Source organism: Anolis carolinensis, chromosome 3 (genome assembly GCF_035594765.1).
Source record: "Anolis carolinensis isolate JA03-04 chromosome 3, rAnoCar3.1.pri, whole genome shotgun sequence".
Lineage (NCBI taxonomy): Eukaryota > Metazoa > Chordata > Lepidosauria > Squamata > Dactyloidae > Anolis > Anolis carolinensis.
Genome location: NC_085843.1, coordinates 19179473 through 19732853, shown reverse-complemented (window position 1 = coordinate 19732853; position 553381 = coordinate 19179473). Strand labels below are relative to the sequence as shown.

The 553381-nt window shown below is 41.3% G+C and overlaps 9 protein-coding genes and 2 long non-coding RNA genes across 29 annotated transcripts; 4 read left to right on the top strand and 7 right to left on the bottom strand.

Moving 5' to 3' along the window:
* The first annotated feature begins 29684 nt into the window (after window positions 1-29684).
* LOC134297340 (uncharacterized) lies at window positions 29685-52544 on the top strand. The gene is made up of 3 exons (XR_010004046.1): window positions 29685-29763; window positions 43157-43276; window positions 49216-52544. It is a non-coding gene; the product is annotated as an uncharacterized LOC134297340 (long non-coding RNA).
* Window positions 52545-80859: 28315 nt separating this feature from the next.
* sesn3 (sestrin 3) lies at window positions 80860-173376 on the top strand. Of its 3 annotated transcripts, XR_010004043.1 has the most exons (11): window positions 80860-81094; window positions 143314-143379; window positions 143803-144000; window positions 153687-153869; window positions 154236-154472; window positions 155281-155488; window positions 159854-159966; window positions 160574-160764; window positions 163569-163713; window positions 164390-167726; window positions 167860-173376. XR_010004043.1 is itself a non-coding variant. In XM_062974560.1 (10 exons), exons 1-10 carry the CDS (start codon window positions 80984-80986, stop codon window positions 164474-164476), a joined length of 1539 nt encoding a protein of 512 aa, XP_062830630.1. In that variant the 5' UTR covers window positions 80860-80983; the 3' UTR covers window positions 164477-173376. The 3 variants fall into 3 exon arrangements, 2 of the variants coding, with proteins under 2 accessions (XP_062830630.1, XP_016848170.1); XM_062974560.1 differs by having other exon boundaries at window positions 164390-173376; XM_016992681.2 differs by having other exon boundaries at window positions 80862-81094; window positions 155281-155434; window positions 164390-173376.
* A 6843-nt stretch (window positions 173377-180219) lies between these two features.
* Window positions 180220-208454, bottom strand: endod1 (endonuclease domain containing 1). Its single transcript, XM_008108080.3, has 2 exons — window positions 207817-208454; window positions 180220-185831 (listed from the first exon to the last, which is right to left on the bottom strand). Exons 1-2 carry the CDS (start codon window positions 208132-208134, stop codon window positions 184710-184712), a joined length of 1440 nt encoding a protein of 479 aa, XP_008106287.1. The 5' UTR covers window positions 208135-208454; the 3' UTR covers window positions 180220-184709.
* An 8380-nt stretch (window positions 208455-216834) lies between these two features.
* Window positions 216835-234501, bottom strand: LOC134297339 (uncharacterized). Of its 2 annotated transcripts, XR_010004045.1 has the most exons (3): window positions 234219-234475; window positions 224119-224213; window positions 216835-222569 (listed from the first exon to the last, which is right to left on the bottom strand). It is a non-coding gene; the product is annotated as an uncharacterized LOC134297339 (long non-coding RNA). The 2 variants fall into 2 exon arrangements; XR_010004044.1 differs by having other exon boundaries at window positions 216835-224213; window positions 234219-234501.
* Window positions 234502-234794: 293 nt separating this feature from the next.
* cwc15 (CWC15 spliceosome associated protein homolog) lies at window positions 234795-246669 on the top strand. Of its 2 annotated transcripts, none has more exons than XM_003219338.4 (7): window positions 234795-234947; window positions 237639-237816; window positions 239881-239993; window positions 240785-240873; window positions 243386-243496; window positions 245068-245186; window positions 246247-246669. In XM_003219338.4, the coding sequence occupies exons 2-7, from the start codon at window positions 237686-237688 to the stop codon at window positions 246374-246376; spliced, it is 693 nt and encodes a 230-aa protein (XP_003219386.1). In that variant the 5' UTR covers window positions 234795-234947; window positions 237639-237685; the 3' UTR covers window positions 246377-246669. The 2 variants fall into 2 exon arrangements, with proteins under 2 accessions (XP_003219386.1, XP_062830631.1); XM_062974561.1 differs by lacking the exon at window positions 234795-234947 and adding an exon at window positions 234981-235112.
* A 10187-nt stretch (window positions 246670-256856) lies between these two features.
* Window positions 256857-385579, bottom strand: amotl1 (angiomotin like 1). Of its 4 annotated transcripts, XM_008108081.3 has the most exons (15): window positions 385438-385579; window positions 346458-346617; window positions 338503-338553; window positions 296723-296863; window positions 295637-296579; window positions 291351-291648; window positions 284822-284966; window positions 282354-282437; window positions 277649-277794; window positions 276486-276635; window positions 269693-269883; window positions 268004-268132; window positions 266088-266317; window positions 264110-264385; window positions 256857-262536 (listed from the first exon to the last, which is right to left on the bottom strand). In XM_008108081.3, the coding sequence occupies exons 2-15, from the start codon at window positions 346540-346542 to the stop codon at window positions 262430-262432; spliced, it is 2976 nt and encodes a 991-aa protein (XP_008106288.1). In that variant the 5' UTR covers window positions 346543-346617; window positions 385438-385579; the 3' UTR covers window positions 256857-262429. The 4 variants fall into 4 exon arrangements, with proteins under 4 accessions (XP_008106288.1, XP_062830627.1, XP_008106290.1 ...); XM_062974557.1 differs by lacking the exon at window positions 385438-385579 and having other exon boundaries at window positions 346458-346684; XM_008108083.3 differs by lacking the exons at window positions 346458-346617; window positions 385438-385579 and adding an exon at window positions 338900-339077.
* Window positions 385580-398012: 12433 nt separating this feature from the next.
* piwil4 (piwi like RNA-mediated gene silencing 4) lies at window positions 398013-456863 on the bottom strand. 3 transcript variants are annotated; one of them, XM_003219341.4, is made up of 21 exons: window positions 456755-456863; window positions 449348-449446; window positions 445878-445968; window positions 444921-445046; window positions 443772-443989; window positions 431388-431509; window positions 429092-429172; window positions 427591-427788; window positions 422666-422777; window positions 422149-422269; window positions 420285-420402; window positions 417163-417274; window positions 415576-415760; window positions 410695-410767; window positions 408534-408734; window positions 407668-407771; window positions 406054-406124; window positions 404975-405128; window positions 401257-401385; window positions 400160-400307; window positions 398013-398268 (listed from the first exon to the last, which is right to left on the bottom strand). In XM_003219341.4, exons 2-21 carry the CDS (start codon window positions 449426-449428, stop codon window positions 398152-398154), a joined length of 2562 nt encoding a protein of 853 aa, XP_003219389.2. In that variant the 5' UTR covers window positions 449429-449446; window positions 456755-456863; the 3' UTR covers window positions 398013-398151. The 3 variants fall into 3 exon arrangements, with proteins under 3 accessions (XP_003219389.2, XP_062830628.1, XP_062830629.1); XM_062974558.1 differs by having other exon boundaries at window positions 456759-456862; XM_062974559.1 differs by having other exon boundaries at window positions 456710-456763.
* A 13077-nt stretch (window positions 456864-469940) lies between these two features.
* Window positions 469941-479104, bottom strand: fut4 (fucosyltransferase 4). Its single transcript, XM_062974553.1, has one exon. It carries the CDS (start codon window positions 478900-478902, stop codon window positions 477643-477645), a length of 1260 nt encoding a protein of 419 aa, XP_062830623.1. The 5' UTR covers window positions 478903-479104; the 3' UTR covers window positions 469941-477642.
* Window positions 479105-489605: 10501 nt separating this feature from the next.
* Window positions 489606-502213, bottom strand: c3h11orf97 (chromosome 3 C11orf97 homolog). Of its 2 annotated transcripts, XM_008108088.3 has the most exons (4): window positions 501820-502129; window positions 496344-496448; window positions 492863-492988; window positions 489606-489754 (listed from the first exon to the last, which is right to left on the bottom strand). In XM_008108088.3, exons 1-4 carry the CDS (start codon window positions 502112-502114, stop codon window positions 489750-489752), a joined length of 531 nt encoding a protein of 176 aa, XP_008106295.2. In that variant the 5' UTR covers window positions 502115-502129; the 3' UTR covers window positions 489606-489749. The 2 variants fall into 2 exon arrangements, with proteins under 2 accessions (XP_008106295.2, XP_062830626.1); XM_062974556.1 differs by lacking the exon at window positions 492863-492988 and having other exon boundaries at window positions 501820-502213.
* A 5009-nt stretch (window positions 502214-507222) lies between these two features.
* Window positions 507223-517746, bottom strand: ankrd49 (ankyrin repeat domain 49). Of its 6 annotated transcripts, none has more exons than XM_016992683.2 (4): window positions 517613-517746; window positions 516306-516371; window positions 513055-513473; window positions 507223-510248 (listed from the first exon to the last, which is right to left on the bottom strand). In XM_016992683.2, exons 3-4 carry the CDS (start codon window positions 513313-513315, stop codon window positions 509787-509789), a joined length of 723 nt encoding a protein of 240 aa, XP_016848172.2. In that variant the 5' UTR covers window positions 513316-513473; window positions 516306-516371; window positions 517613-517746; the 3' UTR covers window positions 507223-509786. The 6 variants fall into 6 exon arrangements, with proteins under 6 accessions (XP_016848172.2, XP_008106293.2, XP_016848171.2 ...); XM_008108086.3 differs by lacking the exon at window positions 517613-517746 and adding an exon at window positions 517405-517537; XM_016992682.2 differs by lacking the exon at window positions 517613-517746 and adding an exon at window positions 517405-517519 and having other exon boundaries at window positions 516306-516517.
* mre11 (MRE11 homolog, double strand break repair nuclease) lies at window positions 517692-552754 on the top strand. Of its 4 annotated transcripts, none has more exons than XM_062974550.1 (20): window positions 517758-517894; window positions 518212-518293; window positions 520854-520992; window positions 522736-522896; window positions 524320-524407; window positions 525188-525329; window positions 526073-526187; window positions 527197-527382; window positions 527622-527793; window positions 528602-528682; window positions 530273-530399; window positions 531188-531291; window positions 539380-539553; window positions 541054-541116; window positions 541685-541907; window positions 543699-543782; window positions 546989-547047; window positions 547787-547854; window positions 548343-548421; window positions 550794-552754. In XM_062974550.1, coding segments are annotated over exons 2-20 (2112 nt in total). In that variant the 5' UTR covers window positions 517758-517894; window positions 518212-518291; the 3' UTR covers window positions 550839-552754. The 4 variants fall into 4 exon arrangements, with proteins under 4 accessions (XP_062830619.1, XP_062830622.1, XP_062830620.1 ...); XM_062974551.1 differs by having other exon boundaries at window positions 517782-517863; XM_062974549.1 differs by lacking the exon at window positions 518212-518293 and having other exon boundaries at window positions 517692-517894.
* The last annotated feature ends 627 nt before the right edge of the window (window positions 552755-553381 follow it).

Genomic DNA, 553381 nt, shown 5'->3' with positions numbered 1-553381 from the left:
TGTGTGCCCAGGAGGGAGTCTCTCATTCGGTATCAGTCACAGCTTGAGGTTTTGGGTTTTAGCCTGCCAGTTTTGGACTCCCGCTTGCTGAAGAGTTCCTGTGAGTATCTCTGTACTATACGCATCAGAATCTTTAGCTATGACTGCCAGGGGCCTGGTTGAAATCTCAGGAGCTACAGCTCTCAGCCTGTCTTCCTGTTGACTGTCTTCCCATTCTGGATAAGGCTGATGGGAGTTGTGATCCAATGATATCTAGAGGACTATAAAATTCCTCATTTTAAAACCTGGGCACTTCTCCCTATTTATTCCTGTCCACCACTTGTTGTTTATTCGTTCAGTTGCTTCCGACTCTTCGTGACCTCATGGACCAGCCCACGCCAGAGCTCCCAGTCAGCTGCCACCACCTCCAGCTCCTTCAAGGTCAGGCCAGTCCCTTCAAGGATACCGTCCATCCATCTTGCCCTTGGTCGGCCCCTCTTCCTTCCATTTTCCCCAGCATAATTCTCTTCTCCAAGCTTTCCTGTCTTCTCATTATGTAGCCAAAGTACTATGGATATAATTTGCACATGTATTGACCTTGTAAACTGGTGTTTGTCAACTAAATATCAATTACACACAAGGGCATAAAACCATGTCCTTGAACTATCCCAATCTGTTCTTCCGCTAATTCAGTTTTGCTTTAAAATATCCTAGCTTTTTGTTCCTCCTCCTGTGTTTGTCCACAGCTTATGTCAGTTGCTGCAAACAGACTTCAAAAGTGCAAAAGTAGTCCTTACTGAGTTCAGAAGGCCCGGGCAAAAACAAACTGCTGCAGCCTCTCCTAGTTTTTGTGTTCTTCCCAATTAATATCCTTTGCTATCTTGACCACATTGATGCTGCTTGTCCACACGTCTTCTGGCTTTCACCTATAACATCTCTAAAATACTGGAGGGTATGTTAAGTGGTTTCAATGTTGGACAATGGGTGCATCTACACTGTAGAATTAATGCAGTCTGACACCACTTTTGCTGTGACGGCTCCATGCTATAAAATCTTGGATTGCCATATGCTGGAAAAAACTTGAAGATACACAACAACAATACCAAAAACAACAAAACCATGGAAAAAAACATTGTGCCTATTTTGGCCTAAGCTGTGTGCAACTTATACTGTGTGCAACACATTTTGCAGAATACAAAAGAAGAGAAGGCTAAATTGGGATGATTATTTTTTTAAACTCCAAATTGGACTAAGAGCTCCTTAGGCAGAGAGCGCTGGGTTTTGCTTTGCTTTTGGCTCAGGCAGCGTGTTGTTAAAGCAATTATTACATTACCTCATCCTTGGCTCTGAGCCCCGTGTTATCATGCTGAGCAAGTCTTTTTGGGAACATCTTGAGTGGGCAAAATGTTTACAGCTCAACAATGATTAGTCATTGAACCAGCCTTTTATTTAAACCCATCTTTCATATTGCAGATTTTTTCCAAAAAAATAAAACATTCTTTTTTTTTCTACTGACAATTACTGTGATGAATTTTAATACAAGAGAGAAAAGAAAAATGTTTTAACAGCAATGTTCAAGGTGCATGCTGATATTAAGATAATGGCTAGAAAATGGCTTCCTGATGTAAACCAGTCTTCCAGTTCTTAAAAAAGTTACTTGTGGGATGAGAATTCATAGATTCCTCCAGCCAACATGACTACTAAATAAAGTCCCATTGATTTGACAGATTTTCTCTCTGCATGACTAAGGCTGAATCCAAACAAGTTCACTCTGGCTATTCTGGATTGGATGCAGATTCTGAGAAATATAGTCTTTAACAAGTAACTGTTCCACCTCCTGTACTTTGCAACCTGAGGCCCCATCTATACTGCCATATAATGTGCATTGAAACTGCATTACATGGCCAGTTTAACTGCATTTTATGAGTCTACACCAGTAGTTCTTAACCTAAGGGTTCCCAGATATATTGGCCTTCAACTCCCAGAAATCCTAACAGCTGATAAACTGGCTGGGATTTCTGGGAATTGTAGGCCAAAACACCTGGAGACCCACAGGTTGAGAACCACTGGTCTACACTGACCATATAACGCAGTTTCAAGCTTCATTATGTGGTAGAGTAGATGAGGCCTAGGTCTTCCATAAAGCATAACTCAATGGAAGTTGACCAAAATGTCATGCTGGAGGACCTAGAGATTTCTAGAGGGAACATATTAATGACACTCCAGGCTGATTCATTTTAACCTGGAATAAACCTGATTATCCATAATGTTGAACAGTTCTGACCTACGTCATGTTTCTTCAGACATCATGCTCATTGTCTTCAATAGACTTGCTCCTATATAGTTATGCACAGAAACACAGCTGGCCAGAAGGTAAAGAAGCAACCCCGCCCCTCCAGAAGAAGAAAACATGTCATTCCCTTGGGAACATTCACTTTGCCCCCTTTGTCTCCACTTTCTGTGATCTGCCATAGCACTGATCCTGAATGGAGATGCGCATCAGCGCATCCCTGCAGACTAAGTAAGGGGGGGGGGGATTTCTTAGTTCAGTTTCTATCTGCATTCAGCAGGTACTGTGGCCAAGGCTGAGAGCAGTTACTCTCAGCCCTGAACCAGTTCTGCAATGGAACCCATGCCTTTAAATCCAACTCCAAACTGCATTATAGCCGCTTTGGGTCCCGTGAGAGAGAAAAGTGGGATATAAATAAATATTTATTATTACTATCATTATCATCATCATCTGTGTAGAAGCAGTCAAGTTGATTGCAAATTTACACAAGCTTTGGTATGTTCTGCTGTGGTTTATGAAAAGGCATCCCAGGACTACAGCCCATTCAGTGGTATGCAGCTGGGAGTTTCTTCATTTCAGCAAAAAGCTCCCCTTCCCTCACTTCTGTGGAGTAGAGGGCAATCTTGATGGTGGGGTTTTGGACATGGGTCTACTACATCATCCTTCAAGGGAAAACAATGATCACTTCTGGAGGTCACCTAGATATTCACCTTCTCATTGGAAGCACAGGAAGGGAGGAAAATAGCTGAAGTCTAGCAGGGCTTTTGTTCCGACAGATCCTCTGCTATAGATGCTCCATTCCCTTATAATGTGGGGCAGCTTTTCTCTAGGTCATGTTTCCTAAGATGTCCGCAATGAGCCATGCTTCCATACAGTTATACACAGAACTGTAGCCACCCAATGAGTACCCAGGACAACTTATAGTCTATGCTTACATGGGGCTAAGTCCCATAGGATGAAACTGTGCTGCCGTGCTGGGTTTGCTCTTGTTCAACCTGTTCTGGTAGATATGGCACCATCAACTTAATTTCTCCAGGTAGCCACAAATATCAACATTTTCCTCTTCCATCAAAGACTTAGGGTGAATATCAAGGAGCAGGGTTGACAGATCTCAGGTCACTGCCCTGAGTCCCCAATTTTAATAGGTCACTTCCAGGCAACTGGCAGAGGTCCAAGTTCTCCAGTTTTCATGGGGTCAGCTCCAACAAGAGACAGGGCTGCATGCAAACCTCCCTTCAGCCAAAGATCCTTCGAACTGGCTGGACAGTTGGCTGCACTTGCTAAAGTTATTTACCTTCAAACCAATTTTTGTTCTTTATTTTTGAATGGCATGCTGCGAGCAACTATAGTTGCTGCTTAGTAATCCCAAACGCCCGACCCTTTTCTCTCTAACCCTTCTCATCAAGTCTTCCACTCATGTCATCCCCAGGGGCCGGCTATAGCTCTCAGGTTTTGGCCCTGACATCTCAGGGCCTGGGATGATACTGACCAGGCCACCCTATCAGGGAGGAAGAGACTCTGATATCTGAAATACTGAAACTAAGCCCAGATAATCTCCTGCTAGCAAGACAAAAGATGAGAGCTGGAGGGATATGGAGGAGGACCAAGCTTTGTCCTTGGCACAGATGATGTTGTTGTTGCTGTGCTTCCAGTGAAAACAATAGAGCTAGATGCTTCTCAATCCCTCCCTTGCTCTCCATAACCATATTTGGAAGGGATGACTGCAGCTGAAAATTGGGGTTTGGAAGGTGGGGAAGATACCTCAGCCCTCTAGATAGAACTGCATTGTATCCCATTGTGCTGAATTCTGGACTGAATTATTCTACTTTTTCAGCTGCATCTAAAATGTCCCAGTTTATGTTTGATTAATTTCACAAGGAGAAGACAGGAGGGTGAAATCTTGCTCTTCCCAGTAGACTCAGGCAAAAGATAACTGCTGCAGTCTCTCCAAGCATGTGTTTCCTCTGCCATCCTGTCTACATTCTGATGTTGCTTGGCCACATGTATCCCAGTTTTCATCTGTGAAATGTTGGAGAGCATTTTGTCCATGCTGACTTGAGGGCGGTATGGGTTACAATCCAACACATCTGGAGGGTGGAGGTTGACTGAAGGCTATTTTGTAACCTGTGTGTAAGCTTTCGCAGAGGCAAGAACTGAATTATGAGTGCACAATTCAGAAGGGACGAAGGCTTAATGCTTTTGCCATGATTAAATAGGATTATGAATTTGAAAACAGCCTGGAACAACAACGAACTGAACAAATAAAAATCTCTCCTAAGCTTCTCCTTCCAGTTGCTCACTGCATTGCCAGGCCACAGAACTAAGGAAAATAGCAATAGGCACATCTGCACTGTAGAATGAATGCAGTTTGACATCTTTTTTAACTGCCATAGCTCAATGCTATGGAATGGTGAGAGTTGTAGGATTACAAGGTCTTAGCCTTCTCTACCAAATTACAACTCCTGGGATTCCACAGCATTGAGCCATGGCAGTTAGTGGTATCAAACTGCATTCATTCTGCAGACTAGATATAAATATATTTGTATATTTTAAATTGTATACTAATGCTTTTATGTTAAGGTATAGGTAAAGGTTTTCCCCTGATGTTAAGTCCAGTCGTGACCGACTTTGGGGGTTGATACTCATCTCCATTTCTAAGCTGAAGAGCCGGCGTTGTCAGTAGACACCTCCTAGGTCATGTGGCCGGCATGACTGAATGGAGCGCTGTTACCTTCCCACCGGAGCGGTACCTATTGATCTACTCACATTGTTGTGTTTGATCTACTCACATTTGCGTGTTTTCAAACTGCTAGGTTGGCAGGAGCTGGGACTAACAGTGGGCGCTCATTCCGCTCCCGGGATTTGAACCTGGGACCGTTCGATCTGCATATTCAGCAGCTCAGCGCTTTAACACGCTGCGCCACCACCAGGGGCCCCTGCTTTTATGTTAAGCCGCTTTGAATCCCCTTTGGGGAGATAAAGCGGTGTAATAATAATAATAATAATAATAATAATAATAATAATAATAATTCAAAAGTCAGATCAAGACATGAACCAGGCTTGAAGGCAACAAATAGAAGTTTATTCTACACCCCTCCCCTCCCCATGGCAGGAAAGAGGAACAGCTTTGGTTGCTTAATTCAAAGTCCAAGTCCGTTTAAAGGTCCAACCCTGTGAGGGGTGTGAGTTCAGGAATGTGTTGAAGTCAAATGCAAATAGTCTCATGATTAACTTAATGTGCAGTGCAGGTAAAGAGATAGTCTGGGAAACACAAAAGTGTGATTGAGATTATTTGATGAAACAAGGGGCTGGTCTCACCCACAGTAAGTCAATTGGTGCATATTGCATGATGGTTCTGATCCCATCAATGGGAGTCAGGAGGTTTCCCAGTGCACGTTAGCAGATTTATCAATGTGGGAGTGGTTTGTCAATGGAAGGGAGTTGTGGTTTACATAAACACAATAAAAAAGGTAAAGGTTTCCCCTGACGTTAAGTCCAGTCATGTCTGACTCTGGGGGTTGGTGCTCATCTCCATTTCTAAGCCAAAGAGCCAGCGTTGTCCGTAGACACCTCCAAGGTCATGTGACTGGCATGACTGCATGGAGTGCCGTTACCTTCCTGCCGGAGCGGTACCTATTGATCTACTCACATTGGCATGTTTTCGAACTGCTAGGTTGGCAGAAGCTGGAGCTCTCAGCGGGCGCTCAATCCGCTCCCGGGATTTGAACCTGGGACCTTTCGGTCTGGAAGTTCAGCAGCTCAGTGCTTTAACACACTTCGCCACCGGGGCTCCTTACATAAACACAATAGATATCCCATCAATGAGACTTGGGCACCTCCAGGCTTGCACACATTAGCTGGCTTAGTACATTTCTTGTCCCAAGGCATTAGATTAAGCAACATAGTTTTATAGATTTGCAGTTCAACTTACACTTCAAGGGTTATAATTTATACAATTTCATAAAAAGTGGATTCCATATACCAGAGGAGATATAGCAGGACTGCAACTGGGAAGCTCAGAAGGAATTCAAGTTTAGTGCTGTGAGGGACGGATTGTTTTTCTGGCACTAAGCACAATACAGCACTCATACCATGTTTATATCCAAGCTTTCTACAATCTAATGTCCTCAAGATCATTCCCATTATCCCTAACTAGTACGTTCGATTGCTACTCTGCCTGTGACATAACAATACATATTATTACCAAGTTGCAGTCAGCCCTCTGTATCCACAGATTCAACTATGCATGACTTGAAATAATTTTCTAAAATATCCCCAAAATACCAACTTTGATTTTGCCATTTTTATATCAGGACCATCACTTTATTATGCCACTGTATATAATGGGACTTGAGCATCCACAAATGTTGGTATCTGTGGGGGTTCTGAAACCAAATTCCAGCAAATACCAAGAGCTAAAAATACTGTTAAGGATCTCTTTTGTCCTGTTGGCCTATAAATCTAAGCAGCAGTTGTCATCACCTGAAGAACTGAGTCTAATCTGTTGAAACTGCAAAAATAAAATCTAGTTTTACCTGTATTCTTTTTCCTTTTGTTCAAAAAAGCAGTAAGCCCTTGGGTTTAGAAGGCTGACAAAACCCCAAGCTGACAACCTGGCACATGAAAGGCTTCTCCTGTTGAAGAAGGGAAAGAAAAAAAGGAGAAATCGCCTATATTTATGAAGGCGTTTGTCTTCTTCCTAACCTCCAAGTTTGGATTTGTTTGGAAGCTGTCTGACATTTAGGGTACATCTTCACTGTAGATTTAATGCACTTTGGCAACATTTTTAACTACCATGGTTCGATGCTAGATTCCAAAAGATCTGTTCTCTCTAGCAGTTGCTCAGTTCTTCAGTGCAACCCTACAGTCAGATTCTGGCAGAAATTGAGTATAAAGTTGTGCTGGAGAACCTACATATTTGTGATGTCTCATGGGCCATGTAGTCCCGTTCCTAGTACTATTGTGGCAGACGAAGAGGAAAACTTGGGTTTCCCACCGATTCAGCCAGAATCGGAGGCCCCGCACCTGCAAGATGTTTGCCCTCAAGAAGTCAGCCAAACAAGCCTTGAGCAGAATTCTCCCTCGTTCTCTCGCAAGGATAATTATAATCGAGATAGAGGCGCTAGGGAGGCGAAGCGCCGAAGCGCCAGAATCGCTGCCAGACAAATAGCTGATTAAGCCTGTTTCCCTTGGGAAATCTTAAGGAGTCATGCATCTGGACACAGTATGGGTTTCACTTCTTGTTCCCCAGGGAAAGTGTTCCTTGGCGGGAAAACAAGATCCTATATAGGTGTTTACCCGCAAGGAGATCCTTGCGGAGTCAATTCGTCAGCTTCAGGAGTGAGATCGTGTGTGGACTACGCTACTCCAGTTCCTTGTTTCCAGGACCTTGTTCTAGTTCCAAGCCTGCCTTGTTCCCTCGGACCTCGCCACGGACCTTGTTCTTGCTTCTTGCTTCTTGTTGCCACGTATCCAGTCTTGTTTGCCAAGAATCTAGTTTGTTTTCCAGCCTTGTTGTCAAGCTCCATTGGACTAAAGGACCTTGTCTTTTCCCCACACTTTGCTTGGCAAAGTGTGTGTTTCGGTTATTGGATTATAACTTTGGACTCTAATATCTCATATTGGACATTGATTTCCTGGACTATATTTGACCTTTCCTGAAAGGTCTACTTCTGAACTTTATTCTACACTTGTTTTTATTGACTTTATATATTCCTTTAATAAAGATATTAGATAGATTCTGGTCTCTGCGCATGGTTATTGGTGCTCCGCAGCCTGGGTCCTGACAGTTTGACTCCGCCACCCTAAGCACCAATTAACCTTAGACCAGGATGTCTACAGGAACCGGGGCGGAAGCCCAACCACTCAGCTACACCATTTCCAAGGATGAATTAGACAGAATCCGTGATACACTCCATACGCAGGAGGGAGAAATACGGGGCCTGAAGGAACGAGGTATCCGGCTCCCTGGCCTGGCGCTTCCAACCAAGTTTTCTGGAGAAGCCTCCAAGGTTCATGTTTTCCGTCGCCAATGCCAGGCGTACATAGAAGCCCGTCAAGCCGAGTTTCCTCAAGAAGAAATCAAGGTGGCGTGGATTTACAGTCTCCTGGAAGGGCCAGCGGCCAATTGGGCGACGGAGCTATTTGATGCGGGTTCCATGCACCTAAGCTCCACGCAAAACTTCCTGAATCACCTTAAGGTGACATGGGGGATCGAGGACAATGTGGAGGCGGCTGGCCATAAACTCCGGCGCCTTTTCCAAGGGGACAGGCCGTTGTCCCAGTACATAGCCGAGTTCCGAGTGCTGGCCCAAAACACCGGTTGGAATGATATAGCCCTCAGAGGACAGTTTCGTGAGGGTCTCAACATCGAGATGCAGGAAGAAATCTCCAAGGTGGATCCTCCAAACTCTCTTGAGAGACTTATCGATCAATGTTTATGAGCCGAAGTCCTGCTTGCCGACAAAAAACAGTGGCTCCGAGGCCAGAGTGGAAGAGCAGGAGTGAAACCTCCCGCTCCCGCCAGTATTCAGCCACGTCCAGTATGGAGACCCCCACCACCAGCCCCATACCCCAGAGGAAGCGAGGAGGAACCGATGCAGTTGGGCAATGTGCGTCCCAGATTAGATGTTGCCGAGAAGGCCTGCCGCCAACGTTTAAACCTCTGTTGGTACTGCGGGAACGGGGGCCACTTCGCCAGAGAATGTCCAGCCAAGAGAAAGCCCGCCGCTCGCTTGGCGGCGGCGTCCTTTGCGGAGACGGAGACGGCCGAGGCGGCTGGCGCAAAGCCGGTGGGGGAAGCCAGCGACCGGGTGTAGAGAGGCTCGCCAACCCGGTCAAGAACCCCACTCAAGAGCCGCAAACCGGGGTCCTATTTCTCCTAGTGGTCACGTTGTGGTCAGCGAAAAAAGGACCCGTCATGATCCATGCCATGATAGACTCAGGAGCAACAAACAATTTCATCGATAGAGAGTATGCCGACTCTCTGGGATTACAATACCACGATTTCAAGAACACCCGGGTGGTGCAGGCTATCGATGGCCGTCCCCTAAAGATGGGTCCAGTAAGTCAATGGACTGAACCCACCAGGATGTGGATAAGGGAACACCTGGAAGAGATTTCCTTCTTTGTTACCGAGGTGCCCCACTTCCCTGTGGTTTTGGGAATTCCATGGCTCACGCTCCACGACCCAAACATCTCCTGGACCAACAGAGAACTACAGTTTGCTTCAAAATATTGCCAAAACCATTGTCTAGTAGCCAAGGTCTGCCATGCCACAGACGCTGAGCCCATCATCACCTTACCCAAGAAATATTCAGACTTTTGGGATGTTTTCAATGAAAAGGAAGCCGAGAAACTACCCCCACATAGACCTTATGACTGTGCCATTGACTTGGTGGAGGGGGCCCCGATCCCGCGAGGACACCTCTACTCCCTGACGGAACCAGAGCAAGAAGCTCTCAGGGAGTTCATAGAGTCAAATCTTCGCAAGGGATTCATCAGACCCTCTCAATCCCCAGCTGCCTCCCCGGTGATGTTTGTGAAAAAGAAGTCAGGGGACCTACGCTTGGTTGTGGACTATAGAGCATTGAACAATATCACGAAGCGGAACCGCTACCCCCTGCCTTTGATCTCGGACCTATTAGACCGGCTTCGAGGGGCCAAGGTTTACACCAAGCTGGATCTCCGGGGGGCTTACAATCTAGTTCGCATCAGGGAGGGGGACGAGTGGAAAACCGCCTTCCAGACTAAATTCGGATTATTCAAGTCCCTAGTCATGAATTTCGGTTTATCCGGAGCTCCCGCAACGTTCCAGCATTTTGCCAATGATATTTTCCAGGATTATCTAGATCGGTTCTTGATCATATACTTGGACAATTTTTTGGTGTTTTCTAGATCACAATCGGAGCATGAGAAACAGGTCAGAATGGTGTTGCAACGATTGCGGGATCATGGACTATATGCCAAGTTGGAAAAATGCGCTTTTGATCTACAAGAGGTAGACTTCCTGGGATACCGTGTCTCGCCACTAGGGCTCTCCATGGACCCGGCAAAGGTTTCAGCAGTATTGGAATGGCGGGCGCCAACCAACAAGAAAGAAGTGCAACGTTTCTTGGGGTTCGCGAACTACTACCGCAAGTTCATTCCAGACTTTGCCCGCTGGTCTGACCCAATCACCAGCTGCATCCGTGGAAAACAGCCTTTCCGCTGGACGGAGCAAGCAGAGAAAGGGTTCCAGCAACTAAAGAAGTTATTCACGTCCCAGCCAATTCTACAGCACCCTGATCCTAAAACCCCTTTTGTTGTGCAGGCTGATGCCTCCGATGTGGCAATTGGGGCTGTACTCATGCAACCAGTGGGAGAACATCTTCATCCTTGTGCCTTTTACTCCCGTCAACTAACAGCCCCAGAGATAAATTACACTATTTGGGAGAAGGAACTTTTGGCCATAAAGGCAGCCTTTGAAAATTGGAGACATTGGTTAGAAGGGGCCAAATTTCCCATTGAGGTTCATACTGACCATCGTAATTTGGAACATCTAAGAACTGCCCGCAAGCTAAATCAGAGGCAGCAGCGCTGGGCTTTATTTTTTGAGCGTTTTGACTTCCAGATCCATTATGTAACCCCAGCTCAGACCAAGCAAGCAGATGCTCTATCACAGAAACCAGAGTATGCTGCAGGGCGCAGAGAGACTTTCGAATCCCAATTGATGCAGCCCGAAAACTTTGCCACGCTCACAGTGGGAAACACCAAATCCACTTGTCTTTTCCCCACACTTTGCTTGGCAAAGTGTGTGTTTCGGTTATTGGATTATAACTTTGGACTCTAATATCTCATATTGGACATTGATTTCCTGGACTATATTTGACCTTTCCTGAAAGGTCTACTTCTGAACTTTATTCTACACTTGTTTTTATTGACTTTATATATTCCTTTAATAAAGATATTAGATAGATTCTGGTCTCTGCGCATGGTTATTTGTGCTCCGCAGCCTGGGTCCTGACAATATTCCTCAAGAGACAATAATCAAATTCACAACTTTTTGTGTGTGTTGGGAGCGACTTCACAAAGTTTTTTAAAAATTCGTTTCAGGAGTGACTTGAGAAACTGCAAGTCGCTTCTGGTGTGAGAGAATTGGCCGTCTGCAAGGACGTGGCCCAGGGGATGCCCGGAAGTTTTGATGTTTTCCCATCCTTGTGGGAGGCTTCTCTCATGTCCCTGGATAAGGTGCTGGAGCTGACAGAGGGAGCTCATCTGCACTCTCCTCGGATTCGAACTGGCAACCTGCAGGTCAGCAACCCAACCTTCAAGTCAGCAGTCCTGCCGGCACAAGGGTTTAATCCATTGTGCCACCGGGGCTCCATCCACAAAAGTGAAACCCATAAATATGAAGGAAAGTTGTATGAAGTGCACAGGTGGATTCGTGCCCTGAAAAAATAACAACATATCTTGTCATCTTTTAGTGTGGGTCTTTTAATTCCTTGCACATATTACTCTCCTTCTGCCCAGCACTGCATTATATATTTAGTTCATAATTCGAGTGTCTTTCCATTATAAGTCAAATCCCGTTCCCCACAACCTCTATGGAAGTTATATAGCCAATTTAAAACCCATCAAAACATAACGTCTATGTGCCCACATGCGCACATGAAGCCAGGAATAGGGGGCTGGCTTGTCTATTATGACAAGGTACTATTTTTTCCCATTATGTGCTCCTTTGAGACTTCCCAGAATGATTCCTGTGGATTCAAATGCCAGCTCTTTTAGCAGAAGTGGCAAAATGCAAATGCAGTAAAAGTTGAAGGTAAGCAATTCTCCTCCGTTTTTTAAATGGTTCACGAGGGATTGTGGCTTGCAAGGAAAACTTGGGCAAATCACTTCTCAGCCTCTTTGGGTTTCCTTGTCCTTTGAGTATTTAAGCACAGAAAGACAAATTAATGTTTGCAAAGCAGGATTAAATCCTCAGAATGCAGGTTGCTGTGGTCCTGAAAAGCTTCATTATTTGTGAAATAAAGAAATAAATGAAGCCCAAAGCAAAAAAACTTCATTCTTGTTGTTTGTTTCCAAAAGCATAGTTGCTTGTTTAAATGGATTGCAGCATAATAGTTTTGTTTACTCGTCTTCATTTTACTAAGCTCTCAGCTATTTGAGTTTTTGTTTGCTAATATAGGCCCCATATACACTGCCAGACTGAACTGGATAATATGGTAGTATAGGCTCACATAATCCAGTTCAGTGCAGTTCAATCTGCATTGCATGAGTTTACACTGATCATATAATCCAGTTCAAACTGCATTATATGGCAGTGTAAATGGGGCCATAGTTAGATTCAGGCAGTCACAATAAGGTAAATTTGAGGAGTGTCTCCTTGCCTATTCTACTGAATGGGACCTTGGACCTTTTCCTCCAGGCTTTGATTCTGATGGCACTCCTTCTATAATAGAATGCTGTTCGGCACCTTGGAAAGTTACTTTTTTTGTACTATGGCTATCCTGGCCAGGTGAGTTAAAGTGTTCATCACTTTGGATTGCTCCTTTTAAGTATAACAATGGACCAAAAAAGGTAACTTCTTCGGGTCTGAGCTTCCTTCATTGTGTATGTACTGGAGTAGGGCCCGAATCCTGTTTCATGTGTTTTATCCCACTCCCGCAACAGTACAAATATACAGTAGAGTCTCACTTATCCAACATAAACGGGCCGGCAGAATGTTGGATAAGCGAATATGTTGGATAATAAGGAGGTATTAAGGAAAAGCCTATTAAACATCAAATTAGGTTATGATTTTACAAATTAAGCACCAAAACATCATGTTATACAACAAATTTGACAGAAAAAGTAGTTCAATACACAGTAATGCTATGTAGTAATTACTGTATTTACGAATTTAGCACCAAAATATCACGATGTATTGAAAACATTGATTACAAAAATGCGTTGGATAATCCAGAATGTTGGATAAGCGAGTGATGGATAAGTGAGACTCTACTGTACTGTGTATCCGTGGCCCTCATAAAACTCAGTACTGCATCTGAAGAACTGGGTTTATATCCACGAAAGCTCATGCAAATATGAAAACTGGTAAGTCTTAAGAGTGTTGCTACATTTGTTTGTCCTCCCTTTCTTTCCTCCTTTTTATTTCAAAAGGAGACTAACATGGCTACTTCTTTGAAAAAATTCATAAAGAATTGCAAAAAATTAACAATTAAAACAACAACATATAAATAATGCACACTAAGCAAATCTTTGCCCTGCTTTAATTTCCCTTCCATTAATCCCAACCCCCTGCCTCTGTTTTGTATGTCTGAAAAGAGAATGTTTAAAAAGACACTATCTGGGGAAAAAGTTGTGTACTTCTAACAAAACCGGCTGCTGTTACACACATTGATAACTGAAATCAAAAACACATGGGTGCCTCTCTGGGAGAGAACTCTTTCTTTTAATAGGCCTTTTGTGCCCTTCTGCAAATGTCAAGACACAGTAAGGAAAATGTCAAGAAACAGTAATGTGCTTATCCTTCTAGATGCTTGTTTATGACGTGTTTACAAAGCCTTTGGAATTTTGATTTACCAGGGAAGAACTTGAGCCAAGAAACAGATTTCTGTGCCCATTCACAAGGCCAGAGGTTGGAGGTCCTGCAGCTCTGCCCCTAGATAAAAATAATCCGAGCTGGCATGCTTCAATGAACTCACACTTTGCATGTATCAAAATAGATGGCTCTTGATATTATTCAGAGAGCCAGTATGGTGGAGTGGTTTGCATGTTGGACCAGGATCTTGGGAGACTAGAGTGAAAATCTACTTGTCATGGATTAATATTATAAATATTAGAACAAAGGAAAGGTTGCAGAGAATTTGCATTGCTTTCCAACTATGCTTAGATTGAGCCACCTGTGTGTCTGTGGCTCCATTTTTTGCCAGACTGATCAACTGTTTCGAGCTTTAAAAACATGCACATGCACTGCAGCAGTCCATACCACTGGAAGTCATGTGTTTTCCATACAGTAATATGCAGTCATGCCAAGGTGCACAATCCGATTTTAAGTGCACCTTTTAAACATTTGCTTTTTATCTGTTAACCCTATTTCACGTGGACTTTCCCTAAATGTCATTTAGCCTCCCCCCCCCCTTTTATCCAGGTTTCTTCCACATTTTTAGGCATAGTAGAAGGGTCCTTAGTCTCAGAGGAAAACCATGGTAAGCCTCCTCTGGACAAACCTTATCAATAAAACTCTCTGATAATGTTATAATACATTGGAAAAAACTTGAAAGCACACAACAACGGCATCAAAGATTTTATATTTACAGAAACTATTATTGGCTTTGAGATTTCAGGATTCTGTGGCTTAGGGATCTCCCCCTTGTGATGTTACCAGGATGAGTTCCTGGATATTTCATTAAGTGTCAAACATAGAAGGCACAGATGAGGCCATAGGAATAAAACCAGCAGTTTTCTATGTTATAATTCTAAATGCCGCTCCCTAAACTGACAATCCCAACATTACATATAATGTGGCTGACTATTACAGAAGGATATAGCACTATATAACAAGGTACAATTAGCCTCCCACATTTGCAGGTTTAACTTTTGCATATTTGACTGTTTGTAGACTTGATTCACATAGTCTCTCTAGGCATCTCTAGATCTTCCAGAGCAACTCTATGGTCAACTTCTATTGAGAGCTTACCATAGAGTTATGCCGGGGGACATGGAGATTCATAGAGGGAATGCTTCTCTAGGCATTTGTTGGTCCTCCAGGATGATTCTATGACTAATTTCCAAAGGGCTAGGCTGGAAGGCCAAGAAATTCCTGTTCTCCCAGGATAAAAACTAGCAATAAAATAATAGGTTCTTCATTAATATCTAGCCCACATTCTATGGATTACAACATATAAATATGTCTCGGTTTTCATTTATGAAATGTTTGAGAGTACAGTGCTCCCTCACGTATCACTGGGGTTAGGTTCCAGGACCACCCGCGATAAGTGAAAATCTGCAAAGTAGGGACACTATATTTATTTTAATATTTATACATTATTTTAGTAGTTATATACTATTTTAAGTCTTTATCAACCAATTGTGTGTTGATAAATCGCCTCCTTCTCCTCCTGTTGCCGCTTGGGCTCCTTTTCTCTCCCTTTGGCTTCTACTTCCTCCCTTCCTTAGGCTGTAAATTGAAATTTTTATTATTTATACTAGTCTTTTAGAGTTTATTGAAAAACCGCGAAACAGCGAATCCGCAAAAAGTGAACTGCGAAGTAGTGAGGGAACACTGTACGCACTCTTCTCAGTTAGAGTTACTGTCTCTATTGAATTTATGTAACTACTGAGTTGGCATTTATCAAGCAATTCAATGGGTTTACTATAAGTGAGACTAGCAACTGGATTGCTGTCTAGCAGTCCAATCCTAAATTAACCATGACTCATAATTCACTGATTTCAATAGATGTCATCTAAATATGTTAACATCTGAATCTTACCCATTATTTAGATGTACTTTTGAAATATATTTAGGGTAAGATTTACTGTAAATAGAAGCACCACGCACATGTATGCACACACACATATGAACACATACTGAAACAACAATACTACAGGCCATGTGCATGAAGATTTAAGAAAGATCACAGTAAACATGTGATATTGTTTACAATCTATTTCAAAGCCTATCAAAACAATAAAATGTTATATTAGTTGACTGCATCAATTCACAGAGGTTTAGGGAAAGAAATACGTGTGCATGACAATCCATATATTCAACAAATACAATTGTTCTGAATCAACTAGAGCTTGAACCATCCCTTCCCAGAGTGTCCCTGATTTTCACCTTCAACATCTGGCAACCTTGCACACCTCCATGATTGGCAGAGAAATGGGCTAGCTAGAATCCTTGCAGGGATTGGCCAGTGGTTCCCTTTACGTCACAAGCAGGAGGACAGGTTCCCCATGGCGGAAAGAAGAACCACTGATCATTGGTGATTTTAAAGATCCAGTCCATTGTGGGCATATCCCTGAGAAGGGTGCGAAACTGAGGAAGATGATGACATAGTATGCAGATGTGTCTGTGATTGACTTAATGTCCAGTTCTGAAGAAGACCATGTTGAGGAGCACAGAAAAAAAGATGATTATGCAAGATATCCAGAGGTTCGGTTACCCATTCAAAGGCTGATCTTCTTTCTTCTCAGCCTTGTCTTCTGTGGGAATCATAAACCCCTGGACACATCTGGTCAGGTAAACAGTGCAAAACACAGCCCTACTGATAAAGGCATTATCTGTCTTCCACCAACACACAAAGGAGTTCTTCAATCATCTGGGGAGATCGCTGGATGGACATTTCTCAATGCTCCAGTAATCTTCATTCTCAGGAGCTTATGTTACTAGAGACAGGGTAAAAGGGTGTCTTCACAATACATTTTATTTGACTTCATTCAATGTCGATTAATACACAACATACAGAAAATATTTTATATATTTGCTAGCTGTGCCCGGCCATGTGTTGCTGTGGCAAAGTATGGTGGTATGGGAAATAAAGTATTGAGGAATTGTGGTAGTTAAGGTAAAGGGTAAAGGTTTTCCCTTGACATTAAGTCCAGTCGTGTCTGACTCAGGGGGTTGGTGCTCATCTCCATTTCTAGGTCAAAGAGCTGGCGTTGTCTGTAGACACCTCCAAGGTCATGTGGCATGACTGTATGGAGCGCCGTTACCTTCCCGCCGGAGCAGTACCTATACATCTACTCTCATTTGCATGTTTTTGAACTTTAGGCTTTGTATAAGCTGGGGCTAATAGTGGGGGCTCTATTAAAAATAGTAGTTTTTAGAGGGGTGTTCTTTGCGATATTTCTGTGCTTCTACTGTCTGTGGCCCTTAAAAAACAGAGGATTTGCCAGACTTTGGTGATGGGAATACTTTGTTGGGAGGTGTTAGCTGGCCCTGATTGTTTCCTGTGTGGAACTCCCCTGTTTTCAGAGTGTTGTTCTTTATTTAGTGTTGTGATTTTAGAGATTGTATTGTTCTGTTTTATTATACCACAGTAATTATTTCATATTACAGTAGATCTCACTTATCCAACATTTGCTTATCCAATGTTCTGGATTATCCAACGCAGTCTGCCTTTTAGTAGTCAATGTTTTTGTAGTCAGTGTTTTAAATTCATTGTGATATTTTGGTGGTAAATTTGTAAATACAGTAATTACTACATAGCATTACTGCGCATGTAACTACTTTTCTGTCAAATTTGTTGTATAACATGATGTGTTGGTGCTTAATTTGTATAATGATTACCTAATTTGATGTTTTATTGGCTTTTCCTGAATCCCTTCTTATTATGCAACATATTCACTTATCCAACGTTCTGCCGGCCTGTTTATGTTGGATAAGTGAGACTCTACTGCAGGGGTCCCCAAACTAAGGCCCGGGGGCCGGATGCGGCCCTCCAAGGTCATTTACCTGGCCCCCGCCCTCAGTTTTATAATATAATATTTTATATCATTTTTAATAATATAATATATTATATAAAGGTAAAGGTTTCCCCTGACGTTAAGTCCAGTCATGTCTGACTCTGGGGGTTGGTGCTCATCTCCATTTCTAAGCCGAAGAGCCGCCGTTGTCCGTAGACACCTCCAAGGTCATGTGGCCATAGGCATGACTGCATGGAGCACCATTACCTTCCTGCCGGAGCGGTACCTATTGATCTACTCACATTGGTATGTTTTCAAACTGCTAGGTTGGCAGGAGCTGGAGCTATCAGCGGCCGCTCACGCCGCTCCCGGAGTTTGAACCTGGGACCTTTCGGTCTCCAGCTCAGTGCTTTAACGCACTTCGCCACTGAGGCTATTATATAATATATTATGTATACATATAATATTGCTAATAATATTATAATGTAATAATACCATATAATAATATTAATTATATGTTATATATTACATATAATATTACAGTATAGTGGTATAGTTCAATATAGTAATATATAATGCTAATATTGTGCTATGCTAATAATATATTGTATGTACATACAGCTGCTCTGAGTCCCCTTCGGGGTGAGAAGGGTGGGATATAAATGTAATAAATAAATGTAGGAAATGAATAAATAAATAATTTTAGACTTAGGCTTGCCCAAGATCTGAAATGACTTGAAGGCACACAACAACAAAAATCCTAATTAACTTGACTATCTCATTGGCCAGAAGCAGGCTCACAATTCCCATTAAAATCCTGATAAGTTTATGTTGGTTAAAATTGTTTTCATTTTTAAATATTGTATTGTTCTTTCATTGTTGTTGTTGTTTTGCACTACAAATAAGACATGTGCAGTGTGCATCGGAATTTGTTTGTATTTTTTTTTCAAATGATAATCCGGCCCCTCAACAGTCTGAAGGATTGTGGACCGGCCCTCGGCTTAAAAAGTTTGAGGACCCCTGCTCTACTGTATATTTATAATCTTATATTATCTTCTTAGAATTGGATTATATGAGGCCCCTTCTACACAGCTGTATAAAATGCATACTGAAGTGGATTATATGGCAGTGTGGAGTCAGGATAATCCAGTTCAAAGCAGATAATATAAGATTATAAATGGGTTATATAGCTGTGTCGAAGGGCCTTGAGTCTACACTGCCATATAATCCAGTTAAAATCTGATCATCTGTATTTTATAGGCAGTGTGGAAGAGGCCCAAGTGAGGCCTAACTCTGCCTGTCCCCTGGGCTGCGTGGGTTGCTAGGAGACCAAATGGGCGGAGTTAGCCTTCTAACTGGCAGCAATTAGATAAAAACAATTATTCCTCTACCTCTAATTAGGACTTTATTTTTCTTTTCTTTTGTGGTATCAACCTAGAGGCATGGATGAGGGGTTGTGCTGTCAATTTTCTAGGTTGTGGGGTGTTTAGTTTTGTTGTTTTGTTGGTTGCCGGGATTCCATCACTCTTGTGTGTGTGTGTGTGTGTGTGTGTGTGTGTGTGTGTGTATATATATATATATATATATATATATATATATATATATATTTAAGGGTTAAATCTGATACAACATGGGGTACAGTTGCTGCTGTTTCCTACCAAGGCCTTTAGTTGCTTTGCAATAGCAGAACTTCGTGAAGTGGAAAAGGTTAAAAAGAAAAAGAAAGACATCATATATCATTAAATCATAAATCCAGGAGTAGTCTTCTACAGGTACAGTTTAATTTGGGGGGGGGGGGGGGGTAAATGGTTCGATAACAATACAACAAGTGCTCTACAGCAGAGGAAAGTATTTCAGTCCTTTGACTGATAAGAGCCCAGCCTTTCTGCACAGCAAGTGAAGGAATTTGGTCCCCTAAAGAATTATTTCCACCCAGAATATTCCACTTTTTGCATGGCTGGCTAAATGCAGTCTCTGAGCTGGGATTCACTTGCCCACAGGTAAAACTAGTGGGAGATGTAGTCGCAAAAGTTAGGTATTGAAGAGATGAACAGTGGGAATTGAAATGCACAGGTCTGGCCCATCTCCCATGGCAACAGCTTTGAAACTTTGGACTGCCAAACTAAAGCAAAATTGTCTCCCAGTTTCTTTCTCCTACTTTTCCTTCCCACTTCTTCAACTGCTATACACTGAACTCGAAGTGCAAAAGGAGCTCCATTCACTCAGCAGAGAAGTAAAGTGGTGGAATATTGCCCTTCCCAAGAGGTTTAGACAAAGGTAAACTGCTGTAGTCCCTCTGTAACGGATTAGCCTCCCTTACAGGGTTGGTGTACAGGTAGCTTCAAGCCTTGCTTGCAAAAGCTAAGCAGAGTAAGGGGGGAGGAGTGATCAGGAAGCCATTACTGGAAGTGCAGTCTGATTGGTTGATGTAAATGGGGAGAGATGGGCGGAGCCAAAGTGACAGTTGGAACTAGGCAGTCAGAGAATTTATTCAGTTAGCTAGAGAGTTTTGAGAATAGAGATAGTTTTGGGAACTATTTTTAGAGAGATACCTCTTTGAACAATATAGTTAAGAGCCTTCAGGAAAGAAGGGCTAAGAACTATATTGAGACTCTATAGTTTAGAGTGCTGATGTCAAGCAACAGGAGAGAAGGTTTTAAAAGGGCTTTAATAGACTTGAACTATACTCCTGTATGAGGGAACACATCTCCCTAGAATTCAAGTTATAAAACCATTCGTTGTAAGAGTTAAACCAAGTCCTTTATTGAAACCACTATGCATCTTTACTGCTTAAGAACAAATAAATAACAACTTCTTGTTTTTCCTCACATAAAGTGTCTTGTGTGACTCTCTAAGTATCTTAACACAGAGGAGGCCTGTCAGTTTAAAATCCTGTCAAAGAGGTGGCTGAGGTGTAAATAAATGTTGGCAGCAAAAGAAACCTGAATATAACATTGGTGGCAGCAAAGAAGAAATATAAATTAATCAACCATATAACACCTTATGAACAAAATATCAGTTTTGAGCATCCCCCCTGCTCCTGTCCTCTGCACCCTCCTAGCTTATATGTTCTTTTTCATTAATCACTTTTGCTATTTTGACCACATTCACCTCTGAAATGTTGGAGGGTGTGTTGTTTCTTCTCATCCTTTGAGACTAAGCACTAGAAGATAGTAGGTGATAGTAGCATTAGCCATTAAGTTGGTAACCGCAGCTGGCTGGAATATTTTCCCTCACCTCCAACCCTTACAGTGTAGGCCAATGTGAATTGAGTAGTATGTCATATGTAGTATTGAACAGAACTTTATTCTGTTTTTAGAGATTATCATATGATGGGGTTGTTGTATGTTTTCCGGGCTGTATGGCCATGTTCCAGAAGTATTATCTCCTGACGTTTCGCCCACATCTATGGCAGGCATCCTCAGAGGTTGTGAGGTATACCGACATATTGTATTTCCTTAATTTTAAGGTGCACTTTTTCTCATGAAAAGATCCTTAAAAATAGGTCACATCTTAAGAAACATGGGATATATATGCCTGGCTGCTTCCTGCTTCCTGCCAGCTAACACCTCCCAACAAAGGATTCCCCCAGGCAGGAAGCAGGCAGGCTTTGAAGCTGCCAGACTATTCAATGCTAATCAAGCTGGCTAATGGCAACATTCACACTTGCCTCAAACAGACAAGAGTTCTTTCTCCCACCCTAGACATTCCACAGATATAGAAACCCCACTTGCCTAGTTTTCAACAGACCTCACAACCTCTGAAGATACCTGCCATAGATGTGGGTGAAACATCAGGAGAGCATGCTTCTGGAACATGGCCATATAGCCCAGAAATCTCACAGAAAACCAGTGATTCCGGCCATAAAAGCCTGCGACAACACATTGATATTTAAACCTTTTATTCATCTATTACCACCACCACCACCACTGAATTTACCCTTTAAACAGGAGAAATAGGCTTCCAACGATGTATGATAAACAAAATTTAGAAACTACTACTAATTTCTCTTTTAGACAGTAATGGTACCTTGATTTCACTAAGGATCGTTTTAGGTTGTTTTGTTGTTTTTTTAATTTACACCTATGGAATTGTTCTTATCTCCTTCTCTTTGATGGTTCTTTTACGGTAGATTTTAACTGCTGCTTCTCGCCTTTGTGCCAACTGAAATTTTCCATAATACACACAGATACATACTTGCACACTCCCAAATGAATGGAAATCTTGTTTGCTTATTTCTATGGGAGTGAGATAGATTCTGAAATTAAGTCTTGTTAGAAATGCAATTATCTCGGCCGTGGAGGTTAATTGTTTACTGAGAATAAGGCAGTTTGTGACTAAATTTCACCACACCCTAACCGACAGTATTTTGGAAAGGAGAAATAAACTACCTGGGTTTTATCTAGATTAGTCTTAACAAGAGAAAAATTTCAAAATTCTGGTCGTTGTACCTGTGGGAACTTGCTAGCGTTGCGATAAAGAGGAAAGTTAGGGCAAGAGAAACATAAGCAGGATGATTCTCACTGTTCCCTGAAATCCCTTCACATCTCCTAAGATAAGCAATATCAATGTGACACTAAACCACACTTACCAACAAGCACAACAGAGCATTGGAATCATAAAAACATTCACATTGCTCCATTATGCCTACGGGGCCGGTTCAGTATCAATATGCTTTCTCTATCGGTAGCCAGAGCCAAACAAAATTCAGAAGAGGGTTAATGGGGTGCTGATTTTATTTGTTCATAACCAAGATTCCTTGAAGGAAGAGCTGAGGAGCCTTCTAACCAAGGTGAAAGGCAAAAGTGCAAAAGCTGGGTTGCAGTTAAACATGTAAAAAAACCAAGATTATGGCAACCGGACTGATTGATAACTGGCAAATATATGGAGAAAACGTGGGAGCATGACAGCCTTTGTATTTCTAGGTGCAAAGATTACTGCAGATGCAGACTGCAGCCAGGAAATCAGAAGATGTTTACTTCTTGAGAGGAGAGCAATGACCAGTCTCGATAAAATACTGAAGAGTAGAGACTTCACATTAGCAACGAAGGTCTGCATAGTTAAAGCAATGTATTCCCCATAGTAACTTATGGATGCAAGAGTTGGACCATAAGAAAGACTGAGTGAAGGAAGATAGACGCTTTTGAACTGTGGTGTTGGAGGAAAAGTCTGAGAGTGCCTTGGACTGCAAGAAGATCCAACCAGTCCATACTCCAGGAGATAGTGCCCAACTGCGAGCTGGAGGGAAGGATATTAAAGGCAAAAATGAAGTACTTTGGCCACATAATGAGAAGACAGGAAAGCTTGGAGAAAAGAATGATGCTGGAGAAAATGGAAGGAAAAGGGAAGAGGGGCCGACCAAGCGCAAGATGGATGGATGTTATCCTCAAAATGACTGGCTTGGCCTTGAAGGAGCTGGGGGTGGCCACGGCTGACAGGGAGCTCTGGCGTGGGCTGGTCCATGAGGTCACGAAGAGTTGGAAGCGACTGAACGAATAAACAACAAGATTCTTGGGAAGTTTTAGTAACTTTGCTAGCATCCTACCTTATGTTATGGAAATGAAGCAAGCGACTGCCTTTGTAGAGGGAACTGTATGTATCTGGTGAGCTAGAAAAGGGCAAAATATGGTCCCCAGGCTGCACACAGTCTGCAGGTGCCACTTTTGGATCTGCTCGTGCTTCCCAAACCCTCTCAACTCTCTGTCTGTCTATCTATCTATCTATCTATCTATCTATCTATCTATCTATCTACCTACCTACCTACCTACCTACCTATCTATCATCTAAATGGTGTGTTTTTTGCTCGAAAGTCACCCAGAAAGCTCTCCAAATGGATGAAAATATGCAAAGATGCTCCCACCATCTCCAGCATTCATGAAACCCAATCCATTTGTATTTCAAAAGGACTGTGACATCCTTTAGCCTTCATATTACTTTGGCCTGAATTAAAAGCAGCCATCTGAAATTTACAAGGGCAGATGGTTCACAGGAGATAAGGGGGAAAGGAAGAGGTCATGCCGATATAAGACAGATTTAGAGGAAACACATAATTTATATGTAAAGCTTTTTAAAGGATCAAGGAGGACATAGATTTGCCAGAGGTAATGTATATGTATAGATAAAACTGAATGATTATTATAAGTGAAAACATTTGCCAGGAGGGGTGGCTGGCTATATGCACCTCTTGCAGTAGAAATCATGAAGGGTATTTAAGAACCACAAAGATATACAAATCTATGAGGCTGTCCTCTCTCTCTTTTTTTTTTTAAGAATGTAGCCCATTTCTAAACATGTAAATAACATGGAGAGACAGCTGAATGAGTAAAAAGGAATTAACACATTTAGTTACCGGTAATAGTTATTAAGTTGAAAATGTGATTGGATTACTTGAAATATCTAATTCAGATTTAACTATGTTTATGTTAAATTGCCACTTAAGTTCAAAGCTTCTTTAAAATACTTATCAGACTTAGTACCATCTGTTTTCTTATCTCCCTTTCTTTGCCACGTAACCAGGTAAGAAGCAATGCCTGCTGAAACCTCCCCTCCATGTTGTTGTGTGCCTTCAAATAATTTCCAGTTTATGGTGACTCTAAGGAGAACCTATCATGGGGCTTTCTGGGCAAGATTTGTTCAGATGGGGTTTTGTCTTTGCCTTCCTCTGAGGCTGAGAGTGTGGGATTGCACAAAGTCACTCAGTGGGTTTTCATAGCTGAGCAAGGATTTGGACCCTGGTCTCCCAAGTGTCATTACATTATGATGATATTATTATTATTATTATTATTATTATTATTATTATTATTATTATTATTATTATTATTATTAGGTGTACAAGATTAGGACACAGCAAACAAGATCACTATGCTGGCTGTTGTATTGGATCACATGTTGGACACTTCCCAAGTGTCTAGGACTGAATGATGTATCAGCAAATAATGCATGCAGATCCGAGTAGGGTGGCCTTTTGCAGTTGACAGATGGTAATTTTGTGTTTAAGTGCAGGCAAGGTCTTCAGGCACTGCATCCAGTGTGCTGATCACCAATGGAACCACCTTTACTGGCTTGTGCCAAGGTCTTTGCAGTTCAATCTTTAAATCCTCGTATCATGTCAGTTTTTCCAGTTGCTTCTCATCAATTTTGGTGTTGCCTGGGATTACAACATCAACAATCCATACTTCACTTTTTAACACAATCGTGACATCAGGAATATTGTGTTTTAGAGCAGAATTGTTGTTGTTTTTGTTGTTTTTGTTGTTATTTATACACTGCTTTATCTCCCCAAAGGGACTCAAAGCGGCTAATCTTCTCCTATACATCTATTAAAGGCGCATACAAAACCCTCTCCAGTTTTCACTCTGACAACTCAAAAAGGCAATTCTGACTCAGGCTGGATCTACACTGTCAAATAAACTGCACTATATGGACAATGTAGACCAATATAATAGAGTTTGAACTGCATTGAACAACATTATATGGGTATAAATTGGCAATTTAATGCAGTGTATGTAACAAGATCAAATGAAATATGGATTTATTATATGTGAGTATGAATGAGATGAATGAAAGAGAGCTAGTAATTTTGAAGACACCAGTCTGTAGACTAAGGCCTGCAAACCATTTACTACCTGCTCAGGAATTGTCATTAAATGTTGCCAATAAGTCCTGAAATAGTTGACCTGCCTGGTAAACTGTGATAAGAACTGTGACTGATAAGAGAAATGTTTACCACTGTTAAGAAGGAAGTCTTCTGCTTGTGTTTGCTAACACCAATCAAGAGGAATCAACATCTGGTCCAGGTAACTGAGGATATTCCAGGATGGAAGACGTCTATCATTCATTTACAACTTCAGAATTCAGAAACTAGATTATATGGTAGTGTAAATCCAGCCTCAGAATGTTAAGTCAGGCCTCTGAGATTTCAGGATGAACACCTGAAAGGATGTTGTTGGGATTGGGTTTTACCTCCTATGGTACTAAACCAAAGTGTATGCACCCAATATTACAGATTAATGACTTCCCTTCTTTTCATGACACTTGGGAGGAGATGGGAAGCTCAGGTTCAGAAACTGGCACTCTCAGAACTAGTGCTATTACATGCAAATAAACAACTGCCATTATTTTAGAACAAATATTTTTGCATTTTTTCCTCTCAGGCAATAGCATGATTTCCTTGTCTTACTGGATGACCAGGTCTAGTCTGGCTGCTTCTGAATGCAATCCATTGTCTACTGTCTCTGTGTGGATAAAGAAACTTGTTTAGAGTACAAACATAGCTAAGAAAGTAGGCCAGACAGAGACTGTGCTGGATCTGCCTTAGCTATGGGTTTCCCTTAGGCAGCTGGTTGGCCAGTATGAGAAAATAATGTGACACTGGAGAGTCCTTTTGGTCTGACCCAGCATGGCTCCTCTGTCATCTTCCCAGGGAATCATTCCAGAAGCCTGAGAAAACCACATCATTGCACATGTAAACCACAATATACAGTTGACTGTCCATATTTGTGGGATTAACTTTCACAGATCTGATTATTAATGGATTTGATTAATCTATATTTTCTAGGAATCTTCAGGTCCTCCATGGTGTTGCTATGGTCAACTTCCACTGGAAGACCTAGCCATTCCCTAGAGTGAACCTTCTTTCAGAATTTCTAGGTCCATGATCATGATTTTATGATCAACGTCTGATGGAAGTTGTGTTGGATTTTGGTTGTGTGTGTATGAAATGTGAATCAAATGTTTTTGCTGTTTTGCAAGAGTATGCGTTTCAGCAATGAAACAGTTAACAGCAGGCCAGTTTGACTGACAGCCGGCCAGTTTGACTGCTGTGGCCTATACGATATGGTTTCCAGCCTTGGAGGACAGGACTTCCTTCGGACTGAGGAATGTGCTTCTTATCTGTTGGACTGTGTGTGCAGAGCTGAGCGGCAAAGAAAGAATGCCTGCTTCCAGCGATAGCTTTTGCTGTGATGTATATAACTTTGTAAATATTGAATAAATGTTTGAACTTCAGTCTGCAGATGTCTTTGAATCTGTACTGCTTCTCAGAACGAGAGCAAGCAGTCTGACATTGGAGAAGAATTGGTGAGGGCAGAGGATCACCAATTCATCAGGATGCTGATGCGGAGCTGATTGATCAGAGCTGATTGATTGATACATGCACCTTGGTGACAAGTTATCCATAGAGTCACCCTGGAAGACCTAGACACTTATACAGAGATGTTCTCATTGGGGGTTTTTTTTTAAGTGGCTTTTTTATTTGTGATTTTTTCCATTTTCATGGGGGACCTACACCCTTAACCCCTTAGAAAGTAGAAAGCCCACTGTACTTTCTACATTCAGACTCCCAATGTAGAAAACTCATTTTCATTGAAGGCCACATCAGCCTTGTGGTTGCCTTCAAAGCGCCACTGAATCCATGGACAAAACATCTGTGGAAACAGAGGGCCAACTATGCCTCACAACCTCTGAGAATGCCTGCCATAGATGTGGGAAAAATGTCAGGAGAGAATACTTCTGGAATATGGCCATACAGCCCAGAAAACACACAACAACCCAACTATAACTGTTTTATATAGTGATTGGTGCTCTATTTTTTACCCAGTTTGGATCCCCAGATGACAACTCTCCTCACTTTTGATTATCTGCCAGGTGGACTGGGGATAATGTGAATTGTAATCCAACAGCACTTGTGGTTGGGGAAAGATTAAAGGACATTTTAAAGTCAGATATCATATCCACAAGCCTTGTATCTAAATCCAAAACCCACTCTCCTGACCAAACAGAACAATCTCCAGCCTTCCAGATGTTACTGTATCAAACTCCCATCAGCTCTAGTCATGATGTCTAATGATAAGGAATACAGGAGCTGTAGTCCAGCATCTGGAAGGCCACATAAATTGACATGGCATACTAGATTCAGCCCACGGGCCTTGTGTTTGACATGTACTCTAGACTAAAGGTGTATCTACACTATAGAATAAATGCAGTTTGACATCACTTTAATGCCATGGCTCTGTGGAATCATGGGTGTTGTAGTTTACAAAGTCTTTAGCCTCCTCTGCCAGAGTGCTGATGTCTCAACTTGGATTCAATGGCCATTTGAAGGCAACCACAAGGCTGATGTGGCCCACAATGAAAAGGGGCCGGGCTGTGGTGCAGGTTGGTTAGTAGCCAGCTGCAATAAATCACTATGACCAAGAGGTCATGAGTTCGAGGCCAGCCTGTGGCGGAGTGAGCACCCAACCATTAAAATAAAAAATAGCCCTGCTCGTTGCTGACCTAAGCAACCTGAAAGATAGTTGCATCTATCAAATAGGAAATTTAGGTACCACTTATATGTGGGGAGGCTAATTTAACTAATTTACGACACCATAAAAATTGTCCAGCTTGGAATGAGGAAGTCGGCTTCACAATGGATGATGAAGCAGCTGCTCTCCCTGTGGCCAGAATCGAGCAGACCCTCAGGAAGCTGGAAGCTGGAGAAGGTTAAATTGCCTCTGCGTCTGTCTCTATGGTCATATGGCATTGAATGTTTGCCTTGTGTGTGTACATTGTAATCCTCCCTGAGTCCCCTTCAGGGTGAGAAGGGCGGAATATATATACTGTATTAAATAATAAATAAATAAATTTGTCCATGGATTCAATGGCCCTTTGAAGGCAACTACAAGGCTGATGTGGCCCTCAATGAAAATGGGCGTTGTAGTTTACAAAGTCTTTAGCCTCCTCTGCCAAAGAGTGCTGGTGTCTCAGCAAACTACAAATCTCAGGACTCCACGGCATTGAGGATGCTGTGTTCACTATCTCTTAAGCCTGGAGCTTTTGCTGGTCTTCCCACAAAACACTGAAGAACAGTCTGGGCAAAGTAGGGCCACTGATCTTGCCAAAATGTAAGAATGGGTTTTCAAACCTTGTAAAGAATGTTGTCCTTGCCACACAACTGCATTTTCTCCCTCCTTCTGTCATCATGCTAAAAGCTGCAAGGGCCTCCTTTTGTGTTGGTCTTAAGAAATCTCAGCTCTAGACAAAAGCCATCCCTTCCAAGAAGAAATTATTGCCAGCTTTCATGAAGAAAAGTGCTAAAAGCAACCACACGAAATACAGCCGAGCCAGAAACATGCCAATTTGACACTCTATTCATTTAAAAGGACTACATAAATCATAACCTCCAGTAAGGATACATGGCTGTTTATTCCAACTAATGCATTGACCAAAAAAGGATTCCTTAAAATATTAACCAGGTATTATTGTAATAGCAGGCCTGTCTTTCTCGGGAGCAAGATCTCTAGAAGTTTGCTTTCTTGTTGATGGTTAACTGGCACCTTTATCCTGCTTCTTCGTTTTCTTCTCTTTTTCTTTTCTGCCCTGCCTTCTTTCTTTAGGGTTCTGTTGTTAGGCTAATGTGTGTGCATTGCACAGCATCATGCTGAGAAACCCAGGCTGTTGTGCTGCCCAGTACATTGAGCAATGCCTGTTGGCAGCATCCTTCACTAGTTGGAACTTGCCAACAAGCAGTGATCAAATGCCAGGCCATGAAGGATGGATTCAAAAGCCTTTTTTACAAGTCAGTGCAATTACAGGCAGGCAGTCCCCCAAGTTATGAACAAGATAGGTTCTGTAGGTTTGTTCTTAAATTGAATTTTTATGCAAGTTGGAATAAGTACATTTTAAATGTAACTCCAAACAAACATATGTAGAGAGCAGGGAGCAGGGAGAGAAAGAGAGAGCTTTGGAAAGCATAGGGAAGGGTGGTGTTTGTTTTATTGTCTGTATCCCTGTTCAGAAGATTTCACCTTACTTTCTGGCCCTGCAATAATTGGATTTTGGAAAATGTAGCTTATTATGGAACAAGGATTGGTGATAAAGTTTCAGCTGAGATACTTCTTCCCCACGATAACTCTTTCAGGAGTGAATTTTCCTTCTTAGGGGAAGATTTATCTCACTTGTTGTTGTCTCATCCCCATTTGTAACTATGAGTCATTTGTAAGTCAGATGTTCATAACTCGGGGAATGCCTTTGTTTTCCTAGGTGGTCACATCTGATGCTGCACAGCTGATCATGAATTTTATAGCCTCAAATTTCTACCAAATTCAAGGCTTCTTGAGGTAAGGAAGGAGATTGTAACACTCAGACCTGTGGAAACTTCAGATCTATGGGGGCATAGTCAGTGGAAATTAAAATAACCCAGGATATATGTACTTCTGTTTAAAAGTGCTTTCAGGAGGATAATGCAATAAGAATTGGGGCTATCCAGGTATGTTCCTGCTTTCTAAGAAAATGGGTTTGCAATGCATCCTGTATTGAAAACATCCTGTAACAATCTCCTTAATGCTGCTTACTCATTGCAGGACTGTTGTCGGAGGCATTCATGACCAGAATCACTGGGTTGCTGTGAGTTTTCTGGGAAGTATGGCCATGTTCCAGAAGCATTTTCTCCTGATATTTAACCTATATCTATGATAGGCATCCTCAGAGGTTAGAAACTAGGCAAGTGAGGTTTATATATCTAGAGGAGTCTACTGTATACCATACAGCTGTGGACAAGTGTACATAGGGGCCACCAAACGCAGTGCCCAAACATGTATCAAGGAACATGAAAGGCACTGCAGACTAATCCAACCAGAGAAGTCAGCCATAGCAGAAAACTTGATGAGCCAACCTGGACACAGCATATTATTTGAGACCATTCTAACAACCACCATGTCAAACTATACAGAGAACCCATTGAAATCCACAAACATGGACAATTTCAACAGAAAGGAGGAAACCATGAAGATGAACAAAATCTGGCTACCAGTATTTTAAAAATTCCAAAATCAGGAGAGTAAATAAAGAACAACATTCAGAAGACAGGGAAATTCCAGACAAGAAAGGGCCAGCTAACACCTCCCAACAAAGGATCCACCCAGGAAGGAATCAGCCAGACTTTGAAGCTTCAAAGCCATTCTATGCTAATCAAGCAGGCCAATTGCAACATTCACACTTGCCTCAAACAGACAAGAGTTCTTTCTCCCACCCTGGACATTCCACAGATATATAAACCTTACTTACCTAGTTTCCAACAGACCTCACAACCTCTGAGGATGCCTGCCATAGATGTGGGCGAAACGTCAGGAGAAAATGCTTCTTGAACATGGCCATACAGCCCGGAAAACTCACAGCAACCCAGTGATTCTGGTCATGAAAGCCTCCAACAACAGTCCTACAATGAGTAAGCAGCATTAAGGAGATTGTTACAGGATGTTTTCAATACAGGATACATTGCAAACCCATTCTCCAGGTCTTACAACCTGGAAAACTCACAGCAACCCAATTGTATGACTGATGCAGCATACTCCTTCTCTTCTTGAGATACTGAAATGTACCAGATGCACAATTTAGGCTAAATCTGAGTTTCATCCAGGAGGTTCCTTGTTTAAGAACTTGAGCAGATCCTGACATTGGCCATTCAACTGCTTCTATTTGACTGTGTAATGACAATTCCATAGAGTTTGCTATTTGACCACAGGTCAGTCTTCTGTTTCGTAGTGGGAATCACATAATTGATAGCAAGGCCTTTTCATAAACATCATTGTCTCAAACCAGATGGGGGTCAGAATTTAAAAGCGTCCATTTCACATGTTTGTAAAATATTAGGTTTGGCTAACGGACTGTTTTCTAAAAATATCCCCTGCTGTGGCTCATTTTTACTATTTGAATGATTAGAAGGACATTGAAACAAATATACCGGAGCCTTTCCAGAGGGCTGAATACCAGATATATTTCAGGGGTATATTTCAGAGAAAGGAATTGACAAAGCCACCTCTGGGTTGTCTTGGCCAAAGAAAACCTTATGAAATTCATGGGGTCAGCATAAGTCAACAGGTGACTTGAAAGCACACACACACACACACACACACACACACAGCCACCAATACACACACCAGATGTTGCACTGAAAAAGTGTACATACTCCTTGTTTATTATTAAGGTTGTGTATGGTTTGTGAAGAAACTTCCAAACACATCTGGTGTGCATGGGGCTTCAAAGGAGCATATCCAATTCCCCTTTCTTATAACAAAAGATCATTCCGAACATGGTGTTACTAAAGAAATTATCTGCGAATTATTGTTCCAGTACTTCATTTTTTCACCAGATCACAAATGCATGTCATTATCAAAGTAAACATTAACTTCCCAACTGGTTTGAGACAGCCCGAATCAAAAGAAGTCATTTTCTTTGGAGCTCAGATTTAACAGAGTATCATTTCAAAGACAAAAACATATAAGAAGCCAGTATTCAGGTGATGAGAATAGCAGGAAAGACAGTGTCTCACAGCAATAAATGAGACCATAAAACGGAGTTACTGTACTGTTCAGACTGGTAAGCGGTTTATACAAGGAGACATGGAGGTTATAAAACTCCACAGCATCAATTGACAGAGCAACAGGAGGGCTATGGACTCCACTTGAAAAATTATTCTTGTCAGAATATTTGTATTTTTCCTAGCAGGGCACTGCTAGCATGTTATGTTATGAGCTTATCGCTATAAAACAGGAGTAAGTACTCTGGATGCTCAACAAAACATTATTTATTCCTTTAGGAAACCTACACAGGAGAATAACAAAATTATGAAATCATAGTGTCGGAAGGAGCCCCCAGTGACATAGCACTGAGCTGTTGACCTTGCTGACCAAAAGGTTGGAGGTTTGAATCCAGGGAGTGGGGTGAGCTCCTGCTGTTAGCCCCAGTTTCTGCCAACCTAGCAATTCAAAAACATGCCAGTGTAAGTAGATCAATAGGTATCGCTTCAGCGGGAAGGTAACGGTGCTCCATGCAGTCATGCTGGCCACATGGCCTTGGAGGTGTCTACCAACTACGCCGGCTTTTCGACTTAGAAATGGAGATGAGCATCAACCTCCAGAGTCAGATACAACTAGACTTAATGTCAAGGCGAAACCTTTATCTTTACTTAGAGTTAGAGGAAACCCCAAGGGCCATCCAGCCTAACCTCCTGTCATGCAGGAACAGATAATCAGTAGTCTCTAAACTTCGAAATATTTCTATCCTTCCTTTCTCTCAAAATGATGTACAATACTATATGACCCTCATATCCATGGTGGATATGTTCCCAGATTTTATGTGGATAGGTAACGGTTTTCCCCTGACGTTAAGTCCACCCGTGACCGACTCTGGGGGTTGGTGCTCATCTCCATTTCTAAGCCAAAGAGCCGGCGTTGTCCGTAGACACAAGGTCATGTGGCCGGCATGACTGCATGGAGCGCCGTTAGGGTGAATAACCATACTGAAATGAAGGACATCCAGCCCAAGAGTACCATGGAGTCACACTGAAGGACCATGAAAGTATCTAGAGAAGCCATAGCCATCTTGACTCTCATTTGAAAGAAAAGTGAAATGGATAAAAATAAATAAATGTTTGCAAATAAGAATGAATGAAATCATGGACACCAGTCATGCAGATATGGGCATCTTACTCTATCTGTATTAATCATACTGTACTAAAAACAAAACAAGTAAAACTATATTTAGTACAAAAGTTTAAAGAGCATTCAGCAATCATTCCAATGAAAACATTGTTTTTAAAACTGCTACATGGGGCAACATAAGTCAAAAACAATGTGGAGGCACATAACAATAAATCAATTGGCCATGCCTTTTGGCAACACTCCACCCTTTCCCTCTCCACTGGTTTCCTCTCTTTCTCTCTTTTTTTCTCTTTTTTTCTTTTTTTTGGGTCCTTCAAACACTGTGGTTCTCCCAGGCTCCTTTATGCACATTTTGTGGAGAGTGCTACAGTTTTGTCTACAAAAGGATTAGTGGTTGAATTATGAGCCTAAGCATCTGTATATATAAAAGTCCAAGTATGTACGATGTGTGTTGGTTTGTCTGTTTGTACCACAAAGGCTCCTCCTTGGCTTTATGGGTCTGGACCAACCCTAGCACACATACCCTTCATTATCCAATTTAAAATAATGGATGGGTTTGAACTAAGAAACCCCATCCCTTTTGGGCCCAGAGAAGAGAGAGGGAAAGAAAAGGAACATTGTTAGCTAGGCATTCTCAGAGCTGGAGAAGGGGAAAAGGTGGGCAGTGGTCCTAGAGATACCTGGGCGATAGCAGATACAGTATATGCACTAGTAAGTTTACATAGTCTATCCAATTATTTATACCAGGTTGTGGACTGCAACTTCCAGCATATCCCACCAATCCCTATAGCAGCTAGGGTTGTTGGGAATTGAGATAAAACAACACCTGGAGATCCACATATTCCCTGATTGTGGTTTTCTGATTCTCTTTCGGTACCCATTTGTCTTCCAGGCAGCCTCTCATTCAGACATTGACTGGACTACGCATCAATAGGTGCCTTTACACATCATCTTGGTACATTTGTATTTTGTGTAGTCTCCACCAGCCCACACATCTGGGGACAAAGTTTTACAGTTGTCACAACTTTTAAGGTAAAGGTTTCCCCTGATATTAAGTCCAGTCATGTCTGACTCTGGGGTTTGGTGCTCATCTCCAATTCTAAGCCGAAGAGCCGGCGTTGTCCTTAGACACTTCCAAGGTCATGTGGCCAGCATGATTGCATGGAGCGCCGTTACCTTCTCACCGGAGCGGTACCTATTGATCTACTCACATTGGCATGTTTTCGAACACAACTTTTAGCAAGGCTTAAATTGCAGCTGCTCTCATATTGGAAATTATGTGCTGGAAATAAGGGATTATCAAGGATGCGCGGAGGAACATCTTTTTCTTCCGTTTTACCCTGCTTTAGTGAGCACAAAAAATGAAGCTGAAGCAATCCAGATCTTAAAAGAACAACTTTTCTCTTCTTGTTCCTCAGTTTCTACCAGTCTTAGTTTCCTATTCCTTCACCTGTCAGTCACTATTGGATACCTCTGGGTTTTAGCACAAGCACTCTGCTTCCCAAAGGCTAATGCTAATTATTGTCAATTAAGTGTGAATTTTGAGAAGCAAGAGGCTTTGGGGTTAAACCCTCTTCATCCTTCCATCATGGAGCAAGAATTGAAGATCATTGTTACTCTAGACTGACAGATGAGGAGGCAGACATATGGATTGCTGCTACCATGGGGAGAAAAAGAACCGCTTCATCTTCACTGCTTGCTTTCCACAATATTGAATGGCAGTGCATTTGTTTGGGCGAAGCTGATCCTTGGTTTTGGGGAGTAAAATATTGTCTCTCTTTTCCCATTTCTCTTGCAACCTGGAAGCACTAGCATGGCATGGTGGTTGCTAGGCTCTGACACAAGGCCTGATGACTGCAATACAAAACCAAGTTATGGTTTTGAAATAAAATTGGAGAAGATTAAAATCAGTGCCAGCCAAGGAGGCCATCTCAGGTGAAAGATAGGAAAGTTGTGACATGTTGGATGAAAGGCCTTGTTATACCACATGAAGCTCGAGCCTCTTTGAAGATACCCAGCTGCTCAAAAATATGAGAGGAAAAACTCTCTTCTGTCTCCAGCTAAAAGATGACTAGGGGTGCTTCTACACTGTTGAGTTAATATAGTTTGACACCATTGCCATGTCTCAATGCTACGGAATCCTGGAAGTTGTAGTTTTACAAAGTCTTTAGTCTTATCTGCCAAAGAAGGCTGTGCTTCACTAAAATACAAATCCAGGCCATTCAAGGCTGGCATGACAGTGGATAGCTGAAGCCGTCTTACATTCTGTTGAGCATTTTTGTCTTAGCTTTCCAACTGAGGAAGTGGGCAGAAGTATGCCATTTTTCCTTCAAGCTTTTCTCACAGGCCACATAAGGGAGAGTTCTCAGAAAATAAATATACGTTTTTTACGAGTGTGCATCTTTTAATCAGTAACCATTTACTGTGTCTTGTTTCAAGATCAAAACTTGTTTCAAGATTATGTGCTTTTCATAAGGATTTTCCATTACAACGTTGTTTTGTGAGATACTTGATACTTTCCTAAACCAAATACGTATTGCTTCCAGACTTTGTCAGTTAGCGGTTATCTCTGCAAAGCAGCTGATAGTTTTTCTTGCCTGCAAACCTTTCTCATTAGAGCCCTCTTTCCCTAGTGTTCAGTAAAGGCATACATGTACCTCTTGCATTTTTCTGACATGTGGCATAATTATAGAGGAAGAGATTTTTTATTTGGTATTGTTTTTCATATATTTAGCATGGCAACTGTATGAAAGGATCAACTAAAACCCTGACAAACTGGACTTGAAATTAATTGGATTTGTTACAGCTCTGCTTAAGACATGCAAAAATAGTTGGAAACTAGGGTTCAAATCATGGCTGTGTGGGGACTCTGCCATGAAACCTTGGGCAAGTCACACTCTCTCAGCCTCAGAGGAAGGCAATGGCAAACAGCTTCTGAATAATCCTGCCAAGAAAATCCTGTGATGGGGGTCACCTTAGGACAGAAACAATTTGACAACGCACAACAAAAACAACAAAGTTATTTATGAAATCCCAGTTTGGTAAAAGTACTGGAAAAGTCTTGATACAGTAGAGTCTCAGTTATCCAAACTAAACAGGCCGGCAGAAGCTTGGATAAGCGAATATCTTGGAAAATAAGGAGGGATTAAGGAAAAGCCTATTAAACATCAAATTAGGTTATGATTTTACAAATTAAGCACCAAAACATCATGTTATACAACAAATTTGACAGAAAAAGTAGTTCAATACGCAGTAATGTTATGTTGTAATTATTGTATTTACGAATTTAGCACCAAAATATCACGATATATTGAAAACATTGACTACAAAAATTGCTTGGATAATCCAGAAGCTTGGATAAGCGAAGCTTGGATTAGTGAGACTCTACTGTACTTCCAGAAATTGTTTTTTTTTTTACTGGATAAGCCTCCCTCTGTCAACAATCTCTTTCTGACTTTTTAAATTTAGCTAGAATGTATCAGATATTAGTGCATTAGTGAAATCATATGTTGCACAACAGTCATTCCTTCCCATGTGTGGTTTTGCCTTCTGAAGAGCTTCCAGTGGGAATTGACCATAGAATAATGCTGGAAGACCTAGAAATTCCTAGAAGGATGTTCTCTCAGATTTAAAAAATAGCAGTCTCTTTATTTGTGGTTCTTAAACACTTGTTATGTGATTTTAGCTTTGCTAAAACCATGGAGCGCCAAGCTTTTAAAGAACCAAGTAAGAGACAGATGGGCTGAAAGCAAAATCAAAGGCTTTATTCTCAATGGCCAAAGAGGATGTCAGTGGAGACAGCACTCCAAAATACTGACATACCCCAACTGCGAATGCATGGGTTTATTTATAGTATATTTGACAGAAGAGCAGAACAGTACAAAACAATTGGAAATTGCCACACCAATTCCTCATTGGTCCTAAAGAGTGCCAGCTAGGATCTGCAGACCCATTGGAGAAAGTGTGAATCCACTTCTGTCTCTGAGCCAATCAGAGGCAGCCCTAGTACACATTCAAGAAATCACTACAAAAGAAAACTGGGATAAGTGCAGCCAAGCAATATAGAGGGTGGTCAAGATGGCAAACATTATTAACAGGGAAGAGCACACAAGCTAGGGAAGGATGCTTTTGCCTGAGCTACTTATGAAGCTACCTAAGAAGACATTTACTTCTTGGGAGGAGAACAATGACCAATCTCAATAAAATAGTAAAAAGTAGAGACATCACATTGGCAACAAAGGTCTCCATAGCTAAAGCAATAGTATTCCCCATAGTAACATATGGATGTGAGAGCTGGACCATAAAGAAGGCTGAGTGAAGGAAAATAGATGCTTTTGAACTGTGGTGTTGGAGGAAAATCCTGAGAGTGCCTTGGACTGCAAGAAGGTCCAACCAGTCCATACTCCAGGAAATAATGCCTGGGTGCTCACTGGAGGGAAGGATATTAAAGGCAAAGATAAAATACTTTGGCTACATAATGAGAAGACAGGAAAGCTTGGAGAAGAGAATGATGCTTGGGAAAATGGAAGGAAAAGGGAAGAGAGGCCGACCAAGGGCAAGGTGGATGGATGGTATCCTTGAAGAGACTGGCAGTGGTGATGTCCGACAGGGAGCTCTGGAGTGAGCTGGTTCATGAAGTCACGAAGAGTCGGAAGTGACTGAACGAATAAACAACAATAACCTATGAAAGGTGACTTTCCACCAGACCTCTCCCTAGGGCTGAGTTAATTTTATACAAACCACTTTTGTACTCAGAAATAATTTTGCAGAAACTGAAGTAAGCTGAAAAAGTGGCAGAAAGGAAGATAGTGAATCTTTCATATGAATAATGGGCAGAATTGGTGCCAGACCCATGTGTATCTCCCAACAGATTGCAGCCCTTGCTGTAACTGCTCGCCCAGCTATGTATTAAAGAGAAAGGGATGAACCACACTTTTGATTTTGAAGTTAAAATATCTCCTGACTTCCCGAGGGCTTCTCCCTGCCTCCAGTCCGCTCTTCAGTTCCTTCAAGCCCACCCATACATCCCAGTTTAGGATTAAAACTGGTGGGAAATGACAAATCCTTAAGGCATAAAGCTTCAACCTTGGCTAAGTTGGTTGAGAAAATCAGGGGCGATTTATTGGGGATTAGCGGCTCAGAAAGGAGGAATGTAAAGAGGTTTATGCGAGTGGACCTCACATTAATTTCAGTTCAGACTTATGGCTATTTAATTGCAGGCATAAAATTAAAAACGGGGAGGTGTGGGACTGAAGAACATGAATGCTTTTTTGTGCTCAATGGTGAGGACTGACCCTCTTCCAGTTACATAGAGTGAGGCTGTTGCCTTCACTAGAAAGGGCTGGATGGTGTGTCAGTGCAATAGCAGCAACTCCATGTCTGTTCCTCTATAGCAAGGTTTTCCAAACATTTCATGTTGGTGACACATGTTTTGGACAAGCATCATTTTGCAACACAGTAAATCAGTTTTACTAGCAAACCAGACATCAAGGCACATACATACATTGTAATAATAAACTGTATGAGGACACAATATTTCTCATGAAAATCTTTATTTTATATTTTAAATGCATATACTGTAGGTAAGATAATAACATAAATTGCCAATATTTCTGTCATTTATGGGAAACAATATGTAAATATGTGTAAGAATTCAAAATAATGGAAAACACTAATCAAAATCTGCATAACATTTACAGCGTATTTTGCAAAGACTCAGAGACTTCATGCAACACACTTACGTGCTACAGCTGACACACTATGTTGAGTACACAATTTGAAAAGATCTGCTCTATGCACTTTATCACACAAGGCTGTTAAAGCACAATTGCCCAATCAGAACGGGTGGTAAATTTGACAGGAAAATAAGAAAAGCTATTGTTTGAGGTGGATACACTTGCATGCATATTAGGAAGAAAAAGCTCACAGCCACTGCAGTCATTAAATTAATCCAATATAGTGAAAGCTTGGACATGCTTATGTATCCTTTTAATAAAAATAGTGAAATAATAAATGTAATAATAATAACAATAAATGCAGTAAAATAATAAACATAATAATAAATAGAGTAAAATAATAAATGTAACAATACAAAGGGGCCCCTGGTGGCACAGTGTGTTAAAGCGCTGAGCTGCTGAACTTGTGGGCTGAAAGGTCCCAGGTTCAAATCCCGGGAGCGGAATGAGCACCTGCTGTTAGCCCCAACTCCTGCCAACCTAGCATTTCGAAAACATGCAAATGTGAGTAGATCAATAGGTACCGCTCCGGTGGGAAGGTAACGGCGCTCCATGCCGTCATGCTGGCCACATGACCTTGGAGGAATCTACGGACAACAGCGGCTCTTCGGCTAGAGATGGAGATGAACACCAACCCCCAGAGTCGGACATGACTGAACTTAACGTCAGGGAAACCTTTACCTTTACCTACTAACAATACCAATAATAATAGAGAAAAATAATAAATATACCTCACCTGAGTATAAGCCAAGGGGGGCTTTTTCACTTCTAAAAAAGGGCTGAAAAACTAGGCTTATACTTGAGTATATACAGTATGTTTGATGGGGGAACTACCTTAACAGTTTTTGACAGAAAAGCCTGAAGAGGGTGGCAATGGGGAGGTGATAATATTGTCCAGGCTAATTTTTATAAAATCCAGTTCTCTGACCCTATGGCCCTTAGCTATGCCACACCATTGAAACCATATCACAAAATGGAAGTTATGTTGAAATTCTTTCATTAAGTATGGTCACACAGAAAGAAATGGTTCAAGGACAGTGGCCACCCCAGATAAATAAAATCATTTCTGCTAGTATCCACACCACCAAATCCTTCCCAATGTCATGTATATGGTTATTTAGGAAGACTGTTGCTGTACAGCAGCATCCAGCATATTTTTATAGATCACAAATGGCTGGATAAGGTTTATAGTTTTAAATGTACCATTAAATGCTGCATAATAGATTGCAGAACTTGCTCTTTTTCCCCCCTCCCATCCCCCCTCCCTTTAGCAATGTCCTGTACATGCTTCAGAGAACTGCAGCATCAGCAAGTTATAAGCCGGGCATGCATCCATGTTTTCCTTACTTTTTCAAAGAGTCATTGACCTTACAAAGGCCTGTATCGAAATGCGAAGAACAAAAACGAGACTAGACGCTGCAGTATTTGGTGAAACTTCTTTCATCGTGCAGAAAAAACAGGGCTGTACATCTCTCTGCAGTCATCAGAATACTGATTGTGTATTTTATGAATGTTCAGCAATTGGCTTTAATTAAAAAGCACATGAGAAGGTACAAACTAGCCAAGCAGGCTATGGCAAGAGAAATACAAAGGAAACGGAGAGAACAAAAATACTTGCTAGCTGCAGTGTCCTACTCCATCTTCCACTGCCAACGCACACAGTATTCCTAGAACTGTGCCCGAGAAATTTAAAATAGTTACAGCTAGTTTTTCCTCCATGCCCTTCAACATTTCACAAATTGAAAGCTGCCTCCCTTTGCTTAGGGGCAAAGGAGACAAGCAAAAGAAAAGTAGACTCTTAAATCCATGGGGAATACATTGTGGAAATGCGAAACTGCAGATAATAGTGAACACTATTAAAATGAATAACTTCTGATGGAAATATTGTATTGAATCACACTGGAGGAGCTAAAATGCCTAGAGAGAACCCCCCTAGCATTTCTATGCCCTCTAATGTGAACTGGTGGTCAATTTCCAGCAGAAGCATACCATAGAAATGCTTTAAAGGTAAAGGTTTCCCCTGATGTAAAATCCAGTCATGACCGACTATGGGGGTTGGTGCTTATCTCCATTTCTAAGCTGAAGAGCCAGCGTTGTCCATAGACATCTCCAAGGTCATGTGGCTGGCATGACTGCATGGAGCGCCATTACCTTCCCGCTGGAGCGGTACCTATTGATCTACTCACATTTGCATGTTTTCAAACTGCTAGGTTGGCAGGAGCTGGGGCTAACAGCGGGTGCTCATTCCTCTCCCGGGATTTGAACCTGGGACCTTTTGGTCCGCAAGTTCAGCAGCTCAGTGCTTTAACACACTGTGCCACCAGGAGCCCCTAGAATGTTTTTTAGAGAACGTAAAAAAACATACTGTTTCAGACACATTAAGTGAAATCATATATACTGGTTTCCTGGATACCAGTTTTATACAGTATATTGAAAGCAGAAAGTACCATATATACTGGAGTTTCGGTGGCACAATGGGTTAAACCCTTGTGCCAGCAGGACTGCTGACCGTCAGCTCGGTGATTCAAATCTGGGGAGAGTGGATGGGTTCCCTCTGTCTGCGGGGACATGGAAGAAGCCTCCCACAAGGATGGTAAAACATCAGACATCCGGGCGTCCCCTGGGCAACATCCTTGCAGACAGCCAAGTCTCTCACAACAGAAGCAACTTACAATTTCTCAAGTCACTCCTGACATACACACAAAAACCCATACGTACTCATGTATAAGGTAACTTCACATATAAGTTGAGGACAGGTTTGGGACCAAAATTATGGATTTTGATAAAACCCCTGGATAAGTGGAATCATATATTAATTGTATGATTTGTTTACTTTATGAAGTGTTGCAATATTAAAATATTAACATTTCCCCAGCCTGCAATGGACTTACTTTCTAGTAGTCCAGCCAGGAAACTACACATTCCAGAAGGGATTAGTTAATTTCACCAATACAACACTTGAGGGAAGCTGAGGAAGAAATGTGTGTACACTAATCCCAGACAAAAGGCCTATCTACAAATTCCTTAACAGAAGGAGTTTTGCTCATGGTTCCAGAACTATAAATCTCTGTCTTCTTAAAAATCATTTATAACACTTAAATGGCTATTACCCTTTGGGACCTCCATATATAGGTTATGTATTAAAAATAACTAAGATACGCTGGAGTGGGAAATCATATTTGTGCTTGTACAGTCCAGCGCTTGTCTTTTGGGAAAACTGAGATAATATATTATATTTATGTGTGCCTCTGTGGGGTCCCCACCTATTATGGGGTGGGTTCATCTGGAGGAGACAATGCCAGTTGGAAAGTTTAGTTCCATCAACCTCCCAAGGGAGTCCAGAGATGAACCACTGCCAACAGCATATAAAGTAAATCTGTATGCTTTACATTGAACTGTTTGTATCTACATAACAACCCATTGTATCTTCCTTTTGTGCAAACCGGACTGGGTCAACAGTTTCATCGTGGACTATTTTATATATTTCCTCAACACATTTTTGGCTGTGCGCCCCTTCCCCAGAGCCAACCTTCCAAACAACTCTGGCTTCAAACTGACAAGTGACAGTTATTCATTTTTCCCGCCATGGAGGAAACTCTATCCGCCTTTGATGTCATGAGGATTCCCCAGCAAACAGGAGCCTGGATTGAAACCTGGCCAGTTTCTGACCAATCAGGGAAGGGCACGGGGACTTTGAATGGCTGTCAGAGAGAATAAAATGTCGTGTACTGTACTGCATGCTTCAAGTCCGGTCTTTTGAGCGCAAGCTCTATATCAGACATCCTTTCATGCCTGAAAGCAATAAACCTCTGTTCCTTTTGCCTTCAACCCCAATTTGATCTGGTCTTCAAGGTAGTGGGTTGCACCGGGCACCAAACTCTCAGCCCACTCCCTTGGCAAGTAGCTGAATCTCAGCTTCACAACAACAATTCTTGACAGCATCTCATTTTTAGGGGGCCACCCCAAGATATTTCACACAAGGCTAGATGGCACCCATTCCTTGCCCAGATTCATAACCAAAAACTGAAGTTCACCACTGTCATCATCCAACTTCTTAAATCAACAAGCTACATTTGGGGATGCAAGGGGTCATCTACACTGAAACAAAATCTATTTAGAAACACATTTTCCTGATCTGCATTGACCCCACAGTGGTCCAATTAATGCCACACACATCATAGTCAATATTACCATAACTGGAGATAGATTTCCCCTTGCCAGATTCACTTCTCTGTTAGGTGCTCAGATCATCTCACCACATTTTCAGTTGTTCACACTATTTATGGCCACGTAACCATGGATACTCTACTTATCTCCCCTCTCTATTATGCATGCAGATATAGACATATGACCTGGGGTAAAAGGAAAGTTATTTGAAAGCTGAATTAAAGTCCCCAAAACTGCACTGCAAGTGAATAATTAAAGACAACATATGTCTGGACTGCAGCACCTATGAGGTGAGTACAATTTTTTTCATGTAAACAGGACCCAAGGCAGACTATGTGTTGTTTACAGTTTTGTCCTTCAACAGATGAAAGCAACATGAAAATTCATGAGAATAATTGGGAAGCAGCTGCCAAAGGCAATCACCTGAGGCTGCCTAATATTCACTAAAGTCATTCTCACTAAACTCAGGGAGAGTTTACCCACAAGATATAATAATACCAACAAATTATATTGCTCTTTAATCACTAAGAACAAGAGAATGTTAAGAGATGATACCTCAATTTTAAATGATCTTGAAAAAACATCTTCAGAGAAAAATGTAATTGAGTTTTATACTGGAAATTTATTTTGGCAGCTTTTACAAACATAATTTTAATATACTTAAAACTCCAGGTGAAGTGGAATCTTAGTTTATTAAAGAAAAGTGGAGGGAAATGTGCAATCTTAAACCTTGCTTACTGCAGAGGAAGCCTGTTGAATGAAAGGGATTTGCTTCTGAGTATATACTGCCAATGTCCTGTTTATAATCTCCCCAGCCAAAGAACTTCAATTACAAGGACCACTTTTCACGGTTGTAAAGCACACACTGACAAATAACAGATGATCTCTGGAAAGTAAAAAATCAAGAGTGATGAAATCTCACATATGGTAGGGAGTTAGATGTCTGTGAGTCTAGAAAAAGAGCCAGGATTGAGACAGATAAGGGGCGGAAAGCTTTCAAAGACATATGCCCAAAACAGCTTAGTTGACAAGGGGGGGGGATCTATAAATACAAAGTCTCGGTGGTGATATTTGTGTGTGGGGGAAGGGGGTGGAATCTGTAAACAGAAAGGAGTTATGCCATTTGTGATTCTTACCTCTGGGTTGTATCATTTCACATTACATGTGAGATAAGTTGCATCTACACTGTAGAAGTAATACAATTAGAAAACACTTTAACCCATGAGTCAGTGATATGGAATTCTGGGATTTGTAGTTTAGTGAGGCATTAGTAAGCTTTGACAGAGAAAGCTAAATACCTTGCAAAACCAAGCACCCATGATTCCATAGCATTGAGCCATGACCAATTTATTTATTTATTGTGTCAGAAGCAAGCTGAAGGTACAGTTGTAATGTATTTAAAAAACACAAAGTTTTAAAAAACTTGGTATTATACGAAATGTCCTTTGACCAGAAGCTGGCCACTTGGAGTGCCTCTGGCATTGCTATCAGAAGGTCCTCCGTGGTGCATGTGGCAGGGCTCAGGCTGCATTGGAATTGGTGGTCTGTGGTTTGCTCTTCTCATGGACTCTAATTTTTTAACCCCATTTCCTAACACTGGCTCTGCATCTTGTAGTGCAAGAGCACAGTTTGTTCAGGGCCTTCCAAATCGGCCAGTCTTCTGTGTGCCCAGAAGAAAGTCTCTCATTTGGTATCAGCCATGGCTTGAGGTTCCGGGTTTTAGCCTGCCACTTTTGGACACTTGCTTGCTGAGGTGTTGCTGCAAGTATCTCTGTAGATCTTAGAAAACTATTTCTTGATTTAAGGCATTGGCATGCTGGCTGATATCCAAATGGGGGATGGGCCAGAGATGTCACTCTCTTTCACTGTTGGCTGATACTTCTCAGCCATGGCCAATAAAGCAGTGTTGAACTGCAAAACATCTAGTATAGATGCACCCATGGTCAAGACTTGCAACACTGAAGCTCTGAAACCATTTCAGTCATAAGGTCTCCCCTCTGAATTCTGAACTGAACTGAAACTCAATAGAGACATCACTTTTCTCAGCAATAATAAATTGTTACGAATATCTTGTAAATAACATCAAAATACATTTTCTGAATGCAAGAACCCATTTAGCTATACAAGCTGACCTTCTGATGGAGATAAAAACCACTAGAGGTGGGCAGCTATAAATGACCTATGAAGTTCAAAGATATTTAATTGAAAATTCAAGTCAATATCAACCATGCCATCATGTTTCCAATTTCTATTCATTGTTGGTCAGTGAAATGTGCTGATAAGATGAAAATCAACTCATTTGAAATGTGGTCCTAGAGAAGAGTTCTATGGATACTGTGGCTTATTAAAAAGACCAATGAATTGATCCTAGAGCAAATCAAACCTGAACTCTTCCTAGAATTCAAGATGAATAAATTGAGGCTGTTGTACTTTGGACATATCACGAGAAGACATGACCTGCTAGAAAAAACAATGTGTTGTTGAAGGCTTTCATGGCCTGAATCACTGGGGTGTTTTTTCAAATACATCCAGTTTCATGTGAGGCTTCCTGCCATATCTCATCCTTCTGCATATAGACTGAAAGGCTAGCAAATATGCAAAGATATCTCCCTGTAATTAAACCATTCCAGTCATTGGTTAAATGGGAGACAGTTAATCAAGTAAGAGATCTGCAACTGGTTGACAGCCTTCCTGAGAACCAGTTCAGTAAGAGGTTATGCAGAAAGAAAGGCAGGTGGCGTGATCAATTTGGCAAGCCTTATTGCTATTCTTGCAAGTCAACCTGTGAACAAGATGTATCCGAACAATCATTTGGAGACTGTGAAAAGTCACAGGTAGTTTTAACTGCTGCCAGGATCCATCACCTTAAATTCAAGGGGAGTGTTTATGCTAATGCAGAGTCTGATTTATTGTTCACTGTTGCATTGCCAGTTTTGCTGCTGCGATCTTCCCCTTCCCTGCCCCTTTTTCTATTTATATTTTAGCGCTCTGTACAGCTTGCTTGCAGCCTGGTTATCAGATGCCAGATCTGTGTAACAAGTCCTTGTTTTGCTCACCATGGAAAACAAGTTTCCAGTAACTACTCAACAAAGAAGCAGCATTTCCAGTATTTGGGCAATCGGTATAGGCTTGGAATCACTAGCAATGCTTTGTGAATATTAACAGCTTGTTTTATTTCCTTGGTCGGAGCAAATAAAAAAACTAAAAGGTACACGTACATGCCCTTGCTTACTTTTTCTATCTACAGCTCTCTCCAAAGAAGGAAGAAAGTAATCCAATTTTGTGTGACACAGTAATAAGACCCATTGCAATACTCCAAGACTAAAGATGTCCCTGCCTTTGTTGCTCTCTTGAACACTAGCAAAACTCTGTACAAAATAAGACCAAAAAAATGAAATACTTTAAAGCGCTAGACCAGTGGTTCTCAACCTCTGGGTCCCCAGGTGTTTTGGCCTACAGGTTGAGAACCATTGCACTAGGCCTTGTCAGATCATAGAAGCTAAATGCAATCAGCCCTAATTAGTCTTTGGATGGAGACCACCAATGAGTATCAGGTGCTACAGGCTGTTTTTCAGAGAAAGAAAGTGGCAGACCACCTATGTGTATTCCTTGCTTTTAAAAAATCAAAACACACAGGTTTTCCATAAGGTGACACATGCACACAAATAAATATTTTTGAGGCAACTTTCCTTCTAGCTGCACTCCATATTTCACAATAAGTCAAAGTCAGTTTTTTCACCTATTATTCATTGTCCCAATTTAGCACGAACCATCCTATTTTATCTTCTGTTCTCCCACTTTTTCAGCAGTTTTTTAAAATGCCACAGTTTCTCTCTCTACCTTCCATTTCTCTCATTCTGTCCTCCATTTATTCTCAGTTTCTGCAAACTGAATTCAAAGGGGGAATGTAGTTAACTCAACCAAGGGGAGAAGAGAAAAGGGGACAGTATCTTGTTCTTCCTAATAGACTTGAGACAAAACAAGTTCCTGAAAACTTGTGGTATTGTATTGTATTGTTTTTAACCACTGTTCATTACTTTGAGTCTCTTTAAGAAAAAAAATAGTATATAATAATAATAAATAGCTTGTGTGATCTTCCTCATTAATAACTTTTGCCCTCGTGATCACACTCTGATGTTGCTTGACTATCCATGCCCTAGTTTCCATCTGACAAATGTTGGAGAGTACAACATCTTCTCTCTTGTTGCTAGGGTACAGCTAAAATTGAAAGACTCTTGGAAGTATTAGCAGAAAACTAAAAGTACAGTATGACCCTCTTATCTATGTCAAACATATATGAGGACTTCACATGGATATTCAATACCATGGACAACTGTGAATCATGTTGAATGAATGACTTCTGGAAGAAGCAAACCATAAAGTCATGCAGGAGATCCTAGGAATTTCTTGGAGAGGACATCTCTCTAAACATCACTAAGTACAGTAGAGTCTCATTAATCCAACATAAACGGGCCAGCAGAATGTTGGATAAGCGAATATGTTGGATAATAAGGAGGGATTAAGGAAAGACCTATTACACATCAAATTAGGTTGTGATTTTACAAATTAAGCACCAAAACATCATGTTTAACAACAAATTTGTCAGAAAAAGTAGTTCAATACGCAATAATGCTACCCTGTTTTCCCTAAAATAAGACATCCCCAGAAAATAAGACCTAGTAGAGGTTTTGCTGAATTGCTAAATATAAGGCCTCCCCTGAAAGTAAGACCTAGCAAAGTTTGTGTTTGGAAGCATGCCCGCTGAACAGAACACCAGAGCATGCAGGATCAGTAAATGTATGTACCATACATGGAAATAATGTTAGTAACAAGAAATTCTTGATAGGATTCAGTTTGTCTGGTTATACTGGTTTGTGATGACAACTACTGTACAGTATATAATAAATGTTCAATTTTTTTTGTTCAATAATGTGAATTCTTCCTCATGGAAAAATAAGACATCCCCTGAAAATAAGACCTAGTGCATCTTTGGGAGCAAAAATTAATATAAGACACTGTCTTATTTTTGGGGAAACACGGTATGTAGTAATGATTGTATTTACGAATTTAGCACCAAAATATCATGATATATTGAAAACATTGACTGCAAAAATGTGTTGGATAATCCAGAACGTTGGATAAGCGAGTGTTGGATAAGTGAGACTCTACTGTACTCCAATGTGCAATGTGTTCAATGTCCAATAGAAGCATATAAATAGAATTACCTGGAGGACCTAGAAAATGCCTAGGTAGAAATTAATTTGTCAGACATGGTACTGGTTCTGAAGTTACATGGATCATAAAGCAGCTGCAAACTAGAAATTTATTCAGCTAAGACACCAGCACAAAAGCTTACTGGTCTGAGGCAGAGACTCCTGCTGTCCTTCTGAATCAACTACTCCATAAAACTCAACTGATTGGCCCTATCTGTCTTTCCTTCCCACATCATGGTGCTGCTGCTCCCTGTTATTTCTTTAACACTATGGAATCTGCTAGTCTGCAAGTTGTTGTGGTTCAGCCAGCTGAGGACGATGAGGGGGTAGTAATTCCAGAGCCTGGAAGAGTGGGTGGGTTTTTCAATGAGGGGAGTTTGGATCGTGTCTGTGAGAATGGGTTTGAAAGTGAAACTGCCTCAGAGTCCAGCAGACAGAGAGATGCACCCGCTGGTGGAGACTTTTTGCCTAGTCGTCTCATAGCAACCCCAGATAAGGAATTGGATGGTCGAGAAAGTTCACCTGAAAACGCACCTGTGGTCAGCAGGAATCTCAGGCTTTATCTTAGGGAAGAAGCAAGCAAATTAAGAACATCTCAGAGATTCCATGGGAAACAGCTCACAAGCAAGGGAAATCTCACAAGTCAAGGTCACAGACATGACTCCATGGCTTGTGGTCCTCGAATCAGATAATTGTTTCCTTTAGAATTCAGATCAGGCAATGCTACATAACAGTGAGGATCTCTAGTCGTGTTTCCAATTCATGTTTTAGATCTTGGGAATTTGGATTCATATTTTAAGAAGTTTCTTTAGTCTTGGTTTTGGATTCATGTTCATATTTTGATTCTTGTTTTCCTGGGTTTATGCTCATGTTTTGATCCTGGTTTTTCTGTACCTTGTTTTATTAAATAGAGTTGGACTATTTAGATTATTGCCTTTGGAGTGTTTTTTCCTATTGCTAGTTTGGTTGGACTTATTACTTATTGACTATTTTTCCCATTTCTTATTGGATTTTAGAATCATAGAGTTGGAAGAGACCTCATGGGCCATCCAGTCCAATCCCCTGCCAAGAAGAAGGAAATTGCATTCAAAGCCTTCCTTATTTCTTGTGGTGATTTTTTTTTTCCTTTTCATATGTGCTTTTCTCAATAAACTGTTTTACTACTACTTTTGGATTCCTGGTTGGTGTTGAGTGCAAGGTGGATTCTGGCTGGGGTGCAACATAAGTCTTGATAGAGTGGGAATTACCCCCAACTTCTTCAAAGAGAAGACTTTTTAGATTAAGGGGGAAACCAATGCCACTACCTCATAATTAACCAGTCCAACAACAATCAAAAAATGTATTGGTTTTTAAGCCTGTTCCTGGGTATGATCATGTGTGACTCACCCAAGGTCAACCAATGGATTTCCATGGCCAAAAGGGGAAATGAATCTTGGTCTCCACTCACTTAACCCACCACACCATTCAGGCTCTACAATGCAAAGGACTCTCTCTTGAATTAGCTGTCACAGCAGATTTTACTGAAGAAATAAGAGAACTTAAGAGAACAGTGGGCCAATCTTCTATAGGAGACATATCTTGCATCTGAAAGTAAAGGAATTTAGTCATAATTGCCAAAGAAGAGAGGGGGGAAAATGGGAACAATTTCATGAGACATCTGAGCCTGAGCTATCATGTCATACCCTCTCTAATGGACCTGTTTCTTTATTCTGAAGGAATGTTCTCAACAACATCTGTTCACTAGAGCACAGATTCAAAGCAACATCAATGTTTAACATTCTGTTCAGTCATAAAAATATGTGACACTTTGTCCTAGAGAATGAATGTCTATTTCACAAGTATTTCAAAGATCTTTCTGAGAATTTTCCTTGAGAAATATAACAACTGAAAAAATATCTTCTAGAAAAAGACTATGAGTAACCTTGGCTTTTTGTACTTGCAAGAAAACTATTGCAGCTGATTTTCAGTGACTATGTATAGCTCTGTGAATATATATTTTTTGCACACTGCCAGTGACAGTAACTGAAGCTGAAAGATGTTTTAACAAGCAACAGTCAATGTATGACAATCTCAGTTTAATCATCTTGGTTTCTACAGAGAGCTCAGGCTTGATTTGCTCTAGGACTTACAGATTTGTCTTTTTAGCAGTCCAGTAGTAGTCTTCTCAAGCATGACATTTCAAATGAGTTTATTTTCTTTCCATCTGTGTTTTTCACTACTTAGTTCCCCAGCCAAACATAGAAATGGGAAATGGACAATCTTAATATTAGTATTGAGTGATATATCTTGTTATGACCAACAGAAAATCTAGTTTTGCCTCTTTACAGAGCAGAGCAACCAAGGTCATCGCAATATCTTTGTACATAGACCAGACAGCAAACAGAGGCTCCAAAGCTTCAGTGTTGCAATCTATTGTGACTGGACTAGATTATGCCTCGTTTGCATACACTTACCATTTATTAGTCTTTCCCCAAGTGCCAGATTTGCATTATGTGTGTGCACAGAGCATAGCCAGTACTGTAACTGCAGCTACACAAAAAAACCTGACTCTTCTCCTCAGGAATTAATTAATGTTTGACCTGAGCTTCAAAAGAAGTGGCACACTAGGGCTTTCGATAACCCAGCAAGATTGCTGAAAGCCGAAATTAAATTCCTGCTCAACCAGAGTATCTAATTCATGCTCGTGCTTGAAGGGTAGGACCAAACAGGCTGGGCTCCCTTGGGGTTCCACATTTCTGCAGTTCACAAGGATAGAGTGCTTCACTTCTGCATTCAGTATGACCTCTTTTGTGTACTTGCAATGAGAGTCTGAAAGGACTACATCCAACCCAGCACAGAGAGAAATGGAGAAAAGACTAAAAACATCATTACACCAGCTTGTTGTTTATGGCAATCACGTTGCTTAAGCAAATGGAAATATATAGTCGAGTCTCACTTATCCAAGACTCACTTATCCAAGGTTTTGGATTATCCAAGGCATTTTTGTAGTCAATGTTTTCAATATATCATGATATTTTGGTGCTAAATTCGTAAATACAACATAACATTACTGAGTATTGAACTTTTTCTGTCAAATTTGTTGTATAACATGATATTTTGGTGCTTAATTTATAAAATCATGACCTAATTTGATGTTTTCTTAATCCCTCCTTATTATCCAAGATATTCGTTTATCCAAGCTTCTGCCAGCCCGTTTAGCTTGGATAAGTGAGACTCTACTGTATTATTGGAACAAGCTTTTCAAACTTCAGTGCAATTCACGATCCTGGCACTTTGTTGATGCAAATCCAGCAATCAGTATTCATACTGCTTTGTTTTCTGTACCAAGTGTATGTGTAAAAATCTATTTTGCTGTAGTTGTGCAATCTCGTTTCAGCATTTTCACAAGACTTCCTTCCACTTTGCAATACTGGGAGTGCAGCAAAGAACAATGGAACTACAATGATATTGGAATAATTGGCAAGTTTTTCCTATCAATGAAAAGAGATGATCTAATCACAAATCAAACACAGTGCAAGTACAGAACTGCCATAATATCATGTGCTGGGACCCATTAACAAGTATTTTTGTCTTGTGATATGCTTTACCAGTCTCGTGTGATAAACTCCTAAGACTTGGAAAAATAAATGTGCAGGAACTAGGTAAAGTCTGAAAATCTACCATCAAATGCAAGAGTCACAATCATATATTTCTAATTTTTTGGGTATGGTTGTGAAAGCTGGGCAATGAAGCAAATCAAAAGAAAGAAAATCACCTGATTTGAAATGTGGTGCTGGACAAGAGTTCTGCATGGACTGCCAAAATGACAAATAAATGGGCCCAAGGTCAAATCAAGCCTGAATTCATCTCAAAAAAGCAGTGACTAAATTGATATGTCACTTTTTGAACATATCATAAGATTACGTGACTCATTGGAGAAGTTGATAATGTTTTGTAAATAAAAAGGAATCAGAAAAGAGGAAGACAGCATTGCAGGGGCCGTACTGTAATTAACAGTTTAACTCAGGATACTTCCACACTTGTCAAAATCCTTGGGATTTGATGGGAGTTATAACTATAGTTAGTAAAATGTTTTTTCCTGATCACCATACAACCTTCTTCCCCATATTTTTCAGGTGAATTTATAGGTGTTAACAACTACTTCTTAAACCCACTGCAGGGTATGCAGTGTTTTTTTTTCTGTCCCAGGAGTTTCCAGTACAGGTCAGGATAAATGTCTGCATTTATTCTCATGGTTTCCTTCACTATATATTTGGGTGGTTCCACTGATAACATATAGAACTTGGGGTGTTGCCTTTGCCACAGATATTTTCTGCTGACCTTAATTTCTTCATTATGATTGGTGCCAGTGTGAAAACTGGAGACATTGCCTGCATCTTTAATTGTTGTGTAGAAACAGGAATTTCAGCAGGTGTTGTTTGTTACCTGGTTGCCTGACAAGCAACAGCAGCCGAGATGCCATCTTCCATGCAACCATTAAAGGTACAGGAGCCCTTTCTTATTTGCGGTTCGGCAAATCTTTATTTCTAGTTACCAGGTTGAACCTTTCTTTCAGCATTACAGTGCTAAGGTGGTATATCATTTTAGCTCTGTGACTATAAAAATGAAATTAAAAAAATAAATCTACAAGAGGTGGATTCTGAAGGAAGGGCATAAGGAGAGGATTTGAATTCTACTATCAAATTGTTTTATTTATGGAAGAAAATTTTAAAGTTAACTTTTAGTAATAAATTGACTGAAATCCTCTATAAAGCAATGTGCAGATGGTCCTTAACACCCAAAAAGCGTTCTAAATTGTATAAGGATATTGCAATTCAATGTTAGAAATGTGATCAAAATTATGGTCATTTTATCATACGCTGTAGAGAAATACTGGACTCAAATTCACAGGACTTTAGAGCAGTGGTTCCCAACTTTTTTTTGACCATGGGACCACTCTCCAACATTATTTCCAAAAGGGTTACAGATAAATTTTTGGTCAACTTTAGATTCGGATTGGTTATTTGGGGTGCTGATTCAGAAAATGTCATTGGATAGACCACATCAGCTCTAGTTTCCGATACAGAACATATGCTATTCAGTAGTTGCCATCTGCTCACCTACAGAAAACCATATTTAATAATCTAGAGCTGATGTGGTCTATCCAATGACATTTTCTGAATCAGCACCCCAAATAACCCCAGGAACAGGCCTAAAAATGAAGACACCAAGGCACCCCACTCTGGCCATTGAAAAATGAACTTCTGATCTTGCCCTCAACCAATCTGTGTCTCGTTCAGCATTTTGGGAAGACTTTCTGTCCCACAGCCATCACAGTCAGATTGCGGGAAAAAAACACTGGAGAGAGTCTTCTTGGTAGTTGCCCTCTAGTTGTGGAATTCCATCCTATAGTGGGTTTGATTGGTCCTTTCCTTTCTCCGGCAGCCAAGACTTATAATTTGTGCAGCAGGATCGGCTATTCATAGGGTGTTTTTATCTTCTTCTTTTTTAAAGAATGTGGCTTAACTTGTTTCATATTATTTTAATGTTTTTAAATACTGAACTATCATTTAATTGGGTTTTTAAAAACTTTTGTAAGAATAAATATTTAACTATACCCTTTTTGTAAATGCTTGTAAACAGCCTTCAGTCAACAAAAGAAAAGGCAGGGGAGAACCTAAATACATGGAAGACACCACCCATCATAGAATCATAGAATAATAGAGTTGGAAGAGACCACATGGGCCATCTAGTCCAACCCCCTGCCATGCAGGAAAAGCACAATCAAAGTACCCCTGACAGATAGCCATCTAGCCTCTGTTTAAGGAAGCCTATCTATCAAGCATCTATCAAGTAGGAAATAAGGTACCACTTATAAAAGTGGGGAGGCAAGTTTAACTAATTTACGACCTGGAATGAAGAAGTGCCGTCAGAGTGGATGATGAAGCAGCTGCTCCCCCCTGTGGCCAGAATCGAACATCCCCTCAGGAGAAGGTTAAATTGCCTCTGCGTCTGTCTGTCTCGGTCTCTGTTTGATGTGTTTATGGGCATTGAATGTTTGCCCTATGTGTGTATAATGTGATCCGCCCTGAGTCCCCTTCGTGGTGAGAAGGGCGGAATATAAATACTGTAAACTGTAAATAAGGAAGGAGCTTCCACCACCAAGGCAGAGAGTTCCACTGCTGAACAGCTCTCATGGTCAGGAAGCTTTTCCTAATGTTCAAATGAAATCTCCTTCCCTGTAATTTGAACCCATTGCTCCAAATCCTAGTTTCAAAGGCTGCAGAAAACAAACCTGCTTCCTCTTCCTTAAGACACTCTTTCACATATTTACACATGGCTATCATGTCTCCTCTCAACTTTCTCTTTTGTAGGCTAAACATATCTCTTTTGTAGGCTAAACGCTCCTCATGGGGCCTGGTCTCCACGTCTTTGATCATTTTAGTTGCCCTTCTTTGGACATTTTCCAGCGTATTAATGTCTCTCTTAAACTGTGGCACCCAGAATTGAACATGGTATTCCAAATGAAGTCTAACCAAAGCAGAATAGAGAGGCATCATGTCTTCTCTCGATCTAGACACTATACTTCTTTTGATGCAACCCAAAATCCTATTGGATTTTTAAGCTGCCGTATTACACTATTGGATCATGTTCAACTTGTTGTTCATGAAGACTGCTAGATCTTCTTCACATGGACTGTTGTTGAGCCAGCCATCACCCATCCTGTATCTTCACATTTCATTTTTTTCTTCCTAAGTGTAGCATCTTATATTTGTCCTTGTTGAAATCATTTTGTTAGTTTTGGCCCGGTTCTCTAATCTGTTAAGGTCATTTTGAATTCTGATCCTGTCCTCTGGAGTATTAGCTATCTCTCTTAATTTGGTGTCATCTGCAATGGAGCCATCATTGCAGGCAAGTGAATTAATCATTGAGAACAATCTGAACTGTTCTTGTTTGCACACCACAGGATTTCCAACCGGACACCAAAGAAAGAGCTAAGTGTCATTGAGGCTAGGTCTTTAGAACAGCATTGATGGTGCTCAGGGACAACAACACAAAAGAGCAGTGAAGAAGCTCTCAGAACAGAGCCTTACTAAAAATATCCACTGATGGTTGTATATAGATCAGTTATATGACCTTGCTTTCAAATCTGCATTGACAGACCTTTTGAGAGGGCACCACAAAAATAGACATTAAATATAGGTTGCCAATGAGTGTATGAACAAAAAGAGGGAGGGAAGAGAAGCACAAAATGGTGGTGGATTTCTGACCCTAACGGTCGATTCACACACATCTTTGCTGTCTCACTATTTGATGACTCTGGGCAAAAGATATGAATTGGTCTCCTCTGGAATATATTGTTACAGGGTTTGCGGTTGATCGGATTTACCCACGTGGTGTCTTACAACCCTGGATCAAAGAGATTCAGGGCTCTCTTCCAACTGTTATTCTTGACTATAGGATTCCTAAAAGGCTCTGCAATTTTGGGTAATATGATAAGTACTTATTTCCAGTCTTTGCCTAATGAGCATGGCAAACTCTTGTTGGTCCTCTGCATCACAAAAGTGGGCCTGTAGGGATGGAGCCAAAACAGTCACCAAGCAAAGGTAACTGTGATTATTATAACACTAGATGAATAAAGCAACATTCCACCCATCCACAGCCTGTGTCTTGTTAGTATTCACCTTCAGTTATTTTGAGGCTAATAATGTTGAAGTTATCTATATATATAAATGAGTGATGGCATCACAGCAACCAACAAAACAACAAAACTACAGGCCCCCCAACCTCGAAATTTGACAACACAACCCATCATCCACGCCTCTAGGTTGATACAACAAAAAGAAAAGAAAAGTAAAGTCCTAATTAGAGGGAAAGAAATAATTGTTTTTATCCAATTGCTGCCAGTTAGAGGGCTAATCTCTGCCCACTTGGTCTCCTAGCAACCCACTCAGCCCAGGGGACAGGCCGAGTTAGGCCTCACTTAGGCCTCTTCCACAGATTATCTGATTTGCACTGGATTATATGGCAGTGTAGACTCAAGGCCCTTCCACACAGCTATATAACCCATTTATAATGGACTTAATGCCAGGGGAAAACCTTTACCTTTTACCTTAACTACTACCAATTCCTCAATACTTTATCTCCCATACCACCAGACTTCGCCACAGCAGCACGTGGCCAGGCACAGCTAGTATTATATACATAGGGTGTTTGAAAAAGAACTCCCTATTCACCATTAAATTTCAAGGGTGAATAGGGAGTTCTTTTTCAAACACCCTGTATATTTAAAAATAGCAGCCAATAACACTTGGATTTTGGAAAAGGCAGCAAGGTGAAAGACCTTGTACAATGTCAACATCCATAGCATTGAGCCATTGTGGTTAAAATGGTGTTAAACTTCATTAATTTGATGGTATAGATCTGGGGCTCCTGGTGGCTCAGTGTGTTAAAGTGCTGAGCTGCTGAACTTTTGGACCAAAAGGTCCCAGGTTCAAATCCCGGGAGCGGAATGAGCGCCCGCTGTTAGCCCCAGCTCCTGCCAACCTAACAGTTCGAAAACATGCAAATGTGAGTAGATGAATAGGTACTGCTCTGGTGGGAAGGTAACGGCGCTCCATGCAGTCATGCCGGCCACATGACCTTGGAGGTGTCTATGGACAACGCCGGCTCTTCGGCTTAGAAATGGAGATGAACACCAACCCCCAGAGTCTGTCACGACTGGACGTTAAGTCAGGGGAAACCTTTACCTTTACCTTTTATAGATCTGGAGTCCTCAAACCTTTTAAACCAAGGACTGGTTGACAGTCCCTCAGACTGCTGGGCGGGCTGGACTATAGTTGGAAAAAAAGCATGAATTAATTCTCATGCACATTGCACATATCTGTAGTGGAATAGAATTGAGAACAATTTCAACCAGTATAAACTTACTGGTATTTCAATGGGAAGTGTGGATCTGCTTTGGCTCATGTTAATTAGTCATGTTAATTAGGATAGTTGTGTGCCTTCAAGTTGGTTAAGACTGAGGGTGACCCTAAGTCTAAAGTTTAAGGCAAGGGCGAGTAAATGACCTTGAAGGGCCACATCCAGCCCATGAACCCCCTGGTGTAGACACTGGATCCTATTCTTAATAGCTTCAGCACCTTGGATAGATCCTTTCGCTCTATAGTCAAAACCTGGGATAGATTCACCATCCTACTGACATGGATGCTTCCTTCTGAATCGGAAGGAGTTGTGCCTGGTATGTTTGTAGGAAAATACTCAGACTGGTATGAATTACTCTTTGGCCCACCCATTTTGTTTTCACCCTGCCTTATGCCCTTCACTCCACCTATTACTGGAATACACACATACATCCCAACCTTTCTCAAACAAGAATTTGGTCTCTTGAAGTGAAAAAAGTTTCCCCACCCTGGTATAGTTATTTCTGTGTTTCTGCAAAAGTAAACAGCAAGCACTGAAGTCCCCAAGCTAAAGCAGGATTGTGGTATGGGAAGACTCTTTTGTAATATCCCTACTGTGGTTTCATTCAAAAAGCTCCCTACCACATCCTGCTTGGGATGTTCACAAAGGAAAGTCCCTCTTGTAAATAATATATAGGAAAGGGATTCTGGCCTTGTAAGTAATGGCTTAGATCCTTCATTGAAAAGACAGAGCATAACTTTATAGTTATGCCTTGGTTGGGCTATGCTACCTTATTAAAGAATGACACAACCAAGCGTGTACTGTGTGTTGATGTGCAATGTGCATCCAGGCAACCATCCATTCAATTGGGGTGGAAACATTAGTCTGTTCTATCCCAATTAAAAGCAAAACAGATCTCTATCTCTGGCAGGAGCTCATGCCTGGTAAAGCAGGTCTGGGAAACTTTTACGATCGTTGCAGTAGTGCCACAATCATGAATAAATAAGGAACATGCATATGAATCAGTTTTATGAATTTGTAATTCCAGATTATGCATCCATCATTGCAATAGTCAACTCTAGACCTTATTATTATATTTATATCCCAAATCTTTGCCCATTTGAGAGCTCAAGGCAGCCTATAGCAGCTAAAACAAATATACAGTATGTATAAGTCTAGAAATATTAGTAAAACAATTGAGCCAAAAGGCCTGGCTTGACATATCCATGAGTCAATGTAAGTAGTGTACCTTAACTCCTATGCAAAAAAGAACCATCCCCTTTTCTGACTAGAGTAATGAAAAGCAAGACTTTATTCTATCCTGGGAGAACATTAAAAAAGCACCAACTTCCTCTGCTATCTTCCTCACAGTGCTCCTTCCGATCTTTTTGAATGTATGGATGGGAAAATTTCAGTGGCAGCTGTCAGAGATAGCTAGCCCTATTGAAGTGGCATTGGAATATTCCCCTTTCCATGAAAAAAACTGTCAATTTAGCCATCGGTCATATAAAAATCCATAATTTCAACTCTAAAGCCTGTCCTTTACTTATACATGAGGTCAATTTATATATGAGTATATATGGTAGTTAAAGTTTTGCTTCAGCATTACAGGATTCCTTTATAAAAGTGGGGAATTCCTTTTGGAATTCTGGAATTCTGAAATCCAAAATAATCCAACATTCAAAATTATCCACATGGGTGACGGTAATAGTAAGTAACACTTTTATTTTCTGATGGTTCAATGTACACAAACCTTATTACATGGAAACACATATTAAAATATATGAAATTACCTTCAGGTGATGTGCATAAGGTGTATATGTAACATCATTTAATTTCATGTTTAGACTTAGTTCCCATCTCCAAGATATTTATCTCATTGTGTACGTATATGCAAATACATGTGCAGTCTTCCAAAAACCCAAAAGGAAATCTGTAATCTAAAATACTTCTGGTACCAAGCATTTTGGATGAGGGATACCCAACCTGTATATTTGATGGCTATGTCTTTGAATGAAAAATTAAAATAAAAGAAATAAAAATGATACATGGTAGGGTACTAAGAAGCCCCCTTGTTGCTTCAACTCCCAGTTAGTTACCCAAAATGGAAAGCAGCCCATGAAATCTTGGGAAGTGATGAAATAGTAAATTAGAATTTTTAGAATGCTTCACTTTCTCCCAGTTCAACTTGCACTTTTAAAGCTTGAGCTCTGGCATGATATTACTATCTCCCTTATGGGTGTATCTATACTGCAGAATTAATGCAGTTTGACACCACTTTAACTGCCATGGCTGAATGCTATGGAATCTAGGTAGTTGTGGTTTGGAGAAGCACCACCCTATTTGGCAGAGAAGGCTAAGGATCCTGTAAACTACAATTCTCTGGATTCTATATCGTTGAGCCATAGCAACAATGTGGTGTTGAACTGTGTGAATTGTACAGTGTAGATGTACCTCATGTCAGCCAGCTGCTGAAAGATCCCAGCTTGGATTATCCTGGTTTTAAGTGAAAAATATTGCTGGCCCATACTATTATCACTGGGTTACATCTGTTTTCAGAGCTTCCTCTTCTTTGTGGTTAATCACATTTGGAGATGCTGGTTTTCAGTATTGCCCTTCTGTGAAAGGAGAGATGCTGTTTTCTGGGAAGTTTAGACTTCTCCAGTCTATTTACACGCATTGTAAACCTCACCCACAAATGTTCCATTAACTTCGTCTTGGTTCATTTCTTAAGACCTCTGATTGCTTTCAAATTCCTTCTGCAATGTCTTCCTCTTGTGTCTCATACCAAGTTCTTACAGACGTCACTGTGTTTTGACAGCAGACATTACACTCTTGACATAGCTTTCTTTTTGTTTATATTGCCAAGAAAGCACAAAACACATATTAGGAGTGGTAATAATAGCTATTGTGGTCTCCGTAGGATTGCCACCTGGCATGTTTTAACTCAGTATGATCCCTGACCTATTTATGCTGCCTCCCAGGTGGATTTATTTTTAGCTCCATTTCAGTACAAGTCAATGCAGAATTTACATTTGCCTTGAATATATACACATACAGGTTGATGCATTGATTACTCACTTAGAAGAAAATCTGTATCATATTGTTTTAGCATTGCTCAGACAAAATTCAACAACATATAATGGAACAGTTATTAAGAGATACTCAGGCTTACATCATTTATCTCAGAAATTTGCCATGTTTACTCTCTTGAACCACAATAGAAGCCAGCATGGTATAATGCTCTAAAGCAAGGGTCCCCAAACTAAGGCCCGGGGGCCGGATGCGGCCCATCGAAGCCATTTATCCGGCCCCCACGGCACAAGGGCAGAAGGGGGTTGGGCTAAATGACCCAAGGGGTCTCTTCTTCTCTTACAACCCTTATTATTATTATTATTATTATTATTATTATTATTATTATTATTATTATTATTTGAAACACAACAAGATGGGTCCACAGCAGACACTCTGCTGGCTGTTGTATTGGATCACACTCGGACACTTATTCGGCGAATAATGCGTGCAGATCCCAGTAAGGTGGCCTTCTGCAGCTGGCAGGTGGGGATTTTGTCAGCGCCGATTGTGTTTAAGTGCAGGCCAAGGTCTTGAGGCACTGTACCCAGTCTGCCAATCACCACTGGGACCACCTTGACTGGCTTGTGCCAGAGTCTTTGCAATTCGATCTTTAAATCCTCATATTGTGTCAGCTTTTCCAGTTGTTTTTCATCAATCCTGCTGTTACCTGATATTGCAGTATCGACAATCCATACTTTGTTTTTAACATGATTGTGAGGTCAGGAGTATTGTGTTCCAAAACCCTGTATTGTTGTTGTTGTTGTTGTTGTTGTTGTTGTTATTGTTAACTTTGATGCTGGGTGGCCATCTGTCAGGGATGCTTTGCTTGTGCTTTCGGTGCACAAAGGCAGAAGGGGATTGGACTCAATGTCCCAAAGGGTCTCTTCCAACCCTCTTTTTTATTATTATTGTTGTTGTTATTATTATTAATAATTATTATTGCTCGGTGGCCAACTATAGTCCGGCCCTCCAACGGTCCAAAGGATCATGAACTGGCCCCCTGTTTAAAAAGTTTGGGGACCCCTGCTCTAAAGAGTGAATCTCCACAATAGAATTAAAGCAGTTTGACATCACTTTAACTACTATGGCTCAATGCTATGGAATCCAGGGTGTTGTAGCTTGGAGAGGCATTAGCACTCTTAGGCAGAGAAAACCAAAAATCTTCTAAAACTATAACTCCTATGATTCCATGGCATTGACCCATTGCAGTTAAAGTGGGATTAAACTGCATTAATTCTACAGTATAAATGCACCCCAAGTCACTACTTCATACTTTGAGCACTGCTGCTCATTGGCTCTTGGCTAGACATACCGTAGGAACATAGCTGAATTGCATTTCTCTTCATGGAATCTATGGAATCATGGGAACTGTAGTTTTGCAAGATCCTTTAGCCTTCTCTACCAAAGAGTGCTGGTGCCGCACTAAACTACAACTCCAATGATTTTTTAGCATTGGACCATGGCAGTTAAACTATAGATGCATCCTTAGTGTTGGACAAAGAATTTAAGGGTGTATTCACTACTGCAATTTGACATCACTTTAATTACTTAAGAAACTTTAGAATTTGATTTTGATGAGAAACTTAGAATTCTCTATTAGAGAATGCTTAGTCCCTCACCAAACTACAAATCCCAGCATTCCGTTGTTAAAGTTGTGGCAGTGAAAGTGGTATGGAACTGCTAAAGGGGTGCTGCATAGACCCCTAGGGTTCAACTCCCCACTCGGTCATGGATGAGGCAATAGATGACTTTCAACAAGTCACACTCTCTCAACTTTAGAGGGTGACAAAGACAAAGCCTGCCTGAACAAATCTTGCCTTGGTGGAGTCACCATAAGTCAGAAACTATTTGAATGCACACAGCAAAAATAACCTCTACAGAACCTAGCTTCTAAGAATCATCAATCACCTCTAAATAGTTTTCAGAGAATTCCTGTACTGTTGAACATTTTAAAATGCTTGTTTGTCAAAACTAGAAAAGACTTCTGCCCATTTCTAGTTTTGCTTCCCCTTGCTCATGTTTTGGGCATCTGTGGCTGTTTGTCCAATCTATGAAGAGTTATAGAGGCAGCAAAATTGTTTACCAGCCTTACCAAAGTGGCCCAGTCAGGCTCCTGACTTAACATAGCAAAGTTACCCTGGTGCTGCTGACCGAGAGATGAACTCTGAACCAGATAAGGCACTGAATTGAAGTGCTTGACATCTTTGCATGACGGATTTTCAAGTATGCGCCTGCCACTTCAGTTTTCTTTTTTGGTAGGCACATAAAAGTGTTCATAAATTCGTCATTTGCTATTTAGTATGCATTTATTCAGGGTTATATAACTTGTTTTTTATATGGTGTGGTTGGTGAGCTGCTTTACCACATGTGTCTCAGCAGGGGAATTCAAAGGCTTTACTGAGGATTAATAGGGAAAATAATCCAATAGAAAGATTGATACATAGCCTGATGCATGTCTCCTCAGGAGAAACCTTTACTGAATTCTTAGAAAGAACGAGGGTCAAAATAATGCAGTTTGACACTACTTTAACTGCCATGGCTCTATGCTATGGAAGTATGGAAGATGCTGTTTTTCAAGGCTTTTTCCTTCTCTGCCAAAGAGTGCTAGAGCAGTGGTTCTCAACTTGTGGGTCCCCAGGTGTTTTGGCCTACAGTTCCCAGAAATCCCTGCCAGTTTACCAGCTGTTGGGATTTCTGGGAGTTGAAGGCCAAAACATCTGGGGACCCACAGGTTGGGAGCCACTGTGCTAGTGCATCACCAAACTACAACTCCCAGGATTCCATAGTATTGAGCCATGACAGTTTAAGTAGTGTCAAACTGCATTAATTCTACAGTAGATGCACCCCTACAGTAAATTCTCAGCATTCATGGTGCTATATTCCATAGAAACAATCCATGAAATCTTGGGATATACTGTTTAGAGAGGAGTATATTCTGAGCCAGTGCCTCACTATATTACAAATCCCATGCTGCTGTGGATATTAAAGTGGAATACATAGCTAAATTATTTACTGTACTGAGTCCTTCATATCATAGACTTCGGGGGAATGAGTTTCAATCTGATGGCTTTCACTTCTGTAGACTACTGAAGCCACTCTGGGTTTTTATTGTGAATTCTAAAGGAGTGATCCAAGATACCAAATCTGTTTGGGATATGGGATTTCTTACCTTGTACTTGGACAAAAGCTTAGCACAGATTCAGCAGGAGCCGCAGAAGGCGGGAGCCCAGAGTCTCTCCAGAATCAATTATGCGGATAATCAGAGATACGGAGGAGCCCAGCAGTAGCTACTAGCACCTTGGATACATTCTATCTTCTCCCCATTACAAAATAACCCTTCAATAAATGTGCACTGTAGTGCATTATCCTTATATTTTGACTCTTTGTATCCTTTGCTGCTCCTCTGTCTTTCTCTTTCTCCTTCTGCCTCTTAGTGCCGGCCCTTGTAACCGCTTGGCCACATCACAACTCTCAGAGTAGGGATCCTTTCCTGCTTTTCCCCTTAAGACATCCTCCCTGCACCCCAACTACCCTCTTCGTCAACCCTCATCCCCATGGGTACCCTGGTTCCTGCGGATGGGAACCCCCAGTATCCACGGGCCCCTTCCCTGTGTGTGTTTATAATATTTTGTGTTTTATAAAATTATTTGAGGATCAAGACACTGATCAAGCTCAGGTAACCTTTCACCTACACATCGTGACCTGGGAGCCCTCCAGCACTTCCTGGTCATCGCAACAACAATAAGCTCCAAGAAGCCTTTATCTCTACTCCATGCACCAGCCTGTACAAGAAACAACAGGATCCTGATACCGGGCCACCTGTCCTTTGTGCAGCCACCTGGACATAATCAAAACATTATTCATCCAGCTCAGCTGCCTTGATACTGGGAGGTGGTGCCCCATCTTCCCAAGGTTTGATTTCCCCTTTCCCAGGAATCCTAATCCCACCACATTGGACAATACTCTGATATGGACTACAATCAAAACTTTTTTGGCAGAAAAAGTCAAAGGCTATAACATTACAACTCTCATGATTTCATTGCATTGAGCCATGGCAGTTAAAGTGGTGGCAAACTGTATTTGTTCTACATTGTAGATGCGCCATGAGTGACAGAAATAGAAATGGATGTCCCTTCTTGGATTAATGAGCAATATTTTCTCCTTAATTTTCACTGATCCTGTTTAAAAGGCTTTTCTGGGCATTATGACATTTTTTCCCTCACGTCAGGCGCCATTTCCTTGGTAAACCACAAAAATACTAAGGAAAAGGAATGAGAAGCAACACGCAACCTTGCAAGCAGTACAAGCAGCAATGAGTAACAGCAAGAAGTTTTGCATTATAATGAGCAATGGGAATTGTGTTGTAAAAATACACTTCCAAATTCTAATCGTAGGTGCTAGAATTGTAGAAATAATGTAATTTGGCACCACTTTAACTGCCATGGCTCAATACTGTGGAATCATGGGAACCGTAGTTTAGTGAGTCACCAGCACTGTGACAGAAAAGGCTAAAGATCTTATAAAACTGCAACTCTCACCATTCCACTGCATTGAACCAGGTCACTTAAAGTGGTGTCAAACTGCATTAATTCTACAGAGTAGATGCAGCCTGAGTGACTGCTTCCTATTTTGGAAACTTCCTCCTTTAGCGATTATATCTTCTTCCTCTTTAATTTGTATCCTACCAACAACTTCAGCTATTCTGCTTTTTAAAAACATTCAGCTTTCTCACTGCTTAACCAAGTACTTATTTATTTTTATTTTATCACGCAATATTTGTCTTTGTTGCTATTTTCAGGTTTTTGCCAATGTGTTTTCATGATTGGCCACTGTTGTTTTATTTAAAAATAATAATAAAATACATCCTGCCAAGAAAACCCTGTGATAGGGTCATCAGAAGTCAGAGTTGATTTGAAAGCACAAAAAAACAAACAGCAAATTGTGTGTTCTGCTTTGAGGGTTTTTAGACTGGCCTAGATCCTTAGGATAAAAATAAATGGCTCTAAACCAAAAACAAAGTGAACGCACAAAAACTCAGTTCAAAACCTGTCCAGAGATTCAGGCTTGGGTTCTGACCAATATCATGGATTGGCAAAAACAGCCAATTTGAACTGAGTAGAACTAATTCTAGCTTTGAACTCGCAAAAGTTAATTTTTCAGAGTGGAGCTGTAATAAAAGTTGCATTGTGTTGGTGGATGTGCCTTCAGGTCACCTGTAAACTTATGATGACCCCATGAATTTCATAAGGTTTTTTTTAAGACAAGTAATCCTTACAGTAGAGGTAGTTTTGACAATCCCTTTATCTGAAATACAACCAACCTGGTCATCCTTGGTTGTCTCCCATCCAGATACTAACCAAGGCAAAGACAGACCATTTCTATATAAATCTTGCTGATAAAACAAGAGGTCCTTAGGGTTCCTTGAAAGCAATATAGCAGCAATGACAACAACTCAGTGTGAATGTGGTTGGCGCTTAACATATCATGTGAATAATATCATCAGGAATGTGCTGTCGAAGGCTTTCATGGCCGGGATCACAAGGTTGTTGTGTGTTTTCCGGGTAGTATGGCTATGTTCCATGTCCATACTGCCCGGAAAACACACAACAACCCCATCATCAGGCATGCTCCTCGGAAAACAGAATCAAAGATTTAGGAGGTCAAAAGACCATCTAATCCAACTACCTGATATAGCAGAAATTCATTGTTGCTAAAGTACACCTGAAAAGGTGAGTCTACACTGTAGAATTAATGCAGGAATATTCGACTGAGGGGGGTCCCAGAACATATAAAACTACAACTCCCATGATTCTGAGGAGTGATTTCAGCTAACCGCAAAAATCAGGTTTTGAGCCTCCGATGGCCTAGGGGATAAAAGCCTGTGACTTGAAGGTTGGGTTGCTGACCTGAAAACTGCCAGGTTCGAATCCCACCCGGAGAGAGTGTGGATGAGGTCCCTCTATTAGCTCCAGCTCCATGCGGGGACATGAGAGAAGCCTCCCACAAGGATGGTAAAAACATCAAAACATCCGGGCGTTCCCTGGGCAACGTCCTTGCAGACGGCCAATTCTCTCACTCCAGAAGCAACTCCTGTTGCTCCTGACACGAATTTTTTTTAAAAAAAAATCCTGGTGCACTCTGCTACTGACAATGATCCAGATGCAGGACACAAAACAGGGTTGAAGGCGACAGGAACAAAGGTTTATTTCTTTCAGGCCTTAGATATAGAGATCCAAACTGTCAAAAGATCCAACATAAAGCATGCAGCAAAGTACAGAACATTTTATTCATTCTGAAAGCCGTTCAAAATACCTGCTCCCTCCCCTGATTGTCTGAAAATCTGGCCTGGCTAGGATCGGGCATCTGTTAGCTGGGGATTCCCCCTACCACCAAAGTGGTTCCTCCATGGTGGGAAAAATGAATAGCTGTCATTTGTGGATTTGAAGTTTAAATCATTTGGGAGGTCTGCCCTGGAATATGGTTGGGAGATATGTAAAGCAATCCGTGATGAGATTAATTGCGAAGTCCAGTTACAGAAAGGGTGAGCTGAGCTCCAGAGAACACAATACAATGGGTTTTTACGCAAATACAAACAGTTCACTGAAAAGTATACAGAGTTAATCTGTGTGCTGATGTGTGGTAGCGACTCATCTCTGGACCCCCTTGGGAAGCTGGAAAACTACTTGACATGATGGCATTAATCTCACATGCTGGCACTGAATGAATGAATGCATTTTGAATGAATTCATTCACATGCTGCCATTGTCTTCTCCTGATGTCTTCAATTAGGACATCACAGTAAGTGGGAAGCCAGAAAAAAAACCCTCAGGTATACACTTTTGGAAAATGGAAATCTCCATAACCTTTTGGAGTTTTTGTGATCTTTGGAAAGGCATGACCTTTGAAAAATGATGCCATAACCTCTTGGTAAGAGCATGATGTCTTAGAGTCATGACTTTTTGGGAACATGGCATTCATGCAAGACAGTCAGGTTTCTCAGCTGTTAGAATGATAAACTTAATATCTCTTTGTTATGTTAGGAACTAAGATATGCCAAATGCACACACACACACACACACACACATATATATAGCAGAGTTTCAGAAGTGTTCCTTTTAGTTGTCCAAAAACATTTACTCTGCCTTAAAATATCTTTGCCTTTAAATCATGCTTTCAAGAGACAAAAATAAGCAGATTTCTTGAAAAGTAACATAGTTGGTTTACTCACAAACTTCATGTATTTAACATACAGGTACTTTGCATATCATTCCAGTTACAAATAGGATTTGAAGTAGTTTCTCTGTGTAGATAACACAGGGCATCCTTCTTAGAATCAACAGTCCATAATCTAAAGCATTTCTCTCTTCTGAGAGTCTAATAGAGTATCTCTAGTCTGAAAGTCCAATTGAGTCTCTAAGCATACTGTTCCTACTGAAGTCTCTAAGCATAACTTTCTAAAGTGGAGTCTGAGCCCTGAACAAGCCCAGTTCTGATCACATGGTCTGCAGCCCCTCCCACAACAAAGAGTTAAGGAAAACTGCATACCAATATACACATATACAATACAATAAGCAATTTGAATTATATACATAACAAATACCTAGTGGAGGCTTGAAGAAGGTTGCTATTTCCAGCATACACAAAGGCACATCATATTATTTTAGGACCTCATCACATGGATGTTTAGCCCATGTTCTCTCCATTTTCACACACTAGCTAAACGAAGTCCCATGTAGGCCAATGCATGATGTATGACCATTTCTGGTAGCTGCCTGGTGGCTGCCTGCAGGGCTCCGTCTTGCCAGCATGCTAGAAGGGAGAGAAGACTCACTTTTCAAGAGTTGGTGTTACCCAGTGTGTGTGTGTGTGGAGAAGACAGGGAAAGGTCATCCCCAAAGATAGACTCTGCTGAGAGAGAACAGGCTAAGATGTTTTCCCCACTGTTCCCAACGCTTTCCCTTGCTTCCCTCCTGCCTGTCTGATGAAGTTCTAAGTTTCCCAAGAGATAACTGCTGGACCATGAGCGCAGATATGGTTTCCCACTTCAGCACATCTGGTTACCTTTATTAATAAAAATGTACATGTACAACAAACAATCAAGTGACAGTTAACATCTCCCAAACAGAGGATGCCTCCAGGCAACAAAGCCCAGGCTACCTCTATGCAGATACCCTCAGTGATTGATTTTGCAGCTTCATGGATACTCAGTGTTATCTAAGCTCGCTAATTACACCATTCACGCTTGCTTTCACAGACAAGGGGTCTCTCCCTCCCACACTGGACATTCCACAGATATATGCACACACACCACTTCATTGCCAACAGAACCTCTGAAGATGACAGCCACAGATGCAGACGAAACATCAGGAGAGAATGCTACTGGAACATGGTCATGCAGCCCAAAAAACTCACAGTAACCTATGTACACAGAGATCACAAAGAATTATGAACCAAGTGATTTCTAAAGGATGATAAATGTACAACTCTGAGACTGTGAGCTAAACCACTTTTGTTAAAGGTCTTAAAGATAGGTTTTAGCTTAGGGTTAGTGAGCGCGCATTTCCTGTTCAGCTCCCATGAGGTGATTTGTTTAACAAATTCTGTATCTATTAATTCTCTTAAAAAATTTCATGGTTTAGTAGAGATTAGAACATAGATCTCTCAAATTTGAGCATACACCTACCTTGTGGAATTATTGTTTGCAGTTTGAGTCCATTTTAACTGCCATGGCTCAATGCTATGGAATCATGGGATCGGCAATTTGTTGAGGAGTTGTAGTTTCATGACACACCAGCACTTTTTGACAGAGAAGGCTAAAGATCTTGTGAAGTTACAACTCTCATACCCATGGCAGTTAAAAGCAGTGTCAAACTGGATTAATTCTACAGTGTAGATTTACGTCGAGTGATCCTTCTAAAACAGCAAAACAGCCATCATTAAAAGAGTGCAAACAGCTAATCAGCTTTTTTTTTTTATCCAAGAGCATGGAAACATGGTGATCGTGCCAGGAATTACATAATGCGGTTGCCGAGAGTTTGTTTACAAGAGAACAAAATATAGAAGGCAAGCAACTGTTGGGAGCTGATGTTCACCGTTTGTTTATCTTTGCAGACTTGAACTTGCTGAGAAAGTTATCAATATTTAGGCTCATGGGTACACACTCTCGTTTCTTTAACGCGATGCAAATGCAACTAAATGCAAGGGCTGGCGACATCCTGTCTCTGCTACAAGTGCAAAGGAAGTGCAGAGAGATCCTCACTTCTGCACTTTGCAAACTGCGGCTCTGACTTTGCTAGGAAACAGGACCTGGGTGAAATCACAGCAATTCGTGATTCATTCTGCCTGCTGATTGGTCACTTCTCCTTGACAACATCTTGTTACCAGGCGAAAAAGAACCAAAGCACATCCTTTCCTGTCGTCTTGAGCAAGTCTGTTAGGAAAGATGCCTCTGCAAAGCAGATTGGTTTTTTTTTTTTGGGGGGGGGGGGAGGGAGTGATCTTTTCATTTTTTTAAACTAAGTCTGTTGCCTGGCAAACTTGTTAGAAAGTGAACTGGCAAGCAGTGCTCATATGTGTCCAAACACCAATAAGAAGAAAACAAGGCAACTTGTTTGTGGATTTGTTTTTTTAAAAGGAAACATTGTTTTTGCCAAAACTTATAAATATGTTGCATTGTTGTTTTTATTATTTATGGATTTTTGAAACTCATTTATGGATTTTGGCAAAAACAATGTTTTTTAAACTACAAATAAGTTGCCTTGTTGTTTATAATATTTGGACACATTTTAATATACTGTAGTTAGCAAATCCACAGCATGGGATCATTTCTTTTGGGGGACGACAGCTCCCAGAACCCATCCAGCAAAGTCATTCGACATTCTTATGTTTAGTTCAATCCCTGATGTGCCTATTTGCATTCTTAAATTTCTGAATTCTTAAATGGAAATATACAATCGGTTGTATGCTACAGAGATACTCTGCCAGCTAACTGATATAATCTTGAACTATTGTATCTAGTTCTGGGCACCATAGTTAAGAAGGATATTGACAAAGCTGAATGTGTCCAATGTAGGGCGAGCCAGATGACCAAAATCTAGAAACCAAGATACATGAAGAACAGAGCTGAGTATGTTTAGCTTAGAGAAGAGTAAATCAAGGGGTGACATGATAGCCATCTTTAATATCTGATGCGGTGTAATGTAGAAGATAAAGCAAACTTGTTTTCTGCTTTCTGCTACTTAGAGAAGGCTGAGAGGAGACATGATAGCCATGTATAAATATGTGAAGGGAAGTCATAGGGAGGAGGCAGCAAACTTGTTTTCTGCTGCCCTTTTGACTAGAACGCGGAACAATGGCTTCGAACTACAGGAAAGGAGATTCCACCTGAACATTAGGAAGAACTTCCTCACTGTGAGAGCTGTTCAGCAGTGGAACTCTCTGCCTCAGAGTAGAGGCTCCTTCTTTAGAGGCTTTTAAGCAGAGGCTGGATAGTAATCTGTCAGGGGTGCTTTAAATGCGATTTTCCTGCTTCTTGGCAGGGGGTTGGACTGGATGGCCCACGAGGTCTCTCCCAACTCTATGATTCTACCCTAAAGCTTAAAACATGAATTGATGGATTCAAATTACAAGAGATCCTGCCTAAACATTAGGATTGACTTTATGACCATTAGAAATGTTGGACATCGGGATAGGCTGCCTTGGAGTATGGTGGAGTATCCTTCTCTGGAGGTTTTTATACACATACTGGATGGCTATCTGTTAAGAGTGCTTTGATTCCTGCATGGCATGGGGTTGGACTGGATGGCCTTTGTGGTCTTCTTCCAACCCTTGAAGAGTAGAACATGCAGAAATGTAGGTCTCAGCTCATTGCTTCTCATAGTTACTTTGGAGACTTGACAGCTACTACAAGCATTAGGCTTGGACATATAAGATGTCCTTAAGGGAAGTAAAAGTATGAATCTGAGGCTCTACAGTGGGACTGCCTAACAACAGAATTTAGTAGTGTTTCCTAAATCTCTTTTTTGTGATTGCTGGGACTTGAATGGGCATTTAACATGCATGAGCTTTTCCAAAAGTAATAAAAGTGTCTCATACTGAATTCTTGACATGCATTTGCACAACTCCCTGGATTTTAGGATTCTCCTTGAAGATTTGACTATAAAGAACAGCTAAACTTTACCACTTACCAAAATATTGCTATACTCATCTTGATAGTTTTTCCCATCTGTGAATCCCTTGGACAATGGTTTTCAACCCCTCTCCCTCTAGAGCAGAGCTTTCCAAACTGTGTGTCATGACATGTTAATATGCCATTGCAATGTGTAGATGTATCATGTGAACACAAATGACAAATCTTGAAGTCTATGGAATAAGTAATAAACCATATATTTTTTAAACCAGAAGTGAAAGGTTTTCATGAGATGTGTTGTGTCTCCATACATTTCATTATTATGATTTATGAATGTGTCCATACTTCTTAATAGGGGGTTGGTTTAATCTCTGGTTTGCTAATAAAACTGAATAACTGTGTCGTGAAATAAAGCTTGTCTAAAAGTATGTCAACAACATGAAATGTTTGGAAGGTTCTGCTCTACAGAATGCTTTCTGTCCAAATGAAGTGTGATGGTCCTCCAGAAGATGTTAGACAACTCCCAGCATTTCTTATAACTGGATATGCTGACTAGGACTACTGAGCATTATAGTTTAACATCAATACCTAAACCTACCTGTTCTGAAATCCCTGCATCTGTCCTGATCCTTGTAAAGTATTCTGTAGAATATTTTGGGACAGAAAAGTTATTCAAACTAAAATGCACTCTGTAGGAACACAATGTAGAAAATTAATAGCAGCTGGAAATAGGTTTCTCTATTACTGCACTTCACAATAAGAAATCCTTTATTTGCTTCCAAGAAAAGCTGCACATTGAAGATGTAGCATAGACCCATTTTAACCGTGGATCTAATCAGCAGAGGTTCCTTATTGCTCAGTCTTCCCTGGGAGACAAGAGACCTGGATATGGTTGCACCACTATTCCACTGACCTGCCTTGAAGCCTTTGGTATTTCCCTCTCGCCTTTAATTATCCTTCCTATAAAATGGGGACAGTGTTCCAAATGCTTCATTAGTTTTATATTGCATTTCGCCACTAGAGTGTCTAGCTGTGCAAACCAGCTTCTATTCTGATTGGTGTTGCAATGCACAGGCTCTGCCTTTAAAGTGCTTCCAATAGCAATTGTCACCATTCACAGCATGGGTTGAAAAACCCAGCCAGCTACAAAGTATATGTTTCATTCTATTCTTTTCTTTTCTCTCTTTTGGATTCCTTTCACCGTATATAATTATAGCAGCATGATTCCATTTCAACTGTCACAGCTACATTGTATGGAATCTTGGGGTTCCAAGTTTAATGAGACACTAGAACTCTCTTAGAATTCCAAATATTCTTCTTTAAACTAAAAATTCCAGGATTCCATAGGATAGACCCATGAGTGCCATGAGTGCTATAACTTTGTGTTGTGAAATGGATGTAAAAATAAAGCTTTAAGAACCTGCTTGTTCCTGAATTTCATCCTATAAGCTATTAAAGTATTGGGGGTATTCAAAAACTTTTAATCCTCATTATTTTGTTTCTTCACTTCCTCCTTCTCTATTTCAGTGTCTCGTGGGCCAAATAAAGTAGACTCACCTTGCAACTGCTGCAAAGGCTTCACATGACAAATGGCTGATTTCACAGCAAAAGCACTATTTCTAGCCACTAATCCGGTGCAAGGGGAATTACAATATATTTTGGAGCTTCTAGGAAACTCTTCCATGATCTCAGTATTGTTGAGTTGTGAGAAGCTGAATTGGGCTAGATTTGGCTGGATCCAGTGTCCACATGTCCAGCAGACGCACCAGTATTATTAGTGGTAGAGGAATCTGGGAATTATAATCCAAAAAATAAAATTTCCTAGTTCTGATTGTGCATTCACGCTGCCACACCTTGTCGCACACATACATAACAAACTTCACAGTTGGACGTGGCATAACGTACCTGACCGAGTATGCCCTGTGCTTTAACAAAAATACTCAGACAACATAATCCCAGGAAATTTTAAATTTTCTTTCATCCAATTTGTAGAACTCATAGATTGAAAAAACTAACTAGTTTTTCAGGCCAAAAAGAGATCTGGTCAAAAAGAGATCCAATTACTAGTTGGTTGCCTACCTAAATGGATGCTGTAGCAATGGGATTTTGAGAGCCACAGATGTGCTACAGGATACCTCTTGATTCTATCACTCTGCGATAATGAAGTCAGGCCCTCTAACCTTTTGTAGGTGGAAAGTGGGGCACATGCATCCAAGGAGCATCAGTCAAGGTGGAAAATGTTATTAATGGGTAGGAGAACAGATAAACTAGAAGAACCTCCAGCAGTTTGCTTTTCCCTGGACCTACTGGGAAAGGCATGATTTTATCCTCTCTTCTCCTGTGTTCCTGTTGGGCAGGCAGTCTTAGGCTCCAATTACACTGCCATGCATTATATTGCAGTGATTTCAGCTAGGACCACAGTTGGAGAAGTCAGTGCCTGGTGATTCTTTGCTAAACCAGATCAGCCAGAACAGAGAGTAAGTGCTCCAGGTTGAAGGCAAGCTACAGAGGTTTATTACGATTTTGCCAAAAAGTACAAGCAATATGCTTCAAACGGTACAAGCATAAATTCACAGAAAAATACAAGACATCTTATATAGTTCTCACAGATATTCAGACTTCCTGCTCCTCCTCTGATTGGCAGAAAAGAGATGCAGACGGATTGCCTGGGGGTTTCCTTGACATCGAATGATGGCTGTTTGTTGGATAGTTTAAAGAGACAGTCAACTGCAGAGATGCCCCTTGGGAGGGCACAATCCAGGAGGAAATGGTGACATGGGTATGCTGATGAGATTCTGATTACCCTAAGTGTCCAGTTCCATGTGAAACAAAGGTGTAAGACCCAAAAGACAACTGTATGTCTTGTATTTTTCTGTGATTCTATACAAGCAAGGCCTTGTCTGCTCCAATAGAGAGCTAATGAACTTACATTTGCTAAGCCCCCCTTCTTTGGAAGCAGCAGACTCTCAGCCTCAAGTTGAATGAACAAACACCCTGAGCTTATTTTGGAGACAAAGAGGATCATCTATTGGCATATACACTTTGCAATCCTCTGCAAGGAAAAGTCTGGCTACATGTACTCCTCCAGTATATGATATAAGGATGCCTGATATTTATTTCCTTCTTTAAAGGAAAAGATGTTGTCCACCTAAGTTTCATTTCCCTAACAGGAGTAGGCAAAATCAAATGTACAAAGCTGACTTTTTTGGTGATAGGGAGTCTTTTTAGCAGGTCCTGCTAAAGGCACATTAATGATGATTTCACATTTATATTCCTCCTTTCTTCCAGTAATCACCGAGTGGTGTATGTGGTCCTCTTCATCTTCCTACTCACTTTATCCTCTAAATAACCCTGCAAGGTGACTCAAACTGAAAGACACAACTTGACAGAAGTTCATCCAGTGAGTTTCATGGCCCAGTAAGACTTGATCCTCAATCTCCTAAGGTTGCGTCCACATTGTAGAATCAATGCAGTTTGACACCACTTCAGCTGCTATGGTTCAATGCTATGGAATCCTGGGGGTTATAGCTTGGTGAAGCACCAGCATTCTTTGGTTGAGAAGGTTAAATATCATGTAAAGCTGCAATCCCAATGATTCCTTAGCATTAAGCCATGACAGTTAAAGTGGGGTCAAACTACATTCATTCTATAATGTAGATACTTCACAAGTCACTGTTTTATAATTTGAGAACTGCAGCCCTTTGGCTAGACATAGCCAATTTGAAATTCTCCTTCTGTATCCATAGTGGGAGAATGAGTTTGCTGTAAAATATATAGAACTGGGAGTTTGCATGCAGAATCCAAAGGAGTAGAAAAATTATACCACCTACATACAAGAAGAAGTTATCAGTAGGCTCAGGGAAACTCCAAGCTTTGCACAAATATTAAAAATATTTAGAGAGATAAATTCTTAGGCTAGTGTAAATGAAGTGTCCCACTTAAAACTGAGCATACTCATTGGTGACAGATGCTAAGTGCTGGGTGGAAAATGAAAAATCTGTGTGGATGCTTGTGGTTTTGATGTGGAGGGGGAGGAAATGAAAGAACATGATTCAGTTACTTGTGTCTGAAGATACGACAGGCAGATATGTATGTGTATATGTAATGGAGTCTCCTCAAAAAGGTATGTCTGGCTAGCTTGAAACTAGAGCAGAAGCATTCTTTACCCCAACATTTGTGGCAGGGACCATTATGGCTTTGCTAGTTCAATGTCATTCCAGGCCTTATAGTTTCTGAGTCAGATCCTGAGATCAAGGGACATCCCCATTGATGACATTAAGCATTATGTAGTAGGGATCAATCACAGTTGGTCATAACATGTTTTGCTGTTTTGGAAAATAAGACAGAAATCTAATGCAATTTGGAACTAATATGTGGTCAGTGTAGACCCATATAATACAGTTTAGCTGCATTGAGCTGCCTTATATGGGTCAACATTGCTAAAGGTGCTGTTCCCAGATTATGATGGAATGGGGGGGTTATTTCTTCTCACTTATTTAAAGAGTGAAGATAAGGAATATTTAATCTCACCTCCAGTTTTAGCCAAAAGTTGGATATAGAGCAGAATGGAGAGTGAATCCTGGTCCTCCAATGGCAGGGAGCAAAGAAAAAAAAAGTTAATAACATACATTATGAGCCCTGTATCCGTGGGACCTTCATTTTGACATATGATAGCCCTAGTCCTGCTTGAAAAAAATAGCCATGTCATCCCACTATGTTTAATTTCATGGCATTTAAATATATGAAAGCCAATTAGTTATAATGTGACCTGTGTATCAACAGGGTACATCATTGCAGACTTTGCATGGATATGTGAAACTGCAGATAACAGCAAATCATCGAATTCTGGAGTTGGAAGAGACTCCAAAGGCCATTCAGTCCAACTCTCTGTGTATGACTTTAAAAATATTTTTCTCACTCTCTTTCTCTCTCCCCCCACCTCTTTCTCTTTCTCTTTGAAAGATTATGAAGCTTTGTGGATATTTTCATCATTTTAACAAATCTTGATCCTGCTTTAATCTCTGTTCTTGTTGAAAACAAACTGAAGATAGGTATGGAAGAAACATTAAAATTCTTCTTACAGCCAAGGCTTCTCTTGATGTTGTAACCTTCTAGAATAATAATGAGATTAAAAACAAAGCATTGGATTACAGTTGTTATCATACTACTATCCTGTTCAAAGAGATTAGAGTTTATTGCTGAAGTGGTCAAGATATTAAACACAAAGATTTCAAAGACAGAGATTGGAAGCAATGGATTACAAATAAAATTACCTGTAAAGTCTTTATGTAGGGAGAAGAGTAAAGGGAGCATAATTATATTTGTGAAATAATTCAGTCTAGTAACATTCTGAATTTGTAATGTAACAAGTAATAACCGAGATCTTATATGGCAAAGCAGAACTATACTGGATGATATAGAGTTGGAAGAGACTACAAGAGCCATCCAGTCCAACCCCATTCTTCCATGCAGGAACACACAATCAAAGAATTCCTGACAGATGGCCATCCAGCCTCTATTTAAAAACTTCCAAGGAAGAAGTCCCCAGCAGCCTCTGAGGAAATGTGTTCCACTCTTACAATGTTTAGATAGAATCTCTTTTCCTGCTATTTGAATAACTCAACTCCATATCCCAGTTCAAGAGAAGCAAAAAACAATTTTGCCCCCTCCTCAGTATTGTTGGGATGTGCTGTCATATCCCACTATTACCAAATGGCCCCAAAACCTCCAGGGTCTCTTTATCCAATCAAACACTAGAAGCACTGAGATTGTTCAACAGGTTTATTTGATCAAATCACCCTGCCGGGTGAACAGAAGAAAGTGCCACACAAAACTGAAACACAGCTCAGTTTTATAGTCAACACCTTGAGCATATGCACAGGCTATTTTCTCAGATTCATGCACCAGCTCTTATCAGTGTTCCTGAGTCTGCTTTTCCTTAGCAACCAATTTCCCTTCCTGCATCTCCCCTTATGTTACTGGGCATTTCCCTTTTGAACTTTTCCCTTATTTGAACTCTCTGCTTTGGCTGGTAATTTTCCACTACTACCTCAACCCTACTCCCTTCAATATGATAATTCAGCTGCTCATTTAACATCCTTGGAGTAATGGTTAAGCAGACCACCATAGCCATTTTGTGGCTTATTGAGAATGGCTTATAACTAGATATAACAGGACTACTTCGGCCATTGGAATCTGCTGGAGCCTTCTAGAGATTTCAGTGGATGATGAACTCATTTTGCATCTGGCTGTGTGTTGCCTCTGCCCATAGCATAATTCAGTTCACAGCTGTCCAAGCGGAGTTTCTTAAGTGTAACTGTTACATATATATTTACTAATTCTTGGATATTTATCAGTGTCTGCAATGGGACAGGTGATTCTCTGGGAGTGTGGATAAAGCAAGGAACATATGCAGAAACATATAGGATCTCTACTAAGTTGTCAACACACCACTATTCAAATAGTTCTCATCAGTTCATAAGTACAGTCATTCATCTGTATCCATGGATTCTGTACCCATGGATTCCATCCTCCACAACTTGGAAATATTTTGTTAACAAATCCAAAAAAACAAATCTTAATCTTGCCATTTTATATAAGGGACACCATTGCACCAGTGTATATAAAGGGATTTGAGTATCCACAGATTTTGCTATCCAAGGGTGTCTTGTAACCAAATCGCTGCAGATATCAAGGGCCCACTATAATACTTCGGTTGGACAAGGGCTGAAGCTGTTCCATCATGAAACCAAGAGGAAAGGCTGGGTGGAATCATCTATGAGACCTACCAATACTAACCTATCACAGCAGTTTATAGGTATCAGACACAGAATAGATAGTACTTTACAGGCATTAGACCAGTAACACAGTGCATAGCTGGCAAATATATGTCAGGGAATGTTTAACATGCTAGTTTTACCTGGAATACGAACTGGTTGGTATAGTCCAAGAGGGATATTTCCTTGGTTTGAGTCAGCAAAATGTCCTGGCGGACTTGGGTCCTTGTGTCCATTTATTCCTTGCTCTTACTATAAGATAAAAAAAGGGCTTGGAAGGGGTAAGAAAGAATATTGGGTAAAGTATTATCTGCTGCCCAATTGTTGTTGTTGTTTTTATTATATGCTGCTGGATTGAACCAGAAGTCAACATTTTAGTGCATACACTTCAATGTGTAAAAGGATTTATAGGAGGAAATGAACTGCATTGATTTTAATCCCAAGAATGGCTAGGAGTTGTCCTCTCACCCTACCCAAAAAATGCTGTTCCCCTCCCGTTTGTTTTTATCTTTCTTTTCCCAGTAGTGGGACTGATCAGTTTCACAAAAGAGAATGAAACAGAAGTGCGGGGCTAGCTGGCTTTACATATCCACACAGAAGAGCCAGCTAAACACATTCCTCTTCTGGCTAACTCAGCCAATTCTATGTTGCCTTCCTGGAATCCAACACCACCGCTAGTTTTTCTTTTGCACAGGCAAGTTGCAAGATTTGGAACAAGACTCTAGGCTCAGTATTTTGGTAGTGACTAACGTGAAAGCGCACTTAACATCTTGTCCTAAGTAAAATGTAACCCAAATTGAAACTACCTGGCTCTTGTTGTTATATGTTTTCAAGTCAACTCTGATTTATAGCAACTCTACATTTGGCAAGATTTATTAACAGGATCAATTTTCATTTAAGGTTGAGAGAGTGCAACTTGCCCAAGGTCATCCAGCATAAATATTTTTTAAGTTATTAAAACAAGTCAGTTAAAATAACTGTATGACAACAATGCACATATATTTGTTTGCCTAATGCCATGAATTGTTTGCAGGGGCCTGACAGGCAGGAAAATTACTCCCAAATACATAAGCACATTTTTAACAGATACAGTATTGAATAAAGAGCTCCCGGTGGCACAGCGGGTTAAACCGCTGAGCTGCTGAACTGGCTGACCGAAAGGTTGGCAGTTTGAATCCGGGGAGTGGAGTGAGCTTCCGCTGTTAGTCCTAGCTTCTGCCAACCTAGCAGTTTGCAAACAAGAAAATGTGAGTAGATCAATAGGTACCACTTCTGTGGGAAGGTAACAGTGCTCCATGCAGTCCTGCCAGTCATGACTGCATGGAGCCAAAACATTGACTACTAAAAAATTGACTAGACACCTTGGAGGTGTCTATGGACAACACCGACTCTTCGGCTTAGAAATTGAGATGAGCACTAACCCCCAGAGTCAGACACGACTAGACTTGCTGCCAGGGGAAAACCTTCACCTTTATCGACTGTACTGAATACAAAATGGAGTCTTGAGCCTGCACATGCTCAGTATAGTTGCATGTCTATAACTCCTTCCACACCAGAGTCAAATCAACATACAGTAGCGTCTCACCTATCCAACATAAATGGGCCGGCAGAACATTGGATAAGTGAAAATGTTGGATAATAAGGAGGGATTAAGGAAAAGCCTATTAAATGTCAAATTACGTTATGATTTTACAAATTAAGAACCAAAACATCATGTTTTTCAACAAACTGACAGAAAAAGTTATGATTTTACAAATTAAGAACCAAAACATCATGTTTTACAACAAATTGACAGAAAAAGCAGTTCAGTACACAGTAAAGTAATTACTGTATTTACGAATTTAGCACAAAACCATCACAGTGTATTGAAAACATTGACTACAAAAAGATTGACTACAAATAAAGATTGAATTGCATAAAACGAACTTACAACAACAACCTTGTCGGAAGTTAAATCCATAAAAAGTTCAGTCCTTGATATCTAGAGAAACAGCTGTGGATCCGGGCGGGATGCAGATTGCGTTGGATAATCCGGAAGTTGGATGAGCGAAGGTTGGATAAGCGAGACTCTACTGTATCTATATAATACACGTTACCAAATATATACATTAACAAATAAATAGTGAGTTGCTTGGGAGGTTACTATTTCCAACAGTGGGAAGTCCGGGGTGGGAGAAAGAATTCTTGTCTCTCTGAGGCAAATGTAGAAACTGGCCATCTTGATTTAGCATTGAATGGCCTTGCAGCTTCGAAGACTGGTTGCTTACTGCCTGTGTGGGGGTGAATCCTTTGTTAGGAGATGTTAGCTGGCCCTATACCAGGCATAGGCCAGCTTGGGCCTTCGCTCTAGGTGTTTTGGTCTTCAACTCCCACCGTTCCTCGCAGCCTCAGGCCTCTTCCTTTTCCCCCTCAGCCGCTTAAGCGAGGAACGGTGGGAGTTGAAGTCCAAAACACCTAGAGCGAAGGCCCAAGCTGGCCCATGCCTGAACTATATATACTGTCTGTATGACTTTAAGTCTTTCTTTCCCTTCCTCCTCCACCTCACAGCCTGAAGCAGAGCGAAAGGGGGCGTAACCGCCGCGTGCGTGTTGCCCGCCTCGCCCCCATTGGTGGAGAAAGCAAGCCCCGCCCCACCAGCTTCCAGCTGGCTCGTCTTTCCACGCCCCTTTTTCTTCTTCTTCTCCTGAGCTGCCTGGAGATGGGGAAGGCGCGAGCTCTTTTCCTATTGGCTAGCCGCCTTCGAGGCTCGCGATTGGCCGGCGGGGCTGGTTGGGGGGCGTGGCAACTGCGTTGTGATTGGCCGGGGACGAGGGGTGTGCGCGCGAGGAGGATGGAAGCGCCGCTTGAGGGGACTGAGGAGGAGGAGGCAGGAGCCCAAGCAGCAGCCACAGCCGCCGTCCTTTCCCCGCGTCCTCTTCCATCATGAACCGGGGAAGTAGCGCTGCTTCCTGCCCGGCCTCGGCGCCCGGAGACAGCCAGGGAAGCGGGCTAGGCCGCCGGGTCTGTAGCAACTGCAGGAAAGTCCTGAGGCAGGTGAGTAAACTGAGGGCCATATACTCAAACTGAACACATATCTATGTGAGAAAGTACGGCTTCTGGTGTGTTCCCGAGGGCCCTTCCACACAGTCATATAACGCAGAATATCAAGGCCGAATAACCCTCAGTTTCTGCTTCGAACTGGCTTATCTTGAGTCCACACTGCCATATAATCCGGTTCAGTGTGGGATTCTATACAGCTGTGTGGAAGGGGTCTCAGATAACCCAGTTCAAAGTGTATACTGTGGGTTACTAGGTACTAGGTGGGGTACAATAATAATAATAATAATAATAATAATTTTATTTTTGTATGCCGCCTCCATCTCCCCAACGGGGACTCAGAGCAGCTCACACGGGGGCAAGCCCAATACAATCATATAATATCATCAAATCAACAGTTAAGACATCAAAGAATGCATTTAAAAAACAAATTAACAAGTCATGATTTAAAATAGACATAATTAAAAATATTAAACAATCATCCAAGGCTTTAAAAGGTCCAATATAACACAGAATATCAAGGCCGGATAACCCTCAGTTTCTGCTTCGAACTGGGTTATCTTGAGTCCACACTGCCATATAATCCAGTTCAAAGTGGGATTCTATATAGCTGTGTGGAAGGGGCCTCAGATAACCCAGTTCAAAGTGGATATTGTGGCTTACTAGGCTGTTGTGAGCTTTCCGGGCTGTATGGCTATGTTCCAGAAGCATTCTCTCCTGACATTTCACCCACATCTATGGCAGGCATCCTCATAAGTTGTGAGGTACAGGGCCATAGGCAGAAAAAAAATTCGGCGGGGAGGGGGGTTGAAACTTCTTTTTAGTGAGTTATGAAGAGTAGTTCCATACCTCACAATCTCTGATGATGCCTGCCATAGATCTGAACGAAACGTCAGGAGAGAATGCTTCTGGAACATGGCCATACAGCTCGGAAAACACACAACAACCCTGTGATTCCAGCCATGAAAGCCTTCGATAACACAGTAGTTCCATAACGCAAAACAATGTAGAAATCAGGCTCCACCAATAAACTTCAGTGGACACTCATTGGGGTTTGGTTAACCAATTCAAAAACCTGGTTTACTCATGAATTTTTAAAAACCTGAAAGGATTCGGGGGGGGGGGGGGTGAGGTATATATGGGAAACTAAGCAAGGGAGGTTTATATATCTGTGGAAGGTCCAGGGTGGGAGAAAGAACTCTTCTCCGTTGGAGGCCAGTGTGAATGTTGTAATTAATCACCTTGATTAGAATTATTGTGGGTTATTCTGCCCTGATATTTTGCGTTATATGGCTGTGTGGAAGGGCCCTTAGTTCTGTATCTCGGGGTGTGGGTGATGGGTGTGTGGTGGATACTTGGTGGCAGCTGTGGTCAAGTCTACATAGGGACCACCAAACGCCACATTGCCCAGAAACAAATCAAAGAACACGAAAGGCCCTGCAGACTTAACCAGAGAAGTCGGCCATAGCAGAGCATTTGATGAACCAACCTGGACACAGTATATTATTTGAGAACACAGAAATGCTGGACCACTCTAACAACTACCACCTTGTCAGACTACACAGAGAAGTCATTGGAATCCACAAGCATGTGGACAACTTCAGCAGAAAGGAGGAAACAATGAAAATGAACAAAATCTGACTATTAGCATTAGAAAAACTCTAAAATCAAGACAGTAAATGAAGAACAACACTCTGAAAACGGGAATTCCAGACATGAATCAATCAGGGCCAGTTAACACCTCCCAACATAGGATTCCCCCAGGCAGTAAGCAGCCAGACCTTGAAGCCAAAAGGCCATTTAATAATAATAATACATTTTTATTTATATCCCGCTTTTCTCCCTCATGGGACCCAAAGCAGTTTACAACATATTAAAATCACATAAACAACAATCCAAAAACATCGATAAAACATAAAATAAACAGTTTAAAACCGGCATGGGAAACCTTCAGTCCACCAAGTGTTTCGGACTTCAACTCCCACAATTCCTAACAAGTTTGCCCATGCCTGGTTTAAAACAACAATCATATACATTCTAATGCTAATGAAGGTAGCCAGTTGCAACATTCACACTTGCTTCAAACAAGCAAGAGTTTTTCTCCCACCCTAAACATTTCACAGATATATAAACCGCACTTGCCTAGTTTCCAACAGGCCTCACAACCTCTGAGGATACCTGCCATAGATGCAGGCAAAACATCAGGAAAAAATGCTTCTGGAGCATGGCCATACAGCTCAGAAAACTCACAGCAACCCATAGGATAGTGGTTCTCAACCTGTGGGTCCCCAGGTGTTTTGACATACAACGCCCAGAAATCCCTGCCAGTTTACCAGCTGTTAGGATTTCTGGAAGTTGAAGGCCAAAATATCTGGGGACCCACAGGATAAAACCACTGCCATAGGATACGTGTTACAGTGGAGGTGTTGTGTGAGTACTGGGGGCTCTTCCACATAGCCATATAACCCAGAATATCAAGGCAGAATAACCCACAATAGCTGCTTCGAACTAGGTTATTCTCTCCGTCTGCCTGAGCCTCTTTTTCCTTCCATCCCTTTTGGGTTCCTTGACTGCGGCCACGCCCCCCTGAGCCAACTCTTTTCCAAGGGCAGAGGGAAAGCTCTGATGAAAGTTGTGCAAAGGTTATTGTATCTTTGTGGATGATAGCGGAGAGACAATTATCTCTCTTTCTGCCTCCCTCTGTGTGTCTGCATTGTGGCCTGAATCCATTTCTTAGTCTCCCACTAGAGTAGACCCCTTTAAATCCAAGAGTCGGCTCTCATTAGGATTAATGCCTGGATTTAGGCCTAGGGACGTGTAGGTCCTGGTGTCTTGTTTTCTTTGTGTGCGCGCGCTGTCTCTCTCTCACACACAGAAAGAAATGCATGGATATGTAGTACAAATATCACAACAATATGTGGTTCTTTTTAAATGTTTTCCATTGTTAAAGTTGTTCAAAATAAGATGGAATATATTTTGCAAGGGAAGAAGGGAGGGAAAAGATTAATCTTAGGGCCCTTCCACACTGCCCTTTATCTCAGGATCTGATCCCAGATTATCTGCTTTAAATGGGAATGTATGAGTCCCTACTGCCAGATAACCTGGGATGATTTTATTTTACTGTATTTATATACTGCTTTTCTCACCTCTGGGTGGGACTCAAAGCGTTTTACAACATAGTAATGGCAAAATTCAATGCCTAACATACATGTAAAACCAAATCATGTATCTAAAACAGTAAACATACAACTATGCATTAAAATCAATGAGACCATTAATCGTCATTTAGACATTAAGACAAGATTAAAACACCTAATGTAAATATTAAAAACACATGATCCAAATATCGTAGACCAGGCCGTTCCAATTGTCAATTGCACATATTCCCTATTTATTTCTTGCACTGCATTACTTTACTGGCCAAAAACTTGATCCCACAACCATGTCTTTGTCTTCTTTCTGAAAGCCAAGAGGGAGAGCGCTGTTCTAATCTCACTGGGGAGTGAGTTCTAGATCAGATCTTGGTATAAAGGGGCAGTGTGGAAGGGCCCTTACTAAGCAAAAACAACTGCAATTCCCGTAGCATCTGAAAGAGTTAACAACTTATTTGTGGCATAAGGTTTCATGGGCAACATCCCCCTTCATCTGCAGCACTGAATGATTCGGATATACTTGACTGTAGTCCAGGAAAGCTTCATGCTGAATATTGTGTTAGTCTTCAAGATGTCACAATACTTGGCATGAGTGTCAAGTTGTGTGTGAAGGCACGCATACTGTTACTTGCATGCTCATGATCTTTTTAGTATTGCCTTTCCCCAAAATGTGGTCACTATATAATTATTTAAAAATACCAAATGGTCAATAAAACAACAAGGTAGAGCTACTGGCAGCAGGAATAGAAGATTACATCATTGGAACAACCCTGGCAAAGGAGAGAATAGAACAAGCTTCTAAAGATGAAAGGGTGAAAGGTGTGTGTGTATGACCAAAAACAACTATGTATTATGAGTATACACTGTGTGTACGTGACCACATATATAAAGCAAAGTTGTGTTACCCCATGCCTCTTTATTCAGAAGTAAATTTTTACTGTTCTATAATGTTTAGTCAAAGCTGTAGCTTGACAAACTTGGATTGCTCTCACACTTTCTAGTCAACTGCACTTCACCGGTATAATATATAAATGATTTGAAGGCTGAACTCAGTCCCCTCTGAGGAAAGGCTACCTTGCTTGGGGAGTAAAAAAAAAAACTGGAATGATCCATTGGAGGTGGTGTGTGATTCAGGACAGATAAAAGCAAGTACTTTTTTGCCAAATGTATAGCTAAACTGGAATTTGCTACAGTATGATGTAATTAAAATCACTAATTTGAATGAATGTAAAGGGAGACTGGATAAATTTGTGGATGCTGAGAGTTGGTGGCTACTATTATGATGGCTGAGAGAGGGGTGGATATTCTCTGTATATATGTTGCTAGCAATGTTAACCCACCCAAGATTTTAGTCCAAATTTTAAAGAAGCTTTCTTAGACTTTCTGCACATAGGGTTAAGCACATTGGATAATTCCTTTAATGTCTTAAATTTAGAGAGGATTCACACATTGCAGCTGGTGAACAAACAAGTATTTCCTGCTGATGGTAGGACAATGGGGCAGAGGGGGTGGGGGCAGTATAGCCTACAAAGATTAAGACACCCATTTTGGTTTCTGGCTGTTGGGAATAATATCAGCAAAGGAATGCAGGTGGGCCATTTTAGCTTCTGAATTTATTGGGCTTCATGGGGGAGGGTTTTTAGATGGTGATGTGTATTGCCTCACTACAAAATACAGTACGTTAAATCTCCTGTTCATACACACATTGCCTAAGCCTGAGAAATATAGATGAGGAAAGTGCTGTGGTCCTCATATCTTACAATATAGACTCCACCTAACATGTCCTGCTGACTGCGTCTGAACTAAATGGTAGTCTGTCAGGAATGCTTTGGCTAAACGTTTCTGCCCTGGAAGGCAACTGAATAACATGACCCATGGAGCTGCTTTCAACTCTACAATTCAGTCCTTCTATGACTGTATAGGTCTTTGGTGTCATCGAGAATGTCTTCTCTTATATTGGATATGAGTGTCAAGGACAGAACGCCACAAGATTCAAAGTAACAGAGTTTATTAGATTACAGAACTCAAAAATGCCCGTAAAAACACAAGGGCCAGGCAGTTTTTGCCTTTAGGAGCAAAAAGGGACAAAAGTAAATGTTCAAAAGATAAACCGGATTAAACCGGAGTTTAATCCGGGTAAAAACAAACTGCTTGCTTCAGCCTAGGTATTAACAGAACGAAAGCCAAGGAACAAAAGATACAAAGAATGCAACTAATTGGCAGCAGATTCCTCTCTGCTGCCAGCACTGTGCTTAGAGTAACTTGCGTCGCTCCCACACACACACAGTAGACAGGATCTCCAACACGAGCAATTCAGCCAAGGATTGTAGAAGTAGAGTAGACCAGTTCCGTTCCGTAGATCAAAGCCAGAAGCAGACGTTTGTAGTTTTTCCAAGTCCAAGAAGGGGGGAAGACAAGCCGTGGTCAGTTCAGTCCGGGTTCTCAAAGCAGGAGATGGCGTCCGTCAGAAAGACGACGGAAGGTCAAGCTAATAAGAGTAAGCACAGGTTTGCACAAACAAATGCCCACACAATCCCTCCCGCCGTCTGACCTTGGATTCCAATCAACTTACGTCTCAGCACAGGAAAGCACACAAGTCTTCAGGGAAGCGTCCCACACACACACGGATCCCAAGCGTTTGCCCAGATTACCTTGCCCGACGCAATTTGCAATTGCTCCCAAGCCCCATTTTATGCCAGTTACAAATCTTCATCACTGTCAGCTGTCCTCCTTAACCCGGGCGTTTCCTCATCACTTTCCTCGTCAGAGCTGGAACACCTCTGACTACGCCCAACAGCATCTCCAGCTGTGGATCCCGTCCCATCCCTCCAGCTAAGCCATGGGTCTAATCCTGAAGGTCCCCATTCATCTTCTGTCCCATCATGGCCAGTGGCACCCAATTCCTCCCTTACCCGAGTCCAATCCATCTCATCCTCCTCTGAGCTAACCAGCCCCTCCTCCATTCTCTCCGTAAACCCTTCGAAAGATTCTTCGTCAGATGGTGCTGCAAATATGTCTCGCAGTCTTTTTCTCTCTCGCTCCTCGAGAGTATCTGACTCTCGAGGAGTCTTACGCCCACGTCTGTCAGTAACAGAGCCATGAGGCTCAATCATAACACTATCCCCTCTCACAAAGGCCTCCTCCCCCGATGGCGGAGAAGTGGCAGTGATACCCTCCGCTATAGCACCACGACGACTAGAGGTATCAAGTTTCAACAGCGAACGATGAAAGACTGGATGGACCTTTAAACTAGACGGTAAACGCAAACGAAACGCAACGGAAGAAATCTTTTTAACGATAGGAAAGGGACCCAAATACCGAGGCGCAAACTTTCCCCCAGCCTGTTTAATATGTTTGGAAGATAACCACACCAAATCCCCTTCTTCCAACTCCTCCCCTGCCTGCCTGTGGCGGTCAGCCTGAGTCTTCTGCGTTGCCTTAGCTTCCAGCAGTAAGCGACGGGCAACATCATGCAATGCAGCCATTTCCGTAGAGCGGTACACAGGGTCCGAAGAGACCACATTGGTCGACGGCGCCACACCTCCCCGTGGGTGAAAACCATAAGTTAGCTCAAACGGCGTATGCTGACTAGATGTGTGCACCGCATTGTTGTAAGCAAATTCCGCCACCGGTAGCCACTTCACCCAAGCCGTGGGTTGATCTAAACAAAAACAACGCAGATATTGCTCTAAGAGCCCATTAACCCGTTCCGACTGTCCATCCGTTTGCGGATGAAAGGCTGAAGAAACGTTTAACTTAGTCCCCAAGCACTCATGGAAATGTTTCCAAAAGCGTGACACAAATTGCGGAGCCCTATCTGAAATAATCACCTCGGGTGCTCCGTGCAAACGATAGATGTGCTTAGTAAATAGTAAGGCCAACGTAGGGGCCGCCGGAATGGTTGAACAAGGAATAAAATGAGCCAGTTTACTAAATAAATCCACCACCACCCAAATACAAGTATAACCCCCAGACTTAGGCAAATCTGAAATGAAATCCATGGAAATGATTTGCCATGGCCTGTCCGGAACAGGTAAAGACGACAACAACCCTCTAGGGCGCCCAACAGGCGTCTTACTCTGCTGGCAAACGGCGCAGCTGTCACAAAAGCGCAGAATGTCTTGCCGCATCTTTGGCCACCAATAGCTCCTGGTAATGAGCTGCACGGTCTTGAATCTGCCAAAGTGCCCAGCCATGGGTTCGTCATGGTGGGCTCTAATCACCTCCAACCTGAGGGCCCCCACTGGTACGTAGACCTGCCCCCTGCGTACCAATACTCCGTCTTGATCTTGTAGATGCGGCAGTATGGTACGATTACCTGCTGAGAGCAGCATCAGTTGCTCCTGTGTCCACACATCATCCCTCTGAGCCTCAAGGATCTGGTCATGTAACCCGAGCTCATTATCTACAACACACAGAGAGGCAGTAGGCAAGATGGTCTGACATACAACCTGCTCATTGGTCTTAAACTCCGGCTTGCGGGATAAAGCATCGGCCCGCAAGTTTGCCTTCCCCTCTACGAACTGCACCTTGAAGTTAAACCTGGAGAAAAACAAAGCCCATCGGATTTGACGCTGGTTTAACTTCTTTGCTGTTTGCAAGTGCTCTAAATTCTTGTGATCAGATCTGACCACGATCTGGTGCCGTGCCCCTTCAAGCCAGTGCCGCCACACCTCAAACGCCACCTTAATCGCCAACAACTCCTTCTCCCATATGGTATAGTTCTGCTCGAAGGGTGTTAGTTGCCGCGAGTAAAATCCACAGGGACGCAAGGTCCCTGAGGAATCTTTCTGAGACAATACAGCCCCCAACGCGTAGCTAGAAGCGTCCGCTTCTACCACGAACGGTTTGTCAACATCAGGATGGGTTAGTATGTTGTCTGATTGAAAACTAGACTTAAGTTGTAGAAACGCCTCGTGAGCTTCCCGCCCCCACACAAATGGCTGTTTCTTGCGCAGAAGCTGCGTCAAAGGTACCGTGAGCTTTGCAAAATTCGGAATAAACTCCCGGTAGTAATTAGCAAAACCTAAGAACCTTTGTACATCCTTCTTAGTTTTCAGCTCCTGCCATGAGTTGACGGCGTCAACCTTATGTGGGTCCATTTTAAGTTCCCTACCTGACACTACATGACCTAGGAACTCCACTTCAGGCACATGAAAGACGCATTTGGAAGCCTTGGCGAAAAGCCCATTAGCCCGCAGTCGGTGCAGAACCTGCTTGACATGTTGACGATGTTCTTTCTCGTCCTTAGAAAAAATCAAGATATCATCCAAATAAATCACTAAAAATTGGTCAATTAGGTCCCTGAACACATCGTTCATGAACCTCTGGAAGACCGCAGGAGCATTACAAAGCCCAAAAGGCATGACTCGGAACTCGTGGCATCCGAAACACGTGTTAAATGCCGTCTTCCATTCATCCCCTTCCCGTATACGGATTAAGTTATAGGCCCCCCGCAGGTCAAGCTTGGTAAAGACCTTAGCCCCTTGCACCCTTGATAACAGTTCCGAGATTAAAGGGAGCGGGTACCTATCCCGAATGGTGTATTTGTTTAGGATCCGATAGTCGCAGACCAGCCTAAGTTCCCCAGTCTTTTTGGCTACAAAGAATACTGGTGCCGCAGTTGGAGAACTAGATGGGCGAATAAACCCCTTGGCTAAATTTTCATCTAAAAACTCCCGCAAAGCTTGCCTTTCCGGTACAGTCAAGGCATACAGCCTCCCTGCTGGCAGTTTCGCACCTTCTGCCAACTTGATGGCGCAATCATATGGCCTGTGCGGTGGTAATTTGTCCGCTTCTCTTTTACAAAATACATCAGAGAACTCCCCATACTCAGCAGGCACTCCCTCCATATCAGCATGAGTAACGTTTAGAGTGCAACAATCCTGCCTCTTTAAGATCACTTTACGTGTTGCCCAATCCACTTGTGGGTTTACTACAGCTAGCCAATCCATCCCCAGGATCACATCATATCTAGGCAAGCTCGTAATATCCCACACAAACGTTCCCGTTACTCCCTGCACCTCCCACGTTACTGCTGAGGTTTCCTGGTTAACCACCCCAGTCTCCAGCAGTCTCCCATCTGCTCCCTCCACCCACACGTCGCATGCCTTGCGCACTCTAGGAATGCCATGCTTCTTAGCAAACTCAATATCTACATAGGAGACCGTAGCTCCTGAGTCCAGCAGTGCCAGAGTAGAAACAAGTTCCCTTCCCCCAACAGATAATGTAATGGGTACGAAAACATGCTTCCTCCCCTCAGTTGACTGCTTGAGGAGCCCTAGTGCGTTGGACTCACGTCGCACTAGGGCTGGCCTTTTCCCGAAAGCTGGGAAGGTTTCACATTACAATTTTTGGCAAAATGCCCAGCATTCCCACAGTACAAACACAAGCCCAGCTGCCTCCTACGGCTCTTTTCCTCTGTAGACAGTTTTTTAAAGACCCCAAGCTCCATGGGCTCTTCCCCCATCACCACAGGTGCCCTGGTTACATGCATGGGTGGCGCACACATTGCTTTTGAGTGTTTACGAGCCTCGAACCTTGCGTCTAAACGCAGCACCTTAGCTACTAAGGCGTCCCAGCTTTCAGCCGGCTCCAAGCGTGCTAATTCATCCTGGAGCATATCACTTAACCCGGCAGTAAATAAAAGCATGAATGCATTTTCCCCCCAATCCAGCTGGTGGCGATACAGGTTAAACTTATTTAAGTAATCCAAAACAGTCCCCTTTCCCTGTTTCAACCGATACAGAGCCCACCCAGCGTTCTCCGTGCGGAGAGGATCCCCAAAAGTATCAGTTAACAACCTTTTGAAATTATTCAAATTGTCCTTGACTGGGTCATTTCCCAAAATTAAATTAGTGGCCCATTGTCCTGCGGGACCGGTCAACAAACTCAAAATAAAAGCCACCTTGCTAGTGTCAGTAGGAAAAGCATGAGCACTGAGCTGAGAAAAATAAAGCTCCACTTGTGCCAAAAAGGTTGGCAACTTGCACCTGGTTCCGTCAAAGCGTTCAGGAGTCAAAACATGTCCTTTCACAGCAAAAGCTGTTTGGCTTAAGGCCGTTTGCAATTGGTCTACTTTGGCTCTTAACTCATCCATCGTCTTCCTGACGGGTTTATTGCTGCAATAAACTTTTTATGGGCGTCGGGCAATCTGTCAAGGACAGAACGCCACAAGATTCAAAGTAACAGAGTTTATTAGATTACAGAACTCAAAAATGCCCGTAAAAACACAAGGGCCAGGCAGTTTTTGCCTTTAGGAGCAAAAAGGGACAAAAGTAAATGTTCAAAAGATAAACCGGATTAAACCGGAGTTTAATCCGGGTAAAAACAAACTGCTTGCTTCAGCCTAGGTATTAACAGAACGAAAGCCAAGGAACAAAAGATACAAAGAATGCAACTAATTGGCAGCAGATTCCTCTCTGCTGCCAGCACTGTGCTTAGAGTAACTTGCGTCGCTCCCACACACACACAGTAGACAGGATCTCCAACACGAGCAATTCAGCCAAGGATTGTAGAAGTAGAGTAGACCAGTTCCGTTCCGTAGATCAAAGCCAGAAGCAGACGTTTGTAGTTTTTCCAAGTCCAAGAAGGGGGGAAGACAAGCCGTGGTCAGTTCAGTCCGGGTTCTCAAAGCAGGAGATGGCGTCCGTCAGAAAGACGACGGAAGGTCAAGCTAATAAGAGTAAGCACAGGTTTGCACAAACAAATGCCCACACAATCCCTCCCGCCGTCTGACCTTGGATTCCAATCAACTTACGTCTCAGCACAGGAAAGCACACAAGTCTTCAGGGAAGCGTCCCACACACACACGGATCCCAAGCGTTTGCCCAGATTACCTTGCCCGACGCAATTTGCAATTGCTCCCAAGCCCCATTTTATGCCAGTTACAAATCTTCATCACTGTCAGCTGTCCTCCTTAACCCGGGCGTTTCCTCATCACTTTCCTCGTCAGAGCTGGAACACCTCTGACTACGCCCAACAGCATCTCCAGCTGTGGATCCCGTCCCATCCCTCCAGCTAAGCCATGGGTCTAATCCTGAAGGTCCCCATTCATCTTCTGTCCCATCATGGCCAGTGGCACCCAATTCCTCCCTTACCCGAGTCCAATCCATCTCATCCTCCTCTGAGCTAACCAGCCCCTCCTCCATTCTCTCCGTAAACCCTTCGAAAGATTCTTCGTCAGATGGTGCTGCAAATATGTCTCGCAGTCTTTTTCTCTCTCGCTCCTCGAGAGTATCTGACTCTCGAGGAGTCTTACGCCCACGTCTGTCAGTAACAGAGCCATGAGGCTCAATCATAACAATGAGTGTACATAACAAGTCCTTATTGTATGGATTGTGGTTGACTACCACTTTGGTAAACCAGACTTTAATAAAATAATAATATCTTTATATCCTGCCCCATATTCCTAGAGCAGTGGTTCTCAACCTGTGGGTCCCAAGATGTTTTGGCCGTCAACTCCCAGAAATCCTAACATCTGGTAAACTAGCTGAGATTTTTGGGAGTTGTAGGCCAAACCACCTAGGGACCCACAGGTTGAGAACCACTACCCTAGAGGAACTCTTGGTGCCTTACAAAACAAGCCTCATACTTTGAGATAGATAGCTTTGGATAGCATTGGGTATGGTTAACACCCCTGTGGTGTTTGTTTTGTTGTCTGTGCCCCTGTTCAGAAGATTTCACCTCACTTTCTTTCCCTGTGATAATTGGATTTTGAAAAATGTGAAAACAGGAACTGGTGATAAAGCTTCAGGGGAGACACCTCTTTCAGGAGTGAATTTCCCTTCCATGGGATAGATTTCTCTCACGTCCTGTTGTCTCATCCCCGTTTTTAACTGAGTTATTTCGAAGTCAAAGGTTTGTAACTTGGGGAGTGCCTATTTATGGTATTGATTACATTTCTGTGCAATTCTTCTCACCCCTGGGGGGACTCAGAGTGGTGTACAACATATCAAATGACAAAAATTCAATGCTGAACATACAAAGAAAGAGCAACAGATAACACAACTAAATCAATAACTTATATAAATTAGAACCATTAAAACTATACAAAAATAAATTATATCATAAACATGAAACATTTAAACATTGTGCCAGTCCTATGATTATTATTTAGCTGCTTCAGTGATGATATCACTCTCCAAATGCTTACTCACGTGGCCAGGTTTTGAGTTTTTTGAACATCAGGAGAGAGGGGGCCATTCTAATCTCGCTGGGAAGGGAGTTCCACAGCAGAGAGGCCACCACCAAGAAGGCCCTGTCTCTTGTCCCCATCAATCGCTCCTGCGAAGATGGCAGGACCAAGAGCAGGACCTTCCCGGCAGATCTTTGCACTTAAACTGGCTCAGTTTGAGTGCTATATTGAGCATATGTACATTTGAAATTAAAATGCTTCGTGACATATTTGAGTTTAGTCTTTTTTGCTCTTACTCCCCTCTTTTATTCAAATGAGAAGCCCTGACTCCTATATTCACACTTTGGTTCCACTGGAAATTTTAAGGATGGACACCACTAGCTATACAATCGATTTTCCCTATGTTCCTCAATGAGAACAGTTCTGGCTGCTTGACTGAAAAATCAGTTTAACAGAGTGGGGAATAGCAGCAATAAGGCCAAACCTCCTCTGAACAAATCTTGCCAAGAAAACACCATAATAGAGTTGCCATGTGTTGGAAATGACATGAATGCCACACTGGCTCTGAAACTGAGGAGACTTAGATTCAAATACAACCAAATATTGCATTTGAATATAAGGCCCCTATCTCCAAGTTTCATAAGGTTGTTGTGAAGTTAAAACTTTCCTCTGTGGAGAATGGGCAAATTGAAAATGTCAAATAAAAGGAAATCCAAAGAGTAGACAATCCTATCTTTCACTTGGCTTTTAGCTGGAGTTCCATAGTTTGGTCCTAACAAGTAGCTCTGATTTTGCATAAGCTAGAAAGGAAACTCGATATGAGACAGGGATTAAGGAGGAGCACTTGGTCTTAATGTTTGTTCTCAGCTTTGACAATTATCCAAGCTCAGTCAATGTATACTTCCACCTTTAGGGGAAAACAAGCCTTAAAGAATCACATGCTAGTCTTGGCAATTTCAACAAGCCACCCTTCAGGAATATTCTAATCAGTTTACCTCTTCTTGGTATATCTGATTAACCAAGCGCATTAGTTGAGGTGCCTCTTGTTTGTCCAGTGCAAATGAATTGAAACTGCTGAGTTGGGCAAATGCATCAGCTTGGAGCAAGTAAGGCAAATGCTGTTGTGCTGTGTGTGCGTGTGTCTTTGGCAACCTCCTTCTAATTATATCTTTGCAATGAGGTTGTTCTTGTAAATACTAAGAAAGTATGTAAGTCAGTGAGCTTAAATATTTGCACTCTTTGTCCCAAAGCTGTTTTTCTTTTTCTTCCTCTGTGGGTCAGGCCAAATGCCAATCAAAGTTGTTTTTCAAACCATGCGGTGAAATTGTAGAACTCCAACCACCACCACCAAGAAGAGTTTGGCTTTGGAAAACAGCTGTGGGGGAGGGTGGGGAGGATAATGCACTTTAAAAAGTTGTCAGTGCTGTAAACTTTTGCAAACTGTGTCTTGTGCTAACAAATGTGTATGTTTGGTACGTGCATTTATTTCCCACTCTCCTTCCCCCCTCCTAAATTCTTGGATCATGTTACACATCTTGTACTTGATGTTTCTTTGTCTCTCTCTCTGCTTTGTAACTTGTAAAAAGTTTCATGAATATGGGGAGCCCAAAGGAGTACAACTGATTTTAACTATTTCATGGCTGGCCCAGGTTTTCTTGGCTTGGATGAGTCTTCCATGTAAAAATCCAAATGTTGCTCCTAGCAACTGTATCAGAGGTGAAGAGTCATATTCCAGCAATGGGCTTGGCTTCCATTTTTCTGAACTCACATGGACTGAAGAGGGTGATGGCAGCTATACCTTCAATATCAAAGGCATGGCTTCATTCCCTGACAATTTGGCTACTTGACACAGTGCCAACTAGGGCTAGGAAAGGTGAAAATTGCGGGGGGGGGGGGGGGGGGAGCAAAGCCAAGCACACTCAGCTGGTGTTTGGAGAGTCTTAGCTTCCTCTTTATCATCCCCTTATGCTAATAGCTGGTATTTAAGGCCAGAGAAGCATTAGCTGTCTTATGCTTTCTTTCTTTTTTTGGGAAGAATGCAGTGCAGTACAAATTTTCCCCAGTTATCAGAGATAAATTGGAGATCCCACTTGTTCCCTGTTGTGAAGTCATGCGACTTTGAGGATAGGAGGGCAAGGTTCCCAGGTCAAAAAAAATGGTTTACAGCTGCAGATTGTCCTTTACCTACATTGTATGAATACTGAATGGTGGTTTGATTGTGCAATCAAGACTAGTCTTGGGATTCTGTACTCCCTTTCTGTGGGCATAAAAGCAAAAGTAAAGGTTTTCCCCTGACATTAAATGTAGTTGTGTTTGACTCTGGGGGTTGGTGCTCATCTCCATTGTCTGTAGACATCTCCAAGGTTATGTGGCCAGCATGACTGCACAGAGCGCCGTTACCTTCCTACCGGAACGGTACCTATAGACCTACTCACATTTGCATGTTTTTGAACTGCTAGGTTGGCAGAAGCTGGGGCTATCAGCGGGAGCTCACCCCCGGTCACCAGATTCAAACTGTCAACCCTTTGGTCGGCAAGTTCAGCAGCTTAGTGCTTTGAGCTGCTGCTCCACCAGGGGCTCTGTGGGCATATCTATGATAAAAATTAAATCAGCCTCATAATTGTTTATAATTGAGGTGGTTCCAAACCAAGCAATTCAGCACACAATTCTTCAAACCAGCATGAAATTCACAATTCCCAGGGATCTTTGAAGAAAGTTACAAGTGTGGGACTGATCCCAAATTAACATAACATATGAAATGTGCTTCTTCTCCTTAAGCTTAGGGTAAAATCTTGTGCATGGTTTCTTGAGAGTAAACCACAGAGAATTCTGGGATTGACTTGCATAAATAGCAGAATGATTGGGCTACCTTAATACTGTTAGCCATATTAATAAATCCACTGATATTGCAGTTTTAAAATGACCTTTATGTTCTCACCCTATGCTTCTCACTTGTTACCCTGTAAGCCACATCACACTTGACAAAGGCTTAAGCTCCTTTCCCCTTCCATTCTATCTACAACTGTGTCACTTCTAAAGCCTGCCAATCTAATCTTAAGTGTTTTATGATACAAAGGAAGGTTTAGGCCTTTAACAAAATCTTAAGTATAAGTTACATGAGAGTAGCAGTCTCTAGAACAGCAAGACTGCAATCAGGGTAGCCCTGGGGTCCCCAAACTAAGGCCAGTGGGCCGCATCTGGGCCCAAGGTCATTTATCTGGCCCCCGCCCTCAGTTTTAGATTTAGGCTCGCCCAAAGTCTGAAATGACTTGAAGGCTCCCAACAACAACAGCAATCCTAATTAACTTGACTATCTCATTGGCCAGAAGCAGGCCCACACTTCCCATGAAATCCTGATAGGTTTATGTCAGTTAAAATTGTTCTTATTTTTAAATATTGAATTGTTCTTTCATGGTTGGGGTGTTTGTTTGTTTTTTGCACTACAAATAAGACATGTGCAGTGTGCATAGGAATTTGTTCGTATTTTTTTCAAATGATAATTTGGCCTCCCAACAGTCTGAAGGATTGTGGACTGCCCCTCTGCCTAAAATGTTTGAGGACCCCTGTTTTGTTCAGATGCATACTTTTGAATCCTCTCACTCTGCACTCATTTTATGAGAGTTAAGCTCCAGCAGCAAGCCCCAGCATTGCCATAAACAGCAACAAGAATGAAGAACAGGAAGTACCTCAAAGAAGAGGTGCTTCCTATTAGTGGGGTATAGAACTAGTGTGCTGTCTCTGACTCAAAAATTGTATCACACATACTGAGCTTGTCTATGTCAACTAGCAGCAAATAAGGACAAGATGTGGGAGTAAATTCTACTGAAATTGGGTCTTCCAAACAAATGTATGAAAACAATATGATACTCAGTATGATCCTGTTTATCAGAGGTAGACAACTAACTTGTGGCCTTCCAGGTATTGTTGTGCTGCATTTCCTAACAGCCTTAGTCAGCATGGTCAATGTTGAGTTGGCGTTATACAGTTCAACAAATGGAAAGCCACAAGTTGTCATTTATTACTGTGGATAGTGTTGGCCTTAGGCATTTGGCTGGATGGTGAAACCTGCCTTCAATAAATGACTTGGTGATTTTGAGAAAGTTGCTTTTATATTTAGTCTCCCATCAGCAAATTAGCAGTAACTGTGACCTTGCCTGACAGAATCATTGTGAGCATAAAAGGAGGTGATGATATGTTTATGCTCACCAAGTTCCTCAGGTGTAAAGCAAGCTAATTGGTGAAATGAGTTTATTTGCTCCATAAAACTAGGTCAAGGAGATCAGGATGGATTTGAGGTGAGATGCCAGTTCTGATAAACTGGTGTTTGACATCTCTCCATAATTAATTACATGTTATTAATCTTCATTGTTCCATTAATGGAATTTATACATCACCCAGTGTGCCATCAGTATTATCTATATGTTTAGTGAGTAGTATCTTGTATTATTATAGTAATAGTTTGTATCCAAATAATGCTTTGGATAACTTATTAGTCACAGACAATTACCCAAATTACTGTTGTGCATGTAAGCCATGGATAGTTATGATTGATACAGGAGTTTGCTCGTAGGTACCACGTTGCAGGTGAAATTGTAGTAATTGTACAAAGCTGCATTGAACTGGTATCCAGGCAATACCATTACTGGGTATGCATTTTTGTACATTCATTTGTTACAATTGCACTTCCTATACATTGATGTCAATTTCAATCTTAGAGGTATACCTTAAACCTTATGGTGAACAGGTCTGAAGAGACGCAGGAAAGATCTTTAGCCTCATTTTGTTACTATTAGGAACTGGCTTCTTGAAATCTTTCTCCTTTACTCCAAGGATGCAACAATATTTGCTGAGGGTGTGGGCTGATTGCTCTTAGTCTGTCCCTGTTCTCTCTTAATTTTTGAACAGTCCAGAGTCCCCCAATCCTTCACAAGGAATTGAGGAACTTCAGCTAGCCAAATGTCTCAACAGCAAGTTTTGTTAAAACATCAGGTGGGTATATTCTCTTGAGTTTCTGGAGAAAACTAATGGTTTTTTAGTGATTTGTTCATTTAAAGTATTTCTCTCTCCTCTAAACCCACAAGGGATCCCAAGCCGATGAACAAATAAATACCAATTAAAAATTAATACAAAGGTTTTACTGCAGTAATACTAGTGGGAGATGCACTTGTCATCTCAAACCCTTCTAATTGTTTTAAACCAAAATCACTACCTATCTAAATACAATCTAGCAAGCTAACTTTGCAAGTGTCAGTCACCTAGCATTTATAACTACTATATAGGTGTGATAGGCAGAAACAGTGGCATCTATTTTTCATAAGGCTTAATCAGCAGTTGATCAAACAAGATAAGAAATTCCATAGGGACTAACCAATTTAACTTGAAAGTTCAAAGAAAGTTGCATTTAAGAAGTAATTAAAACACCGCCAAATATGATACCATTGGATAACCATTTTATATGTGTGGTTTCATTAACCAAAGTTCATTAACCTGAAATTGAGTGGAAGCTAAAAAAACAAAGTTCATCATTAAGATTTCTGTTTTTTCACATTTGATTTCTTTTTTCTTTTACATTAAATGTACTCAATACTCTTGACACCCTTATTTGAGAGTAATGTAGTTTTCCAATGAAGCTGATAGAAGAAGTAGTTATATTCAGTGTTGCCAACATAAGCAACCACACTGTTTCATATTTAGGATGCTTGAATACTTTCACTAGTTCTCTGCTTTGGGTTCCAGATATTGGTTTACAGTTCTCCATTATTCTTGACTTGCATGGCTAGTGAGCAAGAATGGTGGTTTTGAAATAAGTAGTATCTGGGGATCCAAGATCCCCTCTCTCTCTCTCTCTCTCTCTCTCTCTCTCTCTCTCTCTCTCTCTCTCTCTCTCTCTCTCTCTCTATATATATATATATATATATATATGTACACACACACACACACACACACACACACATATATATACATATATGCATGCCTTAATTCGAAGGACAGAGGACAGAAAATAAAGGATTGCAGGATATAGTGTGACTGCTTTTAAATAAATAGTATGTTATTCTCACTGAAGCATAGCTAAAGAGCAAGAGTCCTCACTTATGCCACTGGTATCAGATGATCCCAGAATGCAACAAAAACAGTATTCTGCAACTAATAGAAAAGCTTTGTTGACATGATGAAATATTTCTATGCAGTCTCATAATAGTCAGTTGACCAGCATGTCAACCCTATGTTACAAATAGAACATGGCTTATATCAAGCCTTTGGTCATAATCTATATCTAGAACAGCAAAATAAAAGATTCTTCTCAAGTTTCTTGTTTAGGAAGTGTTTGGGAAATTATAAGAAATTTTATTTTAGCCACAACTATCACAAAAAAGAATCTGGATCCATCGTCAATTGAGTGCTCTGTACTAGGTAACTTCCAAAATGACATTACAGTCTTATTATTGGCATAAAACTGGACCTTTTTTGCACATGTCATGAGTATTCCATGCTGGTTTCAAGGATTAGTCTAATACCTTTTAGCTATCATTGTATTAATTAAATCCCTAACATAAAGTCTATCAAATTCGTTTTCCACTTGCAAAGAGATATACATATATTTATTAATTGGAGTGTCACCCACTGCAAGTTGAGAATGGACATAATATTATTGGCAGCAGATTCATGTTTTCCCACCAGTCTTAAATAATGGCTCTGGAAAACAAGTGCTGAAAAGCAGCAGAGAAGTAAAAAAGTGCCTTTTATGTTTTAAAACACTATATCTAAACAATAATTTGCCTCTTCATTTAATTTATGGAACAGAGAAAGTCAGCTTTTGTTCTGTTCAAGATCATTTTCATTTGCAAGGAATCTGTTGGAAGCCACAGTATATGGGACAGAAATTAGTACTGGGCAGAGCCAGAAGCAAAAATATGTGGATTATCCTTATCTTTTCCCTTTTCCTGCTTTCCCACACATTGGGCTGCTATGTAAAGTGACAAATCACTATTCCCAATAACCTGAATAGACTACTTACAAATGAGTTTGGAAAGTAAAAACTTCACTACACCATAGCTAGGGGAAATATTAAAGGAATTCTGGGAGTTGTAGTTGCAAAATGGGAATGTTTCCAAGCTCTTGTCATAGGCCACAGGTTTCTATCCCTGTAAGAAAATGAATCACAGATGTTTATCAGAAACATTGAGTTAAATGTGGTCTTTTTATATGAATAGGTAAAGGTAAATGTTTCCCCTGACGTTAAGTCCAGTCATGTCTGACTCTGGGGGTTGGTGCTCATCTCCATTTCTAAGCCGAAGAGCCGGCGTTGTCTGTAGACACCTCCAAGGTCATGTGGCCGGCATGACTGCATGGAGCGCCATTACCTTCCCACCGGAGCGGTACCTATTGATCTACTCACATTGGCATGTTTTCAAACTGCTAGGTTGGCAGAAGCTGGAGCAACAGCGGGCGCTCACTCCGCTCCCGGGATTTGAACCTGGGACCTTTCGGTCTGCAAGTTCAGCAGTTCAGTGCTTTAACGCAATTCGCCACCGGGGCTCCTTTTTATATGAACTAACAAACAATAACTGTTTTTATATCCTGCCACCATCTCCCCGAAGGGACTCGGGGCGGCTTACAAGTGAGACCAAGCCCAATACAACAAAGTTTACAAACTAAAAACACCTTAAAATTAATCAAAACAAACATCAAATAACCAGAACCAGGGACAAGGTGGGCAATGAGTTTTTGTTTTCTGTCTAGTAAACATAACCATGTATTGCACTTTCTCCTCAAGAAATTCACCTGCTCTCGCATTCTAAGACTTGTCAAACCCTACTTTGAATCATCAGCTGTGAGTTTTTCATTTTATAACCTGTTTTGATTTGAGGGTATGTGTGAGAGCTGACTTGAGAAAGAATAAAGTAGAAAAGTGCAATACTGAAAAGCAGAGAAGTCGATATTGTATGCTTTTTTCATATCCCCCCTTAACACTTCATAAAATAATAGCAAAGACAGTACTTACATGGATTTTTTAAAAAGAAGAAAATGTGCATAATGTGTATAGTATATGGCAGACGAGGGAACAGTATGGTCTGGCAAATTAGTTTTCTTCTTTCTGGTTTTAATAGAGGACCAGCAGTATACATCTATATATATATATATAAGGCTTTTGGCATCACGGCGACTCACAAAACAACAAAACCCCAAACCCTCCAAATTGCCAACACAATCAATCATCCCCGCCTCAAGTAAGATACAACACAATTACACTAACAACACAATCACAACAGCAACAACCACAACAGGCGACCAGGTACTCTTCACCCAGCTGTTTTCAACTTCAACTCTCAACATTCCTAACACCTAACACCTTTTCTGAGAGAAAAAACAAAAGGGACTCAAGCTGTTATGAATGCTGGGAGTTGAAGTCCAAACCACCTGCAGCAAAGGCCCAAATTGGCCCATGCCTGTATCCCAGGGCACAGACAAACTGCATTTAGACCTCATCCATACTACTGTTCCTAGAAAATACAGATTATCTGATTTCAACTTCATTATGTGGCAGTCTACACTCAAACCTCTGCCACACAACAATATTACCCAGAATATCAAGGCACATCTGCCAATATCTCCTTTAAACTGGATTATCTACCTTGGCATTCTAAATAATATTCCTCTATGACATCGCCTTCACTCTACACTGCCATCTAACCCAGTTCAGTCTACATTTTATACAACTATGTACAACTGACCTCATATAATCCAATTCTAACCACCTAATATAAGAGTTACTATGGTATAATAATAGAAAACAATATGATCTCTAAAACCAGGAGACGAAATAAAGACCAACACTCAGAAAGCAGGGAAATTGGGAATTCTACAAACGAAACAATCAGGGCCAGCTAACACTTCCCAACAAAACATTCCTCCAGACAGTAAACAAACACCCTTTCAACCTGCAAGGCCATTAAAAATTAATCAAGGTGGCTAATTCCACCATTCAAACCTCCCACACCAACACTATTAATTCCTTTTCAAACTGACCAACCAAGGATTCCGCAAGGTAAAAACCCACCAGGCTTACAGGCTATTCAATACTTTTCAACCAGGCCAACCAACATTTCCCCTACATACAAAACCCCCAAACTTTGAAACCACAACACTACTCTGTCCCATTCAACCTCGCCTAGCAACAATACCTTATGTGCAAACCGACCAGGCTTTTAACCTACAAACCTATTCAATACCATTCAATCTGGCCAAACAAGAATTCCCCTACTAAGGAAGTACCCACACTTCAAAGCGCCTCTTTGATTAATGCTACGACTCCAACCACTCCACAAAATGGCCAGACTTTCACGCTGCAAGTCTATTCACTCCTATTCCACCTGGCCAACAAATAATTCCCATAAGCCACAGCAACGCGTGGCCGGGCAAAGCTAGTATATTTATAAATTAATATAGTTTAGTGGTGAGATTTCTACCATTACAAGCAAAAGATTCAAAATGTCAATGGGGGACATGATTTAAATCTCTTATCTCCAGTAACATTTTTCTTGTTGATTTAAATTACTTTGATTTGATTCAGTCCATCTTGGCTAGAAGGGTTAAACACTTCTTTGTATTGCTTCTGTGCTGAAAATTACCTCCTTAGCAAACAAAAGCTACCATTTGTGATTAATATGCTTACTTAGTCCTGCCATTTTTGATGGAATAGGACAACTCTGTCAGGTCTTGACAGGTTAGATCTTGAAGAATCACAGCCTAATAACTCTCCATCTGTTTATTTGTGTTGCTGGACAGAGTTGGCTGTGCATATGGCTCCTAGACCACTGATCTGCCTCAGGTGGTAAGGGACACTGTGTCTTTGCCTGTGTTTCAGGGAGGTTCACCTGCTTGTCTAGTCACTTTCTGGCAGCCACGTATTTTGTTCTGACCATGTCTGTATGTAATGTGGATTAGACTGTAATAAGGGTTACGTTAGCCATGACAGCTCATGGCCAGAATACCAAGTATTAATATCCAGGTAACAGGGCAAGGCAATTACTTGAGTGTGTTGGCTTTAGATGCCTGATTTGTCATTGTTGTAGAGAATATGCTTAACCAGAAAGGCCTATTGATGCAAGAGCTATCAAGAATCTTCTTATATCTTTTTGTCCAAGCAAGTCCTAAAAGACCAAGACAATTGAGAAGGGATTGAATTGTTCTTGCACAGTGTTTTTCCTCCCACTCCACACTCCTCTGCTATCAGTTGACCCAGGTCTCATGCAGCCATAATTATTTTCCCTGCCTTTTCTTACTGTAGACTAAGGCTCCCAAGCAAAACAAGTCCATAAGACAAGTAATAGCAAAAGGGGGCAATTCCAAATAATTTCCTTCCTTCCTTCCCAAGCAATTCCTCTCTTCTCCCTCCCTCTTCATATGCTTCCTCCTCCCATCCCCTCAGAGCTGATTTTTTCAGACAAAGGATCCTTGTAGAATGATGAATGGGTATGGGTGGATGTGCTGCCTTAAATTATATGCTTCCTTTCCTAGATTTTGAGTATCTAGGTGGACATACATTGAGTGCATAATTCTCTAATACTTGTGCTGTTCATCTAAAAAGTGGTTAAGTGAGCTCTAAGTATCTTGTCTAGTTAGCACTTCATGATATATTTATTCCCCATCAACTGTAGCTTCAACTATTTGCTGTTCACTGACTTACTCCACAGCTGCAAAATGAGGCGAAGATAGGTAGTAACCTGCCAACCCTCAAGGAGGCCAATGGGGGAGAAAAATAGACCTCTCTATCTCCTCTGACACAATTATTTTTTTTATAACATCACAATATAAGAAGTTGTGTGCCCCTAAGAGCACATGAGGCTCCAGTCACTGATGGCCCTGGAGCACCATTAATAACCATGCCTTGCACAGTGAAAGCTCTCTCTCATGTACAGTGTGGCCTAGTATGGCCATTTTCATTGGACTTGGATTGTTTTATTTCAGGATCCACTCGAAATTTCTAAGCAAGAGTCAGCAGTTCCACCCATGCCAAAAAGGTACATTCTTGTACTGGTTACATTTACAGGCATTTTAGGATTGCAGTTCCTTGGGTGCTTTCCAGTCTGATGGTCATTATGCAGAAATTATTACTGAAATTCTGTACAGCTTCTGTTGCTCATTCTGGCCATTGTTGTCTTTAGGTAAATACAAAAGATATAACAAAAGATGGCTGAATCCCCAAGGTGTTGCTTGGGGAAAGGATTGTTTCACAGAACACGCAGAAACATTCTGTTAGAGAGGATTATCTCAGGAGATACCTAAATCAGCCTATACACCTGGATATGTATTGCGTTTGTATTGTAGATATATTTACTTGTATTTACACTGCAGGTGTTAATTCAAACGTTTCTAATATATATCCAAAAAAGGAATATGGGTGGTCTCAGTTTCTTCTTCTCTTTTGTGGAGATCTGATGACTGGGGGCTTGTATACTGTAGCTAGATGAGACATTCCAGTTTATCCATGTTATACTCCTTTCTATCTGCCAGGCAGCAAACAAAGGGTGTATGAATAGCCTTTAGCATCCCCCCCCCCAAACAAGCCTGAGGGAGGGGGTTGAGCTCTGACTTCTGCTTCTAATTTCCACTGGGGATAGGAGTAAACAACTGAAGGGACGTTCTCGTTATACTTGCTGGGCTGAAAATCTGGCTTTGAGTGGGTGGGTCAACATGTCTTGCCTGGAAATGTGCCAAGCTGAGCACAGTTGCTGAGTTTTCTCTATTTCTATTCTGTGAGCCTGTAGAAAGTCAGATGGGAGCTAGTTTCATTTTTCTAAGCTTCACTGTGTTGAAATACCAGTTGTTGTCGCATCCTAGCACTTCAATACAGCCTGAAAGCACATTTCTGGCTTTTTGTAGCTGTGCTGTATGTTTAAAGTTGAATGCTTTACATTTTAGCAGCTTTGAGTCCCCCATGGGAAGAAAGGCAGAATATAAATAAAGTTAATAATAATAATTTTAAATGTCTAATTTTGGGGGGTATCCCAGCCCTTCAAAGGGCTTTAGATGTTCAATAACAATATGACATCAAAATTTACAATAATTTAACATACTACACAGAAATGACAGTAAAGATTTAAAAAACCTACCAAATTGCCACTTAGCAATGCAATCTAAGAGGGTTGTGAGGTACAAAGTTTTAAAATAAGAAGCCCAAAGCCTCAGCTGATTGCTGAAACGGTAGAGGTCAGTTTCTGCCCATAGGGAAACCCTCAGCACAGAGCTTTGCCCTTCAAGGCTTCCACCTGACCTTGTAAGGACAGTGGAATTGCTCTTTCTTCTGGATCTTACCAGGCAAAGTCAAATTACAGGAAGAGTTTTTGTTGAGCTCAGTGGGATTCTGCAACTGAGAACCCAGTATGAATTCTTGCTTTCATTTATTTATGTAGTTTTGGTGAAATCAGGCGTACCTAGCTATGCTTGACTCCAGTTGGATCATGCATAATGTACATAATAAAACTGAGTTTGGCTTATCTGTCATCTTAGGGATTTTTGTAGACCTCTTCTAAAAGCTCAGGGCAAGTAAAAGTGATTTTATATGTAAGCAGAACTATACATTCTGTTCATCTAATTGCATGACAGTTTTGCCAGTTTTCTAATTACCTCTGACTGATTCCAGTGCCTCCTTGAGCTCTCAAATCTAATTTTATATTGTAAATACCAAACAAGTAATTTTGACAAAAGAAACAAATACAGTTATTGGAAGGTTGCTGTGTTTCAATTGTGCCATTTGTATAATTGCCCATCTATGTTTCTATGGAGATAGTCCTGGTTTGTAGTTTTGTGTTCTATCTCTGTTCTCTTAAGTTAAAAGCTTTTGGTATCTGAGACCACTATATTATTAGGAGACCAGAAAATTGTGAGTGTTATTTGGTTGGACTGCAAGTTTGATCTAGATTATTGATGCCTTGAAAGATGTATTTGTTATTTACATACATTTAGCATAATGAGGTTGTATAATAAGAAGGTAAAGAAATAGAAATAAAACTACTTTTTGGTACAGCAAGTAACTCTTAAAAGTTTGAAGAATGTCTTTAGAAACATTTGGGGAGGGTGCAATCAGATTGTATGGCCTTTAGTTGCCAATCCTAAAATGTTGGGTTTTTATGCAATAGAAATGCAGTACGAGTCGCTCACATTACTAGGGTTTTTCCAATGCCAATGATAATGGATTACCAGGAATGGGGATATGATATCTTTGTACTAGGTTACTTAATTATTCTCTAAAATTTCTGGTAAATTAATCTGAGTAGGCCGAAGAAAGCTGGACCACAACTTCCTTCTTTCTTATTCTGAAGAACCAGTTTAATTCATTTCAGAAGGAGTCATGGTGCGCCATGAAGTAGTTCTGTACTTAGAAAAAGAAGCATACGAGAGAGAAAAAATTACCATGCTGGCTTTCTTTATATAGGAAGATGGAGTTACGTGTACGGCCTGTGTATATCACCTTAGTGTAATGTGCATGGGCTCACATACACAGAGTTCTTGCCTTAGGAATCAAAAAGCCTTGGGTCTGCCCTATTACGTGATTACATCAATGTTTGCCCCCAAATACCTATTCTTTGACTTGCCCTGAGCTGCTATCTGTATCAGTGATAAATGTTTACTATGCATTCCTTATCTCTCTCCCTGGGGGGAATTTTTCTTATCAAAAGCATTGTCTCCTTTTTGCCCCTGGAGGAAACCCAACTTGAATAGGATTATTCTGAGTCATGGAATGTCCTTCAGGGGAAGAAGCAGGAGTGTGTGCATGTGTGTGTGCACTCATGCACACAGAGCACTCTTATTTTCAAAGGTATGGCTGAATTGGAAGCATGGCTGAATTGATCCTGTTATCAATCAAATTGCTTTTGTTCACAAAGAAAGGGGAGGAGTGTGACTAGGTGGCCTATCCTGAATGCTTTTCTTGCCAAGCCATTAATATAGCTTTTCAGTGTTTAAAAGACCTACTTTCTCTTACAAATTTACATGATATTTAATGTATATCACTGCAGATATAAATACTAATGTTTTCTGTTCTTTTTGCAGAATATAAGGAAATCATACTGCATTGTGTTGTCCATAAAATGCTATCTATAATCATGAGTAGCCATGTCTACAGCCTATGATCACAGACAGGGTGCTCAAGACATGTGATACTCAGCACTTACCCAGCTTCATCTGTGAAACCTAGGATAGTAGCAAATGCTACTTTAAGTCATACTTATTTATTTTCATTATAGGGTTGAACTTCATATTACATGACAGATGTCGTAACAGAGAGGTCCCACGTCCTGCCACACTGTATGCCCCCCATTGGTGGGACACAGAGGAGGACTCTCTTGTAGTCATATGTCCTCAAGGTAAAGGTAAAGGTTTCCCCTGACGTTAAGTCCAGTCATGTCCGACTCTGGGGGTTGGTGCTCATCTCTATTTCTATGTCGAAGAGCCGGCGTTGTCCTTAGACACCTCCAAGGTCATGTGGCCGGCACGACTGCATGGAACACCGTTGCCTTCCTACCGGAGCGGTACCTATTGATCTACTCACATTTGCATGTTTTCGAACTGCTAAGTTGACAGAAGCTGGGGCTAACAGCGGGCGCTCACTCCGCTCTCCGGGTTTGAACCTGGGACCTTTTGGTCTGCAAGTTCAGCAGCTCAGCACTTTAACACACTGAGCCACCGGAGGCTCCTATATGTCCTCAGTCAGGTAGATATGGGGAGTAGGACTCCTTCAAGTACCGAGACTTTGAGCTGTTTTGGGCTTTAATTAACAGCATCACCAGCACTTTGAATTTAGCAGCATTGTCTGGTCTTAACACCAGCCAGACTGGTGTTGCATGGTTTTTATGCATTGTTTCTGTAACCAGTCTACCAGCTGCATTTTGTTCTGGTTGCAGTCTCCAAGCAATCTCAAAGTGCAAGCCTTAGGTAGAATAATTACATTGGTCTAATCTGGAATAGTTTGCTGTCCAGAAAAGGCCATAGCTAGCAGACCACTTGAAGCAGGCTCCAAACATTCTAACTACAAAATCTGTTTGGGTCTTCAATGGTAGGATGAGTCCATGTTATTAATCGGCTACTTCTAGGGTAGTGCAATCCCATGCAAAACAAACTGCCAGTGTGCAGAGTTTCCATCTTTTCCAGCTTCCTGCATCCAGGCTATTACAGCATTCAGGTACTGGCCCAGTACCTTCATTTCCTCAGCTCACAACAAAGAGAAAAGTAATTAAATGTTATCAACATACCTGTGGATATTCTGACTGTCTTTGGGAAAGCATTTATGAGTCTTCCCTTGAATCCTGTTGCCTTTGCACCAGTTGTGGACCTAAAATGTGGAGGAATTAAGGGAAGAATGCCTAAGGGATTTGTAGCTGTTCAGCTCAAAATGTTCCTGGATGATACTGATTCTGCTGGGCATGCATCAACCCAGGTTCATCCTAGATTTGTTACTTTTACTTTCAAGAATTAGGGATTTCCTGTTTTGCCAGTTTAATTAAAATGCTTGAAAATGGCAAATAGGGAAGTACTGAAAAGTTATGAATTTGATGCACTTTTAAATGTAGGCCATCCATTACAGATGTGTTTATAAATCAATTCCTATATTGGTTAAGAGTTAGGTCAACATAACATAGGAACAAACAAGCTTGTTGCAGAGGGTACAATTAACACAGAGATGTGGTCACTACCTCAAATATTTCATATGTGCCCTGTTCCCCACATATATCATCTAGACATTGTGCATCACTTATACTAGATCTGTTTTTGCCTAGTGTCAAGATAAACCTTTCTTTTCTTCCTATATGTATGGGAATTTAAATGCCCCTTCCCCACCTTTGAATGTCATAAGGCATCATTGTGAAAATTATATCAATCAAAATGAACTTTTTTGAAGTGGCTTCCACTGAAGACAAATTCGGAATTTAATTAATGTATATGCCATGCCTCCAAAATCTCCCTCATAATGTTTTCCACAGCAAGCTACAAATGGATACATTCTTGCACTTAGATCTGCAGCAAGTTACATAGTGACATGGTAGCATTATATAATGTAACAGTGTTTATTTCCATGGTAAAAGTTGGGTCTGTTGCTGTGGCTACAAAATTCATTTTCCTGCAATGGGGAATATTGGGCAGCTGAGCTCAGGTAGGAGGAAGGATTTAGAATTCTCATCCAGGGAGTCCTTGGGCCTCATTAACCTACAGTCCCCAGGATTCCACAGAATAATGCCAGATAGTTAAAGTGAAATTATTGCACTCGTAACAGTTTAGTGTCATAGGGCCCAAAAGTTGAGAAAAATGCTTTAAACCATACAGTTCCATAAACAAGCATACAGTATACTGAGGAAATTGCTATTGCTTCAGAGGAGGATGGCACAGTCCTTAATCACACCCTCTGGTCTGCTTTCGGGATCATTTAACATATTATGAAGAAGCAGACTTGAGTTTGCCACTCTGTAGTAAACTGGTTGCCATCTGACCCAGAATCTATCATAGAATCATAGAATCATAGAATAGTAGAGTTGGAAGAGACCTCATGGGCCATCTAGTCCAACCCCCTGCCAAGAAGCAGGAAATCGCATTCAAAGCACCCCCGACAGATGGCCATCCAGCCTCTGTTTAAAAGCCTCCAAAGAAGGAGCCTCCACCACAGTCTGGGGGAGAGAGTTCCACTGCCGAACAGCCCGAACAGTGAGGAAGTTCTTCCTGATGTTCAGGTGGAATCTCCTTTCCTGTAGTTTGAAGCCATTGTTCCATGTCCTAGTCTGCAGGGCAGCAGAAAACAAGCTTGCTCCCTCCTCCCTATGGCTTCCCCTCACATATTTGTACATGGCTATCATGTCTCCTCTCAGCCTTCTCTTCTGCAAGCTAAACATGCCCAGTTCTTTAAGCCTCTCCTCATAGGGCTTGTTCTCCAGACCTTTGATCATTTTAGTTGCCCTCCTCTGGACGCTCTCCAGCTTGTCAACATCTCCCTTCAACTGTGGTGCCCAAAATTGGACACAGTATTCCAGGTGTGGTCTGACCAAGGCAGAGTAGAGGGGGAGCATGACTTCCCTGGATCTAGACCAGGGGTCCCCAAACTAAGGCCCGGGGGCCGGATGCGGCCCTCCAAGGTCATTTACCTGGCCCCCACCCTCATTTATAATATAATATTTTTATATCAGTTTTAATAATATAATATATTGTATATACATATGATATTGATAATACTATTATAATGTTATACAATATAATACTAATAATAATACCATATAGTAATATTAATTATATCTTATATATTACATATAATGTTACAGTATAGTGGTATAGTTCAATATAGTAATATATAATGCTAATATTGTTCTATGCTAATAATATAATATATTGTATGTACATACAGCTGCTCTGAGTTCCCTTCGGGGTGAGAAGGGTGGGATATAAATGTAGTAAATAAAGGTAGTAAATGAATAAATAAATAATTTTGGACTTAGGTTCGCCCAAAGTCTGAAATGACTTGAAGGCACACAACAACAACAACAATCCTAATTAACCTTTCTCATTGGCCAGAAGCAGGCCCAGACGTCCTATTGAAATCCTGATAGGTTTATGTTGGTTAAAATTATTTTCATTTTTAAATATTGTATTGGTCTTTCATTGTTATTGTTGTTGTTTTGCACTACAAATAAGATATGTGCAGTGTGCATAGGAATTTGCTCAGTTTTTTTTTTTTCAAATGATAATTCGGCCCCTCAACAGTCTGAAGGATTGTGGACCGGCCCTCTGCTTAAAAAGTTTGAGGACCCCTGATCTAGACGCTATTCCCCTATTGATGCAGGCCAAAATCCCATTGGCTTTCTTAGCAGCCGCATCACATTGCTGGCTCATGTTTAACTTGTTGTCCACAAGGACTCCAAGATCTTTTTCACATGTACTGCTGTCTAGCCAGGTGTCCCCCATTCTGTATCTTTGATTTCCATTTTTTCTGCCGAAGTGAAGTATCTTGCATTTGTCCCTGTTGAACTTCATTTTGTTAGTTTCGGCCCATCTCTCTAGTCTGTCAAGATCGTTTTGAATTCTGCTCCTTTCTTCTGGAGTGTTGGCTATCCCTCCCAGTTTGGTGTCATCTGCAAACTTGATGATCGTGCCTTCTAACCCTTCGTCTAAGTCATTAATAAAGATGTTGAACAGAACCGGGCCCAGGACAGAACCCTGCGGCACTCCACTCGTGACTTCTTTCCAAGATGAAGATGACGCATTGGTGAGCACCCTTTGGGTTCGTTCGCTTAGCCAATTACAGATCCACCTAACCGTAGTTTTGTCTAGCCCACATTTAACTAATTTGTTTGCCAGAAGGTTGTGAGGGACTTTGTCGAAGGCCTTACTGAAATCCAGGTACGCTACATCTACGGCATTCCCTGTATCGACCCAACTCGTAATTCTGTCGAAAAAAGAGATCAGATTAGTCTGGCATGACTTGTTTTTGGTAAATCCGTGTTGACTATTAGCAATGACTGCATCTGTTTCTAAGTGTTTGCAGACCACTTCCTTAATGATCTTTTCCAGAATCTTGCCTGGTATCGACGTGAGGCTGACCGGACGGTAATTGTTTGGGTCGTTCTTTTTTCCCTTCTTGAAGATAGGGACCACATTCGCCCTCCTCCAATCTGCTGGGACTTCTCCCGTTCTCCAAGAACTCTCAAATATGATCGCCAGTGGTTCTGAAATAACTTCCGCTAGTTCCTTCAGTATTCTTGGATGTAGTTGATCTGGCCCTGGCGACTTGAATTCGTTTAGAGTGGCCAGGTGTTCCTGGACAACTTGTTTCCCTATTTGGGGTTGGATTTCCCCAAATCCTTCGTCCATTTCATGTTGCTGAGGTTGAAGATGGCTTTCTTTTTGTGAGAAGACCGAGGCAAAGAAGGCATTAAGCAGTTCTGCCTTTTCCCTGTCCCCTGTCGCCATCACCCCATTTTCTCCTCGCAGAGGCCCTATCGCCTCCTTTTTCTACCAACGTAAGCAAAAAAGCCTTTTTTGTTGTTTTTAATGTCCCTGGCAAACCTGAGCTCATTTTGCGCTTTAGCCTTGCGAACCTTTTCCCTACAGGAGTTGGCTATACGTTTGAATTCTTCTTTGGTGATTTCTCCCCTTTTCCACTTCTTGTGCATGTCACTTTTGAGTTTTAGCTCAGTTAGAAGTTCTTTGGACATCCATTCTGGCTTCTTCGCATGTGCCATATTTTTTTTCTTTGTTGGCACTGTTTGCATTTGCGCCTTGAGTATTTCACTTTTAAAAAATTCCCATCCATCGTTAACTCCCTTGTCTTTTAATATTGGCATCCATGGAATGCTGCTCAGTATTTCCTTCATTTTTTGGAAGTCAGCTCTCTTAAAGTCCAGAATGCGTGTTTGACTTGTCTTAGTTTCAGCATTCCTTTGTATTGCAAACTGCAGGAGCACATGGTCACTTGCCCCTAAGGATCCGACGACTTCAACTGTATTGATCAGGTCTTCCACATTTGTTAAGATTAGATCAAGAGTTGCTGATCCCCTTGTTGCCTCTTCTACCTTCTGGACCATAAAATTGTCTGCAAGGCAAGTGAGGAATTTGTTGGACTTTGTGCTCTTGGCCGAGTTTGTTTTCCAGCAGATATCAGGATAGTTGAAGTCGCCCATGACTACTATATCTTTTCTTTGTGCCTCTTTGGTCAGCTGTTGACAAAAGGCTTCATCAAGTTCTATATCCTGGTTCGGAGGTCTGTAGTAGACACCCACGACGAGATCTTTTTGAGTCCCGGTTCCCTTGATTCTTATCCAGATGCTTTCAAGCTGGTTTCCCAGATTACAGTCTTGCATTTCTTCTGCAACGTAACTGTTTTTGACATATAAAGCTACTCCCCCTCCTCTCCCCTTTGTTCTATTTCTGTGAAAGAGGTTATAGCCCTCAATGGCTACATCAAGAGGGCTTAACTACAGCATCCCTGATAGAAGGCTAGTGATACCTCCCAGTGATGGAAAACTTGCCACCTCATGAAGATTACTGTAGAAGTTTCTTGCACTGAAATCTGATTCTCTAATTTAAACCTATTGGTTCTAGTCCTGCCCCCAGAAAGCAAAACAAAAACAAACAAAAAACCCCCACCAAATTTATCCTATCTTTTTGCATGACAGACTTATCACATATCGGAAAACCGTCATCTCCATTGTCTCCCCTTAATTTTTTCATCCTGCTGAATATCAAGCTCTTCCAACCATCTATATATATAAAAGAGTGATGGAATTCGAGCACCGAGCAAAACAACAAAAGTAAAGGGCCCCCAACCTCGAAATTTGACAATACAACCCATCATCCACGCCTTAAGGTTGAAACAACACAAACTCACTTCACGGAGCTCCACATGGAGAGAACCCACAAAGCCCCATTGGGAGCCATGCTCGGGAGGGAGGAAAAGAAAAAACATAATGGCCGCTGCCGCAAGAGAAAAGGCAGGCAAAGGGAAAAAGCTGTCCCCTGGGTCCTAGCGCCCGCCCATCATCTGAATTATTTCTCTCCATATACTCTCCCTTCTACACTATCCAACCCATTTTAACACTCAATATTTTAAATATATGCTATCAACCATGACAATCAACACTATCTGACTCCTAATATTTTAACAAGCTTAAAATCACAACACCAAATAGAAAACAACACTCTTAAAACACAGGAATGCCAGACACTAAACAATCACGGCCAGCTAACACCTCCCACCATCTGCCATGTAGGACACAATCCAAGCACTCCCAACAGATGGCCACCCAGCCTCTCAATAATAATAATAATAATAATAATAATAATAATAATAATAATAATAATAATAACAACAACAACAACAACATCATCATACAATCCTAACGTTTCTAATATACCCATGATGTCAGGACCCAGGCTGCAGAGCACCAATAACCATACACAGAGGCCAGATTCTATCTAATATCTTTATTAAAGAAATATATAAAGTCAATAAAAATAAGTGTAGAATATAGTTCAGAAGTAGACCTTTCAGGAAAGGTCAAATATAGTCCAGAAAAACAATGTCCAATATATGATATTAAGGTCCAAAGTTATAATCCACTTCACCGAAACACACACTATTTTGCAAGCAATAGTGTGGGGAACTGTCCATAGTCTTGAGGCTTAAGGTAAATCCGGATCAAGGGAAACAAGGCTGGAATCCGGGAAACAGGGTCCGTGGGTTTAAAATGCAAGGCAAGACAAAACTTGAGGCTTGGCAAGGTCCAACTAAAAACAAGACAATCGTGGAACAAGAACTGAGTCCATAGAGATCCGTGGAACAAGGCAGGGCTGGGAACTTGATTCAGGAGCTGGGAACTTGATTCAGGAGCTGGGAACTGGAGTACGTAGTCTACACGCGATCTCACTCCACGAGCTGACGAATTGACTCCGCAAGGAATTCTTTGTGGCCAACATCTATATAGGATCTTGTTTTCCCGCCAAAGCACACTTTCTCAGGGGAACAAGAACCGAAACCTATACTGTCCAGATGCAAGACTCCTTAAACTTTCCCAAGGGAAATAGACTTAATCATCTAATTGTCTGGCAGCTATCCGAGCGCTTCTGCGAGTCGCCTCCCGCGCGTGTCTATCTTGATTATAATAAAGGCGGCGAGAAAATGGGGGAGATTTCAACTCAAGGCTTGTTTGGCTGTCTTCTTGTGGGCAAACATCCTGCAGCTGCAAGGGCTCCAAATCTGGCAGAAACGGTGGGAAACCCAAGTTTTCCTCTTCATCTGCCACAACAGTACTAGGAACAGGACTACATGGCCCATGAGACATCACACATGATAACGTACTCTATACCCATTCAAAACAACAACATCTATTATACAACTCTAATATACCGATGATAACGTACTCTATACCCATTCACAACACCTACAACATCTCTTATACAACTCTAATATACCGATAATAACGTACTCTATCCCCATTCAAAACACCATCTCTTATACAACTCTAATATACCGATGATAACGTACTCTATCCCCATTCACAACACCTACAACATCTCTTATACAACTCTAATATACCGATAATAACGTACTCTATCCCCATTCACAACACCTACAACATCTCTTATACAACTCTAATATACCGATGATAACGTACTCTATACCCATTCACAACACCTACAACATCTCTTATACAACTGTAATATACCGATGATAACGTACTCTATCCCCATTCACAACACCTACAACATCTCTTATACAACTCTAATATACCGATGATAACGTACTCTATCCCCATTCACAACACCTACAACATCTCTTATACAACTCTAATATACCGATGATAACGTACTCTATACCCATTCACAACACTTACATCTCTTAGACACCATTCATACTTACCTCCAACAGACAAAAACACCCAATAATCACAAATGTTGTATATTCGCAACCTTTAGGAAATAATATCCCCTAATGACGCAGCGTCTTCAACCGCTAACCTACTCAACTTCTCCAATGAAATGTCGCACGTTTGAATTCGAAAAACGGAGTCAACCCCCACTATTACCCCACCTTCTCCCAACCCAACACTTCCAAAACATCCAAATATCACTACATCCAATATCATCCAAATAAACAACCAAATACCAGTACTCCTCTGACACAAAACTAACAGCGCTCCATACAGTCATACCACCCACATGACCTCCAAGGACTCTACAAACAATGGCACCTCTTCAACTTACAAATACACATGATCACCAACCCACACACTCACACACAACTGGACTTAATATCAGGAAAAAACCTTTACCCTTTACCTTAACTACCTCCAATTCCTCAATACTTTATTTCCCATACCACCAGACTTTGCCACAGCAACGCGTGGCCGGGCACAGCTAGTTTCATACAAGGCTTTATTTCATCATCCTGACCATCATCCTCTGAACCTCTATGTTGGGTCGTAAATAGTGATATCTAGAACTAGACCTAGTACTCAAGTTTTATACAGCATTTTCACTCATGTCTATCCCACATTGGAGGAAAGATGTATCAGTATTCTATATCAAACAGGTGAGTTTTTCAAGAAATGAACAACTCCAAAAAAAAAAAAAAGAACACACACACACACACAAAATAAAAAAACTTGAACCCTTTTAATGACCATTCAGTCAGGTTTGTGCTAACGGGGATGAAAGTGCCTGAGTATGATGAAGACCACTCTGATGTTGCTGTTTGCTTTGAGCATAAATCTTAGAACTCCTACATTTTAAAAATTACCTCCGAAGATAACAAGCAGTTATCTTTTGTATCTGTTCCTCCAAGGGCTGTGTATGCATTTTGAATTATTCTGGTACAGTAGTTGCTGAGACAGCTTTAAAATAATGACTTCATCAAGTTGATCCAGAAGTGCTTAACTATGACTGTCAGAGAGCATCAGTCTGTCTTGACAGTACTCCTGATGTGTCAATTTTTATGCAGTGTCATTTATGCTAGAAATACCTATGTATTCTTCAGCTGAGGAGTGTCTTATCTGATCTTTTGAGCTGTCACATAGAAGATTGCTTAATGACAGAACTGTCCTGAATTTTCTTTCAAATAACCAGGGCAGTTAGTTTGCTCCCACTGGCCTATCTATACTAGAAGCATATTAGGGTTAACCTTTTTATAGCTTTTCATTCTAGGAGCCCTGAGAACTAATCTTTTTAAAGTGCTGTGAATTTTCACATGGAAATTGCGGTTATGGTATTATAGCTGGACCTAGCTTGTAGTGTCTCCAGTCATCACCACAAGTAGTCCTTCTGGAAACATTTTAAGAAAAGGATAGTTGGGAGGAGTTTTAGCCTAGATCAGTTGTTCTCAACCTTTGGTCCTTTGGATGTTTGGGACTTCCAACTTGGCCAGATTTCACGAATTCTGGGAGCTGAAATCCAAAACACTTGAAGGTCCAAAGGTTGGGGACTACTGGCTTATATGGCTGGCATATAAGTAAATACTATTGGTCCTGCAGCCATAGAATGCCATAATTTGACATGATAAAAGCAGGTATTTTCAGTTGCGGTACACCTCCGCCCCCTCCTTTTCTGGAACACACTTGGTCATAAGCAGAAGAGGTTGAAACTTATATGGCATTAAACATCTTGTGAAAACCTTCTCTGACTAGTAATGTATGTTTTCTTTGTTTCTTTTGTATTGGCTATTGGAAGTGCTTTTTTATATTAAATTGATTTTATATTGTATCTTTATGCTTATGTTTATTCAATGAAGCAAATGCCATAAATAAACATGATACCTATTATATTGGAGTCCCCAGTGGCGTAATAGGTTAAACCCTTGTGCCGGCAGTTCAAATCTGGGGAGTGGGGTTTGCTCCTGTCTGTCACCTCTAGCTCACCATGCAGGGACCATGAGAGAAGCCTTTCATAGGATGGTAAAACATCAAACATCCAAGCGTCACCTGGGCAATGTCTCTGTAGACGGCTAATTCTCTCACATCAGAAGCAACTTGCAGTTTCTCAAGTTGCTCCTGACACGAACAAAATCCAATAATATTGCAGCATTTGAACAGTTTTGCAGTTTTTTAACTTTGGTTCCACAACACATCTAAATTATAATGTCCTTTTAACAAATATATATATCAGAAGATAACTTTTCTGGATTCAAGCCATGCTCTTAGCCCTTAACCTTTTTGGGGTACTACCATAAGCTGGCCTATGCAATTCTTATGGGTCAGCCATTTATGCCTGCATTTTGAATGGGGAGAAACATTTCCTGTGAAGCTTAGGCAGCAAGATTTGTTGGATCTCGGGTGGTAAGTGGATTATAGCCAAAGAGGAAGTTTGCGTGCTTTCTTCCATATTAAAAACCTGTATTACAATTACAAAACTGGCAAAAGTAGTAGTAGGTAGAAGACAGGTTGTAGCAAAGAACTTGTGCTGTGCTTGTTTTCTGTTTGCTTTTGTTTATTTTTTGTTTTTGTTTTTTTACAAAAAAAAAGCATGTTGAAGCATTCCTGTGATATCCTGAACTTAAGAGTCTCCATTCTTATAATTTTGCTTCATCTGTAGATCTATCAGTGTTGAATGCCAACTACTCTCTTGGAGTAGTTCCTTACTCTTCCCCCCTCTCACACCCACCATCTTAATTTTACTTTTGATCATATTGAGAAATCAAAACCATGATACAAGCAGGTTAAGCGATACCTAGGCATAACAGTCTCAATAAGCCCTTATGGAGACAACTTAATAAATCCCAAATGAGTTCCTGATGACAACTCAGATTGTAGGAGTGCAATTGGCTGCTGTACTGTATTGGCAATGCATTTCATTTTTTAATAGTTTGCAGAGTGAGTTGATCTGGTCTAATCTGTTACAAAAACAAGAATTCTGAACTGTGACCCATATAAAAAGTGATCCTCCCATGTTGGCTGCTCTCTAGCCAGCCTCGTACAATTTGGCATGGAGCACTGGTTTGTGGTGCATAGAGCTCTTGCTGCAGAAAATACTGAAGATTGAATCACTAACTCTTCTGTACCCAAAGGCCACAACATGGTCCCTTCCCATTTCCCAATGTGGTTGATTTTTTTAGAAGTACAGACAGTCTCCAAGTTATGAACAAGATAGGTTCTGTAGGCTTGTTCTTAAGTTGAATTTGTTTGTAAGCCAGAACAGGTACATTTTAAAGTATATTTTAAAGTGTAACTCTAGCCTATATATACAAACTTTGAATAGCATAGGGAAGGGTTGATGCCCCTGTGGTGTTTGTTTTGCTGTTCAGAAGATTTCACCTCACTTTCTGTCCCTGTAATAATTGGATTTTGAAAAAAATGGCTTGCTGTGGAAACAAAGATTAGGGATAAATTTTCAGTGAATACACCTTTTCCCCTTGATAGCTCTTTCAGGAGTGAATTTCCCTTCCTGGGGGTAGATTTCTCGCACTTCCTGTTGTCTTACCTCTGTTCTTAACTCTGAGTCATTTGTAACTCAGGGATAGCCTTAGTTTCTTGCTGTGGCTGGGTTGTTACAAAGAGAAGCATCCGATCAAGGGATTGGTGTTCATCTGAATTGTACAATGGAATTGGAAATTATATTGATTACATGAGGGGTTTTTTTCTTTTTGTTTGTTACTATTATGTTGTTTGAAGCTACTGGCAATTCTTCTGGGATTTGTTTTTTTTTACATAATTGATAGGAAAGACTTAGAAACAACCCTGACTACTGACAAGACTGTTTCAGTTTCGTTATTCATGGTTGCACACATATCAGGCTTGATTCTCAAGCTTCAGCAGCTTGTATCATGATTTATTTTATGCCATACAGAAGTTCATGCGCAAACTGGACAACCCCAATTACCTGAATGCAGGATCTCTTCAAGCTCTGGATATTGAACCTGTTAGGGAAAAGGAGTCTTGGGATATGGAATCAGAGAGTCTCTATTCACTGAACCACAGGATTGCCCACTTGAGACATGCACTATGGGGTTGTGCATAAGATGTAAACCCGAAGCCTGATTTGCAGTAGATAAAGTCAGCACGGATTACTACTGTATGGATCCAGCTTCCATGCCTTTTGCATACTCAGGTTGTGTTCTCCCTACACCCTGCTGTTTACCATTGTAATGGATGCTTTTGTTTTCCAGCTATGGCCCTAAAGATGGGTAGGAGTGATATCAGTGTGGCCCAGTGAAGCTCCAGGGAATACCAAAATTGAGTGGTATGGCCCTCTCATCTCCAAAACCTGACTATCTCTGATGAGGCATCTCAGCAGCCTTTGCTGCAAGAACATTTTGTTTTGTTCAGGTGCCCACACACACACTTTGAAACATACACATTTGCTTTATCCTAAAGACAAATAAAGTGAGTCTTAACTTCTAAGGTGGAAGTATCTGTACTTATTGACTATATACATAATTTTATAACTTGAAGAGCTTTGCTGTCATGCGTACAATCTGAAAATACCTGGTTGTTAAGGAAAAGGGGAAGGAGAAGAAATAAGAGAAATTAAATATGAAAATAAAACTCCTCAATATTATGAGATTCTTAACTGAAGGACCCTTTCATACTTTGCAGTTATAGCATATTGATTTTACTTTGTCAACACCCTTTGGAATCTTGGGATTTGCAGTTTATGGAGAGTGTTTTGAATTCTCTGTCAGATTGCTCTAGCACAGTGGTTCTCAACTCAAAGCATCTGGGGACCCCAGGCTGAGAACCACTGCCTATCTCCTCACGAAACTACAAACCCCAGGATTCCAAGGATGGAACCATCGCAGTAGAAGTGAAATCATGCTATAATTTTGTAGGGATCTGTGGTGAAATGGCTACAAGCAAAAGAACTGGCTTCTTTCTGTGTCTTTCAGCTTGATTGAACATCTTCTGGGAGCATCTTTTGTGATTAATGTATCTTCTAACTCGTAGTTAGTGAAGTCTGAAGACTCAGTCACAATCTCTGTGATTAACTGGACAGGACATCTTGGCTTTCAGGCAAATCTTTGTGAAAATGCCCTTTCTGAGTTCTAGCAGGATTTTCTGCCTATATGCATTTAGCTGGTGGTTGTGTTTAGGTACAACTGCACCATCCCACTGAACTGCAAATAATTTGTTTCATGTAAGAGTTCAACCATAGTTTGGGAGACAAATGAACTGTTTCATGAAAGTACTTTTCTGTATTTGTAAATAATGCCCAAGTGACCTTGGATAATACAGGCATTCTGTGACATTTACATTGTTTTTGTGAGGTTGCTATTGAACTTAATTTGAAGTGTAAATAAAATAGATAATAAAGTTACTCCACTTTCTTGAGATTTATTTTAGAGTTCTATACATCATGCAGTGAAGTAAAAATTATTTTTCAGTGTTTGGGTATATATGTTGTGTCTTCTACTTAATCCCTCTTAATCTCAGCCTATAAATAAAGTTTTATATTATTCTATTTAATCAGTCTTATGAAAATATTTTAGCAATGTGCTGATTTAGTTTTAAATTATGAGACAATGGCAATAAAAAGAATGTTCCCCTCCCCCCAGCTTAGATGAGAGTTCTGCTATGATCAACATTATGAAAAATTCAGAAAAACTGCTTAATGCTATGCTTTACAATTGCACAAGTTCAGAGTTAGAAATAACCTAGCAATTTTCCATATGTTATTGAAGGAATATTCCAAACAGTTTTGTCTCACAATAAGTTGGATGCTTTACAGACTGCTTTTATAGTAACAAAAATGCTGATTCTTCTAGAAATTTACAGCAGTGAATGTATGGTATGAGGTTCCATTTGGGTTTCTACTTTGGAAGTTAAATGCTCAATTTCCTCCCTTTCCAGTTGTTTGCTTCATCTTTCTCTCCAGCCTACTTTTCTTTGCAGAATATGGTATCCTACTATGTTCTGCCAAACTGAAACGGCGTCTGGTCAAAAGCCCTTCCTGAGTTCTTGAGCTCACACAGGTCAATGGAACACAGTACTTTGTATAAGCTATTTTTTTTTTAATTTGAAGACATATTTCAGGGCATCCAAATAACCTTTTGAAGCATTGGAAGAAACAAGAATAAGAATTAGTAATTGATAGCAAAAAAAAAAAAAGAGTGATGGTTGGGGGGGGGGGAGGATTCAGGTTAACAAATATTTAATGGAGTTTAATTCTTATCTTTTGCAGAAAATGCAGTTCAGACATGTAAAAATATACATAATAAATGTACACAGTTCTCACCAGGCGTGCACCATTTTGGACCATAGCTGGGAGACTATGTATGTGAAGGATTTCTTATACTCTTTGTAAAAGATGCTTTGCACACTGGCAGCAATGGACAAGTTATCTTATTTGATAAAGGAGATGTTAGCTAGTAATCTTTTTAAAAGAATTAGTACTATTGGTATCATTTATGAAGAAAAAAGAATGTTGAAATGTTTTCAGGTTCTGAAGATTAAGTAAAATATTGAGATATTAAAGGAGAATAAAAAGTTGTTTCAGATAAGAAGTTAGTGGTATGAAAATAATATTTTCATCATGTGTCTTTAAGGTAGAAGGTGGGAAGTACATTTTAACTTTTTAACTTTTAAAATGTTAAGACTATTGCTTTTAGGTGAGGGAGAGTGTCAGGGAAGTTAGCTTTAGTGAGTATATAGATGGTATATGTCAAGAGTCAGACGCCAGTTAACAAACAAAACAGAGTTTATTCCGAAGATAAGCCAAAAATAACATAAACACAGAAAGTATCCTTGAAACACTTCACTTATCAGTGTTTCAAGAGTATGTGTTGTCGAAGGCTTTCATGGCCGGGATCACAGGGTTGTTGTATGTCTTTCGGGCTGTGTGGCCATGTTCCAGAAGCATTCTCTCCTGACGTTTCGCCCACATCTATGGCAGGCATCCTCAGAGGTTGTGAGGTATGGAGAAAACTAAGCAAAGAGGTTAATATATATCTGTGGAAAGTCTAGGGTGAGAGAGGTCAGTGTGAATGTGTAGTTAATCACTTAAATTAGCATTGAAAAGCTTATCTGCTGTCTTCTTCCTGCCTCTGGGGCATCCTTTGTTTAGAGTCGTTAACTGCCCTTGGTTGATTCATGTCTGGAAACCCTCTGTTTTCAGAGTATTGCTTTTTATTTACTGTTCTGATTTTTGAGTTTTGTAATACTGGTAGCCAGATTTTGTTCATTTTCATGGTTTCTTCCTTTCTGTTGAAGTTGTCCACATGCTTGTGGATTTCAATGGCTTCTCTGTGTAGTCTGACATGATAGTTGTTAGAATGGTCCAGCATTTTTGTGTTCTCAAATAGTATTCTGTGTCCAGGCTGGTTCATCAAATGCTCTGCTATGGCTGATTTCTCTGGTTGAATTAGTCTGCAGTGCCTTTCATGTTCTTTGACTCTTGTTTGGGCGCTGCGTTTGGTGGTCCCTATGTAGACTTGTCCACAGCTGCATGGTATCCGGTAGACTCCTGCAGAAGAGAGAGGATCCCTCTTGTCCTTCGCTGACCGTAGCATTTGTTGGATTTTCTTCGTGGGTCTGTAGATAGTTTGTAGGTTGTGCTTCTTCATCAGCTTCCCTATGCGGTCAGTAGTTCCCTTGATGTATGGTAAGAACACCTTTCCTCTGGGTGGATCTTTGTCTTGACTCTCCTGGCTTGTTCTTGGCCTTGCAGCTCTTCTGATGTCTGTGGTGGAGTATCCATTGGCCTGTAGAGCCCAGTTTAGGTGGTTGAGTTCACCTTGGAGGAGGTGAGGTTCGCAGATTCTTTGTGCACGGTCTGTCAGGGCTTTGATTGTGCTCCTTTTTTGACTTGGGTGATGGTTGGAGTTTTTATGAAGGTATCTATCTGTGTGTGTAGGTTTTCTGTAAACTGTGTGGCCCAATTGTTGATTGGGTTTGCGGATGACCAGAACATCTAGAAATGGCAGTTTTCCTTCCTTTTCTTTTTCCATGGTGAATTGGATGTTTGGGTGGATGCTGTTAAGATGGTCCAGGAACTTGCTGAGTTCTTCCTCTCCATGGCTCCAAATTGTGAAGGTGTCATCTACGTATCTGAACCAAACAGTTGGCTTTTTTGGTGCTGTTTCTAGGGCCTGTTTTTCAAAGTATTCCATATAGAAATTTGCTACTACTGGGCTGAGAGGGCTCCCCATGGCCACTCCATCCTTCTGTTCATAGAATCCAGTGTCCCACTGAAAGTAGCTAGTGGTGAGGCAATGGTGAAACAGGGCTGTGATGTCTTCTGGGAAGTTTTGTTTGATTAGTGTGAGGGTGTCAGCTACTGGGACTTTGGTAAAAAGGGACACCACATCAAAGCTGATCAGGATGTCCTTGGTGCTTAGATTGAGGTTGCTGATCTTTTCTATAAAGTGTGTAGAGTCCTTGATATAATGTGCAGTGAGCCCAATGTGGGTTTGTAGCTGTGTAGCCAGAAATTTTGCCAGGTTGTAAGTCGGCGATCCAATGGCACTTACAATGGGTCTGAGTGGGATGGAGTCCTTGTGGATTTTGGGGAGTCCGTAAAGCCTGGGTGGGAGGGCTTCTGATTTGCACAGCTGTTGGCGTATGTCAAAGTTAATGGAGGAGTTCTTGATTAGAGTGTTCGTTTTTCTGGTGATTTTGTTAGTGGGGTCTTGTTTCAGTTTCTTGTAAATTGTGGGATCTAGAAGTTGTCTGATTTTTTCTTTGTATTGTTTTGTTTCCATGATTACTGTGGCATTCCCCTTGTCAGCTGGAAGAATGATGATTTCAGGATCTGAGTTGAGATCTTTGATGGCCTGTCTTTCTTTTCTCGTTATGTTGCTGGGGGGGAGTTTTGCATTTCTCAGGATCCTTGCTGTTTCCATTCTTACTTCCTCTGCTTCTTCCTCAGGGAGCTGGTAAATTGCTGATTCAACATTGGCAATGATGTTTTCTACTGGGATCCTGGTGGTGGTGACTGCAAAATTTCCTCCTTTTTCTAGAATGGATACTTGGTCTTCAGTGAGTTGTCTGTCTGTCAGGTTGATGATGGTCCGTGATTTATCCAGTTCTGGCTTTGGCTGTTGCTTACGGCATTTGTCAAATTTTTGTTTTTGTCTCTTGGTGTGGAGAACCATGTCTTTCTCCATTTTCTTGTAGGTAAGGCTGTCTATTTTATCCCAGTCCTGGGTATTCATCTTTTGGCTGATGTTGATGTGGAGGTGCAGCAGTTCTTTGTCTGTGTTTGCGAGTTCTTTACGGATGGTGTGGATTCTCTCTCTCAAGAGGTTGCGTTCCAGGCGGTTGTAAATGCGATGAGCCTGTGGTGTTTTGAAGGTCCTTTTGGCTGCAAGAAATTGTGGGATGGTATCTGTGTCTCTGCAGCGTAGAAGGAAGGTCAGGGAGCACAGCAGATGTGCTTTCCTGGTCCTTAGTTTTTCCAATCTCCGTGTGTCTTGGAACAATTTCTCCCCGTAGAGATGTTCAATGTGTTGTCGAAGGCTTTCATGGCCGGGATCACAGGGTTGTTGTATGTCTTTCGGGCTGTGTGGCCATGTTCCAGAAGCATTCTCTCCTGACGTTTCGCCCACATCTATGGCAGGCATCCTCAGAGGTTGTGAGGTATGGAGAAAACTAAGCAAAGAGGTTAATATATATCTGTGGAAAGTCTAGGGTGAGAGAGGTCAGTGTGAATGTGTAGTTAATCACTTAAATTAGCATTGAAAAGCTTATCTGCTGTCTTCTTCCTGCCTCTGGGGCATCCTTTGTTTAGAGTCGTTAACTGCCCTTGGTTGATTCATGTCTGGAAACCCTCTGTTTTCAGAGTATTGCTTTTTATTTACTGTTCTGATTTTTGAGTTTTGTAATACTGGTAGCCAGATTTTGTTCATTTTCATGGTTTCTTCCTTTCTGTTGAAGTTGTCCACATGCTTGTGGATTTCAATGGCTTCTCTGTGTAGTCTGACATGATAGTTGTTAGAATGGTCCAGCATTTTTGTGTTCTCAAATAGTATTCTGTGTCCAGGCTGGTTCATCAAATGCTCTGCTATGGCTGATTTCTCTGGTTGAATTAGTCTGCAGTGCCTTTCATGTTCTTTGACTCTTGTTTGGGCGCTGCGTTTGGTGGTCCCTATGTAGACTTGTCCACAGCTGCATGGTATCCGGTAGACTCCTGCAGAAGAGAGAGGATCCCTCTTGTCCTTCGCTGACCGTAGCATTTGTTGGATTTTCTTCGTGGGTCTGTAGATAGTTTGTAGGTTGTGCTTCTTCATCAGCTTCCCTATGCGGTCAGTAGTTCCCTTGATGTATGGTAAGAACACCTTTCCTCTGGGTGGATCTTTGTCTTGACTCTCCTGGCTTGTTCTTGGCCTTGCAGCTCTTCTGATGTCTGTGGTGGAGTATCCATTGGCCTGTAGAGCCCAGTTTAGGTGGTTGAGTTCACCTTGGAGGAGGTGAGGTTCGCAGATTCTTTGTGCACGGTCTGTCAGGGCTTTGATTGTGCTCCTTTTTTGACTTGGGTGATGGTTGGAGTTTTTATGAAGGTATCTATCTGTGTGTGTAGGTTTTCTGTAAACTGTGTGGCCCAATTGTTGATTGGGTTTGCGGATGACCAGAACATCTAGAAATGGCAGTTTTCCTTCCTTTTCTTTTTCCATGGTGAATTGGATGTTTGGGTGGATGCTGTTAAGATGGTCCAGGAACTTGCTGAGTTCTTCCTCTCCATGGCTCCAAATTGTGAAGGTGTCATCTACGTATCTGAACCAAACAGTTGGCTTTTTTGGTGCTGTTTCTAGGGCCTGTTTTTCAAAGTATTCCATATAGAAATTTGCTACTACTGGGCTGAGAGGGCTCCCCATGGCCACTCCATCCTTCTGTTCATAGAATCCAGTGTCCCACTGAAAGTAGCTAGTGGTGAGGCAATGGTGAAACAGGGCTGTGATGTCTTCTGGGAAGTTTTGTTTGATTAGTGTGAGGGTGTCAGCTACTGGGACTTTGGTAAAAAGGGACACCACATCAAAGCTGATCAGGATGTCCTTGGTGCTTAGATTGAGGTTGCTGATCTTTTCTATAAAGTGTGTAGAGTCCTTGATATAATGTGCAGTGAGCCCAATGTGGGTTTGTAGCTGTGTAGCCAGAAATTTTGCCAGGTTGTAAGTCGGCGATCCAATGGCACTTACAATGGGTCTGAGTGGGATGGAGTCCTTGTGGATTTTGGGGAGTCCGTAAAGCCTGGGTGGGAGGGCTTCTGATTTGCACAGCTGTTGGCGTATGTCAAAGTTAATGGAGGAGTTCTTGATTAGAGTGTTCGTTTTTCTGGTGATTTTGTTAGTGGGGTCTTGTTTCAGTTTCTTGTAAATTGTGGGATCTAGAAGTTGTCTGATTTTTTCTTTGTATTGTTTTGTTTCCATGATTACTGTGGCATTCCCCTTGTCAGCTGGAAGAATGATGATTTCAGGATCTGAGTTGAGATCTTTGATGGCCTGTCTTTCTTTTCTCGTTATGTTGCTGGGGGGGAGTTTTGCATTTCTCAGGATCCTTGCTGTTTCCATTCTTACTTCCTCTGCTTCTTCCTCAGGGAGCTGGTAAATTGCTGATTCAACATTGGCAATGATGTTTTCTACTGGGATCCTGGTGGTGGTGACTGCAAAATTTCCTCCTTTTTCTAGAATGGATACTTGGTCTTCAGTGAGTTGTCTGTCTGTCAGGTTGATGATGGTCCGTGATTTATCCAGTTCTGGCTTTGGCTGTTGCTTACGGCATTTGTCAAATTTTTGTTTTTGTCTCTTGGTGTGGAGAACCATGTCTTTCTCCATTTTCTTGTAGGTAAGGCTGTCTATTTTATCCCAGTCCTGGGTATTCATCTTTTGGCTGATGTTGATGTGGAGGTGCAGCAGTTCTTTGTCTGTGTTTGCGAGTTCTTTACGGATGGTGTGGATTCTCTCTCTCAAGAGGTTGCGTTCCAGGCGGTTGTAAATGCGATGAGCCTGTGGTGTTTTGAAGGTCCTTTTGGCTGCAAGAAATTGTGGGATGGTATCTGTGTCTCTGCAGCGTAGAAGGAAGGTCAGGGAGCACAGCAGATGTGCTTTCCTGGTCCTTAGTTTTTCCAATCTCCGTGTGTCTTGGAACAATTTCTCCCCGTAGAGATGTTCAATGTGTTGTCGAAGGCTTTCATGGCCGGGATCACAGGGTTGTTGTATGTCTTTCGGGCTGTGTGGCCATGTTCCAGAAGCATTCTCTCCTGACGTTTCGCCCACATCTATGGCAGGCATCCTCAGAGGTTGTGAGGTATGGAGAAAACTAAGCAAAGAGGTTAATATATATCTGTGGAAAGTCTAGGGTGAGAGAGGTCAGTGTGAATGTGTAGTTAATCACTTAAATTAGCATTGAAAAGCTTATCTGCTGTCTTCTTCCTGCCTCTGGGGCATCCTTTGTTTAGAGTCGTTAACTGCCCTTGGTTGATTCATGTCTGGAAACCCTCTGTTTTCAGAGTATTGCTTTTTATTTACTGTTCTGATTTTTGAGTTTTGTAATACTGGTAGCCAGATTTTGTTCATTTTCAAAACAGGCCCTAGAAACAGCACCAAAAAAGCCAACTGTTTGGTTCAGATACGTAGATGACACCTTCACAATTTGGAGCCATGGAGAGGAAGAACTCAGCAAGTTCCTGGACCATCTTAACAGCATCCACCCAAACATCCAATTCACCATGGAAAAAGAAAAGGAAGGAAAACTGCCATTTCTAGATGTTCTGGTCATCCGCAAACCCAATCAACAATTGGGCCACACAGTTTACAGAAAACCTACACACACAGATAGATACCTTCATAAAAACTCCAACCATCACCCAAGTCAAAAAAGGAGCACAATCAAAGCCCTGACAGACCGTGCACAAAGAATCTGCGAACCTCACCTCCTCCAAGGTGAACTCAACCACCTAAACTGGGCTCTACAGGCCAATGGATACTCCACCACAGACATCAGAAGAGCTGCAAGGCCAAGAACAAGCCAGGAGAGTCAAGACAAAGATCCACCCAGAGGAAAGGTGTTCTTACCATACATCAAGGGAACTACTGACCGCATAGGGAAGCTGATGAAGAAGCACAACCTACAAACTATCTACAGACCCACGAAGAAAATCCAACAAATGCTACGGTCAGCGAAGGACAAGAGGGATCCTCTCTCTTCTGCAGGAGTCTACCGGATACCATGCAGCTGTGGACAAGTCTACATAGGGACCACCAAACGCAGCGCCCAAACAAGAGTCAAAGAACATGAAAGGCACTGCAGACTAATTCAACCAGAGAAATCAGCCATAGCAGAGCATTTGATGAACCAGCCTGGACACAGAATACTATTTGAGAACACAAAAATGCTGGACCATTCTAACAACTATCATGTCAGACTACACAGAGAAGCCATTGAAATCCACAAGCATGTGGACAACTTCAACAGAAAGGAAGAAACCATGAAAATGAACAAAATCTGGCTACCAGTATTACAAAACTCAAAAATCAGAACAGTAAATAAAAAGCAATACTCTGAAAACAGAGGGTTTCCAGACATGAATCAACCAAGGGCAGTTAACGACTCTAAACAAAGGATGCCCCAGAGGCAGGAAGAAGACAGCAGATAAGCTTTTCAATGCTAATTTAAGTGATTAACTACACATTCACACTGACCTCTCTCACCCTAGACTTTCCACAGATATATATTAACCTCTTTGCTTAGTTTTCTCCATACCTCACAACCTCTGAGGATGCCTGCCATAGATGTGGGCGAAACGTCAGGAGAGAATGCTTCTGGAACATGGCCACACAGCCCGAAAGACATACAACAACCCTGTTTCAAGAGTAGTTTGGACAAAAATAACTCAAAAACAAGCCACGCTATTTTCCCATGCTGGCATTCAATAAAAACTAAAAGACGCTTCAATTCAGCTTTGGAGAACAAATAGAGTTGACTGCAAGAAAATATACAAAATAAACGAAGGCTTGAAACCTTCCAGAAACTGCAGAGTATAACTGAAAGTGCAAAAGCCTCTTTTGGCTCCAAACCGTTTCTGAAAACAGACAGCCGGCTCTGCGGATTTAAAGGGACAGTTCCCAAAAGAAAAACAGCAAACTGGCTTGAAAACAAACAAACTAGAAGAGCAGTAAACTGCTTCCACGGTGCAGATAAAGCCGAAAGCTTCAAAGGGGTGATGAATAGCCGTCGTCAAGAGAATCCAAGATCAGGTCAGGAGGCAGCAGCAAATTCCGAAAGGCAAACCAGTAGTCAGAAGCCGGGAGTAGTCGTCAGTCAGAGGGCGTAGACAGAAGCCAGGTCAAATTCAATCCAAAGTCCGAAGAGGGTGCAGTCATCCAAACCAGGTCCACGATAAGACACAGCGAGAGCCAAGCCAGATGGTATCAGCAGCTAGAAATAGTAATCAGAATGCAGTCCAGGGAAACCCACACAGTTCCATCCCTCTGCTGCAGAGCAGTCCCAGATAACTTACATCCGAATCACATTCTGTAAAGAAGTGTGATGTTTTGATTTATGGATGACATGTTTGTTTGATTTTGTTTTAGAAGTCATGTTTGGCTATGTTTAAAATGGGTATTAGAGTTGATAATATGTAAGGGAATGTAGCCATCTTAGCATTCTGAGGCAGTTGCGATAGCAACGGGGGCGGAGCTAACCGCTGTTTGAAGGAAAAAGGAGGGAACGTTTTAAAAACCCAGTCAGTCAGTGAGAGTCTGTAATGGTGAAATTACAGTGAGGACTGATTCTCAAGTGGAGGATCAGGGTGGCTCAAATGAGGGAATTTGAGTCAATTCTAAAATAAGGTGACTTATTTTAGGGAGTCTGTGATTGTTAGTCACAGGAGATAGACTGGTTCCAGGATTGAGGGAAACCAGGAAAGCAGGCCTCTGGTAGAGCCAGACTAAGCAAGTTAGGTGACTTGTTTAGGGCTAGTTGTGGAGGCTGTGGAGTAAGGGGAATTAATCCCAGTAGATCTAAATGATCAGTTTATAGTTGATTTTGAGAGAAGAAAGTATTTTGGAAGTTAGAACACCTCAACATCTATTGTAACTGTTATTTAAATGCCTCAAAGAAGTTATTGAACCACTAAGCTTTGTACTTGAAATAAACTTGATTTGTTTTTAAATCCAATTGATCCATTTTAAATCCATTGTTTCTGTCACAATCATATCCTAAGCTAAGCAACATCACCATCTGAAGTAAATAAAGAAATCTTAAAAATAATAAGGGCCATCTGCCTGACATCTCCTCCATTTGGTGGCAGCAGTTATAAAAAAATCATCATCCAGACATCTTTACATTTTGGTGGCAAGGGTGGGATCAAAAAAAGATTCCATCCCTGTCAGACACATCATTACAATTGGTGGCAGCGGTGGGATCAAAAGGATTCTTCCCTGCCACAGTTCAGTACACAGTCCAAGTCCAGTCTTCACGGAAACACAGAGATCCCAATGGCGCCTCAGCAACACCTTGCCACACGCAAAGTGCAATGGCCAAACATTCCCATTTTATTCCCCTTCCTCCTGGGTGACCAAACACTCACACCCAAACACCAGGTGTCCCAAATCTACTCAGAGTCCGAACTCCACACAGCTAGAGCTCGTGGATCCGGAGTACCTAGCAATTCGTCGGAGTCCCAATCATCCTGCCCACACTTAGCCCCATGAACACTTAAAGAACCATCCTCCCTTCTCCAAGCATCCCAAGTGGGATCAGCTCCTGTAGAAACCCCAGGTTCAGTAGTATCCATAGGCCCCAAATCCCCAAACATCTCCGGTGGCTGTGCCCATTCAGTGCCCACTTCCCCAGCCACCACCTGTTCCTCAGCATCCATTTCCCCAAATTCCCCATCTGAATCTTCCTCAGAAGATCCCCCATATAGCTCTCTAAGTCGCTTCCTGCGCAACTCCTCCAGTGAACCCTCATCACGAGGGTTTTTTCTTCCTCTACGAATCCCATCACCATCAACCATAATCCCCGAAGGCGCAGTCACAACAGTATAAGTAATGTGTTGGAAAATTGCTCACTTTACAGATTGTATAATGATACTTATATTGCTGGAAAGAAATAATATATAGATTAAGAAATTAAAAGATGCTTTGCAGATGGGAGGCTACAAGCAGAACCTGATCTAAAGGCCACCTGCTTGACCTGCTAGTTTTCTGTTTGCAGGTGGGGTGGGTGGAGAATTAGACTGTGGTTCATTTTGGGGAGAGCCATTTCATATACAAAGAGATTTGATGCTGCAACTTGTTTTCACCACATACATCCTTGACACGCACAGTCTTTTCAGGAGCTTAGAAATATGTGGATAAAGAATTGTGCAATGCTCTAACCAACACTCCCTCATGAATAAAATGACTTGGGGGTGAGAAAGAGAGGGAGAGGTACAGTACTTTAAAAGTATTTGTTCTAGAAACCTAGCAGATGGCCAAGAATTGCATCATAGATGGTAGTTGATTTTGTGTGTGTGTTACAGTGAAATATTTAAACCATAATAGAATGAGCTGTTGTAACAGCTGGGGCAGACAAAATATCTACAAATATTTTTTTCAGGGACAACTTTATCTTTTCAGTTCAGTTCCTTTGCTCACACGGAAAGAAAAGCACACATAAACACAAACTCTTCTTTAATGTATGTCTGCAGAAGGAGTGTGTCTGTTCTGCTTTTGTTTTGAATTTCGAATGCCTACCATTCTGTTTCGGGAAGATTCTGGGATGTTAGGAGGGAGGAGAAGCAGGTCAGATTCGTAATTTGGAACCATGACTTCTATTTCCATTGTGGGAAGAATCTTGGTGGGGGGGGGGGGGGCACCCAGAAACAGAATGGATTCTGTGCCATTTTTCACACCCTTAGTCTGCAGAAGAAAATTAATACACACATTTGATTTTTATATATATCTTTGAATTTCTGTATCTCTTTCCTACACATAACATGTACAGAGGTGAAAGAGTTGAGGACTTTACCACTTCATAGCAGAGATGGACAAAAGAAGAGGTGCAGAGATGCCTTATGTATGTCATATACTTGCCATCTCACTTGCTAGTTTGTATTACATAGCAAATAGTTTGTGTTGCAGAAGACCTATATAGAAATTGTTCTCTTCTTAACTGCAGCCCAGAATTCTGTTGCCATGGTATGCGTGATATACAGAAAATTTCCATGGCTCTTTCCTCTGTACTTGGTGCTGCTTCACTGTACTTTCTTGCCATATCCCTAATATTATGTAAGGGGAATGTCGAAAAGGCACATGTTACAGTGCATGGTGACTTTCTTCCCAGAAGCCAAGCAATACTATGGTAGCAAAATACTAGTGTGGAAAGTACATCCACCTCCTCAAACTGCTTATAAGAATCATAGGAAGGAGCTCCATTTCAATAACTCCAGCACCGCAAAGCTAATGGCAGCAGGATACAAATACATGTTTTGTTTACTCAAAGATTAGAAAAGTCTATGAGCAGGTAGTTGTTAAATTAATTGCTGTTCAACTTCGCCCTTATGCTGAAAACAACTGGCAAAAATGGCTGGAGTAAGTTCCTTTTCAAGCATGTTCCAGCAGACCACATCAAAGAAGATTCATGATTATTGCAGTAAATAATTGCACTCTAATAAGTGCAGAAAGAGAAAAGGCCACGAGAGTTTATGTGTTAACAGAAGTTAAATTGGGAGTATTTTGGAAAACAGTTAACTTCTTGATGGTAAATATTAGTCTGAAGATAATGACCAATGTTTTGAAGTTAATAGAACTAGATTATTGGGGCAAAGTCCTCCCATCTAATCAAGTTATGCATAGCTGAGATGACATAGAGGTTTTTTTGGCAAACAATACAGTCATGTTTTAAAAATTCTCTTAAGCAGTATGGTTGAAAATTTAATGCTGGAGAATTGCACACTTGCAGGAGAAAGCAAAGTTTTTGCTTTCTGCCACTAAGTTCCCCTTCCCCCATCCTTTAAAAAAAGTTAAAATACAAGAAACTACATTTCAGAGTTGGTGCTTCAAACTACTGAAGGAAAATACAATTGCAGAAATCAGCAAAATGAGTCTGGCCATGTGATCTTTGCAGTTGCTACACAGCTGTGTTAGATCTTGTTCTTCCTTTTTCAGATTGCTTTATAAATTGTATGCAGCCAGCAAAATGCCCATCATTATGATGAGGTGGGTTCTGTGTGGTGGGAAGAGATGGTTTCATTTTTGAAAGGACCTCCAGGGAAGTAAATGTATGCAACTTTCCATTGTTTCCCCTTCTTGGATCCTTGTTGGTGAGAGTATCAGTTTCAGTGGGATTTTTATTTTATTTGGATTCTTCCTGTACTTACATTCCTGGATGAAGCAATTGCCTAAAATGAGTAATGTGGCAACCTTTCTCTGATGTGACATTAAAGACAAGGGGTACATTTCAGAAAGTAACAGAGTAAAACCATCTCCTTTACTAGTGATTCTATCTCTATAGTCATTGGGGATCAAGCATTTTCCTATCTGCCCAGTTCTAAAATCTGGGAATTGGTTATTAGATGGACACAAATAAGAACTTAAAGACACCTGATCCCATCTGATCTTGAAGAAGTCAGCCTGATTAGTACTTAAATGTAAGACTGTCCATACAGAGCACATAGTGTAGGCCATATTTCAGAGTAAAGAATTGGAAATACTACCTTTGACTATCCCTCGCCTATGAAAATCCAATTAAATGCATGGGGTCAGCATTATTTGACAGGTGTCTTGAAGGCACAAACAACAACAACAACAACAATCATAATAATTATTATTATTATAAGGGACTCGGGGCGGCTCACAACAGGGACAAGCCCGAAACAACGACAAAACATATTTGACAAAAACTTAAAACATTTCAACAATACACAAAATAAAATAATGGACAATACATTAAAATCCAAGCAGATAAAATCGGAGTAATTAAAAGCAAACCAGCGGGAACAGGTTTCATAAAGTGCTGTATCATGGAAATGAGTAACAGTGATAAAGTGCCATATGCTTTTAAAACAAAAAGAAGTATTCTGATGACAGCTCTATTGGGCCTATTCATTCAAACGCGTGCTGGAACAACCATGTTTTCAATTCCCGGCGGAAAATGGGAAGGGAAGGAGCTAACCTGATCTCCTTAGGGAGAGAGTTCCAGAGCCAGGGGGCCACTGCCGAGAAGGCCCCCTCCCTCGTCCCCACCAGCCACATTTGAGACAAAGGCGGGAGTGAGAGGAGCGCCTTCCCGGGTTCGCGTTGGTTCGTAGGAGAGGAGGCGATCACAGAGATAGGCAGGTCCTGAACCGTTTAAGGCTTTATAGGTAGTAATCTGCACCTTGAATTGGGCCCGGAAACTTAACGGTAGCCAGTGGAGCTGTTTAAACAAAGGAGTTGACCATTCTCTGTAACTAGCTCCTGTTATTAATCTGGCTGCTTATCTCTGAACCAACTGAAGTTTCCGAACTGTCTTCAAAGGCAGCCCCACGTAGAGTGCATTGCAGTAATCCAACCTGGAGGTGACTAAGGCGTGGACCACCATGGACAAGTTAGATTTCACGAGGTACGGTCGCAGCTCGCGCACAAGCTTTAACTCTGCGAAGGCCCTCCCGGCCACTGCCGACACCTGAGCATCAAGTGTCAGCGCTGAGTCCAGGAGGACCCCCAAACTGCGGACCTGCGTCTTAAGGGAGAGCACGACTGACCTGAAGGACCTCTGTCTTGTCTGTGATGGATCCAGATAATCGGTCTCTATCAGGAACCCCTGGAGCTGCGAGGCGACCACCCGCTCCAGAACCTTGCCGCAAAAGGGAAGGTTTGAAATTGGCTGGTAGTTGTTAAGAACCAACAGGTCAAGGGACGCCTTTTTCAGGATCGGTTAACCAATGCCTGCTTTAAGGTAGATGGGAAAAGTCCCTAATCCAGTGAGGCGTTTATTATCCCCACAAACCAATTTGCCAACCCCTCACTGGCAAGTTTTATTAGCCAAGATGGGCAAGGGTCTAAAGTGCATGTGGTTGCTCTCACAGCTCCAAGGATCCCCTCGATGTCATCAGGGTGAACAATCTGAAATGAATCCATTAACACTGGACAAGCAGGTGCCTCGATCACCTCCACAGATACTGCGTTATGGCTGGTGTCTAAGTCAGAGCGTATCCAAGCGACTTTGTCTGCAAAGTGATGGGCGAACTTGCCACATCGAGTTGTCAGGTGGCAAGAGGCAGCCCCCCCGTCACAAGGGTGGAGGAGCTCTCCCACCACCCGAAACAACTCAGCTGGTCTGTTTGTTGCAGATGCAATGCGGGCAGTTGAGAAAACTTTCCTGGCTGCCCGCAATGCCACGGAGTAGGCCCTAAGAGAGGCTCTAGCCCGTGCTCGGTTGGATACGTCCTGAGATCTGCACCAGGTGCACTCCAGTCTCCGTCTCATCCGCTTCATCACAGCCAGCTCCTCCGAAAACCAAGGAGCTGACCTGACTCTGCGAGACGATAGGGGATGTTCAGGGGTGATCGTGTCTACTGCCCTGGCCACCTCGGTGTTATAGAGATCAACCAAGACTTAGACAGGATCACCAGCCGCCATGATGGGAAAATCCCCAAGAGACATCAGGAATCCATTTGGATCCATAAGTCTCCTGGGGCAGACCATCTTAATCACATACAAGTGAGAACAGTTTGCAATGTAGAATGTTGATATGCAGACTACTGACCAGCCATGTTTCTTTTTAGATTGTTACAATTCAGCCCTCTCCTCATCTGTCAACCAGTATTTCGTGCTTCGTCCTTACTGGGCTTTTTGGATTTCCCTCCCACACCCCAGTTTTAGGGATTTTCCCACCCAAGAATCATTTGCGTTTCTCTAAAAATAGTAGTTCCATAAAAGTATCCATAAAAGTAACCAGTTGGCACTTCCCTCTTGTAATCAGATGGATTTTTCCTACATGTGAATCTGCAAGAACTGAACATGCCATGTCATTTGTTTATAGGAATGCTCAAAAACCTTGGTTGTGTAAAATAATTCCACTATAAACTTCCAAAAGGTAGCCTTTTTTACACCTTTAATTGCTTGTGTGTTTTTTAAAAAGTCATTTGCAGGGAATGTAGAATGACATAGCAGAGTGGCAGCACATCTAGCGAGATTTAGCTATTTTAATTCAATTCAGAGTTGAAGAAAATATTTTTTTTCTGCTTGATCTTTAGCCTGTTTGTACACAGGAAAAAATCACGAGAGATGGGCTGCTTTTTGCAAGTAGACAAAGTGTTTCTGAAAACCTCCATCATTGCGGCTGACCTTTCATCCTCCCCCACAAAACCCCCAAACTAGCCAAACAAACAAACAAAAAATAATGAAACCCCTGAAACCCTTGGTAACTGGTTTTGACATATTCAAGGCATTAATAAATCTATACACACTATTTGAATATCAGTCTAATCTTAGTCAAGGGTGCAATTTTAATTTTTTTTTTAATATCTTGGGTTTGCCATAGACTTACAGAAGGCCCCTTCTTTGCAGAAACATGAATTTTAGGGGGCTATGATTTAACTAGAGCCAACACTACTCATGGTACCTAGTCAGTGAGGATCTCTGAGTTGCTCCTGAATGCTTTGGACTGAGTTTGGCCATACTGGCCTTTCTAAGAACTTGGATGGACACGTAGCTTCAGTTGGCTAGGGCAAGAGTGTGCCTGCCAGGAATTACATTCAGAAATTGGATATGTATTAAAGAAATCATTGCCAAAAGGCTGATGGCGCTCGTCCATTACATACACATACACCCAAATGTTACATGAATTATTCTTGATTGTGCACATTGAAACATTCAAATTTACTTTAGATCATATGTTGCCAGTATAGTTTTTTTTAAGGCAGAACAGCTTGCCCATATCTGCTTAATTTTATTGTTATTGTTTCATGATGCAGGACATTAGATCTGTTACACTGGACTAGACTAAAGATCTAGTCCTATGGTGTCCCAGTCATGAACAGCCAGATGTTTTGAGGGATGTTAAAAGCAGGGCAAGGAGACATTAGCTCTTGCTGGTCCCTAGCATCTTATTCATAGATTTTAAATTGTATTGAAATGCTTTTAATGTAAGCTGTTTCAGAGAGAAAATAATTATAAACTTTATTTGTATTCCACCCTATCTCCCCGAGGGGACTCAGGGCGGAAAAAGCTGGGAATAATAATAATAATAATAATAATAATAATAATAATAATAATAATAATAATAGAACTGTATTGCCTCCAAACATGTAGGTTCTATTATGTTCTTGTGAATCTATTTATTTATTTATTTATATCACTTCTATCCCACCTTTCTCACCCGAGGAAACTCAAGGCGGCTTACAAATCTGGCAATATTAAATGCTGATAAATAACACTACAGTAAAATAAAACTTAAAGCAATAAAAAACAATTAACAATAACCATAAAACAATATACAAATTTAAAAACATATAAAGTGCTTTAAACCATTTACCAATATATAGCCCTGGCTTTTAAAAGAAATATAACTGGTGGTTTCACAAAGCAACTCATGATAGTAAATTCTATCATTTGAATGATAAAAGCTCTTCTAAACAATTATCTGCAAATGTTTTAGAGCATATCTCTCCCTCTCCCTCCTCTTCCTCCTCCAGGAACTAGCTCAGAAAGCTTCAGTAGATTAAGTTGTAGGTTGTATTTTTTAAACTTTTTACAATCCAAATGAAAGGTTTAAGTTGCCCCTCTCCTCCTAGACTTCATTTCTGTTGGGGAAAATATGAACAGCTATGTTATGAAATGGCTTCCGTCATCATATCAGTGGGCTATTCCCCATGTATAATTGCGGAAAAAAGTTTAGTAAATTAAATGAGAAAAAGGCTCAAAGTGAAGCAGTGCAAATTAATCAGACTGTGTAGGCCATGCTTCTAGATCAGTTCAACATCTCTGCCTCTTTAAAAATCTTGAAAAGCTTATTGTAAGGGAGAGGGACCAGTTTGGGTCTACAGGGATGGGGGATTTTACACATTTTCCTTATCCTTATAGAACCCCTCTCCCTTACTTGGGTTAAATGTGAAATTCCCTAGTATGAATATCACAACCCATTTGATGGGACAGCTAGCTTTGTCTACATGCTTTGATCGGGAATCTGGTGTTAAAGGAAAATTTTAATCCCTTTGCTATTATCATGGCTTTTGGAGCATTTGCTAAAATGAGTTTGCATGCAAATGAAGTAGCCTGATTTGGCAATAACTTGCATAGTGCTGCCACCTAACGAATGCCTGTCAATTTGCAAAGCATGGAGAATAGTTTACTCTGTCTCTTCTCAGCTCTTTGCCCAAGGTTGTTATTTATTTTCTAAACCTGATTAATGAAGATACTGTAGGTCTAATGTTGTGAAATTCCATGTACCATGCATAGAAACATCCCAAACAAGTTCATTTTTCTGTTTTCTTTTTTAACAAGGTCCCAATGTCTTCAGCTTGTATAAAGATCAGGAGGAAGTAGTCTCCACAGAACACTGTTGCGGTATAATAATTCATCTTCTGACTCTTCCAGGCTCTTTTCTCCACCTATTTATTATCCAATTTCTTCACTCTTAATGTTTCATGTATCAGGAAGCTGCCTTTCTTACAGCTCTGTATTATTCTTCATGTAGTTTGTTCAACTGTCCTCAAACTATTCTGAAATGGTTGCATTTCATTAGAAGGGATGTTTTCCTTCTGACTAAATTGTTATTCATATGAACCACATCAATTCATATTTTCCTGGAATACCGTGATCAAAGAATGGCTGAGGCCCAGGAAATGGCAGCGTCTGATGCAACTCCACCTCTGAAATTCTGCAGCTTTGAGCCAATATATATAAATTCATTTTTTAAATTCTTCATCAAGTATCTACCAGGAAGATTGTTTGTTTGTTTTTTTTTAAAAAATAGACCTTTGAAGAGCTGAGGTCTTGCCTCTAAAATAGCCTTTATTTAGTGATAACCTACTTCCAAGGTGACAGGGTGGAAGAAGTAGAGATGAGTTGGATCTCCTCTGGAGGTTGGATTGACCCCTAGCTGTCAGTTGCTGCTAAACCCTGTATTTTGTTTGTTTGATTGATTTATATCCTGTCTTTTTCCCAGTGGTTTGGGTGGAAGTTGTACTCTGCATAAACAAACTCCCTTCAGTAGCAGAAAAATATTTTAACATGTAACTCATTGGAGTCCCCTCTTTTCTCAAGCCTTGTCCCTCAGTTTCTTTTCACCTGCTGGAGCTCCAGTAACACATTGGGAAGTATACCATTTTTTAAAGCTACACCATGAGATTCCATTTCTGTTCTGGTCATGCGCTCTCCCAAGTGTAATCAAAAAGTTCATCATCAATGGAAGCGCAATACGCTTTGAACTTCCCAAAGATTCCTAAGCCCCCACTAATCTGACCTAGTTTTGGAGGGGATGTAACAGAACCTGAAACTGCCTTTTGAAGATGTTGCATCTTTTCCTGAAGATATACTTTTAGAATTGTCCTCACCTGACTGGTAGACCACTGTGGTAGTATTTTTATACTATTTTTGCAAACTCTAGTGGCAATTCTTTAGAAGAATGGTTTAAAATGTGAGACTAAACTTCCCCTATCTAGCTTTCTAGGGTTTTCTTTCTGAAAGTTTGCCCAATAAAGGAGATAGATTGACATCAGTATCAACAGGACTTTTTGTTATGCTTTGGAAGCCATAGCTAGTGCTGTTGAAAAAGAGTTAAGAAACATAGTAGGTGTCAAAACTCACTTGACATTAATAGTGGTGTATCTTAAGAGGCATGGGTTGTACTACAATTAAGAGAATTTCTTAGACTGTAACCAGTAGATTACCTACTTTTGGAACCTCAGACTTGTTTCATAATTAATGGAAAAGAAGCAGGTGAAGAAATCTCATGGCACCTATGCATTCCAGTAATGAAGAAAACCTAAGGTAAATAACAGACTATTGCAATGTTTCTCACAGGGCAAACATTTAGTTGTACTTTTTGTATGTTTGCAAGATTTTTCTTGCCTTCACTAGTTAGAAACAATTTGCATTAATTCTTTGTTTCTGCTTTTGCCTTTCAACAAGCTTGACACACACATCTTTTTGACTTGGCAGTGCTTCATCCCCCCTTTTTTTTGTTTTTAGAACTTGCTAGAACTAATTTTTCTAATAACCTTCCAAGAACTGAACTCTGCAACCATTATACAGCTCTTCTCCAAATTGCTTGCATTTCAAATGTATTTTATGTCCACTTGTGAGAACTGAATGCTCTTGACCAGTTTTATAGCAGGCCTGGAAATGATTGCTTGGGGAAAGAGTAAACTACTTTCATAAAGGCAAGTTTTCCAAATGTCAGTTCTCTTATACTGCCAGTGACATCCATCAGCCCCTTTAAAATTAATTGGGAAGGAGACATTTCTGTCATAGGCTTTTATAGATTGTCAATTTCATTGTATGTGGAAAGACACATGGATATGAGAAGCTGCTTTATACCAGAACTTACTCCTGGTCTAGCCCATTTTGTTTTTCAACATTATTCCTCTTTTCAAGGCACAATTTTCCTGTCCTTCCAAGAATGTCCCTATCCTTATTAACTGGAGGATGACAAGAGTTGAACTTGGGATTTTGTACTTAGAGACGTAATCAAAATTTTGAGGAATCTAAATGCAGGGAAAGATGGTGGTGAGTGAGAGTGTTTTAGTCATAGAGGATATCAAGAGGAAACAGACAGATGTCTGACAGCAGAGAGCCAGGTACCTGAGAGTAGACTTGGAGAAGTGGATGTTTGGGGTTATAATGAGAAATCATCGGAAAGAGATACATTTACCTGGCATCTCATGGTTGGGGGAAGAGAAAGAATAGTAAAGGTAAAAGTGTCCGACTCTGGGAATTGGTGCTCATCTCCATTTCTAAGCCGAAGAGCTGGTGTTGTCCGTAGATGCCTCCAAGGTTATGTGGCCAGCATGACTGCATGGAGTGCCGTTACCTTCCCGCTGAAGTGATACCTATTGATCTACTCACATTTGCATGTTTTCAAACTGCTAGGTTGGCAGAAGCTGGGTCTAACAGCGGGAGCTCACCCTGCTCCCCAGATTCGAACCACTGACCTGTTGGTGAGCAATTTCAGCAGCTCAGCTGTTTAACCCACTGCATCATTGGAGCTCCAAGAGAAAGTATAGAGGAAGAGAAAGTATAGGGGAAATGTAGTAGGAAAGAAATGAATGATTCCGTGTTCTTGTTAGAGGTGTAGGTAAAGTTGTCAGATTTCAGATCCTAACCATATGTCTCCAGATATTGTGGGTCATGTCTAGATGTACAAATTCTCCCATTTTGGAGGGGTTTGGTCCCACACAAGAAGAAATTGTTGTGTGCAGATATCCATCTTGGCTAGCAGAGCAGCGGTTTGTTGCAGCTTGAAGAATTAATTGGTTGGTTGCTGCAACTTGCAGAGTTTCTCCAGGGGATCTTCTCTAAGTCCACATTCAAGTGGGAAGCCAATTGGCTAGATTAAATATTCTCTATCCTATCTCCCTAAATAAAGTGGGAAAGAATAATCTTATTTCACTTTAATCTGGGAACAATCCCTTTCATTAACCCTTGATTTCTAAACTAGAAAATACATAGTTTGTATGTGCCTCTGGGTGCCAGCAACTGTGATTGATACTTAATACATAACATCAGGCCCGTAGTCAGGATTTTAATTCGGGCGGTGCTGGGATTTTGCTTTGGGGAGGGGGCGGCAGAGTCTGGGTGGGAGAGGATCTATCCTAGCAAACCTTTTGTACGGTTATCCCAATACCCCCATGCATATGGGATATACTGAGCATGGTGATCAGATCATGACATAAATAAACATAACAGTTTAAATAATAAATGTAAGGCCTTCTCACGGACCACTCTGAGAATTGGGGGGGAGGCTGAAGCCCCTCAAGCCCCCCCCCCCCAGCTACATGCATGCATAACATGTAATAACATGACACCAAGGCTGTCAATAAGTTCTATGTTTTGCCATTTCATATAAGGAACACCATTTTACTACTAAAGCTCAGGACCCTGGATGATTCTGAATTGGCAACTTTAGCTATAGAAGATATTTTACATAGGAGATGGACAACTTGGAGAACTCAGTCAGTTTTCATCATTCATCAGCCCGGCTATAGAACCATTTCTAAGTTACCTTCAAGCTCTGTCCAGTTCAAACAATATACATTCTGTCTAAACAGCTACCCATGCAATTTGGGGTAGAATTACCAAGCTCAGTATCCTATGGGTGTTTTTTGTACATGCAGACCCATATTGTTCAAAGCAAAGAAGATTGGTTTGGAAAAGCATGCTATATAAGCCACAGCTTTCCCAACTCATTACATAAATAAATGAAGTGATGAATTATTTTCTTAAAAGTACTTTCAGGCTTGACAGAAATTTTTGTCATCATTTATGTCAATGGTTCCTCAAATCTTGGATATCCAGGATGACACTGGGGAAAATGTGGTAATTCTTGTGTCTTTTTTTCCAGGAAAAGAAAATCAGAGTGTCTCTGCCTTTAACAAGAGGACCAAGTGCCTTTATACCTGAAAAGGAAGTAAGTTTTTGATATATATACTTACATTGTTGCTGTTGTGTGCCTTCAAATTACTTCTGATATTTGATTACAGTTTCCATGGCATGATTTATTCAAAGAGAGGTTGCATTTGCTTTCCTCTGAGGCTGAGAGCATGTGGCTTACCTAAATTCACATAGTGGGTTTCTGTGGGTGAGCGGAAATTCAAACATTCTCTAGAATTGTAGTCAGTGTTCAAACCACTACACCACAATGGCTCTATTGAATTTTAATTTGCAATAGTAATACAGTGCATTACTATTACTATAAAATAGCAATATTTTAAGCAATATTGTTCAAAATTCTATGAAGTTCCAGAATGTCTCATGGGAATGATTCCAACACAATGAAAAATGAATAATGAAAATCTTCCTTAGCTTCCATGCTTGCTTTTGTTCCCTCAAGGTTATGCAAGCCAACAGTTTGAATGAACGTATGCACCTGCTTGTGGAAGAGTTTTCTACATCTGGTCGCCTAGATAACATCACCCGGGTCATGGGCTTACACACACAGTACCTGGAGTCTTTCCTCCGCAGCCAGTTTTATATGTTGCGTATGGATGGGCCTCTTCCTTTGCCCTACCGGCACTACATAGCAATCATGGTGAGTAGAAGAAACTGTATTCTGTCATTTCATTCCCTGTCACAGGATTCTTCTTCACTGTAGAAAAATGCAGTTTAGCATCTTGGAAATAGTTTCAGACCTTAACAGTGTGAAATCACATCAGGTGGAGAACAGAATCTGGCTATTAAGGAAAGACAACTGTTTGGAGAATTGACTTAGACCCAGAATAATTGGCATAAGGTCAATAATGTAGAGGAACTGTATGTCCAGTATACTACAGGTTCTTTTAGACCAGGTAACATTGTTCTGTTTTTCTCTGAGATTTTTTTTTTAAATTAAACTTCTGAGTATCAGGAAACCTATATCATTGATCTGGCCAAGGTCAGCCTGGAAGCTTCAATGCAGAGTGTTTTTTTTTTAAAAAAAAAGTCTAACACTGGAATCACCTAACAGTTTTTTCCTCTGGTTTCCATTTAGAAGACATTAAATGATGCCAGACTCAGCAATAGTGAACATATAGTACTGGATGACAGTATACAGCCAGTGCATTGTATATGGTGCCCAAGGGTAGAATTAATGCAATTTCATACCACTGTAACTGACATTCCCCAGTCTTATGGAATACTGGGATTTGTAGTTTAGGAAAGCATTAACACTATTTGACAGAGAAGACTAAAACCTGATAAAACTCCAACTCCCAGGATTCCATAGCCTGGAGCCAGGGCAATTCCGATATAGATGCACCCCAAGTCTTGAAGAAAGTGATCACCTGACATTATCCCATTCTTTCTAGATTATTTTGAATATATCATTGACCAATTTGATGGAGAGGTCAGCATGTTCTTTGATTGGGTTCCAACGGACCTAGTGTACCCCTAGTAGTTGCCCACCTATATAAATAACATATATGTGTCATTTATATAGGGTGTTTGGAAGCAGAGAGACGGAGAGATCTGGCTTTCTTCTGCAAAAAAAAAAATCCTGTTGGAACAGAAAAGCGTAATCAGCTAAATGTTATCTTTTTCTTCGTGTACTCTGTGAATGCACACTAATGGAGAAGCTGCGCCTGCGCAGGTTCCGACGGAAACTCTTCCAAGCTGAAGTTCAAATTTTGGCGGTAACCACGCCCCCCTTCCCAAGGGGCATATAAGGCAGCCCCAGGCGCCCGCTCTCCAGTTCCTTTTTTTCCGCCGCAAGGTTCACTTCGGACTCTTCGCATGTCTACTACTCGTTTCAAGCGTTGCACGCAGTGTGCTGCTAAAATTCCTGACTCGGACGGCCACGCCAAGTGCCTCTTCTGTCTTGGCGAGGCTCATGTGGTCAGTACCTGCCGTTTTTGCCTAGCTCTCACGGCTCAGGCCAGAAAGAACAGAGCCGCTAGGCTTAGAGCGGCGCTCTACGAAAAATCTCTTGCGCCAGAACCGACCCCGTCGACGTCGGGTACGTCGGCGTCCTCAGCTTTGAGAGCTATGTCGGCGCCACCAACTAGGCCTCCGGCAGCCAAGGCTTCCTCGGTCTCGTCCAGAGCGTCCAAGACCTCCAGGGCCGCTAAACCGGTCAAACCACCGTGTACTGTGACGACGGCGACCGTGTCGACCCGCTCCGGAAAGGTGGGACCTTCCTCGACGTCGAGCTCTCTGGCTTCGGTGACCTCGATCCGCTCTCGTATCGGTTCCCCTCCGTCCTCCTCTGCTATCAAAATAGCCTTTAAAAGGGCTCACGAGGAGTCTCGTCGAGCGCAATCCGACTCAGCTGTGGTTCCTCCCACACCTGGCAAGTCCTTGAGGGTTGCATCCAAGCAACCGCCGGCGAAGAAACGGCTAACTCAGCGCTCCTCCTCCTCGGCCTCCTCAAAGAAAGACCCGCCATCTTCCTCGACAACTTCCTCGAGAAGGTCTTCTCCTATTGTACCAGCCCAGAGGCCTAGAGATGTCTCTCAGTCTCCATTGCACCCCCTGTCTGATGGGGAGCTGCAGGACTCACCCCACCACTCCACCCAAACGGTGGTCAGGGCGCCGGTGCCGGAGCCCCTTGCGCCGCCTCGCTCGTCGCGCCAACAGCTCTTCCCTCCCACCTCGACACCGGAGCGTGGCAGACAAACGGCTCGCCTGGCTCGGGCAGCCCAGGCCTCAGCCTCTAAGGACCTTCGGCCTCCGGCCCTCTCTTCCCGCGAGGCCTTGCCTCCTCCTGAGACTGTGATGTCTTCTCCCCCTCAGTCCCCCCAAGGGGCTGAGGAGGAAGATGTTGATGTCGACCGCCCAGACTCTGTCCTCTCGGCCTCGGTGGTCTCTCTCGGTCTCGACCTCTCTCCTCCCCACGACGCGTATGAGGCGGACCCGCCTTCTCCTACTGACAATGTTCGTGCTTTCGCTGAGCAAATGGTCAGGATGGCCGACGCCCTGGGTTTGGAGATCAAACAAACCTCCAAAGCAGTGTCTGACCCAGTCTTCAAAAGGGTGCAGGCCCAAGCTCCGCCGGCCACGCTACTCCCCTTTCTGCCTTATCTGTTGGACGTTATCCAGGCTTCCTGGAAAAACCCTTCCTCCATTCCTCCGACCTCGAAGAGGATCGAGACTTGGTACCGTACCGACGATGATACCCTGGAGTGGCTCAAACACCATCCCGACCCTAACTCCCTGGTCGTTAAGGCCTCTCAAACCTCAGGTCGTCAGTCAAATACTCCGGCCGACAGAGAGGGGAAGCGCTTCGACGCCGTGGGTCGAAAACTTTATTCCGGAGCCCTTTTGCTTTGCCGCATGGCGAATTATGGAGCCTGCATGGGTGCCTACCAACAAATTATCTGGGAGAAGGCGCAGCCCTTCTTCGCTAAGATGTCGGACGAAGACCGCTCCGTCCTCACTACCCTCCAACAGGAGGCAGACTCGCTCGCTCACCACCAAATACAAATGGCGAAGCATACAGGTGATACTGCGGGTAAAATGATTGCCCACGCGATTTCCATTCGCCGCCACGCCTGGCTGAGATCTTCGGGCCTCTCCTCATCTTCCAGACAGGTCATTGAGGACCTTCCCTTTGACGCGCTCGGACTGTTTCACGCCGGTACCGATGACAAACTCAAGTCTAATCATGACTTTAAAATTCTTGCGTCTAAATGTGGCGACCAACCTCAACCTCAGCGCACTCGCTGGTTCCCGCACCGTTCCCGCCGTTTCCCGCCGCAATCTTTCAGACACCATTCTTTCAGGCGGCCTTCGGGCTCGAACAATCAAGCCCATCACCAACCTCGCCGGGGACCTCATCCGCAAAAGCAACGCGGTCGATCCACCCCTGCTCCTCCGCAGCCTAATCGGCGTACCTGACGCCAACCCCTGCCAAAGCTCCTCGCCCGCTACCGTTGTAGAGCCCACGCTGCCTCGTCCCTTCGGTGTTTTTGCAGACCGACTAGCCCCTTTCTACGATCAATGGGACTCTATTACTTCAGATGCATGGGTTCTCCGCATTGTCCAAGACGGCTACGCCTTAGAGTTCATGGACCTCCCTCCTACAGGTCACGTTCTCCACTCAAACCCCTCCCCAGAGATACTGGCCGAAGTCGAAGCGCTACTGGCCAAAGGCGCTATCCGTCCCTCCCCTCCCGAACTGGACCCTTTAAGTTTCTTCTCCAGATACTTTACAGTCCCGAAAAGAGGAGGCGGGCTACGCCCGATTCTGGACTTAAGGGCACTCAATATATTCATTCGCCCCTCCAAATTCAGGATGGTCTCTATTGCCTCTATCCTCCCGATGCTGCAGCGGGGAGACTACTTTGCCTCCATAGACTTACGAGACGCCTACTTCCACGTGGCGATACGAGAGGCGCACAGACGGTTCCTATGCTTCAAAGTTCTCGACCAAACCTACCAGTTTACCGTTTTACCCTTCGGTCTCGTCACGGCCCCGAGGGTCTTCACCAAGGTTGTCGCCGCCGTAGCGGCCCACCTCAGGCTACATGGCATCACGGTCTTTCCTTATCTGGACGACTGGCTTCTCGTCGGGCCCGACCCGGTTCTTCTCCAAAATCACGTCTCTTTCACGCTGCGTCTTCTAAAATCTCTCGGCCTCCAACTCAATTCCGAGAAGTCAAATCTCTCCCCGTCAACCCGAATCCGGTTCATCGGGGCCCTCTTCGATTCCGTCGCAGAGACTGTGTCACTTCCGTTCGACAGATTCCTGGCTCTCCGCCACCATATCGCCCTTTGTCGATCTGCCCGGAGGGTCAGAGCCCGTGTCATTCAGGTCCTTCTAGGCCACATGGCCTCCACGGTCCTCACGACCCCGTTTGCCAGGCTGCGCCTTCGGACCCTGCAAAGGTGGTTTATAGACACTTTCAAACCGTTCCACCACCACAACTCCAGATACCTGTCGGTACCGTCGTCCGTCCGCCAGTCTCTCTCATGGTGGATGTCTCACCAAAACGTGTGCAAGGGCCTTCCTTTCCATCCAGCCCCGCCATCGCTAACCATAACCACAGACTCCTCCACCTACGCTTGGGGAGCCCACATGAACGGTCTAACGGTTCAAAATCTTTGGTCCCCGTCAGAGAGGGCCAACCACATAAACTTCCTCGAACTTCTTGCCATTTTCAAAGCCCTAAAAGCATTCTCCCCCCTCATCCGCCACAAGTCCATCCTCATTCAATCGGACAACCTAGTAGCAGTATTCTACATCAACAAACAGGGTGGTACGGGTTCGAGGAAACTGATGCTCCTCTCCTCTCGTCTCTGGATTTGGTGCATAGCCCACGGCGTACAGATCTCTGCAATCCACCTACCGGGCGCCCAAAACGGCTTAGCGGATGCCCTCAGCAGGATGACTTCTTCCTCTCACGAATGGAAGCTCAATCCCGAGGTCCTCGACGGTCTGTTCCGCCTCTGGGGGCGCCCTACTCTGGATCTCTTCGCGTCTCCCCACAACGCTCAGCTACCCCGCTACGGAGCGAGGCTCCCCCCGAACTCTTTCCCCGGCTGCCTAGGGGATGCCTTCCTTCTGGACTGGTCGGCGGAGATGCTTTATCTTTTTCCACCGATTCCCCTCATACCGAAAGTTCTCGAAAAACTTCTCTCGATCTCGGTCACGGCGATTCTCATAGCTCCGGCCTGGCCCCGCCAACCGTGGTATCCAGCCCTTCTTCGCCTCTCCAGAGGATCGCTTCACCCTCTGCCTCTCTCGCCGCACCTTCTCTCACGGGAGGACGGCAAAATTCTTCACCCGGACCTTTCTTCCCTTCATCTCACTGCATGGAGGATTCTTACCTAGCCTCCTTTCCGCAGAATCTGCAAGACGTCCTGCGGGCAGCCCATAAGCCGTCTACGACCAAGGCTTATTCCTACAAACTCTCTCGCTTTCATGCCTTCCTTCGATCCCGTAACGTCGACACCTTCCCGACCTCGGTATCGGTGGTCCTCGACTTCCTCATGACTCTCGTCGAGAAGAAACTTTCTCTTGCCTCTATAAGGGCTTATCTCGCAGCTCTTTCCTGGTCTTTTCAGCGCCACGGCCAGCCATCTCTTTTTTCTCACCACCTGATCAAAACCTTTCTCCGGGGCTACAATAACATCTGCCCGCCGTCGCTACCACCTACGCCGGGCTGGAGCCTCGAACTTGTACTTTCTCAACTGTCTTCTGCTCCCTTCGAACCGCTTGCCTCGACCGATCTACGCCTGCTCTCCTGGAAGTTGGCCTTTCTGGTGGCGATCACGTCGGCACGACGGCCATCCGAGCTCGCTGCCCTCAGAGTCGACGAGCCTTATCTTCGTTTCCACCATGACCGCGCTGTTCTTCGCCCGGACATTACCTTTCTTCCTAAGGTGGTGTCAGCCTTCCACCTCAACCAGGACATTGTCTTACCAGCTTTCTTCTCTAACCCCTCCTCTCCTCTCGAGCAAAAACTGCACCTTCTCGACGTTCGGAGAGCACTTCTTTTCTACAGGGATCGTACTAAGGACATTCGTAAGTCACAAAGACTCTTTGTTGCCTATGCCCAGGACAAGTTGGGTAATCCCATCTCTTCCCAAAGACTGTCCCACTGGATCGCTCAGGCCATTGAGTTGGCCTATGAACTGGCCAAGCGACCTCCCCCTCCTTCCATCCGCCCGAGGTCGACTAGGGGCCTCTCGGCGTCGACCGCCTTCCTTAGGGGTATTCCACTTGACTCCATATGTAAAGCGGCTATCTGGTCAAACCCTCTCACGTTTGTCTCTCACTACAGGCTGGACAGTAAGGCCCTTAAAGACTCGGCCTTTGCAAGATCAGTACTCTCATCTTGCCTCTCCTGACTCTCAGACGTTTTTTCTCTTCATATTCACCCACAGGTGACTCTCTATACCTCTCCTTCGAGTTGGACGGGGTTTTTTCCCCATACCTGCCTCTAGGGATATGTTTTTTCTCATGATTGTATTGAGCAGTTGCTCTGTTGCTTTATACCGCCTCGTTGGCCCTGGCGGATATGCCAAAGACCAAGATGTGTTTGTCCCTCTCCCCCTGGGAGAGCGTTCATATGCACTACGCAATTGTGTATTTTTCTCTATCATGTTTATTGGAAAATTCCTTCCATGTTATGTTCTTCTTCTATGATGCTCATGTTGCACTGCACTGGTCCTTTCGGACAATTTATTGCACTGGTCCCTTGGGACGGTTATATTTTCTATGTCCTAATAAACATGTGTTTGGACATTCACTGATTGTCGAGTTTGCCTTGTCCCACCATCCGGGACCTTAGCGTGCTAGTCTCCATTAGTGTGCATTCACAGAGTACACGAAGAAAAAGGACAGGTTGCTCACCTGTAACCATGTTTCTTCGAGTGTACTCTGTGAATTCACACAAACCCGCCCTTCCTTCCCCTCTGGCAAACCTCTCCCTTTCTCGTTGCCTTGGCGGCGTAGGAACTGGAGAGCGGGCGCCTGGGGCTGCCTTATATGCCCCTTGGGAAGGGGGGCGTGGTTACCGCCAAAATTTGAACTTCAGCTTGGAAGAGTTTCCGTCGGAACCTGCGCAGGCGCAGCTTCTCCATTAGTGTGAATTCACAGAGTACACTCGAAGAAACATGGTTACAGGTGAGCAACCTGTCCTTCTTGAGGTCCCAAAGCTCCATTTCAACAAGTTCTTGGACAGTATACTTATCTCCATCTCAGCAGTTTGTGTTCTCTAACATATGTCGCGTGACTGGACTGGCACATTGTGGAGGCCATTTTATCAATGGCATCTTCCAATGGCAGCCATTTTGTGATGGGACTTACAATACTCTCTAAAAAATTGAAATGTGTCTGTAGACCTAGAAGATTTAGGGACTCTTTTCTCATACCCTGTTTCCCCAAAAATAAGACATCCCCAAAAAATAAGACCTAGTATAGGTTTTGCTGAATTGCTAAATATAAGGCCTCCCCCGAAAGTAAGACCTAGCAAAGTTTTTGTTTGGAAGCATGCCCGGCACCCGCCAAACAAAACACCATAGCATGCAGGGTTGGTAAATGTATATGGAAATAATGGTAGTAACAAGAAATTCTTGACATGAGTCACAGTTTGTCTGGTTTGGTTATGTTAGTTTGTGATCACAACTACTGTACAGTATATAATAAATGTTCATTTTTTTTGTTCAACAATAAATGTGAATTCTTTTTATTGGAAAAATAAGACATCCCCTGAAAATAAGACCTAGTGCAACTTTGGGAGCAAAAAAATAATATAAGACACTCTTATTTTCGGGGAAACACGGTATTACTAGAATTTGGAGTAATCAAAATCAGCTCAAACTTGTGCGCCAACTGCGACCATACCTCGTGAAGTCTGACTTGACCACGGTGGTGCATGCCTTAGTTACCTCTAGGCTGGACTATTGTAATGCGCTCTACGTGGGGCTTCCATTGAAGACGGCCCGGAAATTACAATTGGTCCAGCGCTCGACGGCCAGATTAATAACGGGGGCGAACTACAGGGAAAGATATACTCCCTTGTTCAAGGAGCTCCACTGGCTGCCGTTCATTTTCCGGTCCCAATTCAAGGTGCAGATTATCACCTATAAAGCCCTAAACGGTTTGGGACCCGCCTACCTTAGTGACCGTATCTCCTATCATAAACCCGCCCAATCTCGTCGATCATCAGGGGAGGCTCTCCTGTCACCACTGCCTATATCTCAGGCCCGTCTTGTGGGAACAAGGGAGAGGGCCTTTTCTGCTGTGTCCCCCCGACTGTGGAATTCACTGCCCATTGAGATTAGGCAGGCCCCCACTTTGCTAGCCTTTAAGAAAGACTTAAAAACATGGCTCTTCCGGTGTGCCTTTGGAGAGTAACTGTCATATCTTTCTTCGGTTATTCCCTTGGGATATCTATCCTCTAGACTGTTCCACTATTTTATGTCGCTGCTCCCCGTGGTTTTATTCATATGTCTTTCTCACCGAGTTTTAACTTAATGTTCATGTGGCCTGCCCTGGTTTTTATTGCTTTTTCTGAATTTTGGGTTGTAATGTATGTTATTATTTATTGTATTGTTAAATTGTGTTATGATTATGCTGTTTTATATTCTGTCATATTGTATGGTTTTGGGCATGGCCCCATGTAAGCCGCCCCGAGTCCCCGTTGGGGAGATGGTGGCGGGGTATAAATAAAGTTTTATTATTATTATTATTATTATAATCCACTAAAGCTGATTTGTGAGAGGTTCAGAACAGATTAAAATAAGTTCAACAGAATTGTAGTTTGCTACCACAGGGACAGTGCTGGATTTACCATTTGTCTTAGGTATGCTTAAGCACAGGGCTGTGTTGGTCAGGGGGCCCCATTTTCCTGCCAGTTTTTTTTACAGTGGATTTTGTTTATGTGGTGCAATTCTAAATTTGAAAGCGTTCTGTTTTAGAGCAATTCCAGATAAAATATTCTATGGGAATGTGTCCCAAAACAGGCAGCATAGGCCTACCAAGCCTATTTCCTTCAGGGCCCAAGTAAGGGACCTCATAACTTAACTAGCACAGGGCTTCGTTTGTCCTAAATCCGACACTGCATGGGGATAGCTAGAACTGTGCCTGGGTTCAAAAAGAAACCACTGATTTCATGGAGGATGCGGCTATAAATAGCTGTTTGTCATGTGGGACATGTATTAGTTCAGAAGAAATCTGCTTTTCTTTATCACTTGCTATGGAACATGAGCAACAGAGGATTGTTGTCCGCTTGTCCTACTTGTTGGCTTTCCGGAAGTATCAGGTTGGCCAATGTGATAAACAGTGCTATACTAAATAAATCTTTGGCCTGATCCAGCAAGACTCTTTGGTGTCCCCTGCATTGATATATCACTGATTCTCACAATCTGAATAGTAATTCTATCTGATAAATCAGTATTGATGTTGCTGTATTGCGGACGGGAGGGATGAAGCAGAATGATAGTGGTTTGCTTTCTGTCACAGTAAATTCATAGTACAGACAAGAACTGAACTGGGAGCTGTTGAGCTTAACCTAGCGATTCATTCCCTGTGCAGCACAACTGCAAATATTCAGAAGATACATTATCCATTTATACTTTGAGTGTACCCATGCACTGCACACACCTGCTAAAATACTGCTCTCATTTGCTTTTATGTCAGAGTGAATCAACTGAAATTCCTAGTAGTCTTTGTGTGTGTGCATCTTTAATTCATGGTTCTTTGGTTACGCTCAAATCCTCTTGTTCTCTTACCTAGAAGACAAGCAGCCTTAAATGAACCACATGCGGCTTATCTGTCTCTGTTTCCAATTCTAGGCTGCTGCCAGGCACCAGTGTTCCTACCTAATAAACATGCATGTGGATGAGTTTCTGAAGACTGGAGGGATCCCAGAATGGCTGAATGGCTTGGAATATGTTCCACAAAGGCTGAAAAATCTGAATGAAATCAATAAGCTTCTTGCACATCGACCCTGGCTAGTTTCGAAAGAGCATATTCAGGTATTTTGTAGAATCAGCCCGGGGGAGAAGGGGAATGCTTAAACAATTCCATGTTTTTAAATTGTTGTTTGATCATAGTCTTGCTGAATGGCAAAAGAGCCCTGGAACCCCTACTCACACTTTTAAAAAATATTTGGATCTCTAATGGAAGATTTGGAAGGGTGCCAACTGATGTGTGCCTGGTCCAGGGGGGAGGGGAGTGTGGCTTCTTTTCATGATCCTCGTTCTTCCAACTTGCCCTATTAAAATGATGATCATGGAAAGACTGTAATTCTGGCCTTCCTTCTGGAATATTCTGTCTCCTTCCTGTGTCTGTATCTAACATAATGCACATTTTGTGGGGGTTTTTTTTCATTTCTGTTTCAGCAACTTGTCAAGACAGGGGAAAATAATTGGTCTCTTCCTGAACTGGTGCATGCTGTGGTCCTCTTGGCGCACTATCATGCCTTGGCAAGTTTTGTCTTTGGTAGTGGCATCAATCCAGAGAGAGATCTGGATACCTCGAATGGCTACAGGCTCATATCAGTTAACAACTTCTGTGTCTGTGATCTTGCCAACGACAACAACATTGAAAATTCATCCCTCACAAGTAACAACTTTGAGGTTAGCATTACCAGATTTTTAGCCTCATTTTGGTCATCTCACTTTTTGGTTCTGGGGGTGGATGGGAACAGAAGTCTTGATTCAGAGATTTTCTTCTGTGTTGGTCAGTGCTGGAAAACCAAGAAGGGAATTGTGAATCCCAGCAAAGTTGGAATCAGAGCTGGGTGGAGTGTTGAGATAGATCCAAATGGAAGGCAGCCCAGAAAGAAGTCATTTGCAGGGCAGAGTCTGTTCTAGGAAGCAGAAGCAGAGATGGAGAAGAGATGCAAGCAAACAAAGAAGGATGCTGAGAGAAGCTGATAAGGAATTGACTGGCTATAGATTTCATTAAGAGATGGTAGGGGACATTACCCCAAGATAAGTTAATATCAGCTCCCATAGCTACTTGCATACAAATTTTGATCATAAACTAGAAATTAAAATAAAGTCTATAGTCCTAAACATGGTTATTTGAATATTTGTTTCATTAAAATCAATCAGTATTAACTTGGAAGATTGAGAGTGCTATTATGAATTACGCTTATAATTTGTTTTGGAAATCTAACATAAGAGAAAGAATTGTGTAGAATGAAGACATTTTTTGCATAAATTAGGCAGGCAAAAGAACTTGCTTGGCATAACTTTAAATCTACAGTACAAAGACCCAGTCTTTTCCCTGCCAATTCTGAGTGTGAAACTTGACCCGAGGAATGGTGGGAGAAAATGGTCTGTTTGGTTTTGAACAAAATACAGTTTTGAATAACACTGTCTTTAAAAGCTTTTGGTCTTCCAGTTTTTAGCACCCCTTCCAACTTGTGATTTGTTATAGATCTCAGATTCTCTAAGTGAGCTGGAGGCTCTGATGGACAGAATGAAGAGGCTACAGGAGGAGAAGGAAGAGGAGGAGGAGGAAGCCTCCCAGGAGGAAATGGATACTCGCTTTGAAAAGGAGAAGACAGAGAGCCTCCTAGTTGTCACTGAAGGTACTGCTCCCTGCCTGCTTCTGTTCAGCTCCTTTCGTATCAGTCAGATCTCAGGTGTGTTACTATAGCTGATTTAAATAAAAGGAGGTTGAAAATCAATAAATGGTTTCACTTGCTGGTGGGTGCTGAGTGGCAATAGGGGAGATTCAAGTTACCCATTAATAGGATTTCATAACTTCAGATGCTAGACAAGAGGCTGCCTTTTGGAGTTCCAACTCTCCCCGACCCCCATAAAATAATAACAGATTGTTATTTACTCAAGAAAACTAGCATCTCTTTCTGATGTGTTCTTTTAAAATAGCACAAGCCAACAAAATCAAACTTTTTGTAATCATCGGAAATGAGAGTAGCACAGTTTAAATCAATTTTTATGCTGACTTTAAATATATCTTTGTTTTTTTCCCATCACGTCAACTTTTAAAAATATGACGAATGGTACATTATAACAGACTACTGTAAAGTCTGCACATTTTGCATCATATTTGTGCAACACAAGTATTTTTCATCAGATATAATTTTAGGTCATTCTTATAGAGGTTTTTGCACTGAATCTGTATTTTTTCTCTATCACATGTAGCTTTTGTGATGAGGCTAATTGAATAATCAATGCATTTACACATTGATATCAATAGAATCTAATTGATATCAGTGCGTAAATTGATATCAGTGTGTAAATGATAATATATTTGATTAGCCTCATCGTAAAAACTACACGTGATAGAGAAAAAGTAAACACAGATCTGAATTCAAAGCAAAAACCTCTATTAAAAATAACCTAAAATTATATCTGATGAAATATACTTGTTGGCTTGTGTAATCTAACAGAGATGGAGCCACCTCCATTTGTCTCTCTCCCTCTTCCTTCTCACCCAGCAGACTGCTGGAGGAGGGACCAATGCAGTCAATGGGGTTGGGAAACTAGGCACTAGGCCAGAGAGACCATCTTTGGTGGTAATGCAAAAAAGAGCTGTTTGCTTGTATATACAGATATGTGTTTATGAGCCTCCAGCAAACAGCAAAGACAATGTCTGCATAGAAAATAAAATTTGTTGGTCACATTGTATAATAAATGTTGAAGAGTAAGACTTTATAAAGCTGCGAGGAAAAAGAAATTTCTCACAAGTTAAGAGAATGTGGGTAAAGTTAGTTTGACATCCATTTTAGGTTAGTTTTTTTTAATATGGAGGTGGATCCGGGATTTCAGAGACATTGGCTTTGTATCTGGTTTGACCTTGACAGACATTCTCAATGAGCACTTTCTGCATCTATGAAAGCTTTTACTGTATGTGAATGATTTTTATGTAAATGGCTTTTATTTTATGTAGATAACTGTACAGAAAAGTTGGGGAGAGCAAAAGGTTATGTAGACCTCTAAAAGATTTTATGTCAGTATTGTTTGTTTACGGAGGCATTGAACATTTGCCATTGTATGTTGGAATCCGCCCTGAGTCCCCTTAGGGAGATAGGGCAGAATACAAATAAAGATGATGATGATGATGATGATTGTAGAACATAGTTAACTGTAGGTTACCCTAGTATCAAATATTCATTCATTAGTGCCCATCCAGATGCATATGTGATACTTGGAAATTAATTTTTTTTAAAACACACAAAAGATATCAGACTTCAAAATGCCCCGAGGTTAACCTAGCTCAGCAAATGTGATTAATTATTAATTTCCTTAAAGGAAATTTAGCAGATCATTTTCTGAGGTAAAGTTTTCCTGATGCTTCCTAGAAGGCAAGAGTTCAGAGGTTTGAAGAGTATGAACAATTAAGGCAGGCAGCAACTCTTTCACCTCTTGATGTTAGCATGTTATAGTCCAACCATTTTATCTGGCTGCCAAGCCAGTTTCTTCCCATGCAGAATTATGTTTGGACTTTGCAATTAATCAGAATGAAGAGAAAAAAAATATCCTTGTGTTTCTTTGGGAAAAATGGTTTTTGTTTAAGGTATTAGCGATAAATATAGTCCAATATCCCCACCCAGCTTCATTGAGGCACCCAAGACTGAGCAAAAATAGAGTGCATCAAGGTCACCCACAGAGAACTTTGCAGTAATATGCTTTCTAGAAAAATAGTTAATGCATTTTATCTAAACATTTAAGAAGCTAAAAGCATCCATCTCTTGATGGATTAAACAACTTGGCTGGAATTATTTTTGATGGTGTTATCTTGTGATCTTTAACTGTAAAACATCTCACTGAATTCTTCAGCTGTAACCAGATTGCTAGATTTTCACTTCCCAGCCCCATTTTTGACACATCTCCACAGTATATGTGTGCAGAGTCATTCTAGTTTTTTGTCCCTGATGATCCCAAATAGCTGAGAAAGGATTATTACCAGCCTTGTTTTGACTATAACTTCTGTACAGCTGGCTTTGTATGTAAAAAAAAAATCCCTGTCTTTCACATGCATACTTCTATTGTTCATTGAACACTCCTTCAAAAACTTCTCCATGCATCCTGTTCTATCTTGAGGATGCATTCATAGAGATCATGACATGATCTAGGGGTTCTAGGCCATCCAGTACTAGCAAAGAAACTTGTAAGTGAGGCCTGTAGTAAAGATAGCTGAATGGCCCACATTACTGGATATGGTGAACAGTCTGTGGGCCCTTCCACACAGCCATATAACCCAGAATATCAAGGCAGATAAATCCTACAATATCTGCTTTGAACTTGGTTATCTGAGTCCACACTGTCATATATTCTAGTTCAAAGCAGAAAATGTGGAATTTTATTCAGCTATGTGGAAGGGTCTATGTTACAAGAGTACAAATCTCCTTTTGGGGGGAAATACGTATTTTCACCAGCACCAAATTATTGCACCCAACAGCTGACCTATGAATGAACTATAGCAGGCATGGGCAAACCTTTTTGCTTTGGGGCCACATTGTGGGCCGAGCCAGGAGGAAGGAGGGCTGGGCACACGCTGAACATGGCAGCCCTGGGAGGGGGAGGGCCAGGAGGGGGCAGAGCAAGACCTGGGTCAACCTCAGGTTGTCCTCCCCACATCAGGACAGGGCTTCTCACCCCGTCCTTATGCCAGGAGGAAGGCAAGACCTATAGTGACTCCCCCGATCCTCCTCCCCATTCTCCTCTCCTGATCCTGGGCTGTCCTCTTGGCATTATGCTAGGAGGAGGGTAAGACAGGCAGCGCCTGAGAGTGCTCCAGAGTGTTCTTAGCCGCCTCGTGCCTTCCTCGAGCCATCCTCTAGCTGTCCTCTTGGCATAAAGATGGGGCCACTTTATGCTAGAAGGAGGGCAAGGCATGCAGTGGCTGAGAGTGATCCAGAGGGCAGGCTGCCATGTCCTTATGCCAAGAGGACAGGGAAAGTTAGGAGGGCCTGAGGTAAGCACTCAGAGGGCCACATTCGACCCCCTGGCCTTAGTTTGCCCATGCTTGGACTATAGCATATAACTACCATAAATATTGTATGATAGCATGCATCCCTTTTACTTTGAAATAAAGCCCATGTATAGCTGATCTAACCACCTCTTCATCTTGAAATAGACTTGTGTTTTATTTATTTGTTTTCATGTTTAGTTAAGATAAATTGTTGTTTAATTAACTGCATTTAGTTGATTATGTATTTGTATTTTCACTGTGTATTGTATGGCATTGAATGGCTGCCATTTATGTTGTAAGCCACCCCAAGTCCCCATGGGGAAATGGAATGGGGTTTAAATAAAGCGGTGTATGAACTGCCCCAAACTTTCCTTTTATCCCATATAATATGTATGTAGGTTATAACTAAGCCATAAATTGTGGATTCAGTATGACTCTTACATCTTGATTGTTTTGGTCATGTCTAATAAATATCTGTCCCAATATTGTTGCAGTCTATGTTGCAGTCAAGAATAGCACTTCCAGAAACAATAAGTCTTACCTCAGACTTTGCCTGGAATTGAACTTTAAAGTATTAAACTAACACCTTCAAGAATTGTTACTATTTTGCATACAGAAGTGGGGGGAAACATGTCAAATTAAGCATATTTGAATATGCTCCAGAGGATATTTTTTTGTTTAATACTTTGTCACTATGTTAAATAAATGCCTTGGAGGACTTTTTCTTCAGCTGCCTCAAAATTGTGCAGTGACCTGCTAAAAGAGATTTGACAGCTAAATCCGCTACCTAGGTTTAAAACAGCATTAAAGAACAATCTCTTCCAGCAGGCCAATCCAGATGGTTTAAAATTATGAATTGATTGTTTTTAATATTTATGCTTTTCCAACTGATATTATACTCTTTTAACTGTACTTATAATTGGCGTGCCTGTCTTTAATTGTGAGTCTGTTTTTTGGCTTATTTTAATGTGTTGCTCCTTGCCTCAATCCGTAAGGAGAGGTGGAAAAATAATAGCAATAATAGTAGAAATGAGAAAGGTACACTTACAGCCTTACTTTTCTTTCTTAGCATTTGATGATGAAATTGGTTCCATAGCAGATGTTTCCCGCTATGTTGAAGACCCTGGATTTGGATACAAAGACTTTGGTAGACGTGGAGATCTGCCAACATTCCGAGCCCAGGTGTGTTTACAAGGGTGTCTAGCATTTGTCCTTGTTGGAGAATCAAATGAAAAAGCACATGTGAAAATTTGTGCTAATCTGTGTCTTCTAGTATAGGGTTATCTTTCTGCACAAGTGTAGAAATCCTATGACATTATGATTTAGAAAGGTCAGAACATCAATTTTAGGAGTAGCATGACATTTTTGGAAGCTTTCCATAGACATGTTTCCTGTTCCCTCCTCCTACTCCCTACAACCATAGCCCACTGAAACCCCTCCCGAGAGAATTGGGGAAATAATTTGTATAGTTTATTTCCGGAAGAAAAATGATAATAATGAGCAGAAGTCATCCATAACTGAGCAGAGATGGGATGATTTCAGGTATTATCCTATGGGTACCGAGTTAAAGGTGGATTTAGCCTGTCATTGTGCTCATTCCACTCAAAAAGAATAGTATAGATATATTCATTCATTGCCCTTATGCATTACTATTTGTCTGTAGAGTTCAAAGAGATTTTCATATGACTTCCAGCGTACAAAGCCTAAACTACTGACTTGCCCCAAGTATTTAATAATAGCAGTAAGGTTCAAAACTGGTATACATTTATTATTTCTGTACCTTTTGCAGGACTACACCTGGGAAAATCATGGATTCTCCCTTGTAAACAGGCTTTATACTGACATCGGGCATCTCTTGGATGAGAAATTTCGGATGGTCTACAACCTCACTTACAATACTATGGCCACCCATGAAGATGTTGACACAACCATGTTGAGAAGAGCTTTATTTAATTATGTCCACTGTATGTATGGAATCAGGTATGTAATTAATGGACTTGGTTACTGACTGTACTTTCGTGCATTATGAACGAACATATTGGTATCATAACAAAATGTTTTGGATCTTATTAGAAGTTTGAAAGATTGTTAGTAACATTGTAAATATGAGCTCTTGAGGAGAAGACTGGGGTGTATTTCAGCTTGTGTTCATACTGATACAGAAGAGTGAAGAACAAAAGTAAACACACAATGAGACTAGGTTTTTATTCTACATGCATTTTCCTAGGCTTCTTTTCAGTAACTTTTCTTTAACAGAATAGAGTGATGGTTAAAGGGCAAGCAGTACTGTCTTTGCCCACTTAGAGCCAATGTACTTACTTACTTTACTTACTTAGGGGATCCCTCGTAGGCCAAGGATGATGATCCTCCATTTCTGGTGTCTTCAGGGTGTATCCGTAGGTGGCTGAAGAGACCTTTTCTTGACCTGCATGTTCTCCCACAGTGAGGACATCTGTTTCCAGGTAGAAGGCGGTACCGGTCAGGGTTGGCTTGACGCGCCTTCCTCTTGGCACGTTTCTCCCTTAAGCCCTCCATTCATGCCTCTTTGAACTCCGCAGCACTGCTGGTCACAGCTGACCTCCAATTAGAGTGCTCAAGAGCCAGGGCTTCCCAGTTCTCAGTGTCTATGCCACAATTTTTAAGGTTGGCTTTAAGCCCATCTTTAAATCTCTTTTCCTGCCCACCAACATTCCGTTTTCTGTTCATGAGTTGGGAGTAGAGTAACTGCTTTGGGAGATGGTGATTCAGACAACGTGGCCAGTCTAGTGGAGTTGATGGCTTAGGAGCATCGCTTCAGTGCTGGTGGTCTTTGCTTCTTCCAGAACGCTGGCATTTGTCTGCCTGCCTTCCCAAGAGATTTGCAGGATTTTTCTGAGGCAGCTGATGGAAACGCTCCAGGAGTTGAGTGTGACGTCTTTAGACCATCGACGTTTCACAGGCGTATGTAGGCACTATGTAAAATAAACCTATGTCTTTGGAGTGAAGTGGCCAATCATTTTCAGAACCACAGCACCTGGGGAGTCAGTGCTCAGCAGTTCTCCCTTTGTTGCTATCTTGATAAGCATTGCTTATCTAAAGCTACTGTTTTCATTCAGAGGAAATCCACTTCCTCTTGGCATCAATACAAATACAATAAAAGCTCTGTACCTGCAGAAAATATGTTCCCAGACTTTGCATGAATACACAGAAATACAGATAATATCAACCCTATTGAAATGAAGAAGTCCTGGCCCAGGAATACCACAGAATTGCAATAGAGGACTAAGAAAATACCTAGAAAAGACATATTTAGTTGGACTGTGATAAATGAAATTGCAAATCCCAGTCCCTTGAACATGAGGGTCATACTATGTATACATATGAGAGCTTGCAGCTTCCTATGAGTAATTTTAATCAGAATTGCTTTGTGGATGAAGTTTAACTCTTGCACAGTAATTAATATCAGTTTCTTTCAAATGCTGCAACATGTATGATGTGGAATGATGGCAACTAAGAATGATTTCTGGTGGATGCTTTTTAGGCGCATCCCATCAGCCTTTAGTCTATTGTGCAGACTTCCAATTAGTCTTTGCTGGTGCTTAACTCTAAAATTCATAGGGCCAGGCTATCTTAAAGCCATTACTGCCTATAAGTCCACAGTAAATTTGAATGTAAGTTTGAATAAATTTTTACAGCATGATTTTTAGAACAGGCTATTTTCATATCATTCTTGGCATCTGTCAGGTATGCTAAGAAACTCCTGTGTGTGACTTTTGTGATCCAGTTCACATAAGAATGGGGCAGCAGAAATGGTTTGCATGTGCCTTTTGGTTTATAGAAACCTTTTTGAACAGCTGCTGGGATTATTCTTGATAAGAACGAGCTGAATTATTTGTGGAACAGGCATCCATATGGATCCTAGGTACAGGAAACATTCTCAAAGGTCTTTCTGGTTCTCATATATCATTGTTTCATTGTTTATATGTCTAATGGAATACTACCATACAATGTAATTCAGTTTTTATACAGATGTATTCCTAGCCCGGGGCCGGGCTGTGGCGCAGCTGTTGAGCAGCTGCCTTAAATCACTCTGACCATGAGGTCATGAGTTCGAGGCCAGCCCGTGGCGGGGTGAGCACCCGTCAATTAAAAATAAAAAATAGCCCCTGCTCGTTGCTGACCTAGCAACCCGAAAGATAGTTGCATCTATCAAGTAGGAGATAAGGTACCACTTATAAAGTGGGGAGGCAAGATTAACTAATTTACGACCTGGAATGAGGAAGTGCCGTCAGTGTGGATGATGAAGCAGCTGCTCCCCCCTGTGGCCAGAATCGAACATCCCCTCAGAAGAAGGTTAACTTGCCTCTGCGTGTGTCTCTCAGTCTCTGTTTGATGTGTTTATGGGCATTGAATGTTTGCCCTATGTGTGTTATAATGTGATCCGCCCTGAGTCCCCTTCGCCTGCTGTTAGCTCCAGCTTCTGCCAACCTAGCAGTTCGAAAACATGCCAGTGTGAGTAGATAAATAGGTACCGCTCCGGCGGGAAGATAACAGCGCTCCATGCAGTCATGCCGGCCACATGACCTTGGAGGTGTCTACAGACAACGCCGGCTCTTTAGCTTAGAAATGGAAATGAGCACCAACCTCCAGAGTCGGTCATGACTGGACTTAACGTCAGGGGAAACCTTTACCTTTTTTATTCCTAGGGCACATAGTTTAAAAGATTGTTCAGTGTGTAAAAGAAATACTTTGAAAGCTGCATGTGCTTAGAAAAGAAAGATTCAGAATGGCTTAATCTTGCTTAGGTATGATGACTACGATTATGGAGAAGTTAATCAGTTACTTGAACGGAACTTGAAAGTTTACATTAAAACAGTGACCTGCTACCCAGAGCGAACCACCAAGCGCATGTACGATGCTTACTGGCGTCAGTTCAAGCATTCAGAGAAGGTGAGTGTCTCTTCAAACACATTAGCATAGGCTCTGTTTATAAACAAGGAAAATGTCACTGATATGGAAGAAAAGCTATGACTATAAAACAGTAAAAACATATGTATATTAATGCACTGTCCTCCTTTGCCACTAAGAGAAGAGGCTTTGGGTTACTACATCTCAGAAATATGTAGGTGCTTTGGAAAGGTGTGTGTATGTGTGTACATTTGGTAATAATAGTGGAGAGACCCCATGAAAACCATTGTGTTTCAGATGACAAGATGACACAAATGTTCTATCTCTGTGGTAGCTCTGCCACTTACACATGCAAGAGATCGTGTAATATTGCAGTCCAAAAGTGGTCAATATGCACAATCCTTTCAAGACCTGAGATACTCATCTCAACTCAGGGAGGATAGAGCAAAGAAACAAGTTAGGAAGAACTTCCCTACTATAAGAGCTGTTCAATAGTGCAATTCACTGCCTCGGAGTGTAGTGGAGGCTCCTTTGTTGGAAGCTTTTAAACAGGCTGGATGACCGTCTGTTGGGAGTGCATTGATTGTGCTTTTGCTGTATGGCAGTGGGTTGGACTAGATAGCCTCTGTGGCATCTTCCAACTTCCCAATGCACTTGTGAGCTTCAAAAGCAATATGTTTGTGTGCATATAATGTTCATGTTTCAAACTTTCCAACAGGTCCATGTGAATCTTCTTCTTATGGAGGCTCGCATGCAAGCTGAACTCCTCTATGCCCTTCGTGCCATCACACGTCACTTGACCTGAAGCATGGTTACAAGTATGTTGAATGAAGCTTCCAGACAAGATGCACAGTAAAAGCTGCCTGCGGCGTAGCATCAGGTTCTTAGATTCTCAAAAAGCTGAAGCCGCATTTCTGTTGGCTGTTAACGTGCAATGATCTATATCTTTTTATTATTTTTTTCTTGATGCTTAACATTACTAATGATAGCAAAATAACATTGAGGAACACTACTTCTTAAGTTGTTTCCATATGATATATTGGTCACAAACCCTAAGGTGGTTTGTAATATTTGATTCTTTGTTCATTCTTCTCCCACCCCAAAAGAAAAACATTGTGGCACAGTGTCTCTTTTGAGGTTCTTTTTCTCCCCCATTCCATTCTCTCTTATGAATGGAATCCAGCAAAGTATTTTTCTCTTTCCTTTCTTACCCTTCTTCTAGTTCTTTCTATGATACTATAATACAGTTTTCATAAATGCGGTATATACTATGTTTTAAACTGAACTCCTCCACTGGCTAATTCTTAGATTGTTCCTAGAAATGTAGTAGTTCAGCCGTAGTTTGGAGGTCATGTTAAAGTTGATGCAATTATTGTCTGCCTTTGTTTTTAATGTGAACGGAACTGCTGTGAAATCTGCGGCATGCTACTGAGACGCAGCATTCAAATACATGTTTTCGTGAATGAAGAGGTGTTTGCCATATCCATTTCAAATGTACATATCAGTTCAGGGACTTCATTCTCCTCTTTTGCATACTGCAGTTGCGCTCTCTTCCTGCCTGTAAAGATGCTTGAAAGGGTACTTAGAGCCCATTTGGCAAATCAGCGTAACTTGGAATTTGTAACCATTTGCCAGTTGATTTAAGACCCTTTTTTAAAAGTTTGAATCTAACTCTACCCTTTAATTGTTTTTTAGATCTGGCAGTTATGCAAAATAACATGCAAGCTGCCTATCAAATGAAAAACTCATCTAAATGAGTACATTCTTTTAAAAGGATAAAGATCTGCCTTCTGCTGAGTCAGATCGTAGGCTTGTTTAACCCAGCGCTCTCTGTCCTGGATCTCCTGAGGTCTTAGACATAGGTTTTTCTCAGCCCTCCTGTCTGAAATGCTTTGACTGGAGATGGCAGAGACAAAACCCAGTGGTCCGTCCCTTTCCTGAAAGCTTTGCTCATACAGTGCTGCTTTCGACTGGGTCAGATTTTTCCTTCATCAAACCCAGTGTCATTGGTCCAACCTTGCAAGTGGCTCTCCACTTGAGTAAGAACCTTGACTTTAAAATGCCAGACAATGTATGTAGGAGCCTTATTCCAGAGCTATGGCCAACTTTTCTCTCCACTCCTATCTTTTCCCCCCTCTCCTTTTAAAATTCAAGGGTAATTATCTTAGTATGTAGCTTAAGCTTTTAGACATTTGATTCCCATATTATTTCCTTGAATCATGGTGTCAGAACACTTTTTCTTTTTTTAAAAAAAAGCTATGAATCATGTTAATCTGTGCTGACATGAGTGAACAAAGGAAGTGCAATATTGAGCAGAAAGGCAAGTTTTTTCCTATTAAAGCCGCTGCTGAAATGTCCTGTTCAAAAAGAATGGAGGAAAACGTGTGTTTTTTTTCCTTCCCAAGCTTTGTTTGTGTCTATGGCTTGCTTGCCTTGAACAATCTGAAAATGCCAAAGTATCGCTGTAATGAAACAGATGCATAGCATGCTTCCCCAAGCTCTTCTGAGCATCTCCAGTTCATGAAAATAGAGAAGCTCCATTCAAGCTCCATAGAAGTGAGTGATGAATGTGCATCAGTAGTGTTTGGATTGCACCCAGTGACAACTAGCATTGTTTGGGGGGGGGGGGGGGGGGAAGCGAGCTGCCAAAAATGTCAACTTTTTGTGTTGTTTGGCTACACTGGTTTCTTTTTCAGACCACAAATGTCAGTGTTCTTAAAGCTTTACTTTGTGTTGTCCTTAATGATTCAACAAAGTGCCTGAAGAGAAGCTTAAAAACGTGGGATACAATAAGGACTATTACGTGGTCAATTTGCTCCACAAAAAGTCAGTCACAACTCCTTCCCAAAGTCTCATTGAAATCAGATCTACTTAAGCATAAAGTATCTTATGTGCCACCTGTTTGTGTCCCCTGACAGTCTTAACATTCTATAAGAGGAGCTCTGCTTGTCCAAATCTTTTGAGCTCGGGTTATGTGCAAATAAATTTGATTCCTGGCCTTTTTTATTGATTCATTTGTGACTGACTTCTGTTGGATTGGTTCAGATGTTGGGCTTTATTTTATTTTTCCTTAACCTTGACTTCATATTTCTTTTGTACACATTGGAAAAGAGTAAAATATACTTTTTTCATTTCAGTAAGCTGTAGAAGGCAACATAAAATAACATTTTTATATTGAAGACTTCTGTAATTGTGGGGCTTTTTTGGGAGTGATTTTAAATGTCTTTCTATGAAAAACAGCCAAATAAACAAACATGGACTAGAATTTGGGGAGGGTTAAATTGTTGATATTTTAAATTAATCCCTCTCTTGCTTTCTTCCTGTATCAAATAATTGCTGTGTGATCATCAAATATCCTTCCCCAAATTGCTGAAATAATTACTTACTGTTATGTATAGATTTTCTTCTGGCCTTAGAATTGTAGACTGTTTTTATGTGAATATTCATTGAGGACATATTTGCACTGCAGATATTGTTTCCATCGTACACTGTAATGTTTTCTAAAGACATCTGGAAAAAGATACACCTAGAGCAGTGGTTCTCAATCTGTGGGTTCCTAATGTTCTGGCCTACAACTCCCAGAAATCCCAGCCAGTTTATCATCTGTTAGGATTTCTGGGAGTTGAAGGCCAAAACTTCTGGGGACCCACAGGTTGAGAACCACTGACCTAGACACATCAGGTGACATCTCATCTATCTTTCCAGGAAACTAGTTGAATTATATGGTAGGGATACTATCTGAGAAAAAAAATTACATTACTGAATAAAGCTATTCCATAACCAGTGCACTGTTATTGCAGAGCATGAACTATGAACTATTATGTGGAGGGGATAAGCCTCAACTGAATGTGTAATCCAGCCACAGATAAAACCTTTAAATAGTAACATTTGATGTGAGAGCAAGCCCATTCAGTCCCCTCTGTGTGAAGTGTGGAATATCTTAATTTGGAAAAACAGTTTGTACAGATCTTCTCTAAGTCTAACTCAGTTGCCAAAGCTGGGTATGTCTTCATTTGGCCACATAGGATGACCATGTCAAAAGCCACATTGATTTTGTTGGGTTAGTGCAGTGGTTCTCAACCTGTGGGTCCCCAGATGTTTTGGCCTTCAATTCCCAGAAATCCTAACAGCTGGTAAACTGGCTGGGATTTCTGGGAGTTGTAGGCCAAAACACCTGGGGACCCACAGGTTGAGAATCACTGGGTTAGTGGAACATGCCTATGACGGTCAATAGATCCATTTGTCCCAATTGGTTGGTGGCTTTCATTTGAACTTGAGATAGAAACACAATGAGGTTTGAGTGGAGTGGGAAGATAAGGAGACCTGCACAGCATCTAATGTCTGCAAAGCAGCAGAGGAAAGAGATGAATAATTAGAGATGAAAGCTGAATTGTGTACATAGCTGTAAGAGCTTTAACCTTTCCCCCTTTCACAGGGTCACATGTGTACATCTTTTGAATTGAGAATCTGGTGTTCTGATTGTAGAAACATTAGTGCCTTTTCTCGTACACATTTCCTTTTATTTACTCAGTAGTCATCCAATTGAGAAGAGATTACACTTGAAATCTAAATGTTTGTGTGGACTCCCCCCCCCTTTGTGAAATATATAAAGTGGATCCATCAAGAGAAACATAAACTTGGTTCCACATGATATCAGAGGTGCATGTGGCATTCAAAGTTGGGACCTGTTCTCTTTGAGCATTAGTTTGTGTTTTTCCTTAGAGATAGAATGGCAAATGTGAATGTTATGAAATGTTTCCGATGTGACTAATTCAAAGTATGGTCTCTGTGGTCATAATCTGGTACTTAGCTTTATATACTCAGATGTGATGGGGTTGTGTGCATGTTTCTCTGTGTGTTTACACAGTAGTATTCGGAATAGATAGCAGAGTAAGATTGTACTTTTTGCTTAGTATATCCATAAAGCTCACAAATGTGCCAAATTTTAAATGTACAAGAACATTTTTTAAAGAAAAAGATAGCACATGTGAATGAATCATTTGAGTTCATGTATTAATATCTATCAAAATGTGTAGCAGTCTTTCGCAGTGTGGGCTTTTTAATATACATTTCCATCTCACTTTGTGGATTTAGGTTAGTTGTCAGCAACTGGACACCCCTGCACCAAATGTGTCCCAGTGGTCAACTAAGGGCCAAAAGTATGTAAATTGTGAATCAACAGCAACAAGGTTTGATAACAAGTTAGCAACTGTACAGCCTTTCTGAAGCCATGTGATAAGATGTATCACGTCTTGGGAAACCTGGCTTCTGTATAATATATTAAAAGGTCCAAATATCATCTGCTAAATTATTATGGTGAAACCTAAACCTGCATGCTTCAAGATCCTTTGTAAATAATATCTTTTCCTGTTGTTTTTTTTTTAATAAGCAGCATCAATACTGCAGGTTTACAGATGACATTGATCAGGCTGAAATAGATTAAAAGCAAAGTTACAGGTTCTCCTTACAATCTTTCCAAGGCTTATCATGCTCAGGATTGTGCTTTCATTGTAAAGGGTACTTTATTGTTAAAAAGTGCATATTTTCTATTTAGCAGCTGTATGGTGGAAGACTGCAGTTACTGGTAATCATTATAAATGCTTGTCCTCAGTATGAAAACCCATATATATGACAACCTACATCCAGAATCCATTTTAAAGAGTAGACTAATACAGCCAGAGTTTGTAAAATAGAAGTCCTGGGACAAATCTTGCCAATGATTTCAATTGGTACAATTTACACAAGAGTTGATTTGCCAAGTCTAATTGATTCAATGACTTGCTTTTGCTGGCACTACCTTGTTTGGGGCTAGTAGATTTTGGATGAGAAAGATAATGATGGCACCTGCAACCCAACCCTATCTTCCTTCTCAATTGAGCTATATTTCTCAAGGGCTGGCTGCAAGCAAAGTGATTTATTTTCCAGATAAAAATATCTACTTGTGAACTCAGATGTAATATCAAAATATTTTGTAATGGCTTGGTCCTACATAATTCGTTAAGAGCCATTAGCTTTGCAAAAACTCTGTTTTAGTTGAGATCAAACATTTGAGACTGTTTTAATCCATTTATTGATATAGATCAACATGAGTGATTTAGGCTCTCTTTGGGGGCCTGGAAGTGTGGACTGTTTTGTTTGTACTTCAGAAGCCATTACCGAACTTGGCATTTCATTGCTCCTGCCAAACAAAAACCTCTTTTCTCAATGGGGTATTTTGGTTAGCTCTTCTTGCTTGAGACTGTGCCCATTAAACAGAACCCAAGAAGGCACAGATAGTCCCAAATGGTTATATCATTATAGCCCAAGTGCCAAATTATGCTGTGCAGCAGAAGGGCCAGGTTCAGATAGGAGGCAAAATCAGTTTGTTGCCAAGAGCTCAGGTTTATTAATGCATATTAAAAGAAGTAACTTGTCATTTAATGATTGTGTAGTAACTACAACAGGTAACATTAAACATATTTGACCAAAAACAAGATGAATAAAACAGAGAATGAGCCTCTCTCCATCCCAGCACGTATCTCACAATATGAAACTAATCTCAGTGTCTTCAACCTCCTGCAGATTAACACAGAAGCATAAAAGAAGTTCATCTGAAAGGCAAAAGGTTTTCAAAATGGAACCTGAAGGAATTCATATTATATACTAAATGTGGTAGATAAATGCAGAAGCCACAGCTGATTAGACTATCAGTTCCTTTGCAGACTATTCCAGAGGATTGTTCAGAGGTACAATTCTTAAACTCAAAACAAATTGTCAACGAATGTTTGTAATTATGAATTCACTGTCAAGCATTCTGGGAAAGAGAAATAGGTTTGCATTTTCTGTACTGCTCTGGAGGCATGCTGATCACCTCTTTGTTTTTGTTTTTCTTCAGTGCAATACAGGAAGAGACAAAACTGTACCCAGTTTACCTGGCCCTGCAAATGGGCAAACCTTGCAGATCTTTTTGTAGAACCCATAAAGGGCTGTGTAGTAGAGACACAGTTTTGCCGCTTAAAATGAGACTACACTACCTTATTATACAGTTTGGTACCGCTTTAATGGTTCCATCAGATGAAATCCTAGGATTTGTAATGACTGCTTAATCCCTTACTCAAAGCTTTTCTAATGCCGTATGTTTTTCAGTTACCAACTGATGAGTATACCGTAATAGAAAATAAACAGATTCTTTGCACCCTTGGGCTAGGATCTAATTTGCCAGTGTTACTGTATCAGTGGAGGAGGAGGAAGACAGGATGAAGCAGCCAAAGAAAAGGGACCATGGCTGAATAGAAGAGAAAGCCATTCCTGTTAGGAGATAAAGCTGGCTTGCTTACACTTGAGCTGCAAGATGGCTTTATCTTCTGACAAAGAAGGCTCATGTTGATTGCTACAGCTTGGTATGCCCTAATGCTCCTTTCACCACCTTGTCCATTATTCAGTTCCCCTTCATTCAAATTTCCCAGCTACATTCAGATTTCCCCATGTCATGGGGCAAACAAGTAATGTCTTTTCGACTAAATCTGTGTTAGAACATGAGGCAAAAACTGTGGCTTACTCTTGACTGACCACCTTTGAGGTGGTCAGTCAGGGGTAGGAGCTCTACCACTCCATACCCAGTTAGCAGCCCTATCAAATTTTTTTACTTATTTTAATATATTTAATTTCAATCCATGTCAAAAAGAAAGAAAGAACCCATTGGGTGTCCATAGGATTTCATATATGTTCTATGGATTTGTTGTCAGAAAAGACAAAGAATTATTGCAATTGTTGCTTAAGCAGGACATTTTGTGTATCTCAGTTGCTCTGTGCCCTGAGTCTTAAAAGCCTAAATTACCATCCCGTTCAGTGTTACTAATTGTTCTACTAGATTATTTTGGTTTCTTTGGTGATGGTGGTGGTTGTAGAGGATGAATATTTATGGACAGACAAGGGGTATGTGTATGTGTGAGAAGACCATTGTTCTAGTTGAAATTAATGTGTCTTGAAACTGATCATACCTTGTTTTACATAATCCCATTAATAAATGCACAGCACTGTGGGGTGTAAAAAGAAACTGCTACCTGAGCACATGCAGAGTGGCCAACTAAATTGACTGTGAGCTTGAAGAGCCACTCGAAGCATGCTATGATCATCGATTTGCTCCCCACAGTATTGCTATAGCTTCTCTTCTTTTGGCTTTTTTGAATGTGCTTTTCCTTCCAATGTAGTGTGCTTCTAGAAGCTGTGATAGGCCTTCATGGTCCTTGATTTTGTTACTGTAACTTTTATATATAGATAGTTAGATATAAGAAGATTTGTGAAAACATAGGCCTATGGCCGAAACATGAGATCGCTGGTTCAGCCCTACACAGTCACCCACTTTCAGCTATTTGTACTACATTATGGCTGTAGGTAGAATAAGCTTATTGATGATGCAGTTTAGGATCCACACAGCTTTATTATGTCTGTGTGTGTGTGTGTATTTTTGTACTGTGTATACTGGGAAGGTGGGGGAGGGGAGAATGGTGATGTGTTTATAACCTCAACTTTTTAGGTTTGTACGTTTTCTTTTATCAAGTAACTGACTCAATAAAACAAAAACTTAGCCATGTAGAACTGTGTGGGCTAAACAGACCTTGCTGTAGATGAGAAATCCTGTTTTCAGTTTGGGTCATGTGACTTTGTGTTCCCTAAACTCTGGCAGGGAGAGAGCTTTAGGATTGAAATATATGTAAACTGGGGTGCCAACCTCCTACCAAAGTCCAGGAGAAACCTCAGTGGAAGTATGAAATGAGATAGGCTGGCAAGCTGATCTAAGGCTGAGCTTAGATCGGGCATAAAACCCATTTCCTCTTTGCTTTGCCACCAGTGAACCTATGGCTGGCAGAGGCCTGTCACAGTAAGGGGAAGGACAGCAAAACCTATGTGGATTGTTTTTATTAGTCTCCATGGACATCAGCTTCAAACAAGTTTAAAACTAAAGTGCTCCTTTTACTTACTACAAATACCCCAACATCTGCTTGTCAGCATGAGCTAAGTTAGGCTCAGTAGCCTCTTGCTGCTTTCCTGTCTTCTCTTAGCAACAGTGTCTGTGAAGGAAGGCCGGGGGAGTTGTGAATTTTTATCCTATCAGTATTGAATCTAGGATCATTTCCCTTATTAAGGCAAGTACACTGAATCCGTTCTGGGGAAACACAGCTTTTGTGGGTACTCTTTCCTACACCCCAAAACCTTTCACCACATCAGTAACACTTGTGTGAATCCTAGGCAGGCACCGTCATTCCTCCCAAAAAAGGCCTACTGTTGTTGCACAGGTTGAAGAATGCTTGAGGGCCAAACTAAAACTGTAGCTAGCAATTTTCCAACATAGACGGGTATTGGACGAGCCAGTCCGACTGGATCTGTTTGTGCCTCTCTCTCTCTCACTCTCTTTGGTTAAGCCTTTATTTGCCCAATCCAACTTGAATTGTATCTGAACAGATGCAGAAGGAACTTTTTAGCGAACTGAGACAAAAAAAATTGTATTTTTCAATAGAGGAATTTGTGAGTGTGTGTGTGTGTGTATTAACCTGTTAACAGCAATCCATAAAGATCTGCACTTTTTATGAGGTTTTGAAAAATTCTATTTATAGGTACGGAACAATGGGGTTTGTTAAAACTGTATAGCATTTATACTTGCTGAAATTTCTTGCATTGTTATCAGTAGAAATTTTATTGGTTCAATAAAACTGGCCAAAAACCCCACTCTGGTGTTTGTCCGTTCTTTCTTTTTCAATTCTGCAGGGTTCCTCTGATAAAAATTTTAATTAAATCTTATCAAAAGAGTTTAAGAACAATCTAATTGAATCACAATACTAAATACAGGGGCTATTAAATCAAACTGAAGGCTGGAGGATTCAAGACAGATAGAAATATTAATTCCCGAAATGCACAAGTAACTATGGATAAGGCTTCCGTGAATTGGGATGTTACCCACCAATTTAGGTAATACTTAAGGAATTACGCATGTTGCCAGATGATAAGACTACAAATTAATCCTGATTATCTCCAAGAGAAGAGGCAAACATACCTCTGAATACCAGATATTGGAAAAGTGTAATAGTAGAACACTGTTGTCCATGTTTTCAGTGTGGTCACTGTGACAAAGTGCTGGACCATACAGGTTTCCAATTTGATTTGGTAAGATTGTGAAGTTTGTCTCAAGACAGAGGCCCATATCAAAAAAGGTAGCTGTACTAATACACCAGGAAAAAAGAAACCACAGTTGATTCATGTCTTTATGGCTGCCAGTCCAAATGTCATCAAACTGTTCCAAGTATTCATGCTTTCATTGACTCTTCATCATTAGGTCTGCAGCTAAAATCAGACCTAAGGTATATGTGCCCCAAATAGATTTGTGTTCAGCTGCCAGATTATAGCTAGCAATGCTGGAATAAAGAAGTAATGGTGGGTCTCAATTTTTTCAAACAGAAAAGTTACAATTCAAGAGACCTGCCTGATAAAGTGAAGGATCTCCTCTGTAAAAAGGTTTCAGCTCTGTGCCATACGAATTATGCTTTGCCCCACACTCCACATATATTTATCAAAGCACCACTGTCTATAATGATGGAGATTCCACATGGCTTAAAACAACTAATAGCCAATGGCATAATCTGCATTCTGTTAATTGATCTAATACTTTTCTTTCGGTTACACAAAATGTTGGGATAACAAATTGAGCCCCCAATGGCGCTGACTTAAAGATTGGCGGCTTGAATCCGGGGAGCAGGGTGGGCTCCCGCTGTTAGCTCCAGCTTCTGCCAACCTAGCAGTACGAAAACATGCAAATGTGAGTAGATCAATAGGTACCTCTCCAGCGAGAAGGTAACGGTGCTCCATGCAGCCATGCTGGCCACATGACCTTGGAGGTGTCTACGGCTTAGAAATGGAGATGAGCACCAACCCGCAGAGTCTGACACGACTAAACTTAACATCAGGGGAAAACCTTTACCTTTACCTGGGATAATGAATTAGTGAAATGATGTTGGATGAAGTGCTTCTTTTATTAGTACTGAATTCATCTCCAATATAATCCTATTCTTTACATTGTAGAATTCCCTCTTTCTAAAATACAGCTACAGTTTATTTGGGTTTACGTTTTGCTGTGTCAGAGATGCTTTTTATAAAAAAAGAAACACACATGTGGTGTTCCATGTGCATGTTTTTCAAGACGAGCTATTTATGACTATAACCAGTAGAATGTAAAAATGTTGTAACTCTTGGTGGACCATGCCCATTATTCCTACAAACAGAGGTAGCAGAATGTTTAAAAAGAGCTGAAATTAGTTATGCTTTCCCTAATCTGAACACAAGGGGGTACTAGCTTCTTAGGAAAACTGGAAGTAAATACAATAGAGTCTCACTTATCCAACATAAACGGGCTGGCAGAATGTTGGATAAGCAAATATGTTGGATAATAAGGAGGGATTAAGGAAAAGCCTATTAAACATCAAATTACATTATGATTTTACAAATTAAGCACCAAAACATCATGTTATACAACAAATTTGACAAAAAAAGTAGTTCATTACACTTTAATGCTACAGTAGAGTCTCACTTATCCAAGCCTCACTTATCCAAGCCTCTGGATAATCCAAGCCATTTTTGTCGTCAATGTTTTCAATATATCATGAGATTTTGGTGCTAAATTCATAAATACAGTAATTACAACATAACATTACTGCATATTGAACTACTTTTTCTGTCAAACTTGTTGTATAACATGATGCTTTGGTGCTTAATTTGTAAAATCATAACCTAATTTGATGTTTAATAGGCTTTTTCTTGATCCCTCCTTATTATCCAAGATATTCGCTTATCCAAGCTTCTGCCGGCCCATTTAGCTTGGATAAGAGAGACTCTACTGTATGTAGTAATTACTGTATTTATGAATTTAGCACCGAAATATTACAATGTATTGAAAATATTGACTACAAAATTGAGTTGGATAATCCAGAACGTTGGATAAGCGAGTGTTGGATAAGTGAGACTCTACTGTACTCCTAAATCTCCGGAAGGCTCTAGATTGGACCACATTGGCCTTGTGGTTGCTTTCAAAAGGACCATTGAATCCATGGATGAAGAATCCATGGATACAGAAGACCAACTATAATTTTTTACATAGTATTCAGTTCTCTTTAGTTTTTATCCAGCTTGGGTCCCCAGATGTTATTGAATGACAACTCTCATCTCTTTTGATTATCCACAATGAGAACTGGGGATAGTGGGAATTGCACCCAGCCACACTTGTGGCTCTGAACTTGGGGAAAGATTAAAGAACATTTTAAAGTCAGACATCACATTCACAAGCCTTGTATTTACATTCAAATATCACTATCCTGACTGAAGAAAACAACCTGCAGCCTTCCAGATGTTACTGTGTCACAACTCCCATCAGCTCTAATGTTGTCTAATGATGAGGAATACAGGAGTTTTAACCCAGCATCTGGAGGGCCACATCAAATGACGACATAGGCCAGATTCGAACAATGGGCATTCAGAATGACATGTGACCTAGATCAGGCATGGTCAAACTTTGGCCCTCCAGGTGTTTTGGACTTCAACTCCCACCATTCCTAACAGCCTACCGGCTGTTAGGAATGGTGGGAGTTGAAGTCCAAAACACCTGGAGGGCCAAAGTTTGCCCATGCCTGACCTAGATCTACCAGACCTTACAATGAAGCAGGGCTAGCGCTTGATAGTACTTGGATGGAAGGCCGCCAACAAATACCAAGTGCTGTAGGTTACATTTCAGAGGAGGAGATTGGCAAACTCAATTCTGAGTATTCTTTGCTTTAGAAAATACTGTGAAATTCATGGGGATCACTATATGTTGACACAACTTGAAAGCACATACATGTTTGTTTATATTGCCACAAGAATTTTGGTTTACAACAGGAATGGGCACGTTCGGTGGGCCCAGAAGGCAATATTCAGCTGCTTGTGCTCCCTAGGATTTGCAAGGACTGCAAAAATTCTTCCAGAGGAGTAAAACAAACAAATGGCTGAAAGTCTAATTCTGGCTTTTTTAAAAAAAACCTATATATATATAGGTTTATATATGTGTGTTTGGTGGAGTGGGGGGGGGGGGGCTCTGTGACCTACTTAAAGGGGAAATTGCTACTTCAGGAGTGGCAATTGGGTCTCTCCCTGGGTTTTCTTTTGTTTTCCAGGAAAAGAGCAATTATGGAAACATTTGGGGGCCTGTATTTTGCCTACTCTTGTTTTCTGTATGCAAAGGGATACTGAGACCAGAAGAAATAAGTTTGTAACATAAGACTTAGGCTACAAAACGTATGCTACAAATTTATTTCTCTCAGTCCCAAAGTTGCTTACTTGGGTTTTAACACCAAAGCTAAGATCCTACGCTGTGCTCATGTGATATAAATCTAAATTCACATAGTTACACAGTGTTGTGCTGTAACGCCCATCAGCTGAACATCGGCATTGGCAGATGTGCAATCAGTTGCACAATACACTTGCTTCTTGTTCCATTGTGCAATGGGGCAGGCACAGTGGCTGTTTCTTTAATCGCACCAAAGAAAGTGGCACAACTGAAGTCAGGGACAAATAGTTATGCACCATCCTTTCGGTTCTTCCCAATTAAAGTAGACTCACTGAATCAATTATCGGTTACATAGGGGCATTCAATTGATTTGCCAGTTCTAGCTTAACGTAATCGAGAATAGCTAGGGATTTAGGTCCAATTGAAAAGGTTACACTTGTGGAAAGAATTTATACAACTGTGAGCTAAATGCATCCATACTTCAATGATTATTTTAAAAGTAAAAGTGGGAGTGAGAACTCTCCCAGTGCATGACACCAATAGGATTCTGGCCTAAATCTCCTTAACTTAAAGGCGGAATAATGTTTTGATACAAATAAAATGTATCCAAAGTGCGTGCTTCCAAGGTTAAGTACACTTATTCAAAGTCTGTTGGCCTCAGATTTACAACCCTTGGTTCACCTCTATTGCCTTTTTCTTCATGTTCCTCCATTAGCCAAAGTGAGCTAAGATTTTTTAAATTACTGTATTCTTTATCATGTCAGAAGCGACTTGGGAACATACTGCAAGTTGCTTCTGGTGTGAGAGAATTGGCCATCTACAGAGACGTTGCCTAGGGAACACCCAGATGTGTTACTATCCTGCTGAGAGGCTTCTCTCATGTCCCTGCAAGCTAGAGATGACAGATGGCAGCTCACCCCATCTTGTGCATTCAAACCAGGTGAGCTAACATGATGAGCTAAGAATTTGTCCTGAAATTATATGTTGGTTTTTCTGCTTCTTCACATTATTTAACTGAAATGGAAGGCTCTTTCCTCCAGGCAATATTCTGAGATATAGCTGGATGTGTTTTATGCAGTAAAAATGGGTATCTGTGTTATCAATGCAGCATTTAATCTGCAACAAAGTTAGATGAACAAAAAATTGAAATGACTACACATGCAAACCTCACTTGTAGGTTTCACTTTTCTAGATTTGATTATTTGCATGATATTTCTTTCTAGGAATTTCCTCCAGCACAACTCTATAATCAGCTCCCAAAAAGTAGATCTCTGAGTCACAGTAGAGGCCCTAGAGATTCTTAGAGAGGTATTCTCTCAAGTATAAGAGAGAGAGAAAACACCTCTTCTAGGATGTCCTTTGCCCCTAACCAGCAAAGCAGAAAGCTGATGGTACTGTAACTAAGGAAGATACATATGTGTCACCAAGGAGCATGCTTGAAGATCTTCATGCGGTGGCTCCGTGTTCCTATCACACTCTATGATGCACTGAATGGTCATACAAAACTCTGTATCTGCTGAAAAGATTAGGAAAAGGCATCTCCTCGGTATCAACATTCTAACATCTTGGGCAGGAGAGGGAAAAGCTTTGTTTTCCTTCCTTCTATCTTAACATTTCTCAAGGGTAAAGTAATAAAGTGGTTGAAGAAAACAGATCAATCAGTACTTCACATTCTGAGACAATATATGTTTAGTTATTTGTTTCCAGGGGAAAATATTAGTTCTATTTCCATTAAGTGAAACAAAGTTCCCAAGAATAAATACCAGACCTCTATGGAAAGCAGAATGCTCAAAACGGGAGAATTCCAGAGATGAAACCATCAGGGCCAGCTAACACCTCTCAACAAAGGATTCCCCCAGGCAGGAAGCAGCCAAGCTTTGATCTGCAAGGCCATTAAATGCCTCAAACTTCACACTTGCCTCAAACAGACAAGAATTCTTTGTCCCAACCTGGACTTTCCACAGATATATAAACCTCACTTGCTTAGTTTACAACATCTCACACTTCTGAGGATGCCCTCCATAGATGTGAGTGAAGCATCAGAAGAGAATGCTTCCAGAAAAATTACAGCAACCCACTGTTTTAGGTTTGCTATCCAAAAAAGTAGTTGTTATATTTCAGGAAGCTAAGGGAGCCCTTCTGTGCTAGCTATTAGTAAGAGACTATCAAGAAGTAACATTTCTATTGAGTCTGGTGCAACAAATACCCACCTGGAGCAGACTAAAGGGGAAGGGTTGCATGTAGTCACTCCCCAAAAATGCCCCTGCAACTTGATAGCAAAGCAGGAAACCTTTCTTACATTCATCAGGAATTCAGGCTTGGATTCCTTATATTTCTTATCTTCATGCTTAAAAGAGTATCAAAATCAACACTGTCTTAGAGTTAAGAAGGTCTTCCTGAAGGGAAGGGACCTTATTTCTTGCAATTTGACTCAATTGGTACATGTTCTAGTCTCTGGAGTACCAAAAGAGAAGCTTGTTCCCTCTTTTGCATTACATATTTTAAAACAGGTAGACTTTGGAAGGGGGATGCAGAAAGAGTTCTGCTATAGATTGGCTTGTAGATATTGCCTCTTTTCATAATATGGGATGTTGTGGTCCGAGTGCTGGATTATCACTCTGCAGACCAGAGTTTGATTCTCCACTTAACCATGGAAACCCATTGATGAGCTGGGCAACTTTCGGTCCCAAAAAACCCTACAATAGATTTGCCTTATGGTCACCGTAAATTGGAAATGACTTGAAGGCACAAAACAACAGCAACAATATTTTAATCCCGTGCTTCTCATTTTGATGTGAGGAACCAGCAATTGTTTTTTTGAGTGAGTAGGAAACAATCATTATTCTGCCCACTGGCTACAATTCTTCTTGTCAAGGAAACTTCAAGGACCAGCAGCGAGTGTCTCGTACACCAAAACCAATCCAGGAACCTTTAAGTAGCATTGCTGTAATAAACCCTTGTTGGGTCATAACACCAAGATGTATGGGTTGACTTGTCATTGTGTCTCTAAATCAATAAAAGCTTCAGCTTTTGAACTGTCATGTGTCAAGCTGGTATTTCTAAAGCACGCTGTTTACATGGAAAGTAGATGATGGCAACTTCTGGAGAATCACAACCACATATAGCCTAGAAAATAAGCTGTTATCCTCAACAATGAGAATGATCAAATCATAGAGTTAGAAGAGACCACAAGGGCCGTCCAGTCCAACCCTCTGCTGTGCAAGAACACACAATCAATGAAACGTTCCTATGAGAAGTCTCACTCATGATTTGAAAATGATTTATTCTCTTATATGGTATATTTCTAAGCCGCTCTTCACGTTATAAAATATTTCAGAGTCGTCACTTAAAATGAATAAATAAAGATGAATAAATACAAATTGTTAAACAAAGATATAATACAACAGCAAGAAAAGCAGCAGCAAAGCAAAGAACCAAAACAAAGCTCGAAAAGCAGGACCTGCAACCTTTTTGCAGCATTAGGCAACTCCTTTTCACTTTTCTAATCAATTTTTTTTATCGTGTCAGAAGCAACTTGAGAACATACTGAATGTTTTTACTTTGAATGTTTTTTATATTGTGGAATGATATTTTAAATTGTAAGTCACTTGGAGCACTCTGGTGGAGAGCGACTAATTAAGAAATAAAGTGAAATGAAGTGAAGTTGCTTCTGGTGTGAGAGAATTGGCCAACTACAAAGATGTTGCCCAGGGGACGCCCAGATGTGTTGGCTGGGAAGCTTCTTTCATGTCCTTGCAAGCTAGAGCTGACAGACGGGAGCTCACTCCATCTCATGGATTTGAACCAGCAACCTTCAGGTCAGCAGCTCAGCTACCACAAGGGTTTAGCTCATTGCACCACCGCAAATCATCTAGTCAGTTAACCATGCCCTTTTTAGGATACTCCATTGCAGTGGTTCTCAACCTGTGGGTTCCCAAATGTTTTGGCCTTCAACTCCCAGAAATCCTAACAACTGGTTAACTGGCTGGGATTTCTAGGGGTTGTAGGCCAAAACACCTGGGGACCCACAGGTTGAGAATCACTATCCTATTCCATTCCCCTTTTCACCTGATTGGGGCTGGTTTTGGATGCACCACACCTTCAACTTTCTATTTATTTTTTTGTAGTTCTGCAAAGTAGGGTTCCCTTAAGTCTTGTCAATCTCCTCCTTTTGCCTGGATGGTGTCATCTGAGGTGTAAAAATGTTCCACACAAATCTAGAGCAGATAACTAAATTTCAATGAAAAATATCCTGAGTTGTTATCATCCCTTCAGTAAGTAGAGGCAGATTTGGAACACATTTCCTTGGACTTAAAAATACATACACGTTTTTATCATGTCAGAAGCGACTTGAGAACATACTGCAAGTTGCTTCCTGTGTGAGAGAATTGGCCGTCTACGGAGAAGTTGCCCAGGGTACCACCCTGCTGGGAGTCTTCTCTCATGTCCCTGCAAGCTGGAGCTGACAGACAGGAGCTCACCCCGTCTCATGGATTTGAACCAGCAACTTTCAGGTCAGCAACCAACCTTCAGGTCAGCAGTCCAGTCAACACAAGGGTTTAACCCATTGCGCCACCTGGAGCTCCCGGTAGTGCAATGAGTTAAAGCCTTGTACAGACTAATGACTTGAAAATTGGGTTGCTGACCTGAAGGTTGCCGGTTCGAATCCAACCCGGAGAGAGCATAATAATAATAATAATAATAATAATAATAATAATAATAATAAAACTTTATTTATACCCCGCCACCATCTCCCCAATGGGGACTCGGGGCGGCTAACATGGGGCCATGCCCAGAGCAATACAACATAATAAAATATAGAAACAACATATCATAACACCATTTAAAATACAATAAATAATAATAAACAGAACATCAAGAAATCAAAAAAACAATAAAGCAAGGGCAGGCCGCGTGAACACAGAGATAAAACCCGGAGTGAGAGGGACAGAGGAGTACTCCACTATGGGCAGGGACATTTGGAAGGGGTAATCTAGAGGATAGATGTTCGGAGGGGAGTAATACGGAGCATGGATGAGCTCCCTCTGTCAGCTCCAGCTCCATGTGAGAAAATGAGAGAAGCCTCCCACAAGGATGGTAAAACATCAAAAGAAAACATCTGGGCATCCCCTGGGCAATATCCTTGCAGACAGCCAATTCTCTCACACCAGAAGCGATTTGCGGTTTCTCAAGTCGCTCTTGACATGAAAAGAATTTTAACAGAGGAATGTCCATAAGCATCCAAACCTTCTGAAAATTGAGCCCCTAATGCTGCAGAAGGCAGCATAAGGTAGTTATGTTTGCAAAGCACTTTTCTGTGCTTGAAGCACAGCACATGTCTTACATAGCTGCATTCCTTTCAACTTTGCCAGGTTAAGTCAATATTATCAAAATCTTTACTATAGGAAGTAGGGCAGCAGGGAGATTGCAGCAGGGAGATGGGAATTTTTTTTTTGCCTAAGGCCTCCTAGTGAATTCAAAGTAGAGGTAAAGATTCACAGTCTCTGACATGGTGTTACACCAGCGTTTATTCCCAGTGAACATTCACATGGGACAATACTTGATAGTTCCATAAAACAATAACAAAATGCATCTCCTCAGTTGTTTATTGGGAGATAAGGAAAGGCTAATCCACAGTGCAAATACATATTGTCCCCCCCCCCCAAATGTATATACCCTTGAACAGTGATGGTGATTATTAAAGGTTAAATAAATACATTTATATGAAAAGAATAAATGTTACAATAAGGATTTAATCAGAGATAGAAATTGCATCTTAAATTACAGTATAAGGGGTTCAAACTGTCACCCCTGCACACAGCAGTGTGTTTCTGGCATTGTTGAAACACAGAGTTGCAAACCTCACTTAAACTGTATTGTCAAAGGCTTTCATGGCCGGAATCACTGGGTTGCTGTGAGTTTTCCGGGCCTCCCAACAAAGGATTCCCCCAGGCAGAAGCAGCCAGGCTTTGAAGCTGTAAGGATATTGAATGCTAATCAAGCCGGCCAACTGCAACATTCAGCAGACAAGAGTTCTTTCTCTCACCCTGGATTTTCCACAGATATATAAACCCCACTTGACTAGTTTCCAACAGACCTCACAACCTCTGAGGATGCCTGTCATAGATGTGGGTAAAACGTCAGGAGAGAATGCTTCTGGAACATGGCCATACGGCCTGGAAAACTCACAGTAACCCACTCACTTTGCTTGTCATTTTACAATACTTCTCTCGTATTGGATTTTCTAATTCTTTTAAGGGTGTGTGTGTGTGTGTGTGTGTAAAAAATTCCAGAATGAAAATCTACTAAGGGTGTATTCAGGGCTTTTGGAACACGCTGTATTTCTTCCTTTGCTGCTTTGAAAGCCATGCAAAATAAAACAGGTGTGGTTGAACAAAGGCATCCTACCAAACAAACTGCTGACCCTGCACAGCAATTATCAAAGCACTTCAAGTTTCACGTGAGAAAAAAAAATAGCAAAAAAAGCCATTCCAGAATCATAAGTGTGCATACATTTTGGGGACATGCTGCATTTAAATCCTTACAATAAAAGAGACCATTTGTCAGACTCGTGGAGATCACATGTCTATTTTTGTCAGGCCACATCACTAAGTTCCCCCAGGGTTTAAATCCTGGGATCTTCAACATGGAAAATTAGTCCTATACTATGGAGCTATGCCCCTCTCATTAACAAAGAGGACTAGTTAACACATTGCCTTCATTCTTGACAACAGGTGCATCTACACAATACAATTAATGCAGTTTGACACCACTTTAACTGCTGCGGCTCAATGTTATGTAATTATAGCAGTTGTCATTTAATGAGTTGCCATCACTCTTTGCAGAGAAGACTACAGACCACGTAAACCACACTCTCAAGATTCCATAGCACTGAGCCATGGCAGTTAAAGTGGTGTCAAACTGAATGAATTCTACAGTGTATCTACCCTAAAAAAAAATTAGCCGGAATCCTAGTAGCAGAGCTGCTAAGAAACCTTGTTTATGAATTGTGACCATGTGTAACAGGACATTACAAGAGTGACGGAAGTACATTGCTTCCAATTTGCACCAGGACTGATGTGATGTACATGCTGTTGCACATCAGTACTATTATATGTCTGTCCTATTACGTGACTATCACATTGTTGGGTCCGCTATGTAGTAATGCAACATCAACTCTCAACTGAATATTGCAAAATTGCTCCTTTCTAATCTATGTCGTTGTAAGTCCGCTTATGAAGATGTAATTCCCAAATAGGATTCTGGTCGAAGTCTTGGAGCCCCTTCCAACCCTTGTGTAGTACAAAGAACCCCAAAATCCTTTCACCACTGAAAAGCCAGTAACCATATTTTCTTACAGTCTATATCTGTATTTTCAAATACTCTATATACATATTTTTAATATATTCTATATATGCATTTTCATACATTCTAGTCAAAACAGTTTGTGTTTCCCTCATAATTCAGAAACTGTGTTTTTCTGGCTTGACATGATACTGGAGGCTCAATCAGCCAACTGAAGCTGAACTCTTTGTTTTTTAATATTTTATTTGGTCATAATTTTTTCCTTGAGGCTCATGTAGCTCACCCATGTTACCAGAACATTGGTTCATCACTGATAATGCACCACAATAAATACGTATCGGAAAAGCTGGAGATTAGCAATGCATTTGGAAAGTATTGCTTCACAGGGATTTTTTGGAAGGAGAGGAATTGTGCATTGCCATCGTTGACTCTTTTTTTGTTTCAAGTATTAAGTGGACATATGAGGAAGAATACTTTTGGCTATGTGCGTAACAAGCCAACTGAGGCACTTCACAAAGTTTGTGATGCCGTTGATGAGCAACATGAAGAGCCCACTGACGCCTGCAGCGATGTCGTGGAGCAGAGCGGGAACGGCACCCAGGACGTAGAAAGGGAAAGAGAGAATATCCACAAGGAGATTCAATGGGACGCACACAATCCTATATACAACCATGAGGACTCGGTAGATATTCCTGGCAAGGCCGTTCATTATGTTGACCAGGACCCGGATCAGGCTGGTGAAAACGTGCATCAACACCGTGGCAATTGACTTGAGGAAAGTGCACAGTCCTGTGATAACCATGTGCAGAAGAGTCGTGAAGATGTAAAGGATAAATTTCAATATTTGGACCACCATGTAAATTGCAAAGGTCAGAAGCCTGCATATAGGGGTAATAACGAAATAAAACAGCTTCTTCATAAAGCCACACTCCTCCTCTTTTGGGGCTTGGTGTGGCATCGGCAAGGACTTTTTCGATTGTGGGGCTGGTTTTTCACCCTGGATCTTTTTGACAGATTTCGCCACGGGCTCTAGTTTCTTGGGATCATGTCTGTCTTGGGCGCAGTTGTTCTTAAACAGTCGGGTTCCTTCTGGAAGCTTCTTTTCGAGCTCTTCCACGCTTAGATCTTCCAAACGTTTTTCAGCAGCTGCCTCTTTAATAAATCCCATTGACCAGGCGTTAGAGCCATCGTCGCAACAGGCCGCTAACCACAAAGATTCAGGGATGGCCACTTTGTCGTTCACTTTGTGGGAAGAAGGAACGGCTCCGGAAATTAGATACAGGTCCTTCCCATTTGCACAGTGAGGGGCCAAACCATGGCTCACAAGGTTCTCGATCTCCCAGTGCCAAACATCCTGAAGAGGTGGTTTCACTGGGAAGGTATTGGTCAGTGAGTGTGTGGCTAACTGATGGTCATCCTTCTGGAGGGAGCTGGGATTTAACTGACCAGCCTCATAGCCGGAGTCTATGTAATCTGAAGTCAGGGCCTGGTTTGTTCCTAAATTGTTCACCGAATCAGCAATCTCGGCTTCAGGCATCATCCCCGCTAAGCCATTTTCATGATCATCAATCTGAAAAAAGAAAAAGTCGGATATTCAATTAAGACTCGGAACAACAGTCTGGATCCTTATTTAGAATTGCAGATATTTCCTGAAAAAGACACAGATTCCAAAATAAAAATGTTCAGTGTGTTGTCAAAGGCTTTCATGGCTGGAATCACTGAGTTGCTGTAAGTTTTCTGGGCTGTAAAGTCATGTTCCAGAAGCATTTTCTCCTGATGTTTTGCCTGCATCTATGGCAAACATCCTCAGAGGTTGTGAGGTGTTGGGAACTAGGCAAGTGGGGTTTATATATCTGTGGAATGTGCAGAGTGGGAGAAATAACTCTTATCTGTTTGAGGAAAGTATGAATGCTGCAATTGATTACCTTGATTGGCATTGAATAGCCTTGCAGCTTCAAAGCTAGGCTGCTCCCTGCCTGGGAAAATCCTTTGTTGGGAGATTATTAGCTGGCCCTGATTGTTTCATGTCTCACAACCTTTGAGGATGCCTGCCATAGGTGTGGGCAAAAAATCAGGAGAGAATGCTTCTGGAACATGGCCAGACAGCCCAGACAACAACCCAAAAATGGTCAGCTCCAAAATTCTGGTGTTATTGGCATACAGTTGATCTGTTGTAAAATTAGCCTCCATTTTGACAGTAACTGACATCTCACCCATGGCCTGCATTGTTTTGCTGAACTTTGCCATTTGCGCTACATCAAAAATGTTGTAATCACGATATTACGTGCCCAGGCTACAGTGCAAACCCTGAGAACAACCTTGTAAACAACAAACAATATCTGATTACATTCTGTGCTGGTCACATAGGCCTTAAATGTGGATTACCACATATTCATTAGACCTGTGAGTCCCCAGGTGTTCTGGCCTACAACTCCAAGTAATCCCAGCCAGTTTACCAGCTATTAAGATTTTTGGGAGTTGAAGGCTCATCTGACATCTGGGGACCCAAAGGTCGAGAACCACTGCATTAGATATTGCTCATTCAGACAATGTTCTTTTCCGTATATCTGAGTTGCTATGAAATACTGATACCTGAAACAAACTTTATCTCGTCTTGACAAGTGCTATGAACAGGATGCTGGGCTTGGTAGTTCCTTTGGCCAAACTTATTATTTGTTGCTTACTTACCTTCCTGCTCAGTTTCAGGACTAATCTTAGCTTCAAATCCCACTGGGGAGAATACTATGGGGCTGCTATTTCAGTCCTATCTACAGTGTTAGCATTTCTCCTGAAAGCTTTAAAACACGACTATCAATTAAACTACACTCAAGTTTTGTATGAAACATTTCAGTTACCATTGAAGCCTGCCATTTAAACAGGAAAATGTAGACCGGAGGGTCATATTTTGTGCAGTGAGGCATATTTTTATCTTTAGACCCTTTGCTGGGGCTACATATCTACACAAAAATGCAAATACAACAGAACAGAAGAGGATAGAGTTCAACTTATGGATCTCAAAAATGAGCCGTTTTCTTTTTTTAATGTGAAATAATACACATTGCCCTGAGATCAATTCAATGAAGATAAATACATGCAATTTGTCACTTTTTTGGCAAAATGATGCCCAAGGAAAAGTTTTCCCACTGTTTCTACTCATTAAAATCTGGAATTGAAAATTTGCATCATACAACTAAATTTTTCAAGGACCTATTCTGAGATGGACTGGAACCTCTGAAACTGAAGCCCAAAAAATATTAGTAAGTCTCAAAAGTTCTGCTTCCCATCCACACCCTTTCTTTCTACTACTTAACTTTTATTAGTCAACTTTGTTTCATCTCCATCCAAGTTGGAGTTAATCTATGGGTTTCTCTTGGTCCACTGGAGGAAACAAGAACGCTGAACGAGGCAAGTCTTCATTTTAATTTAACCTGATTTTTGCCATTTTATATAAGGGACATACTTTTACAATATCATTTCATATAATGAGACTTAAGTATCCAAAGATTTTGGTATTTGTTGCGTGTTCTGGAAACAAGCAACAACAGATACCAAAGGCCCACTGTTATGTTCAATATACACCATTTGGGTCTGATAGCTCCACAGACTAAAACAGCTTTTGTGCTGAATCACTTGAAGGAATGTGTCTGCCCCACATAAATTACCTCGCAGTAGGATATCTCTCCCAATGACACTCTTAAGAGTTTAATTGTTATGTTTCATCCAGGTATGTGTCAAGCCTTGGTTATGGAACAGCTCAACTGGGCATAGAGATAAGTGGAATGCCATAAGACACAACACCTCACCTGCACGAGGCTCCACTATCAAAGAAGGAATGTTTCATCCATGACTCAGAAATGATTGGGCTTAATTCCAAAATTATCACTGAAATATTCCATGCTACTTGTTGTTGTTATAGGACTTCAAATCTATTCTAATTTATGGCGACTCTATCGTCTTCTTGACAAGGTTTATTCAGAGTAGCTTTGCTATTGTCCTCTGTTAAGGATGAAAAAGTATGACTTGCACAGTGGGCTTTCATGACTGTGCTAAGATTTGAATTCTGGTCTCCCAGGCTCCTTAATCAACGATCCAGTCATAACACTACTCTTGCTCAACTCTGTATAGTAGTGACTGGAAGCAATGGTTTCTGACAGTTGCTTGTGATTTTCAAGTCTCTAAGCCCCCAGTAGCACTGTGGATTAAACCGCTGAGCTGCTGAACTTGCTTACTGAAAGGTTGGTGGTTCAAATCTGGGGAGGGGGTGAGCTCCTGCTGTTAGCCCCAGCTTCTGCCAACCTAGCAGTTTGAAAACATGCAAATGTGAGTAGATGAATAGGTACCGCTCTGGCGGGAAGGTAATGGCATTCCATGCGGTCATGCTGGCCACATGATCTTGGAGGTATCTACGGACAACGCTGGCTCTTCGGCTTGGAAATGGAGATGAGCACCAACCCCAAGAGTCGGACATGACTAGACTTAATATCAGGGGAAAATGTTTACCTTTAACAGCCCTTGCACACTGCCCCTATATCCCTGGATCTGATCCCAGATTATCTGCTTATCCCAGGTTATTTGGCAGTAGAGGCTCATATATTCCAGTTCAAAGCAGATAATCTGGGATCAGATCCTAGGATAAAGTGCATTTGGAAGGCCCCTAAGTGACAGGAGTCTGAACATTATTAAAGATTCTCTTTTCTCTAATAGCACTGATTTGTGGCATTACCTTTTGCATAGTTGTGCTGAAGGGCCTAGAGAGTCCTAAAGAAATCACATAAGATCCTCTTGTCTCCATTACTATGAACTCTCCACATTTGCAGATTTGATAAACAGTGCTGATGAATATGCTTTTTTTTAGGTGTCTCTAGGCTCCCCAGTTTTTTTTTATCATGTCAGAAGCGACCTGAGAACATACTGCAAGTCGCTTCTAGTGTGAAAGAATTGGCCATCTACAGAGACATTGCCCAAGGGGTGCTAGGATGTATTACCATCCTGCTGAGGGTTTCTCTCATATCCCCACAAGCTAGAGCTGATGATGGGAGCTCACCCCATCTCGTGGATTTGAACTGGTCACCTTCAGGTCAGCAACCCAGCCTTCAAGTCAGCAGTTCAGCCGGCACAAGGGTGTAACCCATTGTGCCACCGTGACTCTTGGTTCCCCAGTATGACTCTGTAATAAATTTTTAGCAGATGTTAACCACAAAGCTGAACTGGAGGAAGTAGAGATTTCTGGAGAAGAGTTTTTAAAAATCGTGGGGGTTTTAGAAACCATTTTGCCATTTCCATTGTGTTCCTGTACCCCCAACCCTCATGAAGTAGAAAGCCTGGTTTACTCCCTTTCATAATCCAGGCAGAATTTCAAGGACAGAATACTCCCTACATCCCTCAAAAATTAAGTGTTTAGCTTGGAGAAGGGAAGAAGGAACACCTGATAGCCACCTGAAAGCTGTCACATGTGCCATGGAGATGATTTCTGTTGCACTGAAGAGGGCATGCCAAGGTGGTGCAGTGTTCAGACACTGAATGTAAAGAGGTCTGATTCAATCCTCATTGAGTCATAAACTCATTATAGCTCTGGACCAGCCAACCTGGGCTTGGCCTAGTTCACTATTGTTGTGAAGATATAACACGAGGAAGAGGTAAGCCATGCATATCACCTTAATCTCATTGAAGGAAAAACACTATAAACATAATAAGTCAACAAACTAATGAGTGAAAATTGCAAGGAAGAATGTGTTGGCTAAATGTAGGCAAAACGCCCTTGTTTGTGCTGTTCAGTTGTAAAACAAACTGCCTCTGGAAATGATGGACAAACCTTCACTGGGTATGTTTCAGGAGAAGCTGAACAACCCTACTGTAGCCAACCCCCGGGCAGGAAGAAGCCAGGCTTTGAAGCTGCAAGGTCATTCAATGCTAATCAAGGTGGCCAATTGCAACATTCACACTTGCCTCAAGCAGACAAGAGTTCTTTCTCCCACCCTGGACCTTCCACAGATATATAAATCCCACTTGCCTAGTTTCCAACAGACCTCACAACCTCTGAGGATGCCTGCCATAGATGTGGGTGAAACGTCAGGAGAGAATGCTGCTGGAACATGGCCATACTGTGCGGAAAACTAACAGCAATCCAGTGCTACTGTATTTAGAAAGAATAGCCCTGTGCTGGAATGTCATAAGAGGTTGATCCAAATGAACTCCAGCTTCTAGTATATTAGCATATTCAAGTGTCACAAACTTTTTCTTACATAAAGCTAAATCATGCTGGCATAGCCCTTCTTCCAATCCCCCTAAAAGCACTCTGTCAGGACAGATTGTGCTATCTGCTGACCACACCATCTTGCAGACAACTCCTCCCAACCTTTGTTTTGCCTTTTGTAGTCCATGCCCACACTTTTATTTTTATTGTAAGAACTTTTCATCTTTTTGTTAGTCTTCCAATTGGTGGTTGTGCAGTAATGCAGTTCCTGATTGTCATGTGCTCTCTCTATGTCTATCTTCATAATAAATATAGATGAGACAATAAATATGGATATTGCAATTTCCAGTCTTAGAAACATACGTTTATGCTTCTAGACCAGGGGTCCCCAAACTACGGTCCGTGGGCTGGATGCAGCCCCTAAGGTCATTTATCTGGCCCCCGTCCTCAGTTTTAGACTTAGGCTTGCCCTAAGTCTGAAATGACTTGAAGGCACACAACAACAACAACAACAACAACAACAACCCTAATTAACTTGACTATCTCATCTGCAAGAAGCAGGCCCACACTTCCCATTGGAATCCTGATAGGTTCATGTTGGTTAAAATTGTTCTTATTTTTTAATACTGTATTGTTCTTTCATTTTTTTGCACTAGAAAATAAGACATGTGCACTGTGCATAGAAATTTGATCAGGTTTTTTTTTCCAAACTATAGTCCGCCCGTCCGCCCCCAACACATTGAGGGACCCATGGACTGGCCCTCTGCTTAAAAAGCTTAAGGACCCCTGTGCTAGACAGTGGGGTAGTTACCAGTGCCAAACATGAGGGTTCACAGTGCTCTCTGGATGTAGGTTAACTACAACTCCTAAAAATCAAGATCGTTCCCCCCCAAACCTAGTCATGGGGTTCTCTGTGCTAAATGTGGTTCAGGCCCATTGTCAGTGGGGGTCACAAGACTGTGTCTTGATGCAGGGTGAACTACAACTTCCATCCTGTTTAGTCAGTCCCCCAAAACCCTGTTCAGTTGCTGATCTATTCCTCTGTTTGCTATGCAGCGTAGAAAAGAATAGGAAAGGCCAGTGGGCAGGGTCATGCAAATTCCACACCAATGGAGACAGAAAGGAACCCTGGGATGTGGCACTCATTATAACCTGCAATGTACATTGGAGGGAAAGCCACTGCTATCTCCTGCGTGGTGGAGGTTATAGTTTTTTTATTATGTGTATAGAATATATAGTGAATGGGGCAAAAAAGGGAAGAAATAGCTAGGCAGTTGGGGACCTCTCCATCTGCTTTTCAGAAGTTGAAGGGCCATAGTTTGGGACAGGGAAGTGGAGCAGAGAAAACAACCTACAGCAACACATGGATTCTGCCAATCTCACTAGCGACTTATTGCACCACTGTCAACACTGGAACAAGGCACTTTCAAGTACCTATTCACAGGGTTCTTCATGCATTACAAGGTGCAGAGTCGCACCTCAGGTTAGCTTCACCTTGCTGAACACACCAGACTGTCACAGGTTGAAGTCTTTTGTAGTTTATTATGAAAGAGAAAATAAATAGTTCTTAAAAAGCAAAAGTAAAGATCCAAAAGGTTGTTGCAAAACCAAGGCTATAAAGAATAATCCAAGAAAACATAAGGCATAAAACAAGGTTCCATGAATGCTTGACAAAGTCCCATAACTTGAATACACAAGGCTGCAAGGTAATCCAGGAAGCAAGAGCTAGCTTCTATACTCCAAAACGAGACGTTGCTTTTGACAAAGATTTCTCTCTCAGCACACCCTTTAATATTCTCTGCACAGCATGAATGCATTTCTTTGGCCTCTGACCTCTTTCTCTTTCTTGTTTGCTATTCTAACACCCCTGCGCCGAAATTCCAAACGGCCAGCTCAATCCAGAGATTCTGTTTCGTCAAGGCCAGACAGCTCATTAGCAGCATCCTCCCTTTGCACCTGGCTAGCTTTGATATCATCTTCAGTATCAACAACACCATACCCTGCTGTGGGAATGTCTCCCTGCTCCTCATCTCTCACAGCAGGGACACTCTGAACCTGAATCCCATAATTCCCATCAGAGTCATCTTGAACCTGAATCCCATCATCTTGAACATCAGGAACCTGAATCCCACAATCCCCATCAGAGTCACTCTAAGTTGAGTCACAACATACAGCCAATGATATCACTTGGAAAACAGCATCAACATCCACTGTTAACCAGCTGCAAATATGCACCCTATCCCTCATGTAATAATCTCTGGAGTTTCCTCCCAGCTCTACCATTCTGTGATGCTACTGTGCTGATTTCCACTTCCGTTGGAACTCAACTGTGTTGCTAATCCGGTAACCATGCAAGAGACTGATAGTGTTCTCCTTCTTCTGAAGCATGCCCTGCATAGATGGAGCACCTCCAGTTAAAGAGGCATCTTGGCAATGCCCTTCATGCCTTTGAAGTTAATGAGGAGGGAGAGATATTCATGCCACTCCCAAAGGCAATTGGGTTGCTCCAGCTGCTCTGCAACTGGCTGGTTGCACAGAGATTGCCTGCACCCACACTGTTGTCCCACCTTTCTTTCCAGCCCCTGCAACGCCAACCAGAAGGCCTGATTTTAAGTTTAATTAAGATAGACAGCAGTCTCTAGAGGGAAACCGTCAGAAATGAAGACCTTGTTTTTCCAATGCATTATGAAATCTCTGGGATTCTGTTTGATGAAATCTTTTGATGTCAGCTCACTCCAGGGCTTCTGTTAACAGACAATGCTTCATGGCAAAACTGACAGTTTGGAAAAACAAGTCAGGCATCCTTTATCTGGAAATCTGAAATAATCCAAAATTATCCAGATGAGTGGCTAAAACAGTAATCTCTTTGTTGGCTCACAGTTCAGTGTACACAAACTTTGTTTCATGCACATTTTTAGTAATAGGTAAAGGTAAAGGTTTTCCCCTGACACTAAGTCCAGTCGTGTCTGACTCTGGGGGTTGGCGCTCATCTCCATTTCTGAGCCAAAGAGCCAGCGTTGTCCATAGACACCTCCAAGGTCATGTGACCATTACCTTTCTGCTGAAGCGGTACCTATTGATTTACTCACATTTATATGTTTTCAAACTGCTAGGTTGGCAGAAACTGGGGCTAATAGTAGGAGCTCAGCCCACTCCCCAGATTCGAACCAGCAACTTTTTGGTTAGCAAGTTCAGCAGCTCAGCGGTTTAACCCACTGTGCCACTGGTTTAATAATACTGTATATAAAATTACCAACAGGCTGTATGCTTCAGATGTATATACAATATAAATTAATTTCTTGTATAGATTTTGGTCCCAACTGCAAGATATCTCATTATATACATATACACAAATGCAGGCATTTCCAAATCCAGGAGAAGACACTTCTGGTCCTAAGCATTTCAGATCAGGGATATTGAACCTGCATTATTATTTTGAATTATAACACCCAGTATCCTCCAGCCATTATAAGCAATGATCATGGTGAATGATTGATACTGGACATTGTACATCAAGCAGAATCATTTGCAGGGTCTGCTTACCAAGATCCACAAAGATCCTCTGGAGATCTCCATAGGTCATATCATCAGTCTGCATTGGGGTCACCAGCAAATGTTTTTCAGACCCCACCCCTTCTGTTTTCCACCAGAAATGGAATATCCATTAAAATGTAGAAACAGTACAGAAATGCAGTTTTTTTTCGTGTCAGGAACGACTTGAGAAACTGCAAGTCATTTCTAGTGTGAGAGAATTGGCTGTCTGCAAGGACAGGACATTGCCCAAGGGATGTCTGGATGTTTTGATGTTTTTACCATCCTTGTGGGAGGCTTCTCTTATGTCCCCGTATGGAGCTGGAGCTGATAGAGGGAGCTCATCCATGCTCTCCCTGGGTTGGATTCGAACCTGCAACCTTCAGGTCAGCAACCCAACCTTCAAGTCATTAGTCCTGCCAGCACAAGAGTTTAACCCATTGCACCACTGGAGACTCCACATAAATGCAGTGAATCAAGGGTTTGCATGTCTTTGTTCATTGCAGAAGGCAAAGGGGCCCTTGGTACCTCAGTGGTTTGATTTTAGGACTCTTCATATATATCAAAAACTGTGGATGTTCAAGTCCAATTATATTGGCATCTGAAACATCAAAAAAAACCCAATGCACTTTTAATGTCTGTGTATAGCAATAGCAGGATGCCAGCCACTGTGTAAATATGTTCCATGTTTTCCTCCTTGGTTTTGCTTACTGCTGGAAAGCAGATCCCAAGCAAATTCTAACTTAGGCAATATATGCCTCAACAAGGAAAATAAATGTTCCCCATCACTGCTATAGAGGCATCAGAATACAGCTAAAGGTTTCTTTTTCTCTTGACACTTTTATTATGTTACAGGATAGAAAGCAGCAGAGGCTATTCTTTTTCTGCAAATAGCAGTCCTTTTTGTCTTGCTCATGCCGTCATTAAGATTTTATATCCATTACTCTGCTAAGAAATATTGCATGTTGAAAGACTAATGAGTCCTTAAGTACCTAGGAGAGAGGACATGCTTTTTGCATGCGGAAAGGTTCAGGTGGAGGATAGGACACATGTCCGGTCAAATCAATATGGCACCCACACCCAGCCTTATAACTCACAGATTCATTGGGCAACAGCACAGCAAGAATTTTGGAAATTACAGTCCAACTACTCTGGAGGGCAATAGGTTAGAGAAGACTTTCCATAGTCTTAAAAAACAGTACCCACCCATCCTTAACTTGTTCTATAGAGGGATGTGGGCACCTATACATGTGGGCCAGGGCCATTATGGCAACAACCACTTTGCTAATGACTGCAGAATAGATTGGGGCATCAAATTAGATGCTGCCCTTGAGACATGAAATCCCAAAAGTGACCTTCATCCAAGCCAGATTTACATATCATTTAGGCTTTCTTGGACTCCATTACTGCACACTTGGCATTCATTCACATACATTGCTCAGCTTCTCCTTATGGAAGCTAAATATGTGAACTGACTCACATTTCTGCATTACGGAACGACTCCAAAGGTGAGTTGGTCTCAAATTTCAGCTGGTTTTCAAGGCTGATGGTTTGCATTCATACATGCCCATTGAACTCATCTACACCAGTGGTTCTCAACCTGTGGTCCACAGCCCACTGGTGGGGCAGGAGATCTAAAATAAGGTCTGCAGCTCTAGATGATTAAATATGGTTTTCTGTGAGCAAGCAGAAGGCAACTACTGGATGGCATATGTTCTGTATCAGAAACTAGAGCTGATGTGGTCTATCCAATGCAATTTTCTGAATCAGAACCCCAAATAACCAAACCAAAACTAAAGTTGACCAAAAACTCTTTCATAACCCTTTTGGTACTAAGGTTGGAGAGTGATCTCTGGTCAAAGTAGTCCCTGGTCAAAGTGGTCCATGGTCAAAAAAAGGTTGGGAACTACTGACCTACACTAAAGAATTGATGCATTTTGACAACAACTTTAACTGCCATGGCTCAGTGTTATCCGGTCATGGAAGCTGGAGTTTTACATGGTCTTTAGACTTCTCTACCAAATAGTGCTGATGCATTGCCAAACTACAACACCCCTTGTCTTCTGATGCTGCAGATATCCAGTGATGAGCATGCATGTTTGAACCAGACAATTTCATAAAAGTGTGCCAGGCAGCCTCGAGTGATTCACTGTCTCTCCGCCTGAAGGTTAAATGCAAAATAAGCAACACAAAGCAACTTGGAAATGACAGCAACAAGAATAAATGTTACAAAACTAGCAAGGAATTCCTCCTCCTCCTCTTCCTTGGGCCCTTAATCTGAATTTTAGCTGTATGCAGCAGAAAGGTTTCTTTCAAAACAGTTCACGGCCAACGCTCCCAGCTGCGACACTCCTTTCCCACTTGGCTGGTGGATATCTCTAGCATTCATCCTTCTCCTCCTCTAGACTGATACAAGGGAGAACTCCACCCCATCCAATGGCAAAGTCACCAGCCACCAGCAATGCCCAGAGAAAGCAGACTGACATGTCTCCTTTTTCACTATCCATTTAAAAAAATCTTTTGAGTTTGTTTCTTCAAGGTCTGCAGGAAAGTGGCTTAAACACTGATGCCCCAAGTTACATTTCCTTTAGCAAACTCTGCCACTGTCTCCTGTCTTCCTTTTCTGAGTAGTGTTTACGTGGCTGTTTTATATTCTTAAGTTTTATTGAATTTGTGTTTTTAACTGCTTTGTTATTTTTTACTATGTTTTTATTTTAATCTACATTTTTTACTTTGATGGATTGTTTGTATTTGTGTCTATGGGCATTTGTCCCATATGTAAGCCGTCCCGAGTCCCATTTGGGAGATGGTGGCGGGGTATAAGAATAAAGTTATGTATTATTATTATTATTATTATTATTATTATTATTATTAATGTCAAAATGTCTCAGTGTGTTTGGCCCAATTAAAAACACCTCCGAGTAAAGAAAGCAACTCCCTTTAATTTCTCTCTGAGCAGAAGAAAGGTGCTAAGGAACATTTCAAACCTAGTTCAAAGCCAGCATACGGTAACAGCAGCTATATATTTATACAGTACCTTACGAAGATTAACAGAAAAGGCATCACTATTTGCATCTACCCCACCATGTATCATATATCTTTGCACATGTTCACATCCCTTAACAATCAGCAGCATTACCATAGTAGAATATAGCTGGTTGCTATACTCCAAAATCTACCTGTTAGTTGGGTGTGTTCACATTATTTGGTATCTTCTGCCTTGTACCAGCTCCTAAGTTCTGGTATCTGGGTTGTCTAAGAAGACAGTGAGAACTATAAGAGCCATCCAAGGGGATATAATGAGAGCTGCTGCTACTTTGTACGATTAATGCAGCTTGACATTCCTTTCATTGTTGTGGCTCAATGCTCTGGAATCCTGGAAGTTGTAGTTTGCTGAGGCACTAGCCCAGTTTGGCAGGGAAGGCTAAAGACTTCGTAAAATGACAGCTTTCATTATTCAGTAGCATAGAGTCTTGGCAATTAAAGTGATGTCAAACTGCAATTCATTCTACAGTATAGATGCACTCTTAGGGAAAAACAGTTCAGGCTCATTGCTGTGATCTCTTCCCAATTATTAACCCCATCAAACGCAGTTACATTCCCAGCTCGGCACCAACAATAAAACCACTCTGCACAGAGCCAGCAGGAAGGGCGTGTGCATGTGTATGCAGGCAAGGAAGTTAAGTGGGTTTATCACTGTGAAGCATTCGCTGGCCTTGATGAATGGTGAAGAGCGTCATCACAATCAGGCTGCAAGGCCTGGATGCTTCCCCCGACAATGCATCTTTTGCAGACTCTCTGCTAAAGATGAGCCAGGCGGACACAATGGGATATGTTTGTATGTGAAGTCAGGCTGACGTTTGCCCTCTCTCTCACCCTTTGCTTTCCTATTCATTCTGCTTCTTTTTGTATTAGAGTCAGGGATTGTTTGCCTACTGCAGAGGTCATGGCAGAGATTGGCACGAAGCTCCTCTTCTCCTGACAATTGTAGGCAGCAATGCAAGAAAAGCCTGGGAAGTGCCTCTGAAGCCCATCCGAGGACCAGGAGCATGGGAATATTACTTGTTTTGGGATGATACCTTCCACAATATGCCCATGGCCAGTATACAAACTGGGAGTGGAAAGGTGTCATAAAATTACAAGAGACACTTTACATGAGATTTGAGTGTTACAATAGGATTCTGCAAGTTCTTGTTGCTGTTATTTGCTATCAAGTGAACTTCCAGGAATCAAGTGAACTTTCATGGCATCCATGAATCAATCCATCTGCAGTGGGACTCCCTTTCTTCCTACTGCCTTTTATTTTATTTTTTTCGTGTCAGGAGCAATTTGAGAAACTGTTTTAGCCATCCTGTGGGAGGCATCTCTCTTGTCCCCGCATGGAGCTGGAGCTGATAGAGGGAGCTCATCCGTGCTCTCCCCGGGTTGGATTCGAACCAGCAATCTTCAGGTCAACAACCCAACCTTCAGGTCAGCAGTCCTGCAGGCACAAACGTTAAACCCACAGCACCACCAGGGCTCCTTCTAATTTATTATTATTGCTCTTTCTAATGAGTCACACATCTCATGATATGTCCAAAACATGACTGCTTCATTCACCTTGGATTTATGACGAGTTCAGACCTAATTTGTCCTAGGTCCTGTTTATTTGTCTTTTTAACTGTCTATGGTATCTATCTAGAGAACTCTTCTTCAGCATCACATTTTAAATGACTTTGTTTAATTCCTATCAGCTTTCTTGACTATCCAGCTTTTAAACCCATACACAGAAATCAGAAATACTATCTATGGCCTGTGTGATTCTGACTATATTTATTTAATCTATTTAATGATACATTTTTCACTTTAGAAGAGCAGGTGCCCTTCAGGTTTTCAGCTTTTTCTAATTTCTTGACTACAGTGTGTTTCCTAATTAGTGACTGAACCACAAGACAGAAAATCTTCCACTGTTTTAATGTTAGGTTTCAAGTCAAGCATGGAAACCCACAGGGCAACTTTGAGCAAGTCACTCTCTCTCAGCTTTCGAAGAAGCCAACAACAAACTTCCTCTTGATAACTCTTGGAAGGAGAAGATTCTCACAAGTCTGAATCACCTCGAAGGCACACAATAACAACAGTTTTGAAATGAGCTTTTTCTCTCAAACATGCACAGGAAAAAGATTGCTAATACTATCCTTTGAATCCAGAATAATAGAGACAAAGGCCATATCTACACCAGCAAAAATAAATAAAATAACGGGCAGACTCATCCCAAAGCCAATGCTGGACGTCTGGATAATGTATGTCTATTTATCTACACTATATAATAGATGCAGTTTGCACTACATTAACCTTCATGGATCCATTGTATGAAATCATGGGAGTTGTAATTTACCAGACTGCTGTTATGTCACTAAACTACAACTCCCATAGTATAGAACCATGACAGTTGAAGTGGTGCCAAACTTCATTAATTTTACAGTGTAGATGCACTCTTTGCACCAAGGTGAACAAATTCAGAGTAAAGTCTGGTGTAGCCCAGAAATACCAGAGCGGCCTCGGGTTCTTTCGCTGTGTGGACAGCTGTATCAGGTCTGAGTCAATCTGTTCACACTTCAAACGCTGCCCCATCCCCATGTGATCAACATGGATTGGGAGCAAGATCCCTTTGTGTTGATCACAGATTTGGGTGCCAATGCAGAGCTGGCAAAGCTGGCCTACATGGACAATGGCATAACATTGCACAGAATTTGGCCCAGTACATGTGCCATCATGGATGATTTACAGACATTCTGGAGCATAATGTCCAAATTGGCTTCAGATTAAGTTGCCAGTGTAAATGCCCTAGGAATGACAAGAGCTCTCATTCCTTTTCTCTCTCTTTTTTTTTTTTTGGGGGGGGGGGGAGGAAATGTTGACTATTGAAACACATTAGAGTGCATTCAGTGGTTAGAAATCTTGATTTAAGGAACAAACACGCCAATGGCTTGGAAACAGAAACTAAGCTTTATTGTAGGAACTCCATTCTAAGATAGGAATGCTAGGGTGCTAATCTAACCAAGGTTGAGCAAGGAGTCGTGGAAAGAAGAAGATCTGGAGAAACGTCTTTAAGAGTATCAGTATACATCACAGAGGGGTCAAAATAGATAGAGATATAGGGGATACACTTTGGGTAACTCAAACTATCTAACTCTACTTCTACTGCCCAGTATGAGCAATTCTTCACTCTTCTTTGGTAAGCATTGTTGCATTTCCAACAGAACATACAATCACAGCAGCGCTATATTCCAGCAGATTTATTCCCCCAACTGGGCCCAAAATTCCTCTTTGTTTTTTCATATTTCTGCTATATGAGAGCTTCGGACAGCAGCCTCCTTGATTCTATGAAACCTTCTTTGACATGCTTTAGACTAGAATCTGGTAAATGATGTTCATTTGCATTACTATAGACATAACGTCCAACTACAGTTGTCCCTCCACTTCTGCAGGTTTGATTTTTTGCAAATTGGTTATCAGTATATTTTATTAAAATGTTGTCTCTATGAAATTCCAGATCCTCTAGTACAACCCTATGATGAAAGTTGACCGTAGAGTAATGCAGAAGGACCAATGTGTTCCTTTCCAGGAATCTCTAGTTATTTCAGTTCTATTCCAGTGGAACCCTCTGCCACAGAGTGTGGTGGAGGCTCCTTCTTTGGAGGCTTTTAAGCAGAGGCTGGATGGCCATCGGTCGGGGGTGCTTTGAATGTGATTTCCTGCTTCTTGGCAGGGCGTTGGACTGGATGGCCCATGAGGTCTCTTCCAACTCTATCATTCTATGATTCTATAATTTTAATTATGGGGTCAATATCTGGTGGAAGTTGGCCTCAGCGTCATACTAGAGGATCTAAAGATTCCTAGGGAAGTATTCTCGCCGATCAAGAATAGTATTTTTTAATTCAATTGTTTCCACTTTCGCAGGGCTCTTGCACCCCTAACTCTAATAAATGTGGAGTACTGGCTGTATTACAAGATTACCCTCTACACAATATGGCAGGATAACATTCCTTCCTCTCCTTATCCACTCAAAAATACTGAAAGGGTGGACCATACATATCTCCTTGAGCTAATGAAACATGCCCTCTGACAGATCTTTAGTAAGCTATGAAATATGTTGGCTTCTTTAACATTAAAAGCTATTAAAAGCTTAAAATAAAAGCTTATTTAAAGCATGTAAAATTAAAAGCTATTCTCCACCCATTTTATACTTTTCGCACATGGGTATTTGAATCAACGTATCATGAGGAGATACTCGTGATAAGTGGATGAATTTAATTAAAATTCCTGCCACCCTGGTCATTTCTGACATTGTGGAACCTACTTCCTTCTCGTGCCTCATAATCACTTCCTCAACTTCCTGAATTCGGTGTATCTAAGATACTTTGCTCAACGTATCGCCGCAAGCAACATCCCTATGGAGATGCCAGGATGGTGCGACTTGAGAAAGCATTTTAAAGTGTTTTTAAAATGACGTGTAAAGTGGAACTTTTGTAGTAGCATTTGAGTGGTAAAATGCCTCATGTACACCGTTTTGACATTAACCTTTACCACATCAAAGTCAAGGTAGAGTCAACATGGTGTGGTGGTTTGAGCACTGGACTATGACTCTGAAGGCACAACAACCCAACATTCTTCTGACATTGCACACACACTTTCAAGAGACTCCGGATGGACGTCACGCAGGTGCAATGACAAGTAAAGCACATGATTGCCACCATACGTGTGAAGCCATTTCAAAACAAAGGATTACTTATTGCTCAACAAGGGTTGAATAATGAATTTTTTTCATGTCAGGAGCAACTTGAGAAACTGCAAGTCACTTCTGGTGTGAGAGAATTGACCGTCTGCAAGAACGTTGCTCAAGGGATGCCTGGATGTTTGATGTTTTACCATCCTGTGGTAGGCTTCTCTCATGTCCTTGCATGGGAAGCTGGAGCTGACAGACAAGAGCTCACCCTGCTCCTCGTATTCGAACTACTGACCTTTCAGTCAGAAGTTCAGCCGGCACAAGGGTTTAACCCATTGCGCCACCGAGGGCTCCTGAATAATGAATAAGGAAAGGAGAGTCCTGAGTCTGAATCCTTGCTTGCGCATATCATTTGGCATGACTATTTTGCAACCCAATCTGCTTTACAGGATTCTTGCGAGTATAAAGTGGAGATGCCATTGAACAGAGCTATCCTTATCCTTAAGTGAAGCAACTGCTTCAGGACACAGATTTGCTGAAGGTGGCATTTCCCTTTGGGCCACCTTACATATTCTAATATTTTGGAGGGGAGTATCATTTTGTCATTCGCTTCAGCTTAACCCACAGTCTTTGATTTAAATATGGAAAATGTGAAACCGCAGGATGTGAGAAACATGTACCTGTGTCTGAGCATGTCATTTCCATGTCACAACTTGTTCTCCCTGCTTTCTGGTTGTACAATATACAAGAAAATGTGCTAGTTAGTTAAATCTGGAACAGTTGTTCTTGCTCTCAACTTAACCTACTTCGCAGGACTGTTGTGAGGATTAAGCTGAGAAAGGAGAGCTGAGTAATGATACTCTTAAGCAGAATAGAAATTCAGGCCATAAAGACAAATGAAACAGTTCTAAAACTATCATTCAAACATAGGATGTATCTACACTACAGAATTCATTCAGTTTGTCTGCAACTGTTGCAACTCAATGCCATGGAATCATAGGAGTTGTAGTTATACAAAATCTTTAACCTTCTCTGCCAGCAACTGCTGGTACCTCATCAAACTACATTTCCCAGGATTCCATAACACTGAACCATAGCAGTTACAGTAGAGTCAAACTGGATTGATTCTGCAGGGCAGATGCATCCACAGACATTAAAAAATAAAATTTGACATGACTGCTAGTTTCAAGTTTGGTTGATATTTTGTGTTAGTGTTTTCAAATACTGTACGTCCCTCAGTGTGACAACATACATCATGCAGGTATCTGGCCTAAAGCAGAGACTTTCACCAAGTGATGAACCACAATTTGCCATTGAAGGAGGCATGGAAGGTCTCAGAAACTGGAGCTCCACACTGAAATGCAGCACTCTGCATGTCACACCCACAGAAACCTAAATCAACATGAATGGTTGCATCCCTCTTTCAAGAGGGAGCTGTGGTGGCGCAATGGGTTAAACCATTGTGAACTGCTGACCTGAAGGTTGAGTTGCTGACCTGAAGGTTGCCAGTTCAAATCTGCGAGAAGGGGTGAGCTTCCGTCTGTCAGCTCTAGCTTGCGGGCACATGAGAAAAGCCTCCCAGTAACACATCCGAGCGTCCCCTGGGCAACGTCTCTGTAGACAGCCAATTCTCTCACACCAGAAGCAACTTGCAGTATGTTCTCAAGTCACTTCTGACACTATTAAAAATACCTCTTTCAAGGATGACAAGTGACCATCACATCATATGGCAGGGAGTTCCATATTTCGTAACTAGGTAAACAATTTCCATAGGAATCTGAACCCTCCTGCCCCTCTCATTTCCTCATTTCAAGAATTACCAGAAAAAGAGAGTTTTTGGGACAAGGTAATGAAAATGGAAAAAAAACAAATATCTATAATCTATACAAAGTTAATAGAATGGGAAATGGAAACGGTTCCAATAAAAGAAAGCATGATCAAATGGGCCCAAAACCTAGGTAAAACAATACATCTAACAGAATGGGAAAAGGCCTGGAACTTTAGATTGAAATTCACCTATGCAACCGAATTAAAAGAAAACTGGATCAAAATGTTCTACCGCTGGTATCTGACCCCCCAAAAGTTATCAAATTTCAATAAGAAAATCTCAAATAAATGTTGGAAATGTAATGATCAAGTGGGTACATTTTATCACTGTTGGTGGACTTGTAAAAAGACGAAAATCTATTGGAAGAAAATCCATCAAGCAATACAAAAGATGTTGCAAATTAATATAGAATTAGATCCCAAATACTTCCTTCTGGGGATGATTAATATAGAAAAGGACAAAGATAAAGAAATTCTCTTCAATTATCTCATAACAGCTGCAAGAATAGTCTATGCCAGATATTGGAAAAAGAAAGAAATTCCGGAGCTGAGCCAATGGCTAGTCAAGATTTTGGAAATAATGAACATGGATAAATTGACGTATTTACTCAAAAATAACTATGGCATTCCCAAAAAGCAAACAAACTGGGACCTGGTTAAGAATTTTTTGATTGAAAGGCAAATGAAGGTGCTAATTTAACCCCAATAGAAATTCCAACGTTAATGATGGAAGAACTTAATAAAATAAAAATAAATAAATAAAAAGAGAAAAGGCTGACACCAAAGCAGAACGAACGGAAAGACTAATTAAAGATAGGAATTTTTCTTTAAGTATCTGTGTGAGAGATGGAAGTGATCAATTCTCTTTTTTTTTATATATATATCTCTGTTTATTTTACTTTACTTTCCATCTTTTTTTTCTCTCTTTTTTCTCTATTTCTTCAATATCTACTCACTCATTGCACTTTTTCCTCTAAGAACCCAATGTGTTCTTAATCACGTACTGTAAATTTTATTTGAAAACTCAATAAAAAAATAAAAAAATAAAAAAAAAGAATTACCAAGTGTCCCTTACTATAATTTGGAAAGCGTATCCCTTCTCTAGGTGAAAGATGTCACCTATTTGAGAGTTGGAAAGCTTTCCGATATTGATATTGATATTGAGCAAACAAGATGCCAAAAATAATTTAGAAAAGAGTTTTGGGACATGGTCTTCCATGAAGACTGAAGCTGTATAGTACATCATGGAATATATGAATGCAAACACTATATATTAATTCTGCAGAGAAACGTACCACTCAATGTACTCAATATTTTCATTCGGTAACTAGGTAGCAGAAAAACTCATGAACAGTTGCTCCCTGATTGTCAAACCTTATTGCTATTTTGGCAATGCTCCCCATCCACCATGGTGTGGTGGTTTGAGCGCTGAACCTAGCTAGGGTGCATCTACATTGTAATGTTAATGCAGTTTGACTCCTCTTTAACTGCCATGGTTATGGAATTATGGAAGGTGTGGATTCCTACTAGTTTTACAAAGTCTCTGTTTTTTCCAGCCAAAAATCCTGGGTCCCATGATTCCTTATAGTATTGAGCCATGATGAGTAAAGTGGGGTCTAATCAGTTTTAATTCTACAGCCCCACCTACACTGCCATATAATGCAATTTCAATCTGCATTACATGGCAGTGTAGACAGGGCCCCAAGTGTGGATGCATCTCAGGGGGTTCAAATTCCCATTCAGCCTCTGAAACCAGAAGAGGTACATCTACACTGTAGAATGAATGCAATTTGACTGCCATGGCTCAGTGCTAAGGAATCCTGGGAGTTGTGGTTTCGTAAGGCACCAGCGTGGTTTGACAGAGAAGGCTAAAAGACCTTGTGAAATAACAATTCCCAGGATTCCACAGCACTGAGCCATGGCAGTGGTGTCTCAGGTGATGTATCATTATTATTATTATTATTATTATTATTATTATTACCCCAACAGTGTAGATCAGGGATGGGCAAACTTTGGCCCTCCAGGTGTTTTGGACTTCAACTCCCACAATTGTGGGAGGAATTGTAGGAATTGTGGGAGTTGAAGTCCAAAACACCTGGAGGGCCAAAGTTTGCCCATCCCTGAAATAAGACAATTACTTTTATGAATGGATTTTCCAGGTGCTTATTCTAACTGTTGCCCTTACTTAAATAAAGTACCATGTGAACCAAGTAGACAAGGGTTTGCAATCATCCATGACGAAACAGATAGTGAAGCAAGGCTAAAGGATCATTTTATTCATGACTGATAAGAGTCATGCAATGATGGGAGAATATTCAACACAGATTGTATAATGCCTTTGGATTCCTAGAATTGTGAGAACTGAAGTCCAAAACACCTGGAGGACCAAAGTTTGCCTGGTATAGATGCACCCAACGAAACTGCCTCTGGAGATATATCCTTCACTGGATATATTCAAGGAGAAGCTAACTAACCATACTGCATTTGCAAAGAATACTCTTCTGTTGCAATAGCATGGGGGTTGGTCCGATTATCTCTGGGATTCCTCCCAGATCTACCATTCTTAGGATCTTGGGCAAGTCATGTTCTCTCAGCCAGGCAAAGGCAAACCCCCAAAACTAAATCATGTCATGAAATGGAATCACAGAACCATAAAGTTGGAAGAGACCACAAGGGCAACCCAATTCAATCCCATTTTGCCATACAGGAACACACAATTACAGCACTCCTGGCAGATGGTCATCCAGCCTTTGCTTTAAAACCTCCAGAGAAGAAGACTCTACTATGAAGATGCCAGTCACAGATGCAGGTGAAACGTCAGGAGAAAATGTTGCTTGAATATGACCACACAACACTCCAGATTCTACTATACTCCAAGGCAACATATTCCACTACTGAACAGCTCTTTCCGCCAAGAATTTCTTCCTAATGTTTAGGTGGGATCTCTTTTCCTACAGTTTGCATCCATTGCTTTGTGGTGTCTCTAACCTGCCCGCTCCTCAATATGACATCCTTTCAAATAATTAAACATGGCTATCATGTCCACTCTGCATCTTCTTTTCTCCAAGCTAAACATACCTATGTGTTGTTGAAGGCTTTCGTGGCCAGAAGCACTGGGTTGCTGTGTGTTTTCCAGGCTGGATAGCCATGTTCCAGAAGCATTCTCTCCTGACGTTTCATCCACATCTATGGCAGGCATCCACAGAGGTTGTGAGGTTTCTTGGAAACTATGCAAGTGGTGTTTATATATCTGTGGAAGGTCCAAGGTGGAAGACAGAGCTCTTGTCTGTTTGAGGCAAGTGTGAATGTTGCAATTGATCACCTTGATTAGCCTTGCAGCTTCAAAGTCCTTTGTTGGTCCTGATTGTTTCATGTCTGGAATTCCCATTTTTTTAATGTTGTTCTTTATTTACTGTCCTGATTTTAGAGTTTTTTTAAAAATCCTGGTAGCCAGATTTTGTTCATTTTCATGGTTTCCCCCTTTCTGTTGAAATGGTCCACATGCTTGTGGATTTCAATGGCTTCTCCATATCGTCTGACATGGCAGTTGTTAGAGTGGTCAGGCATTTCTGTGTTCCCAGAATGTGCTGTGTCCAGGTTGGTTCATCAGCCAGGCTTTGAAGCTGCAAGGTTTTTTGATGCTAATCAAGGTGACCAGTTGCAACATTCGCAGACAAGAGTTCTTTCTCCCACCCTGGACTTCGGAAGATATATAAACTTCACTTCCTAGTCTCCAAAGACCTCAAAACCTTTGAGGATGCCTGCCACAGATGAGGGTGAAACATCAGGAAAGAATGCTTCTGGATCACTGCCATACAGCCCAGAAAAATCACAGCAATGCAGCGATTCCGGCCGTGAAAGCCTTGAACAACACATTAAACATACCTAGCATCCTTAAGATGAGCTTGACTTCCAGATTGTGGAGTATGTTTGGTCACCTTTCTCTGGAGAGGTTCTAGCATGGGTAAAATTGGGCCCTCCAAAGATTTTGGACTTCAACTCCCACCATTCCTCACAACCTCAGGCCCTTTCCTTTTCCCCCTCAGCCGCTTAAGCGCTGAGGGGGAAAAGGAAGGGGCCTGAGGCTGTGAGGAATGGTGGGAGTTGAAGTCCAAAACCCTTGATGGGCCCAAGTTGGCCCATGCCTGTTCTAGCTTGTCAACATCCTTCTTGACTTCTGGCCTAGAGTGGGATAGGACTTCACTCCACTGAGACACGACTATATGCTCTTCTTGAGAACCGCCTTGGCTTTGAATGGGAAAGAGGCCCACCACCCCAAACCCAACTTTGGCTCCTCACCTGGGGCTCCACCATCCAAGAGGCCTCTTCTGGGCAGCATTGGGTCGCCTCTTGGTACCGGAAAGCCGAGTAGAGCGGGATGCGGTCCTGGGTGCTGTAGAGGGTGGCGAAGTGGGGCTGGTTGTGGTACTTCTGGCAGATCTTGACCACCTTCGGGAAGTGCTGGAATCCTTCCGGAGGGGTCTTCTGGTAGAAGAAAGCGTCGCAGTCTCCGAAGCCGGCTTCCTCCTTGGCGATCACTTCGGACCGAGAGGGACCGGGCAAGGCGACCAAAAGGGCGACCAAGGAGAGGCAAGGGAGGAGGTGGGAGAGCCCCATTTTGCAGGGTGAACCCAAAAGAGCAGGTGTCCAAGTCTGGGCTCCGGCTGGTACAAAAAGGCAATGAGAGACGACAGGGCGATGCGCCACGGGGGGAGCTTAAAAGCCGGGCCCAAACGCGGTGACACACGCCGCAAGCGCGCAAAGTAGGGGGACGCGCTCTGCACGCGCTCAGAGTCACGCAGGGGAAGGAAGCAAGGCGGGCGAAACCTCAGGGCGGCGGCGAGAGGCAGAGGAGGAGGAGATCAAGCAAGCCGCCGCCTTCTCCAAACGTCACTCAGCCCAAGGAAGGGAAGAGGGAGGCTGGCTGGATGGGTGGCTGGGTGGCAGGCGAGCTCTTTTGGCTGCTGGCCATCCACGGAGTCGGAGGAGGGAGGGAGGGCGGAGGGGACTGCAATGCAGCAGCAGGCACTGCGCGCCCACGCACAAACACGCGCCGGGTGGAGGGGCTTCGCGAGAGTGTCCTTCCCTGGAGGAGGGCTTGGCTGCCCACTGCCCGCCAAAGAGAAGGCAAGCTGAGGCTCCAGTCCAAGACCACAACCATTAGGCTCTATGCCCTCCAGTATGCTTGTTGGATTAACTAAGGTTGGGTTAATTAAGAACCTCTAAACACCTCTAGTCCAGGCATGGGCAAGCATGGGCCCTCCAGGTGTGCCCCACAGTTCCTAATAGTCCAAAATACCTGGAGGGTCCAGGTTTGTCCATGCCCAGGTCTCAGCGGTGGCCAGGGGAGCTTTTGCAGAATTAAAACCTGTGTGCCAGTTGCACCCATGCCTTGGGAAGTCTGACTTGGCCACGGTGGTCCATGCTCATGTTACATCCCCCCGAATAATAATAATAATAATAATAATGCAACATGCGGGGCTTGAGGAATCCAAGGCCGGAGTTAAAATTGCTGGAAGAAACATTAACAACCTTAGGTATGCAGATGATGCCACTCTGATGGCCGAAAGCGAGGAGGAGCTGAGGAGCCTTATCACCAAGGTGAAAGAAGAAAGTGCAAAAGCTAGGTTGCAGGTAAACGTCAAGAAAACCAAGATCATGGCAACTACACCTATTGATAACTGGCAAATAGAGGGAGAAAACGTGGAGGCAGTGACAGACTTTATATTTCTAGGCGTGAAGATCACTGCAGATGCAGACTGCAGTCAGGAAATCAGAAGACGTTTCCTTCTTGGGAGGAGAGCAATGGCCAACCTTGACAAAATAGTGAAGAGCAGAGACATCACACTGGCAACGAAGGTCCTCATAGTTAAAGCAATGGTATTCCCCATAGTAACCTATGGATGCGAGAGCTGGACCATAAGGAAGGCTGAGCGAAGGAAGATAGACGCTTTTGGACTCTGGTGCTGGAGGAAAATCCTGAGAGTGCCTTGGACCACAAGAAGATCCAACCAGTCCATTCTCAAAGAAATAATGCCCGGCTGCTCACTGAAGGGAAAGATATTAGAGGCAAAGATGAAGTAGTTTGGCCACATCATGAGGAGACAGGAAAGCTTGGAAAGATCACGATGCTGGGGAAAATGGAAGAAAAAGGAAGAGAGGCCAACCAAGGGCAAGATGCATGGACAGTATCCTTGAAGTGACTGGCTTGACCTTGAAGGAACTGGGGGCGGTGACGGCTGACAGGGAGCTCTGGCGTGGACTGGTCCATGAGGTCACGAAGAGTCGGAGACAACTAAACGACTGAGCAGCAGCAGCATGCTTGTTGGGTTAACTAAGGCAATATATCTGACCCTCTAAACACCTCTAGTCCAGGCTTGGGCAAACATGGGCCCTCCAGGTATGCCCCACAGTTCCTAATGTTGGGAATCACCCTGGACTACTCAGGTCTAAATATAGTTAGATAAGATGATAGGATTAGATTGAGGGAATCCTTTCCCTGTTTCCAAAGCATGCCTAGATAGGCTTTACTGTATTTCCCCTCTTTCGATCCTGTTTATGTCACATCCCTTACTTTGAAGTTAGTACAAATGTGAATCTTCAGGGACACTAACTTCTCATTGATCAGAATGTTTTATGGCCCCAACAAACTGGACCATGAGGTTGGAACCATTTTGGTTCAGTCTTCTCCCTTTGTTCTCCAAGCTAACAACAGCACCTTGCCTTCCCCCCAGGCAAGATGTGACTATCTAGATGTTTGTTATTTTTCCTTTCTTATTTTTTCTTAGAAACTAGTCTAGAAAGATAGACAGCTCCCAAACCTTTCTATCTACAATGGAATTCTTTTTATCTGAATAAATGCTTTTTGAACTTTTATTGAGCTTCTGCAATCGATTGTCATCCTAACTGGAAAAGGGCTTCTCTTTGACCACCACGTGTAAGTATCTGCTGTTTTTGAAAGTTTACTTTCACTACTCTGCTGCATTTTTGGTGGAATCTCCCCACAGAGGGTTAAATTGAGTCTAACCGCTCAGAGATTACCACAACACCTAATAGTCCAAAACACCTGGAGGGTCCAGGTTTGCCCATGCCCGGGTCCAGCAGTGGCTAGGGGAGCTTTTGCAGAATTAAAACTTGTGCGCCAGTTGCACCCATACCTTGGGAAGTCTGACTTGGCCACGGTGGTCCACACTCATGTTACACCCCACCGAACAATAATAATAATAATCTCCCCATAGGTGCTGATGACTCAAAATGCAGACTGTGCAAGGAAACCGACGAAACCATTGATCATCTCCTCAGCTGCTGTAAGAAAATCGCACAGACAGACTACAAACAGAGGCACAACTATGTGGCCCAAATGATTCATTGGAACTTATGCCTCAAGTACCACCTCCCTGCAGTAAAGAACTGGTGGGATCACAAACCTGCAAAAGTATTGGAAAATGAGCACGCAAAGATACTGTGGGACTTCCGAATCCAGACTGACAAAGTTCTAGAACACAACACACCAGACATCACAGTTGTGGAAAATAAAAAGGTTTGGATCATTGATGTTGCCATCCCAGGTGACAGTTGCATTGACGAAAAACAACAGGAAAAACTCAGCTGTTATCAGGACCACAAGATTGAACTTCAAAGACTCTGGAAGAAACCAGTGCAGGTGGTCCCGGTGGTGATGGGCACATTGGGTGCCGTGCCAAAAGATCTCAGCCAGCATTTGGAAACCATAGACATTGACAAAATTACGATCTGCTAACTGCAAAAGGCCACCCTACTGGGATCTGCGTGCATCATCCGAAAATACATCACACAGTCCTAGACACTTGGGAAGTGTTCGACTTGTGAAACGAAATCCAGCATATCTATCTTGTTTGCTGTGTCATACAATAATAATAATAATCTTTATTCTTAAATCCTCCCTCCATCTCCCTGAAGGGACTCGGGGCGGCTTACATGGGGCGAAAGTCCAGACAATACAATAAAAAACCGAAAACATCAAATAACAAAAACCGCGTGCATGAAAACATTAACATAAAAAATAGCAAAACATTGGTAAACAACATAAATTAAAAACGACAATAAGTACAGCAATAAGATCATAAAAATGAACTGGGCAAAAGTGCACTAAGTGAGTTTTGTTAACATGAGGTAGTTGATAAAGTGCTGCAAAATCGTGGGGGATTTGGACTGGGGTAGACCCTGAGGTATATCAGAAAATTAATAAAGCAAAAGTGCAACCAATCAGAAAGTGGAGACCAAACCAGTATTTATCATACAGATGGGCAGTTCTTATCCAAAGGCCTGTGTGAAGAGCCAGGTTTTAAGGCTCTTCCTAAACGCAGCCAAGGTGGTAGCTTGCCTAATTTCCTTGGGGAGCGAGTTCCAGGGCCGGGGGGGGGGGGGCACCACGGAGAAGGCCCCCAGGCATTGGAGAGACTATTGCAATGCACTCTATGTGAGGCTGCCTTTGAAACTGTTCGGAAGCTTCAACTAAACCAATGGTCAGCAGCCAGCCAGCTCACCAGAGCGGCGTACAGGGAGCATACCACCCCACTATTGTGTCAGCTCCACTGGCTGCCAATCTGCCATCGAGCACAATTCAAAGTGCTGGCTTTAGCCTATAAAGCCCTAAACAGTTCTGGCCCAACTTACTTGTCCGAACGTATCTCCCGTAATTATCTGCCTCGCAGTTTAAGATCGTCCAGGGAGGCCCTGCTCTTGATCCCACCTCCTTCGCAAGCACGACTGGTGGGGACAAGAGACAGGGCCTTCTCAGTGGTGGCCCCCTGTCTGTGGAACTCCCTCCCCAATGAAATCATCCTTCATGTCCTTTCGTAAAAAACTTAAAAATTGGTTGTGGGACCAGGCATTTGAACAGCAGATGCAGCATAAATGGTAAAAATGATTTTATGACTGATAATGGACAGACCTGGATTGTGACTTGAATTACGCTTTTAAATGGATTTATATATGGGTGTTTTTAATTAATGTTTCATGTGATTTTAATTGTAATTGTTTCATATATTACATTTCTAGCATTTAATGATTGCTGATTTTGAGGCTGCCCTGAGTCCACCCTCAGGGCAGCCTCTTGAAACCACTAGTCAAGAAAAGCATGTCCTTGTTAGAAGTCAACTCTTTGAACAAGTGATATTCATAAGCATTCATGTAATGCAGTGGTTCTCAACCTGGGGTTCCCAGATGTTTTGGTCTTCAACTTCCAGAACACATCATGCGACATGCGGGGCTTGACGAATCCAAGGCTGGAGTTAAAATTGCTGGAAGAAACATTAACAACCTCAGATATGCAGATGATACCACTTTGATGGCTGAAAGTGAGGAAGAGCTGAGGAGCCTTATCACCAAGGTGAAAGAAGAAAGTGCAAAAGCGGGCTGCAGTTAAACATCACAGTTCAAAAATGTCTATCTTCCTTCGCTCAGCCTTCCTTATGGTTCAGCTCTCACATCCATAGGTCACTATGGAGAATATCATTGCTTTGAGAATATCATTTGCGGACCTTCATTGCCAGTGTGATGTCCCTACTCTTCACTATTTTATCAATATTGGTCATTGCTCTCCTCCAAAGAAGTAAACGTCTTCTGATTTCCTGGCTGTAGTCTGCGCTGCAGTAATCTTCACACCTAGAAATACAAAGTTTGTCATTGCGTTCATGTTGTCTCCCTCTATTTGCCAGTTATCAATCAGTCTAGTTGCAATCTTAATGTTTAACTACAACCCAGCTTTTGCATCATGTATAAGTATGTGAGGGGAAGTCATAAGGAGGAGGGAGAAAGTTTGTTTTCTGCTGCTTTGGAGACTAGGATGTGGAACAATAGCTTCAAACTACAGGAAAGGAGATTCCACCTGAACATTAGGAAAAATTTCCTGTGAGATCTGTTCAGCAGTGGTGGAGGCTTCTTCTTTGAATGTTTTTAAACAGAGGCTGGATGACCAGCTATCGGAGGTGTTTGGAATGCAATTTTCATGCTTCTTGGCAGCGAGTTGGACTGGATGGCCCACAAGGTCTCTTCCAACTGTATGATTCTATGACTCTAAGTCCAAAACACCTGGACAACCAAAGTTTGCCCATGCTTAGACTAGAGCCTTGAGTTCAGGTCCCTATCTGCCTGGTTAAGTAAGGCAAAATGGCACAATGGTTAGAGCCTTGGATCTAGGATGTTCAGATCCCAATCTGTTCAATTAAAAAAGGCCTTGGACTAAAATTTTGGAGGTTCAGGTCCCTACAAGTATGGTTAAGTAAGGCAATATAGCATAGTGGTTGGAGCCTGGTACTGGGGCCCGTTCTACACTGCCATATAATCCAGGTTATCCAAGCAGATTATCCACATTATCTGCTTTGAACTGGATTATATGAGTCTACATTGCCATATAATCCAGTTCAAAGCAGATAATCTGGATTTTATTTGGCAGTGTAGAAGGAGCCTGGGACTTAAGAGGTTTATCTGTCCATGGCTCTCACCAGGAAACCCTGCACAAATTAATTTTTCTCTCTCAGCATGGTGTCATGGTTTTGAATGCTAGACCATGATTTTAGAAGTTCACGTTTGAATCCCCCCCCCCAATATCAAAGGAAAGCAATGGCAATAAATCTTGCCAAGGAATGATAGGTCCTCTTTGAGGGCACCATAAGTCCGAAATAACTCAAAGGCACCCTCTAACCAAGCTACTTCAGAAGGTTGTCCTGAGTGTATGGTTTGGGAAGATATATCATGAAGCTAGATATAACTGAATTGCTAGTTATGTGTACACCCTGCCTTTCAATTTGAAATTGGTGTAGTATAGTGGTTTGAGTGATGGACTAAGATTCCAAAAGAAAGGAGTTTAAATCCTTGCTCAGCCATTTGAAAACCACTGGGTGACCTTGGGCAAGTCTCTCAGCCTCAGATGAAGGCAAAAGACAAATGTGAATACATTTTACCAAGAAAACCCAGCAGTAAGATCACCATCAATCAGAGTCAACCCATCTTTCCTCTGGTGAAGTCAAGATGGAATACATGGTTTTCTAGTTCCCCATTTCCCCTTCAAAACATCCCTGTGAAGTAGTTTTCAGACTATGGGCACATCTACACTGTAGAATTAATGCAGTTTGATATCACTTTAATAGCTGTGACTCAATGCTATGCAATTTTGAGAGTTGCAGTTTGGTGAAGCACTAGCACTCTTTGGCAGAGAAGGCTAAAGGTCTTATAAAGTTACAACTCCCATGCTCCCATTGCATTGAGGCATGTCAGTTAAAATATGGTGTCAAACTGCATTAATCCTATACTATAGTTGCACCCTGAGAGAATGAATCTAGCTGAGCAAAGTTTGATTAAAACTATCAGTTTCGGCAATACCAAGCTTGCACTTTCTTCTTCTGCCAAACTAGCAAGGCAAAGAGGATCTATATCATGAGGTGGTAAATATCTTGATTTGGCCTTAGGTACTCGATCCGGAGAGTTGAATTTCAACAAGCCTTGGCAAATCCTAGGCCCCATCAACACTGCGTTATAATGCACTTTGATAGGAGAAAGAGGTCCTAACTTAAAACAAAATCCAAAGGCAAATGTGGGTCATGGTCACAGAATGCTTGAAATGAAGAAGAGGTTGTGCGTCACTTCATTCCGATATGGTTTGCTCCCTGGAAGGCGAACAAGTGACTCAACATATTGAAAAAGCCTTGTTGAAGATGCCTTCTCTTTGAAGGCACATTCAGGCATGCAAGATGTTTACTCAGCAAGCAATGACTTGAGCCTGGCTTAGTGGGGAATGGGTGGATCTTCAGATATCAGGCTGAAATGCCCAGCAATTCTACACCAGTGGTTCAGTTGGGTGCGGCTAATGGGAATTGTAGTCCAGCGGCATCTGCAAGCCACAAATAACTTCTGTCATTGTTTTGTCAACGATCGCTTGAATGTGATGGGGCTGGCCACCCTTTTTTGTGTGACTTCAAGTCACCTGACGACTTATGGTGACCCCATGAATTTCCTAGGGTTACCCATGAACAAATAGCAGTGAAAACCACATTTACTTCTCGACATCGGTGCACATTGTTACTTGCGTAATCATTTGCCATTCATCTGTATGTTAAGCAAAACAAAGGACACCTTAATCTCGGCATGTTTCGTGACTCAAGGAATTAGTGGAACAACACGTACGTCTGGTAAACAAAATCTACAGTTTATCATCAAGGGAACAGGACATCTCTAATTGTCGTTTTTAATTCTGTGTGATGGTAATGGAGCTCAGGGATGTAAGGACCATTTACTTTGTGCAGATCAGGGGTGTCTGATTTGGGATTCCTTGGGTTACACCAGAAGAAGAATTGCCTTGGACACACCAAAACACATTAACACTAATGATAGCTGATGAGCAAAGAAAAGAAAGGTCTCCAAATCATTTTCATGATATCCACCATCACAGATAATTATGTATAAAATGCCAATATTCATGGGCATAACATACTCTATTCCATTCCATTGTCTTCTACAAAGTTTGCACTTAAGAACTGTGCAATTGAGTTACCCCCAAAAATCACCCAAAAAATCTCATAATGTTTTAAGTAAGTTTGCGATTTTGTGTTGGGCCACATTCATAGCTATCCTAGCCCATTAGGATTTATTTTCAGGGGAACTCTCTTTTGTTTCATGTACAACAATCTACATTTATTTATGTACAAAAACCTACATTTATTCAAATATACTCATGTCATCTTTTTCTGGAACATCGTCATAACTCTCAAAACCTCAAATGCTGGCCTAAATTTCTTGTGACTCCATTTCCTGTAGAACCATTGGCCCCCAATCTCTTTCTCCCAGCAATAGACATCTCATTAAGTGTGCACTTCTTATCTAAATATGAATGTTAATAATATTATCTATTTATTAATATTTAATTATATATTAATATTGGATCCCCTGGTGGTGCAATAGGTAAACTGCTGAGCTGCTGAACTTGCTGACCAAAAGAACGGGGATTCGAATCCAGGGAACAGGGTGAGCTCCCAATGTAAGCGCCAGTTTCTGCCAACCTAGTAGTTCAAATACATGCAAATGTGAGTAGATCAATAGGTACAGCTCTGGCAGGAAGGTAACACTTCATACAGTCATGCCGGCCACATGACCTGGAGGTGTTTACAGACAATGTCAGCTCTTTGGCTTAGAAATGGAGATGAGCATCAACCCCCAGAGTTGGACATGACTAGACTTAATGTCAGGAGGAAATCTTTATCTAACCTTTACTACACATTAGTATCTTCCATGATAGATTCACCAAGAAATGCAGACCAGGCCAGGTCTAAAACTGAGCCAAAATTTATCAAAATGCATTATTTATTTTTCACACATTCACTCTAAAACACATCTAATTTTTCTTTCAATACTCTTCTGGTTTTGTTTGTTAGTTAGTGGCAGTTTTTTTGTCCTTTCCAGAACTGCAAACACACATATTTACATGCAAACACGGAATCCTTTGGGTTTGATTTATTTTTAAAAGGCAGGCTATAAATGTCCAAATGAACACAATTTAGCTTTTAACCTAGAGCAGGTCAAGCTATTGCTGGCTAAGAAACACAACAGATGGGAGCACAGTCTTGTGCAGGAGTTAAGCAGGGGTCGGCTCAAGCAGTAATCCCTAGACAAGAATAGGAGCATCGTAAGCTTGTCTGTTTTCATCTTTGGGAGGCAGAGCTTGGGGAAGTTACTTTTTTGAACTACAGTTGCTCAGAATTCAGATAATGCTGGCTAAAGGATTCCAGGAGACATGATTGAAAAAAGTAACATTTCTGAGATCTGATTTGAGATTATGGATGCATTTACGTCAGGCATGGACAAACTTGGGCCTTCCAGGTGTTTTGGACTTCAACTCCCACAATATCGGCTGTTGGGAATTATGGGAATTGAAGTCCAAAACATCTCGAGGGCCCAAGTTGACCATGCCTGATCTACATAGTAGAACTAATGCAATTTGACATTACTTTAACTGCCGTGGCTCAATAATATGGGATTTTGGGAGTTACAGTTGGGTGAGCCATCGGCATTCTTTGATGGAGTAGTGAAAGACTTTGTAAAACTACAACTCCCATGGCAGTTAAAATGGGTGTCAAACAGCATTAATTATACAGTGATGATGCATCCCATAGAAACCAAGTCAAAAACAGCTCAGTCCAGCTATTTCTTAAAAGCAAATGAAATGACAACAGGCATCATGAGATCTAAGAAATAGATCAAGGGACAAAAATATTCTCGGAGCATAAGATGTGAGCAGAAATGCCCAGATGATGAAAAGACCAAAGGCAATAAAATGTCTTTGTCTGATGCTGGAATAAGTAGACACTAGGAGGACCTGTTTTGTAGGGGGTTTTGTAATAGGATTAGGATGCGACAACTTAAAAGACTAGTTTCTGCTGCTGCATCTCAGCACACAAGCCTATCTCAGGATTTAGATAAGTATATGTAGGAAGATGCATGCAACAATAAAATACTTCTGGTCCTATTTTAAGCAAAGGATGAATGCTACTCAAATGATATATGTGGATTAGACATTTTCATTCTACAGTAGAGTCTCACTTATCCAACACTCACTTATCCAATGTTCTGGATTATCCAACACATTTTTGTAGTCAATGTTTTCGATACATCATGATATTTTGGGGCTAAATTCATAAGTACAGTAATTACTACATAGCATTACTGCGTATTGAACTACTTTTTCTGTCAAATTTGTTGTATAACATGATGTTTTGGTGTTTAATTTGTAAAATCATAACCTAATTTGATGTTTAATAGGCTTTTCCTTAATGCCTCCTTATTATCCAACATATTCGCTTATTTAACATTCTGCCGGCCCATTTATGTTGGATAAGTGACTCTATTGTATTTAGTCTCATGGTTACTGTTTCAGAAAGTTACCATACAAGCAGAATGTCCCTTCTTGTTCAGTAAATGGAGAAAATTCCAGTTACATTTCATCAGAAGGAGACCATTAATTGTCAGAAGTGTCAATAAATGGTACCTATGGTTTCCTTTCATACAACAGACTGGGGATCACGCTCTCCATGATGAGGAAGAACTGGCATGACACAAGCAGACCACAGCAACCAGTTACCTCCTCCTCCTCTTCATCTGCTTTTCTTTGTGGATCAAGATGGGGAACAGCAACAAACAACATCAGTTAAAAGAGCATCTACAATTAATACATGTTAAAATCCACCAATAAATACTTTTTAAAAGACAATTTAAAAATAATCTGGATAAGCCCATTGGAAGAGTTATACATGAAAGCTCTAGTTTATTTACAAATTGTCACAATGGGTTAACAAAGAGATAACAGCATTCATCTGGAATATCGGTTTCAAATGGGATCTTGTAGCACCATAAAGACTGAGAGAATGAAGTTGGGAGTATGAGATTTCATTCACATTTCTACTTCTTCAAATGCATGGAGTGAATTGCCTAGTAACAAACCTTTATAAGTGGTTACAGGTATGAATAGCCATGGAAATGCAAACATGTGAGTAGCGTGAGAAGATTATGAATTCAGAATTGTGCTACCTGTTTATGCTACCAACTGGTTAGGCCTCGCTGACCATTGTGGCCTCTTCTAACTCTCATGATTATATGAATATCAATTTCTTATAATTGAAGTCATTGGTAGAGAAACTATAGATTGAATATCCTTTTCCCAAAATGCTTGGGATCAGAAGTGTTTTGAGTTTGTGGTTATGAAATATCTGCATGTGCATATATGTACATAATGAGGTATCCTAGAGATGGGACCAAAGTCTAATCCCGACATTATTTATATAGATCTCCAGATAACTGTATACAGTACTATTAATTTTTTTGGATGAAACAAACTTTATGTACATTGAACCATCACAACCTTAAAGTGTCACCATCATAGTCACTCAGCTGGACAATTGCATTTTGGAAACTTCTGATTTTGAAACTCCAGACAATAGATGCTCAACTGGGATGCAGTTTCAGACTAACTGATCTATCATTTGGGGTTCTTGTGTGTAGTATGGAAGCCCATTTCTGTATATCCCAGTTATGTAACTCCATTACAGCTTTAAAAAGACAGTCAAAACCAACAATGAACAATGGTGGTACTGCACTACTACTAATACTAAAGTAATGTTGATGTACATATATTATATGTACAGATGGGGAGACTCATGTACAGATGTCTGTTGCTTTACCTGTCATAAACCAGATTTTTAAAAACGGCAACCTTGAATTGAATGAGTTGTGTTTTCTGATGCTGTGAGGATTTCAACATAGTGAGAGTTGTCAGTAAAGTTAAAATTGTGATTGTGGACAGGATTCAGAGATGGGTTTATGAACAGTTCTTGTATTTTTGAACATGCTGAGGATTCTAAATACAGCACTTTGGTTCCTTGATTCTTGCCACAAAAACATTAAGGCACTCTGGGGCTTCTGGAAACAAAGACTGGCCCTGGTTCTGCTGAGTCTCAAGGACATTTCAAGAGCTCTGTGCCCCCCCCCCCCACCACCACCACACACACACACACACACACACACAGTTCAGGTTTCTGGAAAAAACAAGGATGGTGGCCAATGTCTCTAAAGCTGGGTGTTTAAACTTGGTTATCTACTGGGATTGGTTGGTCTGCTGATGACTCTGAAGAGTAATCTTCCACAGTTAAAGGAAAAGGGAGCCAGGGCTTGGCCAAAGGAGTTTCAGGGATGGGTGGCAGCTCTGGTGCACAGGGACTGGCCATGTTTATACCCACTGCTTAAATAATTCATCTGCTACATAAAGCTCGAACACTAGGAATCCACCTAATTTCAATGGGGAAATCAGAAGATCCCTTTTTCATATAGGCATCAATATAGCAAGTAGACCATAAAAACAAGGCCAAATATACAGTAGAATGTGATTTTAGGAGACAGTCTTGCAACATGTATGTGGGTTGTGTGCCTTCAAGTCATTCCTGATATATGGTGACACTAAGGCAATGCTATCATGAGATTTTCCTGCCCAGATTTGTTCAAAGCCGTCACCTTCTTAACTTGCCCAACATTATGCAATGGGTTTCCAAGGCTGAATGGGGATTCAAGCCCTGGCCTCCAGAGTAGTCCAACACTCAAACCACTACGCGGCACTGACTCTCTCTTGAATCATGTCATTCCAAATTATCTGACGTTCTGCCATTTAGGAATGCCATTCATGCTTATACATATCCCGAGTATTAATTTAATGGGAGCCTTGAGTCCATTACCGCTGTAAACATTATTTAATGCTGATCTCCTTTTGGTGTATCACCGCCTGCCTACCTAGATCACATTTACATCCACTAAAACCCTGGTACCAGAATGACTGTGGTTATAGCTAACTCCAGTTTGTAAGCTGAGTGAATCAGTCATGGAATAAAAATGCAATGCATAGGCTAGCACACATTGCAATGCTGACCAATGGAAGTGTACGAACGTGAGCAATGAACCCATGACCCTGGATCAAGGTAGCTAGTTAGGCAGCACATGGTACTGTGGTAAAGATAACACTGAGGGATAAATGGAAGGAAGGCCAATCAGAGCTCCATTTAAATAATTCAAATAAGAACTAAAGTGGATGGTTTGCTCAAACAAGACATTGGTACGAATATCTCAAATTCCAGCATATAAATGGGTTACTAATACTAGCCTGTCTTTACTAACAGTGACCTCTAAGACATCAGGAAAACATTCACAATCAACCCTCTGCATGCACAGATTGTGTATCCATGGATTCAACCATCCATAACTTGAAAATATATTTGATTTTGCCATGTTATATAATGAGGCACCATTTTCTATGCTCTTATATATGATAGGGCTTGAGCTTCCACAAATTTTGCTATTTAGAAAGGTCCTCAGCAGATAGCAAGGGCTTACTGTATAATATACATTCTAAAGGTTTGCAGTTCTAATTACTCAACTCCACTAGGCAATTTTGATAATTTTATTGCAAATTACAGAAGTGTAAGGAAAACATAATTTAAGAAAATAATATAGTCTACTTCTGAAATATTTTGCAATTGTATTGAACTGCCCACCCATACAGTTATTGCAAATAATAGTTACAGGTGCTTCCAAACATGACTTAAACACGTGCCAAAGTGGGCATAAAAAACCTGCTTCAGAGTGGGGTTAAGTCCCCACAAGCCACTCAAAACCTGGGCTTTCCTGGGGAGTGTGGCTATGTGCCATCCCGATAATGCACCCACCCTGAAGCCTCTCAAAATAACCCTTAAAAGTAAAAAAAAATATATAAAAATTATCTGGCCAGTATTATGTTCCTCCTCGGTAAAAACCCAGACAGGTCCCATGTTTTGGGCCTGTCTGGATGGGCCCACAGAAGTAGTATAAGATTTGTTATCCTCCATTGTATCATGTGAAAGTTTGCCTGAGGAACCCAGGAAAGGATATGATAGAAAATGTTCTCTTTGGGCCAGCAAAAAAGTGAAGACAACGGAATGATTGCTTGAACCAACACTGTGAGTTAATTCTGAGATAAAGATGGCTACAGATCAGGCTTTGCAAAGTGGAAGGTGTTCAACATACTAGGAGTTTGGCAGAGCAGGGGCAGAGAATATACAGGCAGCCCCCAAGTTATGAACAAGGTAGGTTCTATAGGTTTGTTCCCAAGTTGAATTTGTTTGTAAGTTGGAATAAGAACATTTTGTAAGTGTAACTCCAGACAAATATATAAATAAGTGCATATGCATACATGCCTTGGATAACATAGGGATGGGTTAACGCCCATGTGTTGTTTGTTCTGCTGCCTGTGCCCCTGTTCAGAAAACTTCACCTCACTTTCTGTCGTTGTGATAACTGGATTTTGAAACATGTTGTGGAAACAGTCTTGTTGTGGAAACAAGGACTGGTAATGCAGCTTCCGTGGAGACATCTTTTCCCCAACATAACCATTGCAAGAGTGAACTTCTCTTCCAAGGGGCAGATTTCTCTCACTTTCTGTTCTCTCATCCTCATTCTTAACTAAGTAGTCTGTAAGTCGGAGGCTTGTAACCTGGAAACTGCCTGTACTACAAATGGAAAATAAATGAGGCTAAAGATTATTGTTGGATCAAAAATTGAATTGGATGCTGACTATGCATTCCAGTAGTTTTTGCAGATTAGTGAATGAAAGAGGAGAGGAATTCAAACTCCTCAAAACAGTTACATGTCAGTATTTGCCCAGATTCTAACAGCCTCTGTTGTTTGTTCTGTCATGATTTCCATATAGTTTTCCCATAAATTTCTAATCACATGATATTTTATGCCATTTTCCTCTGCTATACATTGGTTTTCTGCTCCTGTGTCTGAACACACATCCTATTTTTGTATCTAAACTAAAATTAAACCATCAGAAGAGGCTGGAACTCTGGGTAAATTTTACTTCATGCCTTAATAATTTTTAGAATGTTTTCTCAAACACAAAATGACATTCTGAGAATAGCATTCAGGGATGCAGAGCCAGAAAAGAATCTCAAATCCTTGTTTATTTGCATAGTCCTCCTGTAGCCCAAACACTAAAGACAGAGGAAATACTAGTATAAATGTCAAATACAAAAATCCCATTATAACTAGTTTTGAAATGCATTTCAGAATGTGCGTGTATGTCCTCTTAAGTTTCATATTGACATTTACCAGTTTTAACAGCATCTTAAAAACACATTTACAACCAAGTTATTTCAGAAATGTCTTTAAATATATGTTTTAACAAGTTTCTTAAAGATCCCCAGGTGTGGCATAGATGTACTAATAATTCTTTTTGGCTCTCTGCATGGAAAGAGCGCCAGGATGAATTAAATTCATGCCAGTTTGGCACAGTGGCATTTTCCTAATTTATATGCTTCCAGATGTCTTGAACTATAATTATAATCTGCAAGCAGTATAAGAATTAGCGGTTGAAAGTGTGAAAATGTATAGTGAGTCCATCATATCTGTGGGGACTTGGTTTCAGGACTCTGCATGGATACAAAAAAAAAACCAGAATCTATATTATTAACTGGAAGTGATGTTGATGTGCATGTTTCATTATGTCCATGTTCACATCACTGCCACTTATTAATATGAGTCATAATGACCCATAGTTGATGGAAATCACAGATCTGGATGGACATTGTACTCAGGGTTGGCAACTTGGATGTCTTTAAGAGAAAACTAGATACATCCATAATGGATAAAGTTATTCATGATGGTGACAATTGATGGGTGAATGATGCCTCCCACAAATCTTCTACCAATCCCCATAGATGCAACTCTGATCCAGATAGGACAAATGAAACTAAAAAGACCCTTTCACCCTGCAAACATTAGAGTAAGAAGTGAATTTTTAAAATTGCATTTAAAGGCCTAAAATAAATGCATTTCAATAGCATCAAAATAGAGGTGGGTATAACTTATTATTTTAACTAGTGTGAATAAAGTCCAAGTCACTGATAAAAATGTTGAATAGTACTGAGCCTGAGTCTGAACCTTTTGGCACACACTAGTCACTTCTCTTTGGATTTGAAAGCAGCCCTTGGAAAGTACCCTTTGGGTTTGGCCAGTAAAAAATTACAAATTTATTTAATGATAGCATTGTCTTACCCACATTATTTTCCTTTCTTTCTTCCTTTCATATAAAAATGTTTCTGTTGTCCTGCATTATCTTCCAGCAGTTCCCAACACCACAGGTGAGGTTCCTTTTAATCCCAAGACACAAAAGAACAAGAAAGTACCCTTTGCTTCTTTTTCTTTCTCTTTTTCAGAAGATTTCTATAATCATAATGCATTAGTGAAATGATGATGGCATCCTAACTCTACAAACATTGTTTTAATCAGAGAGAGGAAAATATGAAACCTCTAAACCCCGGCAAGCTCCAAGGAGTTATATTCAGAATGTAATACTTCTTTAAATTAAGCACAATATCAATGTTTTTTCTTCTGCCTCCTTCTCATCAGGCAAAACTGCACCTGACGATCAGAGGATAAGACTCAATAGGTCAGTTTTATTAAAATAAATGGGTGTTGATGGAAGGAAACATTCCCAAACCTTGTGCGCATAAGAACATATTTTCCTTGTGAGCATAGGGCTGCTTTGCATTCCAACCATTACAAAACAACTCATAAATTAGGCACCTTGACGCCAGGCTTACATCTTATAAAAGGATGGGAGCAAAGATATTGGTGATAATTATGGCATTAATAATATACGCACACATACACACACTACTGATGCAGTCTGTGCTCTGAAGAACTTGGGAGATGAACAGACAGACATACCCCTTAGGAAATTTCAGTTTAAAATCAATAATAGTAAGGGCACCAGAGGGATTACAAGGCAAAAGAAGTGAAGATATGAAAGACAGGCAATGCAGTTACACACACTATGTGTGTTACAGCTAGAAATGGGGACCAAAAATTAGGTAAGGGGGGAAATGATGTACAAGGTCTAGAGGAGGAGATAAAATGGCAAACATAGATCTTAAGGCAGTAAGAAGGAGAAGACAGAAAAGGGGAGGTTAAAGCAGGGAAAAAAGAAACAGGGAAAAAGGATGGAGGGGGAAGGTGCATATAAGGATCAGCAAATCCAAAATTCCCCTGTTGATTTTGGACAAATCTTTGATAGGTAGATTCCTCTGTTATGGTTGGCTACTGTTTTCAGTGCTTTTTTTATCATGTCAGAAATGACTTGAGAACATACTGCAAGTTGCTTCTGGTGTGAGAGAATTGGCTGTCTAGAGATGTTGCCCAGGGGACGCCCAGATGTGTTACTGAAAGGCTTCTCTCATGTCCCTGCAAGCTAGATCTGACAGACGGGAGCTCACTCCATCTCACGGATTCGAACCAGCAACCTTCAGGTCAGCAACCCAGCTTTAATGTCAGCAGTTCAGCCAGCACAAGGGTTTAACCCACTGCATCACCGCAGCTCCTTTTACACTGCTAAGTGTATGATCCTGCTATTATGGCTGGATCTACCCTGCTACATAGTGAAGTCTGAACTGCATTATATAGTCAGTGTAGACCCATATAATGCAGGTAAGTGCAGATCAAACAGCATTATTTGGCAGCCTAGATCCAGCCCATCTCTTGCTTGCAGAATTCCATGCCTATCTATCTGACCACTGTAGGACAGAATGCTGGACCAGGTAAGTCTTTCTTTAAATTATCTTGCTAGTCAGCTCACTCCACAGAAAAAAATACGGACTCTATGGGCTCATTTATTAGAATATGACAGTAAAATTTTAGCCAACATGCCCCCCCCTCAGTTTTTGCTCAGCTAGAGAAAATGATTTCACTTGCAAAAAAGAATAGACAGTCTTCCCATATAAGAGATGACCATAATTCAGAGCTCACTTTCTTTGACTTTGTAAGCCTGATAGAACAAGAAAGGGAGGGGCAGTGATGAAAGTGAACAGAAGCACATGGAGATATGCCAAGAAAAGGCTTAGTAGATGGTTTAAAGATACTGTCTACCTTTCATCTTAACTACAAAAAGCCTGTTTGGTAAGCTGACAGCTCCCCACCTTCAAGTAACTCCTTGTGCTTATTTCCTATGCTGAAGTGTACCCAGAAGGAATAAAAGTGGTTTCAACTCCCAATTCACTAGAATCTGCTGAATTCAATCCATTGGGTCCTCCACACACACACACACACACATACATACATACACACACACACACACACACACACACATATATATATATATACACACACACACACACACACATATATATACATACATAGAATCATAGAATCATAGAATAGTAGAGTTGGAAGAGACCACATGGGCCATCCAGTCCAACCCCCTGCTAAGAAGCAGGAAATCGCATTCAAAGCACCCCCGACAGATGGCCATCCAGCCTCTGCTTAAAAGCCTCCAAAGAAGGAGCCTCCACCACGGCCCGGGGGAGAGAGTTCCATTGTCAAACAGCTCTCACAGTGAGGAAGTTCTTCCTGATGTTCAAGTGGAATCTCCTTTCCTGTAGTTTGAAGCCATTGTTCCGTGTCCTAGTCTGCAGGGCAGCAGAAAACAAGCTTGCTCCCTCCTCCCTTTGACTTCCCTTCACGTATTTGTACATGGCTATCATGTCTCCTCTCAGCCTTCTCTTCTGCAGGCTAAACATGCCCAGCTCTTTAAGCCGCTCCTCATAGGGCTTGTTCTCCAGACCTTTGATCATTTTAGTTGCCCTCCTCTGGACGCTTTCCAGCTTGTCAACATCTCCCTTCAACTGTGGTGCCCAGAATTGGACGCAGTATTCCAGGTGTGGTCTGACCAAGGCAGAATAGAGGGGGAGCATAACTTCCCTGGATCTAGACGCTATTCCCCTATTGATGCAGGCCAGAATCCCATTGGCTTTTTTAGCAGCCGCATCACATTGTTGGCTCATGTTTAACTTGTTGTCCACAAGGACTCCAAGGTCTTTTTCGCACACACTGCTGTCAAGCCAGGCGTCCCCCATTCTGTATCTTTGATTTCCATTTTTTCTGCCGAAGTGAAGTATCTTGCATTTGTCCCTGTTGAACTTCATTTTGTTAGTTTCGGCCCATCTCTCTAGTCTGTCAAGATCGTTTTGAATTCTGCTCCTGTCTTCTGGAGTGTTAGCTATCCCTCCCAGTTTTGTGTCGTCTGCAAACTTGATGATCGTGCCTTCTAACCCTTCGTCTAAGTCGTTAATAAAGATGTTGAACAGAACCGGGCCCAGGACGGAGCCCTGCGGCACTCCACTTGTCACTTCTTTCCATGATGAAGACGACGCATTGGTGAGCACCCTTTGGGTTCGTTCGCTTAGCCAATTACAGATCCACCTAACCGTAGTTTTGTCTAGCCCACATTTTACTAGTTTGTTTGCCAGAAGGTCGTGGGGGACTTTGTCGAAGGCCTTACTGAAATCCAGGTACGCTACATACACGGCATTCCCTGTATCGACCCAACTTGTAACTCTATCGAAAAAAGAGATCAGATTAGTCTGGCATGACTTGTTTTTGGTAAATCCGTGTTGACTATTAGCAATGACCGCATTTGTTTCTAAGTGTTCGCAGACCACTTCCTTAATGATCTTTTCCAGAATTTTGCCTGGTATTGATGTGTCAGGACCCAGGCTACAGAGCACCAATAACCATGCGCAGAGGCCAGAATCTATCTAATATCTTTATTAAAGGAATATATAAAGTCAGTAAAAACAAGTATAGAATATAGTTCAGGAGTAGACCTTTCAGGAGAGGTCAAATATAGTCCAGAAAAACAATGTCCAATATGTGATATTAAAGTCCAAAGTTATAATCCACTTCACCGAAACACACACTATTTGGCAAGCAATAGTGTGAGGAACTGTCCTTAGTCTTTGAGGCTTAAGGTAAATCCGAAGGAAACTGGGAAACAAGGCTTGAATCTGAGAAGCAAGGTCCGTGGTTTAAAACGCAAGGCAAGGCAAGAATTGAGACTTGGCAAGAACAAACTTGAAGCAAGGCAAACATGAATCAAGAACTGAGTCCATAGAAGTCCATGGTACAAGGCTGGGCTGGAAACTTGATCCGGGATCTGGGAACTGGAGTACGAAGTCTACACACGATCTCACTCCTCCAGCCGACGAATTGACTCCGCAAGGATTCCTTTGCGGCCAAACACCTATATAGGATCTTGTTTTCCTGCCAAAGAACACTTTCTCTGGGGAACAAGAAACGAAACCTATACTGTGTCCAGATGCAGGACTCCTTAAACTTTCCCAAGGGAAACAGACTTAATCATCTAATTGTCTGGCAGCTATCCTGGCGCTCCGGCGAGTCGCCTCCCAAGCGCTTCTATCTTGATTATAATAAAGCCGGCGAGAAAATGGGGGAGATTTCTGCTCAAGGCTTGTTTGGCTGATTTCTTGTGGGCAAACATCTTGCAGCTGCAAGGGCTCCAAATCCGGCAGAAACAGTGGGAAACCCAAGTTTTCCTCTTCATCTGTCACAACAGTACTAGGAACGGGACTACATGGCCCATGAGTCATCACATGATGTGAGGCTGACCGGACGGTAATTGTTTGGGTCGTTCTTTTTTCCCTTCTTGAAGATAGGGACCACATTCGCCCTCCTCCAATCTGCTGGGACTTCTCCCGTTCTCCAAGAACTCTCGAAGATAATTGCCAGTGGTTCTGAAATAACTTCCGCTAGTTCCTTCAGTACTCTTGGATGTAGCTGGTCTGGCCCTGGGGACTTGAATTCGTTTAGAGTGGCCAGGTGTTCCTGGACAACTTGTTTCCCTATTTGGGGTTGGATTTCCCCCAATCCTTCGTCCATTCCATATTGCTGAGGTTGAAGATGGCTTTCTTTTTGTGAGAAGACCGAGGCAAAGAAAGCATTAAGTAGTCCTGCCTTTTCCCTGTCCCCTGTCGCCATCACCCCATCTTCTCCTTGCAATGGCCCTATCGCCTCCTTTTTCTTCCTTTTTCTACCAACGTAAGCAAAAAAGCCTTTTTTGTTGTTTTTTATGTCCCTGGCAAGCCTGAGCTCATTTTGCGCTTTAGCCTTGCAAACCTTTTCCCTACAGGTGTTGGCTATACGTTTGAATTCTTCTTTGGTGATTTCTCCCCTTTTCCACTTCTTGTGCATGTCACTTTTGAGCTTTAGCTCAGTTAGAAGTTCTTTGGACATCCATTCTGGCTTCTTTGCACTTGTCTTATTTTTCTTCTTTGTTGGCACTGTTTGCATTTGCGCCTTGAGTATTTCACTTTTGAAAAACTCCCATCCATCCTTAACTCCCTTGTTTTTTAATATCGGCGTCCATGGAATGCCGCTCAGTAATTCCTTCATTTTTTGGAAGTCAGCTCTCTTAAAGTCCAGAAAGCGTGTTTGACTTGTCTTAGTTTCAGCATTCCTTTGTATTGCAAACTGCAGGAGCACATGGTCACTTGCCCCTAAGGATCCAACCACTTCAACTGTATTGATCAGGTCTTCCACATTTGTTAAGATTAGATCAAGAGTTGCTGATCCCCTTGTTGCCTCTTCTACCTTCTGGACCATAAAATTATCTGCAAGGCAAGTGAGGAATTTGTTGGACTTTGTACTCTTGGCTGAGTTTGTTTTCCAGCAGATATCGGGATAATTGAAATCGCCCATGACTACTATATCTCTTCTTTGTGCCTGTTTGGTCAGCTGTTGACAGAAGGCTTCATCAAGTCCTTCATCCTGACTCGGAGGTCTGTAGTAGACACCCACGACAAGATCTTTTTGAGTCCCGGTTCCCTTGATTCTTATCCAGATGCTTTCAAGCTGGTTTCCCGGATTACAGTCTTGCATTTCTTCTGCAACGTAACTGTTTTTGACATATAAAGCTACCCCCCCTCCTCTCCCCTTTGTTCTATTTCTGTGAAAGAGGTTATAGCCCTCAATGGTTAAATTCCAGTGATGGGAGTCATCCCACCAGGTTTCAGTGATGCCTATGACATCGTATGTGTGGTGCTGTGCTAGGAGTTGGAGTTCGTCTTGCTTATTTCCCATGCTCTGAGCATTAGTGTAAAGACATGTAAGCCCCTGTGACCTCCCCTCGAACTGTTTATTTGGGATTATTGTGCTCTCTGTACTTGGTCCTTGCTGTGTTTGTGCAGCCCTCCGTTTAGCCTTTTGGCGGTTCCCTGTGGTCGTGGGTAATATAGTGTTCGCCAGGCTGTTGTTCCCCTCCCCCAGTGGATCTAGTTTAAAGTGCACCTGATGAGGTTTGTGAGTCTGTGTGCAAAAAGATGTTTTCCTACTTGTGTGAGATGCACATACATACATACATATACATAGGTTTCATTTTTGTGGATTTCACTATTTGCTAATTTGATTATTATATTATCTGTTTGAGTCTCCAAGTCCTCCAGCATGATTTTTTGTGGTCAACTTCTGCCACAGAGTTGCTCTAGACAAGTACTTCCCTTTGTATTTATAGGCCCTACAATATGATTCTATGGTGAACTTTTGGCAGGAATTGACCATGAAACAACACTGTAAGACCTAGAGTTTCCTAGAGTGATGTTCTCTTGGGTTAAAAGGTAATATTTATTTGTGTCTCCCCCAACTTTTGTAGAGATCCCTAGCAAATTGGGAGGAATCTTCCTGGTTAATCTTCACACTAGCCTTGTGTTGTTTCCTTTGCCGCAGAGAACATTGGAAATTTCACTGCATCTTTATGATATTTATGTATAAGTGTACAGGTTGATTAGAGAAAGGTAGGAATTACGTTGGTCCTCTTGATAATATAAAAACAATTGAAGAAACATACATGACTCATGAAGACTGTGAATTTTTCCTGTTATTCAAAATTGTGATTTCAGTGCAAGAAACATGCCGTTTTCCTTTGAAGGTTATCCTATGTGGAATTTCATCTGGGTGCCTTCATACCTAATAATTCAACAGCTGAAGATTCCTAATTATTAAATAAATTGAAAAGCCCCAAACTCAAAAAAGATGGGTCTTGATAAAGATGGTAGTACACCTACTGGTAACCACAAGTTTGGACAGCTGCAATGCATTTTACATTGGGCTACCTTTATTATTATTATTATTATTATTATTATTATTATTATTATTATTATTTCCATACATATTTAAATGTGTACTCATAGACTTTGGCCCCATCTATACTGCCATGTAATCCAGTTTCAAAATGCAAATTAACCACCTTGAACTGGATTCTATGGCAATGTTGACTTATATAATCCAGTTGAGTGTAATTCAGTCGGCATTATATGACCATATAATCCATCCGTTGTAGTTTTGAGCCCACAAAATACAGACTTTGTTACTTAGCCATTTCTATGCAAGCCCTAACAAGGAATAATGCACAGCTTTGATTCTATTTATTAGGAGCGAGCACTTGGCAACAAAAACCATGTTCATGTTTTAACAAAACATTTTTACTGTTGTTGAAACAAGTGACAATCTTTTCAAGATTTTACAGATGCATGATTGAGCTTGTGTTATTTGTATCAATATAGTTCAGTTCTGGGAAAGTTTTCTAAAGATCTGCTGTCCAAAGGGCAGGGCTGAATCAGAACAGGTTCGATCACTTCTTCCCCTCCCCAATCCTCCCTCAGAAATATTTCTGCATTCTCCATCCAGGTCTGGCAATAAGAAAGGAAGTCCTTTCTTAATACTTTCTATACCTTCCACTGTTCAAGAGTGAATGCTCACATATTTCTGCTGGGGAGAATCATTTATTTTAGAGAGATACCAAAAAGGGCAACTATTGTGGAAAAAGTGCATATATAGCCAAAGGCACATTAAAAATACAGGCACCCCCTTTGGACATTCTGCTTTTGACAGATAGAAATTAAAGCCATGTTCCACACTTTCAGCCCCTGGTTTGCTCTTTCAATGTGCTGCTGTCCTTCAGTGCAATTCTATGGTCAGGGAGTGAATTTGGAACTTTTTGAACTTTTTTGAGACACTGCAAGTCGTTTCTGGTGTGAGAGAATTGGCCGTCTGCAAGGACATTGCCCAGGGGGCTCCCAGATGTGTTGATGTTTTTACCATCCTTGTGGGAGGCTTCTCTCATGTCTCCGCATGGAGCTGATAAGAGTGAGCTCATCCCCACTCTCCCTGGGTTGGATTTGAACCGGTAACCTTCAGGTCAGCAACCCAACCTTCAAGTCAGCAGTCCTGCCAGCACAAAGGTTTAATCCACTGTGCCACCGAGGGCTCCAATTTGGGATTATCTGCATGCAAATTAATGCAGTTCTGCCACTGGGCTGCAGATGCTGTCCTAATTATGATATTGAGAAATTGGACCCGCAAATGATGAAATGTATAATGAAATGTATCCAAGTATGAAATAGGAGGCACTGCTCCATCAAACCCAGAGAGTGTGCACTCAGACCTCAGCTAAATTATTATGAATTATCTTTGGAACGTTGTCTTTTCGCACCCAAAGCCCCTTCCCTTAATCTCCACAATCCCCTCACAATGGACTGGGTGACAGGGCAAAATAACTCAATGAATATAGGTCAGAACTCCCTGACTCTATTTTCTGCTCCCACTGCTAATATTGGGGCTGTGAGAAAGATCTGGCACCCATGTCCCAAGACAGCTTCACCTATTAAGATGGCCATCATCCCCAAGTATCCATAGTCTACATTGGACTGTTCACTGGAGCCAAACTATTAAGCTAATTGTGGGCTCATTACCTGGTATCACACCACATTCTTTTTGGATCATGCCCCTCTCGGAGCCAGACCACTAAACAGATTGAGACTTCAAATGTTCCACTGACAGTCTGTTCAATTTCCCGCCATATGAAGGACCAACCTGCATTAACGTCTGATGGAGTTCTGTGCCACTCAGGACACGAATCCTTGTCAGACATTTGCCAGCCAAACAGGAGCTGGTGGGGGTTTCTTGAATTTGTCTTCATTTGCCATAAATTTAAAAAAATAATAATGTTAGTATGAGATGCTTTTGTCCTAATTCTCCACTCCTGATATGGAAATTCACCAGGAATAACACTGGATCCTGGTTCAAATCTTGATCTTCAATTCATTAGCAGAAAGCTTGCATGTAAATTATTTCAATTCCAGGTCTGATTGTGTGGTAATGTAACATTAAGGCTCCTTCTATGCTGCCATATAATCCAGTTCAAAGCAGATAATCTGGATTTTATATGGCAGTGTAGAAGGGACCAAAGCTGTATTCCTGCAACCAGTTGCCCATGCCTGGGATAAGACAATTACTTTTATGAGTGGATTTTCCAGGTGCTTATCCCAAATAAAGTGCCATGTGAACTGACTAGACAAGGGTTTGAAACTATCCATGATGAAACAGTAATGATGAAGCAAGCCCCTGTGAAATGTCACTACGCAGTCGAAGGACTGTTTCATTCATGACTGATAAGAGTCATGCAATGATGGGAGATTGTATAATACCTTTGAATTCCTGACCACAGTTTGAATAGCACAGTTACCGTTATTTCCCTCGTGGTTAAAACACTATGATTAATTATAAAGCTGTCCCAAATTTGACTACACGTGAGAACATTCCTGTTGTATTTAATAATATGAGTAAGAACTGCCATATAAAATCCAGATTGTCTGCTTTGAACTGGATTATAAAGCAGTGTAGACTAATAAAATCCAGTTCAAAGGAGATGATGTGGATTATCTGATTTGATAATCTGGATTATATGGAAGGGTAGATTTGTGTAATCCAGTTCAAAGCAGATGATGTGGATGATCTGCTTCGCTAATCTGGATTACATAGCAGTGTAGACTCGTATAATACAGTTCAAGGCAGATGGTGTGGATTATCTTCTTCGATAATCTGGATTATGTGGCAGTGTAGATTTGTAAAACAGTTCAAAGCAGATGACGTGGATTATCTGATTCGATAATCTGGATTATATGGCAGTGTAGACTTGTATAACCCAGTTCAAAGCAGATGATGTGGATTCGATAATCTGGATTATATGACAGTGTAGACTCATAAAATCCAGTTCAAAGCAGATGATGTGGACTATTTACTTCGATAATCTGGATTATGTGGCAGTTAAGACTCGTATAATCCAGTTCAAAGCAGATGTGGATTATCTGCTTCAATAATCTGTATTGTGTGGCAACATACTCGTATAATCCAGTCCAAACAGATGATATGGATTATCTGCTTCGATAATCTGGATTATGTAGAAAGGGCTTCCATCACCTAAAACACTTGTTTCTTCCTATTTCGACATCATTAAACACAAGGCCTACCTTTTCCCTTTGGTTTCATTCTACTCAACAACTCAGCCATTGTATAAATTGCAAATTTAGGTGTCAGTCCACTTGAGGTGTAAACACAGCCTTGAATTCATTGCAGTAATTTCCGAAGGAGTGTGATAGGCTGTCATGGCAACATCAAGTTATCGCTAAGTCTCGCGAGACCTGCTCAAAGCTTTGGCGCTTTCTGACTTGTCTCGTAGATCTCATTCACTCACAACCCCGCCCTCGTGAACCTTGCTTTTCCCTCCCGATAGGCTAGCCTAAGTCACATGATACATTTCCGTGTTAAAATGGCCACCAAGCGCTCTATCTCTTCTCATTCTTGACTATAGATATACGTTAAATATAGAAGTATAACACAAACAATGGCGGTATTGTATTGGATTTCAAACGTGCATACTTTGTATCTCATTTCCGTGGCCATTTTTGTCTCAAAGAGGTATTAGGGATACAAATAAAGAAAGTCATCGAAAGAGGCGTTAGGCCCAAAGGGATACAAATAAAGTCATCCAATGACGACCAGAAGTTTAGGTATCGTGTCACTCTAATATTTTCTCTATGTGTCCTCTACCTTTTCAGGCTCTACCGGAAGTTCAAACACGGTGCCTCTAGGAATCGTTTGAGCGACTGTGATTACGTGCGCTGTTGCATGCTGGGAACTTGGAGGAGTAATGGCGACTGTGGCCTAGCGGCAGAGCTCCTAGAAGAGAAGGAAAAACGGTAGGATGGGTTGGAATCGATCACGGGTTGAACCAGAACTTTATTCCCCAACTAGATGCGAGGCAGTCACTAGGCCTTCTTTGCATAGGAAAGGGAAGAGCGAATCATGATTTCGTACAGGCTGAGTAGGCCTGGTTCGTTGGTCATGCTTGGGACCATAAGAGGGTTAGGTTTTGTGTGGTTTTTTAATACTATTTGCACCCACGTAATCATAGAATAATAGAGTTGGAAGAGACTACATAGGCCATCTAGTCCAACCCCCTGCCATGCAGGAAAAGGACAATTAAAACACCCTCGACAGATGGCCATCCAGCCTCTGTTTAAAAGTTTCCAAGGAAGGAGCTTCCACCACACTCCAAGGCAGAGAGTTCCACTATTAAATAGCGCTTACAGTCAGGAATTTCTTCCTAATGTTGAGAGTGGAATCTCCTTTCCTGCATCTTGAAACCATTGCTCTGAGTCCTAGTTTCCAGGGCATATGACCTATTAGGATCACAACCTATCGGGGTATAGATTATTACCTGTTAGGATCACCACCTAATGGATAGCAGAGATTGAGATGACTGTATTTGGTAATGGATGATCACTGGGCGTGTAGATATTTTGTTTCTATTCGATTCTTTCAGCAGACAAAGATCCAGGCAGATTTCTTTTAAAGTAACAAGTTTGTTTACTGATAACTTTGTGTATTTAAAGATTGTTGTTTAATGTTTGTTTTAATTTATTTTGATGGTTGTTTTTATAGTCTGCTGTTTTTAATTGTTTAATCAGATTGTTTATATGTTTATTATGTTTTACATGATGTTTTTATTTCTTAAATTTTGTTACTGGGCTTGGTTCCGCTTGCAAGCCGCCCCGAGTCCCTTCGGGAAGATAATGGTGGGATATAAAATAAAATTGTTGTTATTATTATATTATACAGGCACATTTCTTTTCAGATTAAACTTCAAAACATTTAGAGAGTTTGTATCTTAAACTTATAATCTTTAATTAAGATTAAAAAAATCCTTAAGTCATTAATTAATCTGCCCCAGAGGGTTTTTAATAATCTATCCCGTTTTTATTACGATTTTACCATTTATGTGTTTTAAATGCAATTTTTTATCCTGTATTTTTGTTTTAATTGATATATTGTATTACTGTTTTATCTTTTTATAATGTGATTTGTATTATGTTGCCTAGGTTTTGTTCTATGTTGTTTGGGCCTCTGCCCCATGTAAGCTGCCCCGAGTCCCTGCGGGGAGATGGTGGCGGGGTATAAATAAAGTTTTATTATTATTATTATTATTATTATTATTATTATTATTATTATTATTTAACAGTTTCTTCATAAACTGTATTGCTTTATACAGCTATCTTTAATAACAGTTTTCTTTCAAAGAAAACAAAAGCCTCAACAGTTTTCTAACTTCCTACACTGCCTTCTGCACTCTAACAGACTTCTATATCAAGCTGACTCAAGGTTTAACAGACTTCAAGCTGACTCAATGCGCAACTGACACTTCTAACTGTTATCCTTTAAAAAACCGAACATTCTAAACTCACTGAGCCAGCCCCTCCCACTGCTTTAGGTATATAGGGATTTGCAGTTCTATTTCTGAGATTCTCTTTACTAGTTCTCTTTCTCATTATGTTTCTCTTCTAGAGAAATCAAAGGATCTTGAAAGAATACCTTTTGCTAGGGGTATTTTTGTGTTTTGATTTCTTCCTTTGTAATAATAATAATAACAACAACAACTTTATTTTTATACCCTGCCTCCATCTCCCTGAAGGGACTTGGGGCGGCTTACATGGGTCGAGCCCAGATAAAAACAGTAACAATGTAGACCACATCAAATGAACAAAGACACGTGCAGTTACAAAATCTAAACATTAACATATACAGGTAAAATAGCAAACATAATAAACATGATTAAAACACAGAAAAGTTATAAAAAATGGACTGGATAAAGTGCACCGTATGAATTTCAAACATGAGGTAACTGAAACAAGAAACTATGGCCTAAATCCAGTTGCTAGCCCCAACTAGCATCAGTCTATGGTAGTTGGTAAATAAACACTTATGAAAGTTTTATTACTTCACTAGTTGGGGATAATAATTAGATTTTGGAAATGGTAGATCATTTTGGCTATATTTCATTTTAAAGTATACCCTTTGAGCTTTTGGGGTATAGAAATCAAGATATAAGTCCTTGAGGCTGTGCAGTCCTAACCAAATATTATCCTGGTTATTGGCATTTTTCAAATAGATGGAAGTAATTTCTCTCAGCAAAAATGCTTTTCTACTGGCAGAATTCTATCAGATGTTTGCCAAGATGAGAGTTCTGCTGGCAAAAATTTGTCAGTAAATGTGTCAAAAAAAAAAAGTGGGGATGGGGTGAGGCAAGTCAAGGATAAACTGAATTATGTCAGGCCACACCAGCTATAATCTCAGCATAAAGTTAAGACAAGGCAAGGATAGTCCTAAGAAATTTCCAACAACTCTGGTCTGGTGGAGCTTAGATTCAGCATAGTTTCAATTTGTTTTGGGGCAGTTAGGTTTGTGCTTTAAAACTGAAAATCTATCCATAATTCTTTGAAGCTTCTTCCAGTGTATCTTACTTCTAAGTAAATCTCCATAAAATCAGTTGTGGTTTGCCATTGTAAGATTTATTGTGCTTATTAGTCTTTTATTTTGCTTTGCTGCAATAGGATTTATTCTTCATCCATCATGTACGTTTGATCCCAAACTATTAAAGATGACAACTGCAGCAAGACCAACATTTGAACCTGCGAGAGGAGGGAGAGGAAAAGGGGAAGGTGACTTAAGTCAGCTCTCCAAACAATATTCCAGCAGAGATCTTCCTTCTCATACTAAAATCAAATACAGGTAAAAGACAGTTAATATTTCTTAGGGAAATTTATTTTGGCAGTAATGCTTATTTTACGGTATATAGTTTTCCCCCAAGGTGTGTAACTAACCATGTATGCAATCCAGTGACAGTCACCAGTAGTTACAAAAGAAAGTTCTGACAGCAGACAGTTCTTTTTTTCTGGCTGCTGATGTTCTCCAAATGCCATATATGTTAGCTTTCACAGGTCAATAAAATTGGGATAGCTAATAACATCAATGGAAGTCTGGTTTTCCTGGATGTTGCAGAATGTCTTCTATTCAAAGACTTTCATTGGTGTTTAATAAAGATCAGATATCTGCTATGTCCAAATGAATACCAGCATCCAATCTCAATTAGAACTAGTAGGATCTAGGAAAAAGGTCCCTTATATTTTGGCAGATAAGGTCTTTCGGATCTTTTTCCTTCCTATCCCTCATGTTTGTTGTATCATAATAAAAGTGGATGGACTAATCATTTTTGCTGCCAAGAAAAGCTTGAAAGATACATTTTCTGTTAAGGGAATTCTTTATTTGTTCTTAATCCTCATTTTAAAAAACTGACATTTTATTGTGCGTTTTTAATTATTATTATTATTATTATTATTATTATTATTATTATTATTAAGATTATTGTTACTTTAAGTAAATGAGGTGCTTAAGACTCATATAATATTTTGTTGTAAGAACAGTATTCAGTTTAGGTGAGATTTGTAAGATATGCTTTCCATCTTCTGCTCTTGGCTGCTGTGCAGTACGAGGGGCGTTAATTAAAGATTTCACCTGACCCACTTCCTATGGACTGAGAGCAATGAAACTTGGCACAGTTATTGGTCCTTCTCTACATAGGTGCCACCTAGGGACACACACTTCTCCCATATTTATATGCAACTGTAAACACCTCGCTTGTAGAAGTCAACAGGTTGCTCCAAAAGCCAAGTTGTGACTTTGGAAATCAGAATCCCATCATCTGAAATATGTTTGCCCATCAAAAATACCTTCACTGTTGCAAAGAGGTGGAAGTCCAATGGTGCGAGGTCACGTGAATAAGGGGGATGCAGTAGAATTTCAAAGCCACTGGAGCATGCTTCCATCTGAGCAACATGTGAGTTGTGAACTGGTGCATTGTCTTGCAGAAGGCAGACACCTTTGGTGAGCATGCCACATCTCTTGGTTTTGATAGCCTCCCGCAGTTTCCGCAGTAATGAAGCATAGTATGCCCCAGTGATCATGGTACCCTTTGCTAGGAAATCCATCAATACTACTCCATGCTGGTTCCAAAATACTGTGAGCTTGACCTTGCCTGCCAAGAGTTGGGCATGTAACTTCCTTGGAAGTGGTGAGTCATGATGCTTCCATTGCATCAACTGGACTTTAGTCTCAGGATCATAGTGATGGACCCAGGTTTCATTCTGTGTGATCAGTCTGTGAAAAAGTCCTCCTTGTTTCCATGGCACATTGTCAGTAGAGCCTGAGAGCATTCGACTCGTTCCTGCTTCTGGAAAGGTGTGAGCAGCTGGGGAACCCAGTGAGTGGATACCTTATGCATGTGAAAATGGTCTTGGATGATTTTTTCTATGGACCCCACACTAATCTTGATATTTTGGGCTAGGTGGTGTATGGTTATGTGGTGATTTTCCAAAATGAAGATCTCCACTTGATGGATGGTGTGTTCATCAATAGCAGAGTGGGGTCACCCTGGAATTGGAGCTGTTTTCACCAATATCTGACCACATTTGAATTGACGATGCCAGTTCTTGACTACATCATATGATGGGGAATCGTTACCATAAACTTCTTTTATCTCATTGAACGTCTCCTTTGGTGTGCAGCCTTTCAAGTAAAGGAATTTGATGACTGCTCTGTGTTCCACTGGGTCCATTATCAAACCTCACACCAATTCAACACCTGTAAAATCAAGACAGTTATCAGACCTGAGTTGTAAATTGGCATAGAGATTTATATCATTACACATGTGCAGTTTCACAATTCTGTGCTAAATAGAAGTGGGTCAGAGGAAATATTTAATGTACGCCCCTCATACCAATAATTTTTCTGTTTCAGACAAACAAATCAGGATGCCCCTGAAGAGGTGCGCAACCGTGACTTCAGGAGGGAACTGGAGGAGCGTGAACGAGTTGCTGTAAGAGAGAAAAACAGAGATAGACCAGCACGAGGTTTGTGTTGTCTTAGTCAATTATTGTTGCCTTTTGCCAGTGAGGTATATATCAGATTGTGGATTAAGAATGGTTCAGAATTCAATAGTGTGACCAGGGTGTTGCAGGTCCAGTAGACACGATGGCAGCAAAAACAATGATAGAGATTTTGTGAAACAATACCAAGATTGTAGTGCTGTTCTTGCATTCTATGCATCTTTTAATTTTTTTGTCTGAAGGCAAGAATTAATATTTGGAGCACCAATTTAATGTGGACTTTCCCCCATCACAGGATTGTATTCCTTATGGTGGACTATCAATTTATGTGAGAAAAGCCAATGATGTACAAAGACAAAAGTTGAGAATAGGCAACCCTGTTCCTTTTCCATTTCTGTTACCGTTTCTGTCTCCCTTTTCACCTGATGAATTGGTGGGACATGAATGGATTATTTGCAGAGGCTTTGATTGTATGCTAATAACCATGGGTTCCCCTTGTCCCACTTTAGTATGATTAGGGCTATTGGGAAATCCAAAAAGCAATTGATTCTAGAGATAGATGCTGGCTTATCAGTAGTCACCTACCTATAGCATATAATAATTGCCTACAAGACATGAGATGTAAATTTAACATAGACACTTTTTAGTACATGATCGGAATATTTACATACACTTGTCTATGTTGGTGCTGAGATTAGTAAACTTGTATTTTTAGTATTGTTATTGGAGTAAATGACACTCTGTTTCAATCTCTTTTCTTTCATTGCATTTGACCTTCTGGATTCTTAACAAATTTTCCTGCATTTCTCGTACAGAACATACAACTTCTTCTTCAGTGTCTAAGAAGCCCCGATTAGATCAGATCCCTGCAGCTAACCTGGATGCAGATGATCCTCTGACTGATGTATGTATTCTCAGTTGCTGGGGAACTGTACAGTAGAACACAGAAAGCAGCATTATGCCTAATAATTAATCTGTTTCAGAGTCTGAAGAAGCTACTTTTCCAGAATTTCTCAGTCACTGTGCCCAGTGACAATAGTGGCTGTTGAACTCTGGAAGCTGTGATTCAGAAAAACACTGTTTTCTCTTAATATCTGGCATACCAGTTGAGGGCATGTCTCTTAGATTTATTTCTATCATTTCTACTCCGCCCTTCTCTCCCGAGGGGACTCAGATCCTTTCAAAATGTGTAAAATGTTGAGAAGAGCTCTCTTTGTATGCACCTTAGGGCCTCTATTATGTTCATTAGGCCTGTGTAATTTGTAATTAGCTGAGACAAATAATAACCTGAAACATTGTGTGGTTTCTGGGATGTATGGCCATGTTCTAGCACATTTTCTCGTGGCATTTCATCTTCTGTGGCTGGCCATCTTTATATCTGATGGTAGTAAAGCAAGTGGAGTATATATACCTGTGGAATGTCCAGGGTGGGAGAAAAGAATGATTATCAGTTAAGCAGGTGTAAAGGGTGTAATTAGCTAGATTTGTGTATGTTCAGTGGGATCCCCCTATTACATGAGTAACCATGAGGGTAACATTGCTGCCTAGAGACATCCTTTGTTTGGATGGTGTTCACTAGCCCTTGATTGTTTACTGCCCTGAGACCTCCTGCGTCAGACACCACCCAGACAGCCCAGAAACCACACAACATCCCAGTGATTCCGGCCATGAAAGCCTTTGACAATACAATAACCTGAGAGTCAGGGCTTTGTAAGCCTTCCAGTTTGGCCATTTGCACTGGGCAGTGTCAATCACCTAATTATCCACAGTTACATAGCTGGTGGGCTGCTTGCGATGCAGCCCTGGCATTTTTATGACGACTATTTGTCTTAAACTTCATCTATACTGTAAAATAAGTACAATTGAACCCCACTTTAACTGCCATGGCTTAATCTTATGGAATCAATTGAGATGCAGTTTTACAAGATCTTTAGCTGTCACTGTTAAAGTGTGTTGCTGCCTCACCAAACTACAGTTCCCAGGATTCCATAGCATTCCATGGCAGGCAAAGTGGTGTCAAACTGTACATTGTAAGTGTGCCCTTAAGAGTTGATAAAATGTATCTATTAAGCCTGTTAATGAGCCTTCTAAGCTTCCCATAAAGATTATATTTTTTCTCAAAATGCCCCCCTTGATCTCTTCTGGGGGACATTTTTGCTATCTCTACCATCATCAGGATGTTTTTAGGCCCAAGAGAAGCCTTATGTATAACCAGGAAGGGAGCTGACAGTGACATCAATTTACTTTCCGGGTGTGAAAGAGCCCAAGTGACCAGAAATTCCACACCATATTTCATAGGATGTATAGTGGGAATGAGGGGGGGGGGGCAATTTGAAGGGGTTTCTTAAGTAGAAGGAGTTGGGGTTTAGGGACACCATGAGGGTGCTGCTCTCTAAAGTCCATTGAGGAATGTGTTTGCTATTTTACTTGTTTTTCCTACTCTCACTGTGTAATGAAGCCTCACTTAAGAAAATTGACAGATTCAATAGAAACATTATTTTTTCAATGAAAGTTTTGTCACATTGCTATTGATTAAGACTCAATTTAAATTGTCATTATTTTGCAGACGGTGCTGCATTGTATGATCAATGTAGATATCATCTAGATACTGGAACTGATTTTAGTCTGTTGGTTGTTGTAAACTATCCCACCTCTCTTTTAGTTTTTAGTCTTAGAGGTTTTATCTGGTGCTAAATATATATTGTGATTAAGTCTGTTTGGGTTATTTAATTTTTTATTTTTTGTTAATTTTTGTTTGTTATTAGTTTGAAGTTAGACTGTTTTATATTGTTTGTTGTGTCCTGTTTTTGATTTAATCTGTTTATATGTCTTCTCATTGGCATTGAATGTTTGCCACATATATGCTGGCAACTGCCCTGAATCCCTTCAGGGAGATAGGATGGTCTACAAACAAACAAACAAACAAATAAATGAATGAATAAATGAATGAATAAATGAATGAATGAATGACAACACATTCCTCAATGAACTTTAGAGAGCTGCACCCTCATGATGTCCATTGTTGTTGTTGTTGTTGTTGTTGTTATTATTATTATTATTATTATTGACTCAAATAATCCAGTTCAACTGGATTATTGCATTGCATAAGTCTACAATGAGCATATAATGCAGTTTAATCTGACAGTAAAGATAGGGCCCCAGAAGCTCTGGATAAGGAGGTATAGCTTCCAATGTTTTTTTATGAGGCAAAACATGACAACCTCCAACTTGTGTGACAGCTTTTTTATACATTAGTTGACCACATGGGGAATGTAAATTGCATCTATTCGTCACCACAGTTTCAAAAGTTCAATGAGTCACACCGTATGAGGTGTCGCATAGGAAGCTCTGACGAAGCTCTTCGGTAATGGATAGGTGATGGAAAAAGAAGTTGACTATCCTTGCTGTTTTTGTAGGAGGAGGATGAAGATGAAGACTATGAAGAAGAGAGTGACGACGATACCGCTGCTCTCTTAGCTGAGCTAGAAAAGATTAAAAAGGAACGTGCGGAAGAGCAGGCCCGAAAGGTAAATGCACCAACTTAATCTTATTGAACAAACTGCCTTAAATTGACACAGATCATTAAGTCTTTATATTATCACTTCCAGTATCACTGGTCTTTAGTTATATAAGCCAAAAAGGAGGGGATGAGATTTTCTGTCCTTGGAGTATAAGATTTTACCTAGTACTGTCTCTCTTGAAAGTGAGTTTCCCCTGTTTTGGCCAGACGTTTTTCCCATTCCTGTTTCCAAAGTTCATTTCAACTAAAACATTGAAGAGTAACTGAGGGGGCTTCTAACAGCAGAAATGTGTACTTTGACACTTGAGCCGAGGCTATTTTGTGGAGCTTGGTTTAATAGTTAGGAATCTTCAATTCACATTTACTGCTACAAACAAATAGTGCACTGTCCATCTTTCTGTCAACATCATACTTTCGTATTTTGTTGTAACAGGAAATGTGACTGTACACACTCAGCCAAGTTCAAAGGCATGTTTAATACTAATCCTAAGGCAAGAAACAATTCCGAACTGAAACAAGATGCTTGTTAGAATTGGAGTCCAGCCTTACCTGGAGTGGATTTAGTTTGCTCTTGTGAGTGTACAAGTTCTCACAGCCTTGAGCCAAATACATTGACCACTGCCCAAATGCCTGTGATTAGAGGATAGTGGGTTGGGAATTGCAATGCTTGGCTTTTAGTCGTGTTGAAGCTGTGCCTGTCTTCCTCTTTATTTTATTTTTTGAAAACAGCGAAATCTGATCTGGTTGTGATTAACTCTTTGACTGCTTCGTGGAACCAAGCAAGCTTAAATCTTTTTTTTAACTCATTGCTCCCTATTGTGGATATATAAGGCCAGAATTTCACCTTAAAACTGATAACTTCAGGAGAAAACTCTTAAATATATTTAGGAGGATGTCCAAAATTGTTTGTGGCTATGTCCTCAGCTTGCCCACCATCAGGCTGACAAAGCAACTGGTCTCTTTTCTATAATTCTAAAAGAAAAAGTATTAGACTTCACACAGTTTAGTAACTTCTTTGCCTTCGCCTCCCATCCTAATGTTTTTCTCTCTTTCTGTATGTAACCATCAATCAGCTCAGGAATCTTTCTTGCCTCTCACCTAATCAACTATTCCAGTATTCTTTCTCTTTAGCTACTCAATGCTTTTTCTCTTCTTTCACAAATCTTGGTACTTTTTCTCTAATCTGACCCCTTTTTTTCTTCATGCTAATATTTCCGCCTATCCCAGTATTCTTTTAGGTTTTTTCCCTGCTGACTCTCCTTTCCAGGCAATAGAATCCTTTCTCTTTTCTAACTTACTGAAGGGTTTTAGGGTTCTGCAGACAGAAACTATTCACACTCAAAACAAATATTTTCTTTCACCTAGTGACTAAAGCTGGCACTGCAAAATACAGGTAGATCAGAATTAATTAAAAATCAATTACTTCACTTTAAAAACCAGATATTCCTCAAATGTCGAGCCATAGGATTACTTCAATATACGTGCCAAATTTTGAGATGTCTTGTAGTTATTGTGCATACAATTGCACATTCTCTTTTGTTAATATAGAAGAAATAAGTCTTTTTCTCATCTTGACAGGAACAAGAGCAAAAGGCTGAAGAGGAGAGAATACGGATGGAAAACATCCTGAGTGGAAACCCTTTGCTGAATCTTACTGGCCCTGTTCAGCCTCAAACAAATTTCAAAGTAAAACGGAGGTATGTTGGTCTTATTTTTGAATCCCTACAATATACATCCACCCATTCCCCATTCTTCTACCATCCCAGCACTATTAAATTGGGTTTTGATCCCATTGTGCATTATCTGATTATCTAGTATGTAGAATGAGTACAATCTACCCCAGTGGATATAAAAAAGGGGAAGGTTTAGACAGAGAATAGTTGCTAAAAACAGAATAGAGAAGGTTAAGGGGAAGCCTATGCTTTACCAGATCATAAGTTTGCCTCTTATTTGATGTGACATATTTTATGTAATGCTTCTATAGAAAGTTTTACCTCCCACTTTTAGGCGCCATTAGGCTACCTGGTGTCATCTAGGCGTCTATTCTTGATTTAAATAGATTTTGCTATAAATGTTGTCTTGGAAAGCTTTGGCATAGACTCTTAAGGTGCCATGAGACTGTTGCAATAGACTAACATTGGGGACTCTTTGAAATAATGTGTTAAGTTTCATATGCTTGATCTTGCTGTTGGTTAGTTGATTTTAGTACTTTCTTTTGGACCTCAGTAGCCAGGGGTGCCATAGAACTCGTTGGCTTGGAATCAAACCAGAAATTGTCTATAGGCAAATACCAATATGTATCATAAATAAAAATCTACTACCGGAATGCTATAGTAAATTTTTAAATTGCATATTAATTCTTTTATGTTAAGCTGCTTTGAGTCTCCTTAGTGAGAGATAAAGCGGGGGTATAAATAAATATAATAATAGTAATAGTATTATTATTATTATTAATAATAATATTTTTAATCTTATATGCTGCCCCATCTCCCTGAAGGGACTCAGGGCAGCTTACATGGGGACCAAGCCTGGTAATACAGCAATAAAATAACTCAACATAAAATACATTTCAATTACAATTAATTAATACATAAAAAACATATAAAATATCATAAAAACATAAGTTCAACAATAACAAATAACAATAACAAATAATAATAGACTAATCTCTGTCTGCTTCATTCTCATGTCGTATTCTTTTGTTGTTGTTTAGTAAAGCTGATTCACTTTACTTCTCTCTTCCCTGCTGTTTTTTAGATGGGATGATGACGTGGTCTTCAAGAACTGTGCAAAGGGAGTTGATGAGATGAAAAAAGATAAAAGGTTCGTCAATGACACACTGAGGTCGGAATTTCACAAAAAGTTTATGGAAAAATACATCAAGTAGTCCTTTCAGAGTATTTTTTAAGTGCTGCATTGCTAATAGACTCGATGAATCAAGTCACTTCCCCTCCATCTGAAAAATCTTCTGGTTTAAAGGGAGAATTTTGTCAACAAGTAGCAGCTCTAACCCAAGTCACTCATACCATTTTTACTTAATCCCTCAGCTGTAATATTTTTAGGTCTCTTGTTTCAACAAGGCCAAGAACGTTTTTGTTTTGTTCTTGCTATGAATTTGTTTCTCATGCTGTTTCTGTAAATGTTTTGAAGATTTATTTGCAATAAACTCATTATACTGAAGGCTTAGGCGTTTTTCAAATTACTGTTGCAACTAGGAGATGCGTAGCAAAGATATTGTGAAAAAGATCATGCATATGACCTGGTTGCCTGATCTGTATCCTGCATCATTGGAAGGAAGGAAGGTGAACCAATTTCTTCTGTCTTTGCTCCTCACAGCAGGCAGCGAGTAGGAGTCTTTATTCCTTGGCTGAATTCACTTGCGATCTTTGGGCCTGTGGAAGTCATTTAGTTATCCAGCTATACTCTGTCCTAAAAAAATGTTCAGGCAAGGTGATTACATTAAACAAAAGCAGGACATGTGAAAGATCTTAGAGCCTTAATAGACCACAAGTTGAACGTAAGCCAACAATGTGATACAGCAGCTTAAAAAGCCAGTGGGATTTTGGACTACATCAAAAGTGGTATAGTGTCTAGATCAGAGGTCCCCCAAACTAAGGCCAACAATCAATGCAGCCATTCAAGGTCATTTACCTGACTCCTACCCTAAACCTTAAACTTAGGGTCACCCTATGTCTGAAACAACTTGAAGGCATACAACAACTTGACTATCTTATCAGCCAAAAGTAGGTCCACACTTCCCATTGAAATACTGGTAAATTTATATTGGTTAGTTGTTGGTAAGTGTTCTTTACTTTAAATATTGTATTGTTCCTTCAATTTTTTTGCATTACAAATAAGATATGTGCACTTTGCTTAAAAGGTTTGAGGACCCTTGGTCTAGATCAAGGGAAGTAATGGTGCCCCCTATTCTGCTTTAGTCAGACTTCACCTGGAATAACACTGTCCTGTTCTGAGCACCACAATTCAGAAGAGATATTGACAAGGTGGAACATGTCTAGAGTTCCTCGGAGTGTGGTGGAAGCTCCTTTGGAGGATGTGCTTTAATTGTGCTTTTTCAGCCTGGCAGAAGGAGGTTGAGTTGGGTGATCCCTGTGATGTCTTCCAACTATGATTCTATGTAAAGCAAGGTTTCGGACAATGTTCAGCCAAAACAGTTTGAGCTTCACCTGCCTGCATCTGACAAAATGCATCCTCTAGGAATTTTCTAAGTTCTTCATGGTGACTATGGTAACTTCTGGCAGGAACCATTCATTCCAATTATCCACAGTTTCTTGTTTCTATGGGAGGTTCAGGAACATATTCCCTATAGATATAAGTTTCTGTTGTCTATGCCTATGCTATTTTTTTAACTTGAGAGAATACTTCTCTGGTCGCTTGGTCGTTTAAATTCTTTCTTGGTCGCTTGGTGGTTTAAATTCGCCATTACATTTTTTTTGATGTTGCTAATAAATGGCTTCCATATATTTTCAAGTAGATCTTTTGTTTCTCCTTTTGCTATTTTATCGTATCAGAAGCGAATTGTATCATGAATTTAAAAACACAAAGTTAAAAACGTGGCATTGTACTAAATGTCCTGTGACCAGAAGCTGGCCACTTGGAGTGCCTCTGGTGTCACTGTAAGAAGGTCCTCCATTGTGCATGTGGCAGGGCTCAGGCTGCATTGTAGTCAGTGGTCTGTGGTTTGCAGCATGTCTCATTAAGAGCCACAACCACTTTTTTAATGTGGTGAGATGTATTCCACACTGGGCACGCCCATTCAGCAGCAGAGTAGCAAAGCGCAAGGGCAGAGGTCTTAATTGTGTCTGGTTGTGATCCCCAGGTTGTGCCGGTCAGCTTTTATATGATATTTTTTCTAGCACACACTATTTGCCTGATAGTCATACAGTGCTTCTTGTAAATCGGAGCATGGTCCAGGGTAACTCTCAGGTATTTTGCTAATCTTAATTATAGGTTAACTTTTCTGATAGGGCTATAACCCCTATCCTAGTTCACCAATTCTTTATTGATAAGGAGAGGCAGAACTTGAGAACCACAGTGGTCTAGGACAGTCTTATCTGAATATTTTCTTCCAGATGTATTCAACTACAATTCACTGAGTCCACTAATTTCTTTAAGTTGTGCATCAAGTCTACTCAAAATAGTGAACAGCAGTGTTCAGTTTGCATTAGTTCTATCTTTTAGTATGTGAAACTTGTACTGATGTGATTGATAATAAGTGAAATTTCATTTCCTAAAGGGATTTTTACTTTAAAAATGCATAAGAAGAAATTTTGATGGGAATAGCTGAACAAATGACATCCGTCTTTCTCTGAGTTTCAATGGCTCTTTGGAGGATAATGCTAGCAAGCTCTTCTATATGATTGTAAGAGCGCCTTCAGCACACGCTGCTCTAAGCTTCAATTTGATTTAATTGCACTCTAATCCTTTGCTCTCGCCTACTTTTCCCATCACTAATCCGTGCATTCCCTCGCTATGCTTCGCTAAGCTACAAGACCTACAGCTGCCTTTGCTCATGGCGGTAATTTTTATTTCCTTTATAAAAATCCTACTGTAATTTTTTTCTTGTCATTTCACGTATTTGGTGTAATTCTCTATTCCTTATTTGGCTGGAAGGGCCATTTGCTTTTCAAAGTAAATCCCACTGCATTTAGCAGGACTTTAAAAATTATTCCATGGAAAGATTTGGAGCCAAGGAGGATGATTTTGTGAACACTGTGTTGCCAACTGTTTATTTGGAAGGAAGAAGGTTAATAAAACACTTCAAGCCACAAGAGAAAAAATGTATCTGCCCTTCGGGGTGATTTTTCCACTGTTAAGTGTATGTGTTGGCAACCTAACTCCTCCATTTATCACTTTGGCTACTGGCTGCGGGCCTGTTTGGGATGATCCAGAGGGGAAAACACTTTTTAAAATTCACTGTGCAATTTATGTTTTTTAAAAGAGGCCTTGCATTTCTATCTGGAACACAGGTCACGGCTTTCTTGCGGTCGTTTGGTTCAGAAGAGCAAATTCTATCCTGCCATTTTGGTGTTATTGCAGGCCAAATAAAAAGACACCAAAACACAAATCCCTTCCCAAGAAGCAGGAAAATGGAGGGTTCTGGCAACTCCTCACATATTTCATTAAGTTAGAGAAAGGCATGGGTTGCGGTGGGGGAAGAACTTTCTAACAGAGCTGTTCAGCAGTGGAACTCTCTCCCCCTAATTGTGGTGGAGGCTCCTTCTTTGGAGACTTTTAAACAGAGGCTGGATGACCATCTGTCGGGGATGCTTTGAATGCAATTTTCCTGCTTCTTGGCAAGGGGTTGGACTGGATGGCCCACGAGGTCGCTTCCAACGCTATGATTCTATAAGCAGTTCTCTTTCCAACAACTCGGCAAGGAGAAATAATGTTAAGGAAAAGCTCAAACAGTTCTGGAGAAAGTTCTGTTAAGACTACAATTTTGCAGAAACGTTGGATATCCAAATTGTAGGTGTTTCCAGTGTTTTTTCATCCATTGAGCAGCATTAATTTTGCTCTGAACCTTGGGGTTGTAATAGCTGCAAAACAGGCAGAAATTCAATAGGGGAAATTGCTTTTCTAGACACCCCTTCTCCTTCATTGCAAAGGAAGTGAATAAAATCAGCAATGTTATCAGTGGCAAAAGAGGATATAAGATATCTAATAATTACGTCCTTCTCCTGATTTTTAAGGCATTTTAATGCTACCTTAAAGGTCTCCTAAGTGTTCTTTTTGGATGATACAATCCAATATCAGAAAAGTTCCTTATTGGAGCGACAGTTTCTAGAATCCTCTAACCTCTGTGACCATAGACCATACTGGTTGGGAAGGTTGTTCTCCAAAAATGTAATTTTTCAAAGCTGTGGATGAAGGAGTGTAAAATGGGTGCAGATATTGTTGGAGTTTATTTATTTACTTACTTACAGTATTTATATTCCACCCTTCTCACCCTGAAGGGGACTCAGGGTGAATCACAGAACACATATATGGCAAGCATTCAATGCCAATTATAACAATGGCAAGACAGACACCATTGTCCCATCTTTCAGCATCTTTGGAAGCTGTGCTGGGTTCTGGCCACCACGGGGTGCTGTCGCTCCATCTTCCTGTTGAAGAGCTTTCTTTGTCCGTAGGCTTCTTCCTTTTTCTGATCGAAATACCTCCACATTTTAATGTAGTTCCTATTTATCTACTCACATTTGTTTTTGAACTGCTAGGTAGGCAGAAGTTGGGCTAAAGGTCAGGAGCTCACCCTGATCCAGCTTTGAACCCTCAACTTTCTGGTTGGCAGGATTTATTGCAGCTTGGTGATTAACCTACTGTGCTAAAGTCCGGCTTCCCATCAAGCCGAACCAGTGGTCAGAGATGATAGGAAGTGTAATTCAACAGTAACTACAGCTCTTTCTTTTGCTTTACAACAGGGTTGGGAATGGTGTGGCTGTCCATATGTTGCTGAACTGCAACCACCAGCCATCCTAGCAAGCATAGAAAATAGTGATATAGTTTTAAGAATGTTAGTACAATAACAACTGGAGAAACATATATTTTGTCAACTTTAGTAGTATGGATAGCTTGCCCTTATTAAAAGGATGACCATCCATTTATTCCTTGAGTCCAACTTTATGTGAGGCTGATGGTAGCTCTCAATGACATTTTAGTGACAAATGTCAGTATCCATTGAGAACCAGCATGGTCTAGTGCAGGCATGGGCAAACCTTGGACCTCCAGGTGTTGTGGACGTCAACTCCTAACAATTCCTACTGGCTGTTAGAAATTGTAAGAGTTGACATCGAAAACACCTGGAGGTCCAAAGTTTTCCCATGCATGGTATAGTGACTTGAGTGTTGGACTACAGTTCTGGAGACCAGAGTTCAAATTTGAGCTTGGTGCTGGAAACCCACCAGGTGACCTTAAGTAAGTTGCATTCCCAGAGGAAGGCAAAGGCAAACCTCTCCTGAACAACTCTTGCAAATAAAATCTCATGATAGGGTCACTTTAGGATACAACCCACCTATCTCTGAAATAAAATATCATTCTGCACTGAGTGACTTGTATTGAAGTTTTACCACTGTGACAAATAGTATTACCTGGCGGGGGAGTGAGCAATAAATGCCCTCCCATTATTTTCAAAGAAAGAATTAGTGCCATGGGCTGCAATATAATATATAATCTTACCTCAAAGAACACTGTGAACTAACACGGGTCAATTCCCTATATGCCATTTTCTTAAGATCTTCAGAGGGAGAGCTGGAAATATAACACAAGTGAGCTTTGACAAAACCCAGCAGTTGTCGACAATAGGGTAGCCAGTCTGATTCCTGCATTCATCCTATTTTTCTCATAACTAAAGATTGGAGGGAAGGCCACAGATGAATGCCGGGCAGCTGACATCTGGCATATCTCTGCAACTGAGGTAATGCCTTCGTTGAGCGGAGAATGGAGTTGCTCTTTCTCAAGATTACTCCGTGCATATGGTTCGCATTAGACAGCCGCCAAGAGAGGTTGACTTGGTGCCTAAAACAACTTACTGCAGAATCATTTTTCTTTAATATATAGTTGTTGTTGTTTTTAAAAAAACTAATTTTTCAGGCTTCAGTCTCAAGGTTATGGTGAGGAAGAAAGTGTGGGAAAGTCTTGATATGAAGCAGGCCATGTGTCCAACTTTATGGATGACATCTCTGCATTTAAAGGCATCCTCTCTTTGGAAGGAGGGGGAAGAGAAGAAAGAAAGGAAAATAAGACTAACTGGATTTTCTTTTAAGCTTCTGTAGATATAAACCCACTTTTTTAGCTGCCGTACTAGGTGGTAGTAATGCCTCAGGCATAAAGCATATTTATACATTTGTGGAAGTGGGATAGAATGTCATAGGATCCAGAAAGATGCAAACCATGACTCGTGGCTTCAGGTTTCAAAAGGCTCTAAAGTGATCCAGGTCCTTCAGATTTTTACAGCAATCAGTTAGTGTTGATGTGTGAAAGCAATAAATCTGTTTCCAAAAACTCAGTTTTCCAGGATGGAAGATTTTGAGATTTTTAAAAAATATATGTGCAGGGTCTAGGACTCTCGTATTCATAAATGTAATGTGTCCTGAAGCCACTGATTTTATTCATTACTAGCTTGGGTACCCAGCATTGCCCAGGTTATTTGAAAAAGTCATTTTTAATTGTACAAAATGCAGAAGGTTGTGGCTGAACTACAATTCACATCATGCCCCTAGCACTCCATCAGTACTTAGTTTGTCATGTTGGGCAGGTTTGCTCTCAAGGTGCATCATCTGTGGAGTCCGTGTGGTCTCTGGCTGCAGGGTGAACTACAGCTCCCACCATGGCCAGTCAGTTCCCCTCAAACCCCTCCAGTATGTTCAGTTGGTCATGATGGTTCAGTGTGCCAAGTTTGGCCCTATTGTCGGTGGTGGTCATGGTGTCTCCAGATGTAGGTGAACTACAACTCCCAGAAATGAAGGTCCGTTTCCCTCAAACCCCTCCAGTATGTTTAGTTAGTCATGGGGGTTCTGTGTGCCAAGTGTGGTCCAAGTCCATTGTTGGTTGGGATCACAGTGATGTATCTTGATGCTGTAGGTCCCTCAAAATCCCTCCAGGATGTTCAGCTAATCAATTCCTCTGTTTGCTGTGCGTCATAAGAAAAGGTAGGAAAGGGTTAAGGGAGAGGCAGTGGCCGGGTCATGCAATTTCCACACCAATGGAGAGAGAAAGGAATACTGGGATGTGGCACTAGCTGTAACCTGCAATATCATTGGAGGGTGTGCTTTTGGTGGCTCCTCAGCACTGTGGATTATAGCGGTTTGTGGAGGCAGGAGCTCACAACCTGAGGTAGAATACTACATGTAAGGATCCTCCACGGACATAAATAAGACAGCAGAGCATCAAGATATACTACCTAAAACAAACAGAGGGAACTCCAGGATTACCTGAAGAAGATCGCCGAAACTTGATGCATACCCGGGAGACCAGTCATATCAACCAGATTTGATTGACCACATTATCTCCAGGATCCGTATACTGTATAGACCAGGGGTCCCCAAACTAAGGCCCGGGGGCCGGATGCGGCCCTCCGAGGTCATTTACCTGGCCCCCACCCTCAGTTTTATAATATAATATATTGTATATACATATAATGTTAATAATAATATTATAATGTAATACAATATAACACTAAAAATAATACCATATAATAATATTAATTACATATTCTATATTACATATAATATTACTAATAATATTACAGTATAGTGGTATAGTTCAATATAGTAATATATAATGTTAATATTGTGCTATGCTAATAATATAATATATTGTATGTACATATAATTTGTAAGCCTCTCTGAGTCCCCTTTGGGGTGAGAAGGGTGTGATACAAATGTAGTAAATAAATGCAGTAAATAATAATAAATAAATTTTAGACTTAGGCTCACCCAAAGTCTGAAATGACTTGAAGACACACAACAACAACAACAACCCTAATTAACTTGACTATCTCATTGGCCAGAAGCAGGACCACACTTCCCATTGAAATCCTGATAAATGTATGTTGGTTAAAATTGTTTTTATTTTTAAATATTGTATTGTTCTTTCATTGTTGTTGTTGTTTTTGCACTACAAATAAGACATATGCAGTGTGCATCGGAATTTGTTTGTATTTTTTTCAAATGATAATCTGGCCCCTCTACAGTCTGAAGGATTGTGGACCGGCCCTCGGCTTAAAAAGTTTGAGGACCCCTGGTATAGACTCTGGAATCCACCAATATATTCCTTTAACCAGGGAGTTATCCTTCTTTGTTACTATTGACATGGAACTTTGATTTACTTTGAATGACTGATTTTGAAGAAGAGTGTTACAAACCTTAAGAATATTATCAAGACTTTAATAAGACTACTTTATGTACCAATAATTATATTTGTTAAAATTGGACATTGGATTATACCCGGTTTGTTATATTGATATTGATACTATACATAAGTCTACCATTATTCATTATGTAAACTACAGGAACGGAGTTACGGTCAATCATCAGGTTTATTTAAACCCGATTCAGATTTGAGACAATTTTGAATTATATGTATTTATCTGTACAGTTGGAATATATAAACTGATACTACAATAATAATATATAAGTGACTATATCACTATAGAAGTATAGAACTATAACATAACTTACTTCATATTATATTATATACCATACTTTTCCTTTTTACCTTTTTGCTGTATATAATAGACATCTGTGTATATAGCTATGCATCTTGCCTTGTCAATTTGTTTCTTCACCTCTTTCGGTGAGTACTGTAGTTTGAGAAATGGCCCATTGTAAATCCAAGAACTGTGAATCTCTTGACTTGTGGGTCTGAACATATTGAGGACTTGACTGTAAACAACAGATTTGGTAGTGTGTTCTGGGTGGAAACTGGAGGCATATATGTGTAGGAAGCCCAATAGAAAGATCAAAAGAAAGGAGAAGCAAGACTTTGAAATGGTCCATCAACAATTTACACCCGAACAGCAAGCTGAGGAAGTGGCACCTGAATAACAGTCTTCCTTTCTACAAGAGATGTATTAGTGTACATCCATTTAATTTCTAAGCACTATGTCCGGGGATCCTATGCAAATCCAACATACAGCTCAGTATGTCTGTTTTTATTTGCTTGCTTGCTTGTTGCTGAGGTTGGTACAGACTGAGCATCTGTTACCTAGAATTCCAAAATCTGAAAGACTCCAAAATCCAAAACGGTCCACAAGGGTGGGTGAGATAGTGACACATTTGCTGTTTGATGGTTCGAGGCATGCAAACTTTGTTTCATGAACAAGATTATTAAAAATGCTGTACAAAACTGCTTTCAGGTTATGTGAGTAAGGTGAATATGAAACATCGTTGAATGCTGTGTTCAGACTTAGTTCCCAACTTCAAGGTATCTCATTTCATACATATATGCAATACACAGAAATTCCAGAATAAAAAATGCAGAACACTTCTGGTCCCAAACATTTAACTTGTATATTCTCCTTCCTTTAGCAACAACCAAAGCCACAGGACTCAGCGTTTCATTGGTAGGCAACAGCCAGGGTCTATGTTCCCATAGCTAGACATAGAATGATTACATCCGCTGCTGAGAATCTAGCCAATGATGTAATCAAGGAGAGGATTAGACAAAGAAAAACACAAGCAGATTCCTTTTGACTCACATTATTTATCTTGCAATAAAAATCCCATTGCACAGAAAGGAAGAACTGATTTCCTCTCGCATTGCTGCTATGTCTGCTTCTCACCCAGTCTAGATTAAACAAGAAGATTGATTGTACCAATCAATGGTCTGAGTTCAAGGATGAGGTGCAGATGGTTCTATAACAGGTGTTTCTGAGCAAGTAGCTCAAGCTTTTAAACTTACTGTCCTTCCAAGACTCTTTAAGGTGCAACTACACTGTAGAATTAATGCTTTAATTGCCATGGCTCATTTCTATGGAATCAAGAAACTTATAGCTTTATAAGGTCTTTGGTTTGAATCCTGGGAGCGGGGTGAGCTCCTGCTATTACCCCAGCTTCTGCCAACCTAGCAGTTCGAAAACATGCACATGTGAGTAGATCAATAGGTACTGCTCTGGCGGGAAGGTAACAGTGCTCCATGGAGTCATGCCGGCCACATGACCTTGGAAACATCTACGGACAATGCCGGCTCATCGGCTTAGAAATGGAGATGAGCACTAACACCCAGAGTCGGACACAACTAGATTTAAAGTCAGAGGAAAACCTTTACCTTTACCTAGATACATCATATTAGGCAATTTTATCCTTCATGTGTGCCTGTCTATAGAGGAAAAAATAGATAGAAAAATCAATAGCAAAACGGAATTAATATGTTTTGGATTTAACGCTAACTGATGCTGGATGATTACATTTGCCTCAGGCACCAGTCTCAAAAACCCACTAAGACAATAAAAGTTTTTGCCCAAACACATTTCAAGGAGCCCCCATGATGCAGTAGGTTAAACCACTGAGTTGCTGAACTTGCTGACCAAAAGGTCAGCGGTTCGAATCCAGGGAGCAGGGTGAGCTCCCGCTGTTAGCTCCGGCTTCTGCCAACCTAGCAGTTCGAAAACATGCAAATGTGAGTAAATCAATAGGTACTGCTCTGACAGGAAGATAACAGCACTCCATGCAATCATGCCGGCCACATGACCTTGGAGGCATCTATGGACAACGCCTGCTCTTTGGCTCAGAAATGGAGATGAGCACCAACCCCCAGAGTCGGTCACGATTGGATTTAACATCAGGGGAAAACCTCTACCTTTGACCAAACACATTTCATATAGAAAAGTCAACAGCTGGAGGAAGCAATGGGAGGGAACATTGAACACATTTATTATATACAATATTAAGGCACAAATTTAAGCAGCAGAAAATGGGGAAATCTTTGGCTGGCCAAGGTTATCAGTATTTGCTGTGAAGGGTGTTACACTCTTTATTTCCCCAAATATCTACTAATACACTCCAACTGTACAACTTTCTGCACCAGCCATTCTGTACAACAGGCGGCCAACAGTAGGATAGGGGAACAATATCTTACAAATGGTTTACCTGGAACCCAACAGCACAACACAAGTGTCACATAACACAACACCACAGCATACACGTCAAAGGTGCTGGGCAGACCAGAAAACATTTTTGCTGCAGTTAAGCCACTACTTTTATTAATAGCAGTATTTTACATAAACTGTGCTCTAACTTGGAACGATCTAAAGCTATGGAGACAGGCAATTGTTGTTTCCCAGTGAGTCAGAAACTGGCACTTGTCCATTGAGTACAATTATGCCTGTCTTTTCCGGAAACATGTCAAGGACCAGCACCTGTTCATGGGAGTTGCACAGATTAACACCAAACTTGTGTAAACCTTTGCACACAAGACAAACATAGATTTTCTATCTTGATCCTTTTGGCTATGCACCCGTAAGCTGCTTGCAGTTTGTGTGCATGGAAGATGTGTAGCAAGTCTCCTTCTGTAGTCGTATGAAGTCCTTGGTGCAAATTTACATTTGGGGTGCTATAAGTGGCTGGGGCAGAATCCAATGCCATGGCTATTTATGTTTACAAATCTTCTCTCCATATATATAAAATCAATGTATGTACGTTTGTCCCACAAAGGCTATTGCTAGGTAGAAGTGGCCCTCTAAGACCTGGCTATTTAAGTAAGCCTTTGGGAATTAATATGACCCATGAGTATGACAGAATCTGTGTAAGAACAGTGAAAGCAATTGGTTCAATGCTTATAAAGCTCAGCTGGTGCCAGACCTTTGATATGATTTATTCATCTGAAAGATTATTTATAATTGATATGTATATGTTTTTATAGGTTTATAATACTGTGTTTTATGGTTATTGTTATTGTCTGAATCTGGCATTGAATTATTGCCATAGTTTGTATAAGTAAGTAAATAAAGAATAATAAATATGTCACTGGGTTGGCTGTTGCTAGGTGAAGTGGCCATCTGAGATATCACTACATTGGTTTCTAGGTGAAGTGGCCCCTGTGATGTCAATGGGATAGAAAGGTGACATGTGTAGGTAGGTAGGTGGATGGATGGATGGATGGATGGATGGATGGATGGATGGATGGATGGAAGGAAGGAAGGAAGGAAGGAAGGAAGGAAGGAAGGAAGGAAGGAAGGAAGGAAGGAAGGAAAAAAGGGAAAGGGGATAAGTTGTAGGAGGGAAAGAAAGCAAGGGGAGAAGAAAGGAAAGAATCACACAAAGCTTGCCCATTGTTGTCAGAGTGTTCCCATGAAGATATTGTAAGGTCCTCTCAGAACTGGAGAAGGCAGAAAGTAGCCAAGCAGTGGTCCCAATGACACCTCCAACTAAATCTCAAAAATATGAAAAAAATAGGATTGAGTATGGGGTCAATGGTGCTTCAGGTAATTATTTTTAGTGCAAAAGGGATATTATTGTGCTCTCATTCCCTTGCCCAAGACAATATAGGTACTATTATTGTTTGTGATGGGTTCCTTTGAAACTCCACTGAAGGGAGATCAAATGTACAGACCATATATGAATGATACACACCAACCCTGGTGGATGCATCCTTATGGTCAGCATCCAATGTGACCTCTAGCTTCATGACACAGTATCTTGCAACCAGGCTGCAAACACATATCCTCAAACCCAGAAGTGGGTTGCTGTGAACGTTCCGGGCTGTATGGCCATGTTCCAGAAGCATTCTCTCCTGACGTTTCACCTGCATCTATGGCAGGCATCCTCAGAGGTTGTGAGATCTGTTGGAAACGAGGCAAGTGGGGTTTATACAGGGTGTTTGAAAAAGAACTCCCTATTCATTTAATTTAAATGGTGAATTGGGAGTTCTTTTTCAAGCACCCTGTATATCTGTGGAATGTCCAGGGTGGGAGAAAAAACTCTTGCCTGTTTGAAGCAAGTGTGAATGTTGCAATTGCCCACCTTGATTAGCATTGAATGGCCTCCCAAGAAAGGATTCCTCCAGGCAGGAAGCAGCCAGGCTTTGAAGCTGCAAGGCCATACAGCCCGGAAAACTCACAGCAACCCAGTGATTCCAGCCAGGAAAGCCTTTGACAACACATTGTCCAGAAGTGCTACACAACAAACACGCTGCTGAAAGTGACTAGCTTTGCAATGTGGATCATCAAACATTCCATGACTATGTGCAAAAAGCTAATGAGTTAGTTGAACTTTGCTCCCATGAAAAACCAATAGGTAACACCTGAAGAGACTCTCCAGTGATCCAGACATCTGGAGAAGCTCCACTTGTGACAAATACTCTTTTTCAGACAACTGTTCTCCACATGAAGAGAGTGACAACGTGGAGGGAAGGGTTGAGCTTGCTCTCTTTATTCACAGTATCTGTTGTCAATTATTTTTGAATGAAGAGCAGTTGTCTGAAAAGGAGAGTATCTGCTACAAGTGGAGGTTCTCCACATGGATCACCGTGGAGTCTCTACACATAGCAAAGGCTCCTCTTTTCAGACTATTGCTCTCCAAATAAAGAGCACAATAAGAGGAAAAGTCGACTAGCTTACTACTTCTCCTTATGCACATATTTTAATTCCTTATGTAAAGTCCCACTGATTTCATTGGGAAGGGAGCTAAGTTCAATTAACATAGTCTGGATCTAATCCATTGTGTGTCAGGCAAAGCATACAGAATCCAGATGGACGATGGAAGTGAAATTGACCGTCTCATGTTTGTGCATGTGGTTTTAAACTGTTTACATTTATATGCTAATGAAACAGGAAACTATAGATAATAGTGAGTACTATTCAAATGAACAACCTATGAAGGTTACCATAAAGACTTCCTAGAGAGAGCAAATTAAGTTGGATGCTGTAGATAATGGTCCCACAGATATGGAGGTTGTATTGTGTAAGTGATTCTACTTACAGTTCAATGAAGAGTACCATAAACTTTGGTGGTGTACAAAAATATCCTTACTAGCAAGAACAAGTCTATCAGTAATATACCAATACACATAACTAGCAGATGAATCCAAGGGTGGACTTTTTTTAATGGCAAAGCATCATTAAGCTGTCTAATCGTTTAATATAATCTCCACAATACTGAAAGCCAATGCTTAAAATACTTGCAATATACATAACTCCTGCAATTTGTATTTCGTGTTCTTTTCTCAAACTGGTAGAAAAAAAAGTGACCCTTAAGTGAATACTTTATAGAGAATATACAAGTAAAAATAAATGCACTTTAAAGTCAGTTCAAATGTATAAGTTATCTTAAGAAGAAAATAACGAACACCTTATCTGTATCCAAAATAACATGAGAAATGGAGCCTGTGAATCTCACCGATGACACAAATGACATGGAACATATGAAGCCTGGAGAAGATAATAATTTTTTTCATAAAAATGTGAGTACATGGAAGAGTTTGTCAGTGGCATGGACTCTACACATTTTTACCTCTGGCAAAGGATAGAGAAGGTTTTTATGTGGCTGCAAATAGACAAACTGTGTCTATTTAGCCAGAGATAAAAATAAAGGATGCATGCCCTGATTTTCCAGTTTTGGTCCTCTAGATGTTTTAAACTTTATCTCCCTGAAACTCCAGCCAGCAATTTCCAGAAGCCACAGAAGTTTAGGGATTTTGGGAGGTAAATTCCAAAACACCTGGAGGAACAAAGTTTAGTTGTATCTGAATTATAGGAAGCAATCTCTCTGCCAAACTATTAAAAATACTCTAAGAACTAGTGTATGTCTACAGCTTAATCTGATCTTGGAGGGGAAACAGCTCAGCTATTACATTTTTGACCTTTTAACATATGAATCAAGTACATGTGTCATAACTGCATATAAATAGCTGACATTAGGGCCCAAGGAAATGGCAATAAATGAGAATAAGATTGGGACTGGCAAAACCATATGAAAAGGGAAATCAAGCTCCGTTCTTAATATGCTAGTTTTCTGTGCCCATAGAGCAGGAACTTCCCAAACTTTGATCCTCCAGGTGTTTTGGACTCCCAGAATTCCTGACCGTTGGCTAAACTGAAGTCCATCATATCTGGAAGACCAAAGTTTGGGGATCAGCATGCAAGAGGGCATGGATTTTATGTTTGAATACAATTTTATAAAAGTCCCCTGCATATATAAAGCATGCGATAGAGTAGGGTTCTAGCCTAAGTTGGTCTTTTCCTCATTGTAAGTGTTTACATTTAGGGTAAAAAAAGTCAAGTCAGGCACAAAAGGAGGCTGGCAGAGTCAGTAGCATTGGTCACGTCACAGAGGTAGAAGCCACAGCACTGCCACGAAGCAGGCAAGTGAACAACAGGACAAGATGAAGACAAGATTGTAGGGGAGAAGATGGCCCTACAGAGACTTTTTAGACAAGCCTCCAGACAAACCATCTCCAGCTTATGAAAGCTCATGAGTTAGGCTTCAAAATGCCTCCAGACTCTGTTCAGCTGGTTGGTTTCTTGCTCCCCCCCAAAAGAGAATGGCTGCCCTTCTGGAAGAGTATCTCATCAACCACAGCTATAACTTCTTTAGGATCTGGACATTTTATTCCAAACCAGCTTCCTCTTACTTATTACCTTCTGAGTGGGTTGAACTACAACTTTCATCCTTCTCCTGCCAGAGTAGCCAATAGCAACACTGACTGGAAAAGACAGGATTTGTAGTTCAGTTCATCTGGAAGGCAACAAGCTGCACTTCACAAGGTCCATGCTGTTTCTGTGTTGCCAACAGCATTAAGGATACTGTTCTTGTCTAATAAATATGAAATACAGGCGCAGGGTGTCAGAAATCTACAGAAAGGGTATGTTAGATATCTCCCAAAGCTTTTTCTCCCCACAATGGCAGATATATGCATGCCTCCAGGACTGAGAAGCATCAGAGGATAGCAGAGCGACCCAAAAATAGGCAGGAAGAAGGCAGCAGGATCATATCTAAAACTATATCTGGAAGTCCTGCTCCCTTGTTCCAAATATATATGCAGTACAACATGTTTCACATGGAGAATGTAACAGCTCTTGTTAACCAACAAGTGATGCTACTATATGGATACTTGCAGAAGAGTATTTGGTGCGCTCATTGCACCTTTCCAAAATAGTGCCTTCACAACAAAAAATGCAGTTTCGTTCCTATGTTTTGTTGCCATCGCTTCGTCAAATCCACTACATCCCATCGATTAAAACTTGGTTGATTGTACATAGCAAACGTCCCAAACGTTCATTTCCGACATCTCATTTCCCTTCTCTTGGTCTCAAAAAGTCACATTCACCTAGGCTTTCCTTCCACACTTAAATTTCCTTGTTCCAGCTTCATGTTGTTCTCCAGAAAGTCCTACGTCCTACACAGCAACAAGAAAAACCAGCAACAGCACCCCGTCTTGAGGTTTGTGAGCACTTGCACAAAAAGCAGAAAAGGCTTCCACAGCTTCAAATGAGGACCTCCATCATGTCCGGATCTGGGAATTCAGGCTTGTGAAGGAGACTGCTTACCCTGCCTTTGTTCTCAGGTAGCTTCCCATGGCTAGGAGAATTCTCTGTGGAGAAAAAGGGAGAAAGCCAAGAATGAATCTTGCTTGGAGCAAACAGCTATACTATCCATTCTCTCAATTGTGATTTGTTTACAGTGGCATAATCGTGTTGGTGGCACCCAGTGTTGTAACTCATGATGGACCCCATATGGACCTCCTCCCATACCAGACCACACCACAATATTGTATCCTGCATCCTAAGATTGTGCACATTGTATACACACCTACACAATACCATGCTACTTCCCCGCTTGTAAGGGAAATTCAGTCAAATCTTTTCATATGGTCAGCGACCATTAGGGAATCCCATCCACATCAGTACAATGTTTACATTAGGGTAGGATATAAATTCAAATTTAACACCATTATAAAAGATAACTTATAAAACTCTGCTTTGGATATAAGTCTCAAAAAGATAACCTAGACCTTAAAACTATATTATGTTAAAAACATCTCGTCCCATACTATTTGACTACTGGATGTCACTATTTATTTTTACAAAATGATGCACAAAAGTGGAGCATTAATCTTGTATTTCTGTGGTTACTGCCCATTAACATATAGTCCAATATATCTTTTATGTTTGAGCCAGACAGGCCAACCAGCACTTGACTAAGGACTCCCTTATGAGGCTTTTCATACATAAGTATGTGTGTACTATGCACTGTTCTCCCTCATGAACTCAGAGGTGAAAAGTGCTGATGAGTATACTTGGAGCAGATAAATCAACAATGAAGTTGATTCTTTAGCAGCTTTGCATTTTAAAGAACAACTGAACTTGTGTATACAACAGACTCTTGATATGGTTCCTGGACCCCACATTGATATCAAAATATATGGATGCTCAAGTCTCATTATTTACAATGGCATAGTAAAATGATATCCTTTACATCAATGGTTCCCAACCTTTTTTTTTTTTTTTACCATGGCCCACTTTGACCAGGGACCACTCTCCAACATTAATACCAAAAGGGTAATGAATCAGTTGTTGGTCAACTTTAGGTTCGGTTTGGTTTTTTGGGGTGCTGATTCAGAAAATTGCATTGGATAGACCACATCAGCTCTAGTTTCTGAAACAAAACATATGTCATCCAGTAGCCGCCATCTGCTCGCCTAGAGAAAGTCATATTTTATCATCTAGAGCTGATGTGGTCTATTCAATGCAATGGTCAAGGAGCGGAAATAAAATAAATAAAATAAAATAAAATAAATAAAAAGGAAGGAGGTTCACAGACCGGATTTTTGTTCTCGTGGCCCACTGCTGGGCCGCAGCCCACAGGTTGAGAACCAATGCTTTACATAAAATGGCCATGTCAACACCACTTTTAATAGCTTTACAGTCCACTTTTGGATGGGACAACAAAGAAATGTTTGCTAGGCAGCTTGCCCCAGTTCAAAATGTCTATCTACCACTCAACCAACTGGAGTCAGGTATTATGGGCAGGATGCCCTGGCAGATTACTGTGTTGCAGCAGCATAGGAACCCAATTAATGAATCATATATCTTTTTCTAATAGCTATTTCCCCCCACTTTTCTGAATTCTTCACACATGCTTCTACTCAAGAGAGAATAACTTACCAAGTCTCTCTCCGGTGCCTTTGCTTCCAGCGTGTCTCAGTGCTGGACTGCCTCCTGGAGTACTACCGAATTTCCCTCGACCTGGAAAAGAAGCTGTGCTGGGCCAGAAAAGTTCAGAGCCCTTGTCTGTCTGGGTGCTGCTGTCTTTGCTGCCCATTTTCATATGGCAGATGGCCACTGGCCATGAGGATGTGGAGGACAGCAAAGAAGGCAGTGGCGGGGGAGGCAGCGATGGTGCAGGCAAGTGGTCACTGGGGTCCTTCCCCAAGAGCAAACCTGGAAGGAAGAGGAGGAGAAAACACAGGGGGAAATGCTTTTCAGGAAAGCCAGAATCACTACATTTTTGGCCTAGTCTCCAAAAATTCTAAGTAATTAAATGAGAAACACAGTGTCTTACAACAAGTTGAAATGAATGTGACAATTCATCATACATAAACCATAGAACTGTCCTTTCCCCGTGATTTCTTTTTGTTGAAAAAAGTATTTCTCACCCAAGCAATTTATTTCAAAAATACAATTGGTGGCTCCTACAATATGAAAGATTCTGGAAACTTTTGATGTATGTTAATTGGCTTGGTGTGAAGACACAGAAGCTCCAGAAATATTCCTAACTGTTCAGAGAAGAAAACTGTCAATTTGTAGTGAAACTCATGGGAGAGAAGGGGTGAGTAAAGACTCATGCAGGATCTAGGAATAGGAGTAACTTTGTGGCGCTGACTCGGATGTCCCATTGATTGATAAAACTAAGAGTCAAGGAAGTGAAAGCTAAGGAAGAGGGAACTGAAACCTAAAGCCAGTAGTCCACTATGGCCAAAAAAAACTATGAAAGGTGGAACTAAATTTCCCCTCCTGATTCTCACTTACTAACAAGCTTCTATTCAAAGTTTACCACAAAGAAAGCAAATTAATTAAGCTGCTTACATCACTGATGACTGACAATGCTGTGCATTTAAATTGGTCCTTCAGTACATTTTGTATCTAATGTCAATATTTTACTAGACTTTGGAAAAACATGTTTTTGTGACCATGTTGGTTGAAGGATTATGAGAGATTCTATCCCAAAAAAGTAACACTTCCAAACCCTGACTCTGATAAAATATCAATCCTTAAACACCCTCATCATAATGGACCAAATTTATTTAACAAATGTGTAATTTTACAAGTCTCATTTGATTTATTCTTGTTTTACCAACCCACTGTCCCTGTTCAACCAGAGTTTTCCAGATACAATGGAAGAAATATTTCTAAAAACATGATGAAATGTATTAGTCTGAATCTAAAGTAAGTTAAAAAAAACCCTAATGCCATCCAAATAAACTGATGTAAGAAAAGAATCAAGAAGTTGAAAAAGTGATTTTAGACAGAGGAAATAGGTTGTGTGGTTATGGCATTTGTTGCTGTAGTTCCTGGGATTAAAACTATCCAAATGCCAATTCTGTTATCCTTTTTATGCCAATTCCAACACTGTCTGCAGCACTTTGTTCCCTTCTCCCAGATGGATTTCTTTTAAATTCTGGGGCATATCAGAACAAAGAAATACATAATCTTCTCTCCTTTTGTTTTACACTATAGCACAATAATTCAAAGGAAAATGGAGGATAAAAGATGCCCTTCAAGTCTCACAAAAACACAAACCTAATTAAAGGAATATATACATTTGGAAGTGTCCTAGCACATGTTCATGAAATTGCTGCAAACAGAACCCCAAAAGAATGGAATAAGCCCAAGTGGAAGAGATAACAAGCAAAAGCAAAACTGAGGAACTGTAATGCACAAACACACATATCTTTGGAAGACAACAAAATAAAACGAAAGGCTAAAAAACGAGTATGAAAATATATTAAATGTTAATACAAATTGTGAAACATTGACATCTTCACTGTCCAAACAAACCCAACATGAGAAAACACTGAGAATAGAAGGCAGGGAGAATAGGGTCCTTTCTTTACAAGGGTTGGGTTTGCACTGATGAACTCACCTATGCTCCCTTTCCAGGTCTTCTCCTCTTTCTTCTCCTCAGCCATTTGGTTGCTGCTGAGGGAAGTTTGGCGGGAATGGGTCCCTGTTGTTGCTGCGGCGATTGATGGAACCGAACGAGCAGGACGCAAACTCACGGCATCCGTTTTGCCAGGATCCCTTCTGGATCTCTGTTGGAGGACCTTGATCATGGCATCTTTCTCAATGATTTTTGCATGCAGATTCTTTATCCTATGAGATAGATAGGCCAGAAGATTCCAGAGGTGAGTCACAATATGAAAGAACATGATCTGGTCCCTAAAAGATAAAATACTGTCTAGTAATATGAATAGAACGCATTTTCAAAAAGTGTTGTAACTCCTTCTATCAGAAGCTACAAAGTCAATCTTACTAGACTTGCTATATGGGTCATTTCCTGCACTTCTGCTGCAGAAAAAGCATTTTAGATGAGCCAATGGCATGTGGTGGGATTAAGAGTGTGGGGCTGGGGTTTAGAAACCCATATTCAAGTCCCCACTGGGTGATGAAATTCACAAGTTGATCTTGGACCTATGAAGTTATTAGAAGAAAGGCAAGCTCACAATGTCACAAATACTCACCTGACTTGCACCATCAATACAAAACAAGAAATTTGCCCCATTTATATGAAACATGCATTTACTACATTCCTTATTTGGCAATTAACTTCTCATGCTACTTAATGCTGCATGATGGGAAGGAAAAGGCTGAGTTTCCTGGGTCTCCCTGGCATGCATGCCCCCTATCCGTGTACGATATGTGAGGTCTAAAAAGGGATTTCAGTTCTATATTACACAGACGACCGTCATGGCTTTATCATGGTTCAGCTGTATCACTGTGAAAACATCTAGTCCTGTCTGATTTTAGAAACTGAGAAAGGTTGAACCAGATCAGTGCTTGGATGGAAAACTATCCACAACCAAGAAAGACCCATGATTTTCAAGCACAGCTAAGAAAAACTCCACAGAAAGCCAATGTCTACCCAGAGTTGAGAAGAAAGCTCTACTGAATGGACCAATGACTCAATATTAAGAAAGTTCCTATCTCGCTATTGTTCCAAGAATCTTCCCAAAATCTATTTATTATTTATTTATTTACAGCATTTATATTCCGCCCTTCTCACCCCGAAGGGGACTCAGGGCGGATCACATTGCACACATAAAGGCAAACATTCAATGCCATGACATAGAACAGAGACAGAGACAAGACGCAGGCACCGGGCTGGCCTCGAACTCATGACCTCTTGGTCAGAGTAATTTGTTGATTTGTTGCAGCTGGCTTGCTTTCCAGCCTGCGCCACAGCCCGGGCCTAGTAGATGTTCAGATTGGGTGGAGATATGATCCAAAAGGTGACTTCAAATCTTGGAAGTTTCTGCATAATCCGGGCTGTGGCGCTAGCTGGTGAGCAGCCAGCTGCAGCCAGCTGAGACCAATCACTCTGACCAAGAGGTCATGAGTTCGAGGCCAGCTCGGAGCCTGTGTTTGTCTTTGTCTTTGTTCTATGTCAAGGCACTGAATGTTTGCCTTATATGTGTAATGTGATCCACCCTGAGTCCCCTTCGGGGTGAGAAGGGCGGAATATAAATACTGTAAATACTGTAATTTTATACTGCATAAGAGCCTACGTTTCATAGAATAGAAGCAAACCCTTCTTTTTAAACCTCCCTTCCTCCAAAGCATGGATAGTGGTAGGGAGACAGAGCCAATGTGGATGCAATGATAGATAGGGCCATTGAGTGCATTATGCCATTACGCAAAGTTCATCTTCTGAGGCAATACATGACTGAATAAGGCTTCTGTGTTAATAAGGGGTACGCAACCTTCATAGCCCTAGGATTGCATTGTAGCAGTACATAAAAATAAACCCCAAAATAGGACTTCTAACAAGTTGTTTCTTACGTGTACTCCATGTCTTGACACCTCCGGTTGGCTTGCAAAATCTCCTCCTCTTCTTGCCATAAACGGACGACATCCAGGGAGCTCTCGCTATAGCTGCCGTTCCTTGAGTGATTGGTGGCTAGGGCCTCCCTGGCAACATAAGACAAATATCTTTCACACACACATCCTCCCATCTATATCCTCCCATTTGATCTGAGAAACAAATATAAGACAGCCGCTTATGGTTGGTTTGGTTGTCCATCTTGCACAGGATGGCCTACTAGATATACCAGGGACTGGATGCTGGATCTTCTGTGAACAAGGCACATATTTCTATCACTCAGGTATGGTTCTTCCCAAACAGTGTCTAGGTATGGGTCACTATACAGGGGCAGGAGCCAATCCTCCATTCAGACTGATGCAAGCTCCACGGTCCACACACAGCAAGCTCAAATACCTCTCAAACCGGCAAGAGGAAGTGAAGCTCTCTCATCTCTTATCATCATTTTGAGAATGGAGCCGCAGTGGCGCAATGGGTTAAACCCATGTGCTGGCTGAACTGCTGACCTGAAGGTTGGATTGCTGACCTGAAGGTTGGCAGTTCAAATCTGAAAGATGGGGTGAGCTCCTGACTGTCAGCTCTAGCTTCGGGGGACATGAGAGAAGCTTCCCAGCAGGATGATAACACACCTGGCGTCCCCTGGGCGACAGCCAATTCTCTTGCCCCAGAAGCGACTTGCAGTACTTAAATAGCTTCTGACAAAATAGAAAAATAATTTTGAGAAGAATTGCAAAGAAAGATGGAGTTATTTGGGGGTAGTACTGCTTCTGCAGTGCCTGTGGGCCAAGGAAGGAAATTTTAATGAATTTGCGCACATTTGGTGGACTCTTTAAAAACATGAAGTTTGGAGATTTGAGGGGACTGGTGGAAGACTTCAGAGCGAACACTCTTTCAGGGTCACTCTTTCTCAAATCTGCACCTCATCAGAAATCTAAATGAACAGTGCAATTCTGTAGTAATGGTTTGCTATTATTTGTGGTTTTGCATGTCCACATAGATACAGGGGTCATACTGTAGTTACAAAATTCTCGATCAGATCAAGAACTGAGCAACTACAGAATGTATTGAATTCCCAAGTCTTCCAAAGCAGAGCCTCTGTTTGTTCATTGCAGATGATGACTCACCCCATTCCTCCCTGGAGAGAATATTGTGGAACAAAAAGGTCTGATTTTGGTGATTATAATGTAACTTAACAAGTTAAGGGAGGAACAGATCTTTCACTAATACGCACAGCTCCTACCTCTCCTCTACAGCATGAGTAAATTAGACCAGAAGGTTTCTAATGAACCAGTTTTCCACTTCATGCAAACTAGAAAACAACAGTTATCAGCTTAAGAACAAATCGGGGTTTTAAACCAATTTCACATTGTAAATTAAGATCCTAGTTTGTTGTGAAACTGATAAGCATTCTTTTAAAAGTTTAGCAAAAACTGGAAATTGTGATTAGAGGCTTCCTGGTGTTATCATGGCTTGTGTGAAGACAACAGCAGGAGGACTATGTGCCCGGAGCAAAAATCATCCATAATACTACATGAAGGCAGAATTTGTGATAGTATGTACATCATGTTAGATTTTATGTTTATCCTTCTTTTTTCACTCGTGGACAAATAGAAACACGCAATCAATCACGTTGTATAGCTGTGCCTTACTTTTCTGTTGCAGTAGTGGCTGCAGCATTCATGGTGAAGTGTCGGATGGCACTCTCCTCCAGGTACTTCTGCTCCCACTTGGTCATGTCAGCTTCCAGAGCCAAAATCCTCTCCTCCTTCTCCCGCACTAACTCCATTAATGCGGGCACATTGTACTCTGGCAAAGGGGAGGCCTGGTAGTTCCCTTGCCTCTGGAGTGAAACAAATGGAAATTCAGTTTAAAAGGTTTATTCTAAACATAAGAAGAGACTTGCTGGACCAGATGTGAGATCCATCCAATACAGCATCTCACTTTCCAGAAAGCCACAGAGATGAGCAAACAACCCATTCCTTGTGTTCCCATTGCTGGTTTGTTTTTCCCTTGCCCTTTTAGTTAGCTCTGTTTCCAAAGTAGGCAGCTGAAAGAGGAAGCCATGGATAAGCAATCATTACAGGTTTAAGTATCACAACAAACCACAGCTAACAATGAACCATGGATTCAGAATATGTGTTTTTGCTTGTTAGGAATCCATTACTTTTTAGCAGAGGTGGGTTGATACATCAAAACAAGGTAGATTCCAACAAAATACACCATGTCTTGTTGTCAAAGGAAATGCAGCTACTGAAATAGCAGAGCACTTGATGAACCAACCTGGACACAGCATATTATTTGGGAACACAGAAATGCTGGACCACTCTGACAACAACAATGTCAGACTACACAGGGAAGCCATTGAAATTCACAAGAAGCATGTGGACAATTTCAACAGAAAAGAGGAAACTGTGAAAATGAACAAAATCTGGCTATCAGTATTTTTAAAAAACTCTAAAATCATTACAGTAAATAAAGAACAACATTCAGAAAACAGGGGAATTCCACACAAGAAACAATCAGGGCTAGCTAACACCTTTCAACAAAGGATTCCCTCAGGCAAGAAGCACCTAGGCTTTGAATCTGCAAGGCCATTCAATGCTAATCAAGCTGGCCAATTGCAACATTCACATTTGCCTCAAACAGACAAGAGTTCTTTCTCCCACCCTGGACCTTCCACAGATATATAAATCTCACTTGACTAGTTTCCAATATACCTCACAACCTTTCTGTGTCAAGTCTTAACCAGAGCATGCTTGCTTCTGTGTATGTAGACACAAACAAGATTGCAGTCAGCCTTCCTCATTCGCTGTGTTTAGGGGTGCTATGTTTTTTAACTCGAGAGAACAGCTGTCTTGGAATCTCTAGATCCTCCAGTGCAATTCTATAGGAAACTTCCACTGAAAGTTGACCATAAGGCCACACTGGAGAAACTATGGAGTTTCCTAGAGAAAACTTTTGCATCAAATCCACCAACAATCATATCAGCAAAAGTCAAACCTGCAAATGTGGAGGTTATACTGTTAATTAGGTCTTACTTTGGCTGGATGAAGATCTATGGTCAAAACTGATCTGGGTAAGCCAGGGGAAGGTTGTCTTATTTTGTCAAATACCATGAACAAGCTGTGTGCTGGAAAGATGCCTGCATCTGATCCTGTCATTATGGATATGCATATCTTTGCAGGAAACAAATTCTGAACCAGCTATTTAAATGCTCTTCTATTTATGTCCTGCCAGGTCCTCAGCAGGCCTCACTCAGCATGTCAAAAATACTTCCATGTGTGCTTTTAATTCACATTCGAGCCAGTAAGCAGCCACACTTTCTCTTCCTAGTGTAACTTACTCAGGACGGATTGGGTGCATCTACTCCGCAGAATTAATGCAGTTTGACACCACTTTAACTACCATGGCTCGATTCTACAGAATCATGGGAGTTGTAGGGTTGTTGTGTGTTTACTGGGCTGTATAGCTATATTCCAGAAGCATTTTCTCCTAACGTTTCGCCCACATCTATGGCAGGCATCCTCAGAGGTTGTGAGGTATATGGGAAAACTAAGAAAGGAAGGTTTATATATCTGTGGAAGGTCCAGGGTGGGAGAAAGAACTCTTGCCAGTTGGAAGCCAGTGTGAATGTTGTAATTAATCACCTTGATTAGCATTGAATAGCCTAGCAAGCTTAAGTCCTGGCTTCTTCCTGCCTGGGGGAATCTTTTGTTCGGAGGTGTTAGCTGCCCCTGATTGATTCATGTCTGGAATTCCTATTTTCAGAGTGTTGTTCCTTATATACTGTTCTGATTTTAAAGTTGTAGCTTGGGGGTGCATCAACTCCCTTTGGCAAAGAAAGCTACAAACCTTGTAAAATGACCACTCTCGTGATTCGACAGCAGCGAGCCATGACAGTTAAAGTGATATCAATCTGCATTAAGTCTACAGTGTGGGATGAACCCAAAGATTCATGCCCATGGCCTAAATCTAATTGCTGGTTCTAGCTAGAATAGACTCACTGAATTTAATAAACACCATTACCTTTGTGTAAATCTCACTGAATCGATAGACTACTCTAGTTAAGATTATTTTTAAAATTTAAACTCTTGCTCCCAGAAACAGTGTGAGTGAATTTATTTACAGAAGGGATGACCCCAGGTACCTTCTAGGTCCAACCCCATTTATGTAAACTTCAATATATCTCGTAATTATGCCCATTCAGAGTACCAGACAATATTTCTTGGGAGGGGTAAAATTGCAATGAGACTGAAATTCTTCTTAGGAGAGGCTGAGGACAGCTCTACCATAATTCAAAGATGCAAAGAAGTTCATCAGTGGATGTCAGTGTCCATTTCTTACACTTTCTCACCACAAAGGCATTACTTTTCAAAGTTATTAATTCCATGATTAAAAGTACAGTAGAGTCTCACTTATCCAACATAAACGGGCCGGTAGAACGTTGGATAAGCGAATATGTTGGATAATAAGGAGGGATTAAGGAAAAGCCTATTAAACATCAAATTAGGTTATGATTTTACAAATTAAGCACCAAAACATCATGTTATACAACAAATTTGACAGAAAAAGTAGTTCAATATGCAGTAATGCTATGTAGTAATTACTTTTTTTTTTACGAATTTAGCACCAAAAATCACCATGTATTGAAAACATTGACTACAAAAATGCGTTGGATAATCCAGAACGTTGGATAAGTGAGACTCTACTGTAGTTAGGTTTATTATGCACTGCAAAGCATGTTGTCACGTGTCTTCCAGGTTATGGTGACCCTATTCTAGGGTTGTCTTTGCACAAAGTAATTGTCCATTGTCTTTCTCTAAGGCTGAGAGAGTGTGACTTGTTTACAGTCACCCAGTGGTTTTTATTTAGCCGAGTAGGCTGGCTCTACACTGTAGCATTAATGCAGTTTGACACTGCTTTAACCATAATGACTCAATACTATGGAAACCTGGGAGTTCCAGTTTAGTGGGACACCAGCACTCTTTGGCAGAGAAGGCTAAAGCCCTTGTAAAACTACATCTCCCATGATTCGAGAGCGATGAGACATAGTAATTAAAGTGATGTCAAAGTGGGACTCAATCTACAGTATAGGTCAGGTATGGGCAAACTTCGGCCCTCCAGGTGTTTTGGACTTCAACTCTCACAATTCCTAACAGCCGGTAGGCTGTTAGGAATTGTGGGAGTTGAAGTCCAAAACACCTGGAGGGCCGAAGTTTGCCTATGCCTGGTATAGATGTACTCTTAGTCTCCTAGAGTCCTGCTCCAATACGAAACCATGTAGCCAAAGCAGTTAAAGCAGCACTCCAGTGCTATCATTACATATAGTGTCTAAGAGATTTTATTTACAGCTAGCCTTGCATATCCACCGATTCTGTCTCCAAGGATATAAACATCCACAGCTTGAAAATAGTAAAATAAAAATTAAAAAATCAAACTTTTATTTGGTGAGGCCACTCCCTTACAACGATAAAAGTAGCTTACAATTGCAATGAAAAAGGAGTGAGAGCGATCCCTCATTAAGTTACTGTAAAATGCACTTATACTGTCGTTCTTGGAAAAGCAAATGTATTCCTGGTTCTGCAACTCCCAAAGGCTTACTGTGCTCAAAAGCACAAAATCTGCATTAAAGACATCCCTAAGGCATCTTTTAAAGTCCAGCTTGGCAGCTGACAATGAGATTCCTTTAAAGTCATTCCTAGAAAAAAGCCCTTTAATTGAATCAAAGGAGCCTTTTGCTCAAGCCAAGTAATTGAATTGGTAGAACTTGCTCAGAAAAACCTGGCTTCAGCAGTTTGTCTTCCGGCATGTGGATTAGTACATAATAAGCCAATCATTAAACGAACACAGGTTGATTCTTGTCTCAAGGAAGAGCTTCCCCATTTTGGTTATTAACCCTAAAAATACCTACCATTGAATTCTTAAAAAAATATTTAAAAGATCACAATGTATTGCTTCATAAAAACACCACGGTGTGGTATTTTATGCAAACCAGTAAGTGCACATTAGTTTTTAAAGGCATACAAAGTTCCCAAGTATAAGCAAAGGTGTTTTTTTTATGTACAAGAAACTTGCTCTGTTTTTAAAATGGACTTGAGCCAAGTGGCTTTTCCAGATGTCTATGTTAAAAAATATCCTGGGAATCACAGTAGGTTTATATCTTGCTAAAAGTTTATACATGTTTGAGTTCCTCTCTGTGCTTTATGGTCCAAGGGCCACATGCAACAACGATTGTTTTGGTTTGTTTGAGTGTGTATACACGTGTGCTTAATAAAAGTGCTTGCAAACATTTAAAAAATTCAAAAGGGGACATAGGAAATTCCAGCTGTGCATGAACAGGACATCATAAAACTAAGTGATTACTGGTTACCATAATTATCCTTTCTCTCAGGGTGTGTCTACACCAGTGGTTCTCAACCTGTGAGTCCCCAGATGTTTTGGTCTTCAACTCCCAGAAATCCTAACAGCTGGTAAACTGTCTGGGATTTCTGGGAGTTGTAGGCCAAAAACATCTGGGGACCCCAAGTTGAGAACCACTGGTCTACACAAATATGATCATGTCATTTGGAAGTGGATTAAAATGATCTGGTTTCACTGTTCAGCACCTACAAAAACACCCCCAGGCTGGTTAAAGGCAGGGGCAATGACCACAATATTAGCTGATTGTGGATTAGAACCAAACCTATGAACCACAATATCTGCAGCTAGACAGCCTCTGGAAAATGCAGGGTTTTGTCCCTTACCCATTTTGCTGAGATGTTCCGATGTGCATATCCATGTCCATCCAAGATTGGCACTGGAACATGTCAGGACACAGGAAATGAGAACAACGGAGCAGAAAGCAAGTGATCCCATAGGAATGATGTGGTTTCCTCTCTTGGGAAAGTCACTATTTACTTTCTGGTCAGCTATGTTTTGCTGTTTTTTAAAGTGCTTGAGCACTGGCGGTGTCTTAACAAACACTCTGCATTTTTCAGTCTTGGATTTGAGCCTTCGGTTGAGGTTTTTTAATGCACTGTTTCTGACTTGATTCTTGCTACAACGCTCATTGGGCATGGAGTGCTTGTTTTGTGGACACCCCTCCCTCAAGCCGACTTTGAACTGCATTACAATGTTTGTGCAGAAGCACCCTTAGTTAATCTCAAAGGTGCTACGAGACCCCTTTGCACCTCCTAGTCTCACAGGTGCTTGCATATTACATCTCCACAGGTTGAATTCTCATGACCTGATCTAGCTTTCAATTGACCAAAAGGACCCCTTTCTTCTTATCTGGGTTAAATTTCAATTTGTTCTGCCTTGTCTAATCTATTACTGGGAACAGACATTGTTTTAGAAAAGAAAGAGCTGTTTTTTTGTGATTTCCAGGGGTCAATTTCTTTCTTTAAGCCCTGAAATGCTCTCTTGGGATGTATTGATGGGCATTTTTGCCACATTTTGACTTCCCAAAGGCAACTGATTTTCAGTAGAAGTCTTTAAAAAGCAGAGCATGATCTGGAAATTGCTGAGAAAAAGGCATCAGGGAAGCCTAAGACATAGTAGAAAAGCCTTTAATGTTTTTTGGCAGCAATTTTTAAAAAAACTTTTTTTGTGGGTGGTGTGCCCTCTAAACCTAAATGTGCTCCCCTAGCCTTCTTCCATTGCCTATCAGGACTCCAAATACCAGATGCCAAAGAATTGATCCCCCAGAACCACAATTCTGGTTGCCTCTGCAGGAGGAAACTAAGCTCATTGCAAAACAGTGCTTTCAAGTCCCATCTCAGAAAGGTAACCTGGGGCGCAGTGGGTTAAACCCTTGAACCGGCTGAACTGTTGACCTGAAGGTTGAAGGTTTGAATCTATGAGACAGGATGAGCTCCCGTCTGTCAGCCCTATCCATGCAGGAGCATGAGAGAAGCCTCCCAGCAAGATAGTACCCCTGGGCAACGTCTTTGTAGATGGCCGATTCTCGCACACCAGAAGCAACTTGCAGTATGTTCTCAATTCGCTTCTGACACAATTTTAAAAAAGGAAAAAAAAGAAGAAGAAAGGTAAATAGTGTCAAAAGTCACTGAAAGCCCCTGCTGAACCAACAGAGACTAGTTATGCTAGCAGATTGTGACAGATCCCAAATAAACCTAGTGGCATTCAGAAAGGAAAGGGAAGGCTTTTGATTTCATTGCACAATCCAGAAATTAATTTTAAAAAAGATCTGTGTACAAGTGAAAATAGTAATTCACAGGCAAATGTATCCCTCACTTAACCCTAGGAGAAGATGGGTTAAGGCATTGCTCATTTAATTAAACTGACTAAATGTGAGCCCAACTGCAGGGTTTGACTGGTCAGAACTATATGTAAACCTAATTGTAAGGTATTGGGATGTGGCTTCGACCTTGATGTGGACTTCCAAAGCCTTCAAAGAGCCTTCAGGAAACACACGATGCAGGAATCCCCAGTCGATCTCACCTGCTGAAGTCTCAAGGATTCCAGCTCTCTCTCCAACCTGGTGCGCAACCGGTGCTCCATCTGCTCCCGCTTTTCGTAAGCTGCCTGAAGTTGTGTCAATGCCTGCTGAAGCTTCTCTACCTTCTCAACATGTGCTTGTTTCTTCCGCAGCTGTGGACAGGATATAGAACGTCAGTGTTGGAAGGGAGGATGAAGATCTACAATGTAAGATTTACAGTGCTGGATGTAGGTCGAGTTTCAACTTTACTGACCATCTTTGGTTAGGAAACCCCTTCTAACTTAAATCTCCTTCTCTATTAGTTCTAGAACTAGCCTTTGGGGAACCATGGAAGACATCTCCTCTGTCTTCCTCATGGAAGGTCTTCAGATGTTTGAAATCAGCCACCAAGACAACAGAATGGGAGAAAAGGATTCAATATTATCTCCCAGCCTTGTTGTTTAGCCACCCAAATTTACTTTAATTCTTTCTTTCTGGCATGGACACTTGGAAATTAATTCTCCAGTCCATCTCCCAAGACTGTTCACACCTCTCCTTAGACTCTTAGCTTTTCTCGTGATTTAAAGAGTGACAATTGGGAGGAGTTTCCATGATGAGAAAAGCACTTCAATACATTGGAGGATGTTACTCTAGCACAATTTGAATCTTCACAGGCCCCTCCACTGGGAAGAAAGAATTCCTATTATGTCTTAAGAGGTTTTGTTTTCTTGGCTCCTAAAAACCAGTACGTGCTGAAAAATATTAACCAACTGATCCAGACTCCAATCCTAAATATAGCTACGCGGAAGTGAAGTACCATGAACTCAGTAGTATTTGTCAGGAAGAGAAAAAGTTAAGGTTAGGAGATAGAGGTAATTGATAGGAATAAAGTGAGGACAACACATCCTGCATATGCACAAGATTGGTATCCACAGTTTCAATTATCCAAAAATTAAGTCTACTCTAGTCATTTTCTAAGTCCACACAAAGTCTGGGAAGTCTTGGATATAGGAGTTAGACAAGGCATGGGCAAACTTCAGCCTTCCAGGTGTTTTGGACTTCAACTCCCACAATTCCTAACAGTCCATGCCTGAGTTAAACTGTGTATGAATTTGGTGTGTGTCTATTAGGAGGAGGATACAGAAAGAGAAAGAGAGAGAAGTGTGAAAGTATGCCTTGATCTCACCTCTTCTTCCAGCTTGATGACTTTGGCTTGCGCACTGTTCAGAGCCTGGTCCAGGATTTCGATGTGCCTTCTCTGCTCCTCATTGGTCAGGCGCATGGACGCCAACTCCGTTTCTAGTTTCTCCTTCTCTTTCAGGTACTCTTTGTCTGGAAGGGCAACAGAAGTCCAAGGCCAACTGAATCATAACAACTCCAGATCACATCTCACAAGTATATTTCAAAGAACCAGTACGGACTACTGGTTAGAAAATGCTCGACTCAAATGAGGGAGACTCAGACCTTGGGTAAGGGAGCCTCGAAGTATCCCCAATATAGTTGCATTACGTGGTTTGGGAAGTGTGGGAAGCCAAATATCTACCTTAAACTACATTTCCCAACATGCCTTGGGATGAGAATGTACCAATCAGGAGAGGAGAAAATTATCCCTCCCCCTAAACTGTTCAATTTTATGAAAACTTTAAAAAAATCCCTTAAATCAGTAGATTTATTTGTATTTCTGAAAGTTGGGAGGAATGATCCCCTGTTAATCTTGTGTCATTAGATAGAAAATGCAAGATCCCTCTTGTAGTTTTTTTTTAAAATGTTGTTTATAAAAACTTTTAAAAATCGCCAAAAATCCATGGATAAGCCAAACATTCTGAAATTTGGAGGGCTAACAGTGGTAAATGTGTTCTACCACTGTAGCACTTTTCATCAGGATAGCTCAAAAAATGAGCGAGAGAGGAGCCCTTGCCAGTGATGTTTTCCCTTTTGCGCAATTGTGACTTCCATTGACGAAGTACTTATGAAGATTCGTAAGTTTCATTAGAGTTTCGAAACTTTTACCCCAACAATTCGGAAAGAAGTTTAGAAATGAAGCACCAGTGCCCCCTACTTTTGAACACAGTTTAGAACCATTTTTAATGGATTACACATGCCTACTTCTAGCTGCCTTTCAAGAGCTCAGTAAAGATGGACCCAGATCTCAAAAAATTGGGAGCTGCTACAGAAGGAACCCTGCCATGCATGCAGAGCAGTCTCATCTTTCAAGGTGGTGGTTAGACCAAAATGGCTCTTGAAATGTATAAACTATTGGTGTGGCCTTTTACACCAGCTGTCCGGTTCTAAAGCTGCTTCCTAGCACCAACATCCTCTTTTTCAGTGGGTGTTGCTGTTCTTTATTTAGCTCTGCACCATTCAAGTTGAGCTTTGCCATGAATCATCTAAACATGCAGGAATCCACATAGCTTCAGCTGTTGCCAAACATTCCAGCACAGTTTTCAGGCTCTGGAATGAGCTGCGGGTTACAAGATACACCTCTGCCTGCTCATTCAGCAACAGGCGTTTATTTGGAGACCTCCTGACCTTGACAAAATGGAAGATCCCTCAACAGGAGCATGAGGGTGAATTAAGTGAAGACGGAGAGTTCATTTCCTATGCACAATGGGGTGAAAAACATCCCTGTTTGTTGATAACCAAGCCTCTTCATTTGGAACACAAATCACGATTGCACCATTTGTTGCTTGGAAAGAACGTTTAAGATGGTGCCAGTATTTTATATTGCTATTGACAACATATCTTTAGAGCACGCATGGGAAACTTCTGGGAGTTGAAGTCCAGGTCTTTTAGACTTCAACTCCCAGAAATCCCAGCCAGTTTACCAGCTGTTAGGAATTGTGGGAGTTGAAGTCCAAACACCTGGAGGGCCAAAGTTTGCCCATGTCTGCTTTAAAGTGAATCCTATTAGCTCTAGACCAGGGGTCCTCAAACTTTTAAAGCAGAGGGCCGGTCCACCATCCTTTGCATTGAGGGGCCAAATTATCATTTGGAAAAAAAATGAAAAAATTCCTATGCACACTGCACATATCTTATTTGTAGTGCAAAACAACAACAATAACAATGAAAGACCAATACAATATTTAAAAATGAAAATAATTTTAACCAACATAAACCTATCAGGATTTCAATAGGAAGTGTGGGCCTGCTTCTGGCGAATGAGATAGTCAGGTTAATTAGGATTGTTGTTGTGTGTCTTCAAGTAATTTCAGACTTTGGGTGAGCCTAAGTCCAAAATAATTTATTTATTCATTTACTACATTTATTTACTACATTTATATCCCACCCTTCTCACCCTGAAGGGAACTCAGAGCAGCTGTATGTACATACAATATATTATATTATTAGCATAGCACAATATTAGCATTATATATTACTATATTGAACTATACCACTATACTGTAATATTATATGTAATATATAACATATAATTAATATTAAAAAGGTAAAGGTTTCCCCTGACGTTAAGTCCAGTCATGTCTGACTCTGGGGGTTGGTGCTCATCTCCATTTCTAAGCTGAAGAGCCGGCATTGTCCATAGACACCTCCAAGGTCATGTGGCCACTGGCATGACTGCATGGAGCGCTGTTACCTTCCTGCCAGAGCGGTACCTATTGATCTACTCACATTGGCATGTTTTCGAACTGCTAGGTTGGCAGGAGCTGGAGCTAACAGCGGCCACTCATGCCGCTCCCGGGGTTTGAACCTGGGACCTTTCGGTCTCCAGCTCAGTGCTATATTATTATTAATATAATAATTAATATTATTATATGGTATTATTATTAATATTATATTGTATAAAATGATAATATTATTATCGATATCATATGTATATACAATATATTATATTATTAAAACTGATATAAAAATCTTATATTATAAATGAGGGCGGGGGCCAGGTAAATGACCATGGAGGGCTGCATCCGGCCCCTGGGCCTTAGTTTGGGGACCCCTGCTCTAGACTATATTTCAGAGGAAGGAACTGGCAAACACAACTTCTGAGTATTCCTTGCCTAAGAAAATCCCTACAAAATTCATGGGATTGACATAAGTTAACAGGTGACTTAAACACACATATATATACATGCACATCTTACACAATATGATACTTGCCACAGAAAAAAACTGAGTAGACACTGCAGAATGCCAGCCTTCCCTTTTGCATGAAGGGCTACTGTCTACATGGCATGTGCCAAGTCCTATGGCTATAGGCATCTGAGCTATAAATAAATGCAACCTGCTTAAGGAGGTCCTAGGTTTCTATTCTTGGAAACACTTTATCTTCTATTTAGAGCACCCAACTGCCTGGCCTAGTTGCCAACTATCCTTGCAATTTTCTATGACCCTGTTTCAAGGAACTATATTTGCCGACATGCCCTGAATTGATACTGCAACTGGGCCAAAAACAGTGACAGTGGTTGCATTCGTATTTTTAGTGATGTGTAAATGAAAGCATATTTCGGATTTTTTTTCTTGTGGTGCCCAAAAAGCATAATAGCCAGACAAACACTGCATTGAGGTGAAGTAACAGTTTACTCTATGAGAACCAGGACATTAATCCCCTACAGAAAACCCAAGGCAAGTCACAGAAGAAACTTGTTCTGGAACTCCTTCTCTAAAGTCAACTTGACTATTCTGTGGACTTGTCCATCAAATGCCAGCTATGAACACCAGTTTCCTCAAATAAACAGAGAGAAATTTCCAAGATGTCACTTGGAACTCCATATAGTTATGGGAGTGGGATACATATGCTTTATAAATATGGTTTACTATATATGTTGTCTATAAAATATCCCTTTTTCAAAAATCCAAAATACTCCAAAAACTGAAATTGTTCAGATAGAGGGCCAAGACTGTGACACCATTAATGTGAAAATTAATGGGGGAAGGTCCTCGTTTGATTTTTTCAACCCACATAGATTTGAGTTGAGGTCAAGATGGGCACTTTCATCTCAGCATTGGCTTATTCACATCTGGCTAATCCTAAATAGAAATAGGTATCTGGACTATTTGGATCCAAAAAGCATGTTCTTATGGTTTCTCACTCTAGATCAAGGGAGTGTATGAGCCAAATGCAGATCTCCAAGGGCCTTTCCAGACAGGTCCTGTATCCCAGGATCTGATCCCTGGTTTTATGTTTATCCCAGATTATCTGGCATTGCGGACTCATATACTCCAGTTTAAAGCAGAAAACCTGGGATCAGATCCTGGAATATAGGGCCTGTATGGAAGGGCCCTAAGTCTAATATTTTGGTTCTTGGGAGTCTTTCTCAAGCTATATTTCCCCACCAGCCCTGCCCCAACCTAATGATATTACTTCTTCTTAGTATGTCTCCTCAATGCAAAGCTGGTGAAGCGAACCTTGCATATATTGGGGAAAGAGTTGAATGCAAAAGTATTTTCCCCTTCATTGTAGACTGAAAAAAGCAAAGATTCTCCCTCTACACTACTGCCCTTTGGCCTCATCCATTTTTTGCTTTGACAATATCCACCACACCAAAAGACAAAAAAAAATCCCATATCTGATTGAATATGGATTTAAATAAAATGTCACATGAAGAAACCTCCGAGAAATAAATTCCCTGCAGTTATGGAAACATAAACTCATGAACAAGGAGCTACATTCTCTTTTTATCTGAACCTAAATGACCTCAGAATTATCCACAGAAGAGAGAGATAATGATCTCTTTTGGAAGTGCCTTTCTCCTGAGACTGACATCAAAATGTATTCAAAGTGTCCTCATCTCTCCACCCACCATCAACGTAAGAGTGGCAGCATACAGTAAAATAAGTCTAGAGAAAAAAAAACTTGCATTCAGCTGTTAAGAAATGGTGTGAAACCACAAACACACAACACATATATTCTTCAGTACAGACTGGGTGGTACTCACTCTGAGAAGCATAAAGACCTTCTGTTGCCTTCTCTTCGTCAAACTCTCTGCACGCAAGCTGCCTGTTGGCTGTCTCTAATCGATCTGCACAGAAATCAGAAAGAGTTGAAGAAGAAGAAATTACATGCATGAGACTGAAGGCCAACTACAAAATAATAGGCAAACCAAGAAATTTAATGCAAGAAGAACTCGTGAAAGGAGACCAATGTATATATAGCAACAAATAAAAGGAGATTCCGCTGAAGGACAGATATGGCCAACCTGCATTTTGGAGGACCCTAGAGACCTAGAAGATATATGTCTTCTTAAGAAATCCCTAGGCAAAAAACAGAATTGTACCATTAACCTAGCTAGTCCTAGTCAGTATTCAGAGGTCAAAATTTCATGGGAAGAGGAAGGAAGACTTGGATTTGACTTGGAGCTATTCTCAAGGTCCTCAGAAGTGTTTATTGCCTTTGTCCATCTTTCGCTAGAGGTCTAGACTGATCTGAAGATGTAAATGGAGATGTCTGGGACGGAGTCTTCCAGATACAAAACATTCCCTGTACACCAACAGCAGTATGAAATGACAAAATTCAAGTTTATTTAGTGATGGAGCTTAGGAAAATCCTTTCATGGTTTACAATCCCCAGAATTGGGCAGCATTCAAACAGGATGGCTGGGGAATTCCAGGACTTCTTATCCAAAAAGTAATTTTGCAAGCTCTAGTTGGTGGTAGGAATGGCATTAGAGACTTAACTCCCAGATACTGTCTGTTTGCACTTTCTTTTTTTAAAATTCAGATTGCAATCCTTTTAAAATCACATTGTTTTGAAATGCTCAATAATATTTGCAATGGATTCCTGGGGCAGCAGATGGGTTAGAGCAGTGGTTCTCAACCTGTGGGTCCCCAGATGTTTTAGCCTTCAACTCCCAGAAATCCTAACAGTTGGTAAACTGGCTGGGATTTCTGAGAGTTGTAGGCCAAAACACCTGGAAACCCACAGGTTGAGAACCACTGGATTAGAGGCTGTTTGGTCCATGCCAAATAGAGATGGCAACTGACTTAATTTTTACATACAATTAAGGATCACTTAGTAGTCTCTATTTTTTGATACACATTCATTCTGATATCCTCTTTTGTTCAGTAATTTGAATATATTTAAATCTAATTTTATAAATCTGTTGATAAGTTAAATTGGGAGACAGAATGAGAGGGGAAACTGTTTAACTTTGAGAGGGTTCTTTGTATACCCTTGGGAAATGTTCAGTAAAATGTAACTAACTAAAAAAGTAACAGATGCAGTATAAAACTTTATTTCTGATATACTACTGTGGCCTGGTTTAGGACTCATGTTTAGCCCTGGATAGTATACATGAGGCTCTGAGACTGCATGCTCCCCTATCCTGAATAAAATTTTATCCTGAATTTTTTTAGGTCCCTTTTATTCTGGTATTTTAAGTGATGATGTTATTTTATATTGCTGCGGCAGTCCCCCCCCCCCACTAATGAAGTCGACTGAATTGTACTTGGTTGTTGATTGATTTACTGCTGTATTAACTCTTGTTTTATTGTCTTACTGTGTTTTATTATTTTTTGTATATTGTTCAATGTATTTATGCTGTTGCTTTTTGTAAATTGTGCTAGTTGGGCCTTGCCCCGTGTGAGCCGCCCCGAGTCCCCGTGGGGAGATGGTGGCGGGTATAAATAAAGTTTTTATTATTAATATTTTACTATGACACAGCAAACAAGATAGATATGCTGGATTTATTATTATTATTATTATTATTATTATTATTATTATTATTATTATTATTATTATTATTATTATTATATCCTTGTGAACCAAGTGGGAGATTTAGTTCTGCTTTCAGCCACAGTTTCTTGCAATGCCCAAACTCAGGCCCCTTCTACACTGCCATATAAAATCCAGACTATCTCTTTGAACTGGATTATATGGCAGTGGAGAATCATATAATCCAATTCAAAACAGATAATGTGGAATATCTACTTTGATAATTGGGATTATATAGCAGTGTAGAAGGGGGCCTCAAAAAGTTGGACTCAACTATGGCTTCTCTACTTGGTGCCATCCAAATGTTATTTGCAACATTGTTTCTTCTAAACCATTTTAACTATAAGCACATTTCTTATCTTACATGTAATAAGTAACTCCAATCTCCTTGAAGCTGGATAAACAGGAAAAGGGCAGCAAACAAACTTGGTTACCTTCCTTCCCATAACACTAAATTGCGGTTTGGTATGAAGTCCGAATGTGAAGGGCACCACATTACACAGAGTGTACACCAAGGAAGGGATTAAGTAGAGCAAATCCTTTAGGCTGCCATGCCCGCAATAAATAGCTCTCTAAAGTTAATGACGGAAAATAGTTGGTTCAGCCTCTGATGTGGCAACCTGGAATGTGGTTACTTGGGAGCACAGTTCAAATGCAATGAAGAATTAAAAGACCCATGCCAAAAGGGCATACCACGCAAGTCCCTGTTGAAATCATGGAGCCTCCGGATTTCCCCTTCAAGTTTGTTACGCATTGCCTTGTCTAATGACTCTCTCTTGGTGGTGGTCTTCACCAGGTCCTCATAAGCTTCTGAAATCTTCTGGATTTCTAGTTCAAACTGAAAGGGAAAAAAAGAGAAGAAACAACATTCCATTAAGAGCTGGACAGGGAGTCGCGTCAGTCTTTGGCTCAAAGCTTCTAAAAGAAAGTTTTGTGTGGCGTCCAGAAAGTTGTGTGCCAACTTTCACACCAGCACAGTTCTGCAGGAAGAATTCTCCTACAGTGAGGCCAAAGTAGAAATGCCTCCAGTCATTCACAGCCCTACTATTGCTGAAAGAAACCAACTTCTTGTACATCACAGAAGTTTGCAATCACACCTTCTATGGCAAGGCATGTGTTTTTTAATCCACAAAGCCCTAAATTTAGTATTTCATATCTCCAGACACAACTGGGGATGGCCGCTGCCTGAAACTAAAGCTTCATGGTAAGGTGTTACAAATGAAACGTTTCACTGTAGTGTTCTAAATTGATCGGGGACACAGAAGTTCCTTTTGAAAGAAATCTAACAATTGGTCAAACTGTATCTGATGGAGTAGTCTTACTGATTATATTCATATATACATCTAGAAAGTTTAGTCCAAAATCAACCAAAAAAACACTATCTGCCATTGCACCAATTCTGACCTTTTCTTTCCTCTGTGATGGGCCATTTTCTTTATGCTTGTCTAAATATATAATTATCATCCTTTTCTCTGAATTCATATAGTCCTTAAATAGTTGCCAGTCTGTTGTTCTACTTGGTCTTCCTAGATTTTTTTTCAGTAATTTATCCCTCTATTCTGCCTTGGTCAGACCACACCTGGAATACTGTGTCCAATTTTGGGCACCGCAGTTGAAGGGAGATGTTGACAAGCTGGAAAGCGTCCAGAGGAGGGCGACTAAAATGATTAAGGGTCTGGAGAACAAGCCCTATGAGGAGCGGCTTAAAGAGCTGGGCATGTTTAGCCTGCAGAAGAGAAGGCTGAGAGGAGACATGATAACCATGTACAAATATGTGAGGGGAAGTCATAGGGAGGAGGGAGCAAGCTTGTTTTCTGCGGCCCTGCAGACTAGGACAAGGAACAATGGCTCCAAACTACAGGAAAGGAGATTCCACCTGAACATCAGGAAGAACTTCCTCACTGTGAGAGCTGTTCGACAGTGGAACTCTCTCCCCCGGGCCGTGGTAAAGGCTCCTTCTTTGGAGGCTTTTAAACAGAGGCTGGATGGCCATCTGTCGGGGGTGCTTTGAATGCGATTTCCTGCTTCTTAGCAGGGGGTTGGACTGGATGGCCCATGAGGTCTCTTCCAACTCTACTATTCTATGATTCTATGATTCATGTTAATTTATCCATGTTAATTTATCCATGTCCATAATGTTAATGTGGGATTTGTGTATTGATAGTTTTTAAATGAAATTTGTGTCTTGCCAGTATTGCATACTGATTGCATCATCCAGATTGTATTATAGTCTGGAAAGAGTTAATTACTAAGAAGCTGTGATGACCTTGATGTGCGGCTGGAGCTGGGGAGTGTCCAGACACAAGTGTGTGTATTGCTGATTGCATCAGTTCAGTTCTGTTCAGTTCTGAGTTGTGTTGAGTGCTGTCTGCTGAGAAGTCAAGTCCTGTGTCCATTGCTTTAAGTCTGTTTGTCTTTATTACTGCTTACAGTAAAACTTGTATATAGTTTTACCAAAGTCTCTGGGTCTCTCTTCGTTCTGCGTTCCACTGACTCCATCCAACTACTGCTGTGCTGCAATTACTCTGACAATTGGTTATGGGCCCAGATCCCAGTATCCTAGACTGGCCCTGATTCCGGACTGGACTGGAGTTTGGAGTGGAGAAAAAGTTGGAGCTGCGACTGTGTCCAGAGATGAGACCCGCTGTTTTGGTGAGCCTGCTTTGGTGTGTCTTTGGTGGAAGATTGATTCCTGGAGAAGCAGAGCTGCAAGCGGGGCGTACTGGAGCCTGACTGATTGATGGCCAGAAGTGAGAAGTGTGGAGCCATAAATCTAGAAGCTTGAGGGGGACTTGCCAAACGCTAAAACTCAAGAGTGAGAGTCTCCGGAAGGTGAGATAATGGCTGCATCAAACTCATTACCAACGATTAAGAGGTTAAATGACCATAACTACAAAGAATGGTCTGTGTATATGCAGCATTTGCTTACGAGAGAAGGGCTGCAAAAGACAATCGTAGGCACAGAAGCAGACAGAGAGAAAATGAGAAAGGGCTGGCAAATTTGATCTTAAGTGTAATGCCAGATCAATTAGTGCATGTACAACATCTCCAGACTGCCGTAGAAGTGTGGGAAGCTCTCAGGAATGTGCACCAGAGAGAAAGCACACTAGGCCATAATTTTACTTAGAAATTGGTCCTTTGAAGGTGTTTCTTTTATTCTCCAGTTTCTTGCGTAGACTATTCTTGTTGCAGCTGTTAGGTAATATAAAAGCATATCTTTGTTTGTATCCATATTGATAGCCATGTCTGTTAGTCCTAGTAAAAAATATTCTAGTTTCATCTGAATTTTAGTTTTGAGTATCATGTGGGATATCTCCTGAATCTCTTTCCAATAATTCCTAGGTTTTCCACTGGTCCACCACATATGATAAAATGTACCTTCTTGAGTGTCACATTTCCACAACATTTATTCTGCATATTCTTGTAGTAAGTTCCTAATTTTTGTGGAGTTATGTACCATCAGTAAATCATTTTAAGCTAATTCTCTTTTAATCCAGTTGGGTATGTTTATTTCAATTTTTGGTTCTATATACGTTCCCATTAATCTAATTTTATTGGGTGGCCTATTTTGGCTGCCCATTATATCATGCATCCTTTTACTAATTCCGTTTCGATGGACGATTCCAAAAGTTTTTTTTATAAATCCTTGTAATAATTTTCTTTTCAGAAAGAATCATTCTGTCCCAGAAGGACCAGTTCTGACCTTTTGCAGTGTCTGAGTGATGAAATGTCAGAGGCAAATATCAGAGGCAACAGAACCTGAGGAAGAAGTAGTGCTTTCCCTTCTCCATGGAATGACTTTCAACTTATCTATGGATCTTATCATAATCCATAATTTTGGCCCCAAAATGTGGTCTTGACTTAAACATGAGGTTGATTTCTATATGAGTACATACTATATTTTGCAAACTAATTTCAGCACCCACGATTTTATTACACCATTTTAAAAGATGTTTATATGTTTATATAGAATGGAAGAGATACAGTAATAGAATAGACATTAACCTCTAAAGACATGCTCCCTTTTAAGACTATGGAACCCAAAATCTAAAATTATTAAACCCACCAGACTTAGAAGTCCAGAACCTTTGGCTGCCTTGATCCATTACTAAGGGCACACATGGTAACTGCTTTCTCAAAGGAGACTCATTTTCTCCCTCTTTCCTCCCAGAGGCTTTTGTGGCAGCAGATAGAAATGTTGGAACATTTGGAGCCAAATGTGCTGCCTTCAGTGAGGAAATATTAAACTGGACACTTCCCAATGACTTAAGGAGTGATAATTAACAAAAGGGCAGCAGGCAAAGGAAATCCCTGCCAGCTAGATCAGGAAGAGAATCATGCTGACAAAGGCTGGGGACCCTGTTTTTTGGCATCGGACGCTCATGGCTGTATAAACAGAGCAAGCTGTGTTAAAATAGGACAAGAACTGGGAAAACACTGCCAAAGAGAAAGGCACTCCAAGTTCTATAAAACAGCAAATTTGTTATGTATTGAGATATCATCATGTTCATGTCTTTGCAGCATTTGAGAATTCAAAGCAAATATTGTTACAGGGAGCCACAACAACCTTGAAAGGTAGAGGAAAGCAAAATGGTGCCGTGTCTACTTAGGACAGAGATGGAAAATGTCTGGCCCTCCACAGATATATATGAACTGCAACTCTTAGTGACACAGCCAATGATGAGGAGTGCTGGGAACTGCAGTTAAACACTATCAGATAAGCCATAAAGCTGCCATCTATATACAGTGGCAAAAACTGCATTGGATATTCAGTATTATTCCATTCAAATTAACTATGAAAGGACATGACAGAAATGTGGGATGGGGAATATTTGCCCTCATGGTTGATGGAATCCCTTCAGTCCTGTTCAGAAATGCTAGCAGCAAGGGAAGATGGGAACTGTAGCCCATTCAGACCTCTTCTCAGTCCATGGTGTAGTGGATTAAAGCCTCGTGACTTGAAGGTTGGGTTGCTGATCTGAAAGCTGCCAGGTTCGAATCCCACCCAGGGACAGCACGGATGAGCTCCCTCTATCAACTCCAGCTCCATGCGGGGACATGAGAGAAGCCTCCCACAAGGATGATAAAAACATCAAACATCTGGGTGTCCCCTGGGCAATGTCCTTGCAGACAGACAATTCTCTCACACCGGAAGCGACTTGCAGTTTCTCAAGTCACTCCTGGCACGAAAAAAAAGCCCATGGCTGAAGTGAGACTTGATCTGGAGACTTCTAAGATTTCACTCCATTGCACATCAATTGCAATCTAGATGTCCCTGAATTTTTCATGTTATGTACAAATGATATAGAATCATAGAATTGAAAAATACCACAAGGGCCATCCAGTCTAACAACCTGCCATGAAAGAAGGCCAAAGGAAGACTGGAACTATAGACTGGAATCTATTGTATGATCTGCAGAATATCAGCAAGAATTCTTAACTTTCAAATGTTTAGTAAAAGTAGCAAAATTATTCATCTCTGCCCAAATCACAGTTGATGAAAGAGAAAGTCTATGGTATGAACTCAATTCAACTCAATGTTTGAAATAAATACTTCAGCTAAAATGTTGGAAATAGCAACCTCTCAAGCTTTTCACTATTTATTTGTTAATGTATATATATGCATCTATGATTTGCCAGTTTGACTGTACTTCTTTGGTGTGGGAGGGACTATAGACATGTGATTATACTAAGCATGTTCAGACTCAGAACTCCATTTTATATTCATTTTTGTATCAGACCTCAGTGGAGGTGGATGCATGTATCTCCTTAGAGACTTCAATATAAAAGTATGCTTATGGACTTCAGTGAGTACAACTATACTAAAGACTATGGGCTATTGATTAAGAATAATACCCTGCGTACTCAACATAACTTATCTGTAACTGAACTTCAATAAGAAATGTGCCAGTATGGTGAATTAATACAAAATGTTTATGAGTAAACAAGATATGTTATTTTTCAAAGAAGACTTTGTTTTTTTTTTTATCTCTGAGTACATATTTTAAAATAAGTGGTTCCAAGGGAGTGTATATCTTTTGGGCAATTACAACTGCAAACATCCTCTGCTAACCAAATATATATTTTGTAGTGGTACAGTAGAGTCTCACTTATCCAAGCTAAATGGGCCAGCAGAAGTTTGGATAAGCAAGTATCTTGGATAATAAGGAGGGATTAAGGAAAAGCCTATTAAACATCAAATTAGGTTATGATTTTACAAATTAAGCACCAAAACATCATGTTATGCAACAAATTTGACAGAAAAAGTAGTTCAATACACAGTAATGTTATGTTGTAATTTCTGTATTTACAAATTTAGCACCAACATATCACGATATATTGAAAACATTGACTACAAAAATGGCTTGGATAATCCAGAAGCTTGGATAAGCGAGGCTTGGATAAGTGAGACTCTACTGTATGTCTTTGTCACTGGAAGTTCAAAGACATAGTTCTTCAGTTTAACAGCTGAGTTACCTGTGTGCCATTGTAAATATCATTTGTTCAAGGAGTTGACTTCTAACAAGGTCATGCTTTTCTTGACAAGTGGTTTTCAAAAGGTGGTCTCCACATATTCATAGAGATTCACATTTGCCAAAATGATATGTGCCCAGAGACTGGGTAACAGTTATTTTCCAATACAAAATGCTTTAATTTTACATGTTTGCCTTTTGTATGTGGCTCAAAACTTTAGTAAAACATCAGCAGTAGATCTCACATGTCTGAAACTGGCCCAATCCTATCAAGGACCAACTGGGTCAGCCTTTTTCAACTTGCTACCTTCCAGAAGTACCCCAAATCTTGGTTGATCGGTGATCTTGCCTGACCTCCTGCAATGCAACTCCTAAGAATCCTTGATCCCATTTACAGTTTGAAATTGCATTATATGGCAGTGTATATGGGGCCCATAATATTGGCCATGGTGGCTGGGACTGGTATGAGCTGGAGTCCAAAACAATGGAAAGCAGCAGGTAAGAGGAAAGCTGGACTAGGACCTGCTATTCTTTCCATCAAATAAGTTAAATTGGATTTTTCTACCATGGCAATGAAGAGGAGAATATGAATATAGGAATCTCCTCGGTGCAAAGACGCAACACCGTCTTGTCTGCACTGATTGTCCATCAATCTCCAACCAACCTGGATTGAACCTGAGACATTCTCCATGCAAAGTATATGCTCTACCTCCGAAAAAGGTCCTCTCCCTCCCAACTCTGTCACATACCTTCTCAAGCTTGTCGGCTTTCTCGTAGTAGCCCTCCAGCTCTTTCTGCAAGGCCTCGTTGTCTTCTGATAGCATCTCCACCATTTGCTGGGCTCGCTGCACTATTGTAAATGCATCAGGTGCAAGCTGCTGTTGCTGTTGGCTTGGTGGCGTTGCAGGCAAAGACTGGGACGCGGTGGCCATCGAGAGAGGAGGCAAAGAGGTAGAGTGCAAGGGTCCGCTAAGGGAGGAGGCTTGGGATGACATCGGACTGTGCTGCTGTTGCGATGAAATTGATGGGAATGACTGGCATTGACGGCTAGATGGAGGAAGAGGCAAGGAGGAAGGGGATAAAGATTGATTGGATTATTACTTTTCAAGGACAAGAAGTACAATTGCCTTCCCGTCAATACAGATCCAAGGCACCTTATCATACATTTGAAAGCAACTAAGAGACCAAGTAAAAAAAAGTCTTTAAAGAACACCCACATATGAAAACCAAACAATTTAAAATACAGTAAGAAAACCCTCCCATTCCTAGCAAGACCAATGTTACCTGAAACTGTGAATATGCCGAAACACAACTGAATTTCCTAACTTCCTGTCCCAGCATGCTTTAGAGTTGCATTGGAAATTTCCTAGGTCCTCCAACACAGCTGTATGGTTTTTGTGTGTGTGTGTGTGTGTGTCAGGAGCGACTTGAGAAACTGCAAGTCACTTCTGGTGTGAGAGAATTGGCTGTCTGCAAGGACGTTGCCCAGGGGATGCCCAGATGTTTGATGTTTTTACCATCCTTGTGGGAGGCTTCTCCCATGTTCCCACATGGGGAGCTGGAGTTGACAGAGGGAGCTCAACCACGCTCTCCCCAGATTTGAACCAGCAACCTTCGGGTTAGCTACCCAACTTTCTTGTCAGCAGTCCTGCCAGCACAAGGGTTTAACCCATAATGTCACCAGGTACTCCTAACTGTATGCTAACCTCTGGGGGAAGCAAACCATAGAATTGCCTGGATATCCTAGCAAAAGAGACCAATTTCCCCTGTTGCCGGAAAGTGAAACTATGAGTATGGATTCTGCAGTTATGGGGGGAAAGAATGCAATACACAGAAGGACCCATTCAAAGTTCCATCTGCAACAATCTGTTTCTTAAAATCTCTCTCTCTCTCTCTCTCTCTCTCTCTCTCTCTCTCTCTCTCTCTCTCTCTCTCTCTCTCTCTCTCTTTCTCTCTTTTTGAGATATCACAGATTAAAACAAGAACCTTCCATATGCAAAGATTGCGTTCAAAACTCTGATTTCAACTCTAATTTTTTCTTTAGGAGAAGTACTCCATTCTGAGCACAACCCGAGAGTGTCAGGCAACCACTGATTCCCTGTTCTTGGCACTAAAGAAAGCTCCAGTCTGGAAAGAACATCATAATTGGAGTCCTCTCCCAGCTTCTTGAGACGATACCCTGAATCTGACCCTGTTTTCCTGTCTCTCCATCCCCTTGTTGCTGTTTTGCTTGCATAAACAGAGGTTTTTATGCTTCCTTTGAAAGCTAGACCTTTCCTGGTTAGTAAAAAAAATGCACACAATCTTTCAATATGTTATGGAAAGAAAGTCAAAACATGGGCTCAACAGATGGAATGCAAGCCCTGTTTTTGCTATGTGTAAGGAAGACAAAACTCATAAGCAAGGAGCCAAGAGCTTAAACAATCTCTTTCTGCTACAGAATAGTCTTCCCTATCCCACTATTCTCCTGATCGTGGCACATCTAATGCCCATCATTCGCAACCAGCCTGCCCATTGGCTGTGCAGGTTAGGATTGATAGAGCTTGTACTCGGGAAGGCAACAGACTAAGGGAAGGCTGCTATAAAATCATGAAGTTGGAAGAGACCTCAAAAGTCAATTAATCCAATTCTGTACTTCTATAAAATACCGATCCAAAGGTTCTGCTTCAATAATTATGTGGGCTTTATGATGCAGGTGCAGTGCTGAAACTGACTGGTTACTGAGGAAGGGGCTTTTAATATGGGGTTGCCATATTCACTGTCTTCTGGTTTTTCCAATGTTGATGATATGGGGACCACACACATGTATACATATACATATGCAATTTTAAATAGATGGGTGAGCTTGTATTTAACTTGTAAATTATATCTTTATTCAGCATTACTGTAAGCCACTATGAAGAGAGGCATAAAGTAAATAATGAAGCAAGCCAGCCAGCTAGCCGGGTTTTCACTGCTTTCCTCTGAAAAATCAGTGTTATCCTGTTAGATATTTGCATCACTGAAATCAGTAAAAATGATGATGTAAACAGCACTGGAAACTTAACTATGTAATCTATCTCTCTATATGAAATCCAAATGCGTATGTTTGTAAGCTATTTCCAGGTGGGTCTCTGGGGAAAGAAAAGTGACATGTGTATGAGGATAAGGGAGGAAGGAAGGAAAGAGCCACGAGAAGACCACCATTGCCAGAGCATGGCTATGGAGACATTGTGAAGAAGTCCTTCTCAGAGCTGAAGAAGCAAGAAAGCAGGTGGCGAGCAGGTTCTCTGACATCCGAGAAACACCAAATATATATGCTGGTGACCACATAAAGATGAATTGCAACATTGCACAATGCTCATCTTTTTAGAGGAGTAACAGAGACGTAGCTCCATCCCTGGAGACACTGCACAAATAGTACCAGCAGCTTGGCTGTTGAGCTGTAAGTCCCATAGCACCATGGGCATCAGAGTAATATGGACTCCTTGTACAACAGGCACCAGAATGCTATGAGAATTGCTACACAACTTGGAAACTCCTACTGCACAAAAGGACATCACAGAGGACTCCCAATGTGTATTGTCATGATTCACTAGAATTGCATTCCTGTCAGGGATATAACTAAGATATCATGAAGTTATGAATCATAGCCTTTGATGCAAGAAACTTGAAAAGTCATCCGAAGAGGGGCAACATACCGTTTTTTCAAAACCACAAGTAGAACTCTGGACAATTCTGACTCTCTATGTACTTGGTTTGGTTTTGGGCATTTCTAGAAGTCTGTGATACCCCAGAGAGTTTGAGGGTAAAGGTTTTCCCCTGACATTAAGTCCAGTCATGTCTGACTCTGGGGGTTGGTGCTCATCTCCATTTCTAAGCTGAAGAGCCGGCATTGTCCATAGACACCTCTTAGGTCATGTGGCCGGCATAAATGCATGGAGCACCATTACCTTCGCGCCGGAGCTGTACCTATTGATCTACTCACATTTGCATGTTTTCGAATTGCTAGGTTGGCAGAAGTAGCAAGTACTCCCTCCACTCCCCAGATTCGAACCTGCAACCTTTTGGTCTACAAGTTCAGCACCTTTAACACGCTGCGCCACCGTAAGCTCCATACTGTCTCCCAAAAGACAAAGCTGCCCACCTCACTTATAGCCTGAGTATACTGCTTCAGGTAAACGAAGGGGCAACAATGTTTCGTCCCTCAGCATCACACGTGACACTGGTATGGGACCCACACACATGTATATACACTTACATGTATGCCAGAGTGGAAGGCTAAGGAGATGCATTGAACTTGGAGAACTTGGAGGGCTGCATCCCCACTGCAACAGTGGAAAACAGAAGTTGCCCTCAAACACATTCTAGTTTTTATATCTCCCTGGACCATTTTAGGTCCAGGAGCAGCCTTTTTTGAACAATAGTAAAAAATTGCAAATCATTTTGGGTTCATTTAGGAATTCATACAAAAGCCTCTCCTGAACTAAGGGAGGGGGCAAAAAATATGAATAAAATTTCCACACACCACTTAGCAGGCATTTGAGGGCATTTTTGGCAATTCATTTTTTTTTTTTAGTTACCTCTAGGAAGGCCACTCTTAGAGTTCGAAAACATGCAAATGTGAGTAGATCAATAGGTACTGCTTCAGTGGGAAGGTAACGGCGCTCCATGCAGTCATGCCGGCCACATGACCTTGGAGGTGTCTATGGACAATGCAGGCTCTTCGGCTTAGAAATGGAGATGAGCACCAACACCCAGAGTCGGTCACGACTAGACTTAACGTCAGGGGAAACCTTTACCTTTACCCTACGAAGGCCACAAAACCCTTTGGGGATACATGTAATTCATGGGGCATATTTTGTCATTCTGGTGGACCCCACAGAAGTATCTCTCAGAGATCATTTTTCTTGAAACTTTTGGCCACTGCTTATAGCATATCAGGTGACAAAATAAGAGACAATAAAACATGACTGGGTAAGGAAGAAAGTCAAATTGCCCAACTGTCTCAGTGAGGGTTCACAACTACACACAAAAAATAAGGATTGGGAATTACCTGGGCAGACCGTATTCTGGAGGAGGTTGATAGCGGACAATAGTGGTGTCACTCCTGGTAGTTTGTGGAGCTGCGTAGGAGGGAGTCATGCTTTCTTGGATTATTCCAGAGTGCTGGTCATTAAAAAACAACCCAAGCTCCTGAGTTTTTCCAAAGGGAGAGACCGCCTGCTTGCTTTTGAAAGGATAGTCCGGTGGCGGTCCCCTCTGGTCCAAGCCTTTAGAGGCAGCCTGAGAGGAGGACGGCCCACCCGCCTTGAACCCCTTGCCTCTCCCCAAGACAGGGGGCTGCTGCTTGGCACCATTTCTCTCCAAGGACAGCTGCATTATCCTTTCGCTTAAAGAGCGGACATGGCCTTGCTTCAGCTCTTTGAGTACTTCATCTTTATGTGCCTGCCCGCTATTGGCACGGGCCAACGTCGGCCTCCCTTCTGTTCTAGATTTTGCACAGGAGTTCCCAGATGTATAAAAATTGGGTCCAACAGTGTTGGATGGTGGCTGCTGCTGCTGTTGTTGTTGCTGCTGCTGTTGACCCCTGAAAAACTGAGACTGGGCTTTGGCCTCCTCGTAAGTGGGTAGCTCCTCATTGTTCTGCTGAGGCTGGGAGCCCCTGGACTGCTTCTCCATCACAGAATTATCCCCTTGGTGCTCCTGGCCCTGTGGTTCCTGGCGCGCCGAGTGCTGGACCATTTGTGGGTCTTCCAGTACCAGGTTCTCTGTGGAAGAAGAGAGCGTGCTGGCAGTGGAGTTGGAGGGTCCCGCGCTCCCGGTGGCCTGCTGCTGGATGGCCAGCAGGTTCATGTTCTCATTCGGGTTGCCATAACGCAGCTCCTGGATCAGCCGTTGTAACACAGTGCCAGGAACAACATCCTCTGAACCTCTCATTTCCACCTCTGAGACCTGGAGGAAGCCTGGAGGGTCGAAGGAGCACAGAGAGTCTTCCGCTGAGGCAAAGGAGGAGAGAAAGGACAGATCATTGCACACACCTGTCACACTCTGGCCATTCCTGGTTCAGTCAACACAAAGAGTGCAAACCTTACTGCCACCAGACAGCTAAATTCTTCAGATTGGCATCATGAGAACTCACCTTCAATATCATCGATCACTTGAAGCATTAATGGGGAACCATCTTTCCTGCTGCCAAAGAGCTGTGGATCGGTGTTAAGACAGCCACTTTCTTCCAGTATTTGGGCAGGAGTACTGGAAGTATAGCAAATTGATGTGGGCCCTATAAGGAACGAAAGAAAAAAGGCTTACTTAGAAAGAAAGAAACAAGAAAAACAACCACAAACCCACTAAAAACAGTGATTGAGGGTTTTCGTGAAAAAAATCCAACATAGTTTCCAATACAGTGGGTCTTTAGTATCGGCTAGGTTCCTATGGTTCCTCCCATAGACACCAACATCTGTGGATACTCAAGTGTCATTATAAATAGTGGCATAGTAAAATGGTACACCTTACATCCAAAGGAGTACTTCTAAAGAAAAAGTCGTAATGTGGAAACCAGAATGGAAACAAAATAAAAAATGATCCGACTGATGTAGAAAAAAATATAAGCATCTAGCAATATATTTAGTACTAGCTGTGCCCTGCCGCGCGTTGCTGTGGCCCATTGGAATTGTACTAAATAGCTCCGGTTTTTGGAGGGTTTTTAGGCCCTGTGGGGGTTCATGATGTGATATTTTGTGGTTTCAACCTCAAGGCATGGATGATGGATTGTGTTGTGAAATTTCGAGGTGGGAGGGTGTTTAGTTTTGTTGTTTTGCTCGGTGCCAGGATTCCATCACTCTTTTATATATATAGAAGATACACAAGGGCATACAAAGTACATGCACACACAAACCATTGGTGAAATAAATCAAATAAATTCTGAATGCTATATGAACAAGCAGGTTCTGGTCATTTTTCAACTAGAAATCTTTTGTTACTCTGCAAGCGAAGAGCCAATATGTCAGGATAACTTATGGTTTGAACTTCTCTTTTATAAAACAAAACATCAATCTGCTTCCCACAACTGCCATGGCTGAATCCCAGGTTTTGTAGTTTGGTGGAACACTGGAGTCTTCTGGCTGGAAAGTCTAAATGCCCCTTCCTAAAATTGTCAAAATATATCACTGAAAGCCCAAGTCCAATTTCTATGCATGGCCGTGAAAGCAGGACAATGGAGAAAGCTGACAGGAAGAGAATCAACTCATTTGAAATGTGGTGCTGGAGAAGAGTTCCCTAGAAACATACCATGGATTGCTAAAAAAAAAAAAAAAATAAACACCCTAAAACCCAATAAATGAATCATAAGGCAAATCAAGCCTGGACTCTCCCTAGAAGCCAAGGTGACTAAATTAAGACGGTTGTACATCAGACATATCATCTGACATTCACAGGGTTATAATAAGACAAAGTCTATTTGATAGAGGCTAATAAAGAATTGTCAATCCCAGGATTGCATTGGCTGGAACCACGAATCATAGAATCATAGAGTTGGAAGAGACCTCATGGGCCATCCAGTCCAATCCCCAGCCAAGAAGCAGGAAAATCACATTCAAAGCACCCCTGACAGATAGCCATCCAAACTCTGTTCAAAAGCCTCAAAGAAGGGGCATCTAACATACTCTAGGGCAGAGAGTTCCACTGCTGAACAACTCTCACAGTGAGGAAGTTCTTCCTAATGTTCAGGTGGAATCTCCTTTCCTGTAGATTGAAGCCATTGTTCCGCGTCCTAATCTCCAGGGCAGCAGAAAACAAGCTTGCTCCCTCCTCCCCTCACATATTTATACATGCCTATCATGTCTCCTCTCAGCCTTCTCTTCTGCAGGCTAAACATGCCCAGTTCTTTAAGCCGCTCCTCATAGGGTGTTCTCCAGACCCTTGATCATTTTAGTCGCCCTCCTCTGGACACTTTCCAGCTTGTCAACATCTCCCTTAAATTGTGCCCAGAATTGGACACAGTATTCCAGGTGTGGCCTGACCAAGGCAAAATAGAGGGCTAGCATGACTTCCCTGGACCTAGGTGAGTGGTTCTCAACTTGTGGGTCCCCAGGTGTTTTGGCCTACAACTCCCAGAAATCCCAGCCAGTTTACCAGGTGTTCGGATTTTTGGGAGTTGAAGGCCAAAACATCTGGGGAACCCACAGGTTGAGAACCACTGATCTAGACACTATATTCCTATTTATGCAGGCTAAAATCCTATTGGCTTTTTAAGCTGCCGCATGACATTGTTGGCTCATGTTTAACTTGTTGTCCATGAGGACGCCAAAATTTTTGCACACGTATTTCTGTCGAGCCAGGTGTCCCCCATGGAAGCTAAAATATACAGTAGGTTTTCAGTTAAGTGGAACTCTCAAGCAACTGGCATAAAATCAAAGGAATAATACTTTAAATAAATTAAAATCATTTTTAGCAGAAATGGAAGCTGAAGCTAAATTTGTCTTTATTTATCTTAATTTGATTTTACAGTAGAGTCTCACTTATTCAACGTAAACGGGCCGGCAGAATGTTGGATAAGTGAATATGTTGGATAATAAGGAGAGATTAAGGAAAAGCCTATTAAACATCAAATTAGGTTAAGATTTTACAAATTAAGCCCCAAAACATCATGTTAGACAACAAATTTGGCAGAAAAAGTAGTTCAATACGCAGTAATGTTATGTAGTAATTACTGTATTTATGAATTTAGCACCAAAATATCACGATATATTGAAAACATTGACTACAAAAATGTGTTGGATAATCCAGAATGTTGGATAAGCGAGTGTTGGATAAGTGAGACTCTACTGTAATTATTGTATGTTATTATTACTACCAAGCCAATACAGAGTTCATGGCATTGTATAGTATGGGATATAGTATTAGGTCTATTTTCAATAGTACCTCTCAAACAAATGGAAACTACTTTTATCTGGCATCTACTAATCCCCATGGGTGCTGTTTAACTAAGAGTCTACTATAATCACAGTGCTATAACTGTATAGTGTGAAAAGACTAATGGGAGTTTGTGCGGGGGAAAACATACAAGCTTTTCTGCTGCAAGTACATAATTTACAGCATCCCCAAATCTCTCGGTCCATTTCACTCTTTATTACAGCCATCTCATATGGTTTAGTGCTGGAAATTTCAATTTATTTTAATCGTGTCAGAAGCAACTTGAGAACATACTGCAAGTCATTTCAAGTATGAGAGAATTTGCTGTCGACAGAGACATGGCCAAGAGGAACCTGGATGTGTTAGCTGGAAGGCTTCTCTCATGTATCCTCAAGCTAGAGCTGACAGATGGGAGCTCACCCTGTCTTGTGGATTCAAACTGGCAACCTTCAGGTCAGCAACACAACCTTCAGGTCAGCAGTTCAGCCAGCACAAGGGTTTAACCCATTGCACCACCATAGCTCCTGGAAATTTCAATGAAACATTAAAATGAAATCATACAGACAACCTTCCTTTGTTTGTGTGATAGAGATAACAAAGGCTTCGAAAGGCCATTCCATGGCCCAAACCATGCAGAAAAAAAAATGCAAACAGGGAAGTTGTTTTTAAACCCAATACAGTAAATAGTGTAAAGGGATAGGGAAAGTGCCTATGTTTGTTTGCTCTGGGATTATCCACAACTTTCCCCTCCTCTGCCAGATGCTTAATCCATTATGTTCCCTGTTGCCAAGTTAGCACAATCCACACTAGTTAACAGAGAGGAGTTTTCCACCTGATGCAAAGAACAGCAGTTGGTGGGAGGAATTTGTATGGGGACAATGGGCTAAAGCCCCCTTTTACTGCCATGGGCCCATTCTCTTTCTTTCCCTCTCTCTCGCCTTTTCTCTCCCTCCCTTCCTCTCTTACAACTATTTACTTTTTTAAAAAGTCACTTTCTAATCGGAAATGGGAACACAACATTTGGCATGATCCAAAAAGCAGGGTCAGCAACCAGAGGATTCAACCCATTTAAAAGAAAATAAGTACGCAAAGTGCATATTTTTCCTATCTTTTCTCAACTCAAGAGAATTCAGAATATTCTTGGACATTCCATAGCAGCACAGGACCTCAGTTTATGGCTAAAAAGGGCTTTGAGAAAGGCAGTCATCTCTTGCATCAGACACTGTATTTGTTTTAAGATTTATACATTATATTTCCAAGGTATGGAACGGGATCAGGAGGTCATTGGTTTGAAATGCCTGAGGATACTAAGACAGGATACACAGTAATTTTTAAAAAAAGAAAAACACATATTCCAAAGCCTTCTCCCTTTATTATTTCCTACCACAACAAAGTCAACTGAAGGGAAGACTGGCATGATACACAGGCATCCCATTCACACATCCTGCATTAGAAAGTTTAAATAAATAAAAAAGCTGGCATGTTTAGTCTAGACTTGAGACAGGATAAATATTTATCAGGTTGGTCAGAACAAGCTCCGCCTTACCCTTCAGATGAAAACCAGGATACATTTAGCCAAACAACACTGAAGTGTGGTCAAGATGGCAAAAAGAATTAATGGGGAAGAATACACAAGCTAAGAGGTGCTACAGCAGTTTACTTTTGCCTGAGGCTACTGGGAAGGGTGAGTTTCAACCCTTTCCTACCTGCTCTGCTAAGTAAACTCAGTTTGCAGAATTCCCAGGACTACCTGGGAAGGAATCCTACTGTATAACTTTGAAAAACCAGTTGCTTCAATGAACAGATCCACATGCTTCTCCTTTGGTGTTAAAAGGGTCTTAAGGAGGGTGAGCATCTGTACCAGTACTAGTACCCTTCCATATAAGCCCTCTTTCCAAATCAGAGACCCTACTTATGCTTGTCCAAAACTATATGAGGAAGCTTCAAAATAGATTGGAAAAGGAATGGCTTGTTTCACATGATAGATAAAACCATAGTTAATTGTTATGAGGGTGAACTCATACAATCTGGACATTCCATAGGGAATGCAGGGAACGCCATGGATGTAGCGTATTTGGATTTCAGTAAGGCCTTCGACAAGGTCCCCCATGACCTTCTGCCAAACAAACTAGTCAAATGTGAGCTAGGCAAAACTACGGTTAGGTGAGTCTGTGATTGGTTAAGTGAACGAACCCAAAGGGTGCTTTCCAATGCTTCTTCTTCATCCTGGAAAGAAGTGACGAGTGGAGTGCTGGGCCCGGTTCTGTTCAACATCTTTATTAATGACTTGGATGAAGGGTTAGAAGGCAGGATCATCAAGTTTACAGATGACACCAAATTGGGAGGGATTGCTAATACTCCAGAAGACAGGAGCAGGATTCAAAACGATCTTAACAGATTAGAGAGATGAGTGGCCAGAACTAACACAAGGAAGTTCAACAGGGACAAATACAAAATACTCCACTTAGGCCGTAAAAAATGAAAGGCAAAGGTACAGAATGGGGGTCGCCTGGCTCGATAGCAGTACATGTGAAAAAGATCTTGGAGTCCTTGTGGGGAGGAAGGTGAACATGAGCCAACCATGTAATGAGGCAGCTAAAAAGCCAATGGGATTTTGGCCTGCATCAATAGGAGTCTAGTGTCTAGATCCAGAGAAGTCATGCTACCCCTTGGTCAGACCACACTAGAATCACACTGTGTCCAATGGTGGAACAACAGCTTCAAATTACAAGAAAGGAGATTCTACCTAGATATTAGGATGAACTTCCTAACTGTGGGAGTTGTTCAGCAGTGGAACTCTCTGCCCCGGAGTGTGGTGGATGCTCCTTCTTTAGAGGCTTTTAAAGAGAGGCTGGATGGCCATCTGTCAGGGGTGCTTTGAATGCGATTTTCCTGCTTCTTGGCAGGGGGGTTGGACTGGATTTTATTTATTTGTTTGTTTGTTTATTTATATCCTGCCCTTCTCGCCCTCAAACGAGACTCAGGGCGGCTTACAACAAAGGCACAATTCGATGCCTTGAACACATATCAATATAAACAACATATACTTTAAAATCACATCACTAAAACATGTCAATTAAAACAATGGCTTAAAATCACACAATCTGAAAACATAATAGGAGCCATTCCAACTGTCATCTGTAATAGTTCATTATTGCATGGCGATATCAATTGTTGCACTAGGAATCACTGTGCAAATGCTTGGTCCCACAATGAGGATTTAATTTCTTCTTTAAGGTCAGGAGGGAGGAAGCTGATCTAATTTGGCTGGGGAAGGAGTCCCATAGCCGAGGAACCACCACTGAGAAGGCCCTGTCTCTCCTCCCAACCAGTCGTGCCTGCGAAGGGGGTGGGATCAAGAGAAGGCCTCCCTGGATGATCTTAATCTCTGAAATGGTTCATAGGAGGAGATACATTTAGACAGATAAGCTGAGCTGGAACCATTTAGGGCTTTCTAGACTAGAGCGAGCACTTTGATTTGTGCTCAGTAGCAGACTGCCAGCCAGTGGAGCTGGTGCAACAGGGGAGTTGTGTGCTCTCTGTACTCAGCTCAGGTTAGAAACCTGGCTGCCGCGCACTGGACTACTTGAACCTTCCAAACAGTCTTCAAAGACAACTCCACGTAGAGCGCATTGCAGTAGTCTATTCGAGATGTAACAAGAATATGGACAACCATGGCCAAGTCTGACTTCCCAAGGTACAGATGCAACTGGCGCATAAGTTTTAATTGTGCAAAAGCTCTCCTGAGCACCGCCGAAACCAGGAGAACTCCCAAGCTGTGAACCTGCATCTCCAGAAGGGAATGTAACCCCATCCAACACAGGCTGTAACCCTATACCCTGTTTGGCCTTTTGACTGATGAGGAAAGCCTCTGTCCTGTCTAGATTCAATTTCAATTTGTTCACCCTCATCCAGACCGTCACAGCAGCCAAGCACCGGTTCAGGACCTGAATAGCCTAATTAGTAGCAGGTGGAAAGGAGTGATAAGAGTTGGACATCATCTGTGTACAGATGACGCCGAACTCCAAAACTCTGATGATCTCTCCCAAAGGCTTCATGTAGATGTTAAACAACATAGGGGACAGTATATCATGGATGGCCCACGAGGTCTCTTCCAAATCTATGATTCTATGATTCAATTTAGGATGCTTATTCCTTCCCAAAACTGTCCCACAAAGCATACCTCTCAAGTAGCTTCGGTTTCTATTTATTCCTATAATTCCATAAACTATGCCAGATTCAAACGCTATTGCTTGAAATTGGGTTTGTTTCCACCAATCATATTTAAGGCTGTATAACATGCAGCTAGACTGTCACAAAAGCTGCCTTGGAGTCCTGTGCTGGGAGAAAGCTTCAAAAATTCAGAGAAGGGAACTATGTCAGACTAATTTATGCAGCGCAGCAGCAGTTGGATGGAGTCAGAGGAACGCAGCACGAAGAGACATCAGAGACGATGGTAAAACTATATACAAGTTTTACTGAAAGCAGTAATAAAGACAAACAGACTTGCAGACAATAGACACAGGACTTGACTTTTCAGCAGACAGCAGAACAGAACAGATGCAATCAGTAAAGCATACACACTTGTGTCTGGACACTCCCCAGTTCCAGCCACACATCAAGGTCATCACAGCTTCTCAGTAATTAACTCTTTACAGACTATAGTACACTCTGGATGATGCAATCAATATGCAATACAAACCAAGACACAAATTGCATTTAAACACTATCAATACACAAATCCCACATTAACAAACTATACAACTGCATAGAAGCAGACTAGGGAGCAGCAAAGAAAAGGTTCATTTCCGTGTCAATCGCTCCGTAATGCAAGAATGGGGAACTTGTAATCCTCTGGATGTTGAACTATTCTCATCCACATACATATACACACATAAATAGAAAAAGTATAAAATAGGAAATAAATGCCTGTACATATGGGTCTTTCCAAAGCTGATTCCATTGCAATTCCCTCGCCACCTGTCTTGCTCACTAATTGCAACAATCCATTATTCTTTAACCCTCTGATGAAAAATCGAGGACACAGTGAATTGTGTCCTCAGCACCGTTTTTTAATCTGGGAATTATGAAGGAAAAGGCAGGACTGACATATGGAGAGACAGAAATAAACCCAGCTCAAGCTGACACACATTCTTTTTGTCCGGATTTTATTCTAGGCGGGAAATCCATCTCTCCTTAATGCCCCGAGGTGCTTAGCCCCGATTTGCCTTTTCTTATCACGAACAAGGAAGGTATTAGAGTGAAACAATTCACAGCTGGAAAGGGGCCCCATTTCACTAAATACACTGATTTACAGAGAAATTAATCAGGTATGTTCTCATTATCTCTCGCTTTTCCCCATATGCAGTAAAATCAGGTAATGTAATGGTATTCAGTCAAACATCTGGTTTCAACTGGGAATATATTCTCCAAGGACACAAAGTTCTTGCTGTACATCTAGACACAGCCAATGTTCCTAAATTAAGATATCCAAATAGCCTAACTTTGTAACCTGATGCCCACCTACTTGGAAGGAATCATCATTATGCTCTTACTTTTTGTGCATAAGTCTCAGAAAAGGCTCCCTCATTAAAATGTGTCAATTATGCCCTCCTCTAATTCTTAGAAACTTTAATTTAATGAATTCCACCATTCTCTATTAAGAGATCATCGCTCTGACAAGTCTTAATCTCCAGCAATATTTTTTTCCTTTTTGGAGATACTGGAAAATGTATAATTAGTTTTATAATTCATTTTCTACAGCAATACCTTTTCCAGCAAACCAGCCAAAGGCTTCAGGAAGACTTAAGAGATTTTCAATCTTTATTTCTGTAAATTTCACTCTCCCTCCCACACTTGCACACACAGACATATACCTCTGAAGCTACAGAGAAAGAGAAAGAAAATTCAGGATGATTTGTGTGAAACAATTTTTACATAGAATGTAGAATCCTGTATTTTTCATATGAAACGAATGGACTTCCAACCAAAGCATTCCACAGAACTGCACTGGAGGACCTACAGAAGTATTATTTCTACCGGCTGTTAGGAATTGTGTGAGTTGAAGCCCAAAACACCTGGAGTACCAAAGTTTGCCCATGCCTGCTCTAGTGCGAGTCTATGGTCAATGCCTAACAAAACTTCCAGCAGAAACGGACGATAGAATTACTGCAAATTCTATAACCTATTGCATAAGCTATTGGAAAATAATTGCACCCAGTCCACATGGGCACATATCCTTTTGGCAAATGTGAATCTCCATGAATATGTGGAGACCACTTTTTGAAAACCACTAGTCAAGAAAAGCATGACCTTGTTCACTTCACTTTCGCTTCACTTTATTTCTTAATTAATTGCTCTCCACCAGAGTGCTCCGAGCGACTTACAATTTAAAATATCATTCCACAATATAAAACATTCAACATAAAAACATTCAACAGTGACTATTTGTTAGAAGTGTTCGTGTAATGGCACACAGGCAACTCAGCTGTTAAACTAAAGAACCATGTCTTTGAACTGCCAAGGATAAAGACATGCCACTATAATAATAATATAATAATAATTTATTTTTCTATCCCGCCACCATCTCCCTGAAGGGACTCGGGGATGCTAACATGGGGCAATGCCCAAAACAAAAGCAGAATAAAACAATTACAACAAATATCAAAACAAAAACAATGATAACATCAATCAAATAAAATAAACAATTTAACATTTTAAATACACTAAAACACATAAAACCAGAAAAAATGGGTAATGATACAACATCAACCACTAAAGATAAAAGGAGCCGGGCATATAAAAAACACAATATCCAAAGCTTTTAATAAAGTGCATAATCACTACAAAAATATATCTGGTTAGAAGATGATGGTTGTTTCTTTGCAGTTGAAGTTGCCCGAAAGATATACACTCCCTTGAAACGTCTTAGTTTAAAATATGCACTCAGAGATAAAAAAATAAAGTCTTCTTTGAAAAATAACATATCTTGTTTACTCATAAACATCTTGTATTAATTCACATTAAGGCACATTTCTTATTGAAGTTCAGTTATAGAAAGGATGTAGTTCTTCTGTGTTGTGAACACAGGGTATCATTCTTAATAAATTGTCCATTCTCTTTATACATACTTGTGCTCACTGAAGTCCATAAGCAAACTGTACTCATTGAAATCCTAAAGCATACTTCTCTATTGAAGTCTCTAAACAGCAATGTGCATCTACCTCCACTGAGGTCTGGACACATACACCTACTTTCATTGAAGACCAAACACATACATACATACATCCACCTCCACTGAGGCCTGATGCAAGACTGAATATAAAATTGACTTCTGAGTTTGAACCTGCTCAGTACAACCACATGTCTATAGCTCCTCCAACACCAAAGAGGTATAAACTGGCAAATCAACATACATGTAGAATACAGGTTAGCAAATTTATACATTAACAAATAAATAGTGAGAGACTTGGTATTTCCAACAAGTATCACATTAGAAGGTTAGAGAAAATACTTCTCCAGACATCACTAGGCCATCCAGTGTCATTCTATGGTATTCAAAACTCTGCATATATTTGGAAACAAATTCAACAACCTTGCATAATAAGCAGGCCTACTATTTACTTGGTTACTTTCCTCCCATTCATTCTTGTACCAGATATCATGCTCCAGGTTGCATCCCTCTCTTGTCGAGAACCAAAAAGGCTAGATTAAAGGTTCCTTATCCCATTTGAATGATCTCCTCACTTTGCTCGGATCTGGAAAGAGTAAATTTTGTTCAAACATTGAACAATTTTGTTCAAACACCAAACAGGAAAGTATTTTCTCCCTCTGATCTTTGTGTGTGAGTGTGAATGGCCAGCTGCATACAACTATACTTGGTACTATATATATAATTTTTAATGAGATTAGAAAGGGTGGTCTCACGTTTTGGCCCAGAAATGTGAAATGATCCTGAACAGACAATCCTACCTCAAAGAGAAAGTTAAGATATACTTAACTTTCCCAACAGTGTTGAACTTCAGCTCCCATCTTCCCCTGCCATAACCAATGTCAACTAGGGCTGATGGGCATAGTAAACCAATAACATCTGGAAGGCTACATAATCCCAATTCAAGTCCTCTTTGGCCCCATCTACACTGCCATATAATCCAGTTTCTGGATCCATATTATCTGCTTTGAACTGGATTATATGGCAGTGTAGACCAGTAGTTCTCAACCTGTGAGTTCCCATATGTTTTGGCCTTCAACTCCCAGCTGGTAAACTGGCTGGGATTTCTGGAAGTTGTAGGCCAAAACACCTGGGGACCCACAGGTTGAGAAGCACTGGTGTAGATACATATAATCCAGTTTAAAGCAGATATTATAGGGCAGTGTAGATTCAGCCATGGTTGTCCATATGGTGCTTAGCTCTCCTACCAGTTTCCTTGGGTTTAAATGCCACAGTCACTTACAGCCCCACAGCAACACTACAAGGGAGGATTGGAGGAAATTAAAATAGCAGCCATAGGTTAAATGCGCATTTGCAAGAAGCCCAGGATTTACATCAGGCATTAGGAATTATGAGAGTTGAAGTCCAAAACATCTGGAGGGCCAAAGTTTGCCCACGCCTGGTCTACATCAATCTTTGTCTCCAAGAAAGGACTAGAAATGCCAACAGCAGTCATGATACCAAAGGGGACAAGAAGGGACAGATTCCACTGTGAGTCATAATATTACATTCATTCAAAGAGCTCACATTCATTTCAATACAGCCTGTGTGGGTGGACATCTCCATATATTGCATCTAAGGCTGGGGTAGGAATTGATTCTGTTTGCATTTTGATGAGACATTTCCAACTCCAAAAAAAGAAGAAGCAAAATGCACATATGCTTTGCTGTTTGCAGTTTTCAAGTTCTCAGATCAAGACATACATACACAACAGTGCACAGATTAGGCGAAAGTGCACACAAAGCTGTGTATGATCGTCTAAGCAATAGGGTTGGAAATAATCATAAGGGCCACCCAACCCAATTCACAATTCATCTCTAATTGCATCTCATGTTAAAAGTCATGTGTGGAGAGATGCTGTTTGGATTTCCTTCTTCAGCCGTCAAAGTGTCCATCAAGTTCCATATGGGGAGCTAAAGCAGACAGACTGCTTTCCTGAGGCATTAGCAACTAACTCCATTGCAGTTTTTGCATCCAGCTGTTTTGTGACATCTCTTCAAAATTGCCTCTGGATCTGTCATATGCCTTAGTCGCTATCAGTCTTACTGGTTTCTAGTTGTCAATCTGTTCTTCATTTATATTTGCTCTTAGGAGGAAACTGAGGCAGAAATGGCTTTTTCATCTATGGAAGATTTTTTATTAAAAACTTCAGAAAAAGAACAGATGCTTAAAGAGATTGTTGCAAGGTTTATCCTGTGCTCGGCCCCATACAAACAACACAAAAATATTTTTGCTGGACCTCAATGAATATCAAGCATATTCCACATTGGCTTGGATCTTCCTGAGCAAGGCTGGCCCAATCATTTGAAAGGAAATTACAGCAAGTTGTTAATTAATTTATATTCTTTATTTGAGGGCTCTAGTGCAATCAGCTTCATCAGATTGTAAACCAAGGATTCCAAAGAATGCAGTCATGACAGTGAAAGCAGAATTACAGTGCTATATTTAAGGAGTGTGAAAGGACTCATGACTATCACGTCATCCCAGAGCAGTCAAGTGCATCAGTCTATCTTGACTGCATTGCAAAGGCCCTGGGGTAGACAAAATACAGTGAAGAGTAATAATAACAAGATCCTTCTACATGTTTCTCATCTTCTCATGTAGGGAAGTAATTGATGTGTGTAGGACAATCCCAATGCAAACAACATGGAGCTTCCTTGGATCATATATCTGATATTTATGGGAACTCCCATGTGATGGATTAGGGATAAACCTCCCCCCAAAAAAGGGCACCCACTATAGTCTGCAATCCCTAATTTATAAGAATCAGATGACTTCCTAACTTGACTATTATCATTGAATCAGTAGAAACCCATCGGGACACATCAGAACTTGTAGATCCTTTGTAATCAAGCCACCCTTTCCAATTTATTTTGAATGGAAACATAGCCTAGTTTCCTCTTCCAATCCAGCAGTTTAGATTATGACATCTGCCGCCTGTCTTTCACCTGCCAGCTGTTTCTGGCTCTTGCAACCTACAACTACTACTGCCACAGAACTAAGGGTGTTTCTACACAGTAGAATCAATGTAGTTTGATACCATTTTAACTGCCATGATGTAATGCTATGGAATACTAAGGAGTTGTATTTTTACAAGGTTTTTCACCTTGACTGCCAATGAGTGCTGGTGCCTCAACGAACCACAATGTCCAGGATTCCATGGCACTGAGCTAAGACAGTTAAAGTGGCATCAAAACTGCATTAATTCTACAGTGTTGATCCACCCCTGGCCACCCCATCTGGCTCTGATTCCATCTCACTCCATGTCTTCCTAATTCAAAGCTAGGCTCAGCAAGTGAGACAGAATGAAGCTGTAGATGCGGCGGTTAGCAATGATCCCTTTGCTGAAGTAAAGAGCCATGTGTGCTAGCTCGCTGCCCTCAATAGTTGGAGATAAAAATACAATGAGCTTAAAATAAAGTTAAAGCTAAAATAAGCATGTACATTAAATCAGGGAGGGGGGAATCTTAACCATAGGCAGCAAAATGTCTTTAGCAGATGCTATCCAGTGCCAAGAGTCCAATCCATTCATAACTATGCTTCTGCTTTCTGATCATCATGTGTTCATAGTGAGAGTGGAATCATACAATCATCCGGTTCTCATTTGACTACAATTCCCAACTAGAATGTGCAATCTAAAAACATCTCAAGGGTCACATAAGTTCCATATTTAGCTTGCACCCCAACCAGACCTCAACCAAGGCCTCTCTTTGGCCCTGGACAGCGGCGCAATGAATTCTTCCCATTGCAGCTCACTCACCAGCCACTGCTAGTCTGCTTCAATGTCAAATATCAGTGCTTATATACGGAGGCAAAATCTCCATTCAAAGTGTCATGACACCTTGGCAAGGGGTGGGGATATACTTTTTGTAGTGGAAAACCAAGACAGTCATATCCAATTGTTAGTCCAAAGTAAAACATATCTAACAAAATAGCAGAAACTTGGTGCTAAAACACTTATATACATTATTCTATAAAACCTATCCAAAAAACCAACCCAAGCAACCTGGGCTGAATTATCCATGGGACAATATAAGTACTATACTTTAATTCTAATAAAAAAAGTCACCATCCCCTTCTCTAAGGAGGAATGACAAAAGGCAAGAATTTAGTACACTCCGAGAGAAACAAAAAGAAGTATCAGCCTCCTATACACTCCTTGCCATGGTGACACTTCTGGCCTTTTTGAATGCCTAATCCCACAAACCTGCCCTTGACTTATACCCGAGTATACAGTATACTGTAAATTCCATTGATTCCATGAATGTACTCTAGATGGGGCTAAGCCAGAATATTTTCCTGAAATCTATTTTTCTTTTCATCCAAATACACAGCTGGCTTCTGTTCTGAGAAACATGTACAAAAATGACCCTTTGTGACCATTCATTTCATCCACCCACACACCGGCTGGGATGGGCAGTTCAACAGACACGATGCCAACATAGTCCCAAGAATAAACCCTGTGTCAACATCACAGTTTCCTCTGAAAGAAATGGAGGTGGCAAAGGCCACCAGTTCTGACCACTTTAACAGGAGTGGAGGGTAGGGTTATCAGTCATGATCATCATCATCATCATTTAATTACTTATTAATCGCCCTCCATCCACGATGCTCTAGGCGATTTACAAGATAAAATTGTAAAGAATAAAAATACATACGTACAAATATTAATAAAATTAACATAGATTAACAGCCAGGTCTTGAGTGCTAGGGTAAAAGGCCCTAACTCACGCATGGCTCTCATATAGGGCGGCAAGGCATTCCATAAGGCAGGGGCAGAAATAGAAAAAGCTCTGTATCTGGTCCTTTCCAAGTGCACTTCTCTAGGACCCGGTATATAAAGTAAGTTGCGTTGGGATGGTCGTTGCGACCTCCGATGATGGAAGAAGGAGAGACGGTCCCTAAGGTACGATGGGCCCTGGCCGTAAAGAGTTTTAAAGGTCAGAACTAGCATCTTATATAGACCACGGTAATCAGTTGGAAGCCAATGCAGATGCTGCAGCACTGGTGTTATGTGGCATTTCATGGGTGTTCTTGTGAGTAGCCTGGCTGCTGCATTCTGAACAATACGGAGCTTTCAGGTCGTGGACATCGGAAGGCCAACATACTGGGCGTTGCAATAGCCCAGCCTAGACGTGACCGTGGCATGGATGACTGTTGCCAGAGCCTCATCAGATAGATAGGGTGCCAGTTGCCTCGCTTGTCGTAGGTGGAAAAAGGCCTGTTTGCTGGCAGCAGCGACCTGAGCTTCCATTGTCAGCTGCGAATCTAAAACGACACCCAGGCTCTTAACAGTAGGCGAAGGAGATAGGGCAGCACCATCGAAGGTTGGTAGCAAGTGGGTCAGACCAGTTGAGCGGCCATGCCAGAGAATCTCGGTCTTCGCCAGGTTCACCTTCAGTCTACTAGCATACTATATGATGAATATATACTGTCTCAATCAACTGGAGAAGTCTATAGATACCATGGATTACCCAAAAGACAAATAAATAAGTCTAATAGTTCAGGTCTGATGTCTTACTAGAAGCTGAAATGAATAAACTGGGCCTATTGTTCTTTGAAAACATCATGAGAGTTGAACACATGAAAAGAGAGTAATACTAGATAAAACCAAAGCAAATAGGAAAACAAGAAAAGCACAAAACAAGTGGGTAGACTCTATGATGCCACAGCTGCATGTTTGCAAGACCTGAACATGGCATCTTAGAGGTCTCCCTTTCACAAGGTTCACCATAAGCCAAAGACAGCTGGATGGCAACTAACAATGATAACAACACATAATGCTATCTTCAGGATCAGAAGCAGCTGAAATGAGCTATTGTTTTCATACCCTGCATGTGAGCTTTCCACAAACATTCAGTTGGCCTCTATGAACTTGGTCTGATCCAGCAGAACTCATGTTTAAGTTCTCATGTTGCACATATTTTCAAGATGCTGCTTCTGGAGTATATCAGCACCAGCTGGCAAAGAGCAAATATTCCATTTTATATAACAACTATATACCTATGGCCAAATCATGACTTTGCTACTCTGCAAACTACTAATCTAGACTAATGACATAGTTTTAATAACAGGGTGAATTAAAGTAGTTTTTCCTAGTAAGTATTTAATTTTTCATTAGAGTTAAATTAAATGAATCCTACATACAGTTCTCTGGTTTAAAACTCAATCTGGAATCAGTACAAAGATCGCTGTAATCCTATACGTGCCATCCAAGGAGAAAGCCCCACTGAAGTGAGTGGGACCCACTCCTAAGTAGAAATGTTGAGGACAACAGTGTTACTCTTTTACAACAAGGATAAATGCATGATTCTCTGTCAAGGATACTGAGCTGGTTCCCAAGTAATGTGAACGATTCTCCAATGTGTTTTCTGCTCCCCTTATCGGTTATGATCCAATGAATTACCTCTTTAGAAAAAAGAATTAGCTTGCTCTAAACCAGGTATGGAGAAGATGTGACACTTTCAATGCAATCAATAAATCCCATTAGTCCCACCCAAGAAGCAAATGGTCTGAGAGTTAGGGAACTACAGTACAAAATATCTGGAGGGTGTTGCATTAAGCCACAATTTGGGTTAAAGTTAAAGGGATGAGGTTTGGGTATAAAACTTGGCTATAAAAACTACAGTTAGTGACAATTGTTTAAAATCTAAATGCAGGTTGAGTATCTTTTATCCAAAATGCTTGGAATCAGAAATGTTTTGGATATTCATTGTTTTCATATTTTGAACCTGTACATAATGAAATGTCTTAGAGACAATGAACACAAAATTCATTGATATTTCATATGCACCTTACACACATCATCTAAGGGCAATCTTATACACAATACTTTGAATAACTTTGTGCACTAAACAAAGTTTGTGTACATGTAACCATCCAAAAGCGAAGGTGCCACTATCTCAGCCCACCATGGATATAGGTTTCATGTAGTATTTTCAGATCCTGACTTGTTCTCACTAACCATGACCAGCAATAACAAACGACAGTTTCCAGAGTTCAGATTTCCTGGGAAACTCATTTGTTGGAAACAAGAGTGGCTGCTTCCAATCACCTTTCCCAAGGCATGCCAAAGAACTGTACAAGCTCGAAGTTTTGTTCAGTTTATATACCAAACATTTCACAATCTCTCTGAACCAGGGCACTGCACTGAAGTCTGCTTTCTGGATAGAACAATAAACAGAACAATAAACCAGATGTAATAATATTTGCCTTTTGGAGATAAACATTACAAATGACACAATAAGTCAGGTATATTGGAATTTGTACAACAGGAATATTTAGAATGTTAACCAAAGGGCAAGGATGTTTTACTTCCCCCTCATGAAAAAAAACAACAACAATCCACTGTTCTGTCCAATAACTACTAGATCTTTCTTTTTGCTTTTGGCCATATGCAAGAATTCCTTTCATGTCGGCTCAGAACAAATTCAAAACTCGTCGATTTACCTTTATGGGCTAGATTTCTGTATGATCTGCTACTTTTTGAGCATGAATTCCTGCTTTGCACAGTTGCGCATATTCAGAGAAAGCCACTGATTTCAAAAATGTTCAACTGTGCACGAGCATATAAATTCTGTAATCCAAAAGGGAACCAGGTTGGTGGGATGCAGTCCAGGAAAAATTTGCCATTCAGCCCTCACCCCTTTAACTGTAATTACTTCGTCTGGATCCCTTGCCTTTATTTAAACCACTTCATCCTATTTATTAATAAACAGAGTGATTACTGCCATCACTGAACTACTTCCCACCTCTTTTCATATGCAAAGTACATGGCAATACGTTTTAATTTGCTCATGGGCAAATTAAACGTACAAGAGCTGGAGTCTGGGTCCCTTTAACCTCGGCTGCAGTTTCAAAGCACGAAAGAATCCTGAAAGTAAATAATAGAAGATAATCCCTCTTGTATGCTTGGCATTTAGAGCAGTCAACACACAATTTGCCTGCTCCTTTCTCTCTCTTTTTTCAGGCTGTTTGCCAAGGAAAGACCTTCTAGGATCATTGACTTAGAATTGTTCATACAATTAGCCGGCCCACTGTTCACACCAGTGTGTGGTTTTTCTTATGCAAACCACACCACCCTGGCTGGAGTTTTTTTTTCTTCTTAATGTAGCATTTCTCATCCGATTGTTCAGAAAGGGATTTGCTACCTGCTATTACACAGTCTAAATACTCTGAAAGCACCGGATACTGGCTGCTCTTAGAAGCTAAGAGGGGTCAGCCCTGGCTAATTCTTGAATGAGAGACCACCAATGAATGCTAGGCGCCTTGGGCTGGCAAAACTATCTTATAACATTCCTTGCCTAAGAAACATAAAGGTAAAAGTTTCCCTTTGACATTAAGTCTAGTCAAGTCCAACTCTGGGGTGTGTGTGTGTGTGCTTATCTCCATTTCTAAACTGAAGAGCCAGCATTGTCCATAGACACCTCCAAGGTCATGTGGCCAGCATGACTGCATGAAGTGCCATTACCTTCCCCCTGAAGTGATACCTATTGATCTACTCACATTTGCATGTTTTCGAACTGCTTTTTTTTCATGCCCGAAGCAACTTGAGAAACTGCAAGTCACCTCTGGTGTGAGAGAATTGGCTGTCTGCAAGGACGCTGCCCAGGGATACCTGGATGTTTTGATGTTTTTGCCATCCTTGTGGGAGGCTTCTCTCTTGTCCCCGCATGGAGCTGGAGCTGATAGAGGGAGCTCATCCACGCTCTCCCTCTGTTGGATTCAAACCAGCAGCCTTCAGGTCAGCAATCCAACCTTCAAGCCATCAGTTCTGCTGCACAAGAGTTTAACCCACTGCGCCACCAGGGGCACCTTTTGAACTGCTAGGTTGGCAGAAGCTGGGGCTAACAGTGGGAGCTCACCCCACTGCCTGGATTCGAACCGCCAACCTTTCAGTCAGCAAGTTCAGCAGCTCAGTGGTTTAACCCACTGTGCCACTGGGGAATCCTGCCTAAGAAAACCCTCTGAAAAATTATTGGAGATCAACAGTTGATTTAAAGGATATACACAAACATGAAGGCAACACATAGAGACTGTGTCCAAACAGGAATGTGAGCATTTGTAAAGTGCTAATGACTGTAATGATCATTATTATTAATACAGGCTGGGATGATGAAGGTGGTCTTGAATTTTGTTCTTCAAATATAGCAATCAACAACTGTGACAAAGTAAACCATGCAACATGTACTAAATTGTTTACATTGCTCTGCTGCATATAGACAGAAATGAAGACATGGACCAACAGATCCATAGAATCACAGAGTTAGAAGAAACCGCAAGGGCCATCAAGGGTCCTATACACAACCAAAGCTCTCCTGATAGAAGGCCACCCAGCCTTGTCTTAAAAACCTTCAGAGAAAGAGATATCACTACACTTTGAGGCAGCATATTCCACTGGTGAACAGCTCTTACCATCAGGAAGTTCTTCATAATGTTGAGACCTTTGATTCAAACTACAGGAAGAGACATGTCACCTAAACATTATGACAAACATCCTGATAGTAAGAGCTGTTGACCATGGGATATGCTGCCTTGGAGCATGGTAGGATCTCCTTCTTGGTAGTGTTTTAAAGAGAGGCTGGGTGGCCATCTGTCATTAAAGGAATGCTTTAATTGTCTATTCCTTCAGGACAGGGGATTGGACTGGATGGCTTTTGGGGTATCTTCCAGCTCTGTGATTCAACAGAGATTAGGACTTCCAATGTTTGCAGAAGGTTCTCAACCTGTGGATCCCTAGATGTTTTGGCCTTCAACTCCCAGAAATCCTAACAGCTGGTAAACTGGCTGGGATTTCTGGGAGTTTTAGGACAAAACACCTGGGGACCCACAGGTTGAGAATCACTGGTTTACAAGGAGGTGTGTTTGACAGGTGAGGAGCAACTAGAAAAAATGCTGCATTATCTTGTTGCTGTTGTGCCTCCATTTCTCCCTCCTACACACAGCCACTCCCAATATAAAAACACCCCCACAGAGTCCCCAGAGCATCTGGATAAAGTATTTATGATCACATGATGTGACATCCCTATACAGTCCCCAGGCAATGCAGGTGAGCTTACATGGAATTATCTCATTTTTATCCTCAGAAGAACCCTGGGAGGTTAGGCAAGGTAAGGTTGTCACTTGTCCAAGGTCACGCTATCTAAGGGCAGCAGTATAGATTTTGTGAACCATCCAAAACCAACACAATGGAATCCAGAATCTCCCGAACCTCTGATTATTGAAATCAAACATGCTGTTTAAGAATTCAAATAATCAGAAACTCCCTGCCAATCAAAAGTTTAATTTTAAATATATATGCACAACATTGAAGACTTGCTTATTCTCAGAGGAGGCCTTGGCTCTGCTTCTGAGATCTAAACATGCTTCTTGAGAGGAAAAAGGCCACTTCATGGAGAGATCCCACAGGAAGTCTCCTCTGCCCTTCCCATCTGCTTCATTTTTACACCTGATTCAGCAGTGGAGCAGAATTACACAGAGCTATTACAACTTAAAATAAATGAGACCATAAAGATGTAGCCACTGAAGGACACAGAGGAGCCGGAACAGATCGCCTCCCAGAAAAGGATACAGTATTTGGGGCTATTTAGTTTAGAGCAATGGCAAAAAAGACAACAGAGGGGAATAAGATTTTGCATGGCTTTTCTTCTTCTCGTTAATACTAGAACTCTGGGTCACCCACAGAAGTTAAATCATGGTAGGTTGTAAGCAGATCAACAAAAATACAGGGCGAGTATCCCTAATCTGAAATGCTTGAGACTGGAAGCCTTTTGGGTTTTTTGAGATTTTGAAATACCTGTCTTTGCATATACTGTATATATAATGAGATTTCTTTAATATGCAGGCTTCCTTGCCATTACATTTGTCTCCAGCCTCAAGTCTCATTTGTTCCTTACTTGAATGAGGTATGTGGCTGGAGAGAGATTGGGGATTGTAGAAGGAATCCAAGCATAGTTTTTGTTTTGTTTTTTATTTTATGTCAGGAGCGACTTGAGAAACTGCCGTCTTCAGGGACGTTGCCCAGGGGATGTCCAGATGTTTGATGTTTTACCATCCTATGGGAGGCTTCTCTCATATCCCCGCAAGAGAAGCTGGAGCTGACAGATGGGAGTTCACCCCGCTTCCAAGATTCAAACCGCCAATTTTTCAGTCAGCAGTCCTGCTTGCACAAGGGTTTAACCCATTGCACCACCGGGGGCTCCTATCCAAGCATAGTGCTTGATGGGCATCCACACCTCCTGCCATTTGACAGGCCCTTGGATTGCTCTCCAGCTTTGGATCTCATTCATTCACCTTCCAACATACAGTTGGAATGAAAATGAGGATCTGTAAATTATCAATATCAAGGGTATAGCACTCAATGTGAATCACGACTACCACCATTTCATATATCCTCACATCTCTCTTAAGCCTCTTTCCTGGGAATCTATTTCTGTCTTGTGACTAGATGGACAGGAGCATCACAGTTGTGACCTCAGAGCAAGTGGCTGGTGGTAAAAAGTTTCAGATTTTAGACTGTTTGAACTTCTGGATAATAAAGACACAAGCTGTATTACTTAACACAACATGTAGTTAAATTATGGCATCTGTGACTGTAAAATGTATATCTAAGCTCTAAGACCTTTGGAGGAAGCCCTTATCTCAATCCCACAATGTTCCCAGGCACATATGGTGGGTACAAGGAAGAGAACTTGGTGTCTAATCTCAGACTATGGGATTACTTTCTCCCTTATTTTCCTGTCACCATGGAAATGAGTGCTCTCTTCTACTATCTTGACACTTTTGAGGGGAAGTGAAAAAGACCCACTGCTACTGAGTTCCCACCAAGGTGTTCACAAAGTTTAGAAGCTGTGCTGTGGTAGAAAACATAGAGAGGGTCAGTGCTTCTTCTAGGTTTCCCTGGGATGGACTAAGCTTTTGCCTTGTACCTCTATTCCAGTGGTTCTCAACCTGTGGGTCCCCAGGTGTTTTGGCCTACAACTCTCAGAAATCCAGTTTACCAGCTGTTAGGATTTCTGGGAGTTGAAGGCCAAAATGTCTGGGGACCCACAGGTTGAGAACCACTGCTCTATTCAGATAAGAAGGTGGTTCCTTTTTAAAATAAGACTGAAAACTGTATATTAATTTTATCAAAACGGGGACCATCCCCTTTTCTAAATAGAGCGGCAAAGGGCCTTTCTGAATGCCTGGACAGGAAAATGTCAGCAGAAGTGAGCAGGAGCAGATGGTCTCCTAAAGTGGAATTGGCACTTTCCCCTCTCTGCAGAATGACCCTTGCCTCATCCCAAATCACATCAAAATCAAAATGTGGCCCAAAAACCTGAGGTCAACTTATATGTAGTAGACTAATTCACATGAGATAATGCTATCCATGGCTAATGGTTATGAAGGCAACACGGTATAGCAAGCAGTAGGGGCAGGTTGTCTTCTACACCAGCTTGGGGAAACAGAAGAATGCTTTTGCATTCATGTCCTGCTTGTGGACTCCCCCATAGGTCTCTAGGGGTGCTTCACACTACAGAATTATAGTGCTATTATTCCACTGTAACTGACATTGTTCCACTCTATTGTATCCTGGGGTTTGTAGTTTGGTGCAGCACTGGAGTGCTAGTTACTGTAACTGAGGGCTGAGAAGTCTAAATGCCCTCCCTATAACTGCAAATCCTAGGTTTTCATAGGCTGTAATCATAGAATCATAGAGTTGGAAGAGACCTCGTGGGCCATGCAGTCCAACCCCCTGCCAAGAAGCAGGAAATCGCATTCAAAGCACTCCCGACAGATGGCCATCCAGCACCTGCTTAAAAAGCCTCCAAAGAAGGAGCCTCCACCACAGCCCGGGGGAGAGACTTCCACTGCCGAACAGCCCTCACAGTGAGGAAGTTCTTCCTGATGTTCAGGTGGAATCTGAAGCCATTGTTCCATTGCGTCCTAGTCTGCATGGCAGCAGAAAACAAGTTTGATCCCTCCTCCCTATGATTTCCCCTCACATATTTGTCCATGGCTATCATGTATCCTCTCAACCTTCTCTTCTGCAGGCTAAACATGCCCAGTTCTTTAAGCCGCTCCTCATAGGGCTTGTTCTCCAGACCCTTGATCATTTGAGTTGCCCTCCTCTGGACACATTCCAGCTTGTCAACATCTCCCTTAAATTGTGGTGCCCAGAATTGGACACAGTATTCCAGATGTGGTCTGACCAAGGCAGAATAGAGGGGGAGCATGGATTCCCTGGATCTAGACACTATACTCCTATTGATGCAGGCCAGAATCCCATTGGCTTTTTAAGCAGCCACATCACATTGTTGGCTCATGTTTAACTTGTTGTCCACAAGGACTCCAAGGTCTTTTTCACATGTACTGCTGTCTAGCCAGGTGTCTCCCATTCTGTATGTTTGCATTCCATTTTTGTCTGCTGAAGTGAAGTATCTTGCATTTGTCCCTGTTGAACTTCATTTTGTTAGTTTCGGCCCATTTCTCTAATCTGTTAAGATAGTTTTGAATTCTGCTCCTGTCTTCTGGAGTGTTGGCTATCCCTCCCAGTTTGGTGTCATTTGCAAACTTGATCATCGTGCCTTCTACCCCTTCATCTAAGTAATTAAGAAAGATGTTGAACAGAACCGGGCCCAGGATGGCACTTGAAGTGGAATTGTAATGCAATAATTCTGTAGTGTGAATGCTCCCTTGGTTGATCACCACAGGAAACAGGATGCTGAGCACAATTGTATTTATATGTTCTTATGAGTAATACTTGAAACAGCGAATCATCCATTACACTTGGGAGCTCCCACCTCTATGAATACTTTGGTTCAATAAGTTATATTTATTTCTTGTAGCATTCAAACTGTTCTCTTTCCTATGACCCACATGACCACATTTGGGAAGTTACTGTTCCAGTACCTAAACCACCCAAGATGCTCCAGAGAGCAACAGCCAAACAAATGGAAAATATCATGTATGCACTTTTTAAAGTTCTCCTTGATTTGATCCCAGCTCATAAAATGACTTGTGTTCCCCCAACATGTTTTATAGGAACTGGCCAATCCAAGCTGACAAAAACTTCTTACTCTGTACCTCTGCTACATCAGTTTCAAACTTCAGGAAAGGAAATTCCACCTGAACATTCCTGTGAGAGCTGTTCAGCAGTGGAACTCTCTGCCCCAGAGTGTGGTGGAGGCTCCTTCTTTGGAAGCTTTGAAGCAGAGGCTGAATGGCCATCTGTCAGGAGTGCTTTGAATGTGATTTTTCTGCTTCTTGGCAGGGGGTTGGACTGGATGGCCCCTGAGGTCTCTTCCAACTCTATGATCCTATGATCTCCTGCCATTTCTTGCATGTGCAAGAAACTAAAGATGTAATCCTAGGTGGGATGCAGAGGAATTATGTGCTCCACCAGATATTATTGAACTGCAGTTCTCAGCATTTTACATCATTATGTTGATGGCTGCTCGGACTTGCAATCTGACGTGACCCAGAGGGCTGTGTAATTCTCACCCTAATACTAGCCAAGGAGTAAATCTAGTTTAATTCAATGGTACTTCTGAGCAGACATGTTCAAGTTTATACTGAGTTGATCCAAGCTCCCTATGGCTCGCTCGTTGGACTACATTTTATGATATCATTACAAGTCCTGTTTCATTTCTATAGGAAAGTATGCCAGTTGGAAACTACAGGATGTCTGAAATGTTTCTGACATTAAACAAGCAATCCAACTGAACTGGTATAATCACATATCACTCCACAGGTATGTTTGCCTTCTGGCCAGAGTTTTACAGGCCTAGCCAGAATGTTACTTTTGTAATCCCCCCCCCCCCCTTCTCATGATGTGAAACCAGGGGGAAAAATACAGAGATTGTTGCTGTTGGCCAGGAATCAGCACATTGTCATGGCACACATTTATACTTGAAGTGTCACAGCAGAAATCAAGTACAGTATCTATTATGATTTAGTTCAAGGACCCCCTGGTTGCCCAAATCTGGTCCCTTTATATACAATGGCATAACACAATGGCATTCCTTATATAAAAACATGAACAACTCAAATGAATGCCAAAGACAGTATGGGGATCTGTGAAATTGTATGAGGCAACAGCAGGATATATGCCTAGACATCGGTGTAGTACTTCCCTCATGGCAAAAATTAAGCTTTGCTTTTCTGGAATTTTACACCAGATATTTTCAAACCATGGTTGGTTGAATCTGTGGATACAGAATCCATGGATATGGTCTGTATCCATGTGCAAAGTAGAGTGAACACACGTGAATGAAAATGTGATCCCACATTAGATCACTGTGCCATCTACCTGTCTTTTGGCTCATGTGACTCATCCCAATATTTAACAATTTTACAATTTCTGAATGTCACGAGTTAAAAAGGTGTGAGAATCTGAGCATGGTAAGAGCACATTTTTCTCTTGACTGAGGAGACAGATCTAGATTCTTATTTGCATCCTAGAATAAGAGATAAAGCTGCTGGACGAACAGCATGACATTTTAGCAGTACTATGAAGTCCTGTTGAGGAAATTACACACACATCCTTGTCATTCCTATGTACTGAATAGGTTTGTTACATTTTTCTATAGAGCGATTTCTTTATGGAAAATGTACAATAGCTTGTCTGTCTTCCCTCACCGGAGAGTAAACCCCATTGAAATCAGGAGGGCCTATGTTTGAGTAGACCTACAGTAGAGTCTCACTTATCCAACACTCGCTTATCCAACATTCTGGATTATCCAACGCATTTTTGTAGTCAATGTTTTCAATATAACATGATATTTTGGTGCTAAATTTGTAAATACAGTAATTACTACACAGCATTACTGCGTATTGAACTACTTTTTCTGTCAAATTTGTTGTATAACATGTTTTGGTGCTTAATTTGTAAAATTATAACCTAACTTGATGTTTAATAGGCTTTTCCTTAATCTCTCCTTATTATCTAACATATTCGCTTATCCAACGTTCTGCTGGCCCGTTCACGTGGCATAAGCGAGACTCTACTGTATTTAGGACTTGCACTGTAACTCTGACAACTCAATCAAAATCTATCAAATTTAGTAGTGAATTTATTATCCATGCAGTCAGAGGAAAATCTCATTATATGATAAAACTATTTCTGAGACCAGAAGATATATGCACTGCAAGTGAAGCAGGAACTAAAGCAATCTTCATATGCTAAAATAACCTCTTCTAAAAGATTTCTTAACCAGTGACACAATGGACTAACAGTATCATGTAGCAGCAGTCTAAGAGGATGCTAGGATTTGATAATAACAACTGAGAATTCACTCTTCCTCCAACCTTGTATCTTCATGCAACTCTGGCAAGCAAAATTATATTTTCTTTGCGTTCTTGTTTTGTGAACCTTCCAGACGTTTCTGACTAATGACAGCATTAAGGTAACCCTGTCATTTCCAATCTATGGCAATCCTAAGGCATCCTTATTGCAGAATATTGTTAAGAAAAAATTGTTCTGAGTGGGTTTGCCTTCCTCTGAGGCTGAGAGAGTGTGATGTGACCAAGATCACTCAGTGGGTTTCCATGGCTGAGCAGGGATTTCAATTCTGACATGCAGTCTACTTTATTAAAACCAATTATACCATACTGTCTGTCTTTGCTTTTCATGGTTACCAAACAAGAAAATAGCAGTACTGTATTTCTAACTGGTAACATAATTATTATTTCAGTTTACATTTACAGTTGACCTTCCAAACCTGCAGATGTAACCATCCATGGCTTGAAATGTTTTAAAATCCCCAAAGCAAACCTCAATTTTGTCATTTATATAAGGGGCACTGTTTTACCATGCCACTGTATACAATGGAGCTTGAACACCCACTGATTTTGGTATCCACAGGGGTCTTAGAAGAACATTCCAATAAATTCTAAGTCCCTCTGTAGTACATATAATGCTACGACAGTTTTAAATTGTCCTTAACGATTACCACTCACAAAAGAAGACATAGGACTGTAATAGTATAACAGAATGTCAACAAATATATAAATGCCCTCAGAAAAAGGTGGTTTTAGCTTCTTTTTCTAGTAGGATCCAAGTTATTTGACAGAGATAGGCATTAAGAATGACAGTCCCAAAGAAACTGCACACATCTACATACTCAAGATTTAGAAAGATATAATGGAGTCCAATAGCACCTGTGGGACCCAAAAAAGGGCATGTCTAGCATAAGCTTCTGGAAACTCCTGTCCAGCAGATGCAATAAATGGGTTGGCATCAATGAAAACTGATGCCAGAAATTAGTCTTGGAACAGGATTCATTGCTATTTTTATAGTGAATAAAAACAGAGTAACTTGGAGGTCTCTCATTCATTGGGTTGCTTTAAGTCAAAACCAACTTGACAGCAATTTTTTTTGTTGTGTACCTTCAACTTTTGGTGCTCCTAAAGTTAACCTATCACAGGATTATTTGGGGCTGAGAGTGTGTGACCTGTCCATGATCCTTTCTGGCATATGACAACCTTAATATGACTCATCACACAACTTTCTCAGCAATATTTGTTCAGAGGAGGTTTGTCATTACATTTGAGAAAGAGAGAGTGTGACTTGCTCAAGCTCACCCAGTGGGTTTCCATGGCCAAGCAGGAATTCAAACTCTGGTCTCCACACTGAAACCACTGGGCCACACCAGATTTTTGACATTAATTACCAACAACATAGCAGTACGTCTTGAATAATACACAGGACAGTTATGAATACTTTTGGAAGAACACTCTCAATCTATAAATATTTTTTCTCCACTGGCCACTACTTACTTCCTAACAACGCAGGTTACAACAGCATTGCTCAGTTGGGATTTATGTTTGCTTTATTTACTTAATTCCAGAAATAGCCCTCCCTCTCCCATTTCTCCACCCTTGATTTATTGATTTGTCCTGACAAACTGAAATAGCAAGAAGTCTGCATACAAGTTTAGACCATTGGGTATGCCTTCAAATCGCTTGTGGATTTATTGCAATTCCACAGGGTTTTCTGAGGGCTCATCTACACCTTAGAATGAGTGCAGTTTGCAGAAAGATGGAATAGCCATGGGGAGCCCTCTGAACCCGATAATAGCAAATTTCTACATGGAACACTTTGAGAAACAAGCCTTAGAAACAGCTCCAAAAAGCCCACTATATGGTTCAGATATGTGGATGACACCTTCACCATTTGGAGCCATGGGGAAGAAGAACTAAAGAAGTTCCTGGACCACCTCAACAGCATCCACCCAAACATCCAATTCACCATGAAAAAAGAAAAGGAAGGGAAACTGCCATTTCTAGATGTTCTAGTCATCCGCAAAGCCAATCAACAATTGGGCCACACAGTTTACAGAAAACCTACACACATGGATAGATACCTACATAAAAACGCCAACCATCACCCAAGTAATAAAAGAAGCACAATTAAAGTCATGGCAAACCGGGCAAAAAGAATCTGCAAACCCCACCTCTTCCAAAGGGAACTGAACCACCTGAACTGGGCTCTACAGGCCAATGGATACTCCATCACAGACATCAGAAGAGCTGCAAGGCCAAGAACAAGCCACAAAAATAAAGCCAAAAATCCACCCAGAGGAAAGGTGTTCTTGCCATACATCAAGGAAACCACTGACCGCATAGGCAAGCTGATGAAGACACACAACCTACAAACTATCTACAGACCCACTAAGAAAATCCAACAAATGACACATTCAGCAAAGGACAAGAGGGATCCTCTCACCTCTACAGGAGTCTACCATATACTATGTAGCTGTGGACAAGTCTACATAGGGACCACCACACGCAGAATTGCCCAGACATGAATCAAGGGACATGAAAGGCACTGCAGATTAACTCAACCAGAGAAGTCAGCCATAGCAGAGCACTTGATGAGCCAACCTGGACACAGTATTTTATTTGAGAACACATAAATGCTGGACCACTCTCACAACCACCATGCCAGACTACACAGAGAAGCCATTGAAAACCACAAGCATGTGGACAATTTCAACAGAAAGGAGGAAACAATGAAAATGAACAAAATCTAGATATCAGTATTAAAATAAACTCTAGAACCAGGAAAGTAAATAAAGAACAATACTCAAAAAAAACAGGGGAATTCCAGACACGAATCAATCAGGGTCAGCTAACATCTCCCAACAAAAGATTCCCCCAGGCAAGAAGCTGCCAGATCTTAAAGCTGCAAGGCCATTAAATGCTAATCAAGATGGCCTGCCTTAAACAGACAAGAATTCTTTCTCCCATCCTGGACATCAATCCATAAATAAATAAACCCCACTTGCCTCGATTTCAGAGCTCACAACCTCCAAGGATGCCTGCTATAGATGCAGGCAAAATGTCAGGAAAGAATGCTTCTGGAACATAGCCCAGAAAACTCACAGCAACCCAGTTTGACACCACTTTGACTGTCATGGTTTAATGCTATGGGATCCTGGAAGAATATCTAGATTTTTGTTGGTGGTACTAAAATTTGTGTGCATTTTACAACGGGTGGTGTCTTAGAATCGAAAAAATATGGGTCTTCTTCATTCACATAGTCGTTTCCGACTCTTTGTGACCTCATGGACCAGTCCACGCCAGAGCTCCCTGTCAGCCGTCACCGCCCCCAGTTCCTTCAAGTTCATAGTCACTTCAAGGATACTATCCATCCATCTCGCCCTTGGTCGGCCTCTCTTCCTTTTTCCTTCCATTTCCCCCAGCATCACGATCTTTTCCAAGCTTTCCTGTCTCTCATGATGTGGGCAAAATACTTCAACTTTGCCTCTAATATCCTTCCTTCAAGTGAGCAGTTGGGCATTATTTCCTGGAGTTTGGACTCGTTGGATCTTCTTGCGGTCCAAGGCACTCTCAGGATTTTCCTCCAGCACCAAAGTTCAGAGGCATCTATCTTCCTTCCCCTCTTATAGCAGCTCCACAACTCCATAGCATTGAGCCAGGGCTGTTAAAGTGGTGGCAAATGGCATTTATTATCTGTATCAGGTACAGGAAAACTTTGGCCCTCCAGGTGTTTTGGACTCCCAACTCCCACAATTCCTAACTGGCTGTTAGGAATTGTGGGAGTTGCAGTCCAAAACACCTGGAGGGCCCAAGTTTCCCATGACTGGAGCCTTTGCCCGTGCCTGCCATAGATGCTCCCTTTGGCAAGGAAATTACACTGAGGACTTTTGACAAACTCTCCCGCGGAAGGAACAACAATTCACAGCAACCCAGAACAAGAACTGAAGCCTCTTCCAGACGCATCTACAGTTTTTTGACATTTCAGATCGATAGGAATATCTAAGTTTGGAGGAAGGGGGTTGCAAAGAGGGAAAATAAGTCCTAAAACTGTCAGGCAAGCTCCACAATCGTCCTATTTTTGCACCCAGGGCGGCGTTGGCTCTCTCCTCGCTTCTCTCCAAAGAGTTGGGGATGGCATGGGGTTCCCTTTTTCAATCCTGAAGAAGTTCTTTGCGGGACGGACCCCTCCTCCATCCTCTCCCCACCCGTCTGCACGACCCTCCCCTGGCTTTCCCTCCGCCCCAGGCCCCAAAAAACCCAAAGGGGAGGCTTGGAAAGGAGAGGAAACCAGAGGCGAGGAATGGCGCAAAGCTCTGGCCAGCGCGCAAAGCTCGGCGCTTTGACAGCCTTCTGCTCCACTCGCGCTTTGGGGCATGCAGCCTTTTCTAAAAGCGGAAAGAAGGAATGCAAGAGTGGAAAGGGGAACCCCATTCCTCCTTCCGGAATGAGCAGAATGCCAAGGAGCATTTTTCTTTCTTTCTTTTTTTACCTCCTGCCCAAATCATAGCAACTTCGCGGCGTCCTAAGCTTGGCCCATGGGTTCGGCTCCTTCTCCTCGGCGGCCAGGGCGCACGACGTCTCCAAAGCCGCCTCCTCCTTTTCCTCCTTTCTCCTCCTTCTCTCCCCAACCCCGTCCGGTCCCTGGAAGGCTGCGGCGCCCAGGCAGCGGGACTCGGCTTCCCAAAGTAATTCTACCCGGAGAAAAGCCCGCCGCGCCCTCCCAAGCCGGCGCCTGCCAGGTCCTAGCGCGCCTCTCCAAAGCACAGAGCTTCTCCAAGGGGCCCGTTCACGCTCTCCAGTGACAGCACCGGGATTCCCCTTTAAATGCTGCCCATCCATCCCATGGCATCCCAGGTCTGGTGGTTTGGGAAGGGGCATCCCACATCCTCCGCCTGAGACCTCCAGTGCCTCACCAAAGATGCATCTACGCCAGAGTTCCCTGGAAAGATTTCAGAAGCTTGGATTGGAAAACAAAAATAAGTCAATGGGTTGCTGTGAGTTTTCAGGAATATACGGTCATTTTCCAGAAGCATCCTCTCCTGACGTTTTGCCCACATCCCTGGCAGACATCCTCAGGGGTTGTGAGATCTGCTGGAAACTTGTTCCCCAGGAAGACTCCAAGGTCTTTTTCACATGGACTGCCCTGGAGCCAGGCATCCCCCATTCTGTATCTTTGCATTTCATTTTTTTCTGCCTAAGTGGAGTCTCTTGCATTTGTCCCTGTTGAACTTCATTTTGTAAGTTTTGGCCCATCTCTCTAATCTGTTCAGATTCTGCTCCTGTCTTCTGAATTCTGCTCCTGTCTTCTGAAGTATTAGCTATCCCTCCCAGTTTGGTGTTGTCTGCAAACTTGATGATCATGCCTTCTAACCCTTCATCCAAGTTATTAATAAAGATGTTGAACAGAACCAGGCCCAGGATGCAGGGTTGTAGCGGGGTGGGGGGGGATTAGGGTTTCAACACCACCCCCCCCCCCCCCCGGAATTTTTCAGGTTAAAAAAACCTGGTTTACTCATGAATTTTAACTGGTTAACCAACTCCTCGTGCTAAGTCTATGAGATGCAAAAAAAATTAAGAGTCCCTCCAGAACTACAAGCACTATCTCAAGCAAATATTGACAGGCCTGTAGTGGGGTGGGGGAGGTGTAGGGGGTTAGGGGTTCACCCCCCCCCCAAATGTTCGCCCCCCCCCCATTTTCTGGCTACGGCTCTGCCAGGATGGAACCCTGCAGCACTCAACTCGTGACTTCTTTCCAGGATGAAGAGAAAGCATTGGTGAGCACCCTTTGGGTTCATCCACTTAGCCAACTACAGATCCACCTAACCATGGTTTTGCCTAACCCACATTTGACTAGCTTGTTTGCCAAAAGGTTGTGGGGGACTTTGTCGAAATCCAGATAGGCTACATCCACGTCATTCTGTGCATCTAACCAGCTTGTAACTATCAAAAAAAGACATTAGATTAGTCTGGCATGCCCTGTTTTTGATAAATCCGTGTTGACTATTAGCAATGACCACGTTTGTTTCTAAGTGTTTGCAGACCACTTCCTTGATGATCTTTTCCAAAATCTTGCCTGGTATCAATGTGAGGCTAACCAGATGGTAATTGTTTGGGTCGTTCTTTTTTCCTTTCTTGAAGATAGGGACCACATTTGCCCTCCTCCAATCTGCTGGGACTTGTCCCATTCTCCAAGAACTCTCAAAGACTATTGGCAGTGGTCCCAAAATTAACAACAAAATGGGCTAATAGTATAGATTTGATAATCCTTTATCCAAAACCCTTTGGGCCAGACAAGCTTTGGATTTTGGATTTCTGCAGATTTTGGAATACCTGTATTTGCATAGATGTACAATAATGAGATATCTTGGAGATGAAACCCAAGTCTAAACTCAAAATTAATTTATTTTTCATATACACTCGATGGTGCAGTCGGTTAAACCGCTGAGCTGCTGAACTTGCTGACTGAAAGGTCAGCGGTTCGAATCCGGGGAGTGGGTGAGTTCCTGCTGTTAGCCCCAGCTTCTGCTAACCTAGCACTTCGAAAACATGCAAATATGAGTAGACAATAGGTACCGCTTCAGTGGGAAGGTAATGACGCTCCTTGCAGTCATGCCAGCCACATGATCTAGGAGGTGTCTAAGGACAATGCCGACTCTTTGGTTTAGAAATGGAGATGAGCACCAACCCCCAGAATCGGACATGACTAGACTTAATGTCAGGGGAAAACCTTTACCTTTACCTTTACCTATACACTCTACACTCTACACACAGCCTGAACATAATTTTATGCAATATTTCAAATAATGCTATGTGTGAAACAAAATTCTGTGTATATTGAACCATATGAAAGAAAACCCCAAGACAGAGTCACCATAAGCCAAAGAGTGCATCTACCCTGTAAAATTCATGTAGTTTGACATTGCTTTATCAGCCATGATTCAATGCTATGGATGCTTGGATATTGTAGTTTTACAGAACCATTAGCTTTCTCTGTCAAAGAGTGGAGGTCCCTCACCAAACTACAAATCCCATGACTCCATAGCACTGAGCCATGATGTCAAACTGCATTAATTCTATGGTGTAGATGCACCCAAAGACAGTATGATCCACAGTATCCACATACAGTATCCACAGGGGATATGTTCTCAGATTTCATGTGGATGCACAAAACTATGGATAATAGAGAAATGATGGACATCTGGCCCAGGAAAAGTCAAGCTGGAAGACCTCAAACATGCCCAGAAAGAACCATTTTGGTCAGGTGTGGATAAATTAAACCATGGATAGCAATTCCATGGATATGTGGATTCTACTGCTAAAATATTATAACAACAGAAGAAGGTTGCCTTTACACAGCTTTTTAATCAGTCCTTATTATAGCAAACACAGATGGTGGCGTCCAAAAGGATAGTGGCCGAGAACAAGAGGGAATATGAATATGAAATAAATTGCTATAATAAAATCCAACGGGTGTAATCTCTGAGTCATCCACAGCACAGAGTCCGATGATGGTGCTTAGTTACTGTGGGCTGTAGAATGACAGCTGAGAAAGAAAAATGGAAGGTGGATAGGGGTTAATGAATGGAGAAAGGCGTTCTTTTGGGGAGAAGGGAAAACAGCAAAGCTTTGTTGGAAATGCCTCATGCTGGGCCTCGTAATTACTATATCAGTGTCATACACAGCAATTGGATTTGGATTTAGTGTGTATATGTACCAGACTGACTCATTTAATTGTTTGTAACAAACAATGTTCTTTGCCCACACAAGAACCACTCAAGGCTTCTTGGTATCTGAACGAAACAAACAACGACAAATGGCATTCTCCAGTAGAAAAAAATTAATTAATTGCCTATTAGGTAAGCCAGCATAATGTAATAGTGTGATTACTGAGTTACAACGCTGGAGTCCAGGTTTGAAACCCCTGTCTTGCCATGGAAACCCACTTGGGCAAGTCAGATTCTCTCAGGGTGCATCTACATTGCAGACTTAATGCAGTCTGACACCACTTTTAACTGCCATGGCTCATTGCTATGAAATCATGGGATTGCAAGGCTCCTCCGTTAAAAGTAGTGGTGCCTCACCAAACCACAACTTCCAAGAAGTCCATATCATTGAGCCATGGCAGTTAATGGAGTGCCAAGCTGTGATTTTGTTCTAGAATGCATATTAATATGAACTTCTCTTGACCCAAATCACAGCTGACTCTTAGGTGAGCAATATAGTTGTGAAACTACAGAACCAATTGGAAAATGGTCTCTGGGGGTAAATCACTGTCTTTCGGATCCATATTACACTGGAATTGATGTCAAACAAATGTGAAGTGATTGTAGGTGTAGCATTTGTTTAATTCATAAATGCAATCAGCAGCATCAATCTGGCAAGGCCAGATATATTTCTTAGGGCTCACCCGCATTGTAGATTTAATGCAGTTGGACACCACTTTAACTGGGATGGCTCAAGCTATGGAAATCATGGGAGTTGTAGATTTACAAGGTCTTCGGCTAAAGAATATTGTTACCTCATTGAAGTATAAATCCCAAGAGTCTACAATATTAAGCCATGGCACTTAAAGTGGTGTTAAACTGCATTAATTCTGTAATGTAGATGCACCCTTAATCTATTTTTACACATAATAAAAGTGAAAAATATGTATGTGTATATGTGGAGGAGGTGTCCACTTACACAGACTGCCTCCCGCCTCCACAAACAGCTATAGTTCCCACTGAGCAGAAGACACCCATGGCCCTCCCTCCGATGACATGCAGGCTATAGTGAGCGCCATGAACATGTAGCCCAAACCCAGCCAGTGTCCTCCACAAACACCATTCTGCCCCCCACCCAAGTGAAGGCTTTCATGTGGGGTTTCATCCTATAAGTTCTGTTTTTCCTCCAGAATGGACATCCCAGGGTTCCTTCTTTTGCATGACCCCATCAACTGCCTCTACCTTAACCCTTTCCTACCCTTTCCTATGGCAAACAGTTAACAGAGGAATTGGTCAGCAACTAAACAAGAGGTTTGGGGAGAATTCACCATGATTTACAAGAGTTGTACTTGACCTACACCCAGAGAGCACTGTGAACCCAACCAACGATGGATCTGGACCAAACTTGCCACAGATGATGGGACTTGCAGTACCTTCAATGATACTGTAACCACCACCAACAATGGACTAGGACCAAACTTAGCACAGAGAAACCCCATGATCAACTAAACATACTGCAGGGGTTAGTGGGAATTGACCTTGATTCTGGGAGTTATAGTTCACCTACATCCAGAGAAACTGTGATTCCCACTGACAATGGACTGGGACCAAACTTAGCACAGAGAAACCCCATGATCAACTAAACATACTGCAGGGGTTAGTGGGAATGGACCTTGATTTTGGGAGTTATAGTTCACCTACAGCCAGCGATACTGTGACTCCCACTGACAATGGACTGGGACTAAACATGCCACAGAGAAGCCACATGACCAACTGAACATACTTTAGGGGATTGTAGGAATGGACCTTGATTTTGTGAGTTATTTTGTGTGAACACAACTCACACTTATTTTGTGAGTTGTGTTCACCTGCATCCCGAAAGCACTGAACCCAGCTGATGTCTGGACCAAACTTGGCACATAGACCCAACATGGCCAACTGTGTATATGGGCCTGGTTTGGGCCAGTAGGCTGTTAGGAATTGTGGGAGCTGAAGTTCAAAATATCTGAAGAACCGAAGTTTGCCCATGCCTGATCTACAGTACATAAATAGTGGTTTGATATTACTGTAACTGTCATGGCTCAGTGCTATGGAATCATGGGAATTGTAAAGTACTTGAACCCTCTGGTAGATAAGGTTAAAGACTTTGTAAAACTACAACTCCCACAATTCTATAGCATTGTGCCATGGCAGTGAAAGAGGTATTAAACTGCATTGATTCTACACTATAGATGCATCCCTTGTTATCTGCTGTCTAGTCAGCAGCATTTGCAAAGTTCCATCTATAAGAAACATTTAAGGCAAATCCTCACAATTACCTGGCTTATTCTCATCACATTCTGGTACTAGACACAGAAAGAAATATTGGTTTAATAGTCCTGAAATTAATAGGCACTATGAAATCTTTGCCATGGTGACCAATGTACATATTTATAGCTCCTTTCGTGGTGCACTTTCTTCAATGTACAGAGCCGTGGTTGAAAAGAGCACCAAAAATAAAGATCCGCTCCACATCTGTTTTCCCTATTTGGATGACGGGTGCTCAGTGCTTTCTTTCCCTTAATAATCTGACCTCTTTTGTTTCTGACAAGAGGATGCTGTGAGGCAGATCTCTCTCTGGCTGCTTGGATTGATGCCAAACACAGTTGAGGTCAGAATTGGGGGGGGGGGAGAGAAAGCACAAAAAACTGGGCAAAGGGAGAGTGGAGTAAGCACTGGTTCTCGCAGCTGGATGTCCACAGAGTAATCCGGCCAAACATTTGGGGGATTGTGTTTTTAAAAGACCATCAAATGGAATTAAAGATTTCTCGCTGCAATCGTGCCATGGCAGATGTAAGACTAGCCCAAAGCTCTGACACCTGTCACTAACAGTAAGCTGCTGCTGTGTCTTTTTAGCAGCATGTTGCTCTGCATGCTGAAGTCAGAGCGTGTGTTGCATCAGCTCTATACCAAGGCACAAAACGATCCTTGCAGGAGTTAGATTGTGGATGCAGGGGTAGGAAACATCTGGCAAACAGGTTTCAGTGGTTCTCAACCTGTGGGTCCCCATGTGTTTTGGCCTACAACTCCCAGAATTCCCAGCCAGTTTACCAGCTGTTCGGATTTCTGGGAGTTGGAGGCCAAAGCATCTGGGGACCCACAATACAAACATCAGAGGAGGAGGGCAAAGAGATGGATGAAGATGAGTGGGATAACAAGAAGGAGAAGAAGGTAGAGAAGGAGAAGAACACAAGAAGGAGAGGAGCAGAAGAAGGAAGAGGAGGAGGAGGGGGAAAGGGGAAGATAATGATGAAGGAAGAGGAGGAGGAGGAGGAATTATTTTAAAATCTAAACACCATCAAAAACAGGAGACCCATGTTGTTGACAGGATTCTAGAGGTTATAATTCAAAAGAGGAGCACAGTATGAAATCAGAATATGTTTCAGGGTCCTCTGTGGATATCTGAATTCATAGATAATTATACTCTCTATTCTGATTATACTTAGGCCAGAAGCATACTACAGAGCAATAGTTCCCAACCTTTTTTTTGACCAGGGACCACTTGACCAGGGACCACACTCCAAAATTAATGCCAAAAGGGTTATGAATTCATTATTTGGGGTGCTGATCCAGAAAATTACATTGGATAGACCACATCAGTTCTAGTTTCTGATACAGAACATATGCCATCCAGTAGTCACCATCTGATTGCCCACAGAAAACCATATTTAATCATCTAGAGCTGATGTGGTCTATCCAATGCAATTTTCTGAATCAGCACCCCAAATAACCCCAGGAACACGCCTAAAAACGAAGACACCAAGAAAAACATTTTTTTTGGCTAGGCTTTGTGTTATTATCTGTAATAGGCAGCAATGGTGAGGCCACGGACCATATTTTAGTTCTTGTGGACCACTGGAGAACCACGGACCACAGGTTGGGAACCACTGCTAAAGGACATAGATAGGCCCACACTAGAGGACATAGATAGGTCCACAAACACTTCAGGAGTGAGTAATGTTCGTTGGAGTGTAGATAAGCGAAACTGTGGATATCAAATTTGTGGATAAGGAGGCCAAACTGTATTTTTAAACTTTGGTTTGGATTAACGTTCAGGGTTCTGATACTCAACAGCCATGAATGACTCAAAATAAAGTCTTCAGGATCATACATAACATGGTATCGAGCGCAAAACTGCCATGGGGAAAAGAGAAATTCTTAAATTCTTAATTCTGCAGTGCAGATGCACTCTTGTCTGTTCTTCTCTGAAGAGGACCTGCAAAGCTCCTGTTTTTAATTCTGGCTTGTTTTTTTAAATTCTTCGATCATAACTGAATGAGATAGGCATTCAAATGGAGAAAAACTTCAAGGAGGAGTGTCTTCCAACAACTCTATTTTCTGCAAAGTAGGGCACATGGCCACTCCTCAATAGAAGGAGGCTGCATCGCTTTCTTCTGTTCTATGAATTCATTGATGTATATACACTGTAGAAATAATTCAGTTTGACCCCACTTTAACTGCCATGGTCAATGCTGTGGAACTTTGGGAGTTGTAGTTTGGTGAGACACCCGTTCTCTCTGGTAGAGAAGATTATTATTTCGTGTCAAAAGCACTGCATAAGAAATAAGTTTAAAAGTGATGAAATAAAGAAATCACAAGCAGCTAAATAGTTTTTGACCATAAGCGGGCAACAGCGACCGCATTGTCCATAGCTTTAAACAACTCCTCCTCCGTACATGAGGCAGGGCATTGTGGGCAAGAATACATATGCGGAGTTGTTTGTTCTGCTCCAGTCACACAAGGTGGAGGATTCCTCCAGGTAGTGCCATCTTGCCAGGTTGTCTTTTGATCTGCTCACTCTACTTCTGAGTCTGTTTAGGGACTTCCAAGTTGTCCATTCTTGGTTTGCCCCTGGAGGAGGACCCTCGTGGGGGCCATCCAGTTGGGATTGCTTGATTTAGCTGCCCAGAGGGATACTCTTGCTGTTGCTGGAGGAACATCAAGAGGAGTGGTGGTTCTCATGAAGCTTTTCCTTGATTTGAGTCTACTGGGAGGACACTGATAGTCATGCAGTAGATGGCTTTCACAATGTTCGACCTTATTTCTCTCACAGTTAGCAGAATTATTTCATTATTTCATAGCATTGAACAATGGCAGTTAAACTGGGGTCAAATGGAATTAATTCTACAGTGGAGATGCACCATTTGTTCTTCTATATCTGCAGTTCTTGCTATATATTTCTGATACTCTTGGCATCAATTTTTCATAATTGGCACCCATTACCTATAGATTTGAGCAGGTATGGGTTGTTAGGAATTGTGTCCAAAACACCTGAAGGGCCGAAGTTTGCCCAAGCCTGACTTATAAGTTAGGGACCACAAAATAATTTGTTAGGTTTGCCCACAGCCTAGAAGTTACAATGATTGTAATGTTGTTACTTTTAACTAGTTACATTTGAGATAACAAGGGAACAACAAAATTTCCTTTTAAAAACTATGTAACAAGTCAACAAAAATAACAAATAAGTGAGTATTTCATTTCCTACAAAGTTATTGTTAATTGGTGTAAAAAGTACATGCAGTGGCCAAGTTTCAAACAGGAAATAGATACAGTAGAGTCTCACTTATCCAAGCCTCGCTTATCCAAGCTTCTGGATTATCCAAGCCATTTTTGTAGTCAATGTTTTCAATATATCGTGATATTTTGGTGCTAAATTCATAAATACAGTAATTACAACATAACATTACTGCCTATTGAACTGCTTTTTCTGTCAAATTTGTTGTATAACATGATGTTTTGGTGCTTAATTTGTAAAATCATAACCTAATTTGATGTTTAATAGGCTTTTCCTTAATCCCTCCTTATTATCCAACATATTCGCTTATCCAAGCTTCTGACGGCCCGTTTAGCTTGGATAAGTGAGACTCTACTCTGTATATGTATATAAGTGTGTGTGTGTGTGTGTGTGTGTGTGTAGGAAGGGTTGACACCCCTGTGGAGTTTGTTTTGCTGTCTGTGCCCCTGTTCAGAAGATGTCACCTCACTTTCTGTCCCTGTGATAATTGGATTTTGAAAAATTAGGCTTGCTGTGGAAACAAAGATTGGTGATAAAGCTTCAGTGGAGACACTTCTTCCCCATCATATAAGTCTTTCAGGCATGAATTTCCCTTCTGAGGGATAGATTTCTCTCGCTTCCTGTTATCTCATCCCTATTTATAACTTCCTGTTGTCTCACTCCTGTTCTTAGCAATGAGTAATTTGTAAGTTAGATGTCTGTAACTCAGGGAAATGCCTGTATATAGTTTTTTGGGTGTTAGACTACAACTCTGGAGTCTAAGATTTAAATTCCTACTCAACCTTGGAAAGCTGCTGGGTGACCTTGGGAAGTCACACTCTCTCAGCTTCACAGGAAGGCCCCTCTGAACAAATCTTGCTAGGAATCCCCTGTGATAGGGTAACCTTGATTCAGAAACAACTTGAAAGCTGTTACATGGCACTGTTGCACATTACTCCTGAACAAACATGTCTAGAACCGAGTTATGTTTTGCATGGCACTTTGAGTCTCCATGTGGAGAGAAAAGGTGGGTATAAATAAACATATTATTATTATTATTTTCATTTACTGGATTACTGCTGTGTAGATCCAGGTATAACTAAATAGGACATTATAAATCAGGAATGTGGTAGAAATGTTTAGATTGGAGTGAAGAACATCTGACGCTTCTATTTTTCTGCTTTGATAATTTTTACTCTCTGTACTCACATCCTTAATCTTATCCATTCCTCAAATGAAGCCCACAACCCATGTTGGTTGCCACCCCTATACATTTTGTAGTATCAACTCCACAGTTTATCCAAGCACAATCAGTTAAATTATCAATTCATTCTACAGGTGGAACAAGAAATATCCCCTTACTTGAAAACCCGGTGACACTATCATGGCAGGCGGGAAGTTAAGAGTTTTTTCTGAAATTATGATGATGAATAGCATTAATGTGTACAAAAACACTGTATGATTTCCAGCATGGTGTTTGGAAAGACTACACCTACACTGCCAAATTAATGCTGTCTGACAGCACATTAGCTGCCATGACTCAATGTTATGAAATCTTGGGAGCTATAGCTTTACAAGGTCTTGGGTGTTGGTGCCTCACCAAGCTACATGTCCTGAGATTCCAAAGCATGGACCCATGCCTGTTAACGTAGTGTTAAATTACATTAAATTACATGCAGCTTAGGAATGCTTAAAAATCTTATATTTTATTTAAATCTAAGGACACGAAAATCTGCTTAGATACTAATTGTTTTAAGGCTGATTGTGACCAGGAACCCATTGGCCCACTTCAAGAAAATAACAGTTGTATATCCATGGCCTCTTTAAGCTAGATTTACATGTAGCCTTCAGCACAGATGATTGCAAAAGTCAACTAAAAAAAGTGAAATCCTCATTAGGAGATAAATCATTTTTAAACCAGTAGTACACCATAGTGAGGCATTTGATGTAACAGTTTAAACATTGGACTATGACTGTAGAGATCAGTGTCTGAATCCCTGCTCAGCCATGAAGTCCACTAGGTGACCTTGAGGAAGTCACTCTCTCTCAGCCTCAGAGGAAGCCAATGGCAAGCCTTTTCTGAATAAATCATGCCATGAAAACCCTGCACAGGTTCGTCTTAGGGTCGGCATAAGTCGGAAATGACTTGAAGGCAAACAACAACAACACTTGTAGAGTACAAACTATGTACAGAACTAGCCTATATTATGGTTAATTAGAACATCCACAATCTAAATCCAGACTCCAGACTAAAACGTAAAGGTCTTGACTAGAGAATACAATCTGCATTCACTTACCTATCTGACGGGCACCAAAAATTGCTGGAGCACCTTTGGAAACCTCTGCCTCTGTAGGGAAAGCAAAGCAAAGCAATCTTCTGAAAGAACAGCTTGATTCAGGCACAGAAACTGAGCAATGACATTGTCTTAGCCAATCCCAACTGACATTTTTTAAGGTTTTCCTCCTTTAGTATGCCGAGGCTGTGCCTAAATCCAGTATTTGATGGAGAGGATGGCAATGAAGATTGATGGTGAAATGTTGTTGTTGATGAAACAGACTTTGCATCAAGCGTACAACATGCTCCATGGCATAGCAATGCTGTTGGGTCCCACCAGCCCACAAACTTTACTCCGGCCAAATCTCAAAGGCTGATTCAGAGACACTGCCTTGCCCAGACTCCTTGCCCAGTCTCACCTTTTCCTTTGGCCCATGGCTCCCTGGTCCCATCTCTTTCCTTCCCCAGGAGCCAAAGTTTGCCTTGGAAAAGCCGCCTATGGCTTTGGAGCAGAGAAGTGCATGGAGCAATCAAACCGCGGCATCCACCTGAATTCACACGGCTACCGGCTACCTCTCCTCCGTCAACACAATCCCCTTTCTAGCCATCCAGACTGCTTCACACCAGTTGCTAGGCAACCAAAGCAGGCGTATTCTGCCAACGTAATAGACATTAACTCCCCATCTTTCTTTTGGGTTGCATTTTTGAAATGTTGTTTTTGTGTGCTGTGTGCATGTAGTGACTACATCTAAACTGAATGAATTGACAAAATGTTACACGTCTCTGAATGTATAGCAAGCAGGCAGAAATCAGCCCACGAATTCCACAGAGAACGGTGGAGCCAAAGTTCTTTATATCAGAAGGTCATACAGAATGTTAATTTTGACTTTCCCCACTCATCCCCAAAGATCTGCCGTTTCATCATCCATAGTTATAGAGGGAGGAGCCCCGGTGGCGAAGTGTGTTAAAGCGCTGAGCTGGAGACTGAAAGGCCCCAGGTTCAAACCCCGGGAACAGTGTGAGCAGCCGCTGTTAGCTCCAGCTCCTGCCAACCTAACAGTTCAAAAACATGCCAATGTGAGTAGATCAATAGGTATTGCTCCGGCGGGAAGGTAACGGCACTTCATGCAGTCATGCCGGCCACATGACCTTGGAGGTGTCTACGGACAACGCAGGCTCTTTGGCTTAGAAATGGAGATGAGCGCCACTCCCCAGAGTCAGACACGACTGGACTTAATGTCAGGGGAAACCTTTACCTTTAAGTTATAGAGGATCTCTGTTTTTGCCTACACTTCCCCCACTCTTTCCTAGTGACATGTCATTAGAAGTCACCTTCAAAGAAAGAGAGACCAAGAACACATCTACACTGACCACTTAAGTCAGTTTCAAGCCAGCATTGAATGAAGTGGTTTTGCTGTGCAGGTGGAAATCCTGGAATCAGTTTGCAGCCCAGATGGTGATTACACTAACCACAGAGCATTGATGCACATTAAGCACTTTCTTTTTATCTGAGTTTGTTGTCTAGTCACTGCAGTTTGAAGCTAACATTAAATACTAAGTGTAAATGAGTCCCTGGTCACCCTATCAACAGTAACCCTACTCAAATTCAGGGCTGTGCGTTCCTACCTGGTGCCTATCCACCCACTCTCTCTTTTCCTACTGCCTCCTCCCTCACCAAGTGTAATCATCTTTTCTAATGAGCCATCTTTTCTCATGATATGGCCAAAGTACAACAACCTCAGCTTAATCATCATGGCTTCTAGGGCAAGGTCAGATCTGATTCGTTCTAGGACCCATTCATTGGTCAAGCACTGCTGGACTATCAAGCAAAACGTGGGTGCCAGAAACAATATCATACAAAGCTGACTGGCACAACCTGGGGATCACAAGCAGACACAGTGATGGCATCTGCCCTTGCTCTTTGCTACTCTACTGCTGAATACGCATGCCCAGCGTGGAAGACATCTCACCATGTCAAACAGTGGACATGGCTCTTAATGAGACATGCCGCATTAGCACAGGATGTCTAATATAGCGTCTGCAGCCAACAGGCCATCGGAGTTGTTCCGAGTTGTTGGGGAGCTCCTGCGGCCTCCTGAGACCCAGGGGCTTCCTGATGACTTGGCAACTCGGTGCAGCGATTTCGCGCATCATTTTGCAGGCAAAGTTGCTTAGATACGTCGTGAGTTGGACTCCAGCTTAACTGTGGTTCCAGCGGAGGTAACCGGGGTACCTGTCTGTTCGATCTTATGGGATTCTTTCCGGCTTGTCCTTCCTGATGACGTGGAGGGGATTCTTGGGTCTGTGAGGGCGACCACTTGCGCTCTGGATCCTTGTCCTTCTTGGCTGGTTAAGCTGGCCAAAGATGGGTTGTTGGGTTGGTTTGTGGCTGTTATAAATGCCTCCCTGGTCCAAGGGTCAGTTCCATCCTGCTTTAAGCAGGCGGTGGTAAAACCGCTATTAAAAAAGACCTCCTTGGACCCATCTGTATGTAGCAGCTACAGACCAATTTCCAACCTCCCATTTTTGGGCAAGGTTCTGGAGCGGGTGGTTGCCACGCAGCTCCAGGAGTTCCTCGATGACACTGATTTTCTGAACCGCTCGCAGTCTGGCTTCAGGCCTGGGCACAGCACCGAGACGGCTTTGGTCGCCTTGGTGGATGACCTCCGCAGGGAGCTGGACAGGGGGAGTGTGACCCTGCTGGTTCTCCTGGACATCTCAGCGGCTTTCGATACCATCGACCATGGTATCCTTCTGGGGAGGCTCTCTGGGATGGGGCTCGGTGGCACGGTTCTGCAGTGGCTCCAGTCCTTCCTGGAGGGCCGTTCCCAGATGGTGAAGCTGGGGGACACCTGCTCGGACCCCTGGCCATTGACCTGTGGGGTCCCGCAAGGGTCTATCTTATCCCCCATGCTATTTAACATCTACATGAAACCGCTGGGAGAGGTCATCTGGGGTTTTGGAGGGCGTTGCCATCTCTACGCGGATGACACGCAAATCCACTACTCGTTTCCATCTGATTCCAAGGAAGCCCCTCGGATGCTGAACCAGTGCCTGGCCGCTGTGGCGGACTGGATGAGGAGGAACAAGCTGAGGATCAATCCTGACAAGACAGAGGCTCTCCTGGTCAGTCACTCGTCTGATCGGGGTATCGGGTGGCAACCTGTGCTGGACGGGGTTGCACTCCCCCTGAAATCACAGGTCCGCAGTTTGGGGGTCCTCCTGGATTCAGCGTTGACGCTTGAGGCTCAGGTGTCGGCGGTGGCCGGGAGGGCTTTCGCACAACTCAAACTTGTGCGCCAACTGCGACCATACCTCGTGAAGTCTGACTTGACCACGGTGGTCCATGCCCTAGTTACCTCTAGACTGGACTACTGTAATGCGCTCTACGTGGGGCTTCCCTTGAAGACGGCTCGGAAATTACAACTGGTCCAACGCTCGGCTGCCAGATTAATAACGGGGTCGAGTTACAGGGAGAGATCTACTCCCCTGTTTAAGGAGCTCCACTGGCTGCCGTTCACTTTCCGATCCCAATTCAAGGTGCAGACCATCATTTATAAAGCCCTAAACGGTTTGGGACCCACCTACCTTCGTGACCGTATCTCCTACCATAAACCTGCCCGATCTCTTCGATCATCAGGGGAGGCCCTCCTGTCGCCACTGCCTGCATCCCAGACCCGCCTGGTGGGAACAAGCGAGAGGGCCTTTTCTGCTGTGGCCCCCCGTTTATGGAACTCACTGCCCATCGAAATTAGGCAAGCCCCCACTCTTTTAGCCTTCAGGAAAGATTTAAAAACCTGGCTTTTCCGATGTGCTTTCGGAGAGTAACTATTACACACTTCTTTTGTTACTCCCCCAACATCTATCCTCTAGATTGTTTTTTATCTTATGTCCCTGTTCTCCGTGATTGTATTCTTATCCTTTTCTCACCCCAAGTTTTAACTAAGTGTTTCATGCGGCCCGCCCTGTTATATATATATATATATATATATATATATATATATATATATATATATATATAGTGTTGCATTGTACATGATTTTATTGTATTGTTTAATTGTATTATGATATGTTGTTTTATATTTTGCTATATTGTACTGTTCTGGGCATGGCCCCATGTAAGCCGCCCCGAGTCCCCGTTGGGGAGATGGTGGCGGGGTATAAATAAAGTTTTATTATTATTATTATTATTATTATTATTATTATTATTATTATGTCTACGCCCTGCACCATTGAAAAAATTATACTGTTTAGCCGATACTGCACTACCTGACAGCCATTGGGAAGTAGCAGCCTGTAATGAAAGGACCAAGGCAGTGACATTTCTGGCCATTGCCCGTTTGGATATCAGCCTACACACAATGCCTTAAATCAAGAAATAGCTTCCTAAGATCTACAGAGACACTCACAGGAACACCTCCAACAAGCGAGACTCCAAAAGTGGCAGACTAAAACCCAGAACCTCAAGTAGTGGTTGATACCGGATGAGAAACTCCCTCCTGGGCACACAAAAGACTGGGCGACTTGGAAGGCACTGAACCAGCTGCACTCTGGCACCACAAGATGCAGAGCCAATGTGAGTGTGGAGAAAAGCAAACCACAGACCACTTACTACAATGCAGCCTGAGCCCTGCCACATGCACAATTGAGGACCTTCTTGCAAAGATATCAGAAACACTTGAAGTGGCCAGCTTCTGGTCAAAAGAAATTTAATATAATGCCAAGTTTTTAACTTTGTTTCTGGTTTTTCTATACATTACAACTGTATTCTCAATTTGCTTCTGACACCACTGGTCTTTTTAGCAATCCATGGTATCCACAGAACTGTTCTCCAGCATCACAACTGAAATGAGTGGATTTTCTTCCTATTGGCTTTTTTCACTGTCCAGCTTTCATAATCATACATAGAAATAGGGACTACAGCATCATGGGCTATCCTAGTATTCAATTATGTATCTTTACACTTCAGGATACTGTGTAGTAACATGATAGCAGCCCTTCCAAGTTCTGTTGCCATACCCTCCAAGATTTCACAGATGAAAACTGGAATACTTATGTGTCATTGTACTTTGCCAATATTACGAGAAGAGAAGTCGCAGCCCCGTAATTCAAATTAGATGTTCTCAAATTAAGCCCTTCTTAATGGGAAGGAGTCTCCCTTTTACTTGATTTTTCAAGGTGTACTGATTCCTTTTGCTTAACTCAAGGAGCAACTCAAGTAGTCACACAACACAAGATGCCTTGTTCCAAAGCTAGGAATGACTCCAGCATTTTTCTCTCCTTTTTTTTGCTGCTGAATTAAATGAGATTGAGAACTAATTACTTTTGCACCTTGAATCCAGTTTGAAAATTGGGGTGCATCTACACTATATTATTAATACAATTTGACACCAGTTTGACTTTCACGGCTCAACACTTTGGAATTGTGAGATTTACAGTTTGGTGAGGCATCAGCACTCCTTGGCAGAGAAGGTTATTTAATTGCTGTGGCTCAATGCTATGAAATAATGGGAGATGTCTTTAGCCTTCTCTGCCAAAGAGTGCTGATGCCTCACCAAACTGTAAATTTCATGATTCCAAAGTGGTACCAAACTGCATTAATTCTACAATATAGATGCAACTCAGCACATTTGAAAAGTCCTTGAGAAATCAGGATAGCAGAGAATGAACTGGGGATGTTCTTGCCAAATCAATTTGGAATGTCTGTGTTGCAAGCATTCTAGGACATGGACATTTTGTCCCCTTTTATTTGCAGACCTGGGAATTCTGGTTTAATGTTTTTGGAGAACAGAATAATGCAAATTGGGTTCTGTGCCCTAAAGCCACCAGACCAGGAGAGGAGAAAAAATGAGAGGCGAGGAAAGCAGGCAAAGCCACAAACTGTCCAAATAGACATAGCCTACCATGCTGATGGACAAATGCCCAAACAAAGCCCTTTCCTGCTACACAAAACAAAAAGCTCTTTACCTGCTGAGACAAGCAGGTTTTATTATATGCATACTGTTGGAAACCACCACATAGTGTATCACAGTGTTCATCCGTGGTTTACAGAAAATGTAATGCTGTCTGTTTCTCAGCAGACTACTGAAATGAGCTTAACCAAGGAGACTGAACTCATAAAACAAATCCATGTACTTGCTGCTTAAATAGTAAAGATCCATCTTGGTGTCTCCCTTTAGAATTTTCCCTTCTATTCAATGCAGTTTGGCTGTTTTGTTCCCATCCCAGTTCATTTTCAATGCAAAAAAAACTCCTTTCAAGGTTTCATGCCTGACAGGTGACTTGCTTGGCATCCTCCTTCTTGGTCTTATTAGTAGTACTGAAAAGAGCCAGTTTGTGGGCCTGTCTATATGTGATGTAATTTGTTTGTGATTCCAAGTTGTTTACAATTAATGGCAATCTTAAAGTGAACCAATCACAGGGTCATCATGCCAAGATTTGCCTATAAGGGGACAGACACTGCTTTCTTATGAGGCTGGGAGAGTGCCACTTGCTCAAAGCAACACAATGGGTTTTGTAGCCAAATATGTACACTCTAGTCTCCCAGGTGGGCTCTATACTTGATGCACCTCACCATCTGTGGCTGAAATATTTCACATTTTTTGTCGAAGGCTTTTGTGGCCAGAATCACTGGGTTGCTGTGAGTTTGCTGGACTGTATGGCCATGTTCCAGAAGCATTCCCTCCTGATGTTTTGCCCACATCTATGGCAGGAATCCTCAGAGGTTGTGAGGTCTGTTGGAAACTAGGCAAGTGGGGTTTATATACCTGTGGAAGGTCCAGGGTGGGAGAAAGAACTATTGTCCGTTTGAGACAAGTGTGAATGTTGTAGTTGGCCACCTTGATTAGCACTGAATGATCTTTCAGCTTCAAGGCCTGTCTGCTTCCTGCCTGGGGGACTTCTTTGTTGGGAGGTGTTAGCTGGCCCTGGTTGTTTCCTGTCTGGATTTTCCCTGTTTTCTGAGTATTGTTCTTTATTTACTGTCCTGATTTAGAGTTTTTTAAAATACTGGTAGCCAGATTTGTTTATTTTCATGGTTTCCTCCTTTCTGTTGAAATTGTCCACATGATTGTGTACTTCAGTGGCTTTTCTGTGTAGTCTGACATGGTGCTTCTTAGAGTAGTCCAGCATTTCTGTGTTCTCAAATAATATGTTGTGTCCAGGTTGGTTCATCAAATGCTCCGCTATGGCTGATCTTCTCACTTGAACCAGTCTGCAGTGCTTTTTATGTTCCCCTATTCATGTTTGGACACTGCATTTGGTGGTTCCTATGCAGACGTATCCACAGATGCATGGTATACAGTAGACTCTGCCACCCTGGACCTTCCACAAATTTACAAACCCCACTTGCATAGTTTTCCAACAGACCCCACAACCTCTGAGGAGGTCTACCATAGATGTGGGTGAAACATCAGGAGATAATGCTTCTAGAACATGGCCATAGCGCCTGGAAACTCACAGCAACCCAGTATTTCACATTTGTTTGGTTATTCAGTCTTTATCCCACTTTTCTCCAAGAACTGCGACCTCCTGAAATTCACAGTGTTATTCATAATAGGTACATGGTTTGTTTTGTTTTATTTTAGTATCAATTTAGGAAAGATCATGTCTCGGCAGTCCTCCAGGAAAAAGTGTTTAAACCTTTAATTTTATTCAGTTTCTGTATGATTTAAAGGTCCATGCAAACTACATGACAGCAGTGCCATGATTCTACTTTAACCGAGATAGTTAATTTTATGGAATCCTGGAGTTTGTAGTTTAGGAAACTGTTTAGAAGTCTCAGCCAGAGAGCTGTGGTGCCATGTCAAGCGACAAATCTTAGGATCCCATAGGATGCAACTAAAGTGATATCAAGGGGCTATTATTATGTTGCATGAAAGGGCCCAGTATCTGCAACAACAGTGCTCTTGGCTCCTTGGAGACTGAAGACAAGTCAGAGCTAATAATCACTTTGAGAAAATTGACAACTATACATACCTCTCAATACGTTGGCAAACTGAAAAATCCCGCTTTGGGTCAACCAGCTGATATCATCCAAGTTCCATTCTTCACTCAAATCCATCTTTCCGTGCAAAGTCAAGTGTTGATTTGTGAACAGTTACAGCTTCACCAGACGTCAAAAACCAGGCAGGAGGTCCTTCCAAAGAAAATAGCACAGCATACACTTAACTACAGTTGCCATTGATTTCTAGATATGAAAGAGCAGAGCGTTGCTATAGAAATGGAAATGCTGCGATGTATTTCAGGCTTTCACTTTAATCTCAAAGGCCGGTCACATTTTATCAGAGGAAGTCAAAACAGATCTTCTTATCCTTCCTCTGTCGCACGTATAAAGAATTGGCTGTGCTGCTTTAGAAAAACTGGCTACAATAAAATGTATTTCATTGCAATGCACTGCATGAGTAGCAATAATAAATATATCTGAATTCAATACCTTCAAGCAAATTTACACAGTTGTCAGGGTTGGGCACATTGTGCCTGCCTTGTTTGAATGGAATCTCAGCCTGCTGCTATTATTCTCTGCTATGACATTGCAAAGGAAAGATCCAGATATTCTGTATGTATGTAATGGGGACTGCCTTACAGCAGGGAGGAATGGACATACCTGTATCTCTATCCCAAAGAGTATTCTTCTGACTTCAAATATATCAGATGCAATAAAACTGAGTTTAAAATATTGCATAACCTATTGGAAAATAACGGTACCCAGTCTCTAGGCACATAGCAAATTGGGAAATGTGAATCTCCATGAATATGTAGAGACCACCTTTTGAAAACCATTAGTGAAGAAAAGCATGACCTTGTTAGAAATCTACTCTTTGAACAAGTGATATTCACAAGCATTCATGTAATGGCACACAGGTAACTCAGCTGTTAAACTGAAGAGCCATGCCTTTGAACTGCGAACGACAAAGACATACCACTACAAAAATATATTTGGCTAGCAATGGATGGTTGTTTCTTAAAAATTGTAATTGCTGTTGTAATTGTCCAAAACATATACACTCCCTTTAAAAACCTTTTAGTTTAAAGTATGCACTCAGAGATTTAAAAAAGTATTATTTGAAAAATAACATATCTTGTCATTTTGTATTAATTCACTATACAGGCACATTTCTTATTAAAGTTTAGTTATGAATAGGATGTAGCTTCTCTGTGTTGAGTACATGGGGTGTTATTCTTTATCAATAGTTCATAATCTTTAAGTATACTTGTACACACTGAAGTCCATAAGCACACTTCTATATTGAAGTCCAAACAACAACATACATGAATCCACCTCCAATGAGATCTGATGCAAAAGAGTGAACTTATTTCCACTGAAGACCAAACACATACTGGATACAAAATGGAGTCCTGAGTCTGAACATGCTCAGTAGAATCACTTGTCTATAGTCCCTCCCACACCAAAGAGGGACAGCTGGCAAATCAACACACAAATAGAATACAGGTTTGTCAGCTCACCACAGCCGCTCCTGAATGAACACACAAGACTCTCTGTGATATCACCAGAAACTTTTACTGTAGGAAACATGAACATCAGAAAAGCCAAGAATGGGATACTACGGCCAACCCTCCTTTATATACCCTCCCCCTCATTTGAACAGTCTCTTCCCGCTCAGTAAAACCCCGCGCAAATTCCCCGCCAAGTCCAGCAGCCGTTTCTTCTCCAAGTCCTGAGCCGCAGGTGTCTTATCAATGTCAGTGACCCTGAAACTCAGAGCCACATCCAGGCTCTAGTAGCAGGGTTCTGACATGGCGTCCTCCTCCCCTTCATCCTGGAAGGAAAAGATTAAACACAACTATTGTTCTCCGCCGTCCAGAGTTCCTTTATACTTTTTTAACAGGCTGCAATGGAATACCGGGTGTATCTTTCCTAGGTCCTTGGGTAGCCTCAGCTCATAGGTCACTTCGTTTATTCTTTTTGCTACCCTGAATGGTCCTATATAGCGTGGAGCCAATTTCTTGGATGGGAATCCCAATTTTAGGTTTTTTGTGCTCAGCCAAACCAGATCTCCTTCGCCCAATTTGTCCCCCTCTCGGCGCCTACGATCCGCAAAGAGCTTGTACTTCTTTTGTGTTTCCCGCAATGCCTCTACCACGGTTTGCCACCCTTGCTTGATTTTGGCCGGCCATTCCTCGTCGGTCTGGCCCTCCCCTTCCTTCCACTCGGGTAGCCTGGGGAAAGGTGCCACCTCCTGTCCGTATACTATTTCGAATGGGGCACGACCTGTGGCCGAATGTACGGCCCCGTTAAAAGCCATCTCAGCAAACGGTAGAAGGTCCGCCCAATCATCCTGTCTATAATTGGTGTACATCCTTAAAAATTGGCACAGTGTCTGTTGGGTACGTTCGACCCCCCCGTTGGTCGCGGGATGAAAGGCCGAGCTCAGGTTCCTTTCTGCTCCTAACAGCTGTAAGAATTTTCCCCAAAATTTTGCAGTAAATTGGACTCCCCGGTCGCTAATTATTTTGTCGGGACACCCATGTAGGCGATATACATGCTTCACATACAAATCAGCAAGTTTTTCAGCTGAAGGGAGTTTTGGCAGGGCCACAAAGTGTGCCTGTTTTGAGAATAGGTCCAATATTGTCCAAATGTATCTGTGGCCTCTGCTGGGGGGTAGTTCGCCTACAAAATCCATGGCTACGCATTCCCATGGCCTCATGGGCTCCACCACCTTCTGCAATAGCCCCTGGGGCTTCCCCGGTGGTGTTTTTCCCTCTGCACATAATTCACACTGCGTGACGTACCCCCTGGCGTCTTTCCTCATTCCGGGCCACCAGCATTGTCTGGCCAACAGTTTAATAGTCCTGGTGGGGCCTAGATGACCCGCACCTTTGTTATCATGGTACTTCCTTAACATTTCTCGTCTTAAACATTCAGGGATATACAATTTCTTATTTACAAACACCAAATCCCCACACAATTCTCCCTTTTCTTTGTTAGTTTGTAACCATTTGTCCATTCCATACGCTCGCTTCAACTCTTCCTCCCATATTTCTCCTCCCCCCGTGGAAATGGCAGTACGTTTGTTTTCTTTGGCCGCTTGTGCTCGAGTTAGTACTGCCAGGCCCCATTGCTTATCTAGGAATAGGCTCCCTTCAGATTCCTGAATTCCTCCCCCGTGCTGAGGCATCCGAGAGAGAGCGTCAGCGAGTATGTTATGTTTCCCCTGGAAGAATCTGAGTCTGAAATCAAAACGGCTGAAATATTGGGCCCATCTAATTTGCTTCGCTGATAGTTTACGAGGGGATCTTAGATACTGTAAATTTCTATGATCAGTCCACACCTCAAACGGTGTTCCACTTCCTTCCAGAAAGTGTCTCCAGCACTCTAGTGCTTTTAGAATAGCTAAGGCTTCTCTCTCCCAAATTGGCCAGTTTTTTTCTGTATCGCTAAACTTTTTTGACAGATAGCCACATGGCTTCAGGTTCCCCCCCTCGTCTTTCTGTAGCAGAACTGCCCCATATGCCCGGTCTGATGCATCGCAATGTAATACAAAGGCTTTAGACATATCAGGGTGCTGTAGGACAGGCTCCTCAGTAAAACGCTTTTTAAGGGCTTCGAAAGCTTCCTGGCATTCTATTGTCCATGTCAGTTTGGCCCCTGGGGCCTTCACTTTGGCTGTTTCTCCCCTGCCTTTAGTCTTTAACAAATCCGTTAATGGCAAAGTGAGGCGCGCAAAGTCCTTGATAAATGTTCTATAGAAGTTTGCGAACCCTAGGAAGGATTGCAGCTGCTTCCGTGTTTTGGGGGCTTCCCACCCCCTCACGTCTTCTACCTTCGCAGGGTCCATCGCCACTCCCTGGGAGGAAATCCTATACCCCAGAAAGTCTATCTGGTCTTTATTGAACTCGCACTTGGCAAGCTTCGCATACAGTTTTGCTTCTCTCAACTTTTGCAGGACTTCCCTGACTAGTTCTATGTGTTGCTCCTTAGTCCGAGATATTATCAATATGTCATCTAAAAAAACAAAGACCCCCTTGTACAACAATGGATGCAACACTTCGTTGATTAATTGCATGAACGCGGCACCTCCGCCGCACAAACCGAAGGGGAGCACACGATAATTGAATAATCCGAATGCACAGGAGAAGGCCGTCTTCCACCTGTCCTCTGGTTTGATCTGCAATTTATGGTACGCTTCAATTAAGTCCAATTTAGTGAATATCTGTCCCTCCGATAACTGGGCGATCAAGTCCTTCACTAAGGGTAGGGGGTATTTATTTACAGAACTGATTGCATTCAGGCCCCTGTAGTCAATGCAGAGCCTCAGCGTTTGGTCCTTTTTCCGCCTGAACAACACAGGCGCCCCTAGAGGGGAATTTGAAGGCTCTATGAAACCCCTCGCTAGGTTTTTATCAATGTATTTTCTCAGTTCCTCCTTTTCCCTAGCCGACATTGGGTATATTTTTGCCTTGGGAAGCTCTGCTCCTGGGACTAGCTCTATCTTCACTTCAACTCTCCGCTTCGGTGGGAAACTGTCTGCTTCCTTCTCATCAAATACGTCCACAAAATCCCGATACTCTGGGGGTAATTTATCTGCCAGTTCTGCTATCCTGATAGAGTCTTCCTCCCCCCTTTTCCCCGGCTCTCTCTCCACTTCCTGGCTCCCTTCTTCCAACTTCATCCTGAAGATCATGCTCTTATCCTCCCAGTTGATTTGCGGGTTGGCCTGCCCCAGCCATGGCATGCCTAGTATAACATTATAGCTGGCTATTTGTGATATCACAAATGACACCTTTCCTTCCCAACTCCCTATCTTACACTTTACATCTTCGGCACTGTACTTAGCTAATGATCCCGATGCTGTGGATCCGTCCAACTGCGAGAAAGCTATTGGGGATTCTAGGTTCGTTCTTTCGCATCCCAATCCCTCGGCTAATTCAGGGGAGATGATGTTCCTGGAACATCCACAATCCACAAATGCTTTGCAGGTTGCTTGTTTGCTGCCACTTTCAAGCTGAATGGGGACCACTATCATGGCTTTGTCCTGACTTACCAACCCCCCCGAGTGGTGCCTCATCGGTGGTTCTTCCTCGGCGCGTTTCCCTGCCACGGCTCTTGGTTTGGGCGGGCCTCCGCCTTCCCCTTTTCTCTGCCAGCACTCGGCAGCCCTGTGGCCCAAACGGCCGCACACGAAGCAGCCCCTCCTGCTGGTGCTCACGTTCCCTGTCGGCTCCGTTCTCCTCCCGGCTGGGGTTGATCCCTCCTTCCGGCTCCCCTCTTTCATCTGCGGCCGCTGCTGTAGCCCTCCTCGGTGCCTCCTCGCCTGGGCCAGCGATGTCTCGATGCGCCCCGCCAGCTGAATCCATCCGCGCAGTGTGTCAGGCTCATCACGATGCACCGCCCAGGAGAGGATCTCCCGCCTGAGACCCTCTTTGAAGAGTTCTATCTTTGTTACTGCAGACCATTCCGGCACCTTTTCAGCGAAGCATTGGAACTCCTCTGCATACTCAGATACTGACCTCTGCCCCTGGGAGACGGTCTTCAACTTCTCCCTCGCCCGGATCTGCTCCAGTGGATCTCGGAAACGGGTCTCCAGGGCCCCCATAAAGCGTCGGAGTGACCCCAGACATGGGTCGCGCCGCGCGTGCAGTTGAACGTACCAGCTGGCCGCTCCCCTCTTCAACACTGCACCAATGGCCCGTACCCGGCTGGATTCCGTTCTAAAAGTGTGAGCATTGTCCTCCATATAGCCCCTCACCGTGGTCAGGAAAAAATCCAGTTCAGAGGACTCTCCCCCAAACTCGATCCTTAGTTCCTCTCGTCTCGGTAGGGGTCCCTGTGGTGGCAATCCCCAATTCTCCGCCCGTCGCAAGCCCCCTTGCGGACCAGTGGGCCCCGCTGCTGCTTCTCTTGGCCCTGTGCCACGCCCGGCATTCGCCAGGGGCACCAGGGTCTCAGTTGGGAGCGTAGCCGGGATTCTCGGAGGCTTTTCCCCTTCGTCGTCACTCTCCTCCACCCGCGTCAGGCTTGTTTGGATCTTGGGCCGGGCACCGGGCTCCTTTCGCATTTCCCTTCCCTTCGGTGCTGGGAGGTCTGCAAAGCCCTGGCTGCTTCCCACGCTCACGTCCCACATTGAGCTAGCCCGAAGTTCCCTTCCTCTCTCCGGCTCCGCCAAAACCGCCAGGCGCTCCATCGCCCTCGACATCACTGCCAGGGTGGTCTCCATCGCCGACATCCTCTCCTCCAGAAACACCATCCTTTGTGGGCCTGGGGAAGGTGAACCTTCCTCTCCTCCGGTGCTGTCTCCCCGCACCACTCCACGCCTCTGGGTTACCCCATTTGGCTGGGCATAAGCGGTGGATGACGCCAGGGCCGCCAGCTGGTGGAACTCAGCGTCCAGCTCGGGAGTGGCCCTTTCCGACCTTCCTCCTCCTGCGCCCAAGAGCTCTTCATCCTCCACTTGCATGTTACACCTCACCGCTACAGCGGGATGGTGTCCGTATTCTTGGCTTAGTGTCAGCTCACCACAGCCGCTCCTGAATGAACACACAAGACTCTCTGTGATATCACCAGAAACTTTTACTGTAGGAAACATGAACATCAGAAAAGCCAAGAATGGGATACTACGGCCAACCCTCCTTTATATACCCTCCCCCTCATTTGAACAGTCTCTTCCCGCTCAGTAAAACCCCGCGCAAATTCCCCGCCAAGTCCAGCAGCCGTTTCTTCTCCAAGTCCTGAGCCGCAGGTGTCTTATCAATGTCAGTGACCCTGAAACTCAGAGCCACATCCAGGCTCTAGTAGCAGGGTTCTGACACAGGTTAGCAGATATATACATTAACAAATAAATAGTGAGAGGCTTGGGAGTTTGCTATTTCCAACATAAAATGTGGAGGAGGACCAATTTGAGCTTATCCTCGGAATAAGGAAATAAGCAGACCAAACCAAACCAAACAAACCTATGCACTGATTAGGGAAGCCTGCCACCTAATGACCAAAATAGTATTATAGGTGTTTTAAATTCATTTACATATTTTGATTAAATATAATTTTTAAAAAGAAATTCAGGTGCCATCTAAATGCTAACAAAAATGTGCCAACAAATATGGAAAGGCTCAATGTATTCTAATCTCCCACTAAAAAGGAAAAACAAGAATTGCTGTAACCATCAGAGCACTGTATTAATATCCTACACAAGCAAAGTGATCCTCAAGACATTATCATATATGGAGCAAAAATTCCCAGTGTCCAAATTTGTTTCAGAAAAGGAAGAGATACTTAAGATCATAATACTAACATGCATAGCTAATGGAGTACACCAAAGGACAGGGTCAGTAGGTGTTTTATAAATTACAGCACAAACATGGAGACTGTGAGAATCTATGGATGATTGTAAGGGAAATAGGGATGTCACAACATTTAGTTGTCCTGAGGAGAACAGGAGAACAGACCATTATCAAGACAGCATATGGGGAAAGAGGGTGATTTCTGACTAAGATGGGAGTCCATAATAATATATATACTTTATTTATATTCTGCTCTATCTCCCCGAGGGGACTAAGAGCGGATTACAGGTACATATATGGAAAACATTCAATGCTGTTATACAATTGATAAAGACAGACAGTACATAAATAGATGCAAGGCTTCCCTCTTTTCATCTCAGGTATCCAGCTGTGCTCGACTTAGCCATGGGGAAGTGCTGTTGTTTCATTTTCCACACCAAAGAGCCTGTTGTCCATAGATGCCTTTTCCAGGTCAAATTTTTGCCAGCATGTTTTTCAGAGCGGCTTTTACCTCCTCACCAAAGCGGTACCTACTTATCTACTTACCTAGTTGCTTTCGAACAACTAGCTGAGCAGAAACTGGGCTGACAGCGGGAGCTCACCCCAACCCAGATTTGGACTGCCAACCTTCCACTCAACAAGATCTTCTATAGCTGGCAGTTTAAACCGCTTTGCTAACCTGGCCCTATTGCTAGCCTGGACCTATCAACTTTATATTCTGTCATCCTCTCTGTTTAATTGATATACAGAACAAATTATACAGAAAACAGGATTAGACTCAGAAGAAGGAGGTGTAAAAACTGGAGGAAGGAACATCAGCAATTTAAGCTACACAGATGACATGATATTATTAGCATGAAATAGCAAAGACTTGCAAGACCATTGAGGAACATTGAGAAAGAATCTAGAAGCAGAATTAGACTGCTTAATATTAAATATTAAGAAAACAAAAATTATGACCATGGATTGTTTATATTTGTGATGAAGACATACATAATGTTTCTACATTCTCAGCCATCAATCAAAATGGAAAAGAAGTCAAGAATTCAGAAGACCAGAACTTTGGAGAGCAGCTATTAAAGAGCTAGATATAATGTTCAAGCATAAAGCGCTGTCATTGAATGCCAAAGTCAGAACCATCTGTATCATAGCATTTCTGATTTCTATGTGTTGCCATCAAAGTTGGGCAGTGAAGAAAGCTGACAGGAAGAGAATTAACTCATTTGAAATATGGTGCTGGAGACGAGGTTCCCATAGTAAAGGTAAAGGTTTCCCCCTGACATTAAGTCTAGTTGTGTCCGACTCTGGGGGTTGGTGCTCATCTCCATTTCTAAGCTGAAGAGCCAGCGTTGTCCATAGTCACCTCTAAGGTCATGTGGCCGACATGACTGCATGGAGTGCCGATACCTTCCCGCCAGAGCGGTACCTATTGATCTACTCACATTTGCATGTTTTCAAACTGCTACACTGGCAGAAGCTAAAGCTAACAGCAGGAGCTCATCTCGCTCCTCAGATTCGAACCACCGACCTTTCGGTCAGCAAGTTTAGCAGATCAGCAGTTTAACCTTCTGCGCCATTGGGGGCTCCGAAATATATCCTCTGAAATATATCCTACAACAAATTGGATTCAATGGCAGTCCCCAAGTCATCCATGTACTAAACAGAGCAAATACATAGATTAGAGGGAGAGAAATCCTATCTTATATGTCATTCAAATCACAAAAAAAATATTACAAGTTTGCCTAATGGTAGAGCCCGCCCTGAAAGTGGCACGCATGGAGCTTAGATTCCAGATCACATCAACAAATTCTTTAAAACCAGTTTTTAAAACCAGATAGCAATGTCAGCTTATGAGCTTGCTAAGAAAGTAGGCTTATAGGCAAGAATGGAACCAGTGGAACAAGAATGAACAATCAAGCACCTCCTCTGTGATTATGTATCAGATGAGCTAAGCAATTCCCCTGCTTTTTCTGCGATGCTTGCCGGAAGGCCTGGCACTGCTTTGGAAAGATGCTCATTTTCCCCAGCTGTATGACTTGAGTAGTACAACTGATTTAGAGCCATGATTTCATCACAGAGTTGGAAAAGACCACAAGAGCCATTAGTCCAACGCTCTCCCATGCCAGACTACACAATCACACCGCTTTCCCACCTATATCGCTTGCATGTCAGTAGGACCAGAAGGACTGAGGAAATTTGGGCAATACGAGGATCTTGTTCTAAAATGACACAGAGTTTTCAGAATATCCATTAACTTAAAAGTGGAATAATCCAGCAGTTCTAGAAACTTTGAGCTAACCTCAGCCACATGTTTGAAGAGTTTCCTCTTCCATTTCTTTTGGAGGAATTTCGTGTAAGTGGCAAGGGAGAAGTGGAGAGAAACTACCTAACAGTTAATAATACATTAGCCAGAAAAAGAGAATGAGAAAAGAAAGTGATCCTTTGTTTAAGGTAGGGGTTCTCCACCCAGCAGTGTAAGCTGACCCAAACAAAGAAGCTTCACTGCCTGCAGCAATGCATTTCATCTCCCATTCTACATAGATATCTTTGGTGACAGAACAGTTTACCCTATGTGTTGTCGAAGGCTTTCATGGCCGGAATCACTGAGTTGCTGTGAGTTTTCCGAGCTGTATGGCCATGTTCGAAAAGCATTCCCTCCGGACGTTTTGCCTACATCTATGGCAAGCATCCTCAGAGGTTGTGAGGTCTGCTGGAATCTAGACAAGTGGAGTGGGGTTTATATATCTGTGGAATGTCCCGGGTGGGAGAAAGAACTCTTGTCTGCTTGAGGCAAGTGTGAATGTTGCAATTGGCCACCTTGATTAGCATTGAATGGCCTTGCAGCTTCAAAACCTGGCTGTTTCCTGCCTGGGGGAATCCCTTGTTGGGAGGTGTTAGCTGGCCCTGATTGTTTCTTGTCTGAAATTCCCATTTTCTGAGTGTTGTTCTTTATTTACTGTCCTGATTTTAGAATTTTTTAAAATACTGGTAACCAGATTTTGTTCATTTCCATGGTTTCCTCCTTTCTGTTGAAATTGTCCACATACTTGTGGATTTCAATGGCTTCTCTGCGAAGTCTGACATGGTGGTTGTGAGAGTGGTCCAGCATTTCTGTGTCCTCAAATAATAATCTGTGTCCAGGTTGGTTCATCAAGGGCTCTGCTATGGCTAATTACTCTGGTTAAGTTATTCTGCAATGCCTTTCATGTTCCTTGATTTGTGTTTGGGCAATGATGTGGTCCCTATGCAGACTTGTCCACAGATGCATGCTATACGGTAGACTCCTGCAGAGGTGAGAGGATCCCGCTTGTCCTTCACTGACTGTAGTATTTGTTGGATTTTTGTTAGTGGGTCTGTAGATAGTTTGTAGGTTGTGTTTTTTCATCAACTTCCCTGTGCAGTCAGTTGTTCTCTTGATAGGGTGGATCTTTGTCTTTACTATTGTGGCTTGCTCTTGGCCTTGCAGCTCTTCTGATGTCTGTTTTGGAGTATCCATTGGTCTGTAGAGCCCAATTTAGGTGGTTCTGTTTACCTTGGAGGAGGTGGGTTTCTCAGATTCTTTTTGCACAATCTGCCAGGGCTTTAATTGTGCTTCTTTTTTTAATTGAGTGATGATTGGAGTTTTTATGTAGGTATCTATCAGTGTGTGTAGGTTTTCTCTATACTATAAACTGTGTGGGTTTTGCAAGCAGTACCTTAGATTGTGCATCTTAGTTCCTAATTTTTAGCTGAATCTCTCCCCCCCCCCCCCTCCCCCGTAAAAATCTCATTTTTAATAATTTGAATCCAGTTTCTGAAGCAGCAGAAAACAAGGTCCACATCTATGTGAGGGACCTTCATATGTTTATGGTGGGCAATATGCTCTAAGAGCTCCAGGATGCATCTACAGTAGAATGAATGTAGTTTGCCACCACTTTTACTGCCATGGCTCTATGCCATTGAAATCCTGAGAGTTGTCATACGGGAGCTACCAGGGATCTTTGGCACAGACCTTGTAAAACATAGCATTGAGCCATGGCATTTAACGTGGTGGCAAACTGCATTCATCCTACATTGTAGATGCACACTATGTATGCATAACTAACATTTCCAGATCCAGATCACTTTAACAGCCAATAGCCACACCAAATGAAGTGTGCCGAAGGGCAGGGCTGTTCCTGGCTCCCTCTCACCAGCGAGCCAAGTATGGCTCAATGTTATGGAATCACAGGAGTTGTATTTTTTCAAATTCTTTAGTCTGCTGTGTCAAAGAATGCTAGTGCCTCACCAAACTACAACTCCCATGCTTCCACAACATAGATACATGGCTATTGAAGTGAATCAGAGTTTGCAGAGACCACAAGGGCCATCCAATTCAATTACCTTCAATGCAATTGATTCTATAGTGTAAATAAACTTCTCGATTAAAAAAAAACCACCCTGAGTATTTTTTCTATCTTTGAACAGTGTTCCTATAATAAACCTTTACTGCATTTCTCTATGCTACTGATACCTTTGCTTCTTAAACAGGATCTCTAACCACTGCACATTCTGTCAGGTTATGGGCCCAGCATGCGTCCACTGTGACACTCTGCTAGGTTATGGTCCACAGACATTGCTGCAAATCAACTATAAATGATGCATTGTTTCTCTCTCCTGCTGTTTGGGAAGTGGGGGTCTTGTTCCCTTGACCTTCATACAACCAACACATCGCTCTTTAATACAGTATCCTTTCAGGAAAGACTCCTATGGGAAGCCCTGAAGCAACGAGGTCCTGCAGATATTGCTGAGTTTCAGCTCTCAGCATTCTTCATCACTGACTATGCTGAGTTGCTGACTACAGTTGAAGCTATTTACAAACTATCAATATATGGAAAGTGATGCTCTACCTGCCCTTGCTAGCATAAGCAGTATCTATAGTATAATCTACAGATCTTTTGCATATTGCCCAGATCAGTTCAACAGATATCATGGGCAGGCACCAAAAATATTCCAGAATGGGCAGTCTCAAGTGAACCTGCAGCAAAGTTTCTTCCTCCAGTACAGATGTTAATTCCTTATTCTTAGGGCAACCAGTTTACTTTTTTGTGGCTGGCCTATGAAACTGAAATGTCCTTAGATCTGCTTGCCAGCTGCTGGTCGCTGATGAAAATAAATCCAACAGACATGAAATCACCGGCTCCTCTCCAGTAAAATATTTCAAGTGCAGCCACAAAAGCTTCTGGCTCCGTTGCTGCCTGTGAGCTGCCTGCCAACAATTCAGAAAGCAGAACCCTCCACAAAATTTATTAAGCCAAATCGCAGCAGGCAGCAAAAAACTACAGGAAAAATGGCTAGGATCAAAGGGAGGGAGGAGCGCCAGGAATTTTCACGAAGCCAGAGCTCAGAGAAACTGAAAATTATGTAACTTTGGGGGATTAGTTGGTGAAGGTGAAAATAAAGGCTGGGCTGTAGATATGCTTAGGCTCCCTAAGCCCATTCATTGCAAAGTGCAACACAAATCCCTTTGTCTCTCCACTACAGTGGCCTTCAGAAGACTATATTTAGAAACTCACATCTGATATGTAATAATCCCATAACAGTTTATGAAAGCCAAATGCTTTCATCCAACACCATCCTTTCCTGTTTGAAAGCAGTTTTTTTCCTAAGCTGGTGCTCTTCAGATGTGTTAGATAATAATTCTATCACACTCAATGAGTATGAATGGAGAATGATGGGAACTGCAGTCACTCACACAGAAACAAAGGGCCCTTCCACACGGCCCTTTATTCCAGGATTTAATCCCAGATTATCTGTTTTAAACTGGAATATATGAGTCCCCAGTGCCAGATAACCTGGGATAAACACATAATCTGGGATCAGATCCTGGGATTTAGGGGCAGTGTGGAAGGGCCCAAAGAGACACACATGAAGCGTTCTGGGATGCTGAACCCTACTTAGGGCTGAGAGGCCTGCTGTTGTGCTGCAGAAGAGGCCAGAAACATCTCCAGCCAGTCTGCCTGTTGCTGCCTCTGGACTCCTTGCCTACTGCCCCCCTCCCTTTTTCCCAGCGCTGGCCTACTGCCCTCCTCGCTTTCCCCAGCATTGGCTATTGAGTGGTAGAGTGGTATACTATAGGAAGGTTCTCTGAGAAGGTAACAGGAAATGAGTTGGAAGGAAACTTCAGGGAAGAATGAACTCGCAAACCTATGTGATCTGCTGGGAAAATCATTCAATACCGTCTTGCAACAGCTGGAAATACTGAACTTGAAACTTGACCATCTCTTCAAAGGAATTTCCCTGATTGTAAAAAATCCTTCTCCTACGGACATTATAACAACTATATCAACCAGGCCCATTAACATGAATAAGGAATTAAGCTCTCTGGAAGGCCGTGGGGGAATTAAGCCTAAGGAGGAGAAGGCAGTCGTCGGATCAGGCCTTGGAGTAACTAGAAAGGGGGGTGGGGCCTTATCTGGGGGAATGAGCATGGGGAGGATGGATAGGAAGGATACCAACAATGCCCTGCAGAAGCCGAATAATGAGCTGTCCTCTAAATTGGTTGAACAACCTTTGGATACTTCCTGCAATTCTCAACATCTTTTACGAACAAATAAGGTTGCAGTGGAAGTTTCAGACTCATTATTGAATAGAGGCAGGTGGACTTCTAAGCGAGCGGTCCAGATATCTCTCTCTCAAATTTTATCCATAAGCCGGTCGGAAGTGAAGATTAAGACTATCGACTGGCTTTGTAGGGAGTACCAATCCTGGAACCGCTCCCTGTGTCTTATCATCGGCTTGGAAGATAAAATATTAAGGGATAAATTGTATTTGTGTGGGCCTAAACTGCAACAGTGGGGCATCACTCTTAGGAGGGTGCTAGTAGACCCACTAATTCGCCCCTTGGACATCGGGCCGAGTATGGATGTTCAAGATTCCCCATTGCTAAGTCATGCTTGTTCTACCCCCCAGTCCCACAACAAGTCTCCACTCTTGTCTAGTCGGCTTACTATTCATGATGAGGCCAAATCAATCGATGCCTCTCTCCCAATAATGGAGAGAAGCTCCTTTTGTAAACAAACAAGCACTTTTGGAGGCTTTCCTTTCCAGGACAGTTGACTAGTCCCGGCAACTGGCAATTCCGCCCAGTTTTTCCATCAGGGGGAGGAGGGCTTGACTGGAGGTGGCTCCATTGAGGTGATATGGGGGAGGAGAAAGCATGGTCACCACCAACCCAGGGAGAAGCGCAACAGAGTTTTTGCGACCCTGGAGAGGATTAGGTGTGGTAGTCTTCAGGACAGACCCCCCAACCTTAAGGTCCTGCTTTTGAACGCCAGATCTGTCAATGGTAAAACAGCTGTCATCCAGGATTTGATCCTGGATGAGAGGGCAGATCTGGCATGCATCACCGAGACATGGCTGGATGAGCTGGGAGGTGTGAATCTTATCCAGCTGTGTCCTCCTGGTTTCGGGGTGCATCAACAGGCCAGAGTTGGGGGGCGGGGAGGAGGAGTTGCGGTGATCTTTCAGCAGTCCATCGCCCTGATCAGATGCGCCGTTCCGCAATCCCCGAGGTTCGAGTGTGTCTTCCTGAAGGTGGGAGCCCGAGACAGCTTGGGGATTCTGTTGGTGTACCGTCCACCCCGCGACCCAGCAGTCTCTCTGTCCGAGCTAGCAGAAGTGGTCTCCAATGCGGCCCTTGTCTCCCAACAACTGATAGTTTTGGGAGACTTTAACATTCATGCCGAGTCCACATTGACAGGTGCAGCTCAGGATTTCATGGTTGCCATGACAACCATGGGGCTGTCTCAAGTTATATCTGGGCCCACACATCAGGCAGGACACACCTTGGACCTTGTTTTTGTTGTGGACGGTGGGACAGTCAGAGTGGAAGAGCAAAACATTCTTCCATTGTCATGGTCTGACCATCATCTGATCTGTTTAAGTATCGCCGTGCCTTCTAACCTCCGCAGGGGTGGTGGACCCATTAAGATGGTCCGCCCCAGGAGACTGATGGATCCGGATGGACTTCTGAGGTCTCTTGGGGATCTTCCTGTCCTGGAGACTGGCGATCCTGTCGATGTCCTGGTTGATCGCTATAATAGTGAGCTATCAAGGGCATTGGACACGATCGCTCCCGAACGTCCCCTCTCACTGCGTAGAGTCGCGTCGACTCCTTGGTTTACCGAGGAGTTGGCTGTGATGAAGCGTAGGAGGAGGGGACTAGAGTGCATCTGGAGGAAATCTCGGGACGTGTCCGACCAAGCACGGGCTAAAGCCGCTATTAAGGCGTACTCCGTGGCTCTGCGAGCAGCCAGGAAAGTTTTCACGACTGCCCGCATAGCGTCTGCAGCCAACAGGCCATCGGAGTTGTTCCGAGTTGTGGGGGAGCTCCTGCGGCCTCCTGAGGTCCAGGGGCTTCCCGATGACTTGGCAACTGGGTGCAGCGATTTCGCGCACCACTTTGCAGGCAAAGTTGCTCAGATACGCCTTGAGCTAGACTCCAGCTCAATTGTGGTCTCAGCGGAGGTAACCGAGGTACCTGTCTGTTCGATCTTATGGGATTCTTTCCGGCTTGTTCTTCCTGATGACGTGGAGGGGATTCTTGGGTCTGTGAGGGCGACCACCTGCGCTCTGGATCCTTGTCCCTCTTGGCTGGTCAAGCTGGCCAAAGATGGGTTGTTGGATTGGTTTGTGACCATAATAAATGCTTCTTTGGTTCAGGGGTCGGTGCCATCCTACTTTAAGCAGGCGGTAGTAAAACCACTACTAAAAAAGCCTTCGCTTGACCCATCTATTTGTAACAACTACAGACCAATCTCCAACCTCCCGTTTTTGGGCAAGGTTCTGGAGCGGGTGGTTGCCACGCAGCTCCAGGAATTTCTCGATGACACTGATTTTCTGGACCGCTCGCAGTCTGGCTTCAGGCCTGGGTACAGTACCGAGACGGCTCTGGTCGCCTTGGTGGATGACCTCCGCAGGGAGCTGGACAGGGGGAGTGTGACCCTGCTGGTTCTCTTGGACATCTCAGCGGCTTTCGATACCATCGACCATGGTATCCTTCTGGGGAGGCTCGCCGGGATGGGGCTCGGTGGCACGGTTCTGCAGTGGCTCCGGTCCTTCCTGGAGGGTCGTTCCCAGATGGTGAAGCTGGGGGACACCTGCTCGGACCCCTGGCCATTGACCTGTGGGGTCCCGCAAGGGTCTATTTTATCCCCCATGCTATTTAACATCTACATGAAACCGTTGGGAGAGGTCATCCGGAGTTTTGGAGGGTGTTGCCATCTCTACGCAGATGACACGCAAATCCACTACTCATTTCCATCTAACTCCAAGGAAGCCCCTCGGATTCTGAACCAGTGCCTGGCCGCTGTGGCGGACTGGATGAGGAGGAACAAGCTGAGGATCAATCCTGACAAGACAGAGGCCCTCCTGGTCAGTCGCCCATCTGATCGGGGTATTGGGTGGCAACCTGTGCTGGACGGGGTTGCACTCCCCCTGAAATCACAGGTCCGCAGTTTGGGGGTCCTCCTGGATTCAGCGTTGACGCTTGAGGCTCAGGTGTCGGCGGTGGCCGGGAGGGCTTTCGCACAACTCAAACTTGTGCGCCAACTGCGACCATACCTCGTGAAGTCTGACTTGACCACGGTGGTGCATGCCTTAGTTACCTCTAGACTGGACTACTGTAATGCGCTCTACGTGGGGCTTCCCTTGAAGACGGCCCGGAAATTACAATTGGTCCAGCGCTCGGCAGCCAGATTAATAACAGGGGCGAGCTACAGGGAACGATCTACTCCCCTGTTTAAAGAGCTCCACTGGCTGCCGTTCACTTTCCGGTCCCAATTCAAGGTGCAGACCATCATCTATAAAGCCCTAAACGGTTTGGGACCCACCTACCTTAGGGACCGTATCTCCTACCATAAACCTGCTCGTTCCCTTCGTTCATCCGGGGAGGCCTTCCTTTCGCCACTGCCTCTGTCCCAGGCCCGTCTTGTGGGAACGAGGGAGAGGGCTTTTTCTGCTGTGGCCCCCCGACTGTGGAATTCATTGCCCACTGAGATTAGGCAAGCCCCCACCTTGTTAGCCTTTAAGAAAGATCTAAAAACATGGCTTTTCCGATGTGCCTTTGGGGAGTAAATGTAATATATTGCTCTGGCCATTCCCCTTGGTTTTTATCCTTTAGACTGCTCCACCATTTTATTTCCCTGTTTCCCCCTATTCCTATGTCTCTCTCTCCCGAGTTTTTAATTAAGTGTTCATGTGGCCCGCCCTGTTTTTTACTGTTTTCTCTGATTTGTGCTGTATTGTATATGATTATTTTTGCACTGTTATATTGTGTTATGATATGTTGTTTTATTTTGTTATATTGTATGGTGTCTGGGCATGGCCCCATGTAAGCCGCCCCGAGTCCCCGTTGGGGAGATGGTGGCGGGGTATAAATAAAGTTTTATTATTATTATTATTATTATTAAATGCTGCCCATTTCTTTATTCTTATCCCTTCCCAAACTTTTTTTTTTTTTTGCTTTTATATTATTCCTTATGGGATTTTCATTCTGCAGCTCCACCACACCCAACCACACAAGTTCTGCCACTCTTTTAAAGAAGTCTTGATTGACTCATTGAATGCAAATGATAAAGCATGCATGCTAATATAACAAGGGAGCCAGTGCGGTGCAATGCTTTGAACATTGGATTACGGTTCTGGAGAAGATCAAGGTTCGAAGCACCAGTCTACCATGGAAACCCACCACAGATTTTGGGCAAATCACTCTCTCTCAGTGTCAACAAAACGTGCCTCCCCCCATAGGTTCATAAATGACTTGGAGGCACACAAGAAGAGCAACACATTTTTTCTTTGACTCTAACAGTTACATGCAAAATGTCACAGAATCTCAAAACAGGTTGTTGTTATTTATTCATTCAGTCGCTTCCGACTCTTCGTGACCTCATGGATCAGCCCACACCAGTTGGCCATGCCACTTCCAGCTCTTTCAAGGTCAAGCCAGTCACTTCAAGGATACCATCCATCTATCCATCTTGCCCTTGGTCGGCCTCTCTTCCTGTTTCCTTCCATTTTCCCCAGCATCATTCTCTTCCCAAGCTTTCTAGTCTACTTATTATGTTGCCAAAGTACTTGATTTTTGCCTCTAATATGCTTCCCTCAAGTGAGCAGTTGGGCATTATTTCCTGGAGGATGGACTGTTTGATCTTCTTGCAGTCCAAGGCACTCTCAGGATTGGGTTGCTGTGAGTCTTTCAGGCTGTAGGGCCATATTCCAGGTACCTCTGAGAATGCCTGCCACAGATGTGGGTGAAACATCAGGAGAGAAGGCTTCTAGAATCTGGCCCTACAGCCTGAAATATTCACAGCAACCCAGTGAATCCAGCCATGAAAGCCTTCAACAATACTCTCAGAATTTTCCTCCAACACCATAGTTCAAAAGCATTTATCTTCCTTCGCTCAACCTTCCTTATGGTCCAGCTCTCGTATCCATAGGTTACTACAGGGAATACCATTGCTTTAACTATGTGGACCTTCGTTGCTAGTGTGGTTATCATCTGCATATCTAAGGTTGTTAATGTTTCAAAACACATATTTCTTCCTATATCTGAGAGAAAGAAAAACAGTTCTTATTAAGAACTGTTCCAGTTCCAGCATTGGGCAGAATGAGATAACGTCCTCAGACACCAGATGCCAAACAACCACAAGGTGAATCTTGTGAATCTCCTTCATCATTCCCCTGACTTGGAGGATAATGGTGGTGGTGATAGTGATTTTAGTAATGTATATCCTGTCTTTCAACCAATAACAGGACTTGAGACATTTCTTTCCTTTCCATCTTTCTCCTCCTCCTTTTCTTCCTCCTCACCGTTTGCTTCCTTTTCTCGGTATAAAAATCGCTAGGGGTAAAGCAAAGGTTTCCCCCTGACATTAAGTCTAGTTGTGTCTGACTCTGAGGGTTGGTGCTCCTCTCCATTTCTAAACTGAAGAGCCGGCATTATCCATAGACACCTCCAAGGTCATGTGACCGGCATGACTGAATGGAGTGCTATTATTTTCCTGCCAGAGCAGTACATATTGATCTACTCACATTTGCATGTTTTCGAACTGCTAGGTTGGCAGAAGTTGGGGCTAACAGCAGGAGCTCACACTGCTCCTTGGAATTGAACCGCTGAACTTTCAGTCAGCAAGTTCAGCAGCTTAGTGGTTTACGCTGTGCCACCAATTGCTGTACTATGTAAATTATTCTTCTAGCTGCATTTTTCGAAATCTTCTAATCTTTAAGAACTGGATTCCAGGGAACAAAGGTCACTGAAGCTTTGGCCTGGAATGTCTCCAGTTTAAAACAATCCACCACTGAATATTATTCCTTGGACAGGAACAGCTGTGCCAGAATTTTGTTGGCCTTTCTGCACTCTTTTTAGTGTCACACATTGTCAGGAAAAAAAGGAGATGGGCATAGGCTGAGACCAAATCTCATAAGGAAGAAGGCTTGTGGGATTAGTCTGCAATCGCACATATTACATGACCAGACAAGTCTGCAATCTTGCATAATTCAAGACAAAGCACTGTGGATACTTGGTTAATTTTTGCTATCTCTGTTGGTTGATCCTGGGTCTTTTTTGGAAGGATCTCAATAAGGGATTCTTTCAGAACACTGGATTGTGGTGTTTTAAAATTTAATTTGAGCAGCATAGTCCACACAGGTGGCTTTGATCTTTTATTCACAGTAAAAGCATTCCTTTTGGTGTGGTATTATTTGGGTTAGAACAGAAAGAACCCACCCTGGGTTTTAGATACGGTATTATTTATTTATTTATTTATTTATTTATTTACAGTATTTATATTCCGCCCTTCTCACCTCGAAGGGGACTCAGGGCGGATCACATTATGTACATATAGGGCAAACATTCAATGCCCATAAACACATCGAAGCAAGACAGAGACAGAGACAACAGACAGACAGACGCAGAGGCAATTCAACCTTCTCCTGAGGGGATGTTCGATTCTGGCCACAGGGGGGAGCAGCTGCTTCATCATCCACTCTGATGGCACTTCCTCACTTCCTCATTCCAACGTTGTTAATTAGTTAAACTTGCCTCCCCACTTTTATAAGTGATACCTTATTTCCTACTTGATAGATGCAACTATCTTTCGGGTTGCTAGGTCAGCAACGAGCAGGGGCTATATTTTATTTTTAATTGACGGGTGCTCACCCCGCCACGGGCTGGCCTCGAACTCATGACCTCATGGTCAGAGTGATTTATTGCAGCAGCTGCTTACCAGCCTGCACCACAGCCTGGCCATGCTTGGGCATGGGCAAACTTGGGCCCTCCAGGCGTTTTGGACTTCAACGCCCACAATTTCTAACAGCTTCAGGCCCTTTCCTTTCCCCCCTCAGCCGCTTAAGTCCAAGTTCCACATTCACACTGCACTAGCTCTTAAACACAAACGTCCAGTTGCAGACTTCTCACCCTCTCTAGTCATTTATTTTTTTCCAATTAGCATTCAATTAACATATTGCTGCAGGGGAAAATATGTGATGTGGGTAACATCTTTACTTTTCCAATCCAGAGCCATCTCCCTTGCCAGATGGTTTAACTTGATGAATTCTAACAAAAAATTTTGGACAGCTTTGCACCCTAGCACGCAAAGTTTCCTGCTCCATTTTGGGGAATACATAATAAAGCACAAAACCAGCATTTACAAACAGGCCTAGTGGATTAATTTATTTATTTATCGTGTCAGAAGCAAATTGAGAATACAGCTATAATGTATAAAAACTACAAAGTTAAAAACTGGGCATGATGCTAAATTTCCTTTGACCAGAAACTAGCCACTTCAAGTGCCTCTGTTGTCACTGTAAGAAGATCCTCCATTGTGCATGGGGCTCAGACTGCACTGTATTAAGTGATATGTGGTTTGCTCTTCTCCACACTCGCCTGTCATTGACTCCAATTTGTAGCCCCATTTCTTAAGATTGGCTCTGCATCTTGTGGTCCCAGAGCACAGTCTCTTCAGCGCCTTCCACGTGTGCCCAGTCTTCTGTGTGCCCAGGGAGGAGTTTCTCATTGGTTTCAGACACTGGTTGAGGTTCCGGTTTTTTACCTGCCACTTTTGGATTCTCACTTGCTGAGGTGTTCCTGCAAGTTTCTCTGTAGTTCTTAGGACTCTGCTTTTTGATTTACGTCGTTGGCATGCTGGCTGATAGTCAAATAGAAGATGGGCCGGAGATATCAGTGCCTTGGTCCTTTCATTGCTGGCTGCTGTTTCCCGGTGGATATCAAGTGGTGCAGTACCGGCTAAACAGTATAATTTCTCCAGCAGCGTTGGGCATGTGATAATGTGGCATGTCTCGTTAAGAGCCACGTCCACTGTTTTAATGTGGTGAGATGTATTCCATACTGGGCATGTGTACTCAGCGGCAGAGTAGCAAAGCACAAGGGCAGATGTCTTCACTGTATCTGATTGTGATCCCGAGGTTGTGCCAGACATGAGAGAAGCCTCCCTGCAGGAGAGTAACATATCCGAGCATCTCCTGGACAACGTCTTTGTAGATGGCTGTTTCTCTCACACCAGAAGTGACTTGCAGTATGCCAAGTAGATTAATGCTGTACATTGATTTAAAAAACTGTATTTGTTGTGTTTGGGATTGTAACTGCCAGATTACCTAGCCAGTTTGGCAATCAATGCTTCAGAATTGGGGATTATAGGAGATGCACTCAAGATAAGTACTTTTCCCAAGCTATGGCAAAGATCCCTGCTTGAAAATGTTTGTGCCAGTAGGCTAGAGACTAGAAGGATGGGCTATTTGATGCACATAAAACTGTGGACTGATCTGTATGGTGTAACTACAGTTCTTACTCATGTGATGAACTTCCTCTTGAATAATCCGTACCTGAAGAGGACTTGGCATATTGCTCTGGGGAATAGTTCCAGAAGTGGAAAATGGGAACATTATATCTTGTTAATAAAAATTCTGGCTACCCTCCAAATGATTTTTTTTCCAGTTCCCAATTTTTTCTAACAACTTAAAACCTGAGCTGCACATTTAGAAAATACATTTTAAGCATCCAAAGAAAAAGGGTAGACCAAGTGAATGTGAACACAGCACATATAACAGGTGTGAATGGTTTTCGATTCTCTGCAATGTAAAAATCTGGACAATGAAGGAAAAATTCATTTGGAGGTTGACCAAAATATTTGCGTGGGAATTGACCTTCTTTGTCTCCTGCTATGTCCTGCTCCCTGGTAAAGATGCACCAAGAAGACTAATAGGTAAGAAGTCACCTATTCTGACTCATCCTTTGAGCAAAGTTCAGAAGTTGCCTCAGGTGGTATATGCTAGGTTAGGACTATCAAATCATTTTCACAGAGAGTCACAACAAACTTGTGGTTGCCTTCAAAGGGGTGTTGAATCCATGGATGGAGAATCCATGGATACAGAGGGGCAATTATAACTTTTTTACATAGTGGTTGGTGCTCTTTAGTTTTTATCTCAATAGGGTCCCCAGATATTATTGAATGATAGCTCATATCACTTTTGATTGTCTGCCATGTGAATTGGGAATAATGGGAACTGCAACCCAACAGTACTTGTGGCTCCGATGTTGGAGAAAGGTGAAAGGACATTTTACATTCAGGCATCATATCCACAATCCCTTTAATAAATTCAGACTCCACTATCTTAACTAAACAGAACAAACTGCAGCCTTCCAGATGTTACTTTATCACAACTCAATCAGCTCCAGTCATGATGCTAATGATGAGAAATACAATAGTTTTAGCCCAGTTGAATGCAAGGTACAGGTTGAGTATTCCTTATCCAAATGCTTGGGACCAGAAGTCTTTTGGTTTTCAGATTTTTAATAAAAAAATTGAATACCTGTATTTGCATATGCCTTACAGAATGAAATATCTTGGAGATTGGACCCAAGCATGAAATTCATTTATGTCTCATATATGCTTGAAGCCTGAAGGTACATGAAATTATGCACACTGAATGCACATTGAACCACCAGAAGGCAGTATCTCTTTTTTTTACCACCCATATGGACAATGCTAAATTTTAGAGTATGTATTTCAGATTTCAAAATTCCTGATAAGGGATGCTCAACATGTACTTTGCAGTTTAAATAAAGATTGCAGAAACTAACGTAAGCTGAGGATAAAAGTAGAACTTGGGAGTAAGAGAGAGGAAGGACAGAGCATTGATCAGGACAGTTGGACACTGTGTTAACATGTGTTCAGAACTGGGCTGGTCAATGATACTGGGACCTGGGGTTCAAGCCCAACTGGATGAGGTTTCACAAAATAACTTTTCCACAGCAACATGGGGATGAGGGATGGGTGAGTAAAGGGAAATCTGAAGAAGAAATAAAATAAAGATTGTGCCATCACTAGCCATATAGTCTAAGAATCCATTCTAATGGTGAACATTGAGGTCACATTCTAAAACAACCTTGACAGATGTCAAATGAAGTCAGCTTTGAGGCCTTTAAAGTTTTCCCATGTGAGATGGAGAAAATACAAATATACAGAACTCACAGGTCGAAAATAGTGGGGATGCATATTACAAGTGTTCCCTCACTTATCCCGGGTGTTAGGTTCCAGGACCACCCGTAGTAAGTGAAAATCCGCAAAGTAGGGATACTGTATTTATTTTAATATTTATAGATTATTTTAGTAGTTATGCACTATTTTAAGTCTTTATCGACCAATCGTATGTTGATAAATCGCCCCTTCTCCTCCCGTTGCTGCTTGGGCTCCTTTTCTCTCCCTTCAGCTTCTACTTCCTCCCTTCCTTAGGCTGTAAATTTTTATGATTTACAATAGTCTTTTAGAGTTTATTGAAAAACTGTGAAACAGCGAAAGCGCGAAAAGTGAACCGCGAAGTAGTGAGGGAACATTGTATATATCTCCTTTAGAGAACCCCAAACACTGTTGGGCTGAACATAAAACTGACAGAAGACATTTGCAACTGGATTGATTAAAAGTCTCAGAATTTGACCTATCTTGATCAAACTTTTATTTATGTATGTATGTATGTATGTATGTATTTATTTATTTGCCATATTTGTATTCCTCAAGATGGCCTTACAACAGGCAGCAATTCAATGCCATACATACATGTATCAAATAAACAGTTATAATTGAAACATAAATGATTAAAACATTAAAATCACGCCATCACATAATCCAGGGCTGTTTCATTTATCAATCACATTGATTCATGGTCACTTATTGCACTCCTCCAATTACTTGTAAAAGGCTTAGTCCCAAAGCAATTTCTTAGGTTTTTTTTTTCCTGAAGGTCAGGAGAGAAGGAGCTGATCTAATTTTGTTGGGAAAGGAGTTCCACAGATGAAGGTCTACCACTGATCTTAACCTCTTTTTAAACAAAAACAAAAAAAATTCCAATTGATGTATCTCCTTGTAAATTTCCTGCATCTGCTGCAATGTTGCAAACCCAAGGCAGGAAGTAGTTTTTCCCTGTTTAGGTTATTACTGAGGCAGGTGAGTTAAATTTCCATTATCTCAGATCTTGCACACTGCAGGCTTACTGTAGTTTGAGACTACTTTAACTAGCATACTTCCATTGTATGTAGTTTCCTGTAGTACCTGATATCTCTGTCAGAGACAGGTATATATCTTACAAAAACTAAAAATTCCAGAACTGCATAGGATTTGAGCCATGTAGTGTCAAACTGCTGTTATTCTGTAGTGTAGCTACAACCTCAGTTCTCTACGAACCTCTGAGTGGTCAGGAGAAAAAGAAAAGGAGGAGGAAGAAGAGGAGGAGGAGGATTCTACTTCTTCTCTCTTCTTCCTCACTACAGAGTTTACTGAAACCAAACTATTTTTGCACTTTGAGCTCTAGTTGCAATAATCAAACAATCCTTATTAAGGCAAAGGGGAAAACTGGAAAACTGTGGCGCAGGCTGGAGAGCAGCTGCAATGAATCACTGCAATTAATCACTCTGATCAGGAGGTCATGAGTTCGAGGCCTGCTCGGAGCCTATGTTTGTCTGTCTTTGTTCTATGTTAAAAGGCACTGAATGTTTGCCTATATGTGTAATGTGATCCGCCCTGAGTCCCCTTCGGGGTGAGAAGGGCGGAATATAAATGCTGTAAATAAATAAATAAATAAATAAATAATAAAGAGAGAAAAACTGGGACATTTTACAAGCAGCTAAAAAACAGAACAACAGAGGATGAATCTGTTATCAAAAGCTTGGTCCCAAAGCCACATCTTAACTTTTTCCCTGAAGGTCAGGAGAGAAGGAGATTGTTGCTGGCACAGGGGTGGCCGCATACATCCCAATTTTTATTCGTGAAATGTTTGGAAGGTATGCTGTCATGGGACCAATTCCCAGGACTGAAATTGCAAGCCCTGGAATTGGAGCCATAACATCAACACTCCTGAATGTCTCGTGAAAACACCTGGCAGCAGAGCATGGGAACTCGGGGGTGAAAATCATAACAATTATAATGAGTAGTTTGTGTGGGAATAGTAGAAATGTGATACAGGGGGTGGGGTTTGGTGATGATATTTACGTGTGATGTTACGTTGCAACCAAGGTGATAAAATTGCTTGTATGTAAACATTATGTCATTCTCGACTTTTTCCAAGTCGTGTGTTCTTCAATAAAGATTGGTTTTGATAGCAGCTGTCTTTGATCTGCGTTCATGCTGGTCGTTTGAAGTGAGCGTGACATTTAAGTCGAGAATCCCATTCTCCCCCTCCTGCGAAGTCGCAGTGAAGTGAAAATGAGTGGAGGGGGCGATCAAAGCCCGAAAGGAGCAGAGGGGCCCTTGCCAGAGGCTCGGCCGCTGGGAGAGGAAACGCTACAAGCCATCGCTTCCTCTACCGGATACCCCAGACCGAACGGAGTGACCCAGAGGTTCCCCAGAGGAGGAAGAGGTGTCTCAGCAGCTGCAGAGACCAGTTGGGGGTCTGGAGGGAGCATGCCAGAGACCGTGGCCCTACGGTTGTCTATCTTGGAGACCAACCTGTCCAGGCTGTCGGAAACCGTGGGAAGATTGGTGCCGCTGTTGGAGGAGAATCTCCAGAGGGAGCCCACTCGATACGGTGCCGAAAGAGAGCCGAGTAAGGACGAGGCTTGGAGCCAGAGGGGCCAGCGCGCATCGACGCAGAGCCCAACGGCAACAGGCGGCGGTGGAGATGAGGAGTATTGGCAGGAGCTGGAGTTCCGAGAAAGGATGGCGCGCGAGGAGGATCGCCAGCGAGCCTTGGGGACTCTGAGACCGCCAACTCCAACAGTACTCCCAACCCCCCGAATGGGTGTCGGGGTTGAAAGACCGCTGGGACCAGGGATCGGGTCCAGCGGGTTGGTGGAGGAAGGCGAGGAGGAGCCGGAGATCCATGGAGACGGGGAGGATGCACCGTACGGCGAAGGAGTGCGAAGTGCGGGGGCTACAGCAGGACCTGCATTCAGATGGGTGGAAGGGCCGACAGCAGCAGCGGAATTCCGAGGGCCGCGGGGAACGACCGCCGGGCTGGGACGCGGAGTGATCAAAGGGCCAGCTCAGGGGAACCTGATGCAACCCCTCCCCAGACCACCCATGCAAAGGCAGCGGGCCGCAGAATGGATGCCTAGGAGAGAGGAGCTCAAACTGGAATATGGAGGGGAATCATCCGAACTGAACTTTTTCCTCATTGGCATCAGAGGATACATGGAGGACAATGCACACACATTCCCCTCCGAAGGAAGCATGGTTCGGGCCATTGGTAATACTCTAAAGAGGGGAGCGGCCAGCTGGTATGTGCAATTACATGCCAGACGCGACCCGTGCTTGAGGTCAGTGCCCCAATTCCTCGCCGCACTGGAAAACCGATTTAGAGACCCGCTGGAGCAATTGAGGGCTCGAGACCAACTAAAAGGAATAAAGCAGAGGGACAAGACGGTACCCGAGTACGCAGAAGAATTCCTCCATCTCGCGGAAAGGGTACCAGAGTGGTCCGAAGTGACCAAAGTGGAGATATTCAAAGAGGGACTGCGCCCCGAGGTATTTAGTTGGGCGGCGCACAGAGATGACCCAGAGACACTACAGGGTTGGATTCAACTGGCAGGGCGCGTCGAATCCACCCTGTCCCAAGTAAAGCGCTTCCGGAGCGGCGGCGGCGGCGGCCAGCAGAGACCGGTGGCGAGGGGTCGGGGAGAAACGAGGAAGCAGGAGAGACCCGGAGGGAGGCCGGGGATCCCCTTCAAAGGAGACGACAACAGACCTAAGCCGGGATGCTTTGTATGTGGGAAGACGGGCCATCGGGCGGCAGAATGCTGGGCACGAAAGAGAGAACCGCCCAAAGCCTCAAAACCCACGCCAGCAGCCGGGAGACGAGCGGAGGAGGAGGTGCGAGCCCCAGAACCTCCGGAGAGGCTGGTGAGTCAAGACAAACGCATGCTGGTAGTGCCGATCTGCTTGTCGGGGTTAGAGAATCGGGCCACCTGTAGAGCATTCGTGGATTGTGGTTGCTCTAGGAACATTATAACTCCGGAATTAGCAGGGGCGCTAAAATGCCAGCAAACGCTGCTTGACGCCCCAATTGCATTTTCGCAGCTAGATGGATCAGTTGCTGCTGGGGAAGTATCCACGAAAGAAATACAGGGGATCCCATGTAAAATAGGCAAATGGGAAGGAAGAATATCCTTTGTGATAGCCCCTATTGCCACATACAATATCATACTAGGGATTCCATGGCTAGAACAGGCAAACCCCGAAGTGGATTGGAGGGGAAAGAGCCTGGCATTTAAAGAGCAACAAACGCAATGGGAGATAAGCAAAATAGCAGAAGAAGAGAGCGAGGGAGATGAAGCGGGGGAAATAGACCAAGAACTATTGCCCCCTGAATACAGGGACTTTGTGGATGTGTTCAATCAGAAAGAGGCAAGTAAATTACCTCCCAAAAGGAATATAGAAGTAGAAATCGAAATAACCCCAGGAGCAAACTTATCAAAACCAAAAGTGTATCCCATGTCTGTTCAGGAGAAGGAGGAATTGAGGAAATACATTGATAAGAATCTGGCGCGAGGCTTCATTAAGCCGTCCAGCTCCCCTTTGGGAGCCCCAGTGTTATTTAGGAGAAAGAACGCTTTACAGAAGAACCTGTCCTAAAGCACCCCGACATTCAAAGCCCTTTCATAATACATTGTGATGCTTCGGATTGTGCATACGGAGCAGTACTATTGCAAAAAGATCAAAATGGGAACTTAAAACCTTGCGGATATTTGTCTCGGAAGTTCAGTGAAACTGAGAAATGTTGGCCCATATGGGAAAAAGAAGCATTAGCTATATTAAAGGCCTTGGAATGCTGGCGACACTTCCTCGAAGGGAGTGGAATCCCATTTGAAATTTGGTCTGATCATAAGAACCTCCAGTACTTAAAATCTCCTCGAAAATTATCCCCCAAACAAATTAGATGGGCACAATACTTTAGCAGGTTCGATTTCCAATTAAAGTTTTTCCAAGGGAAACAGAATGTTTTGGCAGATGCTCTTTCACGCATGCCTCAGCACGAGGACATAACCACAGCAAAAGAGGGAACGTTATTTTCCGAAAGACAATGGGGTTTAGCTGTCAGTACAAGAGCGCAGGCTCAAAGGGAGAGCACTGCTACTGTCAAATTTGACGAAGAAGATAGTTGGGAAAAAGAACTGAGGCAGTCATATGAAGGAGATCAGTGGATCTTATCCAACGCGGAAAAAGGGGAGCAGAAGGGGGGATTTTGGTTTGTGAAAAAGAAACTATACATCCCAGCGATATTGAGGATTAAGATTTTGCATCGTTTTCATAATAACCAGAGCGCTGGTCATATGGGGATTACAAAAACGACGAAGGCGATAACAAAACACTGTTGGTGGCCAGGGATGAGAAAGGACATAAAAAATTATGTTATCCAATGTGATGATTGTGCCAGAAATAAATCGAGAGGAGGGAAGCCAATGGGACTATTACAAACGGTAGCAGAACCTACCAGGCCTTGGGAATGTGTAGCCATGGACTTTGTGGGAGAACTGCCTGTTAGCAGGGGACATCGCTACATATGGACAGTATTAGACCTGTTTTCTAAACAGGCCCACTTTATAGCACTGACGAAACTACCATCGGCAGAGAAACTGGCTGAATTATACATAAACCACATTTACAAACTTCATGGATGTCCTAGTAGAGTGGTCAGTGATAGGGGTGTTCAATTCACAGCAAAATTCTGGGAAAAATTCTTGGAAATGCTAGGAGCAGAAAGGAGCCTAAGTTCTGCTTTTCACCCCATGACAAACGGGGCGGTAGAACGTACTCAACAGACGCTTGGGCAGTTCCTTCGCATGTACTCTAATATGAGACAAAACGATTGGTCTAAGTGGCTAGCCTTCGCTGAACTAGCTTTTAATTCTACCATACATTCCGCAACAAATAAAACCCCCTTTGAAGTAGTTTACGGGTATGAGATTCAGCCTCTGCCCCAATTGCCAAGGTGGGCAGAGAATGAAGAAACAGGGGCAGGGAAATGGAAAACCCAAATGCTAGAATGTTGGAGTCAGGTGACTGCATCCTTAAAAGAAGCACACAAAAAGTATAAAACATTCGCAGACAGGAAAAGGGTGGAAGGCGATAAATTGGAGAAAGGGGACTTAGTGTGGCTAAGCACACAAAACATCAAATTGGGGCTACCTTCAAGAAAACTGGGCCCCAAATTTATTGGACCCTTCAGGATACAGGATGTGATAAACGAAGTGACTTTCCAATTGTCCTTGCCAAAAAGTTTGGGGAAAATACATCCAGTATTCCATCGCAGCTTATTAAAAAAGTATATGGGTACTTTGGACAAAATGGATACCTAGTGTTCTTGTTTGATTTATTTCAGAGTCGTGATGGAGGAAGCACAGAAGAGGAGGACGGAGAAAAGGGGGGCGCCATGTCATGGGACCAATTCCCAGGGCTGAATTTGCAAGCCCTGGAATTGGAGCCATAACATCAACACTCCTGAATGTCTCATGAAAACACCTGGCAGCAGAGCATGGGAACTCGGGGGTGAAAATCATAACAATTATAATGAGTAGTTTGTGTGGGAATAGTAGAAATGTGATACAGGGGGTGGGGTTTGGTGATGATATTTACGTGTGATGTTACGTTGCAACCAAGGTGATAAAATTGCTTGTATGTAAACATTATGTCATTCTCGACTTTTTCCAAGTCGTGTGTTCTTCAATAAAGATTGGTTTTGATAGCAGCTGTCTTTGATCTGCGTTCATGCTGGTCGTTTGAAGTGAGTGTGACAGTATGCCATTGCTAACTCTTAATTTTTTTCATGTCAGGAGCGATTTGAGAAACTGCAAGTCACTTCTGGTGTGAGAGAATTGGCTGTCTGCAAGGACGTTACCCAGGGGATGCCCAGATGTTTGATATTTTACTATCCTTGTGGGAGGCTTCTTTCATGTCCAGTATGGGGAGCATAGAGCTGACAGAGGGAGCTCACCCACTCTCCTCAGATTTGAACCGTCGATCTATTGGTTAGTAGTCCTGCCGGCACAAAGGTTTAAACCATTGTGCCACCAGGAGCTCCATCTAACTCTCATTGAACAGCAACAAAAGGAATGGGATTAGACCCAAGGATGGGTTCTATATGAGACATGCTTCTGGAATAACCAAATCTTATTTTCTTTCTTGTTTAAAAGAAAAGAGACAAACCACAAAGTTAGTTTAGGAGCAGTCACAAGTGGGCACACACTGCTGCAGTACTAATCGCACTAAGGATCGATTTTTCTTGTTTCAGCATGCCCTCGATGATTAATTTCTAACAGAACATGAGCCTGCAAACTGGAAACCCAAAGCCTCCAACTGTGACATGGCTATTTTTCTTTACTGAATAATCCATAGGCAATACATGAGAAGAGAAAAAGAAATATAATTAAGTTATTTTAGAAAGCAACTCATTTGATTCCACTTCACTCAGTAGGTAAACAAACAAGGAACAGCATCGTCGTGCATTGTATCCAAAACCAGGATTGTAATTAACTTTACCCAAACAAGCAGGAATTCACAAAACAGATTATGAAAACATGCACTCTTTCCCAGTTTGACATGGACCGTCCCAACTAATCCTCAGTCTTCCTACTTTTCCGATGATTTCAAAACATCCCGGGTTCTTTATCTTCCTCTGCCCAGTATTTCCCTTCATTTTCACCTTACTTCAATTGTTGTAAACTGAAAAATAGTTTGCACTCAACTCAGCAACGGTGAAAAGAGAGAGGTGTAATCTTGCCCTTCCCAATAGACTGAGAGTCCTTCTACACAGGCACTAAAATCCAGTTTGAAGCTAGCTCAAGGATGAGGTGTCTACAAAATGCACACTCCCAATATGCACTGCACAATGCACACAGACAGAAACAATGTATTAAAAAAACTGACTGAAAATTCTGGATCAAATCATGAAATGCACTGAAACCCATCAGTGTGTATCATGCAGAGCGGGAATCTGAGACCAAAATACAGAGTGCTTGTGAGGACAGGGCTAATGCTGAAGAATTTGGAGAAAGACAACAAATAGACAACTCAGCCAGAGAGTAAGCAAGCATGCCTTTCCTGAGAGGAAACCGCAGTGTTTCCATGGGAATACTTGATGTCCCTTTTCTTGCTTTGTCCTGCTTCCCGCCAGTGCTGATTTTCATCAGCCAGATTGGGCTGCTTCTTATCAGCAGATCTTACCAAATCAGGTAGGGAAAAATATTCCTTAGATCTGATTGATCAGCAATTAGTGGATATTTGTGGCCACCATCCCAGCTTAGTTCATGGTGTGCTTGTGTATTCACTCAACAAAACGGTTTTCTTTAATCCATGTCCTGACTTGGATTTAATGGATATGTAGAAGCAGTCTGAGTCAAAAGCAATCGGCTGCAGCCTCTCTTAGCCAGTGTATTTTTAATAACTTTTTTTCCATATTGATTATACTCTGATTTTGCTTGGCTTGACAATGGCTGGATCTATACTGCCATATAATGCAGTTTCAGAATGCAGATTTTTTTTTCATGTCAGGAGTGACTTGAGAAACTGCAAGTAACTTCTGGTGTGAGAGAATGCAGATTATATGCACTGAATTGCATTATATGAATCTACACTGCCATATAACCCAGTTCAATGCAGCTAATTTGCATTCTGAAACTGCATTATATGACAATGTAGATCCAGCCCTAGTCTAGCTTTTGTGGAGCGTATGTGTGATTAACTGCACCCAGACAAGCTAGCATTTTTCCAGCAACATCAAAATCTGGTTCATATTACTGTATATGCATGTATGTGACTAAGTTTCTGTGGGATCACTACTTGTGTAAGTGTGTGTTAAGAGAAAAACACCTGGTCAATTACAACTCATGGTTGAGTAATTGGAACAATCAGGGCTAACAGGCTTGAGCCACTCCCTGAATGGGGTATATCTGGGAAATGTTTGTAATGTCTTTTGGGGACTTGCTGAGAGCCTACTATGAAGTTGCATGAATTTAATGCAAGAGACTATGTGAGTTTTTGTTGCTGGAAGTTTTATTATGATTTTTGACTCTGCTACTTAAGAGTAAATTTTGATTTTCTCTTCCATTTTCGTGGCTTGTTTTTCTTTTGCTCATTGTGGATACAACAAAGGACTGGATAAGTCTGGACAGGACTGCACGCAGTTTGTTTTTCTACAAACCCGTAACAGTTCAGAGCTGGTTTACAATTATGGTTTAATTGTTTGTCTGAGCATAATCCTGTGTTCAGATGTCACAAGAAGATTACACTTTCTTACTGGCTTGATCATCCAGTTGGGTTAATCAGGAGACAACAGACTTCACGCAGGAGCATGCAGTTTGTCCACATTGAGATTGTTCAGGAATGCCTGGCTGCTAATTGCATGCAAACACAGCTGTTATGCTAAATACTCTAAGACAGTGGCACTTCAGCACTGCAACTCCAACTCTAGAATAATAAAGAAGGCTCTGTGTGAACTGGTGAACTGTCTGAAATATTGTTTGATTCGAGATACAACATTTGATCAGTGGAAGAAGGAGGAATAGGAACACCAGGCAACAGAGGCGGTCCAACCATAAGGCGAAATAGGCATTTGCCTGTGGCGCCATCGTCCCGGGGGCACCATCGTCCTGGGAGGAGGGCACCACTCTCCACCTCTTTCTCTTTCGGGCCTTCCAGCGGCCGCGCTGGGCCTTCCGGCCAGCGCAGACCCACCTTCGCACCACGCAAGCCCACCTTTGGGGCCTTCAGAGATTGTGAGTTCTGTAGGAACTTGGAAGCTAGGTATGTGGGGTTTATATATCTGTAGAAGGTCCAGGGTGGGAGAAAGAACTTTTCTTTGAAGCAGGTGTGAATGTTGCAATTAATCACCTTGATTAGCATTTAATGGCCCTGTGGCTTCAAGGCCTGGCTTCTTCTTGCCTGGGAGAATCTTTTTTTGGGAGGAGTTAGCTGTCCCTGATTGTTTACTGTCTGGATTTCTTCTGTTTTCAGAGTGTTGTTCTTTATTTATTGTCCTGATTTAAGAGGGTTTTTTTTAATACTGAGGGCTATCTGGGTTATCTAAGTCCATACTGCCCTATATCCCTGTTCAATGTTTAGTGCTAAATTTGCAAATATAGTAATTCCTACATAACATTACCATGTATTGAACTGCTTTTTCTATTGATTTGTTGTAAAACATGATGTTTTGGTGCTTAATTTTTAAAATCTTAATGTAATTTGATGTTTTATAGGCTTTTCCTTTATACTTCCTTATTATCCAACATTTTCGCTTATCCAATGCTTTTATTTTTCAGTGATTGGTTTGGGGGGCGCCAAAATTCTGTTCGCCTACACTTGAAAAATACCTAGGGCCGGCTCTGCCAGGCAGGAAATTGAAGCAAATCTGGGATATTTCAAGGATCTAGTCTCTAGAATATGCAAGTAAAATCAGAACAAAAAGAAATGGAAGCTCTCAATGCTTTCAGAGACTTTATCTTTTCTGGATAAGTCCTTTATTATATGAACTTAGGGCATTATCACACCATGCTGTTATACTGTCATAGCCATGATGCATTCGTGATGTATTGGTGGTTCAAATCCAGGGGGTGGGGTGAGCTCCCTCTGGCAGCTCCAGCTCCCCATGCGGAGACATGAGAGAAACCTCCCACAGGATGGTAAAACATCAAACATACAGGCATCACCTTCCAGACGCCCAATTTTCTCACACCAGAAGCAACTTGCAGTTTCTTAAGTCACTCCTGACACACACACACACACACAAAGGATTTATGGTCTGAACTGCCTTGCTTTTGGATTGTATAGTGCCATGACTTTATTTTTGGCTTTTTTGGGAATCCAAGATTGAACAGACGTCTCATATTTACTTAGGGTGGATATTGAAATACAAGAAGGATCTTCCGATGTGACCATGCTTTCAGTTAGCATCAGCTGATTTATACAATTCGGTGCTTTAAGATTTATTCATAATGAAGTCCCATCGCTTTCAATTGAGTTTCTCCAGTAACTGAGTAAGACATTTAGGGTTGCAACTTAAACTGCTTCCAAGAAATCAGCCTTGAAAGGCTTACAAAATGGAAGACAATTTGTTCTCGGTCTTAAAAAAAATTCAAAACATCACTGAGCCACAAATGACCAAACACAGTTTGGCAGCCAGGCTAGTCAACTGGTTTATGGGTTAATAACATTTGTAGGCTTCTTTGCTGCTGATGGAATGTATTTCGTTTACGTCTTAGTGAGAAATTTGGAAGATATATGAGAAAACACGGAAATACAATTCCTCTTCCAACAAATTCCCAAGGACTGTAATTAGGAGACAATGAAATCTCACATTCAAAATAAATTTGTAATAAATTGCAAGAACTTTAAATCACAATCATTTCCTGTTCTGCCTCTTCTTTTGCTAAGACACCAAGATCCTGATACATAGCTTCAGAAATGAAGAGAGAAAAGAGAAACATAACTGCACAGTGATTAACTTTAACTACTGAACTTGTTATCTTCCAGATGTGACAGACTAACATTCCCACCATCCCCAGCGAGATTTGATATTGGTTGGGTATGATGGGGAGAATGTGGAAATTTGGTGAGATACATAAATCTTGGATGTACAATTGTCCCTCCATATTTACATTCTGACTTTTGCTGATTCTATTATTCATGGATTTGATTTAAAAGATTCTCTCTAAGAATCTCCAGTTCTAGTTTGACTTTATGCTCAACTTCCTCCAGTTTTAAAGTACAGTAGAGTCTTACTTATCCAACATAAACGGGCCAGCAGAATGTTGGATAAGCGAATATGTTGGATAATAAGGAGGGATTAAGGAAAAGCCTATTAAACATCAAATTAGGTTATGATTTTACGATTAACACCAAAACATCATGTTATACAACAAATTTGACAGAAAAAGTAGTTCAATACGCAGTAATGCTATGTAGTAATTACTGTATTTACGAATTTAGCACCAAAATATCACAATGTATTGAAAACATTGACTACAAAAATGCATTGGATAATCCAGAATGTTGGATAAGTGAGACTCTACTGTATAGGGAAATGTTTTAAAATCTTGTCGAAGACTTTCATGGCTGGAATCACTGGGTTAATGTGTGTTTTCTGGGCTGTGTGGCTATGTTCCTGAGGCATTCTCTCCTGACGTTTGGCCCACATCTATGACAGGCATCCTCAGAGGTTGTGAGGTCTGTTGGAAACTAGGCAAGTGGGATTTATATATCTGTGGAAAGTCCAGGGTGGGAGAAAGAACTCTTGTCCGTTTGAAGCAAGTGTGAATACTGCATCTGGCCAGCTTGATTAGCATTTAATGGCCTTGGACATTCAAAGCCTGGCTGTTTAGATGTGGGTAAAACGTCAGGAGAGAATGCTTCTGGAACATGGCCATACACCCCCGGGAAACTCACAGCAACCCAGTTTTAAGTCTGTTTGATGGTTCTGCTATGGCTACTGTTTCTCCTAGTACTGCTCCAGGCATTAAACAAGGATTCCTTAGCAGAGCTCTTGTAAGCCCTGACTCAAATTATCAAATTAAAACTATCCAATTGTATATTTGTATGTGCCTTCAAAGTTGCCTGTTGACATATGGCAACCCCATGCATTTCATAGGGTTTTCTTAGACAAGGAATACTCAGAGGTGGTTTGGCCAATTCCTTCTTCTGAAATATAAACTGCAGTGTCTTTTTTCACGTCAGAAATGACTTGAGAAACTGCACGTCACTTCTGGTGTGAGAGAATTGTCTGTCTGCAAGGACGTTGCCCAGGGGATGCCTTGATGTTTGATGTTTTACCATCCTTGTGGGAGGCTTCTCTCATGTCCCCACATGGGGAGCTGGAGCTGACAGAGGGAGCTCACACGCTCTCCCCAAATTTGAACCACCAACCTGTCGGTCAGCAGTCCTGGCACAAGGGTTTAACCCATTGCAAAAAAAAAAAAATCCATGTATGGGCAGTCTGACTTACGAAGTTTCCATGAAACCAGAATATTTTTATTAGGAATGACAGACTTGACATTTGATAAAAACGAAGATAAATTATTTACATACGTCATCATGGCAGCAAGAATAGAATATGCAAAATCATGGAAAAGCAAAGAAATTACAGACATGGAAGATTGGATTACAAAAATTGTAGACATTAGGAATATGGACATTTTAACATACCACTTAAAAAGATATCAAGCAAACCCAATTAGAGAAACAGATTGGACATGTTTTAAAGAATATATTAAGCAGGACAATTGAAAAATGCTTATTTGAGCGAGGACCTATTAGTAAGAGGAATAAAGGAAAAAATAAAAATTGAGATTCATCAAGGACAAATCCCAGATAGAAGAGATTGGAAGTCAAGCTTTTTTTTTAATTTTTTTCCTTCTCTTTTTTCCTCCTCCTTTTTTCCTACTATCCTTGAATTTATATGTTCCCCCACTGTTATTGTAAAAAAAAGCTTTCCTATTCTATCTCTTTTTTTCCAAATAAAAATGAATGTTAAAAAAAATCCGACTTACAAATGACTCATAGTTAAGAGCAGGGGTGAGACTACAGAAAGTGAGACAATCTACCCCTAGGATGAGAAATTCATTCCTGAGTTATCATGGGGGGAGAGTGTGTCTCCACTGAAACTTTCTCATCAATCCTTGTTTCTACAACAAGCCAATTTTTCAAAGTCCACTTCTCAAAGGGACAGAAAGTGAGGTGAAATCATCTCAACAGGAGCACAGACAGCCAAATAAACACCACAGGGTGTTAACCATTCCATCCAAAGCTAATATACAAATATTTTCGCTGAAATTACTCATAAAATATACCTGTTCTGACTTGCACACAAATTCAACTTAACAACAAACCTACAGAGAAGCCATTGAAATCTATACACATGTAGACAATTTCAAAAGAAAGGAGGAAACCATGAAAATGAACAAAATCTGGCTATCAGTATTAAAAAAAACCTCTAAGATCAGGATAGTAAATAATACCACTCTGAAAAAGGGAATTCCAGACATGAAACAATCAGAGCCAACTAACACCTCCCAAAAAAGGATCCCCCTAGGCAGGAAGCAGCCAGGCTTTGAACCTGCAAGGCCATTAAATACTAATCAAGGTGATCAACTGCAACATTCATACTTGCCTCAAACAGACAAGAGTTGTTTCTCCAAATGTGGATTTTCCACAGATACATATAACCCACTTTCCTAGTTTCCAACAGACCTCACCTCTCAGGATGCCTGCCATAGATGTGGGCAAAATGTCAGCAGAGAATGCTTCTGGAACATGGCCATACAGCCCGGAAAACTCACAGCAACTACAGAACCTATCTTGTTCGTAATCTGGGAACTGTCTGTATTAACTATGGCTAACCCAGTTTAGCTTCCAAGACCAGATTGGATCTGATGACTTTATGATATTTAAGTCATTAATACTCAAATAAATTATCTTATCATAAACACATTTAAACAATGCAACATACTTTCATAAATTAGTGTGGAAAAGCTGAAGCATTTATAAAGGAAATTATTCAAAAGAGATGTGACTGAAATACCACTGGTGAGAACACTACAAATACCATTTCTATTACCGTAAAAATAAAAATAAAATACAGTAGAGTCTCACTTATCCAACATTCGCTTATCCAACGTTCTGGATTATCCAACACATTTTTGTAGTCAATGTTTTCAATACATCATGATATTTTGGTGCTAAATTCGTAAATACAGTAATTACTACGTAACATTACTGCCTATAGAACTACCTTTTCTGTCAAATTTGTTGTATAACATGATGTTTTGGTGCTTAATTTGTAAAATCATAACCTAATTTGATGTTTAATAGGCTTTTCCTTAATCTCTCCTTGTTATCCAACATATTCGCTTATCCAACGTTCTGCCGGCCTGTTTATGTTGGATAAGTGAGACTCTACTGTATTTTGCATTTCCTAAATATTAAAACAAAGATTCATAGGAACACATTATATTGTTCAAATCTTGAAATTAATCACATTAATATCTAGCAATTCCAGTACAAGCACACTACAAAATAGCAAGCTTTTCTTTTCCTACGCCAAACATAGAATTAAAAAAATGACTGTCTGTTCATGCTTTTCCTTCCAAAGTCTTTCTTTTGGGTGGGTGGGGAGAAAGCAAGTGGCTTTTTGGATATATCTGTGCACCAGTAGTAAATAATGTTCTGTTTTAATAAAGTCCAAACTACAAAGAGAAAAATCTTACCTGTGTGCCGTGAACTCTTTTCTCCTTGATGTCATAAGAAGATATGTCCCCTCGCACAACTATTTGCTCTCCATCCGGTGATGCCTCCCTCAAAAGTATGTGGGCATTGCCTGAACTTGCTTAAGGTTTGCACAGAGAAAGGAGTGGAATTTGACTGTTCTTGCATTTTCAAGAGCTTCAAAAGACTTCTCCGGGCCTCCCAGCCAGCCAGTGCTGTAAGTTTTGGGAGGTTCTGAATACATATTCATTGGTTGGAGTCATATAATTAACTTTGAAAAATTAAACCATTGCACCTGGGAAAGCAGAAAAGGCAAAAGTTGTTTGAAATTGCTAAAAGATGAAGAAACAGTATAGGGTTAGGGTATACTTACTATACAATACTTCTTCTCTTTGGTAATATATTATTATAAGTGGGTCATCAATGTACGCAGAGCCCTCAATGGCGAAATGGGTTAAATCCTTGTGCTGGCAGGACTGCTGACCTAAAGTTGGATGATTCAAATCCAGGGAGAGTGCGGATGAGCTCCCATCTGTCAGCTCCAGCTCCCCATGTGGGGACATGAGAGAAGCCTCACACAGGATGGTAAAACATCAAACATCCGGGCGTCCCCTGAGCAACATCCTTGCAGACGGCAAATTCTCGCACACCAGAAGTGACTTGCAGTTTCTCAAGTCACCCTGACACACAAAAAAATCAATGTATGCCAAAGCATACGGAGTACCAAAACAAAAAGGAGAAAAAAGGAGGAGGAAGACGAAGAAAAGTTCCCAGCCCCATCCCAGTGTTGGCATGCTCAATATTCAATGTCTGCTTAATGTACAGTGGGCTTGTAGTATCTGCAGAAATTTGGTCCCAGGACCCGCCATGGATACCAAAATCCGTGGATGCTCAAGTCTCGTGATATACAATGGCATGGTAAATTCCTGTCCCTAAAATGGCAAAATTGGGGTTTGCTTTTGGAATTTTTTTTTTCTAGGAGACATTTTTTCAAGATATGGATGGTTGAATCTGTGGATACATAATTTGTGGATGTGTTGGGTTGACTGTATTTCATTTGTGTCTTAGGGCAGCATGTGTGGGCTGGCTTCAAAAGTAACGAGGTTCCCTTTGTTTTTCACTAGAACACCTTTTGGCAGTAGACTTGAGACAGGAGGAAGGAAATAATTTTGTTGCTGTTATTATCAGGCAACTATGAGTCAGAAAACTTGCTAATCGCCTAGAGATCTATGCATAGACTTGGGATGTAGACTACACGGCTCTCCAAATATTGGACTGCAACTCTCATTATCCATCACCACTATCTCTTCTCATTAGGGTTAATAGAAGATGCATTCCCAACAACAGTAAAGTAACACAATGCAAGAAATAAATAGGGAATACAGCAGAGTCTCACTTATCCAACATAAACGGGCCGGCAGAACGCTGGATAAGTGAATATGTTGGATAATAAGGAGAGATTAAGGAGAAGCCTATTAAACATCAAATTAGGTTATGATTTTACAAATTAAGCACCAAAACATCATGTTATACTGTCATGGAGCCAAATCCCAGGGCTGAATTTCCAAGCCCTGAATTTATCCAGGCTGTCGGAAACCGTGGGGAGGTTGGTGCCACTATTGGAAGAGAATCTCCAAAAGGAGCCCATCCGATATGGCGCCGAGAGAGAGCCAAGTAAAGAAGGAGATTGGAGCCAGAGGGGCCAGCGAGCATCAACGCAGAGTCCCGTGGCGGCAAGGGACGAGGGAGATGAGGAATACTGGCAGGAGCTGGAGTTCCGAGACAGAATGGCACGCGAAGTGGAGCGCCAGCGAGCTCTGGGAACTCTGAGGCCGCCATCTCCAACAGAGCTCCCAACCCCCCGAATGGGCGTCGGGGTGGAAAGACCACTGGGGCCAGGGATCGGGTCCAGTGGATTTGCAGACGAAGGCGGAGAGGAGCGGGGGATCCAGGAAGAGGAGGAGGATGTGCCGTACGACGAGGAAAGGCGAGATGCGGGGGCTACAGCGAGGCCAGTATGCGGATGGGTGGAAGGGCCGACAGCGGCGGCAGAATTTCGGGAGCCGCGCAGAATGACCACCGGAGTGGGGCGCGGCGTGTTCCAAGGGGCCGCCCGAGGAAACCCGATGCAACCCTTCCCCATGCCTCCCAGACAGCATCAACGGGCCGCAGAATGGATGCCAAGAAGGGAAGATCTCAAACTAGAATACGGAGGGGAATCAGATGAACTGAACTTTTTTCTAATTAGCATCAGAGGATACATGGAAGACAATGCACACACATTCCCCTCCGAAGCAAGCAGGGTTCGAGCCATCGGCAACACACTAAAGCGAGGAGCAGCCAGCTGGTATGTGCAACTACATGCCAGACGCGACCCATGCCTGAGGTCAGTGCCCCGCTTCCTCGCCGCACTGGAAAACCGGTTCAGAGACCGGCTAGAGCAATTGAGGGCTCGAGACCAGCTGAAAGGAATAAAGCAGAGGGACAAAACGGTGCCCGAGTACGCAGAGGAATTCCTCCACCTCGCGGAAAGGGTACCAGAGTGGTCTGAAGTGACCAAAGTGGAATTATTTAAAGAGGGACTACGCCCCGAGATTTTCAGCTGGGCAGCGCACAGAGATGACCCCGAAACGCTCCAGGGATGGATTGAACTAGCGGGGCGCGTTGAATCCACCCTAGCCCAAGTAAAGCGCTTCAGGAGCAGCGGCGGCCAGCAAAGACCGGTGGCGAGAGGTCGAGGAGAAACGAGGAAGCAGGAAAGACCCGGAGGGAGGCCGGGGATTCCCTCCAGAGGAGACGACAACAAACCTAAACCGGGATGCTTTGTATGTGGGAAGACGGGCCATCGAGCAGCAGAATGCTGGGCCCGGAAGGGGGAGCCGCCAAAACCCCCAAAGCCCAAGCCAGCAACCGGGAGGCGTGCGGAAGAGGAGGTGCAAGCCCCAGAATCTTCAGAAAAACTGGTGAGTCGGGACAAACGCATGATAGTAGTGCCAATCTGCCTCTCGGGGCTAGAGAATCGGGCCACCTGCAAGGCATTTGTGGATTGTGGTTGTTCTAGAAACATTATAACTCCGGAATTAGCAGGAGCGCTGAAATGTCAGCAGATGGCGCTTGACTCCCCAATTGCATTTTCGCAGCTAGATGGATCAGTCGCTGCTGGGGAAGTATCTACAAAGGAAATACGAGGGGTCCCATGTAAAATAGGCAAATGGGAAGGAAGAATATCCTTTGTGATAGCCCCTATTGCCACATACCACGTAATATTAGGGATACCATGGCTCGAACAGGCAAATCCTGAAGTAGATTGGAGAGGAAAGAGCCTAGCATTTAAAGAACAGCAGACGCAATGGGAGATAAGCAAAATTGCAGAAGAGGAGGACGAGGGAGATGAAGCAGATGAGATAGACCCACAGCTATTGCCACCTGAATACAGAGACTTTGTGGATGTTTTCAATCAGAAAGAGGCCAGTAAATTACCTCCCAAAAGGAATATAGAAGTAGAAATTGAAATAACCCCAGGAGCAAACTTACCAAAACCAAAAGTGTATCCCATGTCTGTGCAGGAGAAGGAGGAATTGAGGAAATATATCGATAAAAACCTGGCGCGAGGCTTCATTAAGCCATCCAATTCGCCTCTCGGGGCCCCAGTGTTATTTAGGAGAAAGAAAGACAACTCCCTAAGATTGTGCATTGATTATCGAAATTTAAATGCAATTACTAAGGACAATAAATACCCTATGCCCTTAGTAAAGGATTTAATTACCGTATTGAAGAAAGGGAGCATATTTACCAAACTGGATTTAATTGAAGCATATCATAAATTAAGAATTAAACCGGAGGATACTTGGAAAACTGCATTTTCCTGCGCATTCGGCCATTTTGAATATAAAATTTTACCTTTCGGATTAAAAAATGGAGGCGGTTGCTTTATGCAGCTTATAAATGAAATACTACACCCATTGTTGTACAGAGGGGTATTCATATTTCTTGATGATATCTTGATTGTGAGCGAAGATAAGGAAAAGCACGTAAAATTGGTCCGGGAAGTTTTGCAGAGACTAAGAGAAGCAAAGCTGTACGCAAAACTGTCCAAATGTGAATTTAATAAAACTCAAATTGACTTTCTGGGGTATCGGATATCTCCAGAAGGGTTAGCTATGGATCCAGCTAAAGTATCAGATGTGAAAGAATGGGGAGTGCCTCAAACAAGGAGGCAATTGCAATCATTTCTGGGGTTTGCAAATTTTTATAGATCCTTCATAAAAGGCTTCGCGCAAATAACCGCACCCCTTACTGAACTTTTAAAAACAAAAGGGAAAGGGGAGACAGCAAAAGTAAAAGCTCCTGGCGCCAAACTGGGTTGGACGCCAGAATGCCAAAAGGCATTTGAAACCCTAAAAGAATGCTTCACAGAAGGACCCATCCTAAAACACCCCGATATCAGGAGCCCTTTCATAATCCATTGCGATGCCTCAGACTGTGCGTACGGGGCAGTACTATTGCAAAAAGATCAAAATGGGAACTTAAAACCCTGCGGATATTTGTCCCGGAAGTTCAGCGAAACTGAAAAATGTTGGCCAATATGGGAAAAAGAGGCATTAGCCATATTAAAAGCCTTAGAATGCTGGCGACACTTCCTCGAAGGAAGCGGAATCCCATTTGAAATTTGGTCTGACCATAAGAACCTCCAGTATTTAAAGTCTCCTCGAAAATTGTCCCCCAAACAAATTAGATGGGCGCAATACTTCAGCAGGTTCGATTTCCAATTAAAGTTTTTTCAAGGGAAGCAGAATGTCTTGGCAGATGCTCTTTCACGCATGCCTCAACACGGAGGCATAACCACAGCAAAAGAGGGAACAATATTCTCTGATAAACAATGGGGCTTAGCTGTCAGGACAAGAGCGCAAACCCAAAAGGAGAACACTGCTATTGTTGAACTCGACGGGGAAGATAATTGGGGAAACGAACTGAAACAGTCTTATGATGGAGATCAGTGGATCGCATCCAACGCAGAAAAGGGGGAGCAGAAGGGGGGATTTTGGTTTGTGAACAAGAAACTGTATATCCCAGCAACATTAAGGATTAAGATTTTGCATCGTTTTCACAATAACCAGAGCGCTGGTCATACAGGAATTACAAAAACAACCAAGGCAATAGCAAAACATTGCTGGTGGCCAGGGATGAGGAAGGACATAAAGAATCATGTTGTTCAATGTGATGATTGTGCCAGAAATAAATCGAGAGGAGGGAAGCCAATGGGATTATTACAAACAGTAGCAGAACCTACCAGACCTTGGGAATGTGTAGCTATGGACTTTGTGGGGGAACTACCGGTTAGCAAAGGACATCGTTATATTTGGACAGTATTAGACCTGTTTTCTAAACAGGCCCACTTTATAGCACTGACGAAACTACCATCAGCCGAGAAACTAGCTGAATTGTACATAAACCACATTTACAAACTGCATGGATGTCCCAGTAGAGTGGTCAGTGACAGAGGAGTACAATTCACAGCAAAATTTTGGGAAAAATTCTTGGAAATGCTAGGAGCAGAAAGGAGTCTAAGTTCTGCTTTTCACCCCATGACAAACGGGGCGGTAGAACGTACTCAGCAGACACTTGGGCAGTTCCTTCGAATGTACTCTAACATGAGACAAAATGACTGGTCTAGGTGGTTGGCTTTTGCAGAACTAGCTTTTAATTCGACTATACATTCAGCAACAAATAAAACCCCCTTTGAAGTGGTTTACGGGTATGAAATACAGCCTTTACCCCAGTTGCCAAGATGGACAGAGAATGAGGAAACAGAGGCAGGGAAATGGAAAACGCAAATGCTGGAATGCTGGAGTCAAGTGACTGCATCCTTAAAGGAAGCACACAAAAAGTATAAAGCGTTCGCAGACAGAAAGAGGGTGGAAGGCGATAAACTGGATAAAGGAGATCTAGTGTGGTTAAGTACCCAAAACATCAAATTGGGGCTACCTTCGAGAAAATTGGGCCCCAAATATATTGGACCATTCAGAATACAGGGTGTTATCAACGAAGTAACTTTCCAGTTGGCATTGCCAAAAAGTTTAGGGAAAATACACCCAGTATTCCATCGCAGCTTGCTGAAAAAATACATGGGGACTTTGGACAAAATGGACACATAGAGTTATCGTTTGATTTGTTTCAGGATTATGATGAAAGAAGAACCGAAGAGGAGGACGAAGAAAACGAGGGCGCCATGTCATGGAGCCAAATCCCAGGGCTGAATTTCCAAGCCCTGAATCTGGCTTCATAACATAACATAAATAACCCTGCAAGCACCTGGCGGGAGAAGATAAAATGAGCCTGGGAACTCAGGGTTGAAAGTATAAACAATTATAATTGATATAGTGTGGGAATGGTAGTAATGTGATCCAGAGGGTGGGATTTGATGATGATATTTGCGTGTGGTATTACGTTGCATCAGAAGTGATAAAATTGAATGTATGTAAACATTAGGTCATTCTCGACTTTTCCAAAGTCATGTATTCTTCAATAAAGATTGGATTTGAGAGCAGCTATCTTTGATCTGCGTTCAGACTGGTCCTTTGAAGTGAGCCTGACATTATACAACAAATTTGGCGGAAAAAGTAGTTCAATATGCAGTAATGCTACATAGTAATTACTGTATTTACGCATTTCGCACCAAAATATGATATATTGAAAATATTGACTACAAAAATGCTTTGGATAATCCAGAACGTTGGATAAGTGAATGTTGGATAAGTGAGACTCTACTGTATGTGCAATTGACAATTGGAATGGCTTCAGTTTACAATTTTGGATCATGTGATTTGAATGTTTCTATTAAGTGTTTTAATTCTATGTTTTAATGTTACTTATGTCTTATGTTTTAATGGTTTTAATGATTGTAACTCAGTTACATATTTATTGTTTAGATATTATGATTTGTTTTTACATGTATGTTACATGTATTGCCATTATTATATTGTAAACTGCTTTGAGTCCCCCCAGTGGTAAGAAAAGCACTATATAAATACAGCAAATAAATAAATAAACATATGGAGAGTCACACACTTCTGTATTTTATTCTAATCTGTCATTCAACTACTTGAGGGCATTAATCTGCCTGCAGGTCAGGTGATATTGCAGAGAGGAGACAATATTGACATGTGTGAAATTGTTCCTGTTACACGCCTTGGCTGCCTCTCCCTGGGCTGGCAAGTTATTAACCGAATAGCAATGGTGAAAGTCAGCTCCCCTCCTATGCATAAAGGATTACTTTCTGGAATACATTGGGAAACCTTTGGTGATTGATACTAATCCTAAGTGTAGGATGAGGGCTGAGAAAGTTTGCCACACCTTTGAGATATTACATCTTTCAGCTAGTGCTCAAATCTGCTGACATAGTACACAATCTTCTGAGTGATTTTGTTGTGTGTTCTATTCTTATACAATTGCATAGGTCTAGCTAACCCTACCTTTCTGCATCCTAGATCTGTAATACATTCTAATTAAAGGCATGAAAGCCTGTGCTGAAACACCCCCCATCCAACTCAGGATTTCATGGTTTTTATGACAACCATGGGCCAATCAATTTATATCTGGCCCTACACATGTATAATGTCACAATTTTGATCTGTTTTTTGCTGATCAGTATGATGGCGAGCTAGAGGTGGAGGCTGAAACAACCCTATTACCATGGACAAATCACTACCTAATAGGGTTTACATTTGTTGGGATTTCTAACCTCTCCAGGAGTAGGGCCCATTCAAATGGTCCACATCTAGATTCATGGATCCCTAAATGCTCCGGGGGATTTTACTACTATTCACATTTATGATTCTGTTGATGCTAACGGCTGATCTGTGAAACAGGAGATGACCCAAGAAACGGACACAGTTGTTCCCAAGTGTCCCTTACTTGAATGCAGAGCATTCATTTCTGAGGAGCTCCAGGCTTCAATCAATGAACCTAGTGATGGTAGAGAAAGGCTCAGAATGAATCTGGCCAAGTATAGGTTAAGGCTCTCTTTAAAATCAATTCATAAATGTTTGTTTTTTGCTTACTCTGTTATATCAGCTCTCATCGAGTGCAGGTGTTCTGGGTAAGGGCTAATTACCTCCTAGACATCAGACAGCTGAGCAGGTGTCCTCAGAAAAGGGTTGTGATGAATTTGCTCAATACTTGGTGGAGAAAACTGCTCAGATTCATTCTGACGAGGACTCCACATCAAAGGTAGAATCTGCAGGGACCACTGAGGCACGTACATCTCTGGCTTTGATGGATGACTTTAATTTCGTTCAACATGTGGACAAGTTGCTTGAAGAGAGGAGACCAACGACCTGTCTGTTACTGCCATGTCAATCTTGGCAAATTCAAAATTGCTAGAGAACTGACTTAATGGCTTTTAAGAGATTGTAAATCCTTCTTTGAAAGTGTTACATGAAAGAAGCAATTGTGAAGGCCTTAATTGGGGGAAGGAGGTAGAGAGACGGGGCTTTACTGAACTTGACCTCTCTAAACTATCAGCCAGTGTTGAATCTCCCCTTTTTAAATAAAGTTCTAGAATGAGTAGTAACAAAAATAAAACCAAACCCCAAACTCCAGGCTTTATTGAATGGAACAAATTACACAGATCCATTCCAATGTGTTCAGGTAAGATAGGACAAAAATAGCTTGGGTTGTTAGAAGTTGGATAGAAGGAGTAGATCTCTGCTGCCCTTCCTGGATCTTTCAGTGGTGTTTGATACTACAGTAGAGTCTTGCTTATCCAACATAAAACAAGCTGGCAGAATGTTGGATAAGCAAAAATGTTGGATAACAAGGATGGATTAAGGAAAACCCTATTAACCATCAAATTTATGTTATGATTTTACAAATTAAGCACCAAAACATATTTTACAACAAATCGACAGAAAAAGAAGTTCAATACACAGTAACATTATGTAGTAATTACTGTATTTATGAATTTAGCACTTAAATATCACAATGCATTGAAATCATTGACTACAAAAACACTGACTACTAAAAGGCAGACTGTGTTGGATAATCCAGGTTGGATAAGTGAAGGTTGGATAAGCGAGACTGTACTGTATTCACTATGGTATCCTTCTGGGTTGTCTGGCTGATACAGGACTTGGGGGGCTTTGTTTTGCAATGGTTTTGATCTTTCTTGGGTGAACATTACCAGAAGGCAGTGCTGGGACACAGCTGTTCAGTCTTTTAGGCATTAGCCTGTGTGGTTCCAATATGCTCCCCTGCTTTTTAACATCTACATCCGTGATTCTCAAAGTGGGTGCTGCAGCGATCCAGGGGGGCGGTGATGGCACCTATTAGGAAATGGGGGCGGGGCTTCTTCCAAAGTGCTGAGCGCCTGTTAGGATACACTGGGCGGAGCTAGAGGAGTGGGTGTGACTTCTTCCCAAGAGCCCGAGACAGGGCTGAGAATTTATACCTCTCCTGAGGCACTTCTTGGGACACAGGGCGGAGCTAGGGAAGGGGGTGGGACCTCCTTCCAAAAGCCCGAGACAGGGCTGAGCCTCTATACCTCTCCCGAGAGGCCTTTTAAGACTAAAGGGCAGGGCTAGGGGCGGGTCTCTCTTCCCAAGAGCCTCTGTATACCTCCCCTAAGGCGCTTGTTAGAACACGGGGGCGGGGTATACAGGTTTAGCCCCATCAGGCACTTGGGAAGAGGCCCCGCCCCCTCCTTAGCCCCGCCTCCTGTGTCCAGGCAGGCGCCTCAGGACAGGGATAGAAGCTCAGCCCTGCCTCAGAGCTCATAACTCCGCACATCCCAGTCCTGGCTACCCAGGTGTGGCCCCGCCCACATCCCCTCCCAGCCCTGCATTTTAGACTAGGGGAGAGGCTCAGCCCCACCCTCTTGAGCAGGAGCCACACACCCCTTTCCAGGGGGCACTGAGTCATATTTTTTCTGGAAAGGGGGCAGTATGCCAAATAAGTTTCAGAATCACTGATCTACATGAATGCACTGGGAGAGATCACCTAGAGCTTTGGGACTGGGTGCTATCGGTATTCTGATGATATAAGCCACCTTGAATTCTTGGGGAAAAGGTATAACAACTATTTCCTGACTGCTGCTTCTTCTGCTCCTCCCTCCCCGAGCAGAGCCATTCCATGTGGTGCCTGGAAGCGGGGGCGTCTTGGTGTCTTTTTTAGGCCTGTTCCTGGGGTTCTTTGGGTTGCTGATTCTGAAAATTGCATTGGATAGATCACATCAGATCTAAATTACTAAATAGTTTTCTATGGGCGAGTAGATAGCAATTACTGGAGGGCATTATGTTCTGTATCGGAAATTAGAGCTGATGTGGCTTATCCAATGCAATTTTCTGAATCAGTACCCCAAATAACCAAACCAAATCTAAAGTTGATCAAAAACTGATTCGTAACCCTTTTGGTACTAATGATGGAGAGTGATCCCTGGTCAAAAAAAAGGTTGGGAACCACTGCTTTACATATACATATGTAGCCTTAAGCAAGAAGTGTTTTATCAGTTTCAATTTCCTTTCTCTAATGAGGGGACAACTTCATTCACCTTATGCAGTTCCTGTAAGGATCGCTGAAACAATATATAATGAAGTAATTTGAACAAGCGATTAATCAAATTATTAAGTACTAATACCAGGAAGCAGGCATGTACAACGTATAACAGACCATATATCAAGGATAACTGGGGGCAGAAAGACAACATGGCATATCTTAATACAAAAGGAAGCTTTGACCTTTCAAATATTTTTTACAGTGCTACTGAAGGCTAAATGTTAGATCTATATATAAGCATGTTTTTTTTCTGCTTAAAATGTAGAGTTCAAGCACCCTCAATCTTCCATTTTCACAGTATTCAACTACATATCATGGAATAAAAGTTCTGCTTTTATTGAACTGGATTTGTTCTCAGTGTGAACCAGTGCTATTGGAAAAAATAGCTACCTGGGCCACAAAGAGATTAGAGCATGAATTTCAAGTGCATGCAGAACCATTCTGGCAAGGGCTTTATGTATAATCTCACCAACCAAGCACCAAACTAGCTTCCTCACTGAACAGACTCAACCTGAGGATCTTGACTCTGAGGAACTAACCAGGAATCCACATGAATAGAATTGTGATTAGTTTGAATCCAGTGCCAATATAACAGGAAATAAAGTTTTTTAAAGGAAATCCTGTAATTAAAAATACAATTGTAAATTTGTTTCCAATGTGACTTTTTTCTTTTTACACTAATGACAAAAAAGAATGCCTTTCCTTTCTAAAAAGAACGTTTCTATTCAATATGGCCAGATATGCTGCTGGAGTAGCTCATGTAGGCGGGTGATAACTGTTCTCTTACTCTAACCTGTGAATCTGTAATATTCTCAACATTTCTGTTACTTTGTGTAACTTGTCATAGTTAAATCGTAACAAAATACATAACTGTTGTCTCACAATACCATCTTCCTGTGTGATGCAGGGGAAATCCATTACAAAAAGTACTCAACTCATCTGTAGAAGAAAGAGTTAGACCGAAGACTATAGAGCAACAGCTCCATGTTTCCCTTGGAAACCAAGCCTTATAAGCAAGATAGTATGTTGAGCTTGGAGAAAAAAGGCCATGTTGGAATATTTGAAATGAAGTCATATTGAAGTCTCCAGAGCTTGTTTTCTGCTGCTCTGGTGACTAGGAAACAGAGCAATGGATTCAAATTACTGGAAAAGATTCCACTAAAACATTTGGAGGAACTTCCTAACCGTAAAAGCTATTTGGCAGCAGAATAAACTGCATCATTCTTCTCTGGAGGATTTAAAGCAGACGCTAGATGACCATCTGTTTGAGGTGCTTTGATTGTGTTCCTGTATGGCAGAATGGGGTTGGACTCGGTCTCTCTTGGGGTCTCTTCCAACTCTATTCTATTATTTTCTCAACCTTTAGGATAGTACTGAGGCCCCTTCTACACTATATCCCAGAATCCGATCCCAGATTATCTGCTTTAACCTGGATTATATGAATCTCCACTGCCAGATAATCTGGGATAAACAGAAAATCTGAGATCAAATCCTGAGATACAAGGGCAGCGGGGAAGGGGCCTGAGATGGAGGGAGAACCAGCTTCAGGTGTTGGGACTCCTACCTGGAAAAATGCTGAAATCCAGATTGCTGCATGGAATCCACTTTTATGTACTCTCTGATCTCCACTTGTTACATGCTTGCATCTTTTCCATTCAAAGGGTGAGAGTGGACAGCAACAGCATGAAAGAGAAGAAACAGCTGCCGCTTCCTGTTAGCCTTCAAATTCACTCACCAGCAAGCAAGTAGGGAATGGTTGTACTCGCTGTAAGTTCACTAAAGAACCTTACATGAGGCATACAACTGTTGTAAATAAACTAACAGCAGCAGCTGGAGGTGATAGGGTTGAAGAGGACAAAGGGAGTTCACTGATGGGCTCACATGACAACTGCATTAAAAATAGGATAGTCATGACCTCAAAACATAAACAATGTACGTGTAATATGTCCTAGCCTAGCCGATATTGTGTATTAGAAATAAAAATATATTAATATGCTGTGCCCAAGGAGACAATGACAAAACCCGCTTGTGCAAGTAAAGAGTATGCAACTTTAATTCCAACAGCAACAATTCAACATAACAGAAACAGAACTCTTCTAGGTATGTCTACATTTTAATTAAATTACTCTTTACTTTCCTCTTGACAGCTGTCATTTCAACACTTTTCACAAATAATAAAGCTTGTCAGCAAGTTCCAAACTTGGTTCTCTGTGGATACTTTGGCCCACCAAAAAAGTCAGTTTGCTGGCATATTGGCAGGGGGCCGGGACTCGGATTAGGCCCTAGAGAACAAATGGAAAGAACAGAGATCTTGCCATTTCTGAAGACAGGGAGTTACTTCCAAGAAGTTTTAAACAATCTTTATAATTTTATTAAAATATTTATATCTCACCCTGTATCTAAGGATTTCAAGGCAGAAAGAAATGAAAGCACCTTAATACAGCAAACAAGAATGTAAATGAACTAAATGCGCATTAAAAGCATCTTAAGTTAAAACAAGCAAGTTTAAACCAGTCAGAACAGTTCAATTAGGCCCCAAAAGCTTGAGTAAAAAGCCATGTTGGAATTACACCAATTTTGAAATCTATTGGACATCTAAGGGGTATTTCACAACTGTGATGTCCATAGAAGAGAAGGACCCTTTCTGTATTACCCAGACAAATGGCATACAGAGGACTTCTCCAGATCTTGAGCAGACATATACAGGGAGATGTATTCCTTTACGTATGAAATACCAGTCCATGAATTCTTTGCCAAGTGATAATTAGTTATTTTAATAGTCCAAGATGAGCAATAACAACAAAAAGTTATTGGGTCTTTGGTGAACCATATTTTTGACATAGAGTGCCATAAAATGTGCAGGTTTAAAGAAAGCACTACTCTGTTTGAGTTTAAAGAGCACCGTTTCCTAATCTGGCAGCCTGAAAATGTGATGGACTACAACCCTATCATCTCTAATCATCATGCACGGGCTGGGATGATGGGACCTAGGATGATGTCATTACTAGTATTATTATTTGAAACACAACAAGATGACACCACAGAAGACACTCTGCTGGCTGTTGTATTGCATCACATGCCGGACACTTCCCAAGTGTCTAGGACTGTGTGATGTATCAGCGAATAATGTGTGCAGATCCTAGTAAAGTGGCCTTCTGCAGCTGGCAGGTGGTAATTTTGTCAGCACCAATTGTGTTTAAGTGCAGGCCAAGGTCTTTAGGCACTGCACCCAGTGTGCCGATCACCACTGGGACCACCTTGACTGGCTTGTGCCAGTCTTTGTAATTTGATCTTTAAATCCTCATATCGTGTCAGCTTTTCCAGATGTTTCTCCCCAATCCTGCTGTCACCTAGGATTGCAATATCGACAATCCATACTTTTTATTAACATGATCGTGAGGTCAGGAGTATTACTATCATCATCATCATCACCACCACCACCTTTGTTTTTCTCTCCTAAAAGAGACTCCAAAGCTGCCAGACAGACACAGGATGGGATAGGGTATAAACAGCCATTTCTTTCTAGAACTGTCAGGTGTTCCTTATTTGAGAGTTTGAAACCTTTTCTTTTTGCAATGACTGAGCAAGTTATTTTAAAAATCACGTATCTTTGCATAAGGCGTTTATGAATGTGGACAATATGTTAATTTTTACAGAGAAATGCATGGCTAAATTAATTGAAATCAATACTTTAATTTGATATATAGGTAGACAACAAGCTTGATTATCAACCCTGCATGCTGTTTTGAGACTTGGCAACCACTATTCCTTTCAGATATGGTAGAATCACAGAGCTGGAATCAACCCCAAGAAAGAGAAATCTAATCTAAACCCTCTGATTATATTGGTTATACTCAATTCACTGATATTAGGTTTAATTTGATGATAGATTTTTAACACTGTATTCATATGTGGGGTCTTGTTGGGATTGTATGCCAATATTTATCTGTTTTTTTGAAGGCATTGAATGTATACCATTGTTTGTTGGAATGCGTCCTGATCCCTTCAGGGAGATAGGGTGGAATAGAAATAAAGGTTTATTATTTATTTATTATTATCTGCCATGCAAGAATTTATCAGACAAAAGCACTCTTGAGAGATGACCCAGCCAAGATGGGTGAATGGGCAGTGACCACGAGCAATACTGACTGTATATCTGACTATGTTACTTACAGTCCAGTTGAAGTACAGATGGCACAATTTGTATGTGAGGCGCTGCATATGGTCTGGCTTTAATCCATTGTCGTCATAGATTACATTGTAATAGGTAGGATTCACGCTACCTTGTCGAGCATTTTGACTTACAAGAAAAAAGTCATACCTTTACAGAAAGATTAGAATTAGTACCAGGAGAAATTGTAGTATGACTACATTAAAAATGACAGCAATATTCATTAGAAGATCTCTATTACAATAAGTATATGCTAATTTACAAAGGGCAACCATACTTTCCTAAGGCATGTAAAGTAATAATTAATGCATACATTTGCATTCCACTACTTTGAATTATTTTCTTGTGTCATACACAGCTGGGTCTAGCACATGGCTTGACCTGCCTTCATACAGCCTGGGCATCCTGCCCTGTCCATCTTGCGAATTAAAAGGAACCTAATATGAACCCTGTTGTCCAATCCAGGAGGGATAGATAATAAGGAAAGCACTGTTGAAAGCAGTTGTTGTGAACTGACTTATGGCGATTTTAAAGCGAACGTATCATGGGGCTTTCTTGGCAAAAAGAGTTTGCCTTTGCCTTTGTCTGAGTCTACAAGAATGTGACTTGCCCAATATCATCTACAGATTCCCATGACCTAATGGTAATTCAAACTCTAATCTCTAAAATCATAGTCTAAAACAGGAACCACTGTCCTCGGAAGTAGAGAACAATGCAAAGAAAGCCTTATGAAGGTAAAGTAACAAGAGATAGTTAAAGCGATTAGTCCATTTCCCCTACTTACATATGTCTTGCTCACATTTAGGATGTAAACTGATATTTCTGACTTCACTTCCTTTTTTCCTGTCAGCTCTCTTCAAGCTCTCTTGAGAATATATCCTTAGTATGCTGTCTCAAACCAATTTCCTACTCTTAACTGAAGTTCTTATAATGTACTTTTCCCCCTCCTGAGCCAGTCTCTCTGTTCTTTAATCAGACCTCCCATGCAGCCCCTGCAATCACTTCTGAAAATGCTTGCTTAGCAAAGTTACAATCCCCCCATTCAACTGATATGTAGCTGTTCTCCACTGGCTTTGATCTTATGCCAACATATACTTGCCATTCAGGTCGAGTGGCCTCTGTGTCAATAACTGTCCCAACAGGAGGATTTTGCAGGTTCCTGTTGGCTTCAGTGAAGAAGCGACAAAGGGTTTGCTTCCTGACTATAACCACAGACAGTTTGGGTCTTCTGAGATGAAAGTGAAGAAATAAAGGGAGTAAGTAATTGGATCGCTAAGCTCTCATTTTTCACTATCACTGCTAAGCAGGAGTTGCTTAGAAAGTGGAAATATTGATTTCAATAACCCTGATTGATTTATGGCCTTTAGAATAAGGATGGGATCTAAAATAGCATTTCATAAACACAAGAGTGGCCTGAGGCAAATATAATGCTGCCCAATCATTTCACCAGTTCTTGAAAATCCCTTTTCTTGTGCATTTATGTTTTGCCCTCTTCTCAGCCTACACCACATTGCATTTTCAGAGCTATGTTTCCTGCTATTTCAGCACCCAAAGCATCACTAATCATTAGCTCCAACTAGTTAGCTCCAAAGCACCCTATGCCTTGAGGGATGACGTACCTTGTGGTTTGATAGAAGCTAGTGAAAATATTAATGCAAATCATGGATTGTTCTGAAAATTGACAGGGGCAGAAGAACAATTTGTTATTAGAATATTAGCAGGGTGTCTGTTTTTACTGCTTTATTTTTGAATAGTGCCATGTACACTGATGGTGATTTCATCATTGTAGGTGATCCCTCATGGCCGAATATGATTGCCTTCCAATCATAGGTTCTGGATCTGTAGGTGACTGTAAAGACCTATTCCGAATCTGCATGTTCTTTCACAGTGAGAACACCAATTTCCAGATGGAGGGCAGTCCTGACAAGGGTTGGTTTGACATGCCTTCCTCTTGATACATTTCTCCCATTTGCCCTCCATGTCTGCCTCTTCGAATTCCAAAGCACTGTTGGCAACAGCTGACCTCCAGTTAGAATGCTTAAAGGCCAGGGCTTCCCAGTTCTCAGTGTCTATGCCACAGTTTTGAAGGTTGGCTTTAGGCCCATCTTTACACCTTTGCTGTCCATCAATATTCCATTTTCTGTTCTTGAGTTGCCAGTAGAGTAACTGTTTTGGGAGACAATGATCAGGCATTCAGACAACATGGCCAGTCCAGCAAAGTTGATAACTGAGGATCATGGCTTCAGTGCTTGTAGTCTTTGCTTCTTCCAGAACACTGACATTTGTCTGTCTGGTTTTGATTTTCAGGATTTTTCAGAGGAAATGTTGATGGAATCATTCCAGAGGGTGAATGACGTCTGTAGATGGTCCACATTTCGCAGGCTTATAACAGAGTTGGGAGGACAATCTATATATATAAAAGAGTGATGGCATCACGGCGACTCACAAAACAACAAAAGTACAGGCCCCGCAACTTCGAAATTTGACAACACAGCCCATCATCCATGCCTCCAGGTTGATACAACAAAAAGAAAAGAAAAACAAAGTCCTAATTAGAGGGAGAGCAATAATTGTTTTTATCCAATTGCTGCCAGTTTAGAGGGCTAATCTCAGCCCACTTCGTCTCCTAGCAACCAACTCCTAGCAAGCCAGGGGACAGCCAGGGTTCAGTTAGGGGACAGGCAGACTTAGGCTATCTAATTTGCACTGGATTATATGGCAGTGTAGACTCAAGGCCCTTCCACACAGCTATATAAACCCATTTATAATCTTACATTATCTGCTTTGCACTGGATTATCTTGACTCCACACTGCCATATAATCCACTTCAGTGTGCATTTTATACAGCTGTGAAGAAGGGTCCTCATATAATCCAGTTCTAAGCAGATAATATAAGATTATCAATAAACAGTAGACTCTCACTTATCCAACATAAACAGGCCGGCAGGATAAGTGAATATGTTGGATAATAAGAAGGGATTAAGGAAAAGCTGGTTAAACATCAAATTAGGTAATCGTTATACAAATTAAGCACCAAAACATCATATTATACAACAAATTTGACAGAAAAAGTAGTTTCATGCGCAGTAATGCTATGTAGTAATTACAGTAGAGTCTCACTTATCCAACACTCGCTTATCCAATGTTCTGGATTATTCAATGCATTTTTGTAGTCAATGTTTTCAATATATCGTGATATTTTGGTGCTAAATTCATAAATACAGTAATTACTACATAGCATTACTGTGTATTGAACTACTTTTTCTGCCAAATTTGTTGTCTAACATGATATTTTGGTGCTTCATTTGTAAAATCATAACCTAATTTGATGTTTAATAGGCTTTTCCTTAATGCCTTAATTGCAGCATTCATACTTGCCTCCAACAGAAAAAAAAACAATCAGAAACATTGTATATTCACAACCTTTAGGAAATAATATCCCATGATGGCGCAGCGTGTTAAAGCGCTGAGCTGCTGAACTTCTGGACTGAAAGGCCACAGGTTTGAATTGGGGGAGCGGAGAGAGCCCCACTGTTAGCCCCAACTTCTGCCAACCCAGAAGTTCAAAAACCTGCAAATGTGAGTGCATCAATAGGTACTGCTCTGGCGGGAAGGTAACGCCGCTCCATGCAGTCATCCCACATGACCTTGGAGGAGTCTATGGACAACGCCGGCTCTTTGGCTTAGAAATGGAGATAAGCACCAACCCCCAGAGTCAGACATGACTGGGCTTAATGTCAGGGGAAAACGTTTACCCTTTACCTTAACTACCACCAATTCCTCAATACTTTATTTCCCATACCACCATACTTCGCCACAGCAACGCGTGGCCGGGTACAGCTAGTAGCTCTATAAACAAGCATCTTGGTATCCCTATGAACATCCTGATCCTCAAAACACTCTCTGCTTCATCCATGCTTTGCTGTTGTAGGATTTGTGAGAGGACTTCTTTGGAGCTGTGATTAAGGAGCTTTGGAGCTACGGTTAAGGAGGTAATGGTAGTGCTACTTCCAGTGTCGTGTGATTGGGGTTTTTTTTTGTCCTTCAGAAATTTAGTTCCATCTGATGAATGTAGAGAATTTATGCCATGATTTGTTGGGCCATAGATTATTTCTGCAGCGTTAAAGAATCCCCGCACATCATGGACATCTGCGAGGTGTTGGATTTCTTCAGACTTTTTTGTCCAGCAGATGTTTTTGAGTTCTCTAGCCCTTCTTTGGACCTCAGCTTTTACACTAGCGTAGATCTTTTTCTCAACAGCACAGTTGGGGTCTCTGCCATATTTGGAAGGCTTTCCTTTTCTTATTGATTAACTGTTGGATCCTGTTATCATTTTCATCAAATCAGTCTTCATGTTTCTTAGTTTGATATCCAATGGTTTGTTCACAAGCTGTAATGATAGAGGTCTTCCATTTATTCCAGTGTTCCTCGACATTTTCAGGATGTTCAATGGGTAGATGATCCTTGAGTGTTATTTGGAGAAAGGTTCATTTAGAGGGTTCTTGAAGGTGTTAATTTTACATCTTAGATGGCACTATATAAATACATGGTAAAGGGGGAAAGGAGGGGAAGAAAGAAGGAATGATGCAAGAGAGGGAAGAAAGGAAAGTAAGGGAAGAAAAAAGGAAAAAAAGAAGAGGGAGAAAGCTACAGGAGAGTGCTATATATCGTAACTATAACAATAGAAAAGGTTTCAAACCACCTTTCTGGTCTCTTAATCCTGTCTTTGATGAGGTACACATTGGAGAAATACATTGGAAGAGTCCCATAAAGTTTGAACTGAAGATAAGATAAATAGCAGGGTGGAATTTATTTACCTGAAACCACCACTGCATTCATTAAGAACACTCAGTAACTGTGGGACCTCATAGTCCACCACCATCCTCAGCTGCCCATTTCCTATGCCATCGCGGTATACAATTACCCGTGCAGGCAGCTCTCCATTACACGTTTGCCATTTGTTGATAGCACCTACAGAAACGTAAGGAAATACAGAACAGAATCATATGAATGGTTCCATAAGGGAACAACAATAGAGAAAACCTACCTGAGATCCTAGCAGAAAAAGTAACTGAGAAACTAAGTATTGCTCTCAGTTTTGGACACCTTGAATAACTAGCTGTAGAACTTGGCAATCACTTGTAAACAGTTACAGAAATGCATCATTTATTTATTTAATTATATTTAAATGTATATATTACTAGCGTATATACTTGGCATTGTCAGAGTTTGCATTTTCTTTGTGGCTCTTTCCTTATATCCTGTGTTTCCCTCACACAGTTTCTCCCTATCTCTTCTTTCTGCCTTTATTTACCTTATATATCTTCCCCACTCTTCTTTCTTTCTTTTCCCTTTTCTTCCCTCCCTTCCATCGTCCCTTCTTTCCTCCTTCCCTTTTATTTTCTTACTTCCCTTCATACCTTTCCTCTTTTCCTTTCCCTCCCTCCCTTTTCTTTTTTTACTTCCTTTCTTTTACCTAGCCCACTTTCCTTCCCCTCTTATTCTTTTCTTTCTTTCCTCTCTCTCTCTTCCTCATACACATTTCCTGCTTTCCATAGATACTATGGCTATCTGCCTTGGGGGTCTGATGCTTCAAATAGAACAGCAGCATAGGGCACTAATAAATCAAGGAATTATAGACCTAGACATGGTAAATAATTTAGCTTTCAAACTCTGTCAGCCACCAGTGAACCAGAGGCAAAAACAGAAACATTGGCAACCTGAGCTACATATATGCCAGGAGAAGGACACCTTGTATTGGCAAACATGTTTCTGAAATACATCAACACCTAAGATTGCTACTGTCTTGTTCAAAACTAGTCAATGTTATGAATAATTCACACAATCAAATTCTTAACTGCAAAGTGTACTTCATTAATGCATACAATATTCCTACCTTCCATGCAGACCTTTAAACAATCTGCAGTCATGGTTCCTGCTTTTTGTATTACGCAGTGCGAGTACCATCTAATTGTGAAAGGGAAGAAAAATTGTTACAAAGCTATTATACAGTTATAACGATAAAGAGCCGTGGTGGTGCAATGAGTTAAAACCTTGTGCCAGCTAAACTGCTGACCTGAAGGTTGCCAGTTTGAATCTGTGAAACAAAGTGAGCTCCCGTCTGTCAGCTCTAGCTTGTGGGGACATTAGAGAAGCTGAGCGTCCCCTGGGCAACATCTCTGTAGACGGTCAATTCCCTCACACCAGAAGCAACTTGCAGTATGTTCTCAAGGTGCTTATGACACAATAAAAAAGTTATAATTATACAGGTTTATAAGAGTCGCTCTAAGGTCTGTACTTGAGAGAGCCAGTAAGGTATACTGGTTTGAGCACTGGATTATGAATCTGGAGACCAGGGTTTGAATAGATACCCACTGGACAAGTCACAGTCAGCCTCAGAGGAAAGAAAAGTCAAAGACTTGGAATAAATATTTCCAGGAAATCCCTATGATAGTCACCTATAACTGGAAATGACTTGACGGCATACAACAACAAATACAAAACATATTATACTCTCTATGCTACTCTTCTATTACTGCTGCTGTCAATGAGGTTCTGTATATTCTCTACATAAGGCCTGTCCAAACTGAGGTCATGGACTGCATGAGAGTTAGAATGGCTATGAATGTGGCCCAACACAAAACAGTAAGTTTACTTAAAACATTATGAGATTTTTTTGGGGGGAGGGGGTTGTAACTTGAATGTGCAGTTCTCAAGTGCAAACTTAGCAGACAATAATGGAATAGAATGGAAAAATCAAGGTATGTTATGCCTACAAACAGCAGAATGCGATCTGTAATTTGCATTATATTGCAAACAGTTCAGTCAGAAGACCTGCTCAATGATTTTAAAAGACCCATGAATGGGATAGCGCATAACTAAGATTATTATGTGAGGACTTTTTGGGGGGCAGATACCACAAAAATTATGGACAAACTCACCTCTTTTTTTTTTTTTTTTTGCTCATCTGTTATTGTTAGTGTACTTTATGTGTGGTCCACAAAAAAAATTCTTCTTCCAATGTGGCCCAGGAAAGTCAAAAGGTTGGACATCCCTGCTCTACATTATCCACAGTAGCTATTTTCAACCTGGGGTCTCTAATGCATAATAAATTATAACTCCCACCACTCCTAGCTAGCACACCTAATGAAAGCCATCAGACAGGAAGAAGTCCTTCAGATAATTTTTTTCCAGGCCTCCTTAAAGCTCGGGTTCCATCATCTGCTAATTTCTGTATTTAAAACCTACAGCTAAATTGATTCAAAACAATAACCTTCACATTCTTGGGGAAACAAATGGGAAATGAATGGTAATGCAAGGAATGCTTTGTTTCATCTCCATAACAACCATAAAAGTAGTGGCATACTGACGTTCGTCAGCACACTAATAAAGCTTTGCGCAGTAATGTTGGATCGGCATCTTCACATTACACAGCATTCAGCTGCCACTGCAACACCTGACTTGAATATAGATCTTCTGAAAGGTTCAATTTATTATGGAAAAATCTTACCTAGTTATTGAGGCATTCGTGCTGGCCACAAATCCAACAACTGAGGTTCCTTTGGCCACAGCATCTTTGTTGACATCAATGCCAACCACCATGAGTGATTTTAGCTGTTAGAAAATAGAAAACTGAATTAGCAGCTAAGCAGAAGTCATGATTTCACTAGAGATGTGGCAAAACCTAGGATCCAATATTAGCAGTTGAACAGCAATAGCTGAGAAGCAACCTGGGACATGTTTCTAGGATTATGTGACATAAATGCTGTATGCACTGAGGGATACGCATGGCATAGGAGAACATAGTTGTTCATAGAGGAGAAGGTCATTAATGGCTAATAGTTGCAATGACTAAATGGCAGTACCAATACTGTAGAAGTATGTTTCTTAAGGCCAGAGGAACATGAGCATGATGGTGCAATGGCGCTATGTTCTGCCTCTGAGCTTCAGATGTTCAACGGTATGCTGGATATCTGAAGATTGAGTTTGATCAGAACCAACGTGGTTCTTATATTCTGATTAAAAGAGGATTGCCAACAATTGTTGAGGGTATATAATGTTGCCTTCTTTATATATCACACAACTACTCATGAATTCTACTTACTGAATTCTACTTCCTTATAAGACCTGTTTAATTGAACCATTCTCTCGTGAGCAGATGTGCTGGACCTCCATACAGAGTTAAGAATTCTGAGAGCTTAGAGAAGGCAGTTAATATTAATATTAAATAGCTTTAAATGTCAAACAATATGCCCACAGTGACTGTCTGCACCTGCTTTAAGTTTATTTATTTACTTTATTTGCACACTGCCTTTCTCACCCCGAAGGGGACTCAAGGCAGAGTTGAAAGGGCGGAAAAACAGGAGATTTACTCACAGGTATCTCAACTGCCCATAGCTCTCCTCCAAGCTTACAGGCGATCTGCAGAGCCATTTTTGTGGCCACGCTCATCATCATCCTTTGCTTGCTCAAGGTACGAGCAAGCACACATTGACTAGGTATCGGCTGCTCAAGACTCACAAACTTCTTTACAGAATCATAACAGTCCTTCTGATCCGAGGGCAGGACACACAGCACCTACAAATAGGCAACAGGACATGTATAACCAGCTATAACCAGTCAGATGTATATTAAGTGATAAAGAAGACTTACATAATCCACTACCCACCACTCTGAAACCCTGCAGAGTATCACAAAGTGACTATGCAGCTGTCTTTAATATGTAGATTTTATTCAAGTCCTGGGGGTCTACCTTTACTCCTGCCATGTAGTTTGGTTGTTGCATGTCTGCAAGTCATTACTGACTTATGGAGACTCTAAGGCAAGCAAACCATCATGGGGTTTTCCTGGCAAGGTTTGCCTTTGCCCTTCTCCGAAGTTAAAAGACTGTGGCTTTCCCAAGATTATCCAGTGAATTTCCATGGCTGATCAGGGATTCAAATCCTGGTCCTGAAGGTCATAGTCCAACAGTCAAACCACTACACCGCACGATTCTTGGAAAAGTAACTTTGTATGGGAAGAATACAATTGCTTTAATTTCTAATTTACAAGCTGTGAATGCTAAAAATGCACCACAAGATAGAAGTATAAGCAATGAACTATTAAGAATTCCAATTTTTTGTTAAAAAATATTTTGGGGGAAAAAATCATTGAACTAGTGGTTCTCAGCCTGTGGGTTCTCAGGTGTTTTGGCCTGCAGAAATACCAGCAGGTTCACCAGCTGTTAGGATTTTTGGGAGCTGAAGGCCAAATATCTGGGGACCCACAGGTTGAGAACCACTGCACTAAACAGAGACAGAGTGGAACAAAAAGATTGCATGGCAGGCAAAATCGGATCACTGAATATGGAATATATGGAGAGAATAAAAAAATGTGGGAGGAGGGGAATAAGAGTGCCTAGAATATTGAATAAAAGTCTCTCACACAACTGATTTTAGCATGTAATCCCCCTTAGTAAACATCTTTAAAAACAGGATACATCTTAAGAATCACATACAGTAGAGTCTCACATATCCAACATAAATGGGCTGACAGAACGTTGGATAAGCAAATATGTTGGATAATAAGGAGGGATTAAGGAAAAGCCTATTAAACATCAAATTAGGTTATGATTTTAAAAATTAAGCACCAAAACATCATGTTATACAGCAAATTTGACAGAAAAAGTAGTTCAATACGCAGTAATGATATGTAGTAATTACTGTATTTACAAATTTAGCACCAAAATATCGCTATGTATTGAAAACTTTGACTATAAAAATGCATTGGATAATCCAGAATGTTGGATAAGCGAATGTTGGATAAGAGACTCTACTGTATATATGTGTGTATATGTGTATCTACCCAGCATTGCTTGGGTGTTGGGAGGGGCCGTTGCCCCCTTTTTATCCCTTCTTTTTCTTTCTCTCCCTTCATGCCTTTTTATCTTTCCTGTCTTCCTTCCTTCACTCCTTTATTCCCCTTCCCCCTTCCCTTTTCTCCCCTTTCCAGATCTGAGACTATCTTTGTGGCTCTTTTCTTCCTCACTTTCCCTCATACACATTACATTTCTTTCTCAATAATATCACAGAGGGTCACTTTATCTAGCAACCACCAACCCAGTGACATCACAATGGGCCACCTAGTTGTCATTTAGCAACAGCCTTTGTAGTACAGACATACATGCTTTGTCTTTCATAAATATAAAGCTTTTTTTGTTGGTGATGGTGTTGATATTCGTGTGTGTTTTAAAACTAAAGAGATACCATACGTTTTGTTGCAAATCTACTTATTCTATGTATTTATCACAGAGTATATATAGCTCTTGATACATTAGCAGGAAGTGGACAAAGGCAGCTACCTCATACAAAGGCACTTGGGCATTTGCTTACAAGATAGACACCCAGAAGGCCATGTTAGCTGTGTGCCTGTTTGTACATGGCATGTGCATTAGAGCAACTCAAAGGAAAGCTATTCAAAGCTTTTGAACATCAGATGGTGACAGGCTTCCTTTAAACATTTTTTTAAAAATCAATGCTTATCAAGCCTGCATACATACCAACTGTTGTTCAGGATTCACATTCTGTTGCAGGACTCGCACAAAGGCCAGGGGGCTATCTGGTACTTGAACACTGCAGACAAAAAATAAAATAAAAATCAGAATACATTGCAGACTGGTTAACCTTGCAAGAGGCAGCCTGAAATACATCCCTCAGAACATAGCACACTGTTGACTTGCCAAGGAGATAAAGCTCAATTTAAGACAAAAATCACCTGTATATTCTGAACACATCTGTTATTGCTGCAGGGATTGATGTGCAAAACAATGACTTTACAATGGTGTAAAAAGTAAGGGTGGAAAAGTAGGTTGTGAAACAACACTGTACACATGGGACCAAGTTAAATGTTATAAAATAGTGAGTTTTGTGGGAGTGGGAAACCCCTTGCAATCACAGTAATGTAATAGTTTTATGATGACTTTTAATCAACAATAATTTTAGAATCAACATATTTTTAAAGAAGCTCTTGGAAGAGCAGGATGGCATATAATTTTGCAAGAAAGCTCAATACTGCATGTGTTGACAGTAATGCATTATCAGCTTCCCACTGGCAAGCAGTAATCACCAACAGCAATTTCAGGCTGTTACTACACATACAACAGATGTACAATATCATGAAAGGCAGGAGAAACAGCTCTAATATGTAGCAAAATGTACAGACATTGTTTACAAATAGTAACTGATAGGGTAAAATAGCAACAAGAGAAAAGAGAGTTTTGGTTTGCTTATGAGATATAACACTACATATAGATGAATAACTGTTGTATGAGTTAACTGAAAGAGAGTGGATATCAAGCTTATTTTGGCTTGGGTACCTATGGAGGTTCGGAAGATTAGGGAAATACTGACTGAGCAAAGGCCAACATTTTATGAAAACTGGTGGGGAATTTACAGCCAGAAATGATGGAAGATTGAGTACCTCTACTCATTTGATACTAGCAAGGGAAAGAAAGTAACCAAGGAAATGACATTTAGAGCTATCATAGAATCATAGAGTTGGAAGAGACCTCATGAGCCATCCAGTCCAACCCCAAGAAGCAATATGAAGACCTGAGACTAAGAGGCAGTAAGCAATCAACAAAAGGATCAGAGCTGAAATTACTAAAGAAAGCAAGTTTAAAAAAAGATTTGTCCCAGAGGAACCAAAAGAAACACTGTTAGGAGTCACCTTCAGGAGAGTGGGTGAATCCAAACAGGGCTATAGTTTCGAATGCTTCAGCAACTTCAGGGTGGATGCAGTCACCCTGTTTCATGATAAATCGATTGAGCTAATTACATTTTATTAGTATCAGTATTTTAATCTTTGCTCCATGTTTTTATTTATTTTTTTGGCCTTTGTTTTAACTACATGTTTTAACTATGTTGCATCCACCCTCAAATTGTGAGGAGGGGTGAGTAACAAATTGTTGTTGTTGTTGTCGACATCATCATCACTATTTCTCAAAAAAATGCCTTTTCCAGCTTCTATTTCATTCAGTTTTTAAAAACTTAAAAAGTGTTCAGAGATATGGATAATCTTGTGTGATCATTCTGTGGGTGTTAACTGTTCATAAAATCATTGAATCATAGAGTTGGAAGATACCACATACTGTCCAACCACCTGCCATGCAGGAAAATGCAATCAAAGCACCTCCAACAGATGGCCATCCAGCCTCTTCTTAAAAACATCCAGAAAAGGAGACTCCACCACATCCTTAGGCAATTACACTGTCAAACAGTGCTCACTGTCAGGATGTCTTTAGAAACCTGTGGTCATTTTGGGCACCCTACTCTGGACACATTCTAGCTTGTCAATATCCCTTATGGATTGTGGTGCCCAAAAATAATGAGATCTGATCAAAATAGAGTTGGACTATGATTTCTCTGGACTGAGATGCTATACTCCTAATTGATGCAGGCTAGAATCACATTGTCTTTTTTAGCTGCTGCATCACTTCGTTGGCTCATGCTGACCTCTCCCTCTATAATTAAATGGGACATCCAAGGTGTGCAATGCCTTAGCAGCCAGGGGGAATTGCTTTTGTTTAGAATAAGGATGTTCTTTCCTACCATTTTATTTTTAAATGCTTTAAAAAGCTTTGGAAGTTTTATATAACACAAGCCAAGATAATTCTTGTCAGATATAAGTAGCACTGCCCCCAACAGATCTTGCTGCCAAATAAAACTGTATATACTGGTTGACTCAGAAGCAGCTTTGCCATAGTTCTTGCTGTAGTTGTCATCAGAAAGAATTGCTGCAGCAAGTAATGTGTATGCGTGGATGTGGAAACAAGAAGAAGCACCGAAAATGGGAGAAAAGATAGTAAAAGTAGCTGAAATAGTGGAAATGGGATATATTGACATCGTCAGATAAAACAACCTTCAATATTCAAAAAAGACTGGGAACCCTTCAAAAAGTTTCCTGGAAGAAATGAAAAATCCAACATGGGGATTTCATTTTTAAAATGTTAATATTGCATATTATATCTCACACAATAAACTAAGTAATATTGAAACAAAAAAAATCTTGTGCATATGAAAGGATATATAAAAATGCGACAGTACATTTCAATATTATTAAAAGCGAAAAAAGAAGCAGTTTGCCATCAATGAAACTGTTTTTCTCCTGAACTCAGAAGGTATGCATTCTGCCTCACCCTCTCACTGGAAAGGAAAGATGGGGGAATGAGCCAGCAAATGATGGTATTTGAATGGGAAATAAGGAGGCAATGCTCAAGGCTGTAGCCAAGGGGGAAGGAGGGTTAGGCTTTTTTAAAACCTGGCTTACTCATGAATTTTAACTGATTAACGGTTCTGGCCCAATCTATTTGTCCAAACGTATGTCCTCCTATGAGCCAGGAAGATCTCTAAGGTCATCTAGTGAGGCCCTGCTCTCGGTCCCGCCTGCCTCGCAAGCACGGCTGGTGGGGACGAGGGACAGGGCCTTTTAGATCGTGGCTCCTCGGTTGTGGAACACCCTCCCCAGAGATATACAAGCCCCAACCCTTTTGAGTTTTAGAAAAGCCCTGAAAACATGGCTATGTGCCCAGGCTTTCAAAGATTAAATGATAAAGACGACCCGGACTGATTTACGGCTACAGCACGAGGATTTTGGATGAATGGATTTTTAGCCATATGTTTTATATTTTTATATTGTTTTAATTGTATTTTCATTGCTATGTTAATTATGTTTGGGCATCGAATTGTTGCCAATTGTGTACGCCGCCCTGAGTCCCTTCGGGTGAGAAGGGCGGGATATACATGTTGGAAATAAGTAAATAAATAAACTAAATCCCCATGACTGTCCACTGAAGTTTATCTGTCTTGAGTGTCCACTGAAGCTTATTGATGGACCTTGATTTCTAAATTACTCTACATTATGGAACTACTCTTCATGATTTGCTAAAAAAGTTTCAAACTACCCCCCCCCCCCCCCCCCCCCGCATTTTGTTTTTCTGGCTATGGTCCTGGCGATGCTTCTGTTTCCGCAGAATGGATCACATTATATGGAGGGCTGCAGGGGGTTGGACTAGATGTCCCTAGTGTTCTCTTTCAGTTCTAAGATTATATGAAAACATGGGCAATGTGAGAATGAAGGGAGAAAGGAAGCTGCAAATGAAAACACATGGCAGTGGAACTCTTTCCCCCGGACTGTGGCGGAGGCTCCTTCTTTGGAGGTTTTTAAGCAGAAGCTGGATGGCCATCTGTCGGGGGTGCTTTGAAAGCGATTTCCTGTTTTTTGACAGGAGGTTGGACTGGATGGACCATGAGGTCTCTCCCAACTCTATGATTCTATGTAGGAGAGCAAAAATCAGCAGCAATGATTAACAATGTGGGGAAACAGAACACCCTATAAGAAGAAAAAGATTTTAAATGGTCAGTGCTTTAGAAAAGCCACTGGCATAAAGAGGTCATGCAAATGGCTATTTGTCTTTTTTGAAATGTTTGCATCCACCATAAGTGAAAAAAAATCCTTTAAATGCAGAAATACTGAAACTCTGGCAGATATTAATGGTTTCTGCCCAGTGATGGAACATATGCATATGCTTTGAAGTTGACTTATGCAACCCACTAATTTCATAGGATTTTCTTGGGAAGGAAATATTCAGAGGAGTTTTTGCCAGTTCTTCCCTCTGAAACATACCCTACAGCAGCTGGTATTCATTGGCAGTCTCCCACTCAAATTCTAAGCAAGGATGACCCTGCTTAGCTTCCAAGATCAGACAGAATTGGTGTTTTTACTGTACTTAGGAGAACAGGGGCCCCTGATGGCACAGTGTGTTAAAGCGCTGAGCTGCTGAACTTGCAGACCAAAAGGTCCCAGGTTCAAATCCTGGGAGCGGAATGAGCACCCGCTGTTAGCCCCAGCTCCTGCCAACCTAGCAGTTCGAAAACATGCAAATGTGAGTAGATGAATAGGTACCGCTCCGGTGGGAAGGTAACCGCGCTCCATGCATTCATGCCAGCCATGTGACCTTGGAGGTGTCTATGGACAACGCCGGCTCTTCGGCTTAGAAATGGAGATGAGCACCAACCCCCAGAGTCGGACATGACTGAACTTAATGTCAGGGGAAACCTTTACCTTTAGGAGCACAGACAAATATTTTTTTTTTCTTATATCTCTCTCCACTCTCTGACAATAATGGAATAGTTGTTGAATGAAGCTATCAAACTGTGAGTCCTGGGAGTGAAGAGTCAGGAGCCATAGCATGTTCCACTTCCAGAACTCTTGCATTATGCTGGGCAATGTAATAAATAATAATAGTTGTTGTTGTGGTAGGGTTACAGCCTTTGTGAGTATACACTATCTTACTGATAAACTTTAATGTATAAAGGGAGTTTGAGGAAGGATATTTTTAAAAAGAGGAAGAAAATAAAGTCTGTGGTGTAATATATCTCACACTCTGGGATATTCAATGTGAAAGCCCATAGGACCTCCCACTCTTCTCAAACAGTTCACAAGGTCATGGGTCATATCCATGTTCCTGTGAGTGCACACCACCATCCAGTTCTCCAAACGAGCCACTCTAATTATCTTCATGTTCCGCATATCTCTGAGCCAATCGCCAGCATTCATTGGCATACACTGTAAGATTAAAAATAATGGAAATGCAAATTCACTGAGCAATCTAATGGAGGAAGACTGTAAATAAACTGCATAATAATGAAAATTTAAATTCTGTTTCAAGAAGGTGGCTATAAATTGTGTATAAATTCACAATTTATCTAAAATATAACACATAAACAGATAAATATATACAGCACGTACAGAAAACTCAGCCTTTTTAGTTGATTTTAAAAACACTTTACCTTCCAATATGTTCTCCATAAATGAGGGAATCATCTATATTGCATTTATAATATTGAAAACTACAAACCTAAACACATTTACTAAGACATTAACTGTCATACATATTTGGATTTGCTTTTAAATAAACTTGGACAAGACTGTATTAGAAAAGTTATAGTAATGGGCATATTCATAGCAGAACCGAGCACCAACCTGAGAAATAAAATGCAAATGTATATATCTCAGATCTCCTTTGGGGACGGTGAAAATACCAGTTGGATTTATTTAATTAGTGTGCATGATTTATGTCTTGCAAATAACACAGTGAATAACATCAAGAACATGTGGGGTTGTGATGGAGAAGGAAGAGCTCAAACTCTTTTATTCTTCTCTAGGCCCTGTAAAAATCATTACAAAATTATATCCCTCTACAGAGCGAAAGCTTGTTCTTGATGCAAAGAGCAGCTCTGCAGAAAATAGGTGGGATTTTCATTGGGATCATGGCAGAAGAAAAAGTAAGATCAAGAAACTGCCTTGAATAGGATAATAATTACATTGGGATATAAATTAAACAGTCAGATTTAAGTATTTTTCCTTCTAGTCCTCGAGATCTGCAGTTCCAAAGATTTATTCACCAGCTGTTTTTTACAATACAAAAGAAGTTGAGTAATAATTGTATTAACCTAATTAACACATAGTCTTGCCTACTGTCCATTAGCACACATCTACACTGTAGAATTAATCCAGTTTGACATCACTTTAACTTTCATGGCTCAATGCAATGGTGTCACAGGAATTGTAGTTAGATGAGGAGCAAAGGAGTCTTTGGCAGAGAAGGCTAAAGACCCTGTAAAACTACTGCTCCTATTATTCCTTAGCATTGAGACATGGCAGCTAAAGCAGTGTCAAACTGTATTAATCCTACAGAGTGGCAGATGAACTCTAAATCTCTCACATTTGAGCTTAGGAGCCACATTCAACTATTAGTATCAGTAGTATTTATATCCCACTTTTTCTCTCTTAAAAAAAAGAGACTCAAAGTGGCTCACATTAAAATCAATACAATACAATAAAAATGTAAAAATAAGCAAGTAACAAAACAGAATTGAGTGTGAACAGTATTCAAAATAATCAGTTTAAATCCTTAAAACCAATTAAACTATGTGGAGTAAAATGATTAAAAAATTAAAATGCATACCATCTCACTTTGTAAAAGGATTTTTTCTGTGGGGACCACACGGCCAGTCAGGGAAGCCTGGCATCCAAGCTGCAATCCCCAGTTTTCTAATTCTAAGCGAGCATCTTTGTTTCTGTAAGAAAATTTGCACCTTCACTTTTAGATATCATGGCTAAAGTACATCCTATATAAGCATAAATAAATAAAAATGAAGCAAATAATTTCCTTCATAATCTTATTTCTTTCACAGTCCTGATAAAAATGTGGCCTAGTTGAGAATTGTTTCCAAAGGGGTAAGCCTCTCTATGAGCGTGTAAAGTCATCATTTTTTGTAAACAGTGAGTATGATGGCTTAGCCTCATTGTTGTGAAATTCCATCTCTGCCCAAAATACAAACACAGAATGTTTCTAAAGACTTCAATGGTGGTGTCAATCCCAAGTGTCTGGGAATTGTCCCAAAGTACCCTGGGCTCATTCTGTGGTGTACAAGACTGATTTCTTCAGAGGAAAGCTGGGAAACAAGTAACACCTCCAAAGCTCAGCATATCAGACTTTTCCTCCCATTCTTAGGAGAGAACCTAGTCCCATAGTGACAAAGAAATTGGCTGGCTGTGTGAAGTGCTCTTAAGCAAGTCAGTCTAATTGGGCTTTGTTGTCTGCCTAAGTCTCAGAACAGAGACAGAACTTGGCATTAACGTGTTTGTTATATTTTATTTCACTCTGGGATGTGGTCAGGAATACCACATTAAAACAGATTTCAGGGTAATGACGGTGAAACAAAGCCACTTGTGCAAAATATTTACTGATGAATAATGGAAATTGCATGCATCCAATAGTCAAAAAATCCATTCCATAATCTACTGTGTGGATGGAGGTGTGAATTTCCTAGAGTGAAACCTAAGATTTGGCGATAAATCAAGGCTTTAATATTTTCTGATCCTTTAATAATGAATGGCTTTTTTCTTCTCAAATTTCCATTAACATTTTTTTAAAAAATCCTTCTCATATTATTCATGTTTAAGGACAAAGATGTGGAACAAAACAACCACTTCTTCCCAACTAAAAGACTGCAAACCAATCGCTTCTCATCCCCGAACGGCCAAATCTATTGAAGATTTCAGGTGATAAATGTGAGAGTTCATCTAGGTCTAGATGCTGGGTTGATTATAGCAGCAATTAGGTCATGGAACATCTATGAGTATTTTACATATTCTGAAGTACTGAATTTTGTGGGAATTTCTGGCATCCACTATATTGATCTTTGCAAGAATGATTATAAAATATTAATCATTCATCACCATCAGCATTACTTTTTAACCACCGCATCACACAGGACTAAAATTGGTGGCGTATGCCAATCTAGTCCTGGTCAACCATGGAGCCAGCCAGCTCCCATCAGACGATGTTGTGCCGGCTCTGTAGGTGGAGGAGAGCAGAACTGGCACACCACTGCAGCAAAACAAACAGCTTCCCATGTTGCCATTAAATCTATGGGGGGAAGACGCACGTAACACATATTCTCACACTTCCTCCCATGTGATTGCCCTCCCATCGATCTGGGCGAAGCAAGGCGTGGGGCGCTGGATTCTCCATGCCCTGTAGCCAAGTGCAGAGCTGCCGCCTTCTGCCGCAAGCTGTCTGATGAGTTGTGCTTAATTTGTTACTGAAAAGTTTCAATTTAATGATTTCGTAAATTAATGTTATCAGTATTTTTAACAATTCAGAATTAATGCATTGATACTAGCACAACCATTCCCAATTCAGTATTTTAGAGGGGGGGGGGTTGCATAGGAGGAAGCAGTTCTTAACATTCTCTACCCTGCTGAGATCTTTGGGACTTCAAAAATGTCAAAAACAATACCTCAAAGGAAACTAAAAAAACATGGCAACCATTGGTAATCTATTATAGAACTCAGTGTGACGAAGAGTTAAAAGCATGTCAATCTTTTGATCAACAGAAATTCTTGAACAATTAAGAAAGAGGTGTGCAACTTCTAGAGTCTGGATGATGTATATAATCTTCACCAAATCTTGGGAAGGGGTTGCACTTCTCACATCATGCCCATTTTAGTATTTTCTACCCGAAATGCCTTCCTCTGTTCTCTCTGGAAGTTGAAGGGGGCAGTACCACAATATTTTGCCATCCTAGTCTGTTTTAAATAGATTTGGGACAGGAATTGCGACTTTATCTGAGACTCATCACAAGTTCTCTGATCTTAGACATATGAACAAGAACCAAATTGAACTGATCTAAGTCAGTACTGACATGCAAGGACAGGAATACATGGGGCAAGTTGAACCCAAAGAACAATAGAGAAAGGGCATTGAGGAATAAGTAATAATCCCTGATTCAGTACTGAAGGTATTTGTCTGAAAACATCCATGTCAGGATGTCTGAAGAAGAAATACCTTTGTTTTCTATGTAATAAATGATTGTAGTCCTATGACTCCATCTAATGGTTGCAGATACTAGAGAAATCTGATCAGTGCTTGGGGTGCAAAGCACCAGAAAAGAAGCAAACAGGGCTAGATAACTTTAAATTGTTGTTTCTTAAAATGCTAAAGAAAATCTACTGGCCTTAAGGAGAGATCATGCCAATTATGGTTTTAAAAGTCAAACTGTGGAGGAGCTTTCTAGTACACAGTGATTTTATTAAAACTGTGAATGTTTTCTTAGGAAAAAAACATGTAGCAGTCAGCTATAATACATGGGTCAACAGCCAGGCCTGTAGTGTGTGTGGGGGGGGGGGTGTTTAGGGGTTCAAACCCCCCCCCCCCAAATTTTTCAGGTTAAAAAAAACCTGGTTTACTCTTGAATTTTAACTGGTTAACCAAATCCCCATGCTAAGTCTATGAGACGCAAAAAATTAAGAGTCCCTCCAGGTACTATCTCAAGCAGATATTGACAGGTCTGAACCCGGGGGGCGGGTGGGTCAGGGGTTCAACCCCCCCCCCCAAATTTTCAGAACCCCTCCCGAAATTTTTTTCTGGCTACAGCCCTGTCAACAGCTATCATATAGATTGCCCGCTGCACACTGAAGTATTTTAGTACCAATAATTCACTCTGAGGTGCTATGTCTGAAACAGTCTCAGGCCCAGATGCATGGGCCAGACAATATGTAGAAACAAGACAACTGAATTACCTTTGAATGTTGTCAGCAAGCCTAGACAGACGCTGATGTCTAGTTTCAGGAGACAAGTGCATTTCTTGAGCCAAATCCTTCATCAAATGGAAATTTGACTTTGCACGGCTGCTCAAACCTAACAAAGGGTTCGGGAACATTTTAATGCTCTAAGAAATTGACTTTGTGGCCCAGGAAAAATAACACAATAGGATGTTTGAGGTGCAATTTTTTAACATGCCTTTTACAGAACTCCAAGTAAAAAAAAATTAATTAGTAGAATTATATTATAATTTAAACTCCCAAATAAAGGCATTTTCCTGTACAGAGTGGGAAAGTCTAAAAAGAGCCTCTACACAGTTGGGCTGGGCTGTGGCGCAGCTAATTAGTAGTCAGCTGCAATAAATCACTATTGTACATTCTACTTTTTAAATTAAATTATTTAAATTAATTATTTTCATTGTGTTAGATAAAGAATCAGAAGGTAACATGGTAATAGCTAGAAGTTGTCAAAGTATAAATATATAAAGCCAAAAAGACTGAAATTAATCACGAGTAACTTAAGTCTCATTCATTCAAGGAGAACACTCCACGTGTGATGAAATCTGAATCCAGCTTAATGGTGTTGGGCTCCATGAGTAAAGAGCACTTTGGTCTTCATAGCTTTATTTCCTCTCATATAACAGAATGAACATGTTTTACTTCAATAGAAGAACAGTAATCCATGACAATTTGCTAATGGATCATATGAGCTATTGCAATTAATGTAGCATTGTGAAAATCACAAACATATATTGCATCTTCCTTCAATTCCATCAACTTACAAGCATTTGTGCTGTACACTCTCAATAAAATTGTGCATATTTTCCTAGCAGCAAATTTTTTTGCCACATTCATTATCACAGCATTCATTATCACAGCCTTGAGGATGCTACCAAAAACGAAATGTGTGATGTGTAACTCCTGATCAGGGTGTAAAGTGCATGAGCATACAGTGTGCATAAGATAAACCGAGGCCACTTGTATTGTAACTCTCCACACCCTCTTCAGAAACTGCTTGGAGAGACTGGAAAGTTCAGAAACACATAAATGCACTAAATAGTATTATATTGTGTCAGATTATAGGTAGTCCTTGAATTACAGACATCTCATTTACATACGACTCATAGTTTGGAATGAAGGTGAGACACCAGGAAGTGAGAGAAAGCTACCCCACAGAAGAGAAATTCATTCCTGAAAGTGTTATCATGGTGTTTTCACTGAAACTTTCTCACCAATCCTTGTTTCCACAGCAAGCCAAATTTTTCAAAATTCAATTATCACAGGGTCAGAAAGTGAGGTAAAATCTTAGCTAAATGATGTATGTATTTTGTTGGAATTAAAGTTTTAAAATCTAACTGTAACAACTTACGTACAAATTCTCCTTAAGAACAAACCTATCTTGTATGTAACCAGCAATAATAGTTTCCTGAGATTTCGGACTTTGATTTTTCCTAGACTTTTTACCTCAGATTATGTAGCTAGAGGTCGGTAAAGGTTTTCCCCGACATTAAGTCTAGTCATGTCCGACTCTGGCGGTTGGTGCTCATCTCCATTCTAAGCCAAAGGGTTGGCATTGTAGCTAGAGATCCCATAAATTAAATCTGTAAATAATACACTAGATCACTGTGGCTCTTTCCCATACAATGAGGATTCTGACATTCAAGTTTTTATTGGATCTGAGTGAAATTCTTATTCCTCCAAAGAACATTTTTAGCCCCTTTTGGCCAAGATCACCTCTCAGAGACCCTGAGCATTAGAGGAAAGACATCTTGCTTTAGGTTTAAGATTCTCATACAAAATATTGCAGTAATGGGCCAGATTATTGAAGTTAACAGCTGTTTACCTGTCATATAACAGAGTTCAGGTACCAGATGGACCACACGAGGTTTGTCAATGTTCCTGCCCTTTTTTAGTTCACTCACCAGCATTGGTTGATTTAAGTCAGTCAAAACTAAATCATATTGCTGTTCAAGGAAACACAAAATCAGAGTTAATCAAGGCAATATCATTGTGTATCCTCTGAAAGCAGGTCAGTCTTCTATTAGGAAACACGAAGTTGGAGTTTTGGGATGGCAGATACTATACTTGTAGGCCGCGATGGTAAAAGATTCAATTGGACTGGGGAAGCATCTTGTTCATTAGCTCAGAAAAAAAATCATCTCGGCCTGGTAGCAGTTAAAAATAAACAAAATATTAACTGGGACTTCACGCTGAGTCAAGAGCATTTACATTCCAAAAGACATATATATTTTATTTCTGTTTATTCAGTATTTCACAACTAAGATCTTTTCCTCCTTTTCTTAAAACAGTTATGATGTGTTCCATCCAGATCTGACAATTAAAACTATAAATGTACTTACCTGCTTATAGTACTGTTCATATGTGATCTGTGTACCATCACGTTTCTCAAATGAATCTGTTGCCTTCACAGACCACTCAATATCATCAATGCGGTAAGTCTTGTTGTTGTATCTGAAATAATTAAGTACACACGTACAAATCCAAATACTGTTCCTGTATTATTATTATTATTATTATTATTATTATTATTATTATTATTATTATTAACTGCATTTCTATACCGCTTTTCTCATCCCTGGGGGGACTCAAAGCAGTTTACAACATAATAAATGGCAAAATTCAATGCCTTACATATATATAAAAAATATATCACATATTTAAATCAAAAACATACAACTGTAAATTAAAACAATTAAAACTATAAAAACATCAAACATAGACCTATGTATGAAACATATTACAGCAATTAACATAGATCCCATCCCCCATCCCCCGTTCCATAGAATTTTAACCTTTCTTTATATACCCTCCCTGCTCCCCCCAGGGAGCAAGATGGTGTATGTCACAAACCTTGTCTGATCGAAGAATCTTGTATTTTTAACTATGAATCCATTCCAATTATATGCTAGAAATTACTTGCACACCCCAAAAAACTACTTATGCAAGAAGGCAGTAAACAATCACCACCACTACCACCACCCTAGTGATTGATAGGAAAAGAAGCATCAGTGTTTCTTTTTAGAATGACCTATATTTTTTTAAAAATTATTTGTGCTGGGATGCAGCTCTTCACTATTAAAAAGAATCAAAGATAGAAATGCATGAGAACTGTTTAAAAACATTGAATTGTCCCATTTATTTCTATATTTCTTACCCGTCGTCCCTACAGATGTCAAAGTGATATTTAAAACTGTGATTACAGTACATGGAATAAAAACAACGCAAATAAACTCTGCAGATATTTTGATCTGCTATTCTATACCAAAACACTTTGTTTCTCGCCAATGTCAACTTACTATCCTTTAGGCGAAAAGTAGACAAAAAGTAATTGTAATCTACTGGTACATTTATGGATGACTTAGGGCAGGGTTTCTTAAACTTCTCCACTTGGAACCCACTTTGACCCAATAATGTTTTACATGACCCCAGACATGTAATGGTTGCTTACTGGTAACCGTGTTTCTTCGAAAGATCATCTGTGAAATTCCCACATTCCGTATTTCCTGCGCCTGTACAGTAGACATGGAATCTTCTAGAAAGCTCTTGATACATTTTGGCAGAAGCCCGCCCACTCTCCACATAAAGTATTAAGCCAGTGTGAGGGGCTACTGCCTCAGTTCCTCTGCCACGAGTAGCAGCTGAAGAAACCAAGGCATGACAACAGCGGGAAAGATGGTCAGGGATGTGCAAATTTCACAGATAATCATTGAAGAAACACAGTTACAGGTAATCAACCATTATTTCTTCAGCATGGTCTCTGTGAAATCACATATATATTCGACTAGCAAGCTACTAACCTTGGCTGGTGGGCATCATGCCACCGAGGAAAAAAGGACTACTCTTCGAAATGCTGCATCTCTCCAGGAGAAGGCACCAACTTTGTAATGGGAGATGAAAGTGAGAGGAGTGAATCAGGCCATCGCATGACAGATGTCTTCGAAAGCAACATCCCTCAGGAAAGCGATAGAGGTCACCACGATCTGGTTAAATGACCTTTCACCTGTCCAGACAGTTCTCGACCAGCCAAGTAGTAAGTCAGTTGGATCACCGAGACCATCCATAATGAAAAATGTCTGGAGAGACTGGAAGGCCACTGGCATCCTTCCGGTACTTCGGAAATAATCGAGGAGACTTCCTAATTTCTAATGTTGTCTGCACATAAAAGGCCAGAGCCCTATGGATGTCCAGTAGATGCAGTGACTGCTCTAGAGAAGAAGAGGGGTTCTGAAAAAAGGCTGGCAAAAGGCTGGCAATATATGAAAATGAGTGGCTACCTTGGACTGGAAAGCAAAGTCGGTATGGAGCACCACTTGTCCTTATGAAAACGCAAATAAGCTCATCCACACAAAGTTCACTAGTGTGCCAAATAGAGGGAATGCCCACCAAAAAGGCTGTCTTCCATGAGAGGAAAGACATATCTGCTGAGGCGAAAGGCTCAAATGGGGGTTTTGTCAAGGAGGAAACACAATCTCCAAACTCCAAGATGGAGCCATAGGTGTGACAATAGGGCTTATATTCCTAAACCCTCAAAGAAAAGGGGCTACCAAAGATCCGAAAGACATGATGGGAGCCCAGCTTTTTTTATACCATGAAATGGCCGCAAGGTAGCATTTCAGGGATAAAAAGGAGAGGCCCGTATCAGAGAGGGAAACCAAAAAGTCCAGAACTAACAAGGTCAGAACTAACAGAGTCATTCCACTTTTTGGCAGCAAAGGCTGAGGAGCAAGACCATTTATAAAGGTAAATTTAGTAGACGCCCTTTGAGGGCGATCTATAATCGTGCTTACAGGCTGTGATAGTAGCATAAATGGTGTCACTGGCTGGGTAGAAAGTGCCAGGCCATCGGCTAAGATGTTTTCCTCCCCTGGGAGATGTAAATTGTTAGATGTATCTGTTCGCTAATGCACCAATCCCAAATGCGAAGGGCAAGCAATAAAAGGGAGCGGAATGTGTCCCACCCTGTTTGCAGTACACGACCTGCCAATATAAGTTTGAAGGTCGTTAAGGCTTTTTCGATTGCAAGTAACAATAAATCGTTTATGTGAGAAGCGGCCTCCACCTTCAACCAGGTCCTTGTGCCGTAAAGCCCTCCAAATGGGCCCCCCCAAACCTGAAGAGAGAAATCTGTCATTAGAGCTCTGGATGGGTTGGGCGGTTTGAAAGGTAATCCTGCAGAGATGTTTCACCTCTTATCCACCAAAGAAGGGACTGATGAACCTCCAATAGTATTGACAGAAGGGTGCAGAGGTTGCTCAAGAGGGAGTTGGAAGGCATTGAGGAACCATGCTTGCAAAGGCCAAAGGAGCAGCCGTGGCCATAGTGGCCGAGGCCATGTGGCACAGGATGACCTGAATGTGCCATTTGATGCATTTTCTAAATATGTTTAAGTCTAGTATCAGTTTCAGGATTGAAGAGTCCATCAAGCAATGGGAAATCCTCTGCGATGGCACGTCCCTCCTCAGACAAGTCTGATGACCGAAGCTAAGCATGTTGATGGACGGAGATCGCCATTGCAAAGAGCTTACCAGCGGATTCCACCATATGCTTAGCAAGGTCCTTTTGGAGTTTGGCAAGGGATGTGTCCTCTAGTTGAAAGGCTTTAGCGTTGATGGAGGTGTTCCAAATAGGGGGTGATCTTGGCCCATAAAAATGTCTGATAAGTCCTCATATACGTCCAGTAATGTGCCAAACAGGTGAACAAACCCGCAGGGGTGTGAGCTCCTTTTCCCATTGAATCGATCTTCCTACTTTCCTTATCAGACAGCTCTTATAAGGGCTTCTTTGATCGACGCGGTTGTGTTACTTCCATTACAACAGAATTGGGTTTAGATGGACGAGCCACCCAGTCAGTGAAGGAGAGGTCTACCAAGTACATATTGTCAATTCTCTTTGGCATTGCAGGAACGGAAGCTGGGGAGACATCAGGCGCTCTTGCCAGCTGAAGATAGGGCAGCAGAGGTAGAACCGTGGGCGCTGGGGACTGCTGCTGCTCAAAAGAAAAGATGGCGTCACCACCAGGAGTAGGATGCCCGCTTCTTAGTGATGGAGGGAGTCAGCAGAGCAGTTTTTCCTCGACTGAAGGGTAAAGGGGAGGCAAATAGGATACCACTGAACTACGTGGCCTGCTCCGAGGCACAGAAGGCATACATTGTACCCATCAGTATCTGGCAGCTTCCCTTCACACAAAATACATCTTAAAGGAGGTGGTGGAAGACATGCTGAGCATGAAAGGGCACAAACCAGACAGAAGAAAGAGACAGTCCAAAGACAGTCCGGGTCAGGAGTGGAGAGGTCAGGCCGTCCAAGTCAAAGAAAAAAAGGCAAGTGAAGATCCCCTAGCTGCTGCGAGAGCAGTAGACTAAAGGAACTGCGGTAGTACCCCTCCCACTGACTATATACTCTATGGGGAGAGTAGGCGGGGCTTCTGCCGAAATGTATCAAGAGCTTTCTAGAAGATTCCATGTTTACTGCGCAGGTACAGGAAATACCATATGTGAAATTTCACAGAGATCACACTGAAGAAACAATTATATAACCTTATAAAATAAAATATTTACTTATAACAATTCTGCATTTGCAAGGATCGCTAAACAGGCTATTTTCCTTTTTTATGAAGTACAACTTAAGCATCTTCTGTAAAGTCCACTGTAAGCACTGCGCAACAGATTCATTTAAATGTCTAAAACAACCATAAGGTGATGTTCATAAAACTTTTAATGTTGCCAAACTTTTTGAGACCCCCAACATCGAACAAAGGGGACCCTATTAGGAGTCAGGGCGCATAGTTTAAGAAGCAGTGACTTAGGGCAAGAATTCCTGATTCCCAATTGTTTAATACTACAGTACCAGCAGCAAAATTACCATTTCCAATTATATTAAGTTGCCAAAACAAAAAAGGTTTGAGTTTCTAAGAGTGGACATTTGTTTGAAATGACTGTGACCTTATTTTATTCCAGTATGAAAAACTAATCCCTATGCTCAGAATGTATTCACAAGTGTCCTGTTGTTTAATTTCAAGTGTTTGCCATTGGCACCTAGCGCTGGTTGGTTCTAGCAAGCAAAGTAGGTCTGATGAGCCTCAAGTCTAACCATCTCTATCCTAAGTAATGATGGTAGAGCTCCAAAAGGAAGAGAATTCATTCAAGAACAAACTTCCTACAATATATTATAAAATCATTTAAAAAGCAGTGTAATTCTTGGCTGATTTTATCAACTGAGATGCATTTGAAAGATGCTACAATTTCAAACAGTAAATTCGTATTACCTTGTAAGAACAATAAGCCCTACCAGTTCCTTTTCACACATTTCTGGAAAACGTGCCCTATCCACGTTTTGATACAGGCTGGTCATGAACTCTAAAACACTTTCATTTCGGAGTACTTTGTGGCTCACATCTGCACAGACCATCACTCTATTTTCATACTGTCCGACAGACACAGCAAAGCCTGGCCAAAGTGTCAGCCTGAAATCAAGAGGAAAAGACAAAAGGATAGATAACTTGATCAATCTCCATCCTAGACTATGCACAGCCTGATCAAACTCTTCCGTCTGGTCCAAACACATACTTGAAATGTTCCAACTAACACAACAAAGGGTTTACTTCACCTTTTGCTACAGAAAACCTTGAAGTATTAAGGTGAGAATGTGATGATGAGTCTTAAACAATGTCTAGGGTTCTTAAATGGCACAGTCATTGTGAGATAGGCTGTCTACAATAAGCATTGTATTTGATGCAAAAAAAACATTGTGGCTCCTTTCACACAGCTGTATAAAATCCACATTGAACTGAATTATATGGCACTGTGGACTCTGATAACCCAGTTCAAAGCAGATATTGTGAATTATCTGCCTTGATATTCTGGGTTATATGGCTACATGGAAGGACCCTGTGATACAGGAGGGCCATGCACACCTTTCCATTGGGCAAATCATAATAGTCTAATTCCTACAGAACAAAGCATATAGCAAACAAAAAAGAAAACCCAGTGGAAGATGCACAAAAAACCTGCTAAGTGTCACTGTTACTAACCAACATCTGAGAAACTTACAATGAACTCCAAATTTCTCTAGAAGTCACTGCAGAAACCAAGGTTAACAGCTGGAGAAGATACATTTATAGTGAATGGTTATCAAAGATCATCAAAGACTATCTCAGGAAATTGTATGCAAGAATAAGGAATGTTTGCTATATTTAAGACTGGCAGTGGACTTAATCTGGACTTCCCTTTCCAACTACATATTATAGGCAGTCCCAGAGTTACATCGAATTTATAAATGACTCAGTTAAGAATGGGAGTGAGACAACAGGAAGTGAGAAATCTACCCCTCAGAAGGGAAATTTACCCCTGATAGAGTTATTATCATGGGGAAAAATGTCTCAAGTGAAAGTTTATCACCAATTCATGTTTTTCCGCAGGCCACATTTTTCAAAATCCAAGTATCACAGGGACAGAAGGTGAGGTGAAATCTTCTGAACAGGGGCACAGACAGCCAAACAAACATCACAGGTGTGTTAGCCCTTTCCTATGCTATCCAAAGCTTTAAAAGATATAATGTGGTGTGTGTTACATGTAAAAAATGTACCTGTTAAATTACCTACAAATTCATCTTAAGAACAAACCTACAGAACCTATCTTCTTGGTAACTTGGGGACTGCTATACTAAATTATCGAATAGAATTCAACACGGCACAATTAAATTTGCTGCAAAAGATTACAATCTAAAATGCTCTGTTCTTTAATTACAGGATAAAGTGGCCTACTTACTTGTGCTGGGGGATTTCAACAGGATCTGAAGGACTGTAGAAGTTTTGTCCAATTTGATGCATTGATAACTTTTTCAAAACCCTAAAGATTAAGTGTAAATGTTAATGTGCCATGTAACATAAGTATAATTTTCAGAACTATCTACAGAAGATACATTCTTAATTCTAACTAGGTATTCAACCAGAAGGTTGACAGTTCAAAGCTGCGAGTCAGGGTGAGCTCCAAACTGCCAGCCCTAGCTTCTGCCAACCTAGCAGTTTGAAAGCATGCGATGTGAGTAGATCAGTAAGTACCGCCTCGGCAGGAAGGTAAAAGGGCACCCCGTGCAAATATGCAAAACATGCTGACAACAGATTGAAGGATCTACAGATAACAGGCTCCTAGGCATGGGAAAAGGGAACGAGAGCACCTACCTATGGCCAGAAGTTGAGCATCACCTCCAGACGCCAGAGATGAAAAAGGGGAAGACTTTTACCTCTGTCTTTATATGTCGTTGTGTAAAATACATTTAATGTTTGCCTCATATGGGTTCTGTAATCTGCTCTGAGTCCCTCCGAGGAGATAGAGCGGAATATAAATAAAGTGTATTATTATTATTGTATAATAAAAGAATGGCTGGTCAACTTGCTTCATGTGTGGAAAGGGACAAATCAGTTTGTTTCTAACCTGTGTCAATTTTGCGTGGGCTACTTGTTCTATGAAATTCTGACCATTTTTATTTAAAAAATGCTCATGATTGAAATTTTGGTACAGACTGAATCTCCCTTATCCAGAAATCCAAACTCCAAAATATTTTTCTAATGGCTACCCACTTGTTGCTTTTGGGGAGAATGGGCTAGTTATACATCCAGCACCCAATGAGAGCCCTTGTATACATTTTCATATGTTTTTAAAGCCAGAAAGAGCATCACAAATTTGAAAAAGTATTAACTCTGAAGGTTAATGTATTCTGATCCATACATTTAGCATAGTAGGTCCAGATCAGATTCATATCATGAATTCTAAAATATGTATGCCACAGATGGAAACAAAAATAATGAACAGCAGATAAGGAAGGTAGTTAACCTGGCTATGAGATCAAAAGCCAGAACAGGCTATAGTTACATCATATTAGAGCTCTGCTTTATAGACATGTAAAGCATGGGCCCCAAACTAAGGCCCGTGGGCCTCAGTTTTAGACTTAGGCTCGCCCTAAGTCTGAAATGACCTGAAGGCACACATCAACAACAACAATCCTAATTAACTTGACTATCTCATCAGCAAGAAGCAGGGCCACACTTCCCATTGAATTCCTAGTAGGTTTCTGTTGGTTAAAATTGTTCTTATTTTTAAATTTTGTATAGTTTTTTCAAAAAAAAATTGCACTACAAATAAAACATGTGCAGTGTGCATAGGGACTAGTTCGTATTTTTTTACAAACTATAGTCCGGTCCCCTAACACTCTATGGGACTGTGGACCGGCCCTCTGCTTAAAAAGTTTGAGGACCCCTGATGTAAAGCAAAGCTGTGTAGCTTCTTTCTATTTACAAATCATTTCCAGGAGAGGGCACTCCAAAGCAGAGAATGATGGGGAAGCAAGTGCTTAAAGTAATCTCCCCAATTTTTTTATCCATCAGTGTTGATTTGACTTCAATTTATTTTTGAGAAACAAAGGTATCAAATCAAGAGGTCTGCAAAGCAACATCTAGCTCCTGTTTATTACTTTTAGATTAGAAAATGGCAATGGATAGGAAAATTATTTATGAAGTCTATGGTGATAAAATATTACCACCACTATCTGTTTTCCTGCTAAATGCAGGTATTAGTCCGTGGACTGGTAACTTTCCAATTAAACTACTGCAATGCACTCTGCCTGGGGCTGCCCTTGAAGATGACTTATAACGGATAGACTACTCATTGGAACTCCGTACAGACACTACATTAAAACCCTTGGGCAGAACTGATTTTATCCCATGGTTACATTACCTAAAACTGTGTTGACAGGTTTATAACTTATTATTTAATTTATTTTAATCTTTCAAAATTGTTTTTCTGATTTATTAATTAAATTTATTTTATTGTTAGCTGACCTGAAAAATATGGTGGGGTATAAATAATGTTAACATTGCTTACAAGACAGCTTCCCATGCTGATGTAATACTGAAATTGGGCTAGAGCATTACAAAGAATAACATGACAGATTACCACTGAAGTCTCAAGGCTTTCTGACAACAAACTATCTGACTTTTTGTATTGCTTATTTTCAATCTAAAATTGGGTCTGGTTCTTGTGTACATTCTCAACACAAATGGCTTACTTCTTAAAGGTAACGTTTAAAAACTGAATGGACACAGGGCTGCTGGACTGAAGCTGGTGGGTTAAAGTAATGATGATCTTCACGGTTTCACCTCTTTGAGTTTCACAAAACAGTTCTGTAACCTAGAGAGAAAACATGTGTAAATAATGTGCTTTGTCTTCAGACTACATTTCTCTATATATCCAAGAAAACAAAGTGTGACTCTTTCAGTGGAGCTCTTGAGTTCAGCACTAATATTAAAAACAAATTGTTAGATGGAAAATATGCACAGAGGCAATTTAGCCCTCTGGATTATGGACTTTAAGGTTCTATTACAATAACCCAAAGTAGATCAATCAAATTTGAATTCAGATTGCACATGGTTTGAGCAATGGTTGAGTTTAGGTGAGGCAGAGTGCAGCTCAGAATACCAGAGGATACAGAATGAGATCCAGGAGCTTAATTGCTGTGATGTCTCATGGGCCTTGTAGTCCCGTTCCTAGTGCTATTGTGGCAGACGAGGAGGAAAACATGGGGTTTCCACCGGTTCAGCTTGAATCGGAGCCTCTCCACCTGGAGGATGTTTGTCCTCAGGAAGTTAACCAAACAAGCCTTGGGCAGAATTCTCCCCCGTTTTCCCGAAAGGACAATTATAATAGAGATAGAGGAGTCAGGGAGGCAAATCGCCGGAGTCTCAGAATCGCTGCCAAACAACTAGCTGATTAGGTCTGCTTCCCTTGGGAAATTCTAAGGAGTCATGCATCTGGACAGAGTTGGGTTTCGCTTCTTGTTCTCCAGGGAAAGCGTTCTGTTGGCGGGAAAACAAGACCCTATATAGGGGTTTTGCCGCAAGGGGAACCTTGCGGAGTCAATTGTTCAGCTTGAGGAGAGAGATCGTGTGTGGACTTCGTAACCCCAGTTCCTTGTTTCCCGGATCAAGTTTCCAGCCTTACCTTGTTTCACGGACTTCCTTGGACTTTGTTCATGCTTCATGTCTGCCTCGTTCCAAGTCTTTGATCTAGCCAAGAATCAAGTTTATTTTCCAGCCTTGTTGTCAAGCTACATTGGACTTTAAAGACTCTGTCATTTCCCCACACTTTGCTTGGCAAAGTGTGTGTTTCGGTCAAGTGGATTAAAACTTTGAACTCTAATATCTTATATTGGACAATACATTTCTGGACTATTTTTGGCATTTCCTGAAAGGTCTGCTTCTGAACTATATTCTTCACTTGTTTTTATTGACTTTATATATTTCTTTAATAAAGATATTAGATTCTGGCCTCTGTGTAAGGTTATCGGTGCTCTGCAGCCTGGGTCCTGACAATTGCTGTCGCACCTCAGGATAGCTTCACCTTGCTGTATACACCAAACTGCACACAGGTTGAAGTCTTTTTAGTTTATTAGAAAATAGAAAATAAGTTCTTTAAAAACAAAAGTAAAGTTCCAAAAGATCATTACAAAATAAAGCCTTAGAGCATAATTCAAGAAATCACCAGAAATAAAGTCCCAAAAACATGAACACAAGAGCTGCAAGATAATCCAGGAAAACAAGCGCTTGCTTCTTGGTTGAATGAAAAGTTGCTTTGACAAAGGTTTGTCTCCAAACACATTACTTTAATACCCTTTGCAAAGCATGAAAGCATTTCTCTGACCTCTAACCTCCCTCTTGTTTGCAATTCTCACTCCTCCGAACCCTGAATTCCAAATGGTCAGCTTGATCTAGGGAACCTGTTTCGTCAAGGTCAGCCTGCTCGTTAATTTGCTGAGCCTCATTATCAGACTGAGAACTGTCCTCCTTTTCCAAGTCAATTTGCACCTGGCTAGTCTCAGTATCAGCAGCATCATTCCTTGCTGTGGGAAAATGAACTTGCACTCTCTGTTCCTCATCTTCTACAACAGGGACATTTTGAACCTGAGTTTGAACCTGAATCCCACCATCCTCATCAGAGTCAATCTGAGGTTCCAGCTGAGTCACAACAATTGCTGGAATAAATGGGGGAAGAAAGAAATCCCTGAACTTCAAACCTGAATTTTCCTTGTCCCCACAATAGAGTTGCCAGCTGAAATTAAAGTCAGGGCTCCTGTCCCTTTAAAAGTTGTGTAGGAAGGGAATTTCAGCAGGTGTTAGTTGTGTGCAAGCAGAACCCAAAATTCCACCTTCTGTACAACCCATAAAGGGACAGGAGTACTTTCCTTTATTTCACCTGGAAACCCTACCCTACAATTACTTCCCGATTCTGCAAGGATTTTCTGAAGGGCAACAGCTTGAAAGAGCAAGGCTTAAAATCAACTAATCTTGTGGTTTGTGTCATGACATAATTACATTTTTTTCAAAAAGAGGATTTTATAAACAACACCCCTCTGTGCCAAAAACAATCTCAATCACAAGAAATCTAAGCGATAGTCTCACAAACTGTATCTATTATTGAGTTGCTGAAGAGTTTTTTGGGATGTATGGCCATGTTTCAGAAGCATTTTCTCCTGACATTTCACCCACATCTATGGCAGACATCCTCAGAGATTGTGAGTTCTATTGGAAACTAGGCAAGTGGGTTTATATTTCTGTTTAGCCTGCAGAAGAGAAGGCTGAGAGGAGACATAACAGTCATGTATAAATATGCGAGGGGTGTCATAGGGAGGAGGGACCAAGGTTGTTTTCTGCTGCCCTGGAAACTAGGACAGAGAACAATGGCTTTAAACTACAGGAAAAGAGATTCCACCTGAACATTAGGAAGAACTTTCTAACTGTGAGAGCTGTTCAGCAGTGGAATTCTCTGCCCCAGAGTGTGGTGGAGGCTCCTTCTTTGGAGTCTTTTGAGACTGGATGGCCATCTGTCAGGGGTGCTTTGAATGCGATTTCCTGCTTCTTGGCAGAGGGTTGTACTACATGACTGACAAGGTCTCTTCCAACTCCATGATTCTATGTGGAATACCTAGGGTGAGAGAAAGAACTCTTGTCTGCTTGAGGCAAGTGTGAATGTTAAAATTGACCACCTACAAAGCCTGGCTGCTTCCGGCTTGAGGGAATCCTTTGTTGGGAGGTGTTAGCTGGTCCTGATTATTTCTTGTCTGGAATTGCTGTTTTCTGAATGTTGTTCTTTATCTCCTGTCCTGGTTTTAGAGTTTTTTAATACCGGTAGCCAGATTTTGTTCATTTTCATGGTTTTCTCCTTTCTGCTGAAATTGTCCACATGTTTTTGGATCTCAATGGCTTCTCTATTTAGTCTGATATGGTGGTTGTTAGAGTGGTCCAGCATTTCTGTGTACTCAAATAATACAATGTGTCCAGGTTGGTTCACCAAGTGCTCTGCTGTGGCTGACTTCTCTAGTTGAATTAGTCTGCAGTGCCTTTCACGTTCCATGATTCATATCTATTATATCCATTATTCTCAAGTTCCTCTTTTATTCTTCCTGGTTTATCAATCAAAATAAGTTATGGTTTGTTTATTGGGATGGGAACTATGATAATAGGGCATGGCTCACTTTCCCTTCCAGTCTGTGCTTCTCTGGCATAGCTATGAAAGGGAAAGCATAAGTTGTCAAAGACAGAACGCCACCAGATAAGATTCAACACAGTTTATTAAAGATACAGAACCAAAAAATGCTCATAAAAAACAAAGAGCTAGGCAAACACTCGCCTTCAATATGAAAAGTCACTCAAAACGGTTCAAAAGATAAACCGGATTAAACAGGAGTTTAATCCGGGTTAAACCAAAAATGCTTACTTCAGCCTGGCACTTTAAACAAACAAAAGCTGGTAAACAAAGATTCAACAAAACATAAATACTGGCAGCAGATTCCTCTCTGCTACTCAACAGCTGTGGTTGAGTAACTAAGTTGTTACTCCTCCGTGCAGCGGGCGAACTCCGGGTCCAAATACATCAATCAGGGTTGCAGCGGTCAGCGGGGTCCCAATCCGGTCCGAGGTCGATAGTCAGGTGCAGGCGTCTTAGGTTCCACGAATTCCACCGATAGCCAAAGAAAGGGTAGTCCAAGGTCGTAGTCAGTCAGTCAGTCAGCCAGTCCAGCGTCAATTCCGAGTAGGTAAATAATGTCCGTCAAGAAGACGACGGAGGTCCAAGCTAATAAGATTAAACACAGGTTGCACAACAAAAGCCCACACAGTTCCTCCCGCCGCCTATGCCCAGTGTCCTTGGTAACTTACGTATTCAGCAAACGAAACACACCCGTCTTCAGGAAATTCCCAACAAGAGCCCAAGCGTTCGTCCAGATTACCTTGCCCAATGCAATTAGCCCTGGATTCAAGACCCCATTTTATGCCAGTTACAATTCCTCATCGCTATCAGCTGTTACCCTAATTCCAGGTGCCTCATCATCATCATCCTCATCAGAGCTAAAACATCTTTGACTACGCCCCACAGCATCCCCAGCTGTGGATCCCGTTCCATCCCTCCAGCTCGTCCACGGGTCCGATCCTGCAACCCGCCAGTCGCTTCCCATGCTATCATTACCAGGAACACCCAAATCCTCCCTCACACGAGTCCATTCCATGTCATCCTCCTCTGAGCTAACCACCTCTTCCTCCATTCTCTCAGTAAAACCCTCAAAGGAGTCTTCGTCAGTTGATTCTGCAAATATGTCCCGCAGCCGTTTCCTCTCTCGCTCCTCAAGAGAGTCTGACTCTCGAGGAGTCTTACGACCACGTCTCCCAGTATTGGAGCCATAAGGCTCAACCATAACACTATCCCCTCTCACAAAGGCCTCCTCCTCCAAAGGAGGAGTTATAGCAGTGATGTCTTCAGCTACAGTGTTACGGCGCCCAGAAGTATCTAACTTCAACAAAGAACGGTGAAAGACAGGGTGGATCTTAAAAGAAGAAGGCAAACGCAATCTAAATGCCACAGAAGAGATTTTTTTAGTAATAGGAAAAGGTCCTAAATACCGTGGCGCAAACTTTCCTCCAGCCTGTTTAATATATTTAGAAGATAACCAAACCAGATCCCCTTCCTCCAACTCCTCCCCGGCTTGTCTATGGCGGTCGGCTTGAGTCTTCTGCGCTGCCTTAGCTTCTAACAACAGCCGGCGAGCAACATCATGTAAGGCAGCCATTTCAGACGAACGGTACACCGGATCAGAGGAAACCACATTAGTCGACGGCGCCACCCCTCCCCGCGGATGAAAGCCATAAGTTAACTCAAATGGAGTGTGTTGACTAGACGTATGTACAGCGTTATTATAGGCGAACTCAGCCACCGACAACCACTTAACCCAAACAGTTGGCTGCTCCAGACAAAAACAACGTAAATATTGTTCCAACAGCCCATTCACTCTTTCAGATTGACCATCTGTTTGTGGATGAAAAGCAGAAGACACATTCAATTTGGTTCCCAAACACTCATGGAAGTGCCTCCAAAAACGAGACACAAACTGAGGAGCTCTATCAGAAACAATAACCTCAGGAGCTCCATGCAAGCGAAAGATATGTTTGGTAAATAATAAAGCCAATGTAGGAGCTGCAGGAATTGTGGAACACGGTATAAAATGAGCCATTTTAGAAAATAGATCCACCACCACCCAAATACATGTATAACCCCCAGACCTAGGCAAGTCAGAAATAAAATCCATGGAAATAATCTGCCATGGTCTCTCAGGAACAGGCAAGGAGGATAATAACCCCCTAGGGCGCCCGACAGGCGTCTTACTCTGTTGACAAACGGCGCAGGTATCACAAAAGCGGAGAATGTCCTGACGCATCTTTGGCCACCAATAGCTTCTGGTAATGAGTTGTACGGTCTTAAATCTGCCAAAATGCCCAGCCATTGGTTCGTCATGATGTGCCCTAATAACTTCTAACCTAAGCGCCCCTGCCGGTACATAAACCTGACCATTACGTACTAATACCCCCTCCTGGTCTTGTAAATGAGGCAGCATAGTACGATTTCCTACCGAAAGTAGCATGAGTTGTTCCTGGGTCCAATTATCATCTTTCTGAGCCTCTAGGATTTGAGCATGTAATCCCGCCTCATTGTCCACCACACATAAAGAGGCAGTAGGCAAAACTGTCTGACACACTGGCTGCTCGCAAGTCTTAAACTCCGGCTTACGAGATAATGCATCTGCCCGCAAGTTTTCCTTCCCTTCTACAAACTGAACTTTAAAATTGAACCTGGAGAAAAACAAAGCCCATCGAATCTGACGTTGATTCAATTTCTTGGCAGTTTGTAAATGTTCTAAATTCTTATGGTCAGATCTGACCACAATTTGATGTCGTGCGCCCTCTAACCAGTGCCGCCACACCTCAAACGCCACCTTGATAGCCAGCAACTCCTTTTCCCAGATGGTATAATTTTGTTCAAAAGGTGTTAGTTGTCTGGAGTAAAATCCACAGGGACGCAAAGTCCCTGAAGAATCCCTTTGAGATAATACAGCCCCCAATGCATAACTAGAAGCGTCTGCTTCTACTATGAACGGTCTATTAATGTCCGGATGGATTAGTATGTTGTCAGCCTGGAAACTAGACTTCAACTGTAGAAATGCATCGTGAGCCTCCCGTCCCCACACAAACGGTTGTTTCTTTCGCAAAAGTTGCGTTAAAGGTACAGTGAGTTTGGCAAAGTTTGGGATAAACTCTCGGTAATAGTTAGCAAATCCCAAGAATCGCTGTACATCTTTCTTAGACTTGAGTTCTTGCCATGAGTTGACCACGTCAACTTTGTGCGGATCCATTTTGAGTTCCTTTCCCGAAACTACATGTCCCAGGAACTCAACTTCAGACACGTGAAACACACATTTGGAAGCCTTAGCAAAAAGCCCATTACCCCGTAGACGGTGCAGTACCTGTTTTACATGCTGCTGGTGTTCCTTTTCATCCTTAGAGAAAATCAATATATCGTCCAAATAAACCACCACAAATTGATCAATTAAATCTCTAAACACATCATTTATGAATCTTTGGAAGACCGCGGGCGCATTGCAAAGTCCGAAAGGCATTACTCGGAACTCGTGACATCCGAAACACGTGTTAAATGCCGTCTTCCATTCATCACCTTCCCGTATCCTAATCAAGTTATACGCCCCCCGCAGGTCAAGCTTGGTAAAAATCTTAGCCCCTTGCACTCTTGATAGTAATTCCGAAATCAAAGGTAGCGGATACCTATCACGAATGGTGTTTTTATTAAGTACCCGATAATCACACACTAGTCTAAGCTCTCCCGTCTTTTTAGCTACAAAGAACACAGGTGCGGCAGTTGGAGAGCTAGATGGGCGGATAAACCCTTTGGCTAGGTTTTCGTCAAGAAATTCCCTCAAAGCTTGTCTTTCTGGTACTGTTAAAGCGTACAACCTTCCTGCTGGTAATTTAGCGCCCTCTACTAGTCTAATCGCACAATCATATGGTCTATGAGGCGGCAACTTGTCTGCTTCCCTCTTACAAAACACATCTTGAAATTCCTTATATTCAACAGGCACACCCTCCATGTCAGGCTGAGAAGGACTAAGAGCAAAACATTCCTGCCTGTTAAAAGCTATAGTACGCTTCACCCAATCCACTTGAGGATTTACCAAAGTTAACCAATCCATTCCCAGGATTACATTATATCTTGGTAAACGTGTAATGTCCCAAACAAACTTTCCCGTTACTCCTTGTACCTCCCACGTTATTTCTGAGGTCTCACAATTAACCACCCCAGACTCCAGCAGTTTCCCGTCCGCTCCTTCCACCCATATATTGCATGCTTTTCGTACTGTAGGAAGCCCATGCTTCCTTGCAAACCCAACATCCACATACGAGACCGTAGTCCCTGAGTCCAGCAGTGCCAGAGTAGAAGCAAGTTCTTTTCCCCCAACAGATAAAGAAATGGGTACAAAGACATGTTTCTTCCCCTCAAGTGACTGCTTTAGAAGCCCTAGTGCGTTGGACTCACGTCGCACTAGGGCTGACCTTTTCCCGAAAGCTGTGAAGGCTTAACATTACAATTTCTAGCAAAATGCCCAGCATTCCTGCAATACAAACACAGTCCCAATTGTCTTCTACGGTCCTTTTCTGCCGTTGACAATTTTCTAAACACCCCAAGTTCCATAGGTTCCTCCCCTTTTGCTACAGGTGCCCTAGGCGCAGATACAGTTGGCGCATACATTGCTCTAGACTGTTTGCGAGATTCGAACCGGGCGTCTAAACGTAAAACTTTTGCCACCAAAGCGTCCCAGTTTTCTGCCGGCTCTAAACGCGCCAATTCATCCTGGAGATAATCATTTAAGCCCGCAATAAACAAGAGCATAAACGCATTCTCTCCCCAGTCAAGTTGATGGCGATAAGAATTAAACTTGTTTAAATAGTCCAAAACAGACCCCTTTCCCTGTTTCAACCGATAAAGAGCCCAGCTAGCATTCTCCATACGGAGGGGGTCCCCAAAAGTGTCAGATAGTAACTTCTTGAAATCATTTAAATTGTCCTTGACTGGGTCGTTTCCCAAAATTACATTAGTGGCCCATTGTCCCGCAGGACCGGTCAATAAACTCAAAATAAATGCCACGTTACTGGTGTCCGTAGGAAAAGCCTGAGCACTAATTTGGGAAAAATAAAGTTCAATTTGCGCCAAAAAAGTAGGCAACTTATTTCGAGACCCGTCAAAACGTTCGGGAGTCATTACATGTCCTTTAGCTGGCTGTGCTGCTTGTGCAGCGTAAAATGCAGCCTGCAGCTGGTCAAAACGAGCCTTAAGCTCCTCCATCGTCTTCTAAATGTAATTACCTAACTAGAAAAAACTTTTTTCTGGCGTTGGGCAATCTGTCAAAGACAGAACGCCACCAGATAAGATTCAACACAGTTTATTAAAGATACAGAACCAAAAAATGCTCATAAAAAACAAAGAGCTAGGCAAACACTCGCCTTCAATATGAAAAGTCACTCAAAACGGTTCAAAAGATAAACCGGATTAAACAGGAGTTTAATCCGGGTTAAACCAAAAATGCTTACTTCAGCCTGGCACTTTAAACAAACAAAAGCTGGTAAACAAAGATTCAACAAAACATAAATACTGGCAGCAGATTCCTCTCTGCTACTCAACAGCTGTGGTTGAGTAACTAAGTTGTTACTCCTCCGTGCAGCGGGCGAACTCCGGGTCCAAATACATCAATCAGGGTTGCAGCGGTCAGCGGGGTCCCAATCCGGTCCGAGGTCGATAGTCAGGTGCAGGCGTCTTAGGTTACACGAATTCCACCGATAGCCAAAGAAAGGGTAGTCCAAGGTCGTAGTCAGTCAGTCAGTCAGTCAGCCAGTCCAGCGTCAATTCCGAGTAGGTAAATAATGTCCGTCAAGAAGACGACGGAGGTCCAAGCTAATAAGATTAAACACAGGTTGCACAACAAAAGCCCACACAGTTCCTCCCGCCGCCTATGCCCAGTGTCCTTGGTAACTTACGTATTCAGCAAACGAAACACACCCGTCTTCAGGAAATTCCCAACAAGAGCCCAAGCGTTCGTCCAGATTACCTTGCCCAACGCAATTAGCCCTGGATTCAAGACCCCATTTTATGCCAGTTACAATTCCTCATCGCTATCAGCTGTTACCCTAATTCCAGGTGCCTCATCATCATCATCCTCATCAGAGCTAAAACATCTTTGACTACGCCCCACAGCATCCCCAGCTGTGGATCCCGTTCCATCCCTCCAGCTCGTCCACGGGTCCGATCCTGCAACCCGCCAGTCGCTTCCCATGCTATCATTACCAGGAACACCCAAATCCTCCCTCACACGAGTCCATTCCATGTCATCCTCCTCTGAGCTAACCACCTCTTCCTCCATTCTCTCAGTAAAACCCTCAAAGGAGTCTTCGTCAGTTGATTCTGCAAATATGTCCCGCAGCCGTTTCCTCTCTCGCTCCTCAAGAGAGTCTGACTCTCGAGGAGTCTTACGACCACGTCTCCCAGTATTGGAGCCATAAGGCTCAACCATAACATAAGTCTTCTTGGTAGCAACTCCCAGGTTTTGGAAGAGCCCACCAAAGGCAGCTAGCCTGTGGTTCTTCTGCCTACAGGCAAGTAGCTTTTTTGAGACAGATGGCAATTTAAGTTATATTAAGAAGCGTTTAATCAGATGACTTCAGCTTTCTTTTATTTACGTGTTTTAATTTTTTAACTGTTAACTATAGTCAGTTCTCCATATCCATGGATCCTGTATCTATGGATTCAACCATTTCTATGCTTGAAAACATCCCTCCTCCCTCCCCCAACATCTTGATTTTGCCATTTTATATAAGATGCATCATTTTACTACACCACTGTATATAATAGGACTTAAGCATCCCCACATTTTGGTATCCATGGAAGGATACCAAACCAAACCCTAATGGATACCAAAGTACTAGCTTTTTGTCAAGTCACTGTTTGCGACCATAAGCAAACAGAAAGTGCAATTAACTAAGCTTTCATGTCAATTCTTGATTAACTCATTTTTTTAACCTGACAGATTGACATTAATTTTAACTGTGGTTTATTTGAAACAATACAAATTCCAATCATGGTTGTTTCAAAAAAATTAAAGCTCAGTTTAATTAAAGATTATGGTTTGGAAATCACATTAAACTGTGGTTAATCAAAAAGTGAAGCAAAAACTATTTAATATCCTTTTTGAGGTAGTACAAGAGGCAGAATGCATGGAAGCCTAATGTCCATTGCGGCCTGTTCTGTCACAAGCCGCCCCGAGCCCTAGGGGAGTGGCGGCATATAAGTTTGAATAATAAATAAATAAACAAACAAACAATGGCTTACTATGATGGTCAAACTAGCTCAGAGTTCTCCTGGCAGATTCTGGAATGTTGGAAAAAACAAATCAACAGAACTAAGACAAAATTGGAGGAGGAGCCAAAGGCATTTCCCTTTGAATATTCCAATGTTTAAAAATGGGTGTGTGGAGTGCCTATGTAGGGTGTGGGGGAAAAACTGAATGGAAAAGTGAACAGAATGGAGAAGTATGCTGGGTAGATTGTTCGATGCATGACTGGATAAAACACAAAAAAACACTGTTTTAGTATATGATCTGGAGCCCCTGGTGACTTAATGAGTTAAACCCTTGTGTCGGCAGGACTGCTGATCAAAAGGTTGGCAGTTCAAATCCAGGAAGCGGGGTGAGCTCCCGTCTGTCAGCTCCAGCTTCCCATGTGGGGACATGACAGAAACCTCCCACAGGATGGCAAAACATCCGGGCATCCCCTGGGTAATGTCCTTGCAGACGGCCAATTCTCTTCACACCAGAAGCAACTTGCAGTTTCTCAAGTCACTCCTGACATGCATACATGCATACATACATACATACATACATGGTCATAATGTTGAGTGTGATGTACACAAAAACAGAAATAATTCAAAACTAAGGATGAGTGGCCACGGAAATTGACAAACATAGCAGAAGCAGAAAAAGTTAACTTGCTTGATTAGAGAAAGATCATGGCTGTCTTTTCATAAAGAATGGGAGCCCATCATTTACTTTTTGCAACAAACTTTCAGTTTGATGATGTTAACGTGAGAGGTATATCGAATCCATACAACTACTGAAAGGAAGACTGAAAGTTAAATTTTCAATCTTTCTGTTTTCTGTTCTTGCATCTTCTATTTTTTTAACCCGTTCTTTGCCATATTGTTGATTCTATGGCCCTTGCTAATTTTATATGTCTGGTTTTTTAACGTGTTACTGGTTTTAATGTTAATATACTGTATTGTATATGTTGTGTGGCACCATTGTGTGCTATTTGTAAGCCATCCTGAGTCCCTATGGGATATGGTGGCAGGGTATAAATAAAAGTTTATTATTAATTATTATTATTGTATTGATATAATATGGTATAAAATATAATAAAGATATTTAGAAGACTCAAAATGGGATTTCTGAAAATAGATTCTCACTGTAGACCGTGAACACCCTTTATGTAACTTCCATTCCAAATCACAATAGTGCCCTCTGCCCTGAAAATTTGAGGATAGGTATGTTTTTCTCTGGGGACTATATACGTAATCTGCTCCTCCAGTCTGAATGTAATGTGCCAATCACAATGATTACGCTGTTCTTTATCATCAAATCCCAAATCACTTATTTTTTAAAGATATATTAAGATTTACAACAAAAAGCATAATACATTATGATTTGAAATCGAGACCACAAGGGGGAAAATCGTTACATTTTCCATAAAGCAGTCTCTTACTTTGTGAAAAAAAAACTTGTTTATGTAAAATAATTATTTCATGTACCACATATACTGGTAGTAAGCATGACCAAACCAGCAGTCAGTTCACAGATGCCGAAGACTTAATTTTTTAAAAATTTTCTCCCACAGACTATTTTCCCACCCAGTCCATTACAATTTATGGGCAAAAATATGGAAAAGGATGAATGAAAGCTGCTGCATTTGTATACTTTTTAATAACAGATGCATACACATTCAGGGAGCTTTACCTCGTTTTCCTGCTTGTGTGCAAGAAACAGTGTTGATACACCATCAAAAACCACTGGTTTCCCTTTAAAAACAGGATGGTTGTAGACGAGTGCAGCCTTCAGGCGCTTTGATTCCAGCTCTGGGTTAAATTTCACATGATACTGATATAGCTGCCATTCTCTAGGCATGCTTAACCCAAATAGGTTGGTAACAACCTTTACAGGAATTCCACTGGAGCCTGAAATAAACAAAATTGTTTAATAATTTGCATGTAGACATATCTAACTCTTCAGCGTGTTACTTGTCAAATGACTAGAAATTTACCTAGATAGACACCCGAATTGTAAATTGCCCTCCTATGATAATGGATTTTCACAAGTGTCTGCCTCAGCATTGTCTTATGTTTATCATTCCAATATGTAACAGGTTCTGAGTGTTGCTGGTCCTGGAATTGGGGCTTGGTCTATTGAAGGTGAAGAGAGGTACTCCTTACAGGAGTTGCTTCTCCTGAAAACAAGTTGGCATGCACGTGTTCAGGATCAGTGCTTATTTGGGATATGGGGAGCAAGAGCAACCTTCACTCTGCACATATATTTACAGACAGTGATTTTGGTGTCACTCCTTCAGATGGTGTCACCCGGTGTCATGCCCCCACATCATGCTCAAGTAATGTTTACTAACAAAACTACAAATAGCAGGATTCCACAGCGTGGGGACATGGAAGTTACAGGGAAATCAAATTGCTATAAGTATGTAGTGTGGATACACAAAAGTAATATAATTTATTTCTAATTGTTATGGCCTTTCCAATTTCCAGCTAGGGAGCTCACTTCCCAAATTCTTCCTGACCTTATAAAATATAATCTAACTGAACATTTTCTAGACATTTTAGTTTATTTATTTATTTATTTACAGTATTTATATTCCGCCCTTCTCACCCCGAAGGGGACTCAGGGCGGATCACATTACACATATAAGGCAAACATTCAATGCCTTTAACAGAACAAAGACAAGACAAACATAGGCTCCGAGCTGGCCTCAAACACGTGACTTCTTGGTCAGTGTAATTTGTTGCAGCTGGTTGGCTGCTCACCAGCCTGCGCCACAGCCCGTTTTAAAAATCAACCCAAAATTGTTTGATTCCCAATGAAATCAACCTATTACTACACCTGTTTTAGAATCTCTGACATGTTCCATTTTCTCCCTGGTATTTACTCCCATGTCTGAAAAGTTACAACGGATCTTTCCTCCTCTGTCCATCACTTTATAGCCAGCACTTCCAGCAGAAAAGCCAACTTGAAGAGCAAAAAAGAAAAAGATAAAATATTGGTGGTCTCAAGAGGAATGGGATAAAAACAACATAAACATTAAAAAGATAAATGAAAATAGTAGGAATTTTTAGTATATAAAATATAGTCATATTATGATATGTACATAATGGTATATAAGGCAATCTGTCATGTCATTGATTTGCTATTAATTTGTATTACTTCATAGCTGATTTGACATTTTCATTTGCATATTGAGCAAGTAAAAGATTACTGATTTACTGAAATTTTGTGCAAGCAGTTCACGATATAAGCAAGACAGCTGAGCACAATGTATATTCTCTGCCACAACCATAAGTGACTTTATTTAGAACATAATAATTGTTAATACAGTAGAGTCTCACTTATCCAACGTTCTGGATTATCCAACACATTTTTATAGTCAATGTTTGAAATACATCATGATATTTTGGTGCTAAATTCGTAAATACAGTAATTGCTACATAGCATTACTGCCCATGGAACTACTTTTTCTGTCAAATGTGTTGTATAACATGATGTTTTGGTGCTTAATTTTTAAAATCATAACCTAATTTAATGTTTAATAGGCTTTTCCTTAATCTCTCCTTATTATCCAACATATTTGCTTATCCAACATTCTGCCGGCCCGTTTACGTTGGATAAGCGAGACTCTACTGTATTTAAACTTTTAAATCATCGCATTTTAGTTGTATCTTCTTTTAACGTTGTTGCAAGCCATCTTGAAATCCAATGTGAAAAAAAGACGAAAGATATAAATGCAATAAATGAATATATAAACATTTTCATAGTTATTGCATAATGAAATCATACACTTACATTTTGGAGGACTATTTCCAGCTCTCGTGTGGCTACTGCCATCATCTCTCCCACTCTCCAAAGCTAAGGGACCACTGCTACCAGAATAACCCTGTGGGGTGATAGAAGGAATAAAATAAAAACTGAAGGTTTATGAACATGCAACTTCTTTCTCCACTGATACATCTTCTGCACTAATTACAGTGTAAGAAAAAGTTATATATACTTACACTTACTCATATATGGCACAGAGTCATAGCATCATAGAGTAGGAAGGGCTCTCAAGGGTCTTTGAGACCAATTCCTTGATCAATGCAGAAACCTCAAAGCATCCCTCATTGGTAGCTGTCCAACCTCTTTTTGAACATCTCCAAAGGAGGAGACCTCACCAACTTTCTAGCAAATTGTTTTCATTGTTGAATGGCTCTTATTGTCAAGAAGTTCCTTCTAACGTTCAATCAAAAGGTACTCTCCTGTACCAACTTTTTGGAACATCTGAAAGTGTTCCCATTTCTTCCACATTTAATCAGTTTGCTAATCAAAATAATGTGGGAGACTTTATGAAATGATTTGCTAAAATCCAGTAAATGGCTCCAGTCTTCCCACCATCTACTAAACTAGGGATAAGATTTAAAAAGATATTAGTTTTATAGGATTTGTTTTTGACAAACCCATGCGGACTCCTACTGGTCACTACATTTTCATAAAGATGTTTACAAAGAGACTCTTGAATAATCCATTCTAACATTTTTCCTAGTATTGAGGTCAGGCTGACTCTATGTAGTTCCTTGTTTTTTGCCCCTTTTGAAGAGACAAAGTTTGCCTTTCTCCAAAATGTTTGCACTTCATCAGTTAATCTCCCAAATGTTATGACTGTTAAATTCTTGTATACATCATTCTGAATCCAGTCACTTTCTGTTTTATTTGTTGTTATGATTAGTTTTGATATTATATGGTTTCGCCACAAAAATATTTTTCTATGCTAAAAAATATCTGGAGAAAAAAGATAGCCAAAATAAAGTGATGATCCACAGCTGAAGTTTGATGTATTCTCTAAAAATAGTAATGTATCCATTTCAATGTACTGTGGATTTTAAAATCATATTAGCCATTAAAATATCAATCCTTTCCCACTAACTTTCCTGTCTCTGCTAGTAGGCTGTTCAGGGAAGAACTGATTTCCTGTGCCCAAGGTCTGAACTGATTGCTTATAGAGAGTTTGTAAAATTCAGTCAAGAGCCACATGAAAATAAGCTGCAGATTATTGAAGATTCTTCTTGTTTAGTTCCAGAGTAAACTAAACTGTGTAGTCTGCTGCTGGAATCAAACAATACAACATTTGAGATACATAGCATTCGTGAGCTAGATGCACAAAAAGAAATATCAACAATTTCTGACAGTATTGCTGACAGCAACATATACTGTAGCTGTGATTCATGTTTATTTATATGCTGTCTTTCAAAATAGACATTTTCCCAAAGCAGTTTACAGTCTGTATTAGATATAATTTCTAACCAAAAGGCCTAAATACCCTAAGGCAGTGGTTCTCAATCTGTGGGTCCCCAGGTGTTGTGGCCTACAACTCCCAGAAATCCCAGTCAGTTTACCAGCTGTTAGGATTTCTGGGAGTTGAAGGCCAAAACATCTGGGGATCTACAGGTTGAGAACCACTGCCCTAAGGGCACAAAATCTCATTTGATCTTTGAAACTAAGCAGGATCTGCCCTGGTTAATACATACATGGGAAACTGCCAACAAATACCAGAAACAATATGCTATATTTCAGAGGAAGGAACTGGCAAAACCTTCTCTGAATATTGCCTTTTAAAACTCTATGAAATTCATGGAGTCAAAATTCAAATGATTACTTGAAGATATATATACACATATCTAAAAAGAAATTTGACTAACATCGGAACATTTTACAGTTTTTAAACAATCATCAGAAATCAAAATATCCCAAGAGAAATATCACAGTTTATAGATTAACTTCTCTGATCATTTATTATGAAGCCATCTTTGTTTGGTAACGCAATGACTCTACTTCAGGAATTCTCAAACTCTAGTCCTCCAGCCTCCAATTCCCAGAATTCCTGACCACTGAACAAGCTTGCTAGGACTTCTGGGAGTTGGAGGCCCAAAACAGCTGGAGGGCTGGAGCTTGAGGATGCCTGTGTGTGTGTGTTCAGCTCGTTCAGTTGTTTTCGACTCTTTGTGACCTCATGGACCAGTCCACGCCAGAGCTCCCTGTGGGCCGTCACTGCCCCCAGTTCCTTCAAGGTCAAGCCAGTCACTTCAAGGATACCGTCCATCCATCTTGCCCTTGGTCGGCCTCTCTTCCTTTTTCCTTCCATTTTCCCCAGCATCGTGATCTTTTCCAAGCATTCCTGTCTCCTCATGATGTGGCCAAAATACTTCAGCTTTGCTTTTAATGTCCTTCCCTCCAGTGAGCAGCCGGGCATTATTTCCTGGAGGATGCCTGCTCTACCTTATTTCTAAGGGTCCTTCCACACAGCCATGTAACCCAGAATATCAAGGCAGAAAATCCCACAATATCTGCTTTGAACTGGGTTATTGGAGTCCACACTGCCATATATTCCATCCAGTTCAAAGCAGAAAATGTGGGATTTTATTCAACTGTGTGGAAGGGGCGTAAAAATACTTCAGGAAGTGAAGAGTGGCAATAAAGTAACCTTCTCCAATCCAGTGCCCACCCAAAATGTGTTCAGCCCCCATTAGTCCCAGCTAATTGGACAAATGGTCAAAAAATATTGGAAAGCAAAAGGCACCAGGCTGAGAAACCCAAACACCTGTAAAGCATTAGGGTGGGAAACCAGTATTATTCATCATTGGATTGCCTGTGTTTTGACTGTCTTTCTAAAGCAGATGCAAATGAGATGCAACTAGCAGGAGATCATACATATAGGACAGAGAATTCCACATGCAATATCCTATTTTCTTTTAAGCAGCAAGAGCTCAGAATGGTGTATAATTTTCTCTGTACCTCCAGCTGCTAAGTCTTAGAAGACTGAAATTGATCTTGAACACACTGATTGGAAAGAAACCTACTGTATAAAATATGGTAACATATTAAGAGTACTTAATGGCACTAGCCAATCATGTGATTCATTTATTATTAGCCTGCTTTGCAATGTAAGCATTATAATCGATTTTACATTTTAATATATCTGTTGTTCGTTTCTAGTGCAAACCTAAAATGCCTTTCCTTTTTTATTTCTGTTTGGCAATAGCAAATAAGTAATGCTATCTGATTTTTTATAGGAATAGCCCCATACAATACTTGCAGAAATTATCCAAAATATTTTGGTGAGAAATTTATACCAAGCAAATACTAAGCATTTTGCTCGAGTTTAATGAACCCCACAAATTTACAGTATGTGACAATATGCCTCATTCTGCTAATGGGTAAATCAAGCCCTAACACATCTAAGAACAGATAAAATTTTGTAAAAGATTGCTTCACAAACATACCGCTCTGGGGGAGCCAGGTTGTTCTAATGTCCCTTCTCCTCTATAAACCCCTCGGGCTTTAGCACGAGCTCTTCCACTCATTTCTCCAGGTGTAACTCACTAAAATAAATAAAAGAGTGATCGCTTTATTGGACAACCAAAATGCATAAGACACTTTATGAACCTACCCATTCATATAACGCATCTGAAGAGATCCTTCTATCTATTCTCCAACCTTGACTGTTGTACTGCACAAACAGGCAAAATGTTGCCTTCCAAATGTTGTTGGACATCTGGAGGACTACAGGTCCCACCATCCCTGGGTAGTATAGCCAATTGTGAGAAATAATGGAGTTTCAGTCCCATTATTTTGTCATCCGCCATCCTCAATGTACCAAATGCTTATAAGACAGGGCATTTTGACAATGATATCAACAACTTGCAAGTCTTTCCCCAAAGAACCTGCTTCACTCAATTCCTATTCTGCAGGTATTCAATCCCTATTCAACAACGTGGTTGTTGCTTGTGTTTTAAAATAACCATCAAAAAATTATTATCAATCACTACAAAATATTCCAAAAAAGTGTAACAGAATTTACTATTCTAGAACAGAGCAATTCATTTTTCTACAGAGTTGTGAATCTGTCCTGTTCTTGCATGTCTTCCAGTAGTTTCCAGTTTATGGTGGTGTTAAGGTGTACCTATAATGGGGTTTTCTCAGCAAGGTTTCTTCAAAGTAGGTTTGTCAATGTCTTTCACTTATCCAATTCATCACATTGAGAAGGAAAGGATGGGTGACCGCCCCTTTAAGGTAATCGCCCTACTGCCTTCCCATCAAACTCACATGTGGAAACTTAAGAGCTGGCAATACATTAATTTTTTACATTCATCAAAAGGCCAGTATTACTTTTTTTAATAAGCAGAAACAACAGTATCCAAAAACCAAGGGATCCCTTGCCCTGCCCAATGCCCCTTACATTAAAGAAGACTGATACCAGTTTAAAACCATTGCTTTCCATGGGATCCTATTGATCTGCATGGAACCCCAAAGGATACAAAACAGTAAGACAGGTTAAAAACATTGCTTTCCATGTCATCCTATCGATCTGCATCAAACCCCATATGATACAAGAGACAGTAAGCCAGGTTAAAACCATTGCTTTCCATGGGATCCCATTTATCTGCATTGAGCCCCATTGAATACAAGAGACAGTGAGCCTGATTAAGATCATTGCTTTCCATTGGATCTTACTGATCTATATGGAACCCCATACAAAAAACAGTGAGCCAAGTTAAAACCATTGGTTCCGTGGCATCTTACTGTTCTGCATCGAACCACATAGGCTACAAGAGACTGCTGATTGTTGGGCAATGAAACAAGATGGGGAAACTTTGATTATTCCCATCCCACCTGTTTTTCAGTTGTAAAGACGGGAGTAAAATCCAATAAGAAGTAGGAGCTCTGAACACAATTGCTGACCCATGTTCAGAGTTCCCTCATTTCAGGACATTTCTGCCTATTTTCAAACATGGAATATGTGATGAGCTAAGAGCCTCTCCATGCTAGAAAATTTCTAGGAGGAAATCTGTCAATATGATGAGGTCACATTGCCGGAGTTCCCTTTCAGCAGATTTCTGCCTTTTCAACCACAGAGGGCTGTGCATGACGACCAGAAGTAGTTCAACTCATCTGATGAGCTCAATGCCTCTCCATGCTTGATAAGAGGCTGAAGTGTCCTACAATTGGGAAATTTCTCAATGTGTTAAGGTGGACTGATAGATTGACATTTCCAGGGCTACCCAGTGGATTCTGATACCATATAGGAATTTGAACCCTGATCTTCTGAAATCCAAGGCTCAAAGCATACCATGCTGGTTCACACACCAAAATGTTCATTATAAATAAAATAATGTGGACAATGTAACAATGGACAATATCTAATATTTATTATTATTTATTCATTCTTATCCCACTTTTCTCCCATGGGTGGGACTCAAAGCGGCACAGAGGAAATTTGTGAGGGCCTTTGAGAATAACTAATCAACTTGTCTGTATTTTAAGTCCTCATATTTCTTTTTCCTTCTGTCATGTTTCCTCCCCTGGTTTTCAATTTGTGTTGGTGGTTCTTTAAGCCTAAGCCTCTTTGTCAAGCTCCTTGGTTCAAAATTACAATCAGAGAATTAAATTGATAGCTTGAGGAATTTCCCAAGGCCAACTCATAAACAATTTTCCCAAGACATCTAGCTAAAGCCAAAAAAATACATTTGCTTCACTCTTCACACTCACGTGTAAATGTAATGCTGTATAATTGTGACAAGGGTTCCTATTTTTTTTTTACCAGAGAAAACTTATCTCTAACGGAGCAGTATTAATACAGTTTGACACCACTCTAATGGCCATGGCTCAATACTATGGAATCCAGGGAGCTGTAGCCTGATGAGGCACCAGCACTTTTTGGCAGAGAAGGCTAAAACTCCAACTCCCATGATTCCATAGCATTGAGCCACAGCAGTTAAAGTGGGGTCATGCTGCATTAATTCTAGTGTAAATGTACCCTAGGAATTTCTAGGATCTCTGTGATCAACTACTTCTGGAAGCTGGCCGCTGAATCTCACTGGTGGACCTAGGCATTCCTAGAGAGAAGTTATCTCTAGGTCTTCCAGAAAGACTGGAGGAAGTTGGCCAAATGACCATACTTGTGTACTTTGAGATTTCTAGAGAGACATTTTAATGAAAATCATATACTTTATGTAAAAGTCAAAACTGCAAATGTGGAGTGATGACTGTAGTTCTCCTAGCTGTTTTGGTGTGGGTTCCTTGAATCCCTGCCAAATGTGATGACATGCTACCAAGGCTGGAGATATGATCAAAGAATAACTCCTAGTACTGTCCTAAAAGAAAGCAAGTATAAAACACACTTTTGAAACGTCAGGAGAGAATACTTCTGGAACATGGCCCTACAGCCCAGAAAACATACAACAACCCACACTTTTGATTCAGATTAAATACATATTACCCAGTTATGATTCCACTTTAATTGTCACGGCTGCCTCCTAAGCAATTCCAGAGTTTGTAGGATGGAACCATAGCAATGAATGTGGCATCACATTACTATAATTATGCACATCAACCTTATGGTTGCCTTTAAAAAGCTGTTTAATCCATGAACAACTCCTGCCATTAGTTCTAGTCATGATTTCTAATGATTAAGAATACAGTTGCAGCCCGTATCTGGAGGGCCACAAAATATGACACAGTGGATTAGCGGGCCGGATTCTGACTTGACTTTGGCATATGTGTCTTAGTACCTCCTTATTAGGAGCCCCAGTGGCGAAGTGGGTAAAAGCGCTGAGCTGCTGAACTTGCAGACCAAAAGGTCCCAGGTTCAAACCCCGGGAGCAGCAGCTGTTAGCTCCAGCTCCTGCCAACCTAGCAGTTCGAAAACATGCCAATGCAAGTAGATCAATAGGTACCGCTCTGGCGGGAAAGTAACGGCGCTCCATGCAGTCATGCCGGCCACATGACCTTGGAGGTGTCTACGGACAATGCCGGCTCTTCAGCTTAGAAATGGAGATGAGCACCAAGCCCCCGAGTCAGACATGACTGGACTTAACGTCAGGGGAAACATTTACCTCATTATTAATTTCTTTATACCCCGCTTTATATCCCCAAAGGGAATTCAAAGCAGCTTGACATAAAAGCATTAGTATACAATTTAAAATATACAAATGTGCAAACATTAAAATAGAATTAAACATAAACAGCACTAAAAATATTCACAGTTAAAATCCATCGAACATATTCAAATTTAAAAACCACAGCACCCCCGGCTAGATCTTAAACAACTTCATCTTTAAAAGCCTGCCTGAATAAAAAGGTTTTAGCTTGCTGCTGGAAGGACAGCAGGGAGGGGAGTATTGTGGCTTCCCTGGGCAGGGAGTTCCAGAGTCCAGGGGCAGCCACCGGGCTTGAGATGGAGGTGGGACCAAGAGAGGGGCCTCTCCTGAAGATTTCAGGGCCTGGGCAGGTTTGTACAAGGAGATGTGGTTGGCCAAATAGCTTGAACCTGAACCGGCTAGGGCTTTAAAGGTCATAACCAGCACTTCGAATTGTGCCCAGAAATGGATTGACACACTAGAGCAGGGGTCCCCAAACTAAGGCCCGGGGGCCGAATGCGGCCCTCCAAGGTCATTTACCTGGCCCCCGCCCTCAGTTTTATAATATAATATATTGTATATAGATATAATATTGATAATAATATTATAATGTAATACAATATAACACTAATAATAATACCATATAATAATATTAATTATATATTCTATATTACATATAATATTACTAATAATATAACAGTATAGTGGTATAGTTCAACATCTATCTATATATATAAAAGAGTGATGGCATCAGGGCAGCGGACAAAACAACAAAACTACAGGACCCCTAAACTCGAAATTTGACAACACAACCCATCATTCACGGCTCTAGGTTGATACAACAAAAAGAAAAGAAAAATAAAGTCCTAATTACAGGGAGAGGAATAATAGTTTTTATCCAATTGCTGCCAGTTTGAAGGCTAAGCTCCGCCCACTTGGTCTCCTAGCAACCTACTCAGCCCAGGGGACAGCCACAGTTAGGCTTCACTTAGGCCTCTTCCACAGATTTTAACTGGATTATATGTCAGTGTAGACTCAAGGCCCTTCCACACAGCTATATAACCCATTTATAATCTTATATTATCTGCTTTGAACTGGATTATCCATATAATCCACTTCAGTGTGCATACTAAACATAAAGACAACCATACAACAGACATTCAATACCACCACTACCTCAACAATTTCTCACCAACACCACCAGACAACGCCACAGCAACGCGTGGCCAGGCACAGCTAGTAATAATATATAATGCTAATATTGTGCTATGCTAATAATATAATATATTGTATGTACATATAATTTGTAAGCCACTCTGAGTCCCCTTTGGGGTGAGAAGGGTGTGATACAAATGTAGTAAATAAATGCAGTAAATAAATAATAAATAAATTTTAGACTTAGGCTCGCCCAAAGTCTGAAATGACTTGAAGGCACACAACAACAACAACAACAACAACAACAACAACAACAACCCTAATTAACTTGACTATCTCATTGGCCAGAAGCAGGACCACACTTCCCATTGAAATCCTGATAAATGTATGTTGGTTAAAATTGTTTTTATTTTTAAATATTGTATTGTTCTTTCATTATTGTTGTTGTTGTTGTTTTTGCACTACAAATAAGACATGTGCAGTGTGCATCGGAATTTGTTTGTATTTTTTTTCAAATGATAATCCGGCCCCTCAACAGTCTGAAGGATTGTGGACTGGCCCTCGGCTTAAAAAGTTTGAGGACCCCTGCACTAGAGCATAGATCCACTTTAAATCTGATTGCTGCCTCTTGAAGAAATCTGAGGCTTGTAATTTAGGTAGTGAGTCCCAGGACCTGTCTGGCTGAGCAGATTAAAGGCCCCTCCCTGGCCCTTTTATCATGAGCTCTCAGCCGCCACCTGTTTCAGCAAGCTTTTACAGGTAATCACTGGAGCCTGTGGCCTTTCCATGTTCCAAAGTAGGCATCCTCAAACTGTGGCCCTCCAGCTGTTTGGGCCTCCGGCTCTCAGAAACCGTAGCCAGCTTGTGTCAGGAATTCTGGGAGTTGGGGACCCAAACAGCTGGAAGGCTGCAGTTTGAAAATGCCTATCCCAAAGCCTGGTTGACTCTTCCAAAGCTTGCTGGAATATGGGAAGAGTCCTCCCTCTGCTGGAGATCAGTCACCAGGAGCAGCCGAGTCAGGCGAAAGAGACTGCTGGCCATGACAGTTCCTTTCTAGGAAGCCATGGAAAGGATTGTGCTTTAAAACAGGTGAAACATTATTACTTCTGCATGCATATGCTACAATAATTCAACATGATGGAAATGGGAACATTATTAGTCCTGCTACTACTACTATGACCCTCGGTTTTACAGGCTTGTGCTATAATAATCAAACATGCTGGAAGTAGGAAAACAACAACAGCAACAATAATAATGTAGTAAATAGCAACAACAACGAGGACTCTCGATATTTTAGGCTTGTGCTATAACAGTTCAAACTAGAAACAGAAAAAATGTACAATTTTGTTACATAGTGTAATTTGACATGGTGGAAGGATGAGAAATAATAATGTAATAAATAACAGCAACAATAACTATGACCTTTACTTTTGCAGGCTTGTGCTATAATATTTGGCATAGTGAAAGTGGAATAATACTGTAATAATAATAATAATAATAATTTCGTTTGCAGACCGCCCTATCTCTCTGAAGGGACTAAACTAATAATAATAATGTAAATAACAACAATAACTATGACCTTTTGCAGTCTTGTGCTATAATAATTCGACATGGTGGAAGGGGGAAAATTAATAGCAATAATAATATAAATAACTATAATAACATAGTTATTAAATATTATATATATTAAATAATGTATAATAAATATATAAAAACAAATAATAAATAATATAAATAGCTACAAGAGCAACAATAACTATGACATTTACGTTTCCAGGCTTGTGCTATAATAATTTGATATGATGGAAGTGGGAAAATAATAACATAAATAAATAATTATAATAACATTAAAATATATAATAAATTATATATATATATTGCAGGCTTGTGCTATAATATTTGGCATAGTGAAAGTGGAATAATAATACTATTATATCTCGCTCTATATATATATATATATATATATATATATATATAGCGAGAGAGAGGGGGGGGGGGAATATAATAATACCGGCAACAATAACTATGACCTTTACTAGGTTGCTATGAGTTTTCTGGGCTGTAAGGTCATGTTCCAGAGTCATTCTCTCCTGACGTTTTGCCCACATCTGTGGCAGGCATCCTCAGAGGTTGTGAGGTTTGTTGGAAACCATGCAAATGGTGTTTATATATCTATGGAATAATGCCCAGGGTGGGAGAAAGAACTCTTTCTGACTGAGGCAAGTGTGAATGTTGCAATTGGCCAGCTTGATTAACATTAAATAGCCTTGCAGCTTCAAAGCCTGGCTGTTTCCTGCCTTGGGGAAATCCATGCAACCAGGCTTTGAAGCTACACGGCTATTCAGTGCTAACCAAGCTGGCCAATTGCAACATTCAAATTGCAGCAATCCTGTAATTCCGGCCATGAAAGCCATCGACAACACTTATAACCTTTACTTTTGCAGGTTTGTGCTAAAAAATAGGAAAATTATTATTGTTATTATTCTCCTCCTCCCCTCAGTTTGGCAGGCTTACGCTATAGCAATTCAGAATAGTGGAAAAGAGGAAATTTATTATTGCTATGATGATTACCCTCCCCTCAGTTTTGCAGGGGAAAAGCACGATAAAAGTCCTCACCCACCACAGCGCCTCGCCTCGCTCTCCACACAATGGCGCCCTTTCCCTCACAGCGTGCTTCTTCCCTCAGTGGTGCCCGCCCCTTTTCCACCTCCTCGCAAGGCCATTGGGCGGGCCGGGACATTTTTTTAAAGCCCGCGCCCGGCCATTGGTCTCCTGCTCCGTCCGTCAAAGCTCTCCTTGCTGTGGTAGTCCTGAGGGGATAACAAGTAATCCAATTCTCAAAACAAAGGCCGCAATAATATTACAAGCTAAGCCTGAATTCTATGGAATGCTATGGAATCTATCAAATGTATGCAGTTAAAATTAAATGTTGATCATATACATATGTTTCATATACATTTTATACATATAAATAACCTGAAGGAAGACTTTTTAATAGCCAATATGTCTCAAGAAGCTGAGCATTTGTGAAGCAACAGGTCACAGGCATTTTGGCTCCCATGAGGAATCGCTTTGCCTTTTAATTTGACCGTCCTTTGCTTCAGTCCAAACATAGGGTGTGTTTACACTGGGATATTAACACAATTCGATCCCACTTTAACAGCCACGACTCAATACTATGGAAGACTGGGATTTGTAGTTTGCTGAGGGGCCAGCTCTCTTTAGAGACAAACCTCAGTGAAGAATACCAAGGCCCCGCTGTATAATATAATGAATTTCCCCAATTATTTTCAACCCCAGACAGCAGATGGGTTCGAAAGATTGTAACTAAGTAAGGACGTAAAACTTTGTGTTGTCGAAGGCTTTAATGGCTGGAATCACTGGGTTGCTGTGAGTTTTCTAGGCGGTATGGCCGTATCCCAGAAGCATTCTCTCCTGACATTTCGCCCACATCTGTGGTAGGCATCCTCAGAGGTTGTGAGGTTTGTTGGAAACTAGGCAAGGGAGGTTTATATATCTGTGGAAAGTCCAGGATGGCAGAAGGAACTCTTGTCTGTTGAGGGCAAGTGTGAATGTTGCAATTGGCCAGCTGGATTCACTATGTCAGCTATCACTGCTATTGCAATGTAAATTGGAAGAAAGTTAGGTAATGACTAACTTTAATGAAGGGGTCCCTGGTGGCACAGTGTGTTGAAGCGCTGAGCTGCTGAACTTGCGGACCAAAAGGTCCTAGGTTCAAATCCCGGGAGCGGAATGAGTGCCCACTGCAAATGTGAGTAGATCAATAGGTACTGCTCTGGCGGGAAGGTAACGGCGCTCCATGCAGTCATGCTGGCCACATGACCTTGGAGGTGTCTCCGGACAACGCCGGCTCTTCGGCTTAGAAATGGAGATGAGCACCAACCCCCAGAGTCGGTCACAACTGGACTTAACGTCAGAGGAAACCTTTACCTTACCTTAGGTAATGACAGTGTGAACAATCAAAATTTGATTGATAGTGCTTGCAGTTCTGGAGGGAATCTAATTTTTGCTTCTCATATACTTGGCATGGGCATTTGGTTAACCATTTAAAATTCATGAATAAACTAGATTTCTTTTGACCTGAACAAAAAATTGGAATGGTTTGAACCCCTAAATCACCCCCTTCGCTACAAGCTTGAACTAAGGCATGTACTATCATGGCCAGATCTGGCATCTCAAGGTACAGACGCAGCTGGTGCACAAGTTTTAATTGTGGAAAGTCACAGTGTTATTATGTTGCTATGTAATGTTTGTGTTGTTTTTATGATTGGAAACCACCCTGAGTTCCATCCAGGAGATAGGGCGGTATATAAATAAAGTTTTATTATTATTATTATTAAGATGTGTACCTGCGTCTTGAGGAGGATTGTAACCCCATCTAGCACAGGTTGCATCCCTATACCCTGATCTGGCTTATGACTGACAAGGAGCACCTCTATCTTGTCAGGATTTAATTTCAATCTGTTTGCCCTCATTTATTTATTTATTTATTTATTTATTTACAGTATTTATATCCTGCCCTTCTCGCCCCGAAGGGGACTCAGGGCAGATCACATTACACATACAGTAGAGTCTCACTTATCCAACACTCGCTTATCCAACGTTCTGGATTATCCAACGCATTTTTGTAGTCAATGTTCTCAATACATTGTGATATATTGGTGCTAAATTCATAAATACAGTAATTACTACATAGCATTACTGCCCATGGAACTACTTTTTCTGTTAAATTTATTGTATAACATGATGTTTTGATGCTTAATTTGTAAAATCATAACCTAATTTGATGTTTAATAGGCTTTTTCTTAATCTCTCCTTATTATCCAACATATTCGCTTATCCAACGTTCTGCTGGCCGGTTTACGTTGGATAAACGAGACTCTACTGTATAAGGCAAACATTCAGTGCCATAACATAGAACAGAGACAGAAACAGACGCAGGCACTGGGCTGGCCTTGAACTCATGACCTCTTGGTCAGAGTGATTTGTTGTAGCTGGCTGCTAACCAGCCTGTGCCACATCCCGGCCTCATCCAGTCCATTACTGTTGACAGACATCAATTCAGGACTAGAACTGCATCATTGGCTTTTGGTGGAAAGAAGTAATAGAGTTGGGTGTTGTCTGCATAAATATGGCACCAAACTCCAAACCTCCGGATGATCTCTCCCAGCGGTTTCATGTAAATGTTAAACAGCATGGGGGACAGAATAGATCCCTGATGGACCCCACAGGCCAATGGCCAAGGGATCTAACAGGAGTCACCCAGCACTACCTTCTGGGTTCGTTCCTCCAGGAAAGAACAAAGCAATTGTAAAACGGTGCCTCCTAATCCCATCCCAGCAAGCTGGAAAGCGTGCAGAGGAGGGCGACTAAAATGATCAAGAGTCTGGAGAACAAACCCTATGAGGAGCGGCTTAAAGAGCTGGGTATGTTTCGCCTGCAGAAGAGAAGGCTGAGAGGAGACATGATACCTATATACAAATATGTGAGGGGAAGTCATAGGGAGGAGGGAGCAAGCTTGTTTTCTGCTGCCCTGCAGACTAGGACGCGGAACAATGGCTTCAAACTACAGGAAAGGAGATTCCACTTGAACATCAGGCAGAACTTCTTCACTGTGAGAGCTGTTTGGCAGTAGAACTCTCTGCCCCCGACTGTGGTGGAGGCTCCATCTTTGGTGCCTTTTAAGCAGAGGCTGGATGGTCATCTGTCGGGTGTGCTTTGAATGAGATTTTCCTGCTTCTTGCAGGGGGTTGGACTGATGGCCCATGAGGTCTCTTCCAACTCTACAATTCTATGATTCTATGACTGATAAGGATACCCTGGTTGATGGTATATCGAATGCTGTTGAGAGGTCCAGGAGAACATCAATGACACACTCCCCATCTAGCTCTCTTCGTAGATTATCTACCAAGGCAACCAATGCCGTTTCAGTTCCGTAACCAGGTCTGAAACCAGATTGAAATGGATGCGGATAACTGGTTTCTTCCAAGAAACGTTGGAGCTGAGAGGTCACCACTCTCTTCAGGACCTTGCCCAAAAAGGGAAGATTTGAAACTGGCCGATAATTGTTTAATTGAGTGGGATCCAGTGCTATTTTTTTAGTAGATGTTTTACTGCTGCCTCCTTAAGGCTAGCTGGAATTTCACCTTGTACTAAGGAGGCATTTATCAGCACTTTCACACACTTTGCTGAGTTTTGATTAAAGGGGATTCAAAGAAGGAAATGGAGTGCAAGCAAGACCGAAAATAAATGCATCTTAAAGTGGTTGCAATACATCAAGTGACTTTGGGTAAATCACACTCTCTCAGCCTCGGGGGAAGACCGTGGCAAACCTTTTTTGAATAAATTTGGGCAAGAAAAAGCCACCGTGGCCTCAGGATTAGCACAAGTCAGAAATTACTTGAAGGCACGCAACAACACCAACAATTATTGTAGTTGAATTAAATTTGGTTCTAATATTCAAGGCATGGAAATTTGGCTTTTAGTCAAACAAATATATAGAAGGACTAGAAAGAATGGGAAGCCAAAAATTGTGGATGGAAAATGTTATTATTATTTTATAGATATACAGTAGAGTCTCGCTTATCCAACATAAATGGGCCGGCAAAACGTTGGATAAGTGAATATGTTGGAGAATAAGGAGAGATTAAGGAAAAGCCTATTAAACATCAAATTAGGTTATGGTTTTACAAATTAAGCACCAAAACATCATGTTATACAACAAATATAACATATTTGAATATTAGAACCAATACACAGTAATGCTATGTAGTAATTACTGTATTTACGAATTTAGCACCAAAAATATATGTCTGGCATAATATAAAAAGAGAGGAAGCATGATAACGATATGATGATTTATTTATTTACTGTATTTATATCCCGCTCTTCTCATCCCAGAGCGGACTCAGAGCAGCCTTACAATAGGCAATAATCCAATGCCACATAAAACAGACATATAATAAATTAATATGTACATTAAAAACATATAAACTTTAAAACTAATTATTAAAATCACCCAATCCGAAATCATAGTCCAGGAGCCATTCCCGTGATGATTGCACACATTCACTTATTGCACTGCATTTCTGTCCAAAGACATGGTCCCACAATCATGTTTTTAATTTTTTTCCTGAAGGTAAGGAGGCAGGTGATCTGATTTGACTGGGGAGGGAATTCCATAGCCGAGGGGCCACCAGTGAGAAGGCCTGGTCCCTCGTCTCCACCAACCATACCTGCAAAGGACGTCAGACCAAGAGTAGGGCCTCTACAGAAGATCTTAACCTCCAAGATGGTTCATAGAGGGAGATACATTCGGACAGGTAAGCTGAACCAGAACCATTTAGGGCTTCATAGGCCAAAGCCAGCACTTTGAATTGTGTTCGGTAGCAGACTGGCAGCCAGTGGAGCTGACATAACAGGCGAGTTGTGTGCTCCTGCGGTGGGAATCTGGCTGCTACTCACTTGAAGCTTCCAAACAGTCTTCAAAAGCAATCCTACGTAGAGCACATTGCAGTAGTCTATTTGGGATGTGTGGACCACTGTGGCCAAATCTGGCTTCTCTTATACCATTCATACACACACACACACATACATACATACATACATATATATATATATATATATATATATATAGGTAAAGGTTAAGTCCAGTCGTGACCGACTCTGGGGGTTTGGTGCTCATCCCCATTTCTAAGCCGAAGAGCCGGCATTGTCCATAGACACCTCCAAGGTCATGTGGCCGGCATGACTGCATGGAGCACTGTTACCTTCCCGCCAGAGCGGTACCTATTGATCTACTCATATTTGCATGTTTTCGAACTGCTAGGTTGGCAGGAGCTGGGGGTAACAGTGGGCGCTCATTCCGCTCCCAGGATTTGAACCTAGGACCTTTCAGTCCGCAAGTTCAGCAGCTCAGCGCTTTAACACACTGTGCCACCAGAGGCCCCATATATATATATATATATATATATATATATATATATATATATATACACACACACACACACACACACACACACACATATATACATACACACACACACACACACACATATATGTTTAAATATTAATCTACTAACAGTTTAAGTGAAATTAGTAGAATTTTCTCTTTAGGCAATTATTAATAATTAGAGAAAATGTTTAAACAAAACAGTCTGCCATGAATAATCAAGATTAATGTTCAATAAAGAAGAGCTGAAAAATAAAATAAGAAGCACATGAGACAATATAAGAAGAAACAAGAAGATACAATTACTAGACTTAAAATTAGATTTGTTAGTATCTTCAGTATCTTATGTAATGTGTGTTAATGGAACAGAGATGAAGATTTAGTTGTAACAATTATAATTTTGTATAACCCTCCGCCCCTCCCCCGTCCCAACAACCCCTACCATTTTTGTTCTTTCTTTGCAACGTATTAGACACGTCACGTGTAAAGGGATAACTAACCTTTTTTTATTGTTTCAGAAGCGACTTGAGAACATACTGCAAGTCGCTTCTGGTATGAGAGAATTGGCCATCTATAGAGACATTTGCCAGGGAAAACCTGAGTGTGTTATCATCTTGCTGGGAGGCTTCTCTCATATACCCACAAGCTAGAGCAGACAGATGGGAGCTCACCCCATCTCACAAATTTGAACCTGCAACCTTCAGGTCAGCAACCCAACCTTCAGGTCAGCATTTCAGCTGGCACATTGCGCCACTGCAGCTCCTAACCAATTACAACTCTACTATCTTCATATTATTCTTTTTTCCTCTCTCTTTCCCTCACGCCCCATTCCCTTGGTGTGCATTTTATTTTTATTTGAAAAAGCTTAATCAAAATTATGTGCAACCAATTATTGCAGTTGAAATCAAGTGTGTGGTTTATCTGCTTTAGACAATGCCTATTTGGCCGGTACTTAATCTGCATATATTCTCCCATGGGAAAGCAGTGACAGGGGAAGCCACAAAGCAGTTGTTGTGGATGTTTGGATATTTTTATTTAGTAAATATTAGTGCATGTGTGTGTGTGTGTGTGTGTGTGTGTGTTGCCTGAGTGTTGTTGGAACCACTGCCTACTTACTTTCTCCCTTTCCAGCTCTGAGAAAATATTGGAAATATATTGGCATGCTCTCTTTGTAGCTCTGTCTTTACTTCCTTCATTTCTCTTATGCACCTTCTTCCTCTCACCGAGCAAGAGCCAAGACACTTCACCCCTTTCTTTCCCAGTGACATCACAGAGGGCCACTTCACCTGGCAACAGCTCATTCTTCACCTAGCCTAACCCCATCTGCTTTGTTCCTTTTTCCCCCCCCTCTGCCCTGGGCCAGAAAGAGGTGGCTTTTTTAAAAAAAGTTCAAATCACTAAATTATTTTAAGTTGGATAATAAAGGGGGTGTTTTCCAAGTTTGGTCCAGATCCATCAAGCCATATAGGATCCTTTGTGGTAAAAATCAACCAACCAACCATCATACATGTTTACTTTGATTTTTAGATACAGTAGAGTCTCACTTATCCAACACTAGCTTATCCAACGTTCTGGATGTGTTATCCAACACATTTTTGTAGTCAATGTTTTCAATATATCGTGATATTTTGGTGCTAAATTTGTAAATACAGTAATTACTACATAGCATTACTACGTATTGAACTACCTTTTCTGTCAAATTTGTTGTATAACATGATGTTTTGGTGCTTAATTTGTAAAATCATAACGTAATTTTATGTTTAATAGGCTTTCCTTAATGCCTCCTTATTATCCAACATATTCGCTTATCCAACATTCTGCCGGCCCGTTTATATTGGATAAGTGAGACTCTACTGTATATAGAGAATAATTGGCCTAAAAATTATTTTTTAATCCTATTTTCTGAGCATATATGTTTGACACAGAAGATGAGTGAAGACACAAAAACAATGTCTTCTGACAAAGTAAAAATGTAATCATATAGTTTGCTTTCATGGATGGTGAAATACTACTAATAAGATTTAAGATTTTGTGATAGAAGATTTTTAACTAAACCGTAAATACGCCTGCAAGGGGGAGACAGTGGAGGGTCCCGCCCTGGAGTTAGAAAGAAGCTCTTCCTTTAAAGCACCAGCAAGATCCAAGGACACTGAATCAATGCAAGCATGGAGACAGATGTGGAGTAATTGGGAGGAAGGAGGGGGGAGTGAAAGGAGAGAGATAAGAGGGAGAGTGGGAGAAAAAGGGGGAGCTCCGTTGGATTTGAGTGGTCGATGTGACTGAAATAAAGAAGTTACTGAGAAAATTACAAGCAGCTATCGGAGTCTTGTTTGTTGCAACTAACTGCCGGAATGGATAACGCTGGACCCCTTCACAACGCCACTCACCCATTCAAAAAATAGCCACAACACAAAGAAGTAATTGTTGTCCTGTACTATTGCACAGCCAAGTAATGCTTCTTTTTGAGGAAATTTTTTTGTCACAAGTCCTCAAGTAGTTTCATTCTAGTTTCCTCAAGGATGCTTTTAACCTCTTAAGATGCATTGAAGACTTTATTGCATGAAAGAGCTGCTTTCATAGAATCACAGAGTTGGAAGAGACCACAAGGGCCATCCAGTCCAACCCCTGCCATGGAGGAAAAACAATCAAACCACCCCTGACAGATGGCTATCTAACCTCTGCTTCAAAACCTCTAGAGAAGGAGACTCCTCCATGATCTGAGGCAGTGTATGTTCCACCGCTGAACAGCTTTTATTGTCAGGAAGTTCTTCATAATCTTTAGATGGGATCTTTTCCCTCTACAATTTGAAACCATTGTTCTGTGCCCTAGTCTCCAAAGCAGCAGGAAACAAGCTTTCTCCCCTCCTCAATGTGACGTCTTTTCTCAATAGGGCTTTGTGTCTTTATCAGGAGATAAAAACAGAATATAAATAAATATTATAATAATAACACCTGGTACTGAAGCAGGAGTATCCTGTTGCCAGTGTGATCCTCCTTGCTACTAATTAACAAAACCCATCAATGGCTGCTAATCTTGCAATGTTCCATCACCTACCTTTCTACTTCTGCGTTGACATGCCAAAATTGAAGTGACATCAGCAGAAAAGATTCTCTTTTTCTTCTTCCCACTCTTTGTCTCGCTATTGCTGAGATGTTTATTTTGTTAATTTACTGTATTATCTTTAAGTTACCCATTGCTGAAATGGCAAATTTGCTTTTTAAAAATTATTTATTTGCTTTTTGTTTATCCCACCCTTCTCCCAATATAGGGACTCAAGGTGACAGTTTAAGGATATGAAGTGTGGGGGCATGGATTGACAAATCAGTATGGTTGTGCAAATGAAGTTTGCTCATGCCAGTATGCATTCAATTATCAGCACTTGTATGATTGTTGTGGAATGGCAGCTTTGTGCAATAAAGTTTTGAGAGGATAGGGTCAGATCTCTATACTCAGTTCCAATATGAACTCTAGTATGAAGCAGGGCTGTAGCCAGGGGGGGGGGTTCAACTCCCCCCAAAAAAGTTTCAGTTTTTTAAAAACTGGTTTACTCATGAATTTTAGCTGATTAACTAAATCCCCATGAGTGTCTACTGAAGTTTATCGGTGCACAGATGTGAGGCAGGAAGGAATCTTTTTAAATCCACCACACAGTTGCCACCAATTTTTACCGATGTCTGGATGATGATTTTAATTTTATATATATATATATATATATAATCGCTGCCACCGATTGTGGAGATGTCAGGCAGAGGATGATTTATTCTTTTTAATTCTTCTTATTTACTTTAGATGGTATCGTTGCTTATTTTAGAATATGAGTGTGACAGAGACTTAGATGGTTTAAAGAACAAAACAAGTTTATTTCATGTACAAAGCTTAGTGGTTTCAGTAATTTCTTTAAGGCACTTAAATAACTGTTAAAAATATATGTTGAGGTGTTCTAACTTCCAAAATACTTTCTTCTCTCAGAACCAACTATAAACTGATCACTTGGATCTACTGGGATTACTTCCCCTTACTTCACAGTCTCCACAAATAGCCCTAAACAAGTCACCCAACTTGCTTAGTCTGGCACTATTAGAGGACTGCCTTCCTGGTTTCCTTAATCCTGGAACCAGTCTATCTCCTGTGACTAACAAGCACAGACTAAGATTTAAACTTCCCTGGTTTCCATAAACCTGGAACCAGTCTGTCTCTTGTGACTCTCAAATCACAGACTGCCCTGGTTTTAAAACATTCCCTCTTTTACTTTCCAAACTGCAGTTGGCTCCGCCCCCGTTGCTATGGTAACCTGCCTCAGAATGCTGAGCTCCATGAAATAGCAACTCCAATACTTACCCATATGAACATAGTTAAACCTGACTTTTAAAACAAAATCAAACAAACATGTCATCCATAAATTAAAACAAAACACACACTTCTTTACAATCGGTCTTGAGTGTCCACTTAAGTTTATCGATGAAGCCTGATTTGCGTTATGGGGCTACTCTTCATGATTGGCTAAAAACAAGTTTCAAATCCCACCTGAAATTTATTTTTTCTGGCTAGGGTCATGGCATGAAGTACTGCATTGCTGCTAGACCAAAAAACTTTATATTCCCTAGGGTGATTGAGACACCTGGGCCCCACTTACGCTGACTATTTAATGAGGTTTGATGGAAGCTTCAAACTGCAATGGCCAGGCAACAAACGGAAAAAAAATTGCAAAAGAAAGCCCTTGATGTACATCAGTGCTCTGTAGTTTGTATAATCAACATTTGGGCCTCAATTTGGGATCAGAATTTCCTATGTAATCAACTGCAGAGTGATACCACTTTCTTCAATCCAGGTTTGAAACTCCGTTAAATGATAAGTATAGATGGGCCCTTGGGTGATACACATTGCACACACTTCAGCTGTTAATATCATAGACAGCATATAAGCTGAGGATTGCACTTCAATACTCTTACAGTTGTCAACTTCTAACCCTCGCCCTATTGCTGTGTAAGAACTGTACCCTATATCCCTGTGGTGACCAGCTATTAACATTTGCCCTGTTGTTGCTATGATGAGGCAAAGCTATTCCTTTGCATAAAGCTAAATAGGGACAATCAGAGAAGTATTCTTCAGCACCCCAAACAACAACTAAAACTTTCAAGTCAGTTCCTTCTCAATGGTTTTCCTCTGGCTGGCTCTCTCTGCAGGAAAGCCACTAGAAATATATATATAATTTATTATGGTCTTTATTACTAGAAATAGGATTATCTTGTCACCTTACACAAGTGATGTGGCATTTATCTGACTTATGTCTTCCCACACCCAGTGTAGGTACTGTACAAACTCTGTGGGGAGATGATGAAATCTTCAAGTGCAGACATGTCCACACAAAGTGTCTGCAATGCTGTTGTTGCTTCCCTTTTTCTTTTCTAGGCTGCATCATTTCTGTTTCTGGCACATATGAATCACCTAAGTTCATCAGGGTAAGTCAGAAGGGAAATTTATGCATCAGCAAACATGAATTAAGGGCAATCTCACAAAATTAATTTGTGCTTAAATCTATCTGTAAATGCAAATGGAACAGCTAGTAGAATGAAAAGCAATTCCTCTTGGGATCCAGGATGTGTCTGTCCTATGGATTCACAAAAGACAGAGAATGGCATTTTATTTTATTTTGCATGATTTTTTAAACATCTTTTGCCCAGTGAAAAAAATAGTGGAGCTCCAAAAGCTTACATTATGCATTTTGGTGAGGCAATAAAGATACAGTAAAGGTTGAGCACACCTTATCAGAAATTACAAAATCTGAAATACGTAGTTTATTTCTAACATTCTAGCCCATACTAATTATAATTATATAAGGCACAGAAAGTCCTCTTTAGGAATTTAATAGCACCAACATTGCTCTATGGTAATTTACAGAGAAGTATACCAAAGAATCACATGAAGGACCTAGAAAATTGTGTATGGGTTCACAGTTATGGGATTTTATTGTGAATGGGCAAAATATCAATGCACCAATAAATTCATTCCAAATTTTCAATAGCTTTAAAAAGCACTATTCAAGGTGTCGAGCCTATTTATTAAAGATGGCTTAGCAACTTGGACAGATCTAAAATCTGGTCCAAAAACTGGATTTCCTGCTCCATTGTCATGGGATCCATTGGATATTATTGATTACAAGGTTGCTACATCATGCAAAGGATTAGACTTGATGACCTCCAGGGTTCCTGCCCAACATAAGTTACTTACACATACAATTGTTGAATGGGGACTGATGTACATTCCTGTGAATAAGGATAGAATTTTAATGCAATGTTGGTCACGCAAACTGAGATGGTGAACTGCCTGCAATTCTTATTGGCATTGTTGAGTAGATAGTCGGTGAGAATCAGCTCTGAGCCTAGAATTACCTGTCCATTTCTGTTTGCTTTTTCAAAAAACAGATTGTCTCTTTCCTCTTTCAGACAATCTAACTTAAAAACTTCCTAAAGCAATGAAATGGGAGAACTCCATGAGTATAGCTGCACATTCCTGAGTGGCTTCACATAAAAAGGTAAAGGTTTTCCCCTGACATTAAGTCCAGTCGTGTCCAACTCTAGGGGCTGGTGCTCATCTCCATTTCTAAGCCGAAGAGCCAGCGTTGTCCATAGACACCTCCAAGGTCATGTGGCCATAATGACTGCATGGAGCGCCATTACCTTCCTACTGTAGTGGTACCTATTAATCTACTCACATTTGCATGTTTTCGAACTGCTAGGTTGGCAGGAGCTGGGGCTAACAGCGGGTGCTCATTCCACTTCCTGGATTTGAACCTGCAACCTTTCGGTCCGCAAGTTGAGCAGCTCAGCGCTTTATCCCTCTGTGCTACCGGGGGCACACATAGTACACAATTAATCAATAGAATCTTCTGCTACAAGAGTCAGTGATGTCCATCACCTTGGATGATGGAGAATAAAGTGATAAATGAGAGCCATACTGGAATAGAGATTTAAGCATTAGACTCTGGAGTGACTCTGGAGTTCAGGGTTCAAATCCCTGCTCAGTCATAGAACCCCATTGGGTGGCTCTAGGTAAGGCACAACGTTTCAGTCTCAGAAGGAGGCAAAGACAAACCCCATCCTGAACAAATCTTGATAGGTCCACCATAGTGTGGCCTAAGGTGCTTCCCATTACACAGACCAGAACTACGAAAGAACTGTGTGGATAACACATTTGAAAATTACTATTCATTGCAATTATTCAATGTGATTCACAGATACCCAGCCACACAACACGTTGAAACAAAAGGTTCTCAGAGGTTAACATAGGGGAATAAAGGCTTAGCTCTAACTAGGTTAGACCCATGTAATCAAGAGGATTTACTTATATGTTGATTCACCATGTAAAAGTTGGATATATCTCTAACAGTGATTCATAGGATTCAAACTATTGTCTACAAAACAAGCACGTCACACCCCTGTGCAATGTAAACAAGAAGTCCTATCACATACTCTTACTCATCAACAACCCATTTTTCTCCTTCAATTGGGACTCAAGGCAACCTACAGTTTAAAAGAGCAATACAGTCAGCCATTCACATTTTCTGGGGTTGGGGACATAGGACCCCCATGGAAGTGGAAAAACCTGGAGGACCTAGAGATTTCTAGAGAGAACATATCTGCACATAATCAAATCCACAAACGTCAAACCTCCAAATGTGGAAAGACAATTTCACAGTTCAAAACATACGAAAAGGAAACATTAAATTAGTCACAAAACTAAGACACTTCAAATCCCCGGATAATAATAATAATAATAATAATAATAATAATAATAATAATAACAACAACAACAACAACAACAACAACAACAACAACAACAACAACTTTATTCTTATATCCCACCTTCATCTCCCTGAAGGCACTCGGGGCAACTTACATGGGGACCAAACCCAGCATAAACAAATGCTGCCAGGTAACACAAGAATAAAATGAAGTTAAGAAGAATTAAAAAGGTATTAAAAACAGTTTAAAGTCCTTATTGTTATCGGCATGAGTGATGAAACACACTTAAAGCACCAATTCATAGCTCTCAAGGGGTAGAATGAATGCAGTTTGACACCACTTGAACTACTATGGCTCAATGCTATGAAATCATGGGAATTATAGTTTTAAAGGTCTTGAGGTTTCTCTACCAGAGAATACTGGTGTCTCATGAAACTACAAATCCCATTATTTCATAGCACTGAGCCATGGCAATTGAAATGATGTCATACTGCATTAATTGTACAGTGAAGATGTGGCCAAAGTTTAGGCAGAGAACTAGACGGAACGGCTGCTGAGTAGTTCAGCAGGATCATGGAACAATCTCTAGAAAGCACAGAGAATAGGAATTAATATCAAAGGCAGCATGAACCAGTAGGAAATACAGAACTGAATTTAAGAACTATGTTTTTGGTGGTTTCTGTTTCCACTCCCATTTGAACATGCTCATATGTGTGTAAATCAAGAGTAAACTTTGTTCCTCATAAGGAAGTGGAAGTGTTTAATTGCTGTGCCTGGCACTGGCCACAGATGTGCTTCATTCAGAGAGCTGAAACCTTTTTTAAAAACCCAACAAAACAGGATAGCTACTTTTGTGTTAGATTAAAAAGAAGAAAAATCTGGGTTATTGTGAGTTTTCTGGCTTTATGGCCATATTCCAGAAGCATCTCCTGACGTTTCACCCACATCTACGACAGACATCCTCAGAGGTTGTGAGGTCTGCCATAGATGTAGGTGAAATGTCAGGAGAGAATGCTTCTGGAACATGGCCATGCAGCAGGAAACACTCACATGAGAGCCTTTGACAACACAGAAGGAAAATCATGTTATTCATGGATAATGAAAGCTTCCATTCCTATCATAAACGTTTAAGAAAACAGGATAAAAAAAGAGAGAACAGCTTTATTTGCTTCATTTCACTTATTTTATTGTCATCTTATCAGAAATATTACTACAAATATAAACATATTTTCCTTCTTTTGGGTATTGAGGAGCAAAATGCCTGCAAGTATAAAATTCCCTGAGTTACTGACATTGTAACAGCATTCAGGCTCATCTGATCCAGATAACTAGAATACCCTTTGTCTCACTTGATTTTCTTTTTAGAATGTGCTTCTCCATGTAAAAACATTGATATGAGAAAAAAGGGACTTCGGAGCAGTTTTCTGCAGTATCTTTGCAAGATATCATTTGTATCTTGAACAGAAAGTACATTGGAATTATTACCACCATCATTTCACAAACAATTGATATGAACAACAATTTGGCATGTAGATGAAACAACAAAACTATGGTTAAGTAGAAGTGGAAACAACATGTTTCTAGTTTCTCTGCTAAAACCAATACAATAACAGGCTTGTACAGCAAGATGTCAAGGATTTGCCAATCTCTTTTTGGCCTCTGTTGCCCTGCCTTTAAAGACATACAGTAAATTCTCAGTCAACTGGAACCCAAGTAACCAGAACTCTCAAGCAACTTGCAAAAGAAAATTGAAGAAATACTTTAAATAAAAATGCATATGAAATCATTTTAAGAGAAATGTAAAAGTTCAGTTTGCCTTTATTTGTCTTAATTTGCTTAAGGTTGCTGGTTCAAATCCAGGGAGAGTACGGATGAGCTCCCATCTGTCAGCTCCAGCTCCCAATGCAGTGACATAAGAGAAGCCCCCACAAGGATGGTAAAACAACAAACATCTAGGCGTCCCCTGGGCAATGTCTTTGCAGACAGCCAATTCTCTCACACCAGAAGCGACTTGCAGTTTCTCAAGTCACTTCTGGCACACAAAAAATTATAGCATAGTGTAGTATGGGGGATACTACAGAGTTTATAGCATAGTGTAGTATGGGGGATACTGTTTTAAATAGAAACTCTCAAGCAACTAGAAACAACATTCATCTGGCATCTACCAATCCCCATGGGTTCTGTTTAACTGAGAGTCTACTGTTACCACGATTTGCCTTTTCAGCCTCATTCAGTAAATGAAAAATGTGGCACTTCCACATTCCCTATCTGCAGCTAGAAAAATTCTTCAATGAATGCAAACAATGTGAACCAGCCTGATTTGAACCATACTTGACTGGAAAATTCACTTTTTTTTGAATGACAGCTCTCAGAATCCCTTATGTATCCTTCTAGCTGGGGAATTCTGGGAGTTTCAGTACCGAAGATATTTCCAAGCTCTCATCTGGAAGTACAACCTCCATAGCCACAGCAACAGTACCCACAGTTTCATCTATCCACATGAAATGAAATAGATCCTCTCTGCGTTGCTGTGAGTTTTCCGGGCCATATGGCGATGTTCCAGAAGCATTCTCTCCTGACGTTTTGCCCACCTCTATGGCAGGCATCCTCAGAGGTTGTCAGGTCTGTTGGAAACTAGGCAGGGGGGATTTGTATATCTGTGAAATGTCTAGGGTGGGAGAAAGAACTCTTGTCTGTTTGAGGCAAGTGTGAATGTTGCAACTGACCACCTTGGTTAGCACTGAATGGCCTTGCAGCTTCAAAGGTTAGCTTTTTCCTGCCTGGTGGAATCCCTTGTTGGGAGGTGTTAATTGGCCCTGATTATTGGCCAATTGAAACAGTCACACTTGCCTCCAACTGACAAGAGTTCTTTCTCCCACCCTAGACCTTCCACAGATATATAAACATCACTTTCCTGGTTTCCAACAGACCACACAGCCTCTGAGGATGCCTGCCATAGATGTGGGTGAAATTTCAGGAGCAAATAGTTCTGGAACATGGCCATACAGCCCGAAAAATTCACAGCAGCCCAGTGATTCTGGCCATGAATCCTTCGACAACACATAGATTCTCTCTATTGTCTAGGTTCACCAAGTAATTCTATAGTATGCTTCTGCCAGAAGTTACCATAGAATCACCCCTTGAAGCCGTAGGAAATGCATAGAGGAAAATGTATCCCCTGTGGGCATTGTACCTTCTGATCACAGGGTTTATTTTAAATCCAAAGTCCTTGATTAATCAATGAATCATACAATTTACTAACATACAAAAATAAATTATAGCAGATTCCTATACATGTCAAACATAAACCCCGCTTCTAACAGTGAATTTTCCAACCAGTTACATTTTCATAGGATGCAGGTCTTATCCATTAAAAATAAATCTGATGAAGCAATCATGTCTTGTTGTTTTTTCCCCTATCACAGCGCAGGAAGACTACCTAAATGCCTGTAAACATACACAAACCTGCAGCTAAAGACAGTGTTTGCGTCATTTCTTCTCGGCTTGACCCCCTTGGCTTTTCTTCCTGGGCGTAGTTTTTAATGAAAGGAATTCTTTATATCCCCTAAAGCTGTTTGTTTTGATGACATCTGTACAGTTGTTGTCTCCTGGGAAATCATCGGAGGAGTCCTACACAGAGGTTTCTTTGTGCCATTTGCAATGTAAGGACTTCTATGAACACATAGTTTAATTTAAATTCAGTTCTGATATTAAAGTGATATGGATAAAATGCAAAGGGATAAATGCAGTTCCTAGTTCCGACAGGAGTAAACCTATTAGTTCAATAGACTTTACATAACTGATGCTTTACCATTCAGCGATGGATTCAATAGGATTATTCCGCGAGGATCAGTAATTCAATTTAAGCAAAGGGCCTGAGCAGAGGGGGATGTAAACAACCTTCTTGTGTTCTCAAACATGTTTTTGTATTTCTGGTAATGTTGGAAGCTCGACGACAGTCTATGTACATCGAATCACATTATGAAGCTACCTTCAATCTAGTTTTATTATTGTCAGCAACCCTTTGGGGTTTTAATCAAAGTGTGGATTTATACAATCCAGTTTAAAGCAGAAAACCTGGGATCAGATCCTGTGATATAGGGCCTGTTTGGGAGCCCTTCCACACAGTCATATAATCCAGAACATCAAGGCAGATAATCCACAATATCTGCTTTGAACTGGATTATCTGAGTCCCCATTGCCATATAATCCAGTTCAATGTGGATTTTATACAGCTGTGTGAAAGGGGCCTTCGTTGTGGATTCAGATGGAGATATCAGGTAATAAATCCAAAACAGTGTTTCCAAGCTCTGGTCTTCCAGGTGTTTTGGATTTCAGTTCCCAGAATCCCTGATAAGTTGCCAGAGCAGCTGAAGTTTCTGGGAGCCGAAGTCCAAAATATCTAAAGGACTAGAGTTTTGGAAAGATTGCTATAGATTTACTCCCTGACATCTTCAGGCGAATGCAGAATACTACTCAGTCCTCCTAGACCTTTTACATTGTCCAATTAAGAGTAGTGAAAGATGGCATTCCTACAGAATAATAGGGGCTGCCTGAAATAAGTAATTTTCAAAACACTTGGGCCTTCTCCTCTGTACAATCCAAGAATCAAGTTTTTAGCAATGGCAAAAGCTTCCCCTACAAGGAGAAATTGAGAACACAACTTGGAAAGGCAATGAGTGCTGGGAGATTCTGGAAGATGCTGCTTGAAAAAGAAATCAGCTTTGATTTTGATCCATAAAAAAGATCTGTTTGGCAGGGAATATATAAATATGCATGTGTCTTTTAATATTCAAGCCCTTCAGAAGAAGAAGGGATTTGTGTGACTGATGATTCAAACTTGATTAATTGACATACAGATGGAAAATACATGTCTCTGCAGGCTGGCAGTTTCTGTATCAGTGGAGAGGTGGATTTGTGCTGTGTTTTAGCCCAACTATAAATGAATTATCCAAGACACCCAATTTGAGAGACAGGGCTAAGAACCAAGTTTGAACTAAAACGAAGAGTGGATTCAATGTACTGTCCTATATATGGATGTCACAAATAGCTATTTCTCTTTCTGCTGCCACTCAAAAGGTGCATCTATGCTACAGGATTAAGATTTTGAAAGTTTAACTACCATGGCTCCATGATATGAAATCCTGGGAGATGTAGTTTTAAAGGGTTTTTTTTGTCTTTTGTGCCAAAAAGTGCTAATACTTCACCAAACTCCAGCTCCCTGGATTCCCTAGTATGGAGGTATGGTGTCAACTTGTATGTTAACACGGTGTCAATCTGCATTAATTCTACAGTGTAGATGCACTCTAAGGCCCCTTACACACAGCTGAATAAAATCCCACATTATCTGCTTGGAACTGGAATATATAGCAGTGTGGATTCAGATAACCCAATTCAAAGCAGATATTTGTGGGATTTTCTGCCTTGATATTCTGAGTTATATGGCTGTGTGGAAGGGCCCCCAGATTATTGATAGAGTTCAGAACTCCCAGGACACATCTTGCAAATCATTTCCTGATAATAATCTCTGGGTTCAACACAGGTGAGCATTCTAAAGAACTCTCATCAAAACAAACGCTGCATTTACAACAAAAGATGTATAAATCTTTCGCATAGTGCATTGAATCTGAATGAGATCTATGGAATCCATCACTGAAGAGAGATGGATTATATACAGAATGCTGGCTCTGAAGAAGCATGAAAGTCTAGCAGTGCCCAGCCATGAAACTTTATTCTGCTGCACTGAAAATTCCCTCTGAATAACATGACAAGGTGAATCACAGCACTGGGTTAAAACAAACATTTTTTTCAGGCTCACTGCTTGGCTTGTATAGCTATGACTGGAAAAGATGTCTTTCCAAAACCCTGCTGAGTTGCTGGCACATAGTTTGGATATTGAGCTAGAATCCAGCTAGATCAGAGGCCCAAATAAGTGCATAGCACTTTCCTATATGGAATCCGCTTATTATTTTATTGTATGACATATTATTATTGTTATTGTTGTTGTTGTTGTTATTATTATTATGCAGTTTCTCAAGTCACTCCTGACATGAAAAAATGATGATGATGATGATGAAACTGCTCTTGCTACATGGTAGCCTGTAAAATGGCAGTACTGGGGAAATTATTTTGTTAAAGTAGGGCTAAATTATTTTCCGGTGACATTTTTAGCCAACTGTGCTCACCATGATAAGGAAAAGTTGCAAAAATGTCAGCAGAATTGAGTCACAATCTCAGACTTGCTATCCATTCTTAAAATAAGGCCTCTTGCCATAAAAATCAAGCTGTGGAAAGTCACCATAAATCACAGCTTCAGTCACTCTCTGTAGGTTGAGTTGCCAGTTCAGCAAAATTATTTGGCAGAATCAGTATTGGATTCCTCTATTTAATACTTCATGGATGTGTGATGAGAAGAACTAGCTCTTTAGATGTAGGGAAAAACCCAAAAGGGACTTTTCCAATCTGAAACAGTTCTGTCAGGGATATGCTGAACAGTTTCCATAAATGATATGCCACAAATATTTAGTGAACATGAAAATCTACCCAAAAAACCAAGAGGAGAGAGACCAAGTCAGCAATGCATGCTGACTCACCATGTAGTGACTGAAATGAGCAGTCTACATTTGACCTCAATCACTCCCTAAGAGCCAAATGCCTCTGCTTTGTGCCACATAGTTCCAAAAACTGTAAAGATTACACATTTTTGTGACATTTTGATTAGTTATTTTAGTATTGCCCACAATTGCATCACTAGTAGGGTGCGGTCCATAATGGGTGACAGCAATAGAGCTGGTGACACCAAAAAGATGGTCTGTAAAATATTTGTGTGTTTCAGCACAAATATATTATTTTCTATAAAAAAATATCCCTGTAGTTAGATATAACTACAAAATCCTTTTTCGTAAGCCCAGCTTACCTCCACTGTATCAATCAATCTACAAGACTAAAGCTCTATTCTGATTTATTTCTGAACCTTCTCATGCCCATGCTCTCTGGTCATGGGTTGCAATGATGCTTCAAATCATGTAGTTTTGCCTTTGTGCACTACAAAGAAGCACTGCTCCCTGTATGAGAATGTCCTGGGGTGTAACATCATGTGAAACGGCACCAGGTGACACCAGCCTGATTGAGCAGCAACTATTTTGAAGGGTGATGGTGGTCATAAACCTCCAAGGGGTGCATTTACACTTTAGAATCAACGCAGTTTAAAAAAAGGTAAAGGTTTCCCCTGATGTTAAGTCCAGTCATGTCTGACTCTGGGGGTTGGTGCTCATCTCCATTTCTAAGCTGAAGAGCCAGCGTTGTCCGTAGACACCTCCAAGATCATGTGGCCAGTATGACTGCATGGAGCGCTGTTACCTTCCTGCCGGAGCAGTACCTATTGATCTACTCACATTGGCATATTTTCGAACTGCTAGATTGGCAGAAGCTGGAGCTAACAGTGGGCGCTCACTCCGCTCCCCGGATTTGAACCTCAGTGCTTTAACACACTTCGCCACCGGGGCACCACTTTCACTTCCATGCCTCCACGATATGGAATAATAGGAGTTGTAGCAATTAAAGGCCTTCAACCTTTTCTGCCAAAGAGTGGTGGTGCCTCACCAAATTCCAGCTTTCCATAGGATTGAGCTATGGCCACCAAACTGCATTAATTCTGCAGTGTAGCTGCACCCAAGGCTATATCTTTTTAAAATCATTTTTCTAGCTGTGAGGATCTCTTTGTTGTTGACACACACCCTTCCCTTTATGGATGGGAATTCTGAATGGAAACCTGTCCGCCCTCCTGAGGTCAACTCTCAAACCAGTTGGCAAGATTCTGGATGGTCTTGTGTTGCTTCCCCGCAGTCCTGACCGTGTTGCAAACCTTGCAACAATGTTCATCCCAGAAGGAGGTGACCTGCACATCGTAGTGCTTCCTCCAGGCGAAATACTTCCTGTACCTGCTCTTGTTTTTATCGAGGAATTTCAAATAAACGGCCAGCTGCCTAGGGTCAGAGAAGTCCTCCACGTGGATGAAGGAATCCGAAGGGGCGAAAAGTTCGTAGTTGGACCTGGGTGGCCCCAAGACGATGGGCACGGCCCAGGCCTTGAAGGCGTTCCTCCACAGCTTCTCCGTGATGTAGTCCGGGTGCTGGGAGTTCTCAAAGGCCAAGTAAAACTTGTACTCCGAGACGGTTTGGACCACGCTGTCGTCCTTCAGCTCCAGGCCTTGGGCTCCGTAGACGTCGATGGGGAGATGTTCCTTCAGGCGGCGGTAATAGCGCACCCGGGCATGCTCCTCGTTCCAGTTGCTGATGACCCAGGCCACCAGCTTGGTCTTCTTGGGCATCGAGCCCATAGGATGCGGGGCCCGGCTGGGGCGGAGGTACCCATAGGGCACGAAGACATCCGAGTCCACCTTGTAGGACATGGTCCAGTTGAAGAGCCCTCCCAAGTCCTGCAAGTGGTGCGAGTGGGAGGGAGACTCGAAGTTCATCCAGACCCAGCGCTGGGCCGGGAGCCGGCTGGTGGGGAGAAGGTCCAGCCCGTGGAGGACCAGGTCCCGGTGGTGGAAGAGCACAGCATGGGCCTCGAGGAGGAGGCTGCGGTCGGTGGTGAGGTGGCACCGGCGGATGTGGAAGCGCTCCTCGCAGCCGCCCAGGCCCCGCTGCCGCCCGAAGGGCTCCCACCACAGCAGCACCTTCACCGGCGGAGGCTCCTCGTCCTCGTCCTCGGGCCGCCAGGCAGGCAGGGGCGGCTGCAGGAAGCTCGGGCCCAGCGAGGAGGAGGCGTACAAGGCCAGGAGCGAGCAGAGAGCCAGCCCGGCCGCCAGCAGAGGCATCCTCGGGCGGCAGCCAGGGCGCCTTCCTCGGGAGAGCTTCCTCCGCGTCGCCTCGGGGCCCGGCATAGCAGAAGGCGATGGGAATGAGGATGAGGAAGGAGGCGCCAAGGAGAAGACATGATGGGACTGCTGCTGCTGCTGCTGGGGCTGCTGCCAGCGCCTCCTTCCCGGGCCGGACTCCTCCCGCTGCTGCTTCCCGAAGGAGGCCCTGCTGCCCAGCCCGGCCATACGCCCCTCCCGCCCCAAGGCTTCTTCCGCCTCCGCCACGCCCCACAGGACCTGTCCCAGGAAACTGAACGGCACGACAGGGCTCTACGCTGACCACGCGCTTTCAAACTTCTTTCTACGCAGCCTGGGATTCAGTTCTCGGCCCAGCCTTCTCTTGGCTTCTTCCCTCCCTTCTCCCTCCTCCTTTGTCCTTGGCAGGCAGAAGTCTCCCCCCCCCCCCACTCTGTCCATCCTCAGCCTCCAGTGCCCCACTCTTTTCCTGGGACTTCACCCGGGAGACTGCCTTCCAGCATGGATTGACCCCAGGCTCAACCTGAGAAGTCAGGAAAGTGAGCCCCCAACCTTGTGAAAAAGACGTACATTGCTATGGGTTGTTGTGTGTTTTCTGGGATTGACCCCAGGCTCAATCTGAGAAGTCATCCATAGCTGACTGCCAGAAAACAGACTGAAAAGTGAACCCCCAACCTTGTGAAACAGATACATTGCTATGGGTTGTTGTGTGTTTTCTGGGATTGACCCCAGGTTCAGCCTGAGAAGTCATCCATAGCTGACTGCAAGAAAAACAGACTGAAAAGTGAGCCCCCAACCTTGTGAAACAGATACATTGCTATGGGTTGTTGTGTGTTTTCTGGGATTGACCCCAGGCTCAATCTGAGAAGTCATCCATAGCTGACTGCCAGAAAACAGACTGAAAAGTGAGCCCCCAACCTTGTGAAACAGATACATTGCTATGGGTTGTTGTGTGTTTTCTGGGATTGACCCCAGGCTCAACCTGAGAAGTCATCCATAGCTGACTGCAAGAAAAACATGCTGAAAAGTGAGCCCCCAACCTTGTGAAACAGATACATTGCTATGAGTTGTTGTGTGTTTTCCGGGCTGCATGGCCATGTTAGTGGAGCCCCAGTGGCGAAGTGTGTTAAAGCACTGAGCTGCTGAACTTGCAGACCGAAAGGTCCCAGGTTCAAAATCCCGGGAGCGGAGTGAGCGCCCGCTGTTGCTCCAGCTTCTGCCAACCTAGTAGTTCGAAGAAGGAAGCAAAGACCACCAGCATTGAAGTGATGCTCCTACGCTATCAACTCTGCTGGACTGGCCACGTTGTCGGAATGCCCGATCACCATCTCCCAAAGCAGTTACTCTACTCCGAACTCAAGAACGGGAAACGTAATGTTGGTGGGCAGGAAAAGAGATTTAAAGATGGGCTTAAAGCCAACCTTAAAAACTGTGGCATAGACACTGAGAACTGGGAAGCCCTGGCCCTTGAGCGCTCTAACTGGAGATCAGCTGTGAGCAGCAGTGCTGCGGAGTTCGAAGAGGCACGAATGGAGGGCTTAAGGGAGAAACGTGCCAAGAGGAAGGAGCGTCAAGCCAACCCTGACCAGGACCGCCTTCCACCTGGAAACTGATGTCCTCACTGTGGGAGAACATGGAGATCAAGAATAGATCTCTTCAGCCATCTATGGACACACCCCCAAGACGGAAGACAATCATTCTCAAACTACGAGGGATCGCCTAAGTAAGTAAGTAAGTAAGTAAGCAGTTCGAAAACATGCCAATGTGAGTAGATCAATAGGTACCGCTCCAGCAGGAAAGTAACAGCACTCCATGCAGTCCTGCCGGCCACATGACCTTGGAGGTGTCTACGGACAACGCCAGCTCTTCGGCTTAGAAATGGAGATGAGCCCCAACCCCCAGAGTCGGTCACAACTGGACTTAACATCAGGGGAAACCTTTACCTTTACCTTATGGCCATGTTAGATGAAGTATTTTGGCCACATCATAAGAAGACAGGAAAGCTTGGAAAAGATTATGATGCCAGGGAAAATGGAAGGAAAAAGGAAGAGAGGCCAACCAAGGGTGAGATGGATGGATGGTATTCTTGAAGTGACTGGCTTGACCTTGAAGGAACTGGGGGCGGCGACGGCCAACAGGGAGCTCTGGTGTGGACTGGTCCATGAGGTTACGAAGAGTTGGAAATCACTGTGTGAATGAAGAAGAAGAAGGCCATGTTCCAGGAGTATTCAGCCTGGAAAACACACAACCAACCTGTGATTCCAGCCATGAAAGCCTTTAACAACACATGCATTGCTATTTATACCATCTGCAAAAGATTTGGGATATTTATGGTTTTGAACATAGGCAATGGAAAAAAAGTGTTACTTGAGGTTCTGTGCCTGTTGCGTTAACATCAAGAGAGAGCTAATATAATAATATAATAATAACTTTATTTTTATATCCCACCTCCATCTCCCCACAGGGACTCAGGGCGGCTAACATGGGGTAAAACCCAAATATCCACAATAAGCAAAATAAAATACAGTTACAATAAAATGAACACAACAGACATATAACAATACATAGGTAGACCAGCATTTTAACATCAATATGATAATAAGTAAAAAGTAAAACCACCAGATAAGAAACAATTCGTAGGTTAAAATAGTAAATACCGGACAGTAGCACAAAATGCATGGGTTAAAATCTGGTTTGGTAAATAAAGTGCTGTAGTAAAAAGGGGGATAAATTGAGGTAGGGTCAACAAGGATAGTAATTACCAGATGAGGGCAATAACAAATGAATCGGTAGACTCTTGATTTTTACTATTCTTCCCTTGTACTACATCCATCAGATTTCCACAATGCATCAATAAACAAAGTGTACGAGATAAAACACACAGCAGAGTTCACAATATCCTTTAAAAAGCATGTGGACAATTTCAGGAGAAAGGAGGAAACCATGAAAATGAGCAAAATATGGTTACCAGTATTTAAAAAAACTCTAGAAACAGGACAGTAAATAAATGGGAAGTCCAGACAGGAAACAATCAGGGCCAGCTAACACCTCCCAACTAAGGATTTAGATAAGTATTAAAAGGGTTTAAGCAAGGCTGGATCTATCCATAAAGTGAAATAAGAGGAAGGCAAAAGAGGAAAGGTGGAAGAATCCCTTCTAGTAGAGAACCCAAGTGAGAGCCAATCATTTTGGACCCATCCAAAAACAAGGTACTGGTTTCTTCATATTGATACACTCTATGTATGCTTAAACCATATGCTTGTGAATGATAGGAAAATGACCTTTTTAAGGACCCACAACTGCCAGGCAGGAACGTAAGCTAATAGGCTGTTGATACCAGTTGAGCCTACAGAGTAAAAGCAGGTAGACAGTTTCCGATAGGACCCTTTCCAAGCCTAACCAGATAAACCAGATACTGAACTTTGGAAACAATCAAGGCCAGCTAACAATCAAGGATTCCTCCTGGCAGGAGGTAACCAGGCTTTGAAGCTGCAAGGCCATTCAATGTTAATCAAGCTGGCCAATTGCAACATTCACACCTATCTCAAATAGACGAGTTCTTTCCCTCACCCTGGACATCCCACAGATATATAAACCCTACTTGCCTAGTTTCCAACAGACCTCACAATATCTGAGGATGCCTGCCATAGTTGTGGGTGAAACATCAGAAGAGAATGGTTCTGGAACATGGCCATACAGCCTGGAAAACTCACAGTAACCCAGACCCATAGGTTTCTTCTTTGGGCTGGAAAGAGCCTCAGAACAGGTGGGGATTCACCTGGGAGAGAATGCGAGGCCAGATAAGTGCAAGGCTCTCCTGCTGTTTTGTTGAGTGCTTTATCTTGGGTTTAAACAGCCCCAGGAAAGAGGAAAGCTCACTTGGGAGAGTCCCCTCCCTCCGCTGCCCACCAGCAGCACCCTGAGCTTGTGCTTTTCCTTAATTTCCCAGAAAAGTGCTTTTTAGTCTTGGCGTGAAAGAACATCCCACTTCCTGGAACTGTAACCCTGATTGACCCAGAGTTATTCCTTGGAGATTCATTGGCTGAATTTCTGCTTCAGGACCATGGAGCTACAGGCATGGGCACACTTCGGTCCTCCAGATGTTTTGGACTTCAACTCCCACAATTCCTAACAGCCTACTGGCTGTTATACTGTTTCATTGATTAATTAATAGCCCACCTTAAGAAATTAATAGAGCTATAACTGTAACTGAGTTTTTTAAAAGGTACCTTTCCAGGCTCTGGCAACATTACAGTAAAGTACGGTAATACAGGAAACAGCCAAGGAATATAAAGTACAGAAATCCGAGGGAAGGGATCCAAAGCCACAAGCAGCAAGGCCAAATCAAATTAATCATATTTTTTTAAAGCACAGAATGAAAATATTGAAAATTCAGGGTGACTTGAAACAGGGTGAAATTTGAATTCTCTTGATGTCTGGAGCCATATAAGGCCTGGGATTGACAGGCTTCCTTTGAGCGTTCCAGTGTTCCTTCATAAAGGAGCTTAAGAGCAGCTTGGGCAGATCAGACCACGGATCCATTTAGCCCAGCATTCTTGTTTTCATTTCAGCTGCCAGCAAGATGCCTCTGGGAAGCTTCCAAGCAGGACACAAAGTCAACTGCCTCTCCTTCTTGTTTATCCCCAGAGTCTGGCATTTAGGGGTGGACACAGTGCAGATGTATGATTTTCATTCATTCCCTCACTTTATTTATATTCTGCCTTTCCCTCTGGTCACTCAAGGAAGCTATATAAAGGCTTCATTTGGTTTTTAAACAGGAAAGAAAACAACTTCCGTGGCTGTATCTAATCCTTTTTATGAAGTCACCTAAGGTTCTTTTTTTATACTGTCAGCCCTCCATATTAATGGATTTAACCATATACAGGTTGGAAATACCACATTCCAATAGCAAATATTGATTTTGCCTTTTTATATAAGGGACACTATTTCTCTATGCCATTGTACATAATGGGACTTGAGCAACTGTGAATTTTGGTACAGTAGAGTCTCACTTATCCAGCACTCGCTTATCCAACCTTCTGGATTATCCAGCGCATTTTGTAGACAATGTTTTCGATACATAATGATATTTTGGTTCTAAATTCGTAAATACAGTAATTACTACATAGCATTACTGCGTATTGAACTACCTTTTCTGTCAAATTTGTTGTATAACATGATGTTTTGGTACTTAATTTGTAAAATCATAACCTAATTTGATGTTTAATAGGCTTTTCCTTAATCCCTTCTTATCATCCAACATATTTGCTTATCCAACGTTCTGCTGGTCCATTTATGTTGCATAAGCGAGACTCTACTGTATCTCCAGTCATCCTCATACCAAGCTCCAATGGATACTAAGGACTCATTGTAAACACCTTGGATTTTCTCTTCTGATTCTTTCTGTCTTAAAAAAAACTTGGGTTTGGTCCTCAGAAATGGGCTCAAATTCCTAATCATAAACAGACAGCAAGGATTACTGCCCTTCCCGTGCAATTTGAATCATTCCACTTTTGTTCTGTAGTGATGGTATTGATCAATTTTAAGATGTTTTAATTATTTTGTTCTGTTATATATTTTAATCTTGTATTTTGTACTGTGTTTTAATTGTATGTTGAACTTCTTGTTCAACATGTAAGCCACCCCAAGATGGAAGTGAATGACAAGAAATAAATTACTATTATTATTTTATTGACACAAAGACATAGTATGACACAGCAAACGAGATGTATATGCTGCATTTCGTATTACAAAATCACAAGTTGAACACCTCCCAAGTGTTTAAGGACTGTGTGATGTATTTTTAGATGATGTGTGCAGATCCCAGTAACATGGCCTTTTGCAGTTGACAGATCATAATTTTGTCAATGTTTATTGTTTCCAAATGCCAACTGAGATCTTTTGCCACAGCACCCAGTGCACCAATTACCACTGGGACCACCTGTACTGATTTATGCTAGAGCCTTTGCAGTTCGATCTTGAGGTCCTGATAACCGCTGAGTTTTTCCTGTTTTTTTTTCCCATCAATTTGTCTGTTACCTGGTATGGCAACATCAATAATCCAAACTTTTTTGTTTTCCACAACCATGAGGTCTGGTGTGTTGTGTTCTAAAACTTTGTCAGTCTGGATTTGGAAGTCCCACGGTATCTTTGCGTGTTCATTTTCCATTACCTTTGCAGGTTTGTGATCCCACCAGTTCTTTACTGCTGGGAGGTGGTACTTGTGGCACAAGTTCCAATGAATCATTTGGGCCACATAGTTGTGCCCAATTACTACTACTACTACTACTACTAAGGGAGCATCTATACACTGTAGTATTCATGTACTTTGACATCATTTAACTGTCATGACTCAAGGCTATGGAATCCTGAGAACTGTACTGTAGTTTGGTTAGGCTAATCTATATATATAAATGAGTGATGGCATCACGGCGACCCACAAAACAACAAAACTACAGGCCCCCCAACCTCGAAATTTGACAACACAACCCATCATCCACGGCACTAGGTTGATACAACAAAAATAAAAGAAAAATGAAGGGGAGAGCAATTAGAGGGAGAAATTAGAGGGAGAGCAATAATTGTAACTGTGAAGAAGTGTATAATTATATTTTGTTTATAGATGATATGTGTATTTGATTTTGTTTATACAGCCAGGTTTGGCTAAGTTTAAAATGGTGAGTATTTAAATTGACTATATGTATGGGGGAAGGTAGCCATCTTAGAGTGCTAGAGCAGGTTACCATAGCAACAGGGGCGGAGCCAACCGCCGCCTGGAAAGGAAAAGGGGGAATATTTTAAAACCCAGCAGTCTGTGATTTCCATTCACAGTGAAGGAACTGATTCTCAGGTAGAGAATCAGGGTGACTCAGAAGAATTTGAGTCAGGCCTAAAATAAAAGGATTTATTTTAGTAGTTGGTGATTCTCTAGTCACAGAGAAGGATCTGATTCTTGTGTGGAGAATCAGGCTGGCTTAAATAGAGAGATTTGAGTCAGATTTAGGTTAGACCAGACTAGGCAAGTTAGGTGATTTGTCTAGGGTCAGTTGTAGAATCTGTGGATTAGGGAACATTAATCCCAGGGGATCCAGGAGGATCAGGGTTTAGTGTAATCCAGGGAAAGAAGTATTTTGAAAGTTTAACCACCTTATAACCGTTTGTAACCATTAAGCGAAGTGCCTTTACCAAGTTATCTGAAACCATCAAGCTCTGTACCTGCAATAAACTTGTTTTGATTTTATTCCAACTAAGCCTCTGTCATACTCTCATATTAAATTAAGTAACATCAACACCTGAAGTGGAACAAATAGAGAAAGCTTATAAGAACCAGTACCATCTGCCTGACGTCTCCATTGGTGGCAGCGAAGAAGATAATCAAACAAATCATTAATTAACATCATCTCTCATAAAACATCTGTACTAAGTGGTGGTATCTGTGTGTGCGTGTGTGAGATTAAAAAGGGTTCCATCTCTGACACACATTCCTGTCAGACACCTCACCTCTGTACATATTGGTGGCAAGGCTGAGGGGATTCTAAAGGGATTCCATCCTCTGCCACATAAGCTCCTTACATAAATTGGTGGCAGCGGTGGGATTCAAAGAGGGATTCCATCCTCTGCCACCTCAGCTCCTTATAGTAACTACCACCAATTCCTCAATACTTTATTTCCCATACCACCATACTTCACCACAGCAACGCGTGGCTGGGCACAGCTAGTGACCTTATAAAACAATAACTCCCATGTTTCCATAGCACTGAGCCATGGCAGTTAAAGTTATGCCAAACTGCATTAACTATACAGTAGAGATGCATCCTAAGTTTGCCATCTTGCATTTTGTACACACACTTATAAATAAGTTCTAATATATTCAGTGAGGCTTATGTCTAAGCGGATGTGGGTAGGATTGTATTCTTAATGCATGCTTTGTATGGCATTATTATCATTACAAAAGCTGCGAAAACAGCCCACAATTCAAGAACGACAGTATCGGACTAGGAATATGTCTCAGTGTATCAATAAATACCATAAATGAAACAGTGTAATACAGTCCATTTCAAAATGTGATACATCAGTCTGAACAGATAGTTTCATCATACTAACCTTGTAACATTTAAAAATCATCACTATGTCATTTTTTACTTATCCTATGATGCCTTTTTAAAACTCCTGATAATCAGATGCATATTTTTAATCATTCACTTTGGGGCCAGCTAAAGTATGGAAGAAAGGTAGAATATGGTAATCAATAATAACAGAATATCATAGGATTGCAGATAAAGAGTTGGCTAAAGCCCTGTGCACATAGTGCAGGTTTGATTTTGCAGGAAAAGAAACTATTTCTCACTAATATTATATCCTGGCATATTTCCACATAAATTATTTTATTTGTCTGTGAAATTGCTTGTCTGTTCCTTTCTCACAGTTCTCTGCTACTAATTTCAACTACATTTTCCACTCAGAATAAACTTATTCACAAATATAAACTTCAGTCAGTAGTTTCAAAATCTAATGCAGAAAACAAAGCCTAAATTCTGTGGTTAGAAAATTACATGCTGTTATTGTTATCAGGATATTGCGAACTTTGCTGTGTGTTTTGTCCTGTACACTTTGTACATTGATGCGTGTAGTACATTGTGGAAATTTGATGCATATAGTACAAGGGAAGAATAGTGAAAGTCAAGAGTCTGCCTATTCATTAGCTCTCTCTTGATGTTAATGGAACAGAAGACTAATGCAACAGGCAGTGAGCCTCAAGTAAGTTTTTTTCCATTGTCCATGTTCAAAACATGTTTACTTACCATAAATATCCCAAATGTTTTGCAGATGGTAGAAATAGCAATGTAACTTTTTCACAAGATTGGATGCTCACTTTTCAGTCTGTTTTTTTCTTGTAGCTATATTTAAATTTATTAACAAAAAACATCTGTCACCTGAAAATGGCTTGCCTCGCCGCTTTCAGGTTTTCTACTGCGTGGGAAGGGATTAAGTTAAATATGAAGAAAGTGGCTTGCCACATGCCTTCCTACTCCCATTGTAGGTCTTGTCTACACTGTCACTATACCCTGATTTCAATCAAATTGCACCGGGACATCTAGACAATATCCAGGAACATGCAGTCAGGAATGTGGTGTAAAACCAGGTCATGCTAAGAGAAGTCAGGGAATGGTCCAGAGTTTTGGTGCATTGCTTTGAGTCTTGTTTAAGAGAGGAAAGCAGAATAACAACAACAAATCCTTTGGAGCAAGACTGCATTCTGGGATAGTGCAGACAGATAGATAATTTGAACTGGCCCACGGTCCACACAGGCAGGTGCTGCCATTCCCTTATATCAGTGGTTCCCAATCTTTGGATCTCCAGATGTTTTGGACTTCTACTCCCAGAAATCACAGCCAGCTTACCAGCTGTTAGGAAGTGTGGGAGCTGAAGTCCAAAACACCTGGAGGCCCAAAGGTTGGGAACCACTGCCCTATACTCTACATACTCCAAACAGGGCCACGCTCCATGTTTTGATATTAACAATGCAAGTTGAGTATCCTTTATCCAAAATGGTTGGGACCAGAAGTATTTCAGATTTTTTTTAAAAAATTGGAATACTTGCATAGATATGGTGAGATTTCTTGGGGAATAGGACACAAGTCTAAAAACAAAGTTCATTTAAGTGTCATATATACCTGATACATACAGCCTAAACATTTATACAATATTTATAAATAATTTTGTGCATGAAATAAAGTGTATACAGTGAACTATCAGAAAGCAAAGATGTCATCTCAGCCACCCAGGGAGACAATTTGGGTTTTTGGAGTAGAGTCTTACTTATCCAACATTCGCTTGTCCATCGTTACGGATTATCCAACGCAGCCTGCCAGATCCACACCTATTTCTCTAGGCAGCAAGGACTGAACTTTTTACGCATTTAATTTCCGACAATGTTGTTACTGTAAGTTCATTTTATGTAATTCTATCTTTATTTGTAGTCAATTTGTAGTAGTCAATGTTTTGTACTCAATGTTTTCAATACATTGCGATGTTTTAGTGCTAAATTCATAAATACAGTAATTACCACATAACGTTACCATGTATTGGACTACTTTTTCTAACGATTTGTTGTAAAACATGATGTTTTGGTGCTTAATTTGTAAAATCATAATGTAATTTGACGTTTAATAGGCTTTTCCTTGATCTCTCCTTGTTATCCAACATTTTTGCTTATCCAATGTTCTGCCGGCCCGTTTATGTTGGATAAGTGAGACTCTACTGTATGTTGAAATTCCAGTTAAGGAATGCTTAACTTGTCTTCACTCTCTTCAGTAGAGGGAACTGTGAATTGCAGCTCACTCACCGAGGATAGATGGTTTCATTTTACCTAGGTTTGCAGTCTTAAGAGATTCTGCTCACTATATATCTACTCTAATTTGGAAAGAGGGGGAAGCAAGAAATATGATCTCTTTCCTAATGTTACATTAAGTAACTTCCTGAACCATGACAGAAGAAAACACACACACACACACACACACACACACAGGACAGGACAGTGAGAACACTCCTCAGAGGTGTAGCCAGAACTTTTTTGGACTACAAGTCCTAGAATCCCCACAGCCAGTATGGCCACAGCCATGTTGACTGGAGTATTCAGGGAACTATCATCCAAAAATTAACCTTTCCAGGATGTAAGATGGGGACATGTGTGAAAACATGTGGAAGGGGATGTCTTACCTCCTGTTATCTTCAGTCTGGAACATATTACTACAGTTGTATGAAATTATATTTAGGAACTTTAGAACTGCTGCAATTTTCAAATACATATTTTTAAACAATCATTGTTTGTACTCCAGATTTGGAGACTTTGGGTCTAGGAATATGTAGCAGCCAGGATTAAAGAGATACTAGAAGACAACTGACAGGGAGAGTTTCGCATGAATAACTTCCAGGTTTTATTTTAAAAGCTATTGTATATATTCTAAAATATAGTACTCCCCATTTGGATAAAAATAACTGTAGGCATCCCTTGCTTCTTCCAGTTTCATCAGAGAAGACACAGTTTTTCAAAGGGATTATCCTACAGAGGAGAAAAGCATGAAAGTGGAGATTAGTAAACCTTATGAGCCATTTCTTATTAGAATTCTGTATGGGTATATATTATAACAGTAGATCATCACCAAGTAAAATAAATCTGGCAGGTATTCATGAACGGGGTCCTTGCCAGGTAGGCAAGGGCCTCAGTTTGTAATTTCAGTGATTTGGGACTAGGGGTGAATCTATACTGGCGAATAAATGCAGTTTGAAACCATTTTAACTGCCATGGCTCAATGCTACCAGTATGCAATCACAGGAGTTGCAGTTTGCTGAGGCACTCTTTGGCAGAGAAGGCTAAAGACCTTGCAAAACTACAACTCTCAGGATTCCATAACAGTTAACATATGATGTCAATGCATTAATTTCACAGTGTCATTGCATCCTAAATTCAGTTGGAATGACTTCTCTACAAATAGGGAAAGAATTACAGACTAATTGTGATATTATGGATAAGGTGTCAAACTATTTGTAGGATGATCCGAATTCCTGTTCAGCCCTGAAGCTTGCTGGATAGCCTTAGAACAGCCATTCTCTATCAGCCTATGGTCCCTTGCAAGATTGTTGTGAGGGTAAAACAGGTAAAACATGTATAGCACCCTGGAGTAAGAAATGCAATACATTCTTCTGGTACGTCCACTTCTGGCATTGTCATTTCTCACTAGCAATACGTTCTTATATTGAAAGAGTTGAGAGACTAACAAGACAACAATATCAAGGAGGAGAGAGTAAAAAGTCAAGACAGTGCTGATATCAGATTACCATTTGGTAATCTTTTTTATCTCTGCCCCTCTTGGCTGGTCGTTCAGGGAGAAAATGCAATTCGATCTCAAATGCAACAATTATTATTAATGCATCTCTCAGGGAGGGGAATTTTGCATCCTGTTTACAAAAAGCAACAGTTGGACTGCTGCTGAAAAAGCCCTCTCTGGTTCCCCTGGACCTCAATCATTACTTCTTCTTTTTTTCGTGTCAGGAGCAACCTGAGTCGCTTCTGGAGTGAGAGAATTGGCCGTCTGCAAGGACGTTGCCCAGGGGATGCCCGGATATTTTTGATGTTTTACCATCTTTGTGGGAGGCTTCTCTCATGTCCCCGCATGGAGCTGGAGCTGATAGAGGGAGCTCATCTGTGCTCTCCCCGGGTGGGATTCGAACCTGGCAGCCTTCAGGTCAGCAACCCAACCTTCAAGTTACAAGGCTTTAATCCTCTAGGCCACCGGAGGCTCCTACTTAATCATTACTGATTCAGTTAATCAGTACTGACCCGTGTCTAACTTTCCTTTTTTGGACAATGTGATTGAAAAGGCAGTTGTCCTCTGATTCCAGGCAATCTTGGATGACACATGCTTCCCTGACCCATTTCAAATTGGCTTCAGAGCAGAATATGGAATTGAGACTGCTATGGTCACTTTAGTGGATCATCTCCATCTTAACATTGACAAAGGGTGTGTGTCACTGTTGGTGCTTCTATCAGTGGCTTTCGATACCATTGACCTTGGTATCCTTCTGGAATGCCTGGAGGGGTTGGAAATTGGTGGCACTGTGTTGCAGTGTTTCTGCTCATACTTCTCTGGCAGGTTCCAGATTGTAGGTCTTGGGGATAGCTGCTCCTCAAAAAAGGAGCTGTCATATAGCAATCCACAGGGCACCATTCTGTCCCCAATGCTTTTTAACATGTACACAAAACTGCTGGGAGAGGTTATCCATAGGCATGGGGTAGGGTGTTATCTGCATGCCTTCAAAAATAGCCTCAGTTAAGGATAGTGTGTCTCCTTTGAATGCCTGGATAAGGTATTGGGCTGGATGATGAAAAACAAATTGAAACTGAATCCAGACAAAACAGAGGTGCTTGCCATCAAGGTTCCTAATCTGGGGATGGAGGTGTATCAGCCAGTTTTGGATGGGGTCCTGTTCCCCCTGAAAGACTGTGTCCACATCTTGGGAGTGCTCCTGGATCCATCTCTCCAAATGTCAGCCCAGGTAGATGCGATGGTCAGGACTGCCTATTATCAGCTTCACTGATACATCAACTGCTCCCTTCTTACATTTGGAGGACTTAAAGATGGTAGTGCATGCACTGGTAACCTCAAGGTTGGATTTCTGCAATGCACTTTACATTGGACTACCTTTGTGCCAAGTTTGGAAACTCCAGTTGATTCAAAATACTGCTGGCAAACCTGTAGCCAGATTGGTTACAGGAACATCCAGGAATGAACATATTCCACCTATCCTAAAGTGACTCCACCAGCTGCCAATTAGTTTCAAGGCAAAGTATAAGGTGTTGGTAGTAACCTTTAAAGTCCTACATGGTTTGGGTCCAGGTTACCTACAGGATTATCTTCTTCTGTAAAATCCCCCCTTAGGACACTGAGGTTCCCTGAGTGGCAGCTACTCCAGCCTGCCAAAACCCAACTGGTGACTGGTGACTGTCACCCAAAGGATCTTTTCATCTGCTGCCCCAAGACTGTGGAACAACCTGTCAGAAGAGCTCTGATAGCTAAACGAGATGTCAGAATTTAGGACACAATTGAAGACCGATCTCTTCTGGCAGGCCTACCCAGCATTTGAAACATGAATTTTAAATTCGTATCTTGTGCCCACTATAGTTTAATCATTGTTCTATTTTAATATATGTATTTTGTAGAAATACATTTTAATATGTGCATTTTATATAATGATTATGTGTTTTAGCTATGTTGTAACCCACCTCAGGAGAGGCGGGTAAGAAATGTTGTTGTTGTTGTTGTTGTTGTTGTTGTTGTTGTTGTTGTTGTTAGATATGCAACAAGATTGGTACACAGCAAACAAGATCACTATGCTGGCTTTTGTATTATCATTACTATTGTTATTATATCATCAACAAAAGGAAGACTGCTATCTATGACAGCCTGTTTCTATGGTGCTTGTTTGTGTATGTATGTTATCTCTTTGATGTATATATTCAAAATCTGGAGAATGGCTTTCTAGTGTGGAAGATGACCATTGCAAGCAAATTCAGTGACTATTAACTGTTTTACTGGCACATACTTCACTCTGCAAGTGGCATATTACTGCCTGAGGTGAGAGGAGGAAGAAAGAGCTAGCATATTCTTACTTCTGACGACTGTGTGTCTGGAGTAGTACTTAGGCTGAAAAAACAAGCTGTTTTGATTCTGCGATGCTGGCTGGAAGCCTCCCACAGGAAAATTCCTTTTCAAGCTCCAAATTCCTTCCAGAGCAACTGTTCATATAGAAACAATGACATTAGAATTAAGGACCCACTCTTCCCTCTTGGAAGGAAACCAATTAATTCCCACAAATGGAAATAGCTGCATGACCATTACAATCATATCACTGTGGTTTAGGAGGAACTTTCAAAGTATTCTGAAGGTCATGACAGACAACAATGGAATAATTTTGCCTTATAATGCATTGTTTCAGTGGAAAAGAAGAAAGGCTCATGATTGCAAACAAATAACCACCTTAACATGGTAGCTATGTTATTCCTTAGTAGCTTTTCAACAACTCCTAAGTGTGATTAGTAATGACAGACAGGGTATCCCAAAAGAAGCTTCCTCACAGGGCTCTAGTGGCCCTGGTCTACGAGGCTGTAGTCAGTCCCTTAGTGACAATTAATATGTATGTAATATTTGAACATGCATAACCATGCAAACAACCTCAAACACAATAAGGGCATTATCACACCATTCTGTTGTACCGTCATAGTGATGCATTTCCTGGTATTGCCTCTGCCTTTTCACATCCTTGCCCTTCTAGTATTGTTGCACTGTAGGGTTATTGGAAAAGGTGCATTTTAACACACTTAAAACAATTTGTTAATGGCCTTCCCTTTCCTGCAGCAATTCAGTAGCCAGCTCTGGTGCAGATGTCTCATAGTGCTTTCTTATGTCCCTTCTACACTGCCAGATAATCCAGGTAATCACTGCAGAAAATCCACATTATCTGATTTGAACAGGATTATTTTAGCCTACACTGTCATATAATCCAGTTCAAATGTGGGCACAATGTGGATGTCACCAGGCTTCTCTCCCGCAAGGATTCTCAAAGAAATCCCTGGCAGAGAAGCCTTAGGCACAGAAACAGCAGACCTCTTCTGCTGTTTTTTTGTCTTGGGGCTGTTCTTTTCTGCTATACAATCATAATGTTATAGCATTACTCTATTGGAATTAGTTCCATTGCAGAATGAGGCTACAAGAAAAAAAGTGCCAGTCTCTTTTCTCTCTGCAGGCAGAAGGAACACAATAGGAAGTGATAGCATGGTAATTATTTTCTTTTAGCACTTCTCTAAAAAGATCTCTCAAAAAAGATCTGGCAGATATAAAGAGCTTTGTAACATGCAGTCACACCATCACAATGCTACCATAGCATTATTGAAATATTAAAGATACATTAAAAAATCTTGACAAGGGTACAGAAGTCAGGAACTATGTCATTAATGCAGATGAAAAAAAAATCATGTAATGGGTACTGTTAAAACATGTCTGTGGCAAAGGTACAATAGAGAGTATAGTATAGTGTGATAAGGATCTAAATAATGTACACAATTATGGAAGAAGTGGTTACTTCTTATGGGAGAAAAGGTGACTCCTTATCAGTGCAGCATCCCATTCTTTGTGTAAATAAAAGATAGGAATCATATAGTTAGCCTGATGCTACTGAACTGCTTCCTCCAGCAGCACTAGCCAACGAATCAACGTGTGAAATGCTGGCAGTTGCAGTTCAGTATCTATAAGGCTGCACAGTGTCTAGCCCTGCTATAGAGCAATCTTTATGCATTAACTGTGTGAAGTAATCTCCTTCAATCCCATTGTCATGCAGATCCTTCTGGCCTGCTTCATATAGTGAAGATATCTACATAGGAAAAATGAACACATGTAAATCTGCTGTCTGCAGATATCCACACCACGTGTGGATATTAGAAATAGAGTTTGGAAAACCACATAATACTGGCAACTATGTAGGCACTGCTTATCCACAGCCCTTTCACCTTCTTGAGATGCCACCACAGGACCTCATATTTAGATCTCTGTATGACCAATGATATAATGCACACAAAGCTTGAAAGTTCCATTGAGATGCATACCAGGAAATTATCTATATGTCTTATAAACTTTAAAAACAGAAAGATGAATCCTACACTAGACCCACTGAATTCAATATAATTTATACACATATTGACTACTCACATTCTTTGCAGTGGGTTGCAACAAACATTCATTGTTAGTCTAACTGTCACTAACACAGTAGCCCAAATGTGTTATTTTATTTTTAAAACAAAAAAAGGTAGGAATCATGTAACTGCTAGTTGTTAGACTTTAGTATCCCTAGTGACACAATGGGTTAAACCCTTGTGCCGGTTGAATTGCCGGCTGACCTGAAGGTTGGCAGTTCAAATCCACAAGCTGGAGTGAGCTCCCATCTGTCAGCTCAAGCTTGTGGAGACATGAGAGAAGCCTCCCAGCAGGATGGTAACACATCTGGCCGTTCCCTGGGCAATGTCTCTGTAGACAGCCAATTCTCTCACACCAGAAGTGACTTGCAGTATGTTCTCAAGTCGCTTTTGACACGATTAAAAAGAAAGTATCCCGCATTCCTCACCACTGGATATGCTAGCATAAGATGCAGTTATTTGCAGTCTCATAATCTCTCCAGGGCCACATGATTCCCCTAGCTGTTCTGAAGATACTGTATTTTTGAATGCTTTTGGAATGCCTTCTAGCCCATGTCCTGGAAGTGAGGTCTGAGTGCAAACTGGGAGCTCTTTGATTTCTTTCTCTCTTTTGTGTTGATGAGAAAAATGGGATGAACAGAGAACACATAAGACATTTCACAAAGAAAAAGAGATGCTGCAAGAATAAATGCTTCATATTTTGGAAATAGTGGGCACTCCTCAGTGGCAGAGCATATGCTCTGCACATGAACATTTCAGAGGTTCAGTCTTTGGCATCTGCAGGTACGGCTGGGAAAGTCTTAACCTTAGAAAGCCACTGTTAGCCAGTGTAGATGGGAGTAAACTAATATTAAACTTATCAGTGCAGCATCCCATCCTTTTCAACATATACCGATAGTTGTTCTGGGGGCAAAAGGGTTTGCAATCCAACAAATCTTGAAGGTGCCATGTTGGGGAAGGCAGCCCTAAGTACAGTAGAGTCTCACTTATCCAAGCCTCGCTTATCCAAGCCTCTGGATAATTCAAGCCATTTTTGTAGTCAATGTTTTCAATATATTGTGATATTTTGGTGCTAAATTTGTAAATACAGTAATTACAATGTAACATTACTGCGCATTGAACTACTTTTTATGTCAAATTTGTTGTATAACATGAAGTTTTGGTGCTTAATTTGTAAATCATAACCTAATTTGATGTTTAATAGGCGTTTCCTTAATCCTTCCTTATTATCCAAGATATTTGTTTATCCAAGCTTCTGCCGGTTTAGCTTGTATAACTGAGACTCTACTGTATGACTAAACCTGGTTCCAACCTATTCATCACATGTATATTTTCACATCAACTTTCCACAATAAAAACTTTCCATTTTATTTCTCTTCACATTTTCTCTGGTTGCCAAGATTACCTTCTGAAGGGTGTTTAACTCTACACTCATCCTTCCGAAAACAAAGCTCTTCTTCAAGGACCTCCTTGACTCTCTTGGGTGGTTCAACGTATACGAATTTCTTCCCTGTTTTCAAAAATACAATGTCAAGGGATAAGCTAAAGAGTTACTTAGTGGAACCTTAATTAAACTATTTATAATATTCAACTTAGTCCTTAATATATTAAACATTAATTGTAATAAAGAATTTTCCTCCCATTGTTTAGCAGGGAAGGGAGTGTTCTAGAAAGAGGTACCCTTGTTCACTGCCTGGAAAAGTACAATCAAGTACAAAAAGTACAACCTACACAAAGAAAGAAATGGGGCAATCCTGCATAATGTATTGTGCTTGCAGAAATCTGCTTTTCTCAATTCAGAAGGTGTTTTTTCTTTTTGTCTCTTTTTAAAATGCAGACCACATTGGATAGAAGGAACCTCTTTATTCAGAAGCACTAAATACGAATTTCCAGGCCATTTCTGTGAGATTTTTGTCATCTTCCTGGAGGTTTTGTGATGATCATATGTGCAAAATCAAGAAGCTGGACTAATGGAAGCAGCAAGGCTCTTTAGACATTTTAAGGGAAATGAATGCTTGCATAAACTGATAAATGTAGTGACGGCAATCCATAGAACTGCAGACAAATATGTGCAAAATCTGCCTACAAGCTGTGCCATACGTTGCAAGAAGACACAATATATGGAGCCATATAGGGAGTCCTGATATGCTAGACATCTCTCACAATCTTCATTGCCTGAGAATAATGACTAGAGATAATGAGAGCTTTTCTGGAGATGGTGGGAGTTTGGATTCAAAACATTTGAAAAGCACTAGGTTGAAGAATTGTGTCTTAGTGTGTGTTGTGCTTGTTAATGTGTCCTCCTTTAAGAAAAAGATACTTCTGTGTAGAAAACAGCATCAATTTTATAACAACAATAATAATACTACAGTAGAGTCTCACTTATCCAACGTTCTGGATTATCCAACGCATTTTTGTAGTCAATGTTTTCAATGCATTGTGATATTTTGGTGCTAAATTCGTAAATACAGTAATTACTACATAGCATTAATGTGTAATGAACTACTTTTTCTGTCAAATTTGTTGTATAACATGATGTTTTGGTGCTTAATTTGTAAAATCATAACCTATTTTGATGTTCAATAGGCTTTTTCTTAATCTCTCCTTATTATCCAACATATTTGCTTATCCAACATTCTGCCGGCCCGTTTATGTTGGATAAGTGAGACTCTACTGTACTACTACTAATAAAAATTCTTTATTTATATCCCGCTTTTCTCCCTCACAGGACCCAAAGCGGCTACAAATGATTGTGCATAATAATAAAAATGTGGCTGTATAACATTTGTCATTGTTTCCTAAATATACTGTATTTATTTATGTATTTATTATATTTATACCCTGCTCTTCTCACCCCAAAGGGGACTCAAAGCAGCTTACAATTATTGGCAAAATATAATGCCACATCACACATACAATAAACAAATACAACAACTCTAGCAAAATATGGTTGTATCCATTCTAAAAACCGTAATGGCCAAAGATATGTATACACATTGCATGATGATCCAAGGGATTATATGAATTTCTGTATGTAAAAACAATAGTGTATTATATAAGCTGTGCTGAAATATACATGAATGGATAATGCTTCCATACAATGTATGGATCCACTGGATCAGATAAAGCTCTAAGCAAGAAATAGATGTCGTAAAGGACTGGAAAGTGAGCTGTGTTCCAGCAAGCCCATGGGAAAAGGGGAGGCTCCAATAAAACTGAGAAGTTTGCTTGGAAACTGAACAGTAATTGTGGTAGGAGGTACCATAGGACAACAATATTTGCAAATGAAAATTGCTAGATATTTGTATTGCTCCTAATTTCATGGGGTCTTTTAAGACAAGGAATCCTCAGAGGTGGTTTTGCCAGCTCCTTCCTTTGAAACATTGCCTACAGCACCTCTTATCCAAGTACAAACCAGGACTGACACTGCTTATCTTCAAAGATCTGAAAGGATGTGTTACATGAAGAGCACATGCGTCAGACTCAAGGCCCGTGGGTCAAATCCAACCCGCGATGTCATTTTATGTAGTCTCCCAAATACTCTTGTTTTCCTCATCATTATACATCATGACTAGAGCTGATGAGAGATGTGACAGTGACATCTGGAAGGCTGCAGTTTGTTCTGTTTAGTCAGGAGAGTGGGGTTTGGATTTAGATATAAGACTTGTGGATATGATGCCTGACTTCAAAATGCCCTTTTACCTTTCTCCAACCTCGGAGCCACAAGTGCTGTTGGGCTGCAATTCCCGTTATCCCCAGTCCACATAGCAGATAACCAAAAGTGATGGGAGTTGTCATTCAATAACTTCTGGGAACCCAAACTGGGTAGAGCACCAACAGCTATTGATTCTCTACCCATAGATTCAACAGCCCTTTGAAGGTACCCACGAGCAAGGTGTGGCCTTTGACACTTGTGCTTTAGAGCATTCAGGCCCTTCCAAGTTGCTATGGTTTTTGTTGACAATGGGAAATGGAGTTGGACACTTCTCTGCAGTCCAATGAAATCCCCCTTTGTTGTGTGTAAACATTTCCATGGGGACGGAATGTCATAACAGTTATCATGACAATGAGTGTCATTTTGTAGTTGGAGAGCTAGACTGGAATTGAGGGGTGGGGGGAGACCTAGGAAATGTTAACATATGGCAGAGGAAGATTTCATAAGACTGTGCAGGAATCACATAAGGTGACCATGACCCATTTGCCATATCCCAACCAAAACTACCTTGTAGGATTGTTGAGATGATAAAATTTACAACTGTAGCCATGTAAATTGCTTTCGGTTCCTGGGAGCAACGACAGTATATCAATGAAACAAACAAGGGGGACTGATAACATGTACAAGATGATAAGATACTGGGTTGCTGAGAGTTTTCCAGGATGTATGGCCATGTTCCAGAAGCATTATCTCCTGGCGTTTCACCCACATCTATGGCAGGCATCCTCAGACGTGAGGTCTGTTGGAAACTAGGCAAGTGGGGTTTATATCTCTGTGGAGTAATGTCCAGGGTGGGAGAAATAACTCTTGTCTGCTTGAGGCAAGTGTGAATGTTGCAATTGGTCACCTTGATTAGCATTACATAGCCTTGCAGCTACAAAGCCTGGCTGCTTCCTGCCTGGGGGAATCCTTTGTTGGGAGGTGATTAGCTGGCTCTGACTGTTTCTTGTCTGGAATTCCCCTATTTTTGAGTGTTGTTCTTTATTTAATGTCCTGATTTTAGAGTTTTTAAAATAAAGAACAAGACTTAAAAACAGGGGAACTCCAGACAAGAAAGAGTCAGGGCCAGCTAATCTCCTCCCAACAAAGTATTCCCTCAGGCAGGAAGCAGACAGGCTTTGTAGCCACAAGGCTATTTAATGGGGCCGGGCTGTGGCGCAGCTAGCTAGTAACCAGCTGCTATAAATCACTACTGACCGAGAGGTCATGAGTTCGAAGTCTGGGTCGGGTTAAGCCTCCGACCATAAAAAAAAAAAAAAAAATAGCCCCGGCTTGCTGTTGACCTAGCAGCCCCGAAAGACAGTTGAATCTGTCAATTAGGGAAATTTAGGGACGCTTTATGCGGGAGGCTAATTTAACTAATCTACAACACCATAAAACTGCTCACGAGGAAAAGAATGAGGAAGAACAGCCACCAATGGACGGTGAAGCAACAGCTCCCCCTGTGGCCGGAAATCGTGAAGCTGGAAGATGTTAAAAAAATGCCTCTGTGTCTGTCTAAAAACTGAATGTTGTTTGTCTATTGGCATTGAATGTTTGCCATATATGTGTTCATTGTAATCCGCCCTGAGTCCCGTTCGGGGTGAGAAGGGCGGAATATAAATACTGTAAATAAAATAAATAATAAAATAAATAATCAAGGTGGCCAATTGCAACATTCACATTTGCCTCAAGCAGGACATGGTTCTTCAGTTTAACAGCTGAGTTACCTGTGTGCCATTACATGAATGCTTGTAATGGAACTTCGAAGTCCCTGAACAGACTCAGAAGTGGAGCTGGCAGATCAAAAGACAACCTGGCAAAAAGGCACTATGTAAAAGAAACCTCTACCTTGTGCAACTGTGGAGCAGAGCAGAGAACTCCGCATCTGTATGCTTGTCCATAGTGTCTTCTCTCATGTACAGAGGAAGAATTGTATGAGGCTACAGACAATGCGATCGCTGTTGCCCATTTTTGGTCAAAAGATATTTAGTCACTTGTGCTCCTTCAATTTTTAATTAGTTTTATACTAATTTATGCAATGCTTTTGATACGAAATAAATAAACAGGAATGCTTATGAATATCACTTGTTCAAAGGGCTGACTTCTAACAAGGTCATGCTTTTTCTTGACTAGTGGTTTTCAAAAGGCGGTCATGGAGATTCACATTGGCCAAACGGTTTATGACATCATTTTTTCCCATTTCAATAATTTATTTATTTGTTTAATTTATATACAGCTCTTCTCCCACAGGGGAGGTTATGATTGCCATTTATTTTTCAAAGGGATGTGTGCCCAGAGACTGGGTGCAGATATTTCTAATAAGGGTGAGAGAGGATCATGGGAATCTAGATAAACCATCTCCATGTGGATTTTTTTTTTCGTGCCAGGAGCAACCGGAGTTGCTTCTGGAGTGAGAAAATTGGCCGTCTGCAAGGACGTTGGCCAGGGGACACCTGGATGTTTTGATGTTTTACCATCCTTGTGGGAGGCTTCTCTCATGTCCCCGCATGGAGCTGGAGCTGATAGAGGGAGCTCATCCACGCTCCCCCCCCCCCCCGGTGGGATTCGAACCTGGCAGCCTTCAGGTTAGCAACCCAACCTTCAAGTCACGAGGCTTTTATCCCCTAGGCCACCGGAGGGAATAAAATGTGGATAATAATGGGCCATGTTGCAAATCTGGGAGCCCCGATGGGTCAGTGGGTTAAATTGCTGAGCTGCTGAATTTGCTGTTAGCCCCAGCTTCTGCCAACCTAGCACTTTGAAAACATGCAAATGTGAGTAGATCAAAAGGTACCGCTCCGGCAGGACGGTAACAGCGCTCCATGCAGTCATGCCTGCCATATGACCTTGGAGGTGTCTAAGGACAACACCGGCTCTTCGGCTTAGAAATGGAGATGAGCACCAACCCCCAGAGTCCGACACCACTAGTCTTAATGTCAGGGGAAAACCTTTACCTTTACCTAATACAAATCTGGGTCCAGTGATGGGCGCAAGGGCGATTCAGCCAGATCCCTTGCCATTCAGGAAGGCACAAGTGAAGCACTCCCGACAGAGGGCCACCCAGCCTTTGTTGAATAGGGGAAGGGGGCAGCGGGCATGTCTCCCCAGGGCGAGATCCACGAGGGATTCACCCACCTAGGGACCCAAGAAGGACCCTCTCTTACTCCCCCCCGCCCAGACTCACAGGGCTGCTTTCCCTCTCCATTGTACTCCGCATAGACCCGGCTTCCCGAGGCGCCCGCCCTGGGCTCCGGCTGCTGCCCGTCCGCCGCTCTCATGCTCCGTGACAGGTGCCCATTATCCTCATCAACACCATAATCAGAGCAGGAGTCATAATGCCCTGCGTTGCCTCCTCGCCCAGGTTGCCATAGGAGCCCGAAGCCCAGAAGGCTTCCTCCTCCTCCTCCTCCTCCTCTCCTGGGGCTTTGCGGGAATAAGTCCAAACAGATGCATGCGTATTTGTATGTGTGCGTGCTCATGTTATTATAAAGCAGTGGTTCTCAACCTTCCTAATTGCCACGACCCCTTAATACAGTTCCTCGTGTTGTGATAACCCCCCAACCCTAAAATTATTTTCCTTGCTACTTCATCACTGTCATTTTGCTACTGTTACGAATCGTAATGTCAATATCTGATATGCAGGATGCATTTGCCCCAATACGCCCAAATTTGCCCCCGATATGCCCAAATTTGAATACTGGTGCGGTTGCAGGGTGCGTGTGTGTGCGTGCGATTTTGTCATTTGGGAGTTGTAGTTGCAGGGATTTATAGCTTACTTACAATCAAAGAGCATTCTGGACTCCACCAAAGATGGAACTGAACCAAACTCCCATGACCAACAGAAAAATACTGGAAAGGTTTAGTGGGCATTGACCTTGAATTTGGGACTTGTAGTTCACCTACATCCAGAGAGCGGAGCCTCCGATGGCCTAGGGGATAAAAGCCTCGTGACTTGAAGGTTGGGTTGCTGACCTGAAAGCTGCCAGGTTCGAATCCCACCCGGGGAGAGTGTGGATAAGCTCCCTCTTTCAGCTCCAGCTCCATGCGGGGACATGAGAGAAGCCTCCCACAAGGATGGTAAAACATCAAAACATCCGGGCGTCCCCTGGGCAACGTCCTTGCAGACGGCCAATTCTCTCACTCCAGAAGCAACTCTGGTTGCTCCTGACACGAAAAAAAAAAAAAATCCAGAGAGCACCATGGACTCAAACAATGATGGATCTGGACCAAACTTGGCACAAATACTCAATATGCCCAAATGTGAACACTGGTGAAATTTAGGGAAAATAGACCTTGACATTTGGAAGTTGTAGTTGCTGGGATTTATAGCTCACTCCAGTGGCGTAGTGTGTTAAAGCGCTGAGCTGCTGAACTTGCAGACTGAAAGGTTCCAGGTTCAAATCCGGGGAGCAGTGAGCACCCAATGTTAGCTCCAGCTTCTGCCAACCTAGCAGTTCGAAAACATGCAAATGTGAGTAGATCAATAGGTACTGCTCCGGTGGAAAGGTAACAGCATTCTATGCAGTCATGCCGGCCACATGACCTTGGAGGTGTCTACAGACAACGCCGGCTCTTCGGCTTAGAAATGGAGGTGAGCACCAACCCCCAGAATCGGACAAGACTGGACTTAACGTCAGGGGAAACCTTTACCTTTTTTTACAATCAAAGAGCCCCTTGAACCCCCACCAAAGATAGGATGGGGCAAAATTTCCCACACAGAACCCCCATGGCCAACAGAAAATACTGGTCTTTAGCGACCCCTCTGACACCCCCTCGCGACCCCCCCAGGGGTCCCAACCCCCAGGTTGAGAAACACTGTTATAAAGGTAAAGGTTTTCCACCTACATTAAGTGTAAGTGTAGTTGTGTTCAACTCTGGGGGTTGATGCTCATCTCCATTTCTAAGCCATTGTCCGTAGACACCTCCATGTTAATGTGGCTGGTGTGACCTCATGGAGCACCCTTACCTTCCTGCTGGAGCAGTACCTATCAGTCTACTCACATTTGCATGCTTTTGAATTGGTAAGTTGGCAGAAGCTGGGGCTAACAGCAGGAACTCACCCCATTCCCCAGATTTGAACCACTGACCTTTCAATCAGCAAGTTCAGCAGCTCAATAGTTTAACCCGCTGCGCCATTGGGGGATCCTATTTGTGTTTAACACATATCCCTACATACACACACATATATATACAGTAGAGCAGGAGTCCTCAAACTTTTTAAGCAAAGGGCTGGTTCACAATCTTTCGGACTGTTGAGGGAGCAAATTATTATGGTCATCTGTCAGGGATACTTTACTGCACTTTTCTTGCATGACAGTGAGTTGGACTAGATGGCCCATGTGGTCTCTTCCAACTCTATTATTCTATGATTCTAAAATGGAGTTTTGGTTAGATCACTATTACAACATTGATTCTTCAATATAAATGTATTCCCTTAGCCTCCAAGTGATCACCATAGCTGTTAAAGGGTTTGGTTGTGGAGGAATCATTCACATTCACACACACACACACACACACACACACACACACACACACACACACACACGTTCTAGCTCATTGTCATTCCTGCATACATGTTGGTTCTCACTCTTTCATAGCTGCAGAATGGCCGAAAGCTCTACAGACGAAGCCTTCTCCATCAAGGCATCTCCAACCTATTTAATTTTATCATGGTTTTAAAAAATAATTTGGAGGCATTATGTGGGCGCAGAGAAGAAGTAAAATCTTTAATCTAGCATGCTGTTGGACACATTTTGAGCTGCATATTTGTATGGGACTAAGGTGTGTGGGACATGTTTCCAAGGAAATCTGTATAGAGCTGTGTTTTAGTTACTGCTTTAAAAAAAAATTAGGATAACATAGAACACTTAGGTGACTAAGACTGTAGTCTCTAATTTTCTACGTATGTGGCTTGCTCCTGCATATGATGTTTTCCATAACTTGGTCTTGAACAAAGAGCACTCCACAAAATTTATTGTTGAAGGCTTTCATGGCCAGAATCACAGGGTTGTTGTGTGTTTTCCGGAATGTATGGCCATGTTCCAGAAGCATTCTCTCCTGACGTTTCACCCACATCTATGGCAGGCATCCTCAGAGGTTGTGAGGTACGTCACAACCTCTGAGGATGCCTGCCATAGATGTGGGTGAAACGTCAGGAGAGAATGCTTCCGGAACATGGCCATACAGCCTGGAAAATACACAAAACCACTTCACAAAACCTCACACCCTGAATAGTAGATATTCATCCATCACTTAAGTTAGGAATGGGCAATGTGAAATAATTCAGGCAATGTATCTTAGTATTCCTCACCACTGACTGTATTAGTTAATAGTCTTAGAGGAGCTGCTGCAGTAACACCTTGAGCATCACAATGTGCAAGAATCAAGATTTTGCCAGGCAGTATCTCATAGTATTCTGGCAGTATTAGCTAATCCTCTTAGGAGCTGCTGCATTAGTAACTCCTAATGGTTTTATTGCTTTTTATCTGCTATGTCTAATCCTAGTTCAATATTCATATATATTTTTTAGGTTTTAAATTACACTATGCAACACAGTGTTTGTTCCTGTGTTATAAATACCATTTCCTAATTGGTTCTATCATAAAAACATGGAAATGTTGCAATTATTTTTTAAAAAACTCTAAAATCAGGACAGTACATAAAGAGCAACACTCTGAAAACAGGGGAATTCCAGACATGAAACAATCAGGGTCAGCTAACACCTCCCAACAAAGGAGTGCTCCAGGCAGGAATCAGCCAGGCTTTGAAGCTGCAAGGCTTTTCAATGCAAATCAAAGTGATTAATTGCAGCATTCATACTTTCCTACAACAGACAAAGGTTCTTTCTCTCACCCTGGACCTTCCACAGATATATAAATCTCACTTGCTTAGTTTCCAACAAACCTCACAACCTCTGAGGATGCCTGCCATAGATGTGAGCAAAACATCAGGAGAGAATGCTTCTGGAACATGGCCATACTTCCTGAAAAACTCACAGCAACCAGGGTTTCCGGCCATGAAAGCCTTCGACAATACGATTCGAAAATAGTTTTTGAGAGTCATAGTCCAGTCTCAAACCACTATGTCATGCTGGCCCCTTTTTGATATGATTGATGCTGTTTATTTAAAGTGTTTAGCCTGTTCCCTTAGCATGTGTGTAAACAAACATACAAGACTTACAACATATGTAGGTGTCAGTTCTCGTCCCCAGGCTCCCAATCTAAATTTAAGGCATGACACACGAAAAATAAAGAACTGAAAGACAGCAACAGAGAGAGACAGAAAATGAACTACTGGATGAAAATGTTACAGATAGATGTTGTTGCCATAAGGTAAGATCCCAAATCCATTCTATAGTAACTGAGCCACCCAAAAAGGCACACACACACACACACACACACACACACACACAGCTAGCTAGCCAGGACAGTGTAGTGGCTTCAGTGTTGAATTATGATTTTGGAGACCAGGGTTCGAATCCTGACTCAACCATGGAAACACACTGGGTGATCATGGACAAGTCATACACTCTAGGGTTACCATAAGTCAAAAATGATGCAAAGATACACAACAATAAACATTTATTCATTTATTTACAGTATTTATATTCTGCCCTTCTCACCCTGAAGGGGACTCAGGGCGGATCACATTATACACACATAGGGCAAACATTCAATGCCCATAAACACATCAAACAGAGACCGAGACAGACAGACGCAGAGGCAATTTAACCTTCTCCTGAGGGGATGTTTGATTCTGGCCACAGGGGGGAGCAGCTGCTCCATCATCCACTCTGACGGCACTTCCTCATTCCAGGTTGTAAATTAGTTAAACTTGCCTCCCCACTTTTTTTTATAAGTGGTACCTTATTTCCTACTTGATAGATGCAACTATCTTTCGGGTTGCCAGGTCAGCAACGAGCAGGGGCTATTTTTTATTTTTAATTGACGGGTGCTCACCCCGCCACGGGCTGGCCTCGAACTCATGACCTCATGGTCAGAGTGATTTATTGCAGTTGCTCAACAGCCTGTGCCACATCAACCTTCAAAAACTCTGAAGGCTTCTTCATTGGCTAGACTGGGAAATACTGTCGAAATAATGTGACAGTGTGGCCAGTGGCATCCACATTTTGATATGTGAGTTACAGAAAGTGTGTGGATGGAAAAATAACCCCTTTCCCAATAAGCAGAATGAGAATGAAGGGAATTAGTTAGTTTGGCATCTGTAACTAAAGTTACAAAGCTCACCCCTTTTATACAGAATTGTTTGTGTAGTTCAATGAGAGTATTTAACAAAAAGTGACTACTGAACCTGGCCTTTTTTTGTAGGGTGCCCTTTTAGTCCTGCATTTCTAATTTTGTGGTGCCCTTTGAAGGAATCCTTTTTGGGAGCCCCCCGCTAAGTGTGCATCTTAACTATGGAAGTTAATGCAGTTTGATTCCATTTTAACATCAATGGCTCAGTACTATGGAATCATGAGAGTTGCGGTTTTATAAGGTCTTTAGCTCTCTCTGAAGCCTCCATTAGAATCCTGAATACTGCTCGTATCTCATCCCTGAGTTCTTTTGCAACAGAAGACCCAACCAGGTTGTTGTGTTAAATATTTTATTTTTAAATAAGACTCACAGCAGAATTACAGTATACTTTATTTCAAGTGTTACCTGTATTAAACTCAATTACATTCAGTTTCACTTTTCATGCACTTTTCCAAAGTGAACAAGAATCTCACAAAGATTTAACAAACTGTGAAGTGAACTATGACCGCATCTGTTTGACAAGCCATTTCGTACAATAATAAATACTCCTTTCTCCGCCTTGATAACGATGCAAAAGTGCTTTACAGCTTTTAAAAAATGGATTGCCTATCTAAAATGGACTTCATCTCCCAGCATTCCTCGATCCAAAATCTAGGGAATTTGGTTCTAAGTCCTGCAGTAGATCTTGGCTAGTTTTCACTGTTTGGGTATACAAGAAATTTGCCATCTCTGTATTATGCATTCCTAATCGTTACAAAATTGCCATCTTTTCACAGTTCCCAATCAGGAAATCTAGGGAACTAGATATATTTTTGGTGTATATACTAAGTTACAACAAAGACATCATTTTCTGAGGAAATCTCAGAATGCAGTCAAAACTATAATTCTCATGATTTGTTTGGGGATGTCAAACAGATTTAAATTTGCAGTGTTGCCTTAAGGCAAGCCACTAGATTTGATAAGACTACAATTACTTAGATTGGCAACTCCTGAAGCTTTGATTTAGATATCCAGGGTTATGTTGAGAAATTACAGTTCACTGAAACTGGCTATTAAATTATCTTATTATTAACCTATAATTATAATATGGTTAAGAAAATAGTATTTTATTGATTTTAGCTACTCTGGAATGTTTATAAATATGTATATTTCATAGAAGCAGTGTGTGCTGATAAGTAAACAAAACCACATCCTAGTCATCTTAAGTATGTCAATTCAAGTCGTTTATGAACCACATTGTAATACTTCACAGATAACCACATTTACATTCAAGAAAGTTCCACTGACTTAAAAAGAATTTCCATGCTTTTAAGTACAAATTCAAACAGGGACCTCAGATTATGTTCTTAGTGTTTTAGGATGCCCCTCACTTTTTCCAGTGTACTTCAGACTTAAGTGAGTTATAATGAGTAATTCTGGACTGTTATAGCCACCAAGTGATTTTTTTCAGAAACACCTTCACTGAATAAGAACAACCATTCTACATTTATTTAAGGGATGGGTATTTTTGGTCATGTATGCTCTTACACTATGATGACATACATGCAGATGACAATCTATCCCATTTCTGCCTGGTACAAACTTTCCAAGTGGATAGGAAAACATATGTATAGATCCCCTCAGAAAGACTTTGTATACACGAATTCTTAGACATCAATCATGTTAATGGATCATGTGAATAAGTCCAAAATGTTTTCAGAACTGGTAGGCCAACGTGTAAGGCAACAAACTGCTTATCATGTGGCAACAACAAATTAGGAATCCATCTATATTTTAAAAATTAAAGCCACTGGTGGATTCTAGAATCCTACTCACGAAGTCACTTCTATAGATGTTGCTAACATTTCCATGTATAGGCATCCAAGCTGTGACTTTAAAAAATTCAAAAACTGACAGCATAAAGTTGTATGTTTCGAAAGCAGGCATATAATCCAAGACAAGGCATACCGTCTTGCATTCGGGAATGCCTTTGAAACCTGACAATCCCATTGCACTAATCATATTTAGCTTGGTTATGTTTTTAATAACTGAGAACATGTCATTATCGTGTTGTCGAAGGCTTTCATGGCCGGAATCACTGGGTAGCTGTAAGTTTTCCAGGCTGTATGGCCATGTTCCAGAAGAATTCTCTCCTGGGCAAAACGTCAGGAGAGAATGCTTTTCAAACATGGCCACACAGCCCAGAAAACTCACAGCAACCCATCTCATTATCCTTTGTTGAATGGATACTATCCCGAAACTTTGTTTTATGAGTTAAGGTCCATCTACACTGTAGAATTAACACAGTTTGACAACACTTTAACTGCCATGGCTCTGTGTTAGGGAATCCTGACAGTTATAGTTTTGCAAATTCTTTAGCCTTTTGTGCCAAAGAGAGCTTGTGTTTTATCAAACTGCATTCTGTAGCATTGAGCAATGGCAGTTAAAAGTAGTGTCAATCTGTAGATGCACCCTTAGTCTCTACTGCTCAAACCTGTCTGTCATCAATTAGGTCTCATTACTTCTCCAATAATTTAAAAAGGAAGCAGTAACCAGTATGAAATAATTTCACCTCTTTTCTGATGGGTGATCCCATGCCCTTTAAAGAAATGGCTTATGGGAGTATTCCCATCCTGTTAATTGGTCAGTAGAAAAAAACCCCCAGTGTACTGTGGGTTCCTCCAAAGAATTTCAAGTAAAAATGGAAATGTTTCACAAGTATAAGGGTTGTATGGCATATATATATATATTATAAAAATAATGACATTATAACAAAATGAGATGCCATTTCAGCATCTCACAGAATAAAGCTATGGCAAAGAGGTGGGGGTTGAAAGCACCAAATTTGAGTACAGTTACAAAGTGTTTTTACAAAGGCGCAGGCAGTGTTTCCAACATTCAAATGCTCACAAAATCCCTAAGAATCTGATACCGAATTTGTGCAATTTTCAACAATTTCAAACAGGTAGTGATAGATATCAGTCCTTCGAGCAATATCGTACGCTGTTTCATCCAAGTTGTTTTTAAGATGTGGTTTCAAATAGCGATTCATGAGCAAGAGTTCCAGAGTTTCCTTGCTTTCCCTGTTCCCTGCTGCAAGGTGCAGTGGGGTCAACAAACCATGGGTCTGGGCATTAATATCCGCACCATGCTGAAGCAAGAACGATGCGATCTTGGTGTTGTTCCACTTACAGGCACTATGCAGAGGGGTCCAACTGTCCACTGTCAATGCATGAACATCAGCGCCATGGGCAATCAGCTCACGGACAATTTCCAAGTGTCCGTTATAGGCAGCGCGGTGGAGCGGGGTGTACTGATCTTCATCTTGGATGTTGACTGGAGCAAGATTCTGAGATAGGATTCTTTGTACAGTGTTAAGCTGTTGGGAGTGGAGAGGCAACACATTGTTGTAGGTCAAGTATAGAACTGAGTTTTCCTATAAATGATCTAGCCTAAACCTTCCTTGCATATAAAGCTCACTTTTTATATTGTTTCTCTCAGCTAGTTTAAGGAGTTTCATTACAACCGTCCAATACATTTGTGGATTTGATAATTCTTGGATTTGATTTTTTAAAAGTTCGAAGTTCTCCAGTGTGATTATTATTATTATTATTTATACCTTGCCTTTCTCACTGTGAGGACTCAAGGCAGTTAACAATCTCACACTTTAGTTAAATTTAAAAAGCACAATACAAAAGTTAAAAAACAATTGAATAGTACAGTGTGGTAAAAAAGGAATAAAATATAAATAAATACAATTAAAATAGCCTTTAAATCCCATTCTATGCTCAACTTTCTAGGTCCTCCAATACAATTCAATGTTCAGCTTCCAGCTGACCACAGACTTGTGCTGGGAGATCTAGAAATATCCAGAGAGCTATTCTTTCAGGTCATAAAACTGCAGTTTGAGTTGGATTAAAGATTGGTCAGCCTTAAAGAATACAAGAATGCTAACATTAGAAGAGTTCGATCTAAGAGCCGGTTGGCATGCCTATCTATGGTACGGAAAAAGGAAAGTTGAGAAAAAATTTGGCAATCATTTCATCAGATTAGTGCTGATAAAAAATATAGGAAAGGTATAAAAGCAGACTATATACAAAGACTCCACTATGGATTTCTCTATTAGAACCTGGACATAGAAGAGAATTGGAACAGGAAAATTGCCTCATATATAGAGAAATTAGGAAGAAACAGAATGGAAATAGTACATTAAAAACTCAGAGGAAATTAATCAAAGAGATAAGTACATCTCATGGTTCCAATATGGAAAGCTACAATAAAGATAAGAAGGCAGGATTCATGGAGAAGGATACTTTCTGGGATAGAATAATGATGATGGAAAATAAATTAATAAAAAACTCTACCAAAAATTATTAGAATGGTCAACAGAAACAGAACAAGTTAAGGACTACATGATCAAATGGACCACAAATATTGGAAGAATGGGGAAAATATGGAATAAAAAACTAAACTACACATACCTGTATTCATGATTTGAAAGAAACTGGTACAAAATGATGCACCAATAGTACATAACTCCACAGAAATTAGCAAAATGCTATTCAAAAGTTCAAGACAAGTGTTGGAAATGTGAAGATCATGCAACCAGAATATTTTTTGCTGGGAATCATAGACATGAATATAGACCAAAACAAGGACAAGCTATTTAACTACTTAGTGACAGCAGCTAGAATCATATACACACAAAAATGGAGAGCAAAAGAAATTCCCTCAATAGAACACTGGATTTCAAAAATAATGGATATAATGAATATGGCTAAACTAACTCAATTAGTATCTCATCACCCACGTGGAAACAAAAAGCAATGGACTGGTCTCCATTAATACATACAAGAACATATGAACATAATAGAACCAAAATGAGGACTAAGAGTAAATTTGTTGCCAATGCAAGAGGATGAAGAAAGGTTAGCAGAACTACGAGGACTCAAGAAAGGATAATGTAAACCACTGTGGAGCCGATTGGAAGTCAACTTCTTTTTCTTTTTCATTATCCTCTTTTCCTTCCCCAACTTTCCATTCAGTTCGTGATTGTGTATGTGTGTGTGGGTTTTTTTTTCTTTCTTTCTCCCTCTTCTTTGCGGAGTAGTATCCCCACCTGATCTCCCTTCATTACCCAATATATCCCAACTTTTTATACTGTAAAAATATAACTTTGTGGTTTTTTAACTAATAAAATTATATGTAATAATGTGTAATTTCTTTATTCACGGTTCTTCTCTTGCAAGGGAGCTCTGTGCCCTTAATAACAGCAAATACGGAGGAATAGTTACTATATTTTTATCACACATTTCCTTCAAGGCAATACACACAGCAAGCTCCTTTTTATCCTTAGAATGATACAGCAAAGTAGACTGAACTAAACTGAGAGATGCAGCAACTGGCTTAAGTTCACCAGCAACTTTCAGCAGTAAGTAGAGGTATAAAAGCTGATCTTCTGCAGTCCTAACATTGAACATTACACCACTCTGGGTTTCCCTTGTGCAATAACTATGGCAAGGACAAAACAACCTGTTTCACCAAATATGTTTATTGTGGTGGCCATAAGACACAAAGCCAATGACATTTTTTAAAATCTTGGCTTCTGTGCACAACACTCACCTATAGCGGTGTTCTGGTTATATTGGAGTTGGCCAAAGCAAATCTACTTTTTTTCTCTCATGTCAGGAGCGACTTGAGAAACTGCAAGTCACTTCTGGTGCGAGTGAATTGGCCATCTGCAAGGACGTTGCCCAGGGGATGCCCGGATATTTACCATCCTGTGAGAGGAATTTTTCTCATGTCCCTGCATGAGAAGCTGGAGCTGACAGACGGGAGCTCAGCCCGGTCTCTGGATTCGAACCCGACCCTTCGGTCAGTGGTCCTGCCGGCATGAGAGTTTAACCCATTGCCCCACTGGGGGCTCCTAATAAATCTACTGGCTCATCATTAACTCTGCTTCAAATTTACATTTTTATGGGCACAACGTATGGAACTTTTGGCCCTCCAGATCTTTGGGAGTCCAGATCCCAGAAATCCTCACCTATATAGACCATGGTAAGGGACTCTGAGTTGTAGTCAAAAATACCTGGAGGTGTAAAGATTCTCCATTACTGCTCTACACTATATCACACATATATGTTGTTTTAGCATAGAACCCACAGTCCCAGTTATCAACATCTTACCCTATTTTTTTCAGCTGCCCAAAGAAGAAGCTTATCTGGATTGCTTTCCAGTTTTTTCTCTTGTGCTTGGTACCATTCCTCTGTTTTTTCTTCCTGGTCTTCCTCGTCGGAATCTCCCGACCACAGACTTTGTGTTCCTGTAGGGATTAGATGCCTGTGGGTTTCCAACAATTCCAGCTGGTTAAAGCTCTCAGGAAAGTCTTTAAAATCTTTTGCTTCCTCCTCTGTGTTCTTGTCAGTGGATCTGCCACCTTCATTCATTTTGCAGACTTAAGTACCCAAATGCCTAATACAGCAATATTATTTCCACTTTCTCAGGCTCATCTCAATCTCTTTTCTCTAGTGGATTTCCAACACACACACAACAACTAATAGCAGCTAATGAAGAAGTGCACAGACAGCAGCAACATCATGAGAACCTTTGGAGAGAAAATGTGGAAACAGGTTAATACCCAACTGGGTCAAAAGAAGAGAAAGGCTGCTTTGGCTCTCACAACAGCCTTACACCTCCTACAACAGGACAAAGGAAATGAACAGGTATTGTATAAGAGTATTTTTGACAACATTTTTATTTCTATGGAGGAAGAGTGAAGACAAATTTCACCTTTTTAATTCTCACGTGTTAAAGATAGCAGCATAGGTTAGTGGTTTGAGCATTGGATTATGACTCTGGAGACTAAGGCCCCTTCCACGCAGCTGTATAAAATCCACATTGCACTGGATTATATGGCAGTGTGGACTCAGATAATCCAGTTCAAAGCAGATATTATCGATTATCTGATTTGATATTCTGGGTTATATGTCTGTGTGGAAAGGCCCTTAGGTTCGCCATGGAACGGCTCCTGGATGACTTCAGGCCAGTTACATCTCTCAGTGTCAGAGGAAAGAAAACCCTTTAAAAGAAGCCTGTGGTTCAAACCTATTAGTGCATTATATAGGCAGGTATCTCGCAGCAGCATATGCTGCTGGATTGCAATTCCCAACAACTCCAAACATAGTGATGGTTAAGACTGATGGAAAGTGTGATCTAACAACATATGGAAGGTCATGAATTGCCACATGGAAATCAAATGGATGCTGGGTTGGGTGGGAGATTTCTTTGCTGGCCTAAACGCTTTGGAAAGATGGGCAAGATTGAAAAGTAGGAATACAACAGGAGAGGTGGGGGGCAAAAACCAATAAAAAGAAAGCAACCATACCCAACAGCAACAGCACAATTTGGAATTAATACTGTAACAGGTGGGCAGAAAACAGATTGAGATCTGCATTGTTGAAGGCTTTCATGGTGGGACTCACTGGAGTGTTGTGTGGTTCCCAGGCTGTTTTAGCAGCATTTTCTCCTGATGTTTTGCCTGCATCTGTGGCTGGCATCTTCAGAGATTGAGATCTATTTGTACAGTGGGACCCCTTATTCATGAACTGGATATTCTTGGATTCACTTAGCCACACTCCAACATTATTCTACATTCCAGAAGTGTTTAAGGACCTCTCTAGTTTCTCTAGTGCAGCCTTCAACTCCCACAGCTCCGAACAGCTGGTAAACTGTCTGGGATTTTTGTGAGTTGTAGGCCAAAACACCTGGGGACCCACAGGTTAAGAACCAGGTACTGAGTACGGTACCATAACTCTTGTCAGAAAAAAGAACCATCCCCTTCTCTGAATACAATGGCGAAAGGCAAGAGCTTAGTCCATGCCCAGAAAATCTAAAATATACACCAACCCCCTTCTAGTCTGACCTTTTCAAATGCCTGAACAGGGAATTGTTGGCAGCAACCAGGGATAGCTGCCCTCCTGAAAATGAACCTTGACTTATCACAAAGTGTAACCGAAAACGAGTAAGAAGAAAAAGTTTTAAAAACCCAACACAACAAACAAATAACAAAGCACTTAAATAATAATAAAAAGGCCTGTTAAAGGAAAGATGTCTTTACTTGCTTGTAGAAAGAAAAAAGGGGGATAGCCTAGACTCTTGTGGAAGAAAAATCCAGAACCTGCAAGCAGCCACTGAGAAGCTTCACATATATGATAAGTCCTTTCCCAAAGATCTCAGAATTCAGGCAGGGAAGTATTTCCCTCATACAGGGAAAAACACGTTTCAGTCTGTACCCAAGCCATATTGCATTTTACAGGTCATAAAGAGCATTCTGAATCAGCAATGAATTAATAGACAGTGAAGCTACTGCAACAAGGGGTTTTATATGTTCCCTGTTACCAACTAGTGGAATCTTACCATAGCTAGCATTCATTATCAGTGAAAATAAATGTAGTACCACTAAAAGAATAATAGCTCCAGGTGTATTGTTACATAACCAATTGGAAAAGAACATGCTCTGCATGAAAAGAGCTTCAGATTCTGTTCTCAATGTCTCCGCTTCAGGCTGGGAAAGGCTCCTGCCAAAAACCTTGGAGAATTTTCTGTATTCTGTCAAAATATCCAATGATAAAGTAGACACTGAATTTTCTACAAGGCTATTATTCTTCTGCATCGCCCCACTTGATCCTGTACATATTTTGAGGAAAAGCTGTAGCTCTGCAACAGTGTACATAAAGATCGTGCAAAAGGTTATGTTACTGAGGTGCATCTACTCTGTAGAATGAATGCTGTTTGATACCACTTGAACGATCATGGTTTAATGCTATGCAAATCTGGGAGTTGCAGTTAGAGGAAGCATCAGCACCTTTTAGCAGAGAATGCTAAAGACCTTGTAAAACTTCAATTCCCACTATTTCACAGCATTGAGCCATGGCAGTTAAAGTGGTGTCTGACTGCATTCATTCTACAGTGTAGATGCATCCCTAGTTTGCCTTTTCCCAATCAGTGCAGACAGTGCCCAGCTAGAAAATTCAATCTGGTAAGAATCACCATTTTATCTTATTACTTATTCTGCACATACAGACTTGGGCGTGGAGGAGATTGGAGGCATGCTTTAAATGCATAAGATCTCAGGTTCTCCTCTGCCATCTCCAGGAAAACTAGGAAAAATATACGTAAAACCTGGAGAGCCACTATAAGTCAAAGTAGACAACACTAAGAAAGAAGAGTCAATTGCTGTAGGATTGACCCTTGTAGTAAATGTTACTTACACCCAATGCTTAATAGAATTTGCAGGAATTACTCTGATTGAACTCAGCCGGCTCTAAGAGTGCATCTACACTGTAGAATTAAATGAGTTTTTTTCATGTCAGGAGCGACTTGAGAAACTGCAACTCCGATGATGATGATGATGATGATAATAATAAAAATGCCTTACCTGAATAGAAACAATAGCAGCTTCAAGATCTCTTCCAAAGGTTTGGGAATATTGTCAATCCTTATTCTGGAACCAAAAGCAATTTAATCCTCTCCTTGTTTAGAAAATCACATTTGTGCTTCATCGTTTGTAAACAATTCCATCACGTCACGTTCGAAGATCAATCGATTACCAAAAATAATTATACACAGATGCTTGTGGCATAATATATACTGTAAACCATACACATTGCAAATATGTCATAACATTATATATATTGTGCATATTATATATATATATCAACATGCTACAAATATAAAATAATACTGAATATATTGTGCATATAAATTTCATGTACTGTAAGTAACAGGTTGAAACTACTTACATATGATGCCTATATAATATATAGCCATGGAGATATATTCATTCAATATATAAAAATCATATAGATATGTTGTCAAACGCTTTCATGGCCGGAATCACTGGGTTGCTGTGAGTTTTCCAGGCTGTATGGTCATGTTCCAGAAGCAATCTCTCCTGACGTTTTGTCTGCATCTATGGCAGGCATTTTCAGAGGTAATTAGGTATGTTGGAAACCTGTCAAGTAGGATTGATAGATCTGTGGAATGTTCAGGGTGATTGACATTGAATAGCCTTTCAGCTTCAATGTCTGGCTGCTTACTGCCTGAAAACAGTAAGCAGCCAGACATTGAAGCTGAAAGGCTATTCTTCAGAATCCCTCAAAAAACATGGGAATCCCAGGCATGAATCAATCAGGGCCAGCTAACATCTCCCAACAAAGGATTCCCCCAGACAGGAAGCAGCCAGACCTTGACGCTGCAAGGCTATTCAATGCTACTCAAGGTGGACAATTGAAACGTTCACACTTGCCTCAAACAGACAAGAGTTATTTCTCCCACCCTGGACCTTCGACAGATATATAAACTCCAACAGACCTCACAACCTCTGAGGATGCCTGCCATAACGGCAGGCGAAACGTCAAGAGAGAATGCTTCTGGGGCATGGCCATGCAGCCCGGAAAACTCGCGGCAACCCATACAGATATGCTTAAATAGCATTCACATATATATGCAAGTAATAGATCAAAACAGATAATTACGTTTAGTGTGACAGAACTCTCCTCTCCACGGAAGAGATAGATTGCTGGTTCCATTAAGCACGCCTCAGATGCGCGCGCATCCCACCTGCTGGCCAAAAGGCCCGGATGTCGCCCCCCCCCCCGTGAGCTGAGAGCACTCACAAGGCCCCGCCCCTTTACAAGAGACTGGGCGGGGCCAAGAGATCCTTTCGCCCCCAGCAGGACTTACTTCTTTCAATAGAGGAGACAGGTTTCCGGTCTGTCTCTTACTCCTCAAGCTCCCCCTCCCTTCGGGGACGTCCACACGCATGCGCAGTGGGATTTGCCTGCAGTTTTTTTTTTCCTTCCCCGATAGGTTTGGAAGCTTTCGCGTTGAGGGGAGGTTTGGTCGACAGGGGCTGAAGTATCGCGAGAACGGCGTGTCCGTGAAGGGGGCGTGGCCGGGCGTGAAGGGAGCGTGGCTTCGTTTCTCACAGCGCAGTAAGGAGAGACAGCATTGCCTGTATAATCTGTAAGATTTCTCGCTCTGTTTACTGAATCTTTTTCCACTGATAACTCTAGAGCAGGCCTGGGCCAACTTGGGCCCTCTGGGGGTTTTGGACTTCAACTCCCATAATTCCTAACAGCCAGTAGGCTGTTAGGAATTATGGGAGTTGAAGTCCAAAACCCCCAGAGGGCCCAAGTTGGCCCAGGCCTGCTCTAGAATTACCTCAGGGCAGGCCCATGTGCTGTTGTTTTTCATTCACTTTCTGTCAGCTTTTGATCCAATACATAAACAAATTGTATATGTTAACTGTACTTCTACTTTTCTTGTGCTGTTGTTTGTAGGTTTAACGCCTTGATCACTCAACGAAACAGCAACACTCCCTCGGTCGAGTGTAGCTGTAGAAATTAGACCTGCCATTTCCATGTAAGTTTTCACACAATCTTCTCATATACAGTAGAGTCTCACTTATCCAACATAAACGGGCCAGCAGAACATTGGATAAGCAAATATGTTGGATAATAAGGAGAGATTAAGAAAAAGCCTATTGAACATCAAAATAAGTTATGATTTTACAAGTTATGCACCAAAACATCATGTTATACAACAAATTTGACAGAAAAAGTAGTTCATTACACATTAATGCTATGTAGTAATTACTGTATTTACAAATTTAGCACCAAAATATCACAATGCATTGAAAACATTGACTACAAAAATGCGTTGGATAATCCAGAACTTTGGATAAGTGAGACTCTACTATGTCTCACCCATTTTAGACTTGGTAAAATCAGGTAGGTACAAATTTCATTGTCAAATCTTTTGTTTTTAATACTGCATCCATCGCTGGTGTGAACAACATGGCAAAAAAGGAGAGAGATCAGCCTTTTTGTTTTGTAACCCGCCTCAAGGAGAGGCGGGTAAGAAATAAAATTATTATTATGAGATTCAACTCCATTATCCTTTTCCACCGGATGCTAAGAAAGCTGTCCAGGTTGTGAACCGATGCCTAGCCATTGTGAGAATCTGGATGAGGGCGAACAAATTGAAGTTGAATCCAGACAAGACATAGGTCCTCCTGATCAGCCGCAAGGCCGAAAAGGGTATAGGGTTACAGGCGTCCCCTGGGTAACATTCTTGCAGAAGGCCAATTCTGTCACACCAGAAGTGACTTGCAGTTTCTCAAGTTGCTCCTGACACAAAAAAGTGCCACAGTAGACATAAACATCTAAAATTATTATTATTATTATTAACTTCATTTCTATCCCGCTCTTCTCCCCCCGCAGGGGACTCAGGGCGGCGTACAACATACATTTAGGCAAAAATTCAATGCCTCATTATACAAAGCAAATAAAGCATAACATAAAATCAATAGAAACAATCAACATATAAATACAATTTAAAACCATTAACATTAAGACATTAAAACATAAAAACAGCATCTAGATGCACCCTACTAGCCCCTCCCTGTAATGATCTTAAGGTCTTCTTTCACTCTCTATAAAATTACATTAGACATTAAAATCATAAAAATGAATTTATTATTTATTTGTTTGTTTGTTTACTTCATTTATACACCGCCTTTCTCACCCCATGGGGGACTCAAGGCAGCTTACAACTATGGCAAAATTTAGTGTCATATAAAACATAATAATAAAACACATTTCATCAATTAAAACAGTTATGCAATTAAAAACATGTATAGCAAACAACTTAAGAACATAAAACTTGCAAACTTCCATTCGTCCATAATCCTTGCTCATAATCCTTAATTCAGATTATGCCAAAATCCATAATAATTTATTCTTCAAACATATAAATACATTTAAATAAGCTGTTAAAAAACAGCTCATAGTCCCAAAAATCGTTGTCTGAAGCCATTACAGTTATAGTTCTGTGGCTGCATATTGCATTGTAGCTACTCCACAAACGCTTGGTTCCATAGCCAAGTTTAAACTTACTTTCTAAAAGCAGGAGGGAAGAAGCTGATCTAATATAGCTGGGAAGGTAGTTCCACAGCTGAGGGGCCACCACTGAGATGGCCCTGTCCCTTGACAAAATATGTCAACTGCAAAAGGCCAACTTACTGGGATCTGCACGCATCATCTGAAAATACATCACACAGTCCTAAACACTTGGGAAGGGTTCGATTTGTGATTTTGTAATTCAAAATCCAGCATATATATCTCTTTTGCTGTGTCATACTATGCCTTTGTGTTAATAATAATAATAATAATACATAAGTTGTAAACCTACATCATAGAGCTGCCACTTTCTGGAAAGTCAAAGAAATGGAAATGAGTCACATATCCCTTTTTGAACTTAGCAAGGCTTTCTTCCAAAGAAGCATGCGTAGGATAGAGCTGTACAAGACAGAATAATCTATTTCTGTACTGTGTAAAATTGGACCTCCGCAATCAGGAATGGATAGCTTTGATTGTGTTATCAAGATACTGTGGATGGGGTTGCTAATATCGCCATCTTGTGGCTCTTCTGTGATGTGCAGCAATGCAGAATCTCAGTGTTCTGTAATTTTGGATTCAATAAATTACTTCAAATTAGTTCTTCCTAATGTTTAGGTGGAATCTCCTTTCCTGTAATTTGGATTTAGAGCAATGGGTTCAGATTACAGGAAAGGAGATTCCACCTGAACAATAGGAAGAACTTCCTAACTGTAAGAGCTGTTCAGCAGTGGAACTCTCTGCCTCGCAGTGTAGTGGAGACTCTTCCTTTGGAGTCATTTAACCAGACTGAATAGCCATCTGTCGGGGGTGCTTTGATTGTGCTTTTCCTGCATGGCAGGGGGTTGGACTGGATGACCTATGTGGTCTCTTCCAACTGTATTATTCTGTGATTTTATCAAATGAGCAGGACTGTACATTAGCAAAGTTCTATAAATTCAGTCTATGACTTTGCAAAATAACTTATTACAGTAAGAAGCGATAATATGCAGTCACAGTATTATTTCTCATACTTTTTGTTTTAGGGATGAAGACGAAAAAGACACATTTAAAATTTTAGTTGCTACCGATATTCATCTTGGGTATTTGGAGAAGGATGCTGCCCGTGGAAATGATACATTTGTAACTTTCGATGAAATCTTGAAACTTGCTCAAGACCATGAGGCAAGTCGGCTTTAATCACTTAATAAAGTTACAATTGAAAGCAAGGATATTTCATAGAAATAAGAAGTTTAGTCTCTTGAAAACACTCCAGAAATGTTTACTCTGTTGAAAACATCTCTTGTTCCTTTCATTGACTACACTTTCCTGTTTGAAATACCCTTTACTAAGCACATTATGGTCGTATGGGGAATTTTAAACTGATTTTAATTTTATTGTTTATAATATGGATGATGCTATAGAGCATTCTTGGAACTTTTATCATTTATTTTATCTTTGGTTTTGTGTTATGATGTATATCTTAAAATGATGTGAGCCACCTTGAGTCCACCTGGAAAAAGGTGGCATAGAGATCTCCTAAATAAATAAATACACTATGTAACACAATTTTTGTTCCTGGGTTATAAATGTCATTCCCTAGTTGGTTCTATCATAAAAACTTGGGAAAAGTTTATTAAACTGCAAAAACTTGGTTTTTGCAAGACATCATGCAGCACATGTTTCTATAGTTTTTCAATTAATGTGTCATAGAGTTTTTCAATTAATGTGTCATAGAGTCTCAACAAATTCTGCATAGTTTGTGGCAGTCACAAAAACTACCGTATTTTTCGCTTTATAGGACGCACCTGATGATAAGACGCAGATCGCCAGGAAGGGAGAATGGGGCGATCTGTGCCGTCCGCGCGTGCGAACGGCACAGATCGCCCCATTCTCCCTTCCTGGACGCAGATCGCCAGGAAGGGAGAATGGGGCGATCTGTGCCGTCCGCACGCGCGAACGGCACAGATCGCCCCATTCTCCCTTCCTGGACGCAGATTGCGTTTATAAGACGCACTGACTTTCCCCCTCTATTTTGGAGGGGAAAAAAGTGCGTCTTATAAAGCGAAAAATACGGTAAGTTTCTGGAGTATAACAACTGTTTCCAAAAACTTCACAGGAAATAACACTTTCAAACTAGGAACAGATTTTTTTCCCCAAATTGTGTTATATAGTGTTATATGCAACATTGTATTTGACCTCTATGATAGTCTGTGGTCATATCCATCCTGGAAGGCTTCTCCTTTTGTTGAGAACTGGGTTTGTAATAAAGTATTGTTTGTATTGCCATACAATTTAACTGGTTTGGGAAGTGCACAAAATGTTTATGGTTCATAACTACAGATGATGGCTTTATTTTTAAGAGGTTTTTTTTTCTAAAACTGAATAGTTACTCATTTGATAGAAGTTATGTTTTTTAGCAGCATTGCTCAGAGACAACAAAAGCCACGTTTGTGGCTTATTGCCTGTATTTTCCTTGACGTGCCAGAGCAATAAAGCCACAAGAAGTATGACTTAGTACTGACTTGTTGAAGAAGAAAGTTTCCTATTCACACAAAATGATGAACAAGCAATGTACAGATGGTACTCAGTGTGTTAGCCACTCTGACATCCGTGAAGAGGCAAACATGAACAATATACAAAAAGTACCAACATTCTAATTAGTTCACAGTAAAATAGTGTTTTAAAAAGAATGGCAGTGAATTCCCAGTTAAACTTCCCTTCCTTTTGTATTTTTTGTACTTTGGAGGTCTTCATTAAATAACCTTTGTAAGGATTTGTGTAATAGTGAGAAGCTAATTTTTTAGACCTGGGATTTTGTTTTTATTAACCTATTTTAGGTCTTAAAAGCCTTTCGGAGCAATTTATATGTCTAGGACTGAATATGAGCAGACATGTTAAGGAGGGGTTTTTTTTTCATTGCTATAGGTGGACTTTATCTTGTTAGGAGGAGACCTCTTTCATGAAAACAAACCTTCTCGGAAAACTTTATACACTTGTTTAGAATTGATGAGGAAATACTGTATGGGTGATCGTCCTGTCCAGTTTGAAATTCTGAGTGACCAATCAGTCAACTTTGGATTCAGTAAGTAAGTAGATTTCCTTGGATAATAACAGTCACTTGAAAAGTTTCTAATTCAAGTTGAATGCAGAGAATGGAGTGTGGAAAAGGGATCTCTGTGTTCTGTGGAGACTGTGAAAAAGATGTTTTTTCCTATTTTGCATTACTTGTGGAATACATTCAGAGCTTGAATGGTGTTGACATCCACTTAATTCTAGCACATTATAGAAACATGGCTCTTTATTAAAGGCTAATTTGTTCTGACAAAATCTGCAAATGCATTGTTTTTGAAATGATTTTATTAAATTGTCTTGCTTTAACTTGTCACATTGCTGAATAAATGTTTATGTTTGTTACGTCTGCATTCTTAGCTTACTTTAAATTGGCTAAATTGATCTTATTGTCCATCACCATGATGGACAATAAGATACCAACTAGGGCGTCAGTACAGGCAGTCCCCCAAGTTACAAACATTTTGTGGGTTTGTTCTTTAGTTGAATTTGTATGCAAGTCAGAACAGGTACATTTTTAAGTGTAGCTCCAGCCAAATATATGTTTTTTAAAAGCTTTGGATAGCATAGGGAAGGGTTAACACTCCTATGTGCTGTCTGTGCCCCTGTTTAGAAGATTTCACCTCACTTTCTGTCCCTGCGAAAATGAAAATTTGAAAAATCTGGCTTGCGAAAACAAGAATTGGTGATAAAGCTTCACTTGAGACCTCCTTTTCCCATAATAATTCTTACAGGAATGAATTTCTCTTTCTAGGAGTAGATTTCTCTCACTTCCTGTTGTCTCAGTTCCATTCTTAACTATGAGTCTTTTGTAAGTTGGATGTGTATAACTCAGAACTGCCTGTATTTTAATTAAAGAAATAAAATTCCTATTGCAATCAGTAATGCTTTTAGTGATTTTGGATTCTGAACATCTTATTTCTGACTATCTGGAACTCCTCAGATAGTTATGCACTAGTTTTAAAATTGGTAAGGTGGAGCCACTATTTTTTGTGAGGCAGGGAGGAGGAGGAGTCCTCCATGGTCATTTTGCTCCAGAGTTCTTCCTTGATGTTACTACCATCTGAAAAAAGAAGCTTCCTTGCATTTGTAAAAGTGACAGATTCAGCCAAGATTCTTGTTAGATAGTGGGAGTGATTTTTAGATAGTAGAAGTGAATTCCTTCTGCAGCTTCTGACAACACCTCCCACACATTGGCAAGGGTCCTATCATCATTTGGAGTAGATTTTAAAGGGAAGAAGAAATCAAGGTGGAGGGAATAACATCTCTTTCCTCCATAGAGAGCACTGGTTATGTGGTTTAGGTTCCACCAATGGAAACATTGAATGTAACTGTTTTTTCAGAATAATACAACAAAATTGTATTCATTTGTACAGGACCTATGTAGTGAGCAGTGATATTTTTGTTCATAAGGATGTTGACATTTGCTCTTCTGTTCAGGTTTCCATGGGTAAACTACCAAGATGGAAATCTCAACATCTCCACTCCAGTCTTTAGCATTCATGGAAACCACGATGATCCCACAGGGGTAAGAATGTTAAGACAGATAAGCAATGAGTAGGCTGTAGGAATTACTAGAAATACTGGTAAACCTGGTTAGCAGTAAAAATTACATCCCAGCAAGTGTATACCTAAATGCCGAAATGAGATTCAGCATGCACTCTCAGCATTAATATTTAAATACATTACAATCAGGAAAGATTTTGTGGCTTCCAACATTGGATTCAGGTTCTTTTTAATGATTTATTATTGTGAAGAAGGCTCATGCTTATTAAGAGATGGAAAATAAATGTATGGCTGAATAATGCAGTTTGTTTGTTAAGACAGGGTAAGCATATTTTCTTAAATGTAAACATATAAGATTCTAAATTGAGTTTAGTTCATCTTCTTTAATAGTTTCACAAATGTACTATCACAAAAGATAATATATTGCAGTATATATTTACATATCTTTCTGTTACACATTTAAAGACCTGGAGAAGAAAATAATTTTTTCTGTTAGAAAATAGCTCTTTGTTTAGTTGAATGGAACCTGTTCTTATTTGTTGTAGGCAACATGACCTTATAAGATATATTTAGCTGGGCTTTTTATTTATTGTTTTGAATGTTCAGGAATCTGGTAAAGGCAGTGGGTGACTTAGGGAATATCTACACTGTAGAATGAATGACGTTGGAAAACTAAAATTCCCAGAATTCCATAGCATTGGGCTATGTGTCAAATTGCATTTAATTTGCAGTGTAGATCCACCCAAGGCCAGGCTATGAGAAATGAACATTGATTGTCATTACTCTTCTGTCTCTCTTACAGGCAGATGCTCTTTGTGCTTTGGACATTTTGAGCTGTGCAGGGCTTCTGAATCATTTTGGACGATCTCCATCTGTAGAGAAGATAGACATTAGTCCTGTTTTGCTTCAGAAAGGCAAATCAAAAATGGCTTTATATGGATTGGGTAGGTTTCTTGAAAAGACTTAATCATGGCATGATGTCTTAAGAGTAAACAGCCTTTCCCATGGAATATTCTCCAGATGTGTTGGACTACAATTTGCAATTTGTGGAAATGTGAAAGTTGTTCCCCAGCTAGAAGGCATGTAGTTGGAGATCGTTTTTCTTTTATTGTAAAGCACCATGTAGATTTGTTGACGCTATATACGTAAATGATTTGGGCTAATAATATGTTTCAGAAAGGCTAGACATTAATGTCACAGTACTATTAATACTATCAGTGCTAATAATAGTAATATTTAACTTCCTATTGTCAAGATTGCTACATGGAGGTCATATAGCCAACCAAATGAATGTTGGAGCTATAGATGCTTGCCTTTTTAACTTGCTTTGGTAATCTGGCAGTGGTAAATTGCCTTGCATCTATCTCACCAAGCTCAGTGCTCCTTCCTTCCCTGAAAGTCATAGCACTGTTATTTTTTTTATGTCTAGAGCATATAACACTGCTTTAAAGCTACCAGTTTCAACATTAGCAAATAATACAGCCTCTGTTGTGCCACTATTGTGTATCTTATGCATCCATGTTGTGGCAGTGATGATACTTAACTGACAAATATTTAAGTAACAAATTATAGGGGAGTTATACCAAACTGTATTGACTTGCTGGTAACCTTGCTGAAAAACTATGTCATTTTCAGCATTTTTATCATTAAAAACCTACTGTCAGTTCTTTAATTGCCTCTGTTCCAGGGTCTATTCCAGATGAGAGGTTGTACCGAATGTTTGTGAATAAGCAAGTCACCATGCTGAGGCCAAAGGAAGATGGAGATTCTTGGTTTAATCTGTTTGTACTTCATCAGAACAGGTACTGCTTCTATTAGTTAAGGCTAAATACTGTGTTGTTTAATATGTAAAGAGGCATACCATACCACAGTTTCCAAACTGCTTTTGAAGCATGCAACAAATTCAAGAGTCTCGTACTATGTATAGGGACATGTCAAGGCCCAGAGTGTTAAGATAAAATATTTTTGTGGGTCCCTCTTTTCTTTATTTTTCTAAATTACAGTGTGTGTCATCTGAATTTATTATGTGGCTGCACTCTTACAGATTATGCAGAAAACATTGAGTGATAAGAAATGATGAAGAACCAGGGGACTGAGGCAGCCGGGTACATGTGGCTGGTTCTCTGTTACTAAAATATCTTGCAGACACACCTGCTTTTGCTGTACTGAAGCCGCTCTCTTATAATGGCTAGCAAAGGTAACTGCAGGTGATTAGCTCAGTGAGATCAAGTGACCTGAGATCCAAAGGAAGACTGCTTTGCTGTAAATGACTTACTCCAGGATTAATTCCTCCATCTGAGCAGAATGTTGCTCCACTGAGTCATATAGGCACACATTATTTCCATGATCCAGTTGACTTGAAATGAGTACCCATGACCAAATCTCCTACCTCTTGCTGTCTGCTCACTTTGGAATCTGATACAAACACAGTGTCTTTCCTGACACAAACACAGTGTCAAGCTTGTGGACCTTTTTTGAATTTTAATTAGTTCACTTCAAAACTTGATCCCCAGTAAGTCACCTGTCTATAAGGATTCTGAAATCAACAGTTTCAATATTTTCACAGATACAGAATTACATCTCATTTTCTGTGTAAAGTATCTGTTGAAGCTGAATTTGTCTTTTCAAACAATGAAGTGTTATATTTCCATTGACCCATTTTAAATGTTTGAAATTTGTTTGTGACAGTTATTTTTGACAAAGTGATACTGAAATTTACTATTGTGGGGGTATGAAGTTCTTTTTAATTAGAGTGCTTTAGCTTAATATGCAGAATTTCTCATATTGGATTGTTTGTTTCTATTGACACAGGAGCAAGCATGGAGCAACAAATTATATTCCAGAACAGTTTCTGGATGATTTTATCGACCTTGTGATCTGGGGTCATGAGCACGAATGCAAAATATCTCCAACACGAAATGAGCAACAGCTTTTCTATGTTTCTCAGCCAGGAAGTTCCGTAGTTACATCACTGTCACCAGGAGAAGCTGTCAAAAAGTATGTTGTTTTTAAAATATTTATATTTATCTTTAATACATTTGTTCTGATTTAATTGCATCATGTTATATCTGCTGTTAGATGCCTTGAATCAAGAAAAAGGCAGGATAACGTAAACAAATACATTCATTACTTTTACATACTGTTTTGTGTTATTTGTTCACTATTGTCTTGGGAGTAACTCACTTGTTTTCATTCCACCAACATGTTTACAAAATGATTTGCTTAATGTGTTCCAGGCATGTTGGCTTGCTGCGCATTAAAGGCAAAAAAATGAATCTGCAGAAGATCCCTCTACAGACAGTACGCCCATTTTACATTGAAGATATTATTCTTGCTGACCATCCAGACATCTTTAACCCTGACAATCCTAAAGTAACACAAGCAATACAAGCTTTCTGCATGGAGAAGGTATTTTTTTAAAGTGAATGTAATTTCTATTGCAGAATTTATGAGGACATCATGGCCCTAATTTAATGTTAAGGTTAACTTTATCTGATTTGGTTTCCTTCAAGCCTAAGTACAAATAAATTCTTCATTCTTTAGTCTACAATACAGTGGGGGGTAGAGTATTTAGTCAGATACCAATTGTACAAGTTCTCCCACATAAAAAGATGAGAGAGGCCTGTAATTGACATCACAGGTAGACCTCAACTATGAAAGACAACTTGAGAAAACACATCCAGAAAATCACATTGTCTGATTTTTCACAAATTTATTTGCAAATTATAAACACATAAAACATAAATTTATATAAACCACAATTACAATTCATTTAGTAGTTATTAAAATTATTTTGCGGCCAGTAACAGATTGGAGAAGTAGGCCAACAGAAACAAAATGAATTTCAGCAGGAATGAAGGTAAAGTACATCTAGTGAGGAAAAAACACACACAGATATTGCTTAATATTAATAAATATGAGGTCCCAGTAAGTAGCGGAGAAGTCATGTAGCTATTCTTAATGCTATGGCACAGTAGTGTTGATCTGTACAATTTAGACATACTATTCTAATAGTGTTCCTGCTGTAACAAGGCCATTCAGCATATTTTATATTAGTCTTTCAGTTTCCTTTATATGTGTAATATTGGCTTTAGATCAGAGATCTGTACTAAATATTTTCAGAAACAATAGCTTAAACATTTTTCACAATAAGAAATAATAATTGTATGCAATATTTTTGTATTAATCCATGTTTTTTTTTTGTCTTTTTTAAAAGGTTGAATCTATGCTGGACAATTCAGAAAGAGAACGTCTTGGAAATCCACGACAACCAGAGAAGCCTCTGATAAGATTGCGAGTAAGATGTCGCCAATACATTAATTCCTATTAAATAGCTTATTTAATCTATGCATCAAACATCTGGTTAGTGAGCTATGAGCCAAGATCTTGCATTGGGAGATATACAGTACCGATATCATATAGGGATGTTTCCTAAAGCTACCGCCTGCCTCATATCAGAGCAGCTGTCTAGAAAGAAAAATATATGTGATTATTGGTAGTGAAAATATGTCCTGATATGCCTGATGTTTGTATGAAATATTAAGAATAGAGTATCTTCTATAATATAATATACATGGTGGCTAAATACTGTATGTGGCTACCCAAGATAATTTTTTTGCCCCTCCTTGAATTGGAACAAATAAAGTTTTTGTTTATAAACTAAGAGTGCCCCCTCCAGCCCCTAATAGAGCCCCTTTTTCCATATCACTTAGGCTGTTTTAAGAGTTAGTGTGATTGGCTAGATGGACCTATGTAGTGCATTACTCTAGAGCAGGCATGGGTAACTTTGGCCCTCCAGGTGTTTTGGACTTCAATTCCTAACACTGGTAGGCTGTTAGGAATTGTGAGAGTTGAAGTCCAAAACACTTGGAAGGCCCATTCCTACTCTAGAGTTTTAATTTCTGCTCAGTCATAAAACCCACTGGGTGGTCTTCGGTAAGCCACATTCTTTGGACCTCAGAGGAAGGTAGTGGCAAACATCCTCCCAAAACACCCTCCCAAAAGAAATTAAAACAGCTCCCTCCCTTTCGTCTTTTTAAGAACTAATTAAAAACTTTCTTGTTTAGATAGGTCTTCAGTGAAAGAAATTAATCTGGAGTGACAAGAAACGCCATAATGTTATGGACTGGAACAAAGTGCAATATAACCTGACATGATGCCATGTGAATGTATATTATAGTTGTTTCAACTTATTGTTGATGTATTTGGATAGTTGTTTATATGATTTGAATATGTTGTAAGCCATTTTAGGTTCTGTGAGGCAGAAAAGCGGGATATAAATAAAGAATTATTATTATTATTATTATTATTATTATTATTATTATTATTATTATTATTATTATTATCATAGTCATCATCATCCTCTAAACAAATTTTATCAAGAGGACCCTGTAGTACATTTGCCTGAAAGTGGAAACAGCTTACAGGTACACAACAAACAACAAAAGTTGATTTAAGAGGTGAGGAAGTAAGCCCCCCAAAAGAAGTTGAGAGTCGAGGGATCAAAAACATTGTGCAATTTGAGTTTAAATTTCCCTTCCAAGGCAATGTGGAGTGTTTGGCAGGGAGTGCAGCCCCCTGGCTCTTAAACAGAGGCTGGATGGCCATCTGTCGGGGGTGCTTTGAATGCGATTTCCTGCTTCTTGGCAGGGGGTTGGACTGGATGGCCCATGAGGTCTCTTCCAATTTTACTATTCTATGATTCTATGATCCTGTTAGAGGAGTTAGAGAGTTTTCCTCCAAGGCAATCTATTTGACTGTTAAACAACTCTTAACCAGCAGGAGGTTCTTCCCAATGTTTTGGGCAAAAATTTACCAAATGCATTCAGCTAAGTGATGGATTTTACATATTACACTGCTTTCTCTTTTCCCCCTATTTTTTTTCAAGGTAGACTACAGCGGAGGCTTTGAACCATTCAGTGTTGTTCGTTTCAGCCAAAAATACATGGATCGGGTGGCTAATCCAAAAGACATCATACATTTTTTCAGGCATCGGGAACAAAAAGAGAAAAACGGTAAATAGGAAGTAAACACAAATTACCCTGTGTAGCTTCTTCAGAGTTGCAGTAATCAAAAAATTGTTGTTAGGGAAAATGGCATTCACCAGAAGTTTTTTAAAAAATTAGTGAAGCATTGTGGTTATGTATCTTCATGGACCTATTTACCTAAAAAAAGTTTCAAGTAATGCCTTTAGGTTCTGCTGCCTTTATCACGCCCGTATTAATTGCTCACACTGAGGGACAAAAACTGGACCTCAAGGTCTGGGTGATAGAAGACATTTTAGAGAAATATCTGATAATCACTATGATTTAATAACTATTTAAAACTTTCAAAAAATGATTTGCACTAAATGTCACACTAGCTGATACTTGGCTTTCCTCTCAGCTCTCCAGAGACAGATTTCAAGGTGAAGAGGGGACTCCCTTCCTTCCTTTCAAGTCTGATGGAATCAATTTGGTTAGCTGAGCCTCTCCATTGGATTCTGGCCCTTGTCTTTTGAGGCAAGTTATCTAGGATCACATTGGGCAGCTATTATCAATGGTCATGCAGTCATGAAGATACTCAGGGTGGAAGAAGCCTAGTAGTCTTGCAGTAGTTCAGTAAAACAAGGATTTGTAGGCTGTCCCTATATTTGGTGACAAATCTATAGAGTCATAGAATCATAAAAGTTGGAAGAGACCTCACGGACCATCCAGTACAACCCTCTGCCAAGAAGCAGGAAAGGCACATTCAAAGCATCTCTGACAGAGAACACTATTTTCTCAAAATGAATCACAATTTGCTTTTCTTTCCAATTTCTTAGAAGATGAGATGAATTTTGGAAAACTGGTTTGCAAGCCCGCATCAGAGGGAACAACTTTGAGGGTTGAGGATCTTGTAAAGCAGTATTTTCAGACAGCTGAGAAGGTAAACCTATTTTAATCTGTTACTCATTGCTATTTCTTTTAAGGTAACACGTCTTTCTAAATATTTCAAGTTGAAATACTTTCCTAAATGTAACAGTTTTAATTTTGTTGCTCAAAGACTTCTGTGCATTATTTCTCCACTTTGAAAGCATTTCACATTGTATAGAAGTGAGAGGAATCCAAAAGAGCAATGAGCACTATAGAGGCATAACCCAGTTAACAAAGCTCCTAAGAAAGAAGCTCCTTTATGCAAATGGTGTATTTTATGTTCTCAGCCCCCTTTTCTTTCTTGTCCTTTCTCCACTTTGGCCCTTTTTAGCAGCATCCCCACGGGAAGGGCAATGCAAGAAGGCTGGAGAAACAACATTTTTCGTGTTGGATTCCCACATCATGTTCTGTAATAAATCATGCAGTATACCTAGTACGGGGAAATAATGGGTTTCTGTTGTTGATCCTATCTGTATAGTTTTGTTCTCAAAAGCTTGTCCACCCACATGCAGTTCACTGCCCTCCCTATGTATACAAAGTAACAATCTGAAGCAGAAAGCATCCAGAACCACATTGGTTGATACCTTAATTTTCTAGAGTTCCAATGGACATGGAGAGCCTTAATCATTGGGGATGAGTTAGTTAAATCTAGACATAAAGTGGTTAGTGCACTAGTCTGCCTTGTGTGTCATAAAGCTAAAAAAAAGTCCTTAAAGCCACATACATTTTTAATGAACCGAATTAGAAAAATATTTTTTTTTTACCTTTTTAGCATAGGTAAAAAAGTAACAAGTCAATTTTCCTCCTTTTCAGGTTTGACTTTTATAGATTTGATTAACATTTTATCTCTAGGAATCTCTAGATTCTTCAGTGCAATTCTGTATTTAGCTTTCACTGGGATGTGACCATAACTTCGAACTGGAGAATCTAGTTATTGCTAGAGAAATGTTCCTTCAGGTTTTAAAATAGTATATTTAAGTAGTATGACTATATCTCGATATATATTCTTGCGGAAGTGACTACTACCTACCTTTGTCTATTAACTTATACCACCTTAGCTTTAAAAATGATTTTTAGCTGAACTTTCTAAGAGCTTTTAATAACTTATGTTGGAAAGTGTGGGATGTGCTATGCTATGTTTATTTATACTATTATAATTCTTATTGAGTCTGTTTTTGATTTGTTATATGTTGTTTTTGGTTTTTTGGCATTGAACATTTGCCATTGTCTTTGTTGTGACTGCGCCTTCGGGGATTATGGTTGATGGTGATGGAATTCGAAGAGGAAGAAAAAACCCTCGTGATGAGGGTTCACTGGAGGAGTTGCGCAGGAAGCGACTTAGAGAGCTATATGGGGGATCTTCTGAGGAAGATTCAGATGGGGAGATGGATGCTGAGGAACAGGTGGTGGCTGGGGAAGCAGGCACTGAATGGGCACAGCCACCGGAGATGTCTGGGGATTTGGGGCTTATGGATACTTCTGAACCTGGGGTTTCTGCAGGAGCTGATCCCAATTGGGATGCTTGGAGAAGGGAGGATGGTTCTTTAAGTGTTCATGGGGCTAAGTGTGGGCAGGATGATTGGGACTCCGACGAATTGCTAGGTACTCCAGATCCACGAGCTCTAGCTGTGTGGAGTTCAGACTCTGAGTAGATTTGGGACACCTGGTGTTTGGGTGTGAGTGTTTGGTCACCCAGGAGGAAGGGGAATAAAATGGGAATGTTTGGCCACTGCACTTTGCGTGTGGCAAGGTGTTGCTGAGGCGCCATTGGGATCTCTGTGTTTCCATGAAGACTGGACTCGGACTATGATTTGAATTTGCTGATATCATCTAGCTTGGCTCTCGCTGTGTCTTATCGTGGACCTGTTTTGGATGACTGCACCCTCTTTGGACTTTGGATTGAATTTGACCTGGCTTCTGTCTACGCCCTCTGACTGACGGCTACTCCCGGCTTCTGACTATTGGTTTGTCTTTCGGAATTTCTGCTGCCTCCTGACCTGACCTTGGATTCTTCTGACGACGGCTATTCATCATCCCTTTGAGGCTCTCGGCTTATCTGCACCGTGGAAGCAGCTTTACTGCTTTTCTAGTTTGTTTATTTTCTAGCAATTAACACTATTTGTTTTCCAAAGCTGAATTGAAGCGTTATTTAGTTTTTTATTGAATGCCAGCATGGGGAATTAGAGTGGCTCGTTTTTGAGTTGTTATTGTCCGATCTACTCTCGAAACACTGAAAAGTGAAGTGTTTCAAGGATATTTCCTGTGTTTATGTTATTTTTTGGCTTATCTTCGGAATAAACTTTGTTTTGTATGTTAACTGGCATCTGACTCTTGACAGATTGCCACACGCCTAAACAACAACAACAGAGAGAGCCAAGTCAACATGGCTGGGCTGGACGACAGGCTGGCCACTTTGGAATTGGAATTGGTAGCCTTAAAGAGGGCACAGCAGATTAAAGGACAGGTCATTGTGCCTGAACGTTTTGACGGGACCAGAGAAAAACTACCAACTTTTTTGGCTCAAGTGGACTTATATTTTTTGCAAATATCTGATCTTTCGTTTCCTACAGACACTAACAAAGTTGCATTTATTTTAAGTTTATTAACTGGGCCAGCGGGGCGTTGGGCAGTCAATGTAATTAGGGGCAATAGCCCAATTAAGAATAATTTGGTGGACTTTAAGGCAGCTCTTAATGAGACGTTTGGAGATCCTTTACAAAAGGAAAATGCAGGTTGGGCTTTATATCGGTTAAAGCAGGGTAAAGGGTCTTTAATTTATTATTTGAATAAGTTTAATTTGCTTAAGCATCAACTGGACTGGGGAGAACATGCTTTTATGTTGGTTTTTACTGCTGGGTTGAATGAATGTTTACAGGATGAGCTGTCTCATGTGGAACCAGCTCAAAATTGGGATGAGCTGGTAACCAAAGTTCGTAGGATAGAGGCTCGAATGGAGTTCAGAAAGAAGACTCGTGGGACTCCAGTAGTGGAGTATCATGCTAGTGCTTCTGTGAACTCTGGGGAAGAACCCATGCAGCTTGGGATGCAACGCAAATTGTCCCAAGAGGAGAAAGACAGACGCAGACGATTAAGGTTGTGTTTGTACTGTGGAAATGGGGGGCATTTTGCTCATGGTTGCACTCTAAAACCATCTCAGCTGCCGGGAAAAGGGCAGCCCTAATGCGCCATGAATCCAGCGCATTAGGGCCTATGATGCAATTGCCTAGGGGGAATAAGCATGTGTTTGTGGCCATACAATTGTGTGTAATGGGTCAGAGACCAGTTAGTACCCAGGCATTTTTGGATTCAGGGTCTACAGTTTCGTACGTAGACCAAAGCTTTGCGGAGAAGAATAAAATTCCAATTGTGAAGAAGAAAGTCACAGCTTGGGTGGAGGGTGCTGATGGAAGGTTGTTACATTCCGGGATGGTGGATCAAGAAACAGCGGGTGTAACCTGGCAAGTGCAAGGGCAGAAGGGGATGTTAACTTTTGATGTCACTGCACTACCTAGATATGATGTCATTTTAGGCATGGACTGGTTGGCACAGGTCAATCCTCGGGTGGATTGGGTACGCAGAACTATCAGTTTGGACCCTCCGGTGTGTTTAACCCTAAATGAAGTTGGTGGGGATATGGAGGGAGTTCCATCTTGTTATCAGGACTTCTGGGATGTGTTCTGCCAAAAGGAAGCGGATAAATTACCACCACATAGGCCTTATGATTGTGCGATCAAATTGGTGGAAGGTGCTAAGTTGCCTGCAGGCAGGTTGTATGCACTTACTCTACCTGAAAGACAGGCTTTAAGAGAATACTTAGATGAGAACTTGCAGAAGGGTTTCATTAGACCTTCTAATTCGCCTACGGCCGCTCCAGTCTTTTTTGTGGCAAAAAAGACAGGCGACTTGAGACTGGTGTGCGACTACCGTGTGCTAAACAAGTACACTGTTCGGGACAGGTACCCTTTGCCTCTAATCCCTGAGTTGTTGTCTCGGGTTCAGGGAGCTTCCATCTTTACGAAGTTAGATCTGCGTGGGGCTTATAATTTGGTGCGTATAAAGGAAGGGGACGAATGGAAGACAGCGTTTAACACCTGTTTCGGCGCTTACGAAAATTTACTAATGCCGTTTGGGCTCTGTAATGCCCCAGCGGTATTTCAAAGATTTATTAATGATGTGTTCCGGGACCTTTTAGACAAATTTGTGGTGATTTACTTGGATGATATATTGATTTTTTCGAAAGACGCTCGCGAACATGGGGAACATGTGCGTCAAGTGTTGTCCAGGCTCAGGGCAAATGGGTTATTTGCTAAGGCCTCCAAGTGTGTTTTCCATGTGTCTGAGGTGGAGTTTTTGGGACATGTTATATCTGGGAGGGAACTGAAAATGGACCCGAGAAAAGTGGACGCTGTCAATACCTGGCAAGAATTAACATCCAAGAAGGATGTACAAAGGTTTTTGGGTTTTGCCAACTACTATAGGGAGTTTATTCCGCACTTTGCACAGTTGACAGTGCCGTTAACCCAACTCTTGCAAAAGAAGCGTCCGTTCGAATGGACTATGGAGGCCAAGAAGGCTTTTGAACAACTGAAATGTAGTTTTCAGAATGGGAACATTTTAGTACATCCAAATGTGAACCAACCATTCATTGTTGAGGCAGATGCTTCTAATTATGCTCTGGGAGCAGTACTCTCGCAGAAGGACCCGTCTGGTAGATTAAGACCTTGTGGTTTCTATTCTAGACAACTCACTGCGTTTGAACAAAACTACAGGAAAGGAGATTCCACCCTTCAAACTACAGGAAAGGAGATTCCACCTGAACATCAGGAAGAACTTCCTCACTGTGAGAGCTGTTCGACAGTGGAACTCTCTCCCCGGGGCCGTGGTGGAGGCTCCTTCTTTGGAGGCTTTTAAGCAGAGGCTGGATGGCCATCTGTCGGGGGTGCTTTGAATGCGATTTCCTGCTTCTTAGCAGGGGGTTGGACTGGATGGCCCATGTGGTCTCTTCCAACTCTACTATTCTATGATTCTATGATTCTATGGGAGAAAGAGTTGCTAGCGATCAAGGTGGCCTTCGAAGTTTGGAGGCATTGGTTGGAGGGGGCAAAACATCAGATAGTGGTCCTATCTGACCATAAAAACTTGGAACATTTGCAAACTGCAAGGAAACTGAATCAGAGACAAATTAGGTGGGCATTGTTCTTTTCCAGGTTCGACTTCAGGGTACAATTTGTAGAGGGGAAGCAGAACTTGAGGGCTGATGCTTTTTCTAGGAAGCCTGAGTTCAAAACTGCTGAAATCCTTCTTGAACAAACCATTTTACCTGTTTCAGTGTTAAATGTGGTACAGGACAGGCAGGATCTTCATGAACGGGTGTTGCCTTCTCAAAAAGAGGATAGGTGGACACAGGAGCAGTTGATATTGCTCTCTCAGGATATGAGAACTATACTGCCTAATTTACAGGATGTGGACGGGGTGTTATCACGTAATGGGCAGATTTTCGTGCCGCCTGGTAAACTACGCTTGGAAATCATACAAGCATATCATGATGAGCCAACTGCGGGACATTTTGGCAGGTTTAAGACTGTGCAAGCCATTACTCGTCATTATTGGTGGCCCAAGATGAGGCAGGATATTTTAAAATACTGCGATAGCTGTGCTATTTGTCTACAGTGTAAACATCCAGTAGGTAGGCCCTGTGGTCTATTGTCGCCTCTGCCAGTCCCTGAAAAGCCCTGGCAGATTATTTCCATGGACTTCATTACTGATTTGCCTAGGGTGGGTGGCTACACTTGTATTTGGGTGGTGGTTGATTTGTTTTCCAAGATGGCTCATTTTATCCCATGCTCTAAAGTACCGGCGGCTACAACGTTGGCCAAATTATTTGTGCGCCATATTTTCCGTCTGCACGGGGCTCCAGAGGTTATTGTTTCGGACAGAGCGCCGCAGTTTGTTTCACAATTTTGGAAACAGTTCCATGCGCAGCTTGGAACTAAACTGAACGTCTCTACTGCATTCCATCCGCAGACTGATGGGCAGTCTGAACGGGTGAACGGTCTGTTAGAACAGTATCTGCGCTGTTTTTGTTTGCAGCAAGCTGGGGATTGGGTTCAATGGGTACCGGTGGCAGAGTTTGCGTATAACGCGGCGACACATAGCGCTAGCCAATACTCGCCTTTTGAAATCATGTATGGTTGCCATCCACGTGGAGTAGTAGCGCCTGCGCAAAATATTGTGTCGCCGGATCCAGTGTATCGTTCCAGTGAACTCAAGGCCTTGCAAGACGTTGCGAGGAAGCTTCTGGTGGAAGCTAAAGCAACGCAAAAGTCACAAGCTGACAAACATCGTCAGCCTGGAGTGGAATTGATAGAAGGGGACATGGTGTGGTTGTCTGCTAAGCATATCAGGACGCATGCGGGGAAATTTGGGGCTCGGTACTTAGGTCCTTTCCCCATTGTTACTAAGGTCTCTCCTGTGGCGTTTCAATTGCGATTGCCTTCCACGCTGAAGGTTCATCCGGTGTTTCACCGGTCTTTACTGAAACTGGACACATCATGTAACAGGCCCTCAGTAATTACAGAGGTCTCGGATCCCACATTAATTCCAGTGGGTGGGGCCTTTGCGGGGAGGGATAGTGTTGTGACTGCGCCTTCGGGGATTATGGTTGATGGTGATGGAATTCGAAGAGGAAGAAAAAACCCTCGTGATGAGGGTTCACTGGAGGAGTTGCGCAGGAAGCGACTTAGAGAGCTATATGGGGGATCTTCTGAGGAAGATTCAGATGGGGAGATGGATGCTGAGGAACAGGTGGTGGCTGGGGAAGCAGGCACTGAATGGGCACAGCCACCGGAGATGTCTGGGGATTTGGGGCTTATGGATACTTCTGAACCTGGGGTTTCTGCAGGAGCTGATCCCAATTGGGATGCTTGGAGAAGGGAGGATGGTTCTTTAAGTGTTCATAGGGCTAAGTGTGGGCAGGATGATTGGGACTCCGACGAATTGCTAGGTACTCCAGATCCACGAGCTCTAGCTGTGTGGAGTTCAGACTCTGAGTAGATTTGGGACACCTGGTGTTTGGGTGTGAGTGTTTGGTCACCCAGGAGGAAGGGGAATAAAATGGGAATGTTTGGCCACTGCACTTTGCGTGTGGCAAGGTGTTGCTGAGGCGCCATTGGGATCTCTGTGTTTCCATGAAGACTGGACTCGGACTATGATTTGAATCTGCTGATATCATCTAGCTTGGCTCTCGCTGTGTCTTATCGTGGACCTGTTTTGGATGACTGCACCCTCTTCGGACTTTGGATTGAATTTGACCTGGCTTCTGTCTACGTCCTCTGACTGACGGCTACTCCCGGCTTCTGACTATTGGTTTGTCTTTCGGAATTTCTGCTGCCTCCTGACCTGACCTTGGATTCTTCTGACGACGGCTATTCATCATCCCTTTGAGGCTCCCGGCTTATCTGCACCATGGAAGCAGCTTTACTGCTTTTCTAGTTTGTTTATTTTCCAGCAATTAACACTATTTGTTTTCCAAAGCTGAATTGAAGCGTTATTTAGTTTTTTATTGAATGCCAGCATGGGGAATTAGCGTGGCTCGTTTTTGAGTTGTTATTGTCCGATCTACTCTCAAAACACTGAAAAGTGAAGTGTTTCAAGCATATTTCCTGTGTTTATGTTATTTTTTGGCTTATCTTCGGAATAAACTTTGTTTTGTATGTTAACTGGCGTCTGACTCTTGACAGTCTTTTTACTGTTACCTGCCCTAAGTCCTCTAGGGGAGATAGGGCGGGTTACAAATAAAGTTTTATTATCATTATATTTCTTTTTTTCACTTTCACCATGCCGCTAACCTTAGCAAATGTGGAGGGATGACTGTTTAAATAACTTAATTCAACTGAGTACTTCTAAAATTAAAGTAATGCTGAAAGTCCAACTGAAATAGTTCCAGCTAAAGAAATTTCTTATTAAGTTGCCCCTTTTGTTAGATAAATTCTAACTTACCTGGTTTAATTAGTTCCTAACACATAATGCCACTGCTCATACTGTCTTTTGTAAATACATGTGAGAGTATTTGAGAAATACTTCTTTGTTTGGTCTCACAAAGAAAGTGCAGCTATCACTCCTGACTGAACGAGGAATGGGAGAAGCAGTACAGGAGTTTGTAGACAAGGAAGAAAAGGATGCCATTGAAGAGTTAGTGAAATTCCAGCTAGAAAAGACACAGAGGTTTCTAAAGGAGCGTCATATCGATGGAGAGGAGGCGAAAATTGATGAAGAGGTTTGTATGGATTTTTTACTCCTTTTTGAAATAACAGTTGGTAAATGGGAGAGGGAACGGCATTGGATTTCACCACAATTACCTAACAATATGAAAAAGTGTTGTTGAAGGCTTTCATGGCCAGAATCACTGGATTGCTGTGAGTGGGGCCAACATTTCTGTGGAAATGCTGGACCACTCTAACAACCACCATGTCAGACTACACAGAGAAGCCATTGAAATCAACAGAAAGGAGGAAGCCATGAGAATGAACAAAATCTGGCTACCAGTATTTAAACAAAAACTCTAGAATCATGACAGTAAATAAAAAGCAACACTCAAAAAATGGGAATTCCAGTCAGGAAACAATCAGAGCCAGCTAATGCCTCCCAACAAAGGAGTCCTCCAGGCAGGAAGCAGCCAGGTTTTGAAGCTGCTAATTTCAATGCTAATCAAGGTGGCCAATTCCAACATTCAACCTTGCCTCAAACAGACCACCCTGGACAGTCCACAAATAAATAAACCGCACTTGCCTAGTTTCCAACAGACCTCACACCTCTGAGGATATTTGCCATAGATATGGGCAAAATCTCAGTAGATAAGGCTTCTGGAACATGGCCATACAGCTCAAAAAACTCACAGCAAGCCAATATGAAAGTGTTTTGCCTCAACAGTCACTTGGCTTTGGAGCATTTCACGTGGACTTTAGAATCTATAATATATATCTTACCACAGGCAAAAATGTCAAACAACAACCAGTCTGTATGTACTTATGTATAGGTCAATCTTATGTATAAATAGAGGACCATTTGAGGAGCCAGAAATATGGATTTTGTTATGACCCATGGATAAGTCAAGGGTCTTTCTATGAAGATGGGGAAGTGCTAGCATAGTCTCAGGATGCCAGTTAGTGCTGCTGACATTTCCCATCAAGGCATTCAGAAGTGCCAGAAGCAATATAACGGATGAAAGTTGAGGGGATTCGTGCTTCTTCTTATCTTTTGCCACTTTGCTCAGGGAAATGGATGGCTCTTTTAGGTACAGTAATTACATTGAACTGTGGATAAATTGACCTAGAACTTTTTTGGGTAAATTTTTAAAATAAAAATTTCGAAACTTATACGTGAGCATATACAATAGATCTCTTGAATGTGGCTGTTTTGCTCATAGCTTAAAACACTTCCTTAGTTGCATCGTTTTTGTATCCCACCCTTCTTTCAGGATCGGAACCAAGGTGTCCCCAATCAGATTAATGCAAAATACAATTGAAAACTAAGCAAGATAATCAAAAGAATTTTAAAAATTAAACAGACTTTCCCTGTTAAAACAATATAAAATATAACAATGAGGGTAGAACTACAGCAGCATCCTTTATAAGTTTCTTCTGCAACCATTGACAAAAGTCCTATATTGAAAGGCATGTAGAAGGAAAGCAGAGAGGAGACCAATCTAGCCTTCTATGGGAAGGCTTTTGTATTAACTTGGGAAAAAATTAATTGTACTGTTACTACTTTGATACAGGTGCAGCGCTTTAGAGAATCAAGAAAGCAGAATGTAGTGGAAGAGGATGAAGAAGTTCGTGAGGTAAACCTCCATTTTCTGGAGTTCTAATTAGATATGAAGAGCCTCTACATGTAGTGAAGGCTCTGCACCTGAAACTGTTGCCTGTAATCGATTCATTGAGCACAATTGAAATTAGACCTGGGCATAAAATAACTGGTACACTTGTCTGTCTTGTGTGTTTATACCAAATGTGGATTGTTTGCCTGGATAAGGGCCATAGGATTAGTCTGTTTCAGCATCAGATAGAATAAAAGGAGAGGTTTTAGTAGACCAGGCCAACACATATATTTGCTTAATTGACTTACATTTCTTTAAGAAAAAGAGAGAACATCGATATTCAGCAGTTTCCAAAATTAATATTACAATGTTTCTTTCTTTCATGTTTATTGTTCTCCCTTTTGTATGCTTGTTTCTCCTGGCATCTCATGTCATAAGGAATAATTAACTACATTCTTGGAAGTTTCACCTTTTCTTTTCTGTGCAGAATTAGCTTTGATTCTCCCAGGCAGATACTGTATTAAACATTGTGCCCCCCCCTCCAAAAAAAGTAAGAATATTCCTTAAACATTGCTTGTTTCATTTCTTCTAGGCTATAAACAGGGCAAAAGCCCACAGGTCTCAACGTGATGATGATGCTTCTTTTATTAGTGATGACGACCTGATGGAGGCTTTAAGCTATGAAATGAAATCAAATGAAGATTCAGATGATGCTTCTGTGTCCAGCCGAGGCAGAGGCCGAGGGAGAAGCCGCGGGAGGGGTGGACGGGGCCAGAATCCTACAGCTCGAGGAGGAGCCCGACGAGGAAGAGGAGGTCTGTGACTTACCGGTATATTTTATTAGTCATTCGCTTAACAGCTGCTGCCTTTTGTACAGTTAGTCCTCCCCATTTATGGGGTTGCCTTTTGCAGAATTGATTTTTTTGTGTGTATTTAATAAAAATGTTTTCTTTCATAGTCTAGGCCCTCCAGTGGAAATTGACAGGAGAGTTGCACTTATAGAGAAAACACCCCTTTAGGTTCCCCAGTGTGATTCTATTTATGGTCAAATTCTGGTGGAAATTAACCACAGAGTCATGCTGGAAAATTTAGAGGAAAAAATACTAAGTTTTTTTATTTGTGATTTTTCACTTTCATGGGATCCTGTGTCCCTAACACCAATGAATTCGGAGGAATGTTTTTATAGTGCTTCTCAGAGAACTGTCAGTGTTCACAGCTCATGAGAACAAAGGGCAATAAACCAATGCTCAGTTGCTCTGTGGCTTCAGGACTCAGGGATTCCTTCCTTGTAGGTGGAATGACCTTCTGAGCAAAGGTAGAAATTACAGTTATGCCCTCATTTAAATGCAGGTATTTCTAAATGTTGGTTTTTCTTAAGAGGACCTTATTTCAGTGATAATAGGAATATATTTTCATAACCGGTTAAGATTATGATCCCAATATGGTTAAATATTAGTGCAGAGCAGTAAAAATGCAGAAGACTAGGGGTTTATGTGAGCAGAGGTAAAAAGAAAATAAACAATAAGATCCAGCCTCCCTTTCCCTTTAAAAAGTCATGCGCATAAAATAAGCATCAGAGACATCAAATAAAATAGCAAAAATATGTTTACTCACAATCTTGTATGATGATGGTCATACAGGCAAAAACATCTTAGTTCCAAAGAAAAACAGTTCAGGAAACTACATATCTCTTAACAGACAGGAACATCAGCATGGCATGGTCAGGAGCGAAGAAGAAGAGACAGGAAGAGGCATCTGTACATCACTTCCTGTGTGTCCCCAGAAAGGATACTCCCATTTCCCATTTCATATGCAAAACCCCCGAAATGGTGTCATCAACTCTGGAATGCAGCTTGGCTCAGGTTACTAAGCAACAGACATAACTAACTACATAAACCATCCCACATTGAAAATGCATGCATGATTGCTTAGATAACCCAACAAGTGACAATTCATGCTTCCTTACCAGTGACTTCTGTAGTCTCTTAGCTTAGTCTGCTGAAAATAGATCAGCCATGCTATAACATGCCATGCTGTTTCTCAAAAGACAGACATTAAAAAACTTACCACTCATACGCTATGGAGAAGGCAACGCAGAGCCATCTAGATATTTTCAACTGCAGTTTCCATAAGCTATGGACAAAAGGACCAAAGGGTTGCTCAAGGATTATTATGGGTTATATTGTCCAGTACATCTCGCAGGTGCCAGGTTGTCTTACCCTATCATAGTCTTGAAGGAACTTATAGTAGCTCTTTGAAAATTTAAAGGTTTAAATGAAAAAAATTGTTGCTCTAGTAATTGTTTAGCAAGGAACTAAATTAAGAGTTTCATTTCTATTTACTTATATTTTAAATAGCTTACAGATTTCAGTAACAATAATTATATTTAATAATTCTTTAAAGTACTATTAAGTTAGTGAGACAATTAAAAGATTTAGGTTTTAAAGTTTTAGGGTTTAAAGACAAACCCTTGGTCATTATATCTGAAAACAAACATTGCAATAGAAATTAAGAGATACAAAACCTTGCTTTTACCACATTAGCTTTCTAATAGATGGATAAGTGAAGACATGTAAATATCTGAATAACCTTTATTTTTCCTACAGGAAGTGCTGGCCAAGCCCAAATGAACAGCAGTAGAACAAGCAAGCCCCTGGCTTCTCCTTTAAAAAATATGTCCATCTTGGATGGTATGTTCAGAATACTGATTTATTCTCAATATATTGTTTCCTTGAAAAATCCCTATATAACCACTTTTCTACTTTTAATAACACTCCTCTAAGTTGGAAAACCAATAGGAATTTTTTTTCCTCATCTTTAGTGCAAAAAGATGTTAAACACATTCCAGTCTTTCTTGAAATTGCTCAAAGATTTCTCCTTAATATTATGGTTATCCTTAGATGGATGCATTATTATCCTTAGAGGACAGGTATCATCAGTTGGCATGCATGTGTGTGTGTGTGTGTTGTGAAAAGAAATGTATAGACTTGGGCCTATATCAAAATACTGTTTGTGATAATTACTTTAAGGCTCTAATATGACAACTTATAAAGTGCTATGGTAATACAAATATCTGAGTATTGTTATCAGTCCTTGCAGCAGGAGAACAGCCTTAGCTTTCAGTTTCACACCTGTAGCTTCTTTGTCCAAGATTGATCACTTTGAGATCAGCAACAATATCTTAAGTGATTGTAAAAAGGTTTGACATGTTCTCCTGTAGTTTTCTGAATTTTGCGTCGTCTGAGGTCAAAATTTTGTCGGTTTCTCTATGTTGACTGATATGCATATCATGTTAGAATATAGAAGGGAGTTGTTAGCAGATGACAACATATATTACAATGAGTAGATGAAAGAACTGTTAATGTAGCTGCAAATATTATGAGACCTTGTTACAGTATTACCTCAATAGATCCTTGGCTTCAGAATTTGTTGCAGTTCTCGTTTCAGTGTTTGTCTTCCAGTTGAGTGGCTTGTTTGATTATTTAGATATGAGATGTGTGTTAGAAAGAACTTAATTGCAAAGTATGGGAAGAGAGTTAAAATATCCAGCTCCTATTGTAAAAATATATGTGCTGTCATAAGGGTTTATGTGCAGTTTCTTTGTGTCATACAACAAACATTTATATTTAGCAGCTATTGCTGGCTTTGCTGCTCATTGGCGATTTCATTTCATCCTCCACTGCAGCACAATAGAGGGGTTGCAATGCACTATCTGGCCCATTGTAATTATTTTTACACTTACTAGCTGAAAACAGAAAGCTAGATGGCTTTCTCCTCTTGATTGCTTCTTTGTCTGAAGAGAGTGTCATGTATTTGACACTCATTATTTCTGCAGGAGTTTGAAAGAAATCCAGAGAGTTGATGAACATACTGCTCTTGTGTCAAGGTTATTGAAAAGGAAGGATTGAAATATTAGAACACTGCTTTTCTTCTCTGCATTTTTTTCATCCTGAAAGGAGATGCAAGAACTATGACTAGACTGTGATGGGCAGTGGTGTAAGTTTCAAAACTTACACTTTAAAGGCAATTCATTGTACAAATCATTCCAAGTGAATATGTGGTACATCATTTACTACTCTTAATATTACTGTTTTTAAAAAATATTACCTCACAAAATTACTTGTTACTTATTCATTGCCTCTTTAAAGAAAACGTTCTGAATATTAACAAGAAAATAGCACAACAATGCAAAGTTCTGTTCAAAGTAGCATTCAAATGCCCTTTGAAAAAAACCAAAGATGTTTCTTTTTACCCATATGCTGGTTCACTTCTGCCATCATTCAGGACAAATCCTTCCCTCTTTTAGCAGAATCCTTATGATAGCTGAGATTTGGTTACATATTTTATTTGGTTTTAATTGTAATTCACATGTTGTTGAGTTTTGGGTTTATTGTATAACACTGGCATTGAATTTTTGCCAAAACTTGCAAGCCGCTCTGAGTCCCCCGCTGGGTGAGAAGAGCGGGGTAGAAATAAAGTTAAATAAATAAATAAATAATGCTGAATGTAATATTGCCCTTGATAATTTTTCCGGTCACTTTCTGTTGGAAAAATGACCCATCTTTGCCTTCCACAAAGCCAACAAATTCAATTCTGAAAGATCCCTTGTGAGGGGCATTGTGACCTCCTAAAGAAATTCTTTAGACATAGATTGCTCTACTGGTTGGGCTTTGACTAGATAGTCTCTAGGGATTCCTTCAATATTGATTGTGTAATTCTGTTTTTTTATTTATCCCAACTAGCATATATACCCAGTGTTAACCAGGTGTCGGAGGGCCATTGACCCCTGCTGTCTCTTTTATGTATTTACAGTATTTATAATATTGCTTTATTTACAGTATATATATTCTTCCCATCTCATCCTGAAGGGCACTCAGGGCGGATCACAACACATACATATGTGACAAACATTCAGTGCCGTTTATACACTGACAAGACAGACAATTCAGTCTGTCTGAGTCCTCTTCGGGGTGAGAAGGGCGGGATATAAATGTAGTAAATAAATAGTACATAGATAGAGGTATATATAGGCATTTCCCATCTTTAGTATCTTGGAGGCTTGTGCTCAGTCCTGTCCATTTTGGGGGGGAGGGTGCTGTCACTCCATCTCCCTGCCAAAGAGCTTTGTTAGTAAACTTCCTCCTTGATCGAATTGCCAGTATTTTTCTGACATTTCCTTATGGGTGCCTTAATATCCCCCTGCTTTTAAAAAGTGGTACCTATTTATCTACTCACATTTTGCTTTTGAACTGCTAGGTAGGCAGAAGCTGGGCTATTTCTCTCCCCTCATACCCTTTTCCATCTTTCCTTTCCCTTCTTTCTCCATTCCTTTCTTTCCCTTTTTTTTCTCTTTCCTTCTGATCGCATCTCTTCTTTCTCCAGCTCTGAGAGGGCTTACCTCCATGGTAACATGCCATTCTTTGTGGCTCTTTCCTTCCTTCCTTCTTCCCTTTTCCTCATGTTGCTTTCTTTCTCAGAGTGCCACTTTACCTAGCAACAGCCTTTGTGGTACACTCAAACAGACAGACAAACAGACAAACTTTGACTTCTATATATATATATAGATGGTTGATAGGTTATCTCTGCTAACTTATTTTTATGAGTTCCAATCTGGAAAAAGGTTGCATATAAACAAAAGGATGAATTGATCATGGATTTTAAACACATAATGCGATGCATATATTTTGTCTGACCTATAATTACACATCAGAATCCCAATATTTGTTGCATTAAGCCAATTTCTACATTCGGTATGCTTTTTCTTGCCATCTGTTATAGTCTTATAGATATGGTGAATGATTCCATCTGAGGTTTTCTTGTGAGGTTTCTAAAGAGCTCCCCCCCCCCCCTTGTACAGACATATTTCCTGCAGTAATCTTTCTTTATTTAATTCCAGCATTTAAGTCATCAAGACAGCAGCCTTCCCGGAATAAACCTTCCAAGAATTATTCAGAGGTGAATAACTAGCTACTTTATGGATACTAAACTTACCATTTCTTTTGCATATAGTACATAGCAGTATTGTAAACTTCCTTAGTATGAGATCCATTTATATTTGCAATATATAAGAGGACATTTTGAGCGGAAGCACAAGCTACCAACCTAAGTGCAGCAGAAGCAGGCAACCAATAAAAAAAGTTTGATGAGATATATACAGACACACACACTTTGGAGATAAAGTTATATCATTACTAATAACAAAATCTCTGAAGGCCAAATAAGATTAAGCAAACAGCACAATTAATGAGGCAAGCCAGCTTGGAAACTGTCAGAAAATAAATCAAATACGTATCAGTGTAGTGTAAATTTACATAGAAAATAAGAAATTTAGTGTGACAGTAATTGTAACAATCACACAGATTCTTGTAGAAGCAAAATTTTGCATGTCTTAATTATATTGTAATTTATTAACATGTTTTTCCATATTCCTACTGGTTATTGACATTTCTTTGCAGTCATATTTTTATGTTGTTGATTATATTCCTGTCCATAGTCCAAATAGATGTGTCTTATTTTGATTTGTTTGTGGTTCTTTATGCTGTTGTTTGCCTTTCCCCCAAGAGGTGCTCATAATGCATGACAAAAAGAATATCAAAAGAAATCTGTCTAAAACCCACAGTGATAAAATGAAGATAAAATTAAGCTATATCTTTTTGTGATTGTATTAAAAACATCATTATTCTTATCCCACCAGGTTATTGAAGATGATGACTCTGATCTAGAAGAAGTGTCCTTCACTCCATCTTCCACTGTCAGTCAGAGGTTAGTACAGTCGTATTTCTATGATTGTATGGGTTGTTTGGGGGGGGGGGAGGAAATCCATTTCTTCAACAAGAACAAGCAGGAAGGCATCAAGTGCTACAGGAATTGAATAGTTCTTATTTTTTCATATGTGATATTGATGAAGCAATTGTAATGTGACAGACAGACCAAAGAATAAATCCTTAAACCAGAGAGAGAACACATTTTTCAAAAATGTGCCAGGGGTCAAATGGAACACCAGCAAACTATCATCTGGAAAGAAGGATGCTGCCAGAAATATAGGGGGGTGGGCTCTAAAGAAGATTATACATTACAAGCATGTTTCTAAGTTGTCTTGGCAGTGGCCTGTTAGGGCTTTATAGATAACAACAGTATCTTAAATTCAATTCCAAAACAAGTTGGCAGCTAGTGCATTGACTATAAAACTAATAGTTGATCATGTCATGCTTCTTCTGATGATAACAATTCTTCTTGCTTCTAATGTGTAGATTACCAAGTGCATCAGTATCCAGCAAAAGGAGCTCACAGAGTCAGGCATCAAGAGGAATAGACTTTGATTCGGATGAGGTATAAAAGTTATTTTCCCTTAATGTATTTGGTTTCCTCTGTATGTAAAATAACAATGAAAGTATTTGTGTATATGAGGTAAGAAGCTGTTGAATATTGAATTTAGTTTGCTTCCCAGGTTTGTCGTAAGCACTGGCATACCTCCTCCCTGTTTCTCTGTGTCCATTATTTCATAGAATCATAGAGTTGGAAGAGAACACAAAAGTTATCCAGTCCAAACCTTTGCCATGCAGAAAAATACAAGCAAATGACTTCCACCAAATGGTTTTAAAACCTCCACAGAAAAGAGTTACTAGAGTACAGTGTCATGGCCAGCAAATTCTAGCAATTTGACAATTTGCTTGGACTCTGGGAAAATCCCTGCTCAGCTATGGACATTTTATTTCTTTATTAACTATTTTTCTATCTTGCATTTCTATCCATAGGGATGCAACGCAGATAACAATAATATGGCACGAATAAAAATGTAAAACAAGGCAAATATAAAAAGCTATTAAATTTTTGCATCATGGATATAAGCTAAAACACAGTTAAGATATAATAAAACTACTTGTACAATTAAAATTGCATTTAAAACTAAAAATCATCCCCAGCTCACCCCACAACCTTGTCCTTCCCCATATCCTTGCTGGCAGACAAAAGTCTTAGCTTACTTACAAAAGGCAAATAGGGATGGGGTCATCCAGACCCTTCTTGAGAGGGAGTTCCAAAGATAGGGAACCATTGAAAAGGCCATCTCCCTTGTTCCCACCGAGCATGCTTGATCAGGTATTGTAACAGAGAAAAGGCACAGATGATTGCACATTTCAGACGGGGTCATAGAAAGAGATACGGTCCTTCAAATAACTTGGACCTAAGATGTAGGAAACTCACTGGATGACTTTGAGCAAGTCACACTGTCAGCCTCATGAAGGCAGTGGCAAACCTATGAGTAGATCTTGCAAAGAAAATCTTGCATTAAGATCTTCTGAAGTCACAGTCAACTTGAAGCCAAATAACAAAGCAACAGCTAAAAATTACTTAGGTTATCAAAAAGTAACCCTGCCCTTATCTGAATACTGTGGTAAAAGGCAAGAGCTCAGTCTGTCCTTGGAGAAACTAAAAGGAACATTGGCACACATACACACCCTTGCACTTTTTCTGCCGCAGCACAACTTTTGACCTTTATTAATGCCTAGATGGAAAAATGGAGACATAGGCAGCCAGAGATAACTGACTTCTAAGATGGTGCTACCACTCTTCCCACTATATGAAATGACTCTTCATGTAGTGCAAGCATGGGCAAACTTTGGCCCTCCAGGTGTTTTGCTAGGCTGTTAGGAATTGTGGGAGTTAAAGTTCAAAACACCTGGAGGGTTGAAGTTTGCCCATGTCTCATGTCGTGTATTCAGTAGTCGTTGACCTGTGGGCAACATCTACTGTAATTTTGGGAGTTAATTTTCTGACTACAGTTCATTTTTATACATGAGTATAAACATTTCACCTAGATGAAATATTAAGCTGCAGTATTGTGTGCTCAGTGTTGCTTATCAGGTTTCCAATACTGTGTTCTAAGCCTGTTAGTAAGTAACTTTAGGCAGGCAAGTTTTTTGCAGACAAGGATATGGCAAACACTGAGAAATCAGTTGAAAGCATATAAATGAAAGCAAAGGTTGTATAAACAAAACCTCAAAATTTGTAAGAAATTCACAACTGTATACTAGAGACAAACCAGAAGAGACTGGAGAAATATTTTTGAGGCAGCAGAAAGTCAGTGCTTTCAGAAGATCAGAAACCATTTATAGATGTTGAAGTAATATACCCGTATTTACTCAGGTCTAATGTGCCATCAAATCTAACGTATACCTCAATTTTCAAAATCCTGAACCCAAAAAAAGAAAAGAAAAAAAAGGATTTGTTGGCGAATGTTATGTGCAGCAGCAAAAAGTGCACTCTTTGTAATTTGGACAAAAAAGGTGCAAATTACAGTGATTGCATGCTTATAATTCCTTCTTTCAAAACAAAAGTGTTAGAACACCAAGGCTTTCAGCAATGGAAAAGAAAACTTTGGGGTGCATCTATGCTGTAGAATGAATTCACTTTAACTTTAATGGGCATTCCAGGCGCTCCTGAAGTAGCTTCTCCATTTGCTTTGGCTCAGCACTAAGATTACCATATTACAAGTATCTAATGCACACCCTAATTTTGGAATTTAGCCCAAAAAATGTGAGCATTACATTAGAGCAAATATGATAATGAAAAACAACATTGAAATGGTACTGGGTATTGAATAAAACAATTTATTTGGGTTTGGTCTTTACCAGTCTGTTCCAATAGGTTTGATTTCCTTTTACTTACTGTATGAAAGCAGTCTTTTTATCATTAATTTACAGGATGATTTATTCAAGAGTTCTACTACCTCAAGAAGAAACCGATGATATTTCCAGAAACCACTTATGGAAAAATGCCACAGATGAAGAAAAAACTCCAGAATTTTCTTTAAAGTGGTGTTATGAAGTATGCAATCTCTTTCCTCACCAGTTTTCTATTGGTTTTCACATTTCCTTGTAATATTTTGCTTCCTCGCCAAAGGGATAATCTTTGGATAAGCAATACCATTTGAAGTACATGAGCATATTTTGTGTGTTGGATTGAGAATCGTAATGGCAGATTCCTAATACAAACGACATAGCTGGGATTTTTCTCCCAGTTACTCCGTTCCCTAAATATTTTTCTTTTCCTCTAAAAATGGTAGGGAGGCTGAGAGATTGCAACTCTGGGGGGAGTTCAGGAGCAGGAAATAGGCAAAAACCTTCTCACCTTTTCCCCATTGAAATTTTTGTTGACTTTCAGTCTCTTTGACAATAGAAAACTAATTTTATATCAGTCCCCAGTAGAAACGGCAATTTCTACTTATCTAGCTTCTACTGTTTCCCTTTTAAAAATTCATGCAGAGAAATATAGATAGAGATAATAAAGTATTTTCCTTATCACTGAGAGGCATTTAAAATTATTATTTTCTTCCATTTTTTAAAAAAAAACAGTACAGAAAAATAAATTAGAAATGTCTGTTTGTATGAATAGTGTCCTTGCTTTCCAGAACTTCTGTTGGGAGGGAATGTAATACATTTTAAAACTCTTCCAAAGATTACTGTGCTCTGTCTCAATACTTAATTTGGCTTGGTTGTTTAATGTTAATAGGTTTGCAAAAAGCAGCTGGTTATGCTGACCTGATACTGGTTAGAGAGTCATATAATAATATGAATAATTAGCATAAGATTTATGGATATTGATATAAAATAGGCACTGCATGGATACGATGCTTTTGGTCCATCTGGAATTGGGATTGGTCAATTTCGAATGGTATGATATATTTTCACACCAAAAAAAATCTATATACAATATAATTATTGTATTTTTATACCTATTTTGTCTCTTGGGAGGAAAAGAAGACCCAATAATGTTAGATGTATGATATGGGAAAAAGTGTAGATTGATATAGATGACTATTTGATATTTCTCTTCCATATGTTTTATAAGCATTTATCATGTTTATTTGGAAAGAAAGTGATGGCAATAGTTAAGAAGAAAGGTGTGAGAACTACAGTACTTATATAGATAGGCCGCATTACAGTATCTCAGTTCTGTGTGTGTGTGTGTGTGTGTGTGTGTGTGTGGAGAGAGGTCATGGTTTTATTGATAACTCAACTTTAATTGGGAATCAAACATATTTGGATCCTCTTATATATTGCACCTACCAGTTGGACTGTAGTTACATGCTGCTATGCAAAAACATTATTGGCTGAAAATATATCTCTTTGAACATGATTTTTTTATCTTGCACACTAAAGAATGTAGCATTTATATTGTGCACCAAAAGATAGTATTGTTTCTAGGCTGAACTGAAATGTCAAAAGGTAGAAGTGGCAGTTAACAAAAACCTCAGTTCAAAGTCTTGACAGGAAATGTAAAGCACTCAAAGCACTTGTGGTCCATGTCTTTTCAAACAAAAAAAGTTGCTCGCAAAAAGGAAACCATTATTGCCAATTCTATATCTATGGACATATAATTCACTAGTTCTACAATAGGAGGAAATTTTACCTCCTAATAAAAAAACCTTGATCACGTTGCATTACCAAGGGAATGGATGGATGGATGATAAAAACCTATTTTCCTTCGATGCGTTGAAACTTTTCTGTGTCTACAAGAAAACAGATCTGTAAAGACCAGCAAGTTTTGTGGTTTATTAGCTGAGGCTTCAACACATATTTCACCTGTTGAGATACATGTTTGTAAATGGTACATATCAAGTTGTATGTGCTTTAAATAAAGGGTCCAACTTACTAAACCCGAATCTAAAGTTTCTTACGCATATTTAAAACACTTCTTATTGAAAATGTATTCTCATATTTAGTTATTTTGTAAAATGGAGTCCCTGGTGGCGCAGTGGGTTAAACCCTTGTGCCAGCAGAACTGATGACTTGAAAGTTGGGTTGCTGACCTGAAAGTTGCTGGTTTGAATCCAACCTGGGGAGTGCGAGGATGAGCTCCCTCTAGCTCCATGTGGAGACATAAGAGAAGCCTCTCACAAGGATGGTAAACACATCAAAACACCCGGGTGTCCCCTGGGCAACGTCCTTGCAGACAGCCAATTCTCTCACACCAGAAGTGACTTTCAGTTTCTCAAGTCGTTCCTGACATGAAAAAAAAAGTAAAATTATGTTTACATAATGGAGCTTATGTGTCAATCTTAAATTTTAACAAAGTGGCAGCCCCATCCTATATGTTTGTACATAATGTAAAAACAGGAATAGTCTTAAGATAGACTATGGACAGGATCCAACAAGCCCCATTAGGGGTATTCAAGGGCTTAAATGGGCTGGTTGGAGAATAAGCTGCTCAAAAATAATGGGTCTTCTGAAGAGTCCGAAACCTCAGGGTATGGTTCACATGCTTACATCTCCTCTTCAACCAGGGATGC

Bases quoted from the DNA above. Each gene is read 5' to 3' on its own strand.
- sesn3 (XM_062974560.1), top strand. From the start codon at position 80,984: ATGAACCGGGGAAGTAGCGCTGCTTCCTGCCCGGCCTCGGCGCCCGGA. The intron at 144,001-153,686 runs GTGAGTAGAAGA...TTCCAATTCTAG, and splicing joins GGCACTACATAGCAATCATG to GCTGCTGCCAGGCACCAGTG. The intron at 160,765-163,568 runs GTATGTAATTAA...AATCTTGCTTAG, and splicing joins CACTGTATGTATGGAATCAG to GTATGATGACTACGATTATG.
- endod1 (XM_008108080.3), bottom strand. From the start codon at position 208,134: ATGGGGCTCTCCCACCTCCTCCCTTGCCTCTCCTTGGTCGCCCTTTTG. The intron at 185,832-207,816 runs GTGAGGAGCCAA...TTCTTTTTTCAG, and splicing joins CTTGGATGGTGGAGCCCCAG to ATTGATGATCATGAAAATGG.
- cwc15 (XM_003219338.4), top strand. From the start codon at position 237,686: ATGACAACTGCAGCAAGACCAACATTTGAACCTGCGAGAGGAGGGAGA. The intron at 239,994-240,784 runs GTTTGTGTTGTC...TTTCTCGTACAG, and splicing joins CAGAGATAGACCAGCACGAG to AACATACAACTTCTTCTTCA. The intron at 245,187-246,246 runs GTATGTTGGTCT...GCTGTTTTTTAG, and splicing joins AATTTCAAAGTAAAACGGAG to ATGGGATGATGACGTGGTCT.
- amotl1 (XM_008108081.3), bottom strand. From the start codon at position 346,542: ATGGATTTGAGTGAAGAATGGAACTTGGATGATATCAGCTGGTTGACC. The intron at 269,884-276,485 runs GTGAGATCGACT...GTTTCACTCCAG, and splicing joins AATCCTTGAGACTTCAGCAG to AGGCAAGGGAACTACCAGGC. The intron at 268,133-269,692 runs GTAAGGCACAGC...TTATGTTGCCAG, and splicing joins GCCACTACTGCAACAGAAAA to GGAGGCCCTAGCCACCAATC.
- piwil4 (XM_003219341.4), bottom strand. From the start codon at position 449,428: ATGAGTGGAAGAGCTCGTGCTAAAGCCCGAGGGGTTTATAGAGGAGAA. The intron at 410,768-415,575 runs GTGAGATATATT...TTTTGTCTGCAG, and splicing joins CACATTGAATATCCCAGAGT to TGTTCAAGTACCAGATAGCC. The intron at 398,269-400,159 runs GTAAGTAACATA...TTTGTTCTCTAG, and splicing joins ATCTGTACTTCAACTGGACT to GGCCTAATCCGAGTCCCGGC.
- fut4 (XM_062974553.1), bottom strand. From the start codon at position 478,902: ATGGCCGGGCTGGGCAGCAGGGCCTCCTTCGGGAAGCAGCAGCGGGAG.
- c3h11orf97 (XM_008108088.3), bottom strand. From the start codon at position 502,114: ATGAGCACGCACACATACAAATACGCATGCATCTGTTTGGACTTATTC. The intron at 496,449-501,819 runs GTGAGTCTGGGC...TTTTGAAAACAG, and splicing joins TGGAGAGGGAAAGCAGCCCT to GGAAGAAATTCGTATACGTT. The intron at 492,989-496,343 runs GTAATCTTGGCA...CTATATGAACAG, and splicing joins AGTTAAACACCCTTCAGAAG to TTGCTCTGGAAGGAATTTGG.
- ankrd49 (XM_016992683.2), bottom strand. From the start codon at position 513,315: ATGAATGAAGGTGGCAGATCCACTGACAAGAACACAGAGGAGGAAGCA. The intron at 510,249-513,054 runs GTAAGATGTTGA...CACTCCCAACAG, and splicing joins GGGCAGCTGAAAAAAATAGG to CTTAACACTGTACAAAGAAT.
- mre11 (XM_062974549.1), top strand. From the start codon at position 517,692: ATGCGCAGTGGGATTTGCCTGCAGTTTTTTTTTTCCTTCCCCGATAGG. The intron at 543,783-546,988 runs GTATGTTCAGAA...ATTTAATTCCAG, and splicing joins AAATATGTCCATCTTGGATG to CATTTAAGTCATCAAGACAG. The intron at 547,855-548,342 runs GTTAGTACAGTC...TCTAATGTGTAG, and splicing joins TCTTCCACTGTCAGTCAGAG to ATTACCAAGTGCATCAGTAT.